Source organism: Dromaius novaehollandiae, chromosome 7 (genome assembly GCF_036370855.1).
Source record: "Dromaius novaehollandiae isolate bDroNov1 chromosome 7, bDroNov1.hap1, whole genome shotgun sequence".
Taxonomy (NCBI): Eukaryota; Metazoa; Chordata; class Aves; order Casuariiformes; family Dromaiidae; genus Dromaius; species Dromaius novaehollandiae.
The window spans coordinates 36,457,803-37,000,130 of NC_088104.1; the positions used below are offsets into that span (position 1 = coordinate 36,457,803).

General features: G+C 39.2%; 17 protein-coding genes and 2 long non-coding RNA genes across 55 annotated transcripts; 12 read left to right on the forward strand and 7 right to left on the reverse strand.

The window, feature by feature from the left end:
- Positions 1-18,859: 18,859 nt before the first annotated feature.
- SPATS2L (spermatogenesis associated serine rich 2 like) lies at positions 18,860-108,369 on the forward strand. 4 transcript variants are annotated; one of them, XM_064515189.1, is made up of 13 exons: positions 18,860-19,009; positions 42,915-42,987; positions 61,195-61,256; positions 73,698-73,806; positions 78,090-78,139; positions 79,112-79,352; positions 83,622-83,822; positions 84,250-84,385; positions 98,226-98,284; positions 101,019-101,128; positions 101,670-101,772; positions 105,454-105,674; positions 106,889-108,369. In XM_064515189.1, the coding sequence occupies exons 3-13, from the start codon at positions 61,218-61,220 to the stop codon at positions 107,285-107,287; spliced, it is 1,668 nt and encodes a 555-aa protein (XP_064371259.1). In that variant the 5' UTR covers positions 18,860-19,009; positions 42,915-42,987; positions 61,195-61,217; the 3' UTR covers positions 107,288-108,369. The 4 variants fall into 4 exon arrangements, with proteins under 4 accessions (XP_064371259.1, XP_064371257.1, XP_064371256.1 ...); XM_064515186.1 differs by having other exon boundaries at positions 18,937-19,009; positions 42,927-42,987; XM_064515187.1 differs by lacking the exon at positions 42,915-42,987 and having other exon boundaries at positions 18,887-19,009.
- Positions 108,370-111,867: 3,498 nt separating this feature from the next.
- Positions 111,868-122,312, reverse strand: KCTD18 (potassium channel tetramerization domain containing 18). 5 transcript variants are annotated; one of them, XM_064515193.1, is made up of 7 exons: positions 121,995-122,312; positions 121,215-121,331; positions 119,713-119,876; positions 118,580-118,773; positions 117,335-117,429; positions 116,790-116,892; positions 111,868-115,453 (listed from the first exon to the last, which is right to left on the reverse strand). In XM_064515193.1, the coding sequence occupies exons 2-7, from the start codon at positions 121,288-121,290 to the stop codon at positions 114,919-114,921; spliced, it is 1,167 nt and encodes a 388-aa protein (XP_064371263.1). In that variant the 5' UTR covers positions 121,291-121,331; positions 121,995-122,312; the 3' UTR covers positions 111,868-114,918. The 5 variants fall into 5 exon arrangements, with proteins under 5 accessions (XP_064371263.1, XP_064371262.1, XP_064371260.1 ...); XM_064515192.1 differs by having other exon boundaries at positions 119,713-119,924; XM_064515190.1 differs by having other exon boundaries at positions 121,134-121,331.
- On the forward strand, positions 121,748-149,099 carry SGO2 (shugoshin 2). 6 transcript variants are annotated; one of them, XM_064515182.1, is made up of 13 exons: positions 121,748-121,836; positions 122,450-122,533; positions 125,786-125,872; positions 126,923-127,061; positions 127,302-127,368; positions 131,683-131,760; positions 132,679-132,761; positions 133,182-133,417; positions 133,971-135,998; positions 138,992-139,139; positions 142,263-142,295; positions 144,671-144,748; positions 149,053-149,099. In XM_064515182.1, the coding sequence occupies exons 5-12, from the start codon at positions 127,303-127,305 to the stop codon at positions 144,693-144,695; spliced, it is 2,697 nt and encodes an 898-aa protein (XP_064371252.1). In that variant the 5' UTR covers positions 121,748-121,836; positions 122,450-122,533; positions 125,786-125,872; positions 126,923-127,061; position 127,302; the 3' UTR covers positions 144,696-144,748; positions 149,053-149,099. The 6 variants fall into 6 exon arrangements, with proteins under 6 accessions (XP_064371252.1, XP_064371255.1, XP_064371250.1 ...); XM_064515185.1 differs by lacking the exons at positions 142,263-142,295; positions 144,671-144,748; positions 149,053-149,099 and adding exons at positions 136,106-136,131; positions 140,748-141,183; XM_064515180.1 differs by lacking the exons at positions 142,263-142,295; positions 144,671-144,748; positions 149,053-149,099 and adding an exon at positions 140,748-141,183.
- Positions 149,100-152,143: 3,044 nt separating this feature from the next.
- On the forward strand, positions 152,144-196,317 carry AOX1 (aldehyde oxidase 1). Of its 4 annotated transcripts, none has more exons than XM_026105083.2 (35): positions 152,144-152,266; positions 153,648-153,705; positions 156,638-156,734; positions 158,113-158,221; positions 158,722-158,848; positions 159,738-159,799; positions 160,512-160,592; positions 161,476-161,556; positions 162,680-162,824; positions 163,000-163,092; positions 164,862-165,013; positions 165,267-165,360; positions 167,871-167,980; positions 168,827-169,011; positions 171,551-171,713; positions 172,609-172,701; positions 174,708-174,877; positions 176,331-176,457; positions 177,005-177,127; positions 178,041-178,137; positions 179,092-179,216; positions 180,277-180,410; positions 181,704-181,791; positions 182,821-182,907; positions 185,238-185,429; positions 185,725-185,952; positions 187,036-187,131; positions 187,832-187,960; positions 188,458-188,532; positions 189,306-189,358; positions 190,583-190,697; positions 191,357-191,422; positions 192,138-192,326; positions 193,781-193,948; positions 195,033-196,317. In XM_026105083.2, exons 1-35 carry the CDS (start codon positions 152,264-152,266, stop codon positions 195,081-195,083), a joined length of 3,966 nt encoding a protein of 1,321 aa, XP_025960868.1. In that variant the 5' UTR covers positions 152,144-152,263; the 3' UTR covers positions 195,084-196,317. The 4 variants fall into 4 exon arrangements, with proteins under 4 accessions (XP_025960868.1, XP_025960797.2, XP_025960729.2 ...); XM_026105012.2 differs by lacking the exon at positions 152,144-152,266 and adding an exon at positions 152,313-152,547 and having other exon boundaries at positions 193,781-193,959; XM_026104944.2 differs by lacking the exon at positions 152,144-152,266 and adding an exon at positions 152,313-152,547.
- A 129-nt stretch (positions 196,318-196,446) lies between these two features.
- On the forward strand, positions 196,447-247,795 carry LOC112986459 (aldehyde oxidase 3-like). 3 transcript variants are annotated; one of them, XM_064515178.1, is made up of 36 exons: positions 196,447-198,358; positions 200,324-200,381; positions 201,863-201,959; positions 202,788-202,896; positions 203,918-204,044; positions 205,077-205,138; positions 205,622-205,708; positions 207,592-207,672; positions 210,021-210,165; positions 210,890-210,982; positions 212,253-212,404; positions 213,114-213,207; positions 213,718-213,827; positions 217,167-217,351; positions 217,606-217,768; positions 217,949-218,041; positions 219,549-219,718; positions 220,680-220,791; positions 221,671-221,790; positions 222,510-222,606; positions 225,463-225,587; positions 226,788-226,921; positions 227,346-227,433; positions 231,128-231,214; positions 231,776-231,967; positions 233,288-233,515; positions 235,479-235,574; positions 236,561-236,689; positions 237,516-237,590; positions 237,969-238,021; positions 238,576-238,690; positions 239,793-239,858; positions 241,185-241,373; positions 242,630-242,797; positions 245,673-245,755; positions 246,280-247,795. In XM_064515178.1, exons 1-35 carry the CDS (start codon positions 198,305-198,307, stop codon positions 245,724-245,726), a joined length of 4,008 nt encoding a protein of 1,335 aa, XP_064371248.1. In that variant the 5' UTR covers positions 196,447-198,304; the 3' UTR covers positions 245,727-245,755; positions 246,280-247,795. The 3 variants fall into 3 exon arrangements, with proteins under 3 accessions (XP_064371248.1, XP_025961561.2, XP_064371249.1); XM_026105776.2 differs by having other exon boundaries at positions 245,673-247,795; XM_064515179.1 differs by lacking the exon at positions 205,622-205,708 and having other exon boundaries at positions 245,673-247,795.
- Positions 247,796-252,302: 4,507 nt separating this feature from the next.
- Positions 252,303-263,058, forward strand: BZW1 (basic leucine zipper and W2 domains 1). The gene is made up of 12 exons (XM_026106153.2): positions 252,303-252,456; positions 252,888-252,961; positions 255,223-255,399; positions 257,798-257,892; positions 258,138-258,203; positions 258,502-258,637; positions 259,226-259,335; positions 259,454-259,624; positions 259,993-260,139; positions 260,508-260,646; positions 261,519-261,641; positions 261,726-263,058. The coding sequence occupies exons 2-12, from the start codon at positions 252,898-252,900 to the stop codon at positions 261,755-261,757; spliced, it is 1,260 nt and encodes a 419-aa protein (XP_025961938.1). The 5' UTR covers positions 252,303-252,456; positions 252,888-252,897; the 3' UTR covers positions 261,758-263,058.
- Positions 263,059-263,309: 251 nt separating this feature from the next.
- On the reverse strand, positions 263,310-271,567 carry CLK1 (CDC like kinase 1). 3 transcript variants are annotated; one of them, XM_026105887.2, is made up of 13 exons: positions 271,416-271,567; positions 269,956-270,113; positions 269,506-269,740; positions 268,359-268,449; positions 267,877-267,943; positions 266,636-266,752; positions 265,593-265,759; positions 265,426-265,520; positions 265,209-265,338; positions 264,790-264,872; positions 264,099-264,178; positions 263,736-263,826; positions 263,310-263,646 (listed from the first exon to the last, which is right to left on the reverse strand). In XM_026105887.2, the coding sequence occupies exons 2-13, from the start codon at positions 270,111-270,113 to the stop codon at positions 263,500-263,502; spliced, it is 1,461 nt and encodes a 486-aa protein (XP_025961672.1). In that variant the 5' UTR covers positions 271,416-271,567; the 3' UTR covers positions 263,310-263,499. The 3 variants fall into 3 exon arrangements, with proteins under 3 accessions (XP_025961672.1, XP_025961754.1, XP_025961824.1); XM_026105969.2 differs by having other exon boundaries at positions 269,509-269,740; positions 271,416-271,566; XM_026106039.2 differs by lacking the exons at positions 268,359-268,449; positions 269,506-269,740 and having other exon boundaries at positions 271,416-271,566.
- A 4,225-nt stretch (positions 271,568-275,792) lies between these two features.
- On the reverse strand, positions 275,793-283,009 carry PPIL3 (peptidylprolyl isomerase like 3). 3 transcript variants are annotated; one of them, XM_026106831.2, is made up of 8 exons: positions 282,893-283,009; positions 282,294-282,357; positions 281,908-281,955; positions 280,489-280,563; positions 278,878-278,971; positions 278,201-278,268; positions 277,619-277,737; positions 275,793-276,204 (listed from the first exon to the last, which is right to left on the reverse strand). In XM_026106831.2, exons 3-8 carry the CDS (start codon positions 281,908-281,910, stop codon positions 276,078-276,080), a joined length of 486 nt encoding a protein of 161 aa, XP_025962616.1. In that variant the 5' UTR covers positions 281,911-281,955; positions 282,294-282,357; positions 282,893-283,009; the 3' UTR covers positions 275,793-276,077. The 3 variants fall into 3 exon arrangements, with proteins under 3 accessions (XP_025962616.1, XP_025962698.1, XP_025962543.1); XM_026106913.2 differs by lacking the exon at positions 282,893-283,009 and adding an exon at positions 282,674-282,696; XM_026106758.2 differs by lacking the exon at positions 282,893-283,009 and adding an exon at positions 282,558-282,684.
- Positions 282,694-288,464, forward strand: NIF3L1 (NGG1 interacting factor 3 like 1). The gene is made up of 7 exons (XM_064515200.1): positions 282,694-282,756; positions 283,067-283,507; positions 284,142-284,307; positions 284,735-284,861; positions 285,240-285,378; positions 286,748-286,831; positions 287,861-288,464. The coding sequence occupies exons 2-7, from the start codon at positions 283,075-283,077 to the stop codon at positions 288,043-288,045; spliced, it is 1,134 nt and encodes a 377-aa protein (XP_064371270.1). The 5' UTR covers positions 282,694-282,756; positions 283,067-283,074; the 3' UTR covers positions 288,046-288,464.
- A 2,657-nt stretch (positions 288,465-291,121) lies between these two features.
- On the reverse strand, positions 291,122-376,753 carry LOC112986824 (origin recognition complex subunit 2). The gene is made up of 27 exons (XM_064515202.1): positions 376,676-376,753; positions 376,051-376,094; positions 352,374-352,478; positions 346,376-346,455; positions 345,269-345,370; positions 339,130-339,309; positions 337,494-337,574; positions 336,717-336,832; positions 335,690-335,785; positions 330,511-330,627; positions 329,728-329,815; positions 324,049-324,208; positions 307,911-308,054; positions 307,513-307,599; positions 304,866-304,955; positions 304,057-304,088; positions 302,700-302,757; positions 301,518-301,705; positions 300,794-300,892; positions 298,989-299,098; positions 297,321-297,453; positions 296,803-296,899; positions 295,221-295,367; positions 294,446-294,617; positions 294,067-294,128; positions 292,912-293,030; positions 291,122-292,269 (listed from the first exon to the last, which is right to left on the reverse strand). Exons 4-27 carry the CDS (start codon positions 346,424-346,426, stop codon positions 292,183-292,185), a joined length of 2,616 nt encoding a protein of 871 aa, XP_064371272.1. The 5' UTR covers positions 346,427-346,455; positions 352,374-352,478; positions 376,051-376,094; positions 376,676-376,753; the 3' UTR covers positions 291,122-292,182.
- Positions 376,754-387,406: 10,653 nt separating this feature from the next.
- CFLAR (CASP8 and FADD like apoptosis regulator) lies at positions 387,407-410,261 on the forward strand. 4 transcript variants are annotated; one of them, XM_026108402.2, is made up of 11 exons: positions 387,407-387,643; positions 392,090-392,243; positions 394,980-395,420; positions 396,843-396,948; positions 397,815-397,950; positions 398,174-398,271; positions 399,172-399,205; positions 400,024-400,073; positions 401,257-401,335; positions 405,727-406,240; positions 407,195-410,261. In XM_026108402.2, the coding sequence occupies exons 3-11, from the start codon at positions 395,125-395,127 to the stop codon at positions 407,331-407,333; spliced, it is 1,452 nt and encodes a 483-aa protein (XP_025964187.1). In that variant the 5' UTR covers positions 387,407-387,643; positions 392,090-392,243; positions 394,980-395,124; the 3' UTR covers positions 407,334-410,261. The 4 variants fall into 4 exon arrangements, with proteins under 4 accessions (XP_025964187.1, XP_025963953.1, XP_025964035.1 ...); XM_026108168.2 differs by lacking the exon at positions 387,407-387,643 and adding an exon at positions 388,719-389,175; XM_026108250.2 differs by lacking the exon at positions 387,407-387,643 and adding an exon at positions 391,241-391,469.
- Positions 407,458-425,617, forward strand: CASP10 (caspase 10). Of its 5 annotated transcripts, none has more exons than XM_026107747.2 (12): positions 407,490-407,589; positions 410,300-410,531; positions 415,909-416,248; positions 416,392-416,491; positions 417,083-417,218; positions 417,914-418,002; positions 419,286-419,322; positions 419,769-419,876; positions 421,008-421,096; positions 422,488-422,599; positions 423,372-423,876; positions 424,415-425,617. In XM_026107747.2, the coding sequence occupies exons 2-12, from the start codon at positions 410,423-410,425 to the stop codon at positions 424,575-424,577; spliced, it is 1,788 nt and encodes a 595-aa protein (XP_025963532.1). In that variant the 5' UTR covers positions 407,490-407,589; positions 410,300-410,422; the 3' UTR covers positions 424,578-425,617. The 5 variants fall into 5 exon arrangements, with proteins under 5 accessions (XP_025963756.1, XP_025963532.1, XP_025963605.1 ...); XM_026107820.2 differs by having other exon boundaries at positions 419,805-419,876; XM_026107971.2 differs by lacking the exon at positions 410,300-410,531 and having other exon boundaries at positions 407,458-407,589.
- Positions 424,547-438,615, forward strand: LOC112988375 (caspase-8-like). 5 transcript variants are annotated; one of them, XM_064515198.1, is made up of 8 exons: positions 424,547-424,683; positions 430,460-430,789; positions 431,416-431,521; positions 432,566-432,704; positions 434,300-434,415; positions 435,068-435,179; positions 436,264-436,753; positions 437,600-438,615. In XM_064515198.1, exons 2-8 carry the CDS (start codon positions 430,479-430,481, stop codon positions 437,757-437,759), a joined length of 1,434 nt encoding a protein of 477 aa, XP_064371268.1. In that variant the 5' UTR covers positions 424,547-424,683; positions 430,460-430,478; the 3' UTR covers positions 437,760-438,615. The 5 variants fall into 5 exon arrangements, with proteins under 5 accessions (XP_064371268.1, XP_064371267.1, XP_025964686.1 ...); XM_064515197.1 differs by lacking the exon at positions 424,547-424,683 and adding an exon at positions 424,731-424,866; XM_026108901.2 differs by lacking the exon at positions 424,547-424,683 and adding an exon at positions 426,657-427,413.
- Positions 438,616-443,755: 5,140 nt separating this feature from the next.
- On the forward strand, positions 443,756-457,658 carry LOC112988234 (caspase-8). Of its 2 annotated transcripts, XM_064515195.1 has the most exons (9): positions 443,756-444,182; positions 445,028-445,133; positions 446,346-446,484; positions 446,583-446,639; positions 446,975-447,042; positions 447,543-447,675; positions 448,259-448,760; positions 449,049-449,091; positions 456,977-457,658. In XM_064515195.1, exons 1-9 carry the CDS (start codon positions 443,878-443,880, stop codon positions 457,058-457,060), a joined length of 1,437 nt encoding a protein of 478 aa, XP_064371265.1. In that variant the 5' UTR covers positions 443,756-443,877; the 3' UTR covers positions 457,061-457,658. The 2 variants fall into 2 exon arrangements, with proteins under 2 accessions (XP_064371265.1, XP_025964400.1); XM_026108615.2 differs by lacking the exon at positions 456,977-457,658 and having other exon boundaries at positions 449,049-449,422.
- On the reverse strand, positions 449,702-453,701 carry LOC112988497 (uncharacterized). Its single transcript, XR_010390034.1, has 3 exons — positions 453,193-453,701; positions 451,960-452,069; positions 449,702-450,364 (listed from the first exon to the last, which is right to left on the reverse strand). It is a non-coding gene; the product is annotated as an uncharacterized LOC112988497 (long non-coding RNA).
- Positions 454,150-468,296, reverse strand: FLACC1 (flagellum associated containing coiled-coil domains 1). 2 transcript variants are annotated; one of them, XM_026119953.2, is made up of 11 exons: positions 466,186-468,296; positions 465,130-465,208; positions 464,477-464,542; positions 462,990-463,047; positions 461,841-461,980; positions 461,071-461,091; positions 457,631-457,728; positions 456,722-456,774; positions 456,161-456,260; positions 455,457-455,560; positions 454,150-454,251 (listed from the first exon to the last, which is right to left on the reverse strand). In XM_026119953.2, exons 3-11 carry the CDS (start codon positions 464,482-464,484, stop codon positions 454,150-454,152), a joined length of 684 nt encoding a protein of 227 aa, XP_025975738.1. In that variant the 5' UTR covers positions 464,485-464,542; positions 465,130-465,208; positions 466,186-468,296. The 2 variants fall into 2 exon arrangements, with proteins under 2 accessions (XP_025975738.1, XP_064371271.1); XM_064515201.1 differs by lacking the exon at positions 455,457-455,560 and having other exon boundaries at positions 454,162-454,251.
- Positions 468,297-468,437: 141 nt separating this feature from the next.
- On the reverse strand, positions 468,438-503,737 carry TRAK2 (trafficking kinesin protein 2). Of its 3 annotated transcripts, none has more exons than XM_026107561.2 (17): positions 503,580-503,737; positions 491,961-492,285; positions 490,762-490,956; positions 486,861-486,914; positions 485,967-486,043; positions 485,155-485,271; positions 483,767-483,976; positions 481,575-481,653; positions 479,470-479,600; positions 479,212-479,286; positions 478,430-478,546; positions 477,327-477,406; positions 476,475-476,678; positions 476,037-476,335; positions 475,412-475,690; positions 474,097-474,196; positions 468,438-472,676 (listed from the first exon to the last, which is right to left on the reverse strand). In XM_026107561.2, exons 2-17 carry the CDS (start codon positions 491,995-491,997, stop codon positions 471,998-472,000), a joined length of 2,733 nt encoding a protein of 910 aa, XP_025963346.1. In that variant the 5' UTR covers positions 491,998-492,285; positions 503,580-503,737; the 3' UTR covers positions 468,438-471,997. The 3 variants fall into 3 exon arrangements, with proteins under 3 accessions (XP_025963346.1, XP_025963263.1, XP_025963418.1); XM_026107478.2 differs by having other exon boundaries at positions 478,409-478,546; XM_026107633.2 differs by lacking the exon at positions 486,861-486,914 and having other exon boundaries at positions 478,409-478,546.
- On the forward strand, positions 479,600-491,071 carry LOC135328881 (uncharacterized). The gene is made up of 3 exons (XR_010390035.1): positions 479,600-479,814; positions 484,330-484,414; positions 490,725-491,071. It is a non-coding gene; the product is annotated as an uncharacterized LOC135328881 (long non-coding RNA).
- Positions 503,738-504,080: 343 nt separating the features above from the next.
- STRADB (STE20 related adaptor beta) lies at positions 504,081-513,435 on the forward strand. The gene is made up of 13 exons (XM_026109210.2): positions 504,081-504,387; positions 504,758-504,854; positions 506,092-506,148; positions 506,465-506,545; positions 506,882-506,981; positions 507,643-507,764; positions 508,222-508,330; positions 508,793-508,916; positions 509,538-509,709; positions 510,103-510,207; positions 510,422-510,651; positions 511,243-511,285; positions 511,752-513,435. Exons 3-13 carry the CDS (start codon positions 506,137-506,139, stop codon positions 511,893-511,895), a joined length of 1,242 nt encoding a protein of 413 aa, XP_025964995.1. The 5' UTR covers positions 504,081-504,387; positions 504,758-504,854; positions 506,092-506,136; the 3' UTR covers positions 511,896-513,435.
- The last annotated feature ends 28,893 nt before the right edge of the window (positions 513,436-542,328 follow it).

Here is a 542,328-nt window from a genome sequence, read left to right on the forward strand (position 1 = left end):
GGCAGAAGCTCCATTTTATTTAGCACAGGCATGAACTGCTTTTAACTTACATCCATTAGGCTACTTAGAAGTCAGTCACTAATTCAGTTAGGACCTCTGTTGCATTAAAATTTGTGTTTGGCAAATCCATGGTTTAAGAATTCACTTGCATATTTGCCTTTGCCATTCCTCAAAAATAACGGATGGCTTAGAAAGGGTAAATCGGGATAAGACCCAGGCACACACAGACTGCTCAGCTCTGTAGTTTAACTGCCTTGGAAACAGAATTGAGATCCAGCATGCCAGAATAGATCAGGGCTGGACTGCAAATGAAAACACCTTCCTATTGCTGTGGACAGAGCCCCCTGTAATACTCAGGATTTCTTCCAATGCCATGAAATTCTCCATAATACTGGATTTTTAAGTCTTATTATTTTTAGACACTTACCTATTCTTTAAATTAAAAGGCAGGGCTATAGACAGCTGATGAAGCTGAAATGCAGACATTTTAAACCACTAGAAGGAAGTATGCTTTTGTATAATATATAGTGTGCTGTGGCAATAAATTCGATCAATTTAAGTCCCAGAGATTAACAGGATTTAAAAATCATTAAAATGTAGATGGCTAAATCAACTGTTACATAAGCTTTTCAAGATTAGGTTATATTCCTGAACGCAGCAACTGGAGGATATCAGAAGAAATCTCACTTTTATCAGGTCTCTAATAAAAGCAACTGCTCAGCTAAACAGACTAGAAAGGGGAGAACTTGATTTGTTCTTCAGGAGTTTGCAATGTGAATGTGAAATGTGCTCTCCAACGCACTGTGGAATTGAACACCAGCCTCCATTTTCTGCATCCAGCAGGCAGCTGGAGGCCAGCACGGGATGCCAGATGTATGTGACCTACATTAGCAGCTTGAAGGCATTTGCTGAAATGAAATCTAAGATATTGAATCTTTTCTCCTGGATTTCTTTGAGAGCATTATATGCAGGATAATGGTGAAACAGATGGATTACTTCTCAGCCTCCTAACATTTAAAGGGTTTGTTAGTTTGGGATACCTTTTCTCCCTCTTTTTCTTGACAACTTACACTATAACTTGCTTTGTCCCCCCTTTTCATTGCAAAATACTTACCTGTTAAAACTGTAAAATACTGTATTTTTTCCCCTCTCAGCAGTAAATAAAATATCCCTGATGGCTCAGGATCATGTCGTTTTAAAAATGGTATTCCTTCAACTGGGTCATTGCGAACAATTGTATTGCTCACATTTCAGGGACATGCACTTAGTTGCTGAGATATTTTATTAGTTTTTCTGTATTTGTGGATTCCTTTAATTTCCTTCTACATGGGTAGTATGTTCATTGCTTTTACAGAGAGTGTGTAGAACTAGATACATCTCTGGAGAATAGATTCGTTTTGTTCATTTATATCTTACGGTTTTATAGTAGGTGAAGTGCTCCTAAACCTGCCCAGTTCTGGATGTTGAAGGCTCCTTGAACTGGGTGAACAAAAACCCAGGCAGGTTCTGTTCTGCCTGTAATAGCGGTTGCAAATTTGGATAGTTGGAGTAAATGCAAACACTACAGTTTGATTGTTTATTGCTAGGTAAGCTCTATTGAAGCAAAATACTAAATACAGTGTTTAGTCTTCTAAGTTACCAAGCTCTTTGGCACTGTTCTTACATGTGACCCCCTGAAAGTTAGGCAAAGTATGTTTTAATCCTTTTATGTGGGCAACTGTCTGGGGTTACCATCTTCTGAGACCATGGGGCAACAACATGTAATTCTATTGCTGGTTATGAACATAGATTTCTACCATAAACACACACCACTGTGCTCAGGAAGTGGTAGGGACTCTCAATATCTCAAATCACACTGCCTTTTTTTAGTTTATCTTAGCTTATCTCAGTTTTCAGCTTCTGATTTCCCATTTCCTCTGATATCAATGTCTTGAGGCACAGGCATTGAATATTCAGTTTTCCTCAGGTCATAAGCACGTCTCATTGTTGCTGTGACTATTTGGCCCTATTCACTTGTCAGATTATTACTTCTATACTGTTTTCCACTCGTGCATTGAGGCTTGTTTTTTTCTTACATTACCAGCAAAATCTCTTTTTCTCAACCTGGCTTTCTTTGTTAGCATATGTGGTAAATCTTCAAAGGTTCTTCAAAACTATTAATTTAAGGGCTCATAGAAAAAGTTTCTAGTCCTCTTAGTTTTATTCAGTCCCTAAATGACTTTTAAGTCTCTTATTTTTTGACTGCCTATCCTTCCAATATCTCCAGACAAGATCTCTTCTGAGACAGAGATCTGCCCCTGTGTTGACACAAACGGACTTACAGGGATAGAGAACATACTCACTCTATGCTGATTGTATATATTACATATATACATATCTATGTATATTATATATGTTATTATGAGATTCTCTGGCAATGCTATGTCCCCATTTCAGTTTATGATCAGACAAGGTGTGTTTGTTTTTTAATCAAATTGGCATGTATAAGGTCTAGCTCTGGACTTTGTTTCATTGCATGTTTTCCTATCCTTTATATTTTTCTTGGGGCATCTGTAAGCAACTTACTTTTGCCCTAACTATCATATTTCCCCATGACTGGAACCCATTTAATTCCTTCAGTTTCTCAAAATCTTTATCAAAATATTGACCTCTTGCCAATTTAGGATGTTCAGGATTTGGGGATAAAATTCTCCCTTATTAAAGTTGCTTTCAAAGGGGTTAGATTCTGTCTAAGGAGCTGGGTTATTTCCTTTTCTAGGACTGGACAGAGAGTAAATTTTCCTTGTATGTTTTATTTACCTTAGGCTGAAATATTACAGTACCTGCATAAAACCCTGTTAAAGTTCATCTGAACTTTGCACAAGTAGAATGAATTAAATTTCCAGAGTTTGGCGCAGCATTTCTCCAGAATACACCCTTGAGCAAAGATGACTTTTGTAAACCCTAAGAACATAACACAGTTCAGGCTTGCCTTCTTTCAAACTCCAGTGACCCATTGTCCCCAAAGGTGCTCTCAAGCTTTAATGCTTCAGTCCTGCAAGATGCTTAGGAGTCTGGCCTTGACTCAGGCAACTATTTGTACTTTGGGAGTTGTCACCTGTGTAAAGTGACACATGCAAGTGCTATTCAGCACATCCTATGTTCAAACCCTGAAACCATGCCAAAAAAAAGGTGCCCAAGCTGCAAATTTCTGGAACCTGGAAGGTATAGTGGAGAAGTAGCACTGCGTGCTTGCTCTCTTGTCACACTCTTTCTTAAGCATCAGTTACTGACTGTGACTCTCAGGGATGAGACATGGAGGAAGACAGACTTTCAGTCTGACCCTGTACAACTGTTGTTAAGAAGTTCAAGTGCTCTTTTCTGGCTGAAATGGTCACTGCTTTAGCTGACTGGAGGTGAGTCTCTTCATCTTTAAATTCTAGAAGTTAGTATGTAGCATGCTTTGCTTTACCAAGCAAATAACTTCTGAAAACTGGGAGGCTGACAGGCGTGCCTTTAGTCCTGGTGTGGCAAGCTGCTAGGTTACCAGGGCACAGGGGGTGAATCCTGATGGCGCTAATGCCAGTGGTCCCATGAATTTACCTATATAATTTCCACAGGACAAAGTAGTTTAGACAGGCTTCAAAATTTTATTGCCCTGCCTATTTCCAAACTCATCTATTCCAAATAACAAGTGAGAAAACAAATACTCTAATAAAAACAAACTGTGTATAAGATGTGAAATATTATTACTCTTATTAGCACAAAATCTCCCACTGCTCTGAAACAACTTGCTAATATATTTAACGGCAGTACCATATGTCTGATGTGATGTGAAAAGATCTCAATGATGTCTTAAATAAAAATCTTGCTGGTTTACACACAGTTAATATTCTTAGGTTATGTGTTCTTTCAGCGCTCCTTTCTGCAGCGATCATTCTAGTTATTGTTAAATCCAAACAGTCAAGAACTAGCAATAAATACAATTATAATGAAAGATTTTTTTAAGAACTCTTATAGAAACTTCTTAGTTCATTCAGCTATCAGATGAGCAGGGTGGCTGGCAATAAATCACACTTTTTAAGTTAAAGTTGAGTATCTTTTACTTGGAATCATATTTAATCAGGTAAGACTAAAAGATGTCAGAGAACATTAAATTTAATTGATACTTCAAAGGATTAATAAGGAGTGATATTTGGAGGTCTCTACTGGGTTTTTAATTTGCTGCTTTACTTTAATGGAAGTTTGCCTGAATAAGCATTAAGTAACAACAAATTCTGAACCTCAAAATGTGACCCAGTAATACTTAGCACTTATGTTGTGATCTACACTTTCAGAACTCTTCTGTGGGTCAAATCTTGAGCACAAAAGGGTTATTCAAGTGGGCACAGTTTGGTCAATTAACCTTTTAAATCTTTGCATATAAGGCAGTGAGAGGCCCACTGTGGTTCTGGAGAGACAGTGCTCAGATCTAGCAATTTACAGTACACTGAGAATCCCATAAAGGTTGTATCCAAGTACAGGACTTGTCAGATCCCTGGTCCTGATGGAGTAATAAATTACATGGCACTTTTTCAATTGGAAAATATATTAACATGCCTCCTGCTCCAGCTGGAGAGAAAGTCATAATGGTTTATGATAAATTGCATATACTTCTTGTACCCTTACCATTTGTAAGATATTTTCCCCCTCAAGTTGAAACTGCAGTGACAAATAGGAGGGGTTCTTTACAATGAACCATCTCCGCAGAGGAGAATGGAGGAATATTAAAGGACTAATTAAAAGCACAAGTCACCAAAGTTGATTAGAATGCAAACTAGGCCTGATTTCATGCAAGATCCGTTAAAGGCAGTCAAGGTTGTAGTAGAGAGACAAAAAGGTTGAAGAGCTGCTATATTTAGATGAAAACAAATGCACTAAAGCCAAGAATCCCACTGAGGGGAGGTAAAGGGTCAAAGTGACAAAGGGAATAGAGGGTAGAGAAGCAATGGGGAATTGCTCACATTACTCAGTATGGACCTGGATTACTGTTGACTGAGAAAAAAACTGAGCCTTTCTGCTTATACTAGGTGAAGAGACATGTAGAGCCCTACACACTTGTTGTTCAAATTGTGAGCAGCAGGCCTAAATATTTCTCCTTCAAAAAAACAGTTTGACACTATTGGATTTGTTTTTAATATCACTTTTGATATCATTCCTGTGTTACTGTTATTAACAATTACCATGCTTTTCTCTTAGTCCAAAGCTTTCTACTCACTGACAGCGGCTTCGCAGATTCATTTCCTAGCGCATCCCTGCAGCCAGCTGTGTCATCACAATTGCCCAGCCACTGCGCTCGCTGTGATTATTGGTATGATAGATTGCAATCAGGGTTCTGATCTCAGAGCAGCTTTGCAATAGCAATGCTGAGCAGGACAAATGATATCTGCCTAAACCCACAGTCTGGCAAATTGTCAGCATTGCATCTTACTTGACCAGTGTGCAGCTTTCTACCTTCAATAAGGTGATTGTAGCCAATTGTTGGTATCCCTAGAACAAACATGAGGACTGCATTTTACTGTAACTTGTATTCCCACTCTAAATTTTGATTTTAGTCTAAATCTGGTGTTTTCTCCCTTCATAGAGCTGCTTTTGAAGAAATATATATAGCACTTTGTTTTCTTCATCATCTTTTCTTGTTTTGGGTCTTGCTCTTGAAAATGCAACTGATTCCTTTACATAATTTAGTTAAAATTAACGACTGCTTGCTAGCTGTTTCATGACAATTCAATACTTCTGGGACTTAAGGCTTGATACTGCACATCGTCAAGGCTGCAGTCCATAATTTACAGCCATTGCTTACAAAAACACAAATACACAGCAGGCTTTGGTGAGGTGTCCTCTTCATCATTCAATTGATGGGCAGTACACAGAAAGCATGCAGCAACCCTGCTGGCCTTTTATTTCTCATGTGGAGGATAAAACTTTGGGAATTCTGGCGCAGATTTAAGTGCTATCAAATCTACAAAGAGCCCTGGAGATCTCATGCTCCTTAAGGGTGAACCTTTTAAATAATGAAGCAAGATCTGTACAGCAGAAAATAACAATAAAGTCCTCCTGAAGTTCTCTGTGGACATTACCTGTCATTTTGAGACCTCCATCACATATTCCTCCTCGCCTGTTCTTTTTTTTTTTTTTTTTTGATGACAGGATGATCATCTGGATTTGATTGGCAAAGCTGCAGTCTAGGGCCAGACTTCCTTGAGTGTTCCAGGTAACGAATTCATGCAAATTTATTCTCTGGTTAGAAAGTTATTTGCACTTCTGCTTGATGTTTATAGCCTAATTTCATGATGTATATGAGACAGAAGAGGGGAGAGTGCTTTGAAACCCAGCTTGGCAGCTATGGCATTGTATTCCTTTGTTTACAGTGGTGTATTCCTATCTGTGGCTCTTGAAGATCTTGTTGACAAGCAGAGTTCACAAATATGGTACATTATTTCTTTTTCTGGAGTTAATTCAGATTCTTCAGTTGTTGAGCTGTACTGTTGGGACCATGGTTTGGAAGGATCAAGGTAAAATTACTGAACTGTGCCTGCAAAACAGTGTCAGCTGTTACTGTAATGCTTACAACTACTGCAGTTATTAAGTGCTGGATGCAGCATGATACCTGTGGGAATGGTGGAGGTCTGCACGTAAATCTTCCTCTGTTTTTTTCAACACTGAGTATCCAATTTAGAGTTTAAGTGGAGTCATTTTTGCAACCATAAACAATGATACATACTGAAAAGTAGCATATTTTAGCATAAGAAAGCTGTACCACTTCAAGGGTTATAGTCAAAGCTGGGAATAAAATTATGCAAGTTTTGCAGCCTATAGCTTCCCTCTATCTCCTTGCGCTCTCTCTCTCTCTCTCTCTCTCTCTCTCTCTCTCTCTCTCTCTGCCTCTGTTGGGGAATTAACTCTTACTTTGCTATAGACAAAACATGGCTTGTTTAGCATTTATGACATAATGGGGAGAACTGCTAAATACTTTGTTATTAAGTGTGGTCAGCTCATGAGGCTAAACTCAGATGGCATGACAAGTTTTACAAGAGGGATCAGGTCATTCAGGTAACTGTGTTCTCCAAGACCTGCATGAGCAAACTCCGCTTATCCACTGCTGAGTGGATAAGACTATCTAGATCTTTCATGGTGCTCTCTCTCTCACACACGCACACACACACAAACAGGCATCTCAGTACCACCAAGCACAGTGATACTATTAAAATTTTTTGGGCAGGGAGCAGTTTGTAAGGGGGATTATGGTTGGAGACAGGACACCATTTTCCTTCCCCTCCTGGTAACTCCCTTTTCCCCACATGCTTTGATTTTTTCTGTGGGGCAGAGACTTACCCTAGAGACTCCACCTAATGGGTGAAGTGGCACTAGGAGAGTCCTCAGGCAGAGGTGTGAGATCTCCATGCCTCAGGGGGAAGCCTTCCTCCACTGTGTGCTTTCCTGCACTCACAGACCCCTCCTGGCCTCAAGTGAGATGTCCCTGTTTTGCTCTAGCAGACAGAAGAGCACCACCAGCAGAGAGGTGGGACAGAGAGAAAAAGAAGGGCTTGTTTCTAGCCTTCCCACTCTCCGTGCTTGATAAAACAGGCAGTGCAGGTTGGCCATGTGCTAGGAGGGGAAGCAGTGGAGGCATGGAGGGAGAGGAGATGGAGGCAGATGCACAGTGAGGCCAGGCCATCCAGAGCAGGCCCAGTCTGGCTGTCATTAGAATTCTGGCCTGTTAAGGTAACTGTGCAGGTTAGCCAGCTTCCTACAAAAGATATTTTTAAAAATATATACTGAGTTTATTTTTTCCCTAAATTCTGAACTTACCCTGGAGGGATTCTGCCATCCCATGAGCTGAACCAAGCAGGTCTTCACTCAGCTGTGACCTGAGAGTTGTATCAAGTTCCCAGGTCTAGACTGTACCTTCCATTAGACTTACAGCCACATTGTGCCCCTTGTGGGGGGCTATGACAGCATGTAAAGCTGGTGGTCGGAGCAGGCATCGTGTTTGTGCGACCTCCCCACCCCACTAGTGCTGCTGACTGCTTCAGTCAATGCTGGTTCAGTTCCTCAGGCCATATCAGGAGCAACTGGGATGATATTATACCAAGTCCTCCTCGCTGCATGACCAACAGTTTGGCACTTCCTAGTGCTGAGAACCTGCTTTCCAGGACAGTAAGACCAGCTGTGTTCTTGTTCCCCTGCTTTGTCCCCTTCCTCTGTCTTCCCTTCTTTCTCTCCCAGTTGTTTTCTGGACTGTTTGTGCCAGAATCCTGTTTCACTGAGTCTTGCACTCCTGACTCCTTCTCTACCTCCTCATAATTATTTCTGCCCAGGAGTAGCCAGAGAACTTATAGCAGTAGTTTTACTCATAGAGCTTCAGATTCTGAACTTGAAACCCAACCAGCAGTTCTGCTGACGGGATAACAAGGCAGAACAAAATGGTCTTTTTCCTTGCTGTCCTGGTAATGGCACTGAGGCGCTGATAAGTAACAACATACATCTGTGTGAGTTAAATCCTCACATATCCTTCAGGGAGAAGGGCTCTGGAGTGTAATAATGGTATCTTTCTCCTAAAACTTTGAAGCCAGCCTAAGGATTTTAGTTGATGAAGAATTATATTCTTACATAAAACACTTTATAATTATATTCTTACATAATAACGTGTCACAAATGGGACATGTTCATTACGTTCTAGAAGATTTGGGGGGCACAACTATAGAACTATTGTCTGAATTCTGTTATATGCAGTAGGACACTAGTATGAAGGATGATCCAAAAGATATATTATTCTTTGTATAATATATATGTATCTATTTTATATATAGTTATATATAAATACTAAGATAGATAGATGGAGGGATTTCAGTTTTGTCTTCAGTTCCTTTGATGTCTACTCTGTCTTCTCTTAGTACATTAGCTGTCTTTTCTGGTCTTTGAAAGTAGCCAGCTGTGTTTGTGCATTAAATCTAGTAACTGCACATGGACAAATGTTGTTCTTGCTTTAGCCAGAGTGCAGTTTTAAGCTGATTTATCTTTAGGGTAACTTTCAACAACTTCTATGCGGGGTGGAGGTAGGGCCTTGCTGGCTTGGTCCAACTTTCCAACTCAGTCCTTGGTTCTCACATAGCCTTTCTGTGCAACCTTGGGTGAGGCACTTCCTGAGCTGGGGCTCCCTCCTTGTGAAATAGGGATGCTGTTTTCCTCGTGTACAGAGGTTTGGGAACAGTTTCCTTTTGCTTTTGAGGAATTTAGATTCCACTATGTTCAGCTTTCAGAGGCAGAAACCAAATCCATGCTCAGCATCATTCTGGATTAAACCTTAAGTGATCTTGGTCATTTCTGAATCACATCACTAGCCTATTTTCTGTAAGAATCATTGTACTCCTAAAGCACATTATATATCGGCAATACTTCTTTCCTCCTTGTCTTTTTGATATTTTTTAGTTTATTCTGGCATTATTTGTATTATCTAATTTTTACCACTTTAATTCTCTGCTTGTCATGTAACAATATTGAAACCGTAATCCTTGCATTTGTTGTTTTTTCTAACTTGATTATAAGTTTCTGCCTGTTGGCCAACCCTTTTTTGAAATACTGTATCAGACATATCACTATATCAACAACTATAACCTGAAGTGCCAAACTCCTGACTCCAGTACTCAGATCATTATTCAAATGTGCCACTTCTACTATTTACATTACTTCCCTGATAAGTTTTGTGTTGAATTCCAGATTTTCAAATGAAACTCCAAAGCATTGAATATCTTCGCTCTTCTCTTTTTCCTTCGAGCCAGGATTATCTTGTGCTGGTGACTTTTTTTTCATGTGAAGGAGACTAGATTAGAGTCTTTATGCAAAACAAGCTATTGAGTACAGTCCCTACTTTGAATCTTTCCCTGGTACGTACATGCATCTCCTGCTAATGTCAGTGTCAGTTAAACTCCCGTACATCTCCAAGATGGTAAGGGGACACTTCACTATCAGATTCAGTGTTTAAGGAAAACTCTGATGATTTGGGTGATTAGTAAATGATATCGTACTTTTTACTTCAAGACTTTAGTTTGAATTTAGTCTTGCTTACTAATGGCAGAAAGTGAATTTTCATCTATAAACTGCTTGCCCAGCACCTGTGGAAAAACTTCAAATTCTTGTAAATGACATGCTTGATAGCAGAAAAGAGGATGAGGCAAAGGCTGAAGTACCATTTTGTACACCTCCTAGAACAGAACCCTTATGCAGAAATTGGAATTGCCACACACATTGTGGTGCATGGGGTGGGGAAAAGGACTGTGAATAGTTTCTGTTATAGATCACCTTGCACCACAAAGTTTGGAACAAGTCTGTATCCTTTAGATTTCATGTTTTTTCACTTGTGTCTGACCTTAGCTCCCACAAGAGATTAATCAGGCACCAGCACTGAATCTACTTTAGACAAGTAAAATGGGACAACATTTAATAAGTAAGTGAATTAATTAAAAAGTCATGGTGCACAAATTAAAGATTCTCACAAAGCTGCAGCATTTCTGTATCAAATCCTCAAAGCTGGGATAGTTTGCTCACTGCACTATGACACAGTTTGCATGTTTTGCATGTTTTGAAGCTGTAATGATGTGAAAGAGAAGGACTTTTTCATTGAATTTTGTTTAGTCAATGTGTTTGCTGGACCATCAACACTCAAGAGTTGACTACACATCTTGTAAAGCCAAAAGGGGAGGATTGACATCTGTGTCAAAGCAGCCAAATCTCACAGCACCTCGCTTATAAAACGGAGACTGCTATGTTCAAAAGCTATCATCTATCTTATGAACACTCAGGTCTTCTGCTCCCAGTATTGAGTCTAGACAGATTAGCAATCAGCTAGGGCTACCAGCTAATGGGCATGCCCTGCGGGAGTTTTGGGGATGGGACCGAGCCCTGTTAGAACACGCAGCAGTGTGCTGCTGGAGTACAGCCCATGGAGGAATGTCTCTGGGTGACTGGGGGTGGTTTTCCCTGTAGTCAAATGCTGCAGGAAAGTAACACAAGTAACACTGTGACTGTTAAGGCCTCCCTGCATGTGGGGGTTATTCAGTGTAACTTCAGGCACCTAACTCTGATGCCTACAGAGTCAAAGGCTCCTGTAAAGTCAGTGGGACCCCAAAGCTTCCCTGACAACCTAGGGAACTGAGGCTGCTTACACATCTGAATTGGATGCCTGAAGTTAAACGATGAGATTATTCTCTTTAGCCCAGGGCCTAGTCCAAGCACAAGTCAAAAATCTACCACTGCTGCCAACTAAAGGATGTACTCCTTCAGCTGTTCTTTAGTGCTGACCACATATTAGCACCCTAAATGGATGGTGGAAGTCACCAAAAAAAAAAAACCATTTAAATTAACAGAAAGCCAGGACTGCAAGTCATTGTCAGAAACTCATCCAGCCAGCCACAGCTTTCTGGGGAGTTGGCTAGTGTTACTGATAGCTGTCTTTGTATTTTTCCACTCCTGTTTGGATACCCCTGAAGAAGCACGAAGACTATGGTGTCAAACAATCCCATGTATAGCTATGGAGCATTTTTTCTTCCCATGTCCTCCTAGCTATTTATGAATTAAGAGCTTGTGCCAAAAAAGAAAAAAACACCCGAGAAGGGAGGACCAAAGATATCAAGCCTAGTCTGTTTACACACTATACTACAGTCCAGAATCTACAGCTGTACAGAATGCCCATCTCTGGTGTCCTGGGAACTGCAGTGAGGAACAGGATAAGGTTGCTTACCCTGTACATTGCTCAAGCAAGAATAGGTGCCAAAGTCAGAGTCAGAATCCCAGGACCTGATATATCATGGTGTATTGTTAGTTGTGTTTGTTTTGGGGGGTTTTGGTAATTTTTCTTCTAGGTTTTTGTCTCTCTATTTAATTATCCTTTTCATGTCTGATTTCCTGACTTAATCTGAATGTGCATAAATCTCTAACATAGATTTATCATCTCTATAGAAAGTGCTTTCAGAGGGGTTGTGCAGCTTCCCAGAAAAGGGACACTGGTGGAAAATGAGGCTTTCAGATTCAACAATAAGCCTACTATTATGCTGATTTTTGCCAAGCCTTCCCTCACGTCTTTCCCATTTGCTACAGAAGTGAGCTCAAGGCTTTTGTTTGTTTGTTTTTGAACTTCAGTTGTTCTTAAGTGTTTACCTCCCTGCTCAAATCCATTCATTTTGAAATGTTAGACACCACAAGATCCTGCTGCATTACTTCTAGAATCAGAAAATGCTGGTGTTGGGCTCTTTTTTCAACTGCATGTTTTCATGAAGATTTTAACTGGACTGTTTCCCAATCTTTTTAAATGTTTTTCTTTCTTAGAAATTGTACTTTGACTGTCAAAGTCATTTGAGGACATTGTATTTTCAACCAAATGTGAGATATCAGAGCAGCATTTGAAATTATATGTGATATAAATAATCTCATTGCAAAACAGATTTTTTGTTTATATAGCATATAATCTGCATGCTTATAACCATTTAATCAAATTCAGGCCTTATCTGAGCTAACATAATGGCCATTAACTTATGTATGGGTTGTGAATTATCCTTTCTGAATTTGACCCATAGATTTGATAGCCAAAAAAGCTGACTTCCTTGATCTTTTGCTTGGGATCTCACATGCAAATGCATAGGCTTTTCTATTTATGAAAATGACCTGAATGTTGAATACAAGTTTCTGCTGATAACATGTGGAAAAACAGCCTCTCTAGGTTTTTGGTCCATTGTGACCGACTGTTAGAACTTTTTTATAGTTATCATGAATCTCCTTTTTCTTCTTTGCAAGTTGTTATTCCATATAGTGCTCTTTATGACTCCACGTAAGTCCCTCGAAAGGATCGTCTCTCCCTTCTTTGCTTGGCGGCTTTCTCCTAAGCTGAGCATGTAAACATCTCTCTCCTGAAGACATCTCCCTGTTAATCACTTCTGGAGCCTCTCTTTGAACTTCTTTCTGTTAATGTTGCAGACAATATTTTAACTGCAGTTAACAAAAGCCAGGATAAAATGTTATTATCAGCCTTCCTCCTAACTGAAAAGACACACTTTACATTCATATCCCAGATTAACAACTGCCTTACAACATGAGCCATGTAATTTGCTCTTTTCCATATCTTCACCCTCAGATCCCTTGCCAGACCACTGTGAGCAAACCAGTTTATTCTCAGATTTCTGTGTTGGATCAGTTCCCCCCTCAGATGTTAACACATTGATTTTCATTCTGTTGATCTATGCCCCATTTTTAAGCCCTGTAAGTTCTTACCTAGGTGTAGGCATATACCTTCGCATTATCATAGCATCTGGCCACTTCACTGAAGGGTTTTGCTGACCACTCCTGATATGTTCTCACTGACCCTGATTTTTACTGCTTTACATGGTAAGTGAGAGTTTGAATTAACATCTTCAGAGATTATTCATTGGCAGGTCAGCACAGTAACCAGGATAAATACCATTTTGCTTTGTGTTAGATACAGGACAATCTTTATTGGTTGAAGTGAACTAATTTGGAGCCTATTTCACATGTAAGTTTTGTCTGTGCCCTTTCAGATGCCTCCTGTTGTTAGCCACCACCCAAGGAGCAGTCCTTTAAATGATTGGCTGTCTACAGCTATACAGTGTTAATGGTAGTGTCAAACCCCAGATTTGTTTTTGTTAGTGATTGCAGGGCTGTTACTTTAGATGCTTTATGAGAAACAATTGTGTTCTCAGCAGCTCCAACTTCCATTCCTTCCTTGAAAAAGAGAATGTGTTTATTTTTCCCCTATGTAGGCTATTTTAGGAAAAATGTGTAGAGGGAACAGCTTTTGGCCAGATTTCTAGCAGCTGCATTCAGTGATTACCATGCTGAAAAATATTATCTGAATAACAGTTTTTTTCCAGGGGAAGATTATGCAATTTACATGGTTTTACAGTCGAATACATACCCCATGTGTGTGTAGGTGTTTGTATGTGCGTGGCAAGCTGTGGAACAAATCAAGAGAAGCCCCAATCCCACGCAGTACCCATGGTCGATAGAGGGAGAATCAGGTGAGGCTTAGTGGCTACTGCATTGGGCCAGACTCCGAAGTCCTGTGTCTTGTTTCTGCAGCTGAGAAGTTCTCTGCACCATTTCTTTTTGTGCTGCTGTCTCTTACCTGTAAGCCAGCAAAAATGATAGTGATCTGCTTTGTGTAGTACTGTGAGACTTACTGTTGAGGAGCACTCCAAGAGGACATGGTGTAATTGATGTAACAAACTTTGGCCTCTTCAAGTCTTGCAGGAGCAGTACTTGTCTGAAGAAGCAGGGAGAGAGAACAAATAGACAGGGATAGATTTTGTCACCTTTCCTTGCATTCAGTTGACTCCTATTCCATCCCCAGGCCTTACGAAAGCAGTAATACTCTTCATTGCACACAGTATGAATCCATATAAGGGTGGTGTGTTCTTCCCCTTCAGAAACAACGAATTTATACAGCTTGTGTTGTGACATCCCTCTGGATTACTGCAGCTTGAAATTTGATATTAACATTTCACACTTGTCACTTTTCAAGGTGCTTTTCATGACAGGTCACCAGCTGCTGGAGACCAGATCCCTAGTGGACACAGATTGACAGTGCTGCACTGGAGAGTGGAAATACTGTGCTTTGCACAGACTTGCAGTTTTTTCTCAACATTTACTGTATCTTTTTTAAAGATGCATTTTGTCTTCAGGTTTCTTTTTCTGTTTCCAGTGCCTCATTTGTAGTGAGAAGTGGATTCATGACAGAGTGCTTTGTTTTTTCTGGTTCTTTAATGCTTATGATGTCCAGCCTCGTATTCTACTTGATGGAGAGTGGGGTTGCCATTTCTTGGGGCTCCAAGGAAATGCAGTGCCTGGAAGCTCCCTGGTAAAAATAGGAACAGCACATGTGGTTGCACTGACCTTCTCCAGTGCTCCACTGAGACTCTGCTGGCCAGTGAGGCAAAGTCACACTGTACTCATGCTTCTTCCCACAGAAGCTACTGCTGGCTGAGGCAGAGTAGTTTAAGGGCTGCTACTGCAACTGGGGCTCTGCATAGCCTCTATAACTGGAAGTGGTATCCATCTCCTCTGCATTCCAACCCCGGAGTAAGGCACAATCCTATCCTAAAAAATTAACTTCCTATTTTTATTTAATTTTCTTTTAGTTTTTTTAGAACATCTGTCTTTTACAACAAGAGTTGGATGATCATTTTGACTATCCATTTGAAGACTTCATAATGTCAGAGATACTCTCTTACTATGCCACTGTTACTATAGGATTAGCTGGTGTAGTTACATGATGTGTTGGTTGGAGACCCCTGCAACCCTTCCTGTCACCTCTCCCTCCCTCCTTATTCCCATCTCTGCACACTTTGCTATACCTTCAATCTTACTGTTTGTGGGCTTCAGTGTCAACTGGATCTCAGTTAAAACAATCTCTACAAAAAGGTGGATTTTTAGCCCAGATCATTTCAGTAGTCTGGTCTGCAAGGAAGTGTCACACCTAAGTAGAGTAACAGATTACAGTGCCAAGATAGGAACAGGGAGGTTGCAAGGAAACAGGAAATCATTAAAGTACCTATACTGCCAAAGTCGCTCTATTGTATAGTTACATCTGGAGTATCTCATACTCTTTGTCATAGACACTGAGGTTTGAAAATTCTATTCCTGTTTTGCAGATGGGAAACTGAGGCACAGAATATTAAATGAGTTGTCTATGGTCACATCAGGAATATGATGGTGAACTGAACTCAGGTGGACTGAACTGGTGAACTGAAAATCCTGAATCAGTGCTCTGATCAGCAGGCCATCTCACTTCTAATAGAGCCCAGGTCCCAGCTGAGTTGTTTAATTGTTACTGATTATTACTTTACCTTTATCTGTGACTAAACTCTACAGAGGATCCAAACACCACAAAACATGTGTTGACCATAAGTTTCATACTGGTATTTAGCATAAACAGAAGATGAGAGATAAACTCTGGGCAGCTGACATCCTCTTTTTGAAAATGTAGGTTCAGCATACAGCCAAACATACAGTAAGTCAATACAGATTTTCACATTTGCTACAGAAATTAAAAAGCTGATGGAGTAGTGCTAAAACTCATAAAAACTCCTTCAACATTGATATACAGTCTGTAACACCTACTCTGGAGATCAGCCTGTAGATGTTGGCTTTTTCTTTTATTCTCTGAAAAAAAATGTTGGCAGATGTTGCATCAGTCTCTGTATGAAGGGCTCTTGTTTCCTGAAGATTCGTTTGAGGCAGTCATTCACGATTTTCACTGCAGAATATTCATGATTCCTTCTATGTTCCCACTCTGTCCTCTACTTCTATTTGCTGTGGATGGCAATTTCTTTGTGCCAGCCTTTGTATGCACCTGCACGCTTCCCAATGCTTTTGTTCCCTCTGCTCTTTTTAAAACTGAGCCTAGTATTTAATGTTCGCCTCACTTGTGTTTAGTACCAAGACAACTCACTTCAAAAGTGTACAAGTATACCATTTCTCACCAACATTACTGGATTAAAAAAGAACCAAACAAACAGAAATGAAATAATTTCAGTGTGCTCAGGCTGCAAAACCCTCATTTTTAAACTCATATACTTCCAGGTAAGTTGTAAAACATTTTTCTTAAGGAAAATACATTAAAAGTAGTCCACTTAATTTTATGTACATTTTCTAAATAAATTTACAGTTCATCTTAGATAAATAATTTTAAGTCACTCCTTTTTAAAAAGTCAAAAAAAGGATGCAGAATGAAGTTGTAGCTCAGATTTTACATCCCACTACACTGTTGCAGAAAAACCTGAACTGTTTCTGGCTGTTTTTATTTTTAGGTCATATACCATCACTGAAATTAATGAGAAAATAAAAGGAGTGACCTTTGGCTGAGCACATACAGTTTATGCATGAGCTAAACAGCAGGCTCCTTTTTCATTCTTCTTTTTTCCCACATTCTCTTTCTCCTCGCTCTCCCACATCCAAATATAATTTGTAAAGCCTTCAGAGCCTTTCATCCTATGTGTTTCCACTGCGTTCCGTTAGATGAGTCTCATGTTCATGATTCTCATCTATTCTCTTTTGCTGAAAGGTCAGCGGCATCCGTGTTTTATGAATATAGTGCACTGTTTGCTTGAACTTCAGAATTCTTTCCAAAATTCCCAGACAAAATTGATACAGCTCAGGGTGCAGATAAATGCCGGCAGTAGTAAAAAGAACACTCTTAGAACATAAATACGAGCTTGGACATTCAAAGTTATGTTGGTTAAAATAAACCAACATTTGCTGAAGATCAGAATAGTTTTGGAGACATGATTCCAAAAGAAATGTTAATTCTGAACCTGGGGCCTCACCATAATGTTGAATATTGAATTCATGCCCAGCTTTCTGAAGTAGGTGGACCAATCCGTTCAACAGATACTCATTCCACAAAGTGACTGCAACTGAACGGAGTAGGAGCGGCCAGATGAGGTGTACTGGGACACCGCTAGGGAGTCATAGAGAATCGTGTGGTATCTGCCAGGCCACCTGCCTGCCATGAGGGAACATGCTGCCAGCTCTGCCTGTTTGGGGAGATGGGTCAGATATATATTTATTACAGATCTCACCTTGAATTATTTTCCATGTTGCAGCTTTGGACTCCTTGGTTGAAAATAATGACTCAGCACTGCCTCCAAACTGTATTTGAAGCAGTTTTGTTGCTGAGGGTTAGAAAGTAAAGCAGAGGTGTGTTATGATGGAGGGAATCTTCTCTGTATCATTAGGAAAAGAGATGTACATAAAGATTTGGAGAGGAAGGACTGGTGTTCCTTCAAGATAGTGTTTCTTATGTTCTGCTTGATTTAGCATCAAAATCATGCAACCTAAAATGGAAATTAATCCACGAGCCTTCCCCATGTATGCCTTTAGTGCTATGATTTTCCACATTGCTTACATTGCTCTTAAAAATGGGAACTGATATGTGTTTGGGTTAAGGAAACTGCTGCTGATGGTGTAAGACACCAATACTGATAGTAAATCCAGATTACAGTTGTTTATGGAAACTTCGCTCTGATTTTCTGTACTTCTGAGTGTGCAGTTGCATCTGCACATTCTAGTGTTTAAATTTAAATGGACATTTATTGCTCCTTCACAGGACAAAGGTCTTAACAACAGCTCAGACTATTAATTTTCTTTGGAGGTTTTAGAAAATATTTTAAAACACTGATTACTGGAAAACTTGCAGTAAATTTTTATATTCTAGGAGTCTGCTGAGAATATTCAGATAGGAAGATTCATATGCTGACAGTGATTTATGTTGCTTGTTTCACTTTTGCTCAGTGAAAAGTTCTTGAATAGATCTTTACTCTATGACCACAGTGTTGTCACTGCACATTCCAGGAATTTGTAGAGGGCAAGAAGGGCATTCATAAATTGTGAAACCATTGTAAAATTAAGCCAGCTAAACCCACGGGGTTGCTTTCTCTCTAGCGTAATTCCTTCTCCTCGCTGAGGGCACCTAAGGAAACCAAGACGCGTGCTGTGCTGGTAACGCCGGTACTGCTGCACTGGGGTGGGCTTTCGGCAGGCCGCCAGCCCCGCTCCCCGGTTTCCCGGCAGAGCCGTTCCTCTCCCGGGGGCAGAGGAATCCCTCGCTCTTAACTCGCGGCCGCTAACGGCCCGCTGACAGGCGCCCCCGCTGGGGACAGGCTCCCTCCTCCGCCCCCTCACTCCGCGCGAAGGCGGGCGGGCGGGCGGGCGCGCGGCGGACCCTGCGCGGCCGTTGCTCGGGGGCGGGGCTCGGCGGACCCTGCGCGGCCGTTGCTCGGGAGCGGGGGGCGGTGCGCGGCCGTTGGTGGGGCGGGCCCAGCTGGCGCGGGGGGAGGGGCGCGGGGCGTGTCCTCTCGCGGGCGGCGGGGCGAGGCGGGGCGGGCGGCCGTGGCAGCGCCGCCGCCGCGCCCCTTGGGTCCGCAGCGGCTCCTCCGCCCTCCGCCGCAGCGGCAGCGCTCCGCCGCGACCCGACGGCTCCGAGGTAAGGCACCGGCCGCCGCCCTGCCTTCGCCTCGGGCGGCACCTGCGCGGGCCGTGGCGCGGGGCAGCGGGCTCCTTGCCGGGGAGGGGGGGGGGGCGCGGGGGGACGGTTGCCTCGGGGTGCGCCCAGCCCCCGCCCCCTCCTCCAACGGTTCGCGTCCCGGCGCCGAGACCCAAGTTCGGGCGGAGGCGGGCGGGCCCCTCCCGGCGCCCGGGCCCCGGCCTCCCAGCCCCCTCAGGGACCGGCTCTGCGAGCGGCTCGCCGGTTCCCCCTGCCCCGCCAACCCCGGAGTGCCTCTGGAGCTGAAATTGGGCAGCGCTGACCGAGGCTATTCAGTAACAGCCTTGATCATAAATGATTAACTGCACACCCGGAGAGCGCAGAGCTGGGTCTTTCCGAGCGCAGCCTTTTATCCCTGGTATCTTCGCAGCCAAACGCGCTGAGCCAGCGTCCGTTTGGTCATGAAATGTTGCCTTACGCTTGTGCATGTCCTGTGAAACGCTGCCGTGTATGCTGACATACAAGGTAGGGACGAAGGTTGCTGTGCCCTAGCTACTGTTTCTGCACAAACCCACCCATTTGTGGATTTATTTTATCAGCACCAAGATAAAAGACCAGTAAGGTAACAGTGCTTTTCTTACATTCATCGTCTTTCTTACTATGCTTGAAAAATTTAATCATTAGGTGTCCAATTCTTTGATATGCAGCAGCACCTGGCAATAGTCTCTTGTTATTCTTTATCATAATGCAATGCTTCCTTTGTTGAGCTGTAAATGAAGCTGAGGCTAGGGAAGAAGCTTACACTATTCATAATCCTGAGATGTGAATCACTTATACTACCAGATATGTTTTCCTTAGGAGAACTAAAAGGCATCACAGGAAATCTAGCTCCTTCACTTCAGGTCACATTCCCCTAGATTGAATTGCTTAGTTCCAGCCTGAAAATGTGCATATGCTTTACACACTTCAAGGCAACTAATGGTGTTCCTTGGGAATTCTTTTCTGTTAACTTTTTAATTTGACTTGCTATATATAGTTATAAGTTATAAAGCACCTTTCTCCTGTTTCTTTGAGCCCCTGCCTTAAAATATCTGATGCAACTGTAAAATATCTTCTAAATGTGATTATTCAAAGAAGGTAAACTAAAAAGAGTGCAGCATGCAAAATGTCAAGGTTAGCCAGAAACTTATTTGCAATAGCCTTGAAAGAAATCCTTCTGGGTGGTAGCCTATTGAATGCCACTAGCTACAGTTTTTAAGCTGCTGTGAGCAGGACACTGCGCCCTTGCCACAATTGTTTCCATGAATAGAGTCAACCCATATAAATACAGAATGGTTCCTAGGTTAGAACAAGTTGATGAATTTTGTAAGGCTCCATCACAACCTGCTGGAGCTGAACGCTGTTGCTAGGTTGTGAGTGTTCTCTTCTCCCACTGATTGTGTTATAGGACTTGAAGGAATTTGGCCCTATGCAAGCACAGCAAAATCTGTTAAATGTAATGAGACACCAATCTAGATAAGGGTTGTACTGTGTCGGGTGCTGTATAAATATATAAGGAGATAAGGTCACAGCTCTGGGAAGCCTACTATGTAAGAAAATGTTACAGGAAAGATGGAGGAAATTAAATACCCTTCAGAGTATTTGCAGGATTATCCTTAACTGAAGGGTCTGCTTCCATAGTCCTTACTCAGGCAGGTGGACAGAAGCATGGGCTTGAGGGCTGTTGTTTTATCTGGCATTTAGTAGTGAGCCTAAAAACTGAATACTGTATCTCCAAGCACTTTTTGTTTTAGGGGAGGCTTGGTTCTAGATCTAGATAAAAAAAATTTTTCACCTAGTTTTTTTCACTCGAAGAGATGGAAACAGGGCTAGGTCAGGATACCATCCTGCCATTTCCCAGATTTTAAGGAAATTTGTATCTGGAACTGAAACATGTGGTTTGGGCCTATTTTTAAGAGAAAACACAAGATTCCAATGGCCTGAAACGTGTTTTACATTTTCTTTGAGTTAGTTCTCTTCTAGCAATGGTGGAAATGCTAAAGCTATGCCTGCCAGTAGTTTTAGCCAGTTTGTTTGGTATTAATTCCCCCCAGACTTCCCCCTCCACAGGTTATATTTGTGTTCTGTTTCATCCACACTTGTTGCCTCTCTTGTCATTCTAGGGGCTGTATTTCCCAGTATGCTTTCAGAGTCCCAGCCTTAGTGGTCTCTGGATGCTATAGGTAATGCTATTTATGCAGAATTCAAAAAACTCCTCAGGCATTTTCTCAAATCAACCTGAAGTGGTGCCTTCCTCATCTAAAGGAAAGGTTGAACTCCATTCTTTACTGTGGGCTGGAGGATAAAGGTGCAGCTCCATGACTGCCTCCATATTGAAGGATTTTATTGTCTGTGTTACTGTGTGGGGGAATATGCCTCCATACCTATGGCTGTTGTTGTCTCCTCCATCCTCCCTGTTTTTCTTCACCGTCTCTATCCTCGTGTTTCTCCATCCTTCCCTCTTCATTTTCTTTCCTCCTCAGTTGCTTCACCAGCTTTCTCATGCAACTTTCTCCTTCGTGTGCAAAAATGATCAGTAGTGAAATAGTTAACTTTGATAGTAAAGTGCCTTTATTTTAGTCTGGGCTTTCGGCATCCCAGTCTACCACCTTCCCCTGCTAATACATCATTTGAAAGCAGCATTCTGTAGCATTATTATATCAAAGAATTTGGCCCTGCACTTCACTGAGATTGGAGGGGGGGGGGGGACTGTGGAGTTCACACCTCTTTGAGCTGTTTGTTTCTGAGCACCTTGAGATTCAAGAAGACAATGCAGCATTGTTTTGCCTGTACTTTGCATATGGAAGGTTTTCTTTACAGTCTTGAGGACTATAACTCCATGTTTTACAGGGTGAATGCTGTGTGTGTGAGATAATGGGCCATGGACCTTGGGGATATATTTTGCATGCCAAGGCTTTTACTTCCAGTATGTATTTGAAAGTGACATCGTGTGTGATTCTCACAGCAAAGAATTTGGTCCTGATACTGCCTTCCTGTAGCACGCCAAAGACCAGCTCCTTGCCTGATGTAATTTGGTAGGGCAGTCAGAAGAGCTAAATCTATGTACACCTGGAATCTTTACCAATTGGTGTGTGCAAAGTGTATTGCTTGACTTCAAGAAGGGTTGTGGGAGCACAAGGAATATAAACTCTGGGATGCTGCAGAGCAGCAAGAAGCTGGAGAATGAAAATTGACATTTTTCGACTGCTTAGTTTCACGGTGCGTGGTTGGAACAGATGGGTGAAGAGGGCAAGTCTGACAGCTGTGACTTTTGTTCCTGAATGGAAGTGTGGTAATTCCCATAGTTCTCGATATGGATTAGAAGAAATCTGTTGCTTACTAGTCTTCACTGCCTTTCCTGCTGAAAGTTTGTCCGTAGGAAGCTTGTTTAGAAACTCTGTAATGAAATCATATGTGCAAATCTCATTTTGAGTGTGTGTGCATTTGCGTATAAAACCTGAGAAGTGAAAGTATGATTGAGGGGGGGAAAGAGACAAAACTTTTTCCTATTTATGAGAAAAAGTCAGCAGGTGTAATTGACCCTTCTTTTTGAGAGACTTTGAAAACAAACTTGAAGATGTGTTCAGAATCAAATGCTGGTTTCTGAATGTGAAAATTGTCTTTTTGATGAAGAAGCCCCCGTACACTTTATGGGTGATGGCAAATTCTCTGAATTATGAAGAAGCAGTCGCAATGCTTTCATTTATTATCCTAGTGTAATTATACTTTTGCTAGCTCTTGTACTGAGAAAAAGGCTTCTGATGATTTGCTTTTTAGACAAGACAAATAGTGCTGCAGCCCCTAATTATAGTTCTGGAATAAAGTCAGAACTCCTGGCATATGTTTTAAACTTCTTTTGTAAAACAACAATATAGAATGCTTTTCCATCTTTTTTTTAATACAAAAGAGACTAATCTAAAAATATGCTCTCTGCGTACATATATTAGGAAAGAGTTCTGGCACAACATTGACAAAACACGTTTTTTTTCCTGGTTTGCTCTTAACTGAAGCTATACAGTTTCCTCAAAAACCATGAGTTACAAATAAATCTGCAATACTTTTGTGACTCCTTGTCCTTTTCCTTCAGACAAAAGGCCCTTTCAATCCATTGTGGAACGGTCACTGATTTTCATGTGGTCACTCAAGAAAAGGATAGTGATTGGCCTTTATAATAGGCCTTTCAGTACTCTCTCTAGTGGCTTGCTGACTGAAAAAAAAATGCCTATGGTTGCGTACTGTATCCACTGTTTAAATTACTGATGAATCTAATTTTCCAAGTGTTGAAACGATAAGAGTTCAAGTGGCAAAGAAGCCTTACCTGTTTCTAAATACCACTGTGCTGCTGCACAGTGGTATTTGCTTGGCCTGTGTAAGTTGGTATATTTTTATTTCAGTTGATGTTTATCGGCTAAAGGTCTTGCTGAACTTCTAAAAACAGAAAAGTTGTAGGTAATTTAAACCTGATGTTGCTTAAGTATCTGTGAACTGTTCTTCATCTTCTAAGATGGCTGATGCTGTATTATATTCTGAGTGGTGCCGAGTAATGTTACCTGCTCGTGTTGTGTATGGCCAAGCGGACTGTGAGTGTGATTCCTTAGGACATGCCTATTCTAGAAAGTTGTGGGCATGTTTTGGGTTAGCATTAAACAAGCTGCTACCACTATTGTTTGAGCAATGCAGCCTCACTGAGTTATTATCCTGCAATTAAGGAACTGCTGTATTGGTGAGGCCAACCTGCTTGGCAGTGCTTCAAGAATAAATGTCCCATGTTCTGGGCAGGTGGGCTGGTGTTTGTTGTCCTAGCCTTGTACATCATCTGCTTAGGGAATTGTGGTGTTTGGGAGCAGCACCAAAGGATAGTGTTTGTGCCACGAAAAGTTTGTCAAAGGCAGTAGCTCTTTGGGCTCATAGGTGATTTTGTTAGAAACCTGTGCAGAGCTTGCCCTGAAGCTTCAGCACCAGTGTGTCTGTGTGAGTGCTCTCCGTGGCACAGAGAAGCACATGGCTATTGCTGCTGAAGGCCCCTGCATACTAACAGCTAATGGGGTGGTAGATCAGGCCTTGAGCCTTTTGTGTTGACTCAGGTGCCACTGCCAAGAAGGAGAACTTGAGCTTCAGATGAAGTGTGTACTCAAATGGTCATTTCAAACTGAATTATTTCTTTTCTTAGTAATGTATAAATTAAAAAACACACAAAAACCTTTTCAGTGCACCGGACACTTCCAATTTGTGGCTTCTACTCTTGCACTACACTGAAGTTGTCTACTTTTGGTATTTAGATTACAGTGCCATGTATGATACTCTGTGTGTAATTAAATGCACTAAATGCCTGGCACATGCAGTCTCGGTATGGTGGTACTCAGACTGCGTGGGAATGTGTGCAGAGTGTGTGGTTTATACTAGCCATGGAAAAACCTGCAAGTCCCAAGATGTCATCGCTGTTGCGACTCCTTACAGTGTTGATGGGGGGAATAACTGTGTTATGCAGTAATACTATCCTGTGCAGCATTTGATTTAGTGACCTTTGGACTCAGTCTGAATAAAATGTTGCCTTTTTTGTAATTCTGTTTTCCGATAATAACTTAGTGCTGGCTATAAATTGTTTTGAACAGCCTGGTTTGTTGAGCTGTTGGCCAGAAGCTGTGCTTCAGTGGCAGGATCAGAGCTTGTGTTGTTTTCTCTGGAGTTGAAGAGAGGGATACCCTGAAGGCAGAGTGTTTGCTCAGCACTTAAATGGAGAGAGGCTTCAGCATCTTGGCCTGTGACTCCTGAAGCTTCCTGTGTGCTGCAGCCACTTCACTACTAGAGCGGAAGAATGAAACACATTTCTGATGAGAATCTCCCAAAAACTTAAGGGTTTCTTCTGCAGCAGCCAAACTACATCATGTACAAACATAGTGGAAGCCACAAAAGATGAGGTGATGCATCTGGCCAACAGGGACAGCCAGATCTGAAATGTAAGGGAAGAGGAAGGGAAGAGGTGGAAGGTCAGGCATAGTGTCAGATACACGGAGCTGTAGCAAGTGTAGGGCAAGAGATATACCTGTCATGGGTCCTCAGAAAGGTCTGCCAAGTGAGGCAAATACAGGTGAGCCATAACAGCTGCTGCAGCTGTGCAAAAGGAGGGCCTGAAGGCCTGAGGTAGTGCAGAGAGCAGAAGATGGTGGTTGGAAAGAGCCCTGGGGAGAGTGGGAGCTCAGGGAAGTACCTACGTGCTAGAAGGAGCACTGGCAGTCAGAGAGCACCAGATTTTTGACCATAGCTATGTAGATACCCAAGTGGGGATAGGAGCTTGTGAGGTGAGGGTGAAAGGGAGGAATTGCAAGGGAGGTCTCCTCTGTGTAACACTGAAACAAGATCAGAGTTTCTATGGACCTGATGGAAGTGACAGATAGGATTTTTTCTCAGGTTTGGGCACTGGGTTAAGAATCTAGTGGAAATGATGAGCTCTTACCAGTTCACGTGTTACTAGTTTAGAGCCAGATTCTTCTGGAGCTTATACTGACTGAAATCCCCAAGGCAAGCACAGAATTTGGCCCATTATTATTGCTTCCTTGTCACTCAGCAAGAACAGTTCTCTCCTTGTTGCCTGTTTTTGAGACCGCACACCTGTTTCTAATATCCATTCTTTTGTGCCTTTTGAATCATTGACCCACACATGCTGATTCTTCACCAAATTGTCAGTGGATCAGAGGTTTTTGTGGTAGTAAGGCCAGAAAATGTGGTTGGCATAGCTGCACTAACTGATTGCAATTGCTGTACTGACTGTTTTTAATGTAATAATGATTACTTTATCCTAAAAGAATTAAAATAGCTGTCCAAACAGCAGTGTGTTGGGGAAACCTTGAGCTGACCAGTCAGCTTTACAGCAGAAGAGTTCTGGCTCTCTAGGGTTTATCTTTCTGTGTAAAAGGGTACTATGGAAAGCATCATAATTCTTCCTGGCACACACTGAAGACAGGAAATCCTCAACATCAGCGGGGTTGCATTGTTGTGATACTGATGTAAAATCAGTATCTTGCCCTGTGGTCTATTTAATATTTCTTAACTTCTGCTTTTTTATTTGTAGTTACTTTTTATATTTAAGTTTACTGGCTTCTTGATATAAGAGAGTTCTAAGCATTAAAAGTTTTAATGATCTAGTATTGGGCTTGCATTGCAGTATGACATGTAATCTTTCAATTTATTCCTGTTGTGAGAGACCCAAGGCCTTCATGAACCTGGAATAGGTGAAATCCAGGTCCTCTGCAGCTTAATTTTTGGGGATGGGATTTTTCAAACTAAGATCCTATCAATACTTCATATATATTATAAATTCTGCAGCACTTTTTATTTGAGTAGGAGTTTGGCTCTGTGTCCTTAGCCGGGAATACCATATGAGAGAGCGAGCTGTGGAGCAGGCTGGATGTTGTGTGCTGCCTTTCACTGGAGTAGTCCTGTGTTTATATGGTGCTCAGTCCTGAAACTTGTGGCAGCTCTGTGAGAGGGTTCACAGTCTGTAGAGTGTTTTGAGACGAGAGGTGCTCTAGAACGTGAAGCACTGTATTTTGTAATAGAGAGGACAGGCCAACAAAAAAAGGAAATTCTGAACAAGGGCAGTTTGGCATTCTGGAAAGTCACTCTGCTGCTGCCTGTTCTGACAACAGATGGTCTTGTATGTAAATTCATCCATTGCAGTGCCACCAATTGACAAAGAATGATGGGTCTCCTTTCTCTATGCTGATGGGATGAGTTGAGGTTCCCATGTTAACATTAGCATGATTCACTTCTCTTAAGTTACACTGTATCTGACCCTGAGCGCTATTTTGATTCTCTTGGCTCACTATCCTATAGATGAGGAAAGGTAGGAAGCTTCTAATTGCCTTCTCAGTGTTGGATTTTCAGAGATGTTGAGTATAGAAAGTTTTAATTGGAATTGTGTGCAGCCAGGTCCTCCAAAAATCAGGCTGTAGGTGAATAGTGGTACCTTCCAAAGCATTTTAATGAGTTGCTAAAGAGCAAAAGCAGATTTATTAAGCTGTAACAAGGGGCTTGTTAAATGGAAAAGGAATTGTCTTGGAGTTGCAAGGTCTATTAAACTGCAAAAAAGTTAGTTATTTTCAGCGTTGCATCATGTTAAAGAGATAAAGCAATGATTTTTGCAATTTTTAATTAAACCGAATAGCACACTTTTAAAATATCACTCACTGGTTTAATTGTGCTCTTTTAAAATTATCTTCATTCTTTTAGAGAGACTTGAGCCTAATATTAAAGATTACTTCTCTGTAACTTTTCTTAACCAACCAAACATAAAAACCAACCTCCCTTCTCCCAACCCAACCTTCAAGATTAGTTATTATTGCTTAGGACAAAATATGGCCCTCTTATGTCTTGCTGTAGTGCTCGTTCCGGGCTGAACTCTATGCCTACCAGCTTCTGCATCCTTACTGAGCTGCCTGGGAAGTCAGGGCCAGCTCTTCAGAAGTGATTTAATAGAAATGGTCAAACAGCATGGCAGGAAGTGCCACTTTCTGCACTGCTGGAAGACCTAGGCAAGGACAACTTATTCTGAAGCCTTGGACTGTAAGGTAGGAACGCAGTGAAGGGTCTTCACCACACACATACAGGAGTGAGTGAGGATCTTGCGGGGCTGCTGTAGTCCTGCAGGCCTTATGGCAGGAATGGTGAACCACTGGAACTGATGCCTGCAGGCACCATGTTTGCGATAACATGAGTGACATTGCCTATGCTGTTTTTTTAAAATTATTGTTATTAATAAATTTGTTACCAGACTCCAAAAAAGACTTTGTCTTTTGCTAGTTAAGGAGCTTTGGCAATGGACTTCAGGGGGACTTTTGTGACACATTTTCAGATGTTTTCAGATTGCAGTACTGGCCACAGGAAGGTGCTTTGGGAAAGAACCTGCTGTTAATTGAAATGGAAAGCACAGGGATACACAGGCTCTTGAACTGCAGATGGATGACTTTAGAGATAGACCATAAATTATTAGGCCTCCATATTAATGCAGATGTAGAAGGGTGCTTGCTCGTGGCTGAAAGTTAAAAAAAAGAAAAAAAAAACAAAAATAAGGCCAAGTATACAAATAAATCATGTTGATAAAAAGAAACAGCCAAAAAGCACTTAGACGACAGGGATAGCATAGAAATATATCAGCCATATGAGCACTGTCTGAACTCTCCTAGGTGAGATTTTCAGCACGTGTGGTCTGAGGAAGTCTAAGAAGTGTGTGTGCCATCTGTGCTCTCATATATTGAAACAGAGATAAAGATACTATGATTTATGCTGGTCTGACTCTGCATGCTCTTTTTCTATCACAGTTTTAAATTCTCATATAGTTTCTTCTTTGAAAGAATGTACCAAATTTACCATCCCACGGCTTGATCTTTTATCGGGATCAGTATAGGAATAAAAATGGGGCCTGATCCTTTCCTGTTTCTGGCCATCTCCCCAGAGTGCTTGGGATTCTGTCCCCATATTCAGGGCAGTGCCTGAAACTTAGAGCCATCCAGGAGTTTATTTGCTTTTTATTAGAATCTAGGTTTTTTGGGTTTTGTTTTTTTTTAAACAAGATCTGAAAAACCTAAGCTTTTGCCTCAGAGTGGCTAATGAATCCAGGCTGATAATATATATGGAAGATTTGGCCTCGGATGGCATGAAGTGAATGAAGTCTCGTAATTCGTTGAGAAGCCTGCAAGAGATCTGCTGGTAGATCCTAACTGCTACATGTTAGTAGCGGTGTGTTAATATTCCTGTGATTACTGACAGATGTGAACATTCCTTTGCGAGAAACAGAAAGAGCTTCAGTGTTTTGAACCTCTAAAGGTCTTTTTACCAAAATGACAGGCTGTCAAGAAAAGAACCATGCATACAGAGAGCACATCTTTCCAAGCTGTTACAAAAATGGCTGTGCCATTCCATTTCCATTTATGCAAAAGGTATGTAAACGGTAAGGCCAACGCAACACATGTATCTCTGGAAACTTGTCTGTGTTGCTGGTGAGTGTAGTTTCTTAATGACAGTTTCTCTTGTGGCATTAAATCTGTGGAATTCCAGTTCTAGTTTTGCAGGAATTGATTTGCCAGTTGGTACGTGTCAGTCTCTTGTGTAAAACATTAAAAGGTACTTGACTGAGCAGCTCTCTGTTCTGTTGAATAATGTTTGTTAAGCAGCTTAGATCACAGGTTCTGGCCAGCCCTGGCTACATCACCTCTGTTACACAGGCTCCCGATCTGGGGCTTTACCTTGCTTTCCAGTTTCTGATTTTTTTTTTTTTTTTTTAAACAGCTCTGTCCCTTGCCTTTCCATGATATTATAGCAGCTAGATTTAGGTCAAACAAGTATCCTAAGGGAGATGCTGTTTTCAGAAGTCTTCTCTTGCTTAAATGCCAGGCCTATGAGATGGACAAGTTGATGGTATCTCTGGTAATCCACTGGACTTTTCACTGGGGTAGAATGCTATGTTTTGTCTTGGGGCTTTTTAAAATGTCCAGTTATACCTAAAGTTTGAAGGTTTTCCTCAAGTTTTTCTGTTCCTTTTCCTTAACTGTAAGGCATCAGAGTTGAAGGAAGCCGTATCAGGGCTTTCACCTTTGTTGCTGATAGGGCTAATGTTACATATTACATAGACTGAGTTAATTTCCTCCTCAGAGAGCTATCACAGTTCACATTTCTCTTATGCATTTGCAGCATGTTCATTTTTGGGGGTAGGAATGGGCAGGTCTGTTATGACAGAAGGCTGCAATCTGAGTTTTTCCTTTATTCCTTCCCTTATCTTGGAAGTTCTGACAATGATCATAGGGAAATGAGTGAAAGATAGGCCTCTGATACAATGAAGAAGGGATATTTTATTTTTATATGCTACCCATTTCTAAATATGTGAGATTAAAATAATTCTCCCTCTTGTTTTTTTTCCTCAAAGTGCCTTGTCCATATAAAATACATTTGTATAGCCTTAAATTTTCTTTAAAAAAAGTGTTTCTTCTCTCTGCTCCCTTTACTTTTTCTTTAGAGAAGATGTAATGAAAAGAATAATTAAAGTGTATAATGTTCTGAAAATTCTCTAAATAGGAATTGAAATTTGAAAATGTGTTGTATCTTTTTGCTTCCTCCCAAACTAGTTCCTGGAGATTGCATTCTCAGCAGAATCTCCATAGTCCTATGAAACTTCTCTGCTTTTGTAGTTAAAGGGGGATGTAGCCCTCTTTTCTGCAATAACAATGGCAACAATAAAATGGAAAAGGCTGCTAATTTCGGATATATTTAATAGTCAGCACACGCACAAATCAAATGGAAACCTTACACTATCAACACACAAAAAAATGCTGAAATGCCAGTACAGACTGTGAGCTGGCGGGTGGAATTTGAAGGTTGGGTTTTTCTGATGCAAGAGTAAAGCTTATCAGTCTCCTTGTTGTGTTAAAGTGTGAGTGGGAATGGGATAGAGAAATGTTCATAAAATGCTTTGCAAAACTGAGTAAAAATGTAGGTGGGATGGTCTCAGTGGTGACCTAAATTATACCATTTGGGCATTTCAGTCATTCTGTACAGTTCTGTACCAAAGCCGGTATTAAGGATCTCTTAACCCACACCCAACATACTCTAATGATGCAGGAATCCCTCTGTGTTCTTGTCCCATCTCTGCTCTTGATATGCTGCATGACCTCCTCCTGTGCCTATTTCTATTCTCCCTTCTTCCCCACTTGACTACTTAGATTGCTGCTCCCTTGGTGTTTGCAGTGCCTGGCATAACAGAACCCCCTCTGTCCCAGCCTCTCAGTGCTAGGGTCATACAGCTAACAGCACTGTGTAATTCGGGATTAACCAGAAGCTTTTATAGTAGAAAAAGCTGTGTAAAGTTTGATCTGTAAACTGCCCCCAGCCAGTTTGCTGCACCCTGTGCCCTGAAGCAGTCCATGCAGTTCAGTATATTTACTGTACCATGTGTGTATTTTTGTTCCGTTAAGAATCTGATATGCGACTCTGGTGCTCATAATTGCTGTCTGTCTAGCTCCTTGACAGAATTCAGGTTGATGCTCGCTGTCAGCTGTTCTTCACGGATGACCAGGAGTGAGCTTCTGTTTAACGGCAGTGCATTTTATCCAGTTCTGTGTCCTCAGACCGGAGGATAAAACCTGCCTTCTATTCCCTCCAGGCCAACCTGTGTTTCCTTTGTTGTTTTTTAAAAATTGCCTATCAAATATCCAAAATGCACCCAATGCAATTCATCATAAATCTTCCCATGGATGCAGAGTTTATTTGCCCTACCCTCCTAGAGTGAATTTCTGAAATGATTTTTTAGTTTTTAGAAACTGAAAAACTTTAGTACTACGTACAATGATGCTGCATCATTCATTCTGAAGGCCTGCATCTATGAAGAATGGAGCACCCTTGCCTGCTCTATGAATTTTTCTGAATAGTCCCTCAGTTTGAGCAGGCTGTCATTATGCGGGTGTGGGGATTTTTGTTGTTGCTTTCTCTGCACTTTGCACATGAATTTGTACCATAAAGAGCCCTTGACAAGATATTTATTACTTGGTTCTAGAATATCAGCCCTTTGCAGATCAGGTAGAGATTATTTCGCTCCTTTCATATGCTTAGCTTGGCAAAAAGCAGATCTCTATCTTGAGGTGTAGATTTATTGCTGAATATATCTCAGTGACACCAGTTGTATATTTCAACTAATCCAGAATGTATGTATTGTGGTATTTTAACTCAAAAGATGTTTTTAACAGAAATTTGCAACAAATTCAGAATTTTCTGAGAAGTATCATGAGTTAGTCCTACTGTCGTCATTTGCTATGAACATTTTTTCTGCTGGAACAACTACCGAAAAGAAGGAAAAAGCTCTTTTAAAAATACATCAACCATAAATGGCTTCTGATCCTGAAGTCGATCTTAAACTTCCAGGAGCAGTATGAATCAGAGTCTTGTAAATAGTAAGTACAAGAACTGGGATTTGTCCTGATTCTTTCTGTTTTGGACATCTCATTGTTGGCTTTTTCCCTCTCTTAATAGCCTGTTTTGATAAAGGTTGAGAGCATCTCACATTGTTTCCTGTATCCCGTTGTGTCAGTGTAGCTGGTCTTCCTGCCTTCCTGGCCCTGTGAGCCATGATGAAGAGCCAGGAGACTTCTCTGCATTCCGGTGAGGTTGTGAAAAGGGAAACGTTGGAGCAATTCACAAGCTAGATGTGATGGTGACTTTCTGCAAGTCTTACAGCCCCACTGTGAGATGCTTTAGAGCTGCACATGCAGCAGCTTGCCCTGGCTATCAAGTGTTGTTGACTCAGCAGCTCCTGATGGTTTCCTCTGCCTGGAACCAGGAGTTGGGACTGTGCAGCAGCCCACACGCTTGTGCCGTCCTGCTGCTGGTCATCTGCTAGTGCCTTGGCAGAGGGGCAGCACTCCAGCTGCAGCCCAAAGCCATTGACTCACTGGTGTTAGTATGTCACACCTCCAGTCAATTCTGTGTGCATAGTAGCAGGCACTTAACACCCCATCTCTGATCTGGAAGGCATCTCAGTCCTTCAGGTAAGTCGGCTCCCTAATTATCTGCTGCTGGCAGGAAATAGCTGTGAAGCGTCGACAGCAATACAGGCTTAGGATTTTCAGCCATGCTTCAGGGACAGCTTGAATACTGATAGTTTGCTGTTAGCATATTGTGTGTTAAATTAAGCATTTTGTTTATATGTGAAAGATGTAGTCATTTCGCTGTTACTTTGTAACTTGGTGATTCTGCTTTTAATAGCCAGTTTTTAGAATGTGCTGTAGTCCTGAACAGACACCAGGAGTTGCTCCTATAGCTTCTCAAATTCACTGGCTCTAGTAATTCGCTAGGAGGAGAGATGTACTTATGAACTGAAGATTAAAACACTAAGGTGGCTGAGGCAAGTTTCAGTTTTTAGCATATCAGCTGATCAAGGTGATCTCATACTCATATAAGGTGGTCAGGGAGTGTTTGTGACATGTGCAGGTATGGATGTTAAGCTATTTGCTGACATCTGAAAGCCTCAGCTTTTCCTACTGAGGACCATATTCCATATGAGGAATTACATTGACTTGATTTCATCAGTAATGTGAGCAGAGCATACACCACGTAGTTATATACCCTGTGAAAGCCTGGAGACCCTAAAAATGAGCCAGATAGGTTGCAGCCATATTTATTTTTATTGCGCCCACTTTTCCTTAAAACAAACAAGCAAAGTTCTTAAGAAATAAAAGGGAAAAATAAGTAACATCAATGTATTGTTGAGTTTGCAAATCTGAAACAAGTGGAAGTCAGTTCCCAAAGCAAAGGTTGGAGATGGTACAAACACTGTGCACACAGGTAGTGTTTTCCATGCAACTTTTTCTCATGAAATGTAATGTTGCTTTTTTTAGTATACAATAAAGTATGCAGACTATGTCTTGTGGGTGAGTTGATGTTTCTGGAGCAGACTTTACTCTTGATGTATCAAAGGCACTTAGAACAGAGGTGCTAAGTCATTTGCTGGGGCTGAGGTGTCAGTTGCTGGGGCACAACATCAGCAGTAAATACGTATTTGTTCCTAGGAAAGTAAATATAGACTGAAATTCTGAATGAATGATCCATACTGAGGGTACTATGCCATTAGACTGGGCCAAACTGTGGTTTCCTTTAGCCTATAATATATTTGAGTTCAGCAAAGGCATTCGGTGTTTTCACCAGCACTCACTCTTATCCAAGTCCACCAGCAAGAAAAAAAAAAGTGGTATTTCTGCTTAATTTTAGCCAAATTCCTCAATGAGTAAGAGCCTATAACAAGCTTTTATACTGAAGTCCAGGCCAAAATATTTTAAGTCATCAAAGAAACAGTAAATTCCAACATAAAAAGTTTGCTCCAAACTTTGGGGCTTTTTTGTGCTATTTGTATGTCATTCCCATGAAATGACTGCTTTGACGTACAAATTAGTGTTTCATGGAGCCTTCTGTCTCAGGCCTGAGAGAGCTCTGCATGCTTTCCTTTGTGATGTGAAATTCCACATGCAAGTGAGTTCTCATTACAGTCATGACTGAGGCTGACCAGGATCCTCTGGGTAATTTTGCTCCTTCTTCCTGTTAAAAGTTCAGAAGAGTCTAGAGCTCTATTTACATTTGTAGATTGATTTCAGGATTCATTTACGTTCATTATAATCCCATTCTTAGAATTTATATAGAACAGGAAAAGAGGACGTTTCCCCATCCTAAAAGGAGGGTAGTAAGGATTAGGCTTTTATAACAGAAGGAACATTTCTAATCCCAAAACCTCTATGCTGTAAAATCCAGAGCACATGCTTCCTGGAAACAATTGCATTGGGTTAGGTTGTGTTCAGCTCTTGCAGGAGTGTCTGGGAGGAAAAAGGAGTGTGAGACAGCTCATACAATAGCTGGCTGTGAGCTCTCAGTCCTCCTTTATTCCGGAGGTTAGGTCATCTAGGAAGGAGTGAGGGGGAACCAGATCTGAGGATCTCATTGTTGCTGTATTCCTGGCCCCACGGCTGGGCCAGTGCTCCCTCAGGGGAAGATGGTACTTGCTGTTCTGATTCATGGTGCACAATGAACATCCCTCTGCTGGGCTTTGTAAGGATTCCCAGGAGATCCCATCTCCTTCAGGGGGCTTCATGCCTAGTTGCATTGTTATAAAAGCAGACTTAACCTTGTAGGTATCCTGGCATGATATACTGTTGATGGAAGGTTCTGGCTTTCACATTCCTGGTCTGGTGTTTTCTTCATAAGCACAGCAAGGGCAACAGGAGGCCAAATCCTCTGAATTCCCCTAATCTCCATGTTCCAGTTTAACTTGGAGGAAGCATTTCTATGTGCAGTATATGGTTGGGGCTTTCTGATGTTATTTATTTCAGTCTTTGATATTCAGAGCACACAGCAAAATCCAGTGTCACCTGAGCTGATACTGCAACATTATGTGTATTTGCCTGTTGCAGCCTGGACTGAGAGGATGAAATGGTTTTCTGTCTCTAGCAATTAGGATTAACTTATAATAATGCCTAGGAAAGGAAAAGTTGTAAACCTGTTCCTCAAGATTGAGCCTTTCAGTGTCCACTGTAAATTTCATAATACCTGTTTATTCTATGTGTTAAGCACATGTCTGCTATAGCTATATAATGTTGTTTTTTAGTACTGATCTCACTGGCTTACCTGTGGCACTTAGCTGCTATAATAGTCTACTAAATTGCAGCATAAACTCAGTATCCACAACATCAATGCATTATCTACTACGCGTTATGTTTAGCAGATACCCTTCTTTGTTTCCTGAAGTTATCCCTCATTCAATTAAAAGCATATCTGTTCTCTGCCTACTGTTTGTTTAGATAAGCAAATCACTTAAACTTTTTTAAAAAGTACCATTTATATACTCATATCCTGACCAAAAGAGTATACCTTGAAATGTATATAACTAGGCCAATGTATGTATTTCGGTATTAAGAAAATGTCTATATGATTTTGTGGCAGTTGAATGAATTGCTTTATAAAGTGCTGCAAAAAAACATTTTGCAGAATGAGGGCAAAACTTATCCCACTTAATTGCGCGAAATATGAAGCACTACTGACTCGAGAAATTTCTGTCCTCCTGTTGGGAAGCCAAAGACAGACTACCTGGAGGATGTGCCAGTTTGAAAACAGTGGTGATTGCACTTTAATTGAGAATGAGGTATTCCAGCTGTCATTGATTGTAGAAGCTGCAAAATGCTTAGTTGTTCTGGTTTACTAGAGATGAATGGAAGGGTAGTTTCTGCCCAGAAAATGACATTGTGGGTATTTTTTGGAACTTACTTACACTTTTTATGATCTTTTTTAGAAATAATCATAAGATTATGTTCTGTGTAAACTAACATGCTTAAATTTATAGGGGTCCACATTCTGAACTTTCTAGTAAATCTGTGGAGATTATTTTTAACTTGTCATTGCCTATCCTGTCAGAGATGCATTATTTTAGAGAGTTCCTCAACCTCAATAAAAGCAAGCTTTCCTGGCAGATTGGCCTTTCAGTGTACAAAAATGGCGAATAAAACTCACAATAGACTCAAAGGGGTGGCAGAATTCAATTAGGAGAGAGGCAGTCTTCACAGAGGCATGGGAAATCTGTAGGAGTCCACAGATTGTACAGAATCTTTTTCTTTCTTGCTCTTCTGTGCATCTTCACTAGCCCCTGAAGTCTGTGGAAAATGGAGACCCCATAGCTCCTCTAGGCACTAAATGTATCTGGGCTCCTGAGGGTACCAGTGATTGTCTTAAGCAGGGCTCTCCAGCTTTGTGATGTTGCTTGGTTACCATCATTCCCACAACTCTCAAATAAAGCAAAGCAAATATAAAAACTAGTTTCTATTTATGGGCTGGGCTACTGTACAGATCCAAACAAAACAAAACTGTAAATCCTCCACAGCTTTAGTGATCTTTTTTTTTCTTTTTTCCTCAAGTATTCCACTTGGCTAGTCACAAAAGCTTTCTGTTTAAAATGTTTTTTCAGTGTATTAGACTACTTCTAGGATTCTGCACAAACTCATGGGCTTTTTTGCTGGTAATCCTCTAAGCCCAGAAGCGAGAATCCTTACTAAAAATATAGGATAACAAATAATGGCTCACGCCATTGCTAACTCTGACTGGGATATAAGAGGAACAAAGCATCTTTCTGTGACACTGCCTTTTAGAGGAAAAGCAGGGATGAGCTTTACCTTGTTGCTTTAATTGTCAGAAAAACCTTAGGAAGCAGTAAACCTGGTGAATATACTTTGTGTGTGTCATCCCTTGGGGGTAGGGAAAGGGGGCAAAGCTTAGCTTAGAATATGTTAAGGAATATCTTGTTTATTAATAATAATGAACTATTGTGGAGAACCATCTGGCTGAGGATCTCATACGGTTTTATGAATATTACTAAACTTAGCTTCACAAGTCTTCTGCCCTTAGAAGAATAACTTTGTGTGGCTCGTGTTTTGGGGAAAATTCTCCTCTTGAATCCAATTAGCTGTTCTTGACAAAGTACACAGACACTCTGTGAGACTGAACATAGTGTAGGTACCTGAGCAGCTGTTCTGTTGTCCCTACTCCACAGATGAATCGCTGCAAAATGAGAAGTATTATTTTTGTCATCTTCAGGCTCAAAAAGGTAACTAGTATGAGACAGCAAGTCTATTGGTATGTTACCAATAGGTATAAATAATAAAGCTAATTCCCAAAATAAAGCTTCTCTGGAAGCCCTACATGTGGATGAGTTTTTTGGTGAGTAGTAAGCAGAGAGCTTTCCATAAATCTACTAGGACCATTAACAGTGTACCTGGAGTGGGTTCCCGAATCCCTCTTAGTTTCAAAGAACGGAGGAAACTAAAATAATTAGAAGTATTTGACAGTCAACCAGAGATCGAGGAAAAACCACCACATCCAAGTAAAACATATGCCCAGCTGTGAAAGAATGTATCCCTGTCTGTCAGAAGTACGGGAAGTGTAGGAAGCAAACAGAACTTAGGTGTTGCCTTATGCTAATTGTCTGAGTGCTAGTGCTTTAGCAAGGCTCACAACTCATTCCTCTATTTTGGGGTTTCCGTGGAGTCCAGTGCTTCTGACAGTGGAGTTGTAAGACTGATTTCCTGTCCAGTGAGACACTAGCTGTTTAACCATGCAGTGTTGAATTCCTGGTGTCGTATGGCTCATGTGTATGTTATAGGTCCATTCCAGCTCTCTTGGAAGTCAGCAAGAATTGGATTAGGCCCTTAATGCTCTCAGAAGAAAGCATTGAGTGGCATTAAATTAGCAGGAATAATGGACTAAAATAATGACGGGTGACTGTTTGGGGAATAAAGGTGTTTACAGGTTCCTTATATGTGGACTTGTTTTTAAAAAATGTATTTATAAAAAGCCTGAGGCTTATTCTGAAGCTCTGGCTCTCTCTCTGGCACCAAAGTTCCCACAGGACCAGGAGGAGTTTCATATAGGATAACAGGATTAGATTTTTGATATTCAAGCTCTTTAAGGCTTATAAATAATAGCAAGCACCAGAACATGTTTGTTCTTCAAACCGTGCTTCAAATCATGCTGGCTGGGACAGAAGCAGTGCTAGTTCTATGTCTGGTTGCACTGCTTGCTCTCTGCTATGAGAGCCTTGAAGAACAATTTTTCATTTGACAAGACTGTATAGCATTTAAAAATTTTCTTCCTCATTACAGCTGTTCTTCATTTACTGTAATTCCCTTGTGGACCAGTACTGAACATGGATCCTTTCCTTTGCCCTACTATGTTATTATTGTCCCACTTGTGTCACTGGGCAGAAATCTGGCACAGCGTGAGAGCTGGTCTAGTCCTGCAGCTTTTACTTGTGCTGTAGAATCTGTGGCAAATACCAGATAGGGGGTCACTTCAGTCAGGGAGCTTAAGCTCCTTTATAGTCATATGTATCTTGTGTTATAATAAGAAGCGCACATTGTAAATTTTCATATGAACTGCATTCTGAAGACAGGATCCTGCTGAGTATCCTCCACACTGTGTTCCCTGGCAGGAATTAGAGACTGAAGTTCACAAGATGGAAAATTACGGTTTAGTAGTAAAGGCAGGCTGAGTTCAACTTTGGAGGCTATTGTTATTAAATGGCTAAATACTGAGAAGCAAAAAAGCAATGTCACCGCTGTGTTGAAGAATAGCAGTGACAGGCAAAGAGTGTGTTGGGCATAAGGTTGAGACTGAATGTCTAAGGTTTGACTAAGTATCAAAGACATCCAGGCTTGTTTCCATGCGCTAAATAGCTGTGCATTGGCGGTGAAAATAGGGAAGTGGGATCGACTCACTAGCTAGGCCTCATCATCTACCAGTGCCAAAATCCTCAGCAAAATCTCCCTCACTTTGTGTAACACAGACTGCAAATGTCCTTTGCACTCAGTCATGTCAGCGTGTGATTGAAGACTCTCTACTTCTGCAGACTTGCTTCTGGTGCTAGGTGCTCCATCAGTGACTTCACCAGGGAAATACCTGGAATGAAAACTAACCATAGTCTGTTGTGTCCTGTGTTACCAGTACTCATTCCAGCTTGCTGATTCCAGCAATAAACCTAGCGTTTTCAGTTAAAGCATACCCTACCCTTAACATTAAATATAGCAGTGACATGTAGTAATACTAGAATTAAATGTGAGCATTGGATCCTGCAAGCTAGCAGAACTCAACTCTTTCACTCTTCCTCATACTATTGTATGTTAACAATATTGTTATTGTTATTGGGTTTAACAATATGGAGTGTTGGGTTCAGTCCTGCACTATCTATGTTCTCTGCATTTGGACTGCTGCAGGCAGGATCTCATGGCTTCTGCTTAAACTAGGAGATGTGTTGGATGATACTTGCAACAATGTTTTGGGTTGGGATTTCAGTTTAGGGCTGGTGAACTTGACCAACTTGTTTTACAGCTGCAAAGATGAGAGCTGATACAGACGCAGTCAAATAACCTTCAGTTAATTTTAGTGCTAGTCTTTGTCACTGGGGTATATTTAAAACTGTTTTGGACTGTGCTTAGGATATGTTCTCAGGAATGGAGGGTTTGAAGGTTATATTTACTGCTAGAAGGTTCGTAGGGCTACAGTGGAATTGGGAGGGTTCAGTGTTCAGTTTATCAGCTTATCTGTGTGACAGGTGTATCAAGAAACCTCAGGTTCGAGTTGGGGTTAGGGCTGGGCACAAGAAAAGGAGCAGTCAAACAACTTGTTTTATTCTTGCGTAGTCTCAAGAAGACTTTTGTATGATGAGGACTCCTGTCCAGAGTGTCATATAGCTCATGGTATGTTTTGGTTCTGCTCTCTAGATTCATTAAAGCCCACATCTCTATGGAGAGCTGCTGTGGCCTGGACTGCATCTTAGTAGCTGGTTCAGGTACTCATATTTTTCATGGGTCACACACTATTATTGATTAGGGACCTGCTAAGATCAGAGTTTGGGATGGAAGGGGTTGAAGTGCTTGGTTTACACATGTATTCTCCAAGGCTGTAGAGCTGTGTTGAGCACTTACTCCTGCTTTTATGGGCTTATGTTTAGTTTTGGTGCTGTTTGTCACTGAGCTCTGCTTGATTTGAGGTTTGGGGATGTGATTCCTGAATCTCTGCTTCTTTTCTCTGCAAGTCCTGCAGTAGGGGACAGTGGGTTGAAGATTTTGAGATGGCATTTCATGGCATCTCCTGCCACTGACTGGGAACATACGCCCTTTATTTTCCATCAGCCATAGATCTGCCACTGATGGATATGGGCCGCTGTTCCTAAAGTCCCTATTCTTATCCGCATGTGTCGCAGCACACTTTTCTACTTCAGAGTCTTTTTCGTTTGAAAATATGCAGTCACTTGAAAAATTGACCTTTCATTATGATGGGAAATTGTCTTAAACATTTGCAGACTTTAAGCTACAGTATTTTCTTTGATAATAAAAGTGATATAAGTTTCCTTTTAAGTGCTGCACCTTTACTGTTGATTTTCTTTCTCCTCCCTTGAGTCATTATTTCCTGCATAATGTTTTCTTTGATAATATGCCATGGAACACTAACTGAGGACAAAATGGTGGGTCAGGAAGGTAGTCAGATTATGGAGAGATGTCCCATATGAATCCATTTATATTTTAAGGTATTACATCTCATTTGATCAGACTAGATAGATGTGGTATTGTTTGGAAAGAAAGAACTTTTACCACATTCAGTAAAACTTCTTTTTGATCAGTTTTACATATGGTATATAGCTGTCCTCATTAGTTGCTTTCTCTCTTTTTAGCAGACAGCAATGCACAGAACAAAGACCAGTTCCATATTTTGGTTATATTCCTTTGTCCTTTAAAATAGTCTGTAACAGTGACAGCCCTCAAAGTACAAGAATTACAATTCTAACTTGAATAATTTCATACTGGTGTCTCTTGAGAGTAGATTGTCTGAGATTACCTTCCACTTGGGTATTCAATATTTCATGAAATTCAGGAGAGCAGAAGTCATCAAAAGAACTCATTGATCAGAAACAAAACATTTATTTTTTGAGGTTGAAGACCTCTTCTCATTTGATTTTCAAATTTTAATTTTCTACTGAAATTGGAGAGGAATCTCTCCCACAACTTGGGTTGAGAAAGATCAAAATTGGGATTTAGAAGGTAGTGTGTCTTGCAGGAAGAATAACAGAATCACTAGAGTACCTCAGTACAGTAATGTACATGGTCTAATTTGTTCTGTTTAAATCCTAAAAATACTCAGTGCAGACTATGGACATTTCTGGAAGGAGATAGAGGTCTATATTTTGGAAATAGAAAGGCATTAACCGTTACGAATCTTATTCTCTTGCAGTCTTAATCCAGATGCTCAGTAGATGAAAGGGATGCACAGTCTTCCTTGTTCTTAGCCCTTCCCTGTGGTTCTTTGAAGGGAATGAGGAGTCCTGGTCAGGGTATGCTACCCAAAGGGCATGGAAGTGGGCACGCCTCCTCTCCAGGTTTCCGGCCCCTCTATTCAGCTCATGAATCTGTGCCTGTTGTGTGGATTCCAGCACCCAGAAGTACTCTCTAACACTGTGACATGCATACTTGTATTTCTTCATCAGAGCATCAGATTTTAAATTGCTTCATTTATCCCTTTGATTTTGAACATAAGGGTGATTCAGCAAGCCATCCAGAAATGTGTGTTTAGATTGCAAGAGCCTTTGGTAGATGAAGTGCTTCAGGGAACACTGGGCTGTTTCAGATGCAGAAGTAATTAAGAACTTTCCATCCTGTTTTAAAATAAAAGCTGCAACTCTGATAGGGCTTGTGTTGTCCAAAAGTTCACTGTGGTCTTTGGCAGAAGATGTAGTTTCCATATGGATAAATTGAGTGAAGTAGGACAGCAGTCACCAATTTCTTGTCTATACTGGAGAGTGAGTATTTTGTAATGCAGAAGAAGAAATAAGTTGCAAAGACACACCAGCTCTACTGGCTTAACAGAGGCTGATTTCAGCAGACAGGATGTTCAGAAATGTCCCATTACACTTTTAGGGCTAGTTGAGGAACTGCTGAGCAGATCTTGTTCCCGAGCAAACCAGGACCAATGTGTGACTCCAGTTGTAACTAGGAAGGAATAATCTCTGTCTGGCATATATGGTTACATCCCAGGCCAGTCCATGACTGTTCTCTCCTTGCATCTGCAGGAGGGAGGACAGAACTACCTATTACATTTTTTTTTTCTGCCAATGAAATCAGGAATCTGGTTTCTGTTCATTTGTGTATGGGCATAGACATAAATGGACACACAGCTGTCTGTGGTTTTGTGTGTTCAACTTTAGGGAGAATTCCTCTGAACATCTGTTTGCAAGTTGGCAAAGGCCTTGGACCCTAGGCAAACTGCTGGTGTGACTCTTTGGACTTGCCTTTGCTCCCACTGAGTTAGTGTTCTTGAGATAATGCTGCTTAGAGGAGAATGACTGCACAGTGAAACTGCACTGGTGCTGCTCAGAGGGACTGGATTAGTAACCAGTGAGTTAATTGTGACTGTTCCATCTACAGCCCTCTAGCATTAGTGGGTAAAGCAATTAGCATCACTTAAGGTTTATTCTTCTGATCATCCCCATGTGCTGGCTAGTTTAAGTTTAAAATCTGAGTTCGTTATAAAATTAAATTCATTTTAGCTGGGACTATTTATATGTGATCAGGAATGGGGCTAAGAGCAAGGCTCGGGCAGTTGCTTAAGCTCACATGGCAGTGAAGACAAGCCCTATAGAAATTGATAAAGGCATCTGTCAGCACCCCTGCATGTTGGCCATAGCAGTAAGGGGATGAGGGTGTTGTCCCCTGTCCCCCTGCCCCGGTCCCTCTGGAAAAAAAGGTCTCCTGTAGGGAGAATGCAGAAAAATAAAGTGACTAATAACATTGTTTCTAACTTTTAGTTGTCTTTGCAGGGGATACAGCTTCTTGGAGAGGATAGAAAATTAAGAACAGAAACTGGAGTCATTCACAGTGGTGAGATAACTTTTATATTTCTCTTTGTTAATCATTATGTGACTGGCATGTGACAAAGCAAGCTCGGAAACTCGTAAGTCACACTTTCAACCTTTCCTTTACAACCAAGTTCATTGCTGAGCTGCCTTGCTAGAGCTGATCACAATGTCACATGCTACAGTGACTACAGGAAAAAATGGCAAATGCAACAATTGAAAAAGTAGTGCTTTCTAAATTCCTTACCCTGCAGCTTTGACCTCTTACAAAGACACAAGAGATTAGTGGATAATTGTACTTCCTTTCACATTGTGCATATGTGTGGTGGATAATAAATAGGAAGGTACTTTTGGGTTTTTTTTATATGTTCCATCAGTGCAACAAGCCAGGAATTTTGGGGGTTTCTTTCAGCATAGCAGCGCAGCCTATTTGAACATCTTGAAAGCGGCTTTGATTCATATTTTGCCTGTGGACCGTATCTTTCACCACTCTGGATAAATTCCTTTGCTTTAGCTTCTGCCTCTGTATGATTAAGTTGATCAGTTCTTACTATACTGTCCTACAGTGTCCTCCCATACTTTTTTGATTGTGTGAACTGCTGTGAAGGCATATCATGGATTGCAACTGAAAATTCTGCTGACTTGGTATTCTGAGTTTGTCTTGTACAAAGTAGAGCCCAAGATGATGTTCAGAGGGCTATGGGAAATGACAGCTCCACAGAGTGACAGAAAAATGAATTAGATAAGGCTATGGAATAAAATGCTGAGAAAGTGGGTCTCTGTAATCACCACAGTCCAGAGGTGGCCTGAACATAGTGGTTTTTGTCAGTTCTTTAGTTTTGAAGAAAACATTTGTCTAAACATACCAAGAGTTTCTTTTGCTATTGTGTCTGAAAGTAACCAGTCTCTCTGTCCAGCATATTAGAAAACGTGACCTGCAGTCTGTTCCAGGCCCAAGTCTGACAAGTAGAGGGCTAATGACCTCATCCTTCTGTATAATTCTAATGGAGATGACCATTTTCCAGATGTCTTTAAGGTTGTTCATTTTACTTGCAACTTCGGACATCTGGATTCTGTTCCCTATCAATAGCTTCGTGTGAAATCTTTGATGAATCACTTAATGCCTTAATTTTGCATCAATAAAATGAGATAACAGTACTCCTCTCCTGTACTTGAGCATGGATGTTGGGGTGATAAATAGATTATGCGATCTTTTATGAAATATTCGGACATTAGTGTAAGAGGCAGAAGAAGGACTCATTTGCCCATGTCCTTGTTTGCACACACTATATTTATTCAGTGTAGAGCAGTAACAGTGTTTCTTAGGGATTTTTTTTTTCTTGAAACTTTTTTTAAACAGTTTCTACCTGGCAAAACTCCAAAGCTATTTATGGTGGAGTGTTTATAGAAAGCGGCCTTATAGAAACAATCTCTTGTTAGTTTATAGTTTAACACTTTAAACTCAGTAGCTATGAACTGTGTAACTTCCTCAAAGGAAAGAAGAAACAAAGATATGGATGCCCAAAGTGGTTCTTACACATCTGCAGATACAGAGTGTGGCCAAGTACATGGTGAAACATTACTCGTCTGGCTATGACCTCTGTTTACTATGACTAAATGAATTCTCCAGTCAGTTTCTGACCAGACCTTGAGCTGTCAGAAACAGATGGCTTGCCTAGAGAGCAGGATCCTTGGAAGCATCTCTACACTCATCAGAAATGTTCTATAGCACAGGAATTTCTCAAAAGAGCAGCGCTGGCTTTCAACCATCTCGGTGAAACAATGGTAATTTTTCAGCTGTATTTGGACTTCCATATCAGAATAATAGCTTGTGTCTCTGAAAATAGGAAAGATGTTGCTGGCTGGCTAGCTAGTGAAGGGCTAAATTTGTGAAGCAAATCACATACTTGGAGTGGCAGTAGTAGGTAGGTCAGTAGAGCCCACAGATTGATAAAGGACTGTCCTTGCAAGAAACCTTGCAGACAAGTTTCTGAGCTGGTGGTGTCACTGGGGTTGAAGGGGTTAATGTGTGAAAAGGCGTGTAGCGGCAGGGTTTGTAGGACTCTTGGAGTAGAGACTTGGCACTTTGTAGTGTGGCTGCCTCATGATAATGCAATCCCCCACCATGTGTGCGCACACACAAGTTGTGCAGCTAACTGGTATGTAGGGGGAGGTTGAGCAATCATCCTTGTCTTGCTCCCAAGCAGCATCAGAGGAACAAGAAGTCCTGTTCTCTCCTACCACAGAACTCAGTGTTTGGTGAAGACTGTGCTGTGGTAAGGGAATGAATTTCTGGAGCGTTTTGTTCCCATCTGAGACTCATGCACGTGCTAGAGGCTGCTTCTGGCTTCTGTATCTTACCAGTCGTCTTTTGTAACTGCAGGACTTGGGCTTCTACATGCTAAAAGCTGGGTTGGGATTTTAATTGGTGTCAGGCTGCAAGCAGTACTCTGTTTTCAGATCTCTAGTGGAATACTTAGATGTACTGCTCCCAATTCAGCCTCCAGGCATTTCCTCATCCTTCTCAATAACATTTCTTCTCCAGTTTCCCAAATCCTTCCAAAATACCTACTGCCTTCACAGCACCCACAGCAAGGTCTCAGGCGATCTTAAAACAGAAAGAACTACTACTCCACATTTCTTACAGTTACACATTAGCCTTAGGGCAGGACAGGCTTTTTTTTTGTATACTCTGTGTCTGAGCTTGAATCTTGTAGGTACATCCAGATGTGTCAGAGAGCCAGAGAAGAGGAGTGTTCAGGACACGCTTCTCTGTGTGTGTCTCAGCAGTCTTGGATGAGTCTCAGTGCTGCAGATACCTTTCATCCTCAGGTACTGTTAGTCAGCATGGCTTAATTTAGCCCAGTGAACCCAGTCTTTTCAGGACTTCAGGAAAAGTTTTTTCAAGGTAATATTTTAAAAATTGTGCCAGGAGTTTTGTGCCCCAGTTCTTGTTTTTCCAGCTCTGAGGAGCCTTCAGGCCATTACTAAAAGATAGCCAGTGTCCGTATATGTCTTTCCTTTGTGAAAAGCATCACAAAGGCTTAGGCAAATGTATAGTTGCGTGAGAGTTTTCAATGTAAGAGTTTGAGGTGGCCATCTTTATAATCTGTTACTGGGTTTGTCAGTCGGAATGTCATTCATTCCCAGGAGAAATGTGACGTTATGGGATTTGAATGGTCACACGGTAAGCACCCGATGCACAGCGAAAGTTGAATGTCATCTTTAAAGGTGCTGTTGAAAAGACATGAGCAATTGCATACTGGAACACTGGTTTGAATGAAAGTTTCCTTGAACAATTGGGAAGAGTGAACGTTACTCATAAAGCAACAGCATACATTGAAGGCAGGGCAGAGTTACACCTCTTCAATATGTTCTGAGAAGGATCATGCTGCAGAAGGTACAGTTTTTCCTGGCAGTGATAGCTTGCACTTTTGTTCTCTTTGGAGAAGGTTTGGAGAATTGCAGGTATACTTATCCTCCGTGGCTGAGGAGCAAACACCTTCTCTGAAGGCAGTAGGATGGAGTGTGTGTTCTGCTAGAATGGAGCACTAAGGCTGTAATTTGTGCCCTGCCCAAAAGCAGGGTGTATATGGGGATAAGGTGGTAAAAGACTCTTTGTATCTTTCCTCTAACTGCACAGTTCAGGCAGTTTAAGAAGAGGGAAAAGAGCCAAAACATTCCCTGTTTGCTCTGCTGTGATTGTGAGCAAGGTGTCTAGACTGTCCAGTCTCAATGAGTGAGCAGAATCCCTGGAAAATGCACGATGGATAAAATTCAGCTCTCCCTATGTCAATACTGTTGGGAACTCTGCATGTTTAAGGAAGACAGCTAATGGAGCAGAATCTCATCCTGAGTAAATTGATTCTCATATGTGGGTCTTATTTTTTCATTGTTGGAGAGGGAAGTCCAAATATTGAGCAACTACAAAGCCAGCTTCTCTTCAGCCATTGGATCTGTGGATGCCAGCCGTAGAGCTCTGTGTTAACTGCAGAATGTAATTGCAGCACTCATCTGTCTGCAGGGCCAACGCTGCGTGTTTTGGTATGTGGCTGAATTAGGGATGTGAGTTTGCAGCAGTTCTGACTGTGTGGTTTTGCTACAGAGAGAAGTCTTTCAGAATGACTGCCATGATTGCTCTTTGTGAATGAAGGTGCTAATTTTATGCAGGATTTCATGAAAATATTGTTAGATGTTCAAAGATCAGCTGCTTAAGAATCACCTTTGCCTTTACTTGAGGTGCCCCTAGATAAATGAGGGAAAGGTATGACTGATATAGGGCCTTACTTGACAATCAGCACAGTGGTCAGTTGTTCCCTGACTACACTAACCACTATAACTTCCTTTTTTGATAAGCTGAACTTAACTCATCCCACATTTTGTCATGATTTGGGCTCTGTGGGGAAGGATAACTGGCTCTTAGGGAGTTCAGCCTGTCTTTTGGAGAAGTTTTGTTCAGCAGATGTTTCTGAGAAATATTTAAGTTGTGACGAAATAACCTCTTTCCCCCCGCCCCCCAACAAAAGCCTTGTTTGACTGGAAAATTCCCAGCCAGTTCAGTTTATTGTCTGTCAGCTCTTACTGCTTTCTGTCAGCTCTTACTGCTTTCAGGATGATTGAATCAAGTTGACATGCTGAAAATTTAGCTTGCTTAGCATGCTAACTCTGTGAACTGGCACAGTTTCTTGACTATGCTTATATGTAATACGTAGGAGCTTGTAAGTGCTGTTGTAACATTCCTAATAAACAGAGGTGGGAACTGCAGTTAGGGCAGTTGTTAAGTCCCCATATAAAACCTGCTTTTTCATGCATTTCTGTTCTGGAGAGTGCTGGTATCCATGTTTGGTACCCAAGAAATGTGGTTATGGTATACTTCTGTACACTGACCTTTTCAATATGTAGGGCATTGCTGGAGCTTAGTTTGATGCTTTTGAACAGTGAGGCCCTCATTCTAGATTCTGTGGAACAAATAATGTGTTACTTTATCCAACAAAGACTTGTTCAAATATTCCTTCTTACTGTGTGCAAAGTAAAGGTCTTGTAATGTGCCACATTTTTTATGACTTCATAGATTGTGGTATGCCATAGATCACCTCCATTGAAGGGATAAAAATAGACAAGCTGAGAAGTGCTTTAGCATATGTATCCCAGTGTTGTGCAGTGTAGTGCAGTGTAACTGGTCTTACCTGTCTGGGAGAAAAATACCCTCAGAATAAAAAGTCACTGTTTTTTGAAGTGTTTTGCAAAGGAGGAACAAAACATCTTTTTTCATCTGCTGATAAAATTAGTCCATCTGCTGTCCTCATGTTATGTTAATTTCCATGGCTAGTCAAATGGCTTGGTTCGTTAGGATTGTCATTGTCCAGGTAAGGAGTCTGATTTAAAAAAAAAAAAAAAAAAAGACCTGACTAAATCCAGTTATGCTTGCCAGGCAGCACTTTACATGCTTTTGACATCCAGAGGCAAAGAAGTTTTCTGGCATTGTCTCGACTATTGGGGGGAGGGGAAAAGACTGGCTGTGGTGCCTTTGCATCTTTTTGGCAGTGCACAGTCCGCACTGATTGATTGTACTTTTACAATTAATTTTGACATCCCTGTGAACAGCAAAACCTGGGTAGTGTCGGTTGCTGCTGGAAAGGATAATTGGTTTCTTGTTTTGCTGCTATAAAGAAGTGCAGTTTGAAGTCAGTAAATACTGTAATCACTTATCTTAATGTGTAAGAGCAAGTAGGTTGAAGGACTGAATGAACAATAAGTAATTATAGCTTAGCTTGTTTAATGCTTTGTTGTTGTTGTTTCCAGGAATACCTTTTGTTAACACAGGAAATCAGTTCAAGGTTTTCCTTGAGGATAGGAGGGTGGGGGGAGGAGAGGAAGGCCAGTATTTGTTTTAAATCTGGGGATTCAGTATATTTTGTGACTCTGTGGATATTGTTAACTTTGGAACACTGCTGGGCCTGCATCTGTTTATCATGAGTATACATCAGGTCATTTTAATAGAGGAATGTCTAGGAAATGTCTAGTGTTTCTCTTAATATATGTATCTCTTTCACTTAAAATACTGTTCAACGAAAAACTTGCATCTGTTTGAAAGGGCCTATATGGGGTGACTCAGGAAATGAAAGGCTGCTTTTAACTTCAGTGCTCAGTTTTGCAAGGTTCAAACTACTCTGGCACATTTAAATCAAATAAGTACTTACCTTTAAGCATATGCATAATCTCACTGACTCATGAAGTATGTTTATATATTCTTTGAACATATTTTAGTCACCTGAGGCCTAGCTGCATAGGACTTTTTTTTTAGGACTTTCTTGCTTCTAGTTGAGTATCTGGCTTTATCAATATTCATCAAACCTATTTTACTCCAGGGAGTACTTTCAGAATTCTTTTGAAGTCCTTCCCTTCCCAAAATTTAGCCGTAAACTTGCCACTTGTTGTTATGAGTGCAGAGCTTCCTTTCAGGCTCAGCCGGGGTTGCTCCAGCAGCTGCGTTCAAAATGCTGCTGCCCGGGGGTTCCTTTGCATTTCTTATGGCTATGGGGGTGAGCTCTGCTGAGTAGCTCTGCTGTGCTGGCCTCTGGGCCCGGTGGCCAGCAGGTGTAAATCCACATAGCTCCTTGAATTCAAGGAAATTGCTTCAGCTTGTGTTTGCTGAGAATCTGCCCTGCACATCTAACTGGTAAATTGTGTCTTCAAAGAGATGTGAGCTGGAGAGAGGAGGAAAGACAGTACAGACCCACAACACTTAATACAAAGAAGGCTGAAAATGTGAGTAGCTCTAGGACTTTCTTTGAATTTAAGATTTATTCTGAGGTTATAGGAATTTACTCTAATGATCTGGTAGCAGTTAGCTGGTTGAAACTTGATGCCTTGTGATAATTATATTTCTGAACGTCTAAAACAAGTGTAAATTTGAACCCTTCTTAACATTCACTTTTGTCCCTCTGTTCTTACTTTTTAGAGAAACCACTGTGATTGAGGCACAGTATCCTGCTATGTTAGATACTTTGGCATTATCATTCCCTTACCACACTCTTCTAGCAGTCCACATCTGGGCAACCACAGAAACAAATACATATACACTGTCTCTTGGCATGCTGTTCTAAGCTAAAATCAGAGCCAATGTAACTGATTTTTAATGACTCGAGTACCTGCCAAGAACAACTTAAAAGATAATGCAGAGTTTGTAAAAAATTGAAATTTAACTTTTTGGGGTTTTGCAGGGGGTTCGTGAAAATGTGTAATTTTGGTAGATTGTATTTTAGTATTTCACTGCTCTTTATCAGTATATTTGGCAAGGTTCCTTCAGACACTTGAGGAAGAGCAAGACTGTAATGTTTATTTTGGCAAGCACTGCTGTGGAAAGTGAGTTTTCTCAGTCTAATTCTTTCTGAAATACTGAAGGAAATACTCTTTCCAAATCCCCCATCCCTCCTTCCTGTGTAGCAGAGAGGACCATTTTATTGTCTGTGTAGCTGGATTCAGCTATTCCGAACTGTACTTGGCTCTGCTAGTGACATGCATGTAGTAATCTCAGGAACTTCAGGCACCTTCAGTTTATGCTGAATCAGTTATGCTCTTCAGAGGCTCCTCCAGGATGCCAGCCAGCACTCCGGAGGCAGGCTGTCAGCCCTCAGCAGTGTCAGGGGCACAGCAGGCTGATCCACTTGCGAGACTCTGTGAAGCAGGGACAGTATAGAGCCATGGGGCACAGTCCCTGAGGTGGACAGCACCAGGAGCCATATGAGTTGCTACTTTATCCTGAGCAGTCGCTGGCAGCTGTGGTATTGGAGTGGTGCTGGGATTCTTGGCTTTGAATCCCCAGAGTGTGGAAATGCTTTTACTGGCTCTTGACTGGTTTTAGGAAGCTATTTAATTAGGTGTGTTTTGAGGGTAAGATGAAAAATAATTAGAGAAACTTCCCTTCTCCTTCTTACTTCTGAGAATGGCCTGAGTGTTAAAGCACACTTCTAGGGGGAGGAAACTGATTTGGAACAGGCACTTGATCTTCAGTATCTGTATGCTGGAGATATTCCCCTGTCACCGGACTCCTGAGGTGAGTTTTCTCAGTCTTCTGTTTGAGCTGCTTCACTTCAATTAAATAAACATTTGTAGGATGGACTTTCCTACTCTGAAACCAAAAATTGTTAGTAAATTTCCCAGCTTATTGCAGTTCAGTTTTTTTGGTATTTTTTGTGGTTTATCATAGCTTCCAAATGTGGCTTAGTGTTTCAGCTCCATTGGTGATTGTTTCCTCTTTCAGCAAAAGGTGATGCAGATTGTATAGGTCAAAAAGAAGAGCATGGGAAAGCATTATTGCCTCAGTTTTGGACTGAATTTATGTTCCACCACCCACATCCTTTCAGTGGTACACTTGATAGCTGTTGAGGGCAAGCAAAAATCCAAGACCACGTATCTCAGCAGGGACACACAACCAAATGAATAAGGAGCTCAAATAGGTTATGTAATGCAAATTGTAAAGAACTGAGGGGGGGGAGCTGACTGCTTCAGATTCCTGTCGCTCTGCTGCAAGCAGCATACAGCCATGCAGCTTTAGAGAGGGGCTGGCCTGAAAAGAAATGACTTTTTTCGACTGTCTACTAATTAATATGGTAAAGAGGATGGGAAGAATTTTCAAAGGTTGCTCCTAAGTCACTTGGCTGTTCATTAGGAAAGAGCTCTTATATCGCGTAAATACCCTTATTTAGAAAGGCCCAATGCTGCATAACAAAGACTCCATTCCAGAAATCTCAGTGTTTTTAGGATCTGAATTCCCAGCTTTTGTTCAAGAAACATTATAGTGTTATATGTGCTTTGAGGGTGGTTTTCCAGAGTTTAAAATGCTATTTATTTTTAAAGTAATTTTGCTTATTTTATTTTAATATGATTAATTCATAAAGTGTGATGACTATATATGTTTTTTTTCTACCAACTGAACTGACTAGAATGCGTTCTTAAAGCTTTCAGGGTTAGCTATTCTTTTGGTGTCCGTTATTTAGCAAATGCTTGACTCGGTTTTCTATAATAGGATATTTTATGAGTTTTTATGAAATTTGAACATTCCACCATCCTTACCACCTTTCCTGAATAAAGACAGGGAATGGGAGATTGATTTACCTTGTAGCTTTATCTCTGTTTTTGGTGATAGTATGATGTAATATTTTTAAAACAATAATATCATTAAAACAACCATGATTGAATTTAAACACAATCAGTGCAATTGGAGCAATAGAGAGGAAAAAGTGAGCGGGATTGAGAACCTCGTAGGAACAGGGATTGAGAACCTGCTGTAGCTTTGTTATAGCATGTTGCACTTGTTATAGCCTAATATGCAGAGGTTGGGGGTCACTCACCCTAAGCTCGTTGCCACCACAAAGCAGTTGATGGCCATCCTCTGCACTTAGTTGAGAGATAGTAGCAAGCCACAGAAAATTAGCCTGTTAGGATCATGTATATTTTTAAAGCACAGAGGTAGAATATAAGGTCATGAATCAAAGATCTCCTTTTTATGGTTGGAAGCCAAATAGCCATCAAAGGAAAGAGAAGAGCTTTGTACCTCATTGAAGCAAATTATAGTTTACTAACTATGTAAGTACTGAAGATGACAGATGGTGTAATAATGTATGTATGTAGCTATGGAATATATGTATATACCATTAGAAGGAAAACAAACTTTATTCCAGTAAGAAGGTAGCCAGACAGGGGAAGCTGAAGTGTCTTCCAGTGAGTGCTAATGATGTTGTGATGGCTCTCTGGCAGTCAGAAAAATACTGCGTACCCATGTAACGTGAACATGTTCTGGGTAACCAGAACAACTTAGTGGATGTAGCATTCCTGAGTATGTGTATGTGCCTGTGTATATCTATCTCAGCAGTTACAGAGTATCTACTTTGTACTAGTACTCATCCGTTCCATAATGTGGGTACCTTGTTCTGTATTGGACTCGCACGTGTGCCCTTCTGTTGCCTGATTCTTAATTCTGATAATTTTCTGTAATTAATGCAGAGCTGGCCTTTTGTCAGTGTTGTGATTCAGGTATTTCATAGGACAGAGTTCTTGCTTGTTTTTTACAAATTTGGTAAGAGCAGAGGTCAGTATTTTGCAGTGGAAAAGTGCAAGGAGATGGTAGAGTTTGCTTTAGAATTTAGCCTGAAGCATCAGTAAAACAAAAAGTAATTTCTAATGCTTGGTATTTCAGTAAACATACACTAGGCCGAATTTCTTCTTGCACCAGTTGCTCAGAAGTATAAGAAAGATCAACAAAATGTTACTACTTTTTACCTTTTTATTATTATTATTACAAATACAAGCACATATTTTGCAGCCTTCTGGGTTCAGCTGTTCTCATGAATTTTCTGCCTTTGTGAGCTAAAGCCCCAGAATCACTGATTGGTTTCACTGCAGTGTAGCGCCTCTTACGCTGTACTTAAACTTGAACAGTATTTGCTGTGTAAAGGCTGATTCTGAAAGTGCCAAAATTTACATTTTTGTTTGGGTCTTTTTGAAATTTGATTTCTGTTGCTCAGATAGAGGATGATGTTAATGATCTAAATTTGAGCAACTGTTTTGGATTGTTCTCAGCCCAAAGTATATTCTGCAGAGTCAGCAGATCCTTGCATTTACATGTCTCTGGGATGATAAGCAGCATGAGGGACATGAGGATCCATCACATGTATCATGTACTCCTCAGCATGAAACCAGACACCTGTGGTGCCCACATATGTAGAAGCCAGGCTTCTACATCAGGTGCTGAGAAGGAAGTGAGCTAGCCGTAGCACAGGTGCTCCCGGCATGGTATCGGTAGCACCATCCCTGCTCAAGAAGAGGAGAGTACAGCAAGGTCAGACAGCATGTGGTAAACCAGAACAAGGCACAAGACTTACTGACACCTGACTGTTCTGTTGTCACGCCGGTTGGATATCGTGATTTTACTGTGGTACCTGCTTAGAACCATTCCTGCCCTTGGCAGAAATCTGAGAAGGCTGGGAGATAAGTTTCTTAGGAAGCCTACTCAGGTGCTAAGGACTGTCCTTCCTCTCATATCCCATTCTTCCCTCTCTGTTCCTTTGCTTGTTCCAGCAGATAGGTTTATAGTCTCAAGGTATGGATTTTGTGATGTTAAATAATGTAACTGAGTTCCTGATGTAGCCTTGCATACTTTGCAACTTCTATGTCTGGCTATTCATTTTCAAGCAGTCTGTAAGGCTGTGATATCTTTGAGATGTCTGCTCCTCTCTCAGTTGTAATACCAGTCAATTCAGAAATTGTCAGTGTGGAGGTGACACGCAATGGGGGAGCATAAACCTCTTTTCTGTAGGAGTCCGGACTTAAAATGTCTCACTGATTCTACATGTATTTCCTGCATCCTGTTTCCAGCCAGCGGCTTTCAGGCAGATTACTGTTTTCTGTGTGATGACCATCAGGGAATCAGGCTGCCTTACAGAGCAGAAGGGAGGATGCAGAGGCAACTGCTCTGTTCTGTGCTTGAGACAAGCATGACCAGGAGACAGCAGTAGAGCTGGGCTCTGTAAAGGGAGAATATTCTGCATGTATGTGTGTGTCTGTACTTATATATATATATATTTTTATATTTAAAGGAAAGGATATTAAAGACCTCAGATACCATTAAACTCATTCAGTGACACGTACCAGGCTGAAGTGGCTAATCTCAGATTTATGAAAACCAGGAAATACAAAATGATGGTGTATACCATTTCTGGATATGGGCCTTTAGAAAGGTGTAAGACAATACTGGAAAAACAGTAGCTCCGTATTAATTACACTTCACGCTGTTGTACTGAATGTGTTCCTTTAGAATGATGCAGAAAGCTTAAAGGGCAGCTGGGAGGATACTTATTAATGTGTCCTACATGCTCTTGACACTGGTTATGTTTATGCATTTATTAATTACTATATTTATTTTTAAACACTACATTACAGCAAATAGAGAATAATAATCTGGAGATAGTGAAGACAAGTGTCTGAGTCTCATGCTATCTGAAGTCATTTCACAACCATGATGACAAAGCTTTGGGTACAACTGAGTTAGATTTGGGGACAAAAACTTTTGGATTTTAAATAAACAGAGATAGGTCTCTGATTTGTTCTGTCAAGCATTTTATTACAGGGCACCAAGGATTCGTAACTATCAGTCACATACACGCTAATGTTTGGCCTTTAACCTGAGAGGGAAATTTTTCCACTGCTATTTAAGTAAAATCTCAGTGAAGACTGGAATAATTTGTCTGAAATATTTAAATTTTGAGGTCGCATTCTCTTGCAGTTTTTTTGGCCCTTATGACACGATATTACATTTTCTGATGCATTTTTAAGTTATGTTGATCCCAGCATTCATCTGTGGTTCTCTGGTAGCATCTCTGTAAGATAGCATCAGAGAAAGCCAAGTGTGGAATGAAGGACGTATGTCTCTGATTCTTCTGTTTTTTGTCTTCGCCTTGGGCATGTGGAAGACTGCAGACAAGACAGTGTAATATAATACATGTGGGATAGATCGTAATCCCATTTAAAAGTGAGATCTAATTCGTTAGAGGAAGTAGGTATGCAGAAGATAGGAATATAGTGCAGGCTGCTACAATCTCATTATATACTTAATATCCAAATCTTGCATTTGAATTTGGCTCTGAAATTGTGATTGCTTTGTTCCCCCTATACCTTACATGTCAGTGTTTTGTAGCAGGGAGATTTTGACTGAACTGTTTGGAAAGGAGTAAATAATCCTTAATTAAAAAAAAAAAATCCGCAGTCCACCATTGCTCTACTTTATGAACATATTTGAGTGACAAAATTGTAAATTCCAGTTGTTCTGTTAACTGTGAAAGTTTCCTCAGTGACTGCGCTCTGAATCTGTATAGTCGCACTCAGTAGGCCTGGTAAGTTTATCAGTAGCAGGGTCGTGTATCCATTTATCTGCTGCCTAATGTTGCTGTGCTGTGGCTCAAAGCCCGCAATTGTCGGATCGCCTGATCTGTAAGAGGGAAAAGGGTGGTGCAACAAAAACGTGGCAGAGGCTTTTTTTGGTTGCTGTGTGGGACTTGGAAAATTTAGTCACAGTACGTTTGGAAGAAATTAGCCTGGGGAAAGGAAGTACTGGCTTACCACAAGGTGCAGCAGATGATTGCAGGAGCAGGTAAGGACTTGAGAGGCATTGGCAAGAGTCAAAGAGATTAGACCTGGGATTCCTGTTGCTTAGGGGGAAGCATTCAAAAAGTTGCATTGGGCAGATGAGGAAGTATGTCATTTTAGGGGTGCAAGAGACTTTTTAGCCATAAGCCTACAGATGAGAAACCCCTCCAGCACTGGATTATCCTCTGCTGTTCCCTGTGGAATACTATCTGTTCCCCATTGCCAAAGATAAGTTGTACCTGTGAGCAACAAAAACAGTGGAATGGCTGTCACAATCTGCTCCACTCTGATAGAGCTTACTGCTGGTGTGCTTCCACAGATCACATCTGCCTGGCAACATTTATACTTTTATAAGCTCCATTTTTTCCACTCTGTGTATTTGCAGAGGAAATTTTTTTTTGCTCTGTTTAGTGTGGGGGATGTTTCTTCTCTTTCTGATACAATTCCCAGGGCTGAAGTTTAAATGCGACCAGGTGGTAATTGCCAGGTTTTGCAGCAGGGCAAGGTACAGTCTTGGTCTCAAATTTCTGATGCTTGAGATGCAGGCAAACCCACCCATGCAAAATGCTGCACAAAATGAAGAGTTTGGCAGCTTTGGCCCAAGGCCTGTCTAGCTGGAAATGTTCTGAGCCAAACACCCCAGAAAACAGTAGGAGTTGAAAGGTGGCAGGTATTCTTTGGAGGCTGAGCACAGCGGCACTGGGATTTTAGAGCTGCTTGAAGACAGAGAAAGAAAACTGCTGTAAAGGCTCGGCAAGCAGCCGCATATTTAAGGCTGTGACAGGTGAGCTCTGGCATATTTTGCTGCAGTGATTTAAGGTTATAGCTTATGTCTGCATATAGCTATGTCTGCCCTGCTGGTCGTTGCTGCTTGCAGTAGAGGCAGCAGGACAGAAAACATGCCAGCACCTTGGCTACCGTGGACCAGCCTGACATTAGCTTAAACTTGCATGGAGTTATTTGAATTGCTTGATTTGGTAGGGGAAGAGAGGGAGTAAAGCTCTGCCAGACTTAATCTAGTCTGCTCTCCAGCATTCCCTTGGAGCGTCTCTCCTGCATTTTCTCTTTAGATCTTACTGAAATGCTCTATTTTAAAAGGTGATGTATGCCATCCCATTTGGAAGTATTTAATAGGTATCAAAGTAACGCCCTGTTTGCCGTTTTTAAGGGCAGGACAGCAAGCAACTGAGAGTGATTTTCTGTTCTGGGAAACGTGTTTGGAAATCAGTATCAGAAATTAATGACCCGTTAAAAGAAATACCATAGAATCTCTTGTTTAATTTCTTTCATTCTTTTTTAATGTCGTGTTGGTATGACATGCAGTGACATTTCAGAAGCATAAATACGGGCAAGACATGTGGACAGTCAAAGCATCTACGCTGACATTCAAACCGAGAACCTTTCATACAATGTTTTGTGCATCACAAATTGTGTGCTTGTGTTAGCTTAAACAAAAATCTTAGCCACTGCAGAAAATTCTTTGCAAAAGATCTTTCTCCAAATGTTTTGTGCTCATGTGTGTGCGGTTGTTGACACGTAAGGAATGCTCTCTACTAACTTTAGGGCTCAATTTAGGGTCATACTCTGCCGTTCCTGTTCTTCATGCAGAGTCCCTGAAATCAGTGAGACTGCTCAGGTAGAAAGAAGCTTCTCTTTAAGAGTTAGAATTCAGAATGTAGCTGTTAAAATTTAGATCCAAGCCTGCAGCAAAAGCTTCTAAACTTCATTGGGACTATTCCCATGCATCAAACTGTTCATGTGCTATAGTCTTTCTTCACAGGGTTAGAAATGAAGCAATTTTTCAATTCAGGGATTTAAAAAAATCGTTGCAGGAAAAATATCAATTAATTCAATAAATCAGTTTGTGCTACAAAGAGAAAACTAACACTATTAGCTTTAAAGTATAGCAGTAAAGAATATTTTTAAAAGTGAGTTGTACACTAATATTTAGCTTTTAATGTATCATTTATGTTTTACTTATGTAACAGTCCAGCACTGCTTGAATTCCATAAATGAGCAAGTGTTTTATGCAGGTTATTTCAACTGTGTGCCCTTGGAGAAGGTGAACAAAAAATACCTCCAGCTCATTTTTAACATCTTCATTTTGACAGTTGACAGCTGTAATATGCTTATTAATGTAAAGTCTGAAATGGAGAAGAATGAGTCCATTTGCAAAAGCTGATGCTTTCTTAGTATGATATTAAAAGGGGTCGGGGGTAGGGTGGGGAGAGAGAAACTCTGTGAGTTTCTCAGTGAGAAGTGAGGTTATGTGAGTTTTGTGTGGCTTGCCAAGTCTTGAAACAGCTTGCGATTGCAGGCAAGCTGAATCAGCACCACATTCAGCAGTGGAAGACTATAATCATAGTAATACCTGGCTCACACAGCAAAGGAGACACACATCAAATCTGGCAAGGTGCTGTATGGAGTTTTTATGTCTGGTTTTAAACTAAATCAGAGCATTGCTACGAAGCACAAATTTGAGTAAGTGCTCTAGTATGGTTTAATTAGCAAATTTAATTTAAATTAGAAGCATTATTTAGCTAATATCCTTGAAGTAGCATAAGTTGAGAGGTTCAGGCTTTTTTTTCTAAGAGAGAATAAATAAAATTAATGTGATTAGTTTGCTTGATACAAGATGCAATTTTAAATTTTATAGTTTTGATTAAAAAATAGTAGAATATATGGTAAAAGGGCAGAACCTGAAGATTTGAGATGGCAAGGATTTCTTTCCCCTTCGTGTATTTTTGGTAGATTAATAGATTTTTAGGACCAGAAGAGACTATTAGTTATAATCCTTATGGTACTTGGTTTCTGTAGTGTGTGCTGGTTCATTTCCTTAAAAACATTTTTTTTTTCCTGAAAATTTTTAAGTTATTTTTTGTAAAGTGTGGATCAGCTTAAACTTTGAATGTATCAGCTTAAACGTTGAATGTATTTTAGTCTACAAGGTGGCAGGCTTCCATTCAGTAGTCTTTAACATTACTAGAACTTCTAGATAGTAGATACAACAGTGATCTAGTCAAATAACCATTCCTTAACATATGGCTATCTATTAAAAACAGAGAAAGATTTCAGTCCAGCATGATTTTGATGTTGCTAGGGAGAAGGCATGCTTTTCTGAAAAGCAGTAAGGGAGTAATTTTGGAGCTAGGTTCTGCAGTCTGCGTGAGAAACCTGATGGTCTATATGTGATCTCATGTTCTGTGCCATGTGGCATGAGAAATAGCTTACAGCAAAGGACAAGAAGTCCAAAAAAAGTGGTGAACTGGGACTGCAGACTGCAGTCATTTCTCAACGCTTTACTTTAGCTGTTGGGAGACGTTAAATATTGGAAATGCAGTTGCCACAACCTCATGTTCCATGTGATCTTCTTGCCTGTTCTCTCCAGACATTTTTTAACTCTGCTGTTAGCCATTGGGTGGGTTTGACAAAGAAGCTAATTTGAATCCTTTCATCCTTGATTAAAAGAAAAAAGTCAGAAGTATCTTCTTCAGCAGACAGTAAGGCATTCAGAGTGGCCCGGTTGCCAGGGAAGGAGTCTTACCAGACACAGCGAGACTGCAGCCCTGTGTCTTGGCAAAGTGGTTGAGTCATTGGTTAAAGACCACGTGAGGCAGATAAAAGGTTTTTGAATTTTAATAGTACATCACAGTATAGTAAAGCAGAGATAGCAGGAGGAACCTTACTTCAAGCAGTTTTATCATAACTAGTAATGGAAAGGTTACCTTCCTTTGCTCAGGTGTCTTGAGACTATTCCTTCCCCCTCCCCTCCACCCCCCAGCACCTTTTGTGTGGGTTTCCATGATTCAATGTCCTCTCTTCATCAGACTGAAACTCAAAAGTGCATTCCTTTTTTTTTTTTTCTTCCTACCTTACTTTTTCCACTTATATGCACAAAGTCTTGTTATATTTGAAAATGTCTCCTGGAATCTCAGCTTTTTAATTAGAAAACAGATGCATACAAAAATGAGTAGCAAGATTAAATGCCATCAGTGGATACTATAATAGAAGCATGTGATTTCCAGAACTTTAATTCCACTGAAGTGCTGTGTTTCAAAGCAGGAGTTGAGGGAGGATTGTTTAGGTGTATTAAGAGAGATTAAGAAGAATTATGGGAACTCTCATATATCAGAAAATATTGCAAAGAGCTCAAACAGGAAAAAGGAGAAAGTGTTTCAAGTTAAAAAGTTGGAAAGAACAAAGATTTCATTCTCGTTTCTTTACAACTGTACCTTCAGTGTACAGTAGGTAAGCAAGTCAAGCTTTTCTTCCATTCGATTAAGTCTTTGCTATCTTTTTGTGTGTGTGATTAAATTTAAAAATGTGAAGATTTGAGCCTGTTCCTTACTGAAGTCTAAGGCTTTGATGGGAGCAGGATCAGGCAACTGGATTCCCTGCTCTGTGTTAACTCTTTGTCATGTGGTGCAGTGTCTCTCTATTTCCATTTATGTGGCTGTGTAAACAAAAGCATATAGCAAAGTTTCTTAATCTCATGCAAATTCTGTTCATGTGCCCAAGTTTTCAGAGCACACTTGGAGATTTGACTGTCAGCTTCAATAGGAGCTGTGTGGCTAAATCCTCTCATTTAGCTTTGGAAATAGCAGCCAAGCAGCACTTGTCCACCTAACCCCCTGGCACTTTTAACTGCTTTTTAAGACTGGATCTTCAGGTGAATTTTTTGGCCAAAATTAAGATTGCTGCTGAATGAGAAAACAGGAGCTGTTGAGTTCAGCTAAGGTATTCCTCATTTTTAGAGCCTGAAAGATACCAAGTAAAAATGAACAGAGTCCAAGAGACATGGCTGGGAGAAACATGATACCCTTTTTTCCAGGTTCATACCAATGAGGCATCTGTAAAAGCGTGTTTTTAGAACTAATCTGAGGAGAGCATGAGATTTGCGCTGTTCCTGCTTTTTGACGAAATTGAGCACTGCCGTGCAGGAAGCTGTAAAACTTGTTCTTTTCCTGTGCTTTTCATGTTTCTCTAATGCTTACTTGTAAGCACATGTGTTAGTCCTTACAGGTGCAGCACTTTGACAGGTTGGAATTAAAATCTCCAAATTGATACTTTTTTTTTCCTCCTTTCACAGACAGTATTCTTACCAGAAGAGAGATGGCAGAAACCAGTTCTCCTGCAAATATCAAGGAAAAGGTAGGCTCAAGTAACAATACAGTGCAAACCCAAATGATGTTTACATACACATTTCATCCCTGTTCCTTCAAACACTGCTCATATAATTAAATTTAATATAAATTGACTCTGTGCATAAAGTTAAGCACACAGGCAGGTATTTATAGTATTAGAGTGTTAATCTCGGCCGATGAAAAACATACTTTCCTTTTCTGCAAGGAGACAATGTTTTGTCACTTAGACTTCTCTTACACTCTTGTGGTTCCTGTGCATACTGATGCTATAGAGAATGGTGCTTTGATGGTTGCTGCCATATGAAATATAGCCTTAGAAAAAATGCATCCTACTGAAAATCATTTTTTCAGACAGAAAATGTTGTACTTGTGATACTTAAGAGGAGGCAACTTCTAAAATTACAGGGCCTGAAAAAAGTTGAAAAAGTGTTTTTTCCTTTCTAAGTAGCTCTGCTTTTAAATGCATTCTGTGCGCATGAGTAGGTCCACTTCATATCTTGGCTAGTGCTAGACCAGCATTTCAGGAGCACTAAAGGGCCTAAAGCACAGAAGACTCTCTCTCCTGTAGGCCATTTGTATGTGAGGTGCTGCACCACTGGGGATGTAGACTCACACATATACCCCACCATTACTGCAGCAACCACGGGTGTGCAGCATGACACAGTCTAACAAGAGCCTTGAGACAGGCTTCTAGAATTGCTTTACTACCATGCTTGTTAGTATACAAACCAGCAGGCAGATTGTCTCTTCACAATCTAACCTATAGGTATTCCTCACTGACATAGATAGAAAAACAGGAAATTTGTCAAAGCGTTGGGGGAAAAAAAAGAAGTGGGAAGACTATGCCATGCTAGAGTTACATTTTAAAAGGAGCTGGGTTTTAAGAACTCAGATGATACTCATCTTTATAAAATTAGATTTATTGTATATAAAGTCTGGTTAGAGAGGTGGTGCTTTACATCTAGAAAGTTCAGAAAAGGTGAACGTGTCCCTTGATTTATAGACTTTTATGAAGCCCAATATGGCTCTCAGTGAGATGGATTTTAAGTCAGAGTGATTCATGTTAAAGGCCAGAATCCATTTCTGTCAGTGAGCCAGGTTTTTTCAGGTATCGATGACAAGTTGATTAAGCCCATTCACTTCATGAAAGTTGCACGAGGAAAAAAGATCAAGTTTGTTTCATAAAATATGTTCATTCTAGGAAACCAGAATAGTGAAGGCAATGTGAAACTGAGAAATGTAGTCCTCTTCCACCATACTGTAAGACCCGCATGTGATGCGTTACACGTCCTGCAGGGCAGTGGACATGTGAAATATTCTGTTCTCTCTAGGACTGTCAGTGGAAAAAATTTATATATAGTTTCTTGGATGAACTTTTTTTCTTACTGACAGAGATAAGTTGTTCAGCACAAAGATTTGCCTAACTTCAGTGTTGCAATTCACTCTTCTGGACCAATAACAGGGAAAATCATTTGGCATGAGGCCTGTGTGCAAGATACTGTAAATATGACTTTCCAATCTAGAGAAGTCCCATGAAGGGAGTGAGAGTTTTAGATGTAGTGTAACACACCACAGTGTGACAGAGGAAGGAACTAGGAGTGTTGAACTGGAGGCCAGTAATCAGATTTTTAGTTAACTAGCTGATTCATTTTTGAGTTCACAAATAAAGTAATGAATATTTCAGTCATGTAATAGGTTTCTCATAATTGGTCGTGACTAGTAGTTAATGGCTTAGACATTGCTTCTGTTTTATGAGGACCTGATGAACCAGGACAGCTACTGATCTCCAAACTAGGTTTTCTGAAGTTTCAGATTGTTAATGATGATTCCTGAAAGAACAGTTACAAGCTGTCACCTACCTCCCAACACATGAATGACCCTGCCGAGGAAACAGCGTAGCAAGCCATGATTTAAACTAAATAGTTCAGATAGGAATGAGTTCCTGTCCAGCATGTTGGGTCCGGCTTGCTTTACTTACTTTGTTTTCCGAAGAATATATAACCTTTTTGCTTTATAACCCCTAATGCAAAGCAATTAGTTACCTGAGGCACTGTCCAGGGACCTGCTTTTTGAGTCATATTTTTCCTCATATTCATTGTTAACTCCTGGATCACTCATCATGCTTGAGGATTTGCATGTCAATATGAATCTGTACTTCAGTGATGAGTGTCTTCCTCAGCCCTCGATAACAGCCCAGGGTTTAAATATTGAGAGCTTAATGGATTTTGCAATAGAAAGTAACGTCATTGAATCTCACCTGCTAGTGCTGGAGTGCTGGAAGGCAAATTACAGTAACTCTCAAAATGCAACTCAGTAAACCAATTGAAGTCCTGCTTATTTACTGTGTGGCTTAAATTCTTTATTAATTTAGTCAGTTTTACAAGGGTAGGATTTTACAAATCATCTGTCAGTCTTCTGCCAGTTTAAGAATGAAGTACTGCAAGAGGACTTCTATTTACACTAAATATTTGCTATTCCAAATCTGATATATGTTGAGAGTATCTAAAATGAAATGTTTACAAACGTGCAAATTTTAAAGCAGGAAAATAATTGGATCAATACACACTCCTGTATAAATAATCCTTCTTTCCCCCCCCCCCCCAATTCCTGTATTTTCCATCAGCATTTAGTGCCACTAAGTTTCTATGCCAGAATGAAAAAGTAGGTTAACAACAATTACATCTTGATGCAAGATTACTGTTTTCTGTTCTGGAAAAAACAGACTAATAACCTACTAAATACAGGCTTAGTGACTAAACAGTGCAGACCTAACAAACTGTTGCCTACATCAGCTGGAAAGCTGGCGTGCTCAGTTTGCCATTCTACCTGGGCAAATTTTACTTGTTTTCAGGTGAGATTGGCATGGCACAGAACACCTCATTTGGCATCTCATATTTGGTTTAAAATATGATGGTCCTTTCTGTCAGAGGATTCTAGAGCCACAGTCAGATTGTTGCTCAGTAGCACACTAGAAATATGAAAAAAGGGATAAGCAATGTGCCTTGCTAGTTGGCTTTAGTTATATATGCACATACACTGCTAAAATGTAAGGACCTCACTTGCACTTTTGAAAAGCTGTCGTATTTACAGTATACTGATAAGGGAGTCCAAATCAGATCCCTTTCTCGCTTAGAGAAGTTAAATGTACAGAGCAAGAAGCACTCATGAAATTTGCTATGCAGTACAATAGGAATGAGTTTAGTGCTTATTTTTATTAACCTTTTTGGGGGGAGTATTTCTGGAAACAAAAATGAGATTTATTAAATTCCCTTTCCTGAGTTCCACACAGCTGTTGCCATCAAAACACATAAGTAGGCCTTGTGTTTTTTTTTTTTTTTTTTAAAAAAAAAAAAAAAAACCCACACCCTGGAAAGTAATACAGTTCCTTCCTATGACTCCCCCTCTCCTCACCCTTCCATCCTACCTCAGTGCTTGCAGATCATAGTATGTTTAAGACTTTGGCTTCATTCAAGTCTTTGCAGGATCAAAGCTGCTGAACATCTGCACACAAATATTTATTCTTCTAAGTTTTTGCAAAAGTGGAACTCATTTCTCCTTAAACTGAATGTTGTTTCTCTGTAACAAAAATGTAGTACAGAGCCCATTAGGGGGTTTTTTTGTTTTTGTTTTTTGGTTTTTGGGGTTTTTTTTTTTTTTTCGGATGATGGCCTCTCCCCATGTTATCTCTGTGATCAGCCTCTGCTTATGCAAGAAAACAAGACCTCTGCCGCTGTTTTAAAGGTGATGCAAGGCTGAGGCAGACATTACAGGCATTATTGACTAAAGTTAGGATGTTGACACATGTGAGGTCTGTAAGACCCTACGCCTAGTTTGAGTCATAAGATAATGCTACTGTAGTACTCTGTGTAATTCATTCTTAGCATTTCAGCTGAAATAGTTTATAAAGTCAGTAAGTTGTACATTGTATTTTACATCCTTTTTTTTCCCTGAGAGATTTGTATAAATGTTGGCCTATAATGTCAAGAAGTATAATGGAAGTTTCCATAGCTGGCAGAGGCCTTTGCAGCTGTGATACTCATCTGGGGAGCCAGGGATGTTTTCATGATATTTTCATGCAGGTAACCCACAGATTTTCTGGAAAACCACAAGCCCTGCTTTTCAGCAGCAGCAAGGGTTACATACCCATGTAGGTAGTACAGGAAGTTGTTTACCAGGGGGATATCTTTCTCTCATAATAACCTCCTCTGCCCTGACCATTGCTGTAGTCTTTGGTTATCCTCACTTCTATGCCTGTCTCTGACTATCTGAGAATACAGTGTATCTGAGGACTTGTTTTCTAGCACCAGTACCTTTAAAGATGGAGTCGTACATGGTTCAGATTGTACACACACAAATGTACAGATTCACTGGATGAAGGGATAAAATGGGCCAAGCTCATTGGATGAATTCCAAAGCAATTTCATAATATTAATGGAGCTATTTTAGCGTTAACCACGTACATCACCAGAAGAGGTGCTGAGGTTCTGAATGATGGGACCTCCTAAATAAGAAGCAATTAGTGTGAAGACTGCATGCAAACCACATCTTCTCCTGCAACAGTTAAACCTTTTGGTTTAACAACAAGGGGGTGAATATCAGACACTCCCCAGAATAGTCATTCAGCTCTGACATACAGTTTTGGTTTTCATCCTGAGGAATTTGATGGGGATATCAGGAATTATTCAACTTCCAGGACTTAACTGTTGGGCCCTTCTTTGTTTCTATTGTGTATCTAGACATGGTTGAACAAGAACGATCTTGTGTCAGCTGGAATTCACAAAATATTCAGATGAAAATCTTCTTCTTGGGATTCTGTTGGGGTGAAGTTTTACTGAAGTTCTCCTGAAGGGTTTGCTTTTTTGTTTCATTGTCATTTCAAATGTCACCCAAGCCACCTGTAGGAGCAGATGAGTAGGTTTGTTCTGTAAACTACAAGAACAACACTTACTCAGATGTGTGTTTTGGGACTTGACAGTTTTCTTTACGTTACACTGTAATTGTGGTTTTCACAAGCGATAGCAAAATGCAAGGAAAGAGTGGGATTCGTGGTGGAAGTAATGGAAGTAGTATGTAAATTTTAAAGCATACTTTACAAAAGCAGATAGTTTCCAGTCTGTGTGGGTCGTCTTAAGATTGACCTTTGCCACTGTTCCATGCCAATGTTTTCATCTAGGTGAGCTGAGTCCAAAGACCAGCAAAGTCATTCAAGATGCACTTATGTTATTTGATGAGCCATTTAACTTGTATTAAGGATATTATAGAATCAGGTCTCTAAATAGTGCTGCCATTATACAAGTGAAACAGTTTTTACTGAGCCAAACCCTTTTGTTATTATTATGTCCTTTCAGGATTCCTGAAATGTCTGTTTTCCTTTTCACTAGTTCAGAAACTTGGGGGGTAGGAATACTATAATTCCAAGATATTTGCCCAAGGTGGATTACTGTAGCAGGTAGAATTTGTTCTGTGCTTCTAAGAAATAAATGATCCAATGGTATCAGTCTGAAAAACGGGGCATGTAGTGAAAAAAAGAGGTGCAGACGTTGTCAAAACTATTATTTTGCTCAAAGGAGACATTAACAATACTTATTCAGTGTGTCATGATGAACTCAGTTAGTAAAGTTTCTGAAAAAAATTCTCCAGCCTAGGAAATATGCCTTTAATGCAGCAAAGTTAAATTGTTTTTATGAAATATTTGTGCAGCAGTTTCTTAAAACCTTAAAAATTCTTCCCATGAAGCATTTTGAAATGCATTTTCCTTCAGAATGTAACCACGGCATCTACTAATACTGATTTTGTAAATTCTGGACGCCAGTGGAGTTCTGCGTACATCCCCCCTTAACTGGTCCTCTTGCAGGATTTGGGCCAACTCTAATTGGAGGTACAATCTAGTTGAATATGGCTTACACTGCTGCCATCCTTGATTGCAATATATGTATGTGATATATAGACATGCAGTAAAAATAAGCAGGGTAGATGGATGTCTGTGTATTCACTGAGAACCATACTTTTAAAGTGAATTTAGCTCCTAATTTAGAGAAAATCTGTTGAGCTTAGGGTTTAATACAAAGTGGCATTGGATTTGGGAGTAGTCAAGATAGTGTTCATATCAGTACTGCCTTTGGTAAGATCGGAAACAAAAGCAGTCATCAGGTTTGTTAGTATTTCTAACCAAGCATAAGTAAGTATGATAAGTATTTTTAAATAAATAAGTGACCATAATAATAACTTATTTCAAGGGAATTAGACCAGCTGTGTTCAGGGGTTTCAGAACAGCCGTGAACTTTCAGCAAAGGAGTTTAATTTGTCACTATGTCAAGAATATTTAAACAAATTCTGTGAACCCCGGATATGTTACTTATTCACCAGAAACATCCTCTTTGAGGATGATGCCAAGGGGGAGCAGATGGAATAAAGCAGCAAAAAGGCAGCAATTGATTCAGTGTTGTTACAGTTGCCTGGAAACCATTTGAAACCATACAGAGAACCTAAAGGACAAATGAATACACTGATACGTCAGTTCGGTTTTGGGTGCAGAGTAGGTAATCTGCTGTCACAAGTTTGTTTTCACAGTTTATGCAGGCTATATTCTTTTCAAGCTTCATTTGTCAGGGAAATCCTTTGCAATAGATGTTCATAAGGACTTTAAGTGAATGGAAATCATGAGTGGTTAGAATTCCAGTGTCCTCCACTCCCATGTGCAACACTCCTCAGAGGTGACCTATTACTGAATACTTTTTTTTTTTTTTTTAGAGTGAACCAAAAATTTGTCCTAAGTGAGACTGCATAAAAGCTGAACAGTAATTCTCAGAAAAATAGTCAAGCACACTTAATCAGACTTTAGGGATTTTATTTTGATATAGGAGCTGCTTATATGGGGAGACTTGGAACCTCTTTGAATTTTGATACAACTTCTGGGAGGTCCTCAGCAATGTCTGAGTTAAGGGTGCAATTTTGTAAGAGGCTAAAGTAAAATGACCTTGTGACAGTGGAATTTTTGGTCCTGACAAGATGCAACCTGGAAGTATGGCTCAAGTTGCACTGACTTCAGCATGGTTTGAGCAAGCATTTAAAGCTAAGCTGCAGCTCAGAAAAGCAGTTAAAAATCTTCTAAACTTTAAACATGAATTAATTTTATCCCTATCCAGGAGAGCAGCTAGGTCCACAGAAATTACATGTACACTGACGGACTACTTCTGAATCATGGTTTTAATGGAGGTGGGCATGGATTCCGTGTTCCATCTTCTTGGCTGTGTACATTTGCTTTTAAGATCAGGGCTTTATATTCTAGATCTGTTACTGCTTTCAAGTAGCTTTTGCAAGCTGAAATTCTGAGTGTTAGTAGCAGACTAACAAGGAAATGCATCCTTCAGTCAAACTATGTGAGTGAAAGCCCACCAAATTAGCTACTGTCAGTGACAGCCTCTCAGCTCATGCTGGCAACGCAGTTATCTGTGGTTCAGAAGGTATGTTAGTGAATTCTCTTGAAGTCCTAGAATGTTTGTCTAGCGTCCAAAGGATGGCACAAGATTACTGGAAATCTACACTGGATAAAGACAGGATGATTCACAAAGTCATTAAAATAGTTGACTTCCCTGTAGTCTATCTGGTAATGTTCTTCCTATGACCAGGTTTCAATGAGTAGGAAAAAGTTCTATTTTCTCCCAGATGAGCAAGGAAATACAATTAATAGACTATTGGTGTTTGTTTTTGAGACCGTCAGGTATTAATACAGTATCATTGTATGTTAGGAAATCTTTAGCTGTTTTTGTACTTTTTTAAGCTTTAAGATGACAAATATTTTTAAAAAGGAATTTGTGTATTGATGAGAAGTCATAAAATACTAGATTATTCCAGTTCCAAGGTCTATGTTGCTTATGTGCTGTAAAAAGATAAGATGTTCTTGGTAAGTTTGAGGACTTAAAGTTTAGAGAGAGAAGACTGAGATTTATTCTCTACCCTGGGATACTGATCTATCATGCTTTTAATAAAAGCAAGCTTTAGACAATTTTCAGGATTGGGAAATGACTGATTTCTCTCGAGCAGCTGGAGACTTGTAAGCAGCTGAAGTGTACAGTTGTGCTGGTGGAAGGACTGGCGTATCATTTGGACACCTCGGTGAGCCAGCAGGAGCCAACATGCCGTGGTTGCCTAGCTCAGACTGTACCCTTCTTCGCATCCAACCCTACCCAATGTCTCCCATTTGTCATCTTGTACTTACCAAGCATTCCTGCAGCTCCACCACCTCTCCAGTCACCACAGTCTGTGATACGCCTCTTGAGACATTCAGCCATGTAATTGTGCCAGTGTTAGGCTATATGCTCAGGAAGGTTCTCTGCCTTTGACTGTTTCTTTTACATCATCGTGTCCCTTTTCAGAAATATATATATATATATATTTTTTTTTTATGTGGAGATGGATCTCCACTTCAGATGCAGAAATCTATATGTATTTTGAAAGAGGAGGTGAAGAGACAAAGAAGTGGAATACTAAGGACCTTGAAACATGCATTTCTGGGTTAAGGCTGTCATTTGGTCCAGTCTCCCTCCACTCTTTCTAGATACATGTCAGGTCAGAAGATGAAACTTGTAGCCATTTGTCAAGCATTTCTGGATGTCCAAAATCATTGACTTTTTCATTGCATTTCTACAATAATTCCAGTGTATTCTGGATGAAAAGATCAATCAGCGCATATGTTGGCGATCCAACGTGTCTGATGCACATGTCTGCCTTTGAGATTCCAGAAAATGATTTAACACCCTTATTCCAGTTTGTTCTTAAACTTTTTAAAAGAAAATATTTTGATATATTTGAAAACAAAATGTTTTCAAATTTCTCCTCTGTCAGCATTCCAATTTTTAGGTCTGCTTTTGTTGTTTCTGACCAGAGATTTTTTTTTTTTCCTAAATATTGGCATTTCCCACAGGTTGGAAATTTTGGTTTTCATCTATCTTATCCCAAGTATGTCACTGCAGAAAACTGGTAGACAGAAACAGATTGAGTAGGTATCCTGGGTATCAGAAAATACATACACAAGGAAGCAGATTAATATTGTGTAAGTAACTTCTAATTTGGAATTTCCTAAGTCCTGAATGCTTTACTTTGCAATCTAGTCTTCTTTTGCTGAGGAGTCTTTCTTCTTAGCTTTTTTTTTTATTGTTTAAAGGGACAGATAAGCAAATGCGTATTTTGTATAACTGTCAACAAAGAATGCTGTTGCTTCTTTGGCAGTTGCATGGTTGAGTTATTCAGTACATAGATGTTCCCTATATTGAATTTTATGTAGTCTAGCTAAAACAGGACTGTATCCACTGTGTTGGTCATATGAATCTTTTTTTTCCTCTGTGTTGGCAAATATTCTTCCTTAAGAACATCATGTTGTTTTTTGGATTAGATCTATCTCTAGAACACTTCTGTAGCCTTTTTGTTTTTAGTTGGAATAGTAATGAGATAAAGCATGGTTTTGCTTTTAATTGATTTTTATATTAATCAAAAATTTCTTAACAGTCAGAGCCCATACAATGCCCATAGAAAGTCTTCAGTAGATTCTGTAGCCTAAAATACAAAGTGCCTGGTCTGAGTTCTTGTGTTGCAGTGTTCTCCACCCTGCAGATGTTCCTAAGAGCTCCTCTTAATGTTTTTAAGAAGTTGCCAAACTGCAGTCTGTGGTAAGCTGCCTGGTCCATCCTATGGTCTTGGCCTCACTTTGTTATTTCCAGGTGCTTTTTGAGACCTCCAGACTTTTCATAGCAAAAGGAGGCCTAGAAACCACGTGAAACTCCCATGCTTATGTTTAAAGATGGTCAGAATATACTAAACATTTCCTTTTACTATTTTTCCTGTAAGCAGTCACTGCAGTTGCCATAAGGAGGTTATGCAATTCTGAGCAGGCAGAGAGATGATCCACATGATTGTGAAAGAAGAGGGGAGGTTTTTGTGAGAATGCGAAGATGTAATCCATATGGTGGAAATGTTCGGCAGCTACCAGCTTGAACATAAAATGGGCTGCGGCTAGTGGCCTGCTCTAGCCCTGCTATCTTTGTCAACTTTTATTGTTATGGAGCTAGTTCAATTCATACTTGACACAGCCTTATCACTAAATAGCATGCCTGTCCCTGCAATCAGGGAATGAATAAAACTCCTTTTTCTAAGATTTTCTCTGCACATCCTGTTGATCTGGGGTGATTTTCACTTAGAATGTCTGTAGTGCCCAAAGAAGTATACTCATTACTTTTTTCCCCCTTACACACGGATCAGCTGAAGAGAGAAGCTTGAGCAGTCAGATGTTTTCTGAATAGATCCTGGCAACCCCAGCCTTCAGTTCAAGCAGTTCAATTGACTACCTAGCCTGTCTAAACTTCCTGCATGTGGAGTTCACTGTGTGTACCAGAGACTCCAAGGTGGCTAGCAGTTGGGTTGAAGCCCTAGCTTGTGGGCAAGCCTTGTGCAGCCATAAGGTGGAAACACAGAGATGGGATTAGATAGGCCTTTGGAATGGGCCCTGGGGAAGCTGAGAAGCAATTTGCCTTTTATACTCTACTGTAGCTCCTAATTTTCAGACCCCCTAAATTATGGTTGGGGCCTGAATTGTCCAAGACTGCTACTTGAAATGTTTTGAGGGTAAATGTGATGATGCAAAGAGAAGAATGATTGCGTAGTGGACTGGAGCAGAGTGAATGATGCTATCCAAGAAGAGATATTAAAGTTTTTGTGCTGAAGTTGGAAGGTATCCTTCCTTACACAGTGAGAGAGAGAGAGAGGCTTTTCCAGAGAGCATCTCAGAGTAGGAGCTTAACTTGGGACTCTGACTCATGATCCTTCTTGGATTTAGCTGGAGCAGGTATCAGCCTTTTGCTGTGCTTCAGCTAATTCCAGCAAGCATCATGAATCGGAGTCCTCGGTCACTGTGTTTTAACAGAACCTGAAATTGGTGGTTTATGTTAATACGAAGGACTGAGAAATACAGTGGCTGAGAAGTGGGGTGGAGACATTACAGCAAAATAGTATTTTGGTCATAGATTTGAGCACTTAAATGTTCTGAATCACCTTCTGGTGTCTCCACTGATAGGGACTCCATAGAGTCTAGGAAGATTGTTCTTATGTCACTGTCTAAACTGGACAGCTAAAAGAAGGTAGTGTGAATGCTGTCATCGTAGAAGTCAGCCCAGCTCCATTACTTGCTCCATTACAGGACTGTCTTCACATTATTAATTGTTCACAATACAATGAAAAGACTGCCAGTGCTTCACAAATGGAAATTAGCATTACCTGCATTGTGATGCAGTAAATAAAGTATACCATAATCAGGGATGTATTCCCACAGAAAGCAGGCAAAGAAGGGTGCCAAATAAATATTAGCAATGCAATAACGAGTTTCAATAATTAGTACATGCTGGATAGCTTGACCAAGAAGGACAGAAAGCTGCTTCGAAACTACTAGACTGGTTTTGGCACTGATTATCTTGTATTTTCTAAGTACTGCCAGAGTCTTTTGTTAGTTTGTTTTTCTAACCAAATTTAACCCAGTAATATACTGGGTATTTAATAATACCCAGTAAATCTTATGTAGCATTAAAATGGTATAATCATGGAGTTTCATGTAATTTTATTTACTTTCAGTTATATTATATGGCCAGGATAGAGCAAACCATCACTGTGATTCCAGCAGGGAAACTGTGCTTAAAATACAGTGGGTTGAATGACTATTTGATATAAATGGATACTGGAGACAAAACAGCAGTAGCAAGTAACATGCTGTGAAAGTTAAGTCTAGAATGCCAGAATCTTTTATTGATGTAACACCTCATCCATCAAGAGAGTTTCCACAAGAAAGTGTGTGACTTACTATGCCTTTTTTTTTTTTTTTTTTTTAAAAGGACTTTGGTACACAAGGTTTTGTTTCCTGGTCACACACATTTGGAACAGCAAACTCAAATTATGTGGACCAGCTACTGGGGCTTTTAAAAATGATGCTGTTTTCTCTTAGCCTGTGACGCTTTTCCAGATGTCAGAAGACCCCAGTCATGTTAAAACTTTGACGTAGCAAGATCTTGCAACAGCTTTGTTAAAGTAGTTGTACGCCCTATAAATTCTTATTGATGGTGTGGCTTGCTGAGTCACATGGCAGCAGAGACACTTAGAAACATTTAGGAAAGAAGTGTAGGGACAAGTTCAATCAGTTTAGTTAAACCAGTTCTCCAGATGTGACTGAGGGTAGGATTTGGCTCCAGGCTTACTGGTTACCAGTTCTCTGATTTGGTCTCTGGAAGAAATTGTTTGTTACTTGCATGCGTCAGCTAAGGAGAGGCATGGTATTACTTTACACAGACACCCTGTTGTATACTTGTAAACATGTCATATATTTATGTAAACATGCATTTGTACAGAAATACCATTTTACCTAAAGGAATGTGATAAACCCGTATATTATTCTGTCTCTTTCTCCTTCCAGATCAATGCAATCCGATCAATTGTTCCAAACAAAAGCAATAATGAGATAGTTTTGGTGTTGCAGCAGTTTGATAACAATGTAGACAAAGCTGTTCAAGCTTTTATGGATGGTGAGTACAATGTACCTTTTTTGCTGAAGCTTGAGGTATTCCACTAGGTACCAGTGTATTGGTTGCCTTTAGCGTCTTGAAGTGTATTCTGTTGTTCTGTTGGAATTCAGGTGATTGTGACACTTTGCCTGTTCATTTTTATTTTATCATGCTGTGTGCATCTTTGCTTCTTCACAGTATAAGCTTGACCTGGCTGTTTATCTACTCTCTGTGACTCTGCCTTTTTTGTTGCCATTATTGATGCAGAGAATACCTGCATGAAAGCTAATACTCCAGATTTGTCAGAATAAGATTCATTATTGAAGATAGAGTAACTAATAGAAATTGGGGATAGTTCTGAAGCAGATAACCAAGGCACTAAACCCCTGAACTTGGTGCATACATTGACATTCAAACCTCCATCTAAATTTTGCAAATAGCCTTGGCATTTGTAATGGCAGAATCAAGACTGAGGTGAAGTTTGAATCTTTCTAAATCTGTATCTGGCTTTACATTTTGCATCATGAGACCATCACATGAAAAGGTCACTTGTATTTAAACAGTATTTTTCTGATGAACATGTAATGGCAAGAATTTTGAATTTTCACCAAAGTCTGTAAGAAACTCTTTGCAGGAATAATGGCATACCAGGAGGAAATCCTTTCAAAATCTTTATAGCTTGGAGCTGATTGAAATGTACTAGATGTTCAGGGGTCTCGAAAGCCCTGGATATATTAAAAAGCAAATCATCACTTTCAGGCAGTCTGTACAGCCTGATGGTACTGAAACTTACAGAATCACTAAGTGGCTTATTTCATTTCTATTTTATTTCAAAATAATTCTGTTTTTTGTTTTGGAATAACTCACTGAAATGTATCAGACAAGAAGCATCATCATGTACTATGAATTACACAGCAATATGCAAAAAGCAGATGTAAGCAAACTGAACTATATTCACAAATGCATCAGAATTCTTCAGTCAAATCAATATGGTGCTGCTTTATTCAGACATCTGCATAGACAGGCAGATTCTGATAGATTTATTGAAATTAGAGTTTATGTATGCCCATACAGCAAGGAAAACATGATGCATGGATTGCATCTAGTTACAACAACTTTGTTTTCCTGTAATATATGTCCTGGAGAGCAGGTGGTTGCTGCGTGGTAATTCAGTATGTTCATTTCATTCAATCTATTTTGTCTTAAGTCACCATTACGCGTTTTGTGGGCGGTGAGTTGTTTCCAGTGTGATGCCTCCCATAATTGTGTGAGAAGTCCTATTATTCCTGCTATTTTCCTGCCCTCCTGGTACCTCCTGCATTGTTAAAATAAACCTTAAGGTGTTACAGAATCTCAGAGCTGCTTATGGCTCCACAAAGCCCTTGTTCCGACATTTCAGAGCATTTCCCAAGCTGCTTAAAGTTCCCAGCAGAGGAAGACTAGCTGAGCAGGTGCCAGCAGTGAAGATACTAGGTTGGAGTGGAGCAGCCACTTCTTGTTTCTGTATTTCAGCTCTTTTCTAGCTTGGGGTAGTTGTCACTACCTTGTGTTTTATCCAAAACATAAAGTCCAGAAGTGTCTGGGTTTCAGGCATTCTTCCAACCTAGGCTGGTATGTTGATGATATAGTGGCAGACATAGCATTTCTCCTTTATCAAGTTGCATGGTCCATCTGATGCTGCTTAGCACAGCAGTGCTGTTGGTTGTGACACTAGTCTCACCTGTTCCCTCCTCGTCAACCACTGTTCTTGTTCATCTTGTGCTTGAATGTGGATTTGTGATCGAAGACAAAGGGCATTGATGTCTCAGTCCAAACAAAATCATAAAGTGAAAAAATTTCTCCCGCATTCAGCAATGATGAATAACTCTGGACTTGGGGGGGGGGGGGGGGGGGAGGAGGGGAGGCCTTTCGTAGCCATGTGTCATCTCTAGCTATGAGTAAGAAACAAAGGTCCGAAGCAAGCCTTACAAGTGCATAACAAAGACTTGAAGAAAAGCAAGCTGGTGTAACCTGAGTTCAAATGGGCTTCATTTGAACTGGGTCAGTTCATGATCATTGTGCCTTTTATTAAGTAGTCTTTGGAAGTGAGAATTTGAAACCACCAATATATGTCACTGTCTTGAAATAGAATATCCTTATTTTAAAGACAAAAGCCAGAGTTATTCAAACACTACTTGAGTGAACTGACAACAGGAAAGAAGTGTGTCTATTCAGCTGCCACTGTGAATAGAGTGAATATAGCACTTTAAGTATTTTTTCATGAGAGGCACAAAATTGCTAAGGTGGAGGTATCACGCAGTTGCAGAGAACCTGCTGCCTACAATGAAAAGCATGCGGATAGCCATGCTGCGTGAAAAGGGCAAACACCTCAATTTAATACCCCTCTCGGACAGAATTACTGCATGCTGAATTCAAGAAATGGCTGAGGGTGTCCAAATTTAGTTTTTTGAGATCAGCTTCTATCCTCCTTTGCATCTAAAGTGGTCTGTAAGTGCTGTCTCTATTATGGATTTGCTGCTATATGTAAAATTTGAGTTAAAAATAGCTGTTAAAATACGTTTAATTTGCTGCATTAGCATTTACCTATTTGAACATACGCAGAAGGTCTATTTACACTGCTTTGTGGATGTGTTCAGTAAAATGAGTTGGGTTAAGGGCATTGGGATTTGCACAGATGGTGCATTTCCAACAGCAGGAAACTTTGAGTTGGATATGAGAATTCCTAAAATAACCCTCACTGTGCATAGTACTTGCACAGAAGTTGGGGGAAGCAAAGCTAAGACAACAGCAGCCAACGCGAAAGTGTTGGATACTACTATGAAAATGGTTAATAAAGCTGTCAAGTGAAATTGCATATCTTCAGCAGCATGGAGTGGAATGGGCGGCCAGTGTGTGGATTTATTTCTGCATGCTGAAACATGGTGTCCATCAAAAGATAACGTACCCTTTGGGGGGGTTGTACATTTACATACATACGTGTGTGTGTATCTAAATATAGCTATATAGATACACCTATACACGTAACAAAAGTTTTCTTAACCCTCCCTCTGAAATATCATGTCATCTGGGAAGCATCATATGGCTTTGCTAGATTCCATACATGCATTTTTTCACAATTTAATAAACTAGTCTTAGAACTATCAGGAAGGGGCATAGTCATTTCATGTGCATGGTAGACTCGACAGGTAACACCAGATCTGGGTTATTGGGATAGAAAAACAATTTTGGCACATTTGAAACTCATACAAGTTTTTGGCTAAAAACAAGTTGACTGCTGGTGGTGGTCTGAAAGCAGCAATACTTCTTGGTGCTAATATGACCCAGAGTTCCCTGAAATGAGTGAGAAAAAAGGCTGAATATGAAACCCATTTGCAGAAGATAAATGAGCATTTACTAGAGTTATGCAGTGATGGTGAAGTGATTCTCAGATTCAAGCAGAAACCTTTAGCCTGGTTGTGGTTAAAAGGATTATCGTGATGGATACAGCCATAGCAGTTTGGATGCCAGTTCTGACTGCATGCTTACAGGAACATCTATTTTCAGCAGTAGGGTCAAGGAAAACAAAATAAAGACATTAACTGGGTGTAGAAGAGTTTCCTTCTAAGATGACAGCTGGCACTGATCTGACCAAGCCTCTGTTTGCTTTGTTCTGTAAACTTATCTAACCATCTCATTAGGGCTGGTAGACAAAAATTCAAGTATACAATGTTGTCATCATTTTCAGTACAACTTTTAAATGTCTTTACTGTTATGCCTAAATTTGCTGTATGTTGACCTATGGATGGAGAATTTCTGCAGGGGTCCACAAAACTTTTTTTTTATGCTAACATGATTTTGATATCATGTTCTTATGCTTTCTGAATATGACAGATAACATATATAAAGCACTTGAGCAAAATGCAGAAAGTTTTTAAAACTTCTGAAGAGGGAGCCAGAGTGGACTACCTAGTGTACTTAGACAGATCCCTTTACAAGCAAGAGACTTGAACATTGATCTTTATGAAGCTTATGCTAGTGCTTAAAGTTAGGCACCCACTTTATTTTGTAGAATGAAGGCCATAAAAAGGATTAGTAACAAGTAGCCCATCCCATTTGATTACTGTACTTACTGTAATCAGATAAATAAAAGTGAAACAAATAAAAAGGAGACAGCCAGCAGTCGTCATTTTGTTCTCCCAACATGAGAGAACTCACAACAACAAATGGAAAAGCTTCCCAGCCAGGAGACTAGGAATGGTTTCTGAATACATTTGTTCTTTTCCATAGCTGAACATTTGGTGAAATGTTTTCTTTCCTTTCTCTAGGTAGTGCAATTCAGGTTCTAAAAGAATGGAATATGACAGGGAAAAAGAAGGTAAGGGCTTGCTGTTGAGAATCAAAGCATTAAGACCATTTTTTAGCTGTCTCTAGTAGAGTCTAGTCCTATTATTTTCCAGTAATTTGTCTGCCTTTGCTACATAAGTAACTTGATCCACACCTGTATTCAGAAGACCTGAAAGCAAACATATGTGTTATTTTTAATCCTGGTCTTCTGTTGCTGTCCATCTAGCCCAGTGTATGAGGGAATTTCTAGGACAGTGGGGGGTGGGGGATGGACAGACTCTGGGTGGCAAGTGCAGAATGAATCCCAAAACAGCACATGCACACTGCAGAAGCACTTAATATGCAATTGTATCCTGGCTAGTCCCAGCCACTTACAGTGGTAAGAGCTTTTACTGCCAGGCTAATCTATGCGTAGGAATAATCTATTAGGGGCACTGTCAAGTCAGGCACTTTCAGTAGATGTCTGGGATATGATCTTTGTGCTGTTTATCTCCCAGCCAGAACTGTATCAGGAGGCTGCCCTATGAGTCATTGTCATGGAGCCTCCTCCTAATGATTGGGAGAGCTGGGGTAGCGGTGGTCAGCCTCTGTCCAGGGTCTGTGGTCGCTTTCTACCTGCTAGAGGGATGCCTTAAGGGATTGTCCATGTTACTCTGGATGCCTCTTTCATGATTAGGAGCTACTTGTCCAAGATGATCGCAAATATTTTGAACAGCATCTTAGCACAGGCTCTGTTACCATTCTGAAATGTAAATATTGTGTGGAAGGAAGGGGAAGATCAGTTTGGGTTTTCAGCTTTGATTTGAAACCATTTATATATATTCAGCTGAACAGATACAATGTATTACATAGTACAGCATGGCCTGTAAATTGCATTATAAGGAGTGTTGCTTGTATGGCTTTTTTCAAAACTAAAGAGTATGGAAAACTTACTGATTATATTTTAAATTGATATGAACTGCATTGAGTAATGTCTCTGTTCTTGTGATATATCTCTATTCAGAACAACAGGAGAAAAAGAAGCAAATCTAAACAGCACCAAGGCAATAAAGATCCTAAGGATAAGAATGATGGACCTGAGAAGGCACCTCAGGAGCCCCAGGGAATATATGGCTGCCATCTGAATGGATGCTATAAGGACAGCTCCTGCAGTGATTCTGCCAATGAGAAATTGGAAGCCACTTGTCTTGAGAATAAAGGCTCAGGATTTGTAGAGTCGGCACCAGTCTGTCCAGAAATCACAGGTTAGTGCATCTGGTACAAGCGGTAGTTTTTCACTGGCAAGAGCGAAGCTCACGTACATAGAGATCATGACACTTTTATTACCATGAAGTAGAATTGAATTTAAAAAAAAAAAAAAAAAGATGCTTGTGCAATGTACATAGCTATTTCAAAAAGCTTTATGAGTAGATCTATTCCTGGGCACAGGTCTTCTTCCAAGATGAGGATGTAAATGTCATTATTTCTAGAGGGGGAAAAAAGATCAAACTATAACTAGAGAGGCCCAGATGATGTAGAATATTGCAGATACAAATACAGAAGAGTGGAGAGGTAGAACATAGTTTAATACGGTCACAGAAGTGATAAAATCCCCCAACTGGGACAAAGTGGTCTGAGCAGTATGGGCTTGTGAGATGTTACAGGATTTCTTTATTTCTTTATTGCCTGGTCTTGACTTCTCCCATTTTTTTGTTTGTCTTGTAATCCCTGAATAAGCTACTGGCAACAGCTCTTCCCTGGCTTCCCTAGTAGGGAAGGAGAGGCCTTTATGTGGGGCTAGAGACAGTCTGGTAGTCTCTTGGTACACATGCATTTTTGTTAGAGTCCAGGTACTGCTTCTGAAGCTCTGAGGGACAATAACACTCTTCCTCACTGGGGTTCTAGTAGATACAGAGTTAGGATTATAGTAACATCAGGGAAAACAAACCTTCTCCTTTGGGGAAGAAGCTCTGGCAAAGCTTTTGCCTTCATGTATCCTTCCATGAAATTCTTATTTATTTGTAATTGCTGTCGGTACTGATAATGATTTTTCAGCTCTTCAAATTTCAAACTTCTGACAGCCCTAGATTATTGCTGCTATGTTAGTATTTTCTTTCTGTGTCTTAAGCAGTATGTAAAACTGCATTGAAAAAACTTTCCTTGAAATCACCTCCTCTGTTGCTTCCAGAGGACTTTGGCCAGAGGTTGGTACTACTATCAATTAAATACAAACTTCGCAAAACAGAGCAGCCAAATAGAACTACTTATCAAGAAATTTTGTCCTAAGAATCAGGTGCCTGGCAGAGGAGCAGTGATGTTCTTCCCACCCTTGCACAGAGGGTACGAAGATTCCCAGTTATTGTGTATAGAAATATGTCATAAGCCAAAACAATCTGCATTTCCGTAATGTTAAAAGCATTCTTATCACTCATTCTGCAAGATTTGAGTATTTATGTATTCTTTTCTTCCCTATTATGTGGTACATATATGTACCAAGCTGTCATGTTAGATTTCTCAGAGTTGCCTTTTCTTGTTTCCCCAAACTGGATACATGCATCAATAAAGGCCCAATTTTTCATGCAAAGGAAGTGTTTTCTAAAGGGTAATAAAGTTGTATGCTAGACAACTTTACGCTTCAGGAAGAGTACCTGTGCTGTTTTTGTGATCTTTTTCTGCAGCATTGGAATTGAGCCCTGTTTTGTCTCTGACATGATGCAGTCAAAAGTTGTTGTAAGTAATAAGGGCAAAAAGTATCTCAGAATATTTCTTTCTCGTTTTTGCAATAAGTGACTTTACAATTTTTATAAGGTATTAGATATATCCCCAAACTAGTAATTGCCTCTCTTAAAAACAGGAAAAGATAAAAAGAGAAAAAGAAAGAGGAAGAAAACAAAGAAATAAAAAAAAGGAAAGGAAGAGGAGGGCAGGGAAAGGGAAAAACTGACATTTTTCATCGCAGGAAAAATGTTTCTTAACTTTACCATGACATAGCAAAATAAATTCCTGGCAACACAGGGTCTTAATTGTGAAGGACCTACAACTACCCTTTCTGTGCATGCCCTTGTAAAGAAGGGGCATAAATGCATTGAAAAGATATTTAACACTACTGTGCCACACTATTGCAATTGCAGGGACTCAGGTAAAACCAGATACAAACCAGATACTGTTTTTCTTTTTCTAAATGTTTTTCGTGTAGGATGACTTTAGCAAATCCCTCAAACTTTCTGTTTATATCTCAAGACAGCTTTTCCTTTTTCAGCAAAAGAATCCATTGAGGTTCACTTTATTTAACAGGTCTTGAATGTCAAGGTGTTCTAAAAAGATAAAACACGCATTTCACAGTTATTAGCTCAGCTGGAGAGTCAAAGCAAGTTTCTTTGGGTTGTTTCCGTTCCTGGCAGGTCTGATAAACACCTAACTATTAATACAGGGAAGATCAAACCTTAGTCAAGGGTGCTGAAGTTCCAAGCCACCAAGTACAAAAACCTGCTGGAGATTACTCTTAGCTACTACTACCCTAACTATTGTCTTTCCTCATTGAAGTATTTGAGAGAGACTGTGTCCCTAGACTTTCTTGCACATGTTTCTTGGCTGGCCCAGGTCTTCAGAGATTTGATACAGGCTTTCCCAGTCTATTTTTTAATTTTGTGTTGATTGTTCTAAATCACACTTGAAAGTTCAGTTGCAGCATATTAAGAGATCATTTGCTAGGCTGTGTTGATTGTCTTGCTGCTGGGCTTCAGGGTAGCTTGTGTAAGATTTAAAAAAAAAAAAAAAAAAAAAAAAAAAAAAAAAAAAAGCAATGTCTAAGTATATTGCAGACAAAAGATGATAAAAGAACTTTTAGGAATATCGCTGTTGTTCCAGATTTTCTTTAAACAAAAAGATGTTTGGTTTATCATTTGCCTTGACAAGTATTCCAAAGCAGTTAATTAAATGCAGTAAATAACAATTTTGCACTTTAATAGAATATGTCAAAGGATTTGATCTGGGGGACAAAACCTAGGTGTCCTGGCCTCTCTCTATAGCTTAGTAGCTAGACTATGTCAAGAATGAATCAGTGAGGCCATCCTGAAGTGACAGATGAAAGAAGATGCTTTGACTCAAAGCTATGTCACACGTGAGTTAGAGTGAGACACAGAGAAGGTAAGTGGCTAGCACAAGGCGAATGGCAGTTACATCAGGACAGAGTTCCTGGCTACATCCATGTAAGACCTGTATCTGAACCAAACCTTTGATGTGCTCAGAGTGCTGTGTACCTGGCATTTCTTGCTTTCACAGATATGCAGGTTTCTTTAACTTGGCAATGTTTGGTGTAAGATACTCTTTCTGTCTGCAGACCCATCTTTTAACTCCCCCATGAACAAACAAAATGTTTTCAGCATACTGCATATTCCTGTTTGTCCTTTATGTGCTGTTTTCAGCATACTGCGTATTCCTATTTGTCCTTTATGTGCTGTTGTTCTAGAAATGTGGGTGCTAATGTTCCTCTTTGTTCCTCTAGCCTTATGTGGTTGCCATGGAAATAGCAAAATATACTTTACACCTGTCCTAGAGCCCAGCCAGGGCACTCGCGAGTCTGTAGTTGGTTTCCTGGAACAGTCCAGGTAGAATCCCATGGTCCCAGCAGTGTTAATCCCAATCTGTAAATTATCATCCAGTTGTTAATCTGACAGGCCCCTTTCCTCTAGGCACCATGTAATGTCAGTGATGGACAAACAGCATCTTCAGAACAACCTATCATTCATTTGACAAAGGGAATACAGGCATTAGGAAAACAGGTAAACACAACAAAGCCTTTTGTTTCCTTAACAATAGCTGGCCTTATAGGTCAGTTTTTGTAGGCATTCTTTGGCCGTTTGTGTCTAGTGATGCTGGCATCTTCTTGAATCCCTTTGGAGTCTTGGAAAGTGTAAACCAGGTCATCTTGTGGCAGTCACACAGGCTCGATGATTATTATCTCAACCCCATTGAAACTGTTGAACCCAGGAGCTTAGTCTTTTACATTATTTTATTTCCTGTTTGCTCCCCTTTTAACAGCTTCTTTTGATTTAACTCAATGTAGTCAAACGGGATAAATCTTTCTGGTAGGAATATTTAATAAACATTTTTTAATGTTGATTAAATGTTTGATGTTTTTGTGCATGTCTTATTTTTTTAACAAACATTAAAATCTTTTACTTTCCATAGCAGTCTTCCTCTCTAGTTCTGTGCTCTGATATATGAGCAAAGATTTCAAATGGTGGGTATGTTGTCTGTGCAATGAGATATTTTTACTATACCAGCATGAAAGCATCCACTTTCTTTTTCAGTTTTCTTTTTAGGCTGTTGAAATACAGATGTGTTCAGATTGGTGTTCAATCACCAAAATATTTTACTTCTGTTTTGTTACTGCTTTCAAAGTTTCTGCAGAATGTGTGCCAGAAAAACTGTTATTCCAGTGTATAAACATAGTCATTCAGATTAAACAACAAGGCATCAAATCTTTCTTAAACTTGTAACTCCCTGTTCTCTACTTTGATGTTTTCTTGCAGACAAAGAACAAGAACATCGGAGAATATCCATGGAATTAAGCCCAAAGTCTATAAATGGAGTAGAGCAGTGTGAGTCTCCTCAGTCATCAGTTCAACCTCAGTGTAACCCAGGCAGGCCAAAGTCAAAATCTTCCTCAGTTAAATCATCCAACTCTACAACCCACCTTGAAACAAAGCCAGATGATTCAGTGAAAAAAAGAGGTAAAGTGGATCTTTTCATTCAGTCTCTGTGTAGAAAGGTGATCAGACAGCTGATGCCTCTAGAAAAGTGCATACATAAGGAGGAAGAGATGTGTTGGAAAGTGAGAGTAGAGTCGTGTTCAGCATAATGAAAATGAGCGGGGTAGAATCTGTGGTCGATTTAAAATGAAATTTAAAATGAATGATGTGGATTCTTAGGGCTCTCTTACCATTTTTTTGATTTGGGGAATGAATTTGAACGTGCATGTTTAAGAAACGAACAGCACCATAGGAAAAACTATGAAAAATTTGGGCTTGTGGGTTTTGAGAAGATAGCCACTTCAGCCTAATTTGGGCAAGTAGCATGTTTAAATATTCCACCTCCCTCATTCAGAATAGCCAAAATCAGGTTTCTGACTCTCTGTGCTATTTTTGTTTTCCCTTTTAGGGCCAAACATTGAAAAATCATTGAAAGATTTGCAGCGCTGCACTGTTTCTCTAACCAGATACCGCATGATGATCAAAGAGGAAGCGGATAATTCAGTGAAGAAGATCAAAGCTGCATTTGCAGAATTACACAGCTGGTAGGTAAATCAGCTTGAGATTCAACAACACAGCCTGAGAAATGAGGGGTGAATGCAGGCCACTGGCAGCAGGAGGGAAAGTTCGTTTACATACTGTTTCTTTGCAGCATTTCTTTTCATCAAAAAAGATGTGGTGCCAGTAAGTAACTGCTTACCAACTGGAAGGTAATAAATACATATCTGTATGGATGCATACATACATAAACTACAATACTGCAGTTTTTCGGAAGAAAATAAAATAGAATGGGGTTTTCCCAAAGTGATCCATCTTGATCTAACTGTTTAAGTTCAGTGGCAGAACAGCAAGCCTAATGAAAGCTTTCCCCAAATCCTGCCTATGGGGTTTTCTGAAGTTTCTCTTCCTTCTCTACACTTTCTTCCATCTTTCTTTCTTTGGTAGCCATTTCTATACCATCTCTTGATTTCCCATCATCTTCTCTTTTTATTCCTCCATTCTTTTTTCTCTTTTCCTCATATCTTCTTCTAACTTCCTCCTCTCTCACTTCACTTCCGATTCTCATCTCTTAATTCACTCTTTTTCCTCAGCCTTTCTTCTCTTCCTTTTTCTAATTTTTTTTAAGTTATGATTTTGGTCATTTCTGATTTTCAGTATATATGTCTAGGCCATAGCAATTGCTATAGTAGCCAATTCTATGTTTTATATATATGTGGCATGGAAAAGTATTTTCTGTTTTGAATTTTACACCATTAGCCTTTAGTTAAGCAGAAATGCCAGAAAGTCCAGTGTTAGAGTAAACAAGAAAAGCTATTAAAATGTACAAAATTCAGTTACAAATCACAGAATAGCACAAAACCTTTCACCCTTAATTCATCTACAATATTTATCAGTATTTTTATGAGCATCTCTTAGACAAATGCTATAGTATTGGCAAAAGATCATTAATTCTGGTTTTTAGTGGTGTGTTCATTGTCTTCAATGATGTGTCTAAAGTGACTCTAGTGCTATTGGGGCTTCACTTCTGTATAGCCAGAAAGTCCTAACACTACTGAGCTGATTCTGTGGAAGGTGCTGTCGCACTGGGCTGCTGGTGTATCTTACAGGCTAACAAAAAACTTACATGTCTGTCTCTGAACTCCACTGAGCAGGGACTGCAGCTGACAGTTGTACTAAACTGTTTACTGTTGTAAAGAGTGCTCTGGAGCCAATAGAATAATGTTTGCTTATGATCTAAAATGCCATAATTGTATCCTTAGTATATACAATTCAGTAAATTTCTTTAACCCCTTGCACCTCTTTTGGTAGTTCTGAGGTGTTTTTGTGAGATTTTATAAATCTTATGAAATGCGTTTATAGCTTCTTCTGAGAAGGTTCTGATGTCCTTTTGTCTCAGTAAACTGATAGTTGAATCTCATTTGCTGCTTACCTTCCACTTGCCCTCACGTTTTTTTTCTAACTGTTAAAAATACATTTATATGTCTAGCCTTGTTTGTAGGCAGTAATAGTCAATTAGATCTTTAAATGATAGTCACTCTGGTTGTGAGTGAGGCTTAGAACTCTATCCTGATATGAGAATGCATATGGAGCAATGTCAGATTGACAACTGAAATTCTTTGTTTTTCTGTATATTCATATTTTAGCTTGAGAAATGCTAAAACATATTACTCAATGCTAAAATGTGTGAATAGGTGAACTTAATAGGAAAACAACAGAACAACTCAAAAAGAACATGTAAATCTAAGTAGACTTAAAATGATGAAAAATCAGCTGAAAGAAACTTTCGCATAGGCTCCACTTAATCCCACCTCCTACCAGCTTTAGTGCCTGAATTGTTGGAGTGGAGCCTGCCAGAAGCACTGCAATGTATTAGATCTGTGCTCTGAATATTCAAGCCTCACAAAACCGCTGCATGTGCATAGCACAGCATTACAACAAGGACAGTATAATGTCAGGACATGTTTATGGAAATGTGTGGGCTGCATAGCTCTTGGCAGCTCATAAGCCTAATATTTGGGTTTTTCTTTAAATGAATGGAGGGAAAATTTGGTTTAAACAGCAAAATGTGTTATTTAACACCTCAGCTAAGATTAAAAACAGTTTGGGATATGTCATATACCCTTGTGACATAATCTGTGGATGAGATGGGATAGCTGTCCTGAGGGCCTAATTTACAAAAACCTGCAGTCAACTGCTATAAATTCATTGGATTTGAGTAGATGTCACCAGAGCCAGTGAATACATGTAGCTTCAGACCTCATATAGTCAACACATTGTATTCCTAGGCTGAAGGGTTTTGTTTGTTACTCACATGGCAGTTTCCTTACTTTAAAGTCAAACAAAGCATCAGCAGTGGTAGTGGGAGGATAAGGTAGTTGAGCGAACACTCAGTCTCTTGCATATTTATCATCTTCCTGGGCATGGCAGTTTCACTATGGCAGTCAACTTGTCTGTCAAGGAAAGATGAAGCAATTCATCTAAGCTTTTGCTCCCAATGTGCTATGGGGTAACCAAGAGCAGGTAAACAAGGGCATCGGGAGGCAGGGAGGAACGCTAGCATGATAATGATATCTGGTCCCTTTCATGACAGTAATTCCAAAGCTCCTTGCCGGTTATTGGGGAGTCGCTGCAATTCCCAGCTGCTGCTCAAGTGAGAACTAGTTCAGATGTGCAACAGATCAACATACAGCAGTAACAAGAATGCTGTCCCTGCTCAAAACTGGGAGGAAACACTTAGGTGGGCTTAATGCCATAACCTAGATGGGAATTTAAGTGGTGCCTGTTACACCCAGCTGTCACCACCCAAGGAGTTTTAGTGAAGCTGTGCAGTCGGAAGCTTTAGTCTTACGTTGCAGCTGAAAGATGAAACATTCTAGTTTCTGTTGTCTCACTTGCATTTTTCTTTTTCCTCTTCCTTTAGCAATAGGCTGAACACTCCTTTTTGTGCCCTCCTTTTTTGCATTTACTGACTTAGGAAGGTCAGAATCAAAACTTAATTTCAGGAGTTGGAAATCGTTTGGACTGAATCTTCTTTTTAACCTTTTCATGGTTTTACCAATCACAGCACGGTTGAAGAAGTGCAAAGATGGCATCATATGTCTTCCTCCTACCTCCAGATAGCATGATACCATTATTACAGAGGGAAGTGAATAGCACATGTGCCTAAGATGCCTTGAAAATTTCATTAGAAAGACTCTCAGAAACTTTTCCTCTTCTTAGCAGCAGAAACTTGTGCCAGAGGTGACAGTTGTCAGTAGAAGTCCTTTTCTCTGCCTAGCTCTGTAATTCACAGCTTGGCCTGACTGATGGGAGGAAGTTACTCCTGAACGCAGTTAGTACTGTGCTGCTTTAAAAAGTCCCATACCTGGCAAAACAGTGCATACCACCCTCCCCCAATCTTAAAAAGGAGCAATATGGAACAGATGGGCTGTGAACCCCTGTAACTAACTAAAGAAATGTGGTGCTTACTTCCTGATTTAACTTTTTAATGAAATGGGTCCAAAAACAATCCCAGAAGGATGTATGTTTGAAAATACTGCAGTAGGCTCACTTTCTCTTTCTTAATGAGCCATATAAGAGTTTCTGCCAGTTGGAATGATTCTTTGCATGCCCTGAGCAAGTGATAATGACTCGCTTTTATACAGTACTTTTCACGCCAGAAGACACCAGAGCATGTTACAGGCTATGGGCTGGATCAGGCAGGGCTCTTTGCCCTGCTATGCAAGAAGTCATCCCTTGCCCTCTCCTGTGAATTGTGCCTGGCTGCTCTACCCCAGCACTTTTCTCACCCCTGCACTTTCAGGGCTTAGCCTGATGCTGCTTTCCTCAAGGCTACCAGAGTGCTGGGCAGAGCAAGCTCAAGGGCACTGTTTTGTGGACTCATGTGCACCTGAAAGTAATGAGGAGGCTCCTTCCAACAGTGTTCCTCAAGCCAGTGTTCCTCTTCATTGCATCCAGCTTTGGTGCATGCCTGTCAGGCATATCTCTCTGTGAATGCCAGTGTAAGCTGCTCCAGTTGTTCAGAGTATAGCCATGTCACACAGTAGCATAATGCAGGAAAAGAAGAATACCAAATGCTGTTTAAGCCGCAGGGGAAGGTCAGTAGACTGAGGTGAACCCCTGTCTCACTAGAGTGCGTTTGAGATACTTGTTGCCAAGATTGAAACCAGTAGGCTCTAGCAGAGTGTTCTTTCTTTTCCACAAAGAGACTGAATACCGATCTTGAGGATAAAGAGAGAGCCCCAGGAAATCTGAGGGAAATGCATAAAGCACAAAGGAACCACAGTTCCTCGTAACACCTCTTGCCAGAAAATCGTTTTCACATATTGGGCATCCATACAGTCATATGGAGGACTAAAAGGAAACATCTGCTGCTTGCCCATGTGGTCTGCTTCCCACCACAAATGGAAAACAGTCTGTATAAAATAGTAAGGGCCAGGTTTAATTATGCTGCATGCAGAACTGGCCAAACAAAGACAAGCCTCTTCTTTTTTTTGCATCTCAAACATATTGATATGTCCAATGCCTTACAGAGAGCATGAAAACCAGCACAGTCAAGATTTTTTTAAAGTGAACAAATAGTACTTGAGAGCTTCACCATGTGCTGCATAAAAAAATGACTCTGAGGTAATGCTGGGAAAGTGGAGTTGAGCACAACTACCAATTTAAGCATATATTCAAATATATTCAGGGAACATACAGGAAGCATGTACTGTATGTTTGGGGAAGAGAAAGCAGCTTTTCTACTGTTTTCTAATTTAAAATCAAAGCAGAGTAGGGGTCGAATGGAGGAGGAGTCTTTTAAAAGAACGTAGTTTTGTCTGTATTCACTCAGTGCTGGGCGATGAGCAAGATTGCCTGTGCTTGCAGTTTCAGAGCAGTGAGTTAACGTAGTCATACCCTTGCTGGGCCCCTCACGTGGTGGACTGTAAAGATGACGGTTTTCTGTTGCCCAGAATCCAGAATCAATGGCACCAGATGAAGAGCTGCCTGTCTGTTTTAGCGATGTGGTAGCTGAGAGTGTGGGCAGACACTTGGAAAGACCAGGACTGGTATTGCTTTACAGCGAACTAAGTTCCTGTGCTGCTCTTTCTGCATTTCCAGGCAGTCTTCATTAGCTTTCTGTCCAGGTTTCTCTCTGCCAGCTGACCTTTTGTAGCCCTTATGCCTCTAAAGAACAGATTTTTCAAATCCTGTCACAATTTGTTCTGATGCTTGTTTGCCCACCAGTCATATGGTGCAGCCTGTAACCTTTGTAGTGTGGAGAGAAGAGTGGCCTCCCAAACCTACCTGGATTTAGGGCCCACCTGGGTTTTCAGGTACCTTCAAAGACTAGCGCTTTTACATAGGCCTCTGGGCCATGCCCATACTGTTGTGGGGGGCCGGGAGGAGCTGATACAACGGCTTTATCGTCAGGCTGGCTACTTGCCTGCATAACTGCAGCGTCTGGAGAGGAGCGTGTTCTTTCTTCCCATCCAGGAGAGGGGTTTGTGCTTGCTCTCTTCTCGCTACTTCCAGCAGTTTGGGCTTCCCCTTGCTGTATATTAGTGGAGGGAACAAATGGATCTCATGAAATTGTTTTTATTAGGTTTCAGTGAGATATAGAGTCCCTGTTCTGGCCTCCCTCTAGTTGATACTTTGAGACAACCAACATCCCAAATACTGCTGGACATGTTGCTGTTTAGTTTTTTTTTTCCTGCCTGATGAGAGCTTGAAGTCTAATTTCTGCACATTTTCTTAGCTTTTTCTGTTACAGATGGTTGCTTCACACTCATATTTTTCAGTGAGCTTGCAAAGCTTTCCAAAGGTGAATTCCACTGTCTCATAGCCTACATTGTTCATACATTGTGGCCTTGTATCTTCCCTCTTCCTCCTAGTCATTTACAGGTGTGTTTGCTGCTCTCAGTAAAACACACACACACACACGCATGTAGTTTGGGGCTCTACAGACAGGTCGTTTCTTTCATGCATGTCAGAGTGGAAGAAAAGTGAATATACTCTTCTGGTCACAGCATTGTCAGACTGGGGGGGAGTCTGGTTTATTCAACATGTTTTTTGAGATAATTTCTCTCTCTACACAGCAAGTATCCAGAGAAAAGAGCCAGACTCTTCTCCCTTCTTTGTGGCAACTTTCCCAGGTGCTTTGGGGAAATTACTTCTCCTTTGCATCAGGAGCATAATGACAGGAGCCACAGTCTTCTGCCTCACCAAAGTGTGTTTAGGCTAAATATATAAAAAACAGAGAAATGCTCTGTAATGGGATCAGAACTGAGACTCAGGTAGGAAATAAATCCTTTACAAGTGAATGAAAGAAACTTTAGGAGAATACTAATGAGCCATGGTACAACTTGCACTCACGAAGTTGTTAAAACTTGGGCAAATCCTGAGGTGATGCCTTAATTTGTAGATAAATACAATTTAGAAGTGCTCTTTTAGGAAAAGGCTTTCAAAGTTAACTTTCAGCCTAAACAACTTTTTATAATCAGGTAATTAATACTTAATTGCTTGTAAATTGACCTTCAAATAAAATTGCAAACAAACCTTTAATTATAATGTCTTTACCAAGCCCTCTGTAATAGCTGGCTGCTCAAGAGAACAATATTAGTGAAGATAGGTATAGAGTGACACAAAATAAACTTGAATGATGAAAAGCCTTTGGACATTTTTACTATTACCAGATGGTGCACTGTGGAGGGGATGGATTTCAGTGAAATTGATTTATTCTGTCTCATGTTTATCTGCTTGCCCTCAGACTGTATTTGTGGTCAGAATGAAAATTAATGTAATCTGGTTTGCTGTGTAAGCATTGTACATGTGCTGATATAGTGATCAAATAAGGAACTTCAAGTATCATGAACATTTAAGTACTTTTGAGTTAATAGTGGAAGAATATTGTTTATTGAGACATTGAAAAATATGTAATGTAACAGTTTTTCTTACAGGATCATTAATGCAAAGAAAACTTACAGAAGTATCATTTCACCAGCCATGAAACATGGCTATTCAGTAATCCTAAAAAGCTTCTAATCACCTCTTACAGGTCCTGATTGTGCTTATATTTGCATTTCACATCACATCATTTTAGTTTCTTGTGTTGAAATTCAGTTTGAACCACAGTTTTGGTTTCTGGATTGAGGTGGGAGATTCTGTAGTAAGATATGCAGTTAGGTTCAAGCCTTCTCTCTTGCAGTTGTCTTTCAGTTCCGCCTGTGGATCAAATATGTCAATGCTATAAAGGAAATACATATATGAAATGGGAAATAATGCTTAAAGATGAATCATAACCTAATCAAGACTTCTGGGCAGAGCTGAATATCCCATGAATTTGCATGTAACTTGAGCTCAGGTGTAGATGAGATGGTAACAGTACTAACTTCTCCCATTCTCTTCTGCAACTGGTTTGAGTTTGCCAGCAGACTGTCAACCAGCTCAACTTTGAGGGGCTCCTGAGGCCTGTTCCAAAGCCCACTGTCACAGCAAAGTCGTTGGAGAACCTGTTGTACTTCTTTGAAACCTAAGCAGTCAAATCCAGTGTCCCACAACCAAATGCCTATCTGCTGCTCCAGGTCACGTTCCCTTTCTCATGAAGAAAAGACTCTAGTTTTAACTCAGTGTTCCAGCTTCTTGCCTGCTGAGCCAGACACCAGAGTGTCCCCATGGAAAAACAGCTCTTTTCCCACTTCCAAATGGAAAGCCCTTCTGCAGTCATGCAGAATACCACCACTGACTACCTCTTCCTCTGTCTCCAAAACAATATTAATTCTTAGTCTGTGCGTGAAACTAGAGAAGCGCTGGATTCCTTGAAGCAAATTGTCATCGTTGCAGTGAATCCTTTAAGGTCCGTTTCACCAGAGTGGAGTTTGGCAACTGGGTGTCAGCACATGTGCTGGGAGGAAGGAGCAAAGAAAAGTGGCTTCATGCCTCCTTGCAGCTTCTCTCAGCTGTAGCCGTTAAACTGTCCCTCAGCGCAATTTAAATAGTTCCTGTGGTGTGAGTTTACATTCATTCTAATATATCTTAGAATTAACTTTGCCGACAAGGGTACTGCGGCCTCACAAACCAGAAGGGAATCTGGCCTGGAGTATTAGATCCTGTCACACTGTCACCTGTTTTCCATGGAACTTTTCCGTTCAAAATAGCTGCTCCATATGGGAAGATTTTCATATTTCTGCCTCTGTATAGATATTGCATCTCCCTGCTATCTTCAGAGCTGTAATAAGAAATTAATGAATTAGTTATTTTGACTGACAAACACCTAATTGACAGGAATTGACCTAACTGGAGAGAATTGACTTTTTTGGGGGGTGGGGGGGGTAGCAGGGCTCTAGAAAAAATCATTTGAATTGCGCCTTTTACAGTAGCCTTCATGCCATGCATCTCTGGCTTAGCTTTGTGAGTTATATCAGCATATGTTCACCTCTGTCAGCTTTTGTATTTTTATTTTCCACTCTCTTCAGGAGTCATAGGAGTATCATGATGACTACATGATCTGTAGAGGTCCCTTCCAGCCTCAGCTATTCTGTGATTCTGTGGCTAGAGGAATAAGCAGGAGAGAGATGATTCTGGTCATCTTGAACCCTTCTGAATCTCAGCAGTAAAATACAGCTATAAATCAGCCAGCCTGGCAGTCCGGTGTGGCTTTCCTGAAGAGGCACTAATAACTGTTATCATTTTAGTGGGATTTGGGGGCATTGCAGCTAACTATGAAAACTCATAGGGAAATATGTTTTCACTGTACAAGCACTGTATTTTGTGCTGTAAACTAGAGAAAAATTAATTTGTTTCTACTAATGTCAGAACAAATTCAGAATTTGTTCTGAGTATGAAACTGTGAAATGAGGCAGCTGTCACTGTAATTTATCCCTCTCATCGCTATGCTAGCAGTTCATTACATTTTGGCATTTGCAGCTGTTTGCCACGATACACTAGTGTGACTTCTGACAGCCTGTATGAGTCCAAGGCACAATCACAGTCCATTTGACCAAGAATAGGACACATATGCTCTTGCCTTCAGAATCTCTTGGGCAAAATGAACCCAAGAGAAGTGCCATCTCTCAAGCAGCGTCATATATCTCTAGCAGAAGCACAGCTCTGCCTCCTCTCTCTGTCCCAGCCCTATTTGCATATCCTCTAAATTAAGTCTCTGCCCTGCTGTGCTCCTTCAACAAAGCCATCCTGACCTCAAAATTCCATCTCAGTATTAAAATCAAACAGTGCTGAATCTGGTGCTCCAAACAGCAACTATTCACTTGTGATAAAAATGCCAAAATGCTGATAATTTGCATTTGGTACGCAAGTCCTGATCCTGAGAAAGTGAGGGGTAAGAGAAGAGCAGAATTGGTACTTTCAGAAGGGAGGTGTAGCAAAGGGAAACAATAAAGAGGTAGTTGTGATACTTCGTTTTTGGCTCCAGTATTGAGTAGCTTATCAGTCATGCAGAGTGTGAGACCTACTAGGTTCAGATCTCTCCTTGAGCCTGGTCAAAGGAGAGGGAAGGGGATGTGAGTCCCAGTATTTGCTCTGGTGAGTATAAATACTTTAAACAAAACTGAATGCTATAGCAGAACTGACAGAAAGAATCCTACAGCAGGTGATCATAGGGACTGCTGATTAGAGCATGTATTCAGGTACCCTCAGAGAAGAAACTGGCGGTGCCGAGTTGTGTTTGTCACAGCAGTCTCAAGTAGTATATGAGATGAATAACTAAAGTGTTGATGTTAACAGAGAAAGAGAAGGGTTGACTGAGGCCTGCTAGGATGTTAGCATTGGGAGCAATCAGAAAAATTTGACAAGGATATGACTTCTCCAGAATCTCAGCTAAAGAACTGTGCTTATTATTTTGACCTGAATTCCTAACACAGAAGACCAAAATGAAGCAGCATAACTAGAGAGGAAGGCAGGACATTTTCCTGGAGGTGTCTTGAGATCTGAAATGCATTCTGCTCCTTGCTCTGCTAGAGCCCAGATCTAGTGATATATAAATGTGTGTAAAGCTGGTAAAGCACCCAGCATCCAGTTCTCCACAGCACTCTCTCAGCTGCACACTGCAGTGGAGTATACCAGCTTAGTATACCATTTCAATAGGAGGTGGAGAGGGAGAAACATTGACAGAAAATGCATTCCCAGGAGGCGTTGATGCACCACCTTTTGAGCAGTTCCCATTAATGATAGCACTTTGATCTGATCCTGATCATCCTGCTCATGCTGAGTAGGGCCTTATCCAGAAGATGCATTAAAACCAGTGAAACTTCCCAACAAGTGAGAAACTGTTCAGCTTAGATGAAGTCAATCATCTGTGGTTCTCTGAGATCCATGTAAAACAGTGTGGGGTCTAAGCAGGGAAAAGAGACAAGGTTTGTTTCATTGGTTTTCCCACAGAGTTCTTATCTTTCCTCCCTTTAAATCTGTTTTCTTTCTATATTCATTTTCCAGCTCTCTCTCTGTCATTTTCATTTTTTCTTTGCTAAGTCCTCTTGATGGAGGAGAAGGTTGTTGGTTTTGCAGTGAAGTGCTCCCATGCTGCTAGAAGAGGAATCAAAGTGATTTCTACTATTTCCTTACTAATTGACCTTTATGCAAACTAGGAAGAAATGCACCATTTCCTAGTGCTGGTTGGCCTAAGATATTCCCAAAGAAAGATTAGTTTCCTCCATTATTCCATGACATATGGTAGTTCATGATTTCTGGACTGAGAAAGCTGGCTTTATACTCTCCAGATGAGAATTAGTATGTTCTCTTTCTTTTGTAGAGAGACAGGGTGCATATCTTCAGCTGGTACAGATTAGTACGGCTTCCTTGCCCTCAAGGAAGGGCAGCCCCATGAAGATCTGTCTATTAAAGTAACTGCGTTTATCACATTAATGATTCTGATATTGATTGTTCTGATATAAGAGCACCAAACTCTTTTCTTTTTTTTTTTTTTTCAATTTTTCAACAACAGTTTATAGCTACAACAAAATATTGAGACTTTCGCTGTCCATGAAAGCCATCACAGTTCTGACCTCTACTACTGCTACATCCGGACACTTTCCTGAAATGTTCATTAGAGCCCACACAAACACATTAGGAGTGGAAAACTTGTCTAGTAAGAGATGAGGTCTGACTATAAAATATGAGAAATATAGGACAGCTGTGACCTCATTCTGGTAATAAAAGTGTTTTTATTTGGCATCAAAATAAAATGCAGGTGGCCAAGCAGTTTAGTGAGGATCTTTGTTGGAACGGGGAGAGAACAGTCATGAAATAAACTGGGCCAAAATGCAATTTTGATGAGCTCTGCTCTTGTGAGCTTGTTGCTTGGATATTTTTTCCAATCAAAAGTTTATGTTTATATAACCTATGAAATACACTGGGGATGCACTTTTGTAACAGAGATAGCAAAAGCAAAAATATGCAGGCTTTTAAAAGTTAGGGGAAGCACCAAAGACCATAAAAATCCCTTTTGAGGGAGAGTAGAAACAGAGGAGAACTTGTAAGAGTCACTTCTGTCACCTGGAGCATTCGGCCAAGGGAGTTTAGTATGCCATGTAGTTACAGATGATTAATTGAAAATAGATGGATTCTGAAAAGCTATCCCTGTTCAGATTAGCAAGCTGAAATCATCAACTGCCTCTTTGGAGTCCAAGGTTAATGCTTATGCCTGGAGAATAGTGAGAGCCAACTGGAACAAGTGTGTCCTTTCATTATAAAAGTATGCCTCTTAACTGATTTGCTCCACCATAAGAGTCCCTGCTGTTTTATTTCCCCTCATCTGTCAGTTATACCAAATTGATCTGGCAGGCTTAAAAGGTATTTTTATTCTTGTTTATGTGTGTGAAACAGAAAAATATGTTATGCTGCAGTTTTTGTCATCTTGCTGCATCCTTTGCCGCAAGCCAACCTGCTTCTGTCTCACCACTGGCTTTCAGGAGCCAGGGTGAAGATAACAGCCTCTCCTCCTCTAAAGGTGGCAGGATTGATCAGCAAAAACTGAGGGTAGGACTCTGCAGGACTTCTGTTGCAAACATCCTGTATGAGCTGGGTTAATTTATGGGAAGAGTTGGGGAAGGCTGCATGGCACTTGAGCACATTCCTTCTGGTAACTTTCTGGCTGAGCTGGCTGTATGACTGCCAAGCACCCCCCGTGCTGCCTGCTGCCTAACCTTGCCCTGCCACAGTTAACAGCCCTTCAGTCCTCTCTAAGTCTTCTGCTTTTGACTAGTTCCTACTGAACCCACAGGGATCTTTCCTTTCTTGCAAAGGGTATTCTAGAAAAAATGTTTTGTTCTTAAGTTTCCTATAATATGTCTTCCTTCTGATGGAAGCTATTTCACATAAAAGGGAAAAAAATAAGAGGCAATTCTGCTTAGGAGTTATTGATCTGAGCAGCTTCTGTTGTGAACCTTACTGTGCCAAATGGGAATGGCCTGCACCGAGGATGCTGAGACCAGTGCTGTTTTACTGTTAACATTCCAGTCCTGAAAAGACAACAAGGACCAGAGCCTTCTTGTTTTCATGTACAAGTATATAAGGCCTGAGGAGATGCCAGTGGCTGTTCTAGCCTGAGTAGTTGCCACGTACCTTTTGTTTGCACATTGCTGTTTCCTTTCTGCTGCTGGGAAGAGGTGAGGTGTGCCAGGCAGTGACTCGAGGGGAGGTGATTTGGGGGCAGCACCATGAGAAGAATGGCTCTTCTCTGACTCTCCCTCCTGGCCCATCTCTTTCCTCTTCCCTTCTCCACTATAGTTGGAAGCTTTGACACCTGCCTACCTCAGAAAATACAGGAAGGCAACTAGAGGCTGTCATCTCAAAGTTGAGATTTGCTGCTGAAAGGATCTGTGGAACAGCAAAATTGAATGTGACCTAAGCTGCCGAGAAATCTTGAGCTGGCTGTGCTTGCCTCGCTCATGTCAGAGGCATCAGGAGAGCTGAGCTCTCCACTCTTTGCTTGAAGGCATGCCTGAATTTACCTGTGGTGTTTGACTTACTTTTCTCAATTTCCTCTACTGATTAAGTTTACTCACTTCTGCAAACTGCAGTATTAACATTGATAATGTTTATTAAACATGAACATGACTAATCCAGTGAGGGGAAACTGGTGTGGCATACCAGAGCACTATCCATTGGAGAGCATGCTGTAGTGTAATTTTACAGAACAATGTTGCTGTGTTGATGATGTGAATGATTTACCAGACCCACTGTATACTCTCAGTGCACCCACCTGTTCAGTTTGCACTTTGACAGCTTAAAAGGTCCAGCAGAGATTGCACAGCAGAGATTCATGTAGGGAGGGATGCGCAAGAAATCTTCAGGAAGGCCAGATAAAAGGGGAACCACACCTTCCCTTGATTTGAAAGAATGGTGGGTCAGGAAGCTGGCTTCCTCTGCAGAGGTATATTAAGGGTTATTCATATCACAGATCAGTTTATTGATTACTCTAACATATTCTGCAAGAGCATCCCTCTCTATTAGAGAAGAGAAGGAGCTCCTTCCACACAGCTTTTATTCTGTTCTGCAGCATGCTGCACTGAGAGGTAAGCCATATTGACCTGGGTAGCAGAAGCGGTGTATCTGGCTTAATTAGGAAAGAGACTGTTTAGTCATTTGAGGACTGCTGTTCCTACGCAGTGCTGAGGAGGTAAATCAGAGCAGCCTCCATATCTGTGTGGATAGGTGGGCATACAAACGAGATGTTTGTTTACATTAGCATACACTGATTAGCACTTATTTTTGTAGTCAGTTTGCCTCTCAGTTACTTCATCTTCTTCCATTTTTTTTTATCTTAATTCTAAAACTGTCCATAAGTAAGCTCTGAAGTCTTTGTGTAATTATAACTTTTGATTTTGATGGGCATTTCAGTTCTGGCATGAATTAAATTTTTTCTTTCTTTTTTTTCCCCTCTTTTAGCATCATAGACAGAGAAGTGTCATTAATGGCAGAACTTGATAAAGTTAAAGAAGAAGCCAGTAAGTAAAAAAACATGCCAGGGAACTTTTGGAGTAGTTGGGGGAACGTTTGTTTTGTTTGGCAGAAAAATTACATGGTACATCAATTCAGTTAGTAGCATCCAGCATCATTGTATACATAGTCTTTGATGTTCTGGGATAGTTTCTGAATAGTTTCTAGCTTTAAGGAATGTGCATCATGTGGTATTCATGGCCCAGTAGTCAAAGGAATGTGTTTCAGCAGAGAGAGCTAAGCAAGAAACAAGAATTATCCAAGTATTGTTAGAATGTTATTTTGCCTGGCAGATCAAAATATCATTGCCATGTCTGTATATAATCCTTTCTTTGATTTGTGAATTTAAAGTCCTTCCAATGAGGGTCACAAATATATGTGACATTCCTGAGTGCTTCATTTGTATTTTGAACTCTCACTTAGTTCCAGTTAAATTTAACAAAATTAAAATCCTCTGTTGCTGGCTAGGTCACTTGCAGCTGTGTACATGTGGAGACTAAAAAGTCTGAGTTTTTCCAGTAAAGATTGGCATTAGCTTATGTTTGGAATTCCATAAGGTGCTTTTCTAATACTGACATAAAATACATTTGGATTTGGAGTTCTGGGTTGTTCTGGGGAGGACTTGTGGATAGAAACATGCCAGCAGCTTTTTGGTTACCTGCAGAGACTCCTATGATCAGCTACAGGGCATGCACTCACTCCCACAGAAAACGGTGGTAAAATTCCCATTGATGTCAGCAAACCTGGATCCAAGTCCAAATTGCATAAACAAAACCGCATTTTGGAAATCCACAGTTCAGGGCTGATGGTGTCACAGGGCCCCTTAATTAGTCTTGGCTGGGGCCAGTGGTCATTTTTGTGGAAAGTAAAGCTAATTCCTGTCTACTGGCACGCAAACTGCTGTATTCACAAATAGTGTGTTCTTGTTCCCTGCTTTAATGCTGACTGCACGTGTGACATTAGATGGCGTTTGTACCTGTTTTTACAGTGTAGTTTCTACTGTCTCTCAGGGCTGTTGTAAGCTTGTAAAGTGCCTTTAGAAATTTAGGCAGAGAGGTTTTATAGGACTATAATATGCTAACTAAGATTTACATTATTATTTATTTTCACATCTTTTTGCTGCACTGGAGGACTATTTTACAGTGGGTAATCTTACTCTTACTGTCAATACTGGGACAATTTCCAAATATGATCACTTCAGTTTGTTGTATAAATGAGTATTTGGCTGGCATCTCATGCTGAGATAAATGCCGGTATGCGATGAGATCATATGGTTTGGGTAGTCACTTCAGAAAAGGTGATGCTGGCCTTGGAGAGAAAATATTAGCATCACCTAGAACACACAGTAAGGTAGAACTACTGAACAAAGGAAAAATAGCTAGTGAATTGTTAATTTAATCTGATAAAGTTCCATAGACTTGTCAACCATATTCCTCAAAGATGAAATGAGAAGATCACCTGGAGAGCTAGATAAAAGCCTGTTCTGTGGCATAGATAACATGGCAGGTGCAGATTTAAGAACAGGGCTAAAGAAACTTGCCTTCCTATGCCTCCTCCCTGTTAACCCTGCCCTGTGTGACACACTTCTATATTGCATGATGTGTTTGCTCCCACAAAGCAGTACAGCCACAGCTGTCTCCCATGTGCCTGCTGGATTATGCTGTACTTCCAAAAGGACCAACAAACTTTCTGTGAAATACCATTAACCTTCACCTAAAAAAATGGCATGACAAAGCATGAACTGGTTAAGTGACTTGCCAGGACTACTTGGGAAATTTGTGGCAAAAGAAGGCAAAGAAGCCAAAGTCTCAACTGCTGTAAAGGAATCTGTGGCCTTGTGATGGTTTACAACAACTGCCACCCACTTACCCTGGCTGTAGGCCTAAGCTCTAGAAAAAGGACTATGATTGCTATTATTTTACATTTAGATACTATTTTTCGTCTCTGCCTTAAGTGGTGATCCCACCAGCCAACAAATCAGGTGTTGCTTTTGCATGGAGTCATCATGTAGGTAACAGCGTGTGCATATACTTAATATTCGTAATGTCACATTATCCTGAATGTGAGTGGACTGTTGCTTTGTGGTTTACGGTTAATATTTTCCTATAAGCAGAATTTAAATGTTCACCATTTCCTTATCCTAAATGTATGAGATGTACAGTAGTGCATAATTAATATTTGTTTCAAAAAGACTGTTGGCCTTTGTAAGACTATTTTGCCCTAGAAATGGTAAATGTGTATGTTCTGTACTTGAAAGCAAAATTGTAATGCTGAGGATTTAAACATAAACTATATATGACCAGATTTTTTCAGAGGGAGTAAAACACTCCTGTGTAGATAAAATACAGCATGTCTTCAAAAATAGGGCTGCTGGCTCGAAGTACTGCTTCTTTCCTTGTCTCAGTGGAAGGCTCCCTGATTTTGTGCTTAAAAATAAAGTGCTGGAAAACTCAAAACAACATCCTCTGCCCCGGCTGTCTAAATGTTGAAGGATTGGTTCCAATCCTTCCAAAATGGGATTTGGCATCCCATTTCCAGATGTTTTTCAACACTAAGCAGTTCAGTTAAATTCACCGATTGCCTTAGTCTGTGCAAGCAGCATCATGTTCCATTCAGCTGAAGTGGGGAGTGTGGGGGGTGTGTTTGCCTCACGTGTGATATACAGTGTTAATGCCTAGAAAGTCGTGAATTACAGAGCATTTACCTTCCTAGTATTAATTACTAACTGTTGGTATTTGGCAGTGGAAATCCTGACTGCTCGGCAGAAGAAAGCTGAGGAGCTGAAGAGACTGACAGACCTAGCCAGTCAGATGACTGAGGCACAACTGTCTGAACTCAGGGCTGAAATTAAGGTCAGGCATTCATTTCTGCTTGGGTATGTTAGCTCTTTGCACGGATGCCGAGAAAGGGCTGTCCCATTTACATGCCCCAGGCTGTTTGTTCCTACCATGGGCCGGTGCAACTAGCTTTCTGTGGAGAAGGTATATTTTCTTAAACCATTAGAGCACCTCTGAGCAGTGTACGGATACTATCATAGATGAGTGTAAGCTGTTCCCTCGTAAGTGGAGCAGAGAAGAGTTCTGCTATTTGTGTATCATCAGCAGCTACCAAGTAAACCTGATAGCTTCAGGTTCAGTGGTCAAATACATGCATGCCAATGGAATGACGTTTCCTGAGTGTGGGCTTGATTGGGCTGTGAGACATGTCATTTGGTAAGGATGGGAAAATACTTGGTTCTTCATAGAGATCCTGCGTACGGGGCAGTGTCACATATTGCTGAGCCTTAAAGTGAACTTAGTATATGTATTAACAGGTTGGTTTCTACACGATCCATATAATCTTTTGGGGTAGCTCAGAATGCAAATCATTATTAATTTGTCTGTATTTTTGCAGCACTTTGTAAGTGAACGGAAATATGATGAAGAGCTGGGCAAGTCTGCCCGATTTTCCTGTGATACAGAGCAGCTGAAGACCCAAATTCAGCTGTGTGGAGAGAGTAAGTGCTGGTGATTTCTCACACTGAAGGTATAGGAACGTAGTGTTCCCACATACCTGTACAGGAAATCTCAGGTAGAAGTAAGGACATGTGTTACTGCCTCTGTGTGTATGCACCAAGTCTGATGTGAATGGTATGTCTGGATGCAACTGACTTGCTGCACATGAACAAGTTAACTTTACTGTATGTAAAATATTAGACTCACTGCACATGTGCTGCACAGTCCATCTGCATGTGCACAGTGCCCTCTTTGTCTGCAATTTCAAGGTATTACTCAGGTCAGTGGGAGTTTTCCATCTAGACAGGATTTCCAAGTGGAAATAAAAGTCACCCCTGGGGAACTCTTCAATTTGGTAGTTATTTATGAGTAACTAGTAAATTGGAAGTTCTCTGTGTGAGCATGATGTCACGAGACCAATTCAGATGACTTCTGCTAGGAAGCAAGTCCCCAGCTTTATAGCAATGTTCACTGGGTTTTGAAGGAGCTAACGGTAGTCTTAAATGTTTCTGTTTCCAAACAGTCTGCCCTTCTGCTTGGAAATTCATGTTCTTTTTTCGCTCCAAGTATCACATTCCTGATGCAAAATGTGAGCTCGCCTGTTTCTCATCTTTGTCATGCTTCCTTCTGCCCCAAAAGTAAATGCTTTAGTGTTTTGCCCTGAATGTCCCCCCTCCCCATGATATCCCATCAACACCAGCACTCAAGAGAAGAGCCATTAACAGAATAGTGAACTAGTGTGTCTTGGTGGAAGGAAAACAATTTCAGGAAGAAAAAAAAATTTAATGTTTCCAAGGAGTTGTTATAAATACCAAGAAAAAATATCACACAGACTGTCAAAAACAATCTTGTGATTACATGGCTGAAGAACTGGCTCCTTTGAGGCATAACCAGTTTAATTTATTAGAACATAAGAACTGCTATTGCAGAACACTTCGAAGATCCATCTAATCCAGTATCCTGTCTCTCATTGCAGTCAACCCAGGATGTTTCAAAGGAAGGCATAAACTTCGCAGTAATGCATCCGATAATTCACAGTGACTTCATAGTCCCTATCTGATACCCTAAAGCTTAAGAGATTGAAAATTCTGTTAAGATTATCCTGAATAATATAACCACAGCTGCTATTGATACAAACATAGGCTATTTTTTTTTTAACTTACTGAACTACTTTCCTAAATAACTTCCAGCTGCAGTGAATTCTTTAGGTTAATTATTTATACCTCTTTTCAGCAAAGCATTCAGGCATGTACATAAGTGTAGACTGTTGAAATCAGGTCAGTGAAGTCAAAAGAACAAGCTATTAGCTGGAAAGCAAAGCCATCTTCCAATTGCCTGGTGGTGCCCTATGAGTCCAGAGAACTTAATTCTAATCTGAGCTCAGTGACCTTAGGTGAGCAACTCATGCACAGTTGACGTGTCCCTTGTGGGAGCTCTTCATGGCAAAAGGTGTTTTTGTTTGGAGCATCTCACAATAAGACATATACCCTGCTAGGAGTTCCAATTGCCCCTCAGACGGAGAATATTATACCAGATCTGTAGCTAAGCACAGCCATTGCTGAGAGCTTTAACAAAGCAATAACCAAAACCACGAAGCTTCTGCAAGGGAAGACATGGTCTAGCGTGAGAGGATGGCAGGCAGCATAGACTGTCAATGGAAGACAGGAAGAAACAAAAATATTTGGACTGACATATATCCAGAATGCCCAATGATGGCTTGTATCTTACATATCTTTCTTGTCAAGAATATGTTTTTATGAGAAGCAGCTGGACGTTTGTATGGGCTTTTATGTGAGGTGGCCTGGCTTAGGGAAAAGAGAGCAGTAGAATATAGTGGCAGCCAAACTCCCATCAGCCTCTCCACTTCAGAACAGAAAACAGTCCATTGTGCAGCTCTGTGCAATTCAGTGTTAGGGATGGTTGCATTATTTTTGTTAAGAGGACACCTAGTGGGAGAAGTATCTGATGTTAGCATAAGTGATTAAAAGCCTCTGAAAAGAACAACAGATGATGCTCAGTTACTATAATCTACATCTTCTTTTTCTATCCTAGAAGTGGAAAAATGGAAGTTCCTCTTTGGGGAATATGTAATATTAGATAAAACAACAGGTGTCTTACTGACAATGTTCTTCTCACTGAAGTGAGGTTCTGATTTGCGTCATCTGTGCAAGAGGGGAACAGGGAAATTCCATAATCAGAAGAATCAAAACAGCAAATTAAGATCAAGAGCTTTACTTCAGCAGCCTCAGAGTCCTTTCTGAGACTGCTCAGGGGCCACCACAGAGCAGCAGACAGCTTGAAGAGCTTGTGAAAATGCAGGGAGATAGGAATCAAGGATTTGTTTGGCATACTTCCCATCTAGACATGGAAGTGGTTAAGAAATCAGCTGGTCTAGAAATATTAAGGGGTAGGGAGCAGGACTAAGACTAAGACACTGAAATGAGCAGTCATGATTCATGATGGTGATGGCTGTGTCATGGCCTACATGAGGTGGACTGGCACATTGCAGTCAGATCCAGTTTGATAGATATCCAATATCTACAGAAGAACCTTTATTAGCCATCTCCTTGGAGAAGAATGAGCAACAGATCCTATGCTTTTTTTTTCTTCTTAAAAAATGTTTAGATGTACTAAGGAAGCTTTCATGGCTATTACCTCTGTCGTAGCCAGTGCATATGTAGACTGCAAACTGCAGCCTCCTCAGTTTTCCATGATCAAAGAATGATTTGGGCTTGAATTCAGTCCATGCAGGCAAGTGCATGCACAACTTCCTTTGACCTCAAGCAGCAGAGGGAGTTACTGGGCATCTCACTCATCTTTCCTTCCTGAGTTTCTTCCTTTGTTGCCTAAAAACTCCCATTCAAGGCATTATGACAAGACAGCAGTATGAGGGGCAGTCCTGACAGAACTTTTGTTCAGCCCAACTGGTTAGAAGTCCACAGGCAAAAGCAATAGGTGCCAGGAATAAAAGGTCAGTATTGGAAAAGGTTTTTTTGCAAAGACTTGGGCTGGCAGTCAGTGACACTTTCATACTCTCCACCAGCAACAACGCTCTCTGAAGAGTACTGTTGCAAATCATACTTGAGCTGAAAATGCCCAGTGAGACAGGCACAGGTCCATTTTAACTATTGGCCTCACAGGCTTTGAAATAATGCTGATCTTTGCACAACAGGTTATTTGTTCTTAAACAAGTAATAATCTTAAACAAGTAAGTTCTAAAGTAACTTGCAGACTGCCTCCTAAGCCCTCATTGTCACAGCCTTGACTGCCTTCCAGCAAGGTGCCTCCCTAGGCTGTTTTTCTACTCCTGGTCAACCTTCGGGCAGCTGCATTGAAGAAGACAGCTCCTCACATTTACAGGACAAATGGACAAAGCAGTGCACTATTTTACAAGCACAGTTCTACACAAACCAGATGTGTGCTAGCCTTCTGCAAGACCCAATCCAGTTTTAGTGCAGTTCCACCACATCGGTTCTTTAATCTCCAGAAATGCTTCATGATGAGGGCTTTCACAAAAATAAAACACTATGGCCTAATTCTGACCCTAGTTATCTAGCTTACTTCATTAGCTAAAGTAAGGCTAGAGTAATGCTACCCAAGCTCACTATAAACAGGATAAGAATAAGGCCTTATGTTTGATTATTGATCATTTAACTGATAATACCAAACACTTCTTTTTGCAGTTTCTCGCCCAAAGAACAATTATTCCTCAAGAACACCATGTAGTTCAGTGCTGTCTTCAATGACTTCACAAGCAACAACTGGCAAGCAAAATACACACACCCGAAAATCTTCTAGTAATGCCAAGAACTCTGATAATAAAACAGCCAGCACTAAAGTACAAAGTCATCTTTCTTCCAATCCTACAGAATCCTTTCCCCAAGGAATCCCAACAAATAAGCAGGTAAGGAACCGATTACCAACTAAACTAAAAGATTTCAAAATTTTCAGAGAGTATGCAGTATTGAAAGTGATTAATACCAAATCAAATATTGGTTTGCAGTTCATATACTTAATTCATAATTTCCTAAATATGGAAAAATATTCAAATATATCTTTTCCATCTTCATTTTCACGACAGCGTGAACATATGAGATATCAGAAACATATCAGAAATGCCATACCAGGAAAGAGCACTGTCTGGTCTCCAAAAGTGACCAGCATCAGTTAATAGATTGACAAAAAAAGCCTTCCATGATAACCAATTGTCCGATGTGCTGTGATGGAGAAACATTTATTCCTGATCCTTGGCAAGTGATCAGCTGATGTTCTGAAGCATGATTATTAGATAGCCTTTGAAAGGGAAATCCTGCCAGGTTTAAAAACATATTATTTCAGAAATGTGTAATACAGCTTATAGTATTGTGCCATATTATTAGCTATTTCATTTGAAGAACACCTTAGAATGTCCTTGTGCTGTAGTGCTTACTCAGGCAAAGTTGTCGCTGAAGGTGGTCTGAATTTTGTCCCAGGAGAGATTTTGGGCTCAGATGGGTGCCTCAAGGGACACATAGGAGTGTTACACGCTGGCAATGTGTGTAGGGAATCAGCTGTCATGGCATGTCGTGCAAATAAAGTAATACAGTCACTTCCTGCTACTGATCAACGCTTTCTCTAAGCAAGATAACACAATGGACATATCTCCCACCATATGGACTCTTAACTTGACTCTAATTTTCATGTGAATTTGTGTCCTACCCGCTTCCTACAACCTTACTCTAGTTTTTATATACTACTGTAACAGACAAGGTATTTTCTTAATTTTGGGAAAAAGTCAGTCTGGATCAAGTTCTTCTCTGCTTCTTAACTGCTGCTGTTGAGATGTTTAGTTTTTCATCCCTTTTTCTCTTTTTTCTTGTATCATGGCAAATTTTAATTGTGATGAACCTGCACATATATTTCCAAGCTACTCAGATACAGCAGTGTACTGATAGTTCAATTATCCTAAGTGTTGTAAATAGAGCACTCCAGCACCAGTCAAAACCGTACAGTCTGTTCCCTCTCTAGTTATACTGTGAATTTTATTCTGCGATTTTTATTAATTCTGATTTGCTGTATTTCTTATTCTGTTGGAAGGATTCAGATAGCCTAACAGTTATCCAATTTCTTTCTGGGTAGAATGGGCCTTCTAGCCAGAGACGAAGATTCAACCCTCATCATCAAAACACCCGGCTCAATGGATCTCTTAAGTCACAAGGCGCCAGTAATGAGGCAGATCAAAGTAATATAAAGAGTGGTTCCAGATCTGAACACAGAAGACAGCAGCCTAACAGCTTCAGACCTAAAAACAAGGGAGCTATGAAAAATCAAGAGCAGTCCACAACTACAAGGACCACAGAGAATATGACACATTCAGAAAAAAACCGACGGAAGCATCATACACCAGACACCACAGATAGCAGGCCCTTCCGAGACAGTGTTGGCAGGGTGTCACAATGCAATTTATGCCCTGCAAGGATGGAAGTCTCTGCTGATGCCACTGTTCTTTCAGTGCCAGCTGTGACTTTGGTGGCTTAAAATGTCACAGTGAAGGCAGGCAGAGAAATTTAATCTCTTCATTTTAGTTTACTGCTCAAGATGCTTTTTGAAACAGTGAGGAAAATAAGTCAGAACACAGTCATTTTAAATCTGTTGCTGCTTAAAAATTTTTGGTATCTTTATTACTTACCAATTATCAGCATTAATTCATACTTTCAAGGCTTTGCCCAATATGCTCAGTTATTTTGTCATGACAGTACAGAATCTTACCAAAGCAGCATTTATTTCTTAGAAGAATGAAATCTAGATTGAAAAAATAAATTGAAGATTAAATTCACAATAGCAAAAGACCTGTTGTAGATACATGGTTATACCAGTCAACATTATTGTTTTTTAGGGCAGCCAGTGTTAGGAAAGATCCCAAGAAGTTTGTATGCTCTGGTTGTAATGAAATCGAATAATCCTGTAGAATTTTTCTGAAAAAATCTATACACCTTTCTTTCTGTGTTTGTATATGTGTGTGTATATATGCACATGCATACATACACGTTCATGCACGCACACTGTATACACAGAGTATTGTTATATACAAAAAAATTTGAAAAAGTAGTACATTTGATTTTTTGCTTATTATTCCATAATCTGAGATCTTTAAATTCAAGTATAAATTCTATTAAATATACTACATATTGGTATTTTTCACTGACAAACTATTTTTATGAGGCTGAGAAAAATGCTCATTTCTTAAGTTTGGAATGTATATAGTCATGGTTATTCAGATGCACAGCCCTACTCTCCATATCAGTCACTTTTCTATGACTGGTTGGATTTTTTTTTTTCTTTTTTTTTTTTTTTTGCATATGAGAAGTTGCAGGTGTTCTAGACTTGAATCCAAATTATTTTTCTATATTTTTTTCTGTAGGAACCATCTGTCCTATACAAGAGCTATGGCTCTAATATTTGTTACAGCAACATTCAGCAGAACGTGGAAGTACATATTTGAGCAGATATCACATCCTTCTGAGTTTTCTATTCAAATAAAAAAACTTAGTGTTAATGTCTGATTCTGTATTTTAGAAAACTTGTTTCTTCCAAAAAATTAAAATCTCCTTTCTAAAATATTACAGTGTTTTCTGCATTGCAGTACCTAACCACTTGTGATCTCATCCAATCTATATTCACTTAATTCAATGGATATCAGTGGGTGGCTTTCAGATGAGTTTGGATTGGACCGGACTTTTGCTTTTAGCTAAATTCTACTACCACAAGTGCACAGAACAGCACCTTTCTACCTGAGAGCCCCACTGACCCTGGATGTATTTGCAATATAAGTTATTACTTAATATAGTAAGGTGTCAGAATCCAGACCTGGCATCATGTGAACTGGAGGCCTGAGGGTTAGAATCACAAAGGTCTTTAAGGGTCTATTTTCCACTGAGGTCAATAAGAGCAGAACACTTGAAGTTTGTTCTTAGGTATTTGTTTGCTATTGCTCTTTGCCATTTTCCTCTGCCTGATTTCTATTAGCTAACTGCACACTTCCTTGGTACTGACTGTTCTACTTTTCCTGTGTGGCACACAAAAAATTAACTCAGAGAGGCCCATTCTTTATGGACAGTTTTGCTTATTTTTATTTGTCTCTTGATATCTGTAAAGTTTTTCACATGTGGATATTGGTAACACATGGTTCTAGAAGGCAAATAAGTCATCTTCATCTGGTACTCTGGTGGAAGAAAAACAAAAGTGCATAGGTAAATACTGCGTTTCTTAGTATTACAGGCACTGCTTCTATACAGGTTAATTATCAAGCTTTTAGGCTGAATGTTTGAGTATATGGAACAGGAAATTCTAGAATCTGGGAGCTGAAGTGTGCTGTGCACACCCATCAGAAAGGTAGCTTTTCCAAAATTTGTCCAGTGCCTCTCTGCAAGGGATGCCGTTGTAAGTTCCATACAGATATTACACAGGAAGCTTGTTATATTGTGCTTAATTAACTGTTAAACTTCTTTTATCTTTTCTCATGAAGAGATTTTTTTCTTCCCCAGAAAAGAGAGTCTAAATTATCTACAATGACTTTTACTCCTTCCTTATAGTTATTCCACATAACAGGATTACTGGAAGTTATTTTATTCCTGAAGTCTAATTCCTCACAATCAGGCTTTTGCAAAATAAATAAAATCTGTAACATAGATCAGAACTCAGCGCAATAGGACTGCCGCTCCTAAGTACCAGCTATCCTTTGATGTGCTGCAGGCTCAGTATCTGACAGATCCAGGACTAACAGGTGAGAGGCAGCATTTCTCTTCCGAAAGTGCTGCAAACACATTTTCTGTGCGAGTTTGGTCCAGCTGGAGAGTGGGCTCGTTCTTGGAACACATCAGTCTTAGCACTCCAGATGTGCTTTAGCACTGGAATACACATTTTAACTACATTACATGGCTGGGCTCTGAAACCTTGTTTTGTCCAAACAGTATCCCATCATTTTTCAGTTCTTGTATGTCTACCCTTAGAATTGTGTCTGCCAATTTCTAGCACCTTTTTACTGCTCACAATACTTGTAATTAATTGGATGCTCTTGTGTTTTATCTTCAACAGAACTGGTTTTTATCTTCTAATAACAGAGCCAGCTACAGGCATTACTCCTCTTCATGTGAGGGATTTGCACAGGAGTCAGCGAGGGAATTCTTAAGGGCACGACAGAGCTTGACTTTCAGCTTTCCAGGCCAGCAAGTATAAAAAGACCCCAATTTGTAAAGCAAACACAGCTGTTTGGAATTGCTCAGACACAAACATGGAAGCACCCACTGCCTTTGGTACACTCTTTTGAAAGGGGAAACACACCTTAAAGAGCAGTATTTTAAAGCAGTTTGGATTAATTTATCCTTTGTGTAAGATTAAATTGAGGCTAAGGGCAGAACTCAGCAAAATAAACGACCAGAGAGGCAGTTAGAAAACTATAAAGTAACATTGTTAACATAGCCAAGCTATTTGAAAACCTTAAATGATTTAGGCATGTTTGGGAAAAAAAAGGTTAAAAACATCACTTATGTGTGTTTGAAAACATCACCCTAAAATTGTAACGAAGAATCATGAAAGGGAAACGTTGCTCCTCTAGCTTGTAGCACTTCCCTGTACCCTGCTGTTGTAGAGGAACATCTGGTCTGTGCTTGCATGGTGGTTCCTGGTGAGAGACTCTTTCCCCATGTAGTGACTGGGCTGCATGAAAGGTTTTTAAATCAACTATAGCCTTTAAGTTCATGGACTTGTGACTATAGCAGAGGCAGCGTGGGCTCCAGAGGTCCCAAGTTCAAGGAGCACTGCTAATTATTCACTTGAAGATATAATATTGCCAGAAATTTTAGATAATACAGTATTGCATCAACTGCAAGTTACAACACCCTGGAAACTCCAGAGAACACCAATAATGACAGCTATTTATTATGGCAATCACCTAAACCAAGCTGTAGGAAGATGTTCATTGGCGTACCAGAAACTAGAATGGATTAAAAGATGCATATATAAAAGGCGCAAATTTGAAAATGGCCAAATCCTTGATGCAAACTACAGGCACACTACGCAGCTGGTCAGGTGGCCTGGTGAATTTGAAAAGTAACTTTCAGCCAAGAGAGGTAAGTCATGATATAAACAGCCAGACATTTTGGCAAGAAGAAAAATCTGTAAGGAAGAATACCCAAAACACTCAGAAAGCAAGGTCTGTAACATCAACCATACCTGTTTTACTACTTACTCCTTTAAGGAGTTGCCTAGAATCAATCTAGATTTTTGTGGGGCTTTGCCACCACAGAGTATTTACAGTGTTTTACTTCTTACCTCACTTGGGCTCTAGCTGCATCTAAGCAACAGGCAGCTTCATTCTCAAGGTTTTCACGATGCAGGTGGCCTGCTTTTTTCAGGTGAGAATTTGTCCTTCATAAATTGAGAAGAACTAAACAGATGAAATTTTCTTTCTGATGGGAAATGTTAGTATTTCTTCCTAGCCATAGTAAAATTTAAACCACATTGTATTTATTAGCCAGGTAGTTTAATATGAATGGGTTTAAAAGAATACTTTTCTGCTCTGGAGAAGAGCTGATTGGGTAAATGACTGGAACAGCTTGAAAGAAGAAAGGAACAAGATATAAACAGTTTGTGCTATTCTTAGAACCATGAGTAGTTTTACTTAGTAGTATTAAAGAATATGTATTTGAGCTGTATTTTGTAGAGAAACGTCTCCAAGTTAACAGTTCACAGAGGTTCATTTAATTGCATTGTATTCTGTAGCTCTTCAGCTAAAAACAAGCTTAATGAAAAATCTCCCTGAAAAGCAATGTGAGCATGTGCCTATCACATGAAATAATGTCTGTTTGCTTACATTAGCTACAAAGTTCTCCATACGCTGAATCACACAGACAGAATTACATCTATTTGAATCATATCTTGGTGATAATATGCCTGCTGCATCCCAGGCCCATCTTCAGTCACATGGGAGTTGTCTTTTAGAAACTAACTTGGAATGGTATTTTTCCTGTCTCCTTAACCCAAATGAACCCATATCACTGTTTGTTTGGAAAGAACAATAGTGTGAAAGTGAGGACTAAATGACTTGAAAATTGACAGTGTTTATGAGAAAAAATTTAATGCATCCAACTAAACTGGTGATACATACTTCATCCCTTAGAATGCAGCTATTAGATACTAGTAATCATTAAATTACTACATTGAAGTAATTTTCTGAACATAGTTTCTTCTATAATAAATGATAATTTTATGAAGATAAAAAGTAAGCCACTGTCAAGCACCGTTTGACAATGTGTATAATCCTAAATGCAGAACTATAGCTCACATTCAGTAGCTTCCCCAAGCAAACTGGTATGAACAGTGTATCACAGTTTATCAGCGCAGATGCATTACCAGATGGTACGTCTTCAGTTGAATTAGACAAGTGTAACATTAGGAAAACTGCAGACTTTCAAGAAACGTGGGAACGTGCAGTTTTGAGGAAGTTTCAACCTGCAGGAGACTCTCAGACTTGCAGAATTTCGGCTCCTTGTTCCAGCCTCTCAAATAACACAGTCTCTTAGCCACAGTAAGGGATAACTAGTCCTTGGACTGGCATGCTTCACTTTTCATTTGTTTTCAGTTATTAGCCTCACAGAAAGAACATCAAGTGCAATTTTACTTCTACATTTTAAAAGGCTTTGGATGCATATAGTATAAGCTATTTTTACAGACAAAATCACTGTGAAGGTTAATTCTATTCAACTATCATGAAAGTGTTCAACATCAGTCCATCAGTTACGAGAAACTATTAGCCAGCTTCATGGGCATAAAAATATGACAAAAGTGCCTACTCATACATTAAAAAGGCCATGTTTGCACCTCATTTAGTTTAAGAAAAAAAAAATGGAATCAAGTCTGTAAAATATAATAGTAATCTTGCTCTACCTTTCCACCACAGCCATTCTCCTGTTCCACCTACTACTGAGTCAAAATTTTAGGGACTGCGCTTTTTGTTTCTTCTTTTCTTTTTTAACCGCAAGCCTATGTGTCTAGCACAATGAAAAAAAATCATTAAAGCCACTGAAAACTCTGTGGGCCACTGTTAATGCAAATGACATGAAAGTTTCTTGAAAAATACCGTACTACCAAGAAGATTAAATAAATACTGAGCTAGTGCCAACTCAGAGAGTCCTATAGGATTATTCTCAAAACTTTTTTCTTGTACATATGCAAAATAAGTCCATACTTTTTGAGAGCTTTAGTGTGGTTTTAAAGAAGTCTTTTTAATTCATCATATGTTGAAGAGGAAGGAAATCAGCTTTAGGAAACATTGTAAACTCTTCAGCTATTCAGTAAGTATTGAAGTAAAAGTCACCCAGCAAATAGGTTATTAAAAGACTGATTTTCAGTAAGACTGTTCTGAAAAAACAAATTTCACATACTTAGTGTCAGTAATGAACTGCATGCACAAAAAATAGATTACATTATGCTAGTATCTTTCCATAATCTTTGTCTTTTTCTTACTTCAGTGAAATTTTTTTTTCTTTTTTTTTTTTCTCTGAGTGGATAGGAAGAGCTTTGGGGCTGTTGTTTTTTAGATTAAAAAAAAATCAGTTTAAAAATTCAAATGGTAAGCTGGCCTTCAGTATACAAACCAATAACCAAAAATTACAGTACTGCTCACCCTTACAGTAAATATTGTTCATTGCAAAGTGTCTCTTTAAAAAAATGTTAGTACATGAAAATCTGTTTTTTTAATTGTGCAAATGAAATTTCAAGCCCTGGTGCTTATGAAGAAAAGCCTGAAAATGTGATCTCTTCTAAATGACCCAGAAAGTAAAACATTTAAAGAACCCTTCTGTATTTCTAATAGTCTCAGGAATTTTAAGCCCATTTCATTTTGGCAATGTGACAGGTCTTTTCAACATTTAGGGCCAGCTGTATTTACTGTGTTGAAAAAGCAAAAGCAGTAGCAACAAAAAAAACCCCAACTTCTAAGTAACAAATAAAGGCACAAAAAAAGCCTAGTTTGAAGAACTTAAAGCAAATGTTAAACAGCATTGGTTTAAACAACTAAAAAGACTTTTTAAAAACAATGAACCAAAGCCTGCTTTCCTCTGCTGACAGAAATACACAGCATTTCTTCACTTCAATGTCATTACTCAAAATATACCCTGGTACAACTGAGGACAGGAAGAAATCCAGCATATCCTCCCTCCTCCTCTGGGGAAAGGAAGAGTCATTTTATCTTTCTTTAAACCTGGACACTAATGTTACACCACTTTGCTACAATGAGGTTGCAATTGTCCCCTCCTTATGTGAAAGGAACTACGGAAGGACACAGTAATGCCAGCCGCGACTCAGACCTGAAGCCTCCCTGCAGCTGCAGAAAACATGGCCCGCAGCCATGTGATCCATCAGAACGCCGCAGCCGGACTGCTGCCAGCAGCAGACCACATCCCATTAGCAAAGTAGTACACATATGTCTCAGGCCTATGAAAAAGCTGCCTTATTACTTGCTGGCATGCTTCTCCCTCCCTGTATGTATTAATTTTCTTGCCATGTGCAAGCAAAGGTGGTCTCTTTAATTGCTATTAAATAACAGAATGGTGACTTTTCCTTTCCAAAAAGTACCATCAAGTGTACATTCAACTTGTGAAATCTTTGCAGCACTTCATATCTCGCACACTTGTGACAAACTTGTATCTGGTACTACTCATTATTATCTATTTTCCCCAATTTAAATATATGGATTAAGGAATTTAACTCTAGATTCAGGGGGTTTAACGTTAACTGTACTTAAAGTTGATGAAAAGCTCTTTTATGCCATGTGCATACTCCCTCTAAAAAGGTTAGTTGTACCAGTACAGCCTGACAGAAATACAAATATGAGATACCATCACATTGGACTGCACAGCGCTGTTTTGAGGTCTTTTTTAATCCATGTTCCTTCCTTCCTTCCCAAATCCTAAAATATATTTAGAAATAAAGCAACACTTTATTAAAGCAACAGTGAAACAATTCACTGCCCATTTAAAACCATTTCTCCCTACTTTTCATTTTTTTCATCATAATTGTCTACCAAATCTTTAAATAAATGATAACATGAGATCATTATCTCTTTGACCAGATGATGCCAAGCTATCCAGTCTTTCAATCTGAGTTAAAGATTATCCATCCACTTTATCATTCTTAAGCTTAATACTAGCTGCTGATACAGCTGATTCTTTCTTGTTTAGTACCATAGAAGTTGTAGGAATTTCAGGAGCAGCACTGTCCTGTTCACTTGTTATATTGGACATTGAAGAAGATGACTGAGATGGCGTCACAACAGAAAGTGGAGTTCGCTTCAGCTTTACTACACGGTTGTTTGCGGGCTTCCTAGATGCTGAGATCTTGCAAGTCATCAGACACAGCTGCCCGCTATCAGCCCTCTGCCTTCCACCGGATGCCTGAGAACTGGTGGGCACTGTTGTGCCCATCGTGGATACAGTTTTAGAAGCTACTTTGTGCAGTGCCAAACTTTCACTATTGGGTTGCTTTAGAGTTACCACAGAACCTGAAGTGTTGCAAGCAGCTACTTTTAATGAAGCTGAATTCTTGACTTTGATATGGGTACTTGTTGAGGGACCTGAGAATCTAATTGGCTTGGGACCAACTTTACAGGGTAAACAGTCTTCCTCTTCAGTAAAGTCGATTAATCGTCTGTAGAACAAAGTACTTTAATTAAAGAAACAAACTAGGTACTTTAATTATTCTTTTTATAACATCATTACAAAACGGACCATCTCCAACAGTCATACACAAATCTAAATTAAAAAAAAAATTTTTTTCCTGTTCCAGTATCATTCATGGTTCTCAACTGTTCATGACTGCAATCAGGTTTGACTCTATATCAATAGTACCAGCATTGTCTTTTACTTATGTAAGTAGCATTACATCTTAAAAAATGGTAGGAGATAATGTGCACAAACTGCTAATTGAGAATGAATGAGAAAGAAAGCTGGACGAGTTGTAAGACAGAAAATATTAAAATAAAAAGCTACAGATTCCATCAGATATGAAATACACTAAATACTAATCTGATGCGTTTTACAAGACCTGAGTGCAAAGGAACACAAGACTTACAGTTCCACACTGTGTAATCTGAAAACAGATCTCCCCTCTTTCTCCCTCCCCTGTTTATTTCAAAAATAAATGATTAAGGATAACTTTCAAGAAACTAGTTGGAAAAAAAAATACTGCGCAAGAAGTCCTACAGAGTCTCAAAACTGGCAACTCTAAGTGGCACAGGTAGCCAGCATTTTTAAAGTATTACACAAATGCTGTTTCTCAGTCTTGGCATAGGAAAATGGACAGATGCCAGGAAGATGTTAATTCCTCAAGGAAATAGATGATGCCATAGAAATCCAGGTCATATTAAAATAGCTGATCATAACATCAGAAAATCCGAGACCTGACCAAACAAGATCTACACTGGATGCAGGTCAGAGGGATAATCAGTAAATATATATGAAAATTGTTTTTGGAGCGGTGGGGAAGGGAAATAAAGGTAGCTCATATCAAGTGGGTAGCAGCGCCTGCAATGGCCACTTTTATGTAATTATTGAAAATGGAGGTAGAGTCAGAAGTATCACTGTAAAACTGAAAAGGAAATATTCTAGCAGAAAAGGAATAAACCTGAGACCAGTTAATATTTTAAATAGTTTTCAGTTAGATTTTTTTTTTTACCAGTCCATTTAACTATGCAATACTGCTTTCTACATTTTGAAATGACTCTTTCCCACTCTGTGTTTTCAAGCCTACAGAAGTAGAATAGAATAAAGACGACCCTTCAGCAGTCTAAACAAAGGTAATCAGTTTCTATCAAGGTCAAATCTGCAATTATGCTCTCAAGGATTACAAAACATTTTATAAAAATGTAAATGGAAACAACACAGAAAACTCCACATTCATAATTATTCAGAGATCTAAAATTACACATAAAAGGGATTGTGCTGTTTCCTGTTTAATTTTAAGCCACCTGTGCAAATCAGCATACCTTTTATGAACTGGAGGCATATGATGCAAACTACCTTTCAAAGGGCGTTCTTCAAGAGTCCAACATTCAATCAGCTCCTGGGGCACTCTCCAGTAGCTGACACCTGCATTTCAAAGAGACATTGTATTGATGAGCTGAGAGAACATAGCCAACATCACATGTGCATATTCCATGACTAAATAAGTGCATTTATTTTATTATGTAGAATTTCATCTCTGAAACTATGCTGACACGTAGCTGTGCTTACAAGCAACATGCTGCTCAGGGCTTCCACCATAGTGCCTGGTGCTAGCAGGCTATCACCCTTGAATGTGATGGCTCTCACTACACCTATTTATTCATGTCAACTCATGTCACCTTACTGAAACATCACTTAAGACTTTTCTTTTTCAAATAACCACTACTATAGGATATTTTACATCATGTCATTTGTTGAATGAGAAAAATGTACACAGTTTTTATTATAGTCCACTGGCAAATAATTTTTCTTATTTTTCTGTAAAAAGTACTACTATGGAAATGGAAGAAAAAAGTTAATACTCTACCTCTCCCTTCCCAGGCATCAAAAGCATCCATCATCTTTTTCAGTTCAGTGACTGAGTAATAGCTCCAGATGTATTGGACGTTATTTCCAGCTTCTCTAGAAATATTGTTTTAAAGGTAAAAGTTATATGGTAAATCTAGTTAAGTCCTTAAAAATAACACTGAAGAAATGTATCATTCGTTTTACTAAATTCTAATTCTAAGGACTTATTAGTAAATGTTTTGTAAAGTGGATATGAAAATGTTACCTAAACTTAATTTTAGTTTGTATAAGGGATTCTATATAGCCATCCTCCTCTGATCTGTGTGCCTGTAAAACACCTATTGCTAAAAATGGGCATTCATGAAAAAAATGGGTGTTCATGAAACAATAATTCCAGAATTAATGGTGTAAAGTCTGTCCTCCTAAATCTCAATTGTATACTGAAAGGGAAAACACAGTAGGAGGTCAATCACTACCTGTTCAAACTGCTGAAATATTAAAACCTCTTCCTTACTCACAGTCAAGTACACATCTGCGACTATACTGTGGGACCAGGAGAAAGACAGATTGCTTCCAGACACCCTCAGGTATAGGCCCACTACTATCCTAAAAATGCGTTAATGCTATGGTACAGATGTACATGTCCTTTAAAGAATTACAAACGTTTCCCTTCATCTTCACTTCTTTTCTGTGTCACATATTTCTTTCAGCTATCTTAGAAGACTGCCAATTACAATTCTATTAATTACTACCAACTTTGTAAATATTTTTTGAACTTTTTCTGGATGGAGATTCCTCTCCTGTATTTAATGTAAGTATTACCCTAAATTAAAATGTAATTTCAAAAGGTTGAGACATTTTAAATATAGCAGTTAAAACATATTGAGAACTTACAGCAACTGCATGCTAGCCACATTTTTTGGACTCTAATTTTTGTACTCTGTGCTTAGTTTTTATCTTTTCTTTGTTAAATTTGAATATTGTATTAGCCAGGTGTTTTCCAAGTAGGAAACTATACTATTATACTATACTGAGTATAGAATAATGCTACATTATGCTAAGGAAAATAATACTTAGATATTATTACTATTAGTACTTAATTAATAGTATGCTATTAATTATTGCTAATTATTAATTATTGTTAATTATTAATTATTGCTAATTATTAATTATTAATGTTAATACTTTTTAATACTTAGGTATCATACTTAAGTGTTCATAGTCTCACTTCATAGTGCTTTCAAGTGTCTGACAGCCATCTTACCTTTTGTAAATGTTTTTGCTATTAACTTTCCTTCCTAGCTCCTTATTAATTGCATCAATCCCATCAGCTCTTGTTGCATACACACCAACAATTTTACTTTCACAGCTTGCTCCAGAAGTATTGAGATAGTGTAGGACCCAAACTGTAGGCTTGGTGCAGACTAAATCATAAGAATCGCAGAAATCTAACAGAGCCTGGCAAAAATATAAAACACAAAACACTAAATATGAATAAGCATAGATTATTTTTAGTTGAGTAACTTTCATATTTAAGTTTTCTTAACTGTATTTGTGAGTTCTTTTAAATAAATAAAAGACATAGCTTATCCAGAATATTATATACTGTATTTCTTATCTGATGTCAAGGGAAAACATTGAGAATCTACAAGAAATCCAGAGAAAGGCAACAGAAATGCTTAAGGACACAGGAATTCCCTAATCTGAAGAGAAACTTAAAAACCTATGGATGTTGTATGCCTTTCAAAAGGAGATGAATAAATTGGAACCTAAAATATATGAAACAATAAATTACTTAGAGTCAGGATTAATACAGCCATACCTGTTAACATGAGTTAATTTCCAAACAGTTAATTAGTGTTTAAGTAACAGTACTCTAGAATAGACAACCTTAAGCTTTTACATAATAGATTCGTTTCTTCTGTCCTTTCTTATTCTAAAAGAAATGGCAAAGTATGATTTATCTTTCAAATTTTAGGATGTTTGCAAAACTGACAGAAAGATGTCTTATGAAGGGATCAAATCTGATCTCAAGTAAACTTTGAAGCATAAATAGGAAACTACACAGTGTCATTCCTACCATGTGAGTTTTCACAGGAGACTTCCATATAAAACTGACAGTGAAGTTTAAACTGTTGCTGTTGCAAATGTTGAAAATTAAGTTCCAAACACCTGACAAGAGAAGGACTAGAACAATGAAAGGAGCTGATGTCCTTAACTACTGTGACTGTATTATCAACTCCAAGATTTCTAATCCTAAAGCTCTGAGCTAACTGGTGATTTAAAGTGGCAATTAGAAAGTGCTAATTTGCATATACTGTAGTTTTAGTATCCGATGTTAATGAACAGTGTGGATTATGAAGTACGTCTTTAAAAAAATGTAAGAAATGTCAAGACCTTTTTAAGTTCTATGTTTGACCTTAAAGAATATGTCTCCAATTCATTGGCCAAATGGTCAGACAGACTGTATGGATAAGGGACGCCAAAATAATCTGCCTCTTCCTGCAACGCAATTCGAATTTGTTCATCTTCAGGAATCCGAACTTCTCCATGAAGATAATCTAAAAGATATTTAAATAGGCTTCCATCTCGATCAATTAGACAAGCCCCTGAAAATATAAATAAAACAATTTAAAATATTGTTTGCAACAAGTGAAGGCAGACTTGTCACATTCTGCCAAATCATCAGGTAAAGTCTTTATATAAACTTCTTGACTAATTTTACTGAGAAAGAGTAAGTATACTTTCTCTATTCTCTTAAAACTACTACTTTGTTGCCCTGGAATACTTGGTAAATCTGAAGATAAAATTCTAATGCAGTGAACATCTCTTGCCAAGTTTGGAATTTCAGTGAAACCACTGATCTGCATAGGACTGTGCTCAGGTATAATCTCACCTGTACTGTGCTCTGTTTAAAGGGCTAAAATCTAATTCTAGGTGCATTTTCAATTCTAACTTTAGATAAAACTTTTCCCACTCTTGCAGGAACTTTCTCAGGCTTAGGTGTCACTCATTTAAAAGAGTTAATGGTAAGATCAGCTCTAGTATGCATCTAGCTAAATTTTCCTGGAAATTGCTCCAGTTCTACTGTATTTTTTATTTGTTTTTCCCTCCTTTGCTGCTGGGCTTAAAAATCACTAAGGAAACTGACCACACAAAATAGCCACTGGAACTATACACAGCTGTATAGAACATGCTGTTCACTGCAACTGAAAGATGGTAGCAAAGCCCTGCCCATAAAAATGTTAAACATTTCAGATATTTTAAATTATCACAAGTGACCAACAAGGGATTGCTATTCTCCATCAACCACAGTTTTAAAACTGGACAAACCAGTAGGGCTTCTGAATCACAAACAAATGTCAAATTTGACCCATGAATTCAAGCTTTCATACCAAGCCACAGCTGTCAAAAATTCAGTCCTTACTGATAACAAAGCATCCTGAAACAAAGATAAGAACCTAATCTCCTATATAATGAGCAACAGAGAGCAGGATGCTCCTGAGGAGTAGGTCATAAACAGGACTTAAATCAAATGCCAAGTATTCTGCCAGCTTCATCTGTATCTGTCTATTTTAATATTCATAGTGCAGTAGTATATTCCAAGGCAACAGTCCAGTCAGACTGGGACAAGGCAGGGCTAAGCAGCATACAAACGTGTTTGCACACAGGAGTAATCCCGTAGAATTCACACCACAATGCTGCCTCCAACTCAGAAGACAGATGATACAAAACACATGTAAAATGTATGTAAAAGCATGTGTTTGCCATGGAGCTCCCTGATCAGAATGCAGTATTTACAGCTTAAACATATTTACCAGATTCATCCACTTTTAGAGGAAAACGTCCGCTAAACATTGAAGCTAGCATCGAATCCTTAAAGCGGCATAAAGACTCACGCCTGGCTGTGTATATACATCCTCGCACATTAAGTCGAAGAATACCGTGCACCTCTTCAGCCTTGCCTTCTTCCATTGCATTTGCAAACGATGATGTTAACTATGAGCTATTCAAACCTGAAACACATAGAAATACATTTAATGCCAATCAAGACCGAGCATGTTACACACAAGACCTAAATGTCAGTTCAGCTCTTAACATGTTTTGCAATACTGCATATCAGCTTTGAAAACAGTCCTGAAGGTGTATTAATGCAAACTGCCAAAAATTCTACACCTCACTATAAAAACCCAAGGTATTTTACTTTGCTAAAAAACCACAAAGGCTACTCTCTTGAGGCAGGTGGCTAAGCAGAATTTCAGGTGGTCAGGATATATTATGTGCAGATAGCATTGGAAGGACAGTGAAAAAAAATTAATGCGTTCTGGGAAATCTTGCTGGGAACACAGTTCAACGTACTAATAACGCAGCAGTCTTGTACTAACAACAACGTGGCTTCTTTAAATCCAAGCTTTGAATTAGGGCTGCTGTAGGTAGTGTTTGAAGCAGTCACATCACTAATGTCACATTTCTGATAAATACTCTTGCGTCTGTGCTGAGCTCCGTGCTGGATGGGTGCAGGTAGGAAAAAAACTAGCGTAAGAAAATCAGAAGCAAATCTTCCAAACGCGTCCCTGGCAGAGGCGCTTTTGGGAGCAGCAAAGGGCTCCCAGTGCCCGCGCGGGGGTCTGCGGCGGCCGCTTGCAGCCCTCGGGCGGGGGGGGCGGGAAACAACTTACTGCAAAAGCCGAACCCAGGCAGAGACGGAGCCCTCCGCTCCCGGGAGGCCGCTCCGGGGCCGCCCCCCGCCTCGGCTCCGGGCTGCGCGGGGGGGGGGCCGGCAGCAGCGCCGCGTTACCTGCGCCGCCTCCGCCCGCCGCGCCGAGGCCTGACGGCGGCAGGGCGGTCGCGGCGCCGCAAAATGGCGGCCGTGTGGCAGGGCCGCGTCCCTCTTGGTGTATTTTCTCTGGTTACTAGCGCGTGTTTACTCGAAATGGGCTCGATTCAGCTGCTGCTTTTGCGGCCTTAACAACAAGGGCTCAAGGAAGGAAGGGAGGGAGGGAGGGAGGAAGGGTGGGTCCGCCCGCCCGCTGGGGTTACGCGGGGGGAGGGGGGCTGCAAAAGGCGGCCTGGGCTGCGAGCAGGCGGCCTGCTGGGGTGTGCAGCTCGCTCTGTCATCTGTCTGGTTTTATAGGACTATAGTGTCACACCTGAAAGCCCCAGGATCAAGTGAGCTGATATTCTTTGAGAATGGGGAGAGGAGAGGGAAAAAAAAGAGGTATGTTTTAGGATAAAATTGGAAAATGGGTGCTTAACCCTTTAAAGATGAAATACAGTTCTCCCAGCAGAGTGTAGCTCATTTTCTGAAAATAGCTAGATTAATTCCACATTTGAACTTGGTGTGTTCTTAAGAGGAGTAGATCTGTCTGTTTAGGCCCTAGAAGTACTATATATATAGCTGAGACTGTTTGAAATACACAATGCTGTTTTTAAATCCCCCCCCCCCTTTGCCTCCTACTATGGAAGTATTCACTGTTTAGTTAACTTATGTGAATGCAGATATTACAGCTTTTAATTTGTTGACCTGTTGTGAAATACAGCTGTTTGCTGCTTCAGACTTGTATGCCTTTTTAAGGCATTAATAGTTTGCTCCCAAAAAAGCATGGATAAATGTAGGCAAGGTGTTTCACCTTCATACAGACAGTTCACACAGACATGCAGAAACAGTGTCTTAATAAACTGTATATGTCTGTAATATGGTTGCTTGTTCACCAAAATGCATTTATAAACAATAGGTGAAAAAAAATAGAGCAAGATTCTTGTTATACTTCTGTCTCAGACTCCTTATTAAAAATACCCAGAAGCATGGAAAATGGTTTTAAGACACAACCTTACTTTCTAAAAAGTGCTTAGCAAATCCTACTCCCAAAGGAAAATACTGCATTCTCACAGCATTACATCTAAATTCCCACTTAACTATGTAAGCAAATAACACAAGATTCTGAGCTGTTTTAGAGATGAATTTATTTTCCCCCATCTCATACAATAAGATTATATACCTATAGATACAAATGCCACATAACTGTAGTACTTGTCTGTAAAGGTTAACAGGCTCAAGCTGTGGGTTTCTGTGAAGTTTACTTGGAAGTATGCGAGCTGACTGTATATCTAGAAAATACAACAAAAGATAATCAAACTCCAAGTGTTAACAATGCACTTTAATTATTATCTAAAGTCCTGTAAAATCCAGTTATTTAATTGTACAATACATATATCAAGAAATGTATCCATATTTACCTAACAAATGGACTCAGTTATGCATCTATGATTCCTATTGATTTTCATTTTGTATCATCATTATTTTTTCCACAGTGTAGGCTTTGTAAGATATTTTTAATGCTCATTCTATATTTTATAGATATTGAAAATACACAGTTTGGGGCCTATACCATGTTGGGGATGTTTTGTTACATATTTCAGCTAATTAAAACTTCAACCACAAGCTCATTTACTAGAGGACCAAATCAAAGGGTGTGCAACAAACAGTCATAGAACAGCTACAGTTCCAAAGATAACATATTTTTGTACGTGCTCACTGTATAGCTTGTTATGTTAAAATATTCTGGTCTAGCAATCTGATTTTGAGAATACCTGAGGATGCATAGGCTACTCCATTTTCAATTAGTTAGGACCATAGACTCCTAATGCAGACTTCTTCCAGTCATGAGTGAGGGACATAAAAGGAAAGAGCCACCTAAATCATGTTGCACCTGGTCCTAATAGGAATATAAATTCTGTTTGGTACTGTGTACTTTTTGAGAGATCACTTACTCCTTAGGCCTGGCTTCTTTTTACCTTAATGCTAGTTTGGATTAGAATGGTAGTTAAAGCTACAGTAAATACTTCACGTTTCACTTAGCAGCTAAGCATGCTGTAGTTGCAGCAAAGAAAGGAAGTGGCATGCCAAATGCTATGGCTCCTGCACCTTCCTTGAGCTGTCCTGTGCTAAGAAAGTACCCAGAACCCATGTCAGAGCAGATGCTGGAAATCCTGGCTGGTAGGTTCTTACCAGAAAGACAGAACAAAATCTGTTATTGAATTAATACTTCATTAGGTACTAAGCACTAAAGAAGCTTGCAAGTTACAAACATGCTGCTGAATACGATACAGACCAATAACTGATGGATGTTAGACTTTCTGTAAAAGAAGTGGAAACAAGTTTAATTGATTATTTTTGTGGAATGACTTGTTTGTTCAATGGGAACTTTACTGCATGTTGTTCTTTATTCTTTGCTGAAGTTTAGCGCTGGGAGTAGTTCATATGTAGCAATTGCAATTTGAATGTGGCCATTGTTCTCAAATGTTGCAGTATACTTTAAGTTACAACTTCCAGTCTTTCTCACTCTTTAAACCATTCACCCTATTAAGTTGCAGTTTCCCATTCTTGCCTTCTCCTTGAAGTTGGCTTGTTGCTTCCTCAGAAAGTCTGAATAAAGTTCCTTCATTTTATTTCTACATTAGAAGACCTGGAGGAATATAAATGCATGATCTGTAAGTTTTGGATCTCAGATTAAAACATTTGAAGTATTTTTACTGTTTAAGCTTAGTACAGCATGTACTTGGTATAGAGGTGTGCAGCATAACTAACCTGCACAAGTAAACTGCCTTTCTGTCTTTTGGGCTGCATGTTCTCGGGAAAGGAATGCAGGGACTTTTTTTTTTTTTTTTTTAACTGGTTTCCCAGGGAAGCCAGATTTGTACACTCATCGTGTGTATGTTTGTGTTTCAATTAACCAATTTCAGTCAAATTTGGCAGAGGGGAAGAGAGTATTAAGAAATAAATTTTCTTTAAGCTTGTGCAAGAAAGGGAGTAATTAGAGGAAAACGTCTTATTAATACCATAATTTCAGGAAAAACTATAATATGAGCACCATTCTTGCTAGACATCAGAGCATCTGCAGGGGCACAAGCTGTTCTATGTAATCTACCTGCCAGAAGCGCTTTAATCATATCTCACATTTTAATCATAACTCACACCCCAGGTGATTAATTCTGCAACTAGAATTTTTCTCTGAGATGGAGCTGCTGGTATCTAATAAGACACAAATTCAATCTGACTTTTGCCACATGGTTAGGGCTCTTAAAACAGGCCTGCGTCTGCCTTCCGTTCACTCATTCTCTTTTGTGATGTCCAGTAAGTTGTGGGATGTGCTGCAGCTTTTGTCTGCAAAATTTAAAGGCCAGTTGTAAGGTCCCAAATCACTGAAAACCAGACTTCTGCTGTAAATATATACTTAAGATATGTAGGCTGTGGAATTGGGCAGTGCTTTTGGCTCTCCTTCACTTTGAGCAGCTGGCAATTAAGTGTAGATTTGTACATGTAAAATACAGTGCAGGAGTCACTCAGCAGAGTTTAAAGGAAAGTATGACCCCCTGTGGAAACATGATACTTAATGTTTTATTTTAAGTTTATTGTCAGCAGTAGTGACATAAACATTAAATGGAAGCAAATTAGTGATTGCTCCTTCAGGAACTGGACCACTCTAAAACTGGAGAAAATGAAAGCTATTGGCCGGATCTAGAGGAAAGCATACTACCTTTTGGAAAGATTAAGGAGGTAAGTTATATTTATTTGATTGGCTTTGTTGTTATTTTTACATTTACATGAAGTTAATTGCTCTTTTATTTGCAAAATGTGAAACAGCTGTAGTCTTGCAGTGGCTACAGTTGCTTCCAAAATTGCCCTGTGAGGGGAAATGTAATGGGAAAGGTGTGCTAGATTAAATCTTGATTTTTAAAGGGCTCCCATAGAGGCATAGGGTTTTGCAACTTGAGGGCTATGCTGAGGAACTACTGTATGTTATATGGAAATTAAGAAAAAGCAGGAAAGAAAGATTCTTCAGGTGCTATTTGCAGCAGGTAATACAAAATAGTAAGTTCATATAGATACACTTTCAAATAATTAATGCCACTGGTATTTATTGGGGGATTCCCTTGTTTTGCTTTTTAGATCATAATGTTAGCACATCAAAAGGCAAGATTTTTTCATGATGACTACTGCATTACAGAACCTAAATAAAAGTTACTATGAATAAACAGCACCTTTTAGACCATCATTTCAGTAAAATCTGTGCTGTTTTTTTATTTCAGTCTTCACAATTCAATTCACACATCAGTGTGAATCTTTTTAAAAAAAAATAAACATTAACAGTTTTTTTTCCCCTAAGGATTTGCACAAAACTGTTTAGTACAAAGGAACTCTAATCCTTGGACCAAATTTAGGAACGAAGATGTCCACCAGACCTAATGGTAGGACGAGGCTCATATAACCAGTGAAAAGAGAGTGCATGTGAAGTGAATGTTAAAGAACGAGGGCTATACTTTCAGGCTAAGAGCAGATTTGGGGAAAGACACTTTATTAGGATAAAATACTTCCTTGCATTTCCCAGTCCTAATATTACCAAAACTAAACAAAGTGGGATTGCTCAAATTCTAACTTAGAAACTTCTACCTTTAAAAGTCTGTGTACATGCAGACAGCCTACATTACTTGCTATAATCCATTGTTTACAAATTTATCGTTGTCCTGTTGTTTTGATAAATGTTGTGATAACTATCTATACTGCTCCCAAAAGGGTATTAATTATCATTTTCTCTATTGCTAATAGCTAAAGATCAGCCAAAAAGAACTTCAGCTTTCCACCGCGAAGGAGTTACATGGATTTCTCCTTTTAATCTGAAAGGAACTCCTTAAATAGAAAGCCAAATAACCCAAAACCTCTCCCGTTGCAGGAAACACTAGTATGGGTATGTAAAATTTTGGATTTCACGATCTAGACTAACATTTTGGTCAAAAAAAGTTGGAATTTTACCTGTTTAGTTGAATTGGTTGTGCTTTTCAACTTTTTATTTATTGATACTAAAATTATGTTGTGTGCCATCGAACCAAATGCAAAGAATTTTTATGATTTGGATACTATGTTTCTTATTAAATATTTGCATGTCCTTGGCAGAACTACTACAGTGCCTTTCCTGTTTTCTTAACAGAATGTCAAAAATGGATACAGCAATAGATGTTGGTTGCAATATAAATCCAGCTGTAGATACAGGACAGGTTTGTATCAAACTGTTACAGCCTGGCTATGTATTTTACATTCAAAGTACCAAGTACAAACCATTATAGTTTAGTGATTTTTCTCAACTTTTCATATGAGTTTTCATACATGGTTTTATTCAGATGTCATCCAGTGATTTCATTCTAAGTAACTCTTTATGTAACATATAGAAGAATGTGAGTGTGTGTGTGTGTGCGAGTGAGAGAGGTATATGAAAGGCACATGGGGGCGCCCATAATGATTTGTCTCTCAAGTCTTTTGCTTACCTTTCTAACAAGGATTGTTTCTGTTCAGTTTAAACATTGTCTCATTGTATAATAACAAGTTACTGTAATGGAGAAGTAATATTTAGCCAAAGGTGGTAATGTGGAATAAATCAAGAGAGTGTTGCTGGGGCGATAGATGGTTCTGCTCATCTCGTGCAGCTTAAAAACTCCGAGTTACGGCTCGGTATCAGTGTTCAGTGCTGTAACGCGGCTTGTGCCAGGCGTGCTGCGTCGCTGCCACCCTCTGTTTTGCGGCCGGGCCGCCCTTTGCTGGCCGCCGTCGGGCAGCGGGGAGCCCCCGGCAGGCTCTCGGCGCCGCCCGCCCCCTTCCCGCGGCCGCAGCTCGCCCCGCCCGCGGCGGTTGAGGCGCGCGAGGGGCGTGGCCCAACGGCTGCCTCGGAGCGGCCGTTAGAGCCTGGGAGCCGTTGGTGGCCGGTGAGGCGAGGCGGGAGCGGGCGGGCCGCCAAGACGCGAGAGCCCCGCGGCGAGCAAGAGCCGCGGGCGGGCTGTGGGCTGCCTGCCCCCGGGAGGCCCTTCGCTCAGGGTAGCTGTGCCCTTCAGGTTGTCCGGTGGCGCTGGGAGACTTGCCTCCTGGTTTGCTGGGACACCAGTCCCTTCTCCACTTGTGCTTGAGGACAGATCTCAGTTGCAGGGGCACTCAGGCCCTCGCTCCTGCCCCTTTAGTGCTTCCAGCTGACATACAAGCTTGTTTCTCTGCCCCTGGTGTGAGGGGCTTAGTGTATGCCTGATGCCCAGTCCCCTATAGTTGCGGGGAGGACAGTGAAGTATTTTCTTTAAAATGTCATTTGGAGAATGATTTGCAAGTTTTCCTTTCCTATTTTCATCTTTCTGCCAACTTTTTGAGTATTATGGTAAAACATCTTTGACCCAATTCATCAATTGGAGTCAAACCTTCAGCATAAGTTATTTTAAGACTAAGATCCATGTTCTAACTTGTTATTTTAAAACAAGTCTAATGAGGTTTGTGTTTTTTCATAAAATTTTAGATTTTGACATTGTGTGAATATGTGAGTGTCTCAGCTTTCTTTTTTTAATCCTAATGCTCATATTGCAGAGAAAAATTTGAAAGTGCTCCAGCTAGACTTCACAGACTGAGAAACCAAAAAGAATTACTTACAGAAACAAAACCAAAAATGTATTAGTGTTTCAATTTTAAACCAGTTTAGGAGGAATAAAACAATTTTTGGATTCTGGAGTTAGTAATAAACTAGTGCTGTTTATTTAAAAGCTTAATTTGTAAAATTTGTATTGGCAGAGCAAAAAGTGATTTGGTTACTGTATGAAGTGATAGAAGCTTGTTTTGCTTTTAAGTGTAAATTTGGATAGCTGATGTAAGAGAATGGACAAGATAAAAATCTTTGATCCTTTCACTCTTCATGTTTATTAGCTATGTATTTAGCCAATTTCTGTGATAATGTGAACTTGAAAATCTTAGGGAACAAATCATTAACCTGTCTGAATTTGTTGAACTAAGGTTCCATTTTAGCTAAGAGCAGACATCTTTGAAGATTGAAGCCATTCTCTCCATTCTGGAGATAATAAATCCTGATGAGAGAGATGCAGCTTAAAAAAAAAGTGTGAGCAAAAACATATTTTATTATTTTGGCATTCCTCTTGATAACATACAGGTTCATTTTGATGATGCATAAGCAAGCAACCACCAAAATGTCTACCATGTTAACTATGGATGCTGTTAAAGGACATATGAAGAAGAGGGATAGAACATTGCAAGCTGCAAAACTGAACACTTCTCTAGCATCTAAAATAAAAACTAAGTTAATAAGTAAGTCCTGTTAAAGTAAAACCGAAGCCATTTACTTTTTTACAGAGTATTTGAATTCAAGAGGAATAGTAAGGTATTTAGCATGATTTGCTGAATTGCTGCTTAGTGTAAAAATATTAATGTAGTATGTTGAGAATTTTAGGGTAGTCTGAAGGTTAAAACACATGATCTTAAGTTGATTATTTATCTAATTCTTCATATATTTTCAGTGCTTGCTCTTTGGCCACTGTTTTAAGAAAAGTGTACTCAGGTGCATTTCTAACATCCATGTATTATTTATCTTAGACATCCAAAAATTGGATCCACAATTAGTAAATTAGAGACCTTTTAAAATGTATTTGCTATAACATAATATCTAGTATTCCCATTTTCAAAACGCGATTTAAATAGAATTCTTGATTGAGCCATATTCTGAATCAAGAAAAATGACAAATATTTATCTGTCAATTCATTCATTTGCCAGAATGTACCTTGTTTTCCCAGCAAGTCATGTTTAAATTTAAACATAGATTTTTAATGATAGCCATTTTGGTTTTGTTTCTAACTCTGAGAAAAACAACAGTATGAAACTTCTTAGACCCTCTTCTGAAAAATGCAGGGAAACTATAGACGGAGCTCCACTATAGTGGAGCTTCCTACTTCAGAACTCCCTAATTCAAGCAACATGGTGAACTGTGTGTTGACTTCTGCTTCTCTTTCTGTAATTGGTGCTGCAAGAATTGTTAGTATGTGTATTTGAACTTACTGTATTTTTATGCCAAAAATACTAATTTTCGGTGAAAAATAGTTAACAGCATAGGTGAGGAATACTAACTTCTTTAGAAATCTCCGCATTGCAGTAATAGAAATAAATTACTAATCTGAACAGTAACTTCAAAGCAGAACATTTGAATTAACAAGGTTCCACTGTTGTTGCTTGTTTCTCAATGCATGAGGCTTTGCAAACTTAAGATTATAGGTCACAGAATTAATAGCATAAGACAAAGAATAAATGTATTCAGAGTAGATTCACTACCTTGCTCCTTTTGGTACTGTCGAGAGTATGGTCAGAGTATGGTTAGTCTTGCCTGTCCTGCCCATACTTTGGGTTAACACTAACTGTGTGTGTAGCATAAACGTGAGGCAAAAAATTCAGCAGTATCTTGGTAATATGCAGTATCACTGGAAAAAAAAAATAAATTCCTAAAAGGTTCTATAAAAGATGCAAGTAGGCAGGGGTTAGGACAGTGGAAGGTGTATTTCTGATTTAAAGTTTCTTTCTCTTGGTGGATCTCACATTTTTGCCCAAGTTATTTGAACTTTTTCATTGTAAAAATACATATTTGGTTTTTTAGAAAGCTAGAAATGTTATTTATGTGTGTAAAACTATCCATTTTTAAAATGCTTTCTTCTTAAAATATCATTATTTAAGAAGTGCAAACTAGACCAGAACCCATGCGTGAAACAAACTTTAACTTGCGGCTGACAGAGTAGTCTTCAGAATGATACACAACTAGAAACAGTTTTATATTAAAAGTGTTAGGCTTTGCTACTGTTCCACCAAAATATATTGATAGAAAAGTTATTATATAGTGATAATTCATACCAAGAGAGTGTGGAATTGAAGCTATTGGAAATAAAATGGTATGATTTTGTCTCCTTTAGATAACTCATCTATTTTTAAAGTGTCTTTAAAACAAAATAATAAAGCATTAGCTCTGGCTTTGAGTATAGAGAAAGAAAATTCTCGGAAGCTAAAGAATGAGAAGATTTTTCTTCAGAAAGAAGTAGAAGAGCTGCAGCTTCATAATATCTTGCTTCGTCGAAAACTAATTTTTTTGGTATGCTGTAAATAATATCATTTACAGTTAGAGCAGCTAAACTAGGCTTTAGTTTTTCTCTAGAAGCATAATATTGCTTCTTAAAATGGTGATTTAAAACATGTAGGTCTCAGAGGAAAATTTATGAAATTATATGAAGTTATGCTCTCTCACAGCAAATCATTGTTCACATTTGATTGTTCTTTCATAGGATTATTCTGTGCTTACTATTTTGTCCATTGATGCATCTGTCCTTCTGTGACTATTTTAGTGTCACTTTCAACTTTATATTTTTCAGTACTGTAGTGGTATTAAAACTTAGTTTGTCTTTCAACTGAGTGTGAAAAATTACAACATATAGTCATTTTTATATCGTCTCTTTTTAAATAAGCCAGTAGCCATTTAAAAGAGATTTTGTTTAATTATTTTTTCTTGTATATACAGAATAAAACTCTTACAGAAATAGAAGCTTTTTTGAATAATAACCTCTTAACTGCAATAGAAATAAGCAGTCTTTCTGAGGTAAGATGATGGTTTTTGAACTATTACGGAATTTAACTCTTTTTCCCAGGGTAATATTTTCAAAATACCTGAATGACTGGAATGTTGAAATTGATTATGCATTTTAAAACACTTACCTGAATTGTTTAAAATTTGGGGTGAAATCCTGGTACAATGAAGTCAATGGAAATTTTGCTATTGTATGCAAAAAAAACAAAAAAACAAAAAAAAAAAAACACAACCAAAAAAAACACCCTATGGTTTGGTCTTGTTTACAAAGAATCTGAAAGTTATCTATCAGTCAGACCTGATAAAGTCATGTCATGAAAAATAACATGCAGTACTGCGGTAGGTGGCATCCTTCATGAATGAGCTAATGTGCTCTCCTTGCTTAAAGCTGGAGTGAGCTATGCTGCAGGAATAAATATCTCGCACATGGAAACTTTACCAGAAAACGTAGCCCGTGTTAGTGCTTCTGTCATGGCAAAATTACAGTTAAGTGATTATCTTCTGCTTTACTATAGGCCTGTGTAGTATTAACAAAATACGATTTTTACAGTGTTCTGAACAGTTGTTTAGTGTTGCTTCATGCTTCTCTATACATGATATACTTTGCTGTTGCATTAGTTATATCTACATGAAAAAACTATACAGTGCTTTGGGATACAGGTAATTAGATTTTGATAAATTTTGCTACAAGGTATTTTTCTTCAAAGATATTGTGTGTGTTTGAAGGAATATATTTTCAGATATACATGTTTTTATGTATGTATCTTATCTGCAAAAGTCAGTTATTCAGTGAACCACTATATATCATGCAGCTTCGAATAGTACTTCTATTTTTGCTCATTAATTTATTTTTTCAGGGGATATTTCTAATACTTAAAACTTAGGAGAATATTCAAATCTTTCTGCTTCCCCGCTGTTCTTTTTTGAAAGCATCTCCAGAGTTCTCTTCCCCTGTCAGATGGTCCAAGCAGCTGTACTGACGACCAGTTCAGGAGTACATGTCAGTCAGCTAGGTAGGTGGTTGTATTAAATGTAGAAGTTGCTAAATGTTTGTAGGGTTTTTGTTTGTTTGTTTGCTTGCTTGTTTTACAACTATTGCTGTATGTTTTGTTCTAATATTTTTGAAGCAATGAGGAAAAAATTTTCAGTCCAATTCAGAAATTACCTATTTGTGACTTGGAATTATGAGCAATATTGGTAGACAAAGCTTCTGATTGAATAATTTGTTTCTTTGTGGGAACTCACCAGCACAAAGCAGGTTTCTCTATCAGAAAAAATACGTTTTACCCTAAGATAGAGCTAGAAGTAAAGCACATTTCATACTTGAGTTGTTGTTTTCTGCTTTTATATGTTACTAAGGGAATGTATTAAACAAGTGAATATTATGGCATAAAATGTAATAAAATTTTCACAGTAAAATTTCCTCTTTTCAGATCTCTGGAACTGCCAGTGAAGCTTCCTTTAATTGCAACATCTAATGCAAAACAGCAGGATAGCCCTTCTGTATGTGAAGTACTAAATTCTTGTAAAAGTACTACTGTTTTGTCAAAGGAAATACACTCAGATCAACTCAGGTGTGCATTATCATTGCCTTCTGATAAAAATAATCAAAAGTCAAATGAAATAGACCAGGTGGAAGCAACTGTTGACACAAAAACATTTTTAAAAGGTATGATGTATTTCTCTGCAGGTGATTTGTTTTTCAGAGATCGCTGAGATGGTACTTAGTAATTCATTACTTGATGTGCAATATAGAACATATAATAAGATTCATAAACTGTAACAAATTAATTTAATGAAAAATAGAATGCTTATCCATAAATATAGGTGTCCTGACAATCATTTGTAGAATAATGTTCATTGGGGGGGGGAACAGCTGAAATCATAACAAAGCTATCATGAACTGAATAAAGCTAACAACCCAATAATAACTTAAGTAGTCATAGAAATAGCTAAGATAACAACTAAACAATAACTTAAGTAGTCACAGAAATAGTCGTTTTTACTTACACCTAATTGCAAAAATCACACTTTGGTAAAATGCAAAACTAGCTCTAATTAACTGATTTTTATGACCAACCGTTGAAAATGTGTATTGATTAGAAGAATGCAGCTTGACATTTTCTATGCTTCTGGTCCAATCTTCAGTAATCTGTCTTATTCTAATAGCTATACTGTATTCTTTTTTTCCACAAGCTGCTGAAATTTCTCTTTGCTTGCAGAAAATCAGTTAAGTACAGAACTAAACTGCAACAATGTCTTCCTGACTCATGTCAATGATGCACAATATCCAAGACAGTCTGAAGAGCTTACAAAACAATATACTGATAGTTCATTGCCGTTCTGTGGAAATGTGACTGAAAGAAAGAAATATGCAGTACATTATAGGTCAAAAACTCAATCTGTTATAAAGGATTTTGATAAAAAATGTAGTTCAAATAATCTGCTTCATTGTGGTATTAATAGTAGCAGCAACACCAATGATATGAACTTGCAGGCAAGATCCAGTGGCTTGTCTCGCAGTATTCCTTCACCTCTTCAGCTTAGCAGTGAATGTAACATAGATTTTAAGATTCCTGTGGACAAGATTAAACCTGAAGAAACCATTTATGATGCTGATATGGAGTTGACGGCCAGTGATGTAGGTGAACTACTCACAGTTACAGCAAAAGATAAAGATAAACTACACCAAAATAAGAACAGTAATGCCAGTTCTGATAAAATACCAGCAAATTTCAGAAGAGTAAAATATTCTAAAGAGAAAACTAAAAGCAAGCCTAAAGTAAGTTCAAATTCATATGCAGAAGAAAGGCACCCTAAGACTGACAGTAGTACAGATTCAAAAACTAATGACTCAGGAACTCAAATATTCCAAAATCAGACAGAACAGCTACCTACATGGAATTCCTTAGGGATACTGAGTTTAAAAAATACTAGCAAATATTATCGAGCACAGGATTGCCCAAGTAAAGCTAAAGATACTAGGAGGACATACCTGGTTAACCTAGTGAGTCCAAAGAAACAAGAACAGGAGACAAATCAAGAAACTTTCCCAGAAAGGTTTGAAGATACGGAAAACAAAATGCAAAAAGCAGACTCTGACTCATCTAATAATAAGATGTCACCTGAAGTTTGTTGTGATGAAAGTTTTCCATTCCAGGAAAACACCTCTAATGCATTGTCTTTACAGCAGGACTTTTTATGTACAGATGAGAAACATAGCCCAGAAATGAATAGGAAAGCCTTTCAGAACCCTTCCAAAAAGAACAAAACAAAATATTGTAGAGAGGAAAATGGACAGTATAGAGAATATGGTTCAAAAAAGTCTCAAACAGAGATATGCAGACATGACCGGAAGAGAAAAGAGGATCAGAAGAATATTATAAAGAATAAATACAACCAAAAAAGTAGTTACAGACGAAGTGGAGAAACTGAAAGTGGCAGTGTTCATAAAATTATTCAGAAAATAGACCGAAGGAATAATAATGTTTCACCAGGCAGATTAAAACGTACATTAGCAAAAGCTAGCCGGAGAGCATGTATAATACCAACAGAAAACCTTAAGCAATTCACGCTTTGTAGAAATGAAGGGTTAAAAAATAAGAATACATTGTACACAGAGATTGTCCATGGAAATAAAATAGCTAAAACACAGCAAATACAAGGAGCTTTAGATTCTCAGAATGGTGTAGCTATGAATACACTGCAAGCTAGTTCCTACGCAAAACAAGTGGCTGATGTCAGTACTGTCATGTTAAAGAAAGAGAGAGATTCTTCATCAATGGCACATAGAAAGCCTTACCTTATTAATTCTCCTGATGGTCAGGTAAAGAACAAAGGGAGCTTTATTTCTGATTTTACTGAGATCAGACCAGAAAAAAAGGATTTCAGGAATGTTGACCAAGGGGAGCAGAATATTTTGGACAACCAGAAAGCCCTGCCTGAGATAAGTTCCTTTATGAGCAAGTTAAAGCCTACAGTTCAAAAATCAGAATTTTTAAAATTCTTACCTGTAGACTGCTCTGAGAATATGCCATTAAGTTCAGGTAGCTTTTTCCAGGAAGGTCTTCCCCATGTGGAGTTCCCAGCTGTTGATTACCACAATGTTTCAGTGAATTTCTCTATCCTGAAAAACTCTGAAATCTGTGGAAAAAACGATCACGCAAAAACACTGGATGCTGAAATAGCAGAGGAAAAACTGGATCATACTTTTACAGAAACTTATAAAAAGTCTCTGACACCTTGTCATGGTAAGCATATGGGGGACAGAGAAAAAGGGCTTTTTAAATTCGGTAATGCTTGGAATGGTGGTAACATACCTTCTCTGAATACTACTCTGTTCTTATTCTTTGATTAGACTGGCTAAAACGGGAGTGGAAAGAGGTAAGACAGAAAATCACTAACATTATTTATATCCTCTATCATATTATCAGTCATGATGTATTTTCAAGTTGTGGTGATCAATATTCCTAATATTTTGTGATATATTACAGGATGATGTTTAGCCAGGCAGATGCAATTAGTCTACATTCTTGAGAAGCCATTAAAGTTGGAGCCTGTACTAATTTTGCAAAAGAGTGTGGTAGGATTCAGAAAGTTGGGGATAAAAAGATACAGTAACTTGGGCTTTTATATACAGGGGAAATCAGTGAAGTACATTGTTCCCTTCATAAATGGAGAACAGAAGCAAAAGTTGTTTTCATTAACTAGGTTTACAGATTTAATCTGTAGTTCTTCAGGAACACTGTAATTCAATGGGAATTCTCAGGCCTTTACAGAAGATATTTTTAGCAGGTCTTCTGTAGCATCTACTTAGGAGTATGCTCTCATATGACAACCTTTTTTTAAAATAAGGTATATTAAGAAAAAAACTTTACAATAGTCTAGAAGATAAACTTTGGATTATTTTATCATACAGTGAAATTACTGTAAAGGTGGTAAAGGAATATATGAATAACACATCTATGCTAGAGTCAGTTTCCTAGCTCAGATTGATAGCTTTAATCCTGAACTCTTAGTCTAATGCTGCTTTTGCTTCACTTGAATGCCGTGACACTATAGCCAAACAATCTCCTATTTTTTAGGACCACAGGATAGGAATACTGTCAGAATTAGAGCACTGTGCAAGATACTGCTCTTGGTAATTAGTGGTTGCTTCTTCCCATTGTAGATTTCTTTTGAAGGTGGAGACAGGATCCTATAATTTTATTAGCTTCCATGAGAAATTAATAAAACCTTGTGATCAGCAGTATCAAAGATTATTGACATAAAAAGAAGCAAGCTAATCATCTGATCTTCATTCATTTAAGCATAGTTCAAAAACCAGTTCATTTTTCATCCTACATTCAAATTTGTGTCTTGAATTAAAAGGAAACAAGGAAAGGCAGTGCTTTCCGATGAATCCAGCTCTTCTGCATCACTACCTTGAGCTGTGCTTAAAAAGTACAGCTTGAGAATCTCCTGGCATGGAAGTTTCTATCTAATTAGGTCTATGTGAATGTAAATGTTCATGCTTAAAGGCATCCAGCTTTCTTAAATAATTCAGACTCATAGGTGTCTCAAAACACTTACTGCTCAGAAGGAAGCTAAACTGATCTCTGACCTCAAGTTTTAGGAAGTTAGGGTCAGAATCACATTTTACTTCCCCTTTAAACCTCATCCAAGTCAAGACTGATTTGTGAGACAGAGTTGGGAGGTGTTTCATGATCAAAGAGCCCTGTCTCATTTAAACGAAACAGACACTGCTCTTCCTTGAGGAAAAAATGAACTCTGTCAAAAAATAATGTTTTTTTTCCTTTTGCCCTCATAAGTCATGAGGGACTTACTGCAAGCAGCCCAAAGTCACTTTAATACACCTATTATACTTACAACTAAAGTTAACAAAAATCCAATGAAGAACCTCTGAAATGTGGTAAGCAGAGACATAGAACAGTAAATCAGAGGAATATTTATAAAATGAACAGTCTTCTCTACTGAGATATTTTACTTGATTTCAGCACAGAATTCTGTTAGAGTGATAGTAATTTAGTACTATCAGTTTGATCATTAGTTAAGAGTGTGCAAGACATTGTGATGTTATTGCAAAGAAAGAAAATCTTCGCTTCTTTAACATATAAACATTCAGTGTTATAATGTATTCGTTTCAGGATAGGCCTATCAGAAAATTTGTCATTTATCCAATATTAGTCTCCCCTATGAGATAAATAGCATGCGTCTTTTGTCATATAGAATCTAAGGTGAGTAAAGACTCGAAACTCAGGAAATGAAGATAAGAGAGTTTTAATTTTAATTCAATTGCAAAACTACATCCGAAGTGTTCTTAACTGGATGCAGGAAATACAGAACCTGATCTGTATCAGTGAGGAATATACATTCTTGGAAGAACCTTTATGGGATCCAGATTAAGGGTATATTTATTTCGTCTTGGATTACGCTCTGCATTAAATCTCAGTGCTTCTCAGAAAGACTATAATCTGTGAATGGTTTAGAATTTTTGAAATGTGGGTTAAAGTAATAACCTCAGTATCTATCACAAATTACTGAAAGTATTTGTCTCCAAATTAAGTATTGATATTTAGTCTAGCATTCTGAATTGGTCTTAAAAACTCCAAAGTTTACAGAAAGTTAACACAAATAGTGCTGCTTTTGTCAAGGCTGGCTAATTTTTAGGTATGATATTTCTCTTTGACATGTTCTGTGATTCAAAATATGAGGCACTGTAAATAGCTCCATAGTACACAGATTTAAAAATATAGGGGCTCACTTAATCACCTCGCTAGGTTCATTTCTCGCAGAAATGGCATAAAGTTGGAAAATCCAAGTCGTAGGCAGGGAAAATCCAGTCCTAGGGAACTGCCTCATACAGATTAAATCCTCAAATGACAGATGTATGCCATCCCCCTGCATTTAGGGCCATGACCTGTTTGCAGTTTTACTTTTTCTGACTGTAACACCAACTTTTGGGAGCCTTAAATAGCTAGCTTCAGCTTACTTTGAGGATTTCTTAGACTGTCCCAAGAGTCATAGCAGTCCTCAAACCGCTCAAACTAGGATAGGTGAAAGCTGCTGTAACAGCATTTGGCTTTGCTCACCTGTTCCATCATTTGCTGAACATCTTTAGATGAGGAGCAGTAACCAATTATTTGAATTAACAAATATTAATTTAAAAAAATTATGAATTGAAAATTTACTTAATGATTCAGGAAATATTTAGAATGAAGTATATAAACTACTGTATTTACAGGGAGAAAGGCATTGCAAGATGTGACAAATACCAGTATATATTCTCTCACTTCCTTACCTAAATCCCCCAAAACTTTAGAAGAAAACTCAGCAGCACGAGCTAGACGAGGAAGAGCCACTGTTTGCTACAAAGAACCCAAACTAAACAGGTAGGTGTAAGTAAATGAGTTTTTTTTCTTCCCCCCCCCTTTCCCCCCCCCTTTTTTTTTCTTGAAGTACAGAGCTATCCCTAATAAAGATTTTCTATTATAAAAACAATCTTAAACAGTTGGACTATCTCTTCCATAAACTCGGTTGGAAAGATACTTCAATACTGATGTAAAATGTTTCCTGTTATTATGACAGGATTCCCAAGTGCCAAAGTAAGACAGCATTCTTCAGTCCTAAAAACTAAAATACGGTTTATAATTTATTCTAATATTTTATACTAGTGGTGAATAATGGTGAATTCTTAATGCTTAATATGTCATAAACCCCTTTGGGGATGTACATTTGCATATGTACTCAGCTGTAAACTTTTTACCGTAATAATGTCCTTATAATCTTGACAAGCGACAAGACAGTTTATGTAGTAATATTATAGAATCCAATGGTTTTGCTTCAACTAACTACATCTAATGTAAGAAATCATTTGAACTTGAGATATATTAATTTGATAATAAGTTATTTACCTCTCAGTGTTCTTACCAAATTCAGTGACACAAATCAGGCTTTCCAAATTTGTTAACAAGACAGGACAGAAATTATGTAATAGCTATTAAAATTTTAAAGAGGATTTTAAGGTCAAAAACTTGCATAAGAAAATTAATGTATTTGCACTTATGTGAAGTAGGGTAGACCTAAATCCTGATGGACCTTTAAGTTGATTATTTCTGAAAATATTTGGAGAGCTTTCTATTATAATGATAAGAAAGGGTATAATATTAAAGAAAAATTCAGCTCTGTGTGTGTATATGTATTAGTAGAGTCCATATTCATGAGCTAAAGATGTTATCAAGATTTCCTTATAATAAGAAGAAAATAAACCCATGAACTGAAAAAAATTGGCATGCTGTTCTCATGCACCCTAAAAATATTTTTGTTTACCCATGTAAGCAAGTAAACAATTAAAAGCAGCAAGGAGACTGAGGACAAACAGGAGCAAAGAGTAGCATAAAAAGTCTTTTTTCATCCTACTGATTTCTAATATTTTAGAGATATTTATGCCATAAAGTTTGTAAAAGATGCAGAAGGATCCAAGTTACATTTTTCTTTTACTAATCTTAATTGGATACTAAAATAATGTTATGATGTTATGATATTGACACATTCTCCTGATAGACCCCACAGTTATTAAGTTCTGTATTTCTGGAGAGAGCCAATAAGCTAATTAGAAAATACTTTTGGATTTCACTGGATGTTTTAGATGCTGTCTCTTCTTTATATATTACTTTCAAATATACTGTCCTGAATGGATGGTATTAGGCCTTTGGTTTAAATAATTTTTGTGTTTTGCCTTAAAGGAGTAAGTTACGATTACTCACATATTAATATGATATGTGTTACATAAAAAGAGTGTGATTTTTTTGCATTATTTTTGGAAAATAATTTTTGTCTGTCTTGCTATTTCAGACACATTTGTTTTTCATAAACTTAACTACTTCTGTGTATCAGGCTTTCACTGATAGTATTTACCATTTGGAATGGTTATTATAATTACATAAATGCTTGCCACAGGTGTTCACCCATGACGTTTGTTTTATTTCTTTTGTTTACAGCAAATTAAGGCGTGGAGATCAGTTTACAGATACAGATTTTCTGAATTCCCCAGTCTATAAAGTAAAAAATAAAAGAAGTTTTAAAAGTAAATCAAAATTTATTTGAAGAAGACAAGAAAATTGCCTTTATGAACAGTATTTTTAAAATGTGTACTTTTTTTTTTTTTTCTTCTCCCCAAATGGTATAGACTGCACATTGTTCTTTGATTAATAAAGGTAAAACACAGTCTTCCAGAGTGGAAGTTTCTGGGAAGGAGTCTATATGTAAGTGGCACAGAATACCTCACTGAGGAAGACAGTACAAGTTAGACTCCACTGTGGTGTTATGCATTTTCAGTCAGTAAATTGTAGTCTGTTTGAAGGGTTTGCAGCATTTCTTAATTTGTAAGAAAAAGCGTAAGTTTTAATGAGAATAAAAATAAATCAACTTTGTGAATTACACTGAGTTCTTCATGTTTTTCATGAGCAGAATTATTCTCAGTTCTGGTTGGAAAAGACACAAGCATCCCAAGTTTTGATAAATCCACTGAAACAGATGGAGCAAGTCCCATTATTTTTTAATTATGCAGTGGAACAAAATGTGATAGTTGACTTTTTTAGATTCAACTGAATCATATTGAAATTTGAATGAGGGGGTCTAATTTTTTTGGAGTAGTAGACAGAAATCCAGGGTATATGCCAGAGGCAACCAGACAGAAATAGCACTGTAATAGAAATTCAGTAGCAAATATGATCCAGACAAAGCAGTGCTGTGAGTTTCCAGTTGACAGGGTGTTAGTGTGACAAATACTGTGACCACATCCTAACATTCAGCTATCAGACTACTTATACTGCTGCTTCTTTGGACCCTCATGAATCACTTCTATGTCCCCTAATACATTGTCAGCAGACAAATAGTTTTCTGGGATAACCTGAATCACAGTTGTTGCCAACTGCAGGCTGTAGTTTACAGCACACATAACTTTTACAGATTAGATTGGATAAGGCTCGGGTTCATTCTGCAACGGAGTTTGCTATAGCTCATTTTAACTCATTATAGCTCATTCAGATATCAATAAATTAACTTATTTGCTTATAGAAGATGGTTCTTAACACAATATTCAGTTAGGCTGAGAAATTCCTTGCCAAGGGAATGAATGTTACTAGGTTGCATGAGCTTAGAAGTTGATTGGAGAAATTCATGGAAGGAAAATTTATGAGGAGTTACCAGAGACACCATTTCTGGCACAGGATGTCCCTGAACTGCAAATTGTTGAAGGCTGGAAGAGTATTCTAGGGAAGTCTCACTAGGCATTTCAACTATTTTTATATTTTTTCCAAGGCATTTACTGTTGAAACCTTCAGAAATCAGTTGTTTTGTTAGCTAGACCTTTGGTCTGACCTAGTATATCTCTTCTTATGTAATTGATATTCCTAATTTTATTATACGTGCTTAAAAACAACAGAAGATCTGTGTACTCTTTGTACCTCCATTGTAACTAGTATCACTTTGATCTCTTGCAACATGACTGAAAGGTGGAGATTTACAAACAAAAAGGAATTTTGCAGGTTAGTACTTGTTCCTTAGAAAGCTTTTTGCTGAGAAGGGAGGTAAATGCATGTGGTTTTACTTGTACCATTATCACAGAGTAATTTGATATTATAATAATGGTGTTTTGCAAGACATTTGTAATTCTCACTGTAAAATGCTAAAAGATGCTAAGTGTTTCTATTGATGTGTTATTATGTAGTTGATGTTAGGTTTGAATGACTCATTTCCTCTGTGTATAATCTTGTATTTGTATTCTAAATTATCTCTTTTGGAAGAATGCATATTTATAATTAATGCACATAGTTATTCCCAGTAATCATTACAGCTGACAAAAAAATTAAACATATAGCTATTCCTGGATATATAACTTCTTTTTTCTCAAAAAGTCAGGTGCTCCATTTTGAGAAAACATCTGAAAATTTTTTTTAGGCTTATATAAACAATACAACTTTTAAGATATACTTGTAATCTGGTATATTTATGTTATTGACCTACATTATAATCTTGATAGGACCTTTTGGGGGGAACTTTAAAAAGCTTGAGTTTTCTATCTTGATTTTGTATTTATCTGTAGAAATAGCATGCAAAATATATCTAGGGTTCAGTCAAGCATGAGAATCTTCCAGTATCTTGATCCCCTTCACTGGCTCAGGCTTTTCCTGCTCTTTCTGTGATTTGCATATGAGTGTGTCTTTCATCAGTTCATCATTGAAGGCAGAAAATGACAGTATTATTTCCTGGCAGTCTGTAGTAACTTCTCTGAAATTGCTTAAACTAAGACAAAAGAGATGTTATTTTACGTTATTTCTCTTATTACAGCCACAGTGTCAGTTAAGCTGATTTTCTTTGTAAATGGGAAAAAGCAATTCTTTAATCCTTTTATATTTTGTGTTGTATGGATCAAAGGATGTTCCAAATAGAGTCCTCATTTATTAAGAACTTTTTAGCAAAAGCAGATTTTACAGTGAGTTTTTGTAACTACACAAAAGAGAATAAAATACCATATCATAAAGGATACATTTATAAATTCACATTTGGATTAATTTTGTTTTCTAAATATGAAAGGTGTGCTGGATGTAACAATAGGTAGACTCAAGATATTAAGTAAAGTAGTTATTTTTTACTTAGTTATTAATTTACTTAATCTAGTCAAAAATAATAATTATTAAGGTATTTGATTGATTATTTTTTTTTTAGATACAGAGTGGTGACTGCCACAGATAGAATACAAATCTCTTCCATAAACGCGTGGGTACAAATAATCTTGTATTTACCAACAGTTGCTTCTGCATCAGGATCCAATCAGAGATTTTTTTTCCCACTTATGTTACATTATTTTTTTATGGATAGAGAAGCAATCAGGGCTGGATTTATGTTAATTCAACTCTTTCTTTAGCCATCACATTTTAAAAATCAGTATTTTAAACCTGAATATATGTCTGAAATATTTCATGCCAAGGTACTTACAGCTGAAAGAGGAAAAAGTTCCTCTTTAAACTGTTTTCTGCTCTGTTTATTTGAGTAGAATTAAATCAGTCAAACAGTATATTGAAACTTTAGTATGGTATTACTGCTTTTGGGAATTGATCTGTAGCTGAATGAATAAAAATGAAAGGAAGTATTGTCTGGATGAAGAAAATATTTCTTCATATTCTGTACGTATTTTTAATATTATTCTGTAAATTACCCAAAAGCTGAATCTTCCCCCGTGATTACAGAGTTGATTCAATTGAGAATTTCCTGGATTAATTCCTGAAGTTAGCACTTGTTTTCAGAAGTGCAATCACTTATTAAGGAGGCAATTGTGAAAACCCTGATAAATACTATCCTTTGACATACGTCCATTGTCCAAATGGTTGACTTTAATGAATCTCCTTTCAAGAATTTAAAACGACTAAGTCGCAATAATTTTTCTTACAGACCCTATTAAAGTTTTAGTCCGAACTGTCCAGCTTTTGTCCACAAAATACAAATTTGTAGATGTCAACAGTATAGTGAATCACTGTTCTAACTATGTTAATTACATAAAATTATTAATGTACATAAGTGTTTGCAGAATTTGGGCATAGGGGACCATAATTTTAACTCTGATCACAGTTTTCTTTCTCTGAGTCATTCAAACAGCTAATTTGAAAAGCTACTTAACAGTGGAACGCAGTTTCTTTATGATAATTTCTTTGCAGAAGGCATTTGTTAATGAAAAGATGGTTTGTAAATAACAGTTAGTGTTCAGAAACTCCTTATTTGATAACAAAATTGTTATTAAAATAAATATGCATTACTCAGTAAATAGCCAAAAGATTACAAATTGTGTAATATTTGTTGTTTTTTGCTTTGAAAAGCATTTTGCAGTTTAGAACAGAAAACAGAACTTCTCCTTTCTTTTCTTAAGGTTTACCAGTGTTCTTTATCAGTGAAGATTTTTGATTCCAGCATCCAACCCAAGAACTCGTTTCCATCTAAATTAAAAGTAAGAATTCAATTGTTACTTTAATTATTCATTCTGTAAATAATATAGATAGTAAATCAAATGTGTGTGTTAGGGAATGTATCCTAAAAATGTGAAGGTTTAGCATCCTAAAGCCAAAAATGCAGAAAGCCAGATGTGCAGTTTCTCAGTCCTGATCTTGCAGCTGGAACAATGGCAGAGCAGAAATCCTTTGGTTTTAATAGCATTTTTCACATCTACAGAAGATTGCCTGTACAGCTTAGATCAAAGGATCAAAAATACACCAAATGTTATACATATTCTTAAAAATCAAATATAAACTGGAATTCAAAAATCTTCTCTCTTAATTCCTATGCAGAATTCAGTTCAAGTGTCACTTACATGATTATGTTTCCACATTAATACAGTAGCCATTAAAATATTTTACTACCTTTATTATGACCCTTTTGAAAATCCTTTAGGCTTTAATATTCTCTTATGTTTAAAGGCCTTTATACAGGTGAATAGTCTGTATATATAGCAGTACTTGCGTAAGTTAAAACAGCTGATACAATCTGATTTTAAATTAGTAAAATTCCAGGGTTGCAGTATTGTCTGAGCTCCATTCAAGAACCCACTCCTGTAAAGGTACAATAAAAATTAATAATTCTATTATCTTTGATACAATTTTTCATATCAATGACAAAATTTTTTACTTAAAGGAATGTACACATGTTCATAATGAGATGCTAATTGTTAGTGTTATGTTACCTAACTTGCAATTTGGTTCAGTTTAATTTATTTCAACTTCATGTATTAAGAATACAAATAATTCCATTGTGCAGTTCCAATTGTGCATAATCTTATTTCGGTTTATTTTCTCTCCCATACAAGCCTGTCAGTGTTTTCTTCAGCACCTACTACATAGTAATTTGATTCATAAACATTAAATATTTGTGTTGCCACCAGAAACTGTCTGAAGATCAGCAGAAATCTACTCTAGCTTGCAAAGGGGAAAAGAAATAACATGGATTCCCCAAATCCCAAAGTTATTTTAACTGAACTGCTGGAGCTGAAAGTCACATGCTGTGGATATGTGAACCTCAGGTGCTTCTTGCTGTAGCAAATAGAATTGAGTCTTACACCAAAAAAACCACAATTTCTGTGTCTCAGTATATTGCTATGATAATTAGTCTCATTTAAAAAAAAAATTAGACATGATTATTAAATGTCTGCGGCCTAGTTCCTAACAAATGTTTGGTTTCTTTAGCCAAAATTTTTATACATTTTAAGAAGATGGCTTTTCATTTTATGTAAAGCACTTGTAAACAGAGAAAGCGATTTCACATACCCAAGCACAAGAAATGGTATGAGCATATATTAGGTTTAAATAAATATTGTCAAAGCACATTATACTGATAAAGTAGTAGTATTTGTTCTTAAGACACATACAATGCAGATACCTATATATATGCTTGTTACCTTAGGTACCATAATCAATAGAAAGAAATAGGTAATTTTAGTGATTCATGTGACCTATTTTAAATGCCTACTTTATGATGAGCTGAATTATGCTGTAAAACTCCCGTTTCTCTCCATTGATTGTAAAAGGAGGATCAGGTAACTAGCTCATACTAGACTTGATGACTGCATTTTGTTAGATGTATTCCATCCTAAAAGTCATACAAAAAGAAATACTGATAAATTCTTAAAGCGATTTCTCTTTCTCTTTGTTTTCTTCCATATACCAGTGAGTTTTATTTCTTTAAAATGCAATCTATCCTTTTATCCAAATCACTTGGCTACAGAAATCTTATATTTAATACCACACTTGCACTGCCATCGACGCATTTTCCTTCTTCAGCTTATTTATATAAAGATTAAAACTCCAATAAAGTTTACTCACCATTAAAGGTCTGTAATCGAGTTTCCTTCTTACTATTACTTATCGCCAACATGGGTGTAGGGAGCATTTCTGGCCCACTATTGAGCACGAGAGCGCTAGAATTGTGGGCAGATTTGTTTATATATTAATATATTTGAAAAAGACATGCCTCAGGAGACATGTATGCAATCAGGATATCTGATTCAGGAACTGCCTATCTAAAGTGTAAATGACAACATCACTGTGTTAGGTAATAGTAAGGAAGAGCAAACCATAGGTCATCAGTTTTATTATCTTTGAGATGGCAAAATTCAATTTGCCTACACTGATAAAATATGAAAAACACAACCTGTAGCTTTGAAATAAGCTTAGAGTTTATGAATTATAGAAATGGATGTTTGTTCAAATTACCTAATTTGTTTTCTTCTGGAATCTTCCTATTTACTATGACATGGCAAACATGCATGAGAGTCCTAGAAGGTTTTCAAGTGAAAACACCAAACAGTTTAAAGACATACCAGGTTAACCATACTGATATGCAATAACCATGATTGTTGACTGCTGCCTGTGTCTTTTTGCTATAATTGTCTTGCTGTTATATTTTCTACTTTTTAAATTTCTAACCACACAACAAAAGAAACACTACTCCATCATAGACTGTTTGGGGGATCTAAAATTAAGCAGGATGAATGAGAGCATACGTCTGCTTTCACAGATATGTGTAGGTTAAAGCTTCATTTATTTATTAATATTGTTATGATACTTCCGTTACGTCAAATATACTGCTGTTGGAGAGGAGTATTAGATTTAGTTAATGCTTTGATTATTTGTAGCATGGGAACAATCCTGACCAATATATTATCTTATGTTTAATGGGGGAAAGAGATTAGTAGAAATGAGGAGGTTCATGACGTTTTTGAAAGGAAAGATCATCTGATCTATTAGCATTAGAAATACTACACAGACTTGGCACAAATCTTAATTTTATTTGAGTTTAATAATAAAGGAATCATCCAAGTATCATTTAACTGCAGTGTCACTTCTATTTGTTTTTTTAATTATTATTTAGAAATGCACTTACTTAACAAGCTTTTAAGTACAAATAAGAAAACTTAAACTATCAGATCATTAATGGGCGCTAAACGGACATTATCATCTACTTTCTCTTCCTACGGTTCTTTATGTACACTCATGCTCCTCGCATTTACTTCTTTATGGAAACATCTCAGTGAATATACATAAGGAAGGTTTACTTTTTAATCATGAAGACAGGAAAATTGAAAAATATCAAGACTCCTCCAAAATCTCTAACAGAGATAGAGGAAGATATTCCAGCATGCAGATTCTGATTCAGTTTCTTTCTTTGTAAGTAAATAACTATTCCCTGTTTTTGAGAAGTGATAATCCATTCAAAATAATTCAAAAATATCACATTACCTGCTCTCTTTTCCTGTGAATTGCCAGGATTTCAATTGCACATTTTGGTAGAAAAATGAGTCATATACAGGTCAAAATGTATTTCTGGATATAGCTTTCCAGTATGTCCATTTTACATGTTGTGTTGAACTATAACATAAATAATGCCTTTTTGTGCTTCTGTTTACAAATGTTAAAGTCATACCATTACTCCTTTCTGTTGTTTTTTCATGAGTCTGTAGCCCCAGAGCAACTTTCCCAAGATCCTGTAGAACATTTCATCATGCAGGAATTTGGAGTTAAATATGCCGCTAGGGAGGAAGTTTATGTATGGGAAATTAATCCTGAAATGGAGAGCTCATCCTAGCTGCGGTCACCAGTTCCAGAGCCCATGCAAAGATTGTGCGTGTGTACCAGTAAGGACAGTAAGATGTGTTCACAAAGAACCTTATAGAAAAAGAAAAGTTGACTTATTCCATTAGTGTGAAAAATCTTCCAGTAAGAAACTTACCATCCAGGCACTGTGATCTGTATTGCAAAACAGAGTGTTAAAATTATTATTTGAGAATTTCAGGAACCATTTTTTTTCTTTCTGAAACACGACTGTGTATGTTACTACATCACCAAGAGATGCAGAAATGAATGGGAAGGTAGATTTTGTGATTCAGTATTATTTAGAAAGAATTACACACAGGATATTTTTATACAATTCTTTCCTCTTTTTTTTTGAAGAGTTTATAATTAATTTTTTAATTAAAATATTTTTGCTACTTTTCTCTGTGTCACAGTCATTAGCTCTGTTATTAGAAGTTCAAAGGAAATAGCTGTTACAACTTGTGTTCCCTTTGCTGGCACTGTAGAAACAAAGCACAGCTTTATTTTATTATTATTATTATTATTATTATTATTATTATTATTATTAATGATTGTTTCTCTCTGTTGCCTGTGGTTTGGAAGCTAGAAACAGAAGCCCATGCTGTATTTTCCCAAAGCTTTTAGAATTTTAGAATCATCTTTTTGGAGATGGTCTTAATTATTTTTTCAGTGAAAGTCCTGCTGTTACACAACGCCTTGGGTGCTACCAGCTAGACTACTACAATATTCCACATAAAGGTATGTAATTTTTAATAAATGTATAAGGTCTAGGTCTTTACGCCTCATTCCTTTTAGTACAGATATTCTTCAAGAGTAACAAAAGACAAAAAATGACTTGAAGATGTGTGCGAGTTATTTTAACTAACTCTGAAATCATATTACTGTTGCTACTACTCATTTCCTCATCTTTTTAAGCCTTACTGCTCTTATTGCTGAAGTTGATGTTATATCCAAACAGAGAGAACGTTTACTTTGTTATTATCTAAGATTCAATTCTTCTATTTGTTCTGTAAAACTGTAGCTCACTTTAGGCACTGCATAAAAAAAGCTAATTTACCTGTTGAATTGTGACTGAATGTGCTTTTAGCAGATCACTTGATATACTGTTGCCAGAATAATTGGTGGAAAAACAGCTCATGATATTCTGGACAAATGTGAATCTGTATCAGGCACTGGGATTTAGACACATTTTGCTGAAGATAAGGATATCTTCTTTTATAGCATCAAAGTTGTTTTTCTTAGGTTTATTCAATCTATTTTTTTATATTTAATATTTTAGCTTACCACTAATAAGGATTTTGTTTTAAAATTTATAGGAAAATTAATTCAGTAAAATGAAACATGAAGAGGAAAAATTTTATGGGATGATTCTATAAACTGAATGCATATACATTGACATTACTGAAAATTATTTTGTGAGTGCAGATTTTGCAAAATTTACATTTGGTTTATGATCACTACTTTGTAGGATTTTATCAGAATTCAAAATTTCCATGGGAGATTTTATTGTTAGAAAGTGACAGCAGTTCACATTGCTAATGTTTCTCAAAGTTAATTTTGGGAATGCAGCTGATATTATTCATTCCTACTTTGACATAGATTAATTGGCTTTTTTGGTATTTAAATGAAATATTTAGGCAGAAAACCCCAAAACACTCAGCTGCAACTTTGCTGTGTAGGAATGCATATGTCCTTTAAGAAGGTGTGAGGTGTATCTTAAAATTTGAATATTCCTTTAAAAGATCAAGTAAATAAATTGTGTGATTAGTTTTAAACGTTAGGGAAAGTTGACCTGTAAATTTTTTTGGGTTATACAGTAACACTAAAGAATTTACACCGAGTTTGCCCAATGCTTACAAAGTAACTGAAAATATATACTTAATACTTAATCTGTTTTCTTTTTCTGAGGGAAATACAGTGCAGTAAAAGGACAATATGGACATTTATTAATTAAAAAAAAAGGTGTGTATTCAGCAAGTGGACTTAAATAATAATTCAAAAACTCTGTAAGAGAAATATTATAATTGAGAAATATAAATTAAAATGGAGAAATATAAATTAAAATGCATATTCTTTTACATAAATTATATAAAATACTTCAGTACTGTAAAAGGAATAAGCATGTCTTTTCTCATATGTTCTGATCCTGTCCATAATGATTTTTAGTAAGAAAAAAATTAGGGCTTGTAAGTCAGAGGCCTAGTAAATTAAAATTTTGTTGGTGAATATGCAGGAAGGAATGATTTACCAATGGCGTAAGTAATATTTCATTTTGCTAACTGTGAAGTAAGACAGTAAATGTTGTTAAATACCACTTACTAGAACTGAAACATTTTGACTGCTACTTTACAGTGTGCCAGCTAGTTAGGACTGAGCTTACTTTGACTAAAACATACTTTGAGTAAAAAAAAGAAAAAAAGAAAAAAAAAAGAAAAGACAAAATTGTGCAAACACAGTTCCTTATTTGAACTTTAATATCTTTGTCTGGGACTGTTTAGGAGGATGAATCTAGGAAATCCAACAAGTTAATAATCCAAAGAAATAACTATAACATAACTGAACAATTACACTACAGTAATAAATACAAACAGTTATGGTGTAGTAAACATAAGTGTTTGGAGTGGTCTGATTACAAAGAGGTTATATTACTCAACAGTCTCGTTGTGCATATAAAGCTGAATACATTTTGTATTGCATTTAATACCAAGACTTCATAAAATCCTTTACTTTGTGAGGTTATTTTTCAAAATTCATTCAGTTTCATAGTAAAATCCTTTACTATGAGAGGTATTTTTCAAAATTGTTGTAATGTTAATAGCTGAAAACTGTACCTCATGAATCAGAATATCCAGAGGTTCAGTAAAAACTACACATTAAAGAAAATAAGATCACCATAGCAGTGCTTGTAAAGAGTCAGTTTATTTGCCACATATGAGATGCTCTAAAACATCCAGTTTAGAATAAATGAATATAAAAATATAGCTAGTGAGATTCAAGCCCATTATGTCATCTGAACATGGATCTCATGATTGATACTTCCTTTCTCTCCTGTTAGGGAGAAATTCAATAAAGAGTTCACTTATTCTCATCTATTCTACAGAAACTGAAATGCAGCATTGGGCCAAAATAGTAGTAAAGCTAATTTTACTACCATGAAACATAATTTTAAAGTGTTCTAGAAAAGATGTCCATGTAGCTACTAATGATAGATAATTTTGTCACAGAAGAATCAGGACCCCCTCCTTCCTTGAAATCCCTGTGCTCTATCTCTCCGGCATCAGTCTGAAGTAGCTGAATTTTCTTGAGGAACTTTGCTCTGTTGAAGTAGAAAAGATTCTGTTTAATAAAGATCAGTCTACAAGAATCATCTCTCTTATTACCTGAACAATATCTAATTATCAGTCCTCAACTCAGACCAGTATGCATATATATTGCAATGCCGAAGGACCCTGAACAATTCAGATAAAACTAATTTGGCTGCTGTTACAGCCTTTCTCCCGTTGGTTCACAAGAGCATACTCTTGCTACTGCCGAATGGGTATACTTTTCAAGTGGACTCCTTAAATTCAAAATCTACGTCCTTCCTGAGGCGTTGTTAATAAAACAAGAGATCATCCAGTTGAAATCTGATGTCTTATAGCCACGTTTGTCTCTTCCAGTTAAGAACTTTTTTTTACAGATAACACCAACCTATTTGAATTAATGAGGATAAAGTATTCCTGAGTCTGCATTTGAAATTTTCCTGAAATCACCGCAGAAGTTCATTTAAACCAAGCATTGCATTTACTCATTGGAGAAAATCCTCAAGACTTCCTCTCCTGAATTTTGTGAACCCATGTCAGCTCCCTGCACTGCAGTTCTGCTTCTGAAGATGTCACCTGATGGTAAGCGGCCGAGGGACTGCAAACACGTGCAGCAGCGGAAGGGTTAACCAAGGGAGGCCATGGTGTCCGCTGGGGGTGCGGTGGCCTCGCCCTCCACGCTCTCCGGCCGGGGGGGGGAGGCTGAATGCCCCGGCCCCAGCGCCTCGTGGTGGGCAGTGCCAGCTGCTCACTTGCCTGGCATTTCCTGGCTGTGTCGGTTCCAGCGTCAGCTGCGGCTCCCGATGTCTCTTCAGGGGGCAGCGGGTGCTGAGGAGCTGGTTTTCTATGTGAATGGGAGGAAGGTAAGTGCTGCAGGGAAGGTGTGGGGAGAAAAAGCAGCTGCCGTTCCAGAAGTAGTCCCAAGGAGTGTGGGGGCACAGATGGCTTATGATTTCCTCAGACATGGCAGCATATTTCAGATTCTCGCATGAAGCCTCCATGAGCATTCCTTCCCTTTCTGTTTTCTTTTGGGTAAGAAGCAGAGTCAGTCCTGTAGCGTTACTTTAGTTGGCTAATTCTTGTCTACCCACAGTAAGAACAGTTTGAAAGGCAGAAGCAGCAGAGGAGGATGAATGTGCTTACAACATCCCTTTTTAGTTAGCTCTTCTGGGCTTGGGGAAAAAGCATGTCAGAGTGAAAGTTTAGAATGGGCTTTCAACTGGGTGTCACATCTAGCTGGTGAGCAAACTAGTTTCTCATTTGCAGGCGTCTGGTTTCTCATCTTTGAGAAAAGATTTTTAGATGCACACTGAAAGTAAAACTCGGGTGCTGAACTCTGGGCTACGGGCCAACATAAAGATGATACTGCAAGAGTGGAATTAAACTGCATATTAATTCAATGCAATTGAAAGGATTAGCTGATTCTGAACAACAGAATAAGAAATCCTCTAATCAAACAAGAATGTAGGCATTTCTTTTGCTCTGTGTTGGTATAGTCTATTAAGGCAAGTGAATGTTTATATAAATCTAGAGGAAAAGTGATCCCTCCTGCTATCCTTACAGGCTTCCTCTAATGTTCATCCCAGTAGGTGTCTCTAAAATCTGTAAATCATTAATTCTTTATGCTCTGTCAGCTCTACTCTAGTAAAGTCTTGTTGCATTTTTATTTCTACTGTGGTTCAAGATAAACTCCTTCAATATGACCTTTCACTGAGCAGAAGTTGTTTTTAGTAGTTGCAAGCTGTCCTGGCACTTTCTTCCTCTTAGCATATCTGTTGGGGAAGGAATTTCTAGGAGGCGGCCAAACTCTCCCGTCTTTGGCAATTAGAGCGGTTCTATGAGAGGGAACCAGGGTGGGGGGGAGGAGGAGGATTTTCTTCTGAGTTTGTGGTAATGTAGTCTGTGCGCCAAGTGAAAAGTCTTGCTTTCATAGTTAAAGCTTTAGTTTCCTTTCTTACTGCAGATAATAGAGAAAAATGCTGATCCTGAACAAATGCTGTTGTCTTATCTGCGGAAGAGACGTATCCTTTTCTTGTTTGTTCCTTTAAGTCACTCATATGAAAGCTTTATTCAAGAAAAGTTCTCTTAAATGATAACTAAAAAGCAATTTACCAATTTTAAAGTTAAAGAAGTTGCAGCTTCCTTAAGAAGGTAAAACAGCTGTATTAGATGATGTGTCCTCCTTAAGCGAAATCTCTTCAGTGAGTTGTTGTATTTTTAGCCTAGTTTCCTAAACAAACAACAGTTACGTAATCAGGCACTATCTGTATGTGTGTGTGTATCTGTCTGTTCCTCCCCTACAGAAGAAACTTAAGAATGTTTTGGCCAGTATGAATAAAATTTGAGAGAGTAGGAGTCTCCAAGTTTTGCGAAAGTGTCTCACAGGAAAGCAGAGACCTTGCCATGAGACCCTGAGTCTGATGGAGTTTTGAGGTAATCTGCCTTTTTCTTGTGATAAGCACTCTGAACAGGTTTACAAACTCAAAACCCAGCTTTTAATAGTAAATAAATATGAAAAAGTAAGTTTTTAAATCAGAGGAAAGTTAAAAATTAATTAGGTAAGACAGAACAGAAGTTTTAAGAGCTACAGCTCTCACCCTGCCCATTGCGTCTTTGCAGACAGGTTTCTTTCCTCCTGGCTTGGTTTCAGTCTGTGGCTCAGTGGTTTTCTGGGTTGATCCAAATTTTACGCCACTTCCTCTGATCCACTTCTCTTTTTCCCTTTACCTTCTTTGTGTGTCTGCTCTCAAATGTTCTTAGCAGTTTTACAGGATCTGCTGTGCCTCAAGCTTATTCCCAGTATTCATGAAGCTACTTGCATAATACTCTAAATATGGTGTGTGTGGGAACTCACAGCCAGGAGCAGGGAGCAAATGTGGGGAAAAGCAGAATCTCACCTATTTGACAGCTTCCTAGGCTGTTTCATGAAAAGTACCCCCAGTGGGTAAGTCACATATGCCATTGCTGTTACTAGACACTAGAGAATTCACATAGGAGAGAGTATTTATACATGTCTCAAAAAAAGAAAAGCTTAAGTTGAAACATCTTAATTACTGGTTAATCATAAGCACAGTTTGGAAGACAGTAGGTTGCTGAAGTTCTGGAGCTTACAAAATTATTCTTTAGTATTTTGAACAACTTCAAACTCAAACTACAAAAAAAAAAATAGTTCAGTACCAGCTCCATCACAAGAGATGCAATTTATTGGTTAAAATATATTTGTGAGTGAAACAATCTAGGTCCCATATCTAATTCTGTACTGACTTGCTCTGGCACCTTGAAAAATCATTTGATCTTTCTGTATCATTGTACCATGCTTATAAAATGAATGTAGCATTAACTTATCTTTCAGAAGCTTGTTAGTGGTTTCACCATACAGTTTAAATGCCAGCTTAAAGTATTCCTGCGCTCTGCTGCTTGTGTCTGTATGATGGTGTGCCATCGCCTCAGATGTGCCTGCACAACTCTATTGAGACCACGCTGTTAGCCAGACTGAGGAACTGATCCTTTTCTTAGTAAGCCTCAAAAATAGTTAAGCTAACATAGCTAAGGGGAGAGCTGACTTTGGTAAAGAGGCAAAAATGAGTGGCAGGGAACAAAGACAGGACAGGCATATCTCATGCTGATGTTGCCAAACTCTTCATAGTGTGAAATGATTGCCTGAGTGACCCTGGGGAGCTTGAACATCTTCCAGTACTGTGTTTTATAGTTGAAAGGTGCAGTATACCACCTATCTAAGCATCTTTTTGGGGAGGCTAAATGCTATAGGAATTGGTACATTAGGTTACTATTAATAACTGGAAAGGCAACTGTGAAATAACAAATAAATAGAAGAGCAAAAAGGAAAGAAACTGCATCTTAAAATGTGTTTGTTTTATCTGACAGAGTAGGGTGTCTGTGAAAGTGCTCTATAATCAGAAAAAGTAGTAGAAGTGAGAGCTGAAGGCAACACACTCTCAAAGCCTTTCTGAAAGTGAAGAATGTTAATCCCAAAAGTGACAAACATTTTTCTTTTGATTATGTGTGAAAAGAGAAAGACTTTCTTGTCCCTCCATCATTCCCTGCTCCTGGCAGAGAAATCTCTTTCCTTACGTTGTGCCAGTCTTGGAGTTCCTCAGACCTTTCTGTGTACTACGTCCACTCAGACCATCAGAAAACTAACCTAGTTAAACTAGCTTAGTAAGTAAACTAAGCTAGGAAAAACAGTGGATAGCTTTCGGCTTGAGTAATGACTTAAGTCAGCTCATGAAAGGGGCTGGTGAGAGTAAGAATTGGTGCAGGAGGTTTTGGGTTCTGGAGCAGATGTTGGGAAGAGGAAGGTCAGAAGAAATGAGGAGTTAGGCATCTTCCTTTTGGTGGCTGTAAACCATTAAATCAGCTCTTTGTGGAATCTCAGCCTCAGATTGGCCAATGTTGCAGTTTCATGGAAGCAAGCACTGTGCTCCTGGAAGTGTGATCTTTCAGCTGAGATGCAAGGTTAATATCCTGACCATAGATGGGCCTTAGTTTTCCAATGGCACTTATAGGAAAAACTGGGATATTTGCTTTAGTGTCCCACTGGAACTTCAAATATGTAACTATTTTACCCATTATGTGTTTCTACCTTTCATATTTTCACTTTGAAAGCTATTTTTCACTTCCTATTTCTGTCCCAACTTATTCCTCTTCCTCAAAGCCAGAACCAAGTTTTCTATTTCCTATTTTCCTATTTTCTATTATTTTGGTCACATCGTTCCTGAGCTTCGATCTTATTTTCACTGAAAAATTTTAATTTGACATAGAAAGGAGTCTGAGATATATGTTATTGTACCTAACCAGTTATATATTCTAAACATTCTGGAAAAAGGTGGTCCTCCAGCTTTGACAGAATAAAGGCCAAAACTGAAGCCTGATTCTTCTTTTTTTTTTTTTTCCTTCTTTTTTTTTTATTTTCCCTAACGGCAGCACTTTCAGTCCGTCTTACAGGAACTAAGTATGGCTGTGGAGGAGGTGGCTGCGGTGCCTGCACGGTGATGATATCAACTTATGAATCAACTTCCAAGAAGATACAGTATCCTTAACAGAAAATTTGGAATAATCTACACTGAATTTTATGATTGTAGATACCATTCCCAGATACGAAACTGTAAAAATTTAGCTTATACCTGCAGTTCTCTCTTGTGACTGACAGGAACATGGGACAGCCAGAAGTTTAAGCTGGATCAATGTACACCTTTTAATTTAATACTGAACATCCCCAAAAGAACCCAGAAGGACTGTGAAATTCAAAAAAAAAGAATTTCCTTAGGCTCAAAACTAGAATCATTTATTTTTAACTGAGGAAACTCCCAAGTGGTTATGTAAGACAAAATAGAAGTAAAATAAGTAATAAACAATTGTCTCCCCCTCATTCTGATCCTGCAGGCTTGGTTTCAGCCATCTCAGTGGCTTTCTGGGTCACAGCAAACCTGCATCATCCTCTCTGCTTTCTAGGAAATTTGTTTCTCTCAGCTCAGAGGGCTGGTTCTGGAGCTGATTTCCACTCCTCAAAACAGTCTTTCAGTCTCTCTGCTGTGCTGCAGATCTTCAGCTTCTTGCTGTGAGTTTTGACAGAACAGCAACACTTTGTCAAGAGCTGATGCTTTCTTACTGCAGTGTGTCAGTTACTGTTCATATAGCAGGATTTCAACAGCCCCCCATCTCTTGAGGTCAGTGTTGGCTAGTCTCATGCATGGCTCTGTGAACAACTTTTAATTTTTTCACTTTTGATTTTCCATCAAAAATATGTGTTCATCAGAATGTTCAATGGGAACGTGTCATTATCAATTGAGTACATTTTTAGGAAAAAGTCAAAATGTTCTTTTGACAACTGCATTACATTGGAATGCAATGCAAATGAAATTGTTTAGAATTATTATAAAAGTTGAAAAGAATCAGCATGACACTGAAAAGGAACATATCAACCACTGTAAAACAAAGCATTTTATTGTTAAGGATGAAAAGCCTTTCAAATTTTTCATTTTGATATTTTGTCCCTATTTAGAATATTTTTTTACATGAGAATTTCCTTTGGATCAGGAATTCGGATTCCAAATTATCAGCAGTAATTTTGCTTTACTTCCTGCAAAGGACTACACCAGCTCTCTCCTCCTCTTTGTCCTCCTGCAAAGCACACTTAAAAAGGTTGCTCGTGGGCAAAAGAGATTAGAGGGCAATTGGAAGAGACAGAAGTATTAAGGAAGAGACAAACTCTCCAGAACTGTCAATATTATTTCCTCATAGATGCAGTTCTTGTACTGGGGACAAGGCACATCCCTAGTATGTAATCCCTCAATAAAGCTTATCATGGTCTTATTCCAAATGATGGTAATAACTGCTTTGTAAGTGATTTACCACAGAATAATATTCCACTATCTTTTAGCTCCCTGGTTCTCCTTTATATTCCAAAGACATTATTCAGCAAATGCCTGTCTGCTTCCCATTTGCTCCTTGTATGGTACAGCAGTCACCACAGTGGAAGGTGTTGGAAGTACAAAAACCAGGGTTCATCCAGTTCAGGTGAGAACACAGTGTCATTGTATAACAGCATTACTGATTTCTTCCTCCATGTGGACTAGATTGAGTGGCAGTGCTTTAAGGGCACTGAGATTTCATATGCTGATTATTATCCCTGAATAACAAAAGACAAATATATGGTTGATCAGGAGGGATGAGACATGGCTCAGGATGGATCTTGCTTTAGTGTTGACAGCCTGATCAAATAATCGGAGTGTATCAGGCCTGTGCTCCATTTGGGCAAATGATTTATCTGAACAGTGGCCCTTAACTGACATTAGTATAGATGCAAAAATCCATAAAAGTCCACTGAGGGGTAATTAGCTTTCTTAATAAGATGTGCTTGGGTGTTACACCCAAAATACTTATTTGAGACTGGCTTACTTAAAAGGTCTGCATTGCTAGGAAGACAGCACTTACTATTACTTTTCCGGTATCTGAGTGGGTTCATTAGGAGTGTGACGTATGCTGGAATGAGGGCTGTCTGTGGTGGTTAATTTCAGGAAAGGCTTGCCAAGTGCCATGGCTCCCAGTGTGGTTTCTGCACCCCCGGAATGGTGATGTCCATATACACTTTGCTAAGAAACCACCCAGAACCCACTTCGGAGCAGATAACTGCAGCCCTGGCCGGTAAATATTGCCACTTTTAATTTGTTGGTATGTCCTTAAACCATTTCTTCCTTCTGATACTCTGTGTATGCGAGTACCAGTCTGTATGAATACATATATGCATACATTTAAATTGTGCTCCCCCCCCCCCTCCCCCCCGACATGGTTTTGGTGCTGGATACAAACCTTGTATTCCCTATCACTCCTGGAAAATGAAGCATGGAACTGTGGACTGTTTCAGGGACGCATGTTCAATACATCCCCATATATGTCTTTTGAAGTGTTTTAAGTCGGATGTGCAAAAAATTAAAGCATATTGGAGAAGTAGCTGCATCTGAATTATCTCTGAGATCCCATCACATCTGGAGTAGTGAATGTCATAAGCCTCACAGGAGAGCCCTTTTGTGATAGAAATAAAACAGTCAAATAAGGGAGGGCATCATGCAGACCCCCTTCACTAAGGTTAAATGTGAACATTTATTTCAGGAAAAATAATCTTCTGTCATCTGTTGTGCTTTGGAATCATAGTGGAGCAAAGGCATTTGCTGTTCCTGTGAGATGAACTAGATGGAGGTATAATGCTATCCTCCCATGCTGTTAAAAATAAATTGGAGGGAGAAAAATGTTTTGAGTGGATGAGGAATCTTCTACAATCCTGTATCTCCTGCATGCTGAGCTGTAGTCAACATTCCCTCTAATGCAGCTCTCAAGTATTTCATACTCCCCTTAAAAAATGTTTTTTTCCTGAGAAGTTGCTGGATGTTAAGTCTTGGGACACACTGATCTTTTTTGTCTTTCAGAGAGCTAACACTTCTTAAGCTTCAAAAATAGATGCCTTTTGTAAGGGCATGACATTTAAAACTTGCATGCTTTAGAACAAAGTTTTTTCTTACTAGTTTCTTTTTTTCAGGGAACTTGTGCCGCTGTACTGGGTATAGGCCGATTCTAGATGCCTGTAAAACCTTTTGTCAGGTAAGGAGTTGTAATAGGAATACTAGGTCATGCCTATTAGTACTCACCATATATTTATGGACTAATGTTTCTCCTGTGGAGACAGGTGCATGAAGAGCATGACTTACTGTAAAAAACAGTATCTGCATATCTACGGACCATCATTTTATATTAAGGTGATAACTTCCTTCTGTTAAGAGATGCAGGTTTTCTGTCACTGTAACCCAAATAAGGTGTTTAATGGCCTAATTCATAGAAAAAACTGATTGACGCAAATGAAATTGGTGTCTAGCCTAGATTACGAAGAATAACCTGGAATAACTTCATGTGCTTTATTGTGGGTCAGTACTAGCATAAATAAGAGCAGAATTTGGATTTATGTTTTCTGTCATGTAATACTATTTATCAGACCTGCAGTGGCAGAAATGGGAGAGTGAACTGTGGGTGAAACAAATAATTCAGACTGTCCTGTGTGTGCTCTCACAAGGTCAACTGTGTTTCATATAGTATGCTTTGTATGTAGTATTTTGTATTAAGGACTTTAACATGATAAGATTTTAAGGTATTTTTTGAATGTCACTCCTTTAACACACAGATCCTTCCAACTTAGCTTATTATTAACATTCATCCAGAACTTTATTGAAATATAAAGATAGATTCTTACTGGCTTAAGTGGACTTTAACTTCCAGCCATTCTGGGAAGTATTTTGCTAATAGAATATTCCTATTTCAGGAATCAGCTTGCTGTCAAAGTAAACCAAATGGAAAGTGTTGCATGGATCAAGAAGATGATTTATTTGACAAGAGAGAGAAGGTGAGATTTTAAGTATTTTCACTTTCCTATTTAAATATAAAACTTGCACAACAGAAAATATTGCATTGCTCATTTCTTGTAATTAAAATAAATACAGTATACGCTCCTATTTTTATCCTTCACCTGTTTCACTTTTTCCATGATGCTACTTTTTTAATCAGATACTGTATTATTTTTGTTAAGGAACTTGAAGATATTTCTAAAATCTAAGGATTGTTGGTATATATTTGTATGAGGAGGAGATCATGTAGCAGATATTTGGTAGAAGGTAGTTTGGATCTGTATACTTGAGACTCAAGCAATTCTTCAAATTCAGGAATATTAATATTCTCATATTGTGATCACTGCACTATTGAGAAATCAGGACATATGTGGAACTGTCTAAAACTGGTGATCAGTGATGATCTGAATGTAATCAATGATGATTTCTTAGGAGGCTCGCTGCTAGCTTGAGTCCGAAGAACAAAATACTCCTAAAATCAGTTATGATCTTATTTTTATGTCTTATCCATGTGAATGTTTGACTTTGTTCTCAGTTTTCTTTCAATGATATCTGATTTACTTCTCTGACTTTTGAGTACAGGTAGGTTGGAATGAAATGAGCTACTTCCTTGTAATAGGACTATAGTAAGCTTGAAGCCTCTCAGTTAACTTGCCTCTGCACTCTCATTTCTATTAGCAGTGAGCTTTGAGAAACTGTGATGACTGCTTCCCTCCCCTCAGCAGCTCCAACTGATGCATGGTATTTTAGCACCAAATCCAAAGGCTAATCAAATTATTAGCTTTCTACTGACTTCAGTAGGACCCTTACATTTTTTTTTTTTTATGGAATTAAGGATGCAGAAAAAATTACTGTTTTTTACTTGTTTTCTGTCTTTTTAAGGTTTGCACTGGACTCTTTTCAACAGATGAATTTCAGCCTCTAGATCCCACCCAGGAGCTTATATTTCCTCCAGAACTAATGGTAATTTGTATTGCTTTTACACTATTCTTCAGCTTTACCTTTTTCCTTAACAGTGGTCTCCAGTTCAGGATTCATTCTGAAGTCCTGCTTATTCATAAGAAGAAATGTTGTAACATCTTTATATCAATCCAAAATGATGCTTATTCTTTTCAGTGGGTTCTTTGAATAATCACTTATAAAAGATAATCATAGTGGGAAAATGGAGTCACAGAGTTGAGCACGAGATGAGAAGACAGAGAAGTAACCTGAAGTGAGTTTTCAGTGCAGCACCTGGAGATACAAATGCTTCTCAGCAAACTGGATGGCAAACACTTTATAGCATTGGCAAAACAATGTATTTTCCCCATTTTGTGTCTTAATAATTTTGCTGAACTTTTCTCCCAAAATGTCAGCCTCAGACCAGACTGGGGTGCACTTAGCCCCAGTGATTAAAGTGTGACAAAGATATAAGCAGCTGAAATAAGGGTACTGGAATGGAAAGTGTCAGGCATCCTTAATTATAGAGAACAGTATTTGCTCTAGAAAGACTAAAATCTGTTTGCATTGCATTGTTGTCAAGGTATAGATCGCAAAACAAAAGTTCTCTATAACTAGCTGGCTGCTTACAGAGAAAAGTTGAAAACTTTAGGTTAGGAGTTCCTGATTGTGGTATTTGTACCACCAGTAGTTCACAAGCTATTTCCAAGTGGTCAGTGAACAGAACAGCCACAGGCATCCACATGAGTGCTTAATGTATGAAAGGATGCTGCTGCCTGTGTCACTGGTGACCTCCAAGCAGACTAATTGTATAAAGCCCTCCCTAGGTATTTTTTAGTTGTTTTTCCATTCATTTCAGCAGGTATAGGACCTCTTCCTACACTTTTTGTTTGGGGGATGTTTATTATCGATTGTGTCTACTGGCCCTTTGGAATGAACTGAAGATGTTTTATCCCTGAAGTATAAAAATTTCATCATTGTGTAAAAGACCAGTACAGCAGTACCACTTCTGTCCTGTTTTGAGTGATTAAGTAGAACTGCCATCGTTGAAGGCCTTCTCTTGATCTCCAGTTGAGTGTGAGGTCTATTAGGTGCTGCCACCTCTTCATATGTCTAAATATCTTTATCTGCTGTATTTCCCCATCAGAGGATGGCTGAAAGTCAACCAAAAAGAACTCTGGTTTTCCGTGGGGAAAGGATGACATGGATTTCTCCTGTAAGCTTAGATGAATTACTGGATCTGAAAGCTACCCATCCCAAAGCACCTCTTGTGGTTGGGAACACCAATGTGGGTACGTACAATCAGAACGGCTTCTATTGCCGTAGCTTCAGTGTGCATAGGAGGAGTAGGGCTACATTTATTTGTGCTTTTCCATCCCTAAGGTTAGGCTCCACAGTTAAAATTGCCATTATGGAAAAGTAGTGTTTTTTTTTTTTCTTTTGTATAAGTGTTTTTCTATCTGATAGGACCTGAGATGAAATTCAGAGGAGTACTTCATCCAGTTGTTATTGCTCCAGCAAGGGTTCTGGATCTGAACTTGGTGAAATGCACAGACGATGGTTAGTAGACTTTACTTTGTTCAGACATGTGAGATTCCTCTGCAGTAAGGAATGCTGATCCATTCTGTTGTGCTGAAGGTGTGAATTGTTGTACAGTGTCTTTGGCTCTCTAGTCATGCCTAAGCACACTTGGTTCATTCCCTCATCAAGGTGACTGTGGCTACTGTCTGCATGATACAGAGATTTGTCTTCATGGCACAGTACAGTACTGATCAGGAGTACTCTTTTGTGTCCCATTAGCCATACTGCTGCAAGGATAATTATCCTGACAATACTGCTTCTGGTGCGAAGTCATGCAGTGTTTGCTTTTAGATCTCTGTACCATGCTGTATTATGTAGCATAGACAGACCCATAGTTAGCAATATCGCAGGCTTGTCTACATTAGGGGAAAAAAAAGGCTGTGGTTAGTCTGGAATAGGTAATATATATTAACTAACCTAGTTCTCAGCAATGACTATGAATTCTTGTAGATTCACACTTTTTGCCTCAATTTATATATTTAAGATCAATACAGAGATTTTTTTTAATTTAAGTTAAATCAATTTTTAATTTTAAAATAAATTTGATTGAAATTAGAAATAACAACTATAAATACATTTAAACTTATAATAGTCTAAATTAGTTAAATATAAATGAAGTTGTGAATGCTTACTGCCAAAGTTTTAAAGAAATCCAGCCCTAAATGAAAAATGAAATATTACTATATGCCTGAAGTCAGTTTTCTTTGAAGGGGTAAACTGTACTTGCCAGTTCTGTCATTGCATTTAGAATATCTTTTTCATTTCAGTTCAGTCAGCTAGTTCAGCTCAATGACTAGTTTTTTCTTAGCTGAGGAATGGTTAGGAGTTGAGAGTAGCAGAGAGACTACTGCTTCTTTTAATCTATCAGTAAAATCCAGTTATAAGAGGATGAGACTTACGAGCTCTAAAATGAGAGATAAGCCGTTTAGTTTGCCAGCCAGAGATAAAATTGCCTCTGATTAAGCATATTTAACTGTAAAACATGTTTTGATAAACTTTGATACACAGTTTAATATAATTTTACTTGATTAATAAAAAGCTATTTTTAAATTATATATTTTTATTTGTATTTTGACTGAATCCATGTCCACTCAACATTTACACAATTCATAATTAAAATCCTGTTAATAATTTTGAATACAAACACACCATTTGCCATTTTATAACATAAATACTAAAAAATATAATCTGAACAAATGTAACAATTTCTAATTGCTCAAATAAACCCCTACAGCTATAGATTGTCTTTTTAGTGGGAGAAAGAATACCATAGTTAGCATTAGGATTATTTAGTCTCTTGCAGATAGTACCTACCTGTTCTTTATATAAATAACTAAAGTGCACAAGATGCAAAGCAAGACCAAATTATGATGAAAATCATGATTAAAAATAGGAAGTACCAAAATGTTGAAAACATGTGAAATTGGTTAAGCGCCCAGGTGAGGTTTCACCCAAAGGTGATTCAGTCAAAGCTAATGCAAGGGAAGCAGTGGAAAGGAGCAGCTGCAAGCAGGAAAGGGAGTTCCCTTTTACTACAAGTGAACCATTAACTCAATTTAGACATTTCATGAAACTTCACCCTCAATCTCCTGAATTAAAAGGTCACTGTCCTTTGAAATGCAAAGGTCCTTCACCTATGGCTGTCCATGCTGCACATGAGTGGTTCTAGCTCTATAATCTGAACATGGTTTAAAACTCAGCCTGTAAAACAATGCTCCCGTTATACTTTTATAATATTTTGGTTACAGGATTAACTCTAGGAGCTGCCTGCAGTCTCACCCTAGTGAAAGACGTCTTGACAAATGCAACCTCAGAGTTCCCGGAGGAGAAGACAAAGATTTTCCGCGCTGTCTTGCAGCAATTAAGAACTCTGGGTGGAGAACAGATAAGAAATGTTGCTGTATGTTGTGTGTTACTTGCAATAACATTTTCATGAGTGAACAAAGCTATATGAAACTGTTTCTGACCACATGTAAAACTTGCATTTGTTTTTAGTTCTGTTTTTAGCTGTGAATTTTTTGTCAGTACATCTTTTTTTTGAGCTTTTGATATGTGTAAACTTAACATATAATCTTCACAGTAGATTGCCACTTAACATAAAAATGTGCTGATGATGGAGAAATTTGACAAATTTCTTTTCCTTTTTTTTCAAGTCATTAGGTGGAAACATTGTAAGTAGAAAATCAACTTCAGACTTGAATCCCATTCTGGCAGCTGGCAATTGTATGCTCAATCTGGTGTCAAGAGGTAAGAAGAGAAATCTGGTCTCTCTACTTGTGCCAGAGTTGCAGGATTATATTGTAGTGGGGGGAAGGGGATGAACCAATGACACTGAGTGTTTGTTAAGGAACTCTCTTCCCACCCGCATATGAGGTCACAACTGCAAGGGAGGGAATGTGCGAACTAAGAACGTGTCAAGAAGTCTCACATCAAGAGTAAGCATTCAGACCAGCCAAATCACATGTACTTCTATAGGCGGTGAATTACTAAAAGCACTCACAAAACCTCACGGGTGGAGAAGCTATATACTGCCTCCTCCCCTCAGTATTTTTCTGTAGTTGATGCTTGGCCCTTGTTTTAAAATTACCTTCTGGCCCTGACAAGATCTCCTGCTTCTCCTTCCTCCCAGATGCTTTCAGTACAAGAGCCACTAGTCCAGCCCCTTTTTCCATGCCCTCCCCATTTCCTCAGTTTCCTTCCATCATTGTTTACACTCTCCTCTACTAGCTCTATTCCTTATGCTCTGCCTTACTGTCCAAAAGGATGGTGAAAATTTTGGTAAACGTGGGCTGTGCTTACAGCTGTAAGTAGGGTCTAGTGGCCTGCAGCTGCATGCTTTCTTCCCAGGTGACTTATGCCCTTTTTGCCGTTGAACCAGACAGAACACTTGTTACTATTTCAGGCCCTGTAATATACCACTCAGCACCCTGAAATACACATTCTTTACAGATTTGTGTCTGAGCCAGGATTTCTTGGGCCAGATGCACAAATAATTATGCTGTATTGTTTCTGTGATTTTTTTTCCTGCGTAGTTTGACATTGAAAGGCAGAATATCTGTCAGAATGTCCTTCTGACAAGTGACAATATAAACATTTGCATCTTCTCGGTGACTCCAATGACATACCTACTTATTTGAGTGATGAATAGGATTACTTGCTGATAACATCTTTCTGTTAACCTGGGAGAACCTTACAGCTGGGCGTGGATTTTAGGCCTCTTCACAGGTCTTTAATGTGTTTCTTTACCAAATGGTCCTCAGTGACATAAGAAAAGGAGGTTGCTCAAGAAAAGGACATTTCAGAAACACTATTACTTCTTAGTATTTATCTTAGATCATAGTGAAAGAGAATATGTATCCTCCTAGATGCTGGGAAGCTTGCAGGTGGGATTGGACAATAACTTTTTTACATGTAAACCAAGTGTATGGAATTACAAAGGCAAAAACCCAGAAACTGTAGTGTTATTCTTTTTATCAGTGTTACATTTGAGATTCACACTTCGGCAAAAAAAATTCCTTTACTGAAGTTTTGCAGTCACAGTAGTATTTTAGGAATACAATTTTAATGCTAAGTGATATTCTAGGATGAACAGGTTACAATGTCATCATTCCATATAACATGAAAAAAATCCTGTTTTAAAGCAGCCACTCTTGAAGTATGAAATCCCTTAAATGTGAAAGGAGTATTTGAATGTCTGAACCACTTAAAAATGCTACAGAAGATTGCCTGTTTATAGGAAGCCTTGGGACTAGGTCAGGGCTATCACAAGATAAATGCTGTCTAGTAATAAATCATTTCTTTAAAAAAGCACAGAATCCGTTATTCAGCTTGTGCAAAGTACAAAGGGCACAGAAGATTAGTAAAAGATATACTTTGACTTTATCTGACAAACACACAAGGTTAAATTCTACACTAGTGAATTGTTGTGGCCTTCCATCTGTACAATGTGAAGTTTGTGCTGCTGTTTTTGCAGGATCACAATTCTAACAGACATAGTTGTGCTACTGGTTCAGTTGCAGTCACATGAACAAAACTGCTTTAGCCAACAGAGCTTGTTTAATTACCAGAATCAGTTATATGAATTAAAGTATATGCTGCATTTCCACTGGGAACGCCTGCTGGCTTAATTGCTGTAGTGATATTGGCAAACCCCATGTAGCATTAACCCAAAGGTTGTTAAGTGTTCAAAAGGCTCTTACAGTTTTAGATACCTCTCAGAATTTTGTCCTCTTCCCACTTGAAAATCCCATCTTTAATCTTATATCTCATTGAATGATGAATCTTAGTCACTTTCAGAATAATCTACCAAAAAGAGAGAGGAAATGGCAGCGGCATTTGTTCCCTTCAGGGCTCCAAGAGCTGTTCAGAGTCTCGGGACAAAAAAAATTCAACTTTCCTTTTTTCCAACAGTTCTCTCCCAGTCATCTTCCTCACTCCCTATGCCTTAGCAGGAAAGGTGGTGATGACAGTAGCTGCAGAGATTTTGAGCAGGTTGACAAGTGCAGGGGGAGGGGTCAGTGCAGCAGCATCAGAAGGGCCAGTTACAGAATGGAGATCATTCCCTGGGCTCTGGTGTTTTGGTACTACAGAAGACACTCTTATCTGTAGAGGATACCACTGATGAGATGATATTTAAACTCTGAAGTCATTATTTCACCATGAAGACTGCAGGTATTCCTTACCAATTAAAATGTGATTGATGTATGCTAATTACACACTTACCACTGTACAGAAGTTTTTATGTTTTTGTTTTTTAGGAAGAAAGCGACAGATTCCTTTGAGTGATATTTTTGCAGATGGAGCCAGTAACAATACCATTATGCCAGAAGAGATCTTGGTCTCTATCTATATCCCCCATTCTAGGAAGGTAAATTTCTAATTTGTTTATGCAGAGTTAGACGCTATCAAATAAAGAGCCTGGGGGTGGAGTGGGGAGAGCATAGTCCCTATGTTTAAAGTCACACTATTTTTGCTCGCTTTCTGAATTAACCTTGATCCTGCCAATGCTATACTATCTCTGTTTAAGCCAAAAAACATAATTCAGCAGGTAGTTTATGATATGCAAACAGTGATATTCAGATAAAAGATTATCCCAAAGTGATGAGGGCAATAACTGTTGGCAACTCATTATGGAAGGGGGTCTTGGACAACCTGCCTTAGTCCTTGCCCAAGCAGGCTGCCCACCTGTGATATGATTGGCATTGGCCAGGTAAAACCCTGCCCTCTCTTAAGGATTTTGGCTGAAGAGAGATAAGATTAACATGTTCATGATGCTTCCATAAATGTTGCTGAACTGAATAATAGTCTTAAGGTAGTACTGTGTTTGCAAGAATGGATATGGGATCTTATAAGAGAATTATGGGCCTGAAGCTTGGCAATACTTTGAAGTCTGCAAGCTTTGGTCTTGTTCTAAATACAACCCCACTATCCTCCTCCCCTGCACAAAATGCCTGTCTTCCAGCTGCCTGCTATGAGAAGGTCAAGGTCATCTGAACTGTGTGAATGATGGAAGATCAGGTCGGGGCTGCTAGAAAATCAGGGAAGACGAAACCACTGAAAGGTCAATAGGAGAAAGTGAATGGTTGAATGTTTAGGAAGTGGAATTTCTGTGCTTCATTTTTTTATTCTCTTATTTCATATACTGTAATAACAAGTTCTGCTTTCAGATACTTATAGGCATGCAGGTTTTCCACTTCTGTCTAATCTTGCTCAGGGTGAGTATGTCTCTGCATTCCGACAAGCACCGCGACGGGAAAATGCTCTCCCAATAACAAATGCTGGGATGAGAGTTCTTTTTGAAGAAGGCACGGACATAATAAAGGATTTAAGCATTTTCTATGGAGGTAGTGTCTCAACCACAATCTGTGCAAAACAAACCTGTCAGGCACTTATCGGAAGGTACAGTATGAATTTTTCTGCCTTCTCTATGTCTCTGGATAAATGAATTTTGGCTTGCGATATTGAGAGACAGGGTGTACTCTCTCAGAGCATGGAAGTACACGGATTTCATGTGTCTAGCTGGTGCCACATATGCCACATTGACATAAGTGAATGATTTGGTCAAGCCTGAATGATGACAGCTCAGGATAGTTACATTTTGAAGTCTGTGCAGACCTCACAGAAAATCTCACCTTGTGTCAGTTCTTACTTGACTGGGGTCACCACATGTTTCTGATGTCATCTCTGACCCTGTTGGCTGTAAAGAGACGTACAAAGGGGGTGCTACTTGATTACTATCAAAGGAAGCAGCGACAAGAACACTTAGGAATGACTCCCCAGTAAGAGGACATGGCTTGTGCCTCCTTTCCTTACTGGGTTCAAGGGTTTTGATTTGGTCTAAGGTGATAGCTACCTAACTTGAATCTCCTCTGCTGCTGGGGGAGATAAATAGAGAAGTCTAGTTCAGTTCAGCATTATCAGCCAACTGATAGTGGCAATCAGAATTTACCACACAGACTGCTGTTACCAGATTGCAGCTCTTCTTTTGTATCACAGCTGAGGTAATGATAGGGAGGGATGTGAAAGACAATAAGCCAGTGACTTTACATATTTTGCCCGAGAGTGTTTCTCATACCTAATGGGCAAATTAGGAGAAAATGAGAGCCTAGTTTCAGCACGAGAAAATAAAGGGTAACATGTAAATTCATGGCAGCTGTTTTTCCTACACAACAAGTGACTGTGTTCTGAGTTCGATTTTGAGGAATCTCACGTTGCATTGGTATTTATCCTGTACTAGTAAGGTTCTCACTGTGTAATTACTTGATGTGGTTCAATTGTTAGGTTACTATTTCCATGAAAATGTTTTTCAGAATACTTGAGTCTTAGCAATATTAATGCTTTTGTTTATATTGTAACAATTCTGGGAGCTAGGTAACGCTTATGTTTCCTACATATTAGAGCTCAGTTCAAAGTCCGAACACAAATAAAAATGAGGCTCTGATAAAATTCTTTTAAGGTCAATATGGCCAGTGGGAACATTCCTGTTTAGTTAAATAGAGTTTGGGTTAGTCCCTAAATACATTAGTCTGTCATAAAATGTAGCAAAAAATGATCTATAAAGAATCCTTTGATTTCAAAGGAAATTTTACCTGCTAACTAGATTAGAGGCAAGACTGAGTTCATTCTTAAGCAACTCCTAGAACACAGGGCTGCATTAGTAAGAGTCTAGCCGCTGACAGAGCACGTAAAGGGTTTGAATGCATGACCTGAACTGTGTAAATATTCCTTAGTGCAATTATCCACTTTATTAAAAAAACAAAACAAAACAAAAAGTAAATGATTCAAAAAAAAAAAAAATCTTTGAATCATCCTTTTTCAAGGACGTGCCGTGGATCAAATGTCTATCTTAAATTTTGGGCTGGTTCCCTTTTCAGTCAGTGTTTTGTGTCTGGCAATTTCATTTGCCTTTTGGATTGAGTTTAAATTTGGGAACCTTGGACCTCTGATCATCCAGACCTAGCGCAAAACACTGGGGCATCCTTCCAGCCTGTAACTTGAGTTTTCCTTCCAAAAGACAGGAAGGCACATGGGTGCAAGTCCGATATGAATTAGGCAGTGAGGTGTGAGATATGAGCAGTGAGATAGATGGATGAGATATACATGGTCAGTTGCGCACCTTGACCCGAGCATTAGGAAATGTTGCTGGATTCCCTAGGTGTGACAGTCCCTTACTGCTGTTGCTGTTGAGTCCTTCAGTTTGGCTTCAATAGGTACAAGGCGTGAGAATTTCAAGTGTGCTCAAGAACTTGAAGAGCGCAGGTCAGGCCTTAGCCTTTTCAGTATCCTTTCATCTACAAGATCCCAATAATCTCAGATGCTTTGCCTGACATTCCCTCCCACTTTGCAGTATTTTTCCCATGTCTGGGAGATGAAATTTGCAATTAAGTCAAGCAGTATAAAACCCTTTCTCTACACTGAGTCCCACTGGACTGTTTCACTAGTTGAAGTACTTGTTATTTGTTGTTGCTTCAGGTGCTTAAATTTCTTCTAACATGTTTATATTTTGGTATCCGAGGCTGTGTAACTATGGAAAACTGTGTTGAGATACCTCAGGAAACAGCGTTTTCAGAAAACATGAAGCAGCTATCCAGTACACATCAGATCCCTTGAAAGCGTCTCCAGTTTGCATCAGTATCATTATTCACTTTACTTTAAATATAGGACAGTATCTGGGGAAAAAAGTATTAAATCAGCTTTAAAAGTGCGTGTGTTGAGAAAGTTGTCATAGTACTCAATGCTGTTGACTGAAGTGACATTAGTTCCTTGAGCCACTTTGACCTATGGTGTTTTCAAAATTGCAGGCCATCATTAAAATCGGTATTCTGGCTTTATTATGAACAAGATTATGCATGTGATACAAAGAGGTTAATGTAATTTGTATTTAATTTTTTGATCTTCAGTCCTAGTTTGTTTACATATGTGTTGTTTTTCCTGACAGATACTGGAATGAGCAGATGCTGGATGCAGCTTGCAGACTTGTCCTTAAAGAAATTGCTCTTCCAGGCTTAGCCTGGGGTGAGAAAGTTGATTATAAGAAAACTCTGATAGTCAGTTTCTTTTATAGATTTTTCCTGGAAGTATTGCAGTCTTTGAAGACAATGGTAAATGAGTTCTCTATGTTTGTTCTTGTGCAAGCAAATAGCGCAAGTTTTTTGCTATCTCTTGATGGTAGCAATTTGTAGAAGTGCTTCGCTGTCTGTCTAGTGTTGTCTTTAGGGCGCAGATCTACAAAAGAATGTGAGCACCTAACTCTCGGTGAGACTGATAGAGGGTTAGATGCATGTTTAACTTTTAAATCCCCAAATATCTTCACCTTTGACTTTGGGCTGTTTAAAAAAAAAAAAAAAAAAAAAAAAAGAGAGAGAGAGAGAAAAAAGATTGAGCTATGTTAATGCATCAATATATCAGTACTGATCTTTCAGGCTCAAGGAAAATATCCATGAGGTCATATGCGGCCTGTCTGTGGTTCAAAGTGTAAATAGCCCGGATAGAGTAAAGGCTTCGGTAACTTTGTGTTAAAGCAACTATCCTTCTGGTACGAGTTGTTGACTGGGAGGAGAGGACTCAGTGAAGTTCACTGGCCCAATATTTTCTAGCTGTGACTTACTTATTTTTGTCCCCAAATGTGTTCTCCTTAGGAAAAACATCCCTTTTGCCTTTCTCTTGTGTGTTTGTGTGTTACCTCAAACTTTTTTCTCTGAATTACCATTACCAGGAGTGATTCTGTGCCAGTTTTGATCAGACTGCAGAGCAAAGCTCTTCTGACTATCACTGCTTTAATGTTGCTTACTTTACCATATTTACTGAATGCAATAAATTTTTAAAGATTGTTTAGTAAAGTTCATAACTCTACTTTAAAATTATTTTAGAGCCTTTCTAACTTTCTAACTGAAGACTTGAAGGAATTTTCTACAAGTAGACATTGTATTTGGTGATTTTGGTTGTTAGCTTTTTAAATTGGAATGTGAGTTTAATAGTAATTCGATTCATTTTCAGGACCCTTGCCACTATCCTAGCATACCTATGGAATATGGCAGTGTCCTACAGGATTTCGAAACCAAAATGCCACAGAGCATCCAAATATACCAGGCAAGTGATGTTATTCTAAGATGGTTTTATGCTTTTTAAGACTTTTGGTAAAAAGTCATGGTTCAAGGGGGACCCTTGCTTTGAAGCTCAGATACAAATTTTCCAAAGGATTGAGGGCAACAGGCCTCAATAAAACATTTGAGTGCTTGATTTTTCTATGCATCTAAATTATAAAAATCATGCCTGTAAAAAATACACTCATGGGTATTCTGAAAAATTCTTCTAAAAAGTTCACAAAAGGTAAATAAGCATAACAAATGCCACTTTAGCCTGCTTAAATTTGCCCTATCAGTGTGTGCAACACAACTGGAAAAATTTTAGGAGTAAATTGAGAAGACTGAAAAGTCCAGATCTGTAGATATCGCTATAATATTCTTATCTCAAGAAATACTTTTCCTAGCCCTTAAGAAGGCTCCTAGCTCTTACTATAGATTTAGGAATCAAGATGGAAGTGTCTGATGGATGCCTGTGCAAATTAATAAGAGTGTTCAAGGAGAACTCAGCAGTAGAGGACAGCAGAGACCAACTCTTGGATTTTTCTCAGTTATGCTTTTTCTCTTGGTGATGCTAACCCTTGTGAATAGATCTTAGTGGGAAGCATGTCCTGGAAGGCTTTTTGGTATTTTGATATCCTCAATAAAGACACAAAAATCTCAAGTTTATGAAAACCTGAATAAAATTCAGATGAAATCAAGGGAAACACTTTTGTTTCAATTTCAGATATTCTTTAAAATAAATTTTTGCTATAAACTGTTTTAATTTTAAGTTATGTCCAGCCTCCTTTAGAGTTATCTTCAAAGGAAAGACACTGGACACTTGTAAAAGGGGCCAGCATTAAAGGAACTAGTTCTTTGTGACCGTCAACAATTCATCCCCCAGCTACAAGAAAGTGACTGAACAATGGCAATGAACACAATTTGTTATTCAGATCAGCTGGCACTGAGCAACACAGATTATTAAAAATGCAGAAAATCAGCTTTGTCCCTTCAGATTTCTGTATAATTTTTTCGAATGTCTATCTTATGCCTCAGATTCTTGCTCAGAATGTTACTAAGCTTTTAAAATTAGGAAAAAAAGAATGTGTACCCTGAAAGATAAATACCTGGTCATAAAAGACAGTTAAAGTCTTCTATTAATGGAAAAGTTGGGATCTTTTTAATTAGAAAGCCGTTTGAGGAACTTCAGGAAGTCAAGTGAAAAATGTCTCTTTCTTGTCCTTGGGCTAATAGCAGACAGTGTGCTAGAAAGTGCAGGAGGAAGGAATATTTAGTGAGAACACTTGTGTGCTGGAAGCTATAGGAGAAAAAAGGTTTTGATATCTGAGCAAATAATTAGTTCTAAATGTGGAAAAGGAGAATGTTAGTGTGATCACTGACTCAGAAATCTAAAAAATGATCTGGAAGTGAGCAACAGTTAACTGATGTGGCAGAATTAGCTGACAAAACTGAGTTAACTGCAGGAGAGACCTAGCAAAATAAGTTTAGTAATGCACTAAATTCAAACACAGATGCAAGGGAATAAAATTAAGAAGAAAATATGTAAACAGCATTATCATGCTGATTTATGTGGGTTAATTTTAATCTCTCAGGGAGGACAAAAAATCCTAGGAGTCACTGCAAGTAGCTCAAAATGTAACACTGGACACTTAAAATACAGAGCAGAAGCTAGTGAGAATGATTCAGAAAATTATCACAGCCTCATGACACCAGTCAGTAAAGGAGAAGGCTGTCCTTCTGAAAAGGAGTGTTGTTTGTGTAATTTCAATGTAAATGCTTAAGGAAAAAATCCATGTATACAAACCTTTGCAAGGCTGTTGAAAGACTCCTTAGGAGAAGAAATTAAAAAACCCCTCAGGAGCAAGAGTCAAGTCCTGCATCCTAATTTCTATTCAGTATTGAGTATTGAGGATACTATGAACAGTTGTTTCTTCATCTGATTTTCTGATGAGTATAGGAACAATATGGCTATTCTTCTGTAACAGGGGATTTTGGTTTTTAACTTTACAGGACATAGAGCCAGGTCAGCCTCCCCAGGATCCTGTAGGACGTCCCATTATGCACCAGTCTGGAATTAAGCATGCCACGGGTGAAGCAATTTACATTGATGACCTTCCTTCTGTGGACGGGGAGCTCTTTCTGGCTGTTGTCACTAGTTCCAGAGCTCATGCTAAGATTGTGTAAGTGTTCAAAGAGTAGCTGAAGGAAATGTTACTATGAAGTGCTGAGATCTTTAGAGCAAACTAATGAAGTCGAGGTACATGTACGCAGGACAGCACCCCTGATACAAGTATTGGTTCAGGTACTGGAAGTCACTCTAATGTGGCAATACTGTCACACTATTGTCTACTGATCTAGTAGAAGGCTCCAATTGGGCTTCCATATCTCATGCCTTATGACTATGCTAATAAGGCTGAACTGTTTCTGATCCATAAGCCAGCTTACTCATTGCTAGCCTTGGTACTTCCACATAGTGCTGTGCTGTGCAGTGCAAGCAGGCACCTAAATTCAGCTTTACCAACATAGCTTTGGAATCTCAACCCTACTATGATGAAAGTTGTTCAGGATGTAGGAAATAATGCTGCAACATTGCAGCAGCAAGGTAGCAAAGCTCAGTGTGAGACCTTATAGGAGGAGGAGATGATTCTCTTTTGAAAGAAAACCCATTTCACTCACTTATGCTCTCATACTGACCCACACAAATGCCGGGATACGTTTATCTTAGCAGCCTGTTCAGCATTCAGCCACCAAGATGCACATATCCAAGTGGTCTGCCCAACATTCAAGCACCAGGACACGTATCCAGGTGGTCTGATCAGAATTCCTTGTGATGACGGAGAGGACTGGGGATGCTAGCTATAGAGTCCTTGCCATATCCCTTGGCTTTTTGTTGGGTTGGTGATAATATGCTGGGTTTGGATGTGCCTTTTTGTACCCTTTAGGAGCTGACATCCCCCCATCTCTGTGAGTCAGTAAGATTTATTCACTCTCCTTTGTCTTCTGATCTGGATGTCCTGAGAAGATACTTGTATATGTGTTGGGATCTCAATGACCTGCTAAACTAGGTGCCAGCAAAATGTCATTGTTACAGCCCTTCTGCCATTCCTTCTCGTGCTTCCACACCCATACATTCCCATTCATTCTCCCTTTATACCAATCATACCGATTCTCTACATGAACACTCTGTAGAATTCTTAGTTGTATCAGTTTGATATTTGTGTAGGCTATGAGGTCTTAAAACAAAAAGTTGCAGTTGTAGCATAATAATCGTGCAGTGATTTTTTTTTTTTTTTTTTTTTTTAATTATTAAATCAGTGCAGTTTAGGCACTCTAATGGGCCCATGCCTTCCTTAGGCTTAGAGTAAGGATTTTCTGCAAATGAAGCAAAATAGTGTTTTGGGGTTTTTTGTTTGTTTGGTTGGTTGGTTGGGTTTTTTGGTTTTTTTATTTTATTTTTTTAATTCCCTTTGACCTAGACTTCTTAATGTGCGAGGGAGAGAGGGAAAAGACATGCCTGAACCTCTGTGCAGATTCTGGCCATAGAAGAGATGTACCTGTTTTGGGTTTCCTCCCTATCTGCAACACTTCATAAAGCTAATGAATGACACTTCTTTTCTCCCACATCCCAATCAGGTCTATAGATACATCAGAGGCCCTGAAAGGACCAGGTGTGTTTGATATCATAACAGCTCATGATGTCCCAGCCACAAATGAGTTTTACTATTCCAATGAACCAGAGATTGTATTTGCAAGAAACAAGGTATGACTGCAGTCTTTCTTTTTAAACTGACTTTCTTCATTTTTAATTGATTTTTCTTCAGTCTTTTATAATGAAATTTGACCTGATGACTCTTGAATTTTTGTATTGTGTATATGTCAGGGAATAGCCATATAACAAGGTAGCTTCTTGCAATTTTTCCCACTCCCTTATCAACTTCAGAATAACTGATATGCATTATATTCTGCCTAGAAAAATATATAAATCAGAGGAATATGGATGAAACGTATATCTCACAAAACCATCTGAATTGTTGGAAGAGTAAATTTCACTGAAAGTTAGGGCAACTTAGGCTCTCAGGTCACTTATGAATTTTTTGAATACCTTATTTTTCTTTGTCCCTTAGTTATACTGGTCTTTCTAATAATTTGTTAGCTTCAGGGATGTTCTAAAGCAAATTTGAAGATCTGAGTCAAAGCAAAATTCAAAAAAGGAAATGTGAATAGTGTTTACATGAAAGAATAATTTCAGCAGGACATGTGGGAATTGCTTGAATCCACTGTTCTATTAAGTGATGTGTATTTTACAGGTGACTTGCGTTGGTCAGATTGTCTGTGCTGTGGCTGCAGATTCAGATGTTCATGCCAAACAAGCAGCTGCAAAAGTGAAGATAGAGTATGAAGTATTGGAGCCAGTGATCTTGACGATTGAGGTACTAATCACTTCTTTCCACTTGCTTTTCTTTTTGTTTTTTTGTTTTTTTTTTAATTCTTTTATGTATTTAGGTAAGGAAAGTTCACTGTTCACTTGCTGTTTTTAACATAATATTCTAAGGAAACAAGGTGAACATGAACATCCAATTGATCAGTCTGTCACTCCCCAAAAACAGTTTGGAACCTGTGGGCCAATTTTGACCACTTGTGATAGATAGACAACAGTCTCAAAATTATGAGGGTCCTGTAAGCTTTATAGTAACATCAGAGCACAGAAAAAAACTCTTTTGAGGCCCCCAGTGACGAAAAGACAGTGAGCACTCTGGCAGTTTCTAATTTCTTTTTGGTACCAACCCCTGATCAATCAGCATACGTGTATTGGCTGAGCAATCAGCTCCTTACTGTCAGTAGCATTTTGTATCTTTTTTCCAGCTAGCAAGCCAAAGAAGTTGGGCTGGAAGTATGGGAAACGTTAGGGGTTAGGGGGAAAGGTGTTAGGGATACGGAACGTTTTGGAAATGTGATGTGGGAGTCATAGGGGAAATAGTTATGATGCATTGTTGAAATAGGTGGAAGTAAGGAGCAAAGGACGCATCTGCAAGATTATTATGTGCTCTCTTGGTCGCTTAATAGATGTGTGGGAAGAAATAGTCCATTGAATAAATTGAATGAGCTCTGTTGATAAAACTGCTACCATCAATAACACAAGATAAGTCAGGAAATCATTGCTGGAAATCAATAGATAAACTCATCAACAATGGCAATAAAATGATGAAATAGAGTTGTTCGCTGACTCTGGTAGCCGGTGGTTCAAAAATCTGAAGAGGATGGTGTTCTCCCTGAGAGTAAGATTCCACTATAAACTGGAAACCTTAAAAACACTCAAACTGTTTGTCTTTTTCTCCACTTCAGGAAGCAATAAAACACAACTCGTTCTTTGAGCCAAAAAGAAAACTAGAACAAGGAAATGTTGATCAGGCATTTGAAACTGTTGATAAAATACTTGAAGGTAAATTGTAGAATATGTTTGGTAAGAAGAAACTGTCAATATTTGGACTTGTCTGTTCCTCTTGAATTATCAATTCTGCCTTTTTTTCCAGTAATGTCGCATATGGCCTTTAGGCCTAAAAAAGCTCTTGGTCCTCTGGAAGAAAGTGTGGTTAAATCTAGTAGTCTTGGGGTCCTGACACAGTCAAGCTTTTTGCTTTCTCTGTCCTTGATACAGAATCATAGAATCACGGAATAATTTAGGTTGTAAGTAGGTCAACTAGTATAACCTCCTGCTCAAAGCAGGTCCAGTCAGAGCAGGTAGCTCAGAACCGTGTGTGGTCGCGTTTTGAATATCTCCAAGAGTGGAGATTCCACAACCTCTGTGGGCCCCTGCTCCAGTGTTTGATTGCCCTCATAGTTAAATTGTTTTTCTTACATTGGGTTGGAATTTCTCATGTTTCAACTTTTTCATGACCTCCCAGGCTTCCACTGTGCACCTCTGAAAACAATCTGGCTGTCTTCTGTATGCCCTCCCATTAGTTAGTTGCAGACTGCAATTAAATCTCCCCTTACTCCTCTCTTCATACATCTGGTACTCCAGACCCTTGACTGTCTTTATGGCCTTCTGCTGGACCTGTCCAATGTGTTCTTGCTTTGGACATGCTCCAAAATGCATATGGATGTGCATATCTATACTCTATTTAATATTCTCAACATCTGTAGGCAATATTAATCTGCTATTAATCAAATTCTGTTGTTTTCACTGGAACCAGGCCAGGTGAAATCTGCAAAGAGTTTGATCTGTGTTTTTATTTTAGATGTTGCTCCTTAATAAATGATGCATCAGAAGATTTGACACTGACTATAATTTGCATGATGGTGGCCAGTTGGTTCTTTCTGGTTTCATGTTTTCCCTTTTTCTTTCTTTCTTTCCTTCTCTCTCAGTAATATTTTGTTTTTCTCTTTGGATCAGGGCAGATTCACATTGGGGGACAGGAACATTTTTACTTGGAGACTCAGAGTGTGCTTGCTGTTCCAAAAGGAGAGGATAAAGAAATGGATATGTATGTGTCAACACAACATCCAGCAATTATCCAGGTAATACACAGAATTCTCAGAGAACTTGTGACAACAGAGTTTTTTGTGTGGTTTACAAATCCACCTTAACAGTTTAGAAGCAGCAGGAACATGAAATTGCACATTTGGATTAGCCAACAACAGCTGCTTTGTAGTACTGCTGTATCCTGATGTACATTAATCACTCTGCTGTGAGGATAAGGAGGAGGTAAAAGTCTCTTATTTCCCTCTGAACAAAGTGCCTCATGCCCCGCTAATGTAGGCATGAGAAACTCCCTATGGAGTGTAGAGCATCCTCCATCCCCAGTAGCTTCCACAGAGGTGGGGAGCAATCAGCACCCTGCACAGTCAGTCTGCTGAGGGAGTGATTGACTCTAGTAGCTGTAGGGGAGACCTCTGCTCTATGCCAAAACTGTAAAGCAAAAACTGAAAAACTCTGGCATAGCTTATAGTCCATATAGCAATAGCCATGGTGCATAGAACTGACAGCATTTCAGAGCGAACACTAGCATTTTGTGTTCAAAGTCCGTTCAGCTACTTCTGTCATTTCCATTGCTTTTATATCACCAATAGCCAGGAACTGTGAAGAACTTTAAGTGTCTGAGAAAATGATGAATACTACAGATTTGAAACAAGAACAGTCCTGACACTTGTAAGACCTTAGATTATTAAAACCAAATGGTTTTAATTTAGTTTAAAAAATAATTAAAAGTAACTTTATGATTTTATTGATTAATAGAAATAATAAAAAGTTTGCTTTCATACCTTTTATATTTGTCCAGCGCTTCTCACAGTTTGGATAATGAAATCTAAGGGTGTTTATTTTTCACTTTTGTCTCTGGCCCCTTCACATTCTCCATGTTAGAGATTTTGAAAGCGGACAGCACTGAGTGTTTGTTGTTATCTTTTGTTTGCTTTTTAAATTAGGTAAGGGAAAAAATCTTTTAAGCTGAAAATCCTGCTAGCATCTATGGAACCCTTTTCTGGAAAAGGTTCTTATTGCAAAACCTGAATGTTATGCCTAGTTTGAGCTGAGAAAGGTTCCTGGTACTGATATAAAAGACAGAAACTGGTTTTACAGGAGATGGTATCTGCAAGTTTAGGCGTTCCAGCCAACAGGATCATGTGTCATGTCAAACGAGTTGGCGGAGCTTTTGGTGGAAAACTCCTGAAAGCTGGTTTACTGGCATCAGTTGCTGCAGTGGCAGCAAACAAGTAAGTATGGGGTGTGTGTGTGTGTATTGGGATATGAGGAGAAAATTGGATGAACAAGTTTTGCACCTTGGCTAAAATGCTTTCTCCTTTCCCGTAGCTGCTAGCCAAAGAGTCATGAAATCCTGACTGTTCACATTTGGTAAAACTGTTCACTAGACTTTTTGTTCATTTTGGTTTGTTTTGTTAGACTGTTTTAAGATGCTCTAGACTCATCTAAGTTGAGACTGGAAGAAATCAAGATTAGTATAAGCTAGAAATATTCTTGAAATGGTTGACCATTATAAAGGACCAGCCTCTAAGACTGAGGTTTTGTAGGTACATTCAAAATATCACTTTAACAATCCAGTGCTATCTTCTTCAGGATTCTGCTGTGCCGGTGGAAGAGGTTATGCGTGTAGCTGCTTCGAGGAACAAGTCTTCCAGTCCTCAACCTTTTTCAGTCAAAATTAGCTTAAATCTATTTAGTATTATGTCTTTGCTAATTCTAATTGAACTAGGTTAGGAATCAACACATGCAGCTGCACGCCCCAGATCTGACGAGACAATATCCTCTGGGTGGGATCGGCAGTTAGCTGTCAGGGGACAGTAACCTCTTTTATATGCATAGCTGATTTATTGCAGAATGCACATCATGCTACATCCTGTCTTAGCTAAAGTGACCTTATAATCAGGGTGGTTAGCTCAATACATGCCCCTTTTAATACTGCCACTGTTGTACACACTGCTCTTGATTATTTTTGGCCATGTAATCTGTGTTTTGGATTAACCAAGCCAAGCTAAAAAAAACCCTTTTTTTAATAGTGTGACTTAATTCTATATCTTATGTTTACTTTTTCAAAAATAAATATTTTAAACCATGTATGAATTTGTAGACTAATTTGCTTATTTTTATTATTATCCATGTTTTAGCTTTATTCCAAGGCACTCTATTTCCATATGGCTCTGAATAGCTAAGAGAAAATTCTTTATTGCTTAAGGCTGAATTCTAAGAGCTATTAGCTCACTTAATATAGTTCAGTCTTAAAACTGTAATGACAGTTTATTCCGAAGAAATTTTCACTGAGTTGCCTAGCTGTCTTTTGAGAGGTGAAATGAAAATGGACTTGATTCTAAATGCAAAAAAACATGAACTATGTACATAGCTTTAAGCATATATTTAAGTCTTTTAAAATTAAATTTAATCTAAATATATGTTTATATTCATTGCTAGACCTGGATTCATGAGGAATAGCTATCCTATTAATAACATCTCTAGTTTTGTCTGAAATTGTCACTTTTCTTTTGTTGATTTAGAACCAGCAGAGCAGTCCGTCTTGTTCTGAGTCGAGGGGATGATATGTTAATCACGGGAGGCCGGCATCCTTTTATTGGTAAATACAAAGTGAGTTCCACAAGAATTCAGTGCAAAAATACCTGCCCATAGTCTATGAATGCGATTTCAGTGTCACTGGTTAATACTTACTCTATTAATGAAAATAATTATAATCAATTTTAAAATAAAACTGTTAGCCAGGAAACCAAGAGATAAAATTACTGTTCAAACCTTTCTCTCCTCCTACCTCTATCTCTGCAGGTTTGGACTCACCTCACCCCCACTCCATGCAAGTCATTTTCCTTTTATAGCTCTTCCCTTCTTTCTTTCTGGGAACTGGAAGCCAAATGCTGTTACTAGTTCAGACATCATCTGCACAGATTTATTTCAATCCCTCCAAATGTTCAGGTTCAAGCAAAGGGGTAGCCAGCTTTTCTTGCAAACAGTGTCATACAGGAAAACTCATCCTATGGAGGAAACTAATCTCTTTCTTGCTCATGCACTGTCACCAGTCATAACAATTCATTAGGGCAAGTTCTGTCTCCTTTTTCATCTCTGCTACATAAGGTAAAGAAAGAAGGGTTATACAAGGTGTCTCCCTAGAGTTGAAAATAAACTGTAGCTCCTGATGAGTATTGAGGAACTATCATTAGTGGCAACAGGTGATGAGAGATGTGAGATAAAGATAACATTTCTTCATTTAAAGAAAGCAAATGTTATGCTCCATCTGCCAGACACCATTCTTACAGTCAGAGTGGGACTTGACTTTGTCTGCAGTGAACATTCCTAAGTGACCCAAAACACTCCTCAGTCATCTGTTGGCCAACACACAGGGACACAGGGCTTCCCTGCTTCTTGATCTCCCATTGGGCTGATGTTCCTTGTTGTATTCTGTACCTATACAGATCACAGATGACAGCTGAGAAAGCCCATAGGCCTTTACTCTTCTTGCCTGTCCCCAGTTTCAGTGAACGATACTGGGAAATGAATAGCACCGTATAGCACTGATTGTGTGGCTCACATTCATTTGCAAAAAGTCCAAACACTGAGAGGTGAATGAATGACAAAATCTAAGAAGGCTGTGTTGATCTGCTCTAGGTTGGCTTCATGAATGATGGTAGGATCATAGCTGTGGATGCCAAATTTTACATTAATGGAGGATGCACCCCTGATGAATCTGTCCTGGTAAGGATTGCTGACAAATCTTATAACATGAAGGAATCATTAGCTGGGAAATGCTGAAGGCCAACTTCCCTTGCACAGGCATATAGCCTTCTGCCGTGGGGACTCTGGGCTTGTTGGAAAATCTACATCCAGAAGTTTAGCTTTCCTTATTCAGTTCAGTGAAGTACTATACCACTGTTTGGTATTTCTCTGCATGTTAACTTTACGAACTGTTTCTCAAGCTTATTTTACCATAATAAACATACCAGCTAACAATATATTCTTTTAAAATACATAGTACCTGCATGTGTGCTTGCCTTTGTGTCTGCAAAGCTGGGAAGACCTCCCTTAGCCTTCCAAAAATAATCACAGTGATAATTGTCTTACGTTATTAGCTCCATGCATTTAAATACTTGGGTCTGCATTTATTGAACCTGTACCTCGCTTCCTCACCTACCTTGCAGGCCTATGTTGCTTGCTTTAATATCAGTCACAAGCTATCTGTGTTTGCCTGGGCTATTTTGTCTGCAACTGAAACATCTGTAGCAGTCACTGTCCCCCATTTGTTGTTGCTGCCCTGCCTTTGGGTATTTTCTGCATGCTGAAATATAACCAAACTAACCATCCTAACCAGGTACTGAAAAAAATGACCTGGGTTAGAAAAAAATCCATGATTAAAAATATGTAAGTCAATACAGGTCACATTGTGTCAGAACCAGCTTAAGATAAAATTCTACAATGATACAGTTAAACTGGCAGACCTGGGAGTGGAAGGAGTAATAACCTTTCGGAGCACTGATGTACAGCTGAGTAACATTTTCGTCCAACTCAGCTGCAGCCAGAATAGTATTTGTGATAACAACCTGACTCTCTAACATCATTCCCTGATTAATTCATTCAATAACCAGTGGTTTAGTTGTGTGATTCCTTTCAATTCTATTAGCATAGCATTAATAATTCAGTGCTTCTAAAAGTACAAAGAGACTTACTGGAAATGAAAGTTTTACGGTTTTCTTTCTAAGCCAGTGTGCTCCCAAGATAGTATTTTGGGATTTATTCTTTAGAGAAGAGCTTATTCTGTGTAGAAAAAACACGCTTCCTGGAAGTCAGTCCAAAGGAATGGGAACAGATCTGGACTGGAGTTTCCCTTTGCTGCTCATATGGCAGCCTCGCCCCAGATAGAGGCAAGATGATTAATGCTTACTGTAATAAAGACTGGCCTTTGAGCTTGGGAGTTGAATACTGATAATCCATGCTTAACTTAATCATTAGTCATTCAACAGTTAATTACATGTTTTAATTGTCTGTAATTGCATCAAGAGGAGAACAGAGATTTTTGGGAGGAAAGCTTGGCATAGTTTGGAATTGTAACATGATACATTGTATTCACTATGATTCATCAATAGCCCTCTACGTAGTCTGATCTTCATACACACACTTTCTCTGAAGCCTGTAAAAGTTGTAGTCATAACAAAAAAAAAAAAGTTTTATTCTATGAATGTTTCAGTTCACTTTTTCTATGTAAAGAGGTAGCATTATATGACATTATTCATATTACAGTTATTACAACAAAACTCTCCTCAGTTGTTTTTATGAAGAAATGTTTTGAAGTTCATTGTTCCAAACTCAATAGAAACACTAGGAGTGCAGGATAAAATTTGCCATTCTGAAAAATCTATTTGACATTGAAGAGAACCAGTGACCTCTTCATAAGTCATCAAGAGATTTTTAAACTTAAGTTATTATTAATTAATTTATTTTGAGGTCTCTAATAAGGATTTAATTTTTCTTGTGTTTTTGTGTTTATCATGTGAAATTTCTAAACAAATGAACGTAAGAATGAGAAAACACTGTAGGCTGTGGAATATTTATGCTTTCTGCCAGACCTAAAACTTTACTGTGAATTTCTGTAGGACATCATAATTCAAAATGCTTTCACAGCTTTTCACAGTTCATTTCATAGTTCTTGTTGCTTTAAGTCTAACCTGCCTATTTTTAATTTTATGACTTTTGATTTTGAAGTAGGAGCGAAATCAGTCTTAAAACAAAAGTCAGTTACATCCTTAACTACTGACCAGCCACTAGCACTCAGCTGCTAGTAGCACCAGCTGTGTTCTGTGAATATCCAAAGAAAAGAACTGAAATGTAGTATCATGCTGCTTGAGAAATCTGTGAATAAAGCCTGCATGTGTGGATAAGGGTATTCTTATTGCCAGTGATTTACAGAAATCTGATTTTAAAGCTAATTGTCTCAAGTTAAGGCCTTTCTTTGGTAAGAGGAGGATCTAAATGTGAATGTGAAAGAAGCACTGCTCTGACATTTTACTGTACCTGTTTGCCCCCTACTCCAGGTATCAGAAGTATCCTTACTAAAAATGGACAATGCGTACAGGATTCCTAACTTGAGATGCTGGGGTTATGCCTGCAAAACTAACTTGCCATCAAACACAGCATTCAGAGGGTTTGGTTTCCCCCAGTCAGCGCTGGTGACAGAAACTTGGATAACAGGAATTGCAGATAAAACTGGTTTATCACCAGAAAAGGTGAAGAAATGAAGACATCTTCGTTCTTGAAAAAAAGCTTATGCAGCTGGAAAGTTGAAATTCCTTGGATTAGCTCAACTGTTTGAACAAATCTTTTCTAAATCAAACATAATTTGTGATAAAATTCATAAATACTTTGTTTTCAGTGTGTGATTGTTGAATGAATAGCATGCTCTAGCAAACTGAACCGAACTGATAATTGTTCAAAAAATAGTTATCTTTTTGTTGTCTATAGTCTCCCTAAATGGTCAGTTAGATTTTAAAATGGTTGTGATTTCTGTTAATCTTATTTCAGATTAGGGAAATAAACATGTACAGGGAGAATGAGCAGACACATTTCAAACAACAGCTTGATCCACAAAACTTAATACGGTGTTGGAATGAATGTATGGAGAAATCTGCATACTACAGTAGGAAAACTGCCATCAAGGAATTTAACAAACAAAATTACTGGAAGAAAAAAGGGATTGCCATTGTTCCAATGAAGTTTCCATTTGGCCTAGGCACACGTTATCTTTCTCAGGTTAGTTTCTTTAAAGAGTAAGTGAGTTAACCTTTTCATCCATAGAAGACTACAGTTGCTTTATCTTAGAATACAAAGCAAAAGTTTTATCTTTCAACTCCTGGAAAATTATCCTCATCCTAGTAGTTGTTCCCTAGAGGCTACATTGGCTGCCAGCTCTCTTCAAGGTGAGATCAAAGTTGTTTGGTCTTTAGAACCTAGGCAGCTTGGACCCTGACTACTTAAAGGCCAGCCCCATCTCTTGTGATGAGTTATAGACCAGTTGAAGGACTTTCATGAAGAGTATTTGAGGACCGATGGCAAAGCATTCATTGGAGAAGTTGTCCGTTCTAGAAATTGCTCCGAGGTTGCTTTTATTGGCCATGGGGGCACTATAGAAGGCAGTTCTTATAGCCGTAGCACTTTCATGTCATCAAGGAATAAGTTTAGGGAAGAAAAGGAGGACAGTGGTGTTTTTGGTCTGTGTATTTTTTTTAATATAGGTGTTCAGTGCTTTTGGAATAGACAGCATTTTATCAATTGAAAATTAATTGTTTGACTGGCTTGTATTGTATCCGACCGGCTGTCTCTGTTCAAGGCTAAACTCACAGGGCCTCTGGTAATCTACAGTGCTACTTCCAGCTGAGTCCAGGAGAAAAATCCCATTCAGAACTTTCCTGTTATGTCTAGCACTGATAGCCTGCCCAACTCATGTGGTCCAAAAACTTGTGTCCAAAGGCTCACAAACTGTGACAAGAGAGAAATCAGAACTTGCAGCAATTTGCATATACAGCCAGTAATCAGGGAGGTCCTCCAGCCTCTTTTGGAACCACCAAGGTTCAGTTGCCAGGTCTAGCTTTATTTTAGGATCTAGGAACAAAAAAAGCAGACATGCAAGGATTTGCATCTTTTCCTTTTGAAGCTCATTGAAGAGGAAGAACAGGGACTAGCATTCAAAATTTTGCCTTCTGTTCAAAAACATTGAACAGAAAAATTGAAATATGCTTCAAAACTCTGTGCTTTCATTTTTAATCCATCATCTCATTACCTTATACAACACATTTGTCACATGTCTAATCTTTTCTTTCTTTCTTTCTTTTTTAGGCTGCTGCTCTGGTTCATATTTATACTGATGGGTCTGTGCTTCTGACACATGGTGGAATTGAAATGGGACAGGGTATTCATACAAAAATGATCCAGGTACCTGAGAATAAATATTACTTTGTGCTTTATCCATCATGCAGAGAAACGATGGGAAGTTTTTCTTCTTGGTAACTGTAGCAGCTAAAGCAAGACAAGTAGGACAATTTCTTTTAACCAGCATAGCTGCTAGTTCTTTGCATCTATAGAGTTAGGAAGCAAAGGTGCTTTCATTAAGAGTCATAGGGACAACAGGAAAAGAAAACAGATTATTTACTTTTTATGATTACAAGGTGCATGGAGGTGCTTTTTGGAAATAAGGTGTTTTGGGGCTGGCTCCACGTAACTCAACTCATGGGTCGATGTCCAGATTAGTATACAATCTAAAGAGATGAGATTATTATCTTTGTTTAATGGATAATTGACACACAGGTCTATAAAGACATTTACCAAGTCAATGAACCCTTTGGATCTGGGCCTGCATGTTTTGCCTTAAGTCTGACAGGAAGTCAGCAGCAAAATCAGGAACTTAATGTGGGTTTCCAGAGTCTCAATTCAGAGTCTGAGTCCAGGTGAAACACTTCTTTTCTGCTTCTGTACTGACAGACTCAGCAGAATGACTACAGCTGGGGGTTGGAAAAGCACTTGGAGAAACATTATCTTTCCTAGTACTGCTGACTTTTAACAACTACAGGGGAACTGTTGGAGTGTTTGGAATGTTCCTGAAACACACAAGGATATGTTCTTCTTCCTGAAACAGGTTGCTAGTCGGGAGCTGAATATCCCCATGTCGTGTATTCACTTTTGTGAAACGAGCACAACAACTATTCCTAATGCCTGTGCCTCAGTGGGATCTGCTGGGACAGATGTCAATGGAATGGCTGTGAAGGTAAAGAGCAGTATTTAGTTTAACATAACTCCTTGTTCCTCGTGGTATTTAATGACTGCCAAAACTTAAGTGTTGGAGATCCCATGGAAAACAGGTTTGGGATTAACAATAACGCCACTGGAGATTGCCAAGAAGAAACATCACTTGTTGACGATTTCTCAATAATGGTGCTTACGAGTTTTCAGAATATAATCCAAATTTATCCCTAAAGGCTTAGATGTTTGACTAAATCCTTGTTTCATCTATCAGAAACAACCAACTAGTCCTATACTAATCCCATATCTTGTCCCTGTTCTAAATTTACTGATTCAGACTGATTCCAGTCCTTGTAATTTAAGTCCTTATAAGGTTTGTGTTTATATAGTTAAAATAACACCTCCTACCATGCTTTTTCAAACCAAGACCACAGTAAGACATGTATTAAATAAGTGCTAAATAGTACCAAATGTATCTTTGTTAATTTTGTGTTATTTTCTCCCAAATTCTCTCCTGAACAGGATGCTTGCCAAACTCTTCTGAAACGCCTGCAGCCTATAATCAACAAGAACCCAAAAGGCACCTGGAATGACTGGGTAAGAGATGTGCATCATACTGAATATGTTTGTGTGCTTGCAGTGACTGTGATATATGTATTGTAGTCTGTTGGTCTTCTCAGCCTAACAAAGCTAAAAGCTGCAGAAACAGGTTGATTCAGCATGTAGGTGCTTGATTTAGGTATGTGGCAAACAATACCCAGGTCATTTCTAGTGGGAAAGGCAGGGAAGTGATCTGTAAAGTCAAATTCGGAGTTGCTGAAGTTTTCAATATACAGAAAATAACAGTTTGTGTAATGATGTGACCCACCCCTGCTTACCTGCAGACAAGCTGTTGCAAAATGATTGCCAGAGTATTTCTATACAGTTGGTTTTCCTATATGGCTGTTCTTTATTTTTTACCAAATCAGTAAATGAAAGCCTTCTCAACTTTTTCCTTCCATCTGTCTTCTATATGCAGTGTATTACAGAACTGCAAAAATGGTAGCAGGAATCCTTGCTCCCGTTGTTCTGATCTGTAATTAGTTATATGATAATCACCTTTGGAATAGGATAATACAGAAATAGTGCCAAAACTGTTCATAGAAATAGACTCTATCTAGTGCCTGCTTGAAACTGGAGTAGAGTTTTAGGGCTAGAAATGGCGGCTTAGTTCTGCAGTATTAGGCACCACATGCAGTTAAACATCGTTAACTCAACTGGTCTACATTTCTTTACCAGGTGGTTATAGTTTGGGTTTTTTAAATAAATACATCTCTGATGTGTACTTTCCTGAATCATTGACGTACTGCAAACACTGCTGTATTTTACAGATTGAAGAAGCTTTTAAACAGAGTGTGAGTCTTTCAGCAACTGGCTACTTTAGGTAATGCATTCTTGTCCCTTAAACATGCATGGATTAGAAAGGATAAATACCAGGACTGATTTCTAAAGATAACGTGTGCAGTGGATAGGAGATCCTGTCCAATAACTTGTTTGGTTTTTTTTCAATGGCTCAGCTTACATTTTATGTAATTACTTGATACTTGGGAGTTTGTAGTATAAAGTTCAAGTGCCGATTCATGTCTGGCCTTGTGTGGACTCTCTAGAAGGGACCAAGAGAATTTTTCCTCCTATCCCTGCCCCATGATTCTGCCATGAGCAAACTGGGAAGCATCAAAAAAGTAACTGCTGACAATGGCAGTAGATGTGCCAAGTGGGTTATAGTTTATTTTCTAGAAGCTATATTGCTATAAAATGCAAGTATTGCTGTACTATAAATTATTTACTTTATTTTTTTCTTCACAAACATGGTCACACTGAGCTGCACAATAGGTGAAAAAGAGCGACAGCATTAGAACCATATCCAGCACACACCTGTATGTGGCAGCCGGGTGCACTTGTGGAAAATTAGATCCATTTGAATCTGGATCTGAACCTTATGGTAATAAGGTTACCATTTTTCTTTAGAAGAAGGAGAATTTAAAATATCTGGCTGAGTTTAAGAGAAAGCTCATGGTAATTTTTTAAAAACTAACTCAGGAATCAGATGCCATGCTTCAGCACTAATTAGAAGGTAGTTGTGGACTTAGTGTTCACATGAAGGGTAGATTTCAAGAAAGATGAGTGGGGCTGCTGACTGGTGCTAGTTTTATAGTCATTGACCTGTCTGCCTCTGGAGCCTCAGAAAATTCCCACTGTATATACTTTTTGGGATGGATTTATTCATAACAGCAAGTTATTATAGGACACAGTTATCTTAATGTTTAAAAACAATCCCCACAAGATAGCTCTGCTCTTTCTCAGTGGAGTCTCACAGTCCTTTTTTCCTGATATTTTTCATTCCAGAATATTCCTGCGATTTTGCTGATTATAAACTGTTTGGAACTGGAATAGCATGTTTGTCTACTAAATTCTGAATAAATACTAGCTCCCTCAAGCATAAATTACCAATTCTCTGTAGACTTTTATGGAACTTACCCGCTAGGGTTTTGACCTGTTATTTTAGATTCCACTTGAAGTAGTTTCAAATTTTAATTTGCTCATCTACTTTATGATGATAATGCAAACATTCATTAGTTTCTTCTTGTGGACTTTTTTTTTCTACCAGAGGTTACAATGAAAGTATGGATTGGGAGAAAGGGGAAGGACAACCATTCACATATTTTCTTTATGGAGCTGCTTGTTCAGAGGTTGAAATTAACTGTTTAACAGGAGATCACAAGGTAAAAAATGACTGTCTCATAAGTTTTGGAAATAATGTAAATGTGGTTTCACTAAACTTGCTTGCATTACTGGATGCTTCAACAACCATTCAGGTTCTGCATTAATAAGTCACCTGTGTTCACATGGTCGTAAAAATATCAACAGTGTGAATGAAAATTGCAGGTAGAGCAGAATGAAAGCTGTGTGCCATTAACCAGCTTCTGGCACTTCTGTGCTAATGTTGCTTTGGTTCACCTTTTGGGTTATGGCAGACGTGTGACATATTCTCCACTTGTTCTCTCCATGTTTTGCCAGCAGACAAATTACAGCAGAGCTCCATATTCTATTTCCAGGCTCTTGACCATCTAGATAGTTAGATGTCATAATCCTCTGATCCTGCATATACCATCTGCTGGACATAGCACTTATTTCTGTGGGAATTTTCTTGTGCAATGGGAAGAATCTGGCAGGACTGGCTCTGGCTAAAATTCCACTGGAGTTGGCCCAAGCTCATTTTACTTGTAATGGGCTGTTAGAAATTACTTTAAATTGTGTACCTGGAGGCACCTCTCTTTATCATGTAGGGTCCCACTGAATACCAACTGTAACCCACAACGTGTTCTAATGCCTCTACCCTACACATCTCTTTCAGTAATATACACTTGAATTTTATTGACAGAACCTCAGAACAGACATTGTTATGGACATCGGATGCAGCATAAATCCAGCCGTGGATATAGGACAGGTATGTGCCAAGAATTTTCTGCTGTCTTATTTCTGTTAGACTGATGAGTCTTTTATCTGAAGTGAAGATTACCTTATTAATTCAGAGAATATTAATTTCTTACTAGATAATGTTATAGATAATGTAGATAATAGAGCCCAGATCATACTGTGAAGTCCTTTACTTGCAGTCTTGCCCCATTTGAGTCAGTTTCAAAGCTCCTGTAGATGTCAGTGAAGTCTGAAATTTACCCATGATCTCTCTTGTCAATCTTTAGTACTTCCTGTATATATCTGCGTGTGTGTGTGTGTGTGTATATATATATATAATATGCATGTGTACACACACACACACACACACACACATATATACATATTTATATATACATACCCACTATCTGCTAGACTTAAATCCTGTTTTTGATCTACAGTCTCCTAATTCTCCTGTTACGTGACCTGCCTTCCCACCTGATAGGAAGGAAACATGTTTTTTTCACTGCTAGTTGGTCCACAGATCTCACCACTTAATCAGGAATGCACTTTTCTCTGCCTGGTATGAGAGAGGAACGTGAAACCTTTTCCCATCATGGTAGCCTCAAAAGGTTCAGGAACTCCACTAGTCAAACATGAAAGAAAATGGTGTTCTAATAGCTGGTGATATGAATCAGTTCTTGCCAAAGTCGTACCCATTTTACCAAATACGAGAAGGTAAATGCTATTTTTTCTCTTATTTAAAGATTGAAGGTGCCTTTGTTCAAGGCATTGGACTTTACACAATGGAGGAATTAAACTACTCTCCAGAAGGAGTCCTCTATACGCGGGGTCCAGATCAGTATAAAATCCCTGCTGTTTGTGATATTCCAGAACAGTTCACTGTTTCCCTTCTGTCATCTTCCCAAAATCCTTATGCCATCTATGCATCCAAGGTAAGCAAACCATCACAGGGCCTGATTCTTTAATCCCAGGCCAGTCAATGTAATTGCATTGATATAAAACAGATATAAGCCTCCAGTTCCTCCTCTTTAACATTTCTTCAAATAGATATCCACACATTTGTTTTATTTATGACATCAGGGAAGCTGCTGTGACATGATATAATGTGGGATATTGCAGCATACCTGTCATGGCTGGCAAGTGGTAGTGTTAGGGTTTTAATAACAGACTATAAAAAGGGGTCAAAAGGTGCAAGCTGAATTTAAAGCTATACCTTTCAATGTGGTGACAAACTGGAGGGTTAGAATGAAAACGACCATGAAATTGCTAAAGAAATCTTAGTAACAGTGAGAGTGTGCAGCTTAACAATATGTATTATGTGATAAAAAATAGGAGTGTATGTGTGTACTTACCTGAGAGATCGAGTCAAATATTCAGCTGGTATAATCACTATTTCAGTTTACATCTGCAAATATTTTGTCCAGTTGCATATAAGCAGTAATGGTATATCAAGGTTAAGATAATTCTGCAAATTTGCAGCTGTTTCAGATATTAAGGATGCTTTTAGAATACAGTAAAATAAAGCAGCACTATAGGAGGAAAAAATATATTTTAAGGAGAAATTTATTTAAGAACAAATAGGTCCTTTAAAATTATTTTAAGCTGTCCTGATAATAATGAGAAAATTATTTATTTGAAAAAAAAAGTCTTGTCTAGGTGAAGTAGTTATATAGTTGATCTAGAGCAGATCTAGAGAGCTGACACTAATATCCCTCAAACAGAGCTTTTATCCTCCTCTGTGAACCTGCCTCCTTTAATTACCCTTAAAATACACCATAATAAGGCGTGATTCTGTCTTCAGGCAGCATGTTTCAGGAAGACATTTGATTCTCAGATTTTAGCAAGCAGAAAAGTAAGATTCAGTTGCAATATCCAGATCCAATCCAGATTTAAATGTTCAATACTTCAGCAATGAGATAACTATGAAATAAGGGTAGATTTGCTCTATGTTTGGGATAAGGAGCAAATGTAAATCTCATGTTTGAAACAGTGAGAGGACATCAAGCTCACAGAGGTCAGTGTTGTTTGTCTTCAGGGAATTAGTTTGAGTTCCAGCTTTGTTTCTTCATCGTACCTGTACCTGGGTTTGGATGTTCTGATTTTACCTGCCAGTTAGTCTTATTTCAGTTTAGCGAGGAGTCAAAAAGATTCTAACATCAATAGCTGATACCTGAAGCCAACCTTTTAGATCCCAGTAATCAGCCAGCAGCATAAGACTTGCTGTGATATAAGCCTGCTTCCACTGAATCTAAGAAAAACTTCCTTATTAAAGAATGAAGCACTTAACTTACTGATTTTTAAGCTTTTCAGTTGATACTGAAATGACATTTATTCCTCTCATTTGATCAAAACCTACACCTATTTGGCTTCCTTTGTTCTCTTCCAGGGGATAGGTGAGGCAGGACTGTTCTTGGGATGCTCTGTGTTCTTCGCTTTGAGAGATGCAGTGACTAGCGTGAGGAATGAAAGAGGATTAAAAGAGACCTTCACACTGAACAGCCCTCTGACCCCTGAACAAATACGAGCAGCCTGTGCAGATGAATTTACCGAGATGGTAATAGGAAGGTGGGGGAAGGGTCTGTTTAAGTATCTCTGGGCAGACAGAGCGCGTTCCTTTTGGGACCCTTTCTTCATAGTCTAATGATTGTCTCCAACTGGTCATGCTATGTAGACAGCAATAGCATGCTGCCCGCTCCTTGAAATTGAAATGTCCGATAACAAGTCTCACTCATACAAGCTATTCCAGAAAATACCATTCAAGCATTGCGTTAGAATCTCCCTCATTCTGTATAATCTGTGCTTTCCTTGAAACTTCCATTATTTTTACAGTCCCCTTTCTCCCTGAAGCCTCCTCCTTTTCTACTGTATGTCAAATCCCATAGAGGTTTAAATAACTCCTATTAGCAGTATGCAATGGATGCTAGATCAGCCTCCAAGCAGCTTCAACCCCCTACCAGGTGTTTTCCACAGGTGACTTGCACTCTGGAACTGTCACCTCATTCTGGTACTCCTTGCTATGCCCACAGGACTCCTTGGGAGAAAAATAATTAATTCAAAACTAACAAAAGGATACAGAAGAAAAACAAATGAGCCAGTACACTTGTAATAATGCTCATCTTCCTGATTCCCTGTTTTCTGCTACTGTTCACTGTAGCTGGCATTCCCACTGCTATTGACATTTTTTCTGTGAGGGTATTAATTTAGGCCATAAAATCTGTGAAACAAGGTTCTTAGCAGTATATGCATCCATACTGTGCCCTGAACTTCTGTTGAGGCTCTGCTGTCGAAACTCCTGGGTTCTCACTCACAGATTGCTTCCCGTAGCTAGTATTTCTGTGGCAGGGAGTCATCGGCGTTCAAATCAGTAACTCTGTGAAGTTCAGTTCTTGTTGCAGGAGCTTGCTGGAGGTGAGGTCCACCAATGCAGAGACCATGCTTCTCCATCCATGTTCAGCTCTGATCCCAGTTGTCACTGACCTTCCTTGTAGCCACCTCCTGTGGATATTTCCCATCTATCTCCTGCAGAACACTCTGCTGAGTGACTTCAGAATGCCTTGGAGATGTGTGGTAGGCACAGCGTTGGGAGCTAGTCAAATAGTATTAACAAGTCACTCTTAATTTTTTGTTTTTGCTTTTAGATGACAAACAATGGATCTGCTTCCTCCACTCCTTGGGCCATTTCTATGTGAATGCCAAACTGGAGAGTGCACAAGATCTGAATGGAATACAGTGGAAAGTACTAATTTACTGCCTCAATACACAATAATCAACACACAGATAAAAATAGTATTTTTCTCATTTTCAGAAATATATGCTCCAGCTACAAAAAAGTGCATATTATATCTTCTATGCTTTATCCTCATTCTCCCTCCAGTATATTCATTACAGCATATTACATCTTCTATGCTTTATCCTCATTCTCCCTCCAGTATATTCATTACAGTACTTTACTGCATTTAACTACTAGAAACATCTCTGCATTTGAAGCATATATAGTCCACAAGAAGGATATGCTAAATAGCTTTGTTGCACAAAAGCCCCAGAAAGATCAACTCAAATGCAGCTGCAGGAGAAGAAAGTTAGGATGATTATCAAGGTATGTTAAATACTATCAAGGTATGTTAAATACCTTACTGATATTTGTTAAGCTTTAACAACTTGATATGATATTTTATTTTTTTGAAAGGCTTCAGCTAATTTGCTAATTTAGATTTTAGTCTTGCAGTGGAGTGTCTGTGCAAAGATCTTTTTGTCTGTTGAAGGATCAGAACCTTGTTCATTGTATTCAGTCCCTTTTTGGTTACAAAGGTGATGCAATAATTTGTAGTAAAGCTGTTCCTGATTCTTTTGGCACAGACATCTTTGTGATAATAATATGCAAGAAATGAGTTCTAATTTTCTTTCACTGTGCCAGGAAAATTGCTGTGGCTGACCTGTCTAAACAGGAGATGAATTTACCCCCAAAGTTGTAAGAGTCACTTTGCTCTTACTTCCCTTGGAGGATTTCTTTTTTTCACAGAGATAGCCCAGAGCCTCTGAACTTTAATGGAAAAATTCACATGGAGTTTAGTGTGCTTTGAATAGGAGCCTGGATGAAACTTTCTCTGGAAAGGATTCTTGAGCAGTGCTGTTGTGCACTGGAACTGCACTTTGTTTTTGGCAGAGCAGATCACATGCACTTATTAACAAAGACTCCTTCCACCTCATTATAAGTGGCACTGTTACCTGATTGTCTCGGTAAAAATCTATACTCGTTCCAAACATGGGGTTTTTTGGACTGAAACATACCAAGCTGTCTCCTGGCTTTTAGGTATTAAAAAAACTGCATGGAAGCTAGAATTATCAACAATTAAACATCCTGATATATGACACTGTGTCTACATGAGATATTATGAAATAAAGTTGGAACTGACAAGTGGTAAAGAGTTTTTTTGTTACTTTTTTAATGTTGTTAGAGATGTGCATACTCAAGGAGGTAGATAAGCAAAAGGTTGAGGGCTCTGTAGGCACTAGCATATTGGGTAGCTACTGATGCATTCATGTGTACTGTACAGAAAAGAAACACCCACACTTAAAATGGTGGAGAATTTTGCCTACTAGTTTTCTTGCTAAAAATAGCGTTTATGTAACTACCCACCCTCAACACTCCCATTCTAGGGAAACTTTAACTCCTAATGTAAGTACTAGGTTCTGATCTAGAAGTCCTGGTACTCTGAAAATTGGATATTGGACTGCCAAAGTCCAATATTGGATCTGGTTCTTTCTCTTCTTAGGCCTCTGAACCTGCATTGTTTTGCCTACAGTGTATGGATGCACGCTGTCATGGATAATACAGCAGTGCCATGGTTGGCAGGACCCATTATGGCTTTTGCCTACAAAACCTAGTGGCTGAAGTCTCTTCACTACTTGCATTATGGTAGGCCTCAGACATACATTAGAGGCTAAAACACAGAAGCAGCAGCATAGCTGTTGAGAATCATTTTCTTTCCTTCTAAGGGGGTGCGATAAAATATATGGGATTGACTACTTCGTCTCACAAACCTAGACTGGCTCACTTCTTAAATGAAGTAGAGAGACCTTTGTTGTTCTTATAAAAATGGTAAAGGAAACAAAGACGTACCGTACAAAAATGGAGGCTTTTGAAAGTCATGCACATAAATCCACTTTTAAATAAAAATTAAGGCCAGCTGTAATAAAGCATTTTGGAACTAATGACCTTGTTTCCTGCATCCCAATCCAGAGTAATGGGTAAGAATCTAGAATCCCAAACCAATATTTGAGATTCCAATCTCTAAATATCTAGCACATCTAGAGTATGGTCATCTCCTGATAGCATCCAGGGTAGCCAGGCTGTTGAACTGGGCATAGAGGGCATAGAGATAGCCAGTAGGAAATTTTGAATGTATGTGTAGTAGCAATCTTGATTCTGTTAAAACTTGGTCACTGCGCAGGAGAAAATCTAGATAGTTCAGGTTAGTGGAAGGCTAAAATGAGAACCATGGCTTCATAGTCTGTCATTTGACACCCCACAAAACTGAGTATTGTTTCACATCCTGGGTTCTAGCTTCAGGCATTCCTACGTATTCTGCATGTATCAGTTACTGTATAATACGCAAAAACAGGCCTGGGAGTTGTACTTTAAACCCAGAAGTCCGCCATCATAGGTAAGTGTCATATTACTTATGTTAGAGCTAAGTTTTCAGACCCCAAATGAATTCCAAATTATTTGCTGCATAAAAGGCACTGGGTGGTGTGGAAAGTACTCCTGTTTCACTTAGTTTGTTGCCTGGTATTTTGGGTACCCTATCAACGTGAAGGTGGTTAGGGTTTGAATCCCTCTTCCGAGGGGAGATTGAAGTGTGCGTGTTCTTAAAATTACACTTTGATATAAAAGTGGGAAGTGGCATCATTACCATTTTTAATTGCAGTAGCCATTACTGAATTCTGTGGAGATGACAGCCCTGTCAGTGCAGGCTTGGCATGCTCAGAGTGCTCCGACTAGACTGGGTTCCTCGGGGGATTTAGCAGAGGCCCCCCGTTTCTAGCATAGCAGTTGTGCTAGGTGGGAGCTAAGTTCTGAGCTGTTGAGGCTGGGCCAGTTCTGGACAGGTGGTAGACAGACCTCTATGTTAGTTGGGCTATTCTTTCCAGATTATTTCAGCTCACCAGAGAAGAGTTGGAGTAGAGTGTAGGAGTAGCAAAACTGATGCATTGCTATGTCAAAATATATTAATTGTTGAGTAACTGCATACCCTACACTGGCTCCTCCCTGTGTTCATTTGATGCTTAGTCTGAAAATAAATTCTGCGGGATACTAAGTGAAGTCAGTTGCCCTTAAGAAGCATATCGCATTCCATTAATTTCCCAGTGGTGTGTAATGCTTTATTTTGTCAGATTTTAGTGCAACAGCATGGCTTGCCCGATACAATCAGATGAGCTTGTCTTTTTTGTGAATGGCAGGAAGGTAAGTTTTTAAGTGCATTGTTTTTGAGGGGCACTGCTTTAAGTTGCTGTTTATATTGAAAACAGGAAAGCTGTTATTCTGGAGCAGCAGTTCATTCATGGGTAATCATCTCTTGCCTAGAATCTTCCTTATAGTATCCTCGCTTTTTACCAAATTAGATTCATGGATTATTCCTAGCTTTACTCTGTGTCTTTACTGTAAATAGGAATATTGGGTTGCTTTATGGTTTCAGTTTGAGTCAAGGAATTTTAAATTTGTTTTAGGACTTTCCATTGAAATTGAATCACAATTGAAATTTCCTTCGAAAGCCTTAGGACTTCCATTGAAATGAATCACAGTTGAGCATTAAATTCTCTGAAATTTCAAAATCTTAGTGACTTTATATAAAGGGGCTCACTTTGGCTCAGTATTTTCTAGGTACACATAAAGATAAAAAAATTTTTGTATCGCTTCAGTGACTTTATGTTATCCTTCATGTCACAGAATTTTTAGAATTATAATTAGTTTAGCTATTTACTAAAATCTCATACTAATGTGCTTCTAAACTCAATGTAGTGGGAGTAATTAGGTCACTAGTAAAAGAATAAGATGAAAATAAAATTATTGACTTTTTTTGTTCTTAATGCCAAAACCTCATATTTCATTTTCTAAGACTTTTTGTCACCTTTTGTTTCTTCCCAGGTCAAGTGAATAAGAATTTGCATTAACAAACACATAGTCCAAAATATATTATAAGCTGAAATGGAGTTTTATTTCTCTCCAAAAAAATACTTTATATGTATTTTTCTAGAGCTGTTTTTCAGTTGTTCAGTCAATATTTTTATATTTTAAAGAGAGCATATTGTGTTTTTTTTTTTAACCTGATTCTAGGTGAATTAAGGAAAAAGTGGTTCATTTTTGTCTGTTTTATTTTACCTGTCATTACATACCAGTTGTGCTTAAAGGCAGACTCTGAAAAAAACATTTAAGTCAAATGGTGCTATTTTATATTTTCCATAGCAATATCTCATATTATTGTGGTTATTTATCAAATAGAAAAATGCACTCCTAAATAGCCAATATTATTGCCACCTCTTCACTTTAGGTGAAAATACTCCAAAACTCTGAACTCCTACTTCAATGCAGTTTGTTCCTTTCTGTGGTAAAGCTAAGATTTTACTGTAGTGCCACAAAACAACCTGCAGTTGTTTCACTCTGCAGTTCCAAACAAATTCCTGAACTTGTTCATATTTTCTTATGTCTAAAGTGTATGTCTATGAATAAGTCGGAGCATGCTGCTGGTATAGCAGAATGGTCTTCATCCTGCTGTAGTGGGTCCTAATACATATTTTCAAACTTGTGTTATCGTGTCTCCAGCATGTTGAGGCTTACTGATGGTACAGCAACATTCTTGAGACAAGGCTAAAGCAAGCTCCACTCACAGTAGAACTCCACTACTTTGAAAAGATATTTAATTAAATGTGCTCTCTGCTCTTTTTATATACTAAGATTTTCCTCTGTCTTTATGTTGCTTGATCTCTGCAAAGGAAAGAGTTAACACTGACCTCAAGGAGGTCAAAATATATGGAGTTTTCACATGGACAAGTCCATGGCTTTGAAACTAAGGGTCACATTTTCTTACAACCCCAAGAATTCTGATTAACACTGATATGAATCAGTAAAAGATCTAGTCCAAGGACTCTCTTCTTCTTTTTACCCTGTCCTTACTTAGCTTCCTTTCTCTTTCAGTTCTCTGAATAAACCAGTATTTCTATTACTTTTAAAGGACATATTTGCCCAATACTGCCTGACCTGTTCATTTATTTATTTGCAGATTGTGATCAAGTGACAGGATCCTGATGCTGTACAAACACATCACTTATTAATTCACAATCACAGCATTTCATCAGCATAGTTAATCCTTGTGAAAAGATTATACTAGCTCTCGCTCTAACCCATAATCTCTCTTGTTATTTTATTCTATAGGTAACAGAGAGGCAGGCAGATCCTGAAGAATTGCTGCTGTTTTATCTAAGAAAGAGGCGTATCCTTTTTTTGAGCTTTGCCTCTGAGTTGTGTAATTCTGTAAATTACTATAGTTGGGGATTATTTGTTTGATTTTTCTTTGAGAATCAGTGTAAACAGAACAGTAAGTAGGAGTAAGACTACTCACCTTGTATTTGTTCTTGGCAGAGCAATACAGTGCTTTATGTGCATTGTTTGTGCTGGTTATGTGCGCATGAGTGTAACTCTTGTAAACGCTGCCCGAATGCTTCTTTACAGCTCTGCAAGCCACTTAACAACCTTTCAGTGCATTTGTGATGAATATAGTAATTAAAGAAATCAGTGTGTAACTACTCCCATATTAAATCATTTATTTAGGTCCCAGTCCCTCAAAGATAAGCTTATCTTTATTTTTTGTCAGTTGAGACTGTTCAGGGGGCAGGTTCATAACTGGTGTCATAGCTCTATTGACTTCAGTGGCAATTATCCCAGCTAAGAATCAGCTGTGCAGATTATAAAGTTAAGCAAGTGTTTTTAGCTTTGCAGTTGGGAGCATTCCATGATGGAGGCAAAACAGTATTAAAGGTGAGAATTAAGTGGGGAAGGGCTGTAGTGGAAATACTTTAGTAATGCTTGTATTGTCCAAGCATTCAGTAGAATAATAAGCATCTCTTTAATAGTAAAGCACTGGATGATTAAGTTACATATTGATTACTAGTGGGAATGCACAAGTGGATAAAAATTGCAGAGTTTAGGGGAATCTAGAAACAAGATGAAATCAGTTGGAAGACATGATCTAGTACATACGAGCAAAATGGATCTGAATGCACACATCCAGTGGGAAGAGTAATGGGGCTAAGTATCATTCTGAAAAGGAGCTAAAATGAAAGGAGACAGCAGATTCCAGCAGACTGTTATGCACCAAGACAGCAGAAGGAGGAGGAAATTATGACTTGAAGGTGGAACTTTTATATGCAGGCACCTAGTGGGGGGAGTCCTTCCATATACAACTTGGGTACATGCACGTGGATATTGTGTTCCATACTGGGTATCACATTACTATACTCCTTCGATGTTCAGGAAGCAGCAGTGGAAACTTACGGAGGTCTGCTGGGACTGCTTGCTTTAGAAATGCAAGATAAGGGTAATCATGCATAAAGATCAAGAAAATATAATGAGTAAAGCTAATAAGACCACCTATTGCTGTGTTTGTTCAACACATCACACTACAGGGTCCTGATTTCAGTTTCTTGGGACTTTTTCAAACACCAATTGTAGAGACTGAAAACCTCTGTGCTGGAAGTCTGCCTCACATCCATTTCTCTCTCTCTCCTTATCTTTCTCATCTCTGAGCTCTCTTTCCATCTGTCCTATGCCCATTTTCTTTTCTCTGGAGCTATTTGGTCAGATCATCCCTCCATTTCTGCACATGCACATAAAACAAGGGAGACTCAGGAATATCAAGAAAAAATAACTTTTGAATGTTGACAATTTTTTTTTCTTTAACTATTTCCCTTCCAGTCCGTCTATCAGGGACAAAATATGGCTGTGGAGTAGGAGGTTGTGGTGCCTGCACTGTCATGATATCCACATATGACCCAGTTGCCAAGAAGATACGGTATGCTCACACTGATGTTTGGAAACAGTAAATTACTCTTTCCAAAAAACTCATATTCACTGGGAAATACATGATTTCTTTCCATTTAGATGGATTTTTAAGGCATGTGGTACCTATTTAAAAACCTTACCTATAGCCTTCCTCCATACAGGAGATTGCAAAGTTGGCCTCACTTTCATACAGTAACAAATTTACATCTCCTCTCTCCAGTCTTTGCAAAAATAAAACTTTCTAGAGAGCTAATGTTTTAAAATTGGGATATTTATGATTTGAGATTTCAGCAGCCCTTTTAGCATCTGCCTTTCCCTGACTCTTTTGTGCTTTATTTAAGGATATGTCACTGTCAATAAGTCTTCACTAGATGTTTCACAAAATCATTGATAAAATTCCCATGGACTTGAGCAATAAATGCATTGCACTATACTTGTATGGTTTTGTGCATAGTGAAACTTGGAGTTCTACTTTCTCTCTCTTGCTCTAGAAACTTTGTTTCTTAAGTAAAGCTGTGCCTAACTTTGTCAGGTCTGACTATAGACTTTGGATTTTAATAAAATATGTGATGCTATTTTGTTTTAATTAACTCTCTGCTTCTTTATTTAGGAAAGCTTATTGCTTAGTGCCTATAAAGAAGTAGCAGCTGTAGGAACAGGATGCACACTCTTACAGTCAAAGTGCAGGATTCTGTATGCTTGCACCTCTTTTTCCCATTCTCTTTTTGTTCAATCTGAGCATTTATAGATTAGATGGAGTATATATCCTTTGTTTCCTCCTCCATGGCCCCACATGTCAAAGCTATTTAATAGCACAGTTCTCCTTTATACCTCAAAGACATCATCCTGCCAACTCCTGCCTGCTCCCCATCTGCTCACTGCATGGTGCTGCTGTAACCACGGTGGAAGGGGTTGGAAGCACAAAAACCAGGATTCATCCAATTCAGGTGAGAGCACACTGGACTGTGTAGTGCAGAGAGCTAATGGGATTTTCCTCACTTGTGTCTGTAATGAAGCTGGGATCTGTGAGAAGATGCTGTGAGTCTGTGCAGTGAAGGGATGACAGAGAGAAGTCTGTCTCTGAAGGGGTTCTAGGAACTCTAGATTTTGCTTACTTTTTAGACAAGTGTAGAACAGGTGTTACTGGGAATTACCACAGCAATTGCTGGGTTGCGCTTGGTCTTGTACAGGTATAGAAAGGGAAATATGGAACGTGGATGGAGTTTCTTCTAAGGTACTGCCATGCAGGGAGCATATCACAATCTCCACAACACAGGAATATCCTTCCCTATGCTATATGGGATGCCAGCTTTCAGAGGGGGTAGGGAAAAAGAAAGAGCATCAGTCTGTTCCATTTGGTGCACCAGCATGACATCTGGCCAGCTCATTGAGAACAACCTGTTGCACATGTTGCAGTAACAGATGAGTGATTTCAGGTGGCAACTAGATTGACAGGTATTAAACTAGTCACACGTTTTCCCTGTGTGCCCAAGACTTCCTTTGAATTAGATTGGCTCTGTACTTCCCCAAATGTGGGTTGTTCTTGAAAAGCACAGTCTGACCACAGAGATTTAAATACATTTTCAAAAAATCCTCTCTTTTCTGAATACTGTTTTCAAAGAGTCTTGACTCTGGAACTAGTCTGCTCTGAAGCTCTGGTTGATGAGATGTTCTGTTTTCTGACCTTCATGGTTAGAAACATTTATGGTATGGGTAGATGTCTAAACAAAAAATTGGACATTATTTTGTTTTCACATCAAGGAATTAGAGTCATGAGGCTATAACTAGGAGGCAGTATTGTCCTTCAGATGACCACTCTCAGCACTTTTCTCTCAAACGGTCATGATGGGATAGCCAAAATGCTGCTACTGACCTAGAGCCTGTAGATGACATACCTGAAGATGACTTTTCAGCCAATCAGGGAAGCCATGCACTGGAATCAGGGCCTCTTGTTCTGTTTTTTTCTAGGAAAGGCTGGCCAAATGCCATGGCTCCCAATGTGGCTTCTGCACCCCCGGAATGGTGATGTCCATTTATGCTTTACTGAGAAGCCATGTGGAACCTTCCATGGAGCAAATAATTTCTGCTCTGGATGGTAGGTTTCAGATGGTAAATTGTAAGAAGTATAATAAAGGGATAAATGTTTGATTGCTGAGGTCATGGTTTGACTCAAAGAGCAGTAGATGATATTTCAAAATGGTATTTTGTCACAGCCATGCTGTCTAAGGACATCTCAAAGCCATAAAAAGGCAGTTCACACTGGAGACTTTAGATGGGATGCTCAGCAGCATTTAGCGCTGGCTAAATATTTCTGAAAATCCCTGTGTTTAGGCCAGACTGTTTTCATATCTATCCTACAGCAGCGGCCTCAATATAGTGCAATATGAATTGAATGTTACAATGAATATAATGAAAAAGTAGGCCCTTTCTACCTGCAGTGTAAGTACACACCCATCAGCAGTGTGAAGTCCCTGATACAGGTTTTAACAGATAGTGGCAAGGGAAATAGATTACATGACATTTTAGCCCACTAAAACATTGACTGCTCTTCAAGAAAGATTTACCTCAATAAGCAAAGAAGTTTCAAATCACTTTCTAGTCCCAAGTTTCCTAACAGCCCCATAGCTCCCAAAATAATTGATCCCAGCACCCAGCAACTTTTGACTTTATGAATGAAATGCCATAAATTCCAGTAGGGACTTTACTACTGCTATTAATTGTACACAAAAAACATGATAGTGGTGGATGGCGGTGGATTTTGATTGCATTATGAAACCCAGGACTGTAGTAGTCGTAGTGGTGGTGTTGGTAGTAGTAGTTGTATTAATCACGGTATTTACTCTTGGATGCTTTTCATCATTTTATTTTTGACATACATTAATTAAAAAAATAATTCATAATATTATTAGAAATAGCCTTTAAAATAATACATTTTAATCATACATCATAATCACTATTAAAGGAATATTTCACATTTTTACAGATGTGATTTTGCCTAATGGAGACTTGAGACACAAATTTCAGCATGTCATATCTACGGGTTGATTCCAGACCATTTCTAATTATGTTAGTGCTCCCAAACATTATCCTGGTTTCTTATGGCTCATTATTATGTGTTTTATTTCAGGTAATTTGTGCCGTTGCACAGGATACAGGCCAATTATAGATAGCTACACATCTTTTGCTGGGGTAAGTCAGTGTTTCCAAATGTTTCTTATTTCAGGACAGTTGGTGATACCTGAAAAGGCTGAGCCTCCTTGAAGTACCTGCCTGGAATCTGGCTTCATTTGAAAATTCTTTTTGACTGAGGCTTTGGAAAATCTGGTTGTTCACCTCTTTTGGTTTTCACATGTGCTGGGCATTTAGAGCTGCCACAGACTTTAGGTTTACATGTCTAGCAATGCACTTAAGAATCCTTTGCATCAGTTCTGATGGCTTGATCCAGGCACCACTGAAGTAATTTCAAGTTTTTTCATTTACTTTATTAATAAAGGTACAGGGATACGCAAAAGGCACTCACTCCTAGGGGCCCTATGGTTTAAGGGGTCTCCTGGACCAGATTCAAGTGACAGAACAAATCTGCTTTTGAAAAGGAAGAATCAAAAGGGCAATTTACAAATAAATCACAAAGCAGCCTCATTGCTTTTATAGAGTAGTATATGATTTCTTTAGGAGCCAAAGTGTTGCCAGCTCAGAGGAACTGGACAGTGTTGCTTGGATCAGGAAGAACATGTGTGTTCATCTTCTACAGGGGGTCAGGTAAGATGCTTTGGAATGTTTTTCATTATTTCCCATTTGCATTATAAAGTTTGTAGGAAAGGGCCATCTTGAACTATGGCAGCAGCTGCTTTTCTGTCCTTGGGCAGTTAGCCCACACTGAACTCTATGCTCCATGCTCTGGGTGCCACAGAAAACTATCGCAAGCTTATCTGCCTTGCTGTGTAATCGGAACGTAGGTCACAGTGGCCCATTTAGTGACATTTTTTAGTGAGTGTGTGGACCTCATTTAAGTCTCCTTTATTTTGAGGGAAAGGAAGCTGTTAATTAGATATACCTTCATGAAAAAGGCTGGTCCTGATCTGAAGTTGAACTCCCCTATTAGAAGTTCTGCAGCCATCAGCATGGCTTGTTTTTGTGTGCCTGGGACACTAAATCTGAATTTCTGAGGGTGAAACAAAGCTATCCCTGTGCAATGTCAGTTTGTATTTGTAGAGCTTTTCATAAGCCTTGCTGTGTGTTAATGGCTCTAAGATCTTCAGGAAAGAAGTGTCTCATTTTTTGCATTCTACAATACTTGACACATTGGCATTGCTTCAAAATAGTAAGAAAAATGCACGTTGTTTTATTCTTATTCTACATATTGCACAGACTAAAAATCCCAAGTCACCTCACTGATGTTTCTTCTTGCAAAGGTCCCACAATTAATATGTGTAAGGGTACATATGGGAACTTCAGTATATATAAGGCCTTCAGAATGGTCCTCCACAATCGCTAGGTGTATATCAGAACTTGTCTTCATCCACCTTCAAGAGGCCATAGTGCCCTAAAATGAATCCATGTAGCTTCATGATGGGAAGTTGAACTCCTTGGGTAGATTCCCTCTGAAAGAAAGACTTTAAGGAGCCTCTAAAGCATACTTCTTTGAACTAGAATTTCTCCAGTGATGGGAGGAAAACTTCAAGTAGCTGGTACCTGACTATGGTGAAGATAAAGGGAGAGCCAGCATTTTTTACTGCCATGTAAATGGAGTCAGTCAGTAGATGAGGTCATCCAGAACCAGATCTTATAGTTCCTATGGCCATGATCTGTTCAGAGTGTCCAGAGATAATGACTGTATGGGGAGGGGATAGGAGACTTCAGACTGGGATATGTCAATCTCTTTTAGTATTTATTATACTTGAGATTCTGTTGCTGTCTAGTCTGACAAGATTTTTGATTCAGAGAATAAATCAATGAGGCAGAAAAAAGTAACCAGTGCTGGGAACAGAGGATGTCCAGAATCTCCTTCCATGTCAGCTCCTTGCTTGAAAGCTAGATGCATAGCCTCACAAGATTTTATCTGAGGCCTCAGCAGAAGAGAAATACCTGGAAATAAGTAGAAAAAAGTTAATTCTTACAGTATGCTGTCAGCATTCAATTCTTGCAGTGCTTACGCAAGAGTGGAGAGGCTGCCTTGAAGGAGGAAAAAGTCTGTCTGGTTAGATGGACTGCTACATTGTTTGTTGTTGTCTCAAACCCTCTCTGTCAGACAACTCCATAACAGGCACAAATTATGAAAAGAACATAATTGTGCAACACTGCATTTTCCCACAGTAGATACTTTATACAATATGCCTGCCACGCATTTGCTATGACCAGTTTCAGGGAAACACTGCAAGGTCTTTCCTGAGGTTTGGTGCATTTCAAGGAAAGACTTGAGAGTGGTTATTATGGTAGTACACAGCAGCTTGTGAATAGGTATGATAGAACTAAACATTAAAAATCAGTTTGAGGGTTTAACATCTTGAACTTTTGAATGCAACTCAACCTATAAAGTGTCAAAACTAAATGTCACTTCAGCAAAGAATCTCTTCTGTTGACAGAGACTTGTAAGTTACTCTGAAAATATGAATTCTCCTTTTTTTTCTCCAATTTCTTTGCAGATGCTTTCAGGTCTTTGCAATCCAGAGGAATTCCAGCCCATGGATCCAACGCAAGAATTTATATTTCCTCCTGAACTAATGGTATGAAGTACTCATCTTTCCTTGTTTACTTTTGTTATCATGCAAGGATGACTTAGTTGGTACAGATGTAGAAATCATGATGGACTTGTAAAACTGAAAGATGTGTTTGAAAAATTTATCCTCAGATAAACAAAAAGATCAGTTTGAGACAAATATAATGACGTATTTTGGTTTTGATAATTTTTATGTTGTCATTATTATCAATAGCTCACATTTTTCAAAAAAGAAATTGCTTGCCTCTCTAGAACCAAAACTTTATGCTTCCAGGCTTTCACCAAAACAACTCCTTACTGAGAACCATTTCATTTTGGACCGACTGGTCTTTTCTGTGGAAAATAGTGTTTTGTAGGAAAGTTCCCAAACGAGCTTCTCCATCTTTTCTGTCTTGTGACTCCCTGCTGGGTTCAAGAGACCACAGGACCCATTTTCTTCCAAAAGGCATACAGACCCTGGCAACCTGAGTGCGAACTCTGAGTTACAGATGGGAAAGGCTGCAGGCCCATAGGAAGGGCAAAGGATCTGAGCAGGGAAGGAAGAAAAGGTTTGTTGAAGAAGCTGTTGGAGGGTTGCAGAAGGACAGATGGAAGCTTGAAAGGAAGAGGCTGAAAGTGTCCCATGAGCTGCAAGAGAAGAAAGCAATGAAAATGGCAGAGCAGAATTTATCTGGACCAGACTGAGTAGAATCTGAGCAGGCAGGTCTAGGCTATTTTTTTTAATCTCCGCTCATGTTTCAGTGGCTTCTTTTGAAATTTCTTGTTTGCGCACTTTTTGCAAACACTCCCAGGTAATTCTTGCTGCTATTACACAACCACCTGGAGTACACAAAAGTTCGTTTGGGGCGTAGGAAAACATAGGCTGGTTCTTTGATTTCTTACAGCATTACATAATGTTTTTTGCTGTGAAGCAGCTGGCTTTGTAAGCATTTCAGTCATAGAGGATAGCTTCCTTGTTTAATGATTGCCTTTCAGTGCAGATCACATAGCAAAGCATAAGCTCCTCTATGAATCCTTGAAGTGGAAGGCAGTTTTGCCTTGACCTGCCTTTGAGAGACTCATGCTTTAAGACTGCATGTATTAAATGGGCATTTTGCAACTTTTATCCTTGGATTGAAGATCTTTGTTAAGCTGCTGCTAGCTCAAAAAGCTGTTTTGCCAGGAAGGAGATGGTGCTGTTGTCTGTTCTGCATGTTCAGGAGAAGCAGACTGTTTCTCCAGGCTACTTGAGCTCTTTAAAATGACTTTGATTCAGCTGAGCTTGCTCAAGTCCTGTGGGAGTTCCAAGCTGTCTGTCAGTTTGAACAGGTTGGCCACTAAGCTCTGTGTTTAGAAATTAAACCTGCATGGTGAATATGCTTCAAAGATCTGGAATACTGGATAAAAGCATGTGAAATGCAGCTGTGAGGGTACCTGTACAGTAATACTTAGTGACAGATTCTTGTCTGGCAGAAGGGGTGCCCACACCGCTAAGATTCTGGTTGATTCCACAGACAAACAGTTCCTTTTACATGTGCTTCAGGCAAGTCCTTTACCTAGAAGGCCAGCCCATAGTGCAACATTTCTCTGGTTTGTCTGCTGGCCTGTTTGTTCGTTGCATTGTTTGCAGAAACAGGTTTTTCTCAGCATTTGTTTTTGCACATTCTGAAGGCATGAATCTACATGGCACCTGTTGAATATGTAAACAACATATATGATAGTCCCAGGGAAAGAAAGGGATAAATTTAGCATTATATAACAGGAGGTGCCTAAGACACCCTTTGATTAAACAAAAACATGAATATCCATCAACCAGCTCAAGGAGACAGGTTTTTCTGAACAGATTAGCCCTTGGAGACAAATGGGACAGCAGCTACTTTAATTTTAGAAAACATTTTACAGATTGTAGAAAGTTGTCTGGAGATAGTACTGCAGATAAAAGGCACTGAGCAAGTGGGGATGTAGTGCCCCTCTTTGACTGGATCCCACTTTTTGTATTTTCTCACATATGCAGTGAAATTTTGGCATTCTGGTCTCCCACAAAATCCGGTCACATTGCTCTATAGGTTAGGTTGTATACAGAGGAGTCTTTCTGAGTGATCAGAGCAGGAGAAAGGAAATCATAAGACTAATCTTCCCTTACCACTAATTTTGTGTTTCTCTTACCAAGTCATTTAACTGGTTCTTGTCTTGTTTTCTCTTGCAATAATACAGGTATAGTAAAAGCTCAGCATTGTACAGCACTCCAGAAACCTCAGATGAAAAGCCCCATTAACGTCTCGCTGTCTATCATGACAGTGTTCAGTATAGTGCTATATATGGTGCTTTATGTTGACATTAGTCAAAAGTACCAAATCTTTGTTATTTCCACCACAGAGAATGGCTCAAGAGCAGCAAAGAACAACTCTGATCTTCCATGGCAAGAGAACAACATGGATTTCTCCTCCTGGCCTGAAGGAGCTTCTGGAGCTGAAAGCCAAGTATCCAAAGGCACCTTTGGTTCTGGGGAACACCAGTGTGGGTATGGAAGGACAAAAGATCTCTTGACACAGGGATTATATTATCCAGTGGGCATGTAATTCTACATTTTATCTTTTGGGAATCCTAAATGCACTCTGATGTTTGTGCTTCAGTATGTAAGTCATTTCCCCTGAATTTTTTGCCTCATGTCAGCAATTAGACTAGACTAATACCACCTTCACCACCACCTAAGCCCAGGATCTGTGCTGCCAGACTTCTCTCAGTAACTTCAGAAGGCATTTGTGTAAATATGGAAGGACTCACTGACACTGGTGGAAGCCAAACAGTTTCACATCCGCATTAACTTGAGCATAACAAAAGAATGCCTATGAAAAAGGGCAGGGTAATCACATATGCCATGAGATCCAGGCACTTGCTGGTTTCTGCATATTCTGGGCAGTTTTTTATTTTTATAAATCGTTGCTAAACTTTTTGTTTGAGGGAATAATCAGTTGGGAGGAATTTGGTAAGAGCATATCCTTCATTGTTGGGACAATAAGGACACAGACCCAAAGAGAACCTTTTGGAGTTTATAGTATCTGTGCGTTGCCCAGCAAAGGGAACTTGTGTAAAGAGCACTGAATGATGGCATTTTTCACTATTGGTATGAATTGGTTTGCAGCCACTTAGTTACAGTGGTTTTGCACGTTACAGTCTCTGTGTCAAGGAAGATGGTTAATTCTTTAAAAAGATTTCTAATTGTGCTATCTTCCTTTGCCTTTCAGGACTCAATAAAAATGTCAGTGTTGTCTATCATCCACTCATTCTCCATCCTGTTAGGATTCCAGAAATGCATATTGTGAGTAGCACAAATGATGGTAAGTCTCCAAGATGCCTCTACAGATGGTATGGACAGTGATGACTGAATTAAATTGGGTTTTGCCTTTAGACACCAGAAGCAGTAAAACCTGTCGATTCTCATTGTTGTGAAATGTCAGTCATTTCAGTAAGCCCTCTAATCAGTATGTCAGCTCACCTATGGTCTAGAGACAATGGATGTTGACAGACAACTTATGAGACTGTTCTGCAAAAATATTTTTGTTCAAATCTCAGTTTTCTACAGACAGCAAACACAGAGAAAGGCCTTAAGTCAGCCTTTCTTTTTTATGTTTGCAGGGGCGATACACCCTTCTATCACAATCGTTGATCCAATAAAGTCTGCAATCCAAAAAGTAGAACCTTGATTAGGCTAGGGCTAGATTGTCAACCCAAAATATGTAGACATAGCTTTCCAATCCAAAGTATTAAAAGATTTTCTTTAGAATGATTGGGCTGTATTCTTAGCTAGTAGAAATGATCACAGATGCCCTGACATCACAAGGGCTGTGCTAATGTACATCAGCTGAGAATCCAATCCAGTAGGCACATCATTTCAGTGACTGGAGGCATCTGTAGCAGAAGTATGAAATGTAGCATCTTCTCCATGGAAAATTAAGCTATTAAAAATGAGAGAAATTAACATTCTGTTACAATTGACTCTTTCACTCATTATGTTTTCCTAGCTCTGTGATTGACATTTTAGGTGGCAGCAAAATATTTCCAAATTATTATATATCAGTGCAATGCTACATTTAAGGGCACCTCAATAAAAGATGACTTTAGAGCATAGCCTTTGTTCAGAAAAAGCTCTTTACAACCTTTGAAGACTTTTCCGCAGGCTTACTCCAGTGTTCACTGACGTCCATGATAGTGACTTCCCTGATATTAATGGAAGTTTGATCAAGTGTTCAGTACTCAGTCCTGGAGGATTCCAATGCTTTGGTCATCCTTCATCCTAATGAGTCAAACTATTGTTCATGTCTTTGAGGGTATGCAGCACAAAAAAAGGACATGCATTGGTGTGTGCAAATATGCAGAATAACATTTTTCAGGTATGGGCGTATACTGGGAAACATTGCTGAATAAGCAAATAGTATTTACGCTTCTTATTGCATGTAGTATGAAATGCATCTTACTGTCATTTCTCTTTGCTATCCTGCTGAGAAAAGCTGTGTACAAAAGCAAATGTTTAGAGGCCTTTCAGTTGTATAGCTGTCACTTTTATAGTGTGGTACTATGATTTCACTGTTTAAACTAATTTGATTTCAGGGTTAGTAATAGGAGCTGCCTGCTGCCTGGCCCAGCTTAGAGACATCTTGATGGAGACAATCACGAAAGTACCAGAGGAGAAAACAAAGATTTTCCAAGCTCTTTTGCAGCAGCTGAGAACTCTAGCTGGAGAACAGATCAGGAGCATGGCTGTATGTATTCAGCAGTGACAGTAAATAAGCCAACACTACAGACATGTAAGAATGTCACTTACAAATATATGGCATCAGAGAGGAAAGCTGAGTGGGGCTGGGATCGTGGCTGGTAAGGCTAAAGAGTCAATACCATCACAAAAGTTGTATGAAATAAACAAGGAGTCCTAAACTAGTCATCAGTGGCAAATATCCAGAGAACTGTATCCATTGAAACTCTTGGTATCCTTGCTGACTGGTTGAACACAGAACTGAAAGACTGAATAGATTAAAAAATGAGGGTACATTGGCAAGCTACTGCTAACCTTGCAGCCACTCCTGCTTTAGCTTGACTGTGGACACACAGCTATTTACCCATCATGCATAAGGCATCTGTGTCCTATCCCTGATATTTTCTTTAAAATTCATTTACCTCAGTATCTTGTATTTCTTCCTTTAATCAAGGGAATGGCCATCTCTTTTTTCTTGTGCAGAAGGGTTAACCTAGTCTCTCTCTTAGCTAAGGTGATATGAGACAGGACTTTGCAAGAGAAGAATAAATTAAATCATATAAAAAAGAACAAATACAGACCTTCAGTTAAAATTGAACAAAGCAAATATAAGTTCTTCCAACAGGACTTTTAAATGACTAACATGGGATTATGATACAGATTCCTGTTATATGTGAGAAGGACAAGCCTTCAAAAATAACCTTATTGTTTGTTAAAAGTCTTTAGGAGGACACATTGTAAGCAGGGGATCAACTTGGGACTTGAACCCAATCTTATCAGTTGGCAAATCTGTCCTCAACCTGGCATCAGAAGGTAAGATGGAGACTCCCTGCCAAGTATCTTTTCCAGATGGGCAGAGCAGTGCAACAAAGAATATGATTGTAGGTGACAATTTCCAATCATAAACTTCCAGCCATAAATTTTCCTATCATAAAGATCTGCCTTTCCACCCAAAGAATTTTGCAGTCTAAGACCAGCTCTGGAATGGAGTTGGCCATGTGCTTTTAAAGCCATTGTATTGCAGAACTTTGGAGTTCTTGGTATTTTTCACCAAGAAGAGTACTCACAGAAAATTTGAGCTCCTCTTCTTGTCTGTTTGTATTCGTTTAATTTTCATGGCAATATTTTTGGAGGGTTATTGTCATTCTAACATCCTAGAATGCTGAGGACAGTATTGTCCTGTTATCAATACTCTCATTCTAGGTTGTGGGATTTTTTTTTTTTTTTTTTTTTGCATGGATTCAATGAAATTTGAATTTGCAAAGCATAGATGTTTCCTTTCTTGCTCTGCATTCAATAACAGACTACAGTTTTCTCCAACAGATGGCAAACGACAGATTCTTTTAAATGATCAGTTTCTTGCTGGCTGCGAGCATGCAGACATTAAGCCGAAGGAAGTCATAGTCTCTGTTCTTATCCCATATTCTAAAAAGGTAAGGTTTTTGGTGTTTTTTCTGGATTGCTTTTAATTTTTTGTGGTGTACACAGTGTTATATTGCCTTATAGCTTAAAGAAAACCCTGAAAAGCATTGTGCATTTCAGTCTAAATATTGGATGATAGAAGCATTCAATGCAACTTTATATTAAGCTAATATTTAAGTGATATTTCAGAGGTTTCATTCAGGTTCCGGTGTAGTTACTAGGAATATTTCCATTATCTTCAGTGGGCTTTGAATGTGGCCCCTAAACATACAGGTGACTACTGCTACGTAAACAGCTCAGAAGGCTCTGGCTTCCCAGTGTCACTTGTCACTCACAGTTCATCCATCCAGCCATGGTCTTCTACTTCTTTGGGTCCCTCACTGTTTTTTTCCCACTCTTACATGTCCATTTGTGCCCCATCCAGACACAGAAATTTGGGCTGTCTGAATCTTTGCAGGAAAAAGGCCATGCTGTCACACAGTCTTCAGGGGAAAAGCTCGTTTCTGGCCTCTTCTCACTAAGTAGTTAGCTCTGGGACTACTAACAATATAAGGTCCTAAGTGCTATGAGCAAGGGTGGCAGAATGTGGCTTTAAGAGGTTAGGGGCAGGGGAGATTGTGACATTGGTAACTGTGTTCTTAGATATCCCCCTAGTGGGTGTGAGGAAAACTACCGGGCAAGTAAGGAAAGACAAGCAAGGAATACAAGCAAGTATGTTGTGACTCGAGTCAGTGAGGGAGTGACCACAGGAATCTCTGCCAATCTTGGAATATGAGAGTCTATTGACAAAACAGCTACCCATTGCAACACAGCATCCTGAACATGCCTGACCTCATGCTGGAGGAGTGCTATTGCCTCTTGGAGGCTGGCCATCCATATAGATTTCCCATGAAAAACTACAGCATTCCATGAGCTTAAAATTCGCAATAGCATAATCTGTGCTGGTAGCAACAACAGTGCTTCTGCTGCCAGAAACTTTGAGCCTTAGTGGTGATCTGAGAGACAAACAGACTGGAAGAGAAAATGACAGTAGCACTGTCAGTGCTGCTGGAATACATGGAAATGGAAGAGAATAACATTATTGGTGAACTCAAAAGGTCACTTCAAAGGGGAGAACTAACTGTCAACAGTCACATGAATAGCATGTGAGATTCAATAGCCTGACCACAGGAAATTAACTCATCACCATTTCTTGGGAGGCTGCTTCTGTCACTTGCTTTCATTTGAATTGCCTCTTTGATTAGTTCTGCTGATAAATGAAAAGGCACATGCATGCTTTTTTTGCAAGATTTGTCATCAGAAGGTGAAGGAACAGCAATGTAGATGGAAACTTGGCTGTCAGCTCTCACTCTTGTTCCTTTCAGTTGCTGGCTTTCTGATTTGGGGTATGTTGATGTGAATGTTGCCTCAGTGAAGCAAAGATGCAAATCCTGTTGAGAAGAGTTTCCATCTCCAACAGGATTCACGGTTGCTCATGTAATCCTAAATCTTACATTTGCCATGGGAGTATCACATACTGATAGTGAAGGATCTAACCTGCTGGTCCCTTGTTTAGAAGACCTGTGACTGGTTGAATCTGAAGGTTTTTTCTGGGACTACAGAAAGGACACTTTACATCCTATCTTCAGAGGAGTCCTCTGCACCTGACCATGAAAGAAACCGCTGTTATGTTTTCTTTTAGAATATGTGGACGTTCCTGACATTAAAAAGTCTAGCTGTTTCAAGTATCTCCCTCTGTAAATGCCATTATTGTAGTAAAAAGTGTAGAATCCCTTTGTGTACAATCTTCATGAAATCAGCTTCCTTAGCGCAGCACTGCCACCATGTCCTGAAGTGGAAACCACTACATTCTAAGCTGGAATTCACAGGAATCACAGGATGGTTGAGGTTGGAAGGGATCCCTGGAGGTCATCTAGTCCAACCCCCCTGCTCAAGCAGAGTGACCTATAGCACATTGCACAGGATCATGTCCAGGTGGTTTTTTAATATCTCCAGAGAAGGAGACTCCACAACCTCTCTGGGCAACCTGTTCCAGTGCACAGTCACCCTCACAGTCAAGTATATCTCCCTCATGTGCAGTCAGAATTTCCTGCATTTCAGTTTGTGCCCATTGCCTTTTGTCCTGTCACTGGGCACCACTGAAAATAGTCTGGCCCCATCCTCTTGACACCCTCCCTGAAGATATTTGTATACGTTGATAAGGTCCTCTCTCAATCTTCTCTCCAGGCTAAACAGGCCCAGCTCCCTCAGCCTTTCGTCATACAGCAGATGCTCCAGTCCCCTAATCATCTTCCTAGCCCTCCGCTGGACTCTCTCCAGTAGCTCCATGCCTCTCTTGTACTGGGGAGCCCAGAACTGGACATAGCACTCCAGATGTGGCCTCACCAGAGCTGAGCAGGGGGAAGAAAGATCACCTCCCTCAACCTGCTGGCAACACTCTTCCTCATGCAGCCCAGGATACCACTGGCCTTCTTGGCCACAAGGGCACACTGCTGGCTATGGTTAACTTGTTGTCCACCAGGACTCCCAGGTCCTTCTCCGCAGAGCTGCTTTCCAGCAGGCCAGCCCCCAAGCTGTGCTGGTGCATGGGGTTATTCCTCCCTAGGTGCAGGACGCTGCACTTGCCTTTGTTGAACTACATGAGGTTCTTCTCCGCCCAACTCTCCAGCCTGTCGAGGTCCCTCTGGACGGCAGCACAGCCTTCCGGTGTATCAGCCACTGCTCCCAGTTTTGTGTCATCAGCAAACTTGCTGAGGGTGCACTCCGCCCCTTCATCCAGGTCACTGGTGAATAAGTTGAACAAGACTGGACCCAGTACTGATCCCTTGGGGACACCGCTAGCTACAGGCCTCCAACTAAACTGCACTGCTGATCACAACCCTCTGAGCTCTGCCATTCAGCCAGTTCTCAGTCCACCTCACTGGCCACTCACGTAGCCCACACTTCCTGAGCTTGCCTATGAATTCAATTTAAAGAACCATAAAGGCCATATATAAAGTGGCTTATGCCAGGGCTGCTCTTCTAGCACTTTGAAGTCATTAATGACAAGTCATTAAACTTGTTGATAAAATTTAAATTTTGACATGTTTTGCTTACATTTGAGGTAATAGATAACCTCAGATATGGTCCCTTTTCCGTATGTCTGTCTATGATCAGCTTGGTACTTCAAAGAGATTAAAAATGTTAACTAGAACACTAATTCTGGCAAATGTTCTTTAAAAATGTTTCTTTGGGCAATGGGAACAACCAAAATACAAAAAATAGTAGGATCTTTTGGTCTTTTTCTTTTTTTTTTAATAAGGTCAGTTTCTGCCATTGATGGAATTTTTCCTTGCCTTTTTTCTTATTAGGATGACTTTATTTCGGCCTTTAGACAGGCTGAACGTCGGAAAAATGCTCTATCCATAGTGAATTCTGGAATGCGTGTCCTCTTCAGTCCAGGCACAGACACCATTGTAGATCTGAGTGTTTTATATGGAGGCATTGGCTCAACTGTAGTCAGCGCAAGAAAGTCCAGCAGGAAGCTTATAGGAAGGTACTGGATGTTTTAATGTATTTAACCGAAAAGCAGGAGGCATGGTGTGATGTATGGTGTCTGTTGGATTCTGTCAGTGGGAGTCGCAGCATCAGCCTCTCACAACCTCTACTTGTCAGGCCTGCACTAACAATAGGTTATTTCTTGATACACCTTGTGCTGATTCACTTACTACTTTCAGCATACTTCACATTAGCTTTAGCTGCATGTTATTTATAGAAATGTCTCCTCATGCCAGTCTATTTTTCTGCCAGGCAATGGAATGATCAGTTGCTCTGCGAAGCTTGCAAACTAGTGCTTGAGGAAATTTCTCCCTCTACATCGGCTCTGGGTGGGAAAGTTGAATACAGAAGGACTCTGCTTGTCAGCTTCCTTTTCAGATTTTACCTGGAAGTGTTAAATGGTTTACATCAAATGGTAAGCACCAGGCAAGCATTGCATACCCACAGCAGCATCTGGGCTGCAGAAAATCTCCACTTTTTTAAAGATCTGGGCATGAGAGAAGGAAGGGTAAAAGTGCTTTAAAGTTTTATTTCAAAACACGTGAAGAGAAGGGCTTAGTTTTAGAAATAAGGTCTGACATCACCTTTCTCTCAGTATCCCTTCAGGTACGCTGAGCTCTCAGAGGAGCAGAAGAGTGCCTTGGGAGTGATACAAAGTGGTATTCCTCAGGGGGTCCAAGTCTATCAGGTGAGGTGTGTTTGTAGCTGGGACTGCCACAGACTCTCTATCTTAATGAGTATTGTGCCCTGTTAACTTTTCATTCCTAAGTCACCACTAATTGTAATATGAAGCTGCTTAAACAGTTGACTCAGTGGGAAATCTTTTATTTATTTATTTATTTAATAAAGTTCTTGGTTTCTCAGGGTGCAGATGCACTTAGGGTGTTGGGTGGCATCTGGCTATCCTGACATAGCTGAAAGAGGGCACAGCTTTCAGCTAAGCCAGACCTCAGTGAGATTTACTGATCTCAGTTAAACTATCCAGTGGGCCTCAGTAAAAATAAATGGAGCAACCTGCTGCAGCATCACTGTGATAGTTCAAGCCTTAACGATTCATTTACAAAGCTACAATATGAAGGGGAGGGCTGGTTGGCACGTGAAAAAGTTTGTTCAGTAGAAGATTTCAATAAAAAAGCATTTTTATATTTCATCAAGAATTTTCATGCAAATGTTTGTTTTGTTGGAAAATTAAAAACCATTAAACATCAAACTTTTGCTTCTTCTCATCAGTTTTCCACCAAAACCTTTCAGCACTTCCTTCAACCAATAATTTGTTTTGTTCTCCTATGATAGATTGACCTCTTTTTAAGGAGAAATGTATGTTTTACAGAGAACTTTTTACTCAGCCAAAGCCCAGCCAAAACATAATTGTTGGAAGATTTTCAACTGCCCCTAGTAATAGTCTATTTCAAGTTGATGTGAAATGTATTCTCAGCAATTGAACAATAGAGAGCACCAAAGCCATGTTTTCATTACGTGTGTCTGAAATTCTTTCAATTTAAGGCTGTCTTTGAAGTAATAGACAGGACTGTTGATGGGGATTTAATAAGCAGAAGCTTGGATGAAAATGTTTTTTAGTTTAGTCAACACTGGCAAGAGTGTTCATTTATCCGTCTCTTTAGAAAAATGGACAAGGAGTTATAGTGATCCCTGAATATAGCCTTGGTTTCACATACTGTTTTCTCCAAAGTAAACAGTATGAAATATGGTTTCTTTAAAGCAGTGGTGATGGTAAACTCTTTTCTGAAGGATGCTATGAGAAGCAGTATGCTCCCAGCAGACTGGTTAGCTAACAGGTTAGCTGATATTCACTCAGACTTCAGCTGTACTTTGTCTGCCACAGTTCCGCTGTGTGGACAAGTCATTTTGTCCCTCTTACCTCTCTTTTTCTTGCTTTTTTGATTTATATGTTGTGGTCTTTCTGAGGAAGAGAATGCCATTTACCAGAGATGTGAATAGTATCTAATACAGTAGATTTTTTTTTCTGACCTTAATCAGGACACATTGGTGCCAGTATACCACAGATTCTAAAAATGGAACTAGTGCTTTCAAATGTTGCCCGTGAATATCGTCATAAAATCTAGATGGTTTCCGCATGGATTTAATAATCACAAAATTATCTCAGAAAGTGTTTGTGAGTAAGGCTTTGTATAATTATTATTCTGGCTTGAGGATAACACATTCCTATTTTGCAGGATGTTGATCCCGGACAGTCTCCAGAAGATCCTGTGGGACGTCCCATCATGCACCAGTCTGGTATTAAGCACGCCACTGGTGAAGCACTTTACATTGATGACATTCGTCCAGTTGATGGAGAACTTTCACTGGCTGTGGTCACCAGTATTAAAGCCCATGCAAAGATTATGTGAGTAAGAAAAAACTATCAATCAGAGAAATATTATAATATGAGGCCATTTGCATGATTCACCTCATATTTCCAGCACATTTCCATCATTCTAATTAAGCACCTTCATTCGTTTCATCAAGTTGGGGTTGGAAAGGAGAAGAGGTGCCTGAGACAGTAATTCATAGAAAGAAAATAAGTTTTGTTTTTTGTTTTTGTTTTTTAAATGCGTGGCTTTATTGACTGAAACAAGAAAGCATGCATCTATTGACACATCTCATATACAGTAGCTGCTTACTATCACAGACTAAGTAGCAGACAGTGTCTCAATTCCCAGTTTTCCAGACGGTCTGTTAGCTGTATCACAGAGTCTTCCTCACCTCCATTACCATTTGAAGTTGACTGAATTTGCAGGACAGTTTCATTGTACAGCTCATCGCTGTTCATATGAATTATGTTTATATTGGAAGAGAAGGGCCCATGACAGCAAATGCAGGAGGTTTGGGTGTTTAAATTTGAATGCTTGTGTTGCAAGCAATATATGCACATAAGTATATTAAGACTGTTTTTTATTCTTATCCTCTGATTTGGCCACATTATGAGGTATGTATTAGAAATGATGTAAGAATTACCTTTCTGTGTGCTTTAGATGGTGTCAGATATGGACAGAAGAGTCCATGTTAATGCATTCACCCCTTTCAGTACAAAAAGTGTAGAAAGAAAATATATTCTTACATCTTGAATGTACTGGGAGTAGAATTTAAGGAGCTATTTTATGCTATTCACACACAGATGCTCGTGCTTTCTACTTATTTTTTTCTGAATGTGCTAATCAACACTTTTCCACTTCTTCTATGTGAAAAGATCTTTGTTCAGAATATCAAGTGGATTATGGTTCTGTCCTGAAGTTCATGGAATTGCTTACACTAGAGATGTTTGTACCATGTACTGTATTCATTTATGTGTATGCTCTACTTTCCAGATCAATTGATGCATCAGAGGCCCTTCAGGTGGCAGGAGTGGTTGATGTGGTGACAGCAAGAGATGTTCCAGGAGAAAATGGCAATGATGAGCAAGCATTTGCAGAAGACAAGGTATTTCTTGCTTCTGGTTGCATGACTGCACATTTTGCTTCAGTTGAAAAAGGAAAGTGATTTTGCAACTACTGTCTTTGTTGCAATGAAAAGAGAATGATTGTAAGAGCTATTAGTGCAGTACCGGGCAGGCTGGGCTGTACGGAATTAACATTCCCAATGAGAAAGACAGAAAAAGTTCCCTTAAATCACTTGGGTTTTAAATGAATCATCAGTGATTCTTTAGTGCTTGTTAAATGAGTGACTGCTGTGACTTCTGAGAAAAGATGAACTAGGCATGGCATTTGAGACTTTTGAGGATGAGAAATAGTGAGATTTTTCCCAGCTGGATTCAATATGAAATTAATTGCCAGTTTATACATGAGAATATGGCAATGGGAGGCAGCACTTTTTGTCTTAATGTTGAATATCAGCAGAGCTAAGAAATGAAGCCTGCATCACCATACAGAATGTCCCAGGCCTTATGTCTCCATCACAAGTGATGCTGTAGCCTGGTGTTTAGAAAGGGGCAAGCATAATTCCTAGTGTGTTGCTCTTACCTCTATTCTCTTTCCTGTCTGATATTCCTTCTTTTTCTAGCAGAAACAAGGAAAGCAGTCTGTGCCAGAGGATGTTTTACTTAGTACACTACCTGGCCACCTCAGGACAGACACATGGAAAATGTTCATGACTGCTGATGTCAGCAGCATTCCTAATGCTGGAAACATTGCAGCAGATGAGGGATGCTAGTGGCATTTCACATCTAATGAAAATAGGTCTGCACTGGGATAATAATAGAATAGAAATGAGTGTAACCTATTCCCACAAGACACACTTTTTTGTACAGGAAGGTAACAACTCCTACACTTTTTCCTTGAGTAATATGTTGGTCTGTTGCAGGTGATTTGTGCTGGTCAGATAATCTGTGCTGTGGTTGCAGAGTCAGTGACTCAGGCAAAGCAAGGCGCTGAAAAGGTGAAGATAGTGTATGAAGATCTGGAGCCAATTCTGACCATTGAGGTAACAATCTGTCTCTTCCTTCTTGTCTGGTAAAGCTCTTAAGTCATCTCATTCACTGTTTATCTCCTTGTGCACATCTCTGCCAGGATTTGGATTATCTTTTCTTTGGCATGAGATGTGAGTTTATTTGTTTTCAAGATGATGACTAAAAAGTGTATAGACTTCCTCCGAAGTTTTATTTTTTGAAGCATAAAACTTTGCTTAGTAGATACCTATTCATCCAGTGTGTCAGAGACTGATCTTTGTAGACCGAGGATGAGATTGACACTCTGCTAAAGAATATTTGGAAAGTTTTAAGTGAGCATTTTCAAGACTCTGGGATTCAAATTCCCAGCAGGAGAAGGTCGGTATAGAATTAAATTTGAGAGCTTATGTTTGCAGAAGTTCTGGAATCACACGTCCTGCATCCATATTCTGAACATTTTTAAGTCTGGGAGGTTTTTAGCAGCAAGCATTCTGCTTTTCAAAGGCTATGATTGTCATTAACAGACATTTAGTATTTCTAGTCTGGGGGAAAGAGAGCATGACATGAACTATGAAAAAGGAAACAACAGAAGCTCTCTTTGGTGGTTGAAGGGGAAGAATTGTCCTGCTCTTTCTAATACCTAGCTACCACCATCTGTCCTTCTGACTGGATGGTTGGTGAATGAGTGTGCTATATAAAAACGATCCGACTGTCTGAATTACAATTGATGTGTGGGTTTTTCTTCTTTCTGCAGGATGCAATAAAACATAATTCATACATTACTGAAGAAAGAAAAATAGAAAAAGGAGATATTGAAAAAGGATTTAAGTCTGCTGATGAAATCACAGAAGGTAGTTCATACATGCAGTGCATGAGATGGGAGAGGGGAGGAGTCCTGCTAGTTCAGAATCTGACTACTTCCAGCTGGTGGTTGAATTTAAATTTCTATTCTCTTCTCAACAAAAGTTACTCTGATTTTTTTTTTTCTTCACTAGGAAGGGAGATGAAATGGACAAGTTTAATTGAAGATTAGTTAACACCTGCTAGCTCATGTTGACTAAATTCTATCATTTCCTTGTCTTAGAAATCAGCTAACTCAAATGAAGTGCCCTACTCTTAGGTCAAACATTAAAGCTAAATAACGCTTTGTTTTATGGGTATTAGCTAACTTAACCTATCCATTTTTAAACTGACTGCTTGACTTAGGACTAACTCCAGAAAGAAGGGGATTGTAGTATACTGTTCTGGAGGAACACTCGCACAGTCATCAAATCCACAATCTTCAAACATTAAATGGAATCCAGTACCACCAGACCATACCCTGTGCATGGGTATCAGACCTGTGCTTAAAAACCCTCAGTGAAGAATATTCCACAGCCTCCTGTTGTAGCTGGTTCTAGAGCTTAACTGTCCTTACCATTAGTATGCATTTTATTCTGAAACCTAACCCAAGTCCCCCTTCCTGCAAACTTTAAAGATTAATCCTCTAAACAAAGTCCTCTCATCTTTTCCTCACAGGTAATGTTTGGTAACCTTTATCATTGTTACTGATCCTATCTCAATTCTCTCTAATTTTACTACATCCAAATTCATTAGGGTAATATTTCAGGTGAGGCTTCACCAATGCCAAGCAGTCTCCAAGAAATTTTATATAACATTAGTACTGCAGAATGAGATTAGGATTGTCGTGGCAGTATTAATTGTTGATATACAGTCAAGTTGAGCTCCCGTGTAATCTCTGCTTAGATCTTGTCCAGGAGTGCTTTAAATACTGGCAGGTACCTGTACTGAATTTTATCCCATTGATTTTAGACCATTTCTCCAGTACAGAAAAATCACTTTGAAATCTGAACCAGTCCTTTAAAGGCCTTGCAGCCCTTACCAGTTTGATATTGTCTGTACAGTCTATCCTCCACAATTCCACCTGCATAATCCTTGCAGCTTGACGGCCAGTCCTGTTGAAAGCCTCACTGAAGTCAAGGTAGACAACATCCATTGCTCTCCCCTCATCTGCCCAGCCAGTCATTCCATCATAGAAGGCTATCAGATTGGCTAAGCATGATTTCCCATTTGTGAATCCATGCTGACTACTCCTGATCACCTTCTTTTGCTCCACATGCTTAGAGAAGACATCCAGGATGAGCTGCTCCGTCACCTTTCCAGGGATGGAGGTGAGGCTGACTGGCCTCTAGTTTCCTGGGTCATCGCCCTTGCCTTTTTGAAGACTAGAGTGACATTGGCTTTCTTCCAGTCCTCAGCCACCTCTCCTGTTCTCCATGACCTTTCAAAGATGATGGAGAGTGGCCTAGCAATAACATCCACCAGCTCCCTCAGCACTCGTGGGTGCATCCCATTGGGGCCTATGGATATGTGGGTGTCAAGTTTGCCTAAATGATCTCTAACCCAATCCTCCTCGACCAAGGGAAAGTATTCCTTTCTTCAGACTTTCTCTCTTGTCTCCAGGGTCTGGAATTCCTGAGGGCTGGTTTTAGCAGTAAAGACTGAAGCAAAGAAGGCATTCAATAGCTCTGCCTTCTCTGCATCCTTTGTCACCAGGGCACTCACCTCATTCAGCAGTGGGCCCGCATTTTCCTTAGTCTTCCTTTTGCTACTGATGTATTTGAAGAAGCCCTTCTTGTTGTCCCTTTTCCTTTTCCAATATCAATTCTATCTGCGTCATTCTTGAAAGAACAATTGAGTTTATCTAATTTGTTCTTGGAGACCTCCAGTCATGAAGACTCTACAACCTCCCCAGATTATTCCAGTGCTTCAGCATGACTATCATTAGAAGAGTTTTCCTTACAGCTAACTGAATTGGCTGCAAGTTAAGTACTACTGTGCTTCTTGTTCTGTTTGCTGTGAACACATAGCAAAGATTGTTCTCTTCCTTTTAGCAGCAGCATTCTACGTATTTCGAGATTCGTATCGTCCTTCTCTTATTTAGGCTGGGCCACCTCAGTTTGGTCAGTCTCTCCATGTAGGTCCATGACCTCTGATTTTTTTTTTCTGCTCTCATGGACTTTTTCTAGCTGTTCCTGATCAAAGGTCATGTCACCCTCTAGTGGCTTCAGTTCTGATCTGTGCTACTTCGGCAGTATTTTGCAGAAACATGTGTTTCAGGAATAACTGCTACAGAAATATTGTTAGACCCAAGAATAGCATAAAGTTAAGATCATACAGAGAATTGACAGAATTAGGTTTTTTGCTGTACTGTGTTGTGCTAACTGATTTTCCGCTCTATAAGGAGAACTGTACAAAAGGAAAGTGTCAAGACTGAGTTGAACAAAGGGCACTGGGCAAAGGGCATACTGGTGTGAAGAGGATAGGAAAGAAAGGACAAGAAAAGTTGTGTTTTCCTTCACGGAGTGATTCAGAAGAGGATAGATTATAATCCTGTTATATAGATGAGATGTAGCCTCCTGAAGGGGAAAAGGTATCAGACATTAAACTGATACTGGTCTTGAGGAAAAAAAAGTTATGTAAGCATTAGATGATATAACAAACTAATTACCTCCTAATAAACGTGTGGTCTCACAAGGTGTAAACATGACATACAAAGAAATCAGAAATAAATGAAACTATTTTTCTTCTGTGTGAAACTCTTTTTCCCTGTTTACAGCCTACATATATAGGCATATATAAATTCCCTCCCTGTTCATTTGATTATGAAACCCAGCTTAGATTTTCCTGTAATTATAAATGTACAGGTGAATTGCATATCGGAGGACAGGAGCATTTTTATCTGGAGACGAACAGTGTGCTTGTTATTCCAAGGGTGGAGGATAAAGAAATGGATGTATATGTGTCAGCTCAGCATGTAACAGATGTACAGGTAAAACAAAGCATTAATGATACCTGTTTCTTCCCTTCCTAAGTAACCTTAAAGCTGAACTACGTGGCCTTGTGAAGAGTGTTACTTTCGGGCTTCTGTGCTTCTCTTGAAACTCCCTAATGGTTTTGCCAATTCAGATGAATTAATTTGGATCTTGTTGTAAAAATAAGAGGCCCAGCTACACTAATGATGAAATTGAATGCAACAGCGGGTCTTCTGAGCAGGATGCTATTTGTGCTATCCAGTCCAGTGTGGACATAATAAGCAATATAACTATAGGATGGACAAAGGATAGACAATAGAGCTCTGATTTTTTTTTTGAGAAAAGCCTAATTCTGTCTCTGTCTCAGATATACTGGCCAAAGCCTGCTAAAATCCGTGAGAATCTTCAACTCCAAGCATGAAGCATGAATTGGACATTCACTTTTTGCAGGAATGAGTGCCTTCAGCTTTAAAAAGAGTTGCATTGCTCATATAAGTCATTCTGTTGATGGTGATGGGGCCATGTGTGTAAATAATGATGAATAAGTATGTAAATAATGATAACATATGAATTATATGAAATAATGTTGAAAAAGGTTAACAGATCCTAGCTGAGAGCAGGATTGAATTCTGGGCCTGCAGAATAAACATTTCCAATGAATATATGTTAATTTCTACATGTTTAGGATTATCTTTTACAGTTGATTGCTGGCTTGCAATTTTTTAAGCTTTTCCTGTCAGCTGTGCAAGTCTGATCCTGAACAACTTTTTCAGTCAAGCCTCTATTTGCATCTCTGGCAGCTCTGTCTGAGGAGGTATTTTCAGGATGCAGTGGTTTATCAGTATTTTAGCTTTACCCTCCTGTGTGCTGTAAACAATCACTCCATTCCATTCAGCTTGGTATTTTAGTGGATGCTTTATATCTAGCTGCAGATGCAATGTGCAGTTCTAGATAGAGATTATTATGTCTGGAATCAGATCATCAAAGTAGTTTATGGAGCTGTTGTTCCATATCTACTTTCCACTAGATTGTGCTTTCATTATCTTCACTTATTTGAAGTAAACTTTTGTATTTGTAGCAACTCCATTTTTCTGCTTGTGATTCTTAGGCCTGTTAGCTTCTAATATATGGTTAGCCACAGAAAATAGGCATTTTTTAATGTACTTTGGTAGGCAAATGACAATCTTCAATAAAATCTTGGATGTTCACTTTTGCAGGAATTAGTGGCTTCAGCTTTAAGCCTCCAGTCCAATAAGATTATGTGCCACGTGAAACGTGTTGGTGGAGCCTTTGGGGGGAAGATTACCAAACCTTCTTTCTTTGCTGTAATTGCAGCAGTGGCAGCCAACAAGTAAGTCCTTTTCAGTGATTTAACTGAAACAAATTAGAGATGGCAAGACTGAATTAAAAGCAAACTTCAATCCTGAACCCTACTGGGGAGTTGGCTTGAATACATTGTCTGTCTTCTCTCTTTGGCAGTAAGTCTTGGATAGAGGCTTGAAAGTCTGGGCTTTTGACGATGGAATTCACTTACTATGAGATAGCCAAAACAAAGGCCTCCATGCATTTTCTCTCAGAGATGATCCGTACAAATTCCAACCGTTCAGGCCTTTCCCAGGCACAATGGTTTGAATTTCTTCTAGATATTTAGTGAAAGTGCTTTTCATCCTAAAACATGTCACCACTGTCATCGCTAAGAGGTTAGCCATATAACATCTTTGTGATCTGCAAGGATAGGCTGTAATAAAAGTGGATTTTTTTTATGTTCACTTTAGGACTGGGCGTCCAGTTCGTTTTGTCCTTGAAAGAAATATGGATATGTTAATCACTGGTGGACGGCACCCTTTCTTTGGAAAATATAAAGTGAGTGAGAGGAGAGGATACTTTGCTGAATTACTGGGTAATAGTTTCATCTGAGGCAAATCATCATCATTTTATTGATCAGCAAGACACAGCATGAAACCAGTCTCCTCTTCTGAAATCCTAACCCTAATGTCAACCTTGCATGAGTCCTGAGATGATGCTATTAGATTATGGTTATGGTTAGACTAGGTTTCAAACTGAAATTTGGGAAAAGAAGGAAGGAAGTTTCACTTATTGAATCTTGTATTAACCACAGCACAAAGAAGGGGGTTAGGACAGACAGATGTCAATAGCATATGCATTTCATATTCTTCTGGATATCCATTACCTGATTACGGTTGAATCTAGGATAAAATATGTGGTTAGGGCTAGGAATGTTGTTTGGGGGAAAATGGTTGAGCAGTTTGTTTCTTACTGAACCTTGCAAAGACTTCAGGAACTAAGGCTAGTGCAGTTAAGTGAAGAGTTTCTACAGCATATATACATCACATACATACATATATATATATATGTTTTATACAAGGAATAATATTAGGATTGTGGCTAGAGAAAAACTGGAAAAGAGAATTTTGGTTTCTTTCTCAGTCTTGTAGAGGTCACAGGTCCTAGTATTGCATATGTTTATGTGTGTCAACAATCCAGGCTGGGGTATTTCACATAGTTGTTACACAGACACATCTGAAGATAAGCCTAATATAAAGATTATAGTTTCTTCCTCAATCTGAGATGAAGGTTGATGTTGTAAGCGATGAACTGTTTATTTTAATTTCTGCTTATTGGTAGGTTATTGGCCGATATTGATAAAAGGGGCATTATTAGTATTACGATTTAGGTTGCAGATATAGATAGGGATTAGGAAAAGAAGGGATGGAAAGTGATTGCTTAATCTTCTGTGAACTTCAAAATCCTGATAAGCTTCATTTTTATAGAAGGAGAAGGCTTATATTTAGTTTTGTGCAGCTATTCATTACCTGGGTATCATTGAGGGTAGCATTAGGGGGTAAAGTTAGAGATAAAGTGAAGAAAACAAGGGCTGAGATGTCTGTTTTCTCCCTGAGTATTTCATAGGCATCTGGGAAGGGTGTAAAGCAGGAATGGAAGTCTTATGTTTAAATTTGTCAAAGATACTGGCTACCAGGTATTTCTAAAGCTAATTTGCAGGCATTATTAGCATTACAGTGAAGTTTGGGAAGAAGAAGAAATGAGAATCTTGGTTCTTTCCTGAGTCTTGCACAGATACCAAAGGTAGGATGAGGGCTGCACTTGACAGGGGCTCCTGGCTTATGTTTAGTTTTGCTGAAGGAATTAATTGCCTCTACTTCTAAGCGTAGGGTTAGGGTTTGAATAAAAAGTGTGATTTCTTATCCTTGCACAGGCCCCTGCAGTACTATGATAGCTGTCTTGGAGAGACAGCATTTGGCTCATGTTTTATTTTGGCTAAGTTACCTTTTAACTGAGAATCCCTACTATAGATTTAGATTTGGGTTAGGGGATGACAATGTCCCCTTCTATTTTCCCAGGGAAATGAAAGCGAGATGACTTTGGCTTCTTGCTAAATCTCACAGAGACCTTTTAAGCTATGATGAGGACTGATAGTAGGTCCTGTCCCATACTCCTTATATTTGGCATATATTTTGAACTTTTGATTTAGATGTCATTCATCAAGAATTGCTTAGCCCAAGCTTAGCATTAGAGGTATGTTAAAGAAAAGAAGCAAAGATGACCTTGCCAAGTCATGTAAAGACAATAGCAGTAAGATCATCTGGTGGAAATTCTAGCTTTTGAAAAACTCTGTATGCATACTGGCTACCTGGGGAATCTAAAAGCTAGGGGAAGAATAAGGTCACAGTGTTTGAGAACTAGTATTCTGGAGTTTGATTTCCTAAGTTACATAGGCATCTGAGCTTGGAGGAGATTAGATATTGGGAAAGGAGGTATGCTTTATGTTTAGTTTTAGTGCAGCTATTGCTTACTAGAGTAGTCTCAAACTTAGGGTTAGGATGTTGGAAAAAATGAAGCGTGGAGTTTGAGTTTTTTACATGGTCTTTCATGAACCTCTGTGCTAGAAGGAAGATTGCTCTTGAATGGGATATATGCTTTATGTTTAGTTTGGAGCAAATACTTTTTACTCAGGAATTACTAAGGCTATTTTTGTAATGAGAGTGAGGGTTGGGTTTTGCAAAAGAAGTGAAGAAGAGTAGTATTTCTAACAAAAAACTGTATAGGCTGCAAGCTTTGTTGAGGTGGTGTTGGAAGGGGCATATGGCTTATGGTTCCTTTCAGTGGAGATCCTTGTTAACCAGGGATCTCTGAGACTATGGTTAGTGCTAGGAGAGGCAGAAGTAGACATAAACATTTTATTTTCTCGATGAATTGTCTATGAATCCCAAAGCTACTGAAAGTGGTAAAAGTTTGTTTACCTTAGTTTCAGTTTTTAGTTACCTGAGGGTCCTTGGAGGAAAGAAACAGTGGAGAGTTTATTTTCCTGACAAATGGAGCTTGGTACTTAGGTATGGCCTTAGTTGGAAGCAGCAATTAATTAATTATGTTAATTCAGGTGCCTTTATTCATTATTTTGGTATCTTGAAGCTAGGATGAAAATTAGGAATGAGTGATGGCTAAGGTCATGCTTTTGGAGAAAGAAAGAAGGAATTATCCTTTCTGATGAATTTTCTATAACCCTCCACAGATTTATAGTTCATATTTTTTGTGTAGCTATAACTTCCTGGGTTTTTCCTAAAATTAGGATAATGGTTACAATTTTGGAGGAGAAGGGATGTTGACTTTGATCTCTCAAATCCTAAATCTAATCCCAGCCCTAACGTTTCCTTTACCTAGATGCAATTACTGCAAAAACTGCATGAACTGCTTAACTATTTTAAGCATAAACCACTTGTCTCTGTCAGTCCCATCTCTCATCCTATCCATGCAGCCATGCAGGTTTTTTTAGCCAGCAGTAATATTCATTATCTTTTGTTTTCCTACCCTTAATCCTGATGGAGCTGAACTAGTTTACATCATTTAACAATTTGGGCCCCAGTTATTTCACAATTTTATATGATTGTTCCCTTTTAAATGTTATTATATAAACTATTAAAATATACAAACATATACTACAATTTTTTAAAGTTGAAGGAGAAAGAACCAGAACTAGAATTATTTTAAATTTGGTGGCTATTTCTAAGCATGTCGTCTGTAAAATATATGCAGTTTTGGCTCATGTTATCATACTATCTAAGCAGTTATCTGGATGAAAGGTGATTACAAATGGAACTTGTCAGTAAGTAGTGGAAGCACTATCTTGCTTAGTATTTTCTTTAGTGATCTTGTCATCCTCCCTCTGGTCTCCATTCATATGAAAAACAATGGTGAACAAGCTTCTCAGATTCAGTGTGAGTAGAAGTATAGTGAACATCCAGGTGGGAAAATAGTTTAGTGGACAGCTGAGATACTCTGATGATTTGTGGCTTTCATAAGTATTCATAAGTATTTTGCTCCTGATTTGCGTATTCAGCTCCAAAGTGATACCATTCTGTAGTCAGAAATCCATGCAGATCTTTTTTCCAGTTCAGTGGTAAAATTCCCTGTAGTCTGAACCTCATACTGCATTTGTAAGCTGATTAGCTTATTTATAAAAAGAAGTTTGAAATAAATCAGAGAAAAAAACACAAATGTATTGGTTGATGTATTGCAGGTTGGATTCATGAATGATGGTAGAATCATAGCAGCAGATTTTCAGTGTTATATAAATGGTGGCTGTACAAAAGATGAATCTGAGTTGGTAAGTCCTCCTTCACTGATACCACTTATACTGACCTCACTGGTCACAAAATGAAAATAAAAGCTCTTTGTCCCAAATTGTTTCTATTAAGGATGTGTCTGTTCTTGTTAAGTACATCTCTCACCTGCCTGAAGTAGAAATGCATCTGTAACCCAGATGTGGATTACAGAATCCCATTAAGGAGGTACAATATCTACTGTCAGGGAATATTGGACATAGGAAATTCAGATTTATAAGTTCAGTGAAACATGCCCAAGACAGAAGTTTTATTAGGTAGCATATTATTATAAAGTTGTTCTTTCACTTCCCCCAAATTGAAGGTCTGATTCTTCCTTCAGTAATGCTTATTTATGCTATTGTAATTCCACTGACTTAAATGCAGTTTCTTTTTATTTACATTAGTGTAGGCAACAGAAGAGCAACAGGCCTCCTTAGTGTAGTTCTGCTCCACCTTAAAGTGTCTATGTCTCATTGGTCTCTTGAGTGTCTATCACAGGTTTCGTTGTCTTTTTAAAGGAAATGGAACCATCTGAACAACTGTAATCTCTTCTCTTACTACAGGTGATTGAGTATATTGTGTTGAAAGTGGACAACGCATATAACATCCCCAATCTTCGAGTCAGGGGCCATGCCTGCAAAACTAATTTGCCTTCTAACACTGCTTTCCGAGGATTTGGGTTTCCTCAGGCAGGTCTGTTTGAGGAGACCTGTATTGTGGCTGTGGCAACCCAGACTGGCCTACCACATGAGAAGGTAAAAACTAAGATTACCAAATAAAACATGGCATAACAGAATTCTGGGAGCTAGCTATTGCAAGCTCCTTCTGCTTAAGCCTGTTCTTATAGGGCCAGATCTGTCAATGTTACTTGGGCTGAATGGTACTTTATTCAGCACCTCTGCCTCCATGGAACAATACTTCATATAATACCAATAACAGTAGAAAAACCTGGCCAAGAATCTGTTCCAAGATGTTTGATGAGTGCCGTTGGTATGACCAACTCCAGTCAAATAGTGTAATCTCTTTCGCTGTGTGTCCAGTTTCATGCATCTGTGTATGTTCAGCCATCACCTGAATCTCAGCTTCTCTGAACGAGACTTTCCATCTTTTCTGTCCATCCTTTCCCTTTTCTGTTTTTGTCTATCAACAGTTTAGTTAGCTGGCTCCTGCCATCTTAGTACCAGGCTGACATTTCTGGCTTTTCCACAGTCTTCAGATGCAGTTTCTCAACACTTTTAACTGTTGCCATTCCTCTCCTATCATCAGATTTTATCCTTTCCTTACATACTGCCCAGTCCAGTGTAACCTTTTCCTGTTTTGTATGTACCAGTATATATCTAAGCTGTGTTTTATAAATTATTTTCCTTTCCTAGGATAGCAACTATCATGTCCTATTCCTTTGAATCTTTTTCCTCTCCCATTTACTTCCCTCTCCCTTATCACCTTTCAGGTAAGCTTTCAGACATATCTCCAAAGCCCAAACAATATTTTTAACTTTTGCTCTCACTTACCTACCTGCGACCTCCAAGCCCAAGCCTTGCTTTGCTCTTTGATAATTTCCTCAAGTCTTGCCCAAACTTCGTGCCTTCCCCAGAGCTGCTCCAGGTTTTCCTTATATACCGTTACTGTCATCTCCCCACTTTCCACTTGAGATTTACCAGGAGTCCATTCTACTACTCTTTCATTACTATTGAGCTTTTCACCTGGCTCCATGTTGTTCTGCGCTTTTTGTTTAGTCTTACTGAGAATTGAGTTTACCAGTCTTCTCCCTTGAGCAGTCCTTCCTCATGTGAGCAATCCCACTGAAACCACTTATATTCATGGATACTAGTAGTGGGATAGAGCAATCACACTTAGACCACTTGAATTCATGGACTTCTGATGTATGCAAAAAAAATCAGGCCACTTGGGCAGCAATTTCCTTAGAGAAAGGAATATGTCATTATGCTTAATATAATTAAGTATTGATTATGTTAATATGTCATTATATGATATGTCATTGTATAATATATAATGTGTCATAATACAAGGCCCTGTTTCTTTTTAACACTATGTAAATTTGCTTGCTGTTTTAGGTTAGGGAACTAAACATGTACAGAGGAATTAACCTAACTGCCTTCAATGAAGAGTTTGATGCAAAGAATCTGTGGAAATGTTGGGAAGAATGTTTGGACAAGTCTGAATATTATGGCAGGAAAGCAATGGTGGAAGAATTTAACAAGAGAAGTTATTGGAAAAAGAAAGGGATTTCCATCATTCCCATGAAGTTTTCTGTTGGGTTTAATGCATCCTATTTCCATCAGGTAACTTCTTTGAAAAGGTGCCTTTACAATATAATATCTCTAATTTTCTCTCCAAAAAGAGAGGAAATATAATCTCCCCAGGCAGGAACAAGAGAGAGAGAGAAAAATTCCTACATGTCAGGTTGGGCCAACATAAAATATCCACTGAACTATACTTCCTTTCAGAAAGAATATCACCATATCTGGCTGATAAATGCTGACTAAGTACAAGACTATTAACCTGGATTTCTGATTTCCAACATCCTACCTTTATCCAGCAAAATAACAATAAATCAGTGTCAAAATATGGAACCTGGAACCTTCCATTGCCTGGTCCATTGTGAGAAAAATTACCACTCCTATAAGTTCACATAGACCCAGCTATGTGATAGGTTAACCTCTGCTACTAGAATTTCTTGTGGACAAAGATAATGGTATTTCTGGGGAAAGTTTCCAGCTCTGGCTTTTTTTTTTTCTTTTTTTAATTCATGCCTTGAACCAAAAATTCTTTAAAATGAGTTTCAGATTAAATAAACAAACAAAAATTATTATTTCTATATGAGGGTACAACGCACGATAAACTAAACTGACATGGTTCATATCTTAGTCGTTTGTTCCATCTCTTGATTTTTTTCTGGATGAGTTTGTAGATCAAGAAGGAGCTCAGAGAGAGATTTATCTATTTCACCCAACAATGTTCTCATGGTAAAGAAACATTGAGTCTAGAGATCACAATTCATCTGATACAAAAGGACAATAAGAGGTATAAGTAGTAGTTAAATTTCATCTAAACCTTCAAAATAAAGCTCAGGCATTGTGTTGACTTTTCAAAAATGTAGAACTAGTTCCTAGAGAATAAATTTATTTTTTACTCTGTTCTCAGTCAGCTGAGATTCTAATTGACATCAACAAAATGTTACTTGATTGCAAGTATCACAGTTTGGCACCAAAAAGATCACATGGCCGTTATTTCTCTGTAGAATTAGTAATGAATAAAAAGATGTCCGTCAGGCACTGTATTTCACAATACTTCAAGCTCCATTGCTCACTCTCTGAGTGTTGGAAGCTGACTGCACACTGCAGAGAAATTATCTCTTTACAGAATTTCTAGTCCTCTTTCATAGCCACTTGTTTCTTCATAGGAGTGGTGGCTTCTATGGGATTGATTTCTTTCATCACCATTCATAGAGAGGTTATTTGTTCCTGATTTTATCCATGAATGGACAATCATTACTTACATTCCCTTCTGCTTCTTGCATTTCCCCTATTTAAGATAGCTATCTATTGCCAAAGGACTGCACCAAAAAAAGAACGGACAGTGAATCTGGTTCTCTAAGCCATTCTCTTGACAGCCTATGAGAGAGAATGGAAGAGCAGCTATGTCATTGCTCCGTCAAAATTATACACTGTGGACATCAGTCTGTATTGCTATCCTGAATGAATATATGCAAACAGAAAGGGCTAGGATTAATCCCTTGATTTCAGAATTACAATAGTACAACTCTGCTATTATTTGTTCTAAAGGAAAAGTCCTATAGATGTTCGTAGGAGGAGATATTTGAACCTGTTTGTGGACCGGCCATCAATACCTTGCCTGCTGTCCAAACTACTTTTGAACCAGAATCAAAATCTGCTCTGTCTTTTTATTATTGTGGATGAGGAGGGAATAGTATCTGAGGCTACACATGCATTATAACTAGAGCCAAATGTTCATATTCACCCAATTTAACAAGATGAAAAATGTGCTGTTCTGTTGTTTGAACTAATTACTGTGAACTCTCCCATTAATAATGACTAGCTCGGTTAAAGACCACCTTTTCCTAGAGCAGTGGAATTTGTTATTGTCAGGCTGCTAGAGAATTTCCACTCCCTCTTAGTGTACTGATTCCTGTGAATAAAATCTGTCTTTTCCTTGTTCTTTTTCTTATGCACCTCTGTTCAATGCAGCAAAAGTTATCACCAAGTTTCTGTGACTTTTTTTTAGGCTGGAGCTCTCGTCCATATTTATATAGATGGATCTGTACTAGTGACTCATGGTGGAATTGAACTGGGACAAGGAATTCACACCAAGATGTTACAGGTACGTCAGAGAGATACCATCTGAGTGTAAACAAAATACACCGAGAAAGATAACTGAGCCAGGAGGGTGAATGGTGATGAGAAGTCCAACAGACAAATTCTATAAACATAAAAAGGTAAAATTTAATGTTGGCGTGTTGCTTCTGAGTTATTGATGAAGACAAATCTTGGGAAAGAAAAAAGCTATAACAAAAGTGATCTCTGAAGCCCTGGGTAAGAGCTGAACCTCTTCGTGGGAGCCATCGCTTTTATCAGGAGAGCTAAGGCACAGATAACTCATGCAAAAAGGATCTAACAGTTATTTGCACAGGGAATTAAAATGCTGTAGAATTAACTTTGTAGTGTATCTAGCACCAATGACAACATCAGTCCATTATTATGCATTTCTGGTGTAAATAGTGATAAACAAAACTATGTGCCATATAGGTCATTTTGCAGCTAAAATGAGGCCTCTCCTTCAAAATGAGCTGAATGAACATTCGAATATCAGAGCACTGCGAAAAACAGTGAAGTAGAAACACACTAACCAAATTGCTTCAAATGAGGTAGCAAGGAAAACATAAAGATGAGATTCGAATCTCCACGAAGGGAGAGTGATTTATTGTTTTTAAAATTTGATTCAAAATTTTCCATATACAACCAAAATCTGATTAGAGGGAGCAGTTCATTAGAGGCAAAACATATTATATTATATTGTATTGTATTATATTAATTTGTTTATAAAATATTTATTTTACAGAATAATTGCTAAGGAAGACTTCAGCAATTGTCCCAGTTATAGTGTTACTGTTGAATTTTATCATTTCTTTGTGTGTATAGAGAAAGAGATGAATGGCAATGCTCTATTTTTCCTGCCTTGAGACTGTCACTTCAAGTGACCTAGAGATAGAGATATATATATGTGTATGTGCGTGTATATATATTAAAAATGTATATATTTATGCATGTAAGTGTATATATACATATATTCTTTTACTTTTATTACAGATTGCCAGTCGTGAACTGAAGATACCGTTGTCATATATACACTTCTGTGAAACAAGCACAACAACCGTACCTAATGGCAAATACACAGCAGGTTCAGTTGGAACGGAAATCAATGCAAGAGCAGTCCAGGTTACATTTATTCGCATTTTTTCACATGATCATTGATTCTGTTAAATAATGAATATCTGTCCGAGGATTCATAACTTCATTTTTCTTTTGAGCAGCTTTTTTATAAAACAAATCAGTTCCTTTATCTCAAAATCTTTCTTTCTAGTTACTCCATATGCACAGTTTAAAGCAAGGCAAATTACTGAGCACTGTTCAAAAGGGTTGCTTTTTTCTGCTTTACTGTATCAGATTTACAAATGTTTTCTTTAGGTTGCAGCTAGAGGAATGTATAGAACTTCAGTTTATTCTGAGTATTTAAACACAGTTTAAAGGAAAATTTAGCATAAGGTACATTCAGGAACATTTCTTTATAATCAGAATGAAATACCTTTATCTACTTAAATGCTTTGAGATCAATTGTGCTTTCATTTATATCATGATAGATCACTCAAGCCAGTGATTTTCTGTCTAGTAAATCAAAGTGGGAGGAGAGTCACGTCCTTTGTCTTCTTTTTGTTGATGATTTAAGTGCTAGTCTGGTATGTGAAGACTTCATACGTTAGAGCAGATGCCAGTGCCAGTCTTTGCAAAGTACTGCATTTGTAGCTGGCAGTTAGCAGAGGAAAGAAGTTGTAACTAAATGAGCAGAATTATGGCCCTCAGAATGAAACTACTAAAACAAATCAGCCTTGCTTTGAGTCGTTACCAGTTGAAGGTAGAACAAAACACGTCAGAGGAGCACTTAGCAAATTAACATCACCAGGCAAGTGCTTGTATTGTTTTGAAAACAGCAGAAAGATTTGGTTTTATGTGCTGGTAAACAGTGCCCAACTTACTTTTTCCCTAGGATGCCTGTCAAATCCTTTGGAAGCGCCTAGACCCTATCCGAAGTAAAAATCCTAATGGCAAATGGGAAGACTGGGTAAGTGCCTTTCTATGTTCCATACTATTAAGTTATGATGAAGCAACAGGTGTAGTGTGAAACCTGCCATTCCAGAGGGAGTGAAACCTCCTTCTGCCTCCAGAGGGAGGAAGGGGCCTCCCTGCCTGAAGTAAACTGGAGGAGAGGAAGAGAAGGAACAGTGGAAGGGCAAGTGGTGCAACCCACTGGCCTGGTAAATCTGGCCAGCTTCAGAGACTCTCTTTTGCCATGTGTCCCTTCCTAAAGACCATTGCAGCGCACAAGGAAACATAAAGCTTTTACTTCAGGCTCCCCAGTTTCACGTTTTCTTTAAATGTGATAAAGGATATATATATTATTTTAATTCTTTCTCTTTAATAACGAATATACCTTTTGCAGATCAGTGAAGCTCACAAGCAAAGCATCAGTCTTTCAGCTACTGGCTATTTCAAGTAAGGAATACTGTTAGTCTCTTTGGATGTCTTGGCATCAAAGATGCCTCTTTGTCAGTATGTTGCAGGAATGATGAAACTTTCCCCATTAAATCTTCTTAAGTCCAAATCAGATGCAGCACACAAACCATTAAACAGTTGCCTGGACCACAGACTGCAGAGTTTAGACAAGAGGAGGTCTTCTTTTCGATTCATACTGGTTTGAGAAGCACTTTATATCCTTGGTTAGCTAGTTTGATAGTGAAGCCATAATCTTCTCCAGTGCCAACTAGAGTAGGACACAGGAAGACCATACGTAATTTTGCTCCATGGCCATCACAGTTTGCCACCATCCTGTCCTCCCAAATCATTCAGTGCAACAGGTATTTATCAGTGGTGCTACACCCCAGATCATCTTTGACTATGGAGATCCTAAGAAAAGAGTTCAGTTAAAGAATTTAGTTCACATGCTGTATGATTCCCCTAGTGGTCTCAGTAACGAGGACATGGATGATGGGGTGAGGGGTGTCTTGATCAAATTAATCTGATCTGAAGGATGCTCTTATTTCTTCCAGGGGTTATGTTACAGACATGAACTGGGACACAAAGAAAGGCCATGCTTTCCCATATTTTCTGTTTGGAGCTGCTTGTTCTGAAGTAGAAATTGATTGTCTGACAGGAGACCACAAGGTAATGGCAAAAAATACGATGAACTGAAGTAGAGTTGGGTAAATTTCCCAGCGTCATTACACTCCAATGACAATTTTTTCTTCTGCTCCTTTTGGCTGAGAATAGAGACATAGTCTTTGCTGAATGTACTCAACAAAATGCCAGCATTTTGCTACACATGAAAAATTGCTATACATGTCCTTTACAATATAATTTGTTAATCCCCTTTGGGAAGAAAATTCTGATGTTAACCAGAATAATAAGAGAGTCTATGAGAACAGTAGAAAATAAAGAAGGTCTAATAATGTATCTACCATGTATGACGGCTTTGAAATTCTGTCATACCTTCTGGACATCTCCCTGTGTGCTAGCTCTTCAACAGCACAAGCCCAGATCATTAGTTAAAGTCTGCTTTTCAACAGGGCTACATTTAAAACAGAGTAAGCCACTTTCACGTAGCATGCCTGTTGCAAAGGGGATTCAGTGCAGGGACAACTCTCAGAAGCATTGTATAGAGACCAACCCAGTGTCTTCTGGGCTACTGGGGAATTGCATTTTGCAGCAGCAACTGCTATACATCTGTAGCCTATGTGGAGCTAGGCTCCAAAGTCACTGGAGTCTGGAAAATCCCATCAAACTACACGCGGTAGTTTGATCCTGCCGGGATTTAGGAGGAGAAGTCGTGGGACCTTATATAAAGACAACACAGTAGTCATTCTTCCCTATCCCCTCCTCTACATTACATATCAGGAACTTCTGATCTTCTGGACTTCAGGTGACTGCTTCCACACTTACAGAAAAGCATAGGAAGTGACTAAACATACCATCAAACAATTCAGTTTCCATCAGAGAAAAAGCAACAAAGCCATTCTTGAATTTCTGATCATCCTGTTCCTGATCGGATGTGCACACGACATCAGACAATCAAACAACCAAAAAAATGCATCTTCTGGATGAGCTCTTGATCACCTCAGTCTGTTTCAAGTTGCTTTCATTTGTCAGAATAAATTTGTAATAGTTGTGATGACCGATCTTTAATGGGTGGGACTGCATGCTGTTTAGCATCCCTTTGTTGTTGTCTATTTTAAATATAACTTCATAACACCTTTTATTTGTTTAACAGAACATCAGAACAGACATTGTCATGGATGCCTGTTTTAGTATAAATCCGGCTATAGATATAGGACAGGTATGTACTTTCATAGTTGTGCTTTATATTAGATGTTAGTGACAGATGGCTCTTTGTGCCTAAATAATTGCTGTTACTAATCAATTTAATGTCCACCAAAGCCTATGAGAGACTATCCATTAAGGCTCAAGGAGGTTGGATTGGCAGATGTCAAACATTTCTTTATTTGCAGCTACAAATAATATTAGGTTAAGTTTTCTACATCTTGATCATCTTCTGAGAAGTGATGAGTAAAAGCAGGTCCAACAAACTGTTTTTAGGATTAGCACCCTGAATCTCTTAGTGACTTTCTTGAATTTGTACCCCAAAAAATTATTGACTGAAGGCTAAATCTTAACTAGCTGCAGAATGCTGTTGACTTCAGCTGTGTTAAGAAATGCAAATGTCATGGGAAAAACTACTGACATGGAACAATATCATATCAATAACCATATTCATATCCATAGCCATGTATTATGTATTCAAATACCTACATCTGCAGACAAACTGAATGTTTACAAAAGCAGTGTCGCTCGCTAATAGTTTGGAAGAAGGAAAGTAGTGGTGAACTCAGAAGTGTATGAAGTATTTGCTATTTCTTTGCAGAGTCAAAGGAAATGCTCCTAAAAATATAACCTAAATTAAAAAGCCCTTCTTATCCTACTTATTTATCCTGTTACAAGCTCTTCCTCACACACTTGCCCTTTGCCTAATAGATTACGTTCATTATGCATATCCAAGGATTGCCAGGTTTGCCAAAGTCATTCTGCCTTAGCGCTTTGGTTCTGTGTTCATCTTGCGCCAGTGCTTACATCACCACTGTCATAGCCTGGGTGTCTCCTCAGCAATTAATTGTTCCTACTTGAGGTTGGCCTGTTATTTTCTCTTCATATCCAGCCTCTCGGATATTTATGTCTGACAGGTTCTTTAGAAGAGATTTCACTTGCTATCCACAATTCTTTCTAAATAAATATCAGATTGAGCAGACTATTTGTGTCATAGTCCCTGGGCAAATATCTCTTTACTGAAGTTCCTTTGAGCAATACTCCTGAATTCAGTGGATTTGACTCAGCTCTCAGTTATGCCAAAGCAAATCAGAGGTAACTGCACTAGTTACAGTGAGTTTAGCCAGGAATAAGGAAGAGTTGAGCCAATTAAAATATTTGTGCAAGTCAGATGAGGACACTTTGGTCCTGTTTTAGTCTATGTTGGTTTAACTTTTACTTGTGGAAGGAAAGGTACCAGTTAATGTGTAATCTTAAAAAGTCTAATCTTATATATGTTTTTATCTTTTAAAATGACTGAATGAAAATCTAAAAATGTACCTTTTTATTTTCCTTTGCTCAGATTGAAGGGGCCTTCATTCAGGGAGTTGGGCTTTATACATTAGAAGAAATCTACTTTTCCCCAGAAGGAGAGCAACTCACTCTTGGCCCAAATACGTATAAGATCCCTGCAATCTGTGACATTCCTGAGCAGTTCCATGTGTATTTACTGCCAAATTCACGCAACTCAATTGCCATCTATTCCTCCAAGGTAAACAGGCCAAATTTACTGTATACAATATAAGCAAGTGTGCCAGGTGATTCTGCTGCAAAACCTTAAGTGTTTGTGGTATATAGTATTGCATTTTTTTCAAAATAATTTCAATTTCATCTATGCAACAGATTTCAGAGTTACTCCATGTACTTAAATGGTGCAACACTGCCGTTTTGAGATTTTAGACTCCTAGATTCCTTCCTGTGATTTATTGACATTACAGTAGCACTTGGAAGCCCTAACCAAAACTGGAACCTTTTTGTACCTAGCTGTTGTGCTACACGTACGAAATGAAAGAGTCTGCCCTGAAGAGCTTAAACTGGCTAAACGGGGAAAAGGATGAAAGAAGGAAATATTATGATCCTTTTAAAAGATGGAGAAGTCATGCGGGGAGAGAGAAAGTAATTTTCTAGAATCTCATAGGAAGCCTGTGATAGGTATGGGAACAGAATCCAGTTCTTCCATTAGCCTATCTGCAAGGCACCAATCTTTTTGTTTTAAGGTTATATCAGCCTCTGAGGAGGAACCCAGCACTAGGCTTGAGCACTATTCATAGCCTCAAAATAAAAGCAAGAAAACAAATTTTCAGAATAAAAGGGGAGTTAACCTGGAGTATAGGCTTCTGGCTGCTAAAAGACCAGAATACCCACTGTTCCAGCCTAGTGTCTAGACCAGGTGTGTCAAGAATGGGAATTTCCAGAAAGTCCACTCCAGATGTTTATGGCATTACCCAGTATGAATGACTAAAACTCTTTCACAAGAAGATAGATACTAGATACAATGGGCATATTTCTTAACAAAATTAGGTAGTGCAAATTTTATGCTTGCAAGAGGGGCTAAGGAGGGGCTTTCTTCCTCTGTTTAATAATGTAGAATTAAGTCCACTTGCATATGGAAAAAGGAAGTTTATATGAGAAGTCATGAGTTATTTTATGGTTTTATAATGTGACCATTGAAGTCGCAGAATAAAGCTTTTCTGATAGTGTACCTGTGTTGTGAATTTTAAAATGATCTCCATCAGCCAAATCCTAGGCTTTGATGTTTTTCTGATTTGAAGATTCTCAGAGATCCAAGGAAATCTGTTGAATCCAGATATGCTGGTCTTAGCCAGATACTGAGCTGGTGCTGCTATTCAGTGTAGTTCAGATAACTTCACTGGAGATGTGCTGATTTAACTCTGTGCTGTCAGTTCCTAACTCATCAGCCAGTTTCTAAACTCATCAACCACTCCAGCTGCCTCTCTTCTCTGCCAGGGTATGGGTGAGGCCGGATTCTTCTTGGGCAGCTCAGTTTTCTTCGCCATAAGAGATGCAGTAGCTGCTGCACGGGAGGAAAGAGGATTGCCCCTGGACTTCACACTGAACAGCCCGTTGACTGTTGAGCGGATTCGCATGGCCTGTGCTGATGACTTTACTGAGATGGTAAGTAATGGTATTTTCATTCTTGTCATGAGATTGCCACCTCCTCAATACTTCTCTTTAATCTGAATGGACTGCTCACATAAACTGATCAATGAGACTCATATCTTTTCTTTAACTTTCTGTGCTTAGCAGAACTTTGCATTTTATTTAATCAGTGACACTTTGCTTAGCTATGTTGACAGACTAGTATAAACTGACAGCCAGAGTTATCACCAGTCCAGACCTGAGGAATCCGTCCAGTTTCCTTAGTGGTAATGATTTCAATTTATTTATCTCCCTTGTTCTCAAAGCCCCTGAAAGTACTTTTGAGATTGCAGTCTAACTTTGTCTTAAGTGTCACTTCACTTGCATCTCTATTAGGAATTATTACTGTGTCTAGACACAGAGCACATGTGATTCATCACTTGTCCTGTGTTTCTGGTCTGTGATGACTCCACTTTGCCCCACATACCCCAGTTTCCTTCCTCCCTTCCTTGAAAACCAGGGAGTGGAAAGATGGGCTGATGCACATCCTGGTCTTAACACAACATGGAGTCAGAATACAGGCTGCATGCACAAGAACACTCCCAAATACAACATTTTACATCTAGCTAGTATGGATCCATGCAAGCATCACCACTGACAGTGGCTTCCACAGAATCTGAGAGTGCAAATTTAGGATATTCACTGTAAAGGCTTAAGCTTTCTAGGTCCTAGTTACTTCAGTATCAGCTCATTCTCTGTGTGATGAACACACAGGTAGAGGCTGACAATGATTATTCCCATTGTACAATCCATTCCCAGCTGGGTTTACCAGGACTCTCATCTTTGACCTTCAGGTCACACTATGTCTCCTTTGTTTTGTGAACTAAAGAGACATTCAACTGACACTGAAATGATGGGGCCTAAGTAGGACAACAGGATTTAGGTACCCCAAGCTGCTTGCATGTTTTGACATGCATGCAAGATGCCTATGTTCTGCCTATCTCAGGCACTGTAATTCCTTTGCAGATTTGATGTGTAGGTTTGAGAACTGTACAGCTTGCCTATCTGAAACAGCAGCATAGTGCTGACTCCAGCTGTTTTTGACCTACCACTGTCTTCCAATATCTGATATCTTGCACAGATGGAACAGGCACCCACAACTGATGCACTGTGCCCTTTTATTGAAATTTCCCCACATATGCTGAAGTTATGAGAATGGCAAAAAAATATACCCTCACCTTTGTAGGCCCCTGTGACTTTCTTTCCAGAGCAGTGCCTTCAATCTGCTCTTCTTATATCTTGCTCTTCCCTTGCTAGTAGGGTTTGGCAGGAAAGAGCAGTAGCCTGCTGAAGAGTACTTACTTTTTTGTGAGACTATGAGGGAGGAGCCAACTTCCCTCCCCCTGCCTTTCCAAGCCAAGGATGATCACACAAAAGAGCTTCTTCAGAATGGAGGGCAAGAAGGGACATGATGACATTGTTTTCTGACTTAATAGCTTTAGGCCACTTCAACAGGTTTTCCACTGCACTCATTCTTTTGGCACTCTAAAAGTAGATGCATCTGGTGTTGCTTAATACATTGTTACTTGCCCAAAATCTCTGCTTATTTGTAACCTGAAGTTAAAAAAAAAAAAAAAAAAAAAAGTGGGGGGATAAAAATGTGAGAGAAGTAAAGCATGGGAGCCAGCTATCAAACAGATAAACAGCAAGGGTTTAGCAGCTGTTCTCACCACAATCCATATCCAGTCAGAAAGCAAACTAAATAAATATTTTGGGGGCCTGAAAAATAGAAAACCTCAGACCAGACTGTGACAAGGTCCTTTTAATTAAAGCTTTAACCTTAAATCATTCCCCTACTGAGAACATATTTACAGCTGTAGTGTTTTGACCCAGGTTATTTTTGGTGGAGCTGATGAGCCCCAAGGCTGTAGCCTCTGCAAAACACCAAGAACACCTTTCTGGTACAAAGACTGAGCACAGGACTGCACAGAAACTCCTTTCAGATGTCCTCTGGATACTTGCATATCTCCTCGTGCTCTGAAAAGCACAGACTATTTCCAATACAATTTTCAAGTTAAAAAGAGATACTGCCCAGTAAGAGAATATTTCACTTCTGTCAACCAAGTAATCAAACCCTTTTTCAACATGGCAGCCTAATCAAAAGCCCCCCAGAGCAATCGCGTTCTACCTTAGGCTGCAAACTTCTCTGTGAAAGGGACAAAAGCTGACTCTGGCAAACCTGCAGGCCCCTAGCTATTCCAGTGGCAGTCAGCAAGAGACATCCTGACTTCAATCTTTCTTGAGGTTGGGAGTGTGAATTTCTCATCCATCCACCTCTGCTTCCTCCCATGCACAATATCCAGTGATCAAGTTTTTCACAGTGATATGATTTCTCATATTAATAGAAGTCACAATCAAGATCAAGGATCTTTGTGGGCTAGGTGTTGTGCAAACACTTGGTAACAACTTACAGTCCAAATAAAGGTGAAGTTGTTATCCAGATCCTGGCATCTAGGTATTATGAGTTGATGCTCTGTCTCCAGCGTTCTGAGGGAATGCCCTCAGAACTGTAGTATTTCTCTGCAAACATCATTGCCTCTGTGATTTAATGCAGTCACATGCTGCATAATGGAACCTCGTATGTCAGTTCCTCTAAGTAATCTGAGCCTATCAGGCTGTGAACTCATCTGTATTACAGAGCTATGTACTTATTTAACTGTTTGATTACAAGTATCCCACAGACTACTAGAGGTAAGTTGGTTGATTTCTCAACCCTTTATAACATGAGAAGGTGGGGATTAGTGCATATAATGACATTTAAATGGTTGAAAAGGAACATGCATTTGTGCATTATGGTAATTTGTCTTTCCTTTTAGCAAAATTACATTGTTTTCTTTATATTTGCTTTCAGATTCCAAAAGATAAACCTGGAACCTATAAGCCATGGGCCATCAACATACACTAATGCTGTTTTCCTAAGTATGAAATAACCAGGTAATTCCTTCAGTCACCTACTGACTGATAGCATTGCAGCAATAAAGAAGCTGAACTATAATACTTAAACACATACACATACCCACATATCCATATTTCTAGTACCCACTGTACTGTCACATCAAGTAAGAGATTTTTCATTTTGAAACGTAACTTTCTCTCTAAATCAAATCTTGCTCCATGCTACACTAGAGTTCATGGTGTTACCCCGTGAACTTCAAAGAAGTTGCATGGGATTTTGAATAATACCTGCAATAAAGAGCAGATCACAAATGTTACCATTTTGCCACTTCTTCACCCAGTTTAAGATTCACAGCTGTTGTTATCCACTCTTTCTGTTCTCTTAGTACATGAAAATTTCAAAGATCAGAATTAGACATTGTATGAATTAGTAATGGACAATATGTCAGTCTTACAGTAGAGCAGAGATTCTGAAAGTACATACTGCCAAATGTTTTTTAGACAGATGTATTACTACCATGGTAACCACAGTAATAGTAGTAATTATTTTTGCTTTCTGGCAGGCTATCACAGGCTGGCTGCATGCCACTATACCTCTCTATACCACTACCAGCTTTGACCTCTCCTCAGAGCTGAAATAAAATCACTGCTATTCACTGCATCACCAGGCCCCACTCCTCCTCTCCTTTGCCTTACCAACAGTTTTGCTCCTCCTTCCGCAGAAAATGGTGAAGTGGAACAGAGCTGTCACAGTCATCTGTGGGTTCTGAGAGAGGATAAGGTGAGAGAGGTTTTTTGTGAGGTAAGAAGCTATATACCACAAAGAGTTAAAGAGTAGGATGGAGTCCCACCACTGCCTTTGAATGAAGCTCACAATAGAAGTGAGATTTTCTGGGATGCAGTGAGTTAGTGAGTAAAGATGTAGGGTGAGAGACCACCACATTTCTAAAACCTCACTGACTTCATGTCTAAAATATTCATTTTTAAGTGGTGTTGCCTGTTGTTAATATAAGCAGGCACACGTAGCAGATGTGCAGCAGGTGACTTGGACAGAAAGGCTAGAGGGGAGCAGGGCTAAGAAGGAGCAACACCAGTAGAACAGTTTGTCATTAATAACAGGTGTATCAGTTCACTGTTTAACTCAGCTGTGCCAAACAATGCTACTGCCACTCTGACGGACATAATTTTGGAAAGGATGTTTAAAAGCGATGCAGTGGCAGCTGTGTGAATCTTGATGGAGTGTTCCCCCATGAGGAGAGGAGATGGAAAAGAAAGTGCAAAGGATTTTGAGGGAAAGTGAAAGAAATGGCTGCCAGCCAGCATACACGTATGTACAAATGAATATTCAGTTTTCACATTTGACAGTTCAAAGCAATAACAGAAATTGTAAGAACACATTTAGCAGTATCACCGTGTACCCAAAACACTACCATAAGAAGTAACTCTGCAGATACTCAACAGATACTGCATTTGTTCAGATACTGCTCTCAGTTATGTAGATGTAAATCTAGACTATTTTCGTTTATTTTAAAGGAGAGACACATAAATGTAAATCTAGATTTATTTCATTTATTTTAATGGAGAGACTGCAGACTTTGAATAGCATGGTGTGGAAGACAGTGTGACCCACACATACCATCAGATAAATCATATTTAGTCTACATCTGGAGAGGTGAAACAGGATTTTTTATAAATAAACTCAGACTGCAAGTAATGAGGAACTTGCTAGGTTAGGTTGGTAAAGTTTTGCTGTTTGTCTCTCTCGGTAAATTGTGAGAGACTGCAGCAAATGAGAAGAGCTCAACTGGCAATATACTTTGCAATTTCGTAGTCTCAAAATGTAACTGTGATTTAGACAAATGCTCTCATTTTAGAATGAGTACCAAACCATTCAGTGCCTTGGATTTAAAATGAATTAATATCTACTGCAAATGAATGAAAGGATGAAAATCCTACTTCTGAATGTGATCTCCACTAGGGTATTTTTTAATGTGGTATTTGGGGGATTTCATTGGGCTGTTATTTGGAATTTGCTTAAATACGTCTTCAATAAAAGCAAACTTGTAAGGCTAGAAGGAATACTGTCCTGCTATTTTGTGACACTAAGATCAATATTGTTTCAAGACAAAAATAACACCAGAAGTGGTGTGAGATGAGATCTGGCTTGTATATAAATATAATTGCCCCATGCCAGAGTACAAAGCATGCTTAAAAGAATTATTTGCAGAGTATTTATTCTGTTAGGTTAAGTGCTAAAAGGTACGTCTCCACGAACACAGAGGAGCACAGAGGCACAGCGGCAGGCGGGGGAAGCCCAGTAACCCTGGTGGAGAAAGGAGCCCCCTGGCCCGGCTCCTTCCGGGGCTGTCGCAGGGGAGCCGCAGCCCTGTGGGCCGGGGTGACACCTGTTACGGTGAGTCGGGGGAGAGGCTCTTCCTAGCACCTCTCATACTGCCTGCGGGGGCAGGGGGCTTATTACTGTGGCCAGCACGCTTGTCTGGCCATGCCCTGTGCCTGATCGCTGCCGTCTGTCCTGGCTTCTTACTAAGCTCCATTCGTAACTATTTTCCTGGGTTGGAGGGACTCCCTGTTCTGTGTGCCGGTGTGTGCATGGGGGTCTAAGTGCCAGAAACTGGAGAGGGGACAACAGGTCATCGCAGCGGCCTCTGTGTGTGTGTGGGAGCAGTGACTGGAGCGAGTGCGGGTACACATGCGAGTGTGTGATCATGAACACTTATCAAGCTGGACTGTTCAGCAGGTAGGATAAGCAGCTTGGGAGCCAGGAATATGCGTATGAGACAACCAGAGGAGGTGGCTACTGGACCAGGAGGTCCGGGCCTATTGCTGGAGAGACCATAAGGTCTGGGGTCGACTGAGAGACCTGTTGGCGCATGTGTCTGTGCGGGAGGCAACTGGAGACAACACAGTCCAAGGCCCTGGGGTCGGGTCAGACTGAGTGTCTAAGGGCAGTTATTGGAGGGATCCACAGCGCATGTGGGTGCATGTGTTGGTGTGTGCAGGAAGGTCTGCGTACCAGCAACTGCAGTGGGGCTGCCAGGCCTCGGGGGCTCCTATGTCCAGGTACCGGCAACTGGGGAGAGCGAGAATCCAGGGAATAAGTACTGGATAGACTGAGTGTCTAAGGCCAGCTACTGGAGAGATCCATACTTTGTATATATGTGTAAATATTTCCCACTAACAGACCTGCATCCAGATCAAGCAGAGGGGGGAACAGGATGAGGCCATTGGTGCCATTTGTGTTTGCATGAGTGCTGAGTGTTCCTGTCCCTGTTGATCTGTGCAGCCACACGTGTATACGCATATGTGTTGTACACGTGTTTGTGTGTGTGCCTGCTGGGACTACATGCTCAGCCTTGCTACTGGTTGGAGCTGGAGGCATGGAGCTGCGCCAGCCTCACCTCTGTTGGGCTACCGAATTCAGTGACCCCTAACATATTCAGCTAAAGAAATTGTATTTATTGCAATTGAGGCTCTCCTAAGCACTCCAAGATGAGTCATCTTGTTGTACAATTGAGATAAATTGTATTATATTTCCAGATGTGAGTACAAGCACTCTAGCTTGAGAAAGGATGGTGGTTTCATTTCCAAGTTGATGTGTTGTAAGTGGCAAGTGTAGGCTTATTTTTTCCTCATTTTTAAAACTTTCCTTTTATGTATACATATATTCTAAGCATATTTGTCTTGTAGCATGAACAAAATATTGATTTTACTATCTCTCAGTTTTGCCCTAGCTTTAGGGTAGTCTAGCCTAGGGTAGTGTAAATAAATGAATGCTGGGTTGGTCAATGGTGCAATGTCTGTAGTCCAGACAAGAACAGACAGTAGATCATAAGGAGCCTCACTGGAGACATGGCCTGACTTTCTTTAAGATAATCAGTTGAATAAGATTCAACTGATCAGTGGGATCAAACGCAAGTTAACCAAGTTCTGCTTGGATAACAGAATATCACAGATAGAAGCTAGAATTATTTACTTTCTTCAGGCTTTAAATGTAATCTGTGCTAGCTCTCATATGGATAGATTAGGAATGCTTACTTGCTTTCCAAAACATAGACACACTCAGGGAAAATGTTTTCAAAGGATCAGTCTCTACTAAAAAAAAAAAAAAAAAAAAAAAAAACCTTAATAGAATTGATGTGTTCCCCACATTGCGAGCGGCTGGTGCAAATCGCTTAGAATGGTGTGTAAGAGCACCAAGGACAATGCTTCTCCCTGCTTTTTTCTGAATAATTATGATTTAGCTGGGAGGTGTGAAGACCTCTTTGCTGGGTCACAGCCAAAGAAGTGTTTTGTTGGAATAAAAAAAAAAAGGGGGGGGGGGGCCTGTGGACAACCTTAATTAAAGTCATTGTTGTGCAGGTGGCCTTCCCTTCCTGAGGCATAGTGACTGGCCCTGTTTATACATCTGGTGTAACTTAACCAATCATTTGGAGAGTTTTAGCCAAACTTTACACTTGGTGCAAGTTTCCCAGCTGTGTAACTTCTAGAGGGAAACTTGTGATCCATTAGTTTACTGTTTTGCCCCTTTTTGGGAGCAAAGAACTAAACTGCAGTTGCATCTCCTGTCCTGTAACAGCATGAACGGTATGTCACATATTATATTCAGTCTTGTAGACATTTCTAGTTATATACGGCTGCATGGATTGTTACCAGTATTTAGTAGCGTCTGGCTAGTTAGGCTGTACTTAAAGGACCTACAGTAAAGTACTGGTTTTTTAATATGCTGTCTTCTAATACACAGACTGGTCTACAATCTGAAGATAGGATGAAAGACCTGTTATTATAATTATTAGTGAAAGAACTTGTCTTTTAACTGAAGCAGAGAAGGCCTGCACTTTTGGAACTGTGGAACAGGGTTCTAAGATCAGATGTGAGTAGGTTTTTACTGGTAGTTTTGTTTGTCTAGACTGGGATACATTGAGTCTATACCATGTGATACTATCATGAGGATCTGATGAAAGAAGAAATCATTACAAATATAATAGCAAATCTAGGACCTAACAGTGCAGCAGGTATTATATTGAGAAGGGTGTAAAATGGAAAAGGTTGTGATGGCTTTACAGTTTTAATCTTCCCTACATAAAAAAAAGAGACCTAGTAAACATACAGGATCTCTGATAGTTGCTGAAAACAAGATTTATTTGAAGGAATGCACAAGTGAAAAAGGTCAAATGTGTTTTTTGGAATAGAGTCTGCTTTTTACTATATATATTTGTTTAGCATCTAAAATGTTAATCAAGATGCTAATAAAGAACAGACATTCTAGGTGTAAATACAGCAGTAGTGTTTCTGATCCCTCTGATGCACACATCAAGTAGGCTGTATGAAACAGCTTGTCAAATCTGAAATGGGAAAATCTAACCCATTTGAAATTAAGGATATGCCTGGGGCTAGCAGATTTTCTGCCAGTTTCTCTGGGTTTTAATGAACAAGAAAAACAGCCTGACATAAGCTTTGTCTAAGGCTGTTTTACCAGTCTGTTTTTATTTAACTTAATCAGTTAAGGTATCAGCCTCTCCAAAACGCAGTCAAATTTACCTCGGCAGGAAACTTTACAGCTGTTAGTGAATAATATATTATTCACTATTATTCACTATTATAATTACTAATATATGCAGAGCATAATATATTGACTGATATTTTACTCTTTCAGAGATGTGTAATTCTAACATTAGGTGTGAAATCTTAGCAGTACTGCCTTTGATGTTAACGGGGTCACCTGAGGCTGTCTTCCTTAACATCCTAATATGCCGACACCCGATTTGTTCTGCTTGCTGCTGTGTTGTGCCTGCTCAAACGTGCTTCCTCTTTTTACCCATCCAGTCACAGGGCTATTGAGTATTTAATGCCTACCTAACACATTAAAAGACTGAAACAAATCAGGTAATTCTTCTAGCACCTTGGGAAAAGGGGGCTGCATGTTATTACAGTTACATGTATGACACACAGCCGTTAAAATGCTGAAAACCAGCCTTTGCACGTTCCGCAGGCAAATATTCAGCACTGGAAATCGACGTACTGAAGCGCTTAATCAAGTACGGGCCGCCAGCTGCAGGGCTCGCCGCCCCGCCAGCTGCAGGGCTCGCCGCCCCGCCCGCTGCTGTGCTGCCCGGGTGCTGGCGGCTGGTTTGTGCCGGTGCAGGGAGCCGCCCTCCTCCTCCTCCTCCTCTTCCTCCTCCCCCGCCCGCACAGCCCCGTCACGTCCCCGGGGAGCCGGAGGGGGAGGCAGCTGCACCCGCATCATGGCGCCGCCGGGCGACGCAGCGTGCGCCCCCGCCCCCGCCCCGCCGGACGGGTCCATTCGCACCGGGGCGGGGGGCACCAGGCAGCCGCTTGCGGTGACGATAAATCACGAGGGCGGGCGCGCTCATGCCCAGAGAGGGGGGAGCAGCCGGGCGCCCCCGTGGTGGGGAAGGGGGCAGTGCCGCGGGCAGGGCAGCGCCGGGCGCCGCTGGGGCCTGCGGAGTGGGGCTGGCCGCCGGGGCAGGCGGCCCGCGGGAGCGCGGCCTCCGCCCCGGCCGTCTCTGCCTCCTTCCCCTCCTGCAGAGCGGGGTGGGCCGGCCCGGGCGCGGCGCGCTCCGCCCTCCCCCCTTCCTCTCGCGTTGGTTCCGCTCGGAGGGGTTTAGCCGCCGCCGCCGCCGCTGCTGTCGCTCCTCGCCGTCGGTCGCGCCGCTCTCCGCTTCGGGCCGCTCGGGCGTTTTCTCTCTGCCTTAAAGTCGGTGAGGCGACGGGCCGGGGCGAGGGGACCGCCCGCCCGCGCTGGAGGGGCGGCGGCTGCCGGCGGGGGCCCGATCCCGCCGGGCGAGGCCGGCCGTAACGGCCGCTCCGGCGGGGGGGCCGTGAGGGCTTTGCCGCCTCTTCCCCGGTGCTGCGTGACGAGGCGCGCGCCGCGCCGGGCGGGAGGGGGAAGGGGCCGCGCGCGCCCCGGCCGGGCCGGGCAGCGGAGGGGGGGGGCTCCCCTCACCTTCCCCCCCCCGCCCGGCGGGCGCCATGTGTCGCGGGCGGTGCGGCGCGGCCTGGCGGCGACTCGGCGCCGGGAAAATGGAGGTTGGGGGAGGCGGAGCGGCGCCGCCATGGCGCGGGGCAGGCCGGGAGCGGGCGGGCTCCGTCGTCAGAGGGCGTCCTGAGGTGTGTGTCTGCTGCCTTGCAGGGTGTCTTTTATGAATAATCAAAAGCAGCAGAAGCCAACGCTATCAGGCCAGCGTTTTAAAACAAGAAAAAGAGGTAAGTAGCGTGCGAGGTGCGTATTGCTAGTACCTCTGTGGGTTGCCTGTATGTGTGGAAAACACCCAGGGAAACGTGGTCGTGTGCTGCACCATACAAGAAAATGAACAAACTAATGCCTTTATGTTCTTTCCATAAATCTTTTAAACTAGACTGAACGCAGTCTTTGCGCTAACTCTTGACGTTCTTGAATGTTCTCTGCACCAAAAAAAAAAACCAATCTAGCAGTAGGTATGTAACTGCATTTACTGTGATAATCTTGGCCTAAGAAATGGTGTTTCCACAACTGTACTGAATGTGGTTAGTCTGAAAGCAGAAGTACCTGGTACTGTGGTGTCACAGGACTCCAGCGGGCATGTTAGAACACACGCATCTAAGGAGCATTTAACCTAGCAGGGATTTCAGTGTTAACTGCTGAGTAAGAGCTGCATCATTGCTTTAACACTCTAAGACTAGCTGTTTTTAAAAGAAAACTACTATGAGCTCTGGGATGTGCCAGTGTATGCTTTCTGTGTATCTGCCCAGTTACTGGTACAAGAAGAGTTAATGATTGAAGAGGTGTGATGAGTAAATTAGTGGGTTTTCTTTAAGTTAAAGAGGAAGTGTGGACAGTTCCTTAGACTTGTTTAATGCTGCCTTACTAGAACACTAGTAGTGTTCCTACTCAAACGGATAGCGTTAAGGATGCTGTACATACTGAAATAGTAATAAACTAGTGCAGAAGTACACATTGGCTTAGAAAACCGATTTTGACATCAAAGTAAAAATGTCTTGAGAAACTGTTGAACTGAGAGTTGGATTTAGTCTGTCCTGCAGATGCTAGGTTTTCGGGGTGGTGGCTTGTTGATTGGTATGTGGCTTTTTTTTTTTTTTTTTTTAAGGATTTCACCATAGGTTAGCTTCCAAGCAACTCTGCAGTCACAGTCGTCTTCATAGATCTGCCCTGGAAAATAACTGATCCAGTATTTCCAGGCTTCTACCCAATTGTTATGCATATGTTAAAACTTGCATTGAACATAAGGACACTAACATGCCTCTTATAAAGGGCTTATAAAGATGTTAACAACACTGGCTAAGCTGTTAGAGACAGCTCTTTAGGTACGTGTTGCAGTTGAGTTCTGTTTTCTTTGGAAGTTTCTTCTGAGGGTTTACATAATCCAAGGACAAATTTGGACAAAGTTGAAGACCCTTTCCTTTTAAGGCTTTGTTTTAATTTTATGGGTGGTTTTGTCACATTTTAACTATGCCCTACATACAGTGAAAACAAGACCATAATCAACTGATTTATCTCAAATGCAAAAAAAGCATGTGTCTTTTTAAAAATGCAGGGATGCTAAATAGATCTACAGTTAATACTCTATCATTTCATGTTTATTTAAGACCAAAAACTTGGCTCAGATTTACACATCCACTGCAGGCACTTGAAAAAAGCAATTATTTCAGACTCTCTTAACCCCAAGTAAGAGGATGGGGATGCTCTTTGTAGCCAAAAAGCACATACTGGCAGTTGGCTCAAACATGATGACAGTATGCAGTGTTGCAGTCAGAATATTTCATCCAAAACAGAAAGAGACCTAAATGGCTAAAATGGAACTTGAATAACTGGGTCAAATGTACACAGTTGCAGGGGCGCATATTTGGAATTACCATCCAGCAGGTAGATAAACCTCCATTTTGAAAGTTTGTGGTCTCCCGTGGGAACAGGGTATAACAGTTGAAGCTTTCTGAGGTCTAACTCATGATCATCACAAACAATTGCTCTTTTAAGCGGAAGAACTCTAAGCGTTCTATTACAGGTAACTAAGGAATGTTTTAGCTTATGATTGTCTCTTCCCCCTTGACTGAGGGGAGAGAGAAAGGCAGTAAAGCTTCTCACTGATGTGATATAGCAGTGATTTCTTAGCAGGGAGAATGGCTGCAAGGGAAAAATAATTGATTGGAAATGTTCATGTGGAGCCTATACTTAGGAGAAGCTAACTGTATCAAGCGAAGAAATAACTGAATAACCGTGTCTAATTGATTAAAGAGTTTCCTGTAATGGTGGCTGAAATTCATTTTAGGCTACACTGTTAAGTTGCTATTTGTACTAGTAATACCAGTTTCGATGGTAAACTGGAATGATCTCAGTTCTGTTTAGCTTCAGATTTGCCACTGTGTAGATTTCTTTTCTTTTTTGATTAAAGCAACAAACATGATATATTTAAAAAAACCAAACAACTGTATGTGACAACTTCAGTTTAACAAATGTCTCGTTTTTACAGATGAAAAAGAGAGGTTTGAGCCTACTCAGTTTCAGGACTGTATTATTCAAGGTTTAAGCGAAACTGGCACTGACTTGGAGGCAGTAGCAAAGTTTCTTGATGCCTCTGGAGCGAAACTTGATTATCGCCGCTATGCAGAAACGCTCTTTGATATCCTGGTGGCTGGTGGAATGCTGGGTAAGTCCTGTGTGCTGGGGCTGCTGTTGACCTTTATTCAGTTGACTTTACTACAGAAGTTCACTCTTTCTTTTGCTGTAAAAACTCTGCTACAAAGAGCTTGCTGAGTATGTTTTATGGGTGTAAGTCATCTGTGCCAAACTCTGCCTAGCTTAGTGAGTAACTAAGCGATCAAATTATGTTACTGTGGAAATAGTCTTATATGCTATATCATGTTTTTGCTTCCGTTGGTGCACGTTCTTCAGAGCTTAGATAGTCACTTGTACAGACTTGGCTTAAAGGAAAACATTGGAAACTTTTTATTTACCAAGAATGGAACTTGACTCTGTGTGGTCTGTTAATAGTACTAGTGATGAGAAACAAAACGCTTTGTTCTGATGCCTTCTCTGGTCACAAGGTCAGCTGAGGTGTCCTGAAGGATTCTGACATGATCCCATGCTTTGCACACCATACCTGTTTAGTTTGGAAAGTAACATTGCTTTTGGAAGAATCTGATGGGCTTTTAGCCTTGGAAAAGCTTTAATGAATTGTTTGTCCTAGCAATAGTGAGGGAATAGGACCTAGCAGATGCGGGAGTGAGAAATGAGATGGTGGCCAAGTCAGCAGGTAACGTATGGAACTGAAGAAGTGAAACATGATGACTAGAGGCCTTGCATGCTCATAAGCATGTCTGTATGTAAAGAGAAAGAGTGGTAGGGATCTTGACCAACCAGGTAGGAAGTAGATAAAACTACATGAGGTTGAAAAGTAACAAGCAAGCTGTGGTACTTCTAGATTTAGACTTCACATTTCCTACCTGACTGACGAGGGGTTCAAATGGGAGGGATCCTTTTAAAATAGAGTCCTATTGACTGCCTGTATGTTGTCTGCCTACACCAGAAAAGGCCTGTTTGTTATTGCAGTAGTTGGGGGCAGGGGTGTCTGGAATAAAGACTTAAATGAGAAATTTGGCAGCTGCAGATTTTTTTTTTCCTGTAATGCAGCAGAAATAGAATTGAAGTGACCTAAATAAATGTTTAGGAGAAGGAGAGGAATTATCTGATTCTGGGCCACAGCCAGACTGGATGGCAGTTCTACAGTGGGTGCATGGTTTGGGAGGAGATGTCTCTGGCACGTTCAGGTGGTCTTCACACTGATACTGTGGAAACATCAGGCAACTTGGGGGAACAAATGATGAAGAAAAAGGCATTCAAAATGGTTTAATGTCATTAAGTGTGCTTGTTCATCTAAAAGCTGTATATTGGAACAGTGTCACGTAGGCTGAAGTTACTGGCATGTTCCTCTTGGCAAGAGGTGCTTTTGCTGATATTATGGGAGCTGGCAATATGAGTAAATATAACTTGCCTGCCACACAGTGCATCACAGTTAGAAATTCGTACTATAAAAATTGTAACAATCTCTTTGTCTGGGTTTGAGTTTTAGCCAGTGTACACAGGTGCCTTCTAGGAACAAAGGTGAGGTGGAAGGGAAAACTGCATTGCTGATGGGCGCTGCTGATCGTCTTAGTCGATTGAAGTTCCCTCTCAGAAATGCAGCAGCGCTTCTGAGAAAGAACTGATGGTGATATAGAAGTCCTTTACTCAACTGCCTCTCGATAATAATAAGCCAAGTAGATGAGTTTTGATCTTTGACTGGACGAGGCCAAAATAAAAACTGGCATCCTTTTGCCTTGCTGTATCTTAATATTCTTACCACTGGTGTTTATCTCTGTCTTTAAGTTATGTTTCTGACTAATATGTAACAAAAAATCTCCCTTGTGTGTAGATGGCATAGAAATCAGTAATGAGCTGCCCTGACGTACCGGCATTTGTGACCTGAATTCACCCTAGTTAATCAGGTGGCCTTGTAGTGACTGAATGCCTGTATTAAAGGGAACAGGAGTTGAGAAGAAGCAATATATGCTTCATTGTTAAATACCTCAAGTAACCTTTCAAGACTAAAGCCTCAAGTTTATCTCTGGGACACTGAATTTTGAACATGCATGTCTACATGTTTCATCTCCTGGTTTGACTTGCTCTTACTTACAAAACAGCATTATTACAGTGGACGCTAAAAAGACCACTGCTAGGATAAAGCAGCTTTAGGGTTTTCCTTTAAGGGAAGAGGAGCTTGTATGGTTATGTTAATTTATCTGGATGTAAGCATGTTGCCAATCCATTTAGCCATAGGGAGTCAAAACGTTAACATTCATATCTAAGCTACTGATTTAAAATTTAGCACACCTACAGCAGTGAAGTAGATAGAAATGCAGCTGTCTCTTCAGTGATTTAGTCATTCCTTCCTTTTATCATGAAAGGACAGCACATCTTGTGTGCTTGGATGTTGGGATTCTTACTGTGGAGACAACTTTGTCTTCTCTTTGGAGAGTAACACCACTAATACTGAAACCCTTCTTTAGCCCCAGGCGGTACCCTGGCAGATGACATGATGCGCACAGATGTCTGTGTATTTGCAGCCCAGGAAGACCTAGAAACCATGCAAGCATTTGCTCAGGTTAGTTCTGAAACAGGTACAGTTGAAATTCTGTTTAGTGGTCAAGAATGAAATGCTTGTGTAGTTGGATGTTTAGGTAAAATACCAATTTAGGACATGGCTTTAAGATGCCTCCTAGAAGATGGCTTTGGGTGTGGTAGAATGGTATTATGCTAGGCTAAAAGAGCTCTAAAGGAGTTCAAACTAACTTTGCTTAACTCGATTTAAGTAATTTGGAACAAAAGTAATACTTGATCTCTTTCCAGGTTTTCAACAAGCTCATCAGGCGTTACAAGTACCTAGAGAAAGGCTTTGAAGATGAAGTCAAAAAGGTATGAAGTAGGCTTATCTTTCTGCTGATAAAAACCTTCAAATTCTACCAGTTAATCACTATACAGAAGAGAGATGCTGTTCAGTAGATTATTCAAATAGGGCAGAAAATCTTTTAAATTTCGTACCTGAAGGACCATTCTGTATGACTAGTGGAAAAGACTACCAGTGTGCTAGTGCTGCTGATGATTGAACAGCTCGATTGAAACAAAAGCAAGTATCTAGTGCGGAGACAGTAGTCAAACTAGCTGACTTTTGGGAAAATGGTTGTTTTATGGCAATTTTTACTTCCTCTTGTAGCTGCTGCTGTTCCTAAAAGGTTTCTCAGAGTCTGAGCGGAACAAACTGGCCATGTTGACGGGTATCCTGCTAGCCAATGGGACACTTAATGCATCAGTTCTCAACAGTCTTTATAATGAGAACTTGGTTAAAGAAGGTAACTACAGCCCAACTTCATTTTTAGGGAAAAGATGATGGGGGACAGAACCTGAAGCTTTACCATGATACATTGCTGGAGGTGGTAGATGAAAGTTATGATGATGCATTCCTGCAGCTCACCAGCTTTATGTGGCGAGAGGCTTCCTTCAGGATTAGCAAAGATAAATGTGCTGGATAGCAGCCTGGAATGTCTTGCTTAGACTTTGGGAAAATAGTATTTCAGGGAGCTTGCATGTAGGACCTCTCCACGTGACGCTTGGGGCTCCAGTCACCAGTGTTGCCACGTGAGGCAGCAGTGAGGTTTCAGTGTAGGTGGGACTCTTCAGGGTGGAGAAGGTGGTTCATGTCACTGGGCTCCTTCCCAAATTGCAGCAAGGAGATGTGAGTTTAAGTATAGGGAAGCCTTCCTGATGCCAAGGGACGAGAGAAGTCCAGCGGGCGGTACTTCAGAGCATGCTGGAGACACCTTGGCGCAGCCGCTGCTGCTTTGGGAAGGGGATGACAAACTAGGTGCTCGGTATTGCCAGGGCTTATGATTCCCTTTGTATGGAATTTCAGTAATAATAATACTATTCTTGTTGCACAGGTGTTTCTGCAGCTTTTGCAGTCAAGCTGTTCAAATCATGGATAAATGAGAAAGATATTAATGCAGTGGCTGTCAGTCTTCGTAAAGTAAACATGGATAACAGGCTGATGGTGAGTAGCATTGAAATTACCAATATGATTCTTAGGCCAGATTGGTAAATAGCATTTACCAGCAAGTACTCAGTGCACATTCCTGTTGTGAAAGAGTTGCTGTAAACTTTGCTTTCAGGAGCTCTTCCCAGCCAACAAACAAAGTGTTGAACATTTCTCCAAGTACTTCACTGAAGCAGGATTAAAAGAACTTTCCGAGTATGTTCGGAACCAACAAAGCATAGGCGCTCGGAAGGAGCTGCAGAAAGAACTTCAGGAGCAGATGTCACGGGGAGATCCATTTAAGGATGTAAGTGTATTTGTCTGTAGGAAGGCTATGTACTTCTTTTTTAGGAATTTAGCTCAAATTATCTGAAATACATTTTAAAGCATTTAAACTTCCACTAGGAACTAACAGGACCAGTGTGTTTTGGTATTAGTTTCATAGGCTTTCCTTAGTGTCCTGAATCGTCCTGCATGGCCAAGGAGCCTGTTCATGGTTCTGAAGGCTTCTGGGTTGCCTTAAACTTTCAGATATTGAGTTTTGCATGACTCAAGAGGCATTATTTCTGTGTAGCTTGATTTCTGGCTTTAATGAGTCTCTGGAACAAGAGTTTAATTTAGGTTAGTGTCATATGTGGCCTACATGCTGACTTTTTTTCTTCCTCTGACTGGCAGATAATCTTGTATGTGAAGGAGGAGATGAAGAAGAACAACATCTCAGAACAGACTGTGATAGCCATAATCTGGTCAAGTGTAATGAGCACTGTGGAATGGAACAAAAAAGAGGAGCTGGTAGCAGAGCAAGCCATTAAGCACTTGAAGGTATCGTAACCAAGTGGCTCTGGCACTTACTGGGTAGGGCTTGTGCCTTCCCCATGTCTCTAAGCTTCCTTTTTAATGAGCTCAAACACGCAAAAACCGTAATGTGGACACACAGCAGAAAGGAGTTCTTTGCCTTGTACAGGCATGGTGCTCTTAAATGCTGTAGTACTATAGTCCTCGTTACTGGGGCAAAAGCAGTATGACTTGTCTGCAGAAACACTGCTGTGAAAAATTGCTTCCCTGGGATGTGGGTTGTAAATCTCTAAGCAAGTGGCTGGTACAAACTGTATGAAGTCAGTCTGGTCAGGCAGTAAATACAAACTGGGGTGTGTGTGTGTGTGTGTGCCAAGTTGCCATTCCTGTTACAGCAATACAGCCCTCTACTTGCTGCCTTTACTACCCAAGGTCAGTCAGAGCTGACTCTTCTACTGAAGATTCAGGAGTACTGTTATGACAACATCCACTTCATGAAGGCCTTCCAGAAAATAGTGGTGCTCTTCTATAAAGGTAACTCCCTCTGCGTGGGGTTTTGTTTTTAAGCCTGGATTGCAGAATGCTGAACTCTTGATATGACCTTTAGGGAAGATGATAGTGCTACAATAGTATTAGCTGGAGGATTTTCTACCCTGTTTACAGAGGTGGCACACCAAAATGCTTAGGTATATGCAGCTGTCCTTGGAGCACTGCTTTCACCAGGGGCATAGGGAGGGGCTTCTGGATGTCTGCTAGATTTCAAGAATTGTGGCAGTGCAAAGCTGAATTTCAATTTAAGATTCTTCAGTCCTTTTATATTAAGAAGAGATGCATGGCGGTGTCTTCTCTTAGTTCCCTGTCTGAACATGGTCTGTCAACAGCTAGAGACTGAGACCACTGTGGCGTTTGGCTCTTAAGTTGTTGCTCTGAACAGGCTTGTGCATCTGTAGATACACAAGAACGTAAGAAAATGTGGTGTTAAATTGAAGATTATATTGTATTTGTAAACTGTGGTAACATTCCTTGCTGTGATCCTTCTGGTGCTGAAGAACTTGTATGTGTACTTAGTTGACTCAAGACTCAAGAGTATGTCATCTCAGATGGCTAAGAGGTAGTTAAGACTTTATTATTAGGAGTAAATGCACATATTCTCGGTGCAGTGCTCAGAAAACCTACAAAGAGCCTGAAACACATGAGGCTCAGGATTTACATGAGGTTCAGGATTTAAAAACAGGAGCTACTCCCAGCACAATTGTGTAACCAAACCCAGGTGCAAGTATATATTGGTTTAAAAAAAAAAAAAAAAGTCCTTGCGGAGGAAGCAAAGGCTGCCCGTCAGGAGTGGTTTTAATAGCTGGTATTCAGTTGATTGCTGAATTAACATTTCTTTTACACATCTCCATCAGCTGAAGTTCTGAGTGAAGAACCCATCCTGAAGTGGTATAAAGATGCACATCTCGCGAAAGGAAAGAGTGTTTTTCTGGAGCAAATGAAAAAATTTGTCGAATGGCTCAAGAATGCTGAAGAAGGTAAGGGAATGCTTCCAGGCTGAGGCTTAAACACTGTGCTGGGGATAGGTTTGGCCCATGGCTGACAGTGTCCATTTCTTTCAGAGTCCGAGTCTGATGCTGAAGAGGGTGACTGACCTGTGCAATTTTGTCCTCAGTAAAGCAAACAGGAGCTGTAGATAAGTGTCATGTCTCATGTGTCCTTCTGATTCTTACATCCTACCTCCCTGTATCAAGCATGATATAAGGGCTCTCATGGCAAATTTATTTTAACTGTTTTCTATAGTTATGGAAATACCGGGTTTAGTTTTTAAAACCATGTTTTAAGTAGCTTACAGGAGCTATAGATTTGATTCTAACCTACATTATCTTTTCAGTTATTCTACCTCCTGTATTTTCTACTGTAATGATGTAATTTAAGGCCTTCCAGAATGAAATCCATTTTCCCCCTTGGGTTTTCTATCTACATTTGAGTAGTAGACATGCTTTGGTAAATGAGATTTATGGCAGTTCTGTTTGCAAATTAAACTGTAAAAGTCTCCAAAGTGAAGAGGCCATGGCTTGTGTGGTAACTTAGTGTGACACTTTAATCCAATACTGCTTGCTCCAAGTAACCCTATTCATAGATGTGGTTGTCCATCCCCCACAGACTGTATCTGTCATCTCTTGACCATGCTTCCAGCATAAAGTAATCCTCTATTGTAATGCAGCTGACCCCTCCGGGGAGGCTACTTCAGTGTCCTACCAGATGGGACCTGTTGCGGTGGTGGTGAACGCCTGTAACCGCGGTGGGGTATGAAGAGCAGCATTCTCTGAGCCCACTGGCTGTCACAGCTGGGGGCCCATGTTCTCGAGGGGCAGCACAGCTTTAACTGGGCTGCAAGGCCTTCGTGCAGCAGGGATCGGTACTGTGAGAGTTGTGGTTTGTCAGCCACTCTGCTGCTTGTGCTCAGGCAGGTACAGACACCGCTCCCTGTACAGCTGCCAACTGCTTCCTACAGCCCTGGCCTGTGCTGTGAGCAGTGCAGAGGTGCCTTGGCTGTGTGGCTCTGGGCTACTCTGTTCCTTGCACAGACCAAAGTTTCCTTTGGTGGTAAGTGCACAGCTGCTGGAAGGTAAGACGGACAAAACTCTACATCCACAAGAAGCTGAGAAATAAGATTACTTTATGCTGGCAGTTGATCTGTTAAGTTATCTACTCAACAAAATCTTGTCTGAATTCTTCATGGGAATTCTCAGGACAGCTCCTGATTAGGGAAGTCTAGGTCAACATGGTTGTGAGCTAACGCTGAGCATTAACTGAAACACTCATGACCGGTCGACTTACAAAATGGAAAAAAACCTTGGTGATCACAATGCAATCTATTCAATACTACAGTGATCTTCCTTCCTTTGTATTTTTTTTTAAAAGAAATAAAGGCCATCCTTACACTTAAAATGCCTAGGGTTGTCTCTCTTCTTCCAATTTAAAGCTTCAGTCACTTGAAGAGGGTGGAATCTTTCAGTCCCTTGAGTTCACACAATTCCAATGACCTAGTTAAATAAAATAACTCTAAAATAATAGTATTTCTCTACAAGGAACAAACTCCCTTTCAGCAGAGGCTTGCTTCATAGGCCGGAGCCTGCACTTAACATGTTAAAGTGTACTGAGAGTTTATTTAAGTAAAAATATTATCAGGTACATCAGTATCTTTTTCTTAAATAGAAAGTTTTTTATTTCAGCAGCTGAATCAATAAACTTAAGTATCCAAACAGGGTCATAATACAAAATATGGCATTTATAAAGCTACCTGTACACAATAAATACTTAAAAACTTTATTATGCTTCTGTTGTTGACTGACACAGTCTGTAACAGCTTGCTCAGTTGTAAGATAGAGCTTACTTGTTTTCTTGTTTCAATGGGGAAAAAAAAGGATGTTTCAGTGCCTCTTCAAGAGTAATGCGTTTGCCTGGGTCATACTCCAACATCTTTTGGATGAGGTCAAAGAGGTTCTCATGATCGGAGTCTTGGCAAGTCATGAATTCCTTTTTAAAAAACCCCATAGAATATTATTTTTAATTTTACACTCATCATCACAGCTCTCCTCCCCCAAGGTGTTTTCCCCTTCTCTTACCTTTAGTGGTTTACAGCGCCTTGAGACGTATCTACCAGCTGAACTGTGTTCATCCCAATCCAGGTGGTCATGATGGAAGTATTTGCGTTTCCTTGAACAGACCACACAGCTTGTTATGTGGAGTATTTGCTTTGTCTCTCACTAGAAGCAAAGCTTGCATACTCATCTTTTAGCAGCATGTTTGATCACCACTCTGGGAACTGATCAGTGACTATTTCACAAAAGAATGGCCAATTTAATAAAGCAAAGGAATGAATTTGAGTTTAATGAACTTCTTTTTGTCATTTATTTGATATTAAACCCAAATCTGAAACTATTCTAACTTATAAACTAGATAATCTAGGTACAGAGAAATGTAATTACCTTGTTTTTTGTATCATGTGATTTGGCAAAGGCCCCAGTATTCGCTCCATCATTGCTAGGTGTTCTTTGCTGTCATGGGTCTAGAGCAAAAGGAAAATATACAAAGATTTTTGTTCATCAGTAGATGAATTTACCATCAACCACAATAACAATACATAATTTTGACCATTCCCCTTGCAACCAACAATACTTCACATTAAGGAAGGAAAGAAAAAAAAAAAGAGGGACCACAGTCTTTACTTCCTGAGATAACAGTTACATTATGCCAAGTTGTCCTTCACCTGGCCTTGCTTTTTGTTAATAAATTCCAACGTTTAGTAATGTTGGCAAGATGACAATTTTCACACACAAACACACACACACACACCAGAATATTATTTGATGATGGTGGTGGATGAGACAACATCTGTTACCAGTAGGGCTTGTGAATTCAGAATGTTAACAAAGCATTGACCTCTCACACCAAACTACTGCTGCAACAATACTGAAAGCAACTGTACATGTCTTTTGATGAGAAAGTTTATTTGTGCCTAGTTCTGCTGCCACTAGGTACTGCAGAAAAGACAAGTTCATCTTTAGCACAGGCCACTCCTCCCCCCCACCTCCACGCCCCCCGCCCCCGCAGCATGTTTTCCCCAAGCTGTGATGCATCACATGTGCTGCATTGCCTTTCCGAAGTTCCGTTACCTACCGGAAATACTGTGAATCCAAGGTAGTATTCTATGAGAATACAGCCTATGCTCCAGACATCACAGGGCTGTGCCCACCCCAACGCTGTGAAAATTGAGAAGGTTCATGTTTATACTGGACTAGGAACAGTTTAGCAGCTCAAACAAGAGCCACCATACTACACTAGCACAGTTCAGGCCTACATAAAGATACTACAGACAAAAGGAGGTAAGAGCTTGAGTTAGACTGTGCAAACCTCACTTCAGCTATGAAAAGCATCAAGTGTTCCAACTACTTAAGCTTATGTATAAAGCACATCTCTAATGCGCACCTTCTGATCACGGCATATTTTTCCAAATGTCCCCACTGCTTGTTCAAAACTACTAGCGTTGACTTCTAAAGCACAGCATATGCCCTTGGATAGAAATCACTTCTACTAACCTAGAATAACTTCAGGAGCTCGGTAATGTCTCGTAGACACCAAAGTACTGTGATGTTCATCATCATACGTTGCACTCCCAAAGTCCACAACTTTGATATCTGGATTTTTTAGTGTGCGTTCATCGCGTTTCTGAAGTGAAACACAGGGGCATGCAGATGATGGAATAAACCCAGGCAGTTGCTGAGGGGTAGGTAGGGGCAGGCTACGGAGACTTACCAGTTTGGGGTTATACTCTTCTACATAATCAGATTTCACAAATAAAATATTTTCCGGTTTCAGATCTGTATGTGTCAGCTTATTCAAATGCAAAACTGCAAGATAACAAATACAGTTAGCACACCATTCAAAGAAAATTTAACTAAAACAGCAAGAAATAGACTTACAGTTCACAGATTTGCAGATCTGATATGCCATCTGCCTAATGTGGTCCAGCCGAAATGGCAAAAAGCCGTTCTCTTTAATAAAGTCATAGGTACTGAGTCCCAATAGCTCAAAGACAAGGCAGACATGTCCATGGTGCTCAAACCATTCCAACATTTGGACACAGCGACTGTAAAAGCAGGCAAATACACCAATTGCCACATTAAGTTATATAAATGCTAAGCTACGCTGCCGTATGACCTGGTCAATTATGGGAAGTTAGAGGCTTTTAGAGATTTAAGATTTTTCTGTGTGAATACATTGGCCTAATTTAAATAGCAGAGCTTACAAAGAACACACACAAAGCAACTAGACTGCCCTGGTTCCAGGTGAGGCGCCCCAGCCAGCACAGAGCTGCCAGGCAGCAACTTTTCCTGACCTCATAAATTAGGGACAGGAAGAGAACACTGAACCACCACCAACAGAAAATCTCCACCTACTGGAAGCACTTCAGGAGACTGGCTGTATATTCAGATAGTGAGACCCTGCAGAAGCTGCTGTAGATTATTTAAAAATATATATATATATATTTTTTAGTAATTTTTTTTTAATTACTTTACACTAAGACCATTATAGGGAAGGCAGTGTTTCTACATTGAGTATCTGGTCACCAATCAATATTATGATTGCACCTACTGCAGCTACGTCAGCTTCACAGTTCTGAACAGGATAGGTCTGAACAGAAAAATATTTAATCCTATCAAAAGTGAGCAGGGTTAGAGGCCTGGCCAGTCTGGGTGAAAGCTTACATACCTAGAGAGGGTCCTGTGTGCAGTTGTACACACACATGCAAAAAATGAGCCCTGCCTTTAGAGGTGAACAGCACAGGGCACTATGGAGCTATCAGAGAGACACCAAAAGGAAGTAACCTGAGTCAATTTAGAAGGCGAAGTACTCAAAAGTTACTAGCTAGTAATTCTGAGCTTGTAGTATTACTGTTTTGTTTTATAAAAATGCAGGTGTTACGGAAAGCCAAAACAAGGTACAATCTTCTTTGTATACTTACTATGTACTGCTGGGATCTGACGCATTTAAATGTTCCAGTACTTGTATTTCTGAACGAGCTGCTTCAGAATACCTATCAACATTTTTTACTATTTTCACAGCTACATGTCTACCTCCCCTGAAAAAAAAGTTTTTTATGGCAATTAGAACAATGCATAGTTATAACTAATATCATTCTGTAATAATCCCAATAAACACTGTTTATAACAAAATCCAATTGTGAACCTTAGCAGAAAAAAATACTTTTAAGAGTATGTGCTGACTTAAGTATACCCAAGTTTCACATGTTCACATACACAACTAAATAAATACTTATAAAGTATTTATTTTGAAAATATACTTGATACATTCTATCTATTAGTATTACTCTTAAAGGTAAAAAAACCCCTGATTTACCTCCCATTGTTTATTTATCTGTATTGGGCTAATCATATTAGAGGGAAGTCAGTACCTTGCAGCCTAACACAACTGTCAGTCAGAAATGGCAAGTCTTCAGTGATCTAAGTAGTTAAATTAACTGAGGTGTCAAATATATTCTACAGTGACTAGAAAGACAATTCTAAAAGCACATAGCCCGCCACTGAACAAAAATATGTTCTGATTTATAATATAACAACTGCTAGGACCCAAATGTCGTTGCATCATCACAGATTATACTCTGAAGGATGCTGTAAGGCAATGCAGGCCTGACTCACTGCACGGAGCGGGCGAGGCACAGGCCCAGCCAGCACAGGCCCAGCAGCTTCACTGCCCACCAGCCCCGGCCCTCCGGCAGGGAAGGCAGCGCTTATGGAGGCTGCACCCCCCCCGCTGGTCTGCCAGTCCCTAAACAACTGTGATTTCAAGGTGCTGCTTTTTGCATGAGGCACTAATGTAAATGTACAATTGGAAACGGCAACACCCTCTTCTCTCCCAGCTCTATTTGGCCACCCAAATACACCCTAAGGTGCATGTAAAAAACTTTCCCCAAAAGAAAATGGGAGCTGAATAAATAACCGAAGCAATCTGATCCTCCAGTTCCAACTACAAAGCATTCATTATTCCCATACTAGTGCCATTTATGAATAACCACCACCACCCCCATTTTGTTATTTTATGCCTACATTTAGAGAAATACATAGATCAGCATATTAGAAAGTAAAAACAAACTTGATCCAATCAATCTGAAACCACTTTGTGAACTACACACACCAGGATAGCATCAGTAAGAAGAACTACAGGTATCAACTGAAAAAGACTTACGCCTTGTGATCGATGCATTCCACTACTTTTCCAAAAGCACCTTCACCCAAAGTAGCAACAATCTCATCTAAAAAGAAAACAACTCTCAGTCACAGAAGTTGTGAAGTTACTCAACCATTCAAAATCAAACAAACAAACAAAAAATAAAAACAACTAAGTACTATCACTGAAGATTATTCTAGATGTGCTTCTATAAAAATGTAAATATCTAGAGTTTGAGAGATGTTATTGGACAACTCTCATCGAGACATATTTACAGATATCTCATTCTAGGTTCATTAACTTCATTTACTATTTTGGAAAAAAAAGGAAAAAAAAAGAAAAAAAGAAATACATTTAAGTTCTACAGAAAAAGAGTAACAATCCCCCCAAAAACAAAAAAGTCAAGACAGAAAGAAAAGACTTCCAAAGCCCCCTCACTCTTATGCTAAAAGAAATTATTCTATCTGAAAAGTTAATAAGTTTTGAAAAATATTCTATACATCTTGCACTTAGTACGTCTCCACTCTGACAGATCAGGTGACCCTCCTCATCATCCTCTACACTCCTGGATCTTTTCCTTCGATGACTCTTCTGGAACGGCACCAAGATCGTCCAGCCAATCAATAAACCCGAGTGAATTCAGGGTAGAATACGAAATTCATTCAGCAGGGAGATATTCGGGCATTCAGATACACGCCAGGCCACAAACGGCAGGAGCAATTTCAAATTCAGTCCCCAGAAATTCACAGGGCACATAGTTTATGTTACAGGAGAAAAACATGGCAAGGAACAGATTTTCAGATAAGATACTCAAAGTGGCAAGGCAACAAAAAATTACAATACAATTTTTTTCTTTTAAAAGATTGGTTCACTGAATTCTATTTTAGGATTTCAGTGCCCTTATTTGAAAATCAAAAGGATTTAATAAATTACCCTCTACATAAAATAGCCCTGTGGCCAAATTAAAATACACAAGCAACTGATTTTAAATCACTTGTCTGAATATTTAATAATAATAAAAAATTTACAAAAACAGCATATACATTTACTTTAGGTTCTCTCAGCTGAAGAGCTTCAATTATAAAACCTATCTTCAGCTTTTTTAACAGTTAAATTCATAACAAAGATCAGAAAGCATGCCCTGCTAGTGGACAGACATCATACATATCTGATTCTACAGACTATTTCATCAAAACTTAAAACATCTTATCAAATAAATAAATAAATACTGTAAAAATCTGGCAGTATCTCCTTGCTATTTCAATGATACTAAATTAGTCAAAAACAAGTTTCAGAGCTTGAATTTGGATTTTTGGGTATGACTGAAATAAATACTTGTCATAATAAAAAGATTTTGAAGGCATGAAAGTGATGCCCGCATTTCAAGTACTTCAATTGATGGTTATTGTTCATTAATCAGCTCAAATATATCCAGTGAACAAACAGCAGAACTATGTCCTGTGGTATCACAAGTATACCTATGAACTATGAAAATTTTTTACTGAAGGAAAAAAAATCCTAGCCAAAAAAATAATATATCGATATTAGCAATTAAGACTTCCCCAAACCCCAATACTCAATTATTACTGCCCAGATGAGAATTCATCTTCTTAAAATAAAAATTCCTAAGTTAAAAATTGGTCATACCACCTGTGAATGATGATGGTGAGAGGCACTGTGATGTGTCTTGTATTTCCTTTTGTAACTACTCCTCCCGCTATGGCCTGATGACTTGCTACTATGATTGTGATAACCATTTTCATGGTCTCTCATGTGATGGTGCCCATTATCATATCCTTGACTGTACTCGTTTCTGTATTCTTCGACATAGCGCCGTTCATGATGGTCTCTTTCATTTATGGATTTGGTTTCTGAATAGTTACTACAAACAAAGGATTAAGTAAACTTTATTTAAATAAATTCCAGTACCCCTATCAAGGCAGGTTTTTGCTTTAAACTGTAAGACATCCCTCTTGAAATATCTGCAACTCAAAAATTAATACATTAAGAGAACCTTATCAGAATTATTAACCTTATCAGAACAGTAAAATCTTAAAACAGATGCTTGCTATTGTCAGAAGTCAAAAAGTTATTTACCTATCAGGAAGTTTAGAAAGATCATGTTTGAAGTGCTTGTTCTCCCGTGCACTACTGAGTGATCTCCTCTTTCTCTTATGACCACTGCTGCACCTTCTGCGATCCCAACTTTCTTTTTCATCCCAGTCAGGATAATTAGTTCGCCTGGAATGCCGCATCTGTGACAGAAAAGGCATTTCACTCTTTAAATTACATCCTAGAAACAAGCAACTAATTTTAAGAGCCATTAATACCAACCTGTCTAACAGGATAATGAAGACTGTATTCCTTCCTCAATAATCCAGCTGTGATTCTCCCCACCCTGCTTTCTTCCATGTTATTTTTACATTCGAAACTTTTCCCAAAATAACTAGTTTTGACAAGGGAACTCAAACCAGTAACCTAACTCCCACATATAAAGATTTTAAAAAGAAGGATCATGGCTCAGACACTAAACACACTCAATGTTATTTCTGCAAAGCTGGTCACCAGGGTAAGGTTCCTTCAGACATCTTAATGTATGATAAACTGTGCATATAGTAGGGAAAAGGAAGGCTTACATGTACTTAAAAAGGCATACAGATATTACCCTATGTGCTTTTAAAGACTTGAATGAATTCATTATTAAACTTTTACTATGCTTCTATAGACCCCTGGAAAAATTCTGATGCTACCTTAAAAAGCCAATAGATGAAAATAAAATACAGGTACCTCCAGGTCATTTAGCTCCCAAAGGAAAATATAAAGAAAAATCACTCATTGCAAATTTTTTTTTATTTCACTTTCCAACCGTACATTGATTCTAGCTCACACGACGTGTCTCACGCCGACGAGTCCGGACTTCGTGACAACTGCGACGCTACAAAGCGGGGCGCGATGCAACGCGGGCTCTGACCCAGGCAGTTTTCCAAGTGAGGGAGAGGGGACGGTCCGCGCCCCACACGGCCGAGGCAAACACCAGGCTTACTAACGGAGCAGCAGCCGCGGGGCGCTTCGCCGGGGCCACCTCCACTCCGGGGGCGCTAAAGTCTCTCCCCCGGGGGAGACCCCACTCTCGACCTCCCGTACGGGAACCGGCGAACGGCCGCCAGCCTCCCCCTCGGCCCCGCCGGGCGCGCCCCTCCCGCGCCAGCGGCCGCAGCCATTTTCTTGCCGCACCGGGTAAGGCGCGGGCAGAGAACATGGCGGCCGCACGGAGAGGCGGGCGGCGGCACAGGGGCGCCCCAGCCACCCGACCGGCTCGGACGGCGGGGGCGGCCCCGCAGGCTGTCCCCTCACCAAGGCAGGGGCAGCAGCCCCTTCCCCAGCACCATCTCTCCTCCCTCCCCGCCCTCCCTTCGGCAGCGGCCATGTCCCTGCCACAGCCCGTCCCGCCTCCGAACGATGTCCTTCAGCTCTCCCCCGCCGCCGCGGCAGTTCAGGGTGCGGAGCCAGGAGCGAGCACTCGGGGCCCTTCCACCTGCTGCCCGCCATCGCCTCACCTCAGCGGTTGGGGATGCCGCCGCCCTCTCCGGGAGCCGCAACTACTGGGCCCACGACCGCCGCCGGCCCTCAGCTCACAGCCCGCGACAAAATGGCGCCGCCAGGAACCTTCTGGAGTGCGGCGGCGCGTCACAGCGGCTGCGGCCCGCGGCGTCACGGCGCGGGCGGGGCGCGGCGGCCGCTGGGGCTGCGGCGGGCGCCATTCCCCCCCCCCCCCCCCCGCGGGGCGCGTCGCCCCTCTCTGTTCTGCGTGGCCGGTGCGGGGGCCTGACCACCCCGGAGGGGGACAGCTCTCATTTTGCGAGAATTTTTAAAAAGAGAACTCGCGTTTTGCCCCGCCGCTGCCGGGCAGCTCGGGTCAGTGCGACACCGCAAGGCCTATGGGTCCCCCGGGCAAAGGAGGCTCGGGGAAGGCAGTGGGATCGGTGACAGGACAGTCCCTATAATCCTGCAGCACGCTCCCACCGTTGTTACTGCTTCCCTGTCTTGGGATAAGAAAGCCCTTGCTTTCCCAGTTCTGCTACTCAGACAGGAGTGGTGCATCTCACCTGGTCACACATTTTTCAGTGACCCCATATGCCTATCTTCCAGGTAATGCACTTAAAAGTATTTTGGCTTCATGAGCCCTCTGTGCAAAATCTGCAATGTCTTCCAGAATCATTGGATGGAAAGTTAAAAATGATTACGAGAAGTCAAAAAGAAAAAGAAAAAAAGAACAGCCTCTTAACCCTCATTCAATGATAACTGCCAGAATATGGCTATTCTTGACGGATTTTTTTTTTTAATATCTAAGTCATCATTTCCCTTGGTGATAAAGCCCAATTTTTTGTCTCTGTACTTCCCTAGACAAACTGTTAGAGACTCCCAAAGCATATACCCAAATTTAAATCAACAGAAGAGCTGATGTAAAGTACCACATATTACTAATGTTTTGCAGAAGTCTTTATAAACCACTGGCATTAACACCATTTTGAAATAGCTCAGCATTCAATTATTTGGTATCTTACAATTTCTTTCACTAGCTTTTAGTAATGTTTTCAGGTCTCAGCTGAACATAACCACCCATTGTAGAACAAACAAAACCCCTAAACACAACCCTTATCAAAAAAAAAAAAAAAAAAAAAAAAAAAAAGTACACAGTCTTCTGTGTCCACAGAATGGGGAAAAAAAATTCCCCAAAACCAAGGCTTGCTTTTGCTGGTCACCTCTGTCACACACCGGGCAGTTTAAGCCAACAGACACCCCTCACCTCTTCTAAGGTGGCCTTAGGCCACCATTTCTTTCAAAAGGAGCTTTTGAGCCAGTCATCTTCATATTATTTACTGCTTCAGCAAAGCTAGCCAAGCATCATGCCCAAAATTTGGTTCTCCAAAAGCAATGCCAATAATAAGCAGTCATTTAGCATCTAATTTATCTGGAAAAAAGAGCATCTAAGGGTAAAACAGTCCTGAAACACCACAAGTCTGTACACATTGACTTTTCTTTAAAAACAACCGTTCTCTTAACTTGGGAAAGACTAAACTTTTGAAACCCTTCCATCCTTGAGAAATGACCCTAGCTTTTTAACTCTATGTTCTTTTGATTTCACCAGTTGACCTGGTGATCAACATGCAGTGGGTGCATTACACATGCAAGTGTGTTACTGCCCACAGATAACGTACCATTTTTTTTGTCTGTTGCTGTTCAGCATAGTCTGTTTCCAACATGACAAATATTTCCAATAATGACTTTTCCTATTATTTCTCTAATGCCTAAAAAGTCAGAGATTATCTAGAATATACATGATGAGACCCTTCATCACAATCTTAATGCAAGATCGTAGTGTTAATGTACACCGGCATATTTTCCTTTGCATGGGTAGATATATTTTGACAGAACTCATCTTGTAGGTTGTACAGTGTTTGTCATATACAACTGGACTGATGGAATTAAACATGGTACTTCGTAAAGAACAAATCAATAAAAATAAGAACAGTATTGTCTCCAGCATTTTTGCTATTTAAGGGCTGGTACATGTTACAGAACTCCAAACAGCTGCTGATATTAACAGCTGACTGCGTGCAGGAACTGAATGGCAGGTACACTCTGCACAGCAACTGCCCACATAATTATGCACTTCCACAGCTGGGCTACTTGTATTCTCTGTCTCTATTTCTTTCTGTCTGGCTCTCTGGCTCTCTCTCCTTAACAAGTGAATGGGAGCAACCCCACCATTATTTTTTTCCATTGTATTCCAGGTTCAATTGGGAGAGGTTCAGAGCCACGAACAGGAAGACACAGACATGGTATGATTAACAACGGTTAGAATATAACTCTGTCCCATGAGATCCCTCTATTTTCAATACATAGCTTTGATTAAAAAAAAAAAAAATCTAAATTTAATGCATCATGCAAAGAGCAAAGCTCTCGCAGTACCTGTATTTTGTACAATCTCTATAATGATCTTTTTGTGGGTGAGAAAACCAGACCTGCAATTGTTTTGAGTTCAGTGCTGTATTTCAAATTATTGGTTCCTTTGCAGTGTAGGAAAATTCTCAATATACATTTCCTTCTGCATAGCAGCAGTGTCAGTGCGGCAGTGAAGCATGCAGTTGCCTGCTTTTGTCTACTCCCTGTTACCATTGGTTACCAGGAAGGGAGCTAGAAAGAACATAAAGCTACAGTAACTGAGTCCTTCACCTGACTGGAGTAGTAGGGGAAAAAATCTTAAGTCTGGAGCAAGGACTAGGAGCTTTTAGCAACACCACATACAAACTACACACAACATAATCTCATCTCTTAAGACATGCTCTCAGAATTTTGGCTCTTTCCAATACCCCCCCAACCTTTTTGTTGTTGTTGTTTTTTTACACACACCTGAATTCTAGAACAATACTAAAAACAGTGACGAAAATCAACATGTTCCTTGTTCATTCACATAGGGACATTGTTCTAGAGAGAAGGTACAACTCAGCTCTGGTGGTCACTGAGCCTACAAGGCTGTAGCTGAACCTCGCAAGGATTACAAGGCATGTATATGAGAATGGGGCTTGCAAAGTGATGCCGAACGAGTCCAAAGGGGACAAGGGGGGGAAGCCCAGGAGGGCAGGAGCTGGATGCGGGAACCGTGGGTGTTCTGTCCTAGCCAGTGCTCCCATGCACAGCTGGAACTGGAAAAACATCCTCTGACTTCTACATATTGTAGAGTCAGAAAATGGACCTCAGTGGAAATGAGTTGATTTTTCCTGCTTCATAACAACAAACATGCTGAAATGCATTTTTTAAAATCCACAACCTGGGTTTTTTCAAGAAACAAAAGAATGTTCTGTTTTCCCCAATATGCCCAAGGTGGAGAATTGCTTTTATTAGCTATACAAATTGCTCTCTTCTGCCAGCTCAAGTCATTTTATGCTTACTATATTCTATTATCTTTTACAGGACATTTCACCCTTCTTTTTGGTTCAGGGCTGGATCCCAAAGGAATAGAGACTGATGAGTAACAAATTAATTGTGTTTCCTTTTGGGATTCCTCCTCAAAGGGACTTGAGCATAGGATCAGCAACACATAGACATATTTATGTATCTCTCTCTCTCTATAAATACATATATACACACACATATATATGTATATATATCCCCCACTCCCCCAACCAGTCAATATCCAGACATCTCTATACCTTTTTGCAGACATTCTTATTCGAGGCTAACAGCACAGTCACCAACTATTTTTAATATTTCAACTGGTACTTCACTGTGCAAACCACCATTTCTCACAGGCCCTCCGTCCTCTTCTTTCTGTCATCCAGTACTAGGAAGAGTTCTGACAGTCTCACCACTAACATGCAAGACAGTCGTCTTTAACAACATATTGGCCACAATACGTTTTATTATTTTGAGGATATCAGGATATTCTTGGTAAGAAGTCTGATCACAGTCTTTGTCACTACTCTTTGTTGTGTTTACCCCTTACCGTTTGTGCAATAAAGGGATAAAAAACAAGTTACAGTAAATCCATGGTTACCTTGTTTCAAACAGCTATGTAAAGATGCAAACACTTACACTTTCATCCTAAAAACTGTGCCAGAGGCAGAAGCAATTGTTTCTGATCTACCTTTTGGGGAAGCTGAAGGTTACCACTCCAGTGCAGCAGTACAAGAGCAAGCACTCGTCTAAACATGGTCTTTAATCCACTAGCAGAGAAAGGATTCCTCTATCTATGACACCACTCTCACCTAGAGGAAAAAAAGTACATATTTTTTTCTATTTTCTAAAAAACAGTAAAGTAAGGAATGTTGGAGCTTACCTGGGAAAGTTTTAGAAAATTGTTAGAATGAAAGTCTAGCTAAAAACTTGTTTCAGCATAATATCACTTAGAAAGACAAGGCAGAAATCAAAGATTTGCAAAAAATATATGTATTTTTAAAAGTCTTTCCTTATTTTACACATACAAAAAGCAATGTTTTAAAGTCAAAATCCTGGAAGATATTCTGGAAAAACTGGCATCTGAAGCATAAGACTCCCCTGTGACAACTCCCAGACAACATCACAACTCCTGAAAGTTCTGCATTCAAGGAGCGAAGGTATGATCCACTTTGAGTAACTCTTTTTAATGACATCTTAAACACCATAATCCAGCAGTCATTCTGACCAGTCTCTAAAGAATGTGTTGAGGCACTTTGTGGCTACAGAGCGAAAGGGTTGGCATGAATTGTGATATCTTTAATGCGAACATCATTAAGAGGTCGGTAGGTTTTTTCATTCACAGGCAGCTTCTCTAGCTCATCCAGGGTCTCCAAGCCATCAATAACTCTGAAAGAAAAGCAGAACTGCTAGGAAGCTCCTTCTAATGAATGATTTAACTTTCACACTTGAGGTATCTCAAAGTACTTTACAGAGAGTGAAGTACCACGGTGCAAGCGCTTGCCAAGCAAATGATACGAATAAGGCAGCCAAAACCCTGTATGTAGTATTATAACCTATACTGAAAGAGAATTTTAAGCATCCGTGAGAGATTCTGATAAACAATACAAGTAATTCCCACTGACAGTATCATATTTTATACCAACCATAGCTATAAGGACCCTGGCTCCACTTACTGGCAGGCCAGACTGACCGATCACAGTATAGGTTTAACTAGTAGCAAGATATTGGTCATACCAGACTTCACTGTGAACTACTGAAATTCCATATCTGGAAAAATCAGTTTCCAAATGTGAGATTACTAACGTGCCTCAAAGGCAAGATTGGAATGACCACTAGTAACTGTGGAATGACCACTAGTAACTGTGTAAACCTAATGGCACAAATGCATTTAAGGCTTTCTGATTCCTGTTCAGGCTGAAGTGGCAAGAGAAATTATTCTAATAAACCCCTTACCTTTTCAGTTTAAATAATTAGCTCTGCTAAATTTTGACAGTTTAGTACCCCAGGAATGGACTTGGCAGAATACATGCCATGCTCAATTCACCATCACATTCATCAGTTCTTCGAATCTAGGATGCTGGACTGTGGCTGGAGCATGGACTTGTATTCTGCTCAGCTGATTCTGCAACTAGGGCAACAGTTATCTTCGACTGTCACAGAAAACCTAGCAAAGTTTATCTATCAGAGCCCCTACTCTTTTGTGAGAAAGAGACATCTAAAAAACTACTTTCAAATCACACTTCTAAACAAACTCAGAGATGAAAGAACACTTATGCTTACATGCCTATAAACAATACAAGTGGTAAAAATGCAGATTTCACTTGCTTACTTTAAATATTTAACTCTATTTGATGAAGGCAATTTTTGCTCAAAAGATTCACTTGCACACAAGAGGCCTTTCAGCAACAAGCAAAAGCAAAGCCATTACCATGGTTTTGAGATAGAAAAATAGCAGCAAGATGGAGTTGGTCTTTTTTGTACTAGCCATTCCAACTTGCCTTCTCACCCATGCCTAAATGGGTGCAAGCTGGAGTGGCTAGTACAAAAAAACCCAGCTCCATTCTTGATATTATTTTTAATATGCCTATTTCCACTGAATTTCCTACTACTAGTAAAAAAATGGAGCAGTATTTTGGGTCAACTAATTCTGGTGACAATGCAAGATCATACATTTATATATACACGTCCACGATTTTAAAGACTTTTGCTGTTTAAGTTTCTAAATTTGCATTGCACGTGCCCTGAAACATTGAGATCCTTCACACACTCCGACGAGGAGGCATATGGTTGGATCACTCACTTCCCAAAGACAGTATATTTCATATCCAGGTGCGGTTGCTTGGCATAAGTGATGAAGAACTGTGATCCATTGGTATTTGGACCATTGTTTGCCATTGAAACAACTCCACGGACACTGTGCTGAAAGAAGGGAAAAAAAACCTCAGTATGAGTATGTACTGTGAAAGCTGGATTTCAACTGTACAAAGGACTTAATGACTTAGTACTCCCCCTCAATATCATTAGTAAAAACAAATCTTGGCTGCTAATATATTCCATCACCACCCATAATTAGCTCTTCAAATCTGCTCTTACAATGCAAAATGACTTCTTTACCCACAGTGAATGAAAAATACCTTGTTACAAATTCTTCCTACTTCTGTTTTCAGTGATGAGGACCCTCAAATCTAACTTGTGAAGTACAGAAATGCCTGTTCCTATTTCAATAACAAGCTTTAATAACATCCCTCCACTGTGGGCTTATACTTTATTTCACAATTACAAGACAGGTATTTAATCCAGGGCAACACAACGTTGATCATTCTCCAACCTGTAACAAAAATGTATGTGAAAACATAACTGCATATTGAAAGCACAGAAATACCTTCAGGTATTCACTGAATTCATCTTCAAACTTCCTGCCCCAGATGCTGTTACCTCCTTTCCCAGTACCTGACAAAGAAGTACCACAATAAATTATTGGATTCTCAGACTGAAAAATTCAGAAATTACGTATCATTCTAACATGTTACAGGAAACACACTAGAAAGACTATAAATTGCTTGAGGCAGGGATAAGGTTCTCATGTCTTGGTACTGAGCAGAACACTAAATAATATAAACAACGACTACTAAGTAGCAGAACAAAAGACTGAGATATTCTCAAATTCAATTCAGTATGAGTGCAGATAGACACACAGGTGAATCAGACTTTCTCCTGAACAGCTGACACTGTCTGGGCCATTTCCCAAAATGCTGAAGAGACTTTTTAGAGGCAGTGTAACCTTTCAGGCAGAAACCAGAGTAGCAACTACTGCCTGTGCAAGTGCTGGTAAGTCAGCAGAACCATCATATTCAGTGAAAACAGCTGGAAAAATTAAAGCCTGTACAATGCTTTACCACTGCATGATTATTTAGAGCTAGAGTAATGGCTGCTCTTCTGTAAACTCACCAGAGCAAACTAGTTACATCATAAAACCCTCTGTCAACAATACAGTAGTTCTTATGTTCCGTCCCATCCCTGTATATTTCTCTACATACAGACCCTGAGAGAAGGATTTACCTAATGGATCTCCTGTCTGAACCATGAAGCCCTTTATGTTCCGGTGAAATACGCAGCCGTTGTAGTAGTTACTAGCACAAAGCGCCAGGAAATTCTAAGGAAATAAAACACAGCATATTAACAAACAACTCAGAAATAATATCCTCTGTAGCTAAAACCACAGCACTGGTAAAGACTAGGTCTTCTGACTTTGCTTTGCACTGTGAGCATGTCACAGCATTAGTCAACTGCCCCAGCCTATTGTTGGCTATTAAAAGATACAAATAACCCTCAGGCCTCTTCCTTCCCTTTTCAGGGCTTGCCATAGTTAAAAAAAAACAGTACCAAATCCAATAAGAATAGTCTACATGTTACATGAAAATCAACAAAGCAACACAGATGCTGCCTACATAGAGCATCACAGAGAAGATGGATCTGATGGGGGCTTCATAAACATTCTCCTTCAGTTCAGTGCAGGAACATGTATCTTTTTTAAAGGACCTCTGTACCTTAGATAGCCGATGAACCATTATTTGGATATGGACAAATATTGTTCACCATTTTGCGAGGAAAATGCCCTTCAAGATAAACTCACTATTTCACTGAAATTTAAATTTGGGCAGCCCAGAATGTAAGATGAAAGTTTCGCAGCTGAAACCAGGAATTTTGAACTAAATAGTATTTATCCTGGTTTAAGGAAAGCCTTCAACTATAGAATTACAAAATGAAGCAAGAAGTTCTTTTAAAAGTTACTTTGACATAATAACCTCTAAAACTACCATTAAAACATCATGTGTGGTATCTATAACCAAAACAGAAATGGCTGTAAAAAAAGCCATGAGAAAAGTCTTTTACAATATGCAGTTTCACGGGATCACAGTTTGTGTTTAGTGCTCCTGTTTTCTTGGTTTCCTACAGAAGGTGGCTATGATAGGTTGAAGAATTAGTACTCAGTGAATCCCATTTACACACAGAATAGTCATTCTCAAATTACGGTTAAGATGTTCCTTTGACACAGTCACAGATGCAAAGGATTTTAAACAAAGCTTACAGCACAGGGTCCTCTGACTTGAGGAACAAACTCAGGGATTCTTGAGAGATGCTCAGAAGTATCACTTGCATTCAACATTTTTATTTTGTAACTGTACTGTAACTTTGTAATCAATAGCCAAGGCTCAGGGTGGTTAGTTAAAAACTGCCTTCAATTTAAGCTTAAGTTTATTGCACAAAGGAAAACTGGTGTCTCTGACAAACGAGGAGTGCTTCTCACTTCTTTTCAAGAAAAAAAAGCTGTATGAGTATGGACAAACCAATGGAAGTTTGGGAATCCCAGGCAAAGTCCTGTGTTTCCTGTTAAGGGCAAAGGACACTCTGGGAGATGCTATAACTCGGAGCAAAGTGGCCCTCAGCTAAACCTCACCTGGAAAGAAACAGGCAGCAAAGCTCTAGACAGTACAACACAGTACACTACAAGTTCCATAAGCTGATTAAGCACTGTACCAGCTTAAAATGTTAATATTCCATTATGTGAAACAATGAATTGGAACATACATTTCACCTCCTCTATGATCTTCACTACTTCTACTGCTTTGCTTCAACACTAGACAATCCCACTCCTGTTACGTGACTTACTTCGCAAGTTTTCGGTGTTCGTTCACAGAATAGTTCTATTTTAATATCTCCTACATCAGTGTGCAGTGTGACAGCCTGAGCAAGAAGCAGAAAATAATAATTAAACCACCAATGAAATACAAACAGCTGTAGACTCTCTTTTATTTCCCAGTCCTATGAAGAACACAAGCAACTTTCCACTGCATATAACCATCGTTTCAATATCTGGCCATAAGCAATGCTACCGTCACAGACCTTCTACCTTTCCAGTGAAACTATCAGAGAGCACTGGATTCATTAGTTTCAGGACAAATCAAGATCTCCATGGTAATGGAACAACTCAGATTCATGCTGCTGCTCTCCAGAGATAATTACTCATCTGCATAAAGTCACAGGTGAACTGAAGCTGCTCAGTCACATGTTTGCACAAGTTGAAGAATGGAGTTTATATCTGTTGACAGTGTGCTGCACATACCTCACTGGTTTACAGCCAGAGGAACAAGTGCTGTGCAGCACTTGACTGCAGCCTTTTGAGTGATATAAGCATGGTTCTGAATGGCACTGTATATAATCTGCCCTCGCAAACAAGTATGTCTGCAAAATTATGCACTTTTCTTCTTTTCTTAACTTATAAATAGCCTTTGTAAATTTTAAAATGCCAGTTACCCAGCCATCAATGCACATCTCTCTCTATTGGCCCAAAATATCACAGTACTCCCAAAGAAAGTGCTAAGCTATCAAAGATGATTTAGCATGGGGATATACTGGGGATACATGTACAGAAAGACTAATAAAAATCAGCATCGCATACTTTTATATATATATATATATATATATAAAAAACATATTTTTATATTACAAATGTAATATTAAATGATATTATATATTATATACATACCAAGTAATACATATATTTTGTCTGTGTGTGTGTATATATAGATATAGATATGTAAAAGTTGGTATACAAGTAAAGAAGAGAAGATAGTTACCTGCAGTGTCCATGAAGATACTATAAAAGTTGTAGAGTCAGTTTAAGACATAGTCTTATCTTTATTTCCTGGTTGATAAACTTTTAAAAGCCTACAGTTGTAGAAGCTTACATGCATTCAGGCAGAACTATGTGCTCGCAGCTCCAATAGTGCTTCCGTAGTAAAAGAAATCAAACTAGATGACTAAATATTAGTCAAATTAGGATTAATGTCTTTGAAGTAAAAGTCTAACTTTATTTTTAGACTGATGAAATAGTAACACTGACATATTCTCCTTTTCACAGCATCTTTTGTAGAAGGCTGTGAAATGGAAAGTGAAGCTTTCCATTACAAATTCTTCACAATGTTAGAGTAAAATGCATAATCACTTGAGATGCAGAGCAGCTATTCAGTTCCAAAGATAACAACTTAAGAAAATCAGAGAGTATATAAAAAATGCTACTGATCTCACCATGTTTACTCATCAAAAAGCTGAGGTAGATTTGTATATAGCAGGTTCCTGCAAAGAAAACATGCAATTTGTTGCGTTTTTTTTCCACCAGTCCCCAGTTCCTTCCAATTCTAAAATATTTGTGTGGTTAATGAAATCATGAGCTTTTTCACAGTAGTTTTACAGCATAATTCCAGCCACACTCTATAGATAAATTTACTTATATTACATAACTACCTAGCATATAAGAAACTAGAAAGGGGTAGAACAACACAGCTCAGAGAAACAGGAGGGCAAAAAAACAGCCTTTCCTAAGATGTGAGTTTATACTAAACAATCACAACTTTTCCAGAGATTATGGTTATATACATCACAAAGGTTAACAGATAAAAAAAACATGACAGTACCTGTAGAGAGGTTTAATTCGAGGCCGCCTTCTGGTGGCTATCAGAATCTGCGACAGACAGGTACCTGCATCCAAGCACAGGAGCAAACATTGAAAATATATATTTTATATATATTTATATAAAAATATTTAAAATATTTATCTATATTTTTAAACAAAACGTTTGGAATTACGACAGTAAAATCACAGTGAGGGAGCACAGCGGCCGTTAGCTTGGCCGCCCCGGGCTCAATTTCGCCTGGCCACATGGAGGCCTCGCACAAACCTAGCGCCCGCCACGGCCGCCTTCTCCAAAATCGCGGCTCTAACCCAAAGCGCGGCGCCCCGCCCGCCCTCACAGGCACCGCGGAGGCGGGGGAAGGGGTCGGCGGCCCCCCTCACCGGGCGGCACCGGCGCGGCGGAAGCGGCGGGGCCGGGCCGAGCAGGGCCCCGCCCCGCGGCCCCGGCCCTGCGGCGGCGCGAGGTGAGTGCGGCGCCGCGCGGACCGGGCCGTTAACGGTCGCGGCCGCTGCTCCCCGCTCCCGTGGTCCCGGCGCGAGTGGTGGCCGCGGCTCGTTTTTCGCGCGCGGACCCCGAGGAAGCTGTAACAGTTTCGGTACCTTTTTGCACTGTTCCGCTAGGCGGTTTCCGAGGTTTCACCGGAAGAGCCCCCGCGGCCCTCAGTCCGCATGCTCAGACCTCGGTGTTTCAGCTGATCAGTTAATTACCCAGTCTTCTCCCCTGCCTCGCTCAAACTAAATGCCCTCCCTCCCCTCCCCTCCCCGCCTCTGCAGACCAGCGCATGCTGCTGTCCGGCACGCAGCTCCTTTGCCGTGGCATCAGCCGCCTGGGCCTGGGCCGCTGGCCTTCGCGCCCCGTCATGAATCTCGGGGAGCTCGTGTCCGCCCTGAACGACTTCGCTTCCCTCTCTCTGGCCGAAAGCTGGGACAATGTGGGCCTGCTGGTGGAACCGAGCCCTCCCCACGCTGTCAACACCCTGTTCCTAACTAACGACCTCACGGAGGAGGTGATGGAGGAGGCAGTGCAGAAGGCGGCAGATCTCATCCTTTCTTACCACCCTCCCATATTCACGCCACTCAAGCGAGTAACGTGGAGGACCTGGAAGGAACGGCTGGTGGTCCGCGCTCTCGAGCACAGAATCGGGATTTACTCCCCGCACACCGCCTACGACGCCATACCTCACGGAGTCAATAACTGGCTAACAAAGGGACTTGGTGAGAGTAGAGATTTTTCCGGTACTTCTGAGCACCCTCAGCTTATTTTAGGGAATTTATCTTGGTGAGGTCTACTGGTGTTTGTATCTGGTATATATCTTCAGATGCATGGTTCTGCTACTGGATGTAGTCAGAACTGGTGCAGCGTATTTATTGCATATCTTGGTTGAAGAGTTTAAACTGCTGACTTTAAATCACTGACATTGATTTATGAAGTGCAAAATCTAGTAGTTCCCATAGCATTTTAGGTATCTGAAATCCTTTTAGATTTTTATGCTATGTTGTAGCTCATCTATGAAAACAGCTATATCTTTTTCAGCCTGATTCCCAATCCAGAAACTTATCATTTGTTTGTGCAGTTTTCAGGGTAGAACTTGAATGGCTTCAGGAAGGTACAAATAATATATATTAACTTATCTGCACTTAAAATAGACTGTGCCCAATGGGGACAACAGGGCACGAGTCTCCAGTTCTGGTCATGGAAAATGAATTCAAATGCAAAATTTGTTCAAAGTTGCATCTCTTTTGGATAAGTCACTAAGCATTTTCCATTTGTCACTTTTCTGTCTGTATATCAGTATAAGGATACTCATCCAATTTTATAATGCAGCAAGCCTGTGTGCTGTTTTCTCAGGTGCCTGTACCTCTGTCCCACTGCATCCATCAGCAGCTCCAAGCTATCCAGCGGAGGGCACTCACCGGGTAGAATTCTGCACAGACAACACTGAGCATCTAGAGACACTGCTGTCCAAAATCAAAGACATCCAAGAGATCTCCTCTGTCACTACTCTCCCTGCCAGGTATCTGCTTCAGTCTCTAATGTTGTCTTCTTTCTGTTGCTTGAAAGAATACGTGTCCAGAACTGTATTTTACTATTACAATCATTTTTTTCCTCTGTGCCTTGTTGCTAATTTTTCAGAAAAGATCTATAAACTTACAGGATAATCATTCTTTTCTGATTAATCCATGTGAGGTTGTACTAAATGGTAACTAGCAACTCAGTGTAGCATCACATGGACTAGAGATGGTGAGGAAGAGTTTTAACAGGAAATTCAATGAGGACAGCTGAGTTAAATTTCCATATTTGCTTTTTCCATAAGAGCAGGCTAGGCTATTACCGTGTCTCATTTTTCCATTTCTCTGTGATAGAATGCTTTTATATTCTGTTAACATGATGCTGAAATTTTATCTGTTTTCCTAGCAAGCACCAAATATATCTTTCCTCAGGGTTGAAGGTAAAGAACAAACAAGAGTGAGTCTAAACTGCTCTCAGAAAGCACTGTTGGAGGTGGTGGCATTACTGTCCAAGAACAGCTTTCTTTATCACAAGACTGAGATTCTGTTATTACAAAAGGTAAAAAAAAAAATCAGTGAATGTGTTACTTGTCTGCACTGACTGCCCTGAAGACTGAAATCTAATAGTCACTAGCATCACAGGTTTCCTATGCTACCTGTCAGTGCTCTCAAATACTGGCCTGTGGGGATTTGAAACCACGCACATTTTTCAAAACAGTGAAAATATCTGTGTGGCCTGTACTAATTCTTAAAACGGTTCCAATAGCTAGTGCAGTTATTGTGTTACATTCTAGAGCATCACATATGTGTTTCTTTTGCAAAGTTCAGAGAAATTCATTCTTAACACCCAATATACTCACCTTTGTATAGTACGGAAAGCAATGTGAGCTTCTGGAGTAAGCTTTCTCAGAATAATTTTAATTTCTCTTCTCTTCAGCCTCTTCTTCCACATACCGGAATGGGACGTCTATGCACACTGAGTGAGCCAGTCTCCTTGTTAGCCATAATTGAGCGTATTAAAAGCCACCTAAAATTACCCCACATCCGCCTAGCTGTGGGAATGGGCAAGACACTAGGTAAATAAGCTTGCAAGTACGACTGTCCATTAAAACTAGTATTCCAGCAATATAAGGAGAGTGAATGCATGTGTGGGTGTATGAAACATTGCTGCTTTGAACAGGTTTGCTTCCAAGTAGTATGAAGCACTATTAAAGATAGAGCTTTTTAGAATTTATGTGATATAATCACACAAAAAGAATGTTATCTGTACTACTGACTAGAAGTTCTGCATTATGCTGGTTGTCACTGTGGAGGAAGGGCAGCACAAGCTGAACATGAGACATCCTTTTTCATAATTTGCATAATGTAACTAAGATTTTTTTCACCAAAGATTTCAGACACAAATGTACATCATTTTATACTCCCTTTTGTGACTGCATGTTAAATTGCAAAGCACCTTGAAGTAATAGGTTGCTTTATAGTATTCTTGCAAACCTCTAACCATCCATGTTTCACTGAAAGAGGAATAGTGGAAGAGAAGGTGAGATCCCCTAGGTCAAACAGTGAGTCAGCAGTAAAACCTGGAGCAGAGGTTCTCTCATCCCAGTTACCTATCCTAATCTCCAAGGAACACAGATATTAGAATTTGTGAGAGCAATTTTTTTCACAACTTTTTATAAAAATGTCCTCAGGAGAGAGAAGTCGGCTTAGAAGCCTCTCATACTACCAATTACATTAAAACAAAAACCTTTATTCTGAAACCCCTCAGTGCTCTCTGAGATTGTAGTAGTGTGGCTGCACTTAAATCAACAGTAATCACATGGCAACATACTGTAAAACCTGAATACACTTTGAACATTCTTAATTCCACATGCTGTATTGAACTTAATATACAGGGAGAATTAAATTTACTGTCATTTTCATGTACTTATTAGATTGGAGTCAGCAATCATGGCAAATGGGCAAATTTTTAATGGCATAGAGCAGCTCTCAGCTTGAAGTGAGACTGGACTTCTGTGAGCTAAGAGTTAGGAGCAGGCATATCTCATAAGACAAAAATGCTGCCCTAGTGGCATCCTTAGGAAAACAAATGCAGTGGAACATGAGAGTCCTGGAAAGAGGAGCAGCCTATGAAAGGGTTCTGAAAACCTAATGAATAACACCTCACTAGAAGAGAACTAAGCCACAGTAGCCAGCAGCCAGCCCCTGTGCTGTAGTTTTCTGCAAAACCTCCTGCCCCTTTTTTAAAAAAAAACTACACATCTTTTTGGCATGCAGAGGATTTTGCTCTGTTATCAGAGATGTTTTCTCTGAACTCTTAAACTGACAGATTTGCATTGACTCTAAAATTAGGGCAATAGTTACTGCAAAACAATTAATAGTAATACTGGCATGAAGGCTGAACGGAGGGAAGGGAGTTTAACTATGGCACCTTGTATCCTGCAGAATCGCCAGTGAAGAAAGCTGCTCTGTGTGCTGGTTCTGGAAGCAGTGTCCTGAAGGGGGTGGAAGCTGACCTCTATCTCACGGGTAGGAGACTATGTTGCTGCTTCCTTATCTTTATAAAAATAATCACTAGGAAAAAAAACAGAGTTGACTGGCTGCTTAAAGATTTGGCCAGAAAGAATTACTTGATATAACTGAGAAATAATAATAATAATACAGGTTACATAGATCAAATAGCTTTGTGGCACAGTGAAGGTTATTTGAAGTAAAACCTCGTGCTACATATGTGCATTATTTCAACACAAATTCAGTGTATGATGGCAGAGACTATTTCAACCTGTGTGTTTCAAGTGTATTTCTCCTTTGGCAACATAAAAGATATTTCCTCAGTTCCCCAGAGAGTTCCCTAATGGAAAACAGAATGTAATGTAGTCTATAGAGTCTTACAAATGAAGGTACATAACAGTTGCCATACTGTATTTGACCAAAGGATCCCTTAGTCAATTATCCTATTTCTGACAGTGTGATAGTACTTCTCACAGTTTGCTTCGTGATGTGAGGGGTGCCTAGTATTCTGCAGAATTTTATTTGAGCAATTTCTTTGGCAAGGCAGGTCCTGTCTCCCCCTTACCTATGGCCCTGCAGAGCTGACCCTCAGCCCCCTTCTGTATGAGGTTTTCCAAGTACTGTCCTCCATCCCAGCAATCCACTTGAGTAGATGCATGACAACCAGACAGTCCACCTCCAAACTATTTTGCATACTCTTATTTCCTGCCCGAAGCGGCAGAATCTACCACTATTTAGAGGGCAAGGAATTTGTGTGACTTTGTCTCAACTGTACACTAGGGACACAGGCTGGAAGTCCTTCATGGGACACTAGGCACAGTAGGTTTGCAATAGTCTCTGCAAAATTCTGACATGCCTTTCCTAAAATGAGGAGGAGTGTGCCATACACCTAACAAAGCTGATGGTATTGCAGTCCCCCTTATGGGTTTCTGGCTACTTCCCCTGTTATACAGCTTCTAGCTAAGATCGTGAATACATTGCAAAGAACTGGTTGACTAAATCTGTACTGTTTGCAACCAACATGCCATTTCTTTCTCAAAATGGCAGGAGAGATGTCCCACCATGCTGTTCTGGATGCTGTTGCCAATGGGATAAGTGTTATTCTGTGTGAGCACAGTAACACTGAGCGAGGCTTCTTGTCAGAGCTGCGCGACACACTAGCTATCCATCTACAGAACAAGATCAACATAATTGTGTCTGAAAAAGACAGAGATCCCCTCCAGGTGGCATAGAAAAAAAAAGAGTGAGAGTACTCAGTCAAGAGTTTCATGGTATTTTGCACAGACCTATCCAAATGTAAACTTAATTAAGATGCTCTGAATTTGTTCAGTTTAGAATAATTGTATTATATGCGCCAAAGTTTGGGATGTATATATAGTCATCTGTCAGAAAAATCATAAATGCTAGTTTTGGGCTAATGAAGGCTAATCTACTGAACTATCAGCTCAGCTATCAACTGCACTCAAATAAAGTTACTGTTACTAACTACTCTATATATACTTGTAAAAGCATTGGTTTGGGTAGACTATAAAAACCTGACTTGTATCTCCATTTTTAAGTTGACACAGCAGTTCTGTCCTACTGCAGCTATATCTAATTGTCTCAGTACAAGTCACTGATATTTTAGCTAATAAAGTCTCCTGATAGTTTATGAAGTAGTATGGATCATTGATTTGCATTATCAGTTTTATTAGGGAACACTCATATACAGATAGAGAACACAATTCAGGTATTTAGTACTAGTATTTAACTGCAAAATCTACCATTAAGGCAACTTTAAGGCTTTTTAATAGAGTGATTCCCTATTAAAAAAGCTTTGGAAGATAGTAACTCATTTCCGTAACCATACAACAGATGAATTTAATATGCCTTTGTTACTTTCCTTTAAAAACAGTTTACAGACCTATGGCTCTTTTAACTACAGGATTGTAAAACTGAACAAGTGTTATCTCCAGCATCAATAATGCTTGGGTTTTATATCAAGTTTTTGAAAAGGACAAATCTACCAGCTGCATATCCTACAGTCTCTGGATATGTGCACATCAGAATATTAAAACAAACTAAAAATATTTCTATTGCAAATCTGTAAAGATCTTGGCAATATCATCGTTTTAAATTTAGTTAATAAAACTGGCTCATTTAGCAACATCTTTACCATGCTGCACGTAGCAAGTCAGTGTATTAGAGTCCTATGCAAACTTAATTTAGGGATTTGTCTCGGGACTGCAGGCAGATTTAGTTGCAGTGGCTAAAATCATTAGGATTCCAGGTAGTATTTCCCCATAACTTAGATCTTTCCGCATAACTTCCCCATTTCCCTCTTTCCCTTGGCTAAGGAAGGGTAACTAAAGACCGTGGCCTTCACCAGCATAAACAGTATTACTAGCACTGCCCTAGTGAAATGCCTGGAAGACACTGCGCTATCAAACCTTTTGCAGTGCACTTGGGCATTGAGGGTGCTTTGTAGGCAGTGTCTCCAGAACTTTGATGTGATTCTGTGACTAAAGGCTTATCACCACAATCTGTACATTAATACAGCTTAATCACACTGTTAAAGCATTTTAAGCCCCCTCTTTTACACATTACTTTGGCCTCTTGTTCAATGTTCTTTAAATTAATTGGACCATGTAATCAAATATTCTCTTTGGGCAACCTTCATAGTAGTAGACAGTGTTGCCTCAGCCTGAATCAGTAATTTTCCTAGTAGGCAAAAAAAAAAAAAAAAAGAAAAAAAAAAAAAGGATAATTTCTGAGGCATTACAATGCAGATGATGCTTTAACTGTAAGTGTGCCTGTCTTGTTCCATTTGTATTTAACTGGAAAGAGGTGAGTAACTCCAGGATTATCAATACCATGAATACTTCTAAGTAAGCTGAGAAACAGGAATGGCAAAGAGTTCAGAAGGATAAGAAATTTCTTCTTGCTCCAGTAAAGAACTGTGGAATTGACCCAAATCCAGCAGTTATGTATTGCTATAGAAGACACTGAAATGCTACAGGACCCATACCAAAGAGCTGGTATCGTTAGCACATACACAGAATGCAAGAGACAGAAAATTAATGCATAGATGGAGCAGTCATCCAGAAACAGCACAAAATCAAGCTGAAATATTTTAACACGAAATCCATGGGAATTAATTCACAGTAATTTTCTTGAGCCTGCACGATTGCATCAGTCAGCAACAGCCAAGAACTAAGAACTGATGCAAAGTTAGCCTTCTCTTAGTAGATGTGCGATAACTCCTGCAGCCCTGTCCCTGGCCTGCTTGGGCATTTGATAGTCTACCAGAACTGTTAGCTAAAAAAAAAAAAAACAACAAAAAAACCCCCCTAAAGTCAGGATGACTACAGCACTTTGTTCAAGTAAATTTCACATCTAGAAAACCTGATATAATTACACTGAAAGTATACAATGCCATCACTATCTATAAACACATTAGGCAGTGTCTTCCATATGTATTCAAAACATAAATTTAATCTTGAGTTTTACAGGAACTCCAGAGAGAGTCACAGGACTGCAAAGTAGGAAGTGGCTACTTCTTATCTATGATACTTTTAAGTTTCTCCAACAACACATCTCTTCCAGCAGCAGAGTACTGGTGGTACTTCAACTCTGGACCTAACTTAGAGAATTTGGGTAGAACACAATGCCTTGACCCTTCTGCCCAGATGTGTAAATTTAAACGGTTCTGAGAGTAGCATAAGTGGTGGTAGGCAGCAGCTGTTGCATTTTGTAAAGTTTTGGATTTGCAGCCTGTAAAACACAAATGTAAATGCCATCAAAGAGAATGTTAGTTGGAGTATGTTTTAGGGCAGGAAACGGGAGGGTGCTGCCGAGATGGTTGCTCGCATGTACCACTTTTCCCCACCAGACCCTCCAGCAAAGCTAATTAGGTTTTATATTTGAAGAATCAAATTGATAGTGAGATAAGCAGATACTTTGTGTTTTCAATGCAGACAAAAGTCAGGCTCTGTCCTGTTGCTTCTGTCAATGAGGGATAGGTCAGGTAACATTGGGAATACAGGTAACAGTATTATTGCATGTAATGTTTTGGTTCTTTTCCAAAGCTATATATTGGTATTAAAAGTTAGGTAAACTATTTTTTTTTAATTTTCATACCTTAGAAGAAACAGTATAAAATATTTCTGCTAGTTAGTTGGAAATCATCTGTGCACTGAATGAAGATTTGCAGACTTTTGACATAATGGTAGTAATAGTGAAAATGAGGTTTTCACATTCGCACAACTGCCAGAAGACTATCTGTCTTCCTGCAAAATAAAAAGATTTGTGGAAGATAACACAAGCTAATGAAAATTAATAAAGTACTTTATTTGATTGATTTGAGCTATTACAACATTGAGCTGTAACACAGCTACCAAATATTAGACACACGGAGTTCAAGTGTCCCTGAAGTCTGGCTGGCAGACTATAGTTGATGGAACTGTAGGGCTTACTCCCACATACCTGAGAAATACAGTGAAGAAAAGCTGTGAAACTTCAGCAGTCTCCCAGCCTAAGGGCTACAAAAAGGGAGTGCCTACAACTGGCATTTAAGGCCTCCTCCAGGATCAGCGGACATTCCTGATGTAAAAAATACATGTATGCAAGCAAGCTTTTTAAAAATAAACAAATCAACTCCCCAGCCTCTTTACATTACTGGATATCAAGTTGGAAAGTAGATGAAACAAGATGGATCCTCTCACTCTCACCTGGAGAAAATGATTCAAGCCCATCACAATTTCTATTACCTAAGTTCTCCTGTAAAGGATATGGGTTTGGGGAAAGACCTTCAGTTCTATTGCCAGAATTTAATAAGTTACCCACAATATCCCAAACCCACTGCTAGTCTGCTTTCCTTCTGCGGTCAAGGCAGGTCTCTTAGCATTGTAAATCTTGGCTTCTTCATACGCTGGAAGCCAGTCTTGTCTATGGTACAGGGAGCACTGGAAAGCACTCAGCCATGAAAAGATGTATCACTAGTGCAAAATAAAGCTCTGACCATCTAGTGGTTTGCACTTCTCAAGTGAACTGCTCCAGCAAAACCCTCATGTCTGGTGAGGTAATGACCAGAAGGCACAATCTTAGTGAGTTTTCCTGACTGCAAGGTTGACTGCATAGATATGAAGAAGGCCTCATCTGAGCTAACAGACAAAGCAGACAAATTTAACTACAGAGCAAGAGATGCCTTGCTTACAGAAGTCATCGTTCCGAACTACCTGAAGTAGTTGAACAATGAGCATCAAAAAATTATTACATTTCAGTAAGTAGTCCAGCAGCTTTGGGGTTGGAGGGAGAGAGATCTGAGTATAGGCCCCTCTCCAGCAGCACTCGAAAGCAATTGCTATAGACGCCTTGGGAACAGAGAGACGTTATACATCTTCATCTTCTTTCTCTAAGAAGTCAGTCAAGGTACTGTCATCTACAGGAATTAATAAGTATTCCACACCATCAGCTCCCTGAGAACAGACACGCATACACACTGTTAACACCGGTGGAAGCTGCAACACAAGCCACTACATAGCACTGCAACACTGACGTTTATTTGCAGTGTGGGTGAGAGCTAGCCAGCGTTCACAAGAACTACAATACTAAACTCGGGAATATTTCACTAGAGTAATGCTGGAAATGCACAAGCACAGGGAAGAGTCAAAGCTTCTGGCGAGCTATGCTATTCTGCCACTACGCAGCTCCTCAACACTGTATTCCCTGATTTAGTAGGGGTATACTGCCTCATTATTAGGACTGGCTTGCGCTCTTCACTCCTGCAAATATAGATAACTAGAGGAAGCAGACTGGAGCCTGTCACTTCTCAGGCTCTTCAGGAAGCCATGCTGCACAAAGCCCTGCAGGCTGCTAGGTAACCGAACCACACTGCACTTTTTGCAGCCTCCTATTCGTGTAAAGGAAGTTCACCGACTGGAGGCATGGAAGGAGCTGCCATTATAGAATTTCAACCCTTTGCTAGTGCCCAGGTGCTTCAAGCAATACAGCCGCACTCTGAGCTGCAGATTCATGTCTCAGGGATACTTAGTAGCAAGCAAGTAGCTTTTTGTTTAAGATAGCTGTATCTTCAGAATTATCTTCTTCCTGCAACTCACCCGCTTGGTCCGGATGAGCTTGTGGTCCCTAAATTCTGTCAGCTGTGCCCTGAGCGTCAGGTCACTGTTCACGAGGAATGCCTCCCGACACTGCTGGTAGAAGTCTTGGAAAGAGAGCCCTAGAGACAGAAAAGGGTGAGGACGAGAAGTGGAAGTGGTCAGATTCTGAAGATCTACTACTTCCTCCCAGCACTGTTCAAAGAGCATCTTCTCCCACCCCTTGCATCAAGCAAGCATTGTCTGACAAGTGTTCAGTAGGATATGAAGGAATGCAGATTTAGAAAAATCTCTTAGGTGAGATACAGAAAAACTGTTGCATTTCAAATTGATCACAGATTCAGAACAAAGTTCTCATCAGCACTTCATGCCCAGGTACAGAAACCTTATTTCAAGGATACACAAAACTTTGTTGAGGTCTCGAGTGCTTGCAGACTCTAAGAGCTTTCCACATCTAACAAAAGATACGACTTCCACCTACAAATCTTGCTTTGGCTTAGAACACAATGGATACGTCATCACCACCACTTGTTTCAAGTACACAACTAAGCCAGTATTTCAGAAATTCACGTAAAAGAGCCAGTTAAAGCTCCCATCACTCTACTTGCCTAACAGAAAGTTTAATGGCACTTTAAACACACTTCACAACACGGTGATTCTCTCTTAATTTCCAACTCCTCTATTTTACTTCCATCTTTCTTTACAATTAAATGCTGCTCATGTCACCTGCAATAGCTATTAGAGACAATGACAGAATAGTCTGCATGTATCCTAGAATGCAGGGACACACCAGAAAACACTTAGATAGGAGCAGCATGGGAACAGAAGCTTCTGTGACAGAAGTGCTAGAGTTGTGCAAATTCAAAGTCTTCCTTTATTTTAATTTTGTAACTCCACAGTCCCCCATGAAGGATATCAGTCACGACTAAATATCAAAGCAGACAACAGTAAGAGGAGGTCCTCTGGAACCAGCTAGTTCCTGTTAGAGGCAGACAGCACCACTAGAAGACAGTCTATGCCACTGAGTCTCATTGAGCCAGCAGTTACAGCACTTGTTGCTGGTGATGCAACCTGGATAACAAAAGCCAGTGTCCACTGTGACTGAGTTGGCAGTGGGGTGATGCAACCCCAAGCAGACAAGAAAAGGTGCTTATGTACCTGGGTAAGATGGGTTGTCCTTGTTCTCCAGCTGGTACTGCGCAAGCAATCTGAATATCCCCCTAAGTGGGAGGTAGAGAGAGGAAATCAAAAGAAAAGGCCCATTAGAAAATATTAACTGATTTTTCCCTCATGAAAGGGCTTTCTACCTGCATCTAGTGACTCGGTAAGGCCTGCTATCCAAACTCTGCTCCTTTAAAGTAATCAATCACTTAGAACCCAGGTCACATTGTCTTTATCTTAAGAACTGTTTTCAGAAGACAAGGCTTGCCTCCTGCTACGTGTATGCCTAAGAGCTAACATAGAACTGAGGACCAGAGTAATCCAGTAAGGACTGGAAGCTCACAAGGTGCTGCTATGAAGTATAACAGTGTCTTACCTGGCATTGGGAGTAAGACTGCGCAGGACGTGTGTTAAGGAGCTCAAAGCCAAAGATCCAGACTGCTGTACTAAAAGTGAGTTCTCGTAAGAGGTTTCTTCCACATAAGGACTAAACGTGGTTGTTTCATACCAAAGCCAGTTGTAGAGGCTTTGCTTTGCCTGATCCCACACTAGACAGAGAGAGGAAGGAAAAAGCAGGCAGAATTAGGAGATTTAGCTTTTCCCAGGTATTAAATAAGCAATATTAAGATGTACTTGGTTCTACTGTAGGGTCTGAGAAACAACATATTCTTGTGAAATTTACAGAACATTCACTCAAGCACTTGCAGTTCAAGCCAGACAAATTTTCTGCAACAAAGCATTTGTATGTCTCCTTTCTGTACTAGCTTCACCAATATGCTGTAAATCATGCCAGCATCAGCAGTGTGCAAACAGGTTAAATAAGGTTTAGATAAATTTCTGGGTGAGAAACAGAACGGTTCAGATGCAGTAACAGATATAACATTTGATCTCCATTTCAGGAAGTCTCTAAATCAAAGACTGCTAGAAGCCTGGAGTCTACTCGTGTTTTCAGTGTCTTTATACACTTCGGGTTCAACAGGGCCCCACTGCTAATCATGGCTTCTAGCTGCTTCAGCCAGACATAAATCACCAACTCTATTTAACACATCAAGTGTAACACAGGAGCTTGTGAAACATGCTCAGCAGCCCTAGAGTACAATGCAGATTCTTCTCTTTATGCTACAGAGAACATCAGGCCAAAGGTTACTCACTGAGAGGAGCATTGATGTGATCGACAGAGGCAATGAGGTAAATGCTAGGCAAAGAAGATAACTGTGCAAGGATCTGCTGACTTCTTTCTCCTCTCAACATCTGGCTGTCCAAGTTATGAATGAGAACATAAAGCTCTAAAGATGAATCTGCAGGGTCAGAAAAACCAAAAAAGAACAGATCAAAGGAACTGCAGCCTAGGACAAGTCTATTTCATCAGGCTCACGTCTGTTTTCATCATTCCAGTATCAAATGACTTCCCTTATACAGCTTACTGAAAGGCTTTCCTTATACAGCCTGAAAGGCTTTCTCTCAATTCACTGTACTGCAGCTCTCGTCACAACTACTGTTCTTTCTGCAGCTCGAGCTTTTCTCTCATAATCCACTTTTCACTTGCTCAGTGCTTTACCAGGAATTGCCCTGTCAGCTATGGCTTTTAGTCCTGAGATTCAGGGTCATTGAACTGTATTTTAGGAGGGAAGTTTAAGCATAGTTTGTTCAGCTGCTTTTGAGGTACATGACCAGGATCCTGAAATTCCTCCTCACACACTGAAAACATATTTTTCTATTCAGGATTGGATCCAAGCTATGAGTTCATTAGAAATTTTTCCCACTGAGCCCTCAAAGGAAGCCAAAAAGACTTTTAGCATGGATAATGCAAACAGTAGACACTGAAAGTGCCAACTTAGTTATCCCCAGGGAAGAGCTGCTTCCTGAGCTCTGAAGCAATTCTGGAAGAGTAGCCATTTTTTTTGCAGAAAGCAAATATATATTTGGCTGCCAAGGGAAACTGAAGGTTCCACAGACTCCCAGTCAGATCAGCTATAGTGTAGTACACAAGACTGATTTACATGGATTCAAGTGGGGACTGTCATTAATCAGTCTTTTCCAACAGAAATACACAATAGATAATGATGGAGAATGGAGTGTAAACTTTTAAGATTCCCAAGGCAATTTGTGTATGTACACACACACACGAGAAGTACAACCTATATACAGAGAATTCAGCAAGTATTCTGTATGGTGGTTATTGTTTAATTTTGAACCCATTTCTAACTTGCCTGTTCAACACTGCTGTCCTTTATTTCATCTTAATGTTGAAATTTGCATATATTAAACATTTAAGACTGTTCCACTAAACCATGTACACTTAAGCCTCAGCATAACGTATACTGAAATTTATGGAAAGACTCCCAGGCCAGAATTTTCCAGAGAAGCTCAAAGGACTTGGCATCCATCAGCAACTACCATTCCAAATTGTTTGCAAGTTCTTCATCCTGTTTAGTTCATGTGATGTTTATCTTTATCAGGTGAGCCACCTTCTCTCATGTTATCAGGAGTTTATGTAAGAAAACTTTGTGGGTGAAACACTGACAGAGGTAACAGCTGGGGGACATGTATACATATATTCCTGGTGCATATGTTTTAAGAAACAGCATAAAATTCAAGACAGCAAATATATTGAGTACAATAGACTAAGACATTGTAACTGTCTGTATAAAGACTGTGAGGTAGGAATATGCCCAAGCTTTCCTAACAGTAAGTGGAGTATACTGTTTTAATATATAAGGTCAGTCATTTTACCTTCTTTAAACCTTTTCATGATGAATTCGAGTTGGTCAAGGGGGCTACGGAACGTCCCAATATGCTCCAGTACTTCCTCTGTGATGGAGTTCAAAATCTGGAACAGAAAATTGCAGAGTCATGATTGTTTGTTTGGAAGGGCTCTGGCACTGATTGACCTATTGCAGGAAATCTGAAACTTAGCCTTTGACTGTCACGAGGAGGATAATCTGATTTTTACCATCAGATCTTGAAACCAATCAACGTAAGCCTGAAATTGCTACCCTTCTTCAAAGCAGTGGCGTAAAATAAGACTTTGGACTCATGAGTCTATATTAATAACTGGAATCACAACTCCCTGGAAAACGCATGGGCTAATTTCTTTAAACTTTTAAAAAAGAGATGGGAACTACTCTTCATTCAAGAGTCTGTTAGCTACAGGCTGCAGGCAGCTTTCCTTAGAATTTGTATTGAAAGATTTTTTTGGTACTTACCACACAGGAAGATTAGAAAAACCCATGAGCTTCTACCACACTTACTGATCTCACAGTGATGCTGGGGAAGTATCCATTAACCACAAGGTGAACAGAATCCTGAAGCACAGAGGTACGAAACTTCTCCAGCAAATCCCGCTTTGAGCCCAGTCCATAAAGTACAATATTGAAACCCAAGCTGCAGAAAAGTGAGCAAATACACTAAATCAAAAGTGTACAGTCCCTCTTAGATTCATCCATCCCCATTTTCATTAAGCAAAATGATTCAATCCAATCTCGCCTCTTAAAATTTCATGTTTCCAGCGAATTCATCAACTCCAGGCTTACCTTCAGCTCACAGCTGACAAATAAGGTCAGTTGCAAGGAGTCAGAAATGTGGCATCCTAGCAGAAGCGTTCCTGGCAGGCTAGAAGCCTTCAATTTAACAAAATGTCTATGGAACAAAATGGTATTGTCCAAGAATTCTGCAAGACTATACAGATACACATCTTCAAACAATGATGACTAGAATAACATCTGAATTTCCACCTTCACTATGTGATTATATTGAATATTTATCATGAGTCACAGCAATTACAAGAATAAAAGCAAGTGTGCTATCCACTTGCAAGGTGGGTTTCTACTCTGATCCACAGGCAGTTTCAAAGCAAAATGCCACTATTCTCATACCTCCTGCTTATTCTAATTGTCCCATTGAGAAAGAAGCAGGAAAACACAAGAGTGTGGTAGCGAATCACACACCTTTGTTTCCTTCTGAGGAGCAAAAAAGCACCACATTGACCAGAAAGACTGCCAGGCCACTCCAACAACCAGAACTGGGCAAGATACCAAGGTGAGCTGTCACTGACTTCAGTATTATCTTTGGATTTGTCCCTTTTATCCTGCCACATACATCTCTAGCCATTTTCCCAGGTCATTGAGTCACAGAGAACTCCTCCTCCAACAAGTCTCTGGCTTTTGAGGTTACCATCTTTTTCATATGCTCCATCACTCCCCATGGAGTACAAATTCCACTTGTACTCCACTCCCTTGCAAAGCCTCCAAGGGGCTTTCTGCTCATCAATATCTGCTCCTGCCTCAGAACTTAACTTCAAAGCTGTGCCTTGTCTTCTCTAAGGCACTTCAGAGTCTCACAGCTCCGGTCTACTTCGCTATTTATTTTCTTAGAAGACTATTCTTTCTCCTTCCCACTAACAAACACACAAACCCAGACAAAATTTATGCTGCTAAGGTTTCCAACAGCATTAAGATTTCCGCTTGCCTAGATCATTAAGCACCAGAGACACTCAAAGTTAACACTACTGCCGCACCACTGGGGATGGCCACATACTGAAGAAAATGGTGGTAGGCTAATCATGATCAACTATACTGCTGTAAGCAAAAATTTTCTACACAAACAGCACTTTTCTCATCCTTCAAGTTCTCTCTTTTGTGAACGCGCTCTAGCTTGGTTTACAGAGGCACAGACAAACAAACCAGGCAGAATGCAACCTCATTTCACTTCTGGCATTCAGTTCAAGGAGTGAGTCAGATACGATGTGGTCTACAGGAAACATTGTACTAAATTAATGACACCTAACTTTAAACATGAGCACTAAATTAAGGAAAAGATCATTCCTTAACTCATCCACAGAATGATTGTTGGCATGAGGGGAAGTTTACCGGCAGTGTCTGTTTACTTGCCTTCTTCAGTGATTCTCACTGCGTACTTACTGTAACTGCAGCATCCACTTGGAAAACAGGCACTCATGCTGTTGGTTCAGCTCTTTAATTTCAGGAGCAAAGGCAAGGGGAGCTTTTTTCAAGAGGTCACGCAGTGTTTCCTGCATCGAGAAAGAGATAATAAGATGCTTTTCAAAGCCGAGAAAGACAGGACAGATATGTGGAGTCCTTACAAATACTCCTTTTATATACTCTCTAGATAGGGATCAGAACAGTTTATACTGACAGTGCACTCAACTCATGTTTCCCTGTGAGGACCCGTGTGAGAACTCTAAGCACAGTTTTGCTTATGCAGAAACAAAGCAAAGGGCAAGTAAACTTCTTATGGGAAACGGCAGCCAGACTAGGACTAGAACCAAATTTGTGCCAGTATCACATCATATTTTACCTCTTCCTGTTGAGTCTGGCAACACCACTCCTGAAACAACAACAGACATTCAGAGCTTTCACAGTACCAAGCACTCTACCAGGAAGGTACTGAGAGCACAACCCTGTTCAAAGGAACAAGGGTTTCAGTCAACATGCTTAGCAATGGTTCATATGTTTGTCACTACAAGAGAATGCTCACAGACATCATCTTCAAAGAGAAACACAAACACAGCAGAAAGGCAATCATTTGCAGCCGAAAGCTAAATGTAGAAAAAAGTGTTATTTCAAAATCATCAAAAATCAAATGATTAATTCAGCTTTAAAGATGTGCTGGAATGTTGATATTTAAACAGCACTGTGGCACGACAAATGGCACCAGACTACACTGTCTGCCCTGTCTCTTCAACTTTAACAGCTCTGCTTTCTACTCCCCTGCAGAAGACGACAGTTTACCCTGGAAGAACACAAAAGGCAGCTGCAATGTTTCAGACAAACATAAAGCACTGAGAGACAGAACTGTCAAGCCTTCAGCTTCTCTAGTGCCAGCAGCAGATTTAATACTGAAAGCCTTGATTTCCCTCCAGAGCTGTTGTGCAAAAACTTGTTAAGAGTCCAGATGTTTCTCTGTAATTCCAGACAACAGCAGGCATCAGGCAATGTGTATATATGCTGTCTTTTAAAACACATATGGGTACAAAAAAAAGTCACAGACAAGAGGGCACTACGTGTATTTTATGTGGTTCCCTGGCACCAGTCCCTGTGTACCTGGCTCTCTAGGGTGCAATCACTTGCGTGGAACTAGCTGTGAAAGTAGCATATGGAAAGAAATAGTCCAGCAAGTCAGCCACCACGATTAGACAGTTCCTGTCTCCTAGGAACTGGAGTGGGACAAAGTGCATTTCACAAACTAGGTGACAACATTTAGAGCTGTCCCATCCTGCATGGGGCTTGATCCAGTAATCCACAGATGAAAAGGGATATCTCCGTCTCCTCTACACATATTCTGCTAATATAATCAAGACGGCTTGCAATCCCCCTGCCTATTTCATTTATAAAAATGCTGGTTTGATGTTAATTTTAAATGCAGGGCTCCACAACTCTGCTTCTCCCTCTTTTCCTCCTCCAAAAGCCAGCTTTAACCTGTTCTGGCAATTGCAACTTTCAGCTATCTACTCTAGGAGGGCTTTGTGTCTGCATTTTCCCTACTGTCTCAGGGATTAACAACTCTCACTGTCCTTGTTCAGGATGAGTAGTAGGAGACACGATGCTTAAAATGCCGCCAACTCCCTGCCTAATCCAGGGTTACCACCAAGAATGTCTTCAGCAAAGATAAACTGAAAATAGCAACACTGGGAAGTTTCAGGGGGGGAACCTATATCCATGAAACCAAAAGCTCTGAGAGTAGTTTGGTTGACCATGAAGCATACCTGATTCAACCTTCTTTTATGCAGTTTCTGCAGTGTTCGGTCCGAGGTGAGCACTTTGGAACTACTATGGGCTTCAAAGTATTCCTCCACCAGGTTGCTCTGAAAAAATGACAGCAAGATCAGCCACTCTCCCCTGTTATCAAGTAATCCTGTGCCTCTGCACCCATGAACATGTCTGAAGATGACAAATAAGAGATATAGAGCAAGGCTGAATAGAAAGCCAGAAGTTATTTGCAAAAATGGCTTCTATAGTATCCTTCTGCCAAAGCCAACCCAGTCAGATGGTTCTCCTCTGGAGAGAAGAGGGAAGAGTTTCCAAGAGGACAGAACAAGCTGACAGTTCTAGAGGGTGTGGGGATCCCTGGTGCTGAAGAAAGTCTGACACAAAGATAAACACTGAGACAGAAAGTAAGGTGTACTACTTCCGGTGCAACAGGAGTCTATTTCTTCATCATTTCCCAGTGCAATGACTCCTGCCTCGCAGACATCTTAGAACTTTTCCTTCTGAAGCTGCTGAGGATACAGACTGGGTTAGCCCACAGGCCCACGTGCTGTAGGGGTACAACGAGGATTGCTTGGAAGCACAGCAAAAGCTAATCCGGCTGGTCTGGTTTGAAATGAGTCTGGCAGTTCTTCCCCATACTTAGGCCTGGCCACTGACAGCTTACTGTCACTAACTGTCCCTTCACTCTTGCTAGCTCAAGAGCAATTTCTGCACACTCACCATCTTGTCGTCCTTCATTTTTTTGGATAAGGTTTTTTGGGAAGGAGGTGTAGATGCAGCCTTAGTTTTTGCTGGGGTCTTTCGGCCTGATACAACAGTGTTGGCTTCTTTCTGTTCTTCCTCCTCCTCCTCCTCCTCTGAGCAGGAAGCAGAATATTCACTCTCACTTTCTAAATGAGTATCTGGAGCTAGAGGATAAAGTTAAGGTTAAGAGCTACCAATGACTTCTTACACAGAACACATTTTGCACAGTCCCTCTCCCCCACATATGTTCTTTAGAGGTTTTCCAAGCATACGATTCCTAAACCTACTTAACAGAAAAGTAAAATCAATGCTTAAGAGGACTGCAAACACACACAGCCATTTCTTTCCCATTTTTGAATTCAAATTCTTGTTTAGTAAAGCTCTGTCCATTGATAGCAACTGAGAAACACAATTCTATCCTGAAAAGTGACTAATAAAGGACAACAAAATTCCCTGTTTCTCCTAGTATGCCTACAACAGTTTTCCCAAACAGCAATCCTGCAAGCTGTGTACTGTCTGGGTCACACTCTGAAAAAAGGTTTTGTAAAAGATCTCTGTTAACAATGTTGATTGAAGAGCACTGACAGAATCTGGCTCAGTCTTGCTCTCACAACACAAAACAAGAAACAGAACATGAAATGTCATGCACAGAACTCTCCTCTACATTCATTCTGAACACATTTAGCCAGCCAGTCTTTCGAAATAATTTACCATGAATATCGTAGCCATCAACCAAAAGTTTCAGAACGTGACTAGGTTCAAGTAATTGTGCTGATCTATCTTAACCCCATAGCCTTCACTCCTAGACTGCAGCTTGAAGAAGATTACAGACCCTAAAGGCTAAGAGCTATAGCTACTGAAGTGCCATCATATGTAGGATTATTCACAGTTCTGCCTCTTCCGATCATGTCACTGAAGTTTAGTAACCCAGCGCTTCTACCTCCTCCACCCCTTTCCTAAATAGTATTTTTTGCAGGGAAGAAGGTCTACATATCTTGAGCAGTGAGCCAGCAAAAATAACCTTCCTTAGGGACATTTCTATAGTCTCTGTAGGATGAAGCAGCCAGTCAAGCAGAAGCTTATGAGCAGGAGAAACACTCTTCTCTGAACATAGCTCCCCACTGACAGTGGGAGCTGACTACCAAGACTGATCTTTACCTGCTAGCCTCCTCCTGAGTCTGTAAGGTGTGGTGGACACAAATTCATTCTTTTTACTCTGTAACAGCAAAAAAAACATGTATTAGAAAAAGTCACATATGTCTCCCCAAAGCAGCCCTGTACCAAGCAAAGAGTAGAGACAGATTTCATTTCCAAGCTATTTCAGCCACAGAACCTGAGAGCGCAGCAGCAATATGTCAGGAGAGTTCTTTTCCGCCATCCATAACTGCAGGGGGGGCAGGAGCAGGTTCCAAAGAGGGCTTAATTCTTTCAACTAAATGCCCTGAGCGAGAGGGTGAAAAACTGCTGAATTTCCCCCAAGATGCTGGTCCCTCAGGATGTGTCAAACCAAAGCAATGACAAACTGCAGACACTTCTACTTCACTTAGCAGTCATCTTCCATATCACATTGTCTATTCAAAGTCACTTGGAGGTCCAGTGTGAAAACAACTACCAAAATGACAGCAGACCACTGGAAATACTAAGCCCAGAATGAGCACAGAAAAGGGAACAACCTGAGTTGCCTGGGCTCACTAAGACATAGTGTCATGTCTTCATTACACATGTGTAAAGCACACTCCTGACTCATACCAGATCATGTTTGCAATAATTAATCTAAATAATAATCTAAATAATCTTCATTAATCCTGTCTCATCAAGAGGCAAATACGGCATTCCAAAACAGTATGTCTTATGGGCCTCATTCATACTGGAGCCTTATACTGGAAAAGCTTTGCACACACTTCCAGTGTGACACTACAGCACTTTAGAAAGCCAACTGTTTCACAGTACTTTGTTCATAGCCACCACAACTGGCAGGTCTGGACTGTATCTCTCTACCACCTCTAAAGAAGATATCAACCTCTAGGATCTCTCCCCCGGTGTGACTTTTTTTTTTTTTTTTTTTTTTTTTTTTTAATAAAACAGTGCTAAAGTAAGAAACTGAACAGCACCACTGTTGTTGCATTTCTGTTATAACAGTATTGCTGTCCTTAAGATTAAAGCTGTTTCTTCCTTTGATGAGAAACTGGAAAACTGAGTTTAACTGCATATTAAGGGATGGTAAACATTCACATTTGAGCAAGGCAAGGGAATAGTCTCCAACCATGCTAATTAGGCTGTCAAACCTGTTGATTTGCACATTCACTCTAAATCCCATAATCCTGATTAATGGTAGCTCTGGTGGCTGAGTTGAATTACTCCCTGCCTGCCTGGATTAAGAGAGAGAACTGTACTGTGGGCGAGGCTCTTCAAGGTCCTTCCTCTCCAGTACTGTAGTAACTAGTCAGTCCAGGTTTTGAAAGTGAAAAAAAAAAAAACCCTAAAAAACAAAAACAAGCAAGAAAGAGTCACTCACCTTCTGCTGCACTTTGTTTGAACTCAAATGTTCTGCAAGACAAGACACAGCATTGTTCAGAGTATCTCGTATTTCCAACAGTGGCACAGGATGCTCCCACTAGGAAAATGGGCAGCCACTATCCAAAGATACACTGCTCCAGAATATCAGCTCCCTAGCTGACTAGTTCTACGGCAGAAGCTCTTCTTCCCAGAGGTAAACAAGGGAAGAATGAAGATAGTCAGTGCTATCACCACAGAAAACAGATATGGTTCTAGTCACAACTCGGTGGGAGGCCACCAGCAGGAGGGAAAACACTGAAAAAGGAGCTAAATGTTCTTCTGCCCATAAGCACATCAGACTCCATTTCTGAGCACAAGGTAAGTTACTCTTGCCAAGGCTGACCTGCACTGACTTCTCCCACCTGTATTTCTCCTTGCAGCAGTGGGTACTTGAATACTACACAATAAAGTATAAAGTTACACATGAACACCCATACAGTCCTGCCCACTTAATGCTCACTCAACAGCCCAGCTCATAACTCTCTCAAGTGCAAGCATTTGGGTTGAACATAGAGAAAATCAGTTAAGTGACACTGCAAAAGATGAGACAGAAGTTCCTGTTTTTCTCTAGACAGCAGCGCATTGTAAAAGATGTGACACCCAGGTGAACCAGAGGCCATGTACACCAAGCAGTTCACTACAAAGTTACACTGACTAGAATACACAGGCGTGACAGAAGCTGGCACCCAAGCATCCGCTCCACCACCCAAGCGGGAACATAACCCCTAGCCACTCAGCTTCAGTTCCCCAAAGCATCAGAAGACTTACTGCTGCTTTGAGGAGATTTGACAGTCTTCTCAGGGCACTCAGCGTGATCAAGTGCCACACTCTGTCCTGGTGTCCGGGCTAATTCAGAGGCTGTAAAAAACAAGGTGAAGGGAAGAAGTTCCATGCATCAGGCACAGAACTCCCAGCTCTGGCTAGTCAGCCACGGAGTCATATACCTGAAACAGCCTCTTTCAGGATTCATTTCCCATCTAGCTCAGGTACTGTACCAAATACTTCCATTTTTTTCTAACCCTGAAGATGAATATTGTACTTGAAAAAGATTCTCAGAAACCAGACTCCTCAATTCATTCATTCCACAGGCATAGCTGAGGTGGTGGCAGAGTAGCTTTGCTTCTGTGGGTACCATCTGTCTTCAAGTTAGAGCAGTCTTTGGTCATGCCCACTCAGCTGCTTACAACTGTTTAACTGGACACAGAACAGCAGGTAAAGCAAACACATCAATCCCTTAGAAGCTGGATTCTCATATTCAGTTCACTTTTTTCTATTACTTATCAGCACCAAGCTGAAGTTGAACCACTGATCTGAATATGAAAGGCCCGATATCAGTCCCTCAAGAAAACTATTCTTCCACTGTATGACTTGCCTGATGAGTTACAATCTATTACTTTCATATTTGTTGGGCTCAGTCTCCATATTGTTTATCCATCTCCAATCTCCAAACCCCATCCATCTCTTTAGCCATCTCCAAACCCCAATCACAGCATTCCAGACTGAAATACACTGCAGCTCAGTTGTGGGGTGTCTCCTGAAAGCAGAGTGCACTGACTCACCACCACTTGCCAGGAAGGTTCATCATTATGGTACGGATAAGGAGCTTCGAGAAGCAGTTCTCAAACTGAGAACCTGCTCCAGCAGGGATCACCAGGTAAACATACCCTGGTGGAGAAGGGCGTAAGAAACAAACCTCCCTGAGACACAGCAGAAGTAGAGAGAAGTGAAAAGGTATGGAAACCACAGTTTCTGTACAGTGATAAAGAGGAATAATCCCTCTTCCCTGGATCATCTTCTGCAGGATGTATCAAATTCAAGTGGTGCTGGGCTGAGACTCTTCAGGTGAGAAGGAGAAATGTCGTGGCAACAGGGCCCAAGCATCTTGTGTTAACCTGAGCAGCCCACCCTTTCTAGCAGTGACACTTTCTACTTTCTTCTCTCAAGTCCCCAGTTAGCCTAGCAAGCACACTCCCAAACACTTTGGGAATGAGAAATCCCTTTCTACACGCAGTTAAAACTGCCTCTTTTTCAACTCCGTCTTTGCTACATAATGAGCTATTCTCATTTCCTTCTAAAGTTACTCAAAGCTTCTACCATCCTTTGGCATATACACACAGACTCTTCTCCCAGCATTAAGAAATTACCACCTTTTCTTATGCTTCCTGCTTTTAGACAAACATGCTGGCTATCCCCTCAGTACAGCCTCTGCTTCCTTCTGGCTTCATCATCATCTTCCTCTACCACACAGAGCACCCAAACTTGACTCCTCTAGAACAATTTGCACCATCTCTTTTCTCTTCAAATTATCCCATTATACAAAGAAACTTGTATTCCATAAACATTCAGATTTTTCTCACGTTAAACAGGATTCAACCCAAAATAAAACAAAGGAAAATGAAAAAGGAAGACTGAAAAAAAAAACAAATGAAAAACACTAGTTTTGCAGTCTTTCATCAGATCACATTCCTTTTTGAATTACAGAAGGACTACAAAAGTTAGATGTTTCTGAAAGTATTGTAGGAGCTAGATCTTCAGTATAATTTGCTAGCAGGATAAAGTTTGGCACTGTTAAACTTCTTAACAGCTATTCAGGTTCTATTCTATCAACAGTGCTTTGGTCACTAATAACTTTCTCGTTCACTTTTATTTTGCCCTATGTAACACACAGATCTGTTTCAGTATTGCACAGCTATACTCTTTCTTTTGCTGCTAAACTTAAGATTTCTTCCAGTATAAGCTTCTCACAGGGCTTTCTCTACTGCTTAACAGGATACTGTTAACAATGTGCTGATTAAGACAGCAGTTACTTCAAGTTTTATTTCCAAAATGAGGAACCTTTTATACAGCAGTCAAGCTTCTGGACAGAACTGCTCCACTCCATAGGGCAGATGTCCCCATCTCACTAACAACAGAACTGCTCCACTCCATAGGGCAGATGTCCCCATCTCACTAACAACACAAACACGAAGTAACTCCTTCTGCATATGTAAATTCACGGCTCTGTTCAAATTAATACCTAACGCTTTTCAAGATTTACTAGGAGCTGCAAGTCACCTTTTTGTTGATGTTTTTATTTGCATACATGTTCACAGAGGTAAGATGAGCCCTCGCTATACAGAAAATAAGACCAGGACCCTCCAGATCAAATTGTTTCAGCAATGCCAGGTGAGAACACCAATCATAAAAGTCTGACAGGTACAAAATAACATCAGTCTGCATCACAACCCCCAACACTACTTTATGGCCTAACCCTGGGTGTTTGTTTCTAGGCAAGACTGATCTAGAGCCAAATAAAAGCTACTGAAATAGCCCAAACATATCTTCTGAATGCACAGATGTGACAAATCATGTTAACAAGGATACTCAAGAAAACAGCAGCCAGAGCAATGATAAAAGAAGAAAGAGGAAAACATACCCAGCTCTGCCATTTTGCCGGAGTGTTTTGGAGTCTGGAATGAGTAAACTTCACCACCACCTACACTTGAGCCATTTCCCATTGAATCTGTGAAAAGAAATGTTACTTGTACCTCTTTAAAAAGCACTGCTATATTCCCAGCGCAAGCGAAATGGAATACTTTACTATCGGGCTTAAAGAACTCATTATATAACAGATATTATGAAATAGATATAATTAAAAATCTTAGAATCGTTATCGTCTCCTCTACCTCCTACCAGAAGCACAGCCAGATCTGGCCAGCCCTCAGCATTCCTCTCCGTCCTCCCATCAACAGCAATTTCATCAACATCGCACAGCTTAGACACTGCAAGAATATCCTGAAGTCACAGCTGTGGTAAATTCTTCCTTGCCAATACCTTGGGCACATATTCCAAGAACAGCAACATAGGACTTCTCTTCCAGGATCTCCTGAGCTTCATCATCTGAGATATTTTCAAGCGTCTTCACAAATTTCTTCACAGTGACTGTCAATTGAGTCTTATCCTTCCGAACTTTAATACCTAGAATTGCAATCCAAAGTTATTACCACCTGTTATTTCATTATTTCTATTGTAGCAGTAGGCAGCTACCCCAGTTAGAGACCAGGGTCCTGTTGTGCTAAGCACTACATAAACACAAAACATATCCTGCTAGAAGAACAGTCTACACCACAGTGGTCAGCTGACTCTAGGGCCATTAGCCCCTCCTGTAACCGCCCCATCCCTAGCACAGCAAAAGCTGGCTGGCCACAGTGGTCAGCTGTGAAGCCCAGATCCTCATTTCACCACATGCCAGCCTCCCCAGTTTGCTACACAAAAATGGCAATGATTCAGACACACAAGGGTCAAATTGTGGGCAAAAGGGATAGCATCTGATTTCCTCTACCTTCCCTAAGAAAGGAGACCAGGTCAAAAAGAACTGGTCTAGACGCTTTTGGTACACTCATAGAAGAGCTGAGGTTGGAAGAGACCTCGGGAGGCCATCCGGTCTGACTCAGTGCTCAAAGCAGGGCCAACAGCCAACTCAAATCAGGGTGCTGTAGGCCTTGCACTGACAAGTTTCGAGCATCTCTGCAGCTGCAGGTTCCGCTCCTTAAAAGCAATGAAAACTGTAGCAATGCTTTCCTGTGGCAGCCACTTCGAGCCTCACTCCGAGCTGATTCGGCACGCATGGGTGTTTTTAAGCTCTTCAGGGCTCGGGAAGCTAACCAGGCTGCTCGTCCCCTCCTCTCCCAGGCCGTTACACACACGCGTTTCCGCTCAGGAACCCGGCACCAAGACGCACGACACCACCTCCAGCTGAGAGCACCTGCCACGGCGGAGCGGCCACCCGTCCGCCTGCGCCGAGGGGAGGGGCAGAAAAAACCGCCGAGGCAGAGGAGAGCTCAGCCGCCCCAGGTGTTGCAGCAGGACCGCGCTGCTCGCACCCTTCTCAGGGGAGCTGCGGGCGGCGCTGCCCCAAGCCGGCGGTACCTGCGTCGTCGGCGATGTGCTTCAGGACGTCCTCGTCGGGCACGAACCTCACCTCCAGGGCGGCGCCGCCTTTCCCCTCCGGCTGGCTCATGGCGGGCCCCTGCAAACACCCCCCAGTCAGCCGCGTGGGCCCCGTCCTGCCCCGCCGCCACGGGGCGGCGCCGCACGCGCGGCGCCAACTGCCGTAACCGTCGCCCCGCTCACCGCCCCCTGCAGCGGCAGCACGAGACAGAAGCGAGCTCACGTGCCGCACACGGCCGACCTCACCGCCTTCCCCGAGGGCGCGAGGGGCGGGCACGCCGCTGGGCCAGTGAGCGCCGCCGCCGGGCCTTGACTGACCTACGACTCGGCCAATCCGTGATCCCTCCTCCCTGCGCCCCGCCTCCCGCCGGCAGGAGGGACGAGGGAAAGGCGGGAGTTCCGCTCCCCGCCAGAGAGAGCTCGCGCCCGTCGCGCGCCCGCGGTTGCCGTGGCGACGCAGCGCCGCTGCCCCGCCCCCCCCCCCCCCCCCCCCCCCCGCTCCCCAGGTTAGTCACGGGCTGAGCCTATTTTTAACAAAACAACCCTCGAAATATAGCACAGGTGAAGAGTCCCTATGACAAAGTGAATGCAAACCTGAAGTGCAGTACAGTGAGCGTTCGCGTCCTCCCCTCTCACTTGCTACTTGCATTACACACCCTCACCGAAAGTGAATCAATGTAAAAACATACAATTGACAAAGTGTACATATCTGTTCAGAAACAGCACAATATTTATTTAACATCTTTATATATTTATATATATTTATATATATATAATTCTTTTCTGCATTGCAGATTGTTTAGTTTTATACATCTCTATTTACAATGATTTAAAATAATTATATTTCATCTCTGGCAGGTATTTACAAAGTCAATAGTAACTACATTTCACATTTCAACAACAGTCAACAGCATTAACCAGTTCAGTAAGACAGTTAAGATAATGGCTTACATGCACCAATAACATGATCTTCAATATGTGCCATCTTCAGGTCTAAAAATGAAGATTTTCCCTGGTCCCAGGTTAAAGGACACTATACAGCAGAGGCTGTGGTTATTAAAAACCCGTTTGTTTTAGTCCTGCACCAGTACTGAATCCTGAATGTTTAGGGTTCATACGAACACACAGGGTTTTCCTGGTGAAAAGGGATTCAACACTACTAATCCATGTTCTTTCACCTAGCCTATTTGTCCACAAGAAGTGGGCAGTTACTTGCTGCTTACGCTCCTTCTGTGACAGAGATAAGATTACATAATGCTAAAGTAGTAAAAATCCTCAGTTCAGAGAAACAAACCTTGTATGACAGAAAAAGTAAGAAAATAATCTTTTAACCCTTGCAGAATGTTTTTTCGCCAGTAAAACTGACTGCATATCCTGTATTGTTACAAGGACAATACAAATCAAAAGATTCACTGTCAAGTAGAAGAAATACAAATTTAAAAAATGCAGCATGGGGTACACCTTGGTTTAGCTTTTTTATAACAGATAAAAGCTACCATAGGAAATCTAAAATGTATTAAGAGTATCTGATTTAATTATTCAAAATCTTTATTAGCTTTTTCCTGGAATCCTTGATATGGAAAAAAGTTAAATTACTCAATTTTATTTAATCAATGGAATCTTTCTATAAATAACCAGCTAGTAATATCCTTCCCAAAAGTATGCACTTCCTGCAAGAAAATAGTATTGTTTCAAAGTAATCATTGAACACTGACACACAAAAACACACATACACACCCCAGCACTAACAAACTATTAATACTTTGAAAAGTGGTTTATCCTGAGTGATTGCTAATTCACATCTACTGTATATTTGAAGCCACAAAGTTTCTAACACTTGCATTTTTCATAAACTAGTAACATGAAAGTCTAGCACTGCTATAGAAACTGCCTGAATAAAAGGAACAGTGTCAATAGCTAGTATTAATTAGTATCACTCCCAAGTCCTACTTATTTTAGAGGAAAGGAAACTTCTCTTTGAACAGGTTGCTTCACACCTACTAATTTTTCCTTTTTGTGGTCAATTCTGGGGAGGACGAGGACCCACACACACAGGATCCACCATCCTACTTGTGAGGAACGTTCCATGACAAAGCACCATAACGTCACTTTTCCAGAGGATATTCCTAAACCATCAGAAATCTTCCCCCCACCTCATTTTTCCCCTCTAAAGAAAAAAAACTATGTGAATTCTGTACCACACTTTAATAGGCAATTAATAATCTTTTCATGAGCCAAACTTTAGGTTACTTTGAAGCTCCATCAGAATTCAAAGATACCCTGCTTTGAATTACATCTTACTGACTGCAAGACATGAAGCAGGAGCTCACAAAGTAACTAGTTAATAAAACTTGGCCTAATCACTTTGACCATCATGCACAAGTTAAAATGTAAGCCAAGGTTTTACTCTACAGACACAAAGTTTTATATGATATCTCTTCCCATCAACAGCTCCTCACAGGAATATTTTAGTAATCCATTATGATAGAAGGAACAATTTATGGACCCATTTTTAATTAAGTTAGTCCCCCAAATCCAATCTTTGGTAAAATCTGACGTCTAAAGGGGAAAAAAAGAAAAAAGATGATTTTGCCTTTTTCTTTTTTTAATCCAAGAGAAAATAAATCAGATAATGAAAACAGGAACTGTTTGTCATTTTCTGTAATTAGATGCAGAATACAGTCACCTAGCCTGGGACAAATTTTCACTAAATCCATTTCTGGAAGCTGTGAGGTGCTTTTAGACTTCTATAGCTTGCTTCTGAACTTGTGTTATGGCCTGCTATCATACAATAAATTACTTGCCAAACTTACCAGGCAAGTCTACCCCAAATGGCTAGCTTTTATGGTTTGCAAGCATGTTCAAAGATTTATTTTTATTTTAAATAAAATTTTATAATGACTATGTGGAAGTCATCATGCATATCAGCCTTTCAAAATCTATTCATTGCTTGGTTTCATAAACTAGCGATGGACCAAGTCGCACACAGCTCTCCATTGTCCTCCACCGCTGGGTAAGAGGCAGGTGAGTACTTTGGCTCTTCAGCTGGTCGTAACATGAAAATTTGACAGGCTGATGTACATATTCACTAACATAACACTCACACATGATCTCCACCCCGCTCCCCGAATCACCTCCACAAAAGCTTTCTACAGTCAAGTTTATCCAACTGCCAATGGGAAAACAAACTAAATAATGATTAAGGGAGATTAAGGCCCATGTGCTAGAAATAAACAGCATTTAAAACAATGAAAACTGAAATAAACCAAAAAATGCAATACATGTACACAGAAAAATGTCCTTTCTTTTTACCACGCTTGGAAAGGACTGATATTTTGCAAATTTAGTTCTGTGATCATCCAAAACAAGCCATACAAAAAGCACATTTACTGTCCTCGCACAAACTATTCCTATATTGTAAACGGATGTTAAAAATAAGACCTAGCTAATGGATTTAATACTATATGAAACATGCCAAGGTAGCAAAATCTTTGGCCATGAGAGAATTGCAGAATTTAAGGATGAGAGTATTAGATTTAAGAACATCAGGAGCATCTTTTTGTTCTGTGTGCAACACATGTTTCATTCAAACATATTTCATTACATTTTCCACACCTTCTCCAGGATTATGACTACAATACCTAGTTTTAAGACCTTTCTTGAAACACTCTTGGTTCCCACTTGGTCTTCAAAGTAATTTAAATTTCTAAGCCAAAATTTCCAGTTTGTCACAAATTAAAACACCTGAACACTTAAAACAGGTAGCCATCAGTTCATGAAAAAATAAGTAAGTTTAAATTCTTAGGTTAAAATACATGTAGCATGTATTTTACATGTAGCATAACTGTAGCATAGGTTTATCTACTCCAAAATTAAGTTCTTCAGAAAATTGTATTTTGAAAGTGTTATAGATTAAACATTGAGGAAAATTTCCCTGGAGCTAATTTTTTCCATGAACAGTAATAATCTTCGTGAAAGTAGTGGAAATAAAGCAGATAATATCTAGAGACAAAAAGGGATTAGAGATAGTCTCACCCTTACTATGGAGTAGCTTTACCATCATTATTACGGTGTAGCTTTCCCCCCTTAATCTTGAAAAATATGTCTATATTTACATACAGTATACACACAGTTGAGGCAATTGATTGTCAACACGTGACAAATGTATGTACCTATCCACACACAAGTAAACCTCACATGGTGAGAAAAAACCCTGTCCCAGTAAACTCCACTATTCACAAAAGTAGTGCAAATAAATACTTTGTCAGAAAACAAAATATTTCTCACTATTTTGTTGCCAAAACAGCTGCATTTAATTACATTAAAGCTAGCAAGAGTATGTTGGAAATGTTGGATTTAAGTACTTAAGACCAACATACTTGCAAACTACAAATACTAGATCTGATGTTTTCTGGCTGCAACATGATGTTCAGCATTACAGAATGAAGTACACTGTTAAAAAGCTTTTCCAAATTCACATCAGAAAGGGTGTTCAAAGAAATCTGTATTTAAGATATACAGTGATGTTCAAAGTCTCCATATACTGAAATCTAAACTGAAAGGATAATACCGCAATTTAAATCTTTATCTTGCAACATTCATTTTTAACAGGTATTTTTACTTCATCACTTTGCTGTCTGCAGGATGTAAAAATGGCTCCTTGTTCCACCAAAAAGCTGTTCGTAATAAACACCTGAAAAAGCTAATCAAAGCTTGAGTTAGCAAATCCAACATACTATATTTTCCTAAAATTGTAACACTCAAGAAAAAAAAATGTGTAACAAAATGGCAGCATATCATAATGTGGTAAAAACTGTATCAAGGGACACCTACATATAGTACCCATACTTTCTCACCTAAGAATTACATGTATGTGCATGCAGACATGCATACACAGAAAATAATGTAGTGTTCTGCTTTCTGACCTTCTCTTGTTATGCTGCAGCTGCATTGAAATACTGCAGAGGTCTAAAACTAGCGCCTTATGTCAAGTACCAAATGTTGTAAAACCACTCACAGCAGAATTAATTCAGAATAAAGAGATTTAAATCTAAGTTTGTCTATTTGTCACAGGTGTCAGAAAATTTAAGTATGTTTCGTACTTCATTTAGCACTTAACATATATAATCAGAAAGCCAGCAGATCATTCTCTCAGCCAGTATTCTAGACATTTCTAATTTTATTACTGCCACACTACTTTGAAGTGTACTGAACCTCAGTACATAAAGTTTTGCTACAGTCTTAACACACCTTGGCATAGTCTGAGATGCATCTAAAAGCATTAATGATACACGTGATATACAGCACTGCCAAGGCCTGTTGTTACAGCTGGTTTGTAGATACTAGTGATGACTCATTTCTAAGATAGGTGTTGATCAGTGCACGTCTGAAAAACGACAAAACAAACTCCCAGAAGCAAAACATCATTGCCCTCAAAGGGTAATTTTGATACGTTATAAATGTACCACATCAGCACATATAAAAAAAATTATAGGGATAAATTTAAAATTATTCAAAAAGCTTTATAGGGGAGTTAAATATACACAAGGACAAAACAAAATACAATGGGTTATTACACCATAACAAAAAGGCACACCATCAAAATGAGAACTGAAAAAATATCTTAAAATGTAGTTTGACTAAAGTTTTAACCAATTCAAATTTATGCATGCACATTTGCAGTCTCTCCTGAAAGAGGTTAATAGCATAATGTAAAGGAAAAAAAACCCCACACATAAGGAGATATACATATATATATACACACACACATATATACACACACACATATATATATCTCCTTTCCCAAATATATATAGAGTTTGTCAAATTTGGCCTGATGTCAATTTTAAGCATCCTAAAACTTCTGAATGAAAGCTTACAATGTTAAACACAGAAACTCAAGAACCTTGCTAACAAACAACCTCATTTTTTAAAAATACTTACTAAAATAATTCTTCAAAAACTAGCTGACGTTTCTGACATTTCCTTTCCCAAATATTTAAACAAATAATTTGGTCCCTATCAATCTACAGTGATTGCTCTTTCATATAATTCCCTTTGGATGGTCTCTTACAAAAGACAAATTCTGTAAACTTTCAGAAGATGAACTAGCAAGCAAGCTTCTGCACAACCATGACTGTTATCAAGTGTTTCTGCTGCTAAAACTTTACAAAATAAAAGTAGTCCCTCTAACCATATACAGCTTTTGACATTGTTACAGAAAATACCTCAGTGTTTGATTTTCAGAGAGGGTTCTACCTTGTACCTTAATCCTGACTCTGCCTTAGAGCTCCATCTGTGTGTCACCAGTGGTTTTTATAGATGAGCTTCAATTGAGAAAACAGTAAGGTTTTCTTTCTTTTTAATAATTCAATTTACTCTTTAACTGAATTTTGGCATCAATCTGGATGACATTTAATTCTATCACTTCTCTGTGAATTAAAGATATGAAGACTAGACTGCCAAAGTGACTTGTCAAACCACAAAAACTCCTTTGAACATTTAAATGAGTTTTAATGTAAATTTGAAAACTAGTTCTGTTTGAAATAAAGAAGTTCAAAAGTAAAATACCAGAAGCTTCATAAAAAACAACCATCAGCACTGTAACACCATGTTGTTGTCCGGAATTTTTTTAAAGACTATCCATCATCCAAAGATAACCTGCTATTTCTAACTGCTTATGTTTTTTCTTCACAGTGACAGTGAAACCAAAGTGCCCACATAAAGATTGTAACTCTCTCCTGTGGCTTTACAATTGGTAAACTTCCAGGATATTATACATTACCTAAGAAAACAGGATGAGCCTTCCTCTTTTCTCTCCAGCAATCCAAAAAGAGATAAAGAGAGACAGAGAGAAAGAGACAGAGAAAGAAAGAAAATGACAAGCATTTTCCTGTGTAACCAGGAATATGTGCTTCTAAGCAGCGTTCTCTAGCATAAGTACGAGCCCGTGCCCATATGCCAGTCATATACATTCACGGGTTGGCTCAATGGCATGAGTTCTGAATTTTCTTGAGTAGGGGCCAATCAACTAAAATAACAGGACAGTTAAAAACAAAACAAAAAAACCCCACAACACCTTAACAGATTATAAATACAAAGGCAGTGCAGTGTGGTGCTTCTGGGAAAAACGGACTGTCAGTACCACCTGGTACAAATGATGTTTCTAGAAAAGTGTTTCACATTGAAGCTTCAGTGTTTCTAGCAAACCATTGTCTCGATCCCTGAGACAGCCCCTTAGAGGATGGCCTGTCTGGACTGCAGGATTCTTAAAATGACTCCATGATTGAATATAGGTACACTGAGAAAGCAGCTGAGGGGTGGGAGTGTCCAACAGCCACGATACCACAGAAAGCAGCCTGAGAAATACTCTTTACCCGAATACACCTTTCAATTCAGTGATCATCACCTCACAAGAACAACAAGAACAACAACAAAAATTGGAGCAGAGCTAGCCATTAGTTCCCAGGAAAGTAGTGTTTCCCTCCCACTTACAAACCAAACTGCTTTAGCAGCATGGTCTTATCTAAATTTTACTCTATATGCAGAATGACCCTGTGTCCTGGAGGGGAAGACATATAACATTACATATGGCTACAACGCCATTAGAAGTGCATTGTAACCTACATTATCTACTTACAACCCTCTCTCCGAGGGGCAACAACTTGGTAATATGCATGTCTCAGTTGCTGAACATCAAAAGCTTCTGGGATGAGAGACTGGGGGCAGGCAAGAAAAAACTACCCTCATTTTAATGAAAAAGTGCTGTAGGCAGCCAGGAGCAGCAATGACAATCCCCTCCCCAGAATTGATTGCACAGACTCAGAGAGGTCCAAAGTCACATTAGAATCTCTGAGGCACTCCTGGTTCTGAGAAAGAAAAGTCATGATCCAGTAGTCTTTGCAGTACTGTAGACCGAGAAAACAAACCCGTTTCTATTTCTTAACAAAGCCAAAGCATCATCTCATAGGGATCACATTCACCATTTCCGCCGGTGTCTCCAGTCTCACAGTGTTGAAATGGGACTGATCAGCCTACGATGGATTGCACATCACCCAAGGAGAAAGGAAGGCATGGAAAAAGGCATACAGTACGTTATATACTGCTTCACAACCATGTTTACAAGGGGTGAGGATGAAGGTGAGGGAAGGATTATTGCTGTTTCAGTACAAGATACAGTATGATATCTAAACCAAATCAAACAAGATCACAACAGTATTTTCACACTGTGGGATGATGATTCTTGTTTTGCCCAAGGATGAACTTGCCTGGGGATTAAGGGGGAAAAGGGAGTCCTAAGAAGGGAGTCAGCTACACCTGGGATATCAGCTGCATGTTGAAACTTGGAGATCGAGACTGCTTTGTTAGGGGAGCTCCTGGGGGAAGGAGATCTTTACCTTCCCCAGCTTGGCCTAGTCGATCCTCCTGTAGGCTGATAGTCGAAAACCGATTGGTGTTGCCAGCTGCTAGATTGGTGACACCCTCTGTGCCAACGCCGACACTGGAGCCTGCTTGACTGCCATTCACATAGTCAAATGATTTACTGGAGGAAGCACTGGCGGTCCTAATCAGACTCAAACTGTTGGCTTTTGGCACCACCTGCCCAGCAGGCAGGCTAAGATGTTTCTTAGTAGGTGTCATCTCAATTATATCTGCACCAAGGTCAGTGGATTGGTGCAAGTACTGCTTCCGAGCTACTGAATCTCGAGGGCTCTCATTGGATTTTGCTGCAGAAGAGGTTTCTTTATCCTTAGCAGAACGCCCACTTGCTGCTTTCCTTAAGCTACCCTTCTGGGATATAGATGATAGAAGTTTGGTCCCAACTGGCTGGCTGCTGAGGGAAGCTCCTGATGAAAATCCTTCGTCAGCATCATTAAGGTTCACAGATTCGTCTCTTCCATTTACACCCTCAGCATCTATTGAAGAAAAAGGAAAAAACAACCAAAAAACCCCCACGCCAATCAGAACATATAGTAAGCATTTAGGTTACATAAAGATGCACACAGACTGTCAGAACAAACTTTGTTTGCTGATTCAGATGATTTCCACTTGCGTAAAAATTTCTAATTCTTGGACAGTAATTTTGCTGTTATACACAATACAATAAGGGAGTTTGACAATAAGTACTCTCTGAGCTTGACTTGCCTTTCCTCTATGTCATTTCCTAAGTCAGGAATATCACCCAAACTATGTCTGTAAACAGGAAGAACTGGGCCTCATTTGGTTAATTTGTTTTAGTTGTTTGCATGTACTGGTCCCAGCTCTCCCACACAACCAAAAAAGGTAAAATCTTTTCAGACTATTTTCATCCTGGTTAGCAGCGAGATGTGAGCATGTTTAGGACCTCCTTCAGTCAGAGTAAGTTACGGAGAGCACTTGGTAAGCTTCAGAATTAGGTCATTTCCTAGGCCAGCAATCACAATGCTCCAACAGAAGTAGCAGGCTTCTACTGTGTGTAGCTGGCACTTCAAACAATGCGACTAAGTTTGCTGTTGGAGAGCAATCTAATTCCTTGTTCTCTCTCTCCCAGAGCTCAATCCTTCCTGCATTTCCAGCTATCCTATCAAGGTGCTTCCATCACATTTGCTTTAATCTGGGCATCTAGATTTTTCAGAGAAAATTTTCTTGTATTAATACAAGTTTAACCTGTGAAATACTTCATGTTGTACAAGAGGCTTTTTCTGCTTCTGAATAGCGGCTGTTAAGGGGGGAAAAAAAAAAAAAAGCCCAGAAAAAATTCCTTATTAAATCCTTGCTTTCAGTCATATAATATGATTATGGCTGTAGACAAATAGACTTTTTTTCAATCTTATCTCAGGTCTTGTTTTAAGCTCTGAGTACTCAAAATAGAAGAACAGTTATTGTTTCATTAGAAAACTGAATAGCATTTGAAATTCAAAACTGAAAATGGAGCTTGAGGTCTTTGCTCCAGGTATCTTGCTTCAATAGGCAAAACCCATGAAGTTTAACCATGTTTGCAAAAAAAGGAGACATTCAGGCTACATGAATATTGCTTTTCTTTATAAAAGCTGTGGAGCTTGACTATTTGTGAGAAATTCACAAAGCCTATGCATCTGTCGCAGATACAACTGCTGTACTACTTTACCAGCAGTTTTTTCAGCCTAGCATGCCACTGGGCAAACACGTTTCTCTTTTGTGGAATGGGGAAGCAGCAGTGGCAAGGATCTTACAGCTTCTACCATTTGAGTAGAACCTCATCCTTTCCTACTGATTGTTAGCAGTACCCTAAGGTACATTAAGTTATGGCAAGCAGAACAGGCACAAAGCCTTCACTGTTGCTGCAGCTTCTGTATAAAAAGCACACAGCCTGATCCAATGTCACATTTCTGAAGCATACAGTGAAAAGAACACATTATAGTTTTGTTATTGTGTTTGTTTTAAACTCATTTCTCTTTTTAGGAAACTTTGCCTTGCAATTACTATTATTATGAATCAGCCTACAAAAGATGTTCAGCCTTCTTCAAATCAGACTATCAGACCTCTCAGAACAACGCAATGAGAGGTTATTCTCTCATTTCGTATAGTTCTATTTGACTCATTAGCCTCCCAGAAGCAGCAAGATAGTTCATGTTACTGCAGTCTTCCTGCCTGGGTAAAGCTTTTAATCTTAGAAAAAGCAGCTTTTTCATTTTCAAAGAATATCATTAAAATGAAGCGTGTTGCACTTGCTTTAGCTTCCTGCATCCATATTTAAAACATGTATCACATTTTCCCCATTTGATCAAACTAGGCCTTCATCTTCTTTCTAGTTAAGACATGTATGTATTTTCTTACATTGGACAATGAGATATTTTACTTACATTCCACATTTCCATTCCCTCCCAAACCTTCCCACACACAATTATCAAAGGTACTAATAAAAGGATGATGTAACTGGAACATACCAAAAGCACTTTTTCAATAAATCAGCATTTTATGTTCCGTTGTATCATCATGCAAAGCTGGATGAAAGTGTGTTTGGTTACAAGCAGCAATAGCAGCAGCTAAACTCCCCTCTCAATCCTTTCTTATTCAAGCACAAGATATGTAACTTGAAAGAAGGTATCTCCAAATAATACTGGTAAGCTTTCTGTTTTTACAAGAACATGAGCCCTTCTTCACAGTTTGTGTCACTGCATTTCTGAGTAATAGGATGTACTAAAACAGACACTCCTATTCAGAGTCAGTGAAGCAAAGTCGCACAGAAAAAGTGGCACTTTGTCCACAGAATTTAGAGGGAAGACTGAGAGGGTTGTTGTAAGCTTTTGAATGCTGCACCTATACAGAGGCCCAAGCAGCTCAGCAGTGCTCAGAAATGAAGAAAATAGAGAAGACAACATGCAAGAGAATTTCTGTTTAGTCTGATCCCATGTATCTAGGAAAATTCTCAGTGGGACTGAAGTAATTCAGCAAACACATACTCTTTTCCCAATGCACATTATTTTTCCTCTAAAAGCTGCCCTCAGAAACAACCAAAAAAAGTTTGATTCTCTACATCCTATTTTTTTGGGGGTGTGGGGGGGGAGAGGATGTAGTTGTAAAGTTTTGATTCCTCCAATAGACCAATAGGACATTTGAAAAAAAGAAAGCTAAAACACTCCTCCCTCCCAGGCCCTTTTCTACTGAATTGAAAGAGCCAGTGCAATATGACAGAAAGCAGGTCAACTGCACTACAGTCTCTCTTCAGGATTCTCACTGTTCCCTATCAGGATCAGTACCTCTCCAAAGAATACCTTATTAATGCTAGTACATAATTAATCCTGCAGATGTAGATGCAGCACTCTCCACTGATCGAAAATAATGCACATACCTACTACTAGTGCAGGAGAATACCTTTTTAAGGCATTACCAAGCCGTTCTTGAAATCTTCCGCCATTTTGCTTTAATTAGATTAAAACACTGACCTGAAAAGGGGTTTTATATAACCCAACCAACATTTGTTCTGTTTATCCTTCCCATATCTGAAGGTTGAACAGTCACTAAAAATGATTGGTCTCATATGATATTGTTTGGTATGATAATGATTTTCATCAGAAGCTAATCCACACTCGCTGTGAAATCAGCATCAATAAAACAATAGAGCACTATATATACATACACATGCCTATACTGATAATCAAACCAAACTCCATTCCTTGGCCTCCTCCCAGATGCTATCAACTGGCAGAATTCAGTTTGCCCAAGCAAGTAATTATATATTGTTAATGTTTAAAAAAATAAAGGATATTCAACCCACATCTATTCAGGTAAAGCATGTGGAACGATGCATTCTACAAGAACACGTAAATGACAGATATGTCTTAAAACAAATTAGAAGGCCATATCTTTAGCAGCCTCTTTCCCACTTCCCTTCTCTCCCAGAAGGTTCTCTGCAAAACTGAAGACTTCTCCATATCCTTCAGGTCATGCACATGCAAAGGTTAGTAAAACGGAGTAAGATCAATTGAACAAATGAATTTAGGAGAGGACAGGACTCATTTACTGAGCATGCTCAAACTCACTATGCACCAAGGAGTAGACTATAAACCCGCACTAAACATTTTTATGCAACTGTCCTCTACAGAAGCATGATACCTTAATTACCATTTGACAGCAATTCTGATTAACGGTAAGGATTCTGTGATAACAATACATTAAATCTTTAAATTCTCCATATTATTGTTTCCAGAAGAACAAATCTAAAACCTATGTAGCTCATACCCAAATCTGCAAATAAATCTCAGTTTTGATCAACTGATATGCTTATAGATGTTGCAAATACCAAAGGAATGTTCAGATAGAAAAGGAGACTTAAGATAGAAGGACTCATGAAAATATCTAAATTCACAAGAAATTAATGAGAATGTTCATCATTTCTGAAGAAGAATCATGATTCAAATTCAATGCTCAAAAGCATGCCCCTTATAGAGTAAAGATAAGAAAATTAATAGATGAGCTTAAGTAAAATGAATCTCTACCAGCTACTCTATCTGGACAGCATGACTGAGAAAGAAAGCAATCATTGTGTCTAAAGTTTTTTTTAGAAACATGACAACTTGATTTCATCTTTGAGCCTGAAGTTTGTTTGTTTTTGTTTTAAACTTTTTGGTTTTAAAGCAGCTAGTTCATTCATGTGAACTAGTTGTAAGCACATGAATCTTCATTTAAAGAAAGACTTGGCAAATAAAGGCATTAGATAGGCTTGACTTTTAATGGAAACAAGAAATCTTTTCTTGGAAATTTCAAAACCACACACTAAGACAACACAATTGGAATTAAGTTGTAGCCAAATCCATTTACACTCTATACTGACCACTGTTCAGGACTAGATTTATGTTCACCTGGTGCATTTTTTCCTTCTGAATATTAGATTAAACATGCTCAGTAATAGAAAGTTTCCAAGCAATCCCAAAGCTCTTGGCTATTATCCTTGTCTTTCTTTTTTTTTTTGTTTTAAGCCATGCCAAGCAGTCTTTCACCACACAGATGCAAGCCCCAGGCCAGCCCATGTGATAACAAAAGGTAGTACCTGACCTGATGTTAGGTATATAGGGGATGTGTGTATTGCAAAGAGAAGCTAATACACCCTGGGATAGCGGAAACACACACTAGAATGGAAAGAAGTTCTGCTTGGGGATAGGGAGCCAGGATCCTCCTCCAGCAACTGCCTCACTGACTTCTGCCTCCTCATCTCTGTCCTACCCTCTGTTGTGGCTGCTGTCAAGGTGGGCTCCGGGAAGCCATGCTCAGGGGTCCTGCGCATCAGCACCTCCCCCTCTTGCTCACGTTTGATCCCTAGGTCAGTGGAGCCGTGTTGGATCGGTGAGCCAGGTATGCTTGAGTCAGCCTCGTTTGAGAAGTCAAAGCCATCTGGGATTCAACATATAACATTTTAGTGCTTTTCTGTTCCTTTCTTGATATTCCAACCCAGGTAGGGAAAATAGAAGATTTATGTGGACACAGAACACACACAAAACACTACCCATGCTTAGCTGAAAACTGTGAGAACATCCACAGGAAGGGACAGGTGGGCTATACTGTAGACCAGAGACGAGCAAATGAATATAATGGCAACTACAGTAAAGACAAGCATGACCCAGAGTCCTGAAAACAGAAGACACTTGCTTCTTGTCTTGCATCCTGATTCAGCTGAGGACCAGAGGTCATTAAATCCCTCGGCACATGATACCACCAAAAAAAAAAAAAAAAAAAAAAAAAAAAAAAAAAAGTATCAACAGAAAATGCAACCTTTGTTTTCAGACTCCTCTACTCTCAGTTTATTTTTAGGTTATTCTGCTTTTTACCTTCAGCCATTTATACAGCTTTTTTTAAAATGGATGTTTTATACATGCAGCATCAAAGGTTTTAAAGTATGACAAAGTGATTTCAAAGCAAGCTCTTTGCTACACCTACACTGAAGATACCATATCAAGGTAAATATTACTACATATTTTTCTTTTTCATAAAGTCAAGCACACTTCCATATGGCACAAGTGTTCACTAAGGAAAAACGGAAAATTCCTTAGCTATCCAAAGCTAGTCCATGACATAGCCCTTCTGTAAACTGGACCATGTTATGGTAGAAATGATGTTCAGCTCTTCCATCTCCTACTGCTTTCAGTGGGCACAAGTTAGCTGGAACCCTACCAAGGTCCGGATAATATCATTGCTTGAGCTATTTATGATGGGAGGCAGTTGAGTTTTAGTGCGGATTAAGGGAAGAACTCGAATTCTAAGCTGAACTCTGCCACTACAATTTTATGCTGTGTAACATGGAGAAAGAAAAAGTCTTACTTAACATTTTCCAATTTCTCTGTTTACTTACCTACCTCATGGGCTATCACCAAGTAAAGAACAAAACAAACACTAAACGTTCATGTTCATGCAGTGCTCTGAAGATGTAAAATACTATAAATTGTTACGGAGCATAGCCTTTCAAAAAAATAATTATTATTCTGCAAACATTCAAACTCAGAAGCCAGGTTACACTGATGGAGATGAATACAGTATGCTACAGTATTTGCTGTTGGCAGAGTAAGCTCACCTTCTCTCCTCCAGCGATGACGACGAATAGAAGCTGTTGTAATGGCAGTCCGAGAAATCCTCGGCACCGTGGGAGTAACTTCAACTTTCAGTACCTTCTGGCCTTCTTGTGATGCATCAGGAGCATCAAAGGGCAGTGAGTTCTTCATGGCATTTGCAACCTAAGATAACAGTAAAATGCTGTACTACTACCATCCTTGACAGCACTAACGGCAATATTAATTAAATCTCTTTGCTGGATCAGAAAGAGGGGACAACCAAGAATTGTTAATTAGGCCAGATATGGCACCATCTCGAAGATTCATAGTCGACAACCAAGTTGAAAAATTAATCACAAACCTATGCCCCCACATACAGCTGGATTTTCCCCATTTCTTTTTTCCTCTCTGAAGGAATCCATTTTGTTCCAGATTTGCCGCCTATACTGACAAGAGGACAGGAAGTTTTCCAACCAAATGAGACTGCAAAATAAGGAGGAAAATAACCCCAGTACCACTCCTGTCACAGAACTGCATCACAAGGCAAGCAGATGCAAACAACGTAAGACAACGTACGTGGGAGACATGGTGCCAGCTTCCTCAAAAAACAAGGCGTTTGGACTGCAGCTTCTTGCAAGATTTTAAAAGAACTGCAACTTGAGCAACAACCATCAAATCATTAAAATACACTGATCTTTATTAGACCTCATATTTTATTGTAAGAACCTATTATAAAGCCAGAAGTCTTGTTTTGCAACTTTGAGAGAACAAGTGACCTCTTTTGGCTTTGCTGTTTTAGCTGCTCCTTTAAAATTTACCATAAAATAGCTTTGGGGAATTAGAGATTTACTTTTTTATTTATAAAGAAACTTTCAGTTGATGTTTCCTAATTTACAAGTAACTTGTTCTAAAAGCAAACTCTGTACTACCTCATGAAAAGCACCTGGGTCAGTACAGTGTGTGCAGTATTCAGCAATATAAAGCTGCTGAACACAAAATATGATTAAAAAAGTGAACTCACCTTGACTTTCCAAAAGCTTATTGATTTTATACAACCAACCAGTAATAAAGAGATTAGACATATTTTAAACTTAGCATCACAACTCCATTCATAGATCTTACATGTTTCATATAACATCTGACTTCCTCTATACTCTTTACTCCCCCTCCAACGGAGACAGAAGGTAAAATAAAAGGGTTAGAGACATCTAGATTTAAAATAAAACTGTGGAAAATATATCTAGCTAATCTTGATAAAATCCTACCTAACAACAGTTCCCACCATAATTTGGGCACACTATTCTCTCCATTACAGTGTACAACAGGCATTATGAAAAGCAATAGTATATTGCCTCTTAATGGATTTTCTCTTGTACGAGTAAAAAAATAATAAAAAAAAGATTCATCACTGGTGGAACTTCAGAGATCAAAATTCATTGTATGACAAGACAAACAAATCTCTTAAATCCATGCAGTCTGCTTGTCAGCTCAAGGCAAAACATGCAAATTTTATTTTAAGATTCAGAGAAAATGAGGTCGGCAGTTCTGCCCACTCAAATGAAATAAATCTGTAATACACATCTTCTGCAAGATACTCCACTTTTTTGACAATATATAACATTTTTCTTCCTTTTAGACCATGTTCTTTCTCTGCTGGGTAACACAGAGACGAATAAAAACTGGCATTTTGTTTATTGCATAAAGTCTTGTGTCTTAGCTGATACAGTAGTATCAACTGTTTAAAGCACCATTAAAATCAAGCATTTCCTAGCTTTGTGCTACAAGCAACATTTTCGTTTGCTCCCCTCAACCTAATGGCAAAATTAAGGCACTTTTTAATCTCATCAATATTGTGTCAATATTGTAAGGTTACCAGAGGCCTTGGAAATACAAGGGACATCAAACAAACTCCTTAAGCTCCCAAAGCCCATGTACACTAAATTTGCTTAGCTAACGAAGAAATCTTTGGTTAGCACCTGCAAAAACACAAACTAGGAGAAATCTACCACACCACTGGAATGGATCTTACTGGTATAACCTTCTTTGTAATGTTTGTCTTGTGAAAATCTCAGATAATGTTTGATAATGAATTCAATGCATACTGTACATCCCAAGCTACATGAATTAAAGGTGTTTATTGTGTTATAATAAAGTAAAAGTCATTTTCTGCACGTTATAACAGGCGGAAACCATCAAACCACTATGGAAAGAAGCAAAACTGGTTCAAAGAGTAATGCTGCAGATCACAGAATATTAACTAAATCACCAAGGCTTTTCACTTCCTGGGGGCCAGAATGGCTACCACATAGCTAACCCTGATCTTCTCCAGCTACTGTTGTAATCCTGCAACTCTCCATTAAAAGTTTTCCTCGCTGACTCGTGCTCTGACTTCTAACCAGCACAAAGATTCTTGGCACCACTGTGGAAATGCTCATCATTCTCCCTTCCACTCGTCCCATTTTGTTTTGCCTTCCGCTAGCCAGTTCCCTCAGCCTCACCACTGTCTGCGAACTGCTCTCCTATTTGCACACAGGCCCTTTTCCATGCTGTCCCCCTGCAACGGTACAAGCCTCACTGTATTTATCTTCTCCTTGATCATAATTAAGACCTCAGAAATTCATTTCTGCTGTATTGAACCAAACCAGACCAAGTTCAATAGCATACAGCGGTTTGCCTTTCTGCCTTCTATCTACTAGAGTCGCAGCCTCTTTCGTGTAGGGACCTTTCTCAGTAAACAGAATTAAAAACTAAAAATTAGCAGCAGAAAGCGTCTGTAATAGGACCAGAAAAGTGACTGAGAACTTGTTGGGCCTTTTAACAGCTGGCTCTTTTAACCGCACAAATTGTACTTCTGGGGACAGAGGAGAACCACATGGCAATAAAATTAATCTAAAAAATAATCTAATGCAACAGTAAAACTTTGAAACAATCCAAACCACAGGTTTGCATAAGTCACAGCCCTCCTCAGTCAGGAAGAAAAACCCAACAAACAAACCCCATCTCCCAAAAAGTGATTCTTCAGCATCCCAACAACGTGCTCCCACTCTGTCCCAGGCTCCCTAAGAACAGCAAGCACCAACCCCACACTGACAGGCACAAGAACAAACATACAGCAGAAGTCAGCCTTGGCAAGCCAAGTCTGCAACTATCACAGACAGAGGAGAACTGGTTTCAGGCCATACACATCCACTCTTGCTTACTAGAAATGAGCACTGACAAAAAGAACATCCAATAAAAGTAAGTACATCAATTAAATAAATGGATAAAAATACTGTCACAATAATGGACTGACTGACCTATGTTTCTTGACTACCAAACCAGGAAAGTCTGGGTGCCTCTGCACCCAAGACAGGGATTTCATTCTGAAACTCAGTGCAGGACACTTGTGCTTGTGCTGAGAGTAAGAGATGGGCTGACTGGGACTGAGCTACCTCCTGAATCCAGGCTAGCTTGGTAGAAATACTGAATCTGTTGATTCATTTTCCCCTGCTGAACCCCCCAGTTTTCTTGGCTATGAAACTGACAGCCAGCATTTATTTATATATATACACTTTTCTTCTCCCAGAAAAAGCCTTTTTCTTGCATTACTTCCTGCCCTTTCCAGTACAGTGTCTCTGGGCAATGGTGAAAGAGTGTAGCTTGGAAAAATACTTCTATATTTAAGCTATTTCATAGCTTCCTGATGCTGCTATTTCAGCTTTTCTTTTTCTTTTTCTTTTCTTTTTTTTTTTTTTTAAGACTGTACAGGCAATATAAAACTGTTTAAATAAGAGCATTGAACAACTGTATTGTCAAAAATATTTCTCCAAGAGACGTACCCAAATACAGGGACTGTGTAGTTTCTCGTTTTGATGATAACTGATGGCATTAGTTACACAAATGGCCTGAGTATAGATAGCTAAATATAATCCTAATGTGGAGGACTGCCTAACTCCTAAATGGACCTCAAAGAATTTGCTGCTGTTAGGCAATCCTAGGCAAAGATTGATGATGGAACTTATGTGGGAGGATGCACAGACGGTATTTTATTCAGTGCCAGTAGTTTTAAGTATTTAAAATACAAAATGTTATAATGCCACTAAATTGTACATATCTCCTGGAGAAAACAACTAGGTGAATGGAGTCCAACCTTTGAAAAGGTCAAATCGCTTGAATATGTAGCATAAGGCCAAGGACACAGAAGTAATCTTTTTAGGGATTTGAAAATTTCATAAAGCTGCCTTTTACCAATTGCAGGAAAACACGATGGGAAACAGCGATAATCAGAATATTAAGAAGAGAGCGCACAGATGTGCCCGCCCGCGCACACACACGCAAAAAAACCTGACAACCAGGAAAGGGGAAGAAGATTGGCGACGTTACCATCATCAAACAATTGGTCCAAGTGGCAAAAGTAGCTTTGCAAAAACAAGGACATTCTGGAAGATTCTCTGAATTAAAAGTCATCTCAAAAAGCAAACTGATTAAAAACAAACACTCAGGACTGAAAATTGTCATATAATCAATTGAATTAAATTCCAGATCCTCCCACACACCTCCTAAATGTAGCATATTCTGATAGGGTGGCTCAATTCCACAGGTTCAATATTCAATTTAAAACTTTTAATCTGATGGAGCAATGAGTCATTTCCAAAAGGAAACAGCTATTATAACAATTCAATGCATAAGATGTATTTAAAATGCAGCACTTACAGAAAGCCTCCAGATAAGTTTTCCAGCCAATATTAATTCATCAAGAGAACAATTTTACCTTATTGGAGAAGACATTGATGTTAGCATGCCACATAAAAAGGTGTTTCCCAATCCGCTTCTTTCTTTGTTATGCAAAAAGCAGTAAAAACGTACTGCTCTTAGTTCAGAGGAGAACCAAAGCCTTATGGCCACAATTCTGATAGAGAAATTGAGATAACATTCTATTCTACTTACTTTATTCTCCTTAGTTTTCTTCTTACTTTGATCCCTCATTCCTATATCTAACAAAAATAAAATCCTTCCATTCCTCCTCTCCATCTGTCAGCCTCTTCATCCTCCCCAATCACATACACCTGTATCTATCTCAGTTTCATAACTGTCCCTGTTTCAATTTTATTTCTCTCTTTTTATAATGATGACAGCAATTATAGCGTAACTAGGACAAAAAAAACACATGGAAGAATACCATTCTGTTGCTGCTGCTCTAAAGAAGGAGGTTAACACCTGTGTGACTTCAATCAGTCAAAATCTGACTTTGACTCTAGACGTAAAACTTCTTTTGACTTTCAGCTCTATCCTGTTGGTGCTCTTTTTAGTGTATTGATAGTTAAACCATACAATATATTCTAAGCCCTGCTGAAGGTCTAGAAGCAAGGAAAAAACTTTTTCTACAACCAATGCCCTATGACACATAATCATTTACTTAAACTTTGAATCGCTCATGGGTATCCTGGGCCAAAACAGCATAAACATTTTGATCCCACTGTAATATATTAGAAAATCCTAGCTCTCAGCATCAATGAACCCTAAGAGATCCCAGCACCCCATCTTAATACTCAGGCAGAAAAAGCATGATATAAATAGCTACATTGAAAACACCAGCGGTTGACAACCACTTTCAATTGGGAGTGCAGTAAATGGCCACAAATGCTTTCATTACCAGTCCATTTCAGAAACACATCCATATTCTTCTTCATCAAGTCCATACATTTCAGTGGATTGTTTCTTACCAGCAGAGGCTGTGAGTAGAGTTCAAGCTGTGCTCTGTAAATTATGTCCTCCAATACCTCCTGGCCAAGATCCCACTGACCATTATATCTAGAAAGAAAAGAAAGGTACTTATCTTTCAGTATTTTATGTGCACAAACTTGTCTTTTTTCTGCCCAAATCCAACCTTTCACTTTTGTGTTTATGTGGAATGTTCATCAATAGCATATACTCCAAACCCCTCTATTTCTTTTAAAAGTGGAGACAGATCATCTTTGTATTAATTTTGTAGGCATAACAAAAAAGCAGTTTCCTCTCATCTCCGAGGGAGATAAAGTTGATGCCAAGATCAGGACAAATTTACACAGTAAAAAAAGAGATGGAGATGTAAAGGTTAACACTACTTAGCAGAACTGAATTTCTATCAGAAATGGATTTAGGTTAACCCAGAAGCTACTGGCATTCAAGAGGACAGCATTTCATCATGTATCTTGGCATCCAAGCTCATTGTGCTTGTAAAGAAAAGGTATCTTGTGGTGGTGGCAACTTTGGAAAAGATGAAGCCAGAAGCCTCGTTCTTCAGCACCTACTACTGTCAATTCATTACCTACTTAAACACTGACAGAGATAGTTCCAGATTATCAGATGGCTGAGTGAGCAAGTAAGGGGAAAAATACTAACTCAGTTAGACTCTTGTGTCACCCAAGTTTCATTACATGTTTTCAGTCATAACCAACAAGCACTGATATTTTAATTCATGTAAAACCAGCCATTTATTTTACTACCTAAAAGAACCATCCACTTACATGGCGTAATAGACACCTGTCAGCAGCTGCACCATAAAGTCAGGGTCTAACACCACTCTACCACAGTGTTCTTTCCAGTGCTTCTCATGCTGCCGTGGAAAGCCACTCACACACAGCCTGAAAAAAACCATACCATTGTAACAAAATATTAGCTCCACAAACAATGTCTTTACATGACAGATTTTACTGTTTTCAAAAACTAATTGTCAAAATGTAATTACTCAATGTAGAACATTTCTTATGTTGCTCTTCCAGCCACTAAGGTAGTTTCAGAACAGCGCCCTGAAATGTGGCTGATAATTCCATGAGTGCTGTACCCATACAGCCATTAACTCCATCTGTTTTCTTCAAAACGTAACCAGCTTCTAAAGGACAAAGGTGGTAAGAAGTTCTCTGCTGCTGGCTGTCAAGTACGAGACTCTCCCAGAAAATCAGTAACCCAAGCCAATCTTCTTTAAAGGAAACATTTAAGTGGCATGGAACAGAGAGGTTATCTCCCATCTAATACATGATGACAGCATATAGTCGTATTTTACCTAAACTTGAATAACACAGAAACCGTGTTCCTGAAAACTACTTTCAGGTGCCTTCTACAAACTCTTCTGGCCCTTGAGAAAGGGTCTGACTTCTCATATATTGCAAAGCACTGAGTCCACTGCAAATAATCGAATATTTTTTTCAGAATTTTAATATCTGAATCTTCATCAAGGAAACAACACATGCCCACTAATTCATTCAATGTACATTTACTCTTTTTCTAACTCAGTTGGGATTTTTCTCATAAAAGAAAGTCATGAGCATTAGATCTTAAAAACAATGAACACAGTGAAAACTACAGACCAATTATTTATTTTCCAGCAGACATTTCAATGCTTAGCTTTTACACAGTATAAAGATCTAGTAACATGTATATTAGTTTTTCCCTTTAAAACTGGGAAAGTTATTGCATGAACTTCATGGGCACATATTGACACTGATCAAAATAGAAAAAGGCAATGAAAATGCCAGTTAGCCACCAAAAAAGAAAGCCTTCAAAAAAACCATCACACAAAAAAGCAGCATTACGCTGTATTAATGCTCTTTCCAGCAAATGACATCTTGTACCTGTATAAAGCAGCAATATGTGCCTATTTTTATTGTTTTTTGTTCTTCCAAGATGAACAAATACATCTGGCTAAGAATAATAGCTACTATCTAGATAAGGAGCCTCCCAATGCATCAGTTTGAATCTAAAACATATGCAATCTGTTACTTTGAAATACATTTAGCACAAGTAACAAAAACTGGGGCCCAAGTTGCTTTGCAGAAGACACAGATTGCTTGACAAGAAAACCCAACAATGCCACTGTGTGAATTAACTGCCAGCCAGGCACTACCTACTCTCCACCAAGGCATGAAGCATAGCACTGCAATGATTCTGCAGGCAGCACTCCAGATCAGGAGCACAAAAGCTTTCAGAAGAAACGACAAGGTGAAGCTTTAATACAACTACCCAGAGAGGATCCAGAAAATTTCAGTTTCAAGATTATCCCATCCCTTTTCCAGGAAGAAAGAGTGCAAATAAAAATTCCCCAAAAGATTTCCTAAAAGGAACATGGAAATCCACATACAAATGAGATTTCCTCATTCAGAATGGTTTGTTGTATGACATGCAGCAAGTCCTATACCTACACGTTTGTCTGCAGCACACCACATACTCTACGCCATCAAATATCCTATTTATAAGGACAATCACTTCATGGAAGGGAAAAAAAAAAGAGAAATATGTTTAAAGACATGCATAGCACAGTACCACAGCAGGCTGCTGGTTTACTAAATTTACAAGATCTTGTGCCCAGATGACTACCAAGTGAAAAAGGGAAACCAGAAGCCAAAGATCTGGAAGATGAGGAAGCGCACTACAGAGAACTGGAAAATAGTGCACCTGTAATTCACTGTGTCAGGCCAGAAATAATCTGCAGTTAGAGACTGCTAAGTACAGTCCCAGAACCATGAATTACCAAAGTTCTGGGAAGTTCAGGCTTCTCTTTGAAATACTAATGACTCAAGCCAAACTACAGGTACTTGTGATAACAAATATATTTATGAAACAACTGAGAAACAAAATATTATCTAAGGCATCTACAAAGGTTGGTCAAACATCTTCCATTGAAAGAACACTGAGCCTTTCACTTACAGGTGCACTTGCGCAGGACGGAGATGTATTTATTCAGAATTCACATTTCTTTAAGTAAAATTATTTTATTTATTGTTAATGTTTGTACCCAGCACAACATGGAAGCAGCATCCTACAATCTAGTTATTAGTCAACTTGTTCTTTGGCTTAAGACATCTAACAGCAGGGGCTCTCACCTCAACATGCTACTAAAAGACAATGTCTGCTAGGAAACTGATAGGAAATAACGCATGGTGACTTGAACCTTCACTGTTGTTCATACTAGACAAGATACTACAAGTTCAATTTTGCATACTCTATATTGAAGCAATTTCTAGTGAGCATTCGGTTGCTGATAAAAGACTGGCAATTTATAGAACAAAAGCTGCATAAAGGTACATAGAGTCTGAAAACAATAAAAAGATAGAAGCTGAAAGTGAAACTCATCGGATAAGTTTGTTTTCCCCAAGTACTATTCTCTTTCAGATGGTGGGCTGCTATCCAAAGTTACAGCTCTAATTTCAGAACGGACTGCAGAGCCTTCTGAATCAAATGACCTGCAACATCCCCACTTACCACTTTTTCAACTAAAAAACATTCTAAGAACACTTGTGATTAAAACATGAGAAACAGGAGAATATTTAGGGCAGACAGGAATCCTGCCCCCTCCAAATTACCCTCTTCACCAGACATAAGCCTAAAGCCAGATGGATAAAGACCAAGAAAGTCTGAGGACTCCTGATAATGACTGAGCACAACTGCCAAGATTGTCCACAGTAAAAAATGGTTTCTTCATCAAAAGAGGCACACTACCCTCCTGAAAAAAATAATAATAATAAAAAAATTCTCCCCTATAAGTAGAATATAACCCTTTAGAGTTCAGCAAATAAAAAGGGGGAAAAAAAAGTTTAGAAATGCACAGGCAACATTTTCTATATGATCAGCTATATTGGTCGACTTTTCAGTCTATTAAGGGCTGTCACAGAGAAATGTTTGGGTAGCTGCAAAGCATGTATTTTGTATCCAATAGCTTTTTAGAGTTTCTCAAGAAAATTGCCATTCTTCTGGCGTTTAAGACATTTAAGGTCAAATTTAAAATTGTCATTTATTTAAAGCACTCTTGCTTACTAGGTTAGTATTTTCTAATCTAGAATTTGGTAAGAAAACTTTAGTGGATTTACAAATGGAAATCAGGCTTGCGAAACATGTCCACTATCTGTATTAACATATAGGATGGGACAAAATTTACATCGATTTCACTACAACCTTTTCTTAATTTATAATAGAGCAGAAAAACTTGATGTTAGAAAGGAACCATGAGCATCAAGGTCACAAAATGGTTTTAAAGGAAGACAACAAAAAGTATGGTCAAGAAGGAACCCTTCAACATGGAGAGAAGTCAGTTTTAAGGCTGTTTATTTTACACACTGTGGGTGCGTATACGTAAAGTAAAAGGCCCTCAAGGCAAATATAATTTCAAACCTAACTGCATACCCAAAAATTAAAAAGAAAACCCACACTATCTTTAAAGTGCCCTTTATCTATTGCTTTTACAGTACCCAAAACCGCACTCTGCTCTTTTTAGAGCAAAAGAACTCCCACTGTAAATGTCTATTATCTGGATTATACACAATTACAGAACTAATGGGTAAGATGACCAGAAAATAAAGAGTTAAAATAAAGGTTATTACAAGGTTACATTAAATGCATGCTCAGATGAGCAATAATAGATTAATTGTTTTAGCTGAAAGAATACAGTCACATGGAATCTGTATTTTGAAGATTAAGGAAAATGACTGCAACTCAGAACTGGAGTCGAGATGGGATTTTGTGAATATACACTTTACATAATGGGAATGAAAAAGTGCAAGAAAAATAAAAACAGCTCTTAACTTTTATTCAGTTCATCACAGAATAATACTATTGCTATAAACAGTTCATTGCACTCCGAATTGTTGCGCTGTTTCAAAAAATAAAAATATCCCTAGCCTATAAATGGTGTCCCCTCTCCTCTCTATCTGAAGAAAGGATCTAATTTTCAACATACTTGATAAATTTAGTATAACCATAGCTCAAATGAATGTGATGGAAGCATTACAACAACTAGTCCTTTCCCATCAGAAATCAAAGGGGTGGGACAGGATAGAATTGTCATAGTATGCGTATGCTACTAAGGACTATATGTTGTTAGAAGCTATTATGATTCTTCTTTGCTATACTCTTGAATTGCATGTAATAGTTTTCTTTCACAGAAGTACTCTGCTTGAAGCAAACAAGCTGAATCAAAAAACATATAAAGAGATTCCTCTGTTTGGGGCTAAGAGGAAGGAATTTATCTAATTTTAGACAAAAATGCCGGCAAAAGAACAGGTAGTTGGGAATATCAGAGATGCTTGAGATTTTCAGATTTTCAGAACAAAAAGCTGGGATCTTTGCCAATCAGCTCCTTCCAAGGCTATCAAAGCCGGAAGTTATATAAAGAATGTGTACAGGAGTCTGAGAAATTATAGTATTGAATTCCTCAGAAAATGGGAAGATATTATCAGGGAGGAGGAAAAAAAAAAAAAAAAAAGGACAGGACTGAAGTCCAGAACAGCGTGCAAGCATTTCATCTAAACCATCCAAAAAGGAAGACAGGTTAATATTTGGAAGTAGAGGAAATCGGTGGTATTCCTGACAAGACTTTGAAGCTGACCATACTGAAAAATGTCTGCAAGATATGTAAATCCAATAAATGCAAATAAGCCAAAGCAGCTTCAAACAGACTAATTTTCCCCAAAACTCACTGTTTCAGATAATGAAGTGTTACATAACTAGAACTAAAGCCAATGCAGTAGGAAGATAATCCATGTGTTTTTCTTCATGCAAGCACAGCATCAAGCTTCCAATTAAGTTGCAGGACTGACCAAAAGTTACATTTTTCAAGCTATCAAACACAGGAAGTAAATCCATTCTCTTTTGCTGGATGAATATTTAGAAAACTAGATGTGCTCTGCAGGACTATTTCAAAGGCAAGTGTCTCACCTGGAACCCATCCTACAAAGTGATTGGTAAGAAGAGGCAGGCATATAGACAATAGCAGAATTGTAGCACAGCATGAGAAAGCTCAGCACCTCAAACCTGAAAAGAGACAAGAGCAAAACCTTGCATGGTTTAAATTCTTAATATTCCACCAGAATTTTAAACAAAATTCCACATCTCAGACTCAAAAAAAACACCACAGGAAAAAGTGTCAGACATAAACACACAAATCCTGACATCTTTCATTTTAATAAACTAACTTGAAATAGGCTATTAAAGGTTCAGTATTAAGCACTTCAAATACATTATTACTACTGAGAATCACTAGCATATGAAGGAATTTATGCCATAATACTTGAACAGAGACAGCTATGGAACTGGAAAAGTTTGCAATAGCTTTAAAATTATTTTATCAGTTTTCCCAGAACTAGGTCTGGATGCAGGTAGAGCAGGGCACTGAAATAGCCAGTCATGGCCTCAGAGTCTACTGTTCAACATGCAAGAGACCTGGCAAAAAAGGTTGTCTGCAGCTACTACCAAGACATGGCCTGAAAATCTGAGGAAAAATATCTACTGATGGTGATGGGGCACCAATCTTCACATCCTCATTGCAGCAGGAACAGCAAGCCCAACCCTTGAGATCTCTCATCCCTAGTTCTGCCCATCTACTCAGCTCCATTCCCCTTTTCCTGTGGAAAAAAGAACAGTCTCAGCCTCATGGCCCAAACTGAGTATTGTTACACTTTGAGGACAAATTGAATTGACAGGCATAAACCCAAAGATAGCCCTGACAACCACTGAGACAGAGAAGTTACTTTATGTAAATTAATGAGTAGGAGAAGAACACACCAAGTTGCAAGCAATAACAAAAATATTATACCTCAAAGTTACTGATTTGCTCTGCTAGCTTTATTTCTATGTGCTTAATGTTCAGAAAGGACTGAACATGTAAGAAATTTGGTCTTAATGCTTAAAGATCTGTTATCTGCCTAGTGAAATATCTAGAATGTTAGAGTGCATATCCACTTACCGGTTCTGTGCTGTGAAGGTTTCTCTTTGAGGATGAAGATCACTATAAACTACCCTGATAAGATCATGCTGACACAGAGCTCCCTCAGTCAAAGCCATAGATCCAATAGTAGAGGGCTAGAAGTACATAGTGGGAGGAAGGGGGAAAAAAAATCCAAGAAATCAAATCATAAGTAAAAGAATATCAAAAGCATAAATACTTCTAACACATCAAATGAAAAGACACACTTCCCTAGTAATCTGTAAAACTGAAAATAATTCCAAAATACAGTAAAACTAAAACATAACTCAATTTCTTTCTTATAAACAGCTTCCACATTCACGAGCAAAAGAGCAGGTGAAAGTCATTTTAAACTTTGATTCTTGCATATCCATTTGTAGCAAGTTTGTCCAAATTGCATAGGCTTTTTGTACAGCAACGGTGGAAAGAAAGTATTCCTTCCCCAAAGAAAAACAGGATTCCAAGTTCAAACTGTATTAACTAGCAGTCGGAAGAAGAAATAGACTATCTATCCTAACATTCAAGAGACAAAAAAACCACTTGCAACTACATCAAAACTAACCTCCATCCACAACCTGCACTGTAAGCAAATATTTTTCAATATTTCCTTTGCTGCTCTTCTATTACTGTTATTGAATTAATTACACTAATTGCAAGATACTGACATTGAAACTTTAGTGCAACAAGATGCACTGAAAATAATCTCTTGCACCAAATGGATCCAGTTTTCATTCTGCTAATAGGTCCAATTCTAACTTGCCATAGCAGCACTCTTACCTCATGATATATTGAGGGTTTAGATAATGAAGGGATGGTGAAAGATAAAACTTTGTTGTTTCCATCTTTGTCAGCTATTTCCTGCAGTTGGGAAAAAAAAAAAAAAAAGAAAAAGAAAAAGAAACAAAAACCCAGAAGTAAGGAGATAGGACTTGGGATCTTCTACATTCTTAAAAGACACTCAACAACACTGAGAAATCAAGTGCCCTGATCTAGTAAGACAGTTCTCACCCTAAGGTCTTTATGTGTGTGCAGAATATTGACAAATTTATATACACATATAAACAATGGGGAAGACCGCTAGTATGGACTGCTTTGCAGAATCAGTCTGCAACACTTCACAAAACAGCATTGGCTCTCTTGATCATTGTGACTTCCTCAAAAAAAAAGAATTAAAAGCTTTTCTAGCCCACCCTTATAACATTTATTTGTGATAGAACTGCACAGTGGAGTGAGGCTAAACTTTAAGGCCAAGAAATAAAGACACATGAGGGCTAATAAGTCACTTGCTGACAACATGCAGTACTTCATAATGAATCCACCACAGAGAAAGGTGAAATCAAGGGGGCTGGCAATGTTTCTGCAGGCATGCTATCAGTAAGAAATACAGCGAAAGCCTTTTGAAAAAACATTCTAACTGATCAGATTTTATAGTTGCTATGCTACTATATAAGCAAAACAGCAGTTTTTAAAGCAAATATAATTTAACAAGGGCAATTGTATAGAACTACATCAAAAAGGAAAGGACTCTAAAATCCTGAAATTTACAGTATAATGTGAAAAGTCAGAGCAATGAGCTCTAGTTATTCCAGTTTACGTGAAAATTTACTCCAAGGTAGCACAGTACTTGTAGTAGGCTTTAAGGATCACAATGGGAAGAGATCTCTTGGAATTTAATAGACTGCAAGAGATTTATTCTGGGCTTTCTAAGCAAGAAAGATGTGCAGAAAAATATCAACAACTGAAACTAAGTTGGGGGGGGGGGAGTGGAACGGGAGCCACTGTCCATTTTGAGGCCTCTTCCTTTCTAAGTTTGGAGAGGATGAAGAAATTACTGTGCTTACAGAACATTAATCCCCAACATGATTTTCAAAGGGAACTGTAAAAGGACCTGTATGGAAAAAATGATGCCAAAGAGATATATATGCTACCTAGATCCAGCGAACCATACCAAAAATCAGCAAGCAGTTTCTAATTCTTTTTTAAACCAGAATAAATCTAGAACAACTTGTTGTGTGCCCACTCTAAAAACAGCAAAATCAAGAAAAATATTAAAGAATCAGAATTTGTCTCATCATGCGTACAAATATAAAATACTTGTTTGCATGTAAAGTTTATTCTGATAGTAAAGAGAAAGCCAATATTTCAGGGTAATATGTTTTAAAACTCTATAAAACAGAAATTCTCACTAGAGAATGCCTATATTGCATTATTTATCAAACAGCCTCATAACAATACAAGAGTAAATATTTCCAGTATGAAGTAAGAAAATAAAAAATTACCTCTACATCTAACTGCCAAACTTAGTCATCTCCAGTTACATTTATTTATTCTTAAAATTACAGTCCCGCTCAATACAAATATCTGCCTTAAATGCAGAAATGCAGATATTTAAGTGCTAGCTTGTCTCACTTACCAAGTTGTAAATGCCAAGCAGCAATGCTTCAATGCAACCATTACTCTGCCTATCCCTGCTGGCAGTAAGACGCAGATAAACCCAGATCAACTCCGGCAAAAACTGCAACGTGAATCTCTTGAGCCGAACTTCAGAACTACGATAAAGTTCAAAGAGCTGGTGACAAACAGGCTCCAGAAGCTGTGAAAAGGCAAAAAAGGCTAATGAATTACTACTAGGCTTCTCTAATAAGACTGAACACAATAGCAAATGTAGGAGCTATACCACAGAGCTACTGCAGCCAGTAAAGATGACATTCCTTGATGGCAAACAAGTGAATGAACCAAAATGATACCCACATTCCTTTTAAGGAGGTCTGTAAGGACAGATTTCAGGGGGAACTGTTATGCAGTAAGGGGAAATGTGGCCTTACTACAGCCAGAATGTTATTCTTGAGGGCTGTCAGTATGAGATTTACTTTGCATACAGGTACTAATTAAAGACATGCGACAGACAAATGGCTTGAACTATGTGCATCATAAAATTTTAATGGTGCAGTTGCAACGTTTAGTAGAGTACAAAGGTTAAAGATTAGTAGCAGCTGCTAATGACACATCTATACACAGAAGTATGAATTCATTTCTTACCTAGTTTTTTAGTCTCAAACCCAACAAATATGCGTTTATTCAATACGGTGCTAACTGATCTTTCTTTTCTTGAGCTGCCTTTCAGGTTTCAGTGCAAAAATCAGAAAAACCCTGTCATTTTAAGTCTAAGTCTACAATGCCAAGCCTGTAGTTTAGACAAATCCACAAAACTGATACTGAACAGAAAACAACAAAGTCAACCTATCTCCCCCCTCCCCACGACTAATGAAGTTTTTCATAACAGAGTCAAAATCCACTGAAAATAAATATTCAGACTGGAAGTTTTGTAAGGCCCTTGACCAATATCTACAAACACAATTTTTGTCCAAGTTTTTTTCCAAGAGAAAGGAAAGGAAGGAAAATCTAAGGAAAATAACTATGGGGCTCGATGTCCAAACAGACGGAGGTATCCATGTAACCTAAATAGTCTCTATTCATACAGAAAAGTTATGCAGAATGAAAAAATTGAGGCCAGAATCTCTAATTAATCTTCTTTCTAACTAGTTGTGATTTATACTGCTCTCATACACACACACGAAAATGTTAAACATTAAATTATACATATTGCTTTTAGAGCAATAAACCCCCTACATTTTACTGACACAATAGCAACTGCATTGGTGAGACAAAAAGGTTTAATTAGGAAACATCCACTATAGAGCTGAAGACCAGAGATAGTATATATGATGCTTCTTCCAGTATGCACTCCTATTCCCAGAGACATACAGCCTAGCGCTTTTCAGAGCATTAGCTGCATGTTTCATAGACTTTGATGCATTCTTCTTCCATTGATTTGTCTAATCATGAAATTCTCAGTATCCAGAGCGTCCTGTAGAATTCACTGTCGCTGTTTAGCTATGCTGTATCAGGAAGTACTTCTGTGGTTTGCTGTGAACCATACTCTTGAAAACTTTGAACAAGTCCCTTGCGATCAGCAGAGGGACAGCTGTTTCTACAAGTGCTTAGTTTGAATGTTTGATAAATGTATAAGGCAATAAATCTGTATGACTGTACAACTTCACACACATGTTTAGACTTAGATATTTTACTGTAGTATATCACAGACACTAAACATGAATTGGATAGAATTTCTATCAAGATAGCTGCCTTAAGAGAGCATCCACTTTACAGTGGTCAAGGAAAGGTGAAAACATTTATTAGTGTGATTTCTAACGTACAGTATCCTGGTCAGTGAAGCATGCTGTTTTTAAGCCACTGATTACATAAGCTGTAATAGCACATCCATATAAAACAAAACTTCACTATCAGTCAAATCTCTTCTTATACAAGGCTCTGGTATAAGTACCTTGTATAACAAGGCTTCTGCTTGACAGCTTAGTTACGCTAAGCTAAAAGGATGTTTTTACAACAGAAGCAAAGGGAAACTCCGCAAGAGGGGGAGGGAGGAAAGCTGGCACTCAGCATGCTGATAGAATGGGAGAAGTCCAGTAATTTGGACCACATGGGTTTTTACAAGTCATATTTTTTATATAAGTAAAATACTCAAGACTTCATTTTGGATTTAGGATTTAGATGAAATCAGAAGCCAGTAAAGCTTCTCTTACAATCATCTCGGCAGAAAAAGCCCTAGCATTGTTTCATGAAGTTGAACATATATTGTTTTATTTAGCATTTGCATTCTAGTATTTCACAGATATAGCACTTCGTATGTTCAGAAGATGCACATATTAAGTAATGAATCCTCTCGTAATTAATATTTACTTAGTGCAAGCTCCTATCTAAAAGTAACGCTAATTATCAAAACCATCTGTTACAGTAAGTGTTCAAATCCTCAGAGACGGAACTACATCCTTGTTTTACAAAAAGCCTAGCACATTTCAGATGCTCAAATAATAAAAAGTGGTTAATAAACAATTCAAAGATGACTGAATGGATTTGTAGGTTTTCTTTAAAATAGAAAATACTGAACAAGAGGCTAGCGTAAAGAAAAAAAGGAAGAAATCTCTATGGGAATAACAAATACAAGCACACCTGCAAGGAGAAAACAGGTGCAAGAAGAGCTAAGCAAATATTAACAGAAACCAGATATACACAGCAGCATTACTATAAATAGTACTTCTATCAGATTAGAGATGACAGTAGCCCAAGCTGTTTTCCATTTGAAATCAGTCAGTCTAATCTAAGTCCCATTAAAAATAGTAAAAAAGAACCATTTATTTTAGCTGAAGTCAGATCAGACCCTCCCTACCAGAGCAGTTAGGGAGTTTATTCTACTTTCTTTCGAATGGAAATTTTATAAAATCAGTCTTTTAAGTGATAGCATGCTCCCTAGAAAGATACAGCAATATCTAGTCACTGGTACTGTATGCATGTAAGTAGTTTCTCATTTCTACCAGTTGTCATTAGTTGCACAAAAGTTTAACAAGTGCAAATTACTTAGTTTAAAATCTGAAAGTTATTTGCAGTAACTACTATAGTGCTTTGGTGTGTTTAGAGCTTTTTAAGTCCACAAGAAAAAGCTACTATCACAAAGACACTACAAGAAAAATATTTTCAAAGGCATGAACACTAAGTTTTTCCTATCAAACTATAGCATTATCTTCTTCTGCCTAGAAAATTTGTTATTTGGAAAGACAAAACTTGACATTGTAAGGAAGGACAAATGTCTCTCTTGCGTCCTAGATACTTGGCTTTTCAGAGAACCAGCCTTTTCCCATCAATTCTCTGAATGTAAATATTAAGATGACACTGGATAAACAGAGGAAGTGGAGCTTTTGTCACCAGTAGTGGATGTATATACAAATAAGCACACATTTTTTTAGTATCAAAGAACCTTCAGTTCAACATTAAAGTAAACTAAGTAGCACAGCAATCAGTTAAAACATACAAGGTAGAGTCCATTATAACCATATCTCTTCAGACGAGTTAAAACCTTACATTAAAGAGCTTTTTATTAGCATATATGTTAATTAGCACAACAAATAAAAATGAAGTTTTTACTGGCTTAGATACAATAAATGACGATGATAGAATTTTCGGACTTCATTTTTATACCTCAGATAGATGCAGACTAGCCATGTTTCAAGGAAGCTGGTTAACAGTTTTAAAGCTTAGCTTATTTTGCAAGGTTTGTCAAATCTTAAGATCCATACCATGGCTTGAAGTTAAATATAATGTACTATAAAATGCATAGTGGTATTGGAAACTCTTGTCTATTTAAAGAATTCAATCGTGGCAGAAAATATGAGCTCATTTTAGGCTTAAGTATAATGCGATGGATGAAATTAGTTACTATTTGAGGAACACTGGGTCCGAGAAGTGCCTAGCCCAGGCATTGCAAAGGTGATCTCAACTTTGTTTCAGGACTGAGCTTTCCAAGCCAAATCTAAACAGTTGCACACAAATAGTCAATATTTCAGTTTCAGTACTGCATTAATGTTGACTTAAAATCCACAGAGCAGTTATGTCTACAACTATAAACCAACTCCAAAAGAGTTACGAAACTATCAAAAAAGCCCCAGTACTTTACAAGTACTTTACTTTAGAAGTACAATGTTATGTAGAAATTAATACATTGTTCAATTAAATAAGCTGCTTATGAGCCAGATCAATCTCTACTCTTTATCTAACTTTCTGTTCTAGTCAACTATCTTCAGTGTATTACGCAACTTAGGCAATTTCCTAAAAGGTAAACAATAACAATTGTATTCTAACTTGAAAGTATGCTTGCTTTCATTTGATAGGTACACTGAAATTGATAAACAAACGTCAAAAACTGAAGGATCTCAGTTGTTTGTTTTGCTTTTTAAACATGCTGGTTCTATGTTGTATTAACAATCTTAGCCTTACCAAGATAGAAGTATGCGACTCTAAAAATTCACTTTCCGCTAAACAGCTGCCCCTTTCAGAAAGTCTAAAAAAAATAGGGCAACTTTATGATTAAGCTCTACTAAAAAATCACTTGTTCATCCTGTTTAAGAATCTAGCAAATATGTCTTTTTAATACTCTACCACATAAAGCTTTATCTTCATAAGCAGTCAGTTACCCTTCTAACAAATAAGGACCTATAGAGCATGTTAAAAAAACAAAACAAAACAAAAAAAACCAAAAAAACCCCACACCTTACTTAGAGCCAAATATTACCTTAGAATTACCCAAAGTAAAGATGGATATACTCCATCTTCACTGTTATACTATGGTTACACTGCTCATACACAGAATAAATTTGGAAGAAATGCAATAAAGAAATACATGCTGCCTTAAAAAGCAAATCTTGAGGTAAGCCTTCTTTGATTTTGGGACTGCATACTTACACTTGAGATCAGAATTGGACCCAAACAACAAGAGCAGTTCCAAAGAGTGAAAGTTGACAAGAGTCAGTGTGCAATAACACAAGGTGACAGTCAGGCCCTCAAGAAGGTACACTGTTTGCAAATCTGGCTCTTTGCATCATAGAAAATGAAATCAAATGCTTATTCTCAAAGCAAAGGAAATCTTTTAATGTATACAGAAGAATATAAACACACACATGTGCATGTGCGCCAAAAGACAGACAACAAAAGCAACGGTGGCTTCAACTTGGAGAGAGCGTAACAGCAGCTTCGGTACAAAGAAAAAGGTCACTATGCAAGCTGTTAGTTGTAAAACTGAAATGAAGTTCACTCCTGTGTGAAGCATTTTTTTTGTCAGAAAATTATGCAATCTCCTTCAAGCTCTATCAAGCATTCAGTTTCCAAAGCAGCTGAGTTATATCTAGGAAAATATGAAGCTTCCTTGCTGTGCACACTTGCAGTTTAATTTATAAATATACAAGAGATCACAGAAAATAAATCTGTTATTTTGAAACATTTTATCTAAAGAAGTTTAAACAGCAGAGAGTGGTATGCCTGCATAATTTATTCAGAAGTTACATTTCACACACTTTCCTAGAAATCCTCATAGTAGAAGCCAAAGGAATGGAAAGCAGAGTTTTACAATATTTGCAACATGAATTACATATGGGAGGTAAGCTAAATTTTCATTGTATATGTTTATATTTTGGAGTCCTGGTGCTGCTTTTGCTTACAACATTGTAAACCAGAATTACACATACACAATGCCAGGATAAGCAAAAAGAATATGTGGTTATTTTAATTGCTTATAGGATTTGATAAAAATGATTCCATCTTCTATTGTAATAAGGCAGCAGGTGAACAGCACATTGGCCTTACTGAGTTTAACTGAAAGGGGCCACTTTGCCTCTGTTATGACTGAAAGCTGGTTTCTGGGGGGAGAAAGAAAACAAAACATGCCAAGTAAAGTCTAACAGCTGTGGCATGTAAAGCCTAACAGATAGCAGAAAATGTATTTTTGAGAGCAGAGAAGGTGGTGCCTTACCAGAGGGCATTAAAGTAATTGTCAAAAAACAAGGAGTAAAAACGGTGCGGTGATATCCATGTTAAGAGTACATTAGAAAGAAGATTCTTCCACTTTCACTTCTAAATTATTATAGTTTTAAATGGGGAGGTGGAGGATATAAAGATGATAACAAAAAATCTTTAAAGGGCCCTACCTCATTATTTGGGTCTTGAATGACCTTATAAAGAGCTGGTACCAGCGGTTTTTTTCGGTGCAATGTAGCTGCATAACTGGAAATTTGTGTTTCAGGTAATGCCTAAGGAAGAAAAAAATAAGTTATTCCAAGTATTAAAGATCTCCAATGAAAACATTCAGTCTCACCCCAACATGAAGAACAATTCCTGAAGTTGAATAAATTTTCAGAGTTCATTCAGTACCAATTCTTCTCCACTGGAGTAGCATTTGAGGGCATACAGCAACTTTCAGGGTGAAATCCAAAAGCAGCTTCAGATTTGTCTTTTCTGAAATAGTTTGTTCCATATCTTGGTATGAGGATTCCTGTCCTTTCTTGACATTCCTTACCAGGCACTTTTCAAGGTCTTTATTGATCAACTAAAATTTTATATAAGAGGTGTAGGTAATATAAAATGAGCATGCACAGTCTCAAGTCCCACAAGCAACCATGCCTGTGGGTTTTGCATCATTGACTGCTCTACACATTCCTAACAATAGTATGTAATTTGATTTCATATATTATCAATCATGTGAGGAATAACTAATTCTCAACTTAAATAATAGATTAAGATCATCTCAGTCATGAAATCCAGTTCTCCTGTTCATGCATTATTCTGTATTTCATTCAACATAATTACCAACATGATAACAACTTAAAGATACTTTCAGATACTTCATGATAAAACAAAAAAAATTGTAATTATAGAGAAGAGTTTAATCAGTTGAATATTCTTATTTAAAATTAAAAGAAGACTCCAAACACTTCTACTAATTTCTAAATATAAAAGCTGATCTACTTAAAATTTATCCAGCATTATCCACTCATCAGTTAATTCCATCAGCTTGATCTATACTATAAGATACGCTTTAAAATCACATTTGTATAGCAGGCAGTACTAGAAATATGCACTGTATTTTATGTATCAGTCATCTCCTTTACACAGACTTTTGCATGCTTTATGCATTCAAAAAGTGAATTATAGCTACATTGCGGCTTTATGGCACATAACTTTAATATTTTATGTCCAACAATTAGCATTTTTAATGTTACTATCTGATATTTCAGTCATTCTTCTTCTCAGGTCACCTTGAATTCTGACAGCCATTCTTCCACCACACCTCGTTCCGATCCCAGCATTTTCTTACTTCTTTTCCTTCTCTCTTACCCTTAGAAGAGAAAGGAAAAAAAGAAAGTAAAGAAGAGTTCGGGCAGCAAAACTTTGTAAAACCCTACACCAATGAAAAGCTGTTAACAAATTTCCAACAGATTTATGTAATATCAAACAATAGCAAAAGCTCCATTTCTGACAAACAGTCCCACTTTCTATCTTTCTAAATGATTCTCTTCAGGCCTTTAGTCAAAGGTACTGCACATTAATGGGGGGAAGAGGAAAAAGGAGAAGGATTCAGAGCTTCAGGCCAAACAGTACATCATTTAAGACAAACACACCATCCCATTCTTGCTCCCTTACCAAATATAGTACAAAGAAAAGACAAGTGGAGCAAAGTAAAGAGCATCATGGAAGAAACCATGTAACACATTGTAATGACAGTTCTGGATACAGCTCAAAGTAAAGCAGTCTCATAAAACCAGTTTTTAGAAATCATAATAGCAGAATTTTACTGTTTAAAGCTTGTTCTTAAAGAGTTTTGAAGCTTCTCTTTCAAACTGCAAAATGTAGACCTTCTAAATGTATGCTGGAAATTTCAGAAGCAAAAAAGAAAACTTGCGGTGATTTAAAGGACATTTGTTTTTATTTTTTTCTGTTTATATAATAGCAATCTTATTCTAACATCTTCCATTTTCACAGAAGCATAATTCTCGAGCCAATAGTAAGAATGCTTAAAACATAAACACGTCGTTAGATACCTTTGCTTGACTAAACAGTTTAAATCATTACAGTCATTAAGAAAGACAAAGGCTGAGTACAATTTTCTTATGTGAAATTGTGAGATTCCTATGGTAAACATCTAAAGAATCATATGAAACAGATTTTTTTAATATATATAAAATGCCTAGAATTGAATTAGCATAGTATACAAGCTTTAAAAATCATCCCAAACAAAACATTTAACACACTAGAAATGATGCTCTTGCAGACATCTTCATAGGCAATTCTGCATTGACTGAAGTTTACAAAAAAATAGCCCAATATGTTCTTTTCAATCTTATTCTGATCATCACATACTTGCTATTATAGTTCTGGCTCCTGGAGGTAATTCCATGAAACTAGTCTGCTCTGTTCATTACACTGTTACCTCAAAAAGTTGCAACACTATTGGCTACAAAACATTGACCCACACATCCACTCCAAGATACCCGTCCAGAAATTAGATCACAACAACAATAACCAACATACAAAACAGAAGGAAAATCTGAAAATATCTGTACTACAAATGAAAGCAGAGTTTCCCCAACAAAACACTGTCATGTTACCTGCCACTTTAAAGCTATCTTTAAAATGAGGCACCTCTCTGAAAATATAAGAAAACAGTTAAGTTGGGATGGGGGAAGAGAATGAAAGCTCATTTTGATTAATGCACGGAAACGAAGTTAAAACAGTAATTTTCATCCTAAAAGACTCTATACTTAAAAATGCCCAGCAGAAATAATTTGACTGAACTGAATTATATTAACGTATGCTAAAAGTATGTAAGATTTTTAAAAAGCAAAGCCCATAAAATACCCAGTCTAAGGATTTCTGATTTCATAATAATCCACGGAAGGCCCAGGGACGATACTGTCAAATCACAGCCAGCAAGTAAAATGGCCATTACAGCAAGAATGAGCAAAACAGCTCAGCTAAGAATGTTCTATCATGTCTTCTAAGTTTGCTTCACTTGTATCATTAGAACAACCCATAGAAAGCATAAGTTTATCCTAAGAGTTTCCTAAACACCTGGAATAACGAGCTAGTTAAATTTCAGGTTTTCACAGGGATGATGGTAAAGGGGATAAATACCCTAAGTATTTTTTGTTTGCACACATTCTTAGTTTATAAAACAGAATTTTTGATAACATTTCTACCTGGAAAATCTGGAAGAAATACAAACTGAAGTTTCTATATGGGTTTAGCAATTTACATCAAAGGTAGTATAAAGCTAGTATGAGCTTTAAAGATACCTACTAATATTTATTGTCCCCTCCCCCCTCCCAATTTAATTAACCTTTTTTTAATAAAGGTACACAGTGCTCTGAGAAAGTATTTGAAAAACAATGTTTTAACAACTATGCTTGCTGTAAGAAAATGTATGATGTAAGACTCCCTTCTCTCTATTCTAAACAACTGAAACTTCTCCCAAATTGTATCTAAATACAAAATACAAAATACAGGATTACCTGTCTGCTTTCTGATTTTATTTCTTTAGCCCCTACAACTTACCTCCTCAAACTTGTCTCTGCTGCCAGAAGAAAGGGTACTTTCCATTGTTTAAAGGGTGCATTAAAATATAAGATGTCAAAACCTGGATTTTAAGGAAGAATACCAGCTATTGAGAGATTTGTCATAAATGGCAGGATGTACACATTCTGCTGATGTGCAACAGCTGAAAAATTAAACATTGGACCTATACCATTTTTCTTGTAAGACAGGATGCATATTAGTGGATGGGACATTTACACATTTATATTTTCATGGATCAAGAACATTCTTTTGAAGAAAATGGAAGACTTAACATGTCTGAGCAACAAGAGTAATTTGTCTTTCTGTTTGGCCTCAGTACAGGTTACCAATACCTGGAAGCCACTGAGGTTCCAGAAGATTTTAATCTGATGAAGTGAAATGAAGCAGTAATCTGATGCTAGACACTAAAACTTATTTCTGACCCGCAAAGCTACAAGAAGGCCGGTGGAGCTAAATGAGTTAGAAAATTTGGGACTAAACAACTTTATGAGAGGGACCAATAATGGTTTAAGGTCCCACAGTAAATTCAGGCCTCCCAATAAATACATGGCTCTAGTTTTGGAGCAGAGACTCAAGTATTCATGTCTGTAAGGAGTCACTTGATACTATGGTTAAGGTACATTAAGGTACACCAGTCACAACACTGCACCCAGTTCTTTAAGTTCTGGGGACAAATAAGTACTTGAGTTCTCAACATTGATCTTAAAAACACAAAAAACCTCCCTGATCTCCATTAAAGTGCTTTAAAATCAGAAGATCTCTTCAAAATAGATTGTGCTAACACAGTAAGGTTCTCAACTATTTTTATAGTTAATACTTATTTTTTAGAATTTATTTTCAGAAATAAAAGACATAGCAAGCAGGCCTTATGTGGCACTCTCAGAGAGCTAGTCATTCAGACTCAGTACTGATGCAGGGCAGTCAAGATTCATCTACAGAGATTCAGCTACTCTGATACTATGCCCATCCATACAGTCCACAAAAGTAGCTGGTTTGAAAATAAAAATTAGTTTTATTCAGTTTGCAGTAATATTATTACACCATTTAATTCAAGAGATTAGCAAGAATATGTTCCAATTAAATTAGAGGCAGAAAAAGAGACATGAAAAAAGTGTTCCTGTGCCTCTTCTACAACTGTTCAAATTGTCTTATCCAGGAGAGCATGCACACATGTGTGTGCTCACCTGAAAGTGTGTGTGTATTGGGAAGAATATGAGAAAGAGCAGTATTCAGGAATAGTAACTGAAAACATCATCTATGGAGACCTTCAGATCTAACAGCAAACAAAAAGGATGAAGAAAATGACCATGAACTAAGGAAGATGATGCTATTCTCTCAGCATACATAGTTTCCTTCCAGTGTTCTGTGCTGGATTATTTATTTAACCATCCCATTTGTAAATGAAGAGCTCTCCCATATCCTTTAGATTACTTTCAGAAGTATATCTGTGACATGGTATACAAACACTTTAAGTTTTGATAGTTTATAAAAGGAAAGACTTCTACAAAAAGAAATTGGAACAGCTACAAACAAAAGAGAAGAGCTGAAAACATTAAGGTTAATCCAAAAAGAAAAGAAGATACATTGTAATTTAGGACATGAATAATCTCTGTATCATGAAAGATGAAGAGAACTATTGTCTGTGTACATGTAACAGACAATGATGATTTTGGTTATTTTCACTCTAAGTTGCATTCAAACTAACAACTTTTTTAAACACTATGGTGCATTCCCAAACATACAGGTTAAAACCATTACAGAGCTACATACAGGCAGTTTTAATGCATTTAATTCACGCTGATGGCATTACTGACACACAAATATTTTAATAGGGTTTTGCGCTCACCATGTGCATTAAATAGCTCCTTTCAACAGTTGTTTATGGTTCACAGTAAAGAGATTGAGCTAAAGCTCTTACCCTGAGCATAAGACGACTAAAAAAAAATAATCATAAGGAGATTGAAGCTGTTAGGTACTCAAACAGATTTAGCTGAGGCCTCCAACATACTGCAGGCTTCTCACTGCCCCAAAGAGTGGAAAAAAATCTAGCGTTATTAAAATTATTTTGCCTGCTTACAACAATTTATTGCCTTACCTTCAGTTTTCCTCTGCTAGCCAACAGGTAAAAGAGTTGGGAAAACAGCTGTTCAGAGCTTATTGAGGCTATTTAAACACATCTGGCAACACATGCTGATGTATATTTTTTAGGTAACTTTCCACACAGAAAAAATTAGAGAAAACTAATTTCATATGTTACAAGCCTCCTTCTGTCCCCCAGAATGACAAGCGTAGCACAGGTACCACTTGTAAGCTCTAAACAATATCCTAGCCCACCTTCGTCAGCCAGAAGTAGAGCAGTTAAGAAGAGCAGCCTGAAAAGGGATAAACTGAGGAAATCGTAAAATGTAACAGCTTTTTGAGGCCATATTAGGCATATAAAGACAGTGATTGCTTCATTAAGACTCCAACAAAAGCTTATTTTTGATAGAGCTTGGAGTCAAATAGCTGCATGAATGAAAACAATAAACAGAAAATAATCTGTGAAAGGTCACTGTATTTTAAAAGATACTTCGGTCACTTTTTAAAAAAATTTTAAATAGCTATATAAAAAATTATATTCAAAGCTGTCATATATTGCTAGATATCTTTACCACTTTTTTCCTAAAAACTACAAATACCTACTAACTACTTCAAAGCTCCTTTTCTTTTTCTTTTTTCCTCCTTCAATACAGCCATCTTTTTCTTAAGTTCTTTTAGTCTAGGATGGCGACAGGAAAGAAAAAACTTCCACAACCAGTTGATAACAAGATGAAGACTACTACTACTATCTTTAATCCCATAAACACTTATGCTGATTAACTTGTTAAAAGTAATGTCAAGAACATCTGAAGTGCTACTATTTGCAGATTTTTTTAATAAAAATTGTAGGAAAAAGTCAGGTTAAACATGAAGTGAAAACTTTTTTTTTTTTCTTTTTCTTCTTCGTGTGTGTTTTGAAAATTACACAGGTTCAACCAGAAGTTACGGGTTTGATGAGAGTTACATTACGAAGTCCTGTGATACGTGGCCTTCAAAAGGTCAGGGGAAATCACCTATTCTGGTTTTAGAATGTATTTGTTTTGATTTCTGAAGGAAAATTTGGATTTAAGAGCAGGTCAGAGTTTGTTAAATGGAAAATAAAGTGAAATATGATATAAAAATTGTTTTGGGAAGCTGTAAGTTCAAGGTTACAAGACTTTGAACAGGACCACATGTAGCATTTAGCACAGCCCTTGGCAGCAAGTAATTAGATAACTGCTTTCAGAGAATACAGGCTTTTGAGGGTAAGGATCTGCCTCAGATTTCTAAAGCACATTTAAATGTCCTAAAAGTAATGCAGACTCAGAAGTAACAATATGAGATTAATTTAAATTTGGGTAAGGAGTGACTTATTTCAGCAGAAGAGCTGACAATTTTTTCTATAAAATAACATAACACAACTAGAAGAAACTCTGCAGACAAAGGTTTCCAAAGACATCCTTTTTGTTAGATATTGGAAGTTAGTGATCATCAGTCATTCGAATGAGACAAAGATATAAGTTATTTTAAAACATCACAGGATATGCTACAGCAGAAGTTCATATTTAGTTCACTTTGCCTGGAATAAACATCTTCTACAGAAAGTGCAACATTCATCTTTACCTCTCTTTAAAGCAGTCAATTTTCTAAAGGAGGAAGAGGAGGAGGAATGCAGCAGTTTTTCAGCCTGGGATGCATCTGTCAAGCCTTCAAGTACTGCCCCGTTTTCTGAAAGATGAAAACAAACTCTGATGATCACAAAGTAAGGGATAATATGATAATGTAAAGCTAACAGTGCATGTAGATATGTTTTTAACCTTACAAACTGAAGTTTATCAAATTACCAAAAACATATCTAGGCCCTCCTGTAACAAAGCAATTTGCTATAAAAATACCTCAACATTTTTAACAGGGGAAAAGAAGGGAGAGACTGGCTTCATGAAGTCCTAAAGCAAAGCTTTGTCACTGATGTGGAAAACCTCATATATTAGTGGTGATAAGTATTGCAAAGACACTAGAAGGGAACACTGAAGCACTCCACATTGAAGACTTCTTCTTATGAAGAGCAGTGAAAGAAAGATGAATGAAAACAGTAATGCTTATATAAAATGCAAACTGAATCCATATCATGACTTTGGAGAACATATGTTTCTTTAAAAAGGTCCAAATGATAACAGGAACGTATTAAAGAGTCCTCCTTACTATCACTGTTCTAATATGTATTCCTTAGAGAGCAAAAATTTCAGTATCATTGCAAAAACCACCATATATTACACTAAAGCTCACATTTCACTGCATGATCACTTCATGCCGAGTGTGAGGTAAATTGCGCACGTGAGCCAACTCTAAGTAAATCAGAGGATTTCAGTATCTAGAGACCTCTAATACAGAATTAAAGTATACAAACAATGGGTCTATTCCATTCTGTACTGTTCAAGTAATTACTTTCTCCAATTCAGACACTAAAAGACCCTCTTTATCTCCATGCTAATTAGATATAGGCTAACAGGAGGTACCACTCTTTTCAGGCTAAATTGCAACTGAAAGCTTTTACAACGAAATGGTATACACAAAATGATGTTCCCTATGAATTTTCTAAGATCAACTATTTCAAAAAAAGAGCAATTGCTTGGAGGAATCTTAAGTAGTACACTTTTGAATGAATGAAATTCAATTCCTTTGCCTCCTTCCCTGACAATATTTATTAGTTTTTTTGAAAAAAGTAAACAGATTACTCCCCTATAGGGGTATTCTACCTGATTATATACAGATTTTTAAACATACACAGGAGGACTGAAAGACAAAAGTAACTCTTTTTTAAGCTTATATTAGTTGTGGCTTGTAATTATCAGATAATGTCTTCAAGAGAGAATATGAGTTCTGTAAAAGTTCATTTGGGACTTCTATAAGCTTCCAAGTTTTACAACATATTGGAAACAAACTTTTCCTCCAGACACAGTATTTGATATATGTCATTCTCTGAAAATGATCTGTGGTCCCATCTAGTTCTAAATTATTATGCTTGCTACCTCACAGTTCAATCGTATTTAACCTGCTATCCCTAGTCTCAAAACCAAAGATACATATCTTGTAAGTGCATTAGGTGTGCCTTTTCAGGGCTGTGGTAAGAAGTTAGACAGGGCTTGTTCTACATGTGAACCTGAGTTCTCTTGTCCGCAGAGCAAGAACTACAGTTACAAACCAGCAAATCAGGTGACAGAAGTTACATTTCTGTATTGGGTTCCACTCTAAACAACAGGACTCAGCACAAACAGATCTGCACAGACCTGATAGCAGAATCAGGCTGTACCTATTCAAAGTCTTTCACTCACTCATCTGTTCACTGACAAACCAAATCTATAGGTTTTCTGGAATTAAAATTTAAATAGAAGATATTACGAAATCATTATGTAACCTCACAACGTAGGGAGGGGAGGATTTGAACCATTCTGCATACAGAAAGCAGTAACTGTCCTTAAACCAGAGGCAAGCATCAGTTTCAACTTACGGCCCAAAACTCCCTGTCCACCCCCCAACACGATTACTTCAGCTTGGAAGATCCTATTAAAATTTGGAGGCAAGCAGTTGCTCTCCTCCAACACTATGTAAACCCCAAGACTGTATCAGCTCCATATGAAGTTCTGTGGAGAAACCTATTGAGAGAGAATTAAGATTATGCTTTTTAAAAAAAGACTCTACGCTCCAACGATCAGCAGCACATACGAAACCACAGCATAGCTCCAATAGGATGGCATTCATCAAATGTGCATTTTGCTTCACTGAGCACCAAATGCTATTGTATATTTTAAGTAACAACATGTGTTCTTTGCCCTATAGCTCTAAAATTCAGAGCAAGCCTGCAATGAGAACACTGAAGGAGCTAACTGTTGCAAAAATACAGAAACTCACAAGCCTATCAAGAATCACATACATCAAGACAATCATTAGTTGTCTGATTTACAGAAGAGATGCAGTGATTTAAAATGAGAGAAGAATACCACAAATAAGTGAAATCAGTGAATCTGAAGAATCAGCAATTCTCCCAAGTGAGGATTTAGCCTGGCATATCTGAACAAACCGCACAGACTCCAAAAATTGCAAGAATGATTCACAACCCTTACTGCAAACGTTATAAAGGTTCTAATGTTCCTACTATGGCAAGGCAAAAATGTTAAGTATCCTAATGGCACAATATCTAAGCTACTTCAAACATTAACTCCTGACCTTTGGAGTGGACAGGTAAGTCACAAAGCACTGCAAATGGCTGAACATGCCAGTCTTTGCAAAATCTGTATACATAATCTTTGGCTGGTACACACCCAGTGAAAACATCTTCAATTGCAGCATTACACAATACACACTGCTTAAGTGCCTTCTCTTATGAAAGTCTATTGAGCCTAACACAAAATCCGCTTGCAGCTGTTTGTCAAACAAGCCAGCTCACATAAAGTTAAAAACTTAACCTGAGCTGCTGTCAAAACTTGGGCTCAATTTCACATTACAGTTAAGTGCATATAACAGCCAGCTAACATGAAAAAGGAGCAGTCCACCTTCCCTTCCAGTATCCCACATATTTCTTTCCCCATGCTTGTGCCATGCAACAGACCCTCAAGCAAGCCCTGTTTAGGGACCTTGCCTCTCTCTCCCCTCCCCCAAGGTAGAAAAATATTCCTACAATAAAAGACTTGTTTTCCACCACTTTCTGAACTGGTTTCCAAAGAGTCTGACAAGTGAGTATTGGTGCAAAGGTAGGGGCAGGAATGTACAATTACGTTTATCAAATCCAGCGCGAGTCAGCTATGGAACCAAAGCCATAGCTGTGGTCTACAAAAGCAGCCACCTTGAAAACAACCACTAAAACACGTATCTTATGCTTTGTCTTTTAAGAACAGTACCAGAAACAAAACTCTGTTACCTGTAATAAATACTGTGCACTAAGTAAGCTTTTAACAGTTCTACTTTGAAATTACAGGGCATGAAAACAAGAATTTTTGTTCAGCTTATGTGACATACTCTCCAAAAAATGCAAATGATTAGATTTGCAGGGCATCACACTACAGCCATCTTATGCTTATTCATCCCTGAAGAAAAGAGCACTGTGTATTACTTTATCTGTATTATTCACCTTAGGAGAACAAGTGAGAACAGTTTTACATCACAAATCTTTTTGGGTCACCTCTGCTGTATGATCTACGCATTTTCATTCAAAAAAAAATCCACGTTCTGCCTCGTGTGGTTGCTTATATAAATACAGCTAGTTTTTCTGACACTTTCGGAACATTTTTGACAAGGTGCACATTGAAGACCAATAATACGAACTGTACCCCAGGAGGAAAAGCATCTTATATAGATAAGGTGCCAGTCTTGCATCACATTTCTAGAAAAATGTAAACACAACCTTCTTGTTTGTCCAATGCTACATTCGCATTCTTCCTACAACACTTTTTTCAGATGTCAAAACTTGCTTTGCCCGTACGATTTGGGAAGGATGTAGGTAAGGAGCTCTGCTGTAACAATACAGAACCAGCCCACGCCTACTTAGGCTAGGATTACTCTACTAGTCTGTTAGTTCAGGTGTAGGACAAATTATCCCTTCAAATTATCTGGGCAGATTCTAAAAGCATTTTTAAGGGCTTATACTAACAGGCAAGTTACTCAGGACATGGACTTACAGCACAGTAACTCTGCACTCACGTCCCAGGTGAACATGTAATGAAAGCACAGCAAGGGTCTTTGCTGGGGACCAGGGGCTGTGCCCCCCCCCCCCCCCCCACCATGTCCACCCTCCAAGCTGCTGGGCGGCTCCAGCAAGCGTCACCCTGCTCTGCGCCCTGCCTGCTAGCTGGCGCCAGCTGGACTTTGCCACCAGCTAGCAAGGAACATGAGCACAGCAGGGAAGATGATTCTCTCTGTCTGATGTGGACATACGCTGGGATTTTCACATGAGCATCAGCAAAGAACACCTCGTGCTTAGGCTCACTCCCCCAGCTTGCTGTGCACTAAACTAACCTTTGCGACATCAAGCAGCCGTATGGGTGTGTCTCTAAAGCAAACTGGTTGGACTGCATTAAATCCTGCACATATTTATTCAAAGTTGAAGTGGCCTCAGCTAAAAGGATCAAATTTCGTTTCCAGAGTGTTCATGTCTCTTCCAAAGCAAACAGAATGCAGGCAATGAGACAGATTTCTCATTTTTAAAAGGGTTGGGTTTTTTCCTACTATGGCTCAAAAGTTCTAATTATACGTAGTGACCATAATAACTCAACAGTAATATAGTTATTACTAACAGTAATAACTAAATACACCCCAATATTTTGATATATAGACTGATTTCTAAGATTCCTTAAATTCTGCACAAGCCAAAATGATGAAGATAGACAGATAGCCTAAATTCACATTAAAGCATGGAACAGAAAAGTTCTAGTTGGGAACACTGTCACTCAATGTTAAAATCAAATATAAAAATAATGACTGAAATGCTTCCAAAAAAGCACTTAAAATAATACTAATAAAAAATTATCCCAAACTGAAGTTGGGATGAAGACATTTGGCACGAAATTGCAGAATTTGAGACATGAAGCTATTCAATCATTATGTCTGGAATCTTTAACATCAAAGCTACAACACTCTGTTCTCCAAAGAAGCACAGTCTCGCATTGTACTTCTGCCAATTAGAGCTGAGATCAAAACAGAATTTTACCAAGTGAAAAAACACAAACTAGCTCATGGGATGGACAAATAAATAAAGAAGAAAGTATGAAACCACAGATTCACTCCTGACACAGTAACAGCCTACACACTTGACAAATTAACTTTCATTGGGATATACAAGATCACACTTCACGACTTTGAAGGTGCACTTATGACAGCTTTTGGGAGGGTCAGACTAGTTCGAAAACGTGTACAAACCATGAGACAATGAAAATGAAGCCACCACTAGACGTGTAAATGGGTTCAATCAGCTCTCCTCATTGGAGAGCGTTTTTTTCACTTACATTGTGAAAATATACCAACAAAAATCAGAGAACAGATGCATGCATCACCTGCATGTTCTATCAACTTGCTATCAATCATAAATACACTGTTATTTACCAGTCTGCATTTAAACCACTAACCAAAACCAATTTGGTGCTCCTGCAGCAAAACAATGACCCAAATAATCAGAGCCAATAGCACTGGCTATACAGAAATATCAAGCTATTACAGTGGGGAAACAAAAAAAGTGCTATCAATTACATATTAATAATTGTTGACATCTAAGAAGATAGGTCTATACCACTTTTCTTAGATAACAGGATTTTCTGCTTCAAAAGAAAGGGGTGCAGTTACATAAAAGGGACATGAATTTCAAGAACAAGTCCATTTTTTGCCGTCATATAGTAGACGTCACAATGCACGTAATGTAATTGCATTCTAGCTGCATGATGAATAACAATATTAAATATTTTGACCTCCAAAGCTACAGCAAGAATATCTTGCAATTAGTATCTGTACTGAGGAGAAATTTCAAAGAGCAGAGCAAAGCTTCAAGCTGCATGATCTCTCTCTAGTACCACTTATGCAAGAGAACATCACTGGCTGAGAGTAGGCCCAAAATAACAGAAGATTCAATTATCGATATAGCTCATTGTTCCAAGCTACACATACACTCTGATATCTGTAATTCATTACTGAATAGGGACAAAAGTTTATTTAAAGAAAAATTTTTCTGATGCTACTTCTGTAATCAAGAAAGCATCTTTATTCTGAACTAAATCTACATGCAGTTCCTTTGATGCAGAAAGTCAATAGTTCCACAATGAGAACCCTAGTTTAATAGAATTAACAATCTGAGAAGCAGAATAGAGATAAAATAACATGAGAACAGGTAGTCAGAAATACATAGGACAGACTTTTTTTTTTTTTAATTATTTTTCACTCACTTAAATAAGATTGCAACAAACTCTGGAGAAAGGTAATTGGGCAACATGTTGACAAATGCATATTACAAAAAAACAACTTGAACTTCTTGCACTGTCTTTTATTCCTGAATGCAGAGGTGTAAATGAATGAATGGAAAAAGACTGGACAATACATTCAACAACTCAATGAAAACATATGCTCAGGAATGTATCAGCAGACAGAAAAGAAATGAAGATATTCAACCGCACAGAGGCAGTACAAAGCAATTCTGAAAATAAGTAATTAGAGCATACGAAATTGATTGTATGCTCTTATTTGAAATACTGGCCTACATTTGATTCAAGGAGAAAAAAAAACCCCTTCAGTCAGAAAAGTGCAAAAAGAAAAGACAGTGAAAAATAACTTCTAAGCTGAGATTAAAAATACAGGGATAATTTTAAAAATTTGAAGAAAATAGAAATTTAGAAACATACACAGTTAAGTGGTAGAGAAGGGAGAATATACTTTTTTTTAAATCAGAGAGATACATTTTGCTGTGTTTTATTTTGTAACAAGGGAGAAGTTTTAAAGACTACAAGAGTATGCTGTTTCTCATGCTGTAAGAGTGGGACTCATTATCATAAAGTATCATAAGGGCAGTTAAGAGATTTTTCATAAATATTTCAAATATTTGTGTTACATAATTTGTTTTTCAGAACAAGAAAAATAAAGCATAATACTTAGTGGTGTAAGCTAGCACTTAATTGATACGCTTCATAAAAAAATTCTCCTAGGAGTCTATCATGCCTTAGTTGCTCAGTAGATAGCTCTATACAGCTTCATCCAGCTACTATCAGGTTGTATGGCGGACAGTATTACACAGCCATGGGTTCTGGTATGCTCTGCTTTCCACACTGGAAAAGGGATCAGTTCTTAGGCTAATCTGACCCCAGTTCAATACAAGACCAGCCAAGACCAGCTGAACTGCAAGACTGGGAATGTTCAAGTCCTGCAGTAATAGGCCCTGTACTCTGAAAAGTTTATAGATTACTTCTTGTACTTATTAGAAAGTATATGTATTATTATAATAAACATATCACAAATATCATTGTGCTTCCTTTCTATTCTTCTACATAAATATATTACTCTATATCAACCATATTTAATATACATTTATATAACCTATCTTTTTGATAAAGACAGAAATAAATTCAAAGACTGTTGCCAACAAATTAGAACTACAACTTGGCTTTAGAGACAGCTTCAAACATTCCGCCAGAATTCTCTTGGTTATAACAGCTCCACAGCATGGGGAAATACATATCTACAAGTGAAAGAACTGACAAAAGCAGAAAGAAATAAAACATTCTCTGGACAGTTACTAATTTAAATCATTAGCTCAAGCCTTCTCTTTAATAGAAAGTAAGCCCTCTTCCAACTCCAGTTTTTAGTTAATTTAATTGCAAGATAAAGCAGACAAATTCCAAATTAAAAAGAAAAATGCTGAAGTATTTAGGATTCAGATTGCCAGCCTTAATAGACAGTTCTCAGTCATGCAAAACGCTTGGATAAAACACCATTATTTCCAGTCCTGCTTTGACTCGCTTAACTTTCTTTGTCCCTAGGACCTAAAAATAAAGTTATCTGGAAATGATGGGAGAAAGCCTTACCCCAGTGAAGTCAAAGGCAATTGACAATACTCTTGTAAATTTTAATGCTACCATAGTTTCATACAGTGAGCTCAGTTTCTCATCAAAAAGGTCCTAGCAGTTTCAGCCGCTGCCAAAAAAAGGGACAAAGAAAAGATACTGCTCATCTCCTGTTCCAAAAAGCCTCCTCTAAATCATTTGAGCCCTAAACCATCTACTGTGCCTTTTCACACGCCAGAAAGCTCTGCTGCCAAACCTTCTATCTTTCTACAACTATTGCAATAAATAATTACAAAGTTGTGCTTTGCAGATACAAAATTCTGGTGGCATGCTGAAAGCCAAATAATTAGGGTAGTGAACAAAAGCACAAAACTGAAAATGGACACATTACAATAGAGTTAAATAAACCAATTATAAAACTGACAAGTTTTCATTGTATTTTACAACACAGTTGTAGAATGCTACAGAAGTCAGGTGGTTTAGCAGTAGTTCAGCCTCACAAAGTCTAAGGACCTGAATGAACAAGAGCCGTACCTTGTACATTTGCAGCCAACCCTCTTATAAGTTCATGCAATGAATAAAGCAGAAAAGAGAAGAGTTAAAATGATCTAGGAGGATAGGGAAGACGACATTTATCTTGAAACAGCCCTTGATAAGAAGAAAATACTCCTCTACTTTACTTACAGGATTGTGGAATCAACAATATAATAAAGGAATTATCCTGGAGTCTTAAATACAGCAGCATACACAATAATTATTCTATTATAAAGACTTGACATACTTAAAAAAAAAAGACAAAAACATATACGCAGATTAGCCATAGAAACGCTACCTTATACATTCCCTTAGCACCAGTTTCCTTAGAAACAACTTCATGCAGTCATCCTACACTAAACCTGAAACACTCTCTTGTCAAGATCCTGTGCAATAACCCATCCTACGCTAAACAATACAGGCTCTCCCTCCCTTTGCATCAGTTCATATGTAATAACTCTTCCTATGCTAGTTTGTCTGCAACTCATGAATTTCTTCACTTATGAAAACACTTCCATGCAAATTACTTTCCACGTAACCCTACCACTCCCAAACAACTTCTTGGCTCACAGTTTAGGTTCGTGAGGTAAATTAGGTCTACAAAGATTTAACTGAAGATAGAAAGTGTGTAGTAAGATGTAGCCTAAAAAAAGCTAACAGCAAACTAGCACTTGCGAAACCACAGTTAAAGGACAGCGAGTGCTAAGTACTAAAAAGGAACAGGCACTAACTACAAGAAATCTTGAAACAGAATTTTTTGAGGGGGGAGGACACTTTGGAAGAGGATTGTAAACATCTATGCTGAGAAAAGTCACACTCTCTCCCGCAAAGGAAAGAAACGCATGCAGGAACAAACAGTTCTAGAAACATGAACTCTAAATTCTAAGTAGCTTCCCCTTTTCAAGCTTCAACATCCTCACATGATACAAACCAATGTCTATTATATCATGAAATTAACCATCAAAATGGAAATGCTCTATTTCAGACTATCAAAATATCAATATATAGTTCTCCCTACAATATCTGCTACCCAATGCAATTCACCTGAACTAGAATTTAGCTTACATATTCAGGAATTAATTTACCTATCTTTCTTTCCTCTACCCTGTCTGAGTACTACCAAAGAGACCTGACCTAAAGGATGCTCTGCCATTTTCTGTGCTGGAAGAACTGAAATTCCTCATTCTAATCTTTCCAGCTTCCAGCTAGTAAAGCCTTCAAGCACCAGGAAGTAGATGGTAAGTAAATGAAGCTGATGTGTCAAATTCCTCCCACCCTTACACTCACTTACACACACCCACAAGCTCTTAAATAACTGAGTATTTCATATTTATTTCAATTATAGCTAATATTATGCCATATTACTATTTTAATGCTTCATTAAGAATACAAAGTCCAACACTCAGTTTCAAAATGCCAGACTTAAAGATCTGTAGGCATTAGGATATTTTTCTTTTTTACATGATCACATACTATTTAATACATGTGACTCGAACGCATCATTCACGTTTATGAGGTATGGTTTTCAAGGATAAAAATCAATTCTGATTGACATTCTGGCCTTACTTTTCCAATACAATTTCCTAGACTTCAAAAGGCAAACTGATCAACAAATACAATCATGTGAAACATCACTGATTCCCACAGTAACCATCAAGAAGGTATAACATTTAGAACAGCACCCATCTCTTCCACTTGATCTAAGGGAATATACAAAGCAATCGAGACCTGCACACAAACTCTGAGGAGCAGCTAAGGCACACACTGGCTGCTTGCTATACACAGATATGCGCTCACTGCAGAGCAGCATCACGAGTCCAGAAACCTCAGATCTGCTTCAGGTTACAGAGTGAAAACTGCTCAGACTATAGCCTTCTTTATTGCTTCCAACTGCAATTTTCAGGAAACAAACTGTCTTCCTCCAGGTAATGCATCACAGAATTACTTCAGTGTCAATAGCTTTCAATCTTACAGTTATTTTCTGAAAGTTAGAGTGGGAGGGTTTAAGAGTCGCAAAGAAAAAAATCTCACAAAATGAAAAGAAAAACACTATTTTTGCTTCAGATATTTTATATTGAGACTAGACTGACCTCATTTCAAGAGTCAGAATCTCCACATACGAGGAGTAAGACATATTTCTATCTTAATTCTGTAGAGCACACAGATCCATTCAAACCTACCTTAAAATTTACTATGCACATAATTGACCTGATTAAGGTGGCTGTCCTGCACAAATTTATGCCCATGAGCAACCCTATTAACTTTAGTAGGATTCCTCCAGAACAAGAAGTTACACATGTATTTAGTGGCCTCGCTCTCTCCTCCATGGAAAAAGGGCAAAGAAACAGTACCTCTAAAGAAAGCGCAACCTATTTTAATCACCATACTATTAGAAGCTTTCATGAAATTCTGAGATTAAGCTTACTAAAATTGGCATTCTGTGGTCTACCACATGGAATTATACGTTACTTCTCTGTGAAATAACTTTATCAGAACTAAAACATCAGTAAATGTAAACTGGTGTAAGATCTACACCACTCTCCCCTTTGGTTTTGGTACAAGTTTAATTATTAAGCTTCACTGCTGAATAGTTAAACACAATGCATATTGTTTACACAGTCGTTATTCTTCTACTGTTAAAACAACTTCAGAACAGGACAGAGACTGACCAGTTGTAAAATACGAAGGACTAGTTAAAAAAGTTATCCACTTTGCACTTATATATATATATATATATATATATATATATATATATATATATATATATTTTTTTTTTTTACAGTAAGTAGCACTAAGTTACTTAAATAACTATCAGGTTTTTTTTTTTTTTTAATCTCTGAAATTGAAATCTTTCTCTCTGGGAAAAATTCTGCATACAACTTCTTTAGTAACGCACCCTAAACCCATTACTGACAATTTGTCTAAAATCAGTCAACCAGATCTTTTCTGCACCCTGTTAAGCAAGACTTTCCACAACAGTTTTTATTTATTGCTACAAATCATGACAAAAAAAGCCTTCCACAGGCTCTCCTGATGCAATGCAAAGCAGGTATAGCCTCAGTGATTTCAACTGAAATGTACAGTCCTCTTCTCCACATTAGCCATTGTGGGATTTCAATCAGGAGCAGAGAGACAGGGAAGAAAGAAAGAAAAAAAAAAAAAGAGAGAGAGATTAAGGGCATACTACTATTTTCATGCATCTTTTCTAATCATGGACTGAATAAATTAGAAGTATTTGTTAGATATTTAAAAATAGACCATCTTCTTTTACAGTTTATATTCTGACCTTAGGAGTCTTTCAAGATTACAAGAAATTACAGGTTTAACAGGCAGCACTGAAAATTCATGCGGCTAGCTTCATGGGTGCCCTTCCTTCAGTTTATGTTTGGTGTGGAGAGAAGAATGGGATTTATTTACATGCAGTCAGTTTACAATATTCTAGGTTTACAAATGTATTTTCTCACACCCAAAAAAACAAAAGCAGAAAGTCTCACCGAGAACTCAATGTTCTAAACTTCAACCATTTTTACATAACCTCACCCATACACAGAGAAACTCCAGGGTTTTGTTTGTAACACAGAATAGTTCTCCTGCTAAAAACAATCTTCAAAAGCAGTTGGAAGAACTGTGTTTTTCCTTCCTTCAAGTATCCTGAGGAAAACCTACCTTTGGAAAGATACCGAAGATGGCCTTATATACAAATGTGTCAAAGAGTTATACTACTACGTTTTGCAGCCTTAATCAGAAGGGTCTTCTTCAGCAAATTCTATATATTACCTCTACTTGAAATAGATCCACGTGAAATAGACTCAACATCTGTGGTTTCTTTACTCTTTCCAGATAAGTCATATTGCCCAGTCTTATGCTCTTTTTTATTAATTATATTGGGACTGTAGCAAGTTCAGTTCCTCCTCTTCAAACTCATCAGCAAAAAGTTTTAATCAAAACCCCAGTGTAACTAAGCAGCCTTTTAAATGTATCATTGTTCCATTTCTCCATGCAGCTGTGGTGACAGGCAGCAGCAGTATTTCCTGAAGTGCAGGTGCCAGGCATCTCTGAGATTCTGAGGTTATACGTCTTTGGTACGAGTTATTATACTCATCTAAAACAGCATGCTTCACAAAGCACATGCAGGCAGCCTTTTGAGAACAATTCAGATATAGAAAAGGTTTAGGAATACAGAGATTATTGGTGTGCAGACGGTGGACATGCACAGCATTGAGTAACCTTTGGAAAAGTATGGTTGATCAGATACCTACAAATCACACAGACAATTTGTGTCTGTGACTATTTATGCACGTGAAAAAATTGCTCTGAACAAAATACAAATCCAGACCTAACATCCTGGTGCCTGGAATTATGTGCAAGATTTGCACTTACAATAGTTCTAAAACAATTATTTCCAGTCATCAGAGAGCAGCAGGAGTTTCATAGGAAGAAGAAGGAGAAAAAAAAAAACCCAAAACTCATAGGCTGTTTGTCTTACCTGCCAGCTAGCCAATTGGTCTATTAGAAAGACTTCTGTAACTACATTTTAATGATTTTGTTTCCTGATCAGTTCCATCTGTTTCATTTGAATAATTAAAAACAAGAAATAAGATCCTAGCTTCAAACATGCTTATACAGTAATAAAAGAAGGAAAAGAGTAAGTGCTATAAATATCTTTTCATTTTTCATAGATGCAAGGCATATGCATAAACATACAGAACTGACTAATAGCAACAATAGGCATTTCAGAAAGCTACAAAGTCTGCACTCACGGAAACAAACATCACAATCTTACTAGTCTATTCAAAGTTAACACACATTACTAATGCAGAATGCTGCAGCATTTCACAGAATTAGCAATACTGGAATTTTGCATAAAGACAGAAGAAGCAGGAAAAATATTTTTGCCCATCAAAATCTACCTGTTGGAATGTGAATCTGAAATACCTCAAAACTTTCCAAAGCTGAAAATTCTTTAAATTGCAAGTAATATTTCCTAATTAAGATGAGAAAGCTGTTCACTTGAGATCTGTTCCTTCCTCTCTCCCAACTCTCAGAAGACCAAAAACATCAATACCAAAATAAGCTATCAGACACAGTCTCTGGAAGGTTACAGTCACGGGAATAGAGACAGGCAGTTGACTGTCACACCCACGCACATCTCCACCAACCAAATGTGGTAAAGTTCCTACAAAAAGTTTCAGTAAAATGACAAGCAGCAGTGCTAAAGAGGCTCTTTCCCAGCAGCTGGCAACAAACCCGCACGGCATCCTCACTGACCACCAGATCATTCTAAAGCTTTCTACAGCACTCTTGAAACCCTCATGCATTAAATGAAGTTAACATCCAGAGGCACCATCTCCAGTTAAGCTTCCCTGAACAACTCTATACTTCATTCTTCCTCTTCCCCCCTTCAAACATCCTTCACTCACATGAAGTCTGTGCTCCATCTTTAGCACACACCAATATCCACAAGACTGAGAAAACAGGGACAGAAGGGACAAACAAACAAAAAACAACCTTTGCACATCTGGTTAATTATACATTGCCCAATAAAGGCAAGTAGAGGAAAAAAAAAACCAAATAAACCAAAAAACATCTACTTCCTCATTGATCACAATCAGCACAATACTTGATTACTCAATTAGTATTGGTTACTGACCCCTAACCAGGTCTGGAATCCATCCACAGACCTTAACCCCATCTGGAATTTGTGCGCAACAAACGTGAAATTGCATAGTTGCACATTTCATTCTGCTGTAGCATCATGAGTTTTACTCAATTAAAGTATTGAAGTAGCTAGAAAAAGGGCAGAATTACAAATAAAGTTAACATATAAACTTTAATAGGGAATTTATTGGAGGATCTCCAACTGTTCTTCTAAAAATTCTGGAGTTTAAATTTGGGTTAACTTGGTGAATTAAAAACTAGATGTAAAACACTAACATTTTAGCTCCAGCCAAAGAGGGAAATTAGTGCAGTGTTTTTAGTTTTTCCACGTAAACTGTAAAAATTAACTGCTAAGAATTGTAGCAGAGCTGTAGTAAACTGAAAAGATTTAACCTTCACAAAGGGGAAAAGGGAAAAGCACTATCTGCCTCAAAGAGTCTAGTGCAGCGACTCCTACAACACAAGATACGTGCACATTATGCAGCCTCTGTGTGAATGAATTAAACACGTAAGTATCTCAAAAGTATTCTCTCTCTCCTGCTGGCTGAAGTGGCTGCAACAATCCAACGAAGTTTCATCTTTATAAGTATAAAGAATGACTGCACAAGTATTTTTACCATTGATGTAGATGCAGAAAAATAAGGTAGAGATTCTGTGACAGCAACAGTTACCGTCACTGGGACTACTGTACATCTTAAAGAGCTAGTATTCATATTCATGGTCCATTCAACATCTGCACATATACAAGTGCATCTCAATTCTCCAACTCCTTCTTTGGAGACACAGGGACAATAAGCCCAGGCTGGCTGCTGCACTGTTTACATTCCAGCAATCAGCTGGACAGCCTGGGCAAATATTCAGGGCAAATTATTTTAAAATTTTGTACATGCTGTCTCAAGTTCTAACACTGGTTATGGTGAGAAGATAAAGAAATTCTTGTTCTCTCCTTCTCCCATGAAAGGAACCCCTTCCCTCCTCCCCAAATAAAAACTTTTCTTATCCCACAGGATAATCAGAGGCTTCTAAGTCTTTCCTGGTGTTTAGTCACCTGGGTGAACACAAGGTTGAAGAGTCACAGCAGAGGAAATGAGCCTTGGCAGGTGTGCAGATCTAAACAGACAGAAAAGGTAGCAGCATGCTTCTAGCCATTCAGCTGATTGGGGAATCATGAAGTGCACATGACAGTTCCAATTTAATGGAAGGGTTGCTGTCACAGAAGATCCATGAAATGACACAGCACAGAAACATAGCTTATGAATGCTTACCTGGAATATGGAACTAACTTAAACTATTGCTTTTCTTCCTTTGTTGCAGTTACCCTCCACCCCAGGATGCCCATCTCTACTTGTATTTCCATAGGGAACAGTTGACTGTTTAAGAGATTTTCACCAAGTTCTTGCTACTCTAACATGTGAAGATTTGTGCTGCAATTTGTTTTGAGCAACATGAAGCCTGATAAAAACAGCATCTCATTCTGTGATCATCCCAAGAAATTACAACAAATATAGTGTAATAAATTCCAAAACTTTGTAGCATCAGTATCTGAAACTACAGTTACACAGATGAACATTAGCAAGAGCAAGTTACCATCACATTCTGTTTTGTCAGCTACACAATTATCAAATACAATGGACACACAATCAACGATCTAGAACCTTGCGACAGCCAGCAATTTTGCCCAAAACTTGATCTAGACCAAGAAAAACAAACAAAAAAGCAACTCAAAAAAAAAAATCCATGCTCATGAGGAACTAGCAATTTTTCCATTCCACATCTAAACTCCCCTTGCCCTCCTCTTGCTGTGTCTGTATTTAGCTCACATCTGTACACTGTTCCAGCTCAGTCAAACAGCATCTTAAAAAAGCAATGGAAAGTTTTCCACTATCATATACAGAGAAATACGAGCTTTTCCTAGGATAAATCCTTCATCAGCATGTCTTACATTTCTGTGTCAAAGGGCTCATTATTATTAACAAAATCCTCAACCTGAAATCACTTTTCATGTAATTTCATTGAAGTGAATGGACTTTTACCAACCATTTGTCTATCAATTGTGGTTATTAGTATTTTAAGAGTTTGAAAAAATACTCACGCACCCTTGCTATTATACTATTACTGTTCTACAAAGAAAGACAAGTGCTATCAGGACTAAACTCAAACCACAAACACACGCAGTAGTTTTGTCTGCTAAAGTTCAGTTTCACGTATGTTCAGCAAGGCAATATGGTTAGAACAGAAGCCTGGAGATTTAGAGTGAAGCCTTAATCCCACAGAAGTCAATTATAAGTCTACCACTGACTTCAGCAGTGCCAGAAGCATGAGGAATTTTCATCTGCAAAATTTGGGTAACAGATAACCACACCTATCAAGTGATTTGACATCTCTCATACGGTATATGCAAGCACATCAGATGCAAATCCTGTGCAATACTGTTAGTCTCCCTCTTTCCCTGAAAGAAACCCCACTGACAATAATACATCAGACAAAGCCTTCTTCACTACATTCATTTAGTGTGCAATTAAAAACTGTATGAAAAAAGAATGACTACTGAAAGCAAAAATATCATCTATTTAAAAACAGTTTATGGCTTATAGGCTCACCCTTGCACAGACTGTCTTCAAAGGGGTCACTTGTCATAGAAACCAGAATACAGCAAAGGTAAACCAAAAAAACAGGAGACATCAAAAAAGACGAAATAACCCCCCCAAACCACACAAATAATAATCTTTGTAGCAACTAATATTTGCATACATAATAGTGCCCAGTATGGTGCTCCCCACAGAATAAACAACAGTTCTACCCAGATGCTGCTCCTGTAATTACAACAGTTGATTGTGAGCACAACAAATACTTGAGAAATGAACATTCAGTAATTTTTCATATCTTTGCCTGCAGGAATAACCAGTTTTAAATTACCGTTTTCACACACACACACACCTCAGTTCCCAAGATTAGACCAAAGCTGTCCCAGAGATCAGAAATCCTTAACACCAATCTGAATTATATATACAGAACCTATGTCCAATGTTTGCATGCATTTATTGTCTTGCCTTCCCCAAAGTAAGCAGGAAGACAAAGAGGAAATCATCATGAACATATCTGTCCATGTAATGACTCATTAATCAAAAGATACCTGGTGGGTCTGCCAGTCTTAACATTATTTTAGTAAAGACATTGATACCTTTTCCAAGGCAAAATATACTTAAAGGTGCAACTTGACAACAGTTCAAGGATTCAAAACAAAACCGAGAAGCTGCTCTGCAAATTCAAATCCCACCACACCAGTATCTCAAAGTGAATTTTCATTCTTTGCTAAATATGAGAAAGTTTCTCTAAAGTACTTTGACAGCATGTACTAGGATGCCTGATGACTTGTTCGCTCCAGCCCCCTCTATAACTAAATTTATGTAAAAGCCTCCTACTTTCTAAAACACATCTCAGCTAGAAGGTCATAGACCTCCTATGTTCAGCATCGTGATGTTGCTAAGATAACGTCCAAAGCAGATGGTGGACTTACCACTATAGCTTTCATATGGGACACACAGCCATAGGATGTCAGATCCCCAACAAAGACAATGTTTAAAAACAACCCCCCCCCCAAAAAAAAAGAGACCCCCAAACCTAACAGTTTCTAGTTTATCTTTTTCACATGCAAAAAAATCTTTAAATTAAAAAAAAAGCTTAAGCTATTTCCAACACAAAATCTACTACACTTATGCCTATGTGTCTCCAAAATCTCATGCTTAGGATGTTCGGAAAGGTTGCTTGAATAAACTACTATAAGCTTCTTCAGGAATTCTTTTTTAACTAAGTTTTCTCCCTTGTGGCTCTCTTCCAAATCAGAACAAAGGTATGTATGCAGAGGGTCTGCTCTCCAGCCTTTCCTAACACTCAGAACATTCTTGAAATTAAAGGAGAGAGAAAGGAAAAAGCAGGAAATAAGATGAGGAAACAGATTTCAGAACTCCAGAAATAAGGTGTTTATCAACCCATTTGAAGAAAATGGAAATAAATGAAGCGAAGAAGGAAAAAAATATATATAGATAATCAGAAGAAGAGATGTAAACAAGCTGATTAAATAACATATAAACATGCTGTTGGATTAACTTAACCAGCACTTGTCAATTAACATATTCACTTGCTTTGTGATGTCTGATCAGCTCTTTTGCTGGTCACTTTACAAAAACTGAGATTTATTGAATAATCATCTGCACATTTTTCTGCAATGTGTTGCAACCAGTGATAGCATACAACACAGTGTGCTTTTCATTTTCTTTGGAAGCACAAATCTTCACCTTGATTAGTAAATTCAACTTGCTTATATTTTGAAGCTTTTTCTATTATGATGCCAGCTCTTGCACCAACTGTCAAAACTGCCTGGAAACAATTTTCAAAACATTGATGCCAATTGCACAATGCTGGGAAAGAAACATCGGAAGACGAAAACTAGAATTTTTATATAATCTAGGTGAAAACTAAAATTTTTATATAACCTATACATAATACAAGCTATGTTATAGAAAAGCACTGCAAATGCAGATAACGACAGGAGAGGAAGGCAGCTATCAAATGCCTGGAGTCTTCCTTGGTCAGATTTATACTTGTAGCCAAAGCTTACTAACAAGCAGACCAGCTCCAAAAATACACAAGAAAGGGAACCCCAAAACCATGAACACACAACACAGAGAAATCCAGATATAAATCATCTCAGCAACTAAAACTCTTTCAACCCATTACCTCCTCTGCTGAACAACTATGAAAACCTACAAGATCAATCCTGCAAACTTTCTCACAGTCCTTTTAGACAGATGTAGCATAATCCCCCTGCACCCAAATACGGGTCAAGGTAGGGTGGGAGGGGGGAGGAAGACCCTAAAAACAATCACATTCAAAGTTCAAAGTATAGGGAATGGAAATAAAGTTCTAAAAATAGTTCTAAATATAGAGAATGGAAATAAAACCCACAAATTCAACATTGACCAGTTTGAATCAGCAAACTAGTCATCTAGCCTGCACAAATGCTCATGTCAGACATTTCACTTAAATATAGTTCAGTGGAACAGTACTGTATATCTATGCAAAGAACTCACAAACCATATTGCAGACACCAATATGTAAGCCTAACCATTTCAGTTTACTGAAGAACCACAGTAAAATAATAATGTAGCAAGATTAGCTAAATTACTGATAACATACAAGAATAGATTTAGCATTTCTGGACTACAAAATTCACTGCTAGCAAAACACCTGCATAACACTATTGCACTTTATATTTTACAAGTTAAGTTCTTTCTCCTGTAGAAAGCCCTCAAAATACATAGAAAGAGTACCCAAATTTCTTGGAAAAGAGTTTTAACAGTTTTGGATTGCTCCAACGATCTCCATCAGGTCCTGTGCTGATCAGTATTATGCAGCCGAGGAATTTTAGATTTTGCAAGTAATGACATTTGGTACCTTAAAGAAGTAAGTTAAAAACAAAAAAAGCTCACCTTTTTGAAAGTCAGTCGTCTGAGATTTTATTTCTCTATCCTATTGGGATCTCTTTCCAAATGTCTCTGGTGCTCTAGTTTTCACTCAAAAGGAAGTTCATAAATTTGAACCGTAAAAACCATGCTGTTCTACAGAATCATACCAAGAGGTCAAGGCAGAGCTGACTTAGCATAGGTGGCAGCAGTGGCAAGCTGGACTACCCGCAGAAGGGAAAGTGTGTGTGTGTGTGGTGGGGGGGTGTAACTTAGCAGCTTGCTAAATTATCTTCATTTAGTGATACAAACACAAACTCAGAACACTCTCTTACTCTCAAAAAACTGTGCATTTAAGTGGGCACAAACTGAAATACAAGGAATTAATTTAAACATAAGAAAAACTTTTTTTTTTTTTTTTTTTTTTTTTTTTTACAGCAAGGGTGGTCAAATGCTGGAAAAGGTTGCCCAAAGATGCTGTGGCATCTCCATCTTTGGAGATATTCAAAACTCAACAGGACACAGTCCTGGGCATCCTGCTCTAGCTGACCCTGCTTTGAGCAGGGGTTCGGACTACACGATCCCCAGGGGTCCTTTCCTACCTCAACCATTCTGTGATTCGGATATTATTATTTCTCTACTTCTGCCAAAGAAGACAACAGAAAAGTTCAGGAAAAATAACAGATCATTCAGATAATACATCCCATCCTACAAATCTTTCTAAAAGTCATCATCACTATTTTATAGTTATCTCTATGGCTTACATGAAACATTTGAACACCTTCACAATTCAGAAGTTAATGTTTCTTTAAGCACAGTTCTGTATGAACTTTTATCTGCTACAAGCAAACAACTGCAAAGGAAACACCACAGAAAACAGCATTAAAGAAGCCAAGAAAAATTACTTCTTGTAACTACCCCATTTGTAAATGAGAACAACTGGCTGAAGTAGCAAGTCAGACTCTGCTATGGAAAGCAATTTCTGCTCAGATCGATTTCTCCCCAGAAGAGTCACAGGACTTGCTCTTAAATGATCACTCCTATGGCATAAGATACCCTCCACTAGGAATCAGCTGGGGAAGTCTTCACCTTCACTGCCTGATACTAGTTAATAAGTTAAAATAAGGGAACAGGCATAAAGATTTAAAATTATTCCTCCTGCCCAGACAAGTGTTTGATGGAACATATTAGCCTCATCTTTAAAGATTTTAAATTGGCATCAAACTGCTTGGGAAAGGGCCAAACAGTGCTGTCTCTCCTCATACAGAAAACAGGGAGTATCAAATGAAGTTCTCAGATAACAGGTTCAAAGCAGAACAGAGAACTTACACAACAGCTGAATTACGGTATTTGTCACCAAAAAAGATAGTAGATGCAAAACCCATAGAGGGACTCAAGAGTTTAAAAAAAATTAAGTATACTCACAGAAGGAAAGGCCATACAAAACGTCATTCCCACTCAGAGACAGGGAGAGCTTACTTAAGAAGTAACACTATACGCTTGCCTAGAAAACAGCATAAGAATAGAGCATCTGCTATCAGTCGCTGCCCATTTGGGGGAGGCAAGCAGGACTTGAAATGATGGTCCTGTCATACACCACGATCCCAAGGCTTTAGATTTAGAGATAGAATAGTGGGCTAGCCCAGTACAGCTGTTCCTGTGAAGAATGGTCTATCGGATATCAAAAACAGAAAGAAACTAAGATTACTGCTGCAGCACATCACTTCTACTAAACAGCTGAAACAGCAATTTGAGATTGTGATACCACCCATAAAATATTTAGCTCTATTACTGCCTGAGAAAATAATTTGCTTCCCCACCTTCCACAGCCTTTTTAAATATCCACAGAAACCACGGTGAACTAAAGAAAGATCTTTTCCATGCTTACTGTAATTACAACAGGATTGATCTCTTCATTCAAATAACAGGCTTCCAATGAAGTTCAAATAACCACTAACACAGTCTTAGAAAGTATCATGTAATTCCAGGAAAAAACGATGAAATATTTAGTTTTAAGTAGTTCACATATATATTAAGATATTAATCGAGCTCCCCTCACAAAAAAAAAAATTGTTGTCACCTCAAAATAGAGGATACTTTATTTCTCAAGTCACTGTCAGTCATGCAGCTCTCTCCTCCAGAAAACAGTCACGCAAAGCATATTACTAAACATAGATGAATGATAAGGAGAATGCTACTATGCACAGGCGAAGAAGAGCAGTAACAACTATGTATCCCACAACCTGTTAATCTAGGACACATATCAACACAAGTGTTGATAAACAATGGTTTTTTGAAAGCCATCAAGAAAATCCTGCCATCTTCCTCCTGCTTAGTAACATAAGTAGAAATTACAGCTAAACATAACTTGCAAGGCTGGGTACATGTAAACATACCCATATCCTAGAACATTTAATCTTTCCAGTAATTATCATCATCATTGAATAGCACAAAAAAGCCACTGAATAAACCATAAGAAGTACTGATTATTTGTATATGGAGTCTCAATGACTCTACTTTCCTAAAAGACATCCATTATATTCTGAAATAGGTGAAAATATCTTTCTGTGTTTTTCTGCTCTTTGTGCATATTACAGTAGTTTAGTCCAGAAAAATAAGTAACTGTGGTGAAGTTTGCATCTAAATAACAGGCCATATAGCAAGATTGTAAGCCCCCTTGAAATTATCCAGACTTACTCATTTGGTGAAGATGCAGCTTCAAAAGGCTTCCAATATCCCTAAAACATCACATCCTTCATATTTGCAGTCATTTATTTGGGAAAGGGAGAAAAAAAAAAAGCGCGGAGTTCACACTGAAGAGAAAAGTAACTTAGGAAGCAAAACATTAAGCTTTCGAACAGCAGAACAAACCTATCAACTATACACAGAGTTTTTATGTACTTAGGATGGGAAGGGGAACAGCTCCCCAGAACCTTGTTGAACTGTGAAATCAATAGCATGTTTGAAGATGAACAATTGTTAAGTATAATCCTCTGCTATAATTCTGTTTGATCACACTAGGTCCCACAAAGTCAAAATTATGTGATCACCACTGAATATTACTGACTGAAAATATAAACACGGAACTACAGCTTCATGCATAGATCATCAAGCCACACTTTGAAGTACCATGAAGAAAGAATCAAAATAAATAAATATCAGGACCTCATATTTTTCCTTCAAAAAAATGAAGACCAAGGTGTCTGGTATCCAACATGCTCATAGATCACTGAAAAAAAAAGTCCGAGGAAAATATCAATATTCCTTAACATCACTGGACTCTAAACAAGTACCCAATAACTTTCAGCCACAAGAAACAAAAAATATTTTACAGGTATCTGATATTTAACTCCCAGGTAGATATCAAATAAACAGGCCTACCCCACACTGTCCCCCACTCCACCCCACACAAACTATAATAAAGCCAACATGTGTCTTCTTTCACCCTGACACTGCATCCAGAGAGCAGAAGAGACTGCTCTGTATCTTGCAGATTCGATCTCACAGTGAAAAACATTCAATGCTGAAACCAGACAGAGGCAGCCTGGATTAAACAGATGGCTCTCTATTTAGAACAGTTTCGCTGTTAATAACATGATAATAGCATTCCTCCTGGAAGTCTTCTCATGCTGTCTGAACATACCCATAAAAAAACAAAATACAGAAACAGCTTTGCATCAGGATTTAAAAACGCATTAAAATCTGTTCCAGACTTCTGCCAGTATCATGCTATAAACCAGTATTTATTCTCACTCTGTAAAAACAACAAAAATGATCACCCCAGAGTTTGTATTTTGCTATAAGGAAACAACATTATGGTTGTTTCTACAATTAAGGAATGATTTAAGTCTTTGGTAAGTCACCAACTTAGCGGTTAAAATTTACCAGTTTCTTTCCAAATATAGGGGACTATATACTCAACCTTGAGGAGCACAACAAATAATTATTCAGATACTAATGCAATCAACGCTTCATAGTTATATATTCGCGGCATGCAAAATGCTAGTGAGCTCCCCAGAGACAGGCACTCAGTGGAACAAAGCAACAGTCTCACTAGAGAGGCAGTCCCCAAGAACTGCTGCCAGAACCCCAAGAAAATCCTGAACTTCCACTTACCTTCCAGAGCAGTTCCAGGATTTCAGGATGTCTCCCCCTGCTCCCTACGGAAACAAACAGCGGTGCCCTTTCAAGACCTACCCGCCGAAAAACAACAGCTTTCCCCTGACACCAGCCGGGCGCGTAGCAGCTCCCCTTTCCCCCGCAGCGTCTCCCCGGGGGGAGGCGAGCGGCCCGGCGCTCTGCCCCGCTCCGGGGCAGGGCCGGCCCGGGGGGACGCGCGGCCCGGCGGTTACATAAGCGGCGGCCGCGGGGCTGCTCCCCGCCGCCAGCCGAGCAGCCCCGCGCCCCTCGGCGGCGCCCGGGCAGCAGGCACCGAGCCGGTGCCCCCGCTCCGGCAAGCGGCGGCGAGAAGCCCGGGCCCGGCGGGGCCGCGGGGCACTGACGTGTGTAGGGCGCGGGGGGGGGGGGGGGTACCAACGGCTCGTGCCCCCGCACGCGCAGACCCTGCGGGCTTCCGTCCCCGCTCGCGCACCTGGCAACGGTCGGCAGGCAACCGTTGTGTGTGTGTTGGGGGTGGGGAGGGAATCCTTGCCACCGCCGACCCAGCCCTAGCCCCGCTCGCCACCGCCACCGACAACTCCGGTACCGACTGCTATTGCCACCGCCGCCACCGCCCCCTCACCCTCCTCTCCTCCGCTGCCACCTCCAGGCACTGCCAACCCCGCAGCTGAACAACGCACCCGCCCATTGGGCCGCTCCCGCCCCCAAGAAGCGCTGCGCTGATTGGCCGTTCCTTCGCCGTTCCCCCCCCCCCGCCTCCGCCGGGGTCGACGGTCCCGCTCCTGGTTCGCGACCCGTCTTATTAAACCGCGGCGGCGCCGGGAGTGCCGCCGGCAGGGAAGGCCGACGGAGAGAGGCCTCAGTCCTTTCGCCACGGCACTAGGAAGGAGCTCGAGGGGTGGAACGGGAGCTGCCCGGAACCTTCGTGGCGCGCTGTGCTTCCCGCAGAGGCCGTTCCGCACCCCGACTTCCGCTTCCGGGCGGCGGTTGTGTCCTGAAGGAGGGTGGCGGAGCGGGCAGGTAGCGGATGCTCCATGGGGGCGGCGGGCGGGCCTGGTGCCGGCAGGCGACACTGCCCGTCCGCTCGGGCGGGGGAGGGGTCCCCCACTGCTCGCTCGGCCCGTGCAGCCGCCGCGGCCCTCCCCGCCACCTGGGCAGCCCCCGCAGCGCGGCGGTACTGGTGTCGCTGCCAGTGGCGCCCTCGGCCCCGTTTCGCAGCTCCGCAGAGAGGCGTTAATGGCTTGTTTCTGCAGGCGGCGAGTGCCCGCCCGGTGCTGCAGTGCAGCTCGCTGGCTGTGGGCGTTAAAGCGTGTCTACGCGCGTGAAAACCGTTTCTTTTAGAGAGGCAGATACTGCTAGGAGAGAGGCCTCCGTTTTTTTTACGGCAGGGTGGAGACTGGGGCTTGATTCTGGGGTTTTTTTTTTTGGCTTTTTGGGTAATGACATACTGTGTTAGAGTTCTCGTTCATGTTTCTTGCTCTAAGAAAATCCTCTTTCCCTGCCCTTGTGGCTTGCTAAAGTTAAGACTTTAGAGGCTGTGTTCATAGCAACACTACGTTCCAGTTAGTTGTCTAAAAATTAGGAACGTTAAATCTGTTCTTTGCTATCAGATGTGTGTTAAAGTGGGAAATTCTGGATGGAAGAACTTTCAGGTGCATTGTTATTTTCTTCCAGCCCTTCCTTATCTCACTGGAAATGCCTCTGTTCATCTTCCCATCCACCTTGATCACTTTTTTTAATAAGGATCTTTATATTTTTTAGTATTCTTACAAGTGTATCTAAATAAAACATGAATTTCCCAGCCTTGTGAAACAACTAGTAAGGTGCATCGCCATCCTTACTGATTTATCCTACCTTTTTTTTTACCAAGTGTGTTTGACTTAAGTGGCAGCAACTTACAAAGGAGCTGAGGAGCCAACTCTTTAATATACACTTCTTTTTCCTCAGAGCTTGGTTATCATAGCTCTGCTCTTTTCAGTGAATTAAGTGGTCAGATGAGTTATGACTCTGGGGAAATAAGTATCTGTGGCTAGAATAATGAAAAAATGTTTGTTTAATCAAACCTTATGGGTTTGATTAATTATAAGTATCTTCTAATAAGTGTAATTTAAAGAGGTAATTTATCTAAATTAGAGCTTTTTCAAACTGATCTCAGAGCTTTTCGATGTACTCTGGAGAGCCTGAAAATGATGGGCCCTGGTGCTGCTGAAGTGCATTTACAGACATTGAAAAAAAATGTTTTTCCTAATGTTATTTAATGTAAGAAAACCTACATAGCTGCTTTATGAATGTAATGTTAGTGGTGACTTACAAGGCAATAACACTTGAATCTAAAATATGCCTGTTTAGATTATCAAATAGATTACTTCTACCCTGAAAATCAGCTAAGCTGTCATTTAAATCAGGGCTTGGAAATGCTTTCAGTATGACATCATTAACCTAATTTGCTATGAACAAGTTATTATTATTCCTAGTTTACCCCAAAGGCACGTGATGGTGTTTTGCGCATTTTTATGTTTCTTTAAAACTCATACACAAGCAAGAAAAACATAGCTGATGCCTCTCATGTAATAGAACCAATGCACCTAAAACGTTTAAATTAAATGCCTTCTCTTTCACAGTCATTAACTAATCAGTCTCTCTCCTCCTTGAAAATCAAATTTTAGAAAGAAGGAAGCATGTAATTCACTGTAAAGGTCAACAGACTTTTGCATTTCTAGATTCTGAAAAACGCACAGTAGCTATATTGTCCAATTGTTCTAAGTCAATAACATAGTAACGCTAACGAATTCTTATTCCAAGGTTTTAGCTGATCTCACCAGTTAGGGGCTTTTTTGTTGTTCAGTATTATAGGACCTGTGATAGACTACTTCTGCTAGCAGCACTGAAGACTGAAGACTCACTGTACTGAGCCACAAAACAGGTACCACTGCAGTAACAATAAATACTGCCCTGCGTTACTGACAGTATTTAATACTTTGTATGGGTAGCAAACTTCAGCATCTAAAATTTAAGTCAGTGATTTCTTGTTTATCTCCACAGTCAACAATCAGGATGTCAGTGAAAAGTTAACGTAGTTTCTGTGTAGCTTAGCTACGTAGCTCACTTTGGTCTTCCCTACTTCCTCTAGGCTAAGATTAAAATAAGTCTAGACAGTTCCCAGGCTTATCAAGTGGAACACTTAACCATTTTAACTAGTGTGCTTAAGGTCTGTACCACTTTTTTCTTTAATATGTTGCCTTTAATTAAATTAGGAATGTCTGTATTTGTATTTTCTTCTCTAAGTAGATCTGACCAAACTTTTATCACTAAAGAGATTGTGGCAAAAATATTAAAAATCCATGTGCTACTATCATGAGAAAATCTTCTAAGTGTTTAATATGGTTGGTTTAAAAAGCTAGTAGTTTTGCCTGTTTTTAGTATCTGTCATATGTGCATCTTTATATTGTAAATGATTTTAATAAACTACTGTTGGATAAGGATTTTAGTGTCTACCATAATGTCCTATTCCTTGATATTTACATCTGGATCTTCCTTGACTACATTTTCTTTCATTTGAAATTGAACTATGACCAGTTAGTGTATATTCAATTAAATTTTATTGAGTAATTTCAGATATTTAAAGAAGTTGTGATAAACTGTAGTACAACAGTAATCTTTGAATGTGAAGCTAGAGCATTAACTTTATAATATATTGATTTTGTATTCTAAGTAGTGAATTGTAGTTATGAAGTCCGTCTGCTATTTTTCAAGCCATGGGACTGTTTTTAAATTCTAATTATTCAAATAAGAATACTTTACTGGCTTAGTCTCAGGAAAAACTTGTAGTCCCGTTCCTTAACGGATATACTAAAAAAAAAAAGAAAAAAAAAGTCCAGTGTGGAATATATAAGCCATACTTCAGAAATGTTTATACAGTCTAATATGTCTTCAAAATCAGTCATCTGTGAAAAGGATTACAAAAACACTATGATACCAAACTTGCATGAACTATTATCTTAGTCTCCTGAGATGTTTGCTTCTCTGTGTTTAAACTGTACATGGATTCTTCACGTTCATGGGCAAAGTTTGTATTATATTCAGCTGTATATTTTGAAGTCCATAGCGACAGTCTTTATTAGCAAAAAAAATTGCATTGTTCTGTAAATAACATAATGCTATTAATTCTTTTGCAATTATTATCTGTTAAGGCAGCCACCTTTTGGCACATGATTACTGCTGATATTAAGTAAACCAAACATGTAGGACCTCAGACAAATTAGCTAATTGTTGTTAATGAGAAATAATTAATACAGTCTAGCACAGTTTGCCTTACTGTGCTTCATCACCAACTTCTGAAATGTAGCATGAAGTGTCCTACCTCTGTTTTCTGTTCTAAGGTACACGGTTCATACCGCAGAAGATGCTTCACATGCAATGTTACGGTTTTAGAATACTGCCTGTAACCTTCTCTGTTCTTTCTGTACAGGATATTGGTCTTTGCAGGTGTGTGAAAATAAGCTGATACTCTCTGAGAAATAAAAATTCTTTATCTTTTCTTGTAGGTATGGGGCATGGAAATGAACATGGCCACAGCCATGGACATGGCAAAATGGAACTCCCTGACTACAGGCAGTGGAAGATAGAGGGTACACCACTTGAACAAGTCCAGGAAAGGCTGGCTAGACGGGGTCTGAAGGATCCATGGGCTCGGTAAGTGCTTGAGCCTCAGAAACAATCTTGACAGTCTTGTAGCATCAGCCCAAACTTGTCACTGCAGAGGACTCTTTCTTTACTAAAAATTGGGAAAACGCATCTAGAATTTATATTAGGTTTTTGTTTACTTTTTTTGCATGGAAATGACTGCTGTTGCATTATCTTGACCAGCCTCTGCATTTTACAAGGCATCCTTGTACTTTGTGATGTTTTGTGATAGATACCGATCAGGCACAACGGCCACAGCCTCATTCCCCAAAACACTTAAGTAATGTCAGGTCTTGCATGTGAGAGTAAGTCTGTCTGTCTTCAGCAAAGGGACTGTGTGCTCAGATCTCACTGAAGTCAGTGAAAATTACACTGACGTTCTGAGTAGGAATAGGAGCATTCACACACAATGGAGGCCTTTCATTGAAATGAAGAAATGTACTAGTATATGATGTGGAATTCGATTCAACTCTGCATTTCTTTTTGCTAAGCAGTGAATGTAACATGGAAAATAGGGTGAACTAAGACATGGAAGATTAGGTTTTTACCTCTAAGTTGTCCTGTTCTAGAGTGAATACCTCCTTTCTTCCCCAGAGCAACTCCAGACTCTTTAGGCAGCTGTTAAAACAGGGCTTAACATACTTCCTCCCAGCATGAATTATGTAATACCTTGCTCAAGTACTCTTTAACCTTGGAGAATAAGCACATTAAATGTCTTGTGCTGTATTGTCCAATCCTTCTGTAAGAGAAAAGCTGCACCAGCAGCTATTCTAGGAGCTTTCACAGAAAAGGCTTCACCAGTTTGCTCTTGCTTCAAATCACTACAAGAATAGAAAAATGTAATCTGTTTAAAAAGTTATTGCTATGTTATATGCTATAGCCTGTGGACGGGTTTGGGATTGAAAGCACTTTTTTTCCTTCCTTTGAAACAGTTTAAGGCTGTAAACATAGAGCAAAACATATGGTTTTAATGATGCTAAGAGTCATTTGAGGTATGAGCCCTTAAGATTATCAGCTACCGCCAAACTTTCCTGGCACCTGTTTCAGATATTTGCCTCTCATTCTGTAGAACACAAGCAGCCTTAGACTTTTTTTTTTTCCTCCCTGTGCTCCAGATAAAATTAACCATCTTCAGCAAGCATTAGGCTTACTCCCAGAAAAAAATGGACACAGTGTAATATCATTAAGTGTAAATTAATCTATGACTTTTGGTGCATACACTTCCAAGTACATTGTTCAGAAAGTGCTGCAAAATAGCAGACTGGAAAAGAGCTTGTGTACTGTTTGTTCCCCCTCCTAAATGAAAAATTAATCTTTCCCTAGTGAAAGAAGGGAATTGAGCCAATTTCATGAGGAGCTGAAATTAGGAACAAAGTGCAACTCTTAAAGCATGAGATAATTCCTTCTAAGCTTTGCATAATGCAAATTTTATGTAAAGTAATATTTCAGTTCCATAGAAGGACAAGCTTTGAATACTGTCATCATGCCAATCTTCCTCTATAAAGGAGAAATTAAACTATCAAGTTACTTGTTTCAATAATCAGAAGGAAGACCACATTATAAATATCTTGCGCTAGAAATCTGGAAATAGTAACCCTCTTTAGGGCATCCTTCTTTAGTAATATAGTAAGTTCCTTCTAGCAGGGGATCAACTTTCCACCTTTGTAGCACCTGTACGTATTCCATACAGAATAAGCTGTGTGAAAGATGCTGTATTTGGAAACTTAAGCCTTATCAACAAGTATCCTATACTAGCAACCAGAAGATGCTCTTCTGTGCTAACATGCCTTCATCTTGAGTCACAGAAACCATCTGCACAAGAGGATTATTTGTGAACATACTAATCAGAACCTGACCCCCATGTTAAGATTGCATCTCCTGCTGGAATGATGGTTCTGATTTTATTGTTTCTCTGCAAATGTTTTTCCCTTTACTAAGGACTTCATGTGTAAGCACTTGTAGTCAGTTACAGCAGTGACTAACACTTCATTAATAAAGTAGGTGTAGCACAGTGACATAAGGCAGTGTCAGCTTTGTAAATCTTTTTAGTTAAACGTCCTCTTTTCAGCCTTTTAAAACCAGTTTTAGTAGGCTTTTTTGGCCCCACCTGACACTGTTAAGTAACCTATTGTAAGCCAGAACATGTCCAACAGTCAGAGTTTTCCATGGGTGGAAGAACTTTAAAGTTCAACTATGCGAAATACTGTCCAGCATAATGGCTAGCCTTTGTAGTTACGCTATTCCTTGCTTGTACTCACCTGTTGTGTTTTTCTCTCAAACAGAGTAACAACAGAACAGTTACATAACAAATTTGGGGTGGTGGTTTTGTTACCAGAAGATGCTGTTTGCAAGTGTTATTTGTAGTTAATGTGACATGCACATAAAGGGTTAGAGCTCCGATCATTCACCTGTGTCAACTCCTGTTATTTTAATGCTTGAATTATAGAAATGTTAGTCCTAAGGTATATCTGCTTGAAATCTCTCCAGCCTCCCCACCCCCTGCCCAAGATACTCCTGTTAATATTTAATCACAGTGGCTCCACTGATCTTGTTTTATTCTTTGGTTGTCTTTCTCCTAGTAATGAAGCCTGGAGGTTTATGGGTGGCTTTGCAAAACCTGTTACCTTCACAGAAGTCCTTACTAAGGGATTCAAGTGGGGATTTGCAGCTTTTGTCGTAGCTCTTGGCATTGAATATGTAATGTTTCCTCCGAAGAAGAATGGAGGTCATCACTGAAGATCAAGTATGAGAACTTAATTGTTCCTAAACTAAGATGTACAATAGCTTGCTGCTCATTCTATACCTATAATATACATATTAAAGTCTGTCTATCATAGGCAGAAGCATGTTTCTTTGACTTTATTATATGTTTGTGGAAGGATGAAAAAACTTACCCAGAGTGATTCCTAAATCCAAAGGTGACTTCAGACTAGAGGAAAAAAACCCAAGACATAAGTATGCTATCAGGGTTTCCTGTACCTCCCTTTAAACTACGGACAAAAGTCTCAGCAGTGCTCTTTCAAGCACTGCAATATGTTGAATCAGATTGTAAAAGTGTGTGTGTTTTTTTTTTTTTTAAGTACTATATTAAATACAGGTTTAAAACAGTAAGTTATTTGTTGGTAACTGGCAATGAACTGTTTGGCACTTCTTAAAAGTACAACTTCTTGAGACATGTGAGAGTGGATAATAGTAAAAAAAAAAAAACAAAAAAAAAAACAAAAAAAACCCAACCAACCAAACATTATGATAAAGCTTTAAAAAATAACCAAACTGCCTTAAAGTATATGAAAATGCTAAAGCTCACAATTAACCGTTTTAAAGTGTTTACTAATTTGGCAGACTCCATGCACCAAAATAATCTGCTCTCACTGTAATATCCAGAAATTAAAACTTCCATTGTTACCACATTACTAAGCAAAGTAGCATGTTTCATTCAGCAATAACTGTACCTCACCCTAATACAAATTCCAATATACTTGAATATATTTTTAACAAAAGGTGAAAAAGAGAGAGCAGTTGTTTTTCTTTACCCTGATATAGAATTTAACCACATTTGTAATAGAACAGAATTTTCATAGCTAGTAGAGAACTTTATAATTTCAGTTTTAAATTTCACATATTTCCTCAAATTACCTGCTTCTAGAGTGCCTTAAGAATGCCAACAGTGAAGAAAGTAGTAAAAAGGGGCCTATTGGCAATGTACATGCTCTCTAGTGCCATGAAGTAGAAGTAGCTGAACATCATAATGTAAATCTTTATGCCATTAGTAACATAAGCTCAGGAGGCTACCATATCTCAGTTTTCAATCCAGACGATAGGATAGCTGTGTAAACTGAAAAGCGAAATCAGACAAAAGAAAAGTAACCTTCCAATACCACTAGACAATTAGGTAGTGCACTTCCAGCGTGAAAGAACTGTAGAGCACCTTGAAGTCACTAATCACAGGTTTACAAAAAAACAGAAGCTCTTATCAAGAAATGGGTAAAATGCCAATATGTATATAGCGCACAATCTTTCAGTGAGGCTATAGCAGTTTTATTTTTAGAGCCAATAAATAACACTACTGAACAGTACAGCTGCACTCCTACAGAAGTCTGCATCTCTGCATGACATTCCTAAGGCATTGTTCATTGGACAAAACAACTGTTTTACTAAATTTATTTTCTTGCTTAATTCTTTCTCAGGTATCCCTATGCTTTTGCATCATTCCATGAAAAAAAACCCAAGAACATACTGTGTAAGGTCTGTTGCAACAATACATTTCCACATTGTCCCTTAGGCAGTCCTGCCCAGAATACACGTTTGCAAAGGCTGGTATTCACTGCTTGTTCTAACTGGGTCTAAGATTAAACTGCTTAAGAAAGCAGTAAGAAAGAATTTTAGGTGGCTGTTCAGAAGCACACAATTAACAGAGCTGGCATTACACATCATGTTAATGAATCTTGCACTTCAGATACATGCTGCTCACTTCTGCTCTTTGTAGTTATAATTTCGTGTCTACAACTTGTGTATGTGCAGGCTGATTGACTGGTTCCCTGCCCCCCACCCCTGCTGCAACTTTTCCAGAAGCATAAGCCTTAACATAACTTTGATCAACAGTTGCCATTTCATTTAGTTTCCTGTTGGAAACTTTGTTTTCATGTTATTCTATATGTATGCTCTTTTGTTATGTTTTTTGAAAATATCAAATGTTTCAGTGTATGCCACAGAGTATGCTTTAAAATGTTACAAGCCTGCAACTCCATTAACATCACAAAGTTCTGTTACAAATTAGTAAAGCTATATTTATTTACACTAGCTGAAGAGAGATTCATACATTATTTTCTTTTCAAACTTAGCAGATGAACACATGAAAAACTTACTGTAATCCTATTTTCAGCATACATAATATTGGTATGTTATTCAATTTGTTTGGACCAAAAGATGTAAAATATGCACACAGAAATGTAGCTTGGTTGATATATAACCTAGTGCATTCCTCAATTTTTTAAAACAGAATTCTGTTTATCCAGATTTTGTTTTGTTGGCAATTATGGTGTATGAAGTTAAGAATCAGTCAGTTGAAATCTTAGGCGTCTTCACTAATTTCAGCCAAAGTTTCCAGAAAACTTACAAGCAAGTCATCCCAATTTAATATATTTCTTCCATAAATTCATGTTCACGTGCTGCTGTGTACAGGGAAGATCGTAAGAATCAGCCTCATGAATGTTCTACATCAAAGTAGTATATTGGGCATATTCACTGTTAGTTAAAACTGGACTGGTTTAGGTGAAATTCATTAATTTATGGATTAAGAAGGTGCCATTCAGTGATTTAGTAGCCAGAAAGCATTTCAGCCACTGCCATCAATGGTTGCCTAAATTTATGATGAATTTACCCTGGCAATATTATGGAATATAAAAATGTGTCTCATTCATTTTCTAAAACAGATGTAGCATGTAATACTCCTTACACACAATACTCTTTTATATAAGAGATTTTTATTTCATATTTACTACAATAATACTAATCCTTCCTGGGAATAGAGTATTTCCTACATAATAGGGTAATAAGTACCAACCCTGGCTTCACTGTAACCATAGCAATGGATGTCCTAAAATTAAAGCAGCCTTCCTACCAGCACACATGAAATTATTTTACAGAGCAAAGAAAAGGGTCACAAACAGCAGGGGCCATCCGCAGGTAAAGAACATATATGATGGTAACAGCACAGTCAGGAAGCTCATTTTGTACGTAAGTTTTTAAAAACAGAACTGATGATGGTCATAGCTTTGTGAAGCACAGGTAGAAATCCTATCTGCATCAGTAGTCAGAGAGCTATTTCTGCTCATCTCAGGAGATATTTGTGATTTATTATTTTTGCTGACATCATTTGTAAAATTTTACGTCATTCAGCATAAACCTCCAAATTTGTATCATCCTCCAGAGTAGTCTTCTATGTGTTTTTTCTACATACTTCTCTATGTTTTCTACCCTCAGTTGTAGGCCAAACAGAAAATAACTGTAAGATAATCCTTTTATTGTTGTTCCTATGGAGAAGAAAAACTTTTGAAAAAAAGTTCTTTCCGTATTGTTAGTCTTTTTTTAAGTAAAGAACTCTGACACGTAACAAATGATATCAGCAACATGACTTAAACAGATGTACTGCACTCACCCTGATCATACAAGATCTGACTTTTAAATACATAGAATTTTAGGAGGCATAACTTCTTACAGATTTTTTTTGTTTTACTTAACTAGGAGAATCTACAAAACAAAATAGACCACAGCTGTTATGAAAGTAGACTGAGAGAAATACGTTCGAGGCAGAAATATAAATCCAAAGCTCTCTAAATAAAAACAAATAGGTCCATCTCTTCTCAATCACTTCTAATCCTACTAGAATGCTTTATGTTCTGCATTTATACTGCTTTGCAGTTCCAGGACATGAGAACCAATCAGAGAAGACAATGTAGTATTTCAACTTAGAAATGGAGGCGACAACAAAAACCCCAACACCCAAACCAAAAAACTTGTACACAGCTCATAAATATTGCTTAAAACTATGTGATAACAGCTTTATAAGCATATAAAAATTAAGAAAATGAAGGAAAAAGTGGAAAAACTAAACAAAATAGTAAATCCAATCATAAATGTTAAATTCATAAACCATTTATTCAACCATTTTTGCAAAAAGCATGTTTTTCTTTTCTTTCATAAGGCTGCAGCCATACCATCTCATTAAACCTCTCCTGCTAGCCTGGGCAAGTCCTTACGTGTTTGTACGGACTAGGTGCGAGGAGAGAACGCGAGAGTCGATTCAGTGGGCAGCCCTTCTCATTCTGAATCAGCATTAATCCAACGCTATGGCTTGGCAGCAGGGACGCTGCGAGACCCTTGCTACCCTTCAGTGATGGATATTGAGGTGAGATCCTAACCATACGGGGTCAATAAGAATCCAGGCATTTTTTCAGAGCACAAAACAGTCTCTTGAATTGGACCAAATTCTAGTTTGGGTAGCGAGTTTTCCCCGCCATTCCAAGGAGAACATTACACTTTTTTACAGCTGAGTATTATTCCAGAAAAAACTGTGCTTCAACTGCTCCATTTTTAGCAGCACATAAAATGGTTCCCTGTGTTGTAAATACTTCAAAGTCCTTTGGGCTTGAAGATTTTATATACATTGTGTCCAAATTCACCACATGTGGATGAGGCTTCTGTCTAGTTCAGCTGACAAAGTGCAGCTCCAGCTGCAACACTAATGCCTGAGAGTAAGTCACTTGATGGAACTTGCCATTTATACCATGGGAATGGCATTACCCAGTATACAGGAACAAAGTATTGAAGATTACACAACAAACGGAAGCTCAAAACTGTCACAAATCTCAACAATTATTATCCTCGCTGCAAATGAATTCAGAGTGATACCGCGAGACATGAACACAGGAAAGATTTGTTTCTGTATATCCCCCCACCGAAATGCTCTGCTATAGGGAATACCTGCTCAGAGTCTGCATACGCTCACTGGAAACAACTGCTGATCTGCCACTGAATGGCTCCTGAGGTGGACCTTTGTCATCTGAAAATCGGCCTAAAAGGTCTGCGGTCTATACGTATATAGATTATGTATGCATGTCTATATATACAGCTATCTATAGATGCAACTTCCAGCCTTCCCTTTCTGGGGCTCCAAGCAGAAGCCCTCAAGCCCCCCAGTACACGCAAAAACACGCCCGTCCCACTGACGGGGCGTGTTTTTGCCCCCTCCTTGTCCGCTCTCCCAGAAGTGCCCAGCGGCCCCGCGCTCCCCTCTCCGCCGCTCTTCCCGCCATTTCTCCCGCTCCCCACGGCGCCGGCCGCCATTTTGTGCGCAAACGGCCCCCGCAGGTCGCGGCGCGAGCGGCGCGCGGGTGGGCACCTCGCTCCGCCGCCATTTTGCGGGCGGCAGCCAGGTCGGGCTGTACGGGGGAAAGGGAGGTAGGCGCTTCCTCTCCTGAGGCAGGTTTAAAAAAAAAAAAAAAAAAAAAAAAAAACAATTCCCGGCCGCGCAACCGAGATTTAGGTGGCTGACAGCCACTCTCCTCGCCCCAAAATACCTAATGGCCGGAGTGGCGATAAGAGTTGGCGAGTGTGGCTCCGCGGCTGTCTAACGAGAGGGTTATACTCAGTCCCCTCGTCCCTGAGCAGCGACTGTTACCGTCTATGCGCAGGGGCGGCTTTGGTCCCAGCAGCGTTAAGAGAAGCAGAAAGCGCTCCGGATGTTTCATCCTGAAACTCGCTTTAAAAAGAAAAAGCGCCCAGGGGCTTGTGCCTCCCCCTGTCCCCCTGCTCGAAACCACGCCTGGTGCTGGGGAGCCCGCTGTGAGGCCGGTACCGCCCTCTCGTCCTCCCTGCGGCACCGCTTCCAGCTCCGGACCTGCCCCGCCGCGGTAGACGAGACCTCCCGGGTGCGCGTGGGTGCGTTATGCTTCCCCTCTTCCTTCTCCCACATATCTCCCCCCCGCGCCCTCAGGACAGCCCCCCCCACCCACCCTGCTCCGGGATCGGGCCCTCCTCCCGCCGCGGCCCGCTCCCGAAGGGGGTCGGGCTGGCCGGCCGTGTGGCGGCCCGGCCGGGCCGGGTCGGGCCGCGCCGCGCCGCGAAGGGGCTGGGCGGCTGCGGCGAGCCGGGACGCCCAGCGCCAGCGGGGTCTGCTCCCGTCCTTGCTCGTGAGGAGAAACGAAACCCGGTGCTGCCCTTTTCGTCCTGCAGAGCGGAGTCTCCTCTCGCTTCATTTTTCAAGTGTGATTTAAAGTGACGTAGTTAAAATTGGGCGGAAATCTGTATAAACTCCCTAGGGTAAAGCCAGTTTATTTCGATTTTTGATTAGGACTGGAGTGTTAAACTAACTCACCTTTAAATGGAAATTAGTGTGGTCTCTACTGGTTTGCACCGAGAGCAAATCATTTAGGCCTAATACAATGATGAGCAAGCTGGAAGTTACTGCGGGCTTTCCCTCACTGTCTCGTACCAGATCGTCTTTCTTTACAGGGAAATTTGAAACTTGTGGAACATGTCCCGAAATATTCAGTGCTTTGAAAAATGTCATGGTACATGCTCAAAATGAGCACTGTGTGGACTGAGCACCTCTACCTCTTAAGGCAGAGTGGAGGGGGCACAAAACGTAGCAAATACCTCCTTGTAGCAAGGTAACCCACTCTCTTCCCCTAGCACAGGGGCTTCTACTTGAGCTCATCCTGTGAAACAAAGAGGGCTTTCCAAACAAGAACTGCAACCGCTGATGATAGATCCCGTTTTTACTGATGCTTACTACATTTTGGAAACATTCAAGAAGCAAATGCTGTCTCGACTGACAGACTGTAATTGTAGATGATTTTTAAAGTGTGAAAAGTTTCCCTGTTTCTCTTGAAAGACTTCTGCTTCTTAATGTGAGGCCTGGTAGATGACTTTATCACAATTAATACAAGATATTGCTTTTTGCCTTGCTAATTGAGCTGATAATGGTACATTGTGCAGCATTTGTTTTGCAGTCATAGGTCTGGGGTTTCATGCAGCAAGTTCAGCCAGAAGTAGGATTGCCTGAGCCTTGTACATACACAGGGGGGAGTTATTAGAGCCTTGCAGGTCTTTGTGTGTGAAGTTCTAGTATATTGTTACTTCCCACACCTTAAAAAAAAAAATCCTGGCCCTTGATTTTGGATGCATTCTGAATGGACTCTGGACAGTGTGAAACAGTACAGAAAATAGGAATATAATTCATTTTATTACTTTCATAGGAGCCAATTAATATACTGATGTTTTCCTCACTGTTTCCCTAGTGTGGAATGGCAATGACTATTGTGGTCTGAGAAGTAAATACACTTGCTAATTTTCTCAGATGTTCATCTTACTTACAGTGCAATATCCAGGGTCAAAAGTAAATGCAGACTTAGACAAGTGTGCCCTTGACAAGGGTGCTTTCCCATTGCAGTAGGTGAGAAATTCATCAAGGGAATGTCCACTCAACCTTAAAATCTTCCACTTTGTTAAGGAAAGCGTGAAAGTTAAATAAAAGCAAAAACTTGCATTTAAGTGAGCTTTGGTAGTAGCCCCCTTGAGACATGTTTTCTCTCAGTCCTCTTTTGAGGTCACAGGGCGACTGATGAGTCACTCTAGAATCAGTCATTTTTTTCAGAGACCTTATGACTTTTTTCCACAAGAGCCCTTGCCCTGTGAAAATTTGGGTTGATCGTGAACTGAAATAGCCAAACTTACAGAAAACTGCCTCCTCTCCAGTCATCCTCCCTCGCCGTGCCTGGGGCTTTCCTGGTGCTTTGATTACAGAAAGAAAAGAGTGATTCTTTGTTCCGTGTGTAGGCCTGCCCCCTTCACTCATGCCCCTAATACTGCTGTGGCAGCCTTGCAGTGTCCTCAGATACATCGGTGTCAGTGGTTGTGTTAGAGTTCTGCTATTTGCAATGATTTTGGATTTCATTTAAGTGTAGTACTTCAAACAGGCACAGCTTTTTTTTTTTTTTTTTTTTTTTTTTTTTTTTTTTTTAAGACATGGAGCACTGTCTGTTTTAACCGTCTTCCTGCTCTATAACCTTTGTGCTGAAATCTTTGTTCAGTGTATACAACACTGAACTGAACAAAAGAGGAAAGTCTTTAAGTATTTTCTTGCATTAATATTTGCAAATTACATGCACACATGAACACAAACTACAGGGGCAACTTTCTCTGCCGACTGTGAACTTTTTTCTCCTGGAAAGGTATGCTGTTTTCCTCTCACTCCTTTTTGTAAAAAATTTACATTCAAAAGCTCTTCTTGCTGCAGAGTCCAGGTAATCTAAAAATTTAAGGCTAGACTGCTGGGTTATGCATTCTATCATAGCTTTTCTCTTTTTCTTTAGTTGTCTGTGTTGCAGCTATAATAACTGTACCAATGATGTTTGCAAAAGCTGTCATATCATCAGATGGAAGGGTGAAACATGATGCCCTTTCACCTCTCATGGTCAAGTGGGTCTGGGTCTGGCTCAGACACATGCAGATGGAATGCACCAGGTTTGCCCAGGTGATGTGACCTATCAAAATATCGCAGCATGATTTTTGGATACTAAGTCATAAGCATGCTTTCAGATACTGGGACACTTAATTCATGTTAGTTTTACTCATTCTCCAAACTCTGCAAGAGTGTGCACTATTGACTGACCATTGACTATATATGCACAGTTGTTTTTCCTGGTATTTCATGTTTCATTCCTGGTTTAGTGGACCATCTAAAATCAAGCAAAAGAATGTGTGATCCTAGCTCATTTTTCCTTATTTTCCCCCACTAAAATTAGCAAGTAACCCCCAGCTGTAATTTGTGATGTTGATATTTGTCCAACAGAAAATGAGCTGAGGTCATCAACTCTGTATATGGGCCATCATTGGAAAATACTGGATGAAAACCAACGTGTGCTGGATCTGGATGTGTAAATCAGTAAGACAGCCATGATTAGATGTCTGTCTTTCAACATTCTTGTGAGTAGAATTGCGTACAGGTAAGAGATTCAGCAGTGGGAGTACTGTTCAGCATTTTTCTACAGTGACATGTGATCTATCTTACATGACGGGAGTTAAGGAAAATAAATAGTTCGTATGCATCTTTTAAAGGTAGATTATTTCTGAGGCGATGCATAAATAGTAACTTTGGATGTTTGAAATCTTAACGCTGTAGGAAATTCTTCCCCCTAGGCACACTCACATACTTTTTTTAAACTAGCTAAAACAATAAGTTAAATGAATAGATTGGTTTAAAAAAATTTAAGTTTATCTGGGATTTCTTAAAATAGCCAAAAGAAGTTATTAAATTCCTTGATCCTGTTAAAGTGAGTGATACATATGACATTATCAAGCTCTTCTGCAAGACTCAGATGCGTGTGCCTAGATGCTTTCATATGGGGGAGTGTTTTTTGCCCCCCCTTCTTGACTGTATTATGTCATTAAAGCAGTATTAATTTTTTTATGTGGAATTCTCACAAATGTTTTATGCTATCTTGAAAATCAGACGTTTGCAAGAAAGATACTTCAGCAGAAAACTGCACAAAACAAATTCTGGCATGGGGGGAGGGGGGGACCTTCTGCTCATCAGCAGCCTGAAAATTTTCCTGCCCTGCCCTTTCATCCCACCTATACAAGTATTAGTATTGCAAGTCCGTGTGTAAAATAGAAGAGGTCCAAAAGTACAAATATTTTGTCCAGCCAGATTATCTTTGTTGGAAAGACTTTGATTCCATTTCAGCTTGCTATGTTAAAAATACCAAGGTCCTGAGTATTTGAAAGAGCGTTGCAGTGACAAAGGGGCAGCTTCTGCTGATGTTTCATGCCAGCATTTCTGTTCATGTTTTTTTGGTTTTTTTTTTTTCCTTCTTGCATTGTGGACATTTGTTTGTCTGTAGGCATAAATGTTGTTGCACCTCTTCCAGCAAACAGTGCATTTTGTTCTTCCACATTCCTAAATGGTGTTTGTGATGAGGGAAAACGCTGTTCTGGTCTGTCCCTTTTAGGTTCTGAAGAACAGAAATGTATTAGGATAGGTGTTGCTTTTTTCTGGTTTGTGCTATCGCAGGAGTATTATAATTGTGCATTTTCACTACACATTTAGAATGGCATGTATAGAATGTAAATAGGAGGCATTGATGGGCCAAGGTGGGTATCTGCAGCTTTATTACTGTCAGCTGCAATTGAATGCTCTCTGCTTCTGACAATGAGTCAAAGTGGCTTAAGTGCGGTTTGAGGACTCAATTACAGAAACATTAGATCTCATTTATACGGCAGTATGTAAGTGTAGTAGTAGTATTAAGCTGAGTCATACTTAGGTCTTCTAATGTGGTGGATTCTGTGATACTTTTAAAACTTGTTTGTGCTACCCTTCCTTACCTCCCCCTTCAGTTGTGTTTCTGAAGATGGGACCTAGAGGTCATAGCACCTACTTGTGTTATAATCCCCTAGTGATACAGGCATGACATCTGCAAGATGTCTCCTTTTCTGGAGCGAGGAGTCATGATGGTGTTTAATTATTTGGAAAAGTTACCTTTCTTTTAGATAGCATCTGAATGAAGAAAATAGCTTGAAGCTGAGTTCATCTCATCTACTTAATGTGTGGATGTTATGATATTAAAAGCTTTCAGTGTTTTAGGCTTTAAAGTTATATTGGCTTTTGCTTTAGAGAATGGATTACACAAAACCATTTAGTATAGTAACTGAGCTCCTTGTGAGGACTAAGATTTATTTTCAGGTTGCTTATTTCATCTTTCTCCATGTATATAATAGGGATCAGAGAAGGGTAGATCGAATTTCCATGGTTGGTGGCAGCAGAAATTGAACCTAGTACCCTAGTTATTTCCTTAATCACAAGAGAGGGTTTTTTTTCTAGTTTTGAATTTTTATTTCAGTTTTTAGTATTGTGAAACATAAATGTCACACTGAAGGGAAAGGCAGCCTGTGGCCTATCTGTGCCTTCAGAGATAATACATTAGCATACTTAAGGTTGGAATTTTTTGTGTGGTTCTTTGATCTTTTTAGCAACAGCAGGTGTGTGGGTAGAAACCCTTAAAACCCCAGTAACTTGTTCAGAGTGGAATCACTTGAAAAGATACTAGTAAATAAGACAATCCATCTTGTGTTCTGGAGCTTCAAGATTATTAATCTTCTGAAAGGTATTACATTGTGAATACTTCCTTTATTTTGGTCTCATTTAAGGCAAAGCACATTACAAATACCTAATAGTGTTTTTATATGTTTTTTTTTTAAATACTTTTGTCTGTAACATGGGATTACACTACATCTTAGCACTCAAAACACTTCCTGAAAAATGCCTTGAGACTTCTGGGGCAGAAAAGGGCCCAGAAGGGTTGGTGGGCAGGTGGGAGGGCTGGTGGGAAGAGGTCAGAAATTTAGATTTAAAATGTTATACAACTTAACTCTTATTTTCAGAAACACTTAAAATATGACTGCTTATCAGCAGGCCGATGATTTTTCGTTTCACTTCCTATGGAATTTACAGACTTGTGCTAAGGTAGTTTTACTTACTAATCAAAAAAAAATGAAGTTCTTCTTATGACCTACCAACTGCTTTTTGTTCTGTAATGAACAGCTGGGAGAACCCCTTGAGAACAGAAGGTCTTTACAGACTAAGTTGGCATTTTAGTTGTGAGTGGAATATCTCAGAAAGAAGTTTTAACTGGGATCTTGTGCAGTAGATCACTGATTCAGAACCTTTTAATTCTCTCCCTCAGAACTACTTCTGTAGAAACACATCTAGTTAAGATTGAACACCAGAGGAGCACTGTGGTAGAAATGGGCTTTGTGTCATGTTGGCTTCCTGTTTAAAAAAAAAAAAAAGCAGAAGATTGTCAATTTTAAAGGGACAGCAACAAAGTGATGACCAGGTGCCAAGTGCCGGCTGCCCTCATTCACCAGATTGAACAAGAATTAGATAAAGAAGAAGATGAGATAATGATTTTCCTGTGCCGAGACCTTGCTCCTGATTTAGCTACTGCAGACCTTAGAGAGCTGCTCGCAGCTTTGAATGACAGGGAGAAACTGTCTCCTTTGGGCTTGTCTGAGCTGTTGTACAGAGTTAAGAGGTTTGACTTGCTGAGGAGAATCTTGAAGACTGAGAAGGCAACAGTGGAAGCTAACCTTGCCAGGTGTCCCAGACTTGTTCCTGATTACAGGTAATACATGGTTTTCTGATTTCAAGGCTACTCTATTTTTTCAAAATGCTTGGGGAGGGGGTAGAAATAGGCAGGTCTTGATGAAGGTAAAAGACGAGCAGAAAAAAGCATCATATAATGAAAAGAGTATCTAAAGTTTAGTCCCTAAAAATAAGCCTTAGTATCTTCTTATAAGTCATGGCACTACAAGCATCTATCTTTAAGAAAATTGTTAATCGATGGCAACAATGATGTTTGTTCAGTTCTGGATGAGCAGGTAGAAATGATACTTCAGCGGAATGTCATTATTTAGTGACTTTTTTTCTTTTTCCAGTTTGCTTTGGGCTTGTAACATTGTGATACAGCTTTCCTCAGGTGGCCTGTCTCTAACTACATTCTGCTCTTTAGTTTTAAGAGGCTCTGGTGTTTTTTCTTTGGGAGACTTCAGAAAGAAATAAATGTACTCATAAGGAGGATTTTCCTGTGTTGACTTCTCACTGAAAGAAAAAAATCCTGGATCAGATAAAAAAAAAATTGAAGATGTGTTCTGTTATGCTGTATCTCTCACTTCAGCTGTGTTGAAATATTGAGACCTCTGTTTCACCAGCAGTGGCTATTATAAAGGCAATCTGCCATTATCCCTTCTTGTGTTTTGGGATGCTTTTTGCCATTTAGTTCTTCCTTTATATTTTAAAGTGTTTGTGATGTTGCATCACATAGGCCAAGTAGTTCTGTGGCAATTTACTTCATGATGTCCTAGTGTGCCAGAGAACAGTCTACATTTCACTGTCTCCTGAAAAAAGCAGAAATCGCTATTTTCGTGATTCTTCATATTCTGGCTGAATTTAGAAAAACAACAGTCATTTTGAAATTCAGATTTCAGTTGGTAAATTGCATGCTGGTTGCTACTCTGATTATAATTCTGTTGTGTAGTACTGGGCATTAAGGGTGTTAGAATTTGTCTCTGAATGGTGATTTACAGAACAGTTCAAAACAACAGGAAATAATTGTAGGAGGTAAATTTGAAAAATAAATACTGACCTCGTATACATACAGACTGAGTTAATCCTGGCTAGATTGCTAGCTAGTTCCCTTACGTTAATATCTGTTCACTAGACTGCAATCACTGTTGAAGATGTCATGGCCACAGTTATATCTCAAGGCAAAAGCAGACAGGAACAGAAATTATGCATCTTGATTCCCAGCAATTTTTTCTGCCCACTGAACCCTCTTGCTTCAAAATAGTTATTATAGAAAGACACAGGTGCAGATGAGCAAGAGCAGGTATTTTGTAAATGGATTGTGGAACAGAGTACAGTTTGTTCATGTTGTTTAATTAGGAATAGTGTATTGAGACTGGAACATGGGAGAAGTTGGGGAGTTGGGCAGGGGTAGGATCTTGCTGAAAGCTAATGCTTTAGAAATGTCTCAACTTCATTTCAGGGTACTAATGGTAGAGATTAATGAGAATTTGGAAAAAGAAGAAGTTGGTTCTCTTCTTTTCCTGCTCAGAGATTATGCACCTCGTATGAAAATGGCAAAAGATAAGGTAACTTCTTTCTCCTAGTCTTCTACCCTAGAGCAATGAGATTAAAGTAAAAAGGGATGTGGCTAGACGGTAAGGAGAAGAGACAGTACTGCAAGGGATGGCACAGCAGGAGTAGACAAAATTCAGAAAGTATGAAAGGAGTAGTGGCTCCTACCTTTTTTTTAATGCAGTAGAAGCAGCTAGAAAAACAGTAAGGCGGAACAATGAAGAGTTGCTGTAGTGAATGGTATTCCATGAGTCCCACAGGTGGAAGGCATAAAATAAAGCCTTTCTTCAATATTCTTGATCTGCAAGTTCACATATGTAGCACATATCTCAAATATATCTTGAATTATAAGATCACTTTTTGTTTGTGCTCTGTTTCATTTACAAAAGAACAGTTTTAACTAAGTAATTGTCAGCCTATTTGCATTCTGAATGTCTGCTTCTGAGTGCTCTGAGAAAGAAGGGCTTCAGTAGAGAGGAATCAGAAAACTTGTCCACTGAGCACAGAAGAGAGAGAAAAGGAGAGGGCCCCTGTAAATTTCCCCCTTTTTTAAGCTGTTACTCTGGGCATCTGAGATGATGTTCCAAGTGGTTGGCTTTTTTTTTTTTTCTTTTCTTTTTTTTTTTTTTAAGGTTATTGGCTTCTCGTTTCCAATTACTGCTGTGATATAATACTGAGAGCTCTTATGTTTTCCAGATAATCGTTTCTTAGTATTTCAGCTGGTAGTGTGTCTAATTCCTGAATATACAGCCCTTACCCCTCCCCACATTATTTCCTGGGTTGCTTTGTTTGACTAGTGGACTTGCCTTTCTCAGTTACTGATAGAGAGCAAATTACTGATAGTACAGTTTGTAGGGTTTTTTTCCTGTTGCTGTTCTAGAGTTTTCTAGGTCTTGTGATTGACCTGGAGAAACTAAATTTGGTGGCTCCTAATCAACTGGATTTGATAGAAGACTGTTTTCGAAACATTCACAGGATGGACCTGATTAAGAAGATTCAGAAGTACAAACAAGAAGGTAAAATGCTTTTTTGTTTGGTGGGTTTTTTTTCTTCTCTGTTTGGTTTTTTTTTTATTTGCTTTTTTTAACTGAATAGTCCTTGTAGTAAGGATCAGATGAGCTCTTACTGAAGATAAAATTGAGTTACATGTCAGAGTATTTTCATGCTTCAAGGAGTTAGGCTTTAAAATGGTTAATAAATCACAGTGTATTTTTCAGTGTGTTTCTGTTAAATTTTCAGCTTTAATGTCCTCCGTTCATTCTCAGCCAGTGTATGTAAATGCACTTCAAGCATCTCTCCCTAATCTCAGTCTGATTGATCCCCCTTACAATTCAGGGGTAAGTATACAGTAAATCAACAGATCCTTTATTTGTCTGTAAATATTGCCCAACATAGAAAGGGGATTCATCTTCTCAGGACCTAAGGAATGAGAGAGTGCTCACAACTAGAGTGTTACTTGGTTTGTTTCTCTGGTTCTTGTTATTTGCTAGGTTTAGGGCCTGATTTAAGTCTTCTGACACTGAGAAAGCTCCTCTTTAAAGACTTCCTATGATTTTTTTCCTGTTAGTTGGGAGTATGAAATCTTTATCTTGAAATTTTTTTATACTTCTCTGGGAATTGGAAAGTTTTGCTTGACTGTTCTTTGGAGAATGTATTTTTCTTCTTTGTACTTGTGAACTTTGTAAAATCCAGGGAGAGTAGCATTTCAGATTTGGAAGTTGAAAGTTATGGTTTACTTTTTTAGGAAAGCTTTTCTGGTTTTGTTTTAATCTCATTTTTAGCAATGATCTCTGAATATTTCAAAAGTCATCCACTAAATTATTTTGAATCAAATTTTACTGCATGCAGAACTTCCTATGTTTGGGTTAGGTCTGATATTGTGATAATATGACTTTTCTTAAAATCTTTAGCCTCACAGAGAAATGTTTTCTGTCATTTATTCAGTAAATATGTATGTGCAAAGCTTACACACAAAACACATTGCTACTAGCACAGCCACAACAGCTTTGCTTTCCAAACTAGTAATGGGAAAGAGTTTGTATTGGCTTTCCATAGTGTCATAATATTGTTATAACTTCCTTTTGAATTCAGTGGAAATTTGTCCTTGCTGGTATATATGAAACAAAGTATGTAATCTTTTTATTGAGAAATAAAAATATTATATTGTGGTATTTTGCAATACATGATACTAGTTTCTGAAAGTTTTTTCTTTATTTTAAATCCAAAATGTGAACCAGGAGAAAACACGAAACAGACAAAGCCTTATTCAGGGTAAGAGCAATCTATCTGAGTTTTGATTATCAAAAAGAGCCAAACTGTGTATTCCATTGTATTGAAAAGGCTTATATAACAGTTGTGTTTATGGATATCAACAGGCGTTTCTGAGTATTTGGTACATCTGAAAACTGAGCCCTGTCTTACTATTTCTCTTGTATTTGTTTTGCTGGTGCTGCCATATCTTAAAAATTCATTGAAATAGTTAGGGACTTCCACTTTCGCAACTATTTAACTGAATAAATAGTTTATTTATAAGAAGAGTTATGGAAGACATTGACTAGCCAGCCCTGGTGGCCACTGTAGTGCAGCTGTGTGTTCTCGTTCTCTCTCTCTCTGTCTCTCCCCCCTCATCCCCCATATGTGGCTATGTCCGTTTTGTGTGCCATAGGATTGCCTGAACTAGGAAGTTTTTGTGTCAGTTTAACTGTGGACATCACCACCAGGCCAGCCAGCATGTTGTCCATTTAGTACAGGCTTCCTAACATGAGTATTGTGTTCTTTCTGGAAACCCATTATACCTCTCAAATATGGTAGTTTTTTTAAAAAAAGTAGTTGACTGAATTTTCTCAGCATAGGAGAGAGATTGTTGTTGTCACAGGTAATGTAGACTGTATTCCAAGTAACATTTGAGGTGAAAGTACAGTTTTATTATTTGCTGAACTTCAGTAGCGTATATAGAAACTAAAAGGTCTAGATGAGAGAGAACTTGGCCAAACTGAATGGGTACCTTTCTAAATGATTTGGTCTCAAAAGAAGTGTCATTGATGCCTGCATATTGAGATATGCATATGTTACCTATGTTTTAACCACAGGAGAACCAGTCCATTTATCAATTCAGGAATCAGGACCAATGTCACACAAGGTATGTGCATCTGCTAATGTATATTTATGTTAGTCTTCTTTGAGTTTGAGGTTTCCTCTAATTGCATGCAAACAGAATGTGTACATCTCTATCTTCCTGTGCCATAAGCAGGTTCTGTGAATTGCTCTAAGAGAAGATACTTTTAATATGAAATATTAGCTGCTAATATGGAATCAACAGTGTGCAAAAAGCATGTATATATGATGTGCATGCGGAACATCTATATTCATGAATAGAGGCTAAGTCAAAACCTGTTGGAAGTCAGACCTCTTGCATCTGTGTTAGAAATGGCAAGGCTTCTTTGTGTGTGGGGGGGGGTGGGGGGGGAAAAACAGTGCTCTTCCCTGGTCCTCCAAATGGGGAAAGGACATGCTTTGGGTATTAACAGTAAGAATGGACTTACTGCAGCTTGCACTAGCCTTGCTATGGGCCAAGAGCAGGGAGTTACCATACTCAAAGCAAATTGATTATCTTTTTAAAGGGGCAAGGGATTGTAATAGACAGAGTCATTACAGATCATTTAGGAATGGGAAGGTTTTATGTTGTCCAAGTAAATAAGGAAATAAATGTTGCTCTGATGAATGGTGCCTGCTGAAGACCTGAAGAATACACAGGTTTTCTACGTTTATTGTGTTGACATTATGAAAGCTTATAGCTCGCAACATTACACTTAAGGAAGTTAATTTTGAGGTACCATAGAAGGATCATTGTTTTTGTGGGCCACGTCTTTAAAAAGCCTCCCCCCCCCCTTTTGTGTGTGTGTGTGTGTGTGTGTGTGTGTGTGTGTGTGTGTGTGTGTGTTCATGCTCTACTTTGTGTGTTCATGTTCTATTTTGTGACCCCATTTTATGGTCTGGCCCCAGAGTTAAGGTTCAGTGTGAAATATGTTCCTCTCTTTCCTGGTTTAGTCTTAGCATTTGATTAAAGTAGTGAGACTGCATGATATGAAGTTGCAAAACTTAAGCCTATAATAGAATTAGGGGAAAAATCATGACCCCATTTCTGTTTTCTGAATTTTTTTCTTGCGTAGATAAGATGCATTATATCCCAGTACTTAGATTTCTATAGAAGAACAGCAGCGTGTGATTGAATAGGTTTGAGGTGGTTAAATTTGAGAAAAGAAGCAAGTCTGTGAGCTGAAGGAGTGACACTAACTTTATATTTGCCCTTTCATTTTTTTCAGGTGTTTGATGATCAATACAGAATGCAAAGTCAACCTTTAGGAATATGCCTGATCATAGACTGTATTGGCAATGACTCAGGTAAGTCTCTGAAAATTGAAGTTCCTTCTGTTGTTAATATAAAGAATACGATGTAAATCTACCGGTCAAACTGGGGTCATGTTGTCTTAGTCAGCTAGTCTCTTTTTTATAGTAAGTATTCTGAAGTAGAGAGTTGAAAGGCCCAACCTGAAATTAAAACGAGCTGTCCTAACTATTGCAAAAAAGGTTTGTTTTTTAGGTTCAGAGTCTCTGAGCAAAAGAATTTATAAGGGGATGGATTGATGTTCAGGGAAGGGAGAAAAACTGGTGTTCAGAGAGACCAGCAGAGTAGTTCAGCTACAGTCATACAGCAGGTTGTTGGAAGGTATGGTAAACAAGATATTTCACACCATTAGGAAAAAAAAATGCAGTTGCAGACTAGGAGTGTAATCATATTGGTTACCACAGATTTTGCGTAGCTGACGGTATGTGATCGTGATCATAATGCAGCTAGGCCTCTGTTGTATCTTGCACAGCTTAATTGAAACTGTCATCACAACTTTAGAGGGGAAGGAAATAGTTTCGTTTCTTTCCTCTTGATTTAGTTAAAAATTGCATGTAGAGTTCAAGGTAGTTGGTGCAGTGGTTAAAGTCTGAATTTTTCTGATTGCCTTGGTAGAATCCAAAGCATTAGGTTCTTGCGTAAGCAGAAACCTCTTTAGTCAGTGGAGCACATGAGGCTAAAAATAAAAATGGAGAGAATGAGAGTGCTAGCAGTCAGTTCTGTAATAGGCTAGGAGACGTGGGGGAAGAGGGTTTGTGGGCATGTCTTCTCTGTTTCTTGTAACTAATGGCCCAGACAGACCAACTTACAGTTCTTAATGCCATAGTTGGAGAACAGTAGATGCAGAGCACAGACACAGTAAGGAAACTTTTGCCATTTGTTTGACAATAGTATTTTAGAACAATATATAAATCAAGATACTTAGATAGCTTTCTAGTAGGGTACCAGTAACCAGACAAATTCACAGTTCTGCCATGAGTAGAGAAGAGAGACAGAGGAAAGCACTACAGCTACACGTAACTGGGCAGCATTCTCTGGGATCCCTTTTTTTCTCTGTCCTGTCAGGTTCATGACAGGAAAAATAAAATGGCAAAAATAAAATAAAAAATACAGCAAAAAAGCCAAAAAGGGTTGAGAAATGAGAAACTAAATTATTCAAGCTAATACATGCCTCTGGTTCTACTCTCAATAAAACTATGCCTTTTTTTTTTCTTTTCCTCTTGAGATCAAAAATTCCCCTCTAACCTGTTGCTTCCTGCTTTACATCCCAGCTCTTCTTTCTTTCTTGCAAGAGAGCACAAATGTCTTTTTGATGCAAGAAACTTATTATACAGCCTTTATCTGGAAGGCAGCATGATAGGGTCCTGTCCAACACCAAAATACTTGCTACAGGTTAAAAAAAGCAAATGCAAAAAGCATTGCTAGAGAAATTTCAGTGTGGAGAGCTGAAGAGAACACAAGGTTTGAAAATGCCCTGGTCTTTAATGGGATGTGAGCATGTGCTGACCAGCTTTCTTGAACAGGAGTGTTTAGCTGAGCCAAGCCTGAGTGTTTAAATGAAACAGTAAGTATAAAAAGCAAACGAAGCACATATACTTGAGTAGACAGGAAGTAAAGAAGAAATTGCTGTGTCAGTTCAGTCACAGCTGCATAAATTTAGATCTGCTCTTTCTTAGAAGGCGCAGGATCCTTTGCACAAGCAATACACTGCACACTGCTTTGTAATAGTAATTGCTACTAAACATAAAGATGAACACACAATATTAAAGAGCACATCTATTGAACTTTTTTTTTATGTGCTGATATGGGCAATTCAGTATTTGCACAAGAACAGGAAAAATAAGTGTGATGGAGGAAGATTCTGTTGACTGGAAAGGACAAAAATGGATTAAATATTCAGCATCTGGCGTGCCAGATGCACATGCAAATTATGGCCCTGCTACTGGTGTGCTCACTTGAACCCAAAGCAAGTCTTAGTGTATCTCAGTCACTATGTATGTCTGCATTGAATGAAGAACCAATTACTTATGCTTGCATGCGTCTCAGATTTTTAAGGTCACTAGTGCATTGTCAGCACTTTAACCGTGTGATAGAAAGCCAGACTTTCACTGAAATGCATTACTGTTCCAGTGAGACTGAAGAAGCATATCATATTGCTTAAAGGAATTTTTAGAAAGGTATTGGCTATTTTAGAGTTGTGCCACACTACTACTGAGGTCTGAAAATACCAAAGATAAAGAAGAGGGCAGAGAGAATATGTTAGGAGTCATATCTGCAATGTGCAGGTGAGTAATTGGTAATCTGCACTGTGTCTTTAGCTGTCCCAAGATTTAATCTGAGGAAGCTGAACCAATGTTAGATGATGTAGGATCAAGGATTGCAACAATTGAAAATGATGCCCAGTACAACAGAGCAAATTCATCAGAGACTGATAAAGTTCAAACTGAAACACTGCTTGCTATTTTGTAAAACGAGTCATTGGCTGCTCTTGACTCTTTCCTTTCCATTTGGAAGCCAGTTTTTATCCTCGTGTTGTAAGTCTGTCTAAACAATCAAAGGGAGAGAAGGGTAATTTTTAGGTAAAGATGAGAAACTGCTTACTAGTCTGCAATGATTTTTTGAGGGATGATTGCTGTTGAAGAAACAGTTTTTTTCTGATCTCAGGTTGCTGCATGTTGTGCTTTATTTTGTTGCAACTGAACATAAATTGCTGTATCCAAAATTTACAGTGTATAATTCATTGCTAAACAAAGATGTCAGCTCTAAGAATTTGTTTGGGTTTATTTCTTTAATTGTGTCATTTATAATGTGTGATGGTTGTAAATGATACAGAGGTCTGTATCTTCGTGTACAAAGTATGAGTGACGTAAGTTACAGAAAAAGCATTCTTGTTTCTGTAACTCTCACTTTACATATGCGCGACTGCCCTCTAATGGATGAAGTGCCTCAGCCAGTATGTAATTGCTAAATGATATTAATACTAAGTCACTCTTGGGTAAAAATATCTTGGTACCAGATCCCATCTTCCACATGAATTTCAAAGACCTGTTTTATTGTTGTAAGTAGAGGAGATTTTCCTGTATAATTACAAAGCAAAAAATGTCTGGAAAGACTTTTGAATTACTTTACAGAATTTAATCAGACTAACAAAACATGAAGAAAATCCTATAATCCTTGTTTATCATCTCACTATAGTGGTAGAGTTTGTAGAATTGCTGTCTATCCTGTCTTTTTGCTGAGGAAGTTTGAGTTCTGTTCTCCATTTTCACTGTTTTTCTTGAGGAGAACACCATGGTGGTAGAGCTCTTATTTTGCTGCCAGTTACCTCTGAAGTAGCTCAGTCCTTTGACTCTGCTAATCAGGGATTGCTAAACTTCTGGAGTCAAGGAACAATCTTGCTTCCTGTGTCTATATGGCACTCATTTTCTCCTGTCATTATATTTTAAACTGTGTATGGGCTATATATTTATATATTTATATATATGGTTTATAATAAAGATGTGATGATGCAGCTGTAAGTCATAGTGGTAGCTTGTGGTTCACAGAATACTTAAACACCTGTGGTTTTAACCACCATGAATCTGGTTTCACTCCCATATTAACAAACATTCAAAGTAGCTACTCAGAGCATAACGCGTTTTCCTGCAGTACAGGTTAACACAAATACAGCTGTATTAAATTTTGATTTCAGCTATTTACACTTTTAATGTATAACACATTTGAAATGGCTCATCAACAGTGTTCAGCTTTTCATTGCTAAAAATTTCATTCTGTCACCAAGCTGGTCACAGTCCGGACTCCAGTGTCCATTCTTCTAGAACTCTTCATTCACTTAAAGTCCATTTTATACAATAGCAAGTATGAATGACTGCTACAGGTTCCTTTTTGACTAATGAAAAGGAGGCTCTGTTTTTCCAGTCCATTTCTGTATATCTGCAATAATAAGCATTCAGAGTAATTTTGACAAGTTAAAGTGAAACAGACTCCTATACTATCCAGCTCATTCCTCACCATTACAAGCCCCTTCTCTGTGAGGCATTTTCAAATATCTTCTCTTGCCTGATATTTTAAGTCCTAAGAACAGTTCCTTAGAATATTGGCTGTAAACAAAAGTGTGTAAAAATTGGTGGAATTAACAAGAAACAGATTATGTGCCACATATTAGTGTCTTTGTTGTCATGAAGTATGTACCTCTTATTAAAGATAACATGCATATAGCACCGTATGTACTATGTGATTAACATCAAGACTCCTGATTTTTCAATTGTTGTGATGAAATGAACATCTTATTTCCAGTAGTGAACTACTGGAAATACTGTAGTCCTTCAGGTTAGTTGAGATTGAGCCTTGCTGTGCCTTAATTTAATTATGTCTTGCTTTTTTCCAGATATGTTGGAGGAGACCTTCAGAGACTTAGGCTATGATGTTCATTGTTACAGGTATTTAAATATGCACACCATGAATCAAACATTGCAGGAAATTGCAAGGTTGCAGAAGCACAGAAATTGTGACAGTTTCATCTGCATATTGGTCAGCCGGGGCAGCCCTCAGAGCGTGTTCTGTACAGACCAGACCTCTTCTGGATTCCCTTTGGAACGAATAAAGAAATACTTTACTGCAGACTCATGTCCTGAACTCCTAGGAAAACCAAAGCTCTTCTTCATTCAGAGCTACATTGTGCCAGAAAGTGAGCAAGAATGTACTAGTCTGTTGGAAGTAGATGGGAATGATGAGAAGATCATTTCTAATGCAAAAATCCCATGGAAAGTCACTATCCCCCAGGTAGCAGACATCTTTTGGAGTCAGTGCAAGGTGGACGTGTCTACACTAGAAAGGTCTCCAAGTTCACCCTCGTATTATCTACGTTGTCTGGCTGAGCTACTCCGCAATCCCCATAAAAGGTAAATAAAAGAAAAGAACCCTTTTTCTAGGACAGCCTACTGTCCTAGAGGAAGAGCTGTGTTAACTTTCATCCCTTCTGGTCCTGAAAAGTGTCTCCATGCTGTGTCATAGGATAAAAGACAAATGTACCTCATTCTGGAATGATGGCACAGGAAGATATTCTAGAGTAGGAGTGAAGCTTCTGATTCTGGGTGAAATGGAAGTGTGTTATGGGACGGGGGCTTGCAGAATGTGAGGAAAAGGACCTGACCTAGGCAGTGTATGTCAGTGCTCTAGATTTCAGCACTTTAGGCAAGCATTGAAATCTTCTCCAAAATACAAGGTGCACATAAGGCAATTGTCAAATTGAGGATTGCCTCTTAAGCCATTAAGAAGGGCTCTGCTTGCAAATATAAAAAGCCAGTGCCTGAGTCTGGGGGAAAAAGGCAGTTGAGAGGGAAGGATTTTTTTCTTTTCTTGAGATATAATTCACCCTCCCTTCAGGATCCACAAGATTGCCAGTTTATAATCCTGAGTTGAAAATATCAAAAGTGGTTAGTCTATTTGAAGATACTATCAAAAGAGATTTGAATAAAAATCAGATGTACTAGCATATATAACTTTACCAGCAAAGCTTTTCATTCTACACTTGGTCTACCGGGTGGCTAGCAGCTGTTTTGCAAGGTAGCTGCAGGTCAGCAGTTTTTCCACAAATCCTAAAACCTTGTGACAAAATCACAGATCACCAGGAATGGAGAGCAGAATAAATATCATAATAGCGATTTGGGATGTAACATACACTCTCCAAAATGCCTATTCAGCCTTGGGTTTTAAAGATGTAACCTCTGTACTAAAGACTGAAACTTGAAACTTTCTTCTTGCTGAGTTTGAAGGTGTCTTTCATCTTGTGGGTTCTTTAATGGTGTTCTGCTTCATTCTCTTCTAAAGAAAAGCTTTTATTTCTCTTGCTGCAGGAAACTCTCTATATTAGACATCCATACAGAACTGAACAGAGAAGTCTATGAGTGGAACAAGACCATTGACCCAAGCCAGCAATACTCACTTCTGCTCCAGCACACTTTGAGGAAAAAACTTTTTCTTTCTCCTACTTAACCGCTGTTGGAAAATACATGTCTGAAATAGCTAAAAGAATACTTGCTAAGACCCAGACGCCTTCATACACACTTCAAGCACTGTTATTGCCTGCATACCTCAAGTGCCCGTTACTTCTGAACCTGGGGATTTAGAAGCATTTTGGGGGGTTTAAGGCACTAGATTTGGTATTTTAATACAGAAGTCTCAGAAAACTTGGAGAAGAATGGCAGCTATTGCATAAAACTGCAACAGATCTTGCAACCAAATGCCACAGGTAAACAGTGTGTAAAGAGCTCTAAACTATAGCCATTGGATTTTTCAAGGTTCTGTGTGTGGTTTGTGGGGTTTTCTGTTTTTTGTTTCTTTTTTTTTTTTTTAAGCATACCTATTAGCAGTGCACTGATCTGGGCTCTTCTTTTGATGTTTAAAGCAAAGACAAATAAGTGCAAGCCACTGATATTCACTCAGTACTTTCCCCAGCACATAATAAGGGAGAACTTGTCAGCAGAGAATGCCTTCCCAACAACTCCAGTTCTCCTATAATAAAGTAGTTCTGGCTTGCATGTCTCCACAGACTGTAGCAAAACAGAACAAAGAGAAAATGGTCTTTTAAATAATTTGGATTTGATCTGTCTGCTGCATTAGAGCTTGTGATTCATCCAGAACCCCCTATGTCCTCAGTACTCTCCGCAGCACCTAAGGGTTGCATGTTTCTAAATTGGACAACCCGCCATGTCTTGGGCTAATTTTGCTTTCTGCTGGTACAAAAATGAGTCTCCACATAGCAGGGCCTTACAGTAATAAAGTTGTAGAGTTTAAGAATGTGGGGTTTAGCAGATATTCCGTGAAAGCTGAAACTTGATTCATACTTGCCGCATCAGACATAGCTATAAAAATACACTGTTTACCACATCTGAATGTCTTGTGGCAACCACTGGCTCTTAAGACTGGATTACGTTCCCTTGTTCCTTTTGCTTATGAAAAAGGGTATGTCTTTAACTTATTTTTTTGAAGTTGCCCTTGTTCTTCTGAAAAAGACATGACAGAAAACTGCCTGAAATGTAGCAGTCTTTTCTCCACTGAGGCAGATGCGTAACGTCAAGAGTTCAGTTGATCTGAATGCTATATAACACTACAACCTGGATGAGCTGTATTGAGATTTATTGTTGCTGAATTTATGGCATTCTCCTCCTTTCTAAAACAAGCCACTTGCAAGCTTTCAGTACTCTTAATACAGTCTCTTGTCCAGGAAGAAATTTCAAGACCTTGGCTTGCCTTGCTTGGTTTCTGGTATAGTTATGCCATACATCCTTGTGGTGCATATGTATTTCATGTGAGCAAAAAGAAAAGTATTTTTTGCTAGTATACTATATGCTGGTTTCTTGAGCCAAAAAATTGCAAAAAGACTTTTTACTAGTGTAGCTGCATTTGATTTGAGCAAAAATCAGATGTGCTTATCTGTATAATTTTACCAACAATGCTTTTCGTTGTCCACCAGGTCTCACAGGCAGCTAGCAGTAGTGTATTGCTGCTAATTAGGATGGCATGACAAATAAATTTATTCTGGTAGCAGTGACTTTTTCTCAATACTCTGTTGTACTACTTAGGTGTTGGCTTGACATTATTTTTAATAACCTTTTTTTGGAAGTCAGACTTCCCGAGTTTCATTCAGAAAAAACAAATGAGTTTTCAAGTAACTTTCATAATTGAAATAAATCACATTTATTTGGTAAAGAGCAGGTATCTATATCTGATAAATGCTCAGGAGTCCTTCCTTGTTATGTGATGCAAGTCCAGTCTCTTCCTGGCCTAAGAGGTTCCTTAACTGCTGATTGAGGACTGTTAGAGTATATCAAGAGAAGAAACCCACTAAACGAGTTTTACCTTATGTTCTTTCCTTAAGCATCCATATGCAATTTTAAGATTGAAAATATATATTTATTTATATTAATATATACTTTTGTATAAGACATGCTGAGCCTTTTATATCATTACACTTAAATCTTCATTCTTGTTACACTTTTTTTTAATTTTGTATTCAGTTTTATTTGCATGTTAAATATAGGAAGTGAAATACATAGTTGTGATTAGAAATTTTTGCACAAGTTTAAAAAAAAAAAACAAACTTCCCCTATATTATAAGCCTGTGCATACTGTACTTTTTTGGTCTCTTTCCACTTCATAAGCTGGTGTGTCTTTTTAATAAAAGTATATGGAAACTTTTTTATAGTTCAGAACTGGGAAATGTAACCCAAAATTTTATGTTAAATCATGGGTACATGTGCTATTTATATTGGTGTAATTCTATGTAGGCACAGGCATAAGAGGAAAAAATGATAGCAAATCAGCTTTTGCAAAATCCAGACATTCATTAAAAGGTTGGTCTCTGTAAGCGTTAAAGTTAAAATACTCCTATTTTGTGATGTTACAGGTCTAGAAACAAATGTATCATAGTGGTGGTATGGGGGAATTCATTTCTTCCGTTCCGTTGCCTACTTTGTAAGAAATGGCCTTTTAAATTGGTGATTCTTATAAACTAGTACCATATTGTTTCTGGCTTTAAAAATATTTTGTGTCTTAATTGATTTTATAAGTATTCCACAGACTCAACTAGAGAACTTGCTGCTTTGCAGCACCAGAAAGGTCTGTATTTTATGTCATAGTAAAAATGGTGTTCATTTCTAACCTCTGGTATTTTATAAACTGCTTAGCTTGGAATAAAATACAGCAAATGTAATTTTGAAACTTTACCTTGCTCATATTCCATGGGATAAAAGGAATATTATCAAATGACTGATTTGGAATCTGAGAAGTTAGTTCCTGTAGTATCTAGTAAATGAAGCAGGTGATATAAAACAAATACAGACTGTTCTGTGGCTGTAGAAATAAGGTGTGTTTCCTAGTTATTGTGCATATATGTGTGATAATAAATATGATTTCACTTCACAGATTAACTTAATTTTTTCTCCCATTTCCCTTATTAGCCTTTACATATGATGAGCACTTCGCTGCCTTATAGACACCAAAAGCAGGGAGAATGGAACCAAGTGGAGGCAGAGAGATGAGGGAAAGAAATACTGAAAGTGCAAGCAGGAACAAGAAGGGGAATGGGAGGGAGAACGAAGAGAAGAAAAAGTAGGGAAAAGAAGATCTGGAGGAGAAATACATCATCAAAATTGGAAGGAGAAAGAAGACAGGAGAAAAGGGAGAAAGGAAGTAAGAATAATAGTGGATATCCTTACAGGAGCCAACAACTTTTTTTTTTTTTTTTTTTTTTGGTAGTGGTGCTAAATATAACTATTTACTAAACTATTAGCGATAGGATATGTTCTGTTTCTCATAGTTTTATGATAGTGTAAGTTGGAGAGTGGGGTTCAAGAAGCGTACATATTCTTCACTTCAGTTTATGGCACTGTAAATAAAGTCTGTGTCCTATTCCTTAAGAAATGAAAAAAAAAAAACACTTTAAAAAGCTGAGGACACTACTCTAAATAATCCTGGCAGCAGAAGAGCAAAGGAGTCTCTCCATGTCTGGCCGCTTATATGCAGTAGTGATTGCAGTTCTCCGATGTCCCAAGATTTGTGGGGACATTCCACATCTCATGCAGCATTCATGAATGTCAGATACTGAATTTCTACACTGATGTCTTGGTCCTCAGTAGATTGTTAGCCCATAGCAGTACTTAGTCTGTAATCATACAAGTGCTAGGCAGTATTTATTGCCTTGATGCTGCCTTCAGGAGTGGCATATGGGGTAGATGCATTCCCTGGACTATGTTTATTGTGAAAACCAACGTTGATGAAGTTGGTATTTGCTAACATGCAGAAATTTTGTGATGCCAGGAGTTTTCTGTCACTTCCCTCATAGCTTTCTGTGCCTCCAGCTATGTGTGGTAGGGATTGTGTGTTCTTGCTTTACTGTGCACCTGAAATTTGAGTCTGGAAACTGACTGGATGCAGGGCCTGGATGGCATCAAGCTGTACATGCATTACAGATCAGTTTGTTACTGGTGCAGTGGTTGAATTGATACCAAACTCCCATTCAGTAGTCAAAAGAAAAGGGAAAAAAACCTCCATGATGGATCCAGAATTAAGCCTAAGATGTTAGCACTGGAACATAACAAGTGAAAGTGGTGGATTTTCATGGTCATGATCTGCCAAAATGTGTAGTTTTATGAACCTGCTGTTGAACAAGATAAAGCAAGCTACTCTTTTCTGCCCCTGGACTGTCAGTGTGTGGAATGTCAGGCTCCGTGGCACAGAACTTCATTTTCAGTTTCCAATAACTGTAATAGAGACTTCTCGCACTTCTGTTTGTGCCATATATATGGAAGAGGGAAAAGAGAATTGGCAGAACATAGATGATGCTTTATCACTGGCCCAGAAAAAGTACCCATGAGGCAGGAGATTCTGTGGTGTTTTGCACCAGCCTTAAGTAGCATGATTTTCCTCATCCACCTTTATTGCCATGACAGAGCCATGAATCCGGTTTACTTTGTATTATGTTACGTATTTGTGCCCTCAGTTACAATAGTTGCCATTTAACTTCAGGGAAGAAGTTAAATTCAAGAGTATGTTATGGTGCTCACACTTGCAGATGCAGCATACTGTATGTCTGATACATCGGCCCTTTTCTGCTCTTTGTAAGAAGTAATAGTGACTGTTGCAGATACTTGGGTCAGTACCAGCTTTATATGACACTTCATAAGAATTCTTTTCTGATATGCACAGCTTTAAATTTCTGACATGCAATATGCTGTTGCTCTGAAAAAGTTGTCCTCTGTGGATGACGTTCTGTAATCTGCCTGCTATACTTGTGATTATGTTCCTTTTAAACTTTATTTCCTATACCGAATTGACAGCTTTTCTCTGTGGCTCTATCAAAAAATCTTTCTTCACCTCTTTTGTTAGAGGGTCGATAAGATATGGCCAGTCTTTCAGGAATTTTGTCTTTCTGGAATGTGCCTCTTTCTGTACATGCTGTATTTTTAAATATGTATTACTCTGACTGTATTTTCTGTGTTTCAATTGCAGAAACATAACATCATAGGAAATACAATGATTTCAATCAGTGCCATTACTGAAATAGGATCATAGTTTAGCAAAATGGCTTGGTGCTGTTATAAATGTTAGGGTTTCACCTTACTTTCTGAAGAAAAGCACATGCAGTCAGGCTGATTGTCTCTACCTCCCTCTGGATTCCAGAGTAACCCTTGACCTTGTTGGCCAACTTATCTGGTAGACATCAGCCGCTTGTTAAATTTGGCTTTAAAAAAAAAAAGAAAAGAAAAAGCTGACTGAAAAAGGACAGGGAGCCTTTTAGTTTCAGCAGAGAACGCTGCTGTTGCATGGGGGTTGGAGAGCTGCAGTTTGGCGTGAGCAAGGACACTCAACACATCTCACTGCCCTGAGCTGGGGAGCGAGGGGGGGAATACCGGTGTCTCAGGAGCAGCTGAAAGCAGCGAGAGCCCTGCACTGGGCAGGGGCCTGCTCACCTTCCTCCCCCGCTCCCCTTGCTGCAGCAGCGGGGCCGAGTGAGAGGTCTTGCATAAAAACTTCACTTGCCGGCATTAGCTTCAAGACATCTTGTCGGGTGAAAAAGTCTCCCCAGAATGTTTGGGTGTCCTTTTGCCATGTACCTAGCTTTAAAAATGGCTTGAAAGCGAGGGAGAAAAGAGTTTCTTCTTGCTTTGCTTTTGTTTTGTCGGGGAAGCGCTGCCGGTTGTTTTTTCTAACTGTTTAGCAGCGTCCCTTGGCGCGGGGGGAGGCGACGGGCAAGCCCCGAGGCCGGCTGCTCTCCCAGGCCCCCTCCCGGTTCGGCCGTGCCCCCGCCCCCCCCCTCCGCCCGGCTGCTGGGAGCGTCGCTTTCCCCCCCCCCCCCCCCCCGCACGGCGCCGGGCGGCCGGGCCCGGGCTGTGACTCAGCACCGGGCTGCTGGGTGCGGGCCGGGGCTGGCCCTGAGACAGCCCCGGCGGCGCGGGGCTGCGGACGCGGAGGAGCGGCCGGGAGCGGGGACGGGAGCGGGAGTTGTTTCCGAGGTAAGAGCGAGTGAAGCGGGGAGGGACTGGAGGAGGGATTCAGCGCCCGAGTCGGGAGCCGGAGTCCGTACCTCCCTTCCGGCCTTGTGTGCCTGCCGCTGGGAGACCGGCGGGCCGGGGCTGAGTGTTCCCCTTGCCTTGGGGCTGGGGGCCGGGCCTCGCCGCTCTTCAGGGCCCCGCGGTTTTGCTTTATTTTTAAATATTGAAGTCGGGCAGCACCCCAATCACTAAAACGTTAAAGGAAAAACTAGTAATTTCATAATCCTTAGTTCTTATTTTATGTGATTTTCCCTCCTGAAGGAATTGGGTATGTTGCAAAACACACATTAAGAGACACTGATCCATCATCTTTCTATGTGTTGATGTTGTGCCTGCTAATGTGCTAGCAACTCCAGCTGTAAATGAGTGAGCCCCGACAAACCTGGGGAGGAGGGAGGTCCTGGCCCCCGTGTGTGTTAGTGCTGGTGGATAGCTTTTGTCTTTTTTTACAAACTAGTTTCACTGGAATAGGGATTGTTTGCTGTTTTTCCTCCTCTGCTTTAGGAGTCTTTCACCACAGTGTTTTTAAAACTGCCTGTGAAATGCATAAAGTGGTAGAGCGTTCTAGAAGCACAGCAACAATAAGGTGAACGCTGGATCAGGCTGTAAGTCTGTAGTATCTCCTTTCACAGTACTGCTGGGAGGCAGCAACAGCCCTGCCTGCCCTCAGCACAGAGGGGAGGGAGAAGAGGTCATAGACAGCTAGCTAGTAAATGCAGCACAGGTTGGGTGGCCTTAAAGGTATTTGGAACTCAGGCAGGAAGGGTTTTGAGTGAAAAGCTTTCCAAAGGTGGCTGGAATGCATATTATAAAACTGTTTTAAAGATAGATAAAGAAATTGGTCTTTGATCTTGTTTCAGTTTGATTTGCTGGTGAAATGACTTGTTTATACCTGACCTACACACAACTTGTCCCTGTTCCTCTAAAACTAGGATTTGTAAACTGGCTTGGTCAAAGTCATTGTCTCTAAATTCTGAATAGACATAAATTTGATTTGAACCTGATTTATATAGACTGGAGTCAGTTTAACCTAAATTAATCTGCTAAATTTAGTTGATTAAAGCATCTAGATAGGGTTTGAAACTAGCTTAGCTAAATTGGTTTAAAGCCTGATTTAATGTGAAGTGATACAATTTGTATGTGTAGATAGGTGACTGAGATTTGAGCCTTTTTGATAGCAGTTTGTTTTTTAAGTGGATAAGCTGTCACAATACACAGGATGTCATTTGAGGAGAGAAAGAGAAACAATGTGAGTAACAGAATTAGTAAGCTGTGGGAGAGTAAGCTTGAATGCAGGCAAAAGTAGTATGACCTTTTTTTCTTGCACAGTCTCTGACTTGTGACTAAGGGGCAATACAGGATTCAGGATTCCTGGGTTCTATCATACCTGTTTTTTGAAATATGAAATGGTGCTTGCATCCTTAACTGGGTGTCAGGACTTGGGATTATATCTCCTATGTGCCCCTGAACACAAAACTGCAACAGTCCCTTCCTTGCGCCCCCACATGCTACGGTACTCTTTGTAGTTTTTCTGCTGACCTGTCCACCCAGATGCTTCAAAGACTGAGTTCAGAGTTTCTGTCCATACCCCCATTTCTCTCTTTCTTCTGCTGCTCCCTCATGTAGAGAGCTTTGCTACTTCCAGCTGCACTAAATGGAAGGTTAAGGACCTACCTGACTCTTTGGACAGAAGACATCTGGAGCACTTTCTTACAGATCAAAACAAGTTTCCTCGTATAGCCTCACTCAGGCAGGAAAGACCCACTTAAGCTACATGGAGCAAGTTGGTTTAGCGGAAGGATGATTAGTCTTTATTACACTTCAGTAACATGGAGTTGCTTGTACAGAGCGCTTTTAGATTGATCTCTTACCACATTTTATTAGACACTCCTGTAAAGGAGGTTTTAGGGTTTTCCTGTGCCAAGTAGGAGATGCAGTCTGGTGGCAAGATATGACTGGGAGTGGATGGGTGTTCACAGCTTCAGCTTGGATATCAGATTTGAAACAGAGGAGTACCCCCTTGCTGCAGCCAGAGAACAGCAGAGCCTTCAGACTGCAGATCAAGGAACATGTGTGATTTTACCAGTGCCTTCTCTCCACTGAGAGCTGTAAAAGAGTTACTGCAGGGACTATTCCCAGCCACAAACAGTGTAGAGGAACAGAACTGTAGTTGCAAGGGAGAAGGTAGTGGGAGACTCCTTCCTCTGAACATGAAAGTTGATGGAAGGATATAGAGGAATTTAGGCTGGAAGAAGGGACCTCCTGAGGTCATCTAGCCCAGCTTTCTGCTCAAAGCAGGGCTAACTTCAAGGGTAGACTGGGTTGGTCAGAGCTTCTGCCATATCAGCTCTCTGATCCAATTTTTAGCTTGGAGAAGGAAGTACATTTCAAATGGATTCAAAAGGAATTTCTGCAGAGTATTTAGGGCTTCCAAATAGCCGTTGGATGAAATCCTTATTTCAAGGATCTTTGTACTGAACACTACAGCGTTGCCAATGTTTGCTTTTTGCTTTCAGGCAGAGGGGTTCTCTGCCCCAGTAACATGGGGGATGACATCAGCTTGAAGTTCCGTCAGCAGCTTCTACTCATTGATGATAACCTGGGGACCGAAGATGTAGCAGCTTTAAAATTTCTCTGTATTGACCTGATCCCCTTCAAAAAATTGGAAAGTGTGCAGTCAGCGCTGGACATTTTTCAGGTTCTTATGGCTGAAGAGTATCTGAATGAGGAAGATACTTTCCTACTAGCTGAGCTTTTATACAGAATTAAATGTCACTTCTTGCTCAAAAAACTTGGCTATACCAAGGAGAGAGTGCAAGAATGTCTACCTGAGAAGGGAAGAGTGTCTTCATACAGGTGAGCTTTCAGTGGGATTCTGTTAGGTCTATTGCTGCCATCTATTACCTGCTGCATCCCTTTCCATTTTTAAATTCTCAGATTGCCTTGTGTTTCTACACCCTCTTCTGTTCTGCTTTGATCTCACTGGGTTTCTGTTACAGGCAGATGCTGTATGAATTGGCAGAGAACATTACCAGCGAGATGCTGAAGGAAATCATATTCCTCCTGAGGGACCAGCTGCCAAAGCGACAGACAACTATTGTATGTAGGGAGAGAGACAAATGTATATATAGTAGGGAGGGAGGGAGGAATAAGGGTGAGGAAGAGCATGGAAAAGAGAATCTTTTCCAGAATAAGGCATAATCGCAACTGAGCTGGTCGATATTTTATAGAGTTATCAAGGAGGAAGCTGATGGCAGGATTAGGGTGGAATTTGGTGCTGCTTTGTGCCAAGGACAGTCATGGATGGTCCACTGTCTTGCATTAGACCATAACAGGATGACATATCAATCTTTTTTTTTTCCTGCTTGAGCTATGAATGAAGGACATTCACGCCCATATGTCATTGGTACCATTTCACAGCAATAAAGCCTTCTCAAGGCCAAGTTCCATTAATATGGTTTGGGTAAATCTGTTAAAGCAAGAACATACCAAGTTATAATTCATTCAGTAGCTTTCTGTGGTGCAACGTTTCCCCTGTCCCCTGGTGATGTAAAATTGACTGTTCGGAACTCATTGGCAAGAAGCGAAGCAGATGATAATGTAATTATCTGAGGCAGAGGGGGCTGAGGCAGGTGGTTTTAAGTTCAAAGAAACAATAAGTGCATTTTACTCTCTCTTTTTTGCTGTCAGTCTGCTCTGGAGTTGCTGATTTTATTGGAAAAACAGGGCCTTTTAACTGAAAGCAATGTACAAATGCTGGAGGAAATCTGTATGAGTGTTTCACCCGATCTCTTGGAAACAGTAAACGGCTATAAAAGGAAAAAAGGTGAGAAATTCAGAGTCGGAGCTTCCTGCTAAAATGCAGGAAGGTCTGGAAGGGTCTGGGCAACTGAAGTTGGTACATGATGGTCCTATGTATGCACTGCTGTGGCAGAAGCTAGAGTAGGATCACTCAGTACCTTCACACACAGGTTTAGCATAGCTGTCTTAGGCTTGCATTGCCTCCTAGCTGAGTTACTGTAAGGATGTGCAACTATACTGTAAAAGGCACTTTGTGATTTACAGATGTACTGTGCTGTATATTAAGTTACTCAAGGGAGTTGTGTCTGCTAATAAGCTGGCAAGGCAAGTTACGTGTGCGTGTGTATCTGATACATGGATAAGCTTTGTTATTAAATAAGTGGTTCAGTTTCTAGGGAGTTAGACTGTAGTTTGTAAACTTATTTCATTTAATGTCCTGTAGAGTAATTATAAGCATACTGTGAAAAGGTTCTAGTTTCATTCATTTAATCACTGGGAAACAAATTCTGGGAAGTGCAATACTACTGGTCTCCAGCAGGTGCAAGGACACTTGCTTCATGAGTTTAGTTCCCCCACACTTCCTGAGCATGTTTCAAAGTGGCTTTCTTTTTTTAATGCATTTCTAAGTATAGATCCACATTTGCCTTAATGTGCAAATTCATAGTAGTTTAACTTAAAGGCACTTGGCTTCTCTCATTTATTGTCTCTTTCTGCTTTTAGTGTCTCTACCTCAGCAAGAGAACACTCTGCCAGTCAAGGAATCTGCACTACTTCACACTGGAGATATCAGACTGTTCACTTCCCCACAGGTACACTGGAATGCATGCTGCCTACTTGGGTTTTAGTGGTTCGGGGGATTGTTTTTTTCATGCCTTTATTTTGAAATCACACTGCCTGTGAGATCTTTTGCTAAATCTTCTTATCTGATTTAGAAAGAGAGCAAGCATATTCCTTCAGCTTGTAAGAAATACAGCAGCATATTGCATCAAATAATGGAAGTCAAAATAACCCTGCCAGTCACATGCGATTGGCAAAAGAAGTGATGTTAGGAAGAGAAGTGAGAGAGAAGGCTAGAAAGGTGCATACTAGAGAATGGGTCAGTCAGCCGGTGCTGATTTTTAAAGTTTCAGATGATCATCACTAAGATACTGCCAAAGGCTAACTACCATAGTCTGAAGGTCAGTTCAAACTGCTGCTGCTAAAGGATTATGGGTCTTCATTTAGCTGCATGAGGAATCAGATTGGGGAACTTACTTGGGCTAATCTCTTTTTTGGGAAAAGGAGAGGAAGGGAGGGAGTTTTAACCCATATACATTCTACATGAGTAAAGCCAGTGATGTTCCTGAAGACAGTTGTCAGAAGTACAGTCCAAGCAGACAAGAGCTGAGGAAAATGGGCTATTTAGTATCAGAAAGGCTTGTATTAGTGTTGCTTGAGCTATAACTTGCTCTGCATGTACAGAGGGTTTGGGGAAGCTTTCACACATGGCACTTGGCATGGTCAGAACATGAATGTAGTTGTGTTAAGAAAACATAGGTTGTTTAAAAAAAAAAAAAACCCAGACCCACACCTGTTTCCACGATCCTGTTTGATTTTCCTGAGAGGCTCACCTAACAAAAATGATTAAAAGTTAGACACTTTTTGCATGCTGTATAATAAACCGTTGACACTTACTGCTGGAAAAGGTCACTTGGACAGGACTAAAATCATTAGGTACAATGAGTTAGAATCAAATAATTGACCATCCAAGCAAATTCGTATTGGACCATATTGGACCTTTATTTTGTTTATAGTGACTCTCCACCCCTAGTAGTGAAAGGATCATTTGAAAGTGAAAGAAAATTCCTTGCTATTTTATTTTCTCCTTAAGAGAAAGTATAGTTGTTTCCAGCTCCATGAGATTTTCTTAAGTGGGGAAGTCTTTTGTAATTCATTGTTAAATGCTTTGCTAGTCTTAGGAATTCAGTATTTTTCCTCCCACTACTCAGTCAGCTTTGGTGTTTATTAAGCTTGTTTTGCTTATCATTATGAAAAAAATATTGTATATACAGTGATTTTTAACATAGACTTTTTTCCCCTGCCCAAAAATTAGGAGACCTCTATCAAATCTGTGAATTCTAATATCAGTGGTAAGGCTTTCTGGAAAGTGTGTTTTTCTTTTTTTTTAATACCTTTATATTTAATGTTACATGCTACTAACTGTCTTGACTAAGTCTGGGAAATTTTTAACATTTTGTTTAATGCAACACAGTTACCTTGCAGTCTTCTTGGAAGGGTCTTCTGCTTTCTGCACAAATTGATTTGAAAGATGCCCGTTCTTATATAAAAGAGACAAAATACAATTGGCAAATCCTGTCTACTTTGTCAGTCATTAACTAGAAACTAACTAATGTGCTTTTTGGGAACTAAAATAAGGGCTGGTCTGATTAGAAGCAAAAAGCTGCTTTCTTTCCTGTAAACTAAAAATAAATTTTCTGTTTGAATATCCCTGGGAGGGTAAGAGAACAGGACGCTGTTATGTGTTGTGTTTGTGTTGTGTTAGTGTTGTGTTATGTTACTTTTTTTGTGTGTGCAGGAAAGCATTTTACCTCTGACTTCTTTTGCTGTGTAGTTTATTATGGTGAAGAGTCTGGGAGCCTATGGGAGCATGTTGGGAATGTGTGTTCCATACCTACCAGACAAGGTTTGTCTTCTCTAAGAGTTTTAATATTAAGCTGTTTTTATTTCGGGCTGCCAGAGATCTAATATGTTATTTAAGGGGCCAAGTCAGTTCCTGTAGCCCTTTTTGCAAGGGACCATTAAAGAGGAAATGAGAAAATGCCCTGGAGGCAGGATGACTTCTTGTCTCTTTATTCTAGTTCCCTCACTAAGGTAGACATCAGGAAGACCTATGCCTGCTCTCCCCAGGCATTCCCAGAATGACTGTTTAAATTAGCAGAAAATAGATCTGAGGACATAAAGAGACAAATGGACAAAAATTGCTTCTGTTCTTGGCACTTTTATCCACTAGAGAGAACGTAATATTAATTAAGGTTAATGTTTGCACATCTTCCAGTGGCTTGCTGGAGTAAGTGAAGTTATTGAGATTACCAGCTAAGAGAGTTTTCAGGTGTTGGGTGGTGGAGATGGGTGTTTTGAATACAGTACATTAAATAGTGAATGATTTGTACAGAAGGAAGCAAGAGTTTTAGGACGGTCAGAAGGCAAAATATTTCCTTCACCAATAAATAAAATTATATTGTGGATCATATCTCTAAAAAGATTCCTTACAAATGGCAGCTGATGTTTTGCATCCATCTTTGTGACTCCATGTCAGATTGGACAGCTGCAAAGTGTAGGAACACAACATCAGTTCTTTTCCACTTTACAGCTTCATCATTGCCATCTTCTTCTGAAAGTTTTTCTGAGAGCTAATGTAAACGATTCAGGAACAAAACAAGATTCTGTAATGGGAGCTTCAGTAGTAACATCGCGGATCCTTCTTACAATATGGTTGATTACTATGCTGATTTCCAATTGAAAAATTCATTTGACTGTCTCGGATAGAGTCTTTCCTTGTACCATAGATATCTCTGTTCCACAAAACCAGTATGAATAGAAACATTGCTTTTGTCACAACTATATACCAGAGATTACTGGAGATATGGCCCAGATAGATCCTTTGAACAGGATAGTGCTATCTCATACAGAGGAATTGCTCCTTTCATGTAATAGCATTTAAAATACAAGAAGTGCTGCATTGTAGCTGAACTCTTTGCTACATCCACCAGTATTAGTTTGCTCTTCATAAATACCTGTGCTGTCTTTTTCCTAGATGACAAAGTAGCTAATGTTATACAGGGCGTCTCTGAAGTGAACCTGGAGCTGCCTGCAGAGTTCATCAGTGCAGAAAATGAATCCAAGGTTTGAGACAATCTCATTCTTCTTTTTGAATAACTGAGGGTGTGAAGTCTTCATCCCTGTAATAACGTTTATCATGCAAGGACTTGTGAGATGTTTGTGCATCTCATCAAGTCTTTCGAGTAGTCCGATCAATTGGAACATTTCAGAGAGTAATTTAATCTTGGAGGCCAGAAGCTTACCAATATTGAAAGGCATGGTGGAGGGGAAACGGGCATAACACCTATGATACTACCCACACATCAGTGCATGTGCTTATCTGATGCAGGCAAATCATTTGTCATTATCTTAAGTTGCATGTTTTGGAGATGGCAACAGAATGTGCAGGTGGGCACAGATGAACGTAGCTTAGCAGTTCTCTCTCTCTATATCTGACTTATAAAAAGCTTCAGGGTATCCTAAAATTAAAAAAAAAGGTAAGGGGTAGTATGCAAAGACCTTGTAAGGAAGATGAAAGAAGGCAAGTGTGTTCGGTAAGCTATTGCAGGCATGTGACTGTCATAATAATCCAGAAGCCTTGGTTCAGAAGAAACTCCCTTTTGTGTGATCTCTTCTTAGAAGCCTTGTGTGCACTCTTTTACTGATGTCCAGACTGCTGTAGCAAAAGTATTGTTTGCTGCTGTTGAAGGAGCTTGGAAGGCTGCTGTTCATTTGGTTCCACTAAAATGCACAAAATGAAGTGTTTCTTTGTTGCACTCCCTAGTGAGAAGAGAGGAGCTGGAGTGTCTGGTGTTAGAATGGACTTGTTGCTGTTAACCTGAGGTTAGACTTGAAAAGATGGTACTTGAAGTTTTGGTGACTTCTCAGTTTTTAAAACGTTCTTACTGAAGAGTGGGAAGGAACTTTAGGTCTTAGCAATGCTGGTAGTGTCACAGGATTCAGCACTTCTGAGATCTCTGTTCTGTTCGCATCCCTTTCCAGCAGATCAGTATGAACCAACCACTCCTGGTATTCCTCACTACTCTACTCTGACAAATAAACTGAGATGTCTAACATGCTGTAGTTTCAGTGTGAACTCTGTACTGTCTGGAGTCAAAATCCTTTCCTGGCCTTGGAAACAGCTGGGGACTGTTATCCCCAATACCAGTACAGACTGCAGAGTTTAATTGCTGAATTACACTGTATTTTTGCAGTTGCTAAGTCTTTGCTCTGCAGCTTGATAGTATGGTGGCATAGTGTGCTTGAGGCTTCACCTGCATCTTTTCACACAAGGAGACTCCACTGAGTTCCAGCTTTTCAAAAGTAATCACAATTTTAGTTGCCTCTGATTTTGGATGCCCATTTTGAGACATGTTAAGGAAATATGATTGGTGGAGATCAGACATTCATCACTTCTTCAATGTTGAATATATTCATTGAAGCTGTAAGCTTTTTTTCCTCTTTCCTTCCTACAGAAGTTGACAAGCTACAAAATGGATGGACCACAGAGAGGATTTTGTCTTGTTATTAATAATGTTAAATTTGATGGGGGACTTCGGGAGAGGAAGGGTTCTTGCAAAGACGCCGGTAAGTTACTGAAGAGAGATTTTTTGTTAACCCCTCTGTTTTCCCTTCATGAGTTGATTCTCTCTTTGCTCTGTGTTTTATTGTCCATGCTTTAGTTAATATTCTTAAACAGTAAGGTTTTTGTTGTGTGTTAATTTATGTCACTTGTGTATCCTAGGAAGGTCTAAAAGATGAGTAAACACTGAACTTGCCATGCAGATGAATCATTCTTGAATCATTTTAAGAATCTCTTTTTATTCATTCAGTCTGGATCTATAGCTGTAATAAAGAACTAAAACTAAGCCACCATTCTACATAATGTAATCCAAAATTGCTTATGCAAGCAATTCTCTGTTTACTTTTTCATTGATTAGTTTTGTTCTTTCTGTCTTGTTTATGAAACTCTCTAGCAGTCATAACTGCAATTGGAAAATATTGACCTGAAGAAGGTTCTGAAAGAAATCTAACCTGGAACTCTGAGAAGACTCCTCATATTTCCTGGTGTCATTCATGAGCTCACTTAGTGGGTCATTGTACATGTTGCACCTGTCACAGAGTTATGAAAGTGCCTTAGGTCATATTATCTGAAACTTTATTGAGAAAAATCCAAGGACTCTATATTTAAGCTGATTCCACCCTTATTCCAGTATCCTTTAGTTGATGCTAGTAAAAGGATGAATCTGCAGAAGTGTGAGGGTGGGAGGTTCTTTTACACTTCAGATTTGCTTGCATGGTGACTTCATAAAATGTTTTTCTACTGCCCCAATTTTTCTTATCTTTCTTTTAACTACAGGGGAACTGGAGCGAGTATTCACATGGCTTGGTCTAGATGTAAGGATTTACACAGATCTAACATCTCAGGAAATTAAAGACCTCATGTGGACTTGGCAGCACTTGAAAGATCACAAAGACAGGGACTGTTTTATTTGCTGTATTCTCTCTCATGGGGAATCAGGAGCAATCTATGGGAAAGATGGGGAGCTTGTATCAATCCGCATGATCATGTCCTACTTCACTGCCAAACAATGTCCAGCGCTTGCTGAAAAACCCAAGCTCTTCTTTATTCAGGCATGTCAAGGCCAAGACATACAGCGTGCTGTCTATGTTGAACCCGATGCACAAATTCCTGGCATGTCTTCTACTGAACAGAGAATTTCTCCTTCTGAAAGTATTCCTGAAGAAGCTGATTTCCTCCTAGGCATGGCCACAATTGATGGCTATGCCTCTTTCAGGCATGTTCAGCAGGGGGCTTGGTATATTCAGGCCCTGTGCAGCAAGCTACAGCTGTTGGTACCCAGGTAAATACTTGACTGCTTTACTTAGCTCTTCATTGAAGAAATGGGAAGAAACCCCTCCCCCCCCCTTTTTTTTTCCTCAAAGGCAAATTAAAATAGGAAAGCTAATGCATGCTGAGTTGGACAAACTTAGTTAAACTGATGGTTTGTTTGCCTGGCTCTGATAAATTATGTTAGCATTGCTAGTACTGTAGAGATAGTCTGGAGAATGTGAAATTTAATTTAAAAACTCAAAATCTCAAAACCTCCCCTCTGCCCATTAGACAGAACCATTTGTTTCTTGAGTGGGTTTAGGTAAAAAATTCTTTCTTTCTTTCATTTTTTCATACCGATTGAATCAAGCAGTCCAAAGTAAGAAAAGGTCTCTTGTTTTTAATATGACAAGAAGTGAATTTTGGAGAAAAGTGCCTGTTTTCTTCTTTCTGTGTTTTAAATGTTTAGACTGTATCTCCTAGATGCTCTAGGAGGTGTTACATGGAGAAACGGTGCTACCTGCTCATTAATAAATCAGTTTTTCTGTTTGCTCCCTTTCTGTCTGCAGGGGTGAAGATATTTTGTCCATTCTTACAGAAGTTAATGAAGATGTGAGCAGGCGTGCTGACAGCTTGGGGACGAAGAAGCAGATGCCCCAACCAGCTTATACTTTAAGAAGAAAATGTATATTCCCAGTGCCTAGAGACCCTCCTCCCTCACAGCAACACTGAGGCTTTCTGAATACATCCTTTCATGGGCACATCTCATTTAAATGCAGTTCACCACACTACCTGGTTAAGTCAATTACCCAGACTCCTGAGGACATTTAGCTTCAAGGCAAGGCCTCACAAATTTTTGCCAAAGAAAATGTGAAACCTAAGGAGATGTAGTCAACACAATCCATGTGCCAGCTATTCAAATTGTCTGTATTTTCCGAGTAATTAGGATTGGGATGGCTACTTGCAGAAGTAGGCTTTTTTCATGTTAAACATTTTTTGTACTTGTGCAGACTATAGGCATGTAAGTATTTTTGTGTCAGCATAAGGGTTGCATGTACCTTTCTGTATCTAAACCAAAATGTTATGAGTCTGGTTTAGGCTCATCAGTGTTTTATTTTGCATGCTAAGAATTCTAAATCCTGCCTCTAAAACCACTAACTCTGTGGAAGAGTCTTATAGAGAGAAAAGACAAAGGTGGGAATGTAGGAGAGAAAGCTTAAATAGTAGGTGGAGAAGGATATCTTCCATCTCTAGTTTAAATTATTTTTAATTGTATGGGGAGTCAGTTAACTATTGAAATTAGTAATTTTTTTCACAATGCACACTGATGTCTTCTGACATCTATCACGAACCTGATGTGCAATGAGATTCTTTCCAAAATTGGAAAAAACTGCACTGCAAGAATGCAGTGTAGTATTCCTTTTGTGAAACCACCTTGCTAACTATCATTTCCTCAGCACTTTTGGGAAGAAAAGTTAAGGTAGAAGGGTTGTTCACTGTGAAACAGAGCACTCAGTAGTGTATCTGCATAGGTTTATCAGATCGATTACCTTTGTAAGCATTAAATGTTCTGATAAGTCAATTCTTGTTTTAAGACCTAAAATGCAGCCATATGGGAGAAAAGGGTCCTTGTTGATCAAGCTTCTGCTAGAGTGTGTTTGAGTTTAACTGAGATAATGTCATGTGGTTTTGTTATGAACATTTGCATATACTGTGTGTGTCCGTGTCCTTCATGTTTGTTACTGCATTAAATTTATACTTCTTTTTAAGAATCTGGGGAGATGAAAATAATATACTGGGCTAAGGTTTATCCTTGTTTATAACTGTCCCCTGGCACAGTGTTGGGCTACATGAGTCACTGGGGTTTTAACTGCCTAAGAGTTTAAAGGAAAGTGAAGCTTACTTTATTTCAATGAAACACTTACTGTTACCTGTGCTTGCTAGTCATAAAACAGCTCCAGATTTAGGATTAGGATTTGAAAGAGAGTACTGTCTAGTGTTGATGAAAGCAATTTTTAGTTTGCACTATCCAGGATTTTTAGGAAGAGGGTTTTGCATCATCCAAAGCATTAAATTACAACCAATCTGCCAAAACAGTAGCAGTCACTTTTTACCATGACAGTTAAGTGACCCTTTTGAATCTTCTGAATTAGTATGGCCACCATACTCGAAATCACATTTGTGCCACAGGTAGAAAATCCATTTTATCTGTTAGTAGAATATGTCACATGTTAGAAGTATCAAACATCTGGCTTGCAGTTACTACTGGGACATGGTGCACTTTTGTTTGTACATTTAGATAACAATTGAAGTTTATCAGTACGGTGTAAACATGGGCAAAAATTTTGGCATTGTTTCACGGGATCCTAGTTTAATTTCTAAGTGTAGTAGACAAAGTCATCATGTTCTCTTGCTCTCTGTGGAGAGACCTCTGCCTGGGTAGTCTCCAATTAGATGATAAAAGGTAGGTAATAGCAGTCAGAAGAGTCTGGACTATCTTCTGCCTTGAGTTCCCCTGGGAGAGGGGCTATGCCTTGGAATAGTGAAGTCTCCCTTATCCCTAATATGGCCTGTTCAAACAAAGGTTGCACTGCTGTGGTTCATACTATTCGGTGTGAATATTTTGCTTGTGTGCATGGAGAGCTTTGTTTACGTGGCTGTGCACTGTAACACTTGAGTGCACACAGTAGTACTGTGTTGGTGCAAGCCCACAGGCAGGGTAGGCTTGTCGCTGTAACTGTGGTTGCTGTTCAACAAGGCTGCTGGAAGTGTCCCTGTGACCTCCTGTGGTGTGTCGTAGGATAGCAGCCTTGAGGGAAAGTGCGTGGGTTTTACCCAGCTTGGGGGATTCATCAGTGCTTGCTGCACTCCTTCAGTGTAACTCTAGTAATACAGAGCTGTGCCAGAAAGAAATCAGCTAAAAACCAAAAAATGATGGTTGGTTTCTGTCAAGGTTTACTGGTGGCATACAGAGGCATATGTGCAGATGCACGCACTCTACCTACAGAACTAAAAAATGATTGCCACTTGTGCTACTCTTGTTTAGACAAATTGAAGTGGAACCAGTGTAAAAAGTGTCTTCCTGTTGTGGAATTTTTATCTTGGGCAGAGCGTGATCTTAAAGCAGGATTTGTATTGTTCACCAAGTCTCTGGTATGCTGTCCCTACCGCCTGCCAGTTTTTGTGCAGGAGCTGTTTATCCTGGCTGAACCAGTAGAGGCCTCAGTCACTCCACTTGCTGAGTAGTCACTAGCCTCAGCATTTTCCCTCTCCCAAGCACACCGTTTCTGGGAGAGAATTTTTGGCAGGCTGCTTGCAAGGAATTGGTTGGGCCACTGAGAAGGCTGTAGGGGAATCCAGAGGGACAAAACCGGGTGAAGGAGAATGTGGGAACTGGAGATACTCCAAATGTTCTGAAACATTTCAGAAAAGGACAAGAAAGGAAGAAATGAGAAGTGAAACAAAGACAAAAGAGGAAGAACAGTGCTGGGAGGGCTGGTCTTTGGAGCTGCTGCGTGTTGGGAGAAGCCTGTATCCGTAAAGAGCCAGTCTAGGGTTGGCCCTGTCTGTAAGTAGTTTTCGCGCGGTACTGAAACACCTGTGTGTTTCCTCTTCCAGCTTGCAACTGGAGTCTTGATTTTGATTGAGACACAGAGGAACTGGTACAGGGAGAGAGATGCTGAGGCATGGGCTGACATGAAGACAGAACTGTTCTGTTCCTGAAGATTAGATAGGAGTGCTTGCGGTGTCTCTCTGTGCTGTTTGTTGCCTTAGGATAAAAGGACTCATATCAGTGAAATTGAGTCAAATGCCTTTTCTGAACTGTTTTGGAGAGGGAGTCTGTGCTTTTTGGGAGGAATTTGTAGGCCTTTTTGTATATGCCTCGTATCAGAGGGTGTGTTATAATTTTGAGTTTATAAAGGTAGACAGGTTGAAATCAGTGAAAGACTGTTTTCATTGCAAATTTTCGATAGATTTCAGCTCTCCCGGCTGTGTCTCTTCATAATACTGACTTCATGAGCTTTGGACATGGATGGAGAGGTCTTGTAGGTGTACTGATAACCATTTATATATTTCCTGCTGCAAGAAGAGTATCAGTGACCAGTAGAGCATACTGGGTATCTTGCCACTGAAGGCAGAGTTCTGTGCTTCAAAGTGGGTAAAAATGTTGAAAGTTAAATATTGCTTAAATTCTTTTGTAAAAAGGGAAGTATATTAAGTAAATAATTACAACATAATGTTTAGACTTTCAGTTCCTTGTATGTACTGACTACTGCTACTTAAGTTGGCGCTGATAGTTCACTTTTTTTTCCATTTAGGAAATAGTCTTCCATTAAAATGCGTGTTAGAAATGGGCTAGGTGAGTTGGAGAGGGACTTCAGAGAAAGGAGGGTACGACATGGAGGATCTAGTGATGCCACAGGACAGTGGGTTGTTTAGCCATTTTTATCACAAGTGCTGTAATAATTCATTTGCTGAAACTGGAACAGCGACAAGTAGGGAACTCTGGCCTTATGATCTCAGCTTATTGTTCTGGCATAGGTTACTTTTTTAAGTCATGTGACAATATAGGCAAGTCAGGAAAAGCCAGTACTTTTCCTGGAGCTTTAGAGCTCATGTCCGTCCGTTCTTTCACTTTTTTCAGAGCCATTTCAGCAGTCCTTCAGCTTGTCTTTCCATGTAAGTGAAGTAAAATGAATTATTTTTATTGTGGTAAAAGAGTTTATTTGTTATATTTGCATCAGTTGCATCTTTGTTTTAATGAAGTGGTAGAAAAAGATAGCAGTAGTTAAATTTTGTTTTAATGTGCTGCCTGTATTTACAGAGAGGCTTAAATACAGTGTGTAGGTGGCACATCTGTTTTAATTGCAATAATTTTGTGGTTTTGAAATTTATAGCTTTTCAAAAGTGAAAAAGAAGATTTCTCACACCACGAAGATTTACTATCATGAGCACATGCCTTGTATCTTCAGCTAAAGGCATGGTGTATGTGAGAAAGGAGATAACTTCATAATTAGCTACAAAGAAAGTATATTCTTTATATCCTGTGTGGATATAAAAATATACATTCAGATACCTGAGATCATTGAATCATGAGGTTAAGCGCATATGATTCATTCAGATATCGGTGGTTTTGTGTTGGTCTCGGCTGAATGATACAGATTCATGTCTGTCCTAAGTTCATTTTGAATGGATTTACAGGAAGCGGTATTTGGGGGCAGAGCTTGAATCATACATGCTGCATCACAAAGACTGTTTTGCTGTTTTGATTTGTTTCTGGCTAGACCAAGGTTTAGGTTTCTGTTGTCTGTTCACTCCTGCTCACTAAGAATGCTGACCAGAAGTGTGTCCTTCAAGGGGTGCTCTGCTACAGCGTGGCTTTTGGACGAGGGAGAATGCAAGTGCCTGCTAACTATCTGGAGCGTTTACAGTAATACTAATTTAGTTAGCAGTCAGCAGGGCTGCTTTGGGGTTGTTAGCCGTAGTATTAATATACTTGCAACATCAGTAACAATAAAACTGCTAAAATTCTGCTAATGTAGGATTAGGAAGTTTTGCTTTCATGACTTGATTCGTTGTTAACTTTTCAGTCTCCTAGTGAATTCAGTGAGACAGGAGGCCTCCACCAAGTGCATCCCTGTGCAGTTTCATTTCAGAGATTCCTAGGCATCTTTGCTCTGAGGCAGAGAGAACAAAACACCAGCTGGGTCTCTTACAGTGGGGGCAGGCTAAGTATCCGGGTGAGATAGCATGGGAGGCTTGCACTTCACATTTTCAGACTTTCTCTTATGCTCGAGGGGTAGATCCATAAGCCAATGTTAAGATTTAAAATGTTAATGAAGGGTGTGGTGAAGAGGGGTGTGTTCAATGCTCAGTGAAAAGGAAGTGGTATGACAAGAATCCTGGCATTTTTAAAAGCGTTGACACAGTCTGTGTTTGATTTGAATATTACAAGCAAGGAATTAATCCATTGAGAGCTGGCAACTGGGTTCTGCTTGATGCAGACAAACCAAAACAGAGGTGTATTGGTTACATTGACCTGGATCAGAAGCAATGCCGAAGGAAAGCAGATGCCAAATAGTTTAGAAAAGGTTTTCTAATGTAGGCCCTTATCTTTGGTATGATGCAAAACCTGGGGGTCTTGTTTACTATACAGCCAGTATAAAACTTTGGAGACTGTAGGTGTCTCTTGTTCCCAAATTGGATCAAACCTCAAAAAAAAAAAAAAAAAAAAAAAGTGCTAGGGAAGAGAGGCCAGGCAGGTGGAGCCATCTGCAACCTGCCAGGACTGCACACCCCGTGCGTCTGTCACCCTCCCATCCACACACACCATAGAAAGCAAGAAGGATCTGTGACTTTCTCTGTCACTTGTGTAAACTTATGTCACTTAGGTACTTTCTTTACACTTATGTAAAGAGTTTCTTGTGCTCCTCATGAGTCTGATGACCTGAAAGAGCTAAGCATCAAAACTATAATAGCAGGATATCCTCTTTTTATTGAAGTATTTTTGACTTCATATATTTATTTTGGGCTATTCTGCATAATATGATACCTTTTATAATCATGCTTTTGCACTTGTTACTGACAAATCCGGTCTACTTCTGTCTTTTTAGATCCAAGTCCTGATGTAAAATGAGTACAAATATCCACAAACTCCTTTTTGGCATTTCTGAGGCACTTACCAAGGATGACCTGGCAGCTCTCAAGTTCCTCAGCCTGGAGCACATCCCTTTGAGGAAGCAGGAGGGCATCCAGGAGCCCAAGGCCTTCTTCCAAGCACTGCAGGAGAAAGGCCTGATCGAGGTGGGGAATCTGGCCTTCCTGAAGGAGCTGCTCTACCGGATCAATCGCATGGACATCCTGGCTTACCAGCTGGGCTGCAGCCGAGAGGAGATGGAGAAGGAGCTTCAGATCCCAGGCAGGGCAAAGGTGTCAACCTACAGGTAAGCACAGCAGTAGTAAACCTTTGCATGGAAGACGTTCAAGCAGAACGGTCCTGCTGTGGGCCATCTTTCTTGCTTTCTGTCTCCGCTGTCATCTTATGCATATCCCACTATAACTCTATTTATTACGGCATGACTATCCTTGTGAGTTTTAAGACGAGGTTTTACATGTTTTAGTTCAAGTGTGTAGCAGTGGTGTTTCTGAGACAGATAGAGCTTCTCTGTTTTCCTGATTTTGGGGGGAAAGTTTTTTTTCCCCAGAGTTACTTAGTATTAGAAAGGTTGACTGTGTTGGGCCTGCATCACAACTGGAACCACAAAGAGAAGTTCAGTGTTTCCATAAATTAACTGACAATGTGAGCCAGACTAAATCATATTTTGGAAAGAATACTCCCAAATGTAGTGTCTCCATTGCTGCTATTAACTACACTTACTGTATGATGCTCCTCTTGGATAACCTTAATGCATTAATGGGCACTGTACATACAAATGATTGGAGCTGTTATCAGACCTATTTCAGATACTTGTTGGTATTTGGGAGGGGAAGGTGAGAAGGGCTTGTCTCATACCCTTTAGTTTATTGTCATAACTTTCTTAAACAGTCTTTATCTATCCTTTTTTGGCAGACAACTGCTATATGGAATTGCAGAAGACTTAACTCCAGAAGATGTCAAGAGTGTGAAATTCCTGCTGCAAAAACAAATACCAAAGAGCAAGCTCCAGGATAATGCTGTAGGCATAGTGATCTTGATATGTTTCATGCAAGGCTAGTTCAGAGTCTGCCTCTTGTAAGGAAGGAGGAAACAGAGTAATTTGCTTTTGCTAAAATTCTATTGTTCGAAGAATAATGTTAGTTGACAACTGCTCTGTGACAGAGTGGACCTCTTTTTCTCTGTCTTGTCTTCTCTCTGCCCTTTTTTTGCTCTCCTGTTCTGATTTTCTCTGCACCTCCTGTCTCCCCATCTTTTCTTTCTTTGTCTTTGCTTGGCATTTTTAAAAAAATTTGTGCATATGCTATATCCAGGAGGAATGGTGGATGCTGGAGGAAAAAACAGGGTGTTTTGGAGTCAGGAAACTGAGTTCTAACCTGAACTCCACCACAGATTTTTCCAATGTTCATGGGTACGTTTCTTTCTTTATTGTAATTTGAGATAGCAGCACTTTTGTTAACTTCCCCTCAAAAGTATTAAGAGGTTTGGTAAGCTAGTTGAGTACCTGTATTGTAAATAATGAACAGTGTTATAAAAATGCTTGATATTATTAAGAAGCTTCCTATTTGTTAAGAAATCCTATTTGTGCTGTGGTACCTGTAGGAAAATTGGCAGATTTACTTCCAATTTGATGGGCTAATCAGCTTTAAAAATGAAAATTTTTCCTGAAGACCTCTTCTGTATTAGAAAATGTATAACATTTCAGCTAAATGGCTTATAGTAATTTGTCTGAATGCAGTGATACTTAACAGGATTGCCACATTAGTATCCACATAACTGGTTTGCACTGTCGAAACAAAGCAAGATAACTCAGGTAAAGGCAATTTCTAAAGATCCTGTCTTGCCTTACTGATGTGTTTCTTCAGTCACATTGCATCCTGATCCATTTTTTATTGAGGTTTGGAGGAAAAAGAAACTGGTCTTTAGATGACCAGTCTCTGGGAATGAGGATGTTGTGTTCTGCTCTGTCCGGAAGTGCCAGATATTTTGAGTGTTACTTGATGCAATCATTGAAAGTCATGTATGAGTTTGGGTTGTATGTTTTTGTTTGTTTTTTTTTAACCAGTCAGTGTTGACGGTGTTACTGGAAATGGAAAGAAACGGAGTAATTAAAGAAGGTGATGTGACAGTGCTGAAGGATATATTAAGGGGATTTAGAGCTGACCTAAAGAAAAAAATTGATATCTATGAAGAAAAAACTAAAGGTAAATTATATAATCAGCTAATTTTGCATAGAGCTGGGTTTTGTCATTTCTCAGCTCAGTTTTTGGGAGCTGAGGAGCTCAGAGTTAAGAGAGACACTTTACAGTATCCTGGGATAGGCATAGTGGCTCTTGGTACCTGTGATTTCCCACGTTTTCTGCTACTTCACTATCCCATCGTATCTTCTTGTACCTCTCCCTGAATTATATTGTGTCGTGTAAATGATCTGGATCTCCCTCCTCTTTGCCTTTAAAGCAGTCTTCCTCCTCAAGAGATAGTGCAGTGCTATTTTTGGACCGTCTAGCTTTTCAGTCACTAAAAGAGAACAGAAGTGACAGACAATTGCCTTGGGGAAAGCTACTCTTACGTTGGGAGGTTGTCAGCCTTATTTTCTCTTAGCCAGACTGCTTGCTCTTAGCAGAGGGAAAAGTTACTGGAGACTAGGTACTTGGCTAAAATGTAACTATTAGCTTTCTGTACCAAATATGAAATTTCAAGAACTTTGGTATATCTGCAGCTGAGGTGGTGACTTGTGACTTAGTCTTTGGGAAACAGGGAGTGTCAACCACCAACAACTGAGACCTGTCAAATTTTTCCCCAGAGCCTCCTTTCAGTGGACTGGGTTTTGTGTGTTTCCTTAGACATACCGGTGCAGTTCCCTGTGGAGACATGAACTAGTTGCCCCAGGGCATATCCTTGTGCTGCTGAGGTGTGCTTGACTCTCTGCAAGAGTGGAAGAATTGCTAAGGGTGTCCAGCATAGGCAACCCCTCTCAGGAGAGTATTTTATTAGTAGTATTGTTAGTATTTTGTCCCCCTTGATAAGTACGAGAAGAGCATTTTATAGATCTTACTGCCTTCACAACTAAATTTCATTTAAACATGTCTGAATAATTTGTAAAAAGGGTTATTGTGACTTTTCTGCTTGGGTAGAGTCTTGGGCTTGAGGGTTTATTCACTTATTTCAGGCAGTTGTAGTCAAGGCTGTATTTTGTTGCTTTGAGGAAGTCTTCTGTTATGGTGGTGTCCTGCATCATTGGTTTGTCCACCCAAACAGTTAAAATCCTTTGGAAACAAGGTGATGGCCTCAGAAGTGAATGAGCTGAGTGTAGTGTATCACTGTGCAAAAATGGGTCTTCTCTTTCACTGTTGTATCCCATAGCAAAGATGCTAGTGAATAGTCTGCCTGGCGTGGGTGCTCATATCCAGACTTAGATTACCTGCATTTTGCTGCCAGCCAAAAGGCAGGGAAGAACCAGAGTGAGGTATGATTATTGTGGGAATGCAGCGCATGCTGTCTTCCAGTTTCAAGTTTCTGGCTGTGCCTGAGGGCCAGAAGTTTATGTCTACCTAATGACTGTAATTTTGGCAGTATTTGCCTAGGGATGTAGCAGTATAGCACAAATGTATCTTTTGTTGCAAGGAACACTGCACAGTTTCACTCTCTAGTAGTTTGCAAAACTGGAACCCTGCTTGATACAACCTCTCCAAAATGGTGGTGTCTTGACAGTATGGAAACCACCCCCTATTTCACTCCTTACATTGTTCTTTTGCTGCTGAAATATGCTAAGTGGAAGATTTATTCTTTTATTCCTAAGGTGTTCTGTTTATCCTCCTCTTAGAGAATGTTTCTGAGGAAAAACTCGGCTATCCAACATGCATGTCTGTGAATCCAGCAGGACAAGGAGCAGAGGGGGGAACACGGGCATGCCTGGTGAGAAACACCTCAAGATTGCCTTTAAAGGGTTCATCCAGCTCCTGGGAGCACAGATACCTAAAACTGAGGGGGAAAGGGGTAAAAGAGAGGGGACCTGGCTTTATATGTAGGCTTTGGAAGAATTCTCATTTTCAAAAGATGACCAAGCCTTGTCCCTTGGTGAGGACCTGGCTGTTGCAACCTTGTAGGCAAGAAATGCAGGAGTAGCTGTCATGGGAAGAAAACCAGTCTTAAAGATGACAGAGACTGGGACTGGCAAAGGTAAGAGTAACTCATCCTCTTCCAACTCAAGGTGAACAGATGGGGAGGGACCAGCAGCATCTGCCGCCTCACAAGAAACCCAGCGAGACTCTCAGAGGGAATGATATGGTGCAGGAAGCTTTCCTCTGCACATGTTTCAGGATATTCACTTTCCATTCCAAAATCATATCCCAGCCACAGAGAGAGAGGAAAAGGTATTTCAGGGAGAGGAAGCAGCATTCTTTCCCTTGTACCCAGGGCTGTTTTGTATTTCTGGGCTTTTCCTTTCTTGTATGTTGGCTCTCATGACTTTTTCATGTTTGGGCATGGAGAAGCAAAGATCTCTGCATAGCATACATCTCTTGGATGTTTGGTACTGCTTTCTTACCTGCTTTCTGTGTTACTACAGTTTGGGGAATCATATAAGATGGAAAATAACCCCCATGGTTACTGTGTGATTCTCAACAACTACATTTTTAAAAATCCTGATGAAACCAGGGAAGGAACAGTGAAAGATGGAGGTAAGTACTTTTTTAATCCAGCTATTGGTACTGATCTTTCCTGTGAAGAATGACCACTTTGACTAAGCTCCTTTGTCTCCAGAATAAGTAACTGGAATGACAGTCACTGCAAAAATTGGAAATATGCCACTTCCAGCAATTTCAGTGATAAGGGAGGTTGAAAGAAAAAGCATCGTCTTAACTGTTTGTGTATATACCAAATAGTGAAGGAGGGATTACTATTCCATTTTTTCAGTTTTTGATTATTTTTTTTTTTACGTTTTAACTACGTTAAGTAACAATTTTTAGGTCCTTAGATTCTCTTCAATGATTTCTTTGCTTAATTTACTGAGTGAAAGGTATAGCTTTGCCATGCTGTTGGCTGAGAAAGCATTCTGATCTAGTCAGTATGTACATCTGTTTGCAACAATGTTCAAATAAATGCAATTATTTTACTGCTTTATCATTTTCCTTAAAGTCTTTCTTCCTGCAAGAGTCATTTGTTTATCTGGATAAACTGAAATCTAATCAACACATCAGTAACATTTTAACCTTAACCTGTCTACAGGCTTCTTGTTTCCCAGCTGTTTTCTCTCTGCCAATGCAAAACCAAGTCAATGGTTCCTGAGAAGTCTGCATGGCACCTTGCATTCATTAGTGGCCTTTTCTTTTCTCTGCACTGATCATTCTCACAGAATGAGGAACCTGTATCATTTAAGAGCAGCAGAATTTGTCATGCTAAAGGAATCTCTCTTCTTTATCTATCTAAAAGCTGTTCTTAAGCATCTGAGATTGCTATGCAGTGTACGGTTAAACACATTGCATAACACACTAAGCTTCACTAAATTGTGCTGATTAATCAGATAATCTGAAATCCTCTTTTGTTTTAGACAGTGTGATGTTTAACACTGTTGCGTAAAAAAAAAAAAATAATTAGGCATCTGTGATTTTTCTTAAGACTTGGCAGGCTGAGAGTCAGATGAGTTTATTGGTAGGATCTGAATGCTTCTGCCAATGCCTGTTGTACCATACAGAGCCTGGAGTTTCCTTGTCTTCCTTATCACTGTTTATGTTTAACAAGTGTCTTCCAACTTCCTTCTTCCAGAGGCGCTGAGGAGGGTCTTTAAGTGGCTTCAGTTTGAGACAGTTGAGTACATGGATCTAGAAGCAAACCAAATGTATGCAAAAGTTAAAGAATACAGCAAAAAAGATCATAGCAATATGGACTGTTTTGTTTGCTTCATCCTTTCACATGGTGAAAAAGACAAAATAAAAGGCATTGATCAGGAGTTTGTGAATATCAAAGATTTGCTCTCTTGCTTTAGTGGATCTAACTGTCCTTCTCTCGCTGGAAAACCCAAGCTGTTTTTCATCCAGGCTTGCCAAGGATCTGTAGGTCATCCAGCTGTCACAGTAAAAGAAGACTTTTCTGGCTGTCTAGAGACAGATGCTATCCCTCTGACTTCCATACCTGACCAGGCTGATATTCTGGTTGGCATGGCTACCGTGGAAGACTTTGAGTGCTACCGCTGCATAAAGACTGGCAGTGTTTACATTCAGTGCCTCTGTGACAAGATGGAGTTGCTTTGCCCACTGTAAGTACTATTTTTAACCCAGATGTAACTGGGATATTGTTGACATACATACTTGAGCATGCTGTGCTGAAACATGGCTCTTTTGCCTTTGCTATGTATGATGCTTTTCATCTGCATGACAGTGTCTGATCAGTAATTATTCCAGAAGTGGGCACTGTTATTTTTCTGAGTTCGAGTGACTTACCCTAGTTTGTCTCTTACAGAGCCAGGGTTGTAATGTTGGAACATTACACATAAGCAAGTGTGTTTTTATATATATAAATACATATGAACAAGTGTGTAAAACACAAAAAGCATGTAAAACAAGTGTGTAATACATAAAAACAAGTGCGTACATGTTTTTTAACTTTTTTTTTTAATTACAAAGGATCTTTCTTCCAGTGACACCTGATGACGGGCCAAATTGTTGGTTGAGTACACAGGCAAAAAATTAATATTCTTTATTTGTACATTTCCCTGTTGCCTCATCCGTGTCCGCACCCCCATCCTAAACTTGATTCAGATAAGATTTCTCTCCAGACACCGCTTTCTCATTAAGTCCAGAGGAGGGCTTGGAAAATGCATAAATTAGATTCTGTGTCATCTTATTGCTGTCTTCTGACCATAGCCAAGGTAGAGGACTATGTTTGTTTGTAAAGTGATTCTACACAGGTTGCTTTTATTCCCTGATACATACTGAATGTTGTGGTTACACAATGGGTGTGCAATTTCAGTGACAGGCAGGGTGACAGGAAGATACCAGCCTTCGCTGAGATCTCACATTATTGGAGCAAACATAGGTCAATGTCTTGGCCTAGTTGAAAGTACCCTGTATTTCAGTATACCTTTTTTTTGTTTTTGTTCAAGCCGCAAGGATCTCATAACCATCCTGACAGAAGTGAACAAGGAAGTGGGAAGAAGAGTACTAAATGGATGGAAGCAGATGCCAAAAATATCATCAACCCTAAGGAAGCAATTGATCTTCCAAATTCCACAATCCCAGTCAACTGAAAATTACAAAAAATAAGGACACAGTCAATTAGGAATCACTCTTGGAATGGGCCTCCACGTGGAATTCAAAAGAATTTGCAAGAGAAATTGTCTGAATCCATGTAGTTAGTTCACAGTCCTGCAAGGGGCCATGTGGCCTCAATTTTCTGATTCCCATGCTTATTCAGTCTCCTGGCACCTGGATCTGTAGCAGTCTGATAGGGCAAGGGAGAAGTACAGACCTGCCTTCCTGTCTTGCAGAAGCAGTGGAGTCCATTCAGTCCTCATTTCAAGTGAGGAAACATTTCAAAGCAGTATGATTCTTAAGCATTGTTGAAAGTGCCAGTGGAAATACTATTTCTGTCTGTGTTAAGAGAATGCATCCTTGAAATCTGAAGAAAATAGCCATTAGATGCAAAGTGCAAGGATCCCTTCCCAGGGAGTGTGGGGGGGATTTTAACAGATTTACCAGAAGTGTATCATGGGCTATCTGGAAGCTGTATTCACAGAAAATAATAACGGAAGCTGTATTCTTCATGAAAAATAATATCCCTGCCAAGAAGGACCAAAAAAAGATGATGGCAACAATGGTGATGATGATGTTACAAGTCTGCATTTCTCTGGTTCTTTCCCTCCAAAGTTTTGTTTGCTTCATATTAGTAATTAACTCAGCTAAAGAGCACTGAGATTTATAAACTTTTTTGATAGTAGGGGTTCTGTTTGTGCTTTTTTTTTCAGAGCACTTAAGGGCAATCTGTATTGAGTAGCTGTCAAACTTGTGGAAGGAAGGTCTCACTCCTTTAGAACCACAATTCTGAGATGCCTTCCCCTCCTGGCAACTGACTCTAGGTCCCATGGGCTCTTTGTAATAAATGCTCCTGGTTTCCATGTCACCCTTGTTTGTGGTATATTTCTCTCTCGGATGAGTGGACTGAGGCATGTTCAGCATGGCAAACACCTTTACTCGATCTGGAAAAGTTATCTTTGCTCTCATTGAAGTGTTCTGTGGCAGTCACCCTGGGAGATGGCATATTGATGTCGCCTCTTTAGCAGGTGGAGAAATACTGTAGTAGAAAAGAGCAAGCTAAAAGTTCAGGACTTTTGTGACAGTATCAGCTGCTGCCAGTGAAGCTGGGGATTTTTTTCTTGCATCTTCAGCAACATGTAGGTGGCGTAGGGGAGCTGTGTGAGATTCTAAAGGCTACATCCTTTCTGAGCTTTACAACAAGGTAAAGGATGAATTTGAGGCACTTCTAATTTTGCTTATTTTAGATTATATTTTTGGGGATGCCACGTCTAGCTGTAATGCAGGGGTTCTTCACTCAATCACGCTCGTGCTCTTGGCATAAGACTTTTTTTTTTCTCCCCTAATTCCAGGCAACGTGATGGCAGTTGCGTTTTGCTCCACTTACTCTTTTTCACCTCACAAGTAAAAGGGAGAATGTCCATTCTTAGAATTAGAGCTTTGTTCATACAGGTTTCATACACAGTAAATAGAAGTTACAACCAGTACGTAAATGAGTGTGCTGTTTGTGGCAAATGTTTGCTGAAGGTGGTGTTAGCTATGGTACAGTTTTGTGGTTGACATTTGGTTAACTGTTTAATGAAACATCTGTCATCAATTTATTTGCCTTTTTATAGTGTTTTCATAAATGAGGCCCTGCTATGAAGTTAGTAGTTAGATTTGTGAATGTTGTTTTATGGTACAGAAATGTGTCTTAAAGTAATTGCATCCTCTGGAAGAAACTTGCTAGAAGATGACAGCTACTCCACTAAGATTAAGAGAAGATGTCATTGGTATTAGTGAACTTGTGCATCTGCGGTATTTCTTTTGCTTCATATTACTCTCCCTGTCATCAACCTTGCATGGTATTTTGTTCTAGTTATTAAACTGTGGCCACTCGTCTCCACAGCCAATGTTATTGCCTGCTCATGAAGAGCTACTAAAAGAGAGAAAACACAGTCAAAATCCTCTAATGCAGTATTTCTCTTGTACCAATGAACTGTTGCTTCATAGTCAAGCTTGTGAATTACTATCAACAGGTAAGCAAGTCCAAATGAGCGAAGAAGTAGAATGGCTTCTCTCTGAAAGCATCCAGGTTAATATTTGCGGTTAATTTCATTAGTGTCTCAGAAGGCATTTCACAAGGCTTGTACAAAAGGCATACTTGCAATGAAAACTTCAGTGTAAGCATTATCAGTTTTTTTAACATTACAACACAGTCAGTGGCACAAGCCAGTGTTTTTCTAAGAACAGAGAAAGGTAAAGGAAAGTGAGGGTGGGGGTGGAAGAAGAGGGAAATGTGTTAGGAGCTAATGTATTGGGAGGATATTGAGAAAAGAAAGTGATTGTGGCTGTACAGACAAGAACTGGCGGCAGAGAAGGATGCCTGCAGTCTGTTCTTGGGCACACTGCTGGATTCAGCTGTTCTGTCCAGGCACAGCAACAAGAATTAGGAGCTTTGATTCTCACAGGCCTTGAACCGTGCCACTGATACAATCTATTTCCGTCGCCTTTGCCACATGCGTATTGAAATTGTCCATCAAGAGTAAGTTATGGAAAGAATCATAGTTACAAGCAATTGCAGGAAGTAGCCATACTGGGAATTTACATGCCCACTGTGGCTCGTGCAGTTATCAGGGAGAAAATGCACTTTCAATTCTGTGGTCCTGAGCAAAGTATGATTCACAGACTCCTATGGGATGTTGGCTGATAGGTTCTTGCACATATCTGTGGCCCTCTCATAGGACTGAGAGGCAAGAAGGAAGTTGCTTCTACAGTTTTCTGACTCTGTTTTTCCTCATTCTCTTCCTTTTCTGGTAGCGGAACTTGGAGAATGGTGGGTGGCAATTGCCTCTCCTCTGCAAAGGCCATCAGCTACAGTTATTCAGCCTGTCTTCTGTTTTCTTTGACTCTTGGCTGGGAGGCCAAATGCTACAGCAAAACGATGCTGGCACTCAAGTCTGTGTTGGCAGCCAGCAGAAGGATCACCGCTAGAAAGTGGAGTCAGAAAGTTGGTAGGAAAGCGAGGCTGGTGAGTGGAAGACCTACAGGCTTTAGCTAAAATCAGACAAGTTCAAAGTGATGCTGTTTGAAAGGGAGAGACTGATTAGGAGAGTGGGGGAGGACCATTACCTGCAAAGGCGGAAACAATGTTACTGGGGGGGAGTGAATCCCTGCCCTGTCATTTCTATCTTGCTACTTACTCATTCAGTTTAGCATCAGTTTTCCAGAGAGCTGTTTGTGCCTGCCTTCCCTGCTGAGTTTGTCATTCTCTCCTCTGAAAAGGTCTTTTGTGACCTGTTGTTCATCAGCCACTGGCAGGATGGGCTGCTGGCATGTGTGAGGAGCCTGCTTTCCCCCATGGCACTGGCTGCTGAAATAGGTGTTTTCCCACTGGTTCCCACTGCCTGTATAAAGGTTCACTCTCAAATCAGTGAAAAGTTCAGCTACTGCAGAGTTTCGATTAAAATGTTGCTTATGTCTGTGGTCTGTAAGATCTCCTGCAGGAAGTCTTGAAGCCCAGAGAGGGAGTTGAAACAAAATACACCCAGTTCAGGAGATCTAGCTGTACAGCAGACAGCTAGATTTTCTTGAGAAATGTTCAGTGTTCAGCTCTTGCTTATCACCTTTTTGTTTGTTTGTTTTTGACCTAACTAACATGACAATGCTCTCAGAAATTGTTCAGCTCTACGTCTTTCTAGCTAGAGAAAGAGACGTATCAAATTATGAACAGAGAACAGCATGTTTAGTCTGAAGTGACTGCTGTGCAATGTGTTAAAAAATATGGTTTAGATCTTTGGGAATTCCCACGTACTCATTTCTGTGTTTTCTTTCTGTAATTGCACCTTTACTTGTCACTGTATCTGTTCTATTATTGACAGCCATAGGAATTCCCCAGGCCCCTGAGGTGACTGGCCCTTGTGGGTGCAAAATATAATACGTGCTAACTAGGTGGAAAGTGATTCTGTATGTTTCTTCTGAGCTTGGCTTGTGTCTTCTACACTAGTTTTATGTTTGTGTAACTGCTTTGTGTTCAGGCCTGATTTGTACAGCCATACCAGATCCATACCTCCTTCAGACTATTTACTAGAAAAAGCTTGTTTTAACTACATGATTTGGGGCAGGTTAGCTCATGGGCTGTTTTAAAAGTGCCTTGTCATCGTCAGACTACTTTCACTTTTGACGCAATTTGCCATGCGTACAGTAATCAAATATCTTGTGTAGCGTTTCGAACATTAATAAGCCAACCTCTAGGATAATAACATAAATATTTCTTCTTAATTTATTGTTGTACCAAGCTGTGTTTTTTGGGGAAAGGACTCTGTTTTTAAATCCAGTACAGCATTTAGTGAGAACACTTTGTTTGGAGAGTATGGATAGTCTCAGGGTGGCTCTCCTGCTCATAGTGAGTGCTAATGTGTTGATGTTCAGTTTCAGAAGGCTGAAGCTCCTTCTGGGTAAGATCTCCTCCCACCCACTGTGGTGAAATACCGTGGATCGTGCATTGTGGCAGAAGGTGCAACAGAGGTGAAGCACTATCCCCAGGGTGCACGCCGCTGCCCTGTGCTCCTGTGAGCCTGCTCCAGTTGCTAAAAGGTTCTTGAACGAATCTTGAGGGTTGGGCAGGGAGCTGACACAACAGTCAGTGCCTGTCAGGGTACAGGATCGAACACCTGGCGTACGTGTGCAGCATTTCCTCTCAGCAGCACGCAAACTGCTCACAATAAGGAAGTCAAGTAAATTAGCTTCTGACATGTCTTTCTGTTTTGTATTAAAATGGGAATTAATGGTTAGTGCCTCTAAACTAACAAGAGGCAATTGCAGCAAAAGCCAAGACAGAAAAACAACTTTGTACCTATGGAAGTAAGTTCAGTTTTCTCAAAAGTGGGCTTAGAACTCTTTTTTTCCTGTCAAAGATATCCGTGGGATGCATGTGAAGATAATGTGGTGAGAAAAGCTTTTATTTTAAAAAAAAGTTTTGATTGGAGATGAAGATTGGAGTTAACTAATAAGGGGGCATCTTATTTTGTCTGCTGAGACCTTACAATGCTACACTAGCAATTAGTTTTGGAATGGTCTCAGTGCATGTTTTTATGAACTGTTTCAAAATATAGTTAGAAGTGTTTCATTTGCCTCCCCCACTAGTTTCCACTTACTGATCTCAGTGAAAGGTTGTGTGAATTTCATGAAACAAAAAGATAAGTGTTCAAAAAACCAGGGTACAGCTTTTATGTTAAAAAGACTGCAGCATGTCATGTTTTGCATGTGGTATGAAATCGACCATGGTACTTAAGTATCACTTTTTCTGCCAGTAGCCCACTTATTTTCGAAGCTGTATGAGAAATCCCTCCATCTATCTGGTATGGTCATGTTTTTTTTACAGCAAAGAGGGGTGTAGTAATATTTCATGGTAATTGGATAAGAGTTTTGAAAATATGTGTCTTCCTAGGCGAAACGGAAGAAGGAGCTCAGTAAGTGGCCTGTGGTGACACAGCTGTTTTTGCACAGAGGAAATGGACTCCCTCAGCACTGGAGACGGTTTGCTCTGATTTGACCAGCGACACTCACAGCGCCACGTTCTTCACATTGTTGTGTGAATTTTACAGTAAGAATTTTCTCATTTTTTTTTGAACAGTCAGTGCTTCATAACTGCAAACTGAGAGGGCCTAAAACATGCCTGGGAGAAGTCAGTTGTGGCAGACACACAGTTTTAAGTTAGAAAGCCAGAGGGGTTTGGTTTTTTGTTTGTTTTGCTTTGTTTTTTCCTGATCCTGGAGAGCTTTGGGGATTGTAGTAGCTATTGAATTCAGATGCCAGGAGCAACTTGAACTGGTCTGCCTGTGCCTGCGAGGCCGTCCTGTTAATGTAGCTGGGGGAGAGGGACAGGGCCATGGAGACTGGGCCGTCCCAGGGAAAGCCCTCAGCCCCTGCCTGGTGGCTCCTGCCTGAGCGTCCCTCGCCGTCCTCCCGGCCTGGCCGGCCGTGTCCCCTCAGCCTCCATGCCGGGCGCGGGAAACTACAGCTCCCAGGGCTGCGGGCCGGGCCCCGCCTCCCACAAGCGGAAGCGCTCCGGGGCCGGGGCGCAGCCAGGAAACGTCTTCCCGTCTCTTTGCCCAGGCCTGAAGCTGTCCCGGGGGGCAGCGGGAGGGCGATGGAGTTCTCCAGGTGCCTCTACATTATCAGCGAGGCGCTGGCCACGGATGATCTGGCGGCTCTCAAGTTCCTCAGCCTGGAGCACATCCCTTTGAGGAAGCAGGAAGGCATCCAGGAGCCCAAGGCCTTCTTCCAAGCACTGCAGGAGAAAGGCCTGATCGAGGTGGGGAATCTGGCCTTCCTGAAGGAGCTGCTCTACCGGATCAATCGCATGGACATCCTGGCTTACCAGCTGGGCTGCAGCCGAGAGGAGATGGAGAAGGAGCTTCAGATCCCAGGCAGGGCAAAGGTGTCTCCATTCAGGTGAGTACCTGTGGATGTGGCTTCCCCAGGCAGCCTGGAGGGCAGGAGTGTAAGTGCTGCACATCAGCTAGCAGCCAGGCTGCTGTTTATCTGGGAGCTCTCGCTCTAAGACCAGGTTGTCTTCTCACATGTGTTGGTGTAAGTTTTACCAAAGACCTGAACACCAGGCTAAGTTTGGAAGTGCACAGGCTTCTACACCTTCCCAAGGGAAAATGGGTACAAGCCGTGAAGAATTCTTCTAGTAAAATTTCTGTAAAGGGATGAAAACTAAGCTGCACCTTGGTGAAATAGCCCCCAAACTGCCCAGGACGTTTAAAACAAGCCTTGCTTTTCTCTTGTTCTTTTAAAACATATTTAAAAACGTGATGGAGTAGAAGCTGAATCATCCTCACGTGAGTTTTCCAGCTCCACCTCAGTTCTGCACAGGGGCTTGGAAACAGCCGTTCAGGCATTTACTTCCTCTCCCAAACTGTGCTGCAGTGTAGCTCTAACTGATGTGTCTCACTGCATTGATTGTACAGTTGGCAGAAATTTCTGTGTTCCTAAGGCACTGTGTAGTGTGAAAAGTTACTAGTCATGGCAGTTTCTGTATTCTCAGTTCCAGAAAGCCTCAGTACGGTTCTGTTTTTAGAAAAAAACCCCACACATCTCATTAATCACAGCTGAAAAATGGTTTGACTCTAGACTTGTTCTGGGACCAAAATCCCCTCAGGTTAAAAAGGGAAAAAGTGTGTATAGATGTTGTTCTGGGTGGGGTGGAGCACAGTTCAGCAGTACACTGTTAAATTGTGGTAAAGGATGTGCTAGGGAATACAATGAAATTGTGTCCTCTACTGCCTTTCTAGGTACCTGCTCTTTCAGCTGTCTGAAAACATCACCACTGAGGAGCTGAAGTGTTTCAAATTTCTTTTGGGAAGAGAACTACCAAAATCCAAGCTGAACACTGAGAATGTAAGAACGACTTTAATCCTGTTTTTATCATTATTTTAATCTATAGATGTATTTTGGTATCACTGATGGGAATGAGTGTCACTGATACTGAAAATATCAGGAAAGGGTGCACCTGGCATGGAACTGGCCTCCCGTGAGTATGAGACGCAGTCTGTGCTAGTGTCACTTGTAACCGTTGCAGTAGGGTTACAGGCCAGAGAGCTTGGGCCACTCCTGTGCCAGACGCTGAGGCCTTAGTGCTCAAGCTCAATACAGGGCTGAGAGGACTCAGTGGTTTTTTTACTAAAAAGTGGAAATCAGTGGTGGAATCAGTGGTGATTAGCACACAGATTCATCTTTCCCAACTGATTTTCTTTTGGCTGCTTTTTAGACCATTATTGAATAGACAGAATCACCCACTGTTTTTGTTCTGTTTATTGACAAACTTAGAAAATATGGAACTAAGCAGCAGATTCTTACCAGAGCTAAGGCACAAGAGTGTGGGGTTCACTCATGGCCTTGTAGGGAATGCAGCTGCGCTTATGCTCGCTCAGCCTATGGTTCTGACTGCTAGGTACTTGTAGCATATTCCTTCTTTCTCAGAGAAGAGATTGTGAAGGTTTAGTGGCAGCCATTCTAGTAAATCCTTGGGGTGACCAGAGCACTTTGTCACTCGCTGTTTGATATGCGCTCATGACTGTTGGATCCTCTTTCCCTTCATAGATTAATCACTGTACCATGCTTGCATGGTTGGATTCATTTTCTCCACTGCCAGAAGCACACACTGAAATGATTCTTGTGTTTTAGTTAAATGCATGAAACAGCTACTGGAAAGCAGCTGAATGAAAGGAGGAGTTAAATGTAAAATGAGTTTAAAAAAAAAAGAGAGCGCGCGCATGTGTGTGGTGGGGAGAGAGAGAGAGGGAGAGAGAGATTGCATGATCTTGTGTGATCTAATCCAGGAGATACAGTGGTGATCAGTATCTCTGAATAGCAGGAGGGAAATGAGCATGTGTTGAAGAAGATGCTTGTACTTGTAAGCAGAGTTGAACTACCATTAATTGAATCAGCTGAGGTACTAACCAAGGTGCTTGTCGGACTGACTCTTGGGGGGGTCACTTGTGCTGTCAGTACATTTAAAGCTGGCTTAGGTACATCTGTACATGCTGCAGCTTCCCTCCCCGTGGCAGCATGGATGTGCCCTAAGAGGAAACTGCCTTTCTGATTGCCCAGACAATGATCGACGTTTTCATTGAGATGGAGAAGAAGGGGATTTTGGGAGAAGACAACCTAAAGGTCCTGAAGACTCTTTGTGAAAAAGTTGACAAGAGCCTGGTGAAGAAAATTGAAGAGTATGAATTAAACCTATGTGGTAAAAAACAACAACACAAAAAGGCCTCCTCTTTCACATCAGTTACTCTTGAAGTGACAAGTAGGTGTCATGCAGGACTAATAATGAATGCTTTTCAGGTGAGGAAGAGATGCTGATCACAGAGGGACAGAGTGGCAACATAGGAGTCACTGAAGGTAACAAACGTCACCAAAGAAAATTTTTTAAGCCTTTTATTTTTCTCAAACTTTTGGACTCTTTATGCCACTCTCATCTCACTTTACACATCTGACTGCTTAAATAGTGACCAAGTATCCACTTATTAAATGATCAAAATATTTTTACTCTCTTTTAACTGCTTTTTTTGTGGTTTATAACTAACAGAAACAGCCATAAAGCCACAATTTAGTATTTTCAAAGAACAGTTATCCCTGGAGACACTTGTCGAGAAGTATAGGAGCAAAGCCCCTCTCTCCTTTCTCTAGTGCTACATACTCTACTCACATATACCTTTTTTTGTGTGTATGTTCAGCCCATGCCAGACGGCTGACCTCATCTGTGGCACCTGATTCTCCTGACAGCCATAGTGAATCTTCCCAGGTAAGTCAGTTTGTTTCTTAGAAACATCATCATTTTGTGTGGGAAGAGGCCATCCCTCCATGAGGTAAACAGTTACTACAAGCGCAACTGTTAAAGGCTCTATCTAGAATTAAAAAAAAAAAAAAACTACTTGTGTAATATATTTTATTCTGAGGCTAAGTTGCAGGCAGCAGCTGCTGCACTGTTAAAGCTTCAGAAACCTTTGCAACGGTAGGTCAAGTTTCTTATACGAGGAAATCTGTAGTTTGCTGGGCATGGAGAATTGAGTGAATGCAGTATCCCTGATGGGCTGAGCATGATGATGGGGGCAGGTCATGCTGTGCACAGACTCCCAAAGTCAGTGGGGCAGTGCACTGCCATGTCCTGGGGAGGAAAGTCATCTGGGGAGGGCTGTCCAGAGAAGTCCAGTGGGCTCCTTACCCAGCTGTACTGCCAGCCAGGGCTGAAAAGCACCTGGAGGAGGGTGCCGTAGCTTCACCAGTGGGCTTTTGGTCCAACAGCTTGAAGTTTACAAAATGACCAGCCGACCCCGTGGAGTGTGCCTCATCCTGAATAATCACAATTTTGCAAGAGCCAGGGCAGAAGCAGCTGAACTAAAGATGAATGATCGGAATGGGACAGACGTGGATGCAGGTACAATGAACCTTAAAGATGAGTTTGTATATCTCCACCTCATGGAAAGTGGACTAGTTTAAGAATAGAAAATACATTTCTTATTCTGCACTAAAGGTTTGAATGTCAAGCTTCCCTTTCTAGGCTACTTCGTTTGCAGCAGCTGACTCAGCTCTGCTTCCTGTCTTGACAAACCCTGATCAACTCATCAAGGGTTCACTGGCTAGCTAAGAACAGCTCACTAGCATTTTACTTATTTTTCTGCAACCTTTAGCAGCAAACTCAGCCTGGGCTTTAAGAGCTAGGTTAGCTGTGAAGTGGGTTAGGAAATAAGGCTTTCTTAATAGCTCTGCACACTTTCCAGACAGAGGAAATAATAAACAGCAAGATGGCATGGAAGCCTTGTAATAAGAGCTAAGGGGACTTAATACAGATATGGTTAGCAGTCAGACCACTAGATGATTTTCAGAGCAGGAATGTAACTGCCTGGATAGAAGTGTAGCAGGATTAAAAAACAGCCAGATTACCTATAGAAATGTAAAAATGCAAAAAAATTTCTAAGTTTTATGAAACAGCTCCAGTTTCCCTTCTGTTTACTTTCCAGCGGCTCTGAAGAAAGTCTTTAGCAAGCTTCATTTTGAAATAGCAGAACACAAAGACCTCACCGCAGAGGAAATCCGTAACGTTGTGAACATCTATCAGTGTGAAGACCACAAGGACAAGGACTGCTTTGTTTGCTGCATCCTCTCTCATGGGAAAAAAGGCATTATATATGGTGTTGATGGGCAGGAAGTACCCATTCAGGAACTGACCACTTCTTTCACTGGGCGGAATTGCCACTCACTTGCAGGAAAACCAAAAGTCTTCTTTGTTCAGGCCTGCCAAGGTGATGCTCGCCAGAAAGGTGTTACCATCGAAGTAGATTCTGGAGAGCAAGATTCTTCTGTAGAAACAGATGCAAGATTTCAGTTTGACTGCATCCCCTCAGAAGCAGACTTCCTCTTGGGCATGGCTACCCTGCAGGATTATGTTTCCTACAGAAGTCCAAGCCAGGGGACCTGGTATATACAGTCACTGTGCCAACACTTAGAGAACAGCTGTCCTCGGTAACTATATTTCCATAAGCTACACCTGTATTTTCCTTCTGAATGACAGGAGTTTGATTTGGATGCAGAGGTAGATGATGTCTGGTGGGGAGTGCTTGTTCAGATTGAAAACAGTAGTTTTGGACAGAGCAACAAGGTACAGAGATTGCTAAAAGCAGTCTACCTAACTGCTGAAGCCTTTTAAAACAGGATCCATTAGGACTGGTATACCTCAAGATACGTGAGAATGCATAAAGTTTTCTGGTGTTAACCACGTCTCTAATATAAAACATACCTGTATTTTTGCAGAGGAGAAGATATTCTCACCATCCTGACAGCAGTGAATCAAGAGGTGAGCAGAAAGATTGACAAGCATAATGCAGGGAAGCAGATGCCACAGCCCAGTTTCACACTGAGGAAAAAGCTTATCTTTCCTGTCAACTGAATGTGAGCAAACTGCTGAGCAGCAGCTTGGAAATTGCTGGTATCAGCTCAGGGTTTGGTAAAACATTACTGACAACTTTCACTGTCTGCTTTTAGCCTAAGAGCAGCTATTTTATTGCTCCTCAGCTCTATCTTGAAGCACTTAGTGTTGATTTGTATGACAGTTTATACTTGAGAGCATCTCTGAGCTGGTCTCTGATTTGTAGTTTGCTAGCTAAAATACACTCATTGTTCTATCAGCTGTGCTACATTGCTGTTTCTTTAGTAAGATATCTTTCCAAAAGTGATGGAATACATTTCCAGATTTAAAGAGACAACTGTTGCAGAGCCTTGTGTATTTTATGCTTAGCATTTGCAAAATAAAGGGGGAGGGTTGCAAATTTTATTTCCCCATTCATTTAATTAATTAATTTTGGTCTGACTGTAAGGTATAAGTTGTAGTCTGAGAATACCTTAGAATTAGTAACCAGAAACATAGACCACTCTCCCTCAGCACAGCCTGACAGCACCACAAACCTGAACTGATTATCTTAGCAACAGAGATGCTAGAGTAATATCAGAGGCACAGCACAGGATGCACCAGCTCACATCAGTGTTTTTTTTGTTAGTTTTTCCCCTTTAACTCATTCAGTTTTAGAGTCTCAGTACATCTCAAGGCAAAGTCAAGTGCTCATCCTCCAATATCCTCAACAGGATGTGGAGGTGCTCTGTATTTCAGAGTATCCTCCTCCTATAGCAGTCCTAACATTCAAATCCACTGTTCAGGTGCAGCCTCATGTCTGAAGATGGCCTGTTGCCCTGTTTTCACTTACCTTGCTGGCCTTCAGATCTCAGTTATAGGCATAACAAAAGAAGAATTTGCTAGATAAGTGACCAACTCCTCAAAAACATTTTTGTAGTACCTCCTGTGATCAGTATGCACTACAGAATTGGGAATGATACAGGCTCTGAGTAGAAAGTAAAGCTTTGTTAGGCTCCAATTTTTTACTGCTATTCTTTTTTTTAATGAGATGTTCATTCTGTTACAATCGCATTATAGATTTCAGCATTAGCAATGATGCCGATGTAGGTGATGACTTCATTGAACAGATTAGATCTTCACTAGAATTATTTTAAGAGCCTAAATCCTTCCCTGGAATCTTTTGCTGAATACTTCTTCAGTCTTTTCTACTAGTTTGTGTCTGTGAAGATAAAAGCAAAGAGATTGTTGACTATGAAAGTGTTTAGAATCTTAACAGATGAGAGACAGAGCAAGCGGTTACTGAAGCAGGCAAATCTGTGCTTCCAAGTTCTCAGAATAATTTTCCTAGATACTGGTTGATACTTGCTTAGAGATTCAGCATGAAACCAATGAGAGCTGAGCTGAAGCAAGGACAGAAAATCTTCTGTATATGAGCTATTTCTTGGACATCGCCAGAGATGGGCAATCCTGGTGAAACCAAAACATTTTTACCTTACATGAGTACTGAATAGAAACCATAAGCAAAGAAGCATAATATTCCACAGGCAAAATAACTAATGAAGCCTGGTTTACTGTGGATTTACGCCCTAGATCCTTTCTCTCCATATGTACTTCTCAGCACTGTTACCTCTTCAGTCACCTATGTTTTTCAGCAACTTTCAGTTCTCCGCACACACTCTGGGCTCCCTTCCTCCTCCCACTACACTAACTACCTGGGCTGCCACATTGCTGATTAGCCAGACAGTGATTAGCAGTATTGAACTCACACAGTTCCCTTTCCATTCAGAGGGAGGCTTTTTCTTTTAAGTCTGCGCTTTTGAAAAATTTTAAGTGCACATGGAGATTCCCAAGTCAGAGGAGTGTGAGTGACAGCATGCTTGCATTGACAACTTTTCCCTTGGGAATCCAAAAAACAAAAAAAAAAAAAAAACCAAAAAACCAGTGGGCTACAATAAATACTGTTGGCTACTCTGAAGGAGCTACTTTCCTCAGGGGTTCATGGTATGGAAATTTGGGCAATTTTTTTTCCAGCAGGATTAATGCATGCCATAACCAAGGCTGTATTAGGAATCTCCTCGTATAATCAATTACAAGTATGATCAGGAATGCTTCATCAGTTAGGAATCTAAGCTGTCAATTACGATTCTCTTCTGTATTTAGTCTCTTTATATAAAGCAACTGACATCAGACCAATTGGCAACAACCCCTAACAACTCCACAGAACAACTACGCTCATTCACATGAAGGAAGTGGGCAGTTCTGGCTCACACTGACTTGAGGTATCATGTCCCTCCTCTTCAGTAATTGAACAGGAAGGATGTTGCTGCTAAAAATCAACAGGCATATGATACTAGCAGTAGAACAGGATAAGGGGAATAGTGGTTATGAAATTTAAAAAAAAGTTGGGAAAACATTAAAATTATTTAAGCAAAATACTAAATAGCAAATATTATGAACAAGGCTAACAAAAAAAAAAAAAAGGACTCTTTCAGGACACGTGCACCTGACTGCAGCTAATTGATGTAATAGGCTAAGGTTCTAGAAGAAAAGGGAAACCACCTCTATGGCAAAAGCATACAAGCTACATGTCAGTCTTCAAAGGGCCTGTGCATGCTGCTAGGACACTGTATCGTACAGACACACCTCTTCCTTTATGATGGGGTGACAGGCCCCATACAACAGTGAGCAGCATACAGATGTAAATGGGACAGAACACACACATGAACATAAAAATAAGCTAATGTTACAATATGTTAACTTTATACTGGCTCTAGTTGTGCTCAGTTACTTCTTTGCACACTAATTCCGACCTACCTCAGGCTAACGTTTTCATCATGCAGAGAAGCTGCAGTTATCTGGTGTTTTTCTTCAACTGATGCAATTCTCTGTTTGATACTTCTCTCCAGCAGTAGATTTTTTGTTTTCTTGGTGGGAGGAGGGAAACACAGTTAGTTTTCTTCTTTGCAAACCTGAACAACATCAGAGCTAGAAAATACACAAGACGGCAGGAGCAAATTGTAGCACTTGGCTAATGACAAACAGACAAGGTTTACCAAATCCAACTCATTCTCTTCAGCCTCCACTGGTCCATTTTTCTAATTTTAGAGGAGCAGATTGTTAGAACTGTCAAACCAGAATAGTCTAAATTTCACAGCAAGTTAGGACATCTCTTTAGCCTTGCATATGCATTTACAGTTACCATCATAGTAATGCAGTGCCAGGTAGAATACCACAATCTCTTACACCAGCATACAACTTTCTAATAGGTAGTGGGAGGACAGAGCACTATTACAAGCTGGCAGCCTTTCCTGTCTTTGGCAGACTTCTCTGAGGAAATCCGCTTATTGGCAATACGATAAATGTGCTACACATTGAAACGGAAAAAGAGATATACAGGGAAATGCAGAGCCTCTCTCACACATGCAGAATAGAGTCAGTCTTACAGGAAGCAAATGTTTGCATTGCAGCAACTCCCAAGATTTCCAGGAACTGGATAAATGTGCTTATGCTGAGTGCTGTAGTGTCTGCAGACTCCACAGGAGGGGAGTGCTCAGATATTTTTCCAAGTGTAGTGAGCCACAGGTAAAGAGTAGGGAGCCTTCAAATATAGAGCAGACGTCCCAGGTATCAACTAACCCAGTTAAAATCCCCTTAAAAGTAACAAGGGCCATTGTGCAACTCCATGTTTTCAGACATCCTTCCTAGTTCTGCAGATTTCTATCTGTGGCCATCTACGATGGCCTGCCTTGATCCCCTCCTAACCTGGTGAGTGCAGGCATATTCCTTTCCCAGCCTGGCCTTGACAGAGTGACCATGAACCCAGACACTGGCCTAGTTAAAGAGCAGCAACATTAACACAATGGATGAATGGAGCAATGATTAAGGTCTCAGTTGCCAGCATGCAACTTGCCTTCAGTAAGAAGGGTATTTGAAAGTGTGAGCATCACAGTAGCTTCCCTCACAGTCCAAAGACAGGAGTGGAGCCTCTGCAAATGCCTTTGTGCCTTTGGCCAAGTGCCACAGGGTGATCTCACATGCTCTCCCCACCTCTCTTTGAAGCTCATTCTGGGCATCCTGCAGACTGGTCGTGACAGCTTCAAATTTCTCTTCTTTCTCCTTGAGACTGGCCTCCAGCTGCTGCAGCAAATCACACGGACAGTCATGGGGTGACAGTGTTACCACCCAGGCCCATCTCCCCATCGCTCCCTCGGGTCACGCTGCAGGAACCAGCGGCATGTGCTCAGCCCCGCAAGGTCAGGATTAGCTCCTAGTCCAAACAGCGTGCATTGTCTCCTTTGCTAATTCAGCTATGCAGGAATACAATGTAGCTTCCAGCATAAGTGTTTAATTACTCTCATACAGCACAGGAAGTGCTGAAAGTCTTAGTTCACAGTGGCTGACTCAAGGAGACAGCCCTTTGTGGAAGAGAAGGCATGAGACTGCTCTTCCTTTTACTGACTGACTGGGGAAGTCCAACTTCAAGTTACAGGCAGGGATCTGGCCTGCCCAAGGCATGCACTAAGCTACTGGATCCTTGAGAAAACCTAACTATGCTGCTCCTTCCTCAGCCGAGCTGGCTGGGGTCTGCCTATATCCAACCAGAATGATGCAGTTTCAGGCTCACTGTTTTAGGTACTCTTACCATGTTTCTATGCTGCTGGATGTTATTTTGGCCATGGTGTAAAACTTTTTTTTGAAGAGATGTTATAAACCAAGTAGCACCAAATTATTTTATTACAGCAGCACAGGTGGTGAGAGACCTGATGAAGCTGTAGCATGATGTGTTCAAAGATAACACATGCTTAAGGTAGCTAGAAAGAAAGCCATTCAGGCCAAAAATCCATTTTTGGCCTGTGGGTGCTTTCTGAGGTTTGGGCACCTTGCCCTGCCTTCCTGCCTGGGAAGTTCAAGCTTGAAAGGCCATCACCCAGTATCACATCGCACACATGCTTCAAGCCAACTACCCTCTAGCCAACTGCTAAGGGTGCACCACTCACATCCACACTACAGACATTTTCTCTCCGCTTCCACAACCAAACTTGCCTCTCTGCACTTCTGCAACTCTGCTATTTTCTGCAAGTCTTCTTCATGCTGTTTCATAAATACCTGGAAAAAAAAAAACAGTTTAGCAAAGCTTGTATTCCCACATGAAGCCATCTGCTATCAACCACACAAAAATCAAGGCATTTGAACAGACTGCTTGTCACTCTTGGTAACAGCAATACAGAGGGTGTTTGACACTTTCTGCACTCCCTGGGATTTAAAACAAGTCTGACCAAAAAAAAAACCCACCAAAACAACCACACACAGCCACTCTTCAATCATTTGGTTAAAGCTCCAAGTGAGGCAAAAGAGCAGAGTTCAAGATACTGGTGTAACGCAGACAGAAAGACAAAATGTTCTCGCCAGAAATAGCTAAGGCAGGCACATTGTGAAGGCGGTGCCCATGCGGTGGCCATAGGACAGCATTAGTGACTGAGAGGAGAAAAGCCATCGATGCTGCTGCTTTTGCAGTCCTTGCAGTGCCCCCAGGGGAAGGACAGAGCCCCTGTACATCTTTTGAATATGGGGGGGAATTAGTGCTGAGAGTGCCCAATACTACTACAAGAGAAAAGCACTGACTTCCTCCTGGAGCACCTGCTAGTGCAAAACACTGGGAAGTGGTACCACAGAACAGGCAGACCAGGACAGCATGTAGAGATCAGTTACTCTACCAGCACCAACTTACTTTTCAAACCTTGTAGAAAGCTTCTGACTGAAGTACAGGTATGAAATACCCTTTCTTTCCCAAATTCTAGTGAATTTGGGTCAAAGAGCAGCTGGCAGTGCAGAGGTTACCACACAACAATGTGAGACATCCCTCAGTGAGCTGAGCCATAGGCCCTCGCCTGTGCTGGGAAGCCCAAAGTGAGGGCACGCACCAAGTTGCAGGGCAAAGGGGATACAGCACGCAGCAGTCAGTTGCCCAAACTTATCCCCAAGGTTCAACTTCCACATGCTGGTACTCCTGCAGGAAAGGGGACAACCTGCAGGAAACTGGCAGGCTCCAAGGAACCCTTTAGCAGCAGGAGCTGGTGGTTTGTCGGCCACAAGCTGAGAAACACTGTCCTTCAGGGATCCCTTCCCTGCTGGATGCTTAAATTGAAGACACACATCTACACCACTAGTGGGAGATGTCGGGGTCTGCAGACAAGCACATTACACATCACTGACTTGCAACATGCTTAGCACTGCTGTGCTTCTGGTCATAGTCATGGCAAATAGTTTGTGCTACGTTTAAATGCTGACATGATTTCTCCAGGTCTAGTCACCTCTTTCTCTTGCTGGAAGCATTTCTCCATTGTAGAGTTTCTATCCTGAAGAAGCTTTGATAATTCCTGAAGTTCCTTCTCAAATTTATTTGTCAGCATCTGCTCTGTGGAAAGACACACACCGAGGTCTCTCAAGCACTCCCGGTTCTGTGCGATGAAATCAGACATATGGGGCAATGTGGCATTTTATCCCAGATTTTCTACCATAATACTTTTTCTACCACCAATACTTTTGTAGCCCACTGTAGCATCAAGTGGCAGGAAATGGAAGACCTAACAAATGCTATAAGCATTTGTCACCCTACACACTCACACAGTCCGTATTACTACCTCCCAAAACACATTCCTCTTCTTCCACTGGTATTCCTCCTTTGGTTAGCGACTCTGGTGTAGTCACTGCTAACCTTTGCAATTGCTGCGTGTACTGCAACACGGCACATCTTGCTGCTGTGCCACAAGAAGGCTAGCAGGAACACGATGAGAGCACTGCTCCAACTGGTTATGATCTCTTAAATAAGGTTATTCTTCTGGGGGGGTTTCTAGCCCCAGAAAGCTTGATGTTTCATTTCACTTGTTCCACTTCACTGAATTTCAAGGGAACACTGTTCCTTGATATCAGTTTGCTGTCCTGAGACAGTCTCAGCAGTGTATGAGATCCCTTCTGGCAACCTGAGCCTGCAGATACAAGCTCCCTCTTTACTTACTTTGCTGTAACATTGCTCTCTCCCAGTCAACCTTCTCACTTATCCTCCAGTCTGCTTCTCTTCTAAGCCACTTCTCCTCCATCTCATCAGCAATGCTGTTCTACACACAAACAGAACAAAACTGAAAGAAAACATGCATGCACACAGACCAAGAGACCCCTGAACCTCCCACACTAAGCTACAAATATACCCCATGACATAGCTATTGCCATTCACAGTCAATAAGACTGTTATTAGGAGGAACAGTAGAAGCAGTTGTCTTCATGGAAGAGCCTCTGAACTTCTATTACTCCTCTGCAGAGGTGAAGGAAAACTGTTAAATGTCAAATCGCCAGCTTCACAACATCCTACCGCTGTCTCTGTAAGACAAGTTCTGCTGTGTTGTTTGAAAGGGTATGTATTCCTGTCCCAGATTTCAGTTGAACCAAACCAAGTCTACTGTGCCCAAGGCTCCCCACTTACTCATGCAGTCTGTTCATTCACTGCTTTGCCATTAAGCAAAATACGGAATTGAGTGTCATCCAATTTCAAAGAGGACCACAGGACAGAAAACACCTTTACCTGGTAGACTTGGAATGCATTCTTCAGATGCCTGTATTCTTTCTGCAGTCCCTCTGAAAAAGGAGGTTAGAAATACTTAGTTAACAAGAAAATGCTAACGCTTAGAACTTTAGTAACATCTTACTCCATACTTTGCAGGGCAGGTCTGTCCTATTTGATTTTATGTTGGTGGTAGAATCTATAACTTAGAAATCAAGTCAATTTCAAGGATAATCCAGAATTTGATTAAAGGCAATATAAACTCTTTTGGAACAGGTATGGTGCCTGGACATGTCACCTAAATACATCCATTTTACAGAGAAAGAAGGAAAGGCAGTCACATCTCAAACAGCTAAGTAGACCTGCTATTATCATTGATCAGGAAAACTTCCTTGACAACCAATGATTAAAAAATAACGAATTAAAATGAGAAACCCTGTTGATCCTACCAGCCTTCCCCAGAAATCAGTATCTTTCTAAGGTAGCTCACTACACAAGAAATCTGATGAATCTGTAGAAAGTTCTGATTCCAGCATACTTAACTCTATCTCATGCCCAGACCTTACTTTAAACCTAACCCGGGTCCTAATCAAGTATAACAATTTCAATACACTGATGCTTCAAAGGAATGCCATTCTATTATGTCCAGATCTTTTTCCTTAACAATTTTGCCTCTTCCACAGTGACAGTGTTGACAGTTTCTTCTCAATTTTTCCTCAGTTTCTAAGCAGAGGAAAGGAAAGCTGTTGCGAGTATGTTAGAAAGGGAGGAACCTTTGCAGACCCTTCTAAAAGTAATTGATTTCAGATTGGTGCTATCTTTCTCAGTTCAGAGTCAGGATTGTAGGAACGGATTCTCAGATAATTTAACAAGCTAAAATCTTAACTATAAACACAATTACACAGCATTCTGCACAAAGTCTGCCAATACCCAGTTTTTCTTCTGCAGCTGCTCTCTCAAGCTCCAGTAACTTCTGGAAATGTTCTTGCAAGCCAGCAACTTCTAACCTATGAGCTTCTTGAAGTGAGCTGTGGAAGCAATGTATAAGGTAAACACATGCATACAGGTCTCTCCACAGCACAGCTCTCATCTCTCATCTCATTCTGCCACTGACAGCTGCGATGACAATGCTATCATGAGGGGGACACAGCCAAGTGCTGCACTTTTATACTTCCAGGAATTTGTTTGCTGTTTTGTTCTCACTTCAGAGCTGAGAGAGATCAGAAATACTTGGCGTGTTCTCACCTGTGGAGTTTATGCTGTTCTTTCAGTCTGACTCACTGTAGACCACAGAGCAGTCAAAGTATAAAAAATACATTTTTATGCTTTGACTTCCTTCTCTTCTAGTCTTCACATTACATTCTATGCTTTTGGTTTTTTTCCAAACACAAACATGTTACAAAATCTGCCCTAACAAGGACAATTAGAAGCTTTGCAGCACATCTCCTTTTGGGGACATACGATATGGTTCAGGTAACCACCTTTCTGTCATCTGTTGTTTGTGACGCTTCTCTTCAAAAAGCCAAAAGTTTGGCTGTGTGTTTGTTTTCTGTCAGTTTCTAATCACTCATTTGGGATGAACAGCATTTGGCAATCCTTTAAGTGGGAAGATGTTTTCTTTGTTAGTTTGAAATGCATAAGAACTTGTGAGATAAGAACCTGCCATAGGCAGAGATGTTGAAGAAAGTCAGGTGTTGGTAGAATTACTTTACCACCACTCCCTCAAAATGATTCCCACACTTATGAAACACTCAAACTAGTGACAGAGAATCTTTAAACATCTTCTAATACCACTTCAGGGAGAGGGGGTGAGGAGACAGCACCAGCTTACAGGTTAGAGTTAGGTGAGCACAGCCGTGCTCAGAGAAGCCCGTCCTTTCTCCTTCAAGGAATGAGGGCTCCTGCTGTGCAGAATTGCCAAGTTTCATTTTCTCACCACCTGTTTAACAGGCTGTGGACTAATCTGACAACACCTTTTCTCCTCAAACATTAAAGTGGCATCCTGAACAACTCTGTGTTAAAATAAGAACAAATGAAAGCATAACATTGTTTTATGTGATATTAATCCAAGATTACGTGTTTGCAAAAGGGGGAAAAAAAAAACCCGTCACACCTAGCAGACACACTGCTGCCCCTTTTCATCAAGTCAAGAAAACATGCAGTCCAGGACCTCACAGCCTTTCATAGTAGTTTTGGCCCACAGGTAATAGAAATAATATAAAGAAAAAACAAAATCTCACAAGGCATGGGAATCTACTCCCCAATACAGAAAAAGGAATCTTCAGTCTGGCCTGATCTCAGAACCAGAATGAGTTTGAATTTCATTACTGTAAACTAGATTAGCTGAAACTTAAGTGTAGGCATTTTTGTCTCACCCTGAACAACCATGAGCAGGCAGAAGTAAGAAACAAACACCTCCCTCCTCTCCCCCAGAAAACACCACACCACATACATAAATCTTTGCTCAACTGCCATCTTACTCAAAACCACAAGAGGCTGAGGCTCTGGTTCAGTTCATCTTTGGACTTTCGCCTTGCAAATCACAGAATTTGTACCTGATCATATGCTCATACTCCTCTTGTATCTCCTTGCATTTTTTTTCCATGTCCTTTTCCAGCTGCAAAGAAGACATGCTCACTGAGCCACCAGTGAAACAAAAGATAAAGGGGTTTTGTCTTTTCCATTCATTTGAAAATTTCTGCTATAAGCACAGCTTCATTTGGGTTATTCAAACCTACTCACTGAGAGCTCAACTGCAGGAGTTACAGAAATCTTCAAGCAGAGACTCCAACCAACACAAAAAGCTTTATTTGTATTCACTTCTACATTGTACAAAATGCTTTTTAAATGCCATTGATCTTGGGAGACTGGCAAAAATCTTCTTTTATCAGTGTCAACAACTAAAAAGCAAAGTAGCTCAAGGCACTTCCAAGTCTTATCTGTGCAGAAGAATCACTCTGGAATTTTTCAGAATTGCCAAAGTCCCATTGATTTAGGCAGCTTAATTAGAGCTGTTCTCCAGGATGCTGTTATTTCCCCGTGATGCATGCATATTCATAGCACCATGGCAACAGCTATCCAGGTACACTGGTTTTCAGCTCTCTGCACTAGTCTCCCCAAAACCCTTCCTTTTCTGGTGGGAGCCCAACAGACTGGACAGATGCTCAACAATCTCTTGCTCTTGATCCTTGGAAAGTGTCCAGCTAGTGTCTGAAGCCAAAACATTCCTTTCCCTCCTGCCTGTCTCAATTTAAAGTGACCTTTTTAACCAACGCATGGGAAAACAAAGGACTTGCCTGGTTCTGTGACACCTTATAATATCTATGCAATTGCTCCATCATGTCTGTCATCTCAGTGATCTGTTCCTGCAAGTCGGTGACAATATCCTCCCTGCAAAGATATACCATGCCTCCATCAAACACAGGACTTCTGCACCCATAAGCTGGTGCTGTCTCCTCACCCCTCTCCCTGAAGTGGTATTAGAAGATGTTTAAAGATTCTCTGTCACTAGTTTGAGTGTTTCATAAGTGTGGGAATCATTTTGAGGGAGTGGTGGTAAAGTAATTCTACCAACACCTGACTTTCTTCAACATCTCTGCCTATAGCAAGTTCTTATCTCACAAGTTCTTATGCATTCCAAATTAACAAAGAAAACATTCGTAGCTTCAGAAGGACCCAGCTGGAGATGGAGATCACAGTCCATGATCACAGTTTAATTATTACATATTTCACATTGCTCTTGCTTTCCATCAAAGGCAGTGAGATGCTAAGAACTTACAGAGGAAGCAGATGATAGAATCAGTACATTTCAGTGAACTTAAGTGACTATTCAAGTTTGAAATTCAGTCATCTGAGGTTCTAATGATTATAAGTTTTTGGTTCCTATCAATTTAATCAAGATAGACCCAGAATACAGTATCTGGACCTGGATTCCCACAAGATTTAGAGACAATTCAGCTCAGCGCTGTTATTTGAAAACGCAGAGCAGACAAATAGCAATAGTACCAAAGTTGGTTCAGTTGCTTTAAATGGCTGCTGCCTAGAAACATACAAACAGCCCTTTCAGTTTAGGATTTTCTGAAATCTTACTTTATGCAAGATTCAGATTCTAGTTCCTAATTGCTAGTTGAAAAGCAGCAGCAAGAAAAATAAGTGTCCCATCTTCAAGCTGAAATGATAATACAGCTTGAATGCAGAGCACATTTTGCTGACACTACAAAAGCAGAGAGCAATTTTCCAAGCAAAATACTTAACTAGGTGCCTAAAGAAAGGAAAAAAGACAACACGGACTGTATCAATAAAAAAAGAGAGAAAGAGTAAAGGATACACTTTTCTTGACTCTGACCCCAGAACCTATAGCTAATACTCACGTTTCATTCTTTTCTGGGGCACTGCAAAAGAACAACAGAAGCAATCAACATTAAACCATTGCAAAAGATATACATTACATCTAAGAAGTAAGCCATTGATGGACATGCTTTCAAACCTTTTTTTCATTTCACACCTGCACCCCCATGTGACAGCATACTGGCATGCCTACACATTGACTTTTCAGCATAGCACACACAGAGCAGATGTTAGAAAGATGAGATGGAGCCATCAGGAAGATAACATCCCCCTACCATGACTTTATTCCATTGTGGCTGGAGAATTACTGCTGACTGCTAAGGCATGCTAGCACGGTCCAAATCTGCACCATCAGCCTTGCCATTCTACACTGATGGCTGCGGGGACGCTGTATATGCAAGCGCATATCTAAGCTTCATTCAGGCAAGCCAAAGATTGAGTGGAGAGAAGAGGGAGATCCTGGTTTTGTTGTAGGAATTTGGGTGGCATTAATCCTAGTGTACTCAAGGAAAAAAAGAGAAAGAAAACAAAAATCAGACTGCAGGTTTCCCTTAACTCATACCAGAATCTGATCTTACCTCTGCTCAGCAGTGGCATAAGTCAGTGGGGTAGGACAAAGCCCCACTGCATTTCAGCCTGTATTCATCAGGGGAATCTCCCCTGGCTCAAGCTTACCCAGTTTCACAAGCTTTTTTTTGTTTTTATGCACGGCTGTGGCAGGGACAAGAAGTGGTGCAAGTAGATAGCAGCTGACTCGCAAAACAATCCTACTAGACACACATTTTCAAGTTACCAGGGAGTGACAGGTGAAACTTGTTCATCCACAGATGATAATAATCTGTCAAAAAATTTATCCTCTAGGACTACAGAGAGATGGTCTTTAGCCCGTATGAACTTGTAGCCAGGTGCAATTTCCACAGCCTTTTCTGCAGCCTGGGGAATGAAGAAAGAAAAACCAGCAGCTAGACCTCTTGAATTCTATGTGCTAGACTTCGGTTATTAATCTTTATTTCAGCAATGGGAAATGTGGATTAATAGAAGTAAACATGACATTCGACCTTTAAGCTGGAAATCACATCTAAGCCCTCAAAAAAACATCAGGAAACTCACCATCCTCCTCAGAAATTACTCAGTTGCACCTGGGTGACACTGCAAGGATTTCTATGCCCTGCTGTTAGGCCCCAAGACAAGACCAGCACACATCTCAGGAAGATGGAATATTTTGTACTAGATTCAGCCTCTACCACAGACTGAATTTCTGAGACACAAGTATAGTTATATGATTAATTTGGCTGCTTCTCCCTCATGCTTTGCTAGGGAAGAATGTGAGACTGGATATAATGATCGCATGGTGGCATGTCACTCTGGGGCGATGATTCAGAGGCACATCTCCCTCCAACACCAGATAACCTATATTCTCCCACTATAACAACATACAGAGCCGTGAAGTCTGAGAGAACCCTATTTCCAGATAAGCTTCAACAAACCAAGAGTTAAACCTCAATTGTGAGGAGCACTCAAAAGTAAGTAAGTATTTAAAAAAAAAAAAAAAAAAAACCACGCAGCTGCCAAAGTGTTAACTTACTGGGAGCCCAAAGCATCAGCCCTTGTAGATAGCAAGGAGAAGAAATGACAAAGTGGCAGCACTGGCCTGAGTGATGCTTAAGCTACATGACATCAGCACAAGTCTGTACGCTGTCATCTTCAGTGATCCAACTAAGAGTATGGCAGACTCCCAAATAATCCAGAACAGATCCAGAAACCACTCAACAGAGAAACAAAATAGGGCACTCATGCAATCCACATGCTGTCATTGGAACTGCAACTGGAGCCACAACCTACACAAGCTGACTTTTATGCATTCATCCCCCAGGCAGAGAGCTCATTCAGGTAAGAATCTTTTTTCGTTCTAGAGCAAACTGCTTTGTGCCATTGTACTCACATGAGGGGCCTTCCTGCTTTTCTGCTGACTGCCATGCCTCCTGGAGGGCAGTGCAGCTCTGCAAATGGAAAGAGTTCAGAGTTGCAGACAGTCAGAAGTAGCTTAGTGACTGCCTGTTTCAAATGTCAGAAGCACAAGCCTACTGCTGAAATAAAACCCTCCTGTGCTGCCCAGATGGTGTGACCAGCCATAACATGGGAGCTTTGCAAGGCACTAGGGGTATGATTTGTATTATTTTAATAATTTAATCTATTGAGTTTTGTCCACCAGCGATTATAAGCAAAGATCACTTAACATTCACAGCTTCAAAAGGTAAGCAGGCAAAAAAAAGCAAACCAAACTAAAAAAAACCACAGCAACAAGAAAATTCAGTGTCTGAAATGAGGAAAGCATTTCAGTTTGCTAATTACACTAACTGTGGTACAGGTGTTTGAGCTCCATTCCTCTCTGTCACCAGCTGGATGCCAGTACAGTGATTATATAGGAAACATTAACTTTTGAGGAGACTGCAAGGGGAGGGGACTGATCATAAAGCAACAGAGAAGCATGCAAGTCTTCAGTGCCACAACACACCAGGCGCACTGCTGTTACCACTTAGAGAACTCACAGCTGACTGCCTGCGGCTCATAGGCTCTATAACAGAAACCTCCATTTTGCTTTTTTCCTCTTTACTTTTGTTTCTACATACAAGTGCCAAAACTAGTTCTTTCAGCTATAACTTTGAATAAGCAAAATTGAGGACAAGCTATAAGATCTCTATGACAGAAAATAAATAAGAAAAGGGTCTTGTTGAAGAATTTTGGATTCCTTTTGAGAACTACTCCCTAGACCTAACTTTACATGCATGGAGACAGAGATGCAGTTAACTTTCGTTAGCTTTTTAAAGCTTACATAAAAGTTGAAGGTTGAGTTGTCAGTACAGGGAAGGCATGACTATCATTAAAATAAACACCAAATAACAGTAATTTTCTAGGTCAAAAATAAAATCAATTCTAAAATAATACAAACAGCTCACCACACTTGCTGTATGAATTTGTTACATTAAGCTGTAGTACAAAAGAAATTTCCCAATGGCATTTTTCTACTGGACATTTTCTAAGGCAGCAAGATGAAAGAAAGGGATTTCAGATGAGTCTTAACTAATTAGTGAGAGCCACCTATGAGGACAGAGCCGTTCCTCCCCAGCCCTCACTGCATGTCCCTCACGCACGCCGGAGGTTTTGTGTTTAGTTGTAGCTGTTTCCCTGGAGCTTCACAGAGGTTACAGCTCTTAACAGGTATCAAGGGAGGTGTCATAGGCTGAAGAGATGCAGCACTTCCACAAGGCAATTCTATTTTAAGTAGGCTTCCAGTTACTAAAGGCAACTGCAGCTTTTAAGGAAGGCTGTAAGTTGTTGTGGGAGGTATAAAATGCCTGTTTTTTCAGTCTAGAAGAGTGTTTTGTCCTTTATATTGAAGTCTCTCTCCTCTTTTAAGCAGATACTTACTTAGACATCCTGGAAGGTTTTGCACCAAAGTTATTTTGGCTTTCTAAAGTCCTTAGTGAAGGGTACCTGGTTTTAAAATAAGCAATAGTTGAGTTATTTATGGTACGGAAAGGTCACAATTCCCAGAACAAACACATACTGTTTCCTAATTTTATACTGACAATCTTTTTAACCAGTTTATTTCAAAATGATGCGAGTTCTCTTATCTTTTATAACCTGAACACAATAACTGTAATACAACTCAGATACTTGATACTGACATGATGATGATAAAACGGCTTAAGTCACCACCCAAGATGGCGCTTCTGGGGCAATCTCATAACAATCATGAGGTAAAATGTATTATCCAAGCTTTTTACATTTTATATACACAATACTAGACATCAACATGGATACTCAATGGTATACAACTATATGAAGTGTCCAAAAAATCCTAACACACACAGACGTATCATTACTTGTTTAATTATATGCCACTATGTAAACAAACCTCAGATCACAAATGGAAGAGAGTTGAAAGACAACAAGATGCTGCATTTTGAGAACAGCATATGTTAACAGCTTAAAAGTCCTCTCCACTCTCACTCAAATCTGTCTTCCTTACCTTGCTCTGCAATTCTTTGCATCTACCAGAGACTTAATAAATCTCTTACCACTTTTGTTACAAGGATCCTGGTAAGCATAGCATGTAAAGGTAGTCATGGCTGCACACTAGGAACACCTTTCAAAGTGCTGAAAGACAAGTGAGGAAGATTCAGTCAGATCTGCTGTTAAGTCTTTGGTGCATAAAATACATCTTCCTCTATTTTCTTATGAAGCCCAGGGTTGCCACAGTAAGTGTGATACTGAAGGTCAAAAAACCCCCCAGCCAACCAACAAAAAACCAAAACAAGCATTGCATATACATCTACGAATCTTCAGTTCTCCAAGTGCTGTGTATACATGCAAAATTTCTTCAAAACTTTTCACACACACAGCAAAGGATCTAATACAATGTTTTGGGCTTGTTCTTAGGTACAAAGTAATAGAGACTAGTCTTGTCTGTACCACATACACAACTGTAACATCGTCAACTTTACCTGATTTGGTACAGACAGGCATATAGACAATGGCATGCATGAATGCACTAAGTGTCTGAGGTTCTGTAAGCAGCTGACTACTTTCCAGTGGTCAAAAAAAATTAGCTACTTTTCATTTACCAATGCAGATAATGAATCAAGAGTACAGTTTGACATTATAGCCCAAATAAAATGAAAATACTCACACTTCTATCATTTAATATCCTCCCTTAAACATGACCCTCAACTGATTTCAAAAAAGAAAGCTGGAAAGGCAAGTCAGCTCATTACAAGCAGTAGAGCGTGCCCAATTCTCCCCTACCCACACTGCGCTAGAGCTACCCAACACATAGAAGTTCACTGAAAGGTTAGTGAGAGCTGCAGGTGCTGAAGATGTAGAAGAAAAGTCTCATTTTCCAATTATTACTATAATACTAGAAAGAATAGGTGCAACTCCCGGCAGGAGTCTCACAGGGTCCTCACCCTTAAGTTCTGCCCTGCTGAATCGAAGCAGCTTTTATAACTGATCTCTATACATAAACAGCTTCAACTACTTCACTTCCCAGAAGAATCCCCAAAGCATCCAACCTTTTCCCTTATTATATCTGAAATGCCAAGAGAACAGGCTGAAAAAAATCCCCAAATTCTTACACTTCAGGCCATTTGTGCAATGCAGCAGCTGGCTGAAGGCTCAGGCTCAGATGTTTCAGAACAGCAGAAATCTCTCACGAGTTCAACGGGAAAGAGCAGCTGCTCTGCAGGACCTCTCCTCCTGCACACTCCCCTTGTCTCTAACAGCAGCTGGGGAGTTCTCGTCACCATGGAAACCAGCCAGCAACATTTAAGCAGCTCCTACTACCCATTCTACTTTAAAGAGAGTGCACACAGTATTTTGTCAGGCTTTCTGAAGGACACAATAAACATCATCAAATTAATATTTATAAACATATATTCTGTCAACATGACAGGTTCTGTATGACCACAAAAGACACACTTCTGTTTGGCAAATGATGTAATGCAGCCCAGAAGCTGCGCAAATTTGACCCAATGGCCTATTCTTATAACTACAAGGATGCTCTGCTGTCACAGAGACCATGTGTCATGACTACTTCAATCCTCTGCCACTTTGTCAATGCCAGAAGGAGCATGAAAGGTATTGCTGTTTGTTCCTGAGTAACTTCTACAGAACAAAAAAACTCCACAGAACTTGTTTATTAACAACATCGATTTTGTTTCTATACACACCATAAGCAGCTCTGATGCAGAAAGAGCACGTAGCCAGAAATCCCAGCTCCACCAATATCTGAAGTTCCTCAGGTTACACTTAGTCACCTATGGTTATAATGCTTCTCCATCACAGGATAAATGCTTCTGTAACATGTCAGAAGTTAACCTTAAGGAATTAAAGTTGGTAACACAGGCCTTTTTTCTGAAGACATGCAAATAAAAATGCAAACATGTTAAGTACTCACGTAAATACATTGAATATTAGGCAACAGTGTAAGTTATATACCCGCTAGTGAAGGAAACTCAGCGAACATCTCTTGCAGTGCAGAGGCTGGAGCTGCAGCTTGCAGCAGGCTCCTGACCAACCATTTAGAGTTGTGACAATCACAGAACATACCAGGAAGATAATCTCTCTCCTCAAAATGTCCAGCCCAAAAGCTTCAGTATAAGAAATGCTGACCCGAAAAGCCAGCTTTGGTTTGACATGGGCACAAGTCCTTCTCCATCTTTCCATGCCAGAAAAATAAGAAAGCTAAATAAATATAGGGTACTTATCACAGAATAGTAGTGCTTTCCCATTCCTTGAGATGTCCCACACACAGGCTGTTGGAGGAACCACTATCAGTAGTTTGTTGTGCTAATGAAAGTGAGTACCTTTTAATAGCAAATCAGTGTTGTTCCCAATCTGTACCAAGGAAGGAACTGAGTTTTGGGGGGAAAATAACCAAACCTTCGGGCCTGAAAAGCAAGCTCAGGGGCTTGCCTTGCAGGAGGCATGCACAGCCCCAGGCTGATGTGACTGGCAAGAGTTTGGCACCTCTGTGCAAAGGGAATTTGAGTGAGACCTTTGCAAAGGGAGTATTATTCAAGGGTAAGGTACTTGGCTGCAGTCCCTGCTCCCATCTTATCACAAGCACTGAGGATAGCTGACATAACATCAGCTACCAAGACAGAAAAACAACAGTGCTGATCTCGCACTTTCCTGTAAAAGCCCGAAACAACCTTCCCTTGAAGGTCAGAAGAAAACAAGGAAAATAGAATATATGCTTCCAAATAGGAGACCATAAAGTAAGCGCAGAAAAAAAACCTGATGGATACTTATATCTAGCAGAGAAGTCCAAGTTTTTTTTCTTGCTAGGTGTCACCATAATGCTAAAAAACGTATCAGCTGCTGTAAAATGAAAGGAGAAAAAAAGAGCAAGTACCAGAAAACATGAACTATTGCCACACATTCAAAGTGAGGATCAAATTCAAATATTCTGTTCAGGGACTGAGGAGTTATTCTTCATTTGTGGATTTTTCCATTCTTAAACAATGGGCATTTCAAACTGCTGCAGGAACTACTCTATAAATGTTGTTTTCCAGTTTTAATCATCACACATTTACACTGGAATCAAAGTCTGCCTGCATCTTATATTGCACATTTATACTACCCTTAATTGCTTAGGTATAAGCACAACAGCAAACAGCCTGGCACAGCCTGATCAAGTTTTTAATCGATTTCTCAGATAGCTTTTACAGCCAACACGTGCAGATACCAACTTAGTAAGCTTGTGCACAGTATATCGGTCACTAAATTTGTAGCTAATTTTTACAAATGCCTAATTTTAAGTTTATTAAAGAACACTGCAGTATAGAAAATGACATCTGGAACAAACCACACAAGGTGACCAATATAATGAAAAAGGGCATGTTATACATGTTTATTATCAAGTTTACATTCCACCATGAAACAACAGTAGGTGCAAAAAGCAGATGAAAAAAATACCAAGTTCCCAGACCATTTAAATATTGTGTGTTATCCCCTTGTGCAACAGCCAAATGAGGCTCAAATCCAATTTTCTTCTTCCTTTTCTTCTGCTTTTTGATTACAGTAGACTCTCCACTTTATTGACCATGGGTATTTTGAGCATGCAGTATCACCGAATTTATCAAAGTCAGTGAAACTATAGCTTTCTAGTTCTGTAGGCATAAAGTTAAATTTGTACTTAGTTTAAGCCATCTTAGAATCTGAATAAAGATAAGTACTACAAGTATTTCTTTCTCAGTCTATTGAAACTTTTGCATGCATGAATAATTCCTTTCTTTGTTTCATCTGGTTTTTTTGGTTCTGTCCCAAACCTGCAAGATAACAGAAACTTTTCCAAACACAGCTCTCCCTTACTTCTAGTTCTCCTTCCCCCTCAACCAAGTCACACTGATCTGCATCAAGAGATCTTGTGCAGGATCTCCGCTATCTTAGTCAGGCAAGTTCATTTCTTCTGTGGTGGGAGGCAACAGAAGCCAAATCGGTTCCTATAATGATGACAGCTTTTAATATGCTATCAGAAACACGTAAGTCATTCAAAAAAGTTTGTCTTCTAGGTTTTGGCACGAAACAGTAAACTTGGAAGAAGCAGTAGTTTACCCTGTCACTGCAAGTTAGGCACATGTATACACAATGGACATGACTGTCCAAAGGTATAAATGCATGACAGTTCCAACAGCACTGCACTGCAGCATCAGCCAACTGCACAAACACACAAGCACAATGGTACAAAAATTATTTCCTCTTCTTCCTGCCTTGTCTAAAGTATCTGATTATACATCATCCTACAAGAAGCTTTCCCACATATCCATAATATAGACTGAAGTGAACCAGATTATATTGTTAGGTTATGGAATATGGAAGTGTCCCAAAGACAAACATGCATTTCATTTATGTGCTTTTAGATGAATTTTAGCAGAAGCCTGGTCTGCCACAGGAATTCTGATTTAGTTGGTTTGTTGCTTCTGCTGCTAACACACAATGATCCAATGGCTGGAGGTATTTAATGAAGTTGGTTAGGAACACAGTGAAATACCTTTGAAAGTTTAACTGTAACTACATGGTTCCTATAATAACTGCATATAAAATGGACATATGTTTGACACATTATACACTTCTCTGTCTAATCTTATGTTCACTCATACCTGTTGTTTCCCTGGGAGCTGCAAATACACAGCAAACATACCAGTCTTTTAGTTCACTGGAGAACAAAATAACCCCCCCCCCCTTCGTTCTTATTCTTACTTAGCTAAGTAAGATCCTGTGCACAGCTAAGGAAGTACAAACATAAATACTTACAAGAAGAAATTAAACAGTTTTCATTTAAAACAAAATTAACCCGTATATAGTATTTTAAATAAAATTCACCTTTTATAAGTGTAAGATTTTGCTTAGAGAGCGAAAGGCAACTCCAGGAGTTCCTGAATATTTCTGTGCGCTGCTGACAGACAAGCTTCTGCTGAGAATCCTTGTGCAAGTTTGAAGTGGTTACTCCCTTTTCTTTTAGAAAAGACTACTATATCACAAAGAGTCACCATAAGATCTACAGGGCTGTAAAAGTAGAAAGGCCACATTATAAGTAACCTATAAGCTGTTTTATGAAACTATCTTTCCCCACCCTACTCCACACAACCCTGCAGCAACAAGGGCCCTGATCATGATGGATGTGCCTCCTGCCAGGTTCAAATCAATGAATTCATACTGATGCTTCACCCCATGATCCCAGAAAGATACCAGCTATGTTCCATATGTTCCATACATTGTAACAAGCAGGGTAAACTTTGACTGTTTTAGCTAGTTGTATGGAAGTGGACCTTAAAAATTACTTCAGAACATTGAAAAGTACAGTCCAAAATTATATGAAGAGTAAAAACCTGTTTCTATTCTGGTCATTAGCAAAGACCCATTCCTCTTACGAATTTCAGGCAGATGTATTTTCTTCTGTAAGTTATACTACAAATTATGATATATTGTTGATTATTTAATTATGGCTAGAATCTTGGACAGGATGAATTTTTTTTTCCTGAATCCAAAAGGCAGCCTGGGTTGTAATATTCTGTAAGTTACCACTCAGACAAATCAGATTTCTCCAACAGATTTGGGCATTTTTTTTGAGGCAGAAAGTCTCCCTCAGTTTTGTTCAGAAGCAGATTCAGAATCACTCTCCATCAACAAAACCCAAGATTCCAACACAGACAAAACCGATTTATATCCATTGAAGTGCTACAAAGAACACTAGCTTTCATTTTCCTTGTTGTTTCAGAACGTGGAGCGCTAAATTTTGCTCTAACCACAGATCTAAAACAATTTCCACAGATTTTCTTAATGAAATCTTTTAAACAGAATCCTGCCTGAAATCAGAAATATCTGAATGAAATGCATGAAGTTCACTACAGAGCTGTCAAATGTATAGACTGCCGACCTGTCGAGAGAACATTTTGATCTCAGAACTTCCAACACTTGTCTTTAAGTAAATGCTCTCTGCTTAGGTCAAATAAAAAGAAACCCTGAATCAAGCACCTAGGTTTTATTTCCCTTTGCAACACTGACACGTGCCTGAGATTTTTTTCGTATGTGCAAAACTACCCTCATTAAAAAAGATGCACAGCACACTTTGGAAAGTTACCTTAGCATGAAATAAAACATTTTTACATTTTTTGTACCTAATACATACTTTCCTGCTTTTTAATTCTTATTCATTGCACCTCCCTCTGTGTGTTTCAGAACCTCTGGAAAGAAATTAACTTCTGTTAATACTTCACTAGCACAATTGCACTCTTTCAAAATACAAACCCTGACCACCAATTTCTGTGTTCATAAATAGAAGTACTATTTCCTTACAGAGAATGAAAGGTTCTCTCCTCTGCTTCTCGAAATGGAGAGGAGTTCAAAACAGGGCTTCAGTGCAGCCTCTGAACTGGAAAATACAAGAATCAAAAGAATCCAGCTTTCTGTATTTGTTTGCCAGAAAGAGAAACTTGAACCAATGGTGCTAGTCAGACTGATTGTTATTTTAATATTATACTTAAATGGTATGGTCTGACTGCTAACATCTAGTAAAACACTATGATCATATGGTGGAAAAATAGAACAGCATCTGCAGGACAGTTACAGTTTAAAAGATTAAAATACTGAATATGAGAATATCTACTATGGTCTTTTATTTTTGCTTAAGCTAAGACAGATCCTGAAAAGGGCCTCAAAACTAAGCTTTGGTTTCTTCTTTCCTTTCTTATGTTCCACAGAACCCTCTTTCCTCAAACCCAAGCGATGTTCTTTTCTCCTTGATTCCAACACGTCTCTCACACATCTTTTAACATGCACATGCCTTCTCCACCTCTTCTGTAACACATCTAACCATGCCTGTGCTAAACGTTTATCTCTCGTTTATTATTTACCATGCTACAAATCAGCTGTTTTTCAAACCAGTCAGTTCTCCTTTAGGATATCCATTTTTGATGACTGTGTGCAAACTGGAGCTCCCAGTGCCCCAATCATGACTGGAAGGCTCTGGTTTCTTCTCAGTCCTGCCATTAAGTTGCTACCTGCATTTAAAAATACTGCTGAGTCCTGTCTCTGCAGGCCAACCTCTGGCCCCTGATTTTTCCTTTGGTCCTGTGCCTCAGGGGGCTTGACCACCCTGGCAATACCCAGCCTCTTCAGCCTGTCCACCAGGTTCATCTTCAGTTGGCCTACGTCTGGAGCGTTACGGGAGGGCTTTAGGCCATACATTTCTTGCAAGAATGTTTCCGCTGGTCGCGAAGCCAGGAAGTTTTCTGAGAGATGCGCTCGAGGCTCGAATGGTGGAGGGGAAGGACAAGGTGAACGTGAGGGAGAATTTGGTGGAGTAGAAGGAATGGAAACATTTCGAGGGGGATGTAGCAAAGGCAGTTTTTCTAAGATGGGGCTATCATAAACTTTGGCAGAGATGCCTCGTTCTTGCAAAAGTTTGGCCAGACTGCTGGTGCTGCTGAAAGTAGTAGTTGAATCTCTTCTGTTGGTGAGGAATTCTCCAATACTAAGCCTGTAAGACATGGCTGGAGTGCTCACCACTGCATTTCCAGTGCTGCTAGCACTATTTCCAAGTGAAAATGGAGCACACATGGAGCTGAAACAAAATAAAAACATGACAAAGATGATACATGCATTAAACATCTTTATACCTACTCTGCTCTGTATTTACCTTTTAGTATGTGGAAGACTTGACAGAAAGTAAGCTATTGGTATTAACTTTGATAGTTTCAGCTTTAATAGATTCAGAATTACTGCTCTGCAAAATATTTAGAAGATACTACGTTGACAGAGAAGTTCTGTCATTATTCTAATAGACAGAACAGTAAGTACTGAAAATTTTATCTTTTGTAAACAATTTTATCTTTTGTATACAATTTTTAGTATATGGTCATGGAAGAGAAAAAAAAAATCCACATTTTAAAATTCTATTAAAACACTTCCTGGAATAATCTTGCCATATAATCGAGTTCATTGTTGTGTTATGCCTTCTATTTAGCTTCAAAAAGTAAGTTCTGTTCTAAGATTAAACAAAAGAGACTAAAACTTTCCAAGACCAGCTGTCACTCAGGAGCTTTAAATTGCATGTTTCATAAAACAATTATAAGGCATGTAAGATGATAAAATATGAGAAAAAAGAACTTACTCTGTTGAAGACAACATTAGTTAGTGAAGGTTTGCTAAATTTCCAGACAACTGAAACCTGAATTCCTAAAACTACCTATGATACAACCCTGACAGGCTGCTTCTCATCAGCTGCAGAATATCACACTAATACCAGTCTTTATTTCCCAGGCACAAACCCTGTAATCTCTTCTGCTCCAACACTACCTCAGATGATGCTTCCCAAAACAATGATTATAATTATTCTCTTTTCTGAAAAGACATTCTGGATGGATACTGGATGTCAGACACACTTAAATTCCTCTACTAAAGGTGCTCTAACAGCGAAACCCTCCCACAAGAAAACAAACATTCAAACAAGAAAATTAAAGCAGGTTAACAATTCTAAACCAAACAACTGATCCACTTAAACAGGTATTCTCCTTTAAAGAAGACACAGCCAACCAAGCCAGAATGTAATGACAGCTAACTGTAAAGAAAAACCTCTATAATAAAGATTTTTCTAAAAAATCTTACAGAATCTGAAATATAAACTATGATCACCTGTACTGTATTAAATTGAATATCTACACAAATGGCCAATAATAACTTAGTTTTTTAAAAAATATGACCGAATAGGTATCAATTGCTTCTTATAACAGATATATGATAAAAGAAATTTTCTATTTAAGAGTGTAAATTTACTTTCTTCTAAATTACCCTGACCTGTTTCCTACTCTCACTGTGGGAAATTTTAACTATCCCCTTTATAATTACAACCATTTGTGTCAGTAGTATCCTACATGTTGCCCAGTTGACTCACTATTTTTTTAAAGCAGGTCCATATGTTAAAAGCCAGAAAGCAACTGTCTAATGCTGTGCAGCAGCTCCTAGAACATCAGGATTTGTCGTACCTGGGAGTAACTTGGGTGACATCAGATGGATGAAGGATCCTACAGGTAGTGAAGGTAAATGTGGAATTTGTGGAAGACAGACATTTCCCTGGATTTGAGGCTGCAATGTGGAACATTTACATTCAGTGAGGGTAAAAATAAAGACAGAAAAGGACTAATCAAAGCAAAGCTTAAGACAATATTATTACTACCGCTACATATATTTTTAATAAAGAACAAAGGCAGTGAAAACAGCATTGTCTCAAGGGTAAGTACTTTCCATTGAAAAAATATATTGTCTTCAGTTCATTTTAAAATCCTTTTAGTTACTTCCTTTATATTTTTTCCATAAAAGATAAGGTGAAACTACTTTGCTCAAACGTTAATAATCTCAAAAACAGCAGAAGCCAACTAGCACTGCAAGAAACACTAACACCCAAACTGAATCTAAAACCAAGGATCATTCTGCATGGATGCAGGCTGCTAGCATTTACAAACTGCTTTGTGAAGAGAACTGAAAGCAATCGCGCCTCCTGTACTAAGTTGTATTTGAGGTAGCTCTTCCAATTGCGCTTTGGAACTCTGCAGAAAACTAAGTTCTTGGAGGTAGATTCTTAAATCGAAATAAAGTCTAATGAAAGGTAGAGTCCTGAAAAGAAGCTTGAGTTCGAGATCCCAAACTGCAGTCACAGAGAGCTCAGCATATAAACAGTGAAGGAGTCCTTGCAACAAGAAAAACAAAGTAGAAATGTTTTTCCCTTTCTGCGACCTCAACCTTACCTCTGGATTTGTATTTTGAAACACAAATAAGATCGATGTTCGCAACACAGCATATTCCCCTAAGAAGTTTAATACAAAATTCATTTCTTCCTGTCTTAGGCTAGCAATTCTCATCTTCTACCAGGGCACTGTTTTCCACGGAATACAAATTTAACATTTTTTACTAACAAAAATAGCACACTTTTTAAATGAAACTGAAAAAGCCAGTCATCTTCAATTGTTTTAATTTGACAACTGCTTAGCATATAGTAAATAATTCAGATTTTGATCTTATCCCAGATAAGTTTTCCAGCAATCTATGTTCTACCTAACTGCAAACAGGCTTGGAAAACAAGCATCACCTTCTGAAATCACCAACATTACATTTGGTAGAACCCAGATTATATTGGCAATGTCTCCCCACCAAATTCACCTGGTTTAATGCTACTTAATTTTAAAGGCTTAAAACTTGGGGGAGTGGAGGGTGGGGGCCAAAACCAACAAAAACATCAAGAATGGATTAAAACCTCAACAATCAGCATGCAAAAAGAGGAAGAACACTAACCGTGCTTCTTACCAGTGAGTGGTACAGTTGCTGAAGTAATAGGTGGCAGGAAAATCCCTGCCACTGGCTTTGCCACTGGACATTTCCTTTTCTCCAGGAAGGAAGGTTGCACTTGAAATGTTATACCTCCTTCCCCTTCTTCCTCATCATCCTCCTCCAAGTCAGAGATGTGGTACACAGTATCATCAGACAGAGGGGTAAAACCTTTTGTAACAACACCTGGTCTTGGGTCAAGAATGGTGCCTAGGTTTGGTCGAGCAAGCTGCTGCCAGTGAGAAAGGGTCTGAGATCCTGGTGTGGCAAAAGAGAAGTGTCTCAGAAAGCCATTACCTACTATTATACAGAGTTACAAAAGCACATGGTCAGAACAACTTCAGCCAGCTGGTGCTGGCTGTGGTACATGTAGTGTACTTTGATGGCAATGCCAAGAAAAACAAAAAGCCTAACTCTTAGCGCCATATAGGAAAACCAAATACAAAGTGATACTGATGAGCTAATTGATTCCTAGCCTACAGAATATTCCTTTTTCCTCTTATTGCATATTGTACCTATCTATACACACAGCAACAATGATTTACCCGACAAATTAATCTAAAATCCTCTTCTGCTGAAGAAGGAAGGAAGATCATCCGCTTACCTTCAATGGGCTTGACAATCTGTAATTTTTCTGGTAGGAGGACACGGAAGTTACTAGAGCTGGCAGAAAGATCTGTGAATTCTGAGTTGGTACCCAGAGAGAAACAGCTTTCTGTTGGTGTACTACAGCCACTAGCCTCTTCTTTCTGCTCAGCCAGCAAATGCATCTTTCGCTCCCACTCCTCCTCAAAGAACTGCTTCTCGCTCAGGTAGTTCTGACGACGGAGGGACAGCCTGTGCAGAGCTGTGGCTAAGTCATTGTCTCCAGGGTCTCCTGGCTGGCCTGGCTTATGAGTGTCCCTGGGATAAAAGAAATTAAATAATAGTAGATATTAAGACCACTAAAGTAAATATTTCTCCCACACACAGCAGAGATCCAGTCTGGATTTAGTTTTGAATCAGTTAATTTAGAAAAACAATAACAGGCTGTGTTTCCAACCTCAGATTCTTCTCAGAGCTACTCCTCTGGGTCATCTGTATGTGGCTCTTCGACTGGTGTAATCCAGACTGAAAGGGCTTTGCCGTCATAACGACACTTGACCGATTAGATCCAGGGATTGGCAGTGGGGCAGGAAAGGAAGAAGACCGACCACGAGTGACATTAGCAACCTTGACAGTGTCAAATACTCGTTTCTGTTGACCCCTAGAGGCAAACAAATAAAACAAACAAACATGTTTTTCAGAAGCATTTTGGAAAGGATATAATAAAGAAAAAGCTTTGAGCAACAGACTTCCCAAAGGCTGCAGAGACATGACTAAGAAGATTTAAGCCCAGAACAGGATTGCCTAAGACACTCATGTTGTAAGGAATATTGTTCTAACAAAATATCAGAATTACCACTCACTTTGACTTTAAAGAACAAAATACTCCACTAATAACCACTGGAGAACTTTCAAGAGCGTCTATTTAACCCTTGCTCAGAATTAAGGGCTTCAGGAATAGGCCTTCAGGGCTTTGGAAACTGCTACCAGTCTTTCAGCCTAATTTCATTTGCCAGAGAATTTTTCTACGAGGATTAAAAGGGACGAAACTCATGCTGTGCACTGGAGAAGCCGCATCAGAAATCTGACAAAGTCAAAAAGGAAATAAAATCCTTCTAGCAAATTCCCAACTTTCTCATAGAATTAAATAAGAACGGTAGGTTTCAATGTTGAGGAAACTATGAAATTCAATAAAGCTTTTTTAGAACATTCAGGTTTATAGATTTCCGGAAATCAGTTTCACCTCATTCAATATAGGCATATGGAAAAACGTCAAAATAGCATATACAGATGAAGCTGATAAACATACTTTTGCTTAGAGGGAAGAGGTTCTTCACCCTGACTCAATTCCTTCCGCATTGTCCCTTCAATTTCTGCTGCAAGGGAATCCTAAAGAAAAACACAAACCAAAATAATTGATGAATTAGATTCAAGTGCTCTTCCTAACAACTTTAGCAGAAAACATTTCTTAAAAAAAAAAAAAAAGAAATCAAAAATCTGCACTCATCTCCCCTGTATCAGTAGCTTTCAGCACAGTGTGTTATGCATAAAGCTCTGGGTCTCTGAAGGGGGAAGGGAGGGACTTTCCACCCTAACAACACCGATGTATAACTAGTTTGGGTTCAGTTTACATCAGTAACAACTGCACTTCTGGGGGATTCTTTGTTGCTTTTTTAAGTTAAGCTACAATTGCAAGGGCACTTCCTCCACAGCCAAAATATATGTACATGGTTGATAACGTATAGAACAACCACCCGAAACGTGACAAATTCCCAGGACAGCCCAGAAACTTGTGAGAGTACAGTAATTAGAACAGACCTGACACCAAGAAGAGGAGGAAAATAAAAGTTTCAAAAACCTCTTCCACTGGTTTAGTCATCTCTGGCAATTCAACTGAAGTTATGCATTTCTGATGATGCTTGAAATTTATTTCACAACAAGATAAGGAGATAAGGACATAAAACTACATCACAAACCACATAATAAATCCTCTTGGAACTCTTGAAAAAATACGTTGTTTTGTTTCTTAAAGAAATACTGTCAAGGTATAAAATTCACATCAACATTGAATGATATACTAGCACAACTGAGCATTTGCTATGGAACATGCCAATTTCCATATTTGACAGAACAGTCATATAAAATGGAAAAAGAGTTCTAATACCACAATAATAACTAATATGGCAAGTGAACAACTATTTTCCTAAAGCATAAAATTTTCAGAAGTGAATACTTTAAAGAACTGAAAGACTGTAACATCAGCCCCTTTGTCTACTGCACAATAATAGTTCTCTCTGCAGCTCCAGTAACAGCTGTTTTATTCTCATAGTTCTATGCTAATAGGGACCATCTTTACCAGCAGGTATATACCAAGCTAGTGGTATTTATTACCCCAGGAAATGCTCCACATGCCTGGGGGCGGCAGAGAACAGCAGCAGAGCTGGCTCTGCTGCGCAGCAACTTCACTTCTTCTTGTGATTCATGCAACATCCCCAGGCACTCTGCGTTCCGATCTTGCAGCTCATGTAGCTGAAAGAGGAAAGAGGACATCAGTGCTGCCAATAAGCTTCAACAGAAGCAAGTAAAAAACAGAATGAAACTCAGTTTACTCCTACAAAGCCTTCTACAGAAGAGACTGATTCAACACTACCGTATTTCTCCACACACACAGCACGTGCCAGCATCTGGAAATGGAAGCAGTAATAGACGGTGCTCAGCATGGCAGCCACACTGATTCTAGTGGTAAGGCATGAAGTGCGAAGTAAAACTCAAAAGAAGAAAAGGTAAGATAGAATCCAAAGGAAAATGCATCAAAAAATACTGTAAATATAGTAACTACAGATGCAAAAGAGGCATAAAGGAGGACTTCAAGATCTAGTGAGCTACAGTATTGTTGATACAATCAGTAACAGTCACATTAAAGCACTCTTTTCTCCTAACGACTGAGAACAGTAAAATCTACCTACTTGCACACCTTCCTTGCCTTTCAGACTCACGTGAACTACAAAAATATTTGTAGTTGAGTTATCTAAGAAATTCTTCTTTTTCTCCAACCATTTGGCTAGAAGCACATTGAAAAATGAATCAAAAAAAAACCAAACCCACAAACAAAACACCAACCAAACCCACTTTCTGTTCTCTTTCAGTTTTTTCTCATGTTCTATTCCAAACATACATATAGAAGCCTTAAGTACCTCTGCTGTCAGTTGTCTCTGAGCATCTTTGGAAGCTTGTAGGTGGAGTTTCAGCTCCTCCTTTTCAATCACATGCTGAAAGCACAAAAAGATGCTAATTATTTTCTCAACTGATTCCCCTGAGAGAGTTGATCCTCTCCATACTCTCCTGAAACAGCCACTCTCTTGTGGTGTAGTCCTCTGGCTTGCAAGTCTATTCTCCACTGCTGGAAGCATGCACACACACACGCACACATACACACTTCACCACTCCCTTACTTCTTTGAGTTTATGCTGAAGATCAACAATCTGAGACAAAAGGGATGAGATCTCTTCCTGGTAGCGAACCAGCTCCTCACTCTTCTCTGACAGCTCCTCTGTTATTCTGGAAATTTGAGCATTTGATTGCCCTACAAAACATAAAAAGAACTTATGCAGTAGAGAGCTTTTTCCAACACACGATGGAAAAAACAGGGGATCTGTGAAAGTCAACAATCTGCAAAATGACCAGTACTCTTAGGAAATAATTCACATTTCATGAAAACAGGAGCCCTGGAACATCTGCACAGTACAAGATAAAGAAAAGGGGTGGGAAGCAGAAGAAAGGAAGAGACAACTTTAAAGGTAAGTGTAACATATTAAAAGGTAAGCTAGAATCCAAAGGAAAATACACCAAAAAATACTGTAAATACAGTGACATACTTGTCACTGATATGTGAGAAGACAGAAGTTCCACAAAATAACCATAGCAGAATACGAGGAAGGCTGCTATAAATGATTTCAAATGACAAACTGGCTCATGACCTAGGCCAGTTTTATTAGAATATGCTAAAGTAGTCAGATGGAGTTGATCTTGTTATTAACTACCATTGTCTGTATGCAAAGAGATTTTATCAGACCTTGCCAAGCATAACATATGGCTATTTAGCTCTTGATTCTGGTCACCATCTATTCCCCAGAGACCCAATGCATATAATTTCCTGTTTCTTCTTCTTTTTTTTTTCCTTTGAGTGAGCAAGTTCACCAAGTAAGATGACAAAGCACCTCAAAAAAAAAAAGAAATATTTTTACACAATGACAGTTAAGAAACTGTTTACTTGCCCCGGAAGCATAGCAAAGTCACAATAATGCCTGGTCAATCTTGCATAAAGAATAGACTACAAATTTACCAACACAACCTTTAAGCAACACAGTGTCTACCTTATTTATTTTTAGAAAGAGAAGATTTTCCATCAGTCATAACAGATTTTGAGTTAGAAAAAGGATCCTCTCTGATGGTGATAAGTATTTATTTTATTTTTAGAAATACAATAAATCTGCTAGATACAGGTTTGATAGTGGTCACAGCTTTACTGTAGGCCAGAGCCTGCACCACGGGCCTGCTGTCATGTAACCTCACAGTCAGATACCAGATGCCTTTTCCTGAAGGCAAACATTATTAAAACTAGAAATCCTTTGGGAGAAGATTCTTTCTGCAAGTCTAAAGTGTCTAATGTGCTTATATGTGCTGTATGATTAGACAAAACAGGAGTTAATGAACTTCTCATTCTAGGAAAATAGGAGAAGTTACATGAAACAACTTTATTTGCCAAGGATTTACATTTTTCAGAGGAAAGAGTAATTCACAGCTAGGTGCTAATTCATGGTGTTTTATGGTTATCTGGAATAAAAAAAAGAACAAGTAGCAACTCAGTCTTCTTTATGGTAGTTGTATACAATAAAGCAATCTTAGAAGATAAGCTTAAGGTTATTTATATGCTACAAAGGAGGTGGCACGTATCAAATAACTATAGATAAAATATTGTACCACCAGGTTACACAACCACCACAGAAAACAAGGATTGTTCCTTAGTATTTCAGAATGCTTTTGTGATTTGTATACAAATAGCTGCAGTTCTTTGCAAATAAGGATCACTGTTCTGGACAGAACACTTACCAATGTAAATGCTTTTGCGTATAATTTATAATTTAAAAATATACCTATATGTTCAGAGAGAAACAGTAATTTAGAGTGAGTATTTAAGAGTCTATGCAGTGATACATTTCAATGTCAAATGTGCTGAATACTCTTTACCAGAAGCATATTTTGTTGATTTTCCACTTTCTTTAGATTTCAGTTTAGGAGGTTTCATGAACATGAGGTTCAACGTTCATTTTCTCTCTTGCCCACTCTCTAGAAACAGTACAGGTATCAGAAGTTGAGTGCCAGAGTGAAACTTTGTGAAATACAGAAACAGCTCTGCACTTGGGTAAAGAACAAGACTCAACTCATTTACAGAAATTACTGAAGCTCATTTTTGAATTCAGGGATAACTAAGAGAACTTGCAGGCACTGGATGCTCAAATACATTTTTGCCATTACAAGATACAACCTGGATACTCACGTAGCTCTTTGACACAGTCATTAACGAGCTGCTGTTCCTTTTCTTCATATGTAATGGTTTCTGTCTTCAGATGGCAAGCCTTCAAGAAAATTATAGGTTTTCCAACTTACATTTATATTTGCATCTATACGTATGTTAACATTATAAAGTTTTTATTTCTGAAATTGTTGCAACTGAAGTGTCTCCACTCTCTCTATTTTTGCAATTTCTGTGCATCTGGCCATACTTCCTGTCCATTTTTTCCCATCACAACCTGTTTCCCTGAGTTGCGTAGGTCTTTTGAATGAAAGATGCCCACATGGATGCCCACATGCACAAAACCTGATCTCTCTCCTGTCTCTAATAAAAAAAAATTGTTGCAAAATATGTAATTGGGTAAGGAAATGTAAACCAGAAACAACTGAATTTGCTTCAGAACTTCTTAAGGCAAAGAAATCTTGAAAAGTAAACAATGCTAGCCAAATCCATCATGGCAGTGAAAAGCTCTCAACAGAACAGCATTTCACATCTTCCCCTGACTAGTCCATTTAGCCTGTAAGTTTTCTGGGCCAGAGACCGAGTCTCACCACAAGTTTAAGCAACATCAAGCATACTAGATTTCCACCTTCATTTGGATTGTCCGTGTGATTCCAACCTTTGCACGCAATAGTCTTTGTATTCAGGACTGTTTGCCAATAAGTGACTCAGAAAACTTGGTGACTGGGTTTAAATATTATTCAAGTGAATAGAAGTATAGATACACAAGTGCAGATAAACATACTTCTTCACATAACACTGTCATAAATATAAACAGTTCAAGGCTGTTCTTAAGAAAACAAAGGCAAGCAAATACTGGCTTAGTATGCTTGAGGCTATTTCAAGTCAAGGAAGGCGATGATATACCACAGAATGATAGCGACCTCTTTTTAACTCCAATTCTACCTACTAAGGTGGACTGAATTCATTCCTGGTGTGTAAGTTTCATAATCATATGCAGGGTTGACAGCATAAAAGCAGTCTGACGCTCCTTCATTCTTGTGTCACAGCCCTATCAAAATATCCATTTGATCTTTAGAGTTTTAGGGAAGATGTGCTTCTCAGGCTGAGTATTTTGGAGACAAAAACAAAGGGGAAAAATATATTTTGTTCACATTAAAGAATTCTGGTCCCTGAATTATAAGCACTAGATAACACACAAGAAGGGTTGTAACAAATCAGAAAGAGCATCTTAACAGTTTCTGGGCAATACAAATGTTTCTTTGCAGATTTTCAATTCTCTTCTCCATGACAATTATTAAATTGAAAGTTTTTGACATTGGAAATACAGGCCTGAGAAAACAGATGGATATGGAAGAAAAAAGAAAGGAGGATACTACAGAGAACTGGAACTACAAAGAGCAAGACTTTTTCCCCTCTCCTTTCTTCCACCATCTTATGTTTCCAGTACAGACCAACATTTTGTTAACGAAAGTGTTGTAACATGCAACCTCCAGCTCGTATTGGAAAAAAGCTTACTTAAAAACATAAAACCTCTTTCTTTAAAGAAGACTCTTAACCAATTTCCTATTTTACAAATTCCATCTCCACCCCCAGAGAAGAGACAACTAGCATCTGCAGATTCCAATTCTTGTAACCTTTGCCTTTTGTTCTATGACTTTTATAGCCATTTATTTTCTCTAGGCATTTGGTCCCTAACCTTGTAAAGGCACAAAGCCTGTGTTCAAGTTTTGCACATAAGAGATACCAATTAAAATATGGAGACTAATCACATACTCAAAACTAAGTTTGTCTTTAAAGGATTTAAAGTTTATGAAGTTTTAAAAAGCTTATAGAGTCTCAATATTGAATACAGGTTGACAAAAACGTAATTGCAGTTCAATGGAATTCTAAAAATAATAAAATAAATCACAGTCAGATTTACACCACAACAAGTCACACAAACCTGAGGGCCTCAGGGGCCCAAGAAATTTTGCTGGGTGCTCACACGCGTGCCTATACTCTTTCACAGATCATAAAGGTATTGAGAAAGGAACACTAACAGACTCTGAAGATAACTAAGAGTATGGCACTATTCTGAAGGAAACAGAGGGATGGGGACAGGCGGAGGGAAAGTATTTGGGTGTGATTTATCTACAGGAATGCAATACAGTCATTTCAAGAGAAGCCCAGAAGCTGTATTTTTTAAACCATCCTGATCTATCTCATATCGATACCTTTGATCGGAGAGCAAGGTTCTCCTCTTCTAACTCCCTGAGTTTATCTTGCAAGATATCCAGCTGCAAGAGACTGTGTGATACATTGAAAGATTCATTGGAACGAAGTGGTGTGGAACAGCTGGAATCTGTTTCACTCTCCTCAGAAGCAATTGAAACAACACGAAGCAGGTCATCCTTCTTCGATAGTTCATGCTGCAGCTGGTTAACCTATGACAAAAAAAGATCACCAGCTTGTGATAAATACTTTAGCTATACAATATTATAGCAAACTACTTGTGCAGCCTCTAAATTCTGGGAACATCATAGGTCCAGTATAAACTGAGATTAAAAACAAGTCATGACCAATTTATATATAAATTTGCACAAAAGATTCAGGTTCTGTTTATTTTATTGTTAGCTCACAAAATCACAACCTTAACACTATAATGGCCACTGAACAAGGTAACACAAGAATGGACAACAAAATCTACTTTTGAAATAGTTAACTTCAAAACAATTTTCCAGCTGCTTTGACACATCTTTACATTTTAACTTGCTAACATGTTTCTTCTGCATTATAGCTTTCTGGAAAAAAGAAATCCTAGACATCTGTCCGCCAAGTCCACACATGAAATGAACTGCAGGCCAGACAACAACAAGAGAAAAGTAAGATCTCAAATTTAGCTACATTCCACTTTGTACATCCAAATATATGAATACATAAGTTTATTCTGGCTTATAGCTAATAACGAGTTACTACTTATTACCTGCATGCTGTTTTATACAAGCAACTGAATCCATTTCACTACAACCTAGAATATGGCTGTGTTATCCAGAGGTAAAAACTTGGGATACTTTATAGGTTGTCAACTTCTTTTTTTAAGCAAGAATAACCAAGAAAAGATTAGATAAGCACAGATTCCTTAAAGTAAAAGATGGAGTGAGGATCTTGAGAAGAATTCTGTTTCCATGTCTTTTTTTAAACATATTTTTAATGTAAACACCCCATTAAATCAAGCTCATTCTCTGGTTGTTTCTTCACCTGTGAAATTGTTATGTAAACATCTTGTTGGTATCTGTCAGATGCCAACTACATAGTTTATTTTGTGTGAGATTATTAGATTCAAAGGTTAAAACCAGAATATCAGACTGATGCTGAAAACAGATGCTTCCATAATACCCAACATACTTGCAACTTCTTAGTAATTACAGTAGTCAGTCTTCATAGCCAATTCTTGGACCAAGAAACAACAACAAGTAGAACAATGATTTCTAAGTGTATTTCTGTAGTTTGAGAACAGCAATAATATGCTTTGAATATATGTGAAATAATACGTTTCTGTCAATCCTTTTCTTCTGGGAAAGGGCAAGGGCAAGGGCAGGGGCAGGGGCAAGAAATCACTCACTTGGTCTAGAGTTTGTCCTAACTGTTCTTCTAGTGCTTCATTCTGTTCTGTCAGAAGATGGTTTCGCTTAAGAAGGGCTTGTCCAATTCGAGCTGCCAGTTCCAGGTCCCGATCTCTCTGTTCACAAAATGAGAAGAAATGTCTGCTTTTGATCAGACAAATTTTAAATTCAGAGTAACTTTAGATTTTCTTGGCTATTGGTCAATGTATCGTAACTTTGAGATCCCCATTCACTCTCAAATGCATTGCTTCAGCAATGCTGGTTAGAACAACGGTTAATGTTTCATCATTTGGATCCAAAACATATCCACAACTGTGTTTCTTGATATAGTTCATTCTCTTCCATAGTCATTTGCAGTAATAGGGAAGGGAAAAAAACCCAGCAACTACCTAGGGAACAGTTTAGTTTTTTGTGCTGAATACTGGAGAGGTTATATGGGTCCTTTCACATCATTCCAAGGAGCTACATAAACTTAGGTCTGCGGTCTTTGAAGCATCACCTTCTCCAGGATAGACTACTTGACTGAAACAGTGATGACAGGGTAGAAGCTAAGGAGCAATATGAAAGCAGAAGAAGAAGCAGTTCCTTTCTTATGCTTCACTACCTCCTATTAAGCATCCATAGTTTTGCTAAATTTTGTTTCTGAGATAAGTGCAGCCCACCAGGCAGCTTTTCATTATCCCAGATGTTTCACTATTTGATAAGCATCTCCTAAAGGTAACTGAACCAGAATTCCCAGTAACTGAATAAAACCTTTCTTCAAATACATGTCCTCAAATATACTAACAAAGCATTATAGAGATGAGCGTACCTCAGCTAGCAAATGTTTGACCATGTCAGCATCACTGTAGGCTTTCGTTATTTGCTCCACATTATCTGTGGCAAGAACTGAGAAGAGAAGAAAATAAAAAACTTACTTAAGTATCTTAAGTACAAGAATAAAGTTGGGAAGTGAGAGAGCTAAAACTTGGAGGATATTCTTCAAATAAACACAAATACAGCAATTAGTTGAGGAAACCAGTGGAGGCTATGAAAATGCATCTTAACTTCAGAAATATGAAACAATACCCATGTAGGAGACTGATCCAATTAGGTCTTAAACACGTACAGTTTTCAGTAAGATTAGCTAAAAGCTGAGGTGCTCACACATCCTTCAAATTTATGAAAGGGAGAAAATCTCTTAAGACCAGCTTTCTGAATACAGTGAAACTACTGAATCACCCAGCCTGCTGAGGAGAGAGAAAGAGGAGTACTGCATATCCAAACATAGCTGAAAACATTTGCAAACTTTACCCTTGGAACAAAATCCACTTTAGTGTATGTGACAGCTATAAACAGGAACTATGGAGACCCCAGAGACTGATCATGAAAACTTATTTATGGAGTGCTTGATCGTCTTAGAAACAGTTAAAAAGAAATGGGAAAATAGACTGTATGTCTGCAATTTAGATGCAGTAGTAAATCCTATCTTATTGATAGAATGACTTAAAAGTTTGAAGAGTTGGTAAAACTACTAAAAAACTGAGAACAATCAGGACTTGAAAAGAACTTGAAAAATAAGATTGAGTCAGGAAGAAATAAAGAGCATGGAGAATTTATGGCAACTCTGGGGAAAAAAAAAATCAGTGCTAAAACAAAGCACTGGCCCCTACTAGTTCTTATCTTGAGAACCAAAATATTCTAGTAAAGAAGAAACCTTTATTACCTTGTGCAAATTTGTGAGATTCAGCCAAGGAGGAGGGAGGAAGTTCGATAAGAGCTAGAATGACAGAAAATGAACAGTAGGAAAAAGAACAGAAGGGAGAAAGAATTAAAATTTAAGAACATAGATGACTGATTTGCATGCAACTGCCACCACCAAAAACTGAAGCATGTGTAAACATACACTTTGTACTACTAAAACTTTCTTAGAACTTCTAAAGAGCCATTTAAATATGATACCCTTCAGGAGTGGAATTATACATTTTATTTCTAGGAGATGGGTGTTTGTGCTGGTATATGTTCAGTAGAACTTCATCATTTTTGCTTTATGGAATCAGGATCATGAAAGCAAAGCAGGCAGCAATATAAATGTAACAAATATGCAAATACCTGCTCCAGCTGAATTTCTAAGCTAACCTGTTTTGAAATTAATTCCATCAGCACCACACTGCAAGGTGAAATTGTTATCAGATTTGGTCTAAATTTACTTCTGAGGAATTGTTTGATTGTTCTGCCACGTTTAAACCTGCTTCGTACTCTGAATAGAGATACTGGTATTGGTTCTGGGGTTTTATTTGTTCTCATTGAGGGCTGCACATTTCACTGAGACAGTGAAGCACTAACTTGAAGTGCACACCATCTTTATTTACATGTTATATAACCTGTGTATGTCCTTTACTTAGGTAACTTCCACACATAACCTTGCAGAATATAACACTAAGGCTATGGTAGCGGAAAAAAAGTTGTATTTTAGTTTGAGCAGAAACTTATGCAGTCATGAAAAACAAGAGAACAGAAAGAACAATATAGAAGAATGAGGTGTACTCAGCTGTTTCTCTAAAATAGTTTGCAACAGAAAAATAAATCAAACTAACAAATAAAACACTTTTTCACCAAGTAGGTCAGTAGGCAAAAAAAAACCGAGCACATGCTATTTGGATATTTAGAAGCTTTGAACTTACAGCAGTGCCATTTACTAATTATATTTCCAATCAGGGAAAAAACAGAAAACCTCTTCACAAAATATAAAGTACCTATCTATCTGTGGCAAGACAGGCACCTGAGAGGTCAACTTTACTGTGCTATTTTGACAATGGTTGCAAGTATGTGATGAAAACATACTCCAAACTCACTAATCTTCTGAAAATTCACTGCACATACATAAAGAAGTGTCAGCCCTTAAAAGCAGAAGATTACAGCCAGATCTCCTGTGGTAAATGTTCCCATCAGATGATTCAAAGTCTACTCAGTACTAAGTCACCTTAATGAACTGATTTATGCTATTGTCATACATGGTTACTCAGGTAGGTTTTTGATGTCTTCTTTCCTAAAAGCAAAAATGACAAAAAGCCTGTCCCCAAAATATTTGCTCTGGTAAATGAAATCCCAGAACTAACAGCTTTAAAACTGAGCTCTATACAATTTTTATTATTTTCACACAGTACAGCATCACAATCCTATTCAGTTTGTTTTAATTCTCTCTCATGAACACATGCATGTGCAATCTCTCCTCACTCACCTTGCGAAGTGAAGGCTGCAAGCAACTCTTCATTTTGGTTAATGTTCTTATTATCCACTGCCATGTCTTTTAATTCACTTCTATAAAGGGGTTCTAATGAGGGAGGTTTTGTAACTCAGGGTTCTTTAACTATGCTACCACAGTTGAAGCATAACATATTCTTCCACCTCACTGAAAACATTGCCAGTGAGACTCAATTGTTCATTGGACAAACCTTCTAAGAGGCAGTAGCAGCCATAAAAAGAGGAGGAGCTCAAGTGCAATAAACTGGGTTTTTCCTTAGATGCTGTACAAGCTACACATTGACTCACATCATGGGCCTGGCAAGTTATAACAGTTTTTCCATAGATATACACACACACACCCTCATCAGAAACAAACTCAGAGATAACCCAACTTATGCTTCAACAGTACGATTTTAATAATTTGTCATATTTATTCCCAATTACAATCATTAGTAAGAGAGATACAAACTTCATCTAACAAGATGTAGTAGTATTTATAGATTATAACTACATCCTGATTCGTAGTCGTATTTGTCTTCCTACAAATTACTAGGCTCAAAAGAGCTAATACAAAGACTACTACAGTCAAACTCTTTGTCTATAAAATTTCTAGGAGAAATGTAAACCTTATTTATCCTGAATTTATGTGACTCAGCAGTTACAAGAGTGTTCTTAAATGGTGGGACTAGCTGTCTGTTATACTACCAGTGATCTTGTACATCAGCATGAAGCATTTCACATCCCATTTGCATGGTTAAATTTTAATCTCACATAGAGAAGCACCTATACTATCATAAAATGCAAAGTTCTAAGATCGACTCCTTCTTAAGATTCTCTTTTGGATGGAATTCTCACAGTCATTGTAAGAGGGCATTTTTGAGCATGTCAAGAAAACATCTACAGCAACTGTTCAAAAATCTCTCAAAAGCAGTTTATGATTTTAACAGGACATTTCTTCCTACAGTTAAAAAGTATTTCTCACTGGGCGAAAGAGGAAGGCACCACCTTCTGCAGTCCCTGGACAACTGAATAATAAATAAGACTTCGTCTTTTAAACCCCTGCCTCTCTCACCACAGTTTGGAAATGCAGGATCACACTGCCAGAAGGGCCTTCTCTTAGAGAGCTCTGTTCTTAATCACACTGGAAAGAGCCCCAGCAGAGCTGCATTTTATGTAGACTTGCTTCCAGCACTGACAGACTCTGATCCCACTTCTTTAAAATTAAACTTAGAGGCAAGTACACACCCCAATGACTACACAATTGCTTCAAAGGAACTATAAAAGTGTTCACTCAATTCAAAAACGTTTATGCTTGCAATATTATTATCAGAAAGAGACAGAGCAATAAACATTGATTAAGTGGCTTTTTAAATGCTTCCTATAATTAAAGAGAATTCCAAGGCTGCAAGTTCAACAGAGAATAAAGATCTCCTTAAATTATCAGACATTGCATGCTTAGAAGGTAATATTTTGTTTACTCTTTTGCTATATTCCCTGGGTAGAGCACCAGCAAAAACCCCTCTTTCAGTTGTGGAACATACAAGGAAAAGGTAGTCACTACAGAGAAACAATAAGTTGTATCTAAACACCAAGTTCACTCTCCCAAGTGTTTCTTCCCAATATATGGAGGAAAACAGGACTCTCCCATTTCTCTGAAAGCATTACAAAATGTTCTCCTCTTTTCACAGGGAAATATTTGAAAGTACAAGCAAATAAGTGTTCGGATCTTCGTTAGCCTTCTATAACATTTGATTTTTAATATAGTCAAGGGAGAAGTTTTCTTCATATTGTCTGAAGCTGGCATTTTCTTTCTAAAGACCAGCTATCTTTGTTTAGTTTGTTTTAAGAACTGCTGTAATCATAACTAACTGATAGCCATAAGTTACTTTTTATTTTTAAAACTGGAAGGCAGTGATCAACATTGACGTAGTACCAAGCTACTTGGCAGTCACGAAATTTCTATCTTCAGAAGAAACCACTAACAGCATTTCAAAAGAAACACTGACACAAAACAAATAGCAAACATCTACAAAAGAACCACAGCATCATTAATGTTCCTGAAAACAGAGCTGCTGCATACTCTGTACCTTCCACGTCTCATCCAATCTAGTACAATTATAGGTTCCTGCCTCTTTTTCCCTAACAGAGGTTTCCATTCTTACCTCTGTGTCAAATCAATTGATCATGCAGCCATGGGACATGCCAGGTCAGCTCTCAGAACTGCAGAGCTGAACTACAAGCACTTCCCCTGAACTCAGCTTATTGTTCCTCCTGTGCGGAATTTTGTAGATTTGAATGTTACATTTTAATATTAATCAGTTTATATTTACTTTTTTCTCTTCAGTAAGTGCAAAAAGTTCCCTAGGCCCAGAGATACTCACTCATGTAACGGAAGGTCTCCTCGTCATGAATCGGAGAAGTTGTTGCAGGAAGATGACCATGGCATGTAGGGGACTGGATCCAGTCTTGATTCTCATACAGGTACAGAGAGTCCACTCGTAATTTGTACTCTGGCAACTGTTCTTCTAGCATGCTCACCAGCTCTACCTCAGGAAGATCTTCACTGGAGCAGACATCTAAAAGCAAGCAAATGCCATGTAACCAAAACTAAGTACACTACTATTATATATGCTACATACATGCCACAGTAGTATAAATTCTATATGCTAATAAATATTTTATAAACCTTCAGTAGATTTTTTTGCACTGGACAAATTATCAGGATATTTACTGAATCAATACTTGATTGATACTGTAATATTTGCAAGTTCTTCATCCTCAGCTGATTCCATAACTTCCTGGAAGGGTAGTCTAGCCTCAGACTAATTATGACATATTTAATAAGTTTCAATTTCTATCTTTTCCTACTTATTCTCAAAACTAAAAAACACACCTACATTTTACCAGCTATGGATTTTGTAAGGTTCCACTGGCTTTAGCATGATAATAGTTCCCTTTTCTGAAGGAAAACCTTTTTTTCCTTGTTCTTCTGTTTTTCCTTTTGTTTGGTATCAAACACAGGTTCAAAAAACTAATCTTAAAGTAGCTACAAAAAAAAAAAAAATCAACTGAATACTGCCTTGAAATTAGGCAGCTCAAATATAAATTCCATTATCATCCATACCAAATCACACTTTATGTGAACATGGTACCCAAAGTAGTGAAAAGGAAGTTTAGCTCTTCCTATTTTCCCTAATCTCTTCATGATTACTTGGGGGGGGGGCGAGAGGGGAAAAAAAAAAAAAGAAAAAAGTCAGATACAAGATGCTAAAATACTCTGGAGAAACCTATCAAGGGTATACAATGATTATCTAACATTGCCACTGAAGATGAACATTATCTTCAATATCTTTCAATGGAAAAATATCAATGTTAACAATCAATAGTGAATATTTTACAAACAACATTTCACAATGGAAACGGATTTAACACGCTAGTAAGACAATACACTATTTTTGTTCATGCACGTTATCAGATAAGCAATATAAAGAATATGAAATGGAAACCTGTCTTCAGGTAGCTGTTCTAAAAAATGTTAGATTTATTCAGGACTTATAATGGAATTATTTTTCCAACTTGCCAGAGATGCTCTCCAAGCCTCCGTGATCGAAATTCATGAGTTCCTTCTTCACAATTCACTTCTTTGGAAATAGCATTCCGTGGTCAGACTGTGCACTGTCCGTTTTTTGCTTTGGTAGAAAGATGGCTTTGGTTTAGACTCAGTGAGAGCCATCAAGCTACCTAGACACTAACTAATCAGATGTCAGCTCACTCCCATGGACTGCTGCATACTCCAGATCTATTGCCATCTTTGGACACGCTTATTTCGTCTGAGGTATTGATCAGTAGAAATATCTATTGAATATTTCACATAAGCTTCATGAGCTTCTCAGCTCAGCCATCACCTAGAAATAAAACAAACAGAATGGCAGAGTTTCACAGATGCCACCGTCTTTCAAGCCAGACAGGTCAGTTAATGGGACCGCATCTCTTTCAATCTACTGAATTTCCTCCCTGTACTGTCATATTTAACTCAAAAAAAAATTTAGACAAACATTTTAATCCTCAGTTAACACACTACATGTAGAATGTAGCATTAAAAATATGTCTTTTCCCCACAGATGTAACAAATCTCAGCTTTACCATGAACTTGGTCAATTACTATTTGTCTGTACCATTACTCCTTGTCTATATAATATTTAGTCTATGACAGCTTCATTCTCTGACACGGGGCATTTACATTTTACTGTAGGGGATAGCAGCTCCAACTAAACAGAAATTTTCTTCAGGCTAGTAAAGTTATTTAAAACGATGGGTTCTAAAGGCAGGATTTCAAAACTGATGTAATTAGCATTGCAATTATTATCAAGAAATTTTATTGGACTGTTTTCTTTAATCTCTTTCCCTTTAAAAGTCTGTTAATAAAGAACTGGATCTAACAGAAAAATTATTTTGTGGATGATCACAGGATTTGTGGTTCCTCTTCAGCAGAGCCTCATTAAAAACAATTTAACAGTTTAAAACATAAATGAAGCTATAAGGTATAATTGAGATTATTTATCAGAACTGTTTAAGAAAGTGAAAATTGTGCTGTTCTCTTGCCAAGACTAATTGATCATCCTTCACATAATATACAAAAGTAGTCCTAAATAATAGAAAAACCCCAAGTGCAAGAAAACAAAGACTCATTTTCACTCCTCCTACATTCAGTAAACACAAAGTTCTCTTGAAATCTCAGAATAGTTCCAAATTTGCTCTTAACAGTTTCCCCAGGGTCTCCCACCACCAAGCACAGCAATCATAAGTCTGTCTTGCTGTCATAGTAACTTCTCATCTGACGAGATCAGAGTGGACAGTGCAAGAACCTTTTAAAGAAAGCCTAGAGCTCGCTAGTTCATCTACTTGTAGGCTTTGGCAGGAGATCAAAAGAGAACTTTCCTCCATTCAGGCCAGCTCAGGCTTGCCAGCAGCATCTTCTTGCTTTGTCATTTCTTTCTTTATATATGTATTCTATTAACTAGTTTTAATTGTTAACTGTATTAGACTAAAAATGTTAAGACTGAGATTTCAGAAACATTTATTATTTGAATACATAGCTTTTTCTAACACTAAAGTTTATGATTTTTAAAGAGACTGGTATTTAAATGGATTGCTGAAAAACACTAAATACATAGACACACAGGCAAAATCTAAAACCACTCAACATTTCAGAAGAACAGACTTCATGGCCTCTGTCCAGCATTTTTTGCACCTCAGTCTAGGACTTCACAATCTTGATACAGTCAGTTTTAGATCCTCAGTGTTTTCATAAATGTATTTTACCAAAAAATACAAAGTGGTCTCCTTAGCGTGGACTATAATATTACACTGTCATGATAATTTTGTTTGACTGTTCATCTTATTTCAGACTAAGCCTTTGATCTTTAAATGCAGTAAAAAGATGCATTAAACTTAAAAACCAGTATTCTTTAAGTGCTTACTTTCTTCAACTGTTTTACAGGATTTGGTATATTGTTTTTTTGGTTGTGGATTTTTACATGGGACCTTGATCCTTAGTGATATAAGACTGCTTATTCAATTTTTATATTGAGATTTTCTCCTGCATTCTGTATTTCTGTCAATATCTCAGAAAACACCCTCTGTCTCTGTCAGCAGCACTTCTCAATATAAAGGACACTCTGGTTACCTCAAGTGAAGTATTATCAAATGTATTTGACTTGAACAGAGGGACAAAACATCTAGCCACTGACTTTTTCCCTGTACCACAAAAAAAAAAAAAAAAAAAAAAAGAGACGTTAATACAGAACCATGCACACAAGCTCAAAAAGCTTGATAGGTTTCATATCACCAGTTAGCCTGAAACAACTAAATATATATGGATTACATAATACATACTTCACTTAGGCCTTAAATTACAGTCATAGTTTTAACCCAGGGCTTATAACAATCCCTCCCAAGTGGCTTCAATTACATAAATGGAAGTTTTCCCAAATCCATAGGATTGGTTCACATCTGTGCAAGCAGCATGGTTGCTCCAAGAGCAGACAGAATCACACAATGGCTGAGGTTGGAAGGGACCTCTGGAAACCGTCTAGTCCAAACCTCTGCTTCAAAGCAGGGTCAGCTACAACAGGTTGCTCAGAGCTGTGTCCAGTTGGGTTTTGAAAAATCTCAAAAGCATGGAGGCTCTACAACCTCTCTGGGCAACATGTTCCAGTGTTCAACCACTTTCACAGTAAAAGAAGTTACATTTAAACAACATTTCTTATATTTCAATTTGTGCTCATTACCTCTTGTCCTGTCATCAGTCATGACGGAGAAGAGTCTGGCTCCATCTTCTTTATACCCACCCATCAGACATTTATACACATGGATAAAATCCCCCTGAACCTTCTCTTCTCCAGGCTAAACAACCCCAGTTCTCTTAGTCTCTCCTCATATGTTATATGCTCCAACCCCTCGATCACCTCCAGTATGTCCATGTCCCTCTCATACGGAGGAGCCCAGCACTGGACGCAGCACTGCAGATATATCCCACCAATGCTGAGCAGACAGGAAGGATCACCTCCCTTAAGCTGCTGGCAAGGCTCTGCCTCATACAGCACAGGAGGCTGTTGGCCTTCTTTAATGCAAGGGTGCATTGCTGGCCCATGTTCAACTTGGTGTCCACCTGGACCATCAGGGCCTTTACTGCAAAGGTGCTCTCCAGCCAGTCAATGGGGTTGTTTTTCCTCCAGGGCAGGACTTTGCATTTCCCTTTGCTGAACTTCATGAAGTTCTTGTCGGCCCATTTCTCTAGCTCCCTCTTAAAGCCAACACAACTATGGTTATGTTATCAAACACTCTCCCTAGTTTTACACCAACTTCAACCTTGCTAAGGGTGCACTCTGTCCCACCATCCAGGTCATTAATGAGATGTTAAACAGTACTGGACCCAGTATTGAACCCTGGGGCACACCACTAGTGAGGCCTCTGGCTGGACTTTGTGCTGCTGATCACAGCTCTTTAAGCTCGGTAATTCAGCCAGTTTTCAATCAACCCCCTGGCCATTTATCTAGCCTGTACTTTACTGGTTTGTCTATAAGTGTGTTATGGGTAACAGTGCTGAAAGACTCAGTAAAGACAAGATAAACAACATCTTCTGCTCTCCCCTCATCCACTGAAACAGTCATCTCATCATAGAAGACTAAAAGGCTTGCAAAGCATAATCTTTCTCTTCATAAATCTGTGCTGACTACTTCCAGTCACCTTCTTGTCCTTTACATGTTTAGAAATGGTTTCAAGGATTATTTGCTCCATCATCCTTCCCAGGGATCAAGTTGAGGCTGACTGGCCTGCAGTTCCCCAAATCCTCTTTCTTGCCCTTCTTGAAGACAGGAGTGACATTTGCCTTTTTTCAGTCCTTGGGAACATCCCCCAGCCATCATGATCTTTCAAAGATTATCAAGAGTGGCCTTGCAAATGACATTGGCCAGCTCCCTCGGCACTCATGAGTGCATCCCATCAGATCGCACGGACTTGTGTATGTCCATTTTAAGTGTTCCTTAACCTTCTCCTCCTCCACCGAGGGTAAGCCTTCATTGCTGCAGACTTTCCTGCAGGTCTCAGGGACCTAGAATTGCTGAAGGCAAGACATACCAGTGAAGATCAAGGCAAAAAAGGCATTAAGTACCTTTTCCACATCCTTTGGCACCAGGTCCCCTGTCTCATTCAGCAGCAGGCCCACATTTTCCCAAGTCTAACTCTTGCTGTTGATGTACCTGTCAAAGCCCTTATTGTTGCCCTTCACACCCCTCACCAGATTCAATTCCAGATGGGCTTTGGCTTTCTTAACCCTATCCCTGCAGGTGTGGACAGTGTCTCTGTATTCCTCCCGGGTCATCTGTCCCTGCTTCCTCCTCTTGTATGCTTCCTTTTTATGTTTAATTTTGTTGTGAGCTCCTTGTTCACACATGCAGGCCTCCTGCCACTCCCGCTTGACTTCCTGCTCATCAGGATGGACCATTCTTGAGCTCGGAGGAGATGAATCATGAAAATCAACCAGCTCTCCTGGACCCTTCTTCTCTCCCGGGCTCTATCTCATAGGATTCCTTTAGGCAGATCCCTGAATAGGCCAAAGTCTGCTCTACTGCAGTCAAGTGTTGTGATCCTGCTATTTGCATTGGTCATTCCATTCAAGATCCTGAACTCTACCATCCCATGGTGGCTGCAGCCGAGGCTGCCCCTGACCTTCGCATTGCCAACCAGCTCTTCCTTGTCTGTAAGAATGAAATCCAGCAGAGCACCTCCCTTCATCGACATTTTCTTGGACAGGAGAAATTCTAGCCCAATCATTAATCATTGCAAAAAACTTGCAGGATTCAGGATTAATTAACAAACTATTTGAACAGTTTGATTTTTTTCCTTGTAGTTACTAGACCTTCTGTGGGCAATTTTCAGTAAGCATGCTTTCAACTTTTTGACCATCGTTTTAAATATAAACCATCACTAGGATCCAAATGAGCTCTTTTTCAAGAAGCACTAATAATTTCACTTCGGTGACATTTTCATCATGCTAAAATAGTGACATATAAAAGATTAGTTATTCTAGTTTGTCAGGTCTTTTTCATTCTTATTCTGTCAGAAGAACTGGGGAAGAAACAATATAAGCTTGTTGAAATGTGCACTTCTTTGCTAAATTGTCATTGGTGTTCTAAGAAGAAACCACTCAAGACAGCCATCCAGGTTCATAAAAAGTGCTTCAGGTCCCCACATTCTTCAATCTTTATTTCTGAGTTAAACAAGTGCTTAAAAAGTAAAAGCCTCAGAGCTGTTCTTACTGTGTTTATGATGTAAGCCAGGTTTGATACAAGAAAAACTTCCTCACAAGACACGGTATTTTTCTTCTCTCTGTTTTCCATCAGACATTCCAAAGTTTTATCTCCTACCAGGCAAGTCCTTTTGAGGGACTTTAATATGATATTAAAAATAAATAAAAGAAAAAAAAGACGCAAGTATGTAATAAACAGTTAAGTAGGTAACAAATAATAGTAACAGGAAGAAGCTTGCAAATGGCCTTATTAAATAAACGTGCATAAAATGCAAAAATTACAGCTTCCTTTGGTTATTCAAGTTTTGATTCAGAGACTGTTCCACTGTTGTATGAACTACGGTTACGATCTCTATCCTTGGTCATAGTCAAATGCTGCCAGTTAAACAAACTGAAATCACTTTAAAGGAGAAAAGATTAGACAGTTACAAGACAACTCAGTATCACAGCACTCATGACTACAGCTAGAGCCTGAAGCTAGTAACAGATCTGTTCACAAGGGTAATCCTGCTTTAGAGAAGGGATATGCCAGCAGCTGCATGCCTGTTTTCCCCCTACATTAATCACACAGAACACATGTAATGTATACAGTGCAGTTACACAAAGTATTAAAAGCATCACAAACAGCTGGATGGCATCCCAGAAAATAATCACCTCAGGACAGATGAAAACATTTCTATTTCTAAGCAAAACTCTTCATGTAGTACAAGAATTATAATTCTCCAATAAACAACTTAATCCTACATTCCTTTTTCATGGAAATCTCATGAAAGCCTAGTGTACACTTAACAGGTAAAGCTGTGGTCTGTAGATCTGATAAAGTAAATGCATTGGGCTGTGCCACTTACAGGTAATAGCTATGCCATATGAGTGGCAAAGCAGTGAGCTTTTGAGAAAAACTTTTGGAGCTAAGGACTTGCATTACCATTCGTTATTAAGAACTTCAGCCTGTAAACTTGAATAAGTGCTCTCTGGACTAAAAGATCACATTTCTTAATTTATAAGTATTCTCTACAAGTCAGCTCTGATAAGTATCCCAGAGACATGCAATTTGTAACTAACAAGTGACTTTTCTTGTTCCTTTGTTTTCTCACAAAACTCAAATTCTTGTCCGATTTTACAGATGCTATCCAATGCAAGGCAGAATTTTTTCTCAGTCTGGCACTTCTCCCTGCCTTGCTAGAGACCTGGAAAAGTCCCAGGAATTTATTTATAAATTTTGCTACAAGTTTTATTAAATTTAAGAGAACTTCCTTGACTAAATTTATTGCATGCATACAAAAGTTATAGCAGATTTACAATTACACAGTCATTCTCAGAAGAGGTCTAAAATTAAAGATCAGGATGTCCTATCCACTAATACAGTATACGTATATTTTCAAAAATCTTTCAGTGGGAGCTTTCTCAACAGACTCATCAACAGCAACTTTCTCACAGGGTAAGTGGAAAGGTTTTAAAACAGTTGATTGAAAGGTAAGAAACAGGAAAAAAAAAGTAAGTGCTTTCATAGCAGAGAGACGTTTTCAGTAAGGTTTCTTCATAACTGATCTTGTACAACATATCCGTAAGTCACGTGGAAAAGGAATGAAAAACAAGGTTTAAGAGTTTATAGATGATGCAAAATTTCTCACGATAATCAAACAAAAAGCTAACTGCAAAGAATTGAAGGACCATTTTAATATTTTTGTGACCAGATAAGAAAACAAATGAAGAAATATATCTTTGGGAAAAATATTTAGGCCAAGTTAGTTCAAAGCAATCAAGAAACCACAGCCTAAGTTACTGTTGGAAAAGAAAGCAAAGGGAAGAATCAACCTATGCTTATGCCATTTCTTAGACTCTTCCACAAGCATTTCTTCTTACTCATTGTCACTTCAGGGAAATGGAGCTTTGCCCTTACCCAGTATATTTGATTTCTGAATTTGCACACCTGTCAGCGCTATGCAAACCAAGTTGACTTCAGGGGAAGTGCAACATTTGTAATCAGATGAACACTCAAGCTTTTAATCATTTTAACTACCTTAAATAAATATATCCATAAAACTTGAAACAGAGTTTACCTGAGAATTATAGCATATCATTATTTCTGCGTTTAAGTGACATGTAACAAATGACAGAAATCACTGAGACAGTGAAAATGGCTTATCTATTATCTGTGCTTAGATTACTTTTCCAAAATTCAGCAACCAACAGCATAATTCTTAAAGTTGAAAATTCCTGTTCTACTTGAAGAAATATAGAATTCTTGAATACTTATACTAAATACCAGTATTTCACTAAAACAATGTAAGAATAACGACACTCCATATTCAGTAAGAACAGAAGCAACTGATGCTTTTACACAAAGGTTTGATTAACTTTATTTTGAAATCCATAAAGTAAAACAAACTAAAGTGGAAAAACAATTGGGTCATTTCCATCTCCAATTTCTGCTGTATATAGTTAATATCCATATACACAAGACAGCTCAAATATGAGTGCAAGTGTTTTTTGTGAAATAAAACAGAATTAGCAATCCATGTGCCACAAGCATGATGTAGGTACATGTTGATGAAAAATTAACAGAATTCATAGTTGCATACATCTGAAAATAAGCAAACTAGAAGTCATTTGAAAGCATACAGTCTTATTGTAGCATTTTCTCAGTATTTCCTATAGGCACACACTCATATTTGCATGTATTTATATTGTGTATTTATAACTACTCTGCCCCGTGTTTCAAAGATTTAAGTGTCATGGGAGAAATTTGAGATAATAGAACAATATATTTCACAAAACCTATTTCCTAGAAAGTATTTCCACTTTATAACTACATGACACTAGCTGATATTATTTCAAAGTCACTATTTAATTTTATGTAATTAGTTTAATCACCTGACAAAATATTTCCTCTGTAATTTTTTTTTAACCAAAAACTCAGTAGTCTATACAGCAACCAAATAATGTCAATTAAAAAAAAAAACATGGTAAGTGCTATAGTTATTTTACAGAACTATAGAAATTTACTATTATGTGAAAGGGCACTTTTAGTTTCTGTAGATCCACACAGCCAGGATGGTTTTAATTTCATGATAAGAAGGTAGTCACTGTCAAGTGAGACAAAATTCAGCTGCGCAGGACTTTCTGCGCAAAAACTCTTGAGACTTTTCTCTTTATTTCTAATTTATTAAAACTCAAATATCATTTCCTTTCAGATTTGATTTAATACCTCTTCTAAATAGTTGAAAGCAGAACTACTATTTGTTGCGAGTCAACGGCAGTTTAGTCAGAGGGGGAAAAAATAATAATAAAAAAACCCCTCGATCATTTAGATCAAAGCTCTCTAGAGCACCAGGCCAATATCAAGCTATTGCACTGAAAGGGCAACCTCATTAGCAGAGTCCTTGAGAAGTTTGCTAGGTATCAGCTTTTATGGTGTTTGCACATTTCCAATGTTTCTCACAGCTTTATTCCACTGTGCCACGGGGCAGCATTTCTGGAAATTAGACTAGATAACACACTATGCAGTACCACCCTAAAGGTGACTCCATGTCCCATTTACTCTGCAGCATTGCAACTATAAAACTATTCCCTAAGTGCAGCTTCCTTCTGCGAGTTACAACTATAATTAAATACATCTAAATAAAACCCACAGAATTTACAACATGGCTTTAAAATGCATGATCCTGCTATACACAGATCATTCAGGAATTCAAATGAAGCTGTTACATCATGCGAAAAAGACATATCCAAAGCAAAAACCATAGACTTTCTCTGGTATTATTTTACTCCTAATTTAGAATCGATAGTCTTTCTGGAAGCACATGACACAAAAAACATATGTATATAAAAATTAAACACCTTTTGGAAAAAGCAGACAGTGAATATGGAAAATTGTCATGTAATTTAGGTCCACTACTTGTACCATCAAATGAAAAGGATTAAAATATTAAATTTTGAACATGCTTGCTTGTATTGAAACACTGAATTTAAACTAGCTCCATCTGACACTCAGAAACTGACTTGGGAATAAAATCTAGTGATTAAAAACAGAACACAAAAATAATTTTTAAATTATTTTGAGTATGGAAACTAAATGAAAGGCAAAACACCTAAACATAACTAAGATTTTTTTTTCCATGAAGGCTTTCCGTTTTAATAAGCCAAGTTTTCTTTGATTAAATATTTTAAATCTTGAATGAAAGGAGCTTCTTTGCATATTTTACAATCTTTATCATGTAACCACACAAAACTCATAATACAGGTGATCAATTTAGTCAGCTTACGTGAATTCTATATCAAAATGTCAGTCTTAAAATTAGCTGTAAAACCCATGTTATTTTCCCTTTATAAAGAAGGGAGTAATGCTTTCAGTTTCATGTTGGACCATTAACAGGAAAAACAGAGACACGAGCGATGAAATAAAAGATGGTGCCTGTACGCTCTTCCTTACTTTGCTGTACAAAAAGATGGCCTTAAAACTACTTCTTTTCTCCCCACTCCTGCTTTCAAAGGCTCATGTTCCTTTTTTAAGGAACAATAAGGAACATCAAGGACTGGTGTCCTAAGCTCTGTCACCAACAGCAGAACAGAAGAGCCCTACTACAGTGCACAAACGGGAACTGCTGTCTTATGACTTAAATTTTTCACATTATTTTTAAAGCTACAAAGCTCTTACAATTCCACAAATGAAAACTCTTGTTTTAATTGTTTGAAGAATTCAGTTCAATATCTGAAGTTCATTGTTTTGTTTCCCAAGAATTTTAACAGTTACATTTATGTATTTACTAAAATAAGCCAGACTGATCTACATGACTTAGTCACAAGATTGCTGCGGGCAATCTAACTAGATAAAAGCATGTCATCTCTCTTGTAACCATCTCTGTGAAAATGCTATTTTGTATCTTCCTGGAAAACTACCCAATGAATCACGGGTCTGTTCTTCCTGCAAAGGCAGCCTTTCTACCATGCAATACTCACCCCAGCAAGCCTCTGTTATACTAGAAGCAAACCACCATCAGAAAAATCTGAGATACTCACACGCTGTACTTCTTAAGGCAATGTAGAAGAGGGAAGAAATAGAAATGAACTTAAAGTATACTTAAATGCCTGACATGCATTATTTACTAGTTCGTGCATTTCCCTTCTCTTCCCTCAGTTCCTCCAAAACCGTTCTGTTCCAAACAGATGAGCTGATGTATGCTCTACCAGTATCTGTACCTTCACAGTCTGCACACCTAATTGGGCAATATTAGCCATAGAAGGCAACTGGGAGGGATGGAAAACAACAAACAGGTTGTGCTTTAGGCAATGGAACTAATGAGACCTGGGTTTCCACAGATTTGTTCTACTTTCCTCATTCCTCCTTTCTCCATCACAATAAACCCAATTCTAGGTCTGCTACAACTTGTGGTAAAACTGTAGGTATGAAACAAAAAAGGAAAGGATTTGTCCCTTTCATCTAAGAATATGAACATTTACTCTGTTAATCTTGCTCAAACCTCACCGCAGCTTAGCATATGCATGAACTACAAATGAACTCCTTCAACAATACATTTTCCACTAATTTAACTTAAAAAAAGTACAAGATAACAAAAGATCAACTTCAATACTTTCTATATAATATCTTTAGCCAATAAGCTTCAGTAACCAAAAGATAATTAGCTAATGCCGCTTCTAGTGAGTGGTTATCACTGCACAAAAGAGTCCCAAGACATCTGCCTATTTCTACTCCGAAATTCACCTCTTCATCTCAAGGGAAGACTGCAAGGCAACATAGTCAATTTTAGGTTAACTTTCAGACATTTTTCACAAAACAAAGCAACTAAGTATTTGTATCACGCTGTCACAGTCAGTCAACAACTGTGAAGCACTTTTTCACTAGTATGGTTGACAGGAGAAAAAACATTTACTGACAGATACTCTTACTAGTTCAATCAGAAGATTAAAATGCACTTGTAATTAAAAGGTTGATGAGGCCAAAACCTCCTGCCCCCACATCCGCGAGTGAGCGGAACCACAGCGCAGATTTCATTGAGCTTTGCTTTCTAAGAGCAAAGACACCAGTCCCCGAGCAGAGCCCGTGCCACCAGCGGTACCCTTAGCGCATGAAAGAGCTGCAGAGCACGCTGAAGGTCATGACACCCATCATGTAACAGCAACCGATATCTGCAGCAAGAGTCTAGCGAACCGCGCAGGCCCGCAGCGCCCCCGCAGCAACAGCGGGCGCCCGGGGACCACTGGGCTGCCCGGGGCCACCGAGGCCGGCGCGCGGCGGTGCGGGCATCGGCCCCAACGGCCGGGGGGAGCGCGGCCTTACTAGGGCGAGCGCAGCCGGGCGGGAGCGGGGGGCTCGCTGTGGCGACGCTGAGACGAGGCAGCCACCCCGAACCGGCGCCGAGCCCCTCTTACCCGCTCCGCGCTCGCCCCGGCGCTGCCCGCCGCCGCCCGCCCCGGCTCAGGAGACCGGCGGCCGCCGCCTGCAACGCCGCAGCCACCGAGGAGAGGCCGCCGACTTCCGCCCGGTTCCCGCCGCGGCGGGACTGCAGCTCCCGGCAGGCCGTGCGGCGGGGCGGCGCCCCCGCCATCCCGAACTACGAGCCCCGTGATGCCCGCGGCCGGGAGCGAGGCGGGGCACGCAGCCTGGCTGTGCCCGCGGCTCGGCGGCGCCGGCCCCTGGCCTCGGGCGGCGGGTAGGAGCGGGCGGCCGCCGGCGCCGCCTTCCCGCGGGGCTGCCCGGCTGGCCGCGGCGGGGGCGGCCGCGCGGGTCGGGGAGGCCGGGAGGGGCGGCGGCGCCGCTGCGCGCAGGCACGCCGAGCTCGGGGCGGCGGCGGGCCGTCGGGCAGCCCGGTCCCGGCGCCGGGGGCAGGGGGCAGCGGTGCCCGGGCGGCAGGGAGCGAGCGGGAAGCCGTTCCCTGGGGGGCTCCCTGGGAGCTGCCTTTCCGTGTACCGTACCTTCGCCCAGGCGCAGTCATTTAAACTTGAGGTCTATCATCAAGAACCGTTTCAGTCACTCAAAACGTGAAAGTAACTCACTGAGCTACGGCGCAGCGTTAACAAAACGAGATGAAGTCGCAGTCAGGGTACCTGGGCTTTGGCTGCGGAGCCTCCGCAGTCCCCGAGGTTCGCAGGCACGCTTGTCTGTCGATCGATGAACTTCCTCCTCCCCGTGTCGCCCACCGTGTCTGAACCTTTGGCCAACTTGGGATGAATGTGTCAGGTCAGCTGTGCGCCACTATCACAGTCTGCGGTATACAGGAAGGCTGTGATACAAAAAGAAAAACATGGAAAGGGGGAAGAGGTTTATGTAGTGACATGATCCAAACCATAAGAGAAATTGGAGGCAAAGTTAAACTACAAAACAAAAAAAAAATCATAAGTCTTAATAATGTTACCTGAACAAACATGGATCGTGGACATCTATGCTGGCTGGCTCTAGCTTTTTATAGCTTTGAACTAGTTCTCCAATAACTTCACTTCAGTGTTACTAGTTACTAAAACTTTATTCTTCAGCTTAGCTTTTGTAGTTTCATATTCCAAGCAACAGAATGACTTATCTTGTATAATGGAATGAGACATTTTCTTTCCAGCTCAGAGGAGGATGCTCTAGCAGTGACTGTGCCGGACCATGTCTTGGAACATCGGCAGTGTCTCCGACTCTGCCACGGACTTCCTTTGTGCAAGTGGGTAAGTCAAGCCCAAATCTCCTGAAGAAGTTAGGCAGCAAAACACCTACTACAGATCTTCTTTTAGCTCTCTTCTCATCTATAAAATGGAGTTACCACATTTCCTTACTTCAAGTAGCTGTTGAGGGTAAAGAGGATAAGAGATGCCCATCAGATATTCTAGTAGTGGATGGGTGGTGGGAGCTTGTTAGATTTTGAAGAGTGTTGCCAGGATTAAATAGCATCTGTAATTTAAATGGTGCATATAATCAGGTTTAGTGCCTTGATAATCAAAATCATCAGTTATTCATATAGTACTTTACCTCTTTAAAATTAACTTTCAAGCAATACTTACATATTAAAATGGAACTACCTCCTATAGCTGACTTTATGTCAGCCACCAAGGACTCTTCATGGCAGAGGATAGAAGATGCACACTTGCTGATTGGTGAGTAGCCAAAGGAAATTAGCTAATCCCACTCTACACTTCAGAAGCTTTGATATGCTTATTAGGCATAGTCATCTTCCTCACCTCCTAAACTTTCAAAGCATTAGAAAACAAGTGTGCTGGAGGACTTTGAGTGGGTAGGCTGATGTGCAAGAGAGTTTGGATTGAATGCTGATCCTGTAGCCTAAGTAAAGTGAACACAATCCGAGCTGGTTCCTTTCTTTTTCTTTTTTTTTTTTTTTTAACTCGTGTTCTTTACAGTAGTACTTTCCTCTCTTGCTTGTGAAATAATACGTGCAAGTACTTCTGGCTTGCTTTTTTCATGAGCTAGTTCAGCTGCAACAGCAGAGCTGAAATCTGACTAGCACAGCTGTGCTCCTTTAAAACAACAGCTGATTTTTCTTTCCTGCAACCTGCCAGTGATCCATGAATCCATTCTTTTTTATTTTATGCAGTTATGCAGTTGACTTGCAATTCAATTGTTTGTTTGGGAATGTTAATAAGATAACCACACCCATTAAACAAAAAGGAAAACATTATTTGGAATGTACTTTGCAAATTCTCAGAATGCAGTTTGAAATTCATATGCTGCCTAAAGACTCAGTACAACTAAGTAGGCCTTCTCAGTTTTGTAGAGTTCTTTGGAGTTTTTTGCATATAATGTAAGTTTTTGTAAGAAGATGTATTTTCATAACTGAGAGGAATGCCTCACAATTTTGATTAAAAAGAGACAGACTTTTATGCTTAGGATTTGTTAGTGCTGGATCACAGGTTGATGTACAATCTTACAGTGATACTTTAATTCTTCTAGGATAAATGGGTGTATATGACTTTTCACCTGATCTAAAGCGGTTCCATGTCTTGTTTGGTAAGTTTGTGTTTAAAAAGCATTGACGGTTGCACCTTGTTATCCAGTCATATCTTAATGTGAAAAAGTTCTGGTGAAATTTCTTTCTGTATAGCTTAAACACATAACTTGAGAGGATAGCCACAGTGATGAGATGCTTAAACTTTGTAGTATCAACTTTTGGTTATGGAGAATATTTGGTTTCTCTTCTCTCTAGGTCTAACCTCTTGCCTTTCTGAACTACTGCTCATAGGGGGGTTACTTCTGATGTTTCCCCAGTATCACATTTAATAAATTACAGCAAGTCCACTAACATTCACTTGTTTCTATTTTCAAGGACTGTTCCTGTATTCTACGTACACGAGTTGAATCAATCAGACCAGAAAAGCAATCTCAGAGCAGCATCCATGAATATCTGGTAAGAAGAAAATAAAAATGTTAACTGGCAAAGTCATACATATTTAAAAATACTACATACCAAAAACAATCTCGTTAAGTCAGGCACTTTTTCAAATATTGATTTAGAAAAATAACCAGAGTACTTTGGGGCTTCCACTTTGGAAGAAGACTACAGATAGTAACTAACTAACTAAAAGTAGCTCATATAACTAAATCTCAGGGTAGTGGTAAAAGCACCAGCTTGTGTTCCGACTTCAGTACTTGATCGTAGTATTTTCATTAATGCTATTTCTCTGTTAAACATGCAAATGTACATAGTAATTTTGAGAACTGTTTTTTTTTTCCTCACTTCTAGGCTGATTCTGATCTAGCCTGGATTCCCCCATCTACAGGAGAGAATGAAATGATATTTTGCTCTTCCAATGTCTCTCATTATGAACTCCAGGTGGAAATAGGTAACCTAATTGTATTATAAAATTTGTTCTTGCAGATGTATTCTCTTGGGTTATTGCTTACTTCAGTGAATACTTATTAAGGTTGGAAAAATGTATCAGCTGAATAGAACCATTCTTGGGTTTCTTTAGTTGAAAAAAGTGCAAAACATCTCTCATGTTTCAGTTATCACTTATTTTAAAAATATGAAATCATCCATTATCTGAATTTTTCTCTTGATGTGTGTATATGCATGCATGCATACATGTGTGTCACTTCTCTACATCTGTGGTTATATGGACAGCAGTTACAGCATCAGGTAACACTGTCTTGTCACTTGGCTACCTGCGATGATTATCCTAAAGATAGCTGCCCTCAATCTTACTGTGCATGCATCTGTTTATGTGAAAGTGCATGCTAGAAGTGTTGTTCATTTAGACGTGGAAGATATGTAATTGATGCTGAAAAATGTTTAAATTCTTTTAGTTCTAAAAATATCAGAGCCATGTTTTAACCAATTTGCTGGATGTATTTTGCTGCAACTACTTACGTCCTTAACATGCTTAACAAAAAGGTCATGCTGCTAAAACAAAACTTTAAAATGATCTCTAAATAGGAAGCAAATTATGGGGTGGATTATTATGTTTTTCCAATGTTAACAAAGGTAGCCACTTCTGGTTTCAGGAAGGAGATTCAACAACTTAACTTCAGTCTACCTTGCACGGCATACACCTACAGGGATGCAAGTTGCTGTAAGGATCACAGACCTAGAAAGCTGCTCTGAAGAGCATTTGAAAGCTTTGCAGGTAAAGCAACAGCACTGCTGCACCAGTGAATGAATATGTACGATGAACTAATGAATGCATACAAGGTTACAGAACAGAGGTAGCCCTCCTATTTGAATTGGGTCATTTAAGTTTTTCCTTCAAAAGAGTAGAAGGCATGTGTAAATTTGAAACAGAACTGCTTTCTGAAGAAAACAGTTGACAAGTGTTTTAGAAAGGCTTCTGTAATTGTACAGGTGTTTTCCTTTGAAACACGTTTTGTATTCTGCATTTACATCAAAACTTCAAACTACATTTATTTCAGACAAATGCAATTATAGGCAAGTTATTTGCATTTCTGTTGCAGGCTGCGCACATCAGCTGCAACACAGCATAAATGCACACAGGGAACAAATCTTTCTACTGATTACTGGTGTAATTAATGTCTTAGCAAAAGTTGTCTTCTCATTAACATATCTGCTTTTATTTAATTCCTTAGAATGAGGTGGTTTTATCCCACTTTTTCCAGCATCCCAACATAATGACACTTTGGACAGTGTTTACAGCTGGTAGTTGGCTTTGGGTCATCTCGCCATTCATGGCATATGGTAAGAACTGTTAAGTGCCATTTTCAAATAAGAGGAAGAGCTGATCAGATTTGGACCACATAGTCCGTAACAGGTTTTTCTTTAAGCATCTTCTGTTTTGTAGAAAAAAGCTCTCCCAGACCAGAGAAGTCTTTCATGTATGGTCTTCCTCTCCAGTGAAGTTTGGCATTCAAAGCATTAACTTGCATTTCAAGTCCTGACATCCACTATCTGAGGAATGTTAGTTGGGGAGTGCATTTGACTTGATACAATTTTGAATTTTGTCAACAAAAAACTTGTCTGAATTGAGTACAGGTTCAATTAACAGAAACATGACTTGAGTGTGATCTTTGCCTGGTGCAAGTTGCTTCCATGTAAGTGTTCTTGATGTACCACAGTCAATATAAAAGTGAGGATACTGCTCTTCATGAATGTATGCAATGAAGACTTAGGAATGCTTAGCTAGGTTTTCTTCTCTTCCAGGCTCTGCTAGACACCTGCTGAAAACTTACTTCCCTGAAGGAATGAGTGAAGCTTTGATAGGGAACATTCTGTTTGGCGCAATCAGAGGATTAAATTACATGCACCAAAATGGCTACATTCACAGGTAGGAGAAAGTCAATGGTATAGGTAAGAACCAGGTTACAACCACTAGTTTACTGAGAGCTCAGTTTCCCTTCAAAACCCATTTTTAGCGTGTGTGTGTGTGTGTGTGTGTGTGTGTGTGTGTGTGTGTGTGTGTGTGTGTGTGTGTGTGTGTGTGTGTGTGTTGTTTCCTCCTCCTATATACCTTTTTGTGTCAGACAGTGCAGAAGCTTTTTTTTTTAATAACAGAGCAGAACTTAGTTTGTAGAATCTTAACAAGAATGGTATAAAAGGGTTTAAATAATGTTTGGATAACACCAATCCTCTTATTTAAATCAGTGTGTACATCTGTCTGGTTCTGTCTCTTTGCAGCTGAAGAGAATTACAGTTGTAGAGGGTGCTAGCTTATTTCACACCCTTTGCAGGGGAGGAAAGCCCTTTTCCAATTTCTGGCAATCACAACCCCAAGTGAGGGGAGGAGTATTAAAAAGACAACTCATACTGAGTGAAGAACTTCTATGATAATAAACTGCTAAACAGAACTGTATTTTAACATCTCAGTATTTTATGAATTAATGAAATATGAAAGCTAGTACTGTTTTGAATAATTCATATAACTAAAATTTACCACTTTGTGTTACAGGAATATTAAAGCTAGCCACATTCTGATTTCAGGGGATGGTCTGGTTTCTCTCTCGGGCTTAAGCAACCTTTACAGCTTAGTTAACAATGGACAAAAGTCAAAGGTGGTATATGATTTCCCCCAGTTTAGTACATCTGTGCTTCCTTGGCTGAGTCCTGAACTACTGAGACAGGTCAGTATAAATTACACTTCACTTTTTCTATCCAAAGTTACTGAAATAGTTAACTTCTGCCTTAAGTTTGCTTATAAAAGGGCAATGGAGGCTGCTGATCTGCAACTTTTAAATTAGACAAAGAGGTACTGAAGTTATTAAAACTCTCCTCTAGAGAAGAGGTTTTTAAGCTGTTGGTAAGATGCTGCTGTACTACCTTCTTCCAGAGAACTACTGCAGATCCTAAAATTTGTCTTCAGTACAACTATCAGCTCAGGATCCACAATTCACTAATTATCCCAATCCTGTGTAGGCTATGGGATGTTAGAATCTTGTTCTGATACAGGTGTTTGCATTTTTGCCTGCACTGATCAATGGCTTCAGTGATTTAAGCTGATACTCTTTCTCCCGCAGGATTTGTCTGGGTATAATGTGAAGTCTGACATTTACAGTGTGGGGATTACAGCATGTGAACTAGCCAATGGACATGTTCCATTTCAAGATATGCCTCGCACTCAGGTTTGATGCTAAATTCTATTTCTATTTCAATACACTCAACTGTTTTTTTCTTTTACTCAGAGAAATCAATGCTATTACTATTGAAACAGTGGTGGTTTTTTGTTATTTCAAATATGCATGCTTCTTCCTGGACCAAACTCCAGGAAGGGAAGCTTAGCCTGAATAGGTCTGAATAGCTGTTGGACTCTGTTATATTGTCATTCCTTTCTACTAGATGCTGCTGCAAAAGCTGAAAGGTCCCACGTATTGTCCTTGGGATATAAATACCTTCCCCCGTGGGGAATCCAGGATGAAGAATTCCCGATCAGGTGTTGATTCTGGAATTGGTGAGAGCATGACACGTACAATGACTAGTGAAGGACTGCAAATTCCCTTTTCCAAGACGTTTTCCCCTGCTTTCCACAACTTGATAGAACTTTGCTTGCAACAGGACCCTGAGAAAAGGTAACCTCCTGGTGAAGGCTAATTTTCTGTCATTTCAACATAAGACCAAGTATAGTGCACAATTTAAGATCCAATAATTAGTTGAATACTGTTAAAATTAGATTTTCAAACAATATGTACTATACCAAACGCTATGCTTACCTTTGGTTTTGTACTTTAAAAGCATGGTTCCTCAGACAAGATAATTCTTAAAGTCCTGTCTGATCCTTAGGACTGAATTTCTTATAATACGAATGTATTTTGTTCTGTGTTTAAACAAGAAAAATGAATTTTTAAACATGCATTTTGTCCAAGAAAAAACAGCAAACTGAAGTACTTTGTTTTCAACACAATGTCTCTTCTGAGGCATTAAATTCTTTTCTAACTAGAAAAAGTAAAAAGCCTTTAAAAATAAACAAATTATCTTTAGGAGTGCCCTCACTGCAAACTGAAGCATAGAATAGGAAACCTGTGCTGCTTTTTTTTCATGCTTTGCATGTGCCTTGCGGGTAAATAACCACAGGGCTTAGATTCATAGGTCAGTTTAGCACCTTTCCCAAAGGCAGTATTTATTTTCCAAAATGTAATTGTATTTTTCATTTTATGATCCAGGCCATCAGCAAGCAGTTTGCTTTCGCACACATTCTTCAAACAGGTGAGTTTACTGAATTCTCTCTGTTAGATGTCATAGCTCTACCCTAAATAAACCACAATATTAGAGTTGAATTACAGAATAATTGAGTCAGCTGGAACCTAACATCACATAGCACATCTGCTTCAGATAACTTTTTTACAAAATGCTATGATAGAGTGTAGAAAGCATAACAGAAATCCATTTCCCCTTTGATAAAGTTAATTTAATTTAACTGAAGTCAGACTAAATAATGAGAAAATTGTTTAATATCCTAAATTTAAAGTAGAAGAATTTCACAGCCAATGCTGAAAAGACTAATTCAACTTACTCCGCGCCAAGGAAAGCTAAATCTCTCATCCTGTTATTTTCAATATATCTACATACAAGAATGCAGCTCTATGATTTCATATGCTTTTAATGAAGTCAGATACAATGTTAGGTAGAATTTTATATGCAGCTGTATTTTAACTTTTCTTCTTCTTTCTAGATAAAAGAACAAACACGGAGCTCATTACTGTCCCTATTACCACCTCCTATTCAAAATAACAGATCAGCACTGCCCTCACCAGCAATTGGGACTGAACTTGGATGTATTACTACAGATCAAAATGACATAGACTGGGAATTCTAAAAAGATGCCAAACAATCATACCTCTCCCATGCTTCAGAGAAGGAAAATGTGATTTCTACTTGCTGCTTTATTCTGTATGGTTAAAATACAATTAGATAAGGTATACTTGAAAATGCAGTTGTAGTGGCCATAGTTCATTAACTTCTTCCTCTGTTGGCACAATAAAGTGCAGTAAGCCTCACCTTTCTCTGGCTGTAAGGACAACTGTATACAGAGAATGACAGAGCTTTTATTTCCCTTTTTCAAAATATTTCTTAACAAGAGGGCTCCTGCTGTATTCTTACTCTGTACAGTACTGAAAGTTTTCAGCTCATACTGCTACAGTCTGAGTGCCTTTCTAAGTTCAGCCTCGGGTTTTGTCTATGGCCTTCAGTCTGATCTGTCTTTTCATTCTCACTCAAATTAATTTAGGGAGAAGGAAGTCTCCACTCCCAAGCCTACATCTGAAACTGCACAAATTAGTTGCTTGTTTATGCAAATAGATGTTCCTCTTTTCACACATCTGAAAAGTCACCATTAATGCCTTTTTCTCAGCTGATATGCTGTGATACTTGCCAAAAGTTAGCTATCCATCTGGTCTTTCATGCAGTTCTAACTGCATGTTGCCCAAAGAAGTTTAGCTTCTTTGCAGGTGTGACTTGTTCTTTTGCATTTATCTATGTTCTTAGTACAGATTTGTGCTTTTAATCTCCATTTATTGCGTCATCTTAGTAAATGATCTGAGGATACTTATGATGTAAAGCAAATCTCAAGTTATAACAGGTATGGGTTAATTTCAAAGCATCATGTTAAATAATTTAAAGTTATTGTAAGTATTTTTATTTATACTGTATTCCTGGTCACCACCAAAAGTTACCTGAACCTAATACTGTTTTCTCAAAAGAACTTGCAACACCAACCACTTACGAATCAGTGCGCATTAAGCTGCGCTGGTATTACTACTTGGGGAACAAGTCTCTTATGCAAGTCTGAGTTTAATTCCCATGGTTAGATTCAGCCATGACATGAACTTCAATTAACCAGAATCTCTGGGGTTTTATTAAGTCAGATAAAAACTGCCTCAGTAAGTTCTCATCTCTAATACTGCACCAAAGAACAACTCAAGCTGAACAAGCAGCTTCCTTTTTAAAAGTCACATGTTCTCTTGTCATGTTTTAGAAAAGGTTGTGTCCCAAAACCACTAGGACATTATTGACATAAGTTCTGACTGTAGTGAGAATGTATAAATAGATGTGAAAGGAATGGATGTATTTGAAGTTTTCAACATATAACACTTCACATATGAGTACTGGGGCCTTACATGGGCTGAGCCTGTCACCAAACAAACTTGAGAATACTACAACATTGGTAGCAGCTTCAGTGCAAAGCAATGAAAGCTGATTGAGCAAAAGGCAAGCCAGAGGGGCACAGAAACAATTCTAGAAGACCACATTAAAGTATTAATGAAAGACTTGATTCTACTCATTATGCTGTGAAGGGAGCCCTATATTTCATAATCTCATAGGTGAAATTAAGATTAAAAATCTTCCAATAAGTTTAACCTTTCTGCCTCACATTTATTTCTGTAATACTTGCACTTCCATGTTCACCTCAGTTCAGCCATACTAACAGCTTCTTGTTACTGCAAGACAGAAACTTCATATTTATGTTACTGTTGTTTATCGGGCACGAAAATAGCTGTCTGAATGCAAAAATTATTTTAACTGATCATAAAAATATTAATAACTTAATTGCGCACTTTTAAAGAAGATACTATTCTCATGTGAACCCCATAAAGTTCTTAGCTAAAATCTGCTGTGCTGGTTAGGAGCCACGTTTTCAAATCAAATATGTTTTGTAGCATCTACAAATAACTTTTTAACTAACAGTATGTGTAAAACTATGCCAAATCAAGTAAGTGAGGAAATACATGAAATTGTACTTTTTTTTTTTTAATTACAGACCTCTGAATGAACATCAGTACTCTTCAAAAAAAAAAAAAATTAAAACTGCTGTTGAAAAATTCAGGCAGCCTAAGTGCTAGTATTTGCAAGCTTCACTTGAAATAATAGTACCCTGCACTAAATTATAAAAATGAACTTGAGTACTAATAATGAAGTATAAACTGATTTAAACAACTAAATGTTCCAGTGGAGTTACATTGCTGCCACCTATTTCAGTGGAAAAATTAAAATGGCTTATTTCCAGATATTTGGTCAGCTGAGGCACTGACATAACTTTTAAGAAAAAAAGAAATATTTTTCTAAGTTAAAAAGCTCACAAAACCTTATTGTTAAGTGTTGCATTTCTACAACTGTCATATTTTCAAACAAAAGCAATTAAGAGGCACTATGACTTTGCTTGCTAATTTTAAAAATAACCAGAAATACGTATTTTTAAAGCAGTTTGTAGATCAAGTTTGTTGCAAAGTATTGTGCAGTTCTGCTTACCTTATTTATGATACCTATGTTGTTCTTATAAGGAATAATGCAAAATGAGAAATGTCAGTTATTACCAGGAAAAAACGTATAACCATCCTATTGCTGTAAAATTTAAACTGCCAGGCATTGAAAACAGATAATTCTTGGAAGCAGAGCTCTATTCTACTGAAAATCTGAAATACAGTGCTACAAAAAACTTTCACATGCAATTAGTGTTTTAAAAATCCTAGATGTGTGATCTATATTGTTAAGAGGCAGGTTGCAGTGACTTTATAGTCTAACCTGATACAGTTCTAAGTACAATAAAGCTCTTTTTTCACAGAGTATGTATTTACTTACTGATACCAGTTATGGTTGTAATCAACATATGAACTAGAATTAAACTAGGGAAAATAATTAATTCCATCTTTTTGGACTTAAGCTTTTTCAAGGGATCTGTGATTTAGGCCCATCTTAAAAGGGGCTTATAAAAAAAAAAACCTGTATACAGTTACAGATAGCCAGTAAAACAGCATAAAGAGTTGGTAGTTTGGCTACTTTTCAAATTTGATTCTTGTGGAAACAAGACAAAAGTTTTTTGCTGCAACCTTTCTTTGTGCTAACACTACACCGAAAACAACAATATTTGTCACAACAGAGAACTACACATGTGAAGTAACATCATCCTGATTTTTATGGTCAATGCTATTGAGTTTATTACAGTCTTGGTCTAATAATACAGCAGTTTGTGAATGACTTAACAGATGAACATGGGGAAAAAAGGTGATTTACTTAGTATCAACTTATCTGCTGTATAAACTACTCTAAAGATTCTCAACGCAATAAACCCATCAAAACGATGATAATTTCTTCCACTTGATGCTATTAAGGAACAAAAGTAAACATTAAGAAAAAGGTATGATCTAGGTTTACCTTACCTCTCTTTTCCCCCATTCCTCCTTCCCCTGAAGTGCTATGTAGGCAGTTCTTACTCTGGAGGACAGTGTGAAATCATGGGAAAGAATATGAAAAAAACACTGTTCTGAATCTCTTTGACAAGAGGCAGGTACCTAAAGTAGGTGGTTTATGTACCCTGCCTTTAATACTATAAAGAACTTTGCTAAAGTGTATTAGGTTGTCTAATAAACTTCTAAAACAACATGACCTGTCCTGATAGTTTTCCCTATCCTGTATGAATGAGAAAAAAATAATAAATTCAGAGATACTAAAGAACATACCTAGTGACACAGACTTCAAGAGGGTATGATTAAGAACCATACTGTGAAATAAAGCTATCCAATATAACAGATCAGTAAAAACTTAAGGATTTAGAAAAGAAAACATTGAAAAACTGAGGTGGTCCACTAATAACCAGCTGGCAGAATAACACCTAGTAATTAATATAATTTAACCCATCCAGAAACTTGAGATAGGATGAAGGAAAGAATACTATGTTTAAAGAGGTTCCTGTAGAAATCTCCATCATTCCCAGATGAAAGCAACTGATTTTACTCTATGAATTAAATGCATTTATACAAAAATATCACTGCAGAGTTAAGATGATAAATACCTTGACAACCAAACTGCTTTTAAGTGAACTGTTCCTATCCTAAGGTTCTACATATAACTCAGTAATTTCCAGCTTTAGATGTAAATTCATCATTCACTAAACAAATCTGTAAATGTCTTGATAATTTATCAAGCCATTATAGTTACACAAACATATCTTTCTTACCCAAAAATCCCAGGAGGTTCCTAAATAATGCCCCAAAAATAAAAAAATAAAAAATGAGCTTCAGTTGCAAGGGTTTTTTCTTTCTTTTTGGTAAAATATAACTACAGAATAGGCCATTGCTGCTGGATTTGCCCACAAATCCAGAATTTGTCCTATAATGAAATCTACCTGCAATAGTGAGACCATTAATACAGGTTGAAATCCTGCCTAATAGACTTAATAAGGCTCTCAGAGTTTTAGGTTATGGCAAAACAAATGGACACACTAGTAATAAAAGTAGTAAATAAAGGAATATTATATCAAAAATTCATAGGAAGGAGCTCTATGAAACTTTAGCCTGGCTGTTTTTCCTAGCTGTATCTATAATAATGTGGTTAATGTCCACATTGAAACATCTACTTGAAAATATTTCCATCTTTTGCAATATTAAAGGTTTTTTCCCTTTCCCACACTTGCACATTTCTGAAATGCAGGAGACTTGTTACTCCATTAATGTAACTGATAGCAGAAACACATTTTCCAACAAGTTCATTTTTTCTTGTAATGATGCTTACTTTTATACCAGTCGTCTTAGAAGTCTGGTCTCTTCGCCTAATCCACAAGTCTGTCATATCAATTACTTGCTTACAATTCTGATTGCACCATGGACATCACCTTATTCCATAAATCATCAAAGCCAGAAAAGCTATATAACCTGTTACCAAATCCAAAGCTGCACTGCAATATAAAAACACATTTAAAGTTAGTTAACAAAGTAAATGAATAACCTGAAGTCTCAAAGTGAAATATGCAGTAAAGATGTTGCAAGAACTCATTTTTTATTACTGTTACTTCAACTTTTTTCATCACAAGGTGGGAACATTATCTTCCTAAGCTAGATTCCAAGTAAGATTTATGTTGCCCTCTTGCTTTTCTTTGGAATGGTATTCTGACTTGACTTCATTTGTCATCACTTTTGGGTGTCACATTTTTCAATAATGTATCTTCGAGAATTTCACAGAAATTTATCCTTTTCTTAGGACTGATTTCCACTTGCTCTGCTTGAGTCTTTTGATTCTCAAGCTTCACTCTGATAGTATTTCCTGGATCTTTACTAACAGAAGAATCTAGTGATGCAATGGAAGAACCTGCAGACTGTGTTCTGGAGGTCTCTTTAGCTGACTTACAAACAGAAGGAACACTGTGTGGTCTTGCAGAATGTAGTGGCTGACACAGGAATTCTTCTGGAGTCCCCCGTAAATCCTGTAGAGCGCTCTCTACTGCTTTTTCAAGATACTTGCATACTTCCATTTTTGTATCTTCTTTACTTGCTTGATTCTGAATATTAGGATAAAAAAGGATATGTTAAAATGATTTGATTCTTGAAAAACTTTAAAACTATAGATGGCAGCTAATATCAAAGAGATTACATTTTTTCTTAATCTTATTAAAAAGGAATCTTCAAACTTCACAAACAAATTAAAAAGCCTTTCTCAACTAAAATATATCTCTGCACAAACTTACTGGCTCTAAAATAATTTATCTAGAACGTTTGGCCCTTTATCTGTCCCATTCTTGATACATCCCATAACCTATTAATCACTCAGGTTTATTCCATTATTAGTAGGAGCAGTAATCAAATACAATGTACTTACATCCAAATAAGGATGGGAAATACACTCTTAATTTACATTAAGAAATACACTCATAATTTACAGGATTCCCGTGAAGCTATTAGAATATGTATAATGGCTAGACACTCGCAACAAGAGGAACAAGTTAGCACATTTTATTCAACGATCTCAGTCATCATTGCCCATTATTTTAGCAATTCCTCCATCCAGAACTTACTTCAATCTACCTCTGGGATGTAAAGGAAAGACTAGCAATAGTAAAATGGTAGTTTAGAAGAGAAAGCAAAGAATGTCATATGGGATGAAAATTATAGGGAAGATCTAAAGGCAAGTCAGCTAAACGACTTGTCCAGAGCAAGACTGATACCTCATCTCTTCAAAAACATGACAGATGAAGTTTATAATGAGGAGGGGAAAAAAGGCTAATTGCATCAGACATGTGGAAGTAATATTTTAACCAAGAAAATACTTAAAAACTATGGTCAGCAGCAACACCTAAACAGTGATAACACTCAATTAAACAAAAAAAAAAATTCCTTAAAGAAGCACTCAAAATTCAACCAACATGAAGCAATCTAAAAGCCCTAAGCATATTTTCAAACAAGTTAATCTTTAGTAGTGGAATTTCCTGATAAGCAAAATAAACGCTAACAAAATACCAAAACATACAAATTGAACAAATATTAAAAAAGACACAAGTGGGGACCCATCCTATTTGCAAGGAAGACTGAAAGACACATTACGCTCATTAGGAGCCAAACAGAGGATAATCAGTAAATGCAACAACCAAATTCTCATTCCATTCACAAATTGTCTTACCATTCACAAATCCCTGATAGTCATCTTGGCGAAATATTATTTTCCAAAAGCCCATACTTAGACCAAATGCCTCATAATTATTTCAGTGTTTGTCTTATTAATGTCAGCACAAATTCTAACCAAAAAGAAGCAGAAGAAAAACTAAATTCCCTGTTCTTCAAACCTTACCTGCCTGACTAATTCCATTTATCCTAGCACCTGAACCAGATAAACAAAACTTCATGCATATTGGAGGGTTAATGAGAAATTCCTTTTAGAAAGGATCACTGATTTAAGCTGATATTCTGCACAAGCTCTGCCTCCAAATGGACACTGAAGTCTACATTTACTTTGTAATAAATGTAAACTTGTTTATGTTAAATAATATGCCAGAAAAAATGGAAAGAATTCTGTAAGCAAAAAACAAGGAACAGAGGGATGGCTGGCAGGATACATAGTTTTTCCCCTATTTTGTCAATGTTACACACCATGTGAAACATGGATCAAGATTTTCAATTCTGAGTTTACCTACAGCTTACTAAAAAAAAGTTCACATAGTCTACATTTAGGTATCATTGTCTTTATAGTTCACATAAGTTTGATGTGGACAATTCAAAGAAAATATTCTTACAGGCAGATTTCCTTTTTCATGTGGGATGGGCATGAATCTGGAACCTGGATCTGGAACGCCATCTGGGGATGAGTTTTCTTTAAAAGTTTTCACGGTTTGTGGTGGCTGTTGTTCTGCAGTATCTGATAGAGCTTTCACAGACTTACTAAATGATTTCTTTGGTTTGTTGTCATGTTCTTTTTCCTGCTCTGCTTTCTGCTTCAAGTTTTCCTTGTTATGGGAGAATACAGATGATTTTGACTCCTTGGGTCCCACAGCAGATGATGCTGAAGGAGTTGGTTCAGAATACTTTCCATGTTTCTCCTTTACACCCTCCCTAGATTTCCTCAAATTAGTTTGTTTTTCCTTCTCACATTGCGTGTCTGCTAATATTTGACCCAGATGTTCATGGCATGGCATGGCATATTTCTTAGGAGCCTTACCACACAGTTTGTCTCTTGACTTCCTATCAAGATTTCTTGATGACTTTTCTTCCTCAGGCTCTGCTTGTAAAAAGACAGATCTTGGACAACTTGCTGGAAAGGAGGGCTGTGGCCTGCAGGGGTATTCTATCAGGTCTGTTTGAATAATAGCATCACAAGCATTTGAAAAAGAAGAAAAATTTACTTTTTCAGATGTTTCTATCTCATCATGGGCCTCCTGACTTAATGGTCTTTCAAAATCTTTTTTTGACTGAGCTATTTCACCCTTTCTGTCTTGATTTTCTTTTTCATATGTATTAATTATCTTTTTAAGAAAGTCCATTAAACTATTAGTTTGTTTTTCATTGTTTACATTAACCACTACATCTGCTACTGGATCTGGAAATTCATCCTCAGGAAGATCTTGTTTTTCATTTCTTGTCTCTGTATCACTATCCGTTTGAGGCCTCTCTGTGTCACTCTCTTCCTCAATTTTATTGAATATTTCAGTTTCCAAAATATTTTCTTTCTGAAGATCTTCTAAGGTGTTGCTTAAAATAGATTGTGAACTTGTTACTTCTGTTTCAGAAATACTGCCTTTAGAATCTTCTGGGATTTTGCCTGTAGGAGACTCTAAATGTTTTGTTTCTGAAGGTTTATCTTGAAGATTTGGGTATAATAAAGATTTTAGAGTAGAGCTTTGTTCTTCCTTGAGCAGCCCAGATTCCCTGTCTTTTGACTGTCCTCTACTAGCTCTTAACAGAAGCAAGTTCTCTTTCACCTTCCTTAATTCTTCTTCTGTGATTAATCCTATTTTTGCAAGTCTTTCAACAAGATGATCCTGGATTTTTTTGCTTAAAACTGATTTTAGAGTCATAATTTCTTTTTCTGGGAGGAGCTCTAGAAGAAAGTTTTGCATACTCTCACTTAATGCAGGTTTTCCTTCTTGTATAGATTGTTTAGCTAGATTTTCACTACAGTTAACCTGGTCTATTTCTAGTAAATCTGTCTCTTGTGCCACAAGCTCTCCTTCTCTAATGTTCAGTGAGGACAAATTCTGATGTACTTTCCTTAGTTTCTCTTCCATCATTTGCCGTGAAAGTTTCTCTGTAAGATAATGTTGGAGAAATTCGTTTAAAAGAGGCTTTAGATTCATTATTTCTGTTTCTAAAACTCTCCCTATAAGAGTATCCTGAAGAGCTTTATCTGAAACAGATTTTACTTCCATTTCTGAACGCTTCTGTTGGTGATGATCTTGTCCTACCATAGGCAGCTCCATCTCCACATCTAGTGGCAATCTGGCATTGATGATGTCCAGCGATGTATTCTGTGAATCCTTTTCTAATTTTGTTTCTGAAAGTCTTTCTAATGTATATTTTTGTAGATTTTGAGGTAATGGAGATTTAAGATTTATTATTTCTGTTTTGGTAGCATTTCCTTCACAACTGTCTTCTCTCTCAGGTAAATCCATTGCTGTGTCTACTAGTTGTGTTCCTTTAGCACTTTGCAAAGGTATCTTTTGACATTCATATTCTGTATCAGTCCCTTGGACTAATCCAGTTTCTGAAAATCTCTGAAGAGAATGATCTTGCAGGTCACAACTCAAAGCTTTTATTACTGATATTTCCATTTCTGATTGATTCTCTTTCCTTCTATCAGAAAAATCTGCTTCATGTTTTGGTTGTGTCATATCAACATTTGGCAGAAAGGAGTGTTGATGTTTCTTTTCTAACTGCACTTCTTCCATTAACTTCATTTCTATAAGCCTCTCTACAGGAAAGTCAGGCTGATTCTGATTCAAAACATATCTAAGACTTACTACATCTGTTTCTGAAGTTCTCTCCTCAAAATTGCAAGATCTGCCAGCTAATTCTGTCTCTGAAATCACTGATGATCCCTCCTGAATTCCCTGTGGTGATAAATCCTGGTGCTTCTTTCCTAATTCTAAACCTGGGATCACACCTCTTTCAAAAAATCTCTCCATGGGATGATCTTGTAGGCTTTGACTTACAACAGACTTGAGATTAACTGTTTGTCCTTCAGCAGGAAGTCTTTTCCTTGAAATGTTTTGTCCTTTATATATGCTGCTCTCCAAAACAGGTGATATACCTGTCATACTCTGCAGATTCTGATATTCCTCCTCCACTTCTCTTGTGACTACTGCTACTTCTGAAAGTCTATCTTTGATAACTTCCTCAAGGCTTTTGCCTACTACCGATTTCAGGATTATTAAGTTGATAAATATGTCTATAAGAGACTCTTCAAGAGTTTTAGTTAAAGAAGAGTTTAGATTTATTATTTTTGTTTCTGAATATGTCTGTTCTTGCTCTATCGCAAATACATCTCTTTCTATAGCTAGTGGCAATAGTTCCTTGACATTGAACAAAGAAAGTTTCTGATATTCCTCATCTAATTCCCCAGGACTTAATAAAGACTGACAGCGGTCATTCTCGCTTAAAGTAATATGCAGATTCTTTACATCTTCTGTTAAAGGTGTTCTGACAGGTGGATCTTGGTCTTCTTCCTCTCTCCCCTCAATCTCTTCTAAAAGAGTAAAGAGAGGCACCACTTCGTCTTCTTTCCTTTCACTTAACAGAACAGCTTGTGTTCTATCCACAAGTCCCAAAAAGGGTTCAAACTTGTCCTTTCTTGGAACAGCTGCCTGATACTGTAACATAAATATTCAGATCAATTCAGAGATTATTATTTTACATTTTTTCAAACAAAATTTTAGTATTACATACAACCTGAAAAAATTCTCAGACCAGCTCAAGAATACATAAATGCATGAACGATAAAAACGTTTCATAAAAAACTTCTGTATGACTAATACTAAAGAGTTATTTAAATATTAACTCTAGAATACTTCTGTGCAATAGGCATTTGCTCCCATTTTACAAATAGCACTCCTGTGTATGAAACCATCAGTGTATGAAACTGGAAACCTAAATTCTTGCTCATTTATGCAAGGTGATTTAATCTTCAGAGCAGCCTAGAGTAAGCCAGAACTGCTTTGAGTAGAAGCTGTGGGCACTATATAATTATCCAAAGTAGTCCTGGCTCTCCACCCCAGCATTTATACAGCTTTTGACAGTGAGCCTCAAACTTCTGCTGCTCACAAAGCCTCTGGAGAAGGGCACAGTCTATTGTAAGAATCAGTATGAGAAACTGCCTTAGCTAGGGAGGACTGTGGAATTATAGAAGTTTGAGAAAAAGATTACATACATTTAAAATACAGAAATAATGCAAATAGTTTTGTTCATTATATAGGGAAAAATAGGAATTTCTTTCTTTTTGCTTGGATTTCCTGTTTAGATTGGAGCTGTGAGGTGGGGCATGCATTGGCTGCCACTACCAAAAAATATGGGATGGAATAAGCAGAGAATACAGCTCTGTTCCCATTAAGAAGGGAGTCAATTGCCCTTGAAGGCTAAGACTGAAGACTGCAGTTCTTTCAGCTGCAAAAGGATCCAGTATGTGTCTTTCCTACTGTAAGAGGCCTTTGAATTTAAGAAGGATTGGAAGATGCTAAGGAGCACTCTGTTGGTAAGAGCTGAACTCAGGTGCCAGGTATAAGCCCTTGTGCTCTGAGCAGTCCATTCCCAAAGGCTCAGGGGAACTTGGACACTGTCATGTCCAAGACATGACATGTATGTCTTGTTTGGACTTGTATGTCAAGTTTAATGAGGTGAAGTGCTTCTGGGCTGAAAAGGCAGGTCTGTCAGGAACAGACCACTTTACTCCAAGATGGAGGACCTGGGAGGATCAATAAGACAAATCTGAGACTCGGCTGGAAGAGTTTGTGGTGGTGACAATGCTGAGATGAGAGACCCAGCCTATCGAACAACTGAGCACAGTGAAAACCTCTGATGGAAGCTGGTAGCAACAGAAGCCTTTGCTAACCATTTGTACAATGCCATAAGAAACCAATATACTCCCAGTCCTAAAGAAGAAATTCACCCATCAGAGGTGGCAAGTCCAAACACCGAAATCCATGAGAACCCTAGTTCTGGAAGTCCACGATGCCAATCTGCTTTTTCATTCAATTCTTTATATCTGAATTTGCCATTTCTTTTGTGTCTGAGGCTTGAACCTTCTCTGTCTAAGCACTTGACACTATTTTGTAAAATGCTAGCATGAGTTTTTCAGACAGTGCACACCTTTAAGAGCTACAATCGAAGTCCTGCCTGTGGTAAGTAGCCAGAGAAAATTTGGTAAGATACTGCAGGACCCATTATTTTATTCTGACTGTATTCCAAATCAGAAGTTATTCAATTATTCCTAAGGACATTTTATATTTTCCATGTACTTTATTTGACTGATGAAGTACTGTTTTCACAGATTTATGATACTAGAAATTCTATTTCCTGACAGAAAAATGCATTTGCAAAAGTATTTGGACTTACAGCCTCTTCTCTCTCATTACCGGCCTATGACAATCCACTCCTGAAGTCCCTGAGTTTTGGCAGAATATCCTCTCACCAATATTGGATAGCATACAGAGTGTTCAGCAGCCAAAATCTATATGTTGAACTACATTATTAAATAGCAGTCCAACTTTCAGTACATTCACTTGCTTTCAACAAGCAAATGCCATGTTAATGGCTAATGTCCACCAAACAGTATCAGTGACTTCATACGATCTGGAAATGCTACAGTTTGGAGGACAATGCAGAACATGATAAAACAACAGAAAAAATATTTAACTATTTTGAGTGGTTGGACTGAAAGGCTCTGTATGATGTCTTTGCTTGATAACACAACTGTAAGCTTGCTTTGCGGAAGTAGTTATCTGTAATGTACGAATGTAGCAAATTTCAAGACCAGACCTTAAGGATACTTGTAATAGTATGAAATCTTCTAAAAAAGAAAGAGTAACTACTATACTACATAATTTTATACACAATATAATTTAACACATAATATAATTTTAAATTCACAGCTACATTACTTAGAAAAATTTCTCATGTATATGTAATCTGTGATACAAACTATTGCCACAAGTACAGAGAATTGCTTACATCTAAAACGCCATTCTAGTTAAGTCACAGTTGGAAGTTCTTCCATGTACTCAGCATTTGAAATGAATTAATGTACAAGATTTTAAGAATCTCATTCCTATGTTAATCATCCTGTTTCAGATACCTATGTGGTATATTTAACTGGTATACTCATGAACATGATACAACTTACCCCTTTTTCTTTCAAAAACAAAGGCAATTTTTTGGCAGTTTCACCTGGAAAATAGTAAATAAAAAACAAATAAACCCCTCCATATTCACACTTTCTAATACACCTAAATTGACTTTTTATTTGATATCTGTAAAACTATATGTCAACAATTTATCTAGTGAAACATATTTTTTGAATCTTCTAAGTACTCATCTAATGAATACTTATTAAAAATGCAGAAGAGTGCAAGTTCCAATCAGCAGAGTATGAAGCAAGGAAAGTACTAATATACTTTCTAACTATTTCAGATCAGTAACCGCTTGAACAAAGTATAGGGAGTGTATAAAACATGAATGAGTAACAACCCAGTCTAGTTCACTGTGTTATTCGAATCTGCACCCCATGCAATAAAATTACTACTTTTGTTCCTTGAACTCTGCTGCATTAAACACAGATTTTCTTTTTCCTTTAGATAATCAGTAGTTCCAAACAGAAAAGAGATTTTTACCTGATTTTTTAAGAGTATCAGCTGTTTTTGATGCCTCAGTGGAATGCAGGGCCTTTGAAATACCAAATTTTGTAGTCTGTAAGAAGAATGTTATTTCTTAAAAATTATAAAATGCCTATCACTTTGTGTAAAAAATAATTGTGTCTAACATAAATGAATAAAAAGAATTAAACTGCTAAAATAATACACCAAAAATCCCTGTTAAGTATTTTAGAGGACAAAGTATCCTACTTTCAGAAAGGTAATGTGTTTTTTTTTGCACAGAACTGCACATAATAGGCTCCCAAAAATATATATCTTCAAGTGCAGAAGCCTGAACTGCTATTTTGTATATGCTACAGATTTACCCCAATGTGATAATTGGCTATACACACTGTAAGAACAGGTGAGATTTTGGTTCAGCAGTGTCTACAGTAGAACCACCACAAAGGCAGCAAGCCCACCTCATGACTCTACCTATTAGACATGCCTCTCTGGACTTGTTCATAATGGAAATTGTATCAGATATACCAGTTACAGGAACACACATTTCCTATTCTAACTTTCATTTGCACATTTATACTCTGGTAAGAAAAAAAAAATTACTACAGTTCAGCTTAAACCTCTTCCAAAGTGACACAAGGATTCCTATGAAAAAAGACACTTTTATGCCACAGTAAACATCTATCCAGACAGTGCGAGGGAGACAGGAGTAAGTGTTACAGAACATAACTCTAAGTTGTTAAATTCACATCTTATATATCAAGAAAACAAAACACACCTGTGTAAATAAAACTGTATATTACATGCACTTTTACTTTCACGCATAGGGGGTAGAATGCATATAGTACAGAATGCTTCTAAATGTTATTCTTTTACTAAGGGCTTTTACTACCTTTTGTTTATGTCATCTTCTAAGACCAACACTGGACACCTCAAAGCTCTAAACTACTCTATTACAGTTTCCAAAATTTTACTGAAGTGTCCTTCTAATGACCTTCTCTTCCAACCGCAACTTCTTTTCAAGGGGAGGTAAAACTACTCATAAATGTAGAAAGAGTTTAGAAAAGAACTACAATTCAACAAAAATTACACTTCTCCACTGGAAAGTCATTCACAAGTGTCATAACATAACCTCTTGAGAAATTGTATTTCAAGAAATTCATTTCAAATAGTGATTTTTGATGTGACAGAGAAACAAAGACTGAGCATTTGAATTCAACTTAATGCTGCTGTTGATACAACTGAAAAATTGTACATTCTTCTAGTGATACATGCACTTCTATTGCTGAATAATTTTTTAACCTTCTTGATTTCTGTTGCACTTCCTAACTTGTTTTCCTTTTCCAAGTCTATAAATTTGCCTCGATTATTTGAAGATTTTCCATCTAAATTTGTAACCACCTTCTCTTCAGGAAAAGTAGATGCTTCACTCATTGCTGGAATAGGAAGGATTTCTTCTTCAGAGCATTCATGTTTATTGGTAATAAATGAATTCACTGCTACAGTTTTCAATATTTGCTCTGGATATCTTGCAGACTGAGGATAACCATCTTCCAATTCACTCTGTAAGTAGATTATTATTACAGTTGTTTTCTCCAATTTCTTAACATGGCTTAAAAATAAATGGGATTAAAAACGGGATTAAAATAAAGCCAGGAATAAACAAGGACACTTCCTCTAGAAGAAGTTTCAATATTAATTTCACCAGTGAGATAAAAGGCGCTTTAACTTAAACCCAGTTGGGAGATGCTAAAATGCAAGTAAAAAGTAGTTAAATGCAGTCACCTGAAATTTAGCATGGTGCATGATTACTGCAGTTTAAATTATTAGACGGCCACATTAACTTCTATGAATTTTTAGCACTGTAACAAAACAAAGGTGACCTACGATGCAGAAGAAAAGAGGACAAAGAACAGAACAGGCAATACTGTAACAACAATGTGCAAAATAAAGTTGCATCCCTTTCTCTAACTGGAGTCAATATAGTGCTTACTGCAATAACCACATTCAGTCCTGACATAAGCAGCAGCACAAGGCCAACTTCTATAGAAACTGTATCTGCTTATGTGATGAGTGGGGAAAAAAAAAAAAAACAGTCAACTACAAGGGAGCATGAAACCAGAAAGGGTTAAAACATCTTTAAAATTTAACTTTGAAAACTTTTACTTCAAGTACTAATGGTAACACAGTTTTGAAAGTTTATTTCGAGAGACAGTATTTACTTGTTTACCTACAAGAATACAACTCTAACGGCATGATTTCTTTCACATTATATAGGACTCGTTGAAAAGAAAGATATTTTCAAGATATGCCTAAAATGATGTTCTCTGTTTAGGGTTACCTAATTTTAGGGGTACTTGAGGGCTAAATTAAGAGCCACCTTATTTAGATCCCTACTGAGGGAATGAATACACTGTAAGATACATAAATCACAAGACTGAATAGGCCCAATGTGTTTACAGAACATGAATTCTAATGCCATGATGACTGTAACTCCATGATGAGTTTATTGACCCAAGATATTAGTTATTATAAAACCACCAAGGTTTTAATTCACACAGCAAATCTTTAATGGGATAAAGAGAGACATCAACAAGCCAGAGAACTTTTGGGAGAGATGACACATTTGTTACTGATTTGGTTAAATCCTTGGCAATCATGTTTCCCTTTTTTTGCAAGGCTTTTGAGTCATGCCAATTAAGCATACTGATTGTTAGTATAGATACGACTCTTATTTGTTAAGACCAAAAATTTGGAGGCAGGGATAAAATTTTATCCAGAAGGCAATGTCAAATGTATTTTGTATGCACTGACTAGCAAACTTAGTTGTCAGACCACCACCTTTCAAGGTAAGTGTTCCACATCTTACCATAATGTATTCAACATGCACTGAATTTCAGTCTCCTTGCACTAAAAGCTAGAAGTGGTGGAAAAGCTTTCACCCCACAGTGCAAGGACAAGCTTCAACTTTTACAATATCCAGCACAGAATCCCTGAGCTCAACTGATGACATGGACATCCTTTATCACATCTTTCGCGTAATTCTGATTACCATCACAGTTCCCACACAAAGAAAGAAATCCTATGCAGTTAACAGGAAGAGGAGGAACAACCCTGTCTAGAAATCAGAAAAGCTGATTGAAGCCCTTCTGGTTCTTGGCACAGCAATTACAGGGTACTGGATACATGTTGTAGCATTTCTAAAGAAACACTAACTTTATATGCAGTGCATAAATAAAATGCCTTTTTTTTTAAACAAATAAATGCCTTTACCTCTTTTTCAGAGATCCTAGCTAGTAACTGTTCATCAGCTCCAGAAGAAAAGAGAAAAATAAGTATTTACTCTCTTTAGCTTACTTCTATAAAAATATCACAATTCCAACATTAAAAAAAAAAAAAAAAACTTAACTTGTTATGGACAAGTTAAAGTGACATCATCAAATTACACAAAGGAAGTCAAAGAACAATTTACTTCGGAAATTTCCAAGTCTAACCAGATCACTTGAATGGCAAGCCACTATGTTTCAATAAATTATTTTATGAAATTTCATCTAAAACTACTAAAATGTCTACTAAAATATGCTTATTAAATATTTCTCTCTTACATAATAAAATACTACATTCTGAAGCTCTTATTAAGGCAAAATATCAGTTTCTTGTTGCAATTTTTTTTCATAGCTTTACCATAGCCCAAAATGCTTACCATTACCAATATATTCACAGGACAGTAGACTACACTGTGGTCTTTCAGTCATTTTTGTATGCTGAATACACCAGACACATCCCCGTACAAACCTTGTACATAATCTGTACAATTTTAAGGTTTATTTCTTTTGGCTAGGGTGAGTTTCAGATGTTCATTGAAGAGTTTCTCTAATTTTGCTGGGCATTGAGTTACAGTAACTAGAAACACAGATCTCTGTAGATATCTGCTTTGTATATTATTTTACAAACACCCTTCTGTCACAGACCCAATATACCTCCCAAAGTTGGAAACCATTAGCAAAACCATTTTTTGATAGTTTCATAGTTTCCAAGAATAATTTCTGTTAGTTCAGCCACTCGGATATTGATTAATCACTATCTGTAAAATTGCCTATCATAACCCTGGAAAATTCACCTCCTGCCCAGATAACTGTTCATACAAATTAACACCACCTACTTGCAAGAAATATAACAAAGCTTGTAGAGCACCAGCATGTAGAATACATTTTCAGCTTGACTATAAGTATTCCTTTTCTCCAAATACTGCCTTTACTACTGTTATTCATAGTTCTAAGCATTTTGTAACACAGACTAGTTACACATAACCAGGAAGCAGGTAGATATTTATTTTCAGTGGTAAAGTTTACAGCAAACTATTTCAGATATATGCAATACTCATATTCTCCAAACCTGAAGTGTCAGAAAAAGCTGGGATGTTTTCTTCATGACCCTGCTTTTCAACTGTCTGCTCAGAGTGACATGCCTAGAACAAAGTATGAAATTTGGTTATTTTGGGGTACCTTAAATTACCAAAGACATAATCTTTATTGAATAACTTTTAAAAAATTCTACTTCGTAATCTTTAGGAGATATCACTCTCAGACTAAAACATATTGTAATAAATCTGTACAGTAGTGTTCTATTACTTCTTTGGGTGAATTACAAGAGTTGCTATTTGTTATTACTATCAGGTCATTTTCAAATCAAGTATCAGCCAAATACATGAAAGGCTTGCCAGCAAAAGTAGATCAGGTATGACACAAGAAGGGGGCATAAGCTATCAATAAAATAATGCAGAAGACAGCAACATAGAGCACTCTTGTTTTAACAATTTTAAATAAAAATTTCAGACAAATCTTACATTACGCTTATATTAAGTATTGCTAAAATGTATCAAAGGGATTGTTACAACCTTGTACAGTATGACTCTGAATTCTCACTAGTATAAGATCTGTGGACTCAGTCCTTGATTAAACACTTTTAAACCCACTTGGACCTTAACAGGTCAACACAGTTTTATTTCTGATACCTTAACACGTGCTGAGATCTCATCTAGCTCTAACCAAGTGCCCTGACCTCCCAGACAGTTCTACGTATCCTCTGTAACTCCACCACACTATAGGCTCTCTGAAACTGCTGTTTAACAGTTTTAGTAAAGCAATTTCTTTACCACAGTGCCTTTTCACAGCACTTGAGAATTACAGCTTTTGGGGGAGGGCGGGCAGAATCTTCAGGAGCTCTTTCACATCTGATCTCAAAAATATGTCAGCATTTCCAGTACCTGCTCACCCCTCCTTTCAGCAAACCCTTCTAATATGCAATATTGATAACACTTTCATTTGGTACAGGGGAAGTACAGTTTCTCCTTTGAACTATATTCTCAAAAGGAAAAGTTACAGCTTCTCATAGTTATAGTTACCCTATTCCTTTTAAATTTCAGTGTAAAAAGTCCCTTAGTTCCTACAGATATGTCAGACTGCAGTTTAGAAAGTTTTAGGCAACAGTCCGATCCCAGGTGTCAGTAACCTTTCTAGGTTAAAGCATGCAGCATGCTGCTTTGGGGTATGCAGGATTCAGCTGTATGTATTTAAATATATGAAACACTCCATTTGACAATGAAATATCCAAGTCTGCGTTGGTATGCTGCAGTGAGTTAAGCTTAAACTTAAAAATAAAAACTTTAAAATAAATCCTTGGCTGAGAAGATATGGAAATTCACAACAACAGTACCAACAATCTCCACTCTTTCTGCTTATTTCCAAATTGATCAGAGAGACAGACTACTAGCTGCATCCACAAGTCACTGATAGGATGTTGTTAAGAAATGCTTCCAATCACATGTTCTCTGACAAAACTAAATCCAGTAGTGACATTTCATGAATCAGACTGAATTCCATGTATTGGTTCAACAACAAAAAAGCAAGAACAGTAAAACATATATAGAACATTTTTCAATGCGTTTTTTAGTTACTGCTTTCTGTTTTGCTATCCTTTTGGGTCCCTTCTTTGCGAAAAGGCGATCTAAATATTCTTCCTTTTCATGCCAGGTTTTCAGACTGTCATATTCATTTATCATTTTTTCCAGCCTGGAAAAGAAAGTTCATACACTTATTATCCAGCTCTGTGGGGTTATTTGTTAGAGACGAGTTAAGTAAAATGCTAAGGAGCCACAAAACTTTAACTGATGCTTTCAGGCTTATCAGAACTAACACTGAGCTACAGTGAGTATAGTGTACTGAGAAGTACACTGTAAGCTATTAAAGGAATTTTTTAAAAGTCCTTTCCATTGAATTGTATCATGGGTGGGTTCTTTGGTGTCTTATAAGATGCAAATACCAGTAGAAATTCTTCTTGTAACTTGGTCATTCATAATTTTTTTCTTATATGAAGGGTGAAAGACTTGAGCTCTTAGTGAGAAATACCTGTAAGCATGGATCTATTCTCATAAATCTTGTAGGAAATTAGTAACTTTGAATTCCCTAACACATATTAACAGACAGAATTGGCCAGTGGCTTCAAAAGTATTAGGAGAAAATGGATAAATGGGAATGAAACACATGCAGAGGTTGTTCAAGGGATCAAGTGATCATCATCTCTTTCAAAAAACAGGCTAAATACAAGTAGAAGTCTAAGCTTAGTACATGTGCATAACTGAAAAATACACATTTTCACATGAACTCATTTGGTTTTAGCCATAGTTCCCAGCTCCAGCAGAGCAACTGGGGTATCCTATTCCACTGTCAAACAAATCCTACATTTACTGTCTACACCAGAATAGCTTCCCTTGCTACAGCTATTGCATTACACAGCCCTGTAGTAGTGATACAACATATGGTCTCAGGATTCTTTTTACTGGAAAAAAATTACACCAGCCCTCTGCGGTGTAAGTTTAGCAAACGAAAGGGTACAGTACTGTTGCCATAGCTGCATCTTATCACAGAATTTTTTCAGAAGAATTTGTCTTCAAAGGGGCACCAACTTCCAGCTGACATGGCTATTCTAGCAAAACTGCATTTTCAGACAAGGCAAGATGCAGATGACAAGGAGATAGCAGGCTTAAAAAGAAGCACCTGCAAGGCTCAGTTTGTGCCTGATAAGTCGGGTACTTTAACCCATGCCAACAAGGGATTTCATTCAGACATAGTGAGGTAGAACAGCTGAATGATGTTGTCTCACAGTTGTTCCAAAACAAGAGAGGGTGCCGTGAAGATGGAATACAGCCTTTTTCTATGTGAGGATATGGCCTTGCTAAAATGCACTAGCAACAATATTAAATTGACATCAAAGTGACACCTTGCCAGTATCCAGCTCCTCTACCCCAAAATAAAATACAAATTCCAAAGCTTAAATAAGGAGAAATTAATTTCTTGCCTTGTTCTTGGTGACAATTCATTTGGACCTGTCTGAAGGGTTTCTACATCTTTTGAAGAAAGATCAGACACAGTAGGGATCTCCTTGTTACGATGAATATCTTTCATATTCAGATTTGGAGACAGGAATGAGGGATATCTCACTGACTCTGCTGTGGTGTCACTATTATCAAGGGGGGAAACAAAAAAACAAAAAAAACACTCCACAGTAATCGCAAAAGAATAAGATTAAAACATAAAGTAGAAATGAAATTTACAAATATAATTGCCTTTACAGTGGTTCAAAATCACTTGGTAATAACCCAGACTTTACCAGGGCATGCAACTTGACACATCAAGATATTTTTGGAAGGAGAAATGAGAACTGAATACTATGAAATGATTGTTTTCTACATGAGAGAAAAAAAAATCAGCATAACTACTCATGGAGCCCTTTATGTACATCACAAAAGTATAATAAAAATAAATCAAAATACAGCACATAATACACAAGAAAACCTACTTTTCTCAAAAGAGTAACCTGTGTTTGATTTTTTTTGTGTTTAAGAAAAATTGTTCTGCAGTTTCTTTCTTTTTTTTTAAGCCAACCAACAGTCTACAAATAACTATCTTAATTCATCCAGTGGAACAGTTTTCAAGACCTTTCCAGGTTCACCACAGACACAAGAGCAGTGGTTTCCCCTTCACAGCCCCTCCCCCTTTCCTCAGTCCAAAAGAGTACTGCCACAAAAGACATTAGATTTGGTGTTTAGTGCGTTGGCAAGCTGAACTTCAAGTAGCAGGGGTAAACAAAAACAATGCATTACTACCAACCTTGTCTAGATCAGCCTCCTTCCATTCAAATAGCTGCTAAATGTGCCTCATATGAAGTGAGTGGTATGACCAGCATCACATTCCAGTGTTAATCAACTGATCTGTCCGACTCGAAGCACATTCTTGCTACTTCTCCTGAAACTGCAGTCCTCAGTTGATAAGCATGGATATTCACTAGTATGCATTTCTAACTGCACAGTGAAAGCACATTCTCTGTATGGCTGGGCAGAGGTTAGATTTAGTCTGGAGCCAGAAGGAATTGTACAGGAAATACAAAGCTGTCTGTAAAGACAATGAAGAGCTACACGCTGAGCAGGGCAAAATAAAGTTACTTTCAGCTTTCACAGAAATAGGGAGAAGGGAAGGAGGAATGACAGCTAGACAACAAAATAACAGAGAAATATGGGATGCGAATGTAAGACTCAATAAGTATTCAAGCACTGTAACTCACAGCTACCATATTCTTAAGACAATATACAGAAAGAGAAATTGCTGCTAAGATTTCTGTACTGGAAACCTAAAGCAAAATTATCAAGCTTAGACTTATTTGTCCAGGAAAAACACAGGGATGACAGGACAACAGCAACAAGAATATGGACCCAAATGTATAAAGTACTTAAGAGACACATCAAAAGATGAAGAAGCCTGAAACATGGAAGAAAACAAAATGGTGAGACTCAGGCTGAAAAAAAGGTTTGAAGTTGTGAGCAGGAATTTGTGGTTGATTCATACCACACTTAAAAAACTCTAATATTGTACAGTCTTGTAAACAAGGGGAGTTGCATCTAAGAAATCTAAAAAACAATTACTGTTTTTTCCTCTTCACTGAAATAAGCTAGAAGAGTCTAAATTTTAGCTAACTTCTCACATTAAAAAAAACCAAATTACAATTCCCAAGTACCTGTGAGGCTGCGTTCTGTCTTTAGATGGTGGAACTCGAATAAACATAGAACGCTCAAGAGGCCTGTGGAGGTCCATCTCAGGATGTTTCAACTACAAAAGAAAAAGATTGTTGCTCAAAGGCATCATAGGCTTTGCTATAAGCAGTACCATTCCAATGGTGTAAGTCAAGATCTTCCAAGATATTGCATCTGAAAAAATAAGCAGTGGAATTTCAGGACTCATTGATCATTCTAAGAAAAAAAGATTGAGGAAGATCATACTGCAGCACTAGACAAATGGTGGAGGAAACAGTAACTCCAAGATCACTCAGTTTTATAAGGCTTTCTTAATGTTCTGATGAATTATCTTGACCTGCTATGGCTCTGAAATGGATTCATAAAAGAAAAACAAAACAAAACAAAACCTCCAAGCTTTATTTTGACAAGATTTGTCAAAGCAGAATGCAAGTACAGACACAGTTCAAGCTATATGAAAATTCATATTATGATTTATATAGGACATTTACCAGTTATATAAACAAAAAGACTTTAGTTTTAAGCTGGCAGCTTACTTTTCATTTTCACTTAAGGAACATTATGCCTCAGTGAATTCTCTTAAATTTTTCTGCACTGGAAAATTTAGCAAAAGTATCACTTCCCGTGCCCAAGAACAATGAAAAAGGAACAAGAAAGGGCACTGCAAGGAGACTGGAATGGAGATAAAACAGTTCAGTATGCCCCAAAAGAGAACCTTTCCATTTATTTTTCAGTAAGAATAATTTTATTGAATTTGTGTACAAAAGGCTGGTGGATAATTAATGAACATGGTTACGAAATGAAAATGAGCACATCAAAAGTCCTGATGCAAAGTAACAGAACCCAGACAACTCCTATGTCAATTCTAAAAAACTTGCCACACGAAATCAAAGCTGCAGTGGCTGGGACCTGTCATGCCATGATCCATAGCATCAATTCTATTTGAATGGAGAATAGCAAATCCATGAAGGAGAGAATGTAGTATGGAAACAAACCCAGCCCACATGAATGTCAATGAGGTCAGACCCTCCCTCCAAGGTAAATGGAGATAGACAGAAAATGGAGTAAAAAAAAAAAATAATAAATAAATAATAAAAAAAAAAAAATCAAGCTTTATGTGCCAGACTAATTTGATACCTCTGCTTAATAACTGCTTTTCCAGAAATACAGTTGTTTTTACCTAGCTGAACTGCTCTTAATGCCTTCTCACACTGATGTCCCACAGGAAATATTTTGACTGACTCAGGAAAAGAAATCACAGAGCAAGGCAATTATCAAGTGACTAACTAGAACAGTGCAAGAAGTAACACTGAAAGGAAAAGTATCAAACTGTAGGAAAAAAACAATATAATCCCTCAATAACACCTCTTGGAAATAGTCACATTTAGTATTTTCACTAATGTCCTTGCTGCAAAAAACTAAAAGCCCATTAAAGAAATATGATGGTGATACTAAGCTAATTGTCCAGACATAGGAAAACTGACATATTATACGGGAGAAATTGAATTAACTAACAAGAATCCCTATATCTCAACAGTTGGAAAAGATAAAGGCATTAAAAAAAAAAAAAGAGTCAAACTGAGACAGCAAAGAAAGTTTAGTAAAATCATGATATTAACGGAGATAAAAACCTCATTTTGTTTCATTTAGTAAAGTAAAAGAGGGGTATAAATATCTCAGAGAGGCAATTATCAGGGACCAATTAAACCACAGGACAATGCTGACACAAGAAAAAAACACAGAAAGACTGCCCCTGAATAAACTATAGAAGAAAGGCTGCAGCACAGCAAGATGGATCTTGGATTTTCTTCCAACAGAAGCAGTGGGAATAAGACACCTAAATATTCTGCAGACAGATCTTGATCAGGTTCATGCAATGATACCACCAACAACAAAAGGTGACTTTGGATTCAATGGCCCACTAACTGCCTCCTTGCCTGTTGTTCCCATTCACAGATTAAAACTGAAGAAAGAGAGACTGAGACCTGATGTGAGTAGCCGTAACCAAAGCATCCATAGCAGAACATGAACTCTACTTCCACTGTACAAAATACCTGGGGGAAAAAAAAAAGTTTTTTATTTTACTACTACAATTAATCCTTCTGACAAACACACAAACATATTCTATAGCAAACAACTGCAAGCATTGTCAAAACAAAAAAACCCAGCAACAACCAACCTCTCCCCACATATTTATTTTGTGAATAGAATTTAAAACTTTTTTTGTCTTATATCCTTACATAAGCTTACTATTCTGGATAAGAAGCCTATTCTGAGGATAGAATTCAGAAAACTGACCAATATAGGTTTTTTTTATACTGGGGTAATGTAAACAAAGAACTAAATGAACCAACAAAACAACTGAGTTCATACTTCTGGTGTATATCTAAGCTTCTTGCAATATAGTTTATACATTTAGAGTACATGTAATATAATACAAATATACATATACAGTTGTGGTTTACATGTCATGCATAAAGCTCTACACTATCATTTTTAGACATCTGCCTGTTTTAGTAAAAATCCCATCCTTCCCCTTCTCTATTTTTTATATTGCAGACAGAGAGTTGGCTAACCTCTTTTGCTCAGAGAGAAAAAATATAGCCGGGAGTGAACAGACTTTGCTTCTGTCCTTATTTTTCCATGGGGGGTTAAAGAAGAAGGCAGCAAACTTGGTATTTGCCTAGGAAATTATATGAAGTTTGGTGGCTAGATGTTGAGGATGTACTGGTTCAGTGCATCCTCTGAGGATTCTGATTACTCTCTGTTTGCACAAGAGTCCATTTCAGAGCAGTGGTTCTCAATTGTTTTCTCCAGAAAAGGTAAGTTCTGTTATGCTTCAATGCTGCAGCCTCATCTCTGCCCTAAGCTGCTTCCAAAACAATGTGCACTAGAATCTGTAAACAGTTCAGTCCTTTAATGAAAACATGCCTGACCCAAGAATTGAAAACAAGTAAGGCCTTTCTTGTTAAACAGCCAGAAACGCAATCTTGTCATCAAGATCCAAGCAAGTTCCTCAAATCAGGGATGTTAGATGGGCAAGACTAAACAGACCCTGAGTTCATGGTACATGAACATTATAACCCCACTATAACAATACTGATAAATATTATGAGGTCTACAGACAGTTCTCTTGCACTGTCCTTTGCTTTCTGTTAATTCCTTGTTTTAACATCCATCTTGAACGCTACAGGACAAAGTTTAATTGTTCTGAATGAGTCCACAATGTAATTATAATTATTCTGCAGAGACATGCATGTAAGCCCTACCAAATTTTGCATCTTCATGGGACATGTTGCACTGAAGTGGCCTCTCTGCAGAGGAAACAAAAAAAAGAGAAAGGAGATGCACAAGCATGCTGATATTTTATATAGTACATCACCATGGATATGAAAAAGCCCTAATTACAAAACGTAATGTAATATGGCATTTCAAAGTTACTTAGAAGTTAAAACACAGTGATTCTTGTATGGAAAAGCATTTAGATAATAACGCCTCCTGGCATGACTATGAACTCATGCAGCTTTTCACATGAGCTGATTTAACCCTAAAAATCCACAATTCAGTATTTCTATGATGAAATAGTAAATTTTAATAATCACAGTTTGTTCTTTTTTCCTCACCATAAATCAATATAGAAAAATGCATGTATTTATTTATACACTGATATTGCAAAGTAGTTTTTCTTTGTGCTACTCCTCAGATAAATATGGAATAACTTTCCTCATCAGTACCTTAATGACTTCGTAAAGGTGTACTGTTGCACATCCCAAAAGCTTTGGAAAGTCTTTTGGACTTTTAACTTCTACTAACTCCAAAACAATCGAATTCTGTTCATCTGATGCTCTCCTTGGAACCTGAAAGTTAAAACATAAAGGCATCTGCATCTTGTCATAACATGGCAACAAAAACTCACAAGACTGTTGCAGAAAACAATAAGCCATGGCACGCTGAGATACATGCTATAGCTGCTACTGTCAGATCTGATGGGAATGAACAGAAAACAATTATGCTGGAGCCTGAGCAGAATTCAGCAATCTTGCCTTAGATCTCCGGGCAGTCATAAATCACTACTTTGGTCAAAAACATAGACTGTATGTGCTTAGTTTTCAAAAAGAAGCACTAAACTATATACAAATCCAGGAAAAGAAATCCTGAAAACTATCCTGAAGTGATGATGTGAAGCAATTCTGATTAAAATGAACCTATCTTGCTCTTCTCTGACAGGATAACACTGCAAAACAACTATCTCTGCTTGAGGAAGAACAGTCCCTAAAAAGGACAACTATTAAAAAGAACAAAACCTATCATTATACCTGTATAGAGAAATATTTCACATTTTCAAAAGGAATCACCATATCACTTCTATGTCCATTTTCCTCCTCTGTTAAAAGTTGTAGATCTGTGCACTTCATAAGACCATTAATACTAATGCGGACTAGCACCCAAGTGTTTCGCCGAACAGTATCTGAAAGTTTCAAGTTTAGGAAGCATATATATGTACGCACATATATATGTATTTGTAATGAAATTGCAAGAGATTAAGCATTCTTATTAAGTGGTAGTGACTACAGTCAAAATAAATAACTAAAATTGTACATTAGCATCCCATTTTCTGCACCACGCGTAAACAGCATCCTTTGAAATCAGAAAACCAGATATTTGGCCTTATCAGCCCAATTTAGAAGTATGACTTATGGTATGACTCACCTGCCCTTTACATGTCTACACATAGACATTACCTCTGAGCTAGTCAACCCAGGCCTACTTTACACTCCTCCATGGAAGGAAACAGGCACCTCTACAGTACAAGTCATCTTGGCCAAAAGCAGGTCCCTCAAATGAGACTGATAAACTGTAGTCTCATTCCCCTAATGGTCACGGTCAAAATATGCATTCGTATTTGTCATCTTTTCTTTATACTTAATTTCTCAATCCAACTTCTCCCCTTTAAATGTTACTGTGTTTGTGAGAATATGTAGTCTTCAAAATTTCTTGTGTTAATTTTCATTATTGCTTCCAAGCAAACAGATAGCTTCTTCTACTTATGTGCAAAAGGTTTTCAAATGATAAAGGGGGAAAAAAAAAAAAAAAAGCAATCACTCTAAAAAAAAAAAAAAGAAAAAGAAAAAGCATCTTTTAATGTAGCTTTAAGTGATGCTGTCAAGTTCAAAATTGCATTTATCTAAGAATTTTTAACACATCACGATTACTAAAAATCAGCAAAACAAATACCATCCACTTAATTTATCTGTTTATTCTGAGCACTTGATACAGTCATGGATTTACTTGACCCTTTTTTTTCCCCTGAGGTTCCTGATGACCCAGCATTTCTTTAAAATGATGAAAGGAGAAAACACTATCAGAGATGATGCAACACATATAACATCAGCAAATCTACCAATAGGAGAGTATCAGATTATTCTATTGCCACACTCAAAAATATATTGCCCTAAACCATGGGATTTGCTGCTAACACTCTCAAAAAGACAAATCACTTATGGATTGCCTCTCGGACAAATGGTAAAGTCTTAAGAAATTTAATGCTATAAAAACTTAAACTTTCCAAATAAATTCCAAAGGATTATTGTACATTATTCTAATTTATTTTACAGTAAAAATATAGATTAAAACATAGGCAAAAATATTTACTTAAACATGAAATTTTAAACACACTACTTGACGTTCTTAGGTTTTCCTCTATGTACTGTGATTAATAACACAAGCAGTTTTAAAACTATTCAACTTTATGACCCATTTTATTTCTTAGTCTCAATTTATACAAAGAACAGATCTGCATGATTGAATCTTAATAATTAGTAACATATACACCTTCTTTTTTTTTTAATTAGCCTAAAATTGATATTTAGCAAAGAAAGGCCTTTTTTGGTGACTTTCCTTATGATTATTTCAAGACAAGAATTCACAAAGGAGAAATAACACTTAACCAATATGATAGCCTTCTACAATGGGATGACTGGCTGGCTAGGTGAGGGGCGAACAATGGATGTTGTCTACCTTGACTTCAGGAAGGTTTTCGACACTGCCTCCTACAACATCCTCATAGGCAAGCTCAGGAAGTGTGGGTTAGATGAGTGGACAGTGAGGTGGATTGAGAACTGGCTGAATGGCAGAGCTCAGAGGGTTGTGATCAGTGGCTCAAAGTCTAGTTGGAGGCCTGTAGCTAGCGGTGTCCCCCAGGGATCAGTACTGGGTCCAGTCTTGTTCAACTTATTCACCAGTGACCTGGATGAAGGGGCGGAGTGCACCCTCAGCAAGTTTGCTGATGACACAAAACTGGGAGCAGTGGCTGATACACCGGAAGGCTGTGCTGCCGTCCAGAGGGACCTCGACAGGCTGGAGAGTTGGGCGGAGAAGAACCTCATGTAGTTCAACAAAGGCAAGTGCAGCGTCCTGCGCCTAGGGAGGAATAACCCCATGCACCAGCACAGCTTGGGGGCTGGCCTGCTGGAAAGCAGCTCTGCGGAGAAGGACCTGGGGGTGCTGGTGGACTGCAGGTTGACCATGAGCCAGCAATGTGCCCTTGCAGCCAAGGTGGCCAGTGGTATCCTGGGTTGCATTAGCAAGAGTGTTGCAAGCAGATCAAGGGAGGCAATCCTCCCCCTCTACTTGGCCCTGGTGAGGCCACATCTGGAGTGCTGTGTCCAGTTCTGGGCTTCCCAGTACAAGAGAGACATGGAGCTACTGGAGTGAGTCCAGTGGAGGGCTATGAAGATGATTAAGGGACTGGAGCATCTCTCATATGAAGAAAGGCTGAGAGATCTGGGGCTCTTCAGCTTAGAGAAGACTTAAGGGGGATCTTACCAATGTGTAAAAGTATCTGAAGGGAGGGTGTAGAGAGGATGGGGCCAGACTCTTCTCAGTGGGGCCCCGTGATAGGATGAGAGGCAACAGGCACAAACTGAAGCACAGGAAGTTCTGCCTGAACATGAGGAAAAACTTTACTGTGAGGGTGACTGTGCACTGGAAGAGGTTGCCCAGAGATATTGTGGAGTCTCCTTCCTTGGAGATATTCAAAATCCATCTGGACACAGTCCTGGCCAACGTGCTGTAGGCAGGGAGTTGGACTAGATGATCTCCAGAGGTCCCTTGCAACCTCAACCATCCCGTGATTCGGTGAAGACATCACTCACCACTATTCATTAGTATACATAAATATTTTCTGAATTTCAGAAAACTACAGAATATGTTGTTCCATACTGTTTCCCAGCGTATCCTAAGGTACTATCAATGTCAAGGTAGAAAAAAATTTAAGTATCTCATGGCAGCAAGTTTGAAAAAGGATACACCTTGGTGTTAAATTTTTGCACTGCTTCACATGAATAGCCAAGCAACCAAGCTAGAAAAAATAAAAATAAATCAAGTGATAAACCACTCTCAGAAAAACACATTTCTTTTGTTCAATAAGTGTGATTTTAAAAGACTAATTTATGGAATCATTTACAATAGCATACTTGCTTTCTAGCAAGACAGTATCATTTTTTCCTTCCTGAAACAGAAAAAATACGTATTTCAAAAACACAACATCTTTCAACGCATCTGTAAGAGCAAAATACTTTTTGATCTGACGTCTCAGACAAACCCTGTAAATTTTCTTCTATTTTGTCTAAGGGAGTATTTCAGAATTCAAAATTGGAAGGGCAGTCTCCTTTTTAAATATAAATTACACTTCTAAGGTAGACAGCTTTTTCATAATCAAAGACGAGGAAAAACTAAATAATGGAAGCATGAAAGTCTATTTTAAGAGGAAGGGCACTCCAATTTGTAAAGGATGGTATATTTTCCCTGCAAGGTGCATGGGAGATAGGCACCCCATATCCAGTAAACTGAACAATAAATCTTCTTAGCTTCAGCTACAAATGCATCACCATTGAAAGGAAAACAAAGCAGGATTTCATACCCATCCCTGTGATACATTTAAGTGTACTGAAGAATTAAATGATTACAGTTGTACAGAACAATTCACATAGATGAAATCTTGGAACTTGAAAGATGTTTTTAAACTTTGGCTTTGTAGACATCTTGATAAAACATCTCATGAACTGCCTCGCCATTTCTTTGGCAGCTATAAGCAATTCTTTATTTAAT

What these genes read in the sequence shown, in the direction of transcription:
- SPATS2L (XM_064515189.1), top strand. Translation starts at nt 61,218, where the DNA reads ATGGCAGAAACCAGTTCTCCTGCAAATATCAAGGAAAAG. An exon ending in AGTCTGTCCAGAAATCACAG is followed by an intron (nt 79,353 to 83,621) that starts GTTAGTGCATCT and finishes GTTTTCTTGCAG; the next exon opens with ACAAAGAACAAGAACATCGG. An exon ending in GAATCCCAACAAATAAGCAG is followed by an intron (nt 105,675 to 106,888) that starts GTAAGGAACCGA and finishes CTTTCTGGGTAG; the next exon opens with AATGGGCCTTCTAGCCAGAG.
- KCTD18 (XM_026105513.2), bottom strand. Translation starts at nt 121,290, where the DNA reads ATGGAAGAAGGCAAGGCTGAAGAGGTGCACGGTATTCTTCGACTTAAT. An exon ending in TCTAAAAGTGGATGAATCTG is followed by an intron (nt 119,925 to 121,133) that starts GTAAATATGTTT and finishes TTATATTTTCAG; the next exon opens with GGGCTTGTCTAATTGATCGA. An exon ending in ATGCCTCCAGTTCATAAAAG is followed by an intron (nt 115,454 to 116,789) that starts GTATGCTGATTT and finishes TTTGTTCTACAG; the next exon opens with ACGATTAATCGACTTTACTG.
- SGO2 (XM_064515180.1), top strand. Translation starts at nt 127,303, where the DNA reads ATGTCAAAAATGGATACAGCAATAGATGTTGGTTGCAATATAAATCCA. An exon ending in AAATAAGCAGTCTTTCTGAG is followed by an intron (nt 131,761 to 132,678) that starts GTAAGATGATGG and finishes CTTTTTTGAAAG; the next exon opens with CATCTCCAGAGTTCTCTTCC. An exon ending in CACAAAAACATTTTTAAAAG is followed by an intron (nt 133,418 to 133,970) that starts GTATGATGTATT and finishes CTTTGCTTGCAG; the next exon opens with AAAATCAGTTAAGTACAGAA.
- AOX1 (XM_026104944.2), top strand. Translation starts at nt 152,326, where the DNA reads ATGGTGTCCGCTGGGGGTGCGGTGGCCTCGCCCTCCACGCTCTCCGGC. An exon ending in AGAGCTCATGCTAAGATTGT is followed by an intron (nt 174,878 to 176,330) that starts GTAAGTGTTCAA and finishes CATCCCAATCAG; the next exon opens with GTCTATAGATACATCAGAGG. An exon ending in AAGGCACCTGGAATGACTGG is followed by an intron (nt 188,533 to 189,305) that starts GTAAGAGATGTG and finishes TGTATTTTACAG; the next exon opens with ATTGAAGAAGCTTTTAAACA.
- LOC112986459 (XM_026105776.2), top strand. Translation starts at nt 198,305, where the DNA reads ATGGCTTGCCCGATACAATCAGATGAGCTTGTCTTTTTTGTGAATGGC. An exon ending in ATGCATCCTATTTCCATCAG is followed by an intron (nt 233,516 to 235,478) that starts GTAACTTCTTTG and finishes ACTTTTTTTTAG; the next exon opens with GCTGGAGCTCTCGTCCATAT. An exon ending in GTCTGACAGGAGACCACAAG is followed by an intron (nt 238,691 to 239,792) that starts GTAATGGCAAAA and finishes TTTGTTTAACAG; the next exon opens with AACATCAGAACAGACATTGT.
- BZW1 (XM_026106153.2), top strand. Translation starts at nt 252,898, where the DNA reads ATGAATAATCAAAAGCAGCAGAAGCCAACGCTATCAGGCCAGCGTTTT. An exon ending in CCATGCAAGCATTTGCTCAG is followed by an intron (nt 257,893 to 258,137) that starts GTTAGTTCTGAA and finishes ATCTCTTTCCAG; the next exon opens with GTTTTCAACAAGCTCATCAG. An exon ending in TTGAAGATGAAGTCAAAAAG is followed by an intron (nt 258,204 to 258,501) that starts GTATGAAGTAGG and finishes TTCCTCTTGTAG; the next exon opens with CTGCTGCTGTTCCTAAAAGG.
- CLK1 (XM_026105887.2), bottom strand. Translation starts at nt 270,113, where the DNA reads ATGCGGCATTCCAGGCGAACTAATTATCCTGACTGGGATGAAAAAGAA. An exon ending in ACCATCATCATTCACAGGTG is followed by an intron (nt 268,450 to 269,505) that starts GTATGACCAATT and finishes GTGCCGTTCCAG; the next exon opens with AAGAGTCATCGAAGGAAAAG. An exon ending in CACATGATACAAAAAACAAG is followed by an intron (nt 263,827 to 264,098) that starts GTAATTACATTT and finishes GGTCTGTTCAAG; the next exon opens with GAAACGCAAATACTTCCATC.
- PPIL3 (XM_026106831.2), bottom strand. An exon ending in GAACACCGAAAACTTGCGAA is followed by an intron (nt 278,972 to 280,488) that starts GTAAGTCACGTA and finishes TTATTTCCTTAG; the next exon opens with AATTTCCTGGCGCTTTGTGC. An exon ending in AATTCAGTGAATACCTGAAG is followed by an intron (nt 277,738 to 278,200) that starts GTATTTCTGTGC and finishes CCCTTCTTTCAG; the next exon opens with CACAGTGTCCGTGGAGTTGT.
- NIF3L1 (XM_064515200.1), top strand. Translation starts at nt 283,075, where the DNA reads ATGCTGCTGTCCGGCACGCAGCTCCTTTGCCGTGGCATCAGCCGCCTG. An exon ending in GTCACTACTCTCCCTGCCAG is followed by an intron (nt 284,308 to 284,734) that starts GTATCTGCTTCA and finishes ATCTTTCCTCAG; the next exon opens with GGTTGAAGGTAAAGAACAAA. An exon ending in AGATTCTGTTATTACAAAAG is followed by an intron (nt 284,862 to 285,239) that starts GTAAAAAAAAAA and finishes TCTTCTCTTCAG; the next exon opens with CCTCTTCTTCCACATACCGG.
- LOC112986824 (XM_064515202.1), bottom strand. Translation starts at nt 346,426, where the DNA reads ATGCTGGGATCGGAACGAGGTGTGGTGGAAGAATGGCTGTCAGAATTC. An exon ending in CATGAAAAGGTTTAAAGAAG is followed by an intron (nt 295,368 to 296,802) that starts GTAAAATGACTG and finishes CTGACCCTGCAG; the next exon opens with ATTCATCTTTAGAGCTTTAT. An exon ending in TCACATCAATGCTCCTCTCA is followed by an intron (nt 294,618 to 295,220) that starts GTGAGTAACCTT and finishes CTCTCTGTCTAG; the next exon opens with TGTGGGATCAGGCAAAGCAA.
- CFLAR (XM_026108402.2), top strand. Translation starts at nt 395,125, where the DNA reads ATGACCAGGTGCCAAGTGCCGGCTGCCCTCATTCACCAGATTGAACAA. An exon ending in CAGGACCAATGTCACACAAG is followed by an intron (nt 400,074 to 401,256) that starts GTATGTGCATCT and finishes CATTTTTTTCAG; the next exon opens with GTGTTTGATGATCAATACAG. An exon ending in CTCCGCAATCCCCATAAAAG is followed by an intron (nt 406,241 to 407,194) that starts GTAAATAAAAGA and finishes CTCTTGCTGCAG; the next exon opens with GAAACTCTCTATATTAGACA.
- CASP10 (XM_026107747.2), top strand. Translation starts at nt 410,423, where the DNA reads ATGGGAGGGAGAACGAAGAGAAGAAAAAGTAGGGAAAAGAAGATCTGG. An exon ending in TTCCATACCTACCAGACAAG is followed by an intron (nt 419,877 to 421,007) that starts GTTTGTCTTCTC and finishes TCTTTTTCCTAG; the next exon opens with ATGACAAAGTAGCTAATGTT. An exon ending in GTGCAGAAAATGAATCCAAG is followed by an intron (nt 421,097 to 422,487) that starts GTTTGAGACAAT and finishes TCCTTCCTACAG; the next exon opens with AAGTTGACAAGCTACAAAAT.
- LOC112988375 (XM_064515198.1), top strand. Translation starts at nt 430,479, where the DNA reads ATGAGTACAAATATCCACAAACTCCTTTTTGGCATTTCTGAGGCACTT. An exon ending in GCAAGCTCCAGGATAATGCT is followed by an intron (nt 431,522 to 432,565) that starts GTAGGCATAGTG and finishes TTTTTTAACCAG; the next exon opens with TCAGTGTTGACGGTGTTACT. An exon ending in AGGAACAGTGAAAGATGGAG is followed by an intron (nt 435,180 to 436,263) that starts GTAAGTACTTTT and finishes TCCTTCTTCCAG; the next exon opens with AGGCGCTGAGGAGGGTCTTT.
- LOC112988234 (XM_026108615.2), top strand. Translation starts at nt 443,878, where the DNA reads ATGGAGTTCTCCAGGTGCCTCTACATTATCAGCGAGGCGCTGGCCACG. An exon ending in GCAAAGGTGTCTCCATTCAG is followed by an intron (nt 444,183 to 445,027) that starts GTGAGTACCTGT and finishes CTGCCTTTCTAG; the next exon opens with GTACCTGCTCTTTCAGCTGT. An exon ending in GTATGAATTAAACCTATGTG is followed by an intron (nt 446,485 to 446,582) that starts GTAAAAAACAAC and finishes AATGCTTTTCAG; the next exon opens with GTGAGGAAGAGATGCTGATC.
- FLACC1 (XM_026119953.2), bottom strand. An exon ending in GCCCCAGAAAAGAATGAAAC is followed by an intron (nt 457,729 to 461,070) that starts GTGAGTATTAGC and finishes TTGCTTCCACAG; the next exon opens with CTCACTTCAAGAAGCTCATA. An exon ending in GCTTCCAGCAAGAGAAAGAG is followed by an intron (nt 454,252 to 455,456) that starts GTGACTAGACCT and finishes TTTTTTTTCCAG; the next exon opens with GTATTTATGAAACAGCATGA.
- TRAK2 (XM_026107478.2), bottom strand. Translation starts at nt 491,997, where the DNA reads ATGAATTTCGATCACGGAGGCTTGGAGAGCATCTCTG. An exon ending in AGCTCTGAGAAGAATCTGAG is followed by an intron (nt 476,336 to 476,474) that starts GTTGGAAACACA and finishes CTTTTATCCCAG; the next exon opens with GGACACTCATAAGCCAGGCC. An exon ending in GATTGTCAAGCCCATTGAAG is followed by an intron (nt 475,691 to 476,036) that starts GTAAGCGGATGA and finishes TTGCCACACCAG; the next exon opens with GATCTCAGACCCTTTCTCAC.
- STRADB (XM_026109210.2), top strand. An exon ending in GCAGCATCCATGAATATCTG is followed by an intron (nt 506,546 to 506,881) that starts GTAAGAAGAAAA and finishes CCTCACTTCTAG; the next exon opens with GCTGATTCTGATCTAGCCTG. An exon ending in CAACAGGACCCTGAGAAAAG is followed by an intron (nt 510,652 to 511,242) that starts GTAACCTCCTGG and finishes TTTATGATCCAG; the next exon opens with GCCATCAGCAAGCAGTTTGC.